Raw genomic sequence first — 562,100 nt, 5'->3', positions numbered from 1 at the left:
ATAAATAAAATTAATATACTAAATTCAAAGCTCGGATTTAAAGGGAACAATAATAATAAAGCATAAATAGCGATAAAAGGAAGATATAAAAATAAAAATAAAACAAAGTATAAAGATGATGAAAAGCATTGGATATGAAGAGGGAATGGGAAGCACCAGATGGAAGGATTATCTCCAAGTTGGAATCGTCGAGTGCGGTAGATGGATCTAGGGTTGCTTTTAAGATATTGCCCTCTCCAACTTGACGGTAAGACGTCTCCACTCGGCGAGGGTGAAGCTGCTAGAGCTAGTGCTAGTGCTAGTACTGGTTCTGAATCCCCCTTCTTGCCCCTTCCTCGTCTAACCTTGCCTCTCTATACTCACCAGAACTCAGTGAGATATTATACACGGTGGATAAACGATCGAGCACTTGAAGGTCTTGAAAAACCCACCAGCAGTCGCACCACCTCTTGACTCGAGCCCATCATCGACGCCTCTGCTTCCGTTTCAATTTTAGCTAGAATATAGATATAACGTTGGTAGTTCTGGTGAGAAAAGAAATGGGCGATAAAATTTTTACCGAGAAGCGAACCACCGCCCAAAGATGCCAGGTCCAGACGATCGGATATCGAGTTTTATTACACGAGACTTGCAACCCCTCGAACCCAGTCTTTATCTCTCGGTTGGTTCGGATGCTCGGAATTATCTGGAGCCAGGGCCTCCTTTTGATCGGATAAATTCTCCAGGCGCTGGCTTTACTGACAGTTAAATAACACGGAAACAATTCTCGGTTGGCGGTCCACGGTCCAGGTTGTCATCCCTCAAGATGACAAAATACAGTGGTTGGCGTCTGGAGAATCCGTGATATTAGATTTAGATGTTGACTTGGGGCAGAGCTTGAAATTTCTATAAATCCTCAACGGTGGATTTGTCAAGCATCAGCATAAGCAAAACCAGACTCTCATCCACTCGAGACAGGGATTGACTCAGCAAGTGTAGAATACGAGGGTGGAATCAATTATTGTCATTCCGAAGCTCGCGATACTGACGGGTGCTTTCGTGATGTATTCCTCCGGCATCAACAATCCGTTACTCACACTCTCTTTTACTTCACACACTATTCTACGGGTAATTTGTCACTTGATAATGGCCAATCATTCCTGGTTTTGAACTAAAGATTCGTGTTTTATCCGTCTAGAAGGACAATGATCATGATCGTGTGTTTGGTGATGACTAATTGAACTGTAAACGATCTTGAGTGGAGTGATTTATGATAATAATAATTTTGGGTATCGGCCATCAATTGATGCACCGCACTTATTACAGCCCCGGGTACTCGATGTATATATTTAATAGGATGACCTGGGCTATAATCGTGGAGCAGAGATCGTATATCATCCGGCAGTTTTGTGCAAGCTGTTACGGAGGAAAATAAAAATTCATCGAGGGTAGTTGGCTTTTCCAAAAATTTATCCCCAAACCCTTTACCGTTTGCCTGCGAACCCTAGGTCGTTCAACGTGTACTAGAATGTACACTCTTTTTCGCTTGCTCGGCACTCCGGTTTTATTGCTATTTTTTATCATGTCGATACACCACTCCGATTGTCATAGCGTGCTGTCTATTTATTTGCAAGCATCGTCATTACTTTTTTATCCATCCGGGTGTAATTTATTGATTACATGTATCTACATGCTAGTTTTTCATTTTTGTTACATTCACAAATTAATGCTAATAATTAAACTCGGTATAAACTAAAATTGTTAATTATGCTGTAGATTATTATTATACACCATTCAATGTTATAATTAGATTGAGCGTTTGTAATTAACAATACCTCGGTAATAGTATACGCCTACGTATATACATGTATATATACATATTGTTACAGACCGGGGATGATTACTCCGAGTTTCGTACGCCACCAACATTCGTCCAGAGCCATGCTAATAATGATTGCCGTGATTAATAATCGCTACTCTCTCATTTTCAATGCACCATCATGCTTTCTAGCAACATCTTGCATCTAGATCCAGTTACACAGTTTTAGCTAAAAAATTTTCGTTCATTAGTGTGCTTTTTACTTCAATTTGACAATCTAGGTAGTGAAAACACTTGTAATTTTTTTGAAGAACCAAATTTGTAATTTCTGGGTTAAATATTGAACATACAAAAAAACTATAAGATACCTTTTTCGTAGCGGATTAAATTTTCTATCGAAAGTATTCTTATCATTTTTTCGATATCTCTCACCGTTTGGCCATAATAAATTTTCAAAAAAAAGTTAAACTATTCTCAACAGATCCTGCCCGTAAAAGTGTATTATGTTTATTAGGATGAGCGTAATCCTTATGATTTAGACCTTTATATATCTTTCTATTACTTTCCGAGAAGCACTCACTAACGGCATTCCAGTATCTGGCTCTGGAGGCATTATATAGTCTAGGTAGTTATGTATGCAGACATATAGTGCCAGTAATAGTACCGTGAATATTCAGAGGCGAGTCAAAGCCTAGTATAAGATGGAAGGTGGGAGGTGGGATAATATAGGGCGTAGTAAGACACCAGAGCGTATATTAACCCCCCAAAGACCCTAAAGGCCAAGTGTATATCCTTAAGCCGTTGATATGAGGACCAGCAACAATCCGTGGCGCGTGACGTGTGATATGGGACATAAATGCACCTGCGTTACGATCGGCTCAACTAAGCGTAACTGTTTAACGCCACCACAACATCGCCATTCCGTTTTATTGTCATACGGCTGTGTGACTGGAGCATTTAAAGTTTGGTGGGTATGGATCCATTTCAGGATCTCATCTGGGTCTCAGTTGGGAGAGTAAAAATAAATAGTAATAACATTTGGCAATTAGAGTAAGTGATAAATCAATTCGGCGCCAGAAATACCTCAGCTTCTGTCAGTTTAGTTAATCAGAAGTCGAATCGTGATAAACAGAAGCCAAATGTCAATGGAATCTAGGGCATCAGTCCATTAAAGGTTAATCCAATAGCGATCGATCGGGTAATTTAATCCAATCCGGTACTCGCGAACGGCAAACACCCCTTTTACGCTCAAGAGACCAAGAGGAGGGGAGCGAAAACTCTAAAAAAGCAGGCAATCAACCACCCCATTGCCATTCCCAGTTGGACAATCAGACCTGAACTGTAAATTCGTCCAGCTACGGCGAGGATAACAACTTGGGACGTGGAAATTGGTCTTGTAGATCCAACATCCGGGTGAATTCCAGCTACCTCGTATATTCTCGATAAGAGAGGCACGTGCGTTCCTACAGACGTCATGACACGTCGGGCGAACATAAATACCGAAAATTATCCTAGAGAATGTCGAGAATAACGAATAAAAGTGCTGGAGAATTGCAGACCGAGTTTTATAAATTTTACGGAATGAGCTAGGTGTCGGAGGGAAATGAGCTCCGGGAATGCCTTTGATATGGCTTGTTGTTTTTTGTACGGCTGTCGCGGGATCGATTACCTCTCGAGAAGGAGGTACTACGGTGATCAGACAGCTACCGTTACATGGATTTGTGGATGGTTTAATCTGGGGTTCTCGGCAACGCGAATCACGTTACATTTCTAGTAGAATTAAATTCTATAAAAAAAGTTTATAAAGTTCAGAGGAAGTAAAAAGATTTGTCAAGTTACCGGTGAATGATCCTGGAATTTCATGTATCTAGAGCCAGATGAATAAAGAACGAAAGCTAGAGACGCTTTCAGTGTGTTCGAGCTGACAATCCGAAAAAGGGAATTCGTTAGTGGTTAATGCTGTCACAAGGATTAGGATCTCTTTGAATCGGTTTTCTCTAACTGCTGCGTTCTCAAATTCCATTTACTGACGATTAAGATTTTAGATTTTGCTGGACTGGAATTAAAACTTTTCTTATTATAGTATGATATGAAAAGTTTAACTTGGAAAAATTATATTTGATTTTTAAATGTTTATTACAGTTAAATGGTGTGAGATATGAAAAAAAATGACCGAAATACTTTCGATAGAAAATTAAATTTTCTACAAAAAAGGTTTCTTACAACTTTTTTTTATTTTCAATAGTTATTCCAAAAATGTGAATTTTTTAAAAAAACATCGAGTGATTGATAGAACCCTCGGCAAGTTATGGTCTCTGGGGTAATTTTTTCCGTTCCAAAATGATTTAAATTGGTCGGGTCACCAAAATATATATGCATTCATTACCGTCGAATGGCTGCGGTGAAAATAAAAAGGCGGGTTGCTCAATTTAGTCACCGCGGGTACCGCGTAATTGTGACCATGCTCAGCGGACTCGTTTCCGAGAATTTAGTTTCGCGGCTAGACTCCAGCGGCATAACCAGTGGACTCTCTACCTCTGGCAGTCCCTATTCCAACTAAACCAGCCGACATCAGACCCCACTAAAAACTAAAACTGAAATTGAAAGAGGAGAGAAATAATGGAGCGCAGATCCACATAGTGAAGCATCCACATGCACTTGCGTAGGGATTACGTCCCACGTGCTCGCTCCCATGCATAGAGAGGGCTCATGTTTCCCTAATGCGGTCCGATAAATATTTAAACATAACGTAATCGCGAGGATTATGCTGAACCCTTCCATGCCTCTCCGATGAGCTTTTCGAATCTACGCCAGAGGAAACGGGAAAAGGTGGCGCCCAATGTCCTTCGCGGCTCGTAAAGTTCCGTCTTTCGTAATCCCTTGTTGCTACATCCTGGATGAAACTCGCTATCATGCCCATACGTTTTTATTTTCCTGACTCCCTCAAACTACCCCACACATAAATATACCAAGATATAGATTACCATCCGTCCTGGTACGCTGCGAGACTAAGGGATGATAGCTCGGTTAAAAAATTTCTAGGACAAGGATGAGCAAAACAACAACAATAACAATAACAACAACAACAACAACAACAACAACAACGACTACGACTACCACACAGAACTGGAGCAAAAAAACGGTGAACAGACAATCGCTACCGCGATCCCGAGACAATGCAAGTCGTTGGAAAATTATTTATAACTATTGCGAATTGTTTCGGATGATGTATTCTCTTTTTTTCACACCCTATTTATCTTGGGCACGGCTGCTGATAGGGTTTATTGCGACTCCTGGGATGGAATTAGTTACTTTTGTACGCTCTGTTTATTTAGACGTTAACCTAATGGATTTCTTGGCTATTTTTGGCATAACCAAACAGGTTACGCTATGATTAATCGCTTTTTTTATTCGGTTACTTTCCGAGGGCTCATTTAGTCAGACAAGAAAATTCTATCGGGATAAATGAGATCCACCAAAGAGAAGCTGGAGCTACGCAAAGTCATTAATATGCATTAGGCGAGTCGGGAATGCTCTGACGCTTATTGTCCGGCCAATTGGTCCAGGCAATTCTACTTTTCTCGGACAGACTTTCAAAATAAGTGTATTGATCTTTTAAATTAGGCTGTAATTAATATTTCAAAATGTAATATCATTTTTTATCGAGTCAGCATTTTTAGAACAAGCCAAAGCAATTTAATCTATAAAATATGGGCATATCAAGCCAATTGAGAAAATTCCTTGAGTCCTATGATCAATAGACGAGCTCTGAAAGCATCAAAAGGCAGTATATCATTCTTCGAAAGCTCGTTCTCACAGGGTATGTGAGAATAAGTGAATAACCATGCCGGTAATTTAATAATAAATTCCCAAAGTAAAATTCTGGTGGAGTTAACTTTAATACTATGATAATTCGTGACTTATCACCGAAACCCAGGATGGTAACGGGAAAAGTCTTATAGGGTGGTGGAACGTTATAAAGACACAAAGCTGGAAGCCCGGGTATTTCTGTTATATGCCCGAAGCAGTGAGCGAGATGGTCTCATGAGAACGAGAACTCGTCTGGCGTTGTATCGCTGATATAAAAAACGGCGATGAAAGGCGAGAGTACGATTCGAAGTAGGGTCTGAAGAAAGAGACTAGGAAAAGACGAAGGGGGCTTTAGGGGTGAAGGGGCCGGCTTTTCTTCCACTCACTTTTATTTCTTTTTAGTTCTTTCAGAGTCATAAGCAAGCAAGGCGGAAGAACCTCGAGGTTGCTTTGACCGTAGGTATTCATGAATGTAGCTGGCTCATGGATTAGCATGTGAAAGAACGCTCTCTGTCTTTTCCCATTCCGAGGCATATATTTTTCCGAACGACTTGAAGGGCCAGCCCGACCTAGATGAGAATTTAGAATTAAAATGCATCCTAACTAAATGGGGTATGTCTTCCAATCGTTGTTGGGTTCTTTCATTTTTAATCTCTTCCCTAGAGGATGCCTTGAGCGGGAATCAACTTTTAAATTTTATCTGACGATTATAATAAATATAAATGTTTTTTTTTTTTTTTTTTTAATCGATTAATTGCTATTTTTACATAAAAAAATTTCAATTAAAATTTTAGCGAGATTAATTTTCGTTTACTTACTCAGAGAAAGAGCGGGTGCATCATTACGCATTTCCACGAGTAAGTGAATTTTGATTACCAAGGTTTGAATAGATTTTCTTTATCACTGAAGCTCTATCTGAGCATGGTGTCGTATCCGAGCCAGACTGACTCTGGGTTCTTTGCCAAGGAGCCTTTTTAATGAAATTACGACATCGAAGGACGTTTGAGTTACGGGAAGTTGCTGACTCGCGTGAATTTCTCCGCGTCCACGATTTATGAGACACACACATGTATATATCTGTGTGGAAATATAGATGGATATTTACAAAGACGGTCCTTGATATTCATGAGGAAATTACCATGTGAAACCCGGAGTCTCTTGTCTTGAAACTCTTTTTCCCAGAGTTCTTGCCAGTCTACTCTGGTATATTTAAAGGGAATTCCAGTCGAGGTTACAGACAATTTACAGCACCTCATACTCCGGAGGAACCGAAAATCCGATCCTGGGTTTCTTATCGATGAGCTATAAATTTTTAAGTTAATGAAAAAAGTATAATTTGTGTCTAATAAAAATTCATAGCGACCGCACTGGAAAAAAAAAAAAAAAAAAAAAAAAAAACCACCAATCGAAGAAGAAGGGCTTGAGTATGATCTAATCTTCGGTGAAATAAGGATAAGAGTTGCCAATAAGTTTTAAGACAGTTTTATGAGTAATTTATCAAATATATGTTCAATTATTGGAAATGGTACACGTTTTTTAGATCAACTGATTTGCTTATCTTTAAATTGAATTTTTGAGTTAAATATTTGAAATATAAAAAAATTATAAAAGACCTTTTTTATAGAAAATTAAATTTTTCATCGAAAGTACTTCCGTTAATTTTTTTATCTCTCACAATTGAGCCGTAATTGACAGATTAAAAATCTAAAACTATTGTTATTTTTAAAATATCGGATTTCGATGATAAAATTTAAAATTTTATTAAATTGTTATCGCTAAAAAAATAAATAATTAATCGAAAAGCCTGGAGAAGAGAAAGTAAAGACCCTCAATTTGAATTTTATAAACAGTTTTATGCCCGAGTGTTAATTGAGTTGGGAAGTGGTTCGATTCGCGTTTAAATTAATTACCAAAAATGTAAAGGGTGAAAAGTGACTTTTAATCCCTTGAATTTATTTCCTAACTCAGCTACTGGTACCTGTTGATAAGTTTGTGAAAATAATTATACATTAATCCGTAAAATACATTCCGGGTTTAACCGAAAAATTAATGAACCTGGAGTAAACAAAATAAAGCCAGATTTTTTTTAAACCTCGATCGTTTCTTAAAAAAAATCAGTAAAGATCGACAGTGAGCAGGTCCCTGGAGTAAATAAAATTTTCCCCTCTGACTCTTCCCACATCTGTGTAGAAACGAAGCGCTTTGGTCAGTCAATTTTACGCTCTCCCAGTTACAAAAACCATTTACGCTTAAATGCATCCCGCGGTTCCCAGAGTCCTCTTTACTAGTCGCACGTCACAGCCCCCTTCCGGGCCGTGGTCCTCCGAGCATTTTTACCGAGCGAATTATTCATATGAAATCACTCGTCCTCGTTATCATTTTTGTCGCTTTTTAATCGGTTTATAATATTCAAGTCATGCGTGAATTCGGATATTAAATTCTGCTAATTTAATAAAAATAAAATATTAATATTTGTTGGTCCACCGTCCAGGATCATTAATGGATTCTGGATTATATTTATATATATATATATATATATATATATATATATATATATATATATATATATATATATATATATATATTATTTAAACAATAAATAGAACTACTCCTAGCCTTGGGACACGCACAACAATGTGATTAACATCCATCTTGTCTTGTTTTTCAGGTACGTACGAAAGTGTTGCCCGAGGCTTATGTACTCACTCTGATATATTCACCGTCTCGTCTCAAGTCGGTAAGAGTAGTTATAGAACTATTTCCATCCTTCCCTAACGATCTTCTATTTTCATCATTGTAAGTCTTTCTTATTTTTTATCCTAGTAAAAAAAGTTTTGGATACATTCTGATATGGCTTGATATCAAAAGAGCTTTTTAAAATCAATATTTCGAGTTAAATATTCAAAATATTGTTTAATTTTTTTCCAGATAATTAAAAAAAATTATACCAATTTCTTTAACATAAAAGAGCTTGAAATTAAAAAAAAAAAAGAAAAAAAAAAATTCCCCATTTTTTTCTGTTCCTTTGGCATTCCAGGGCTGATTTTCTAGTCGGAAGAAGAATTCATTTTTTATTCAAAATTTTACGTAACTTGTATGACAAAATTTATTCGAGCTCATGCATTCGGTAGATATTCAAACGACTAGTGGTCGGGGAAGCCCAAGCAAATAATATTTTGTAAATTCAATAGATCCTATAGACTTGAAAATGAAATACATGGGGTCGACTAGGCAGTAACATTTTATCATTTTCGGACGTAACGCGGTAATATTGTTGTAAAATTAGCAACCTTAAATCCAAAGTATGTTATTGGATCTGGCAACGTAAAAGGCACAAAGCGTTTACGAAATAGCAAAAACAAATAAAAGTCGAAAGTTGAGAAAGGAAAGGAAAGACATTTTAAAATAAAGACATTGTGTATTTCACCAATACAAAGGGAACAAGATTTTTCCTCCGAACCTGCCGTTTCTGGCAGCCTCACTTTTTCCGCTCGATCGGCGCTAAACGTGAACAAACGTACGCGTTTTTTACCCTCAGCAAATCCCAGACAATCGATAGGTCGCGCGGGTGCTTTCGTTGTATCTCTCAATTTCGGGTTAGCTTCATGAATACCGAATGCCGAGCACCCGAACGGCGAACAAGTCCTGGATGGAGAGAGAACCGTTCCGGGAACGCCTGGTACCAACTATTTCATGCTTTTATGTGCAGGACCATACGACATCTCGTTCCCCTTCACGCGATATAGGATTCTACTTCGATTACATTTATTCTTAGAAGCCCTAGGCACGATTCCTGAGAAATCGATGCCTTGATTGTCCTTGAATCAACAAACTCGAAGCAGGCTCGGAGGCGAGCTTATCTCCAGCGACAGAAATTAATAAGGATATTATGATAAATGGGTTGTTCTCTATCCCAAAATTTGAATAATTCACTGGCAAGGGTCTAGGTCAGATAGAACAAGGGGATGGAGGCTGTCTGGGTGAATTGTAATAAATAATATCCGCGCGGAAATGGTCCGTCGTAATCCCCATGTTGGTAGAAACTTCAATAGGATTCCCCGTGGATGGACGGTTAGGTTCCCGCGGATTAGGAGAACTTGAGCTGACCGAGCGAGTCGAGAGTTCCAGGGGAATCCCATGAATTTCCAATTATCAAGTTACACCGTTCAGTGTCGTTGGTGAGCTATCAGGAGGGATGAGAGTGAGGATGAGGATCAGCCTGTGTATCGTTGTCCAATCGATCCGGCCCCAGTCCCAGTCGGAGACATTTACACGGTGTATCGCACTTGTACCCAGTACATGTCCAATATTTTTCTTGATTGACGAGCCCCAACCCTCTCTATTTCCAATCGAGTCAATTGTTTTTATTCGCCCCCGACAAATTGTTTCAATTTACCAACCGATATATATGAAATATCGAGAGTGACGTTCAAGTGGAACACACACACGTTGATTATGAAGTGGTCAGCCGCACTAGATATTCCCCTCGACGATCCTTTTCAATTTTGTCAAATGGCCACCGCACGAAGGGAATACTACCGGCAAAAAATAACCCAACTGACTCTTTTTCTCTTACTTTAACTCTCTCAACAAATAGATATAAAGGAGCCAGCAAATACCGTAATTGTCCTCTACCAATCCTCATTTACTTTTATTAATCTCGATACTCCGAGAGTGCAAGTTGCACTAATTGAATGCAGTAACGTCTACCACCAAAGGTCCAATTCAGCCGACCAATCATTCAGGAGGAAGACCCATCAGCGGCAGAAGCTGAAAAACTGTGGTGAGCTGAAAAAAGAGATAAATGGCGGCCAAGCTATCCATCACCGGTCGAGTGTTATTGACACGGCTCTTGGCTTACCGAGAATTCTCGTCCCGATGATGATCCACTTATCACCGGGCTACCATGGTGGTCTTTTAGACTTGGATCTACGATCTGGGAATGTGGAAGCCTAAACTGGTATCCAGTGAGCCGTACGGAATCCACAGTTATCTCTTCTAGTGAGCGGTGCTGTTTACGAATTAAACGTTGAATTAGCATAACCAAAGCAGCTTTGATCAATCGTCACGGGCTGAGCTCGCCTGGTGGTACGCACCATTGCCCACGCGATCGCCACCGCGTAATTAGCATAATATAGTAATATCATAGCTGGTCATCGTTTGTGTCTGTGTTGGGTGTTGGTGGCTGAAACGGCGGGCAGCATGTACCGTGTTGGATATAGCCCCAGTCCCTTTGGGGAATGAGCGTCATTAAAATACATCCGAGGACCACCACCATGTGCAGAAGCACTACCAGTAACAACGTCCCTTCTCATTGTTTGACGTCACTTCCATCTACTATTCTAAAACTGACTCTCAAACTGGCTGTTAGTTGTTACCTTTCTGGTATAATTAACCTCCAGCAGCATCATCCACAGTTTCATTAACCGGTCAAACGAACCCGATCAGTCTACCTCTAGTTCCCGAAAGTTCTTCCGTTCGATTGACCCCGATAAGATATTTTTTCTTCTACAAACTATCCAATCACAGGTGGAAGCTTAGTAATTGGTTACCTAGAGCAGGACTTATTAATTAGTTGAATGAATGTATGAGCAGCCTGAGATTTACAATTGTCTGATGGTAAGTGGGTTATTATGGAGTGTGTGTTGATGCTGGTATTGAAGCTGCTGGTACAATTGCTGGAGCGAGTGTGGACACAGATACGCTGCATGGAAATTGCTTATGCATTAAGCAAATGCCAGACAGACATGAATGCCGGACTGGCACCTGCGAGAGCGAGATAGATGAGGAGGGTGAATTCCCGGAGGATCTGATGTGGCTTCCTGACATCCCCTGCGAAATACACCGCCTCTATCCCAGCTATTTTTCACTTTCAGCATAACATTCACTGGATGTTCAGGGGCTTTGCTGTGCAGAAGAGAACGATAGGACTAACCATTGCTACATCATATCCCTCGTTGCTCTTTTCTAGTTTTTTATCTTTCTATCTCTGTTTGTTTATGTTTCTCTGTGGGGCTTTGGAGGTCATCTATTCAAAAATTCTAATGCCCGGTTCTCCAATTAGTTCGTAAGGATTATAAAAGTTCTTAGGTAGAAGTTTGATGCGGTTTTATCGTGAGTTATTTGTGTAACAGAATAACCAGAGTTTTAGGAGTGGGAATGTAAAACCCACTCGGAAACCCTGGAGGTTATGGTGCAATAAAGTTTTACGAAAATTGGTACTTGGTGATTCCCCGGTTGTAAATCTGTCAGCTTATATATTTCAGGGTCTTAAGTGTCTTCCTTCTAACACATAAGTCATTTCGCCGGTTAGAATTTACGGTTATCAATCCATAGAATCTGATCAAAGTCAAACGCCTCCAGGGGTGGGAATAAAAAATTAATTGCAGCTCACCATTGATTTTCCACGGCAGTTAAACAAGTCCAATGATAGGATAGGTCTTTGTCTCTGGTGATACCGGTCTGGATGCGTCTGGATAACTCTTCCACGGCCAACCCTTCCAAAGGAACAAGAGAGATAAACTGAGAAATCAATTCAACAAGAGAGATTAAAGTCGCAGTAAATACTGCGTCAGCCCGTTTTTTTATTTTTCCTTTCCTTTCATTCTGTGAAGCACCGACGCAATCGAAAGGTGCCCGATAGGGTCTTAATTGAATCCTCCAGATAAGATGTTCCTAAACTTCTCGAAAGCGAATCTATCAAACAACATCGTCTGTCTTTTAAACTTTTATCGGAAACCCAATAAAGATATTACCTGGAATTAAACTCACCGAGGTGAATTTTTAAAAATTCCATTGTTAGCTTTGATGGGACACATCATTGATTGGACAGAATCCGAGGAGAGGAAGCTAAGGAAGGTTTTTAGTGGATATTGCATACCTTAGAAGGATATTAAATTCTGAGATTTATCTCCCCCCTCTGAGCTCCCAGCTCTTGGCATCTTCAGACCACCATTACTTCAACGGGGTTCTTGAGCGTCTCTATGCATACACTCAGACTACTCCAAGCCCTTATATATCTCGCTAACCCCCGAGGCTCATGTCGATTGAACTTACTCACTGGGAGCTCACCACGCATGAGGGTTCCAAGAAAATTAACTTCCCCGTTTCCTATTTCCTTATCTTCATTACTGACAAATTCAATTCTAATGTCGTTTAAATAAATATTAATGCATATTTCGAGTACTTTTTAATTTCTTTACTTTTCAAATTTACAACTGATTGGATATAAATCCAGCTGTAGAGCTAAAAAAAAAACTTTAGAATTAAAAATCAAGGCTGATGACTCGCTAGTTGGAAGTATTTTTGATAACCTACGAGATTTTAAGTACTCAGTGGCGGTTTAATAGGTTTAAAAATAAAGCAAAGCAATTTTAAAAATGATCCTCGCCGGTAGATGGAACGTGTTTGGAATAACCTTGGAATGGTTTTGAGGATGTAGGGTGTGGTTTTTCCAGTATTTTTTTTATGTACCCGGAACTACAACCCCCGTTTTCTCGGTGTCGGTGTATTTCCATGATCCCTCGCGTCATAAAAAGTCTTGAATCCCCATCGTCCCGAGGGAGTTTATTTTCTTTTTTTTTTTTTTTATCGTTTATAGCACCTTTGCACGTCGAAAAGGAGATTAAGCGTTTCCAGTGATAGAGAACTTTTCTTATTTTATATTCCTTGGGTTTAATATTCATGGATCTTCGATCTTCAATCCAAGCTCTGAGATTTGGGGTATAGTCCAGAAGACAGCTAATTAGTTCGGGGATGATTTTGTCAAGTGTTTGAGTTCTGGATTTTATTGAAAAACTGTAAATGAGGTTGTGTCGCCATTATGTCGGTATCGTGAGCTAATTAATTCTGGCGTATTATGAGTGTGCTTACAGATGTCTCGTCATCTACCCTCGTATTCATTCGACGTCACCCCTTGACGCACTCACTCGAGTATGGTTCCATTGTTATTACGTAATAAGAGATCCAATTACCGATATTATTCGTGGCGCATACCCAATGAAAATGTAATAAATACCCTGTTACAATAACGTGTATTCCGTTATACCTCGGGCTACGTCACTCCGAGGAGTATTTTCTCTCCTTTCCTCTCCTTCTTCCTCGATTTCTTTGTTTTCTCGGTAAATTTAATCTTCGGGACAATAAAATAGCATGTAAATGCAGCAGCATACTTTATGCCAAATCGATCACTAAAAATAGTCGGCCAATAAAAATATAAGTCATTTAAAATCCTCTAACACTGTCTTGACAACTTGATATTAATTTTTTATTGGGTTGTCTGAAAAATCATCGATTGCATGCGTTAATTAAGAACAGGACGAATGTTATATATAAGCAGTAAGGGAATAACTTGCAAGGGGAGTCGAGTATAGCAGTGAAAATGAGGATTACCGTTAAACACACTCGCATCGAGCGTCAGACACATTGAGCAGAACGGTGTCTTACTGCCAAGTCACGCCTCCTGGGCTCTCAACTTTTGGTAACCGGGAGATGCTATCCGTAGTGTCTCTGGTGGTGATACCGAGATGTGTCACGGTGTCCTTGTCCCCTTTCCTCGCACAAAGTTGGGCAGAGTCACCGAGTGTGTCGAATAAACGTTCGTGTGTCTGAGAAGCCGATATGTATTGAAGAGCGAGGATTGAGCAGCAGATCCTCGCCGTCAGAGAAATTGAAAATGCCGGGTGAAAATTCAATTAGAGAGCTTGAATCAAGTGACGACTGCTCGGACTGATAGGAACCTTACCCCTGCGATTACCGAAGAGTAGTGTAAGGACACAGTGAGTTCAGGAGCGGAAATGGGACCGCGTCTTCTGATTGGCCGAGCCGAGAGGAAATCGTCTCGAGATTGGTTATTATTACCGAGTTAACGCAGTTACCCAAGCGCCACAAATCGACTGGCGCGAGTGCAATCATCTTCGTTATCGACCTATCCCTTGGTATTTTCGTTTAGAATCAAGAGACTACTCATTCTGACACTCACTCACTCACTCACTCACTTTATCTCTGTCCTCTCTCTTTCTCACTCTACTCGATTAACTTTCGTCAAGGGCTGGCGACGTAACCTCCTTCCCCTTTCCCCTTTTCTCATAAATTCGTTATCCAATTTGCATCCATTTTCCAATATATTTTCACATAATCGTTTTTCTAACTTGGACACGTGTTCCAATACGACGGAATTACTAAATTATCGCCGGAATAATAAATTCAAGGGAATTAAAATAAAAAATTAAATTAACAGTGTGAAGGGGGATGGTTTAACCCGAGGCTGCCAGTACTGTGGTCGAGAACCTGCTGAGAGTAGATAAGAACCGACGTGGTAATCCTCCACGCAATATAAGTTAGCAAGGTAGACGTTACGTATTACGTTAACGTCGAGACGATGAGAGCTAAGTATACTGGATGGGTTATACCTTGTTAGACCCAAGAAAAAATTGAGATTACACCGACAACGATAATGTAACACGAAATTTTACGATGAATTATTTGTAAAAATAATAAGAAAAAATTTGATCTTGTTACATAATTTACGTGGATCTATTACTTGTTGAAATCGATCATGATAAAAGGTTATGGACCCAGTGGAGGCTGACAGATTAGAGACCCTCAGGATCCATCATCCGAAATGAGTTTATAACGAGGTAAATACGTAGGTCTCTAATTGAATTGAAATCCTGGGTAGAAATAAAGATATCTCATCATGAAATTAGTTTAACTCGCGGTAGTTGTCGTCGGGTATCTTTGAAAGGACATCTCGAGCGTCTTGACTGGCGGATCGAGTGCCCCGAGATCTCTCGAACCGAAAAGACTCCTATCTTATTTAATTCCGGGCTCCCTCGGGAACTCTTCGCGGAATAGCGAAAACTTTGGGCGCAACTTCTAGGATATAAGTTGCCTGCTTCCACGTCCTATTTTGCTCCATTTCCCGTCTCTTAATTACTTTGCTAATTCCCAACCAGCATCGTCTAAAATAACAACTCGGTAAAGGGATACTCGTCGTTTTCTCATCTTGCAATCTTGATTTCATCTTTCTTCTCCGTCTCTTTATTCTCTGTTAGCCTTTTTTTTGGCTTCTGAGTAAGAATAGATTGCACTGTCGTATTCGATAGGACGCTTGAAATGCAGGTACGTACATACGTCATAAATTCCCCTATCGAGGGATCGTAGCTTCTCTGGCTGGCGCTGCGTCGAGCAGTGATGCCGTTGTTAAACTTAAAGCCAATAAATCAAAGAAACTCGTATAAATTTGTTACTGTAGGTGAATCGGACGTTGGGCGCCAACCTCTTTCTTACATTCCACCCACTCATTCTCTCAGTTTTTGTTCTACTTTCACATACTCGGCTCCATCACCCAGTCTGCCTTTTTCTCTATTTCACCATCCCGAATTCCCGAGTCCCCCTTCTCCGTTTAAATAAGAAAAAAACCTACTCCAAACTGATATATAAAGACACACATATACATCAATATTTTTCCACTAGCTTGTACACATATCGTCGTAAAAAATTTACGCCCGTGAATTCTAAATTTATGTATTACCCTACACGATAACTTCTCTTTCAGAGCTTTTTATTATTATTCCATTCTGTTCGTTTAAATTTATTTTCCCGAGCTTTTTTCTCCACCTATAAAATTTATTAATTTAATATTTTATTCGACGAAATGCCCGATAAAAGTTGTTATTTTCTGAATTTTACAGGACACACGAAAACAGTTATTTTTCTCTATAAACGCCTATTTATAATGCACACCGCCAATCTATTGATCCGTTGAGACAAATGAGTGATAAAGAGACCCGTGTGGTTTAGAAACCCGCAAGCTCTTGTCAAGGGGGTTGGGTGAAAGGAAGGAGGAGTGTGACAACCCAAGTTTCCTGACGGTATTTCTGGCAATAACTGGCGACGAGCAGTGAAGGTAAGAGGAGGATAAAGAGGAAAGGGGAGCTTGTTGAATTGGTGGAAACAGAATCCAGCAGTGAATGCCGTCGGCCATTGTCCAATCAATGCACATTGAGGCGAAGGTTACAAGCGAGGAGTGTGCACACATCTGCACACATGTTCGCACACAGAGAGAGTACAACGGTATCTGGCAGCTAGCAATGCTTGATGCTGGTCCGGTGATTTAGGCGGATCACTAATTACCCTGAATGACCAGCCAGGATTCACTTAGGACCTTGGTGATCTTGGTTTGGGGAATTGTATCAGAGAGAACAGTAGTCTGGCCCTGAGTGCTTTCAGCTCGATACCTCCATCGCCGATCGATATTATCCAAGACAGCAAAGGATCAAAGGCCTTCCAGGATAATGCCACTGTTGACAATGATGAATCTTAGATCAGGAATCAGCGACAAAGGAGCTGTTGTGCGTGATAAAATTTTTCCGTACGAACAAAGGGAGTCTCATCGATCCTGATAACTTTATAATTAGAATACTCTTGCTGTTAATTACACTTGAGTGATTAATGGTGACGGATTGGGAGCTCTCTAATCAACGGCAATTGTCTCGAGAGTAAAATAAAAATCGGATCATCAACGCCTGATGCTGGAAGACGAATAATCTTAAGTGTTGAGCTACAATCACCCGCTCAATGCGTGCTCAGGCTCATTTAATAGCCCGGAAAATGACTAGCTGAATAGAGAGGATCGTTTATGTGGTCGGAAACGTCGATTGCGTGGCTCTGCCTCCGCCGATCGAGACACCAGCTCTATGAAATGATGATGATGATGAGGCTTCTAGCCACAAAGCTTGTGGCTGGCTCCTTGCTAATGTCTATTGACGCTCGCCTCAAGCCCTACGTGGGAGTCACTTTATATTATCAGGAGGAAATTCAACCACGTAATTGATGTTCCTCAATTGTAAGATTGTTATTTTAAAGACTGATTAATTGTTGAGGAGACTGTTTTTAGTTGATGAAATCTTAATAAACTAGCAAGTAGATCTAACATCTTGGCAATTGAATCCATTATCGAGCTGATGAATTCCAAGGATCGTAAAAACGGGCTTTTACTCCCAGATGACATTAACTTGTTGATCATTTGTATTCAGAGCATAAAACACCCCGATAACCTTCAAAGGTATAATTGCTTAGGTTTACGAGGGTATTTAATCGACGCTATAAAACTTGTCACCTGATCTTTACAATGGAACAGAAAATTTGTTGCTGTTTTATAGAATTTTTTATGGGTGTATCATTGATTTTTAGTTTTAATGAGAAAATTTTTGGGATTTAAATTCCGGCTATAATATCAGACTTATCGAAAAAAAATAGCAAAGATATATTTTGATCCAAAATTTGGCGAATTTATGGTCCTAAAAAGTCGAGATCGTCGAATAGAACAAATATTTTTTTGATACTTGGTGTGTTTAGTGTCCAAATAAAACAAAGTGACTCGAAAATATCCTGGAATATTATTCCACTTTATTTTATCAGGCATTTGTAGTGAGGATTACGACAGGGGAATAAAAAGCACCGCAGTATCGTTAACAAAATGCGTTGTGACGATAACCATAAAGGGAACTTTTCGCGAGGCATTGCGATGTGCGAACACGTGAGTTTAGTTGCCAAGAGAAGGTAAGACTGGAACATAAGAACAAGAAAAAGGACTCGGGAAACAATGACTATGATAAGGATGCGACGGTGAATGGGCAAGTAGATGACAATTCTCTTTACGGTGAATTAAACGACAAAGTACTCTTTGAAGGAATAAAAATAGCTAGGACACTAAGAACCCTGGGTCGGTATACGCCAGTTGCTGTTCAGGCCACTTATGCAACACTTTAAGTGGGCGTTATAGGCACAATGGAGCTGAAAGCTCGGGAACGAGGAGGCATAACGCCGGGAAATCGTCCAAAGGATCGTTCAGTGGAAGTTTTCAGTGGATAAAACTCATTCTCCTGACAAATCGCTCGTGGAATTCTTTTATTTTGGCGTTCCATTGGATTAGCGGCCGAAAGCCTAATGATCGCTGCTTTCAGTAACACTCATCTGTAAATGCTCGTGCTCATAACACACAACATTGCCGAAAGCGGTAGTGGGAAAGTAGGAAAAGCCTTGTTAAGGCGAAGGAGAATAGCGCCTGGTAAGAATGTAAATGCTTGGTCTTATCTTGCTCTCCTTCGCTTTCGTTTGAAGCTTTAGCTTCTTTCGAAAGGACTCTCGAGACTTTCTCTCCCTATCTGTAAAATCTCATTGGCTGCATTGGAGTAACGCGAGGGACGTTCCACAGTTAATGGCGTGAGAAATAAAATTCATAGTTCGTTGGATTCCATTGGCGGTAGTAAGTGGAGCGACAATAGAATCCTAAAAATACCGAAAAGAATAATAAAAACGTATATCTAAAGAAAAAAGTTTAATCTTAACGTCGATTGTGCCCGGCTTTTTTGCGGCTATGAGAATCAAAAGCCACGAGTGCTTTTGTCAAGATATAAAGTAGTACTCTTTGGGTACTACTACTGGTAAGTGAACAAAAAAATCCACTATTTTTACAACATTTCTCTCCATCTCCTATTTCAAATCAACATCTATTGTTAAGACAAATTTACCTTTTTTGTTACCCTCAAATTACCAGGTGTTTATTCTTATTTAGAATCTCCTTATGGTTTTAAATTCACGTCCGGAGATTATTTTATCTCAAGAGGATAAAATGGTATCTTTTACCATCTAGAAAAATTGACCTAGAAGCCGTGCAATCATTAAAATCAAGCTAGTATCAACAAATTGCTAACAATAAATCACTGTAAACAATGGGGCTTATAAAATCCGCGGGGTATTGCCCTGGTGGTAATTAAAAAACAATCCGATGGGCTGATAAGTGACCGAGGAAACGTACCTTCCAATCTTGATCGTTTGACTCTATTTCTTAGGAACAACCTTCTTCCAGCTTGCACGAGATTCTTGCTAGAGAAATAAACCCACTGACCACTTGGTTCCCGACGCTGATTGATGCTGTTCTTGCCCGTTACTTAACCCCTCCAGTAACGTAAGCTTTTCAGAAAATCCTTCTCCTTTGTTGACCAGCAAGCGAGCCCCGAATTAATAACAGAAAATAAAATAGGTGAACACGAAGAAGAATAAGGAGGTAAATAAAATGTAAATTGTTTCACTGGGGAATAAATTTAGTTTTAAAACTAGTGTTGGTTTATGGGCCCCTCTCAGGGGGTGATGATCGGTAAAGAGAGACAGCTAAGAGCTAGTTATTAATGGCTCAGTAGCACGCGATCTGCTCGAGCGGTCTTTTAAATTTCGGACTGGTCACGTTATCATCATGCTTCGTCGCAGATTCTTCCATTTATTTGTTGGATGATCATCTCATAAATATCGGAGGTAGTTTTAAAATGAAACAAAGAAGCTGAAGAAGCCAAGTGAACCGAAGGGTGACTTGGAATAGAAGAAGGTTGCAGCCCAGCAGCCAGCCATCACCAGCACTAACGCTGACATTTCCAGTAGCGTATCTTCTGGAGAATCCGAAAATTGCATTCCACCTGGAGCGCATGTCGTTCCTTTAAACTACGCTCTTTAGAATTTATTATCTTGTTTATTACCTCGAATTTACGTATCCCAGAAGCAAGCTACAAAATTTCGCTTTATTATCAAAAGCATATGTATACGTCCTCCCGTTTTTAATCTAGTTATTGTCGACGTCAGATATCCAAGATCTTCCGGGAGGAGGAGGAGGAGGAAGGATAGAATGAAAGTATTTGTATCCCATTCTTGTGATATATGTTGAGTCGCGTCAAGTGATTCCCTCCTCCAGCAGAAAGTCTACAGCAAAAACTCCTTTTTATATCTCCTTCTCATTCACCCCAGTAGCTTCATCCTCCAAATCCGAGTATGGATCCACAGGTTTTGCCGCGTGGCACTTTAAATTTCTTTCACGTCGGCCCCAGCTGAGTTTCCGGCGAGCAGCAGGTGCATTCTCTCAAGATTATCGAAGAATTTATAAATACGCTTCCGCTAATTCGATTAAAAATCCAATTAACAGCTCTATTAGTTTTAAAGTTCCTGGGGTTAGAAAAGCCAATCTTCCTTGTCAAATCACTTATTCCGAAGGTGGAGAGCTAGTAGTCTCTCAGGAATTCGATTGCGACTTGAGGAATCTAAAAAAGCTGGGTTATCAAGTCTTATTTTTCCTCTATTTTCTCTGACTTGGAGATATAGGAGAATTCGAGGGATTGTTTGGCTTCAAAAATTCAAAGCCAATGTTTGTCTCCCTCCAAGGAATTCTCAAGCATCAACAGGTGGAAGCCATCTTTGTTATTAATTCTATTATTTTATGAAATTATCCAGAGAAATATTCTACTTATGGAATAATTGACAGGATTACTAGTTCTTGATGAATTTTATACTAAATCTAGCTCTAATTTTGAGAATCTACTATCGCAAATAGCCATAAAAGTGAATTAAAACGAGGCAAATTATCCCTGATATCAATCTAAGCTGCATAATACCTTTAAACGTTCATTAAATCGTCATTAAACTTAATAAATGCCGGACTAACAGCTCTACAATCACCCTAATGATTCCGCAATGCCGTAGAATAGCAATCGGGTTTGGAATCACCGAAAAAGATAATCATCAAAACAGTCCGGTGGCGCTGAAAAAGTCAGTACGCACAACTATTTAGTTGAGAGTGTTAAATAAATAATATTGATGGTGAATCGAATACCCGGGATTGGGTATCCTCATTACATTTATTAATCCGGTATGTTTTTGTCGGTGAATTTTTCTCCGGATTATAAAGATACGCAATTACCCAGTGTGTGTATGGAAGATAAATTTTAATACTTGTTAAGTCGGTCTATCTTTGTCGTTCTGGCTCTTTTTATCTCGCAACGTCTCTCTAACGACCCAGCTGAATATTTATAAAGCCGTGACGCAAAAGCTGGGGAACGAAGGATAGGGAAAGAAACGAGGGGTAGGAAAGGGAGGGACCGGTTGGTCGACCTCAGGCCGCGAACGAAAGCCGCAAGCACGCTCCATAGAGTTTCATTGTAATTGTCTTGTTCTTCTCTTGACTTTCCTTGAAACGGGATCCCGTTGAATTGCATTATGCAAATCGCAATCTCGCTAAGTCACCGGATGTACGCAAGCGTTTCGCATTCGCCCGACACCAACCAGACGTTTAGACCAAAGTGTCCGACAAAATATTGTATTATATTTAGCAATAAAAGTATACAAGGTAAATAAAGTATAAACTGTGAGCAACAACCCGAGCCCTTAATTATTTAAAGGCAAATTTTTTGGGCTTACCGATCGAGGCCAAGTTAACGGCCATGAATATTCATCCAACCGTTTAGTCGACGGCTAACTTGATTAACAATGGAATTCTCCTACGTCCGACTATTCCGAGGCTTTCGATCTCTCTAGGCTAGAATTAACGGTAGAATATTTTAACTAGGACTTCCAAGGGCTATTCTATTCGATCGAGTCATTTGGATATCTAAATTTGCTTAATATTTTGAAAAATTGTCTATTTAGACTAGAATGATCACTTATAATTTTATATCATATTTTTTTTTTTTATACTATGACTCAAACTTTTTAGTTGTTTATCGAATAAAAATCAAATTTCAACCGCATAAAGTTGAACAAATACTCTTGATATCCGATTCACGATAACAACTTCTTAACTTCTAACCTGGTAAATTCAAAAAAATTCCTCGGTTTTTAATACCTTTCTAAAGAGTAAAATGACAACAGGAGAAGTAAAAAAGACATCGCTGTAAATTTTTTATTTACAAACTTGAGGTATAAAAAATTAATAATAAAAAGTACATAAGTAGCTTGACTACTTTTACGGCGAGAAGCTGAAAGAGAGTTCGCCTTTCAGTTACCATGGCAGCCAGAGTCTACCGAGGAAGAGGAAAGCGGATTATAAAGCGGTTGGTTAAAGAGCAGTTATATTACACAATGTATAATATATATCCACATCCACCCACATACATACATATAAGAATGGGATATATGCTTCGAGACAGAACTAGAATGGGAACGAAAATGAGTATTCCTAGGAAACCGCGTACCCTTGCGTAACTAGCTCCAATAGGGCCAGGGGGTGGGTACATAAGGCGGTATACGATCTGTGCAATGGCAGAAACTGTCGAGTTAAGTAACTGCCAGTACTTACTGTAACTTCCTAGCAATGAGACCGCTTACATAAATACACCACCTTATACCTTCTAGAAAATGGGGCTGAAGGGCGTCCTGAACGTTCTCCACTTTCCGTAGGACCGTGAACTCTACCTAACTCGGTCTCGTATAAAATTCCTCCATTTAATTCGTGTGAATTTATTTTACTCCGAGTGGTTGTTCCAAAAAAATATATTTGCTGATGAATAAAAAACCAAAAAAAAATATTGCAGGTTTGTTTATCCAACGAATTATCCGAAGCGAGGCAACTGAATTTACAATAAAAATTGTATCGAAGTTCCACAATGTTTTCTCCTCTTCTAGCAAGCTCAGTTTGAGATTTGAGTTTCGTTGCTGGTGAGAATCAACTGACAAAATGAAGCAAACAAATACACGCGTCAGCCATACGTGACACCCTTCCGTGACTGGAACCTCGACGAGGACAAGTGGGTGTTAAGGGGTGACAAAGGGGAACGTGCTCAAGTTGACAGGACGAAGTCTTGCCGGCCTTTTCGAGATTCAGAGGGAACAAAAAAATAACCCAACCACTCGAAATTGCAAGAGGGTCTCTTTCAAAGGCTGGAGGATGCACACCGCGGATCAATTAGGCCTCGGATTAAAAAAAAAAAAAAAAGGAATGTATGGCCATAAATATTGGTTATTAATTAAAACAACAGGTACTCAAGCGCAATAAATTAATGGCTGTCGATGGTAGGACGTCGCGGAACAATAGCAGTAGTAGTTATCCTCTGTGTGATGTCACAAGCTACTCGAACGTATCCGTTTAATTCATTAACATGTTTGTTACTATAGGTGGCTGTTAGTTTACGCGAGCAAGTCGTTCCCGACTTGGGTGTCAGCCTTCAAATCCCCACCCAGTATATCTGTATAGCAGCCATTGCTGCTGGAATTAACACACGACAATGTTCACTTTCATCACACCTACACATTCGCCCTTACGAGTATCACCATCACACCCTGTCACTATTATTCTGGCATTCAATGTTAATAAATAGATATTGTCCACACCTCTCTATCCATTCCGGCTGTTCGAGCATTAAACTACAAGCTAACTAATTTAACAAAATTACATTCATATGCCCCACTAAAACATTTACTCAACAACGGACTCGCCCACCTCCTCACGCTCGTCTTCATCTATCCCCGACATGGCTGGAATCGAATGAAATCTATCTGTACTATTCAGTAGTTATCAAGAAAATTCACGTAGGGATTCCACATGAGAACTGAATTCCAATTTGAAAATTTACACAGATTTCCAATTTTCTATTTTATAAAACTATATGTAATTACATTAATTTTTTTGTGGATTTTCTACATGAAATTTTTAGTGAAAATTCACATTTTGAAGGTTTAAGTGAAAAGTAACCTCACATGCGGGTCACGTCGTGTAAGTAGCACGTTTTCGATATTTTTTTGACAATGTAGATATCACAAAATAGCGCGTGACCACGCGTAGCGGCACTTAGTGATAGCAGTCGGTCTCTTTCGCTAGCGCTGCAGGAGAACTCACTCGTTTATTTAGTTTCCTTTTGAAATTTTGTTATTTCGTTTATAAAAATTCATCGCGTATACCACGAGGCGGTTTTTACCCGAATGCAACAACAGAATCGCAGTAAACGAACGTCCGCTGAATCGGCAGTCGTCCAATCAACATTAAAAATACCAAACATGACGAGCTGGCAACTACAAAAAATACACCCGACTATCATCACAAGTTTTCAGTTTTTTTCTACCTATCAATCTGGATTGGGTTTCCCTGCAATTCAAGATGCAAATAGCCAACGAGGTGACAAAGGGGAAGATTTTAAATGCGTCACTGGAGACTTTTTTTTGGGTCAAGTTTGGGGAGTTGGCGCTTTGGGTCTGAATTTTGGCTGAATAGTCAGAGATATTAGAAAAATAATAATTAAATTTTCATTTTAAAAGATATTGAAATGTTTGAATAGCTCCAACCTGTAGCCCAAAATTTGCGTGTAAATAATTTGAATAGCAGAATCCTGTTTGTGAAAATCCTTTCCTACAAAGTGGATCGTTTTCTTCACTTATCCGGTTATCCAGGTTGTAATCCAGCATGGAATGAATCAGTTGACTAACGGAGCATCCGGTGAAATATATGAAACGCTTACAATGATGCTCCGTGTAAGAGTTACGGAGAAAAATCCTCGCGGTTTCCCGGAAACTCCTTTCCACTCAGGAGCTAACTCTGCCAATTTCTCCATACGATCAATCCATCAAAAATTCAATCCACTGGTGAAAATAAAACTGTGGTGGATTTAAAAATAAATAAAGTTAGTCCTTAAGCGGGAAAATTCTCCTCCGGAGTTAATAAAAAAATATAAATGTAATACAAAAAGGAATGTAAATAAAAAGAGTACAAGTTTGAGTACGAGTACAAGCACAAGGGTAGTAGATATTGCTGCGTTCGGATCTTGCAGCATGTGTGCCCCATAAATAACATGTAAATATTTTCAATAACTGCCTCGGCATGAAAAATGCAAACCGCTTTACGTCCGGCTCGACCGACATTCTCCCTTCTTCCTCTCGCGACTCACCCACAACTCGATCTATTATATACGTGTTGTATCGGCGTCTTGTTTTGCTCTCCTTCGTGCTGGAGACTTATCCCCCTTTACCCACTAGAGCTTCACCCCGGGAATATAAACACGTACGCAAATTTATGACTGGCTCAATATTTGTCCAACACAAGTCCGGCTGAGACAACTTTAATTTCACCCGGAATTTTACAGATTTTGAACTTTTCTACATAATGCTCTTTTGTCTAAATTTACGTCTGATAATTTTTAAAAATTAATTATGGTTTAATATTTGTTTAACATAAAATGTTTGATTTGTTACAGGGGCTTTGGATTCATCACATTCGCAGATCCTTCAAGCGTAGACAAAGTATTAGCGCAAGGGAACCACGAATTGGACGGCAAAAAGGTGAGCAAATGAATAAATTTAGTAATTAGCATACCTTATGCTCTATAATTAATTGCACCGGATAATATTTCCCGAATAACTAATGCCGGGGGTGAAAAACGGCAATGGGTGTGCCAAAAAACGGACTGAGATCCGGATCGAGAATTTAGTGGTTCTCGAATCCAGTCTCCAGTTGACTACTGGAAAGTACAATAGCCAAGATATATAATAAGACATGGTAGGTGGCGCCCAACGCTCTTGCGGGACCGATAAATTTTGGTTAATTCGCACCGCCTAATTTCAGCGATAATTACAATGATTGTAAGTGAGTATTTTTAGACTTTTTTCTCCAGTCTGGAAATATTTCTCTAATGATTGTTTGAAGGAAGCGAAAGGACGGAAATTCCCGGACTGGATCCCGGAAAATTGTCAAAGTTCTTTGGGATGTCTCAGCCCGCATAACAGATCTTAGACGCGAAAAGCCCGTTTTGATGGTGAGGCTCCTGGTTAGCGGTAGGCGTCTAAAGGAGAAGAAGAATGAGGGTTTAACCCCTTTGACGGGTTTCTTTTCTTACAGAAAAGGGACTGGAAGGAAAATAAGAGCAAAGTCTCGGAAACGGAAGTAGAAATATACACTGGCGCCCGTAGGGATAGAAAAATCCACAGCGAATCAGCGCAAAGCGATATTTTATTCGATCGATTCTTACCACCCTTATTTTAACATCCTTCGGGGCGGCATCGATTATTTAACTCATCGCTAAGATTTATTTCAAAGATTTCTTTAGGTTAGAATTTTTGTTCCGAGAAAATCATCGGCTAATGTCCTGGTCAGGCTCTTCCGGTTCCGGGTTAGTAACTAAATCTTTTAATGGCCGACTAAACAGTCTTTGTGTGTTTTTTGAACCATTAGAGACATTGTGGGGTTACAAATATGGAGTTTTTGGCTCAATAGTGGGAAATGTTGAAAAAATGACAAAAATTTTTTTTGTAGAAAATTAAATTATCTCCAAAAAATGTCTCTTATGATTTTATCATATTCTTGGTATTTAACCCAGAAACTTAAATAATTTAATATGAATCGAATTTGTGACGAAACGTAAAATCGTTAAATATTATTTTTCTACTTAAGATGCAACTAGTACGTTTAATATTCCCAGGTCGAGTAAAAATTCAGCATACGCTTAAAATATTATCTCTTTACATATTTATGAGCTAGGTACATCCAGCGACGGATTATTATATGTAAAAAGGGAAAAATTAATCTACACAGTATAAAAAAAAAAAAAAAAAAAAAAAAAAAAAAGCAAACACTGAAAGATAAGCAATGAATTACTCGGTCTTTGAAAGTTCTTTATCGACTGAATGAAATGATACAACGTGACTCGTATATTCGGGTGGTATTATTTAGCGGATAAAAGAACCCTCGGTCCCTCCTGGAAAATAAAGCAAAAAATAACCCAGCTTGAGAATAAAAGAGACAACTACTGAAATTTAACCAAATAAAGTAAATGACCTTAAGTTTAAAAACATTATTCACGAGGATTGATGGGTGGTAATATTTTTTTTCCTCCATGAATAGAACAGTAATGGTTATTTCTTTAGCGAGCTGACCAACAACTGTTAAATATGTTGAGTATAAATTTTTTTAGTTAATATTATCGTCGGTATTAAAAGAAGAAATGGATTGCCAGCCAGGACTAAGGTCTAGGATGAACACCCCTGAGCCGACCGTGATCATAAAATTTATCTATGATGTAGATGTAGCTGGGGGCTTCTGGCAGGCCTCCACCGACCGCGTATACATCATGCTAATTATTTATAACCTCATGCGGCGAACGCAGTGGCGCATTCATCATCCAGAGTTGACAAAATCCTTCATGATTTTCGGGAAAATAAAAAAAGCTGCTTTATTTTTTTCCCATTCTTGAGAAATAAAAATGATTAGCCGTAAAAATAGCGGAAGATCCACCAGAATGGGATAAAATTAAAGGAATAATTGAAACAGAGTAATGAGGATGGAATCCAATTTAATGCAAGCACCAGCTTTATTCGGAGCTTTTAGAGTGATCCTCTGAAACTTGGATCTTAACGTTACGTCGGAGACTTGGCGGCAAGTTCTCCTGGATACTTCTTAAGTAGCTAGGATTACGACGGAACTTTCGTTTCTCCCATGTACTCACCGAGAGCAAAACTTCTATACATCTACATCTTTATATATAAAAACAAACCGACTATAGGCTATAGACAAACCAAGCATCGCTTTAATCTTAAACCTCTTTGTGTATTTTTATTTTATTCGAGAGCTTATTTTTACGGTACGCTTCTTTTATCGATCATAGAATTTATTTACCCACTAGAATTATACTTTATTATTGTTATTGTTATTTAATACACTTTTGCAAAGACCAAAATCTAACACTGTTCTTCACAGAATCAGGAACGAGTCAAAAATTGTAATTTCCGCCTTAAATATCGAGCCTACGAAAAAATTATAAGAATCTTTTTTTGTAGAAAATTTAATTATCTATCGAAGTTATTCTTATCATTTTTTGATATCTCCACAATTTAATTTGTAATTGTAATTTTAATAAACTCAGAATAAATAATCCCCCATATTAAATTCTAACGACAAGAAGTAATAATTCACGTCCCAAAAAACAATGCTTTTGTAGTGATAAAGGAAAGTAAACAGAGAAACAATGACAAAACAATTAGGTAACTCATAACTGCCTGACACAGGCATTCTCCTCTGAAGTTCTCTATCTGCTTCCTCTCAAACTCCGGAGAACAGAGTCCGGATCGAGAATTCTGTCCTCTGGACATCGGTGACTTTCGTAGGGTAGGAGTTGCGTCAAAGTGTCACAGGCAACGAGCTCCACCAGACCGAGGCGAAATTGTATCCGACTAGGGAGCGTGTACTCGGCATCTGGGCTCCATGCATCCCAACTTTTTTTTAATTAATATTAATATTAATAATAACAACCTTCAAAGGGGTGAGACCGTCGCAAGGAGCTGTCTTTTCGCAAATACCGGTAAATAATAAACAATAATGACTCAAGCAATAGCGGTGATTTACTTAGTGTGTTCGAAAGACAAGTGCGGGCAATCAGGTGACAATGGACGGCAAATGCAACCCAATCACGCTCAAGACTGAACGTGACTATCTGACAGACGGACTTGGATTATTGCTTATGAATTATTAAACCAATGCGCGGGTATAAACTCTCCTTTTACTCCTTTATTTCGTTTTATTTAACTTTCCTCAGTATTTTTATCTCCGACCCCATCCTTGGACCACCCCTCACCCTCCTCAATTCTCTAAACTTTTTTTCCTTTTTGTTTCGGGCTTATGAATTGCCGTCGCTAAAAAACTTTCGCTATTCATCATTTTTTTACGGAAAAATTGTTTATCATTATCCTGATGAGGAGATACTATCTTTCGGGCAATTGCGTCCAAAACAAACTCTCTGGGAATAATCATTGTACATTTAGCTTTTTCTCGGCTTTCAACGGCCAGGCTAATTTAAATTACCGTTAATTTTTTTTTTTTTAGGCATAAAGTTCTTTAAATTACCTTTTTTTGGGCTTTTCAAACATGAGATGATTTTAAACATCTGTAACTTTTGAACCAATTGGAATTTTTGAACGGGCTAAAATTTGGCGTAAAGATTAGACATTTTTGTTACAACTTTTGTTCTAAAAATATTTTTCCAAAGTGATTTAATTCCAAGATAATTAATTTTAAATTTTATATTGATGATGTTTTAAGTTAGATTTAAATTTGATTATTTTTAAAGTTAAATCAATAATTAAAGAGGTTATTACGTCACTCTAGATAATGTAATAAATTTTTTATAACACTGACAAATTGTTCATAATTTTAATAATCAATCTATAATTTCGACTTAAAAGTAAAAAAATAACCAACTGAACTAAATTTTTTTTCCAAGTTGACAGAAAATCATTACCAAAAATAAAGTTATGTAAGAAATAATAAATTAATTTAATTTTCCGAGTGTCATTAATTGGAGGTTAACTCATATCTTGTCTATAAAAAAGGGAAAAATAATATTCATAAAAAGTAGAATCCATATTGACGAGAGATTATAAAGATACACACATAGGTTCTTTTTACGTCGACATATTAAGCTATCGAAGAAGTACCGGCATTAACGATTAGCGATTATCGTATATACGAGGTACACGTTGGTAGTCAATAGTCAGTAGACAGTATATTTATAGGAATAACAGTAACAAACAGATATACAGATATACAAATATACAGATAAATGTCGATAGATTTTACTGAGGATTTTTTAATAATTCCGGCTGTCAAAAATCTTTCGACAACGTCAACGGCATTCGGCGCCCGCCCGATATCATCCGACTCACACACACAACCTTTCCACCAGCTGACACCGATCAACTCTTTATGAACTTTCTCCCGTTCTCTTTCTCTATAAACAATCTTTATTTGATAATAAGAAAAAACTCTACTAACTCTTTAACTTGGTTTTATTAAAATTCTTAGTATTAGTTTTCAAATTTTATTATCTCGGAATCTAATGAATTTAAAAAAAAAAATTTAAACAAAAGTTGTAGCGAAAAGTCCCCTCTTTGATCCAAATTTTAGTCCGTTCAAAAATTTCATTTAGTTCAAAAGTTATGGGCTTTTAAAGTGTTGCCAAAAATTGCTCATCATAATTAATAAAGAAATTCTCATAATAAATTTTCAAATTTTAATATCTCAGAACCTGATGACTTTAAAAAAAAAATTTTGGGACAAAAGTTGTAGCGAAAAGTTTCATCATTCAGTAAAATTTTAGCCAGTTCAAAAATATTAATTAATTCGGAAGTTATGGACATTTTAGATTAGTGAAAAGATTTGGAATATCAAAAACAATAGCGTACAAAAAATCGAAGCTCAATTTTAATCACTAGATGTCGCGAAGCTCATGTGAGAAGGAATTAGGAACAAAAAAGAGTAGAAGTATAGGAAGAAATAGAAATAAAAATACAAATAAAATGTACAACGCCAGGGGCATTTATGGACTGGAGATCTGTATTACGCAGCTGGCGCGAATATTAAAAGCAATCGATCAATCTTGTGTAATAACTGACCGGTGCCTTGGTGGGGGGAAGGCCAATGGATTCGATAAATTCTCACCGGAGGTATTTAATGCTCTACCTTGCCGACGAATACCGTGACAGATGACGGACATTTTTCACCACTTCCCGAGTTTGGACATCTGTATCGTCTATAATATCCTTCAGAGGAGAACCCTAGGATGATTTTAGAGCTCCGCGAATGTGAAGTATGAAAAATCCATCTGAAGAATTATCTCAAGCCCATTTTACCCCAGTCTGTAGAAGATACATTTTTCATTACACTCTTGTTTCTTTTTGATATCGCTAAAGATTTTTCTCAACTCTTTATTGTCGCACCCTTTCTCGACTATTATGCCGAACAAAAAAAGATAAATTTTTGTTGTTCTCTGCACTCTCGGCTCTCAACTCTCAGCTGCTTTGTGATACTTTCTCTCTCTTTTTCTCTCTCCGTCGGCTTTGTCGTAGGTGCGTTTTTCACAGCGACGATATTTCACTCGCGTGCTTTCATTTTGTCGCCCTGTCGCACTGTCGTGGACCCGTCTCACCCTCGCTACCACCCTCACCCTCATCACGCACCCCCTTATCCTCATCACGTCTTCCTCGTCTCTCGTCTGCTTCTCAACTGCACTCTAAAGTATACAAAGTGTTTCGTGGTATTTTAAGTAGACATTTGCTGTATTTTTTATTCACAATCTTATAATTAATACCTAAAGAATACTAAATAACTTTTTATTTTTTTAATTTCCAAAACAGGAACAGAGAAAACTCAACACATCTATACATTAAATATTGCTATAAGCTATAACGAATTTTCGATTACCTTGGCACGGCATAAATTTACCGAAATATATAAACAGTGAATCAATTTCAGTCTGTATTTGCCTTGAATTTATATCGAATTAACCCTATTTGCGGTAGACAAAGCTCCCGAGGGTAGTAACTAGAAACTGTCGAAAATTTAATAACAATAACAATAAACCCACTGGTCTGTGTTTAAATCAAACAGTTAATGTTTTACTATCTGAGACACGTGCAAATGCGAAATTATCAACCCTTAGAGTTCTCACCCACCAACTTTCATCCCCTGGTCTGCTTTCCATTCCGTGAATAAGACTGCAGTGATACGTCGAGCAACACAACCACTTCTACTACTACTACTACTACTACTACTACTACTACTACTACGGTAGTCCTCAGTTGTACCCCGGGGATGAGTGTCACCCCGAGTCGTAAACATAAAATTTTTACAACTCACACCGTAGGTCCCATTTAGCATCACCAATGCGCCGACAGTCTTGTACTCTTAACTTTTTATCTCCCGACCCCGCTTCAAGCAAGTCAGGTTCTTTATTTTTTTTTTTCCCGATCTCCGGATGGCGAATCTGAGAGAGATTAATAACTCATTACTCTAGCATTTTTAACGCACATGTTCAGATTTACGATGAATAATAAAGATTTTAGGAATTGGGTGGATTGGAACAGGATTTGCATCAAGGCTAGGCTTGTGTTTGTGTTATTTTTGGTCTTAAACGCTTGAGGGGTGAGTGCTAGTGCTGTAACATGACTAGTTTCGTGCTACATTAGGATTACTGCTAAGAGTTTATCAAGATTAACCTTTATACTGCTTCAAAACTAGGTTTGATGAGCTTTAAAGCCGGTTCTGATGCTTTTACATGTTGGGCAGCAAGGATTTTGGGTTTTGGATCAACGGGATCAGGATTTGCATCAAGGCCAGGATGAAGTTGGTTATTTTTTTTGCTCCCAATGCCTTCAGAAGAGAGTCTTGATGCTGGTGTTCCTTGGATTCAAGTCTAGACCAGCATGACTAGATCATTAACAGCCCGAAGAGACAGAAACTTATAAGAAAATGAGTATCGCTTGTTTGGTAGCCGGGGGAGTTTAGTTGGAGTTTTTAAAAAAACTAAACAGAGAGGTAAGAAAAAGGCAGGAGCGTAAAAAATAAAGGAAAAGATGACAGCAAAATGCCGAGGGAGAAGAAGGTGAAAAAAGGTAGTAGAAGCGGAGATACGTCAGTCAAAAGTTTCCTCACTACCGGAAACCTTTCAGCTTCCATTGAGCGCTCGGCAAAGCTATTCGATACTTCTCGAACTAGCAACCTCGGGCAAGGGAGTTGAAGAGTGAAGGCGAAGGCGAGGGCTTGAGGGCGACAAGGACAGATATAGCGAGACAGGATGACGAGGAAGTAAGGGAATACGAGTGGAAGTAGAGTGGGTGGATAAGGAGCGTGTTGGTGTTGATGTTGGTGACGGAGTTGAGTGCATGTGTGGATTCAACCAGGGGTGAGAAAATCTCCCACTTGTAGCTCCCCGATATTTACTCCGATCTCCCCAGCCAGCCAGCCAGCCAGCCAGCCCGACTCAGAGACCGGAGTTAAATCTTGAGTGATGCTCAGACGTCTCCGTCTTCTTTTTCCGTACCGAAATGTCGATGAGTGAAGGGGTGAAGGGTGCGAGAAGGGTAGAAAATTCAAAGACTCAGCTCAACTCTCCCGGAATCAGACTAGGCTCTCTGAAATTCCCGAGGTCTAATTTATCACCCGGTATTTTCCTTTTCTCCAACCAGAAGTAGACTAGAGTTTAGTTTTTTTCACAGCAACCCACTTGATAAATTTTTTCTACCAGCAACTATGTTGTTCCGTAGATCGATGATCGAATTAGCCAAGCCAGGAGTGCCGAGAGTTTATAAACTGTAATGGAGAGCAAGAAAGCGATATCATCTTGAAAGTGCCAGAAAAGTGTAATCGATAAGAGCCGGGTAAAAACCACGAATAGCTTAAGCCCACCGATGCTCCCTTCTCTCCCTTAAGCCCTCCAGTAGTCCTGCTTGTGCTCCTACTCCCCCAGTCTTGGGTGAAGGAACTGTTTGTCTCAGTCATTTTATCGGTTATACACTGAGTAGTTTTTGCTATTTTCAGGATTGAATTCCCATTGTTTTCAACCGGTGCCCGATCATCGCTCGAGATATCCCTTAAACTGGTTATGCCAGGCTGCTGTTTTCGTGGTTTACCTTTCCCACTCCTATTCTCAAATAACGAGAAGGCATTTTCTTTTATTTTTCCTCCAGCCCTAATATTTTCCAGCTAATATTGCCATACTAGCTTACCGAGAAAAACGCTCAGCTATTTTTATCATCGCTCAATCGAGTCTTTAAAAACAATTTCGCTGTATATTACCTAAAACATCACCCCGAGGGGTTTATGGCTCCCTCATTACGCTCGATAACCTACGATAGGATTAAATGTCGGTTCTAGGACGCCGGAATTCCCTCACTCTCTTTCATTTCAATAAAAGTATGAAATTATAGAAACACAACACACAGGAGGGAAGGGTTAAGCAAATTGTACTTGTCGACTCGACATCTGACGGAGGGATAGGGAACGTCAGCTCGCCATGGGGGATTATGCCAACGTTTAAAGAGGCTCAAACCACCCGGAGAGTTATAAGTATGGCGAATAACAAGTTGTCCTTGTCATTACTGCCACGAAACGTTGGAAGAATTTCTCTGAGAAAGGTTAAGAGCTCAGGAATTGGTTCTCTACCTCCAGGTGAACAATACAACAAGGTGATGTTTACACCCATCAGCCATAAACAGAAGAAAAGTTGTCGGAAAGAGCAAAGAGACGATTAGTTAATTTTTAGGACGGTGTTTAGGAGGAGAATCGATTTAGTGGGTGTGGCGGTAGGAATAGCCGAGTAAACACGTGATTTCACCAGGTGGGGGAGGGGGAGGGAGACCCAGGATGAACGACCGACACGGAACCAGAAAGATTACCATAAATCATCCTCTGAGATCGGGTAAATGGAAGGCCCAAGTATTGGCAATCCGATGTTGCCGACAGGTACGAACTGCCGTGGTGAGCTACCTCCTGTATTTGGTAACTATTGATGAGCTGGAGTTTGTAGCTACCCTTCGCTGAGGGATATTAGATCTGAGGCACCACAATAAACAAATTACTTGTTTATCAGCATTGCGCAGTAATCGATTGAATTCTTGGCCTGGATCGACTGAATCAGCCAACAATCCCGAGGAAGATATTTTAAAAGGCGTATTAAGGAACTGGTAGGAAAAGAAAAGACCATCAGAACTTGGAATTGTGGAGTTATAGAGAAGAATTAAATGGCTTTTAGTTTTTATTTGAGGCTTTTTTGCTTTTCCAACCGAGAAAAAGGGCGGTTGCATTAAGACCGCAAATGTATAAAGAAAAAAACGTGATGGAAAAGCAAGAGTTCTAGTTAGAGCCCTGTTGCATTCAGCATTCCACTCTCCATCGTTTTATTCCTTTAAAGGTTGCTCTCGGTACCATTGTAAGAATATTTAAATTCCCGTAGTCGTATTACACAACTGTTGAGCGATCAATACCCTCCTGGCTGACAACACGGCTAAATATATTTATATGTTTTATGTTTTATGTTTCAGATTGACCCGAAAGTCGCATTCCCTAGGAGGACACATCCAAAGGTAAGCAACAATTACTATTTAACCTATTGATCACAATTATCACTATGACTATTATGTATTGTACTCGGTAGCAAGAGAATGAATAGAAGTGTGATTTGATTTTGAGGACAAAAGAATTATGCACAAGTAAGCCTCGTTAACGGAATTTGGTATTCGGTACGCGCAAATTCCGGTTCCCCGTCAGCGACGTCATGTCAAAATTCATAGTCTGTTTGTACCAGTAGCGATATACAGCCGAACAGTATGCAACCAATATACCAGCAGTACGTGAGATTTTGCTCTCGGTTGACACCGTTCAAAAATTCAAACCAGTCACCCACTTTCCGGCGCTATACCTACCCTCCAGGCGCATTTTCAGGAAAATGGTCAATGATTAAGCCCAATTAGCTTTAATTTACTTCGCTATTAATGCTGGACACGTGAGTTATCCAGTAATTCGTGGTATTGTTAAACAAATCGGTGACAGTGGGCGCCAAATCGAGTGAAAACAAACGATGTAGAGAAAGGGAAGTGTATCGAATGGACCTTGGAGGTCTCTGGAGAGGAAAAACAAAGGTGGGTAACGGGGTCGCGGGGCCCGGAGGGAATTGTAAAGATGAAGTAGTACAGCAAACACCCTCGGGACGCAGCAGCTCGTTACGCGACGCCCTTCTCTTCTTCTTCTTCTTCTTCTGCTTCTTCTTCTTCCCATTTCTTTCCATCTCTATTCACCGCATGAACTCACACCAGCTCGCATGCTCTGAATAATGTCGAGCTGGAGAGTGGAACGTATCAAGCTGCTCAGTAACAAGTGGGTATGTAGTGGGTGGATGAGACTATACATAACCTACCCCCACCTTCCCTTTGGCTCTTTTTCTTCATTCTTCTGGGTTAAGGACTTTCGAATTATTATTCGACGTCCTTTAATTTTTATCGTGTAAATTTATGTCTCTGGTAAATTTTCTATGTGAATTTAAAAAAAAAAAAGTTTTGTGATTTCATCGGAGACTCACGGTGATAAATTGCAAACGCAAATATCCCAATGGACGATGCATGAAAGGATGAAGCTGAGTCGCGTGCAAATCGTGAAGGGGATGTTGAGACGAAATGTCTAGTAGAGGCGAATGGTACACATCCACCGGGCCAGAAAAAGGTTCGAAAGCGCGAGAACCTACCGTCTAGCTCTCTCACTCAAGCTCAGGTCTAGTATTACTTTTTAAAACACGACTCTCAGGGGCTGCTAGCAACTCTCGACTCTCGTGCTCCACCGTTTCGTTCTATTTAAACTTTTTTTTTTTTATTTTTTTTTATCTCCGGTATATAGTTGCGCCCTTGTAAGCCATTTTATGAAAATTGTACGGCCCACCCCAGCGAAATATGTTACCCTTATATTTTAACTTTTCCGACCCAGCAGTGCTCTCTCCCTCTCTCTCTTCCTCGCTCTGTCCGGTGTCTGTTATTTTATCCAGCGAGCTCATACGCACTAACAACTCTCCGGTTCGTCATTATAGCTCATTAAAAATCTAATTCTCAGGATAATTTTCATTGTCGAGCCAGCAACTAACATAACGTACGATGGTTCAGCTAGAGAATTTGGGGTAAAGCTGTAACTCTAAATAGAGCAAACGTCAGAAGCAATTTTGAGTTTATCCCGTGGCTATAAATACTCGGAGTGTGCACGAAATCCCATGCATTTTATATACCCAGGTCAGTCTAGTGAGCACTCGTGTGATGTGTACCAACGTGTTTGTTAGGTCATCGTCAGAGGTCTTCTCTTTTTGTTGATGGCTTCCAGCATTTAGAACGTTAAGAGAACTTGTGAAAAATATAGAGGTTAAATAAGATAGAAAAGCACGTGGGTGGTTGTTTGCACGGGGTAAGTGCCGTCCAGTGTTCGAATTGTTGAAAGGGATGGCTATCGGGTAAAAAGCTCCGCCGCAAAGTATACCAACTAAGATTTTCCGGTGAAAAAGAACTCGAGAGTCAAACAGTAACGCTATATTCCCTGGAAAAATACTCGACAGACAGAAAGTCAACTGGCATCAGTGTGTCCGTTCCCTGGAGACCGCTCGTGACCAGAAGTCACTCGAGCGTGAAACAGATCATTGACTCTTTTCCCTCGAGATGAGCAGCATCAGGTGCCTTCCTTCCAACTGGGGTTTCATCTTGTTTTTTCCTCCGAATCAATGAGCTCATCACTCTCCAGACAGAAGGGTTGTCGGGTGATCAATACACCGGTGTAATGAATAAGCCGAACTAGTCGATTCGCCTAATGGGCTGTAGTGGGAGGAGTACGCACAAATGTGACCCCTAAATGTTATCAGTGGCTCACTCGATTAAGCCTCATCCAGTGGCTCCAGTCTTAACAAAGCTTCAATAACCCGGTTAATATCCAGCTCGAGGGACCAGCGGTAAATCTATTGGCCCCTTCCTGCCCTGATTCCGCTAACATTAAAATTGTATCAGATTCAAATGATGAGTTGTTCTTGAGAGACATCTTCCTCTTCTTGGACTTGTTCTCGTCTTGTGCTTTTAGCCCGGTGGTGTGACTTGGAGAAGTTGATGGAGGTGTAAGAAGATCCAGTGATAGAATGACGTGAGAGGTTGGAGCGGTAATAGCGTGTCTCGGAGACAGTAGTTTAGCTCTTGGATAGAGGATGCTGGATGGTGGATGGTGGAAGAGCCGTTCACGTAGAGACGGAAGCCTCAGATATGTTGTTGCATTGAGATAAGCTAAGCTCTCTCACGTGATGGAGCAACCCGTAAACTCACCCGGTGGTTCCGCGTCGCCCGCCATCATGCCACCCAAATGGCTCCTAGATAATGTATAGGTATACGTGATATGCCGCACTGTGGCCTGCTGTCATCCATGTGTATATATAACTCTCACCACGACAACCCGAAGGCGTCACTTCCTAGGTCTATATATGTATATATAGCTATATATATATATATATATATATATATATATATATATATATATATATATATATATATATATATATATATATATATATAGAACAAGATTCAATACTAATTTTAACCCTGTTTGCTCTAAATCCACGGTATTGATTGACACTTTTTCTCATTCCAGCATCTCCATATACACCAGTGCACTTTAGAATATTTCGTTTTAAATATTTAACCCGACATTTGTTCGGAATCGAGGATTTTGTTCGGGAGTTGGATGATTAAATGGAAAAAAAAAAAACAACCAACTAATTTTCATTAGCCCTTTAGATAAAACTAAAACAATGAAATATCATTTTGTTTTGGTTCATTTCCGTCTCGGAGTTTTATTTTCCTCGACGAGACGTATCTCAAAAGCTTTTCATCTTTGGCATACGAGCTTTTTATCATGGCATTGAGTCCACTGATGGTACGCGAGTGAGCGAGGGGAACAACCAAAGAACCCACTGGATAAAAGAGAGCCTCAAATAGGGGCAGATATTACCGGAGTGCTGGCTGGCTGGGTCGATTTATAGTGTGCACTACCTACCGTGGAAATGGTGATGGTGTCACGTGCGTGAGCTGAGAAGCATGTGTGTGTCGACGCGTGTCTCAGCTAGCAGGCATCGCGATGAATGGACATGCTAATTGCGCGTTTAATATTTCAGCGCTTGGCACATTCAAGGAGCGCCCTTGCGATTTAGTCATACATCCTCATAGACTGTACATAGAAGACTGTAAACTCCGAGAGAATGAATAAAGAAGCGGAATTTCTTATTCCTGTTTTTGCTTTGACGATCCACGGCAAGATTGGACTTGATCTGCTCAACACTCGGAAGCGTCGGCCCAGAGGGAACAAGAATAGATCCGAGGAGATAGATTAACGCAGTGTATCAACCGGCGATATCCACCCTCGCTACCCTTATCTTATATTTTATTTCGGGTAGTAGTACGCCACCGGTTATTTTATCCTTTGCAAAAAAGGCTCCCAAGGAAGCTGCTGCAGCGCTCAGTGATAAGGGAACCTAAAAGAAATAAAAGTTTTTCAAAAAAACGGAACACCCTAATGCCACAAAGCACCATTTTACCTTCAGTCTATCATCCCAGCAACCTTACGCTACCTCTATTCTTCTTCTCGAGTTTTCTTACAACGAGAGCTTAACTAACGACAAAAGCTGCCTAAGATCTCAATCCCAAATTGACAATAAAAAATGTCCAATTAACTCTTGGAGCTCCACCCCGAATCAGGAAGGACTTTTTCTGGCAATCGAAAAAGTTTAATCCAACCCGATTGCTTTTCCACTCGTTATTTCCAAGAATTCGCACCTTCTAGACATCACTATTGAAGCTTTTTTATTGCCATTGCCTGGTCTTTGTTTCTCAGTAAATAGATGCGCGAAATTCGTCGAAAATTCGAATTTCGGATTAGATCTGTCTCTGTCTATGTCTATGGAGAAAGCAACCGGGCAGATATTATATGTATAATACCGTATAAAGGGTAAGTTTGTTAGAGGCTTCCGGGCATCGGTAGTATCACGAATTCCGCGTATAGAAGCTTGCGGTTTAGTAACCGCAGTTTCTGTTATGCGTACATCTATCCTAGCAGAAGCTCGCTGGCTTTTGTTGCTTTATTTAAACTCCACATGTACCTATATGATCACTCAAACATTTCCTTTTGGTTTAAGCACCAAAACCTCTGTTGTTGTAACTCCTATTTCATCATTTCAACTAATAAAATAGTGAATACTATTTGGATTATTCTTCATTACAAAATTATAAAACCGTAATCCTGTACGGCAAAGAGAATGAATATTAAAAGTTGTTAATTATAAAGATACTCTGAAAGTATCTTCGGATACTTATTCGAAAAAATCCAATATCGAGAACGTGACTCGATACCATAAATTAGATTTCACGTGAACAGTAGTAACTCCTCGATTAAATCGTACAGTGTACACCCACCCCCTTTAGGATAATCGAGGGCGCAAGCCCAACAAGAGCCACGATCAGCGACGAGGAAATGGAGATGAAAATCGAGTGGTATAAACTTCTATCCACTGGCAAGGGCCCTTCCTTACTTTCCTAATCAGTAATTAGGATCAGTTGGTCCTTAGACGCACCACTGGTTTATAAATATAAGTCTAAGGGGTGTATAATGAATTCGGTGATTCGGTGGCGATTAAAAACACTCGATACGGCCTTGGTAGTTCCATTTCCCTCAAATGGGTTATTTCTAATCGTCTATTGCCTCGTTTACAGAATCTCCAAAGCACGTGTCCTGGATACAGAGTACAGACTACAGACTACTCTGGGATATCTTTAATTCCGACTACTCTGCTCTGGTTTTGATGTGTTCTGTGATTCCGAGGGACATCAAACGCAGTTACACACGCCCTCAGAATTTCCAATGGACACTCAATAGTCTCAAATCTGATGCAATCGGTTTATTCCGATATCCCAAATCGACAGACCAGAGCATAGAGCACATAACATTTCTCCAACAGCTTATTTAATTTCTCCTTTTTCTTTCATTGCAGCTGGCCATTTGATTTGTTCCGTATGCTTCTCGTAAAGATTTCACTTTAAATTCCCGGGGTTTGTTCTCACACACACACTCACCCCACACTCGGCTATATTCCAGTTGGTAACGGTCTAAGGTTTGTACCTAGTCCGTGACCTAGGGCAGCTGGAACACGTGTTCTGGCTCACGAGGCCAAGCACCAGAGAAAAAACTCCATATAATGCCGGCAATAATTTAACCCGGGAATAAATTCTCAAATAATAATTTTCTCCAGTCTGCTACCGTAGCTAACTGCCCACGATTTATCATTCTCACATTCGCGCTTCGCTCTCCACGCCCACTAGCTCCTGGTGTTCCTGGTTCATGCACTAACAGTCACTTATAATTCGTAGTTTTCTTGATGATTTTTGATGTTGAACGTCAATCAGCATCAGGGATTTGAAGTGAAAAGGGAAATTTATGTTTTCAAATAAATTCACAGTGGAAGGGGAAGTAGGGGATAAAACTTTCGAAGGGTATGAAACTGTTTTAGATACAACCTACTCCAGAAAGAAAAAAGTTATGCTTTACTTATGTACGAACAGTCGAACACGTACCGAAAGTTTGGGAATAGGTTACAAGCTATTGATACTTTTATTCGGGATGTTGTCAATTGGGTAACTCAAATCCTTGTTTTGTATCTAAGCTTTAAAATGAAATAATTATATTTTCTTTGTCATAAAAATTTTATTTAGAGGATTAAAGAATGGTCAGAGTTTATCCATTATGAAAGACAAAGTGTATAAATCTTTAAAAATAGTTGAAAAAATATTGCCTCCACTGAGAAGAGAAAAGAAAGTTTCAGTCAAAGGGAAGTTGATCGCTTTTCATTATTAAATTGCACTCTTATCCGTTTGTCCTTTCGCCCACGGTTCGACGCACCCTCAGTCCCGGTGGTGGGACTTTAAAAACATAAAAAAGGACGGAACTTCAAAGGACAAGGATCCTCGGGGAGGGTGCTGCGTTACCCTTTTCTCTACCAGAAGGTTTTAGCTTCTTCTTCCATCTTTATCTCTCTCGGTCTTACATTTTTCCCAAGTATTACGTATTCATTTGCCATTTCATGTACTAGTAGGTTGCTGCACGGTGTATGGAGGCATGTATGGAAGATGAAGCGTCTCTCGGGGGCCAGACTCCACGAAATAAGATTCCGATTTTCACGGAATTAATTGGGATTGAATTTCCCGGGGGTGAAAAGTCCACATCCACTGGGATTGTTACTACGAATTTGCTTAGACTCTGGAATAACTTTTGAAAAAAATGGTTCGGTTAAAGTCAGGACTATCGCAGTAGAGTAAAAATAAACAAATAGAAGCAGAAAAGCAGGAGTGAAAATAAGGAATAAGGTAAAATTGGGAAATGAAATAAAGAAGAGCTTTAAAAGTTGGATGATCTGTGTAATTCGCTCAGGAACGTGAGGATATGGAGGCGTAATAGAATGTGTATCTAATAACTGAAGCTTTGGGCATAACCGCCGGATGAAAATAAATATAAAAAGTTAAAAACCAAAGTGTAGGATCCTGGAGAATCGTTGAGAAGAGTGCATAAGAGTGGAAATGCGTTGGAGAACGTTTTCAACGAGAACTTCCGTAGTTGGCATACCAAATTTCTATCCCGACGCCGTTTCACCGGCTTATAACGCTATTCCCACTCGACTTCGATCTCACTCCTTACGTTCCCCCTTGTCAGCTCTTTCCCGCGCAAGGATAAGTGTTTTCCCAGAGTATTTTTGGGTATTTCGTTGCCTTCTTAAACGTATTCTCACGTCAGATGAGCTTTTTTCAAAGTGTTAACTTCCAACCGTGAGAATTAGCCTGAAGCGTCCAACGGAGGTTTACTTACCCAACACTTGTTTATCTTGGTGGTATTAGCTAGTAAGAACCACCAAAAGTACAAGAATAACATAAAAATAAAGTTTATTCGGGTGGTGTAGTAACAACTCTAGGTTTCCTCGAATTTGGTCTAGTCTGGGTTCTAGATTTGTCCATGGTAGTCGTCGTAGCTCGGGGGTGAATTTTGTCTGTGGCAAACCGCAATTACTGGGTGCATGGATCGTCCAGTTAAACTACTCACGACAAGAACATTCGGTGCGAAACGTCAGGTGTCTATCCAAGAAGACATGGACACGTGGTCTGACCTCCATTCTCCATTCTCCATTTGGTTTACAATCCTTGGAACGGACTCTTGTTCATTGCCAGCAGATGTACTTACTTTTATTTCGGATAGGAGTATCCTGACGTTTGGATGCACTGATCAGAGTTCTCAAATCCAGGTGGTGAGCACCACAAATGATTTTAATTCTATCCATCGAAGCACTTGACCCGGGGAAGCCAACGAGGCGTTCCCAATCAGCACCGGATTATCGTTGCTCGATGAAAATCCCCGGTTCGGCGAGCTCTCTTTTTTTATCGCCCATTGACTTCCGGTCGAAGGAACCGCTTCTCACGGCTGACTGCCTTTCAGAAATCGCGATCTGTCAGCCCCAGTAGGGGAGAATAAAGAGGATAGTTTGTGGTAGTGAGTGTTCGTTACGTTCCTGTCGATTGTGGTGCGTTGCATCGATTAACTCCCCCAGAACATACATGTTCATCAGATTGTGATGTTTATGAAAAAGGCAACAAACAACCAGCTAAAAATAACATGATACTCACGATCAGGTCATCCTCCCGTAAAGATACCAAATTAAGCCCCTAGATTCATTGTCGGAGTGATGAAGATGATTGCCAGAGTGTGATGATGATAAGATGACAAAACTGGTAAAATAGTGATGGTGATGCTGCTGGTAGTGATAGATTTTCCGAATAACACAACCTCGGAGTTGGATGGAGTGCTAGCTCGATGCGTAGATGTAATAATAGTTAATGCAGATATTTGGTATACATCATACGTCAGCGTTATGGCAATCTAAGTTGGGATGTTTAGTCAGACAGCAGGATAGGGCGGACCCGCGCCGACTCTGATAGCTGGCTGAGTCAACACCGTAGTGTTTGCCACGAAGCTGTTGGAGCCGCAACCCTGGAAAGGTTCAAGAGGAAACCCTGGTAGAATATGCCAACTGAGCGAGGATAAGGATGAGGATGAGTTTGGATGGAAGATGGAAGATGGAAGATCGGAGATGAGAGAAGAAACGACTATTCAGAGAGTGAAATAGGTTTAAACGCAAGCGAAACGGAAGTGGCTTGTGTGCCTTCTGCCGTGGACTATTTGGTGGGAGATATTGCTTGGAAATGCGGAGCCACTCCGTCGACAGTTACCGACATTTACTTAGAATGCCAGACGATACTACCGGGTGCAGCAGTTGATCCTGAAGGGTGATGGCGATGCTGGTCCTTTTCTCTCAGCAGTGAGTAAATCTCGCCGGAAGCAACTCGTTACTCACCCTTTTAAGAATCACCACTGGCTCAAGATGTTAAACAGTTGTCAAGTCCATCCCTACGAATTTCTTGATGTCTGTAAAGATTAACTAGTTGAGGGTCGACGAAACTGAGGATACAACCCTTCCTTAAACTCCATAAAATTGAATTACAATAAGCCAAGTTAAGTTGGATGATCCAAGCATTGTATTCTCTTGATGCTACTCAGCTGTCATCTTTCTCTTTCACTTTCTCTTCATCGCCATCATCATCATCATCATCTTCTTCTTCTTCTTCTTCTTCTTCCTCATCCTACTCATCTTTCGCAACTGGAGTCCTTTATTCTCAGCCGGTATTTGACTACAGCAAGTTTCCTCTCATCCTCACTAGTCAGGCTAGCTGTTTCATAAGTTAGGAACAACCGCGTGGGGACTGTTGGTGGTGGCTGGCCCGGTGTCTAGGTATTCTTACCGCTTTTGTTAATCCCTCTGGGGGTTGAATTAATTGCCGCGTTTTTGACATTCATTCAGTGAGCTGTACCCATGGAGCTGTACCTTGTTTATGCTGACGGCAGACTTTAACGATTAAACTCATAACTACCTGACGGATTTCAACCGTGGATTTAAACTATAATAAAAATAATACTTAACAGTGAATTTGCTGGTTGTACAACAACTCAACCTTACTGCTATTAATTCTTGCTCTGGTCTTTGCTCTGGAAAGCTCACATGTAAAGATGACCGCAAGTTTACCAACAGATTGCCAGTGCATAATCGCCCGGAAAAGCTTATAACTTTGTCCGAGTTCCCAGTTGAGTACCAAGAAAGCTGAGACAAAGCTTTTGTGCCTTTGGAATCGCAAACCGCTTTTCTTCGTGCCTGCGCAACCATCTGCTTTAACCCCTCCCCCGTTACCGTTCTATGTTATACCACTGGCTGGTAAAACTATTGAATATGCATAGGTTATATTAAATTGGGCCGCCGGCTGCTCCAGACCGAGCTTGTGGCGGACCAATTACACGCCGGATATACTCCGCTACAGACTCTAGACTATAGACTAGTTTTTAGTCATCACCAAAGACTCCAAGAACTTGTCTGTCGTTAAAAAATTATTCAAGTGGTCATTCCAAAAAAAATTGGATCTGCGGAAAATGGCTTTAGATTTTCGGACTTTAATTAATCGTCAGTGGTAAAAGATAAAAATAGTTTCTAAAGTTTTTTTTTGTATCTTCAATTTTTAAACCAGAAAATCCAGTTTTAATTCCAACTCATAAAAAGCTTTGAAAAATATTCTTTCAGTCATGAATTTTCGGCCTTCCAGCACCTTGACAGCCATTAAAGAGTCCTCCAGCCCCGATTGGCGATATCGGAGAATCAGCGAAATGATAAAATAAAAATCCAGCATATACTGAGACCGGATTTAGCTCGCTCTGATAGAGAAGTCGTTGTTGAATCTCATTAAGAAACGCTCTGCGAAATGTTTTTCCTCCGATTATTCACTAGCTTGAATTGCGGAATTAAAAAAAGCACCACGCTAAGAGAAAATAAATGGAATGAAGAAAGAAAGGAGGATAAAAAAGTGAATTATGATAAAGAAATAGATGATTGATTGCAATTTCATCGTAAAAAGTCCTGGCTTAGCTGTATACCCTACAAATACAGACGTCAGTTTGCCAAAGTTATACACTTTTCAGCCTCGGAGACTCAACTACCCTACCCTAACCCTTCCCACTCAGCTCAACAATTCGAACACGACCCAACAGATGCGCGTCTCATCGCAGCGACGTTTACATAATCTTGGCATTACTCGACTCAACTCAACTCAATTCAGTCCTCCCCCAGTCTGAAGCTTTCTTCTCGTTGCCACCCCTAGCTCCTCCACCCTAGGCCTTGTACAATCATTTTGGCTCACGAATCTCTTACAGTGCACCAAAAAATCTAAACTGCGGAACTGCCAGTGAGGATTCCGGGGATTACCGGTTCATTTTGGAAGCCTCTAAAATATACACCGAGATTGAATTAGCAGAGTCCCAGGTTCAATTTTTTAAGTCTCTAAAAGTCATCCAACAACTTTTTAACAATTACAAACCCGTTAGTTTTGATCCTTGTTGTTGATTTGATTACTTTTATCATTCCAACTGCACCGGATCAACCTCGGCTCATCAGAGTTGTTAGCTAAAAGTATTTTCTTTAATAATCTATCAGGCGGAACTGAAGCTGGAGGCTCACAGCTCAGTGAGTGAAATCCTCATCGGGATTCCAATCCAACAATCAATTAAATGACGTTCCAGTGAAGCGTCTTCCCATGAGCTTGTCAGGATGATCTCAGCCGCATTAGGTTGATGAGCTCAGTAGCCACCGACCTTAGCCATCATCCGATCTGGATACCGCCTCTTGACTGTTCTCTGCTCGGGTTGTAAGCTCTCGAGAGACTAGCCAACGTTTCTCGTTCCACGTCGCTCGTCTCTGCTCCGACTCAGTCTCAGTCTCCGAGATGGATACCGATACACACCGAGTACTTACAGGTGTAACGAGTCACCCCCAGGAGATTCCGACCAAGGATCGCTCTGAATGTCAGCTCCCACAACCAGCTAATTCGTCCCACTTCCAATTCAATCCCCTTTTTTCTGTCCCGTCCCCTTTGTAGCTATTTTAGAAGAACACCAGTGACTTTTCAGCTAAAAGTACCGGGACTATTTGTCGTTGGAAATGGCCGCATTAATTTTGAGGTTTACCGGCAATAGGAGCTTTAAGTACCGTAGTAACATCATCGCACCAGTCCCAAACAAATATATCTGTCTCCTGCTAAACTCTTTCTCTGTCTTATTGCCCAAGCAACGGTTAGACTAACACAGCCTTACTTTACTGCTTCGCAGTTACCTGCTATCTAGTCCAATTCACCCCTTCTCACCGAAATACCGAATACGGAGCAACTATTAGCGAACCGACATTCATCCCGTTTAACTCGAGTTAGCGCTTGGTCAGGTTTAACCGACTACCACCAGACGAGACGTTAACAAAATGATCTGCTTACTCAATCTGTCTTGCGTTAAACTCCTCCATCTTTCATTTGATTCGCACTGGTTAAACCATTTTGCACTATTTAAACCAATTAGATAAGTTACTTTGCTTTACTCTGCTCTACATAATGAATTTTGCTTCAATGATGACTCCTCTGTTGGATGATGATCATAAAAGAGGTTTAACCATCGAACAATCTCGGCGGATTTTATCAGAAAATCGCAAATCCAACCACCAGGTTGCATGAAGAACGGAAAATATTTATGACCGGAGCAGATGTGGGCCGCAGCATACATAAGGATAAACTTATAAGCGTGGAATTTAAAAATAAGGGAAAACCACGTGGACCAAGAGCTGGATTTAATACAAAGTTAATCCGGTGGTTGGTCTTCCACAAACCGTTTTATTACCAACCAGTACAAACATATTAACTTTAATACCGATTTGTTTGAGAATAAGATACAGTTAATTTTACATTTTACATTTTACATTCTCTATTCTCCATTCTTCATTTCCAGTTTATAAATAAAACGGCACGTACTCGCTCCATATAAATTTAATAAATGCCCTTCGTTACTTCCCAACACAAAATATTTAAATTGAACGTCAGTACTATTAGACAATTTCCGGTGGATCCAGTCTCACATTTATCTCCTCGCCGTTAGTGTAACGATAAAATAAATGAAATTTTTCGTTGCAGGTGAGTGTCTCGAGGATTCAATTTAAAATTCTCTATCTCCTTATCAGACCGTGAATATTGAGCCCAAATAAATTATCAGAAGTTTAATTATGTCATTTACTAGAGGGACATCTGTCACTGATGCCCCGATACTGTCCGCGATTAATTTTCCAAGCATCTACCCGAATTTTCACGATGCGATTGCTATCTCCGAAATGTCACTCGGCCAGCGCTATATTTAAATACAAGAATCGTTTCTCCGTAACCAAGTTCAACCCTTTATTGATCGTCAAATGACGTACTACTTTAATAAGTTAATTTATAAAGTTCACTAACGTCAGTTATTAAAATTGGAATTGCTATCTGACTTTAATTAATGTCTTACTCCTCTTTTGGGCTTTAAATTTTTAACGCTGATTAATAAATCAACCTTTTTAATTTGTTCCAAATTAGGTACGTAACTTTTCCAAGACATCTTCTGTGACCTACTAAAATTTCGTTGCAATCCTACGAAATTATTTTAGTTTTAAGTAGCTCCATAATTATCACCAAACTCTACCATTTTATGGTTTCAAAATTAATTTTTACCATCTCCAAGGTACCTTTGATGGCTTGTTAAAATTTGATTACATTAATTCAAATCGCTCCTATAAAATGAATCAGTTTTTAAATAACTGCGAATGATTATCAACAAGAGTTTTGATTCTGGCAATTAAACCAAGCTTCAGATGAGTTTAAAAATTGGTTCATACTTGCAAAAACTTGTTCGGAATCCTGAAAGTCTCCACCAACGTAGATCCCAGTTGACAGGTGGATTCTCCAAGATATGCAACACCGGAATGTATTAAAATATTTGTAGCATCCCGGAGTTTCGGAGCGTAATACACCGGGTTTCACGTCACGTCCTAATAATTTATTAAAGTTACGTACCTCGGAGTTTCCACCGAAATTCTTATACGCGACCAAGCACCGGGACCGAGTAATATCAGGAGCGATAACTCGCGCGTGTCGTCTCGCGTTTTCAAACCCGGCTTACACTTTAGCTCAGTCCTTCTTTTTGCCACACATTCAGCGACAGTCACCTTGCTCCGGTCTTAGTTTCCCTGTCTCCATTTAAGTCCGTCTAAGATTACAAGGCATTATTGTGTAAGCCTATTTTTCTCGAGTGTAACTCACCGGGATTCGTTTACATCCCGACCCGCATGAAATCGAATAGCTTCCTGTTGTTGAGTGTCCGGTCTTTACAACACCGCGTGATGTCATCGCATCAACAATAATTTTAAAAAACCAGCAGAATGGGGTTGAGATTGTAATTGTTCGGCTCTAGTCACGATCGACGTCTCGGATCCTCAGGTGACCTAGTTGAGGTTCCCTACTGCTGGCTGTCCTCTTGACACATCTAGGCGAACAAAATTAGGGGAAAAAATTCAGGACGAGTGCCGAGCATTTTTCACTTGTAGCCGGTCTCTCATTATCACGGAACTAAGGCTTCTAACGACTTTTATACGGCAGCCTCTTCACCTTCGACCTTTACAGCCACTTCCAGCAACTCGGTCAAGTTAATCTAACGATATTGTCTTCAGCTTTTCATAAACTCACTCTGCATATTTCGCTAATTAACTGAAAATATTGCGGCTATTTTTATCAGAAAAAAAAAAAAAAAAAAGAATCAGTTCAACTTTATTATTCGCTCGAAAAAATCACAACTCGGCAAATAATCCGGGTGGAATAATTTAAATTCGGACATATTTGTGTCCGAAATAGGAGTATTCATAGTCTAATATCCATGATATTGAAAAGTCTGTTGAAAATGTCCAAGTAGGTCAGTGCAGACTCGAAGTACTGTCAACAAAGCGCTTTAAAGAAAGCCTGAATTCTTCTCCTTGAGAATATATGTGTAAGTTAGTGTGCGAGGGAGGGAGTAGCAAAAATTCATGCTGATACTTTGCGAAGGAGAGAGAGAGAGAGAGAGAGAGAGAGAGAGAGAGAGAGAGAGAGAGAGAGAGAGAGAGAGAGAGAGAGAGAGAGAGAGAGAGAGAGAGAGAGAGAGAGAGAGAGAGAGAGAGAGAGAGAGAGAGAGAGAGAGAGAGAGAGAGAGAGAGAGAGAGAGAGAGAGAGAGAGAGAGAGAGAGAGAGAGAGAGAGAGAGAGAGAGAGAGAGAGAGAGTAAGGACTTCCATTTACTATACTACAGACTGGTAAGACTGGTCTCTGACACTCTTGGAAACTAACTCGAAGAATGTTTTGCTCCTTTGGCGAAAACACGGCGTTCTTGCAGCTTCTGAGACTGAGTATAAGTATGAGTATGAGGGACGGTGTTGCACTCTCAGTGAGGTAAATACGTCAACGGAAGTCCGTCCAAAGAGAGCCTGCAGCTACCAGCTCTCTCAGAAACTTTCTTTGGATAGAGCTTTCTTCGTCAACTTGTACTTACTGAGCAAGATAAATAGCGAGAAACATCGAGTCATTATAATATTTAAGCTCTTTTTTTTTTTTTTATTTCTATTCAAGTAGAGTTTTTGATTAATCGGGTAGGAGTAGATTTAATTTAAAGTCATTTTAGATTAATATCCCTTCAAAAATGTTTATATGGTCTTATTTAAATTTAATATGATAATATTTGAATTAAATAACATCATATAAGTCAGATATGGATGAACATATGAGTCATATATGATCACGTATGAGCGATTTGTTAAGACAGTTTTAGAAAAAAGAAGCAAACTATGGCATTCTCATTCAGAAGATACTCTAAAGTGTATTGAAGAAATTTTAACTTGGTAACGCCACCTGTTGGCACGTACCACCGAATTATCCCCGAGCGAATCTGGGAGTTTGAATTACCAGCAAGTTTGCCAACGGAATCTCCTAGCAACTTCTTTGAATTAAACAAAGATAAATACTCTTTCATATACATATAATAATAATAAATTATATTCGAAGGAAAGTTATTTCACCACCGATTATAACACCCATTTATCCAAAAGTTGGTAAGACACCGAACACCTACGGAATGTAACATTAGTAATGCGTGCCTAATTTCGGGTTCCGAACAAAGTATTTCCTAATTATTCGCACTACGCATCACTAATTCAAAAGTTTGTATTCCCCGTGCTCGATGTCCTCCCGGTAACAACTTCCGGAACTAAACCAACTTATACATACCTCATATTGTAGCTTCAGCCCACGAGAAACATCAATTTCCCCGTTAATTACGTCCCTGAGAATGTAACATATCGACTTTGCTCCCTTTAAGACGAATTACCTACCGCCCTTTGAGACGGACTTTCTCATTTTCTCGGCTATTAATTTCAAAACTCCGAGTCTCTTCATTATCGGTAATACTCGACCCCAACTAATTTCGGGAATCGATGATTGCCACTCCTTACAAAAATTCAAAGTCACAGACATCAAATTTCCTTAGATCAGTTTCGTGATTCAGCGCTCTTGGGAACTTTCCACAATACTTTTAATTTCCTGTTGAAAATTAAAATACCTAGCCCTCTATTGATAAAAGTAAGCTCTCTGTCTATCATGTATTTCTTAAATATCGAAATCACATTCATCGATTTTTTTTTATTTGCGTTATCGTAATTACCAACTTCAATTCAAAGTCAATTGCAAAAAATGGCATTTAAACTTTCCTCTTTTATAAATTTTGAGGGAGTAAGTTTACAAAAAAATTGTAAGAGAATTTTTTTTTAGAAAATTTAATTTCCTATCAAAAGTATTCTTTTAATTTTTTTAACTATCATGATTATTTCTTGTTTTTCTTGTGGTAAATCCAAAAATAAAATAAATGTTTTTATATTGACAAAGAATCAATTTGTTAAATATAAATTAAAATAAAATCGTTAATTTCCTGGTACAAATTAAAACCCAGTAACTCGATAAGCAATCTTGTAGAAGGAATAAAGCGACACAAGTACAGAATAAGGGTAGCGTCCCCTCGCAATAGAAATGCCCATAAAAACATACTCTTTTTCAACTTGTCTCGAGTTCCCAACTCATCCCAGCTCCCCATTCTCGGTATAAATGAAAAGGACTTGAACAGAACGTAAGAATGTGGAAAAGTGGATGGTTGGAATAAATCTTTCTCCCTCTTTATTCGGATGCGTTATTAACAAGTAGGAACGTTTTTTGGGTGTGCTGTTATAAAATTGAATTTGCCGTACTATTCCGACACAAAAGGTGTAATGCCGGAATCCAACAAAACACCTTCCGAGGATAATTCTCGCCTTAATACTTGGCATTTTAACGTGCCGAGTGGGAGAAGATAATGTAATGACATACTCGTTAGAGTGCTGTTACAAATTATTGTTATTGTTGCCATTATTGTTGTTATTATTCGGAGTGGCTTTTGACAAAGGATGAATGAGAGACAAAGAGATCGTTAGTACAAATAGAACAATAACTCTAAGTAAACTCAGTTCCTCTGGAAGATTTAATATGCCAAAATCTAATACTGTGCGCCAATGTCTTTTATCGCAATTTGAGTTTGTTCTTCTGCAGATAGTAAGTAGGAAGTTTAATTGGGAAAAAAAGGGAAATTTTGAATTTTCCGAAGATAAGCTGCTAAAGGATAGTTTAAAGTACAAGAATTTTTAAGGTTGATGTACATACCATGCATAACGCTGATAGACCAGGTCCCAATCTGTGGGTCAACACTTGTAGGAGCAAAAAAGAGTTTATTTCTTACCACAAGCTTATTTCCTGGATCTAGCAAGTGAATCTCGAAAAAACTGACATGAGAATGGATTTCAATGCATGCATTACATCTCAACTATTTTTATGAAGCATAGCCGGCATAAATATATATAGTTTTATTAAATTACTATCCGAAAAATACATTAGATTGATAGATGAATACAAATTTATAACGTGGTTGAACTTTTGAGCTCACAATTTCTATCCTATCGATCTTGCAGCCTCCCGTCACACCCTCGCCCTACATGCAAGACACACACATCCCTGGATAGAAGATCTGTAGATAGACATAAACACACACTGGTAGGAAACATCAGAGTTTGAAACGAGATGCACTTCTCAGTCGTTTCGTGCTCGACTGGTCAGCCTTTCGACTCTCGAACTTCGAATTCCCTCGATATATAGATATACACAAATGGAGCGCGACGGGGTGTAGTATTGGCAGGCTGCCAGATCATACCGTCGTTGCTCAATGAAATCTTTTCTACATTGAGTTAGCCTCCTCTCTGTTTCCATGTTTTTTTTCTCGAGTTTTTTTCCTCCGCGGGGGTTCTTTCGCGCTGAGCGGGTAGTTCGCACCTGGCGAACCGCCAGTAGAGACGCAAGGTGCCTTAAACCCTTAACTGTAGCTGGAAGCAGTAACGGGCCAGTTTGGTCAGCCGGTTGAGTGACTGTATCTTCTGGTAATCGACTCGAGGTGGTTGACAGCTGCCGAATGCCCTCTAGATAACGATACACGTGCGCTGTCTCCGGCAGAAGTCAACTGACCATAATCTTTAGTTTGAAAAGGTCAATTTGGAATAACTGAAAAAAATACTACGACCGCTGATAACTTCTGGAGGATTCGATTTAGGAGAAAATTAAAAGAGACATTTTTTATGAAAAAATAAATTTTCTATCAAAAGTATTCTTGTTATTTTTTTGATATCTGTCGTTATTTAGACGAAATCATTTTTTAAAACTAACTTTTTTTGTAGAAAATTAAATTATCCATCAAAAATATTTTTATCATTTTTTCAATATTTTCATTATTATAAGAGTTATTCAACAATATCTCCAACATAATTTGAAATTCCAATCATCAGTATTTGTTATAATAATAATGAAAAAAAAAAAAAAAAACAATAATAATAATATAATAAATTAACAAACGAACCCGCTTACCACGTTGAGGCGTAACAAGTAGGCACCCTCAAAAGCTCATCCGGTATGAGAATATCTCTCTCTTCCTCAGAAGCTCTGTTAGGATTTAGATCGTAGCATCCTAGCATCCTTGTTTATAACCTCCTCTTCATTCAATCGTCAAGCGGTGGGTACGCGACAGCATTAAGTATTCCCGTTGGGTCGGTCTGCCTGGCGCGGCAACTTGCCGGTCGATTCCGCCTGGAGCAGCTCGCGGAGTGACTCCCACCCACGCATTCTCAACTCCCACTCCTCCCACGCTCCCCTTCTCAGTGCTCCCAAGCCTTAAGCTCGGAGAAGCTCCAGTGGGGAGCGTGATTCTGCGCGTGACTAGTCAAAGATTGGCGTGGGGGGTACACGCGCCTCATATCCTTCCCTTTCTCGTGACTTCAGCCTCCCACTCACCGAGTACAACGCTCCCCTCTCTCGAGAGCAACTGCCCGGGCAGCCACGGCCGCCCCATTCCGTTCTCGGCGCCACAACGTGTAGCATTACCACCGGAACGCAGCAAACCACCTGCCTCACTGGCATTTTACGTTTGCGTGCCGTCTCTCTCACTCCTACCCTCTCTCACGCGACGGTAACCCGCGGTATACATTATATAACACACTCATATATCTATAGATACATATATAACATATAAACACGTACCAGAGTTGATGTGGTCCTTGAACGGCAACAATTATTTAAGTTCCGCGTGTTTTCTTCGGTGATTTCTGGATTTATCAGTCATCAATCATCAGTAATTGATCATTGATCGAGTAATAAGTGAGTGTAGTAATAAGTAATCCAGTGAAGTTTCACCTGGAAGTCACCGATCACTATCTTCAGGTCAGACAACCTCATATCCAATCAATCATTAGCATCTTGGATTAGTTCAGTGTAATTAGGAGTCTACGGGTCAGCTGATCAGACCCGTTGTTCCGAGTGGAACCTACTTGACCCAAGGTACCAGCTAAGTGTACAAGACGGCGGTCACTACGTACATCACGCCGCTTATCACCTCTGAAAAGGTACGCGTGTGCTGTGTTTTTATTCGTGACGTGTTATTTAAAGTATATTTACCATATGCTGGAGCTTCCTCGAGTCTTATCAGCTGGAATATTAATCGAGTATGTTTATTGCTCGCTTTCCAGGCTGATTCGAGTCGAGAAAGGTGCTAGAAATTTAAAATTACATGGTTGTTATACTCAATTTTTACGAGCAAGTGTTTTTATGACTTTTGGGAGTGATTTGATCGGGAAAAAGTCGAAAATTTTGACCTTTCCGAAGATAGGCTGTTTGTAAATAGTGTAAAATCCAAAAATTTCCAAGGCTGCTGGTAATATCATGCTTAACGGTGATAGGCCAGGTGCTAATCCGTGGTTCAACACTTTTAAGAATGATATAATTCAGAAAACTTGGAAATTTTTGCATTTTTGCAGCTTCAAACTTTGGAAATGATATTCATTAGATTCCTGGAGGGAAAATTTTGACTTTTTCTTGTCAGATAATTCTCAATTGTCGGCATAAATGCCAAAGAATTGATCCAACACTTATAGGATTGATGGAATTGGCAAAGAAACAGAATTTATCTTAACTATTGTGAAAATTGTATGATTTTCTGATTTTTGCGGATTAAATAATGTCTGTTAGTGATGAACCAAGCACAAAATTTACTACAGACCTGAGTAAATTCAGAAAATCAAATGATTATAGGCGCTAATCGCGTTATTGATACAGCAGGTTCACCCTTATCTGGATTACTGTTTTATAGGATTTAAAAACCCAAAAGTAAATAAAGAAAAAAAAATAAAAAAGGTGTATTCTGACGGTGAGTTTTGACAAAAGACCCTCTGGCTTTGTTGTCGCCGTCTCGTTAAGCCGAGACTCATTTCGTCTCGCGACGTCGTTGCGCTTCTACGCCCCGTGAGTGGGCTCGAAAAAAAAAAAAAAAAAACGTACAGGAGAAAAGAGTGGATCGCTCGTTAACCATGGCGACGAGGGTTTTTCTACCCCGTCTTTATATTTTCCACGTCCCTCGATTGTCATTATTTCTCTTGCCCCTCTCCCTTATTCCTATTCCTTTCCTATTCCTCGGGCTTTATTTTCCGTTATTATCACTAGCTCACTGGTTCCTTTTTTCCCAATAGTTCTTAAGTTATGAAAACTGGGCAAGTATTGCTCTCTTCTGTTATCTTGGAGAGAACCCGAACGCCTTAGAAGCTATTGTTTCCGGCATTTGTCTGTCCGGTCGACCCTCCTTATTCTCTGCTAAATATCACCGTCTAGATAACTTTTATGCCTCCATTCATCACTAGTTCCCTAGCTAACAATTGCACGTACCGATATTCGATATCTAGGTCGTGGTCTGTTACAACCACGGTATTCGGGGCAGAATCCTCTGGTTCGAAACTGGGTCGGATGCTGGGAGCACGTATTTATCCCTGAAGATTGTTAAGAGTCAATCAATCCATCAAAAACACCTAGGAGCTCTTTAAACACCAAAAACATCATTTACAATGGATTTCTTTCCATCAAATTTTCGGTATTAGTATAAGCTATAGCTCCAACCTGAGTGCAAAGTAACGTCCATTGATTAGCATAAATATTGATGAGAATGACATGAATAGTGATAGTTACACTAGTCCGTCCATCCACCAAAATCAATAGCGAGTGATATCAGATTTATGGTGTATGCAAATAAATCTGAGTCAGCTGGATTTTTGGATAGGAATTGCTGGCCGGTGGGATCCAGCCTGGAGATAATGGACCAAGTAATAAACCACAGAATGTAGAGCTGGGCGATGAGTCAAAGCCAGCCCGGAATGCACTCGAGGATCAGTTCGGAGTGGAGAAAAAAAAGGATGAGGCTGCGGTGGTAGACCGCGGAATTCTCGATTGGAGTAATCAAGCCAGAATAAAGTGCGAGTCGCTGTTAAAAACCCTCTTGATAAGGAGGCGAGAACTTATCGGCCAGAGTTACATGGAAAAAGGATCGATGAGAGGGAGAAAAAAGTCACGGGTGACAGACTCTGCTCATCCGTTCAATGGAAAATCAAGTTTACGTAATTCTGGGATCGGGAAAAGTCTGGTTAGGGCATCCAGGAATTAGAATCAGCCCTTACGGTTCGATTCCAATCCTGTTTACATCGAAACGCTTTTAAATCCGTCGGTTGTCTCGGACCGAGGGTGGGCGATACACGCGACTGACACCCCTCGTCCCCACGGGTGACAAACGACCGAAATGTGGAAGTAGGTTAACTCCTTTCGGGTAAGCGAGCTAGCTAGCCCCCTCCCTCGGATTCTTCCGAAAGTTTTAATGCACTCGGCTCGAGAAATCTTTAAGATCGACGAAACAATGTTTCAATATTTAACTATTTAGCAGCGGAGAGTCGCCAGTTAGAGAAAGAAATCTTTAGAAGCGACACCTGCTCGTTAATTTAAAAGGAAAACTTCCAGGCGACCTGATTATATCATCCAAGAATGAGTTTACTTACCTGTTGAGTTGGACTGGTGAGAAGAATCGATGCTAATCGACCTTCATTAGCGCCTGGGAGTCACCAACCTCCATGATATCTGTGTCAGCTATAGATTTACTTGTTGGACTATCGGGTTGGTTGGGTATTTATAACCAGGGAACCCACGGCAACGGTATACCAACGACAGTTGTGGATTTTTATCAGCGCCAGGCATTCGCTCCTCGATATACTCAGGCATTATTTCCACCCTTCGGTTTAAACATAAACCTATCGCTCTCGAATTCAGTGTAAAGCCTATTTAGAACTTTGTTCTCACGAAATTTACCTCGGTGTAAACCGAACCAAAGTGCATGATTAATTCCACTGTGCGCTTTTTACTGGATTCATTTCGGGGAATTAAAAATTCACGGAAAGCTGATTTCATTACAGACGGAATACAAAAATTTGTAAATCACTACGGAATTGTTGATCAGTTGGTTTTCAATTTATTATTTTTATAAAGTGTTATACATGATCATGTGTGATGTAAATTTACCTATGATGTCATACATGATTCTACTTATGCAAAGTAGGTCCACATATGACGTCATGCAGACAACAGATGATTTTCTACACTAGAAAGCGATTTTATTCTTAATGCTTGACTGTAATATTGAAAAAAAAAAAAAAAAAAAAAAAAAAGTAATCTCTAAAATGAATTTTTAGTGGATAAAAAAAGAATTATTATGACAGGACAAAAATTTATCCACGATGCAAAAGTGAGGATTAAAAATGCATATAGAGAAGTTTTTAATTTGAAACATCGGTGTTACTTTAATTACTTAAAAAACCCCGACTTTCAACTAGCAGGCCTCCCCTCGCCGGCATTCATAATCCGTAGGTTTAAAACAATCATTTTACAGCGACATTTGAGATTAAAAAATTTACTACAGAGGAACAAAAAAAATATAAATTCACGGGAGCGGTGAAAATATTTATATAAAAAATATATATCTTCCACCACCGAGAGGCAGAAAAATATAAATATAAATATAAAATACAACAAAAGTCGAGTGAATGTCACTCAGACGTAACGATCGCACGCGACGTCAACAAAGATTACCCTCGCTTTAGGGTTGTAGGGTTGGAAATCAGAAACCGCCCCAAGCGCAGCTCCTCGCTCGTCGCAGGTGTTTGCTTGGTGACACTGCCTCAGAAGGGAGTCTCTCAATCTCGTGACATCCAGACTTGTTGAGAAATCCAAGAAGGGTTACTTCTTCCAGGAGGGAATCGCTGTTGTGTAATTCTCGGCCACGAATCACTTTGGAATTAATTAATCCATCCACCCTTTCATTTCTCTATCCGCGGGTTTATACAAAAGTTTTGATTTTTCGAATTCTGTCATTCATTCGAACGAATGAGATCGTATTACTTGCTAGAATAATTAATAATAGCTAATTCGCGATTGTAAAAACATAAAAGTTGATGCTAAAGCCCCTCGAGAGCTGAATCAAGACAATAGAATACATTCAGCGTGAATGGCAAAACCGGTATTCCACTACCAGCCACTCACTTCACCTCAAATCTTCTCGCGTTGCATTCAACGCATCCATCTGCCGCTGGAACATAATACCTGTGATCTCGACCGCACACACACTCATTTTATTAACCTCTAACGAGAATAATTAAGCAACAGGACATTATTTTTATTTAAAATCTAACTCTGCTTTTTTAATCCTCTACTTTAGGAACGATTTTGAATTAAAATTAAGATTGTGATTTCTGGATTAAATATTGAAGATACAAAAAAATTGTAAAAACCCTTTTTTTTAGGAAAATTAATTTTTTATCTAAAGTATTCTTATTATTTTTTTGATATCTCTCACCGTTAAGTCATAAAAAATTTTTTTCTAAAAATAGAGAAAAATCATCAACAGAAGACAACCTGGATGATCAAAGCTCCTCCTCTAAACCACAATCCGTAATTAAAAAATAAATCTAAGCCGATTTCCCCCCAGGACACTTTACAAGTTAAGTTGTCGGGTGATAAATAGTCCCGGAATACTCTGGGAGGAATACTGGGGCTTACGCTATGAACTAGAAAGAGAGAGAAAGCTGGATGCCAACGAGAAAGGGTTTATCAGAGCGATAGTCCAGGCTGGTGAGCTTGCTATCGCACTGACCAGTCCACCCCTTTAAATCGCAACATGTGAGGTTCTAGCAACTACCCGGTCCTCTCTTCCCTCTTCCTCCGAAGCAGGACCCGAGAAAATCCGCAGAGCCACACGTCTGCATTATACAGGGAAGACTGGACCCCAAAAACCCATTATTTATGGAATCGCGGCCACAACTCACACCCAGCTCGATCCCAACCCGGAAACTACCCGAACGAGCTTTTGATTTATTTTTGCAAAAGATTCTCCTGCGGATTCCAAAAATCACCGAGAGCATAACCTTCTAAACTAGATGCATTTTTGTGACCGATTGAACGACAGCTTGAATTTTTAGCGGGGTGAAAATTCGTGCCAAGACAATATAAGGGCTTTAGAGTTTACAATCTATGACAAGACATTTTTATGAAGCTTGAATAAGTAACTGTAATAACGTATGACTTTTAAATGGAATATCGAGTGGGCATTAAGTATAGACGGCGATATCTCTAGCTATGGTAAATTACAGCAGGTATATTCATGCTTCTAGGGGAGGCAATTGGTTTAAAATTTAAACGTCTACTGGTCGATAAATCAAAGCCAGTGTATAAGGGTTTCCACGCTCACGACATTGATTTTTAAGGAACTTACGGATTCGAGGTGTTTTATCATTCCTGGGTGATGGATTTTTTTAAAAAATGGTTGAAAAGCATGATTTTACATCCGTTATTAAAAATTATCTATGACATTATATGTGATCAAAAGCCATATATAATAAAACATGATCATATGTGATGTCAAGCATGACACCCTATGATTTTCCAAACTAAAAACGTTTTTCCTCTTGGGCTTAACTGTAATACCTAAAAAAAGTAGTATCGGTTCGGTAGTTTGGCAAATGTACAACTTGAGATGAAAAACAATTAATCAAAATATCCCGACAGGATTTTAGCATTTTCCAGGCGTTACAACTTTCTCTGGTCACCACCCTTGGGACTAGCAAAACTTTCGGTGAACTTTGGAAAAGTTTGTTTTTCAACAAATCCCACAGCCGAATTTTGTTACAGATCACTCTCCTTTTTCTGGATCATTTTTCATTGGAACCGAGAAATCTTAAGAAGCGAAAATCGAAACAGTACATGAAACCACTTGATAACTGAGTCATCAAGGACTCTCGAAGTAAGAGGTCACTAAATACTCGACAAAGGACATCTAACGACTCATTGTCCGATTCTTCAGGAGGAAGGTGGAGGACAATGCCTGTAATTGGCACTCCTTGAAAGCTACCGAATCGAACTTGTTGCTGTCCACCAGTTGCGATAATTCCCGAGCAGAACTGAGTTGAGGAAAAAGCCAGTTGGAAAAGAGTGGGTGGTAAACCCTATGGAATAGTAATGGAAACTCGGGCGAGAGTTCTACTTATTATACCTCGGCATTATGTAAATACCGGAAGGCTATTACAATTTTACAACTTACTAGCAGTAGCTTTATAGTTTCATCGCCAGAGGCTCATGATACTCAACTCGACTCGACTCCTTCCCCACATAAAATTCTTACTGGTCTTTTTTCATACCCGGAGCCCGAACCTCTTCAGCTTTTTATTCCCGGCGAAACTATTTTAATTTTCAAAACCCTACACTGCGTCTGGCTCTGTCGCAAGACACATATTTCAGAGATTTCATTCTTTACCCATCCACCAACTGGTCCCGCCTTAGATCCGAGGTTAATATCCACCGCATTTTGCATCCCACTCACAAAAGAATAACATTTTTTCATTCTGTCGCCCACATTTTTATTGTCTCGTATAATAATATAATAAAATAAAATTTTAACTATTAAGGATTCTTTTTGAGTTATTCCGTTTAATCAAATCGTTCCGAGTATTTCTTTTCAGTAGCGTAGCACAGATTTTTGATGGGTCATAATATTTAATTCCATAAACAGCTCACAGATGGTGCTGTATTAAATTTATATAAATAATCAATCAATCAGCCCAAAAATTCTTTGACTGTCGATTACGCCCAAACTGTAAAAGATATCGGAAAAATTACAAGAATACTTTCGATAGAAAATTAAATTTTCTACAAAGAAGATATCCTATAATTTTTTTGTATCTTGCATATTTGACCTAGAAATTTAGATTTTAATTTCAGCTCATTGCGGCAGGTCCCTAAAAAACTTAAATTCATGAACGTTAGCGTCAGACCTTTGGTTTAAAAAATAATCAATAGCTTGAAACGAAGTCTGTGAGAGCTCCCGTAGGTCGCAACTCATCAGTAAAATTGCCGAGCTTTCAAAAGGCTCTTTTGATTCCTCAATGACTGTAACTGGGATTAAACATCCAACAATTCCGATTTTCTTTAGCTTTTATTTATTATTATCATTCTCCTTTTAATCACATAAAGTGTAGTAGTTTTACAAGTAATTATTTTTAATAAATGTCAGCAAGATTTTCCTTTCATATTTACTAGGGCAAAAGGTCAAAAGTCCTCAAAATGAGAAATGGTTAAGAAATATTCTCGAGCTCTTTATTTCTCTGATACGAGTTTCAGCTTTCGACTGTTAAAACTCTTATGTGAACTTCTTTCTTCGTTATTTTTTTTTTTCAAATCCCAAAGGTTTATTTAGGGTATCTGAGTCTATCGAGCAGTAGGTGACGCCTGACGAGCAAGTACACCTAGTAATGTCGTTGGTGCGTCCCCAGACTTTTATTCTCAGAGCTTTTCATCCTCAATGATACACACTGCGTGCAGTTTTCCTACAAAAAATTTCTCTACCGTTAATGAGACTTTTCATAGAAATATATGAATAATATACATATTTAAGCAAGTCATATTTTATCTTATCAATTTTTGAAGGGGAGGTTTTTTCATATCACGCGGATTAATTACGCTCGATTAAACACCCTCGGTTATTAATCGACTGGAGTTGATTTTTAGATAACCGAATTTTGTTGAGAATTTCAATTTATAATTTTTTAAAAATTAAATAAGAACAAACCTAATAAAAAAAAATGTTTTTGTTTCAGATGGTGACAAGGACAAAGAAGATATTCGTCGGCGGATTGTCAGCGCCTACGACGCTGGAGGACGTCAAAAATTACTTCGAACAGTTCGGCCCGGTGAGTGTTAACAAAAACATTGATAAATAATAATTACCAAACAAGTAGCCTATAAATATTTAATGTGAATAAATATTATAATCAACGGGGATGAAGCGTGGATGAGGATAATGATCGTCAATCAGACATGTCGATATAACGAAATCCGTGGGTATATCTATATCTATATCTAAATCTATACCGCGAGAAGTGGCGGTTTTATGTGAGCACGCATCAGCGAGTCTCGTGTTTCGGTTCTCGCTATCATCGTCATGATCACGCTTGAGAGTGTCACCATAGTCATTAAAGCCTCCCCTCGCATCAGCATCAGCATCCACGCGTCACAGTTCGTCGTTCGCCGTTCGGTAAATTCGAATCAGTAATTTCGCCACGTGCACCAGTAATCAGTAACGTCAATCCCCACCCAAAGTCATTGTCTGCTAAGCAATAGTTTCAGCCACACATATATTTCGCCGACTGCTAAACAGACCATAGACTATGCTCAAGGGGAAGGAGAGGGGGATATTCCAATTACACAGATTTATATCACTCGTTGATCAATTTGGGATTCACGATATTCCAATTATTTGCATCAAAGCACAATGCATCAACCTATATGGCTTACGATAAACTTTCAAGGGCGTCTTTCTCTACCGGCAACTTTCGGCATTCAATATTCCGGGGATGAAATATCTCAGCTAGTTTCGAGTTTCTAATCCAATGCATCGTTATCGATTGTTCAAACTTTGCATTTGGACGGTACCGAGGCTAAGAGTTGGTCAATCTTTGGTTTCTCTGATACTGCAAATATTGTTTTTCAAATAAAGGTACGATAAATTTTAAGAATTATTTATTATATAATATTAATTTATAGAGTAAATATTAGAGATACGGAAAAATAATAAGAAACCTTTTTTGTAGAAAATTTAATTTTCTATCGAAAGTATTTATATCATTTTTTGGATATTTTCAACCGTTTAGGCGCAAAACGATAACCTTTGAGTATCTTAGAATAGTGATTAGTTAAAGTAACTTAAACTTCCTTCGCCTAGCTGAAGGATGACCCACATCGAAAGATACAATCTATCGCTGGCTTCTCCACCCCAACATCAATAGATCTCCCGGTGAGCAGCACATATATGGTTTATAAACGCCTACGTTGGATATAAATACGCGCGAATGAAGATAACAGAGACGCGTATTGTGTGGGATTAATTTATTTGGTCGGGAAAAACGCGCTCAGGTGAGCTATATCTTGCATATCTACATCCACACAATAGATATAGAACAAAGACAATTGATAAATGTTGAGGCGCATGGATGTAGATGGGGTTGATGTAGATGCTGCAACGTTTGCCATTGATTCATATCTCGAGTGTTCTTGAATACGGACATGAAATCGAGATTAAATTACTTGCCATTGTATTAAATACCCGAGTGACACAATAAGCAGCGCAACTGCGAATCGATTAACCACCTTGTTTATTCACTGTTTTATTATCGGTATTAATGATTCAGAGGAAAAAAAATCCAGCGGGGAAACAGGTCGAGGGGTCACCGAGTACTTGAAGAGCTTAATTATACCTTTCATCTCGGTGATAGGGGCCGAGTCCGGGTTGAGGAGTGGGAGACGGAGGAACAGCTCTAAGTATGAGGATCAAGAAAACTCGGGTGAATGGCGAATATCCCCCTCTCTTGCCGCGGGGTCCAAGTGCCGGTACTTAAGGTACCCGGCTACGAAATTAAGAAATTAAGAATTAATGCGACCCGGAAGCTGGCGATTTTCTCCAGTGTTTGATCTTTTAAATAAAACGTAAAAGGGTGAAGACTTTGTACATTTGAGATATTGAGAAGTATTTTATAGGGGCCGAGAATATTTTATGGTGTATTTAAGGCTTAATAGTTACTATTTTTAAGTTACTTTGCAGTTATTAACTTTAATTAAAGTTAGTTTTTAGTAATTACAATGACTTTAGTGCAAATTTAGTTTTTTATTGTGATTTAAGTTTATAAAACTGAAAATAGTTTTAGATCATTAATATGGTGGGTTAGAGTCTTAATTTTTTGAGTTAAGATTTAGCTACTCTAAAAATATTAGTAAAATCAAAAAAAGCATTACTGTTAATAATATATATACATATATCGTATAATAAATAACAGCAGTAGAATTTCCGTGTAAAACATTAAAAGTAAGGAGAAATATGATAAACTATAAAGTTTCGTAAAAGTGACGGCAATTTAAAACAATGTCGTCGCAAATACATGCCATTTGTAACCTCGGAGCTCCTTCTCTGAAGTAAAGTAGAGGTAGGCATTATATCTTGTTATAAGTGTAGTTATATTTCTTGTAGCGGCGTAGAGAATAGCAAGCCGGATTTAACGGGGAAATCAGTAAATAAATAAATAAAAATAGTTTGACAAAGAATAAAGTCTTCGGATTATTCAGTCAGAGTAGTTCGGGATTGATTATTGATAGTCGGGCGATAAAAAAGCCAGTTTCCCTGTCGACTGGGATGGGAGCTCGGTAAACGCCGGAGTGATGCTGATGGTGTAGTTATAGCAGTGATGAACGCCCGTTCGTAAATCGAAATGATCATTGCCGGGAGAGAATCAAGGGGACCGAGGGGACCGAGGGGATTCGGAGGGTGAGATAGTCCACCCTTACTACCACTTCTACTTCCGGTTTAGTTCTGGGGTGCTTTTACTCCGTTATTTATAGCCGGTCTTTATTCCAAACAAAGTCGACGAGGATTCTCGGCAATTTATTAATTTACTCCTACTTATGCTCCTACTTCGCCAAGCTACAGCGTTTCCTCGTTTGTTTAATCCTCGAGCAATCATTGCTACTGCATTCGGCTTACAGTTAACATTTTCGAGGTATTATTCCTCAAATTTTGTTTTAATGGTCACGAAATTACTTTGTTATACCGAGCTGATTATTTTTATCAATTTTTTTTTTTATAAATTTGATCGAAAAAATTACAATTTTAGGTAGTTAAAAATTATTTCGGTAAAATAGTCCAATAACAATGTTGAAATCGAAACAATATCCCTATTTTGGCTCGAAAAAATCACAAAAAGGCAGATCTATTTAAAGTATCATAAAAATATAATTCCGTAGGTAGGATAAATGTAATATTTATAGTTATCGATAGGAATTAAAATATTAAAGAGAGTATTTATTCGAATATACAGATTGAAAAGTCCGTTAGTAATGCAGATCGTGAAAGTTTAATAGGATTAAAATCATTCAGCGGAAGTATGAATGTAAAATTAGCTTTGAATTAATTTATCGATTTGAATTTTCTATCTAATACTTCTCCCTCTTGTTTTTGTGCTTACCTGGGTACAGAACAAATAAATTTAATTATTACCATTTTATGTCGAAAATATACGAGACAAATTGAAAGACGCGTTACCACAACGCTGGATTGTATTACTCGGCAGTATTATAAAAATAATAATAGCGTTATGGGCTTAAAACGCTCTCACCCCTCACCCCTGTCTCACTCGCCCCCCCCCTCCTCCAGTGGAGTGTACTCGAGCGGCAAATATTTGCTGGATAAACATTCATGAATTCAATGTGGATTTAAATTTTTTTTGCGGAGTCATCTCGTTCCATATTATCCCCTGGATTTTACTATTTTTCTCCCGATCCTTTGTCATCTCGACTACCAGCCTCAGCCATGAAACACCGGTTTCGCTTTTACAAACATTATTTTTCTGTATGATTTTTAAAACTAAAAAAAAAAAAAACAATCTGACTTTTTAAATTTTACTCTCGAGATTTAACGTCGAGTCTGTTAGTGATTAGTGTCCTCATTACCGGAGACACTAATGACTCTTGCCACAAGACAAAAGCTGCTACGTGTCGGGACTTTTTAAAATAATTCCTGAATTAAAGGATTTTATGGTCCTGGACTTGAATCACTGCTTTTTATTGTTTAATTTACATTTTTACGAGATTTATTCACTTGATAATTATTACACAGTAATTTTGTTAAACCGCTAATGATTAAAAAGAAATTAAATTTTAAATTCTGAGTTAAATATTGAAGATACGAAAAAATTATAAGAGATATTTTTTTTAGGGAATTGAATTTTCTATCGAAAGTATTCTTATTATTTTTTCGATATTTTTATCCCAAAAGTGTAAAAACTTGAATTAATCTACAAAAGAGCAAGTAGAAGGCAGTAATGATTCAGAGAGCTTTCAAAATAACTAGCTTAAATATTTAAAATAACATCTGAAGCAGCAGTAAGTTATTTAAGTAATTTAGTCGGCGGTATTAACAAGTATGATGAGAATTACACAAATTGTATCGGAGGTTTTATATAATTTCGGGCGTTGCTGAGGAAGAGAGAAAAGACCAACTGGAAATGGAGTCGCCCTAGTTGAATTTGTTTATGCAAATACTGGTGAGTAGCAATAAGTGGCCAAGGGTTGGATCGGCTATCTCCTGTCCCTAGGTCTCTGATGATTTCTCGACTGCGAATATATTCCTGCTGCGAAAAACATTTAGCTAAAGTTTAAGCGATAAACCCGTTCCCCTCCAGGTTGAACTTTTTTAAAATTTTTCATCTGATCATCTTGAGGTTTTAATAAATCTCGAGGATGATTAAGTGCGCTTGAACAAAAAGTTTTATGATTTTCTTGGACACGGGGGCTCGGAGACGCTTCTGCTTTCGCTTCTACCAGTAGTGGTGGGTTTTGTAGCGAAGGGAGCGCCGAGCTCGACCCCAGGGAATATTTCACTGTAGGAAATGTCGTCTAGATTACGAGTTTATCTAAATGGGCGCCAGAAAACCGAGTTTCGCAGGAGTAGTGTTATATAGTTTATGGACAATGACGCAATCCTCGTTGACTCTAGATTTGCGAATGCAACTTTCCCGTAGTTATGCTTTCCTGACACGTGGATTTTTACCAACTGAGATTACCGGGTTTTAGAACTACCGGAGAATTTTAACTTTTTAGTTTTTGGCAGTGTTGTATTTATAAAGCTTCTTTTTTATGTGAAACTTTTTAAACATCAATTACTGCTCAACAGTTGGAGATATTAGAAAAATGATACGAATACTTGCAATAAAAAATTTCATTTCCTACAAAAAAAATTTTTTTATCAAATGGTTTTCCAAATCTCGAGTAAGAATACCAAAAGAATCTCCATGAAATTCCCAAATACCTCATCTAAAGGTTCCTGAATGAACATTCAGATCAGAATGTTAGTCGGATCGCGTGAGGATAATACAGAGGGGTGCGTTTAACCTGGTGTCCCCTTGCCGGGAAATGAGCGGGCTTCGTTTGGAGACACTCCCATGAGGAAATAACGTTAGGAATGTCCCGTGGTGAGGGACGAAGCAGCTACAACAGAAACTACAACACTGACTACTGTCACGAATGAGGTTAAAATCCAATAGTCTGGGCAAGCGAAGCCCCAAGGGTTGATTTTACACAAGGGTTGTCACCCTAGGAGTTACAACCAGGCTGAATTTCGAATCTCTCTTGACAATTTCTATCGAAAATGATGACTGGTGAAGCACCAAAAGTCATTTAGATATTTGTATTTTATTTTTCTATCTATCTATTCCGCGAAAGATAAATATCGCGGGTTTATAAACAATAGCGTAGATAAAACCGAAAAAACATTTGATTATCACACGTGATCAGTGTTTACCCATGGACGCATAGATTGTATGGAGGTGGTGTCGTATTTTATACCCGATTTCCAGTAGCGGGAGCGGCCATTTCTTCTCTGTTTATCCACGGTTCATGGTCTCGTGATTTTTCCGCAGCGTCGCTTTGTCGCAGCACATCCGGCCGCTTCCGGTACGCCCGGGACCGGAAGCAAGATGGCCGACGTGTCGGCGACCGGGGGATCAAAACAGAAATGAAATAGAAAGAGAAAGACCAGAGAAAGTTTCATTGATAGCGACTATGGCGCCGCTATGAAATATTTCCGGAAAGGCGAAAACGTACGCAAGGATGCACCAACTTTCCCAGTCTTTCCCTTTTTTCCTGCCCGAGGGAAATTCACGCGGAATCTTTCACCCGAGCAACTTCACACTCACGCTTATTTTTGCCCTTCCGGCCCTCGACCTTCATCGTTTTTAAATTAACGATAGCGCCCTCTATACAAGCTACTAAATTCATCATACTCCCCCGATAGGCACAAACTTTGACAATGCATCACGGATTCAACTGTTTAAACATTTAATGTCAGGAAGAAGGAGTTTTAGTTTAAAGATTAAAGGTCGGAGTTAAAACTAGGGCAGATGCCTGAAACTTAACGCCGAGAATAAAACTGTCAGACGTGTATCATAGTGACGTTAGCAAATCCATGAATATTTTATTCTTGGTAGTTCCGCAATTAGAAAACCTCTTCCGAGACTCTTTTTCTTCTATCATTATTGTGCCTGTCATTAATTTTAAAAAACTCGTTACTATTCATAAAATCAATTTGCTAACTACCTATTTAGCATCTACCCCTCGGATGACGAGAAAAATAATCCACGGGAGCAACTACAGCCCTGGTACTTTCGAGGAATTCGTTCAGTATTCGTTTTCTATCAAACGACTTTCATTTGCATCGCTTGCGAACCTCTAGTGAGTTTTGCTCGAACCAGAGTAGAATACGAAAACAGAGGTAGGTTTTCAATTGATCCTAGATGTCGATGATCAATCCTAAGAACATTTTTGATAATTTTCCTGGAAAATAGCATAAAAAAAAGCTTAATTTTAACAGCAAGAATTCCAAGATGAAACAAAGGCATGGTCCTCAAAATTGATATTAAAAAATAAAGAGCTTACCTGACACTCGTCCTGCCACTGGAAGTGTCGGATTTTTATGATCCAGCTCATGGGCTGAATATTTGACTCGCGAATGCGATAGTAGGTTTCGTTCCTTCACTTAAGCAATAAAAGTCCCGTAAGTCGACTAGTTTTCCACTCAGTGTCACTTTTAATGAGACAATAAAGTCACCTAGCCCCCCCGGAAAGACTACCCGAGTGACAAAGGCGAGGAATTTGCTGCTAACTGCTTTTTCTGGCGTTCAATCGGAGGTATGCAAGTTTTTGGATTTGCCATCAGGTATTTTCCGTCTGGGGAATTGGTAACTCATTTCGACGGTATCGATGTTGATTCCCCCGGAGGATCGCCGGCCACACCTTGGAAAATCGAAATAATGCAATTAAAATTTTAATCAGGTAATTGATTTTATGATAATCAGAAAAGAATTAGCTGAAGCGAGAATCCCGAAAAAAGGGTATCGATTTTTGCTGTGTTGGACAGTGACTAATGATGGGCGTTCAACACTTCGCCGAGCAGCTTCTCGGTTCTTGTACGCCCTCTTTAATGTCTCTTATCAATTAAAAATTATTCGAGAATCCGATAATGGATGGATGGAGCAGTGTTGGTCTTATCTACCAACAATTATAAGACATCGACAATCTGGAGTTGGTTTAACTCAAGGACAGTGATTGTCCAAACATTAAACAAGTGATTGTTGTTGGGAATAAGAGATTAATGAACAGGGACTAGAGACTATGGAAACTTCCGAGCAGGAACAACAGGAGCAACTGTACGTGGGTACACGTCTTAGTTGCTCCTTGGACATCAATGAAAACTCGGGTGGCTTTGACTGGGACAGTTTGCTGTTGCCTTAGAGTAATCCGAGAGCATACAATCAACCCCTGGCAGTTAAAGTTACCCAAACTCTGCTCCAGCTGACCAGGCAAACAGAAGGAAGAGCTCTGGCTATTATCTTTTCCCGGGAGCTAATGAACGCTGGTAGGTTCATTCGCCGTCGCAGTTGTCCATCTGATCAATGTGGAGGAGCACGAAAGCAAATAAAACCTCTGGAGTTTCATCCAGCCTCGGTGGAAGTAGACGCGGGTGTTAATTACGCCTAGATGCCGCCGCTATGGAAGGTACCGAGCGCCGGTCGCGAGATAACGTTTTCAATTACCTGCAGGATGCAAAGCTGTTATGAGTTCCCGAGCTTATGGGGTGGGACGATGAACCAAGATCTTCTGACTGAAGATGAGCCCGCGTGTCCTACCGAGATAAAACCAACGTGTTCTATCGATAAAGATAAATTCTATTAGAAATTGGTGATCAATAGGGTCGTGGGGGTCTTTTTTTGTCGATAAAGTGACTGAATTTAAACTATTTGAATAATAATTATTCAAAAGTACTTTAATTGAGGATTTAAAACATTGTTTTGGTCGTTTCTATGTAACTAGAGCCATTAAAACACCCAAAAAAAATTAACTCCTGAAGCAAAATCCGTCATCTGTTTCGTTGATTTATAATGCTCCGGAAAACTTAAACGGGTTATTTTATATTTGGATGAATTCGCCCTTATGATGTGTATGTTAAAGCTCCCATGAGACGCCAGCTACTCGAGGGATATACATTTTCCTAACGCTGGTGGCTCCTGCCGCTGACATCATATTTATCTCCGTAACTAAGCGATTACGGCACACGCTGAAAAAAGTGCTAGCTTCAGCCACTCCCTCCAGGATTTATTGTGCAGCCAGTGCTCTGGCTGAGCTATTTAGTCCGGAGCAAGATTATCACCAAGAACAGAGTTAGAAATCAAGAGTCCGTTTAAACAACGATTGATGAGCAGTCTCCTGGTAATTGACAATGCCCGGAATAATCAAACTTGTGCTAGTTGATGTATCGGTTCTCTCTGGCATCCTCAGCTGGTAAAATCAAGCTCTAGAATCTTCCCAGGTGATCTACGACTGGATAGTTTCAAGTTACGCTGCAGAAAAGTTTGTTCGGCCATTCCTGAGGGACTTCAAGCGGCAGCCGCTATTCCGGCTTACAACTTCTTGGGTAGTAACTTTTTATCCAATACTCATGGCTATTTATTACCGACTATTCGATTTTGGGTCTTCCTTTGACACTTTTGACTTCGCGGTCAAAAGTTACCGTTACAGTTACGGATATAGTCGAATGATTAATCGATGACTGATGGATGCCCGACTGATGGTAAATCGAAAATTCCTAGCCAGACAATAAACCAGAGTTATTAAGTTTTAATAATTAACCACAGAGTTAATTACATGATCGGATTTAAAATTCAGGCAATCTGTCAATCTGTTTGATGGTATTGCTGTGAATATTTTACTCAAAATTTATTCAATGGTATTTTTAATCGACAAAATCAGATGTTGGTGAATTAAATTATTTAAACAGTGATTCATTTGAAATGTTCATTACACATTCTCTTGGTGGAAATTCCGACGCACTTTAACTTCGCTGTTTTCCATTGTACTGTTACGGGTTCCAATTAAAAATACTTTTAAAGAGGTTACTCGGGCGAGAACTCGCTTGTTATATCGGTCACGTACCAACGGGTTCAAATTGTCTCTAATAAAGACCTTTCCAGCTATTTGCATTTTTTAAAGCTACAAACCCGGCTCTTGATCTGGATGGAATTGGAAATTTATCTAGGCTTACCATTTTTTAAGGCGCTACATAGAAATTGGCCTTCAAGTAGTCTAATAACGATAATTTACTAACTAAATCGCTTTTATTAATAATTATTCTATCAATTGAAATCAACTTTAATGTATCTTATCGATTATTTATGGACTTTGAGCTGTTACAAGGATCAAAATACATAATTCAAAGCATTTAATTAGTAACAATCGATGCATAAGAAGCTTAAAGCCAGTTTTCATGAAAACCAGCCTTCAGATTTCGAGTGAATAGCTTGAGTAGGAGCACTCAAACAATTTAGAGGTGCAAATAGGTCTAGAAGTTTGTCCAGAACAATAAATAGAAGCTGAAAATTGTAATAACAATTGAAAGTGGCAGCCAACAGTATGCATAGTAATTACCTTTGTTCGAGGACATAAATTGCCGAGGCTCCATTTGAGTTTTCAATTGGACATGAGTCCAAGTAGCACATACGGGCGAATAAAACCCTGGAAGAGAAAGTGGAAGGGATAAAGAGAGCAGGAGGAGCTTTAAAGTGAAGTGAGAGGGTGGATTTCGGCATAATGTGCTTCCGGCGATGTCACGGCTGCATTAGGGGTTGTTTCGTGAGTGAACGTAAGCAGAATAAGAGCACGCTCGTTGTTGGGTTGTGGGTTGAGAAAAAGGAGGGAGGGCTGTTAGCTAGTGAGGAACAGCTCGTAAGAAGAGAATGAGGATCCGAGCTGGAGTCCTGGAGGATGTCAGTTAAGCTTGCGGTGGAATATACAACCTCCCTACGAGGGAAAGAGACCCACCCTGGATCTGCATATTTAGCTAAGGGTCGCGTTGCGGCCATTGGAATTGCAAAATCCCAAATTGGACTTGTTCGAGTCACCCAACCAGGCAGACGGGCTCGTCCAAACTTTTCGAATTAACTGCAAGCCTGATATACACTTCCACATCATTCATATACACGTCGTGTCTAGGGTGGTGATCCGCGGTGCGATAGAACCACGAGTAAGACCGCCTAAGACGATTCGGAAAAATAATCCTCCAGTTAGTCGAGGGAATTGACGTTACAGCCTCGGTGATGGAAACTTTGGCACACTTTAGTCTCTGTACGAATGGAGATGTGCCTCAAGCTGGACTTTTGAATATTTAAGTTCTGCTAGGATTTTAAATTGATGAAAAATTAATTTTAAAAATTAAGCTCTTTAAAAATAATAACTTATCAAAAATTCGATACCCAACCTCCCAAAATCTCTTAAAACCCCTTCAAGAGTCCTTATAAAAATGTTCCCTCCTGAAAGTGATCTCAAGATCCTCCAGTACTACTAACACAAATAATAAAAGGCGTCGGTATAATTATAGCAGTCTCCAAGCGAATTAAAAATAATGGATGTTTACAAAATCCCATTTGTTTCGGAAGATTGGGTTTTATGGTAATCAAGAAACGTCAGTTGACACTTAATGACTAATTGTTTTACACGGACTTGACGAAAATCCACCTCGGAGGCTCTTAAGCGAACTAAGAGTAAGAGCTTCCATCAGACTTTATCGTGATGTTTTCGCGCCAGGGAAGATGGAATTAACGTCGACGTCGTGAACCCCTTCCCCTATCTAAGCACTTTTCCTCTTATCAGGCATTAAATCACAACCTAATTTTCTACAAAGTTTTTCCGTGTACCGCAAGTAAAAAATAAAAAATCTAAAATATAAAATAGATAACAAATTATTAAATCACGTGATGCAGGATCGATTGCGTTAGATCACGTCAGATCTTACAAAGGAACCTCAAACGTAGTTATATCGACACGATCTAATTCCTTAGAGTGTTGACCTGCGAAAAGTGAGCTCAATAGCGGCAGCCTATAAAGCGAGGTGAAAAATAACGGAAGGATCTGAGGGAAGGTGCTGGAAAACAAATAAAAGAAAAAAAAAATAAAATTCTACCGAACTGGAAAGTAAGCGAGGGATAAGCTCCGACGCAACAAACTTCTCTAAGCCACTACTTTAATTAATTGCGAAATTTTCCCGAGCTTTTGTTGACTAGCGGATCTAAAAGAGCATCATCCTGGCGAAGTTATTTAAAAAGTGTAAATTGCACGTCAATTTGCGTCCAAACTTTTTGCTTTAATCATTTTCACTCTGCTGATGATTTCCCAGTTAGGATTGATTAAGTGCCACTATCACCAAAAAACACCCTGCTAGTTTCCCAATGCAGCTTTTTGCGCTTGAGGCATTGAATCTGCCGAGGGGCTGAAAAACCTCGATCGATTGAATCACTTAGGAGCAACCCCTCGGCCAATCTTTGATATTGCTCGAGTATATGTCATTGTCCCTTTACGAGGAGATGGCTCTGTCTTCCACCCTCGCTTGCTTTATTACGGAGTTTATCAATGAGATTGCTCAGATTTTCAGAAAATATTTATTTGAAATCGGTTTTCTGGGAAAATTTCGTGAATGGCTGCAGTAAAAATTTAAGTTTTTAATGGCAGCTGTGATTTTCTTGCTAAAAGAAATTTTTGTTTGATTTCTTAAATAATTCTATCAATATTTAATTAGTGAAAAAATTGACAACGGCCTCCAGGTAGATAATTAAATTTCCTACAAAAAATGTCTCTTGTCATTTTTTCGTATCTATTAATCACAGCAAATTGAGATTGAGATACTTCTCTCTCGAAAATAAAAGTCAATGAAAATGATGTTACACTCTTTAATTTAAAATTCTTACAAATTAAAAAAAGCATTGACAGCCACGACTAAAAGAACATGGCGGATGAATAGAACAAAATGGCTTTAGACTCGCGGATGATATAAAAAATAATTACCACGATTATAAACCAAGCGTACATAAAAAGCAGAAGCATAAAGAGGTGAGATAACGACATTAAATTAATAGTCTAGGACACAAATTACTCGTATTTCTCTCCCTCGGCAAGCCAGTGTGTGTTGGTGTCTAAATACACAGATATATAGATAGCTGGATGACGTTACCCTCGCTCAGAACGTGATTACAGGTTAATCAGAATTAATTAAGTGTCTTAGCTCGGGCCAGAGCATGAACGTCGGTACTTGATTACGTGTGACGTGTCAAGTGTCTTGGCTCTTCCTTCTGGTGCGTTTTTATTAACAACAAACCCTCGAGCGATCTTAATTAATGATATGCATGTGCATGCCTTGACTATCTCTCTATAAATATATAAAACAGCTAAATATAAATAATTAATCTATTGAATTTATTCTCCAGAATTGGGAATTAAAATTTTCCTATTAATTATTGCCTTGATAATTGTCTCGGACGGAAGACGGGGCTGAGGACGCCCAATTGTCGCCAAGGGCTCAAAAATAAGGGTAGCAAAAATAACCCACTTGCAATTACCGGGCTCTACAATTACCGAGCGCGAGTTTGTCTCCCTGAGGTGCCGGATGAGCTTTCGAGCCCAAGATTTGAGAGCACTCTGTGACCCGATGGCTTGTTAGCAGCGAGTATTTCCGTATATGTCTGTGTCTGTGTCATATTTTCTTATTTAATTAGGCGGCTCTTGGTACGACAACATTGTTACACCGAGCTACTCCTCCGCTTCACTTTTCCTCGATACGTGCTCAAGTCCAGCTGACAAAGCTTTCTTTTGTAATGGATAAGATCATCTCTAAAATTTTTCTTTGCTAATAGGAGTCCAAAAAAAACTGCTTTCATGATTTTTGTCTTTTCCGGGTTAAATATTGAACTTACGATAAAATTATAAGAAACCTTTGGTGTAGGAAATTTAATTTTTTATCGAAAGTATTTCAATCATTTTTTCGATATCTTCCACCCTTTCGCCGCAATGGACGATCAAAAAATTTTCTCAAGTCAGGAAACAAAATGACACTAAAACTTAAATTAGCCTTGAATATTGTCAAAAAAATGAGAACATAACCGCACAATTATAAAAGTATGCGATAACACCTCTATGAAATTTCCGTAAATTTATTTACAAAGAGTAAAGTTAAAAGGCAGTGATGAACGACACAAGGCTTAATGAAATATGAAAATTGGACAGCGTGAGGTTATTTTTTATTTCCCGGGCGTAGATAGCTTGTGGTAAAAAATGAGAAAGTGTCGGTAGGTTCTGGTGTCGGTGTCGTTGGTGTCGATGCCGTGACAGAGGAGCCAGCTCGCGGCTCGGGTTAACTTCAGGGCGGGTGGAATAAAAAAGGGTGAAAAGAGTAGGAGGGGGTGTTCCGTTCGAGTGAGCGGATCGTGATCCCGTCGGGAGAACAAGAACTCGTTGGTGCTGGCCCCGCAGCGGTTGTTACCGAAATTAGTTTAGCTCGCATGCCAATATAAATTGGCGGTAACGCGTACACCGAGCTATTTTTCTCATCCCTTTTTTCTTCCACCCGATATTTTCTTACTCCAGTGTAAAATTTTCCTGGCCGGGCCTTTGCCAATTTTTGTTCGAAAATACTTTTAGTTTGTCCTCGATGTAGAAAATTAATTAAAAAAATTTTGAAACCCGATACAGCTACAAAAGCGGCTCTTTGATTCCGAGAAAAACAAAAGCTTTATCCGGTAATTTTTAATAAACATTTAGCTTTTATCTTTCTGTATAGCGCTTTGGACACCAAAATGTTGATCGAGTTTTTTATCGCAGCTTTTAGGGGATAAAATTCTTTTTTTTTTTTTTTTTTTGTTAAAATAAGCGATTATTTTATAGAATTGTTGATTTTTTAGTGTAAAACATGCCATAAACTTTTTTAATTTTCATTTTCTCATTTCTGGATTAAATATTCAAACTTGACAAATATTACAAGAGATCTTTTTTGTATTAATTTCTTGAAATCAAACTTGTTAATTTTTAAACATGCCGAAAAAGACTATGAATATTAATAAAAATCTATAATCTACAGATTAATTGACGTATTTAAAATTACTTTAACAGTAAAAAAAAATCTCTGTAAATATTTATATTTAATTAAATTAAAATCCTTTCCATCAATTTTCCCGCGATGAATAATATAATAAAAACGAAAAAATATTTATATTTAATTAATCTTTTTTTTTATAAAAAAAAAAAAAAACATTCACCACATAATATTTCACAATAAGAATTATTAATAGCCAATGATTTCACGTGTGAGCGCGTTTCACCGGAGCTTTGAAATTAATTAAAAAACGAAATTCGCGATAAATTGGATTCCGTAAAATGTTTTCCCTTTTCATTTTATTTTATTATTATCACGCGGTTTTTATCAAAAATCCCTTTCGGTTTGTCTATTATTTTAAAATCATAATACAAACAAGCTTTTAGCATCCAATCACTCGGTAAACTTTTTTTTCACAAAGCATTGGCAATTGTTATTAATTTTTTGTCACTACTGTTTTCATTTTAGTTCACGGGACCGCACAAAGTTTCCACGGCTCGGAAAATTTTTATAAATACCAATTAAATTAAATGATGCTACGAACAAATCATAGCTATGAAGGTTCACTTGCTACTAAAAAACTATTACTATTGTGCGAATATACGGGTTATTGGTTGCTATTACAGTAAAAAAAATATTCATTGACAAAATCGAATGCTATTTGCCACAGAATTTAACTTGGCAACTTTTAAATTGATGTTTAGCCGTAATTAATTTTCAAAAATTAAATATCAGCCAAAATGATAAACTCAGAAGTCATAAAATGATAAGTAACTGAGTTAAATGACGAGGGACGAAAAAAATCTTATCAAAAAAAAAAATAGATGATGTTCCTCTTGTAAATAGTTTTAAAAAAGTTGCCTAAGCTGCTTGACGAGTGCATTATTGTAGTGATCGGAAGTAAAATGGTAGATAAAATAAATAAATAAGCCAAAAAGAAGGAGAAATAAGGTAGCGCTGTATATAGACGTTCACTTAGCAACTGCGTTTCTCGGAAACTTTAGCAATCTTTTTAATTGTATTGCTCGGTCAGTGCTGGGTGATAGAAAAGTTCTTAGTAGTTCTTCTTCCCGTCGGCACTCACCGTCTTCTCTTTATTTTCCTCGTTCAGTTTTTATTTTAAAAAAGGAAAACCCAACGCTAAACAAAACACCGGAGATAATAAAAAAATCCGGCAACATTAAGTAAGAACACCCTTGTAATTATATTACGCCAGGAACTTTGTTAATATTTAATTTTTATTGGGGAAAATTTTCTTCAAGACAAACAAAAGGATTTTCCAGGAAGGGAAGAGTCAAAAGTAAAGAGTTATTCTGTGGATAATTTGTGAGTACTCGCATGGTAAATTCTGGGGTTCTATCGATACTCGAATGCCGGAGTCTATTATTTGATGCGGTCAGCGGTCGGTTCTCATAGAACTCCAATGGATAGAACTCTATCTGCTCTTTACAGTTGGATTTAATTCTCTCGATTCTGCTTGGAATAGAAACCGGTGTATTGCTCTATAATATAAATACACACTTGTTCCACCGGCTGTGATTTGTTACCTTGTTTTCGATGTATGACACTCTTCGAACCCGACTATTCAGTTGGTACTTTCATCCACATCTGCGCTCTTCTACACATCCACACAACACAAGTATAAATTATTCTCTTTCGCTATTTTATTTTTAGTTTTATTTTCCACCCGACTCCAGCACATTTCATTTCCGAAATGCTCGAGCGATAAAAATTGCATCGCTTTTTTCGGATAAAATTCACCGATAAATAATCTCGGAATCTATTCATGGAAAGACTGATTGAAATTCCAGGGAACAACGTTACAATTATTTCAAAATCGAAAAATCACCAATATTTTATGTACGAGCTACAATATGATGAAACTTAAATCCTGATTTTTAGGTCAAATATTGAAGATACGGATAAATGATAAAAGTTTTTTTTATAAAGAATCAAATTTCCTGTCGAAGATATCGTTATGATTTTTTTGATATCTTTTATCGCTTAGGCGTAATTAACATTTTAAACTCTAACTTCAAATGTCAGAAATTTTAGGGACGGTCCGCAAAATGCATAAATTTAAATAATAAATTCCTAGTTAAATATTGGAGATACGATAAAATTATAATAGACTTATTTTGTAGAGAATTAAATTTTCTATCTAAGACATTCTCACTATTTTTTTAAAATCTTCAACTAAACAAGAATTAAATTGTATCGCTTTAACAATAACGGAAAAATTGTCAAAGCATGAAATTTCCATTTTAACTGATGAAATTGTACCAAATTTATTGAACTAAAGGTCGGAATTGTTCTGTTGATTTTAATTCTTGCACCACACGAGCAATACAAAGCTAAATGTGTACGTGGCCCTCGATAGCCGATCCACAATCGCGGTTATTTGGAATATTTGAGAAATAAATGTACATAAAACCGCCGTTAGCGTCGCGCACTCTGTAGTCAAGAGTTTAACCAATACTTTTAAAATTTAAAACACTTTGTCTCTCTTTAACTCAACCGGGACAGTCAATTGAATTTTATTGTTTAAATAATTTGTTTTTCCTTTACAATTTTATCCATTTGGAATCCACCGAGGGTGGAAATCGAGGGCGGAAAAGCGACTGAGGGAGAGACAGAGGCTCCAGGGAAGTGTCACGGTCGAACCATGGACCGTAACATTCCCGATAATTAAACGATTAATCATCTAACGAATGACGCAGGACTAACGGCTTGCTGGAAACTCGCTCACTGTTATTCTCATTGGCTATCACTGGAAATGGCTTATTTCTATAAAAATTACTAAAATTTCACTCAATTATAACATAATATTAATTTTAAAATTTTAACTTTTCTCTCACAAAAAAATCTGTAATTATGATTGGATAGTCATGAACGTACATAAATATAATTAATAAGGACACTCAACAGCGTATTTTAAAAGTCACAAATCCGTTACTCCATTAATTAAATAATCAAAGAGTGAAACAGAGGACTTAAAGTCTGAACATAAAGTATTAAAAAGACTTTGATAAAAGCAGGGGTAGCTTGAGCGACGAGAGCGTCTGGGAGCGTCGGGAGTACAAACGAAGGGAAAAAGCATAAACGACACTTGGTGGGTTTTAGTCTCAGCATGTCTGATGTCTGATGTCTGGTCTGGTCCTTGAGAGTCTTCCTAATGCTATTACTTCTGGTTTCGCATGAACGAGAGCTGTGCTTTCCTCATTTTTTATCCTCGAAATGGCGCCCAACACGGTACACAACCAACAACTGAATCATTATTCTGTTACTACAATATAAATATTAAGTACAATAGATAATAGGACAACAAATGTTTGGGATCCACTTACCCTCCGCCAGTATTCGTGACTGCTCGTTATGTTTACATAAGTAATAGGATAATGACATGCTTCTAGAATCTAGATGCTTTCATGTAATAGACAAACGCATGTTAGAATCGTTTCCGCCATTAAATATTCATCCGAAGCCTTTATACCCCTCCGAAGTTCCCTTAAAAATATTCTTGCTTCTACACTTGCCGTATTCTAAGGAAATTACGACTCGAGTTTTTAATTTATGAGACGCTATCACGCGATTTGCTTAAACTTTAACTAATTCTGAGGAAAAATTCAAATCTTCCTGTTTATTAATATTAACCCGGGTCTTTAATGACCAGCTTTGAAACCTTATGAAAAGCTAGAATTTAATTTTTTTTTGTAAAATTTGGGGACCGGCAAAAATGGACTAAAATTTAAACTCCAATTTTTGGGTTAAAGATAAATCTTTCTTAAAATTAAAGACAAATTAAAGATCTGGAAAAGCCGCAAAGGGTCCTTAAAAGTCTAGAAGGTCTTTAAAATGAATACGACAGCAATGATAAGGAGTATCGTGGAAATAAATAATTTAAATCACCGAAAATGGTGAGCGACATTTTGGACGGGGGCTGAAATTGATGACAAGGGTAGAAATAAAATAGATATATGAGTTGTAGGATACACAGATAAATAGAAACGAGTGTGTAGGTGTAGTTTCCAATATGTAGTACGTAGTATATAAATCTTGTCGGTATATTCTATATATATAAAATAGAAAGAGACTAGACTCGGTTTCATGCAATGAAAAGGTATGAAAATACTGAGGAGAACTCCAATACGGGCACTATTTTATACTTATAGACCTTTACCTCCACACGCTAGACGGTACACGGTATAGATCCGCCGTCCAATCGGATTTACAGATCCAGAAAAATGTACTATACCGTCCTTGAGTCCTCGGAACCGGGGAACGGGCGGAGAAATAGAACCCTGATGGAATTTAAGGATGCGAGATAGATACCCTGTCGTGTTGTATGGTACCTGGCACACGGTGGTTCTTCTAAGACTCCCTCCCACACTTTTACATTCAAGTTATTCAGTCCGGAGTTGCTTTTTTATCTCCGCTCGACACTCCAAACTTTATTCTTTCTTGTATTTCTCTCTTCAATCCCGATTCTATTGTCCCGATTTATTTTAAATACTAAATCTTTACAACTAGTTTAATTAAATCACCCCTGATAAATATAGACTCTAAGTTATTTCAGGTATGACTATAATAAAAACTCACTACTGACGCAAATTCTTTATCGACTTTTACGGTATAGATATAAATATATGCTTTGGAAGAGGCGAAACGCTGAGTTTTATTCATTTTTATTTCTTCGGGGATTAAATTTGAAATTGTCATTTGAAAATTCGAGATATCAAAAAAATGATTGAAACACTTTTGATAGAAAATTAAATTTTCTATAAAAAAGGTATCTTATTATTTTTTGATATCTCGTATCATTTAGTCAAAATTGATGATTAAAAAGTAGAAACTTTTGGGAATGAGCCAAAGGGATGTGAAAGTTGCAATTTAAAAGCAACAAAGTCGAACTTTTGGGTATAAATTCAACGCTCCAAAGAGCTATTAAATACTGCGAAATGAAATAATGTAAATAAAGTGTAATTCTACAAGAGTAACTGGAATAATAAAGCCCGTAATAAACTTTAATGTAAGTCCATAATGAGCTTAAGATTATCTTCAGTGTAACTAATTTTTGTTAACAAATTACCGGAGCTTTAAAAATTTCTAGCATCAAAAAGATATCATATGAAGTGTTTCGGCGCCGATAAACAGTGAAAGGGATGAAGAAGTCGTTAACATTAGGGCTAAGAAAGAACGACTATCAATTCACGTCTCGGCATAGCTGCTTCTCGATATAACTTCTGACTCTAGGGGTGAACTAGACGCAAGAGGGCTGCAGAAGATTAAGATAGCGCATATGAGAGTGTGTGAGTGCAGAAAGGTCGAGTGAATCCCGAGAGGGTGGTTCTTCCCCTTGCGATTTCTTCCGAGGAATAATCGAGGAGTTATTTTGCACTCCGTGTATTCGCGCATCTTTATCGCCTACACTAACCTGCTTTAAGATGCATGCACGTTACATCTTTACATACTTTAAAGGCGATCGATGGGAAATTTTATTCACATCTGGGTCACACAGTCTAGAGATATTTCAATTTTGGAAACAAAGGTAGTTTTTAGCTTACTAGTGAGAGATATCGAAAAAATGATATGAATATTTTTGATAGGAAACTTAATTTCTTACAAAAAAGGTTTCTTATGATTTTTTTGTATCTTCAATATTTAACCCAGAAATTGCAATTATAATATTCTAAAATTGGATGTTTGATTTGATAAAGCTTTTCTCAAAACTTTTCACTCAATAATCAAAAATAATTTTCGTAAAAAAATCTTATAGAATCACGCCTGAGAAAGCGTACCTCAAAGTTTATTCATTCATTTGCCGTTCTCAAAAAGCGTGTGTAGTAAAAAGGAAAAAAAAAAGGTAAATAATGTAAGATAAGGGAAAGGACGGCGAGCGAAGAAAAAGCGGTAGGAAAAAGGTCCAGAGAAGCAGCACGCGGTACTCGTGATGCTCGGAAACGAATTTAGCGGTATACGTTCCAATCGAAAAAAGGAAGTTTAGGAGGAAAAAAGAACCTACTCGTGGAAAGTTTATCGTGGAAAAATTATGCCAGCGTACTTTTCTCTCGAGCGAACAAAATAAACCGAAAAGACCTGACTGGGAGAGGGCGAGAGAACCAAAGGAGTTTAAGAGGAATGAGAGGGTCTATGCTAAGAACAAGGAGGAAAAATACGGAAGGAGGTGGGTCGGATCCACCCGTTCTTACTCTTATGAAATCGCAACTGGAAAACTCGAGTCTACTAGTGTAGCAGAACTTGTCTCACACTCACTTCTATTCTGCTCTGGCATCCTTTTTATCCCCGAACTTTTTCCTCCTCGTTCACCCTCGTCCTTTCCTTTGTTTTATTCCTCCTAGTAGTTACGTATTTCAGTCCCGACCTACGTATGTGATGATACAACGCAACTTTTAAAAATACTTATTCTTTTATTTTATTCCATTTTATCCTTAATGCTATTTTATTGTTCTGTTGTCGAGTTTGTAAATAAATACATACAAACTTTTACTTTTTATAATGCTACCTTTCTATTTATATGTTATATTTGTGTACTATCGACTGGATTTGGTCATTGTTTTGTTAATAAGAGAGTGATTGTTTTTTAAAATTTTTAAAATCAGAAACATTTTTTTTTTTCTTTAAAATTGTTTGATAAGAAAATGAATGTTTTGAATTTTTTTTTTAAATTAAATAGACTTCAAAACTCTTGATAAATTTTTTTTACATCCTCTAAAAGGTTTTTCGGCCAGGTAGTCGATTAGTTAAAATTTACAACGAAAATTTCATTAAAAAAATAATTTTTCCTGTAAAACAATTATTTTTCCAATTGAATTTTTCAATGAAAAATCACAAGTTGAACAAAATAAAATGATGAAATATCGAGTGTAAATATCCAATTGTCAGTCTTCTCTTGTTCCTTGACAATAGAGCCGCGTATTGTTCCCTACAATAAATTATCCTCGAAACATTACGCATTTCCCAGCATTTCTATTATTCCCCAAAACAATTGAACCACTAGTTCGGTTACCTTTATAAAATTTTCTTTTAATAGCAACAAAATCTCGGGTCCAATTAGGTGTAATCACTTTCAGCTAAAATAAACAATGTTGTGAGGTAATGATTGGTAGGAAAAACGATGCGTGGGAGCAATTCAAACAAGTAGCGCAATTTCAACCGTGAATAAATGTTAAGCCGGAAATGAAACTAAATGTTACTGGGTGTATACAAATATAAAAATATATATATATATATATATATATATATATATATATATATATATATATCTATATATATATATATATATATATATATATATATATATATATATATATATATATATATATATATATATATATATATATATATCTATATAGTGTAGTAGGTAAAAAGAAAAATCGTTTGAACGGCCATGTTGTACGGGGATGGAAGACAAAAATAAAATAGACAGAGATTGAACGCAGCATGAATACTGAATCCACTTGTTTTACGGCCAAAAATAAAGCTACCTCGTAAAACTGTTGCTTTCTGTTATTATTTAATATACAATACATAAATATTTACTGTTGATTATTAAATTTATTTTCAATACACAAATTAATTATTTTTTTCAATTAAAATCCTTGAAAAAATTTTTTTAATTTGTTATTTAAAAAAAATAAATATTCTTGAAATTTAAAATTTACTAAAAAAATTTTTTCTACCATTCAATAAATAAATAAATAAATAATAAACCTGTAAAATACGATTGAAGAGTATATAAAAAAGAAGATTTGGAAAGCACTATCTCTTTTATTTATTTTAAAAAAAGCAAACGTGTGTTTATATTTTAGTTTTTATTTTTCCGATTTCTTCCGTTTATTTTTTTTCACTCGGGTCGAATCTCCGGGGTGCAATCGTGGTCTGGCGAATGGTTAGAAGGTGTACCTTATTACAAGTTCGATTTCAAGCGTGTTACGAGGTTCTTCCCTTCTGCTAAGAGATCTAGATAGTAAATGGTTAGCTCGCCAATCGAGAAACATCCATCGCCCTTGTACTCATTTATTTTTATATTTTTACTTTTTTATCCACTTCCATTTTCACCCGAGGGATCTCCGGGTAATTTTAAAAACCCCCGACAGATATCTGGGTTAGAAAAAAAAATTAAAGAACCTAATCATTTTTCGGCGCTGCATCGATGATGCTGGTGTAATTCAACCAACGAGGCCTAATGGAAAAAATGATGCGAGGGCGCAGAACAATGCTTGGACGGATATTTAAAAGTTTTTACGCGGAGTTTTATCTCGCCTATCATTAAAAGCTCCAACTTTTAGGCGCTTTTTAGTTGTTGTTGTTGTTGTTGTTGTTGTTGTTCGAGCTCTTGCAGTCATTCTTTTGATTGCTCGGAGCTTTTGTATTCAATTGGGACGGAAAGCTCTTGTAATTAATTTGTGATGATTACGCTTTGACAAACGGGGTGTCATTAAAACCGAGTATTTTTAGATTTTAGCTTTTAGCTTGTAATTGTTTACAAAAATATTCTATTGAGTTATTTTTAGAAATTTGTTGTATGAATTTTTCATAACTCGACCTATTTTCAAAATTTGTTTATTTACGGTTCATAAAAAGTTTCAATGGCAAATAGTATAAAGCAATCGTATAAATCCGAAAAGCACAAGCAGATAAAATTACTCTGATGATTGTAGATCTCAAAAGAAACCAAGGAAGATCTCCGTCAAAGTTTAAAGCGAAGGTAATCCGTATTGTTTCTGGTGTCCCATAAATCCTGTTGGCCCCAACGTTTAGTTCCATTTCCGTAGCTGGTGTTCGGCGGTGTCCATCCCTTCAGGCACTCGAGATTCCCCACAATCACTTGAACTCCCTTTGCATCCCTCCCTCCCCTGGGTTTCCTAGTAACCCATCGACTTTCTCAGGGATGGTGGCGTATTCTCGGTTTGCTCCGTAAATCTCGAGGCAGCTGTGCTTTACGACACACACGCACCAGCACAGTTACAGAAGTGTTCTATAGAGTTGAGTACAGAGCGGGATCGAGCAGTAGGAGTTACTACTATCCCGAATAGAAGTCGGAGTCGGAGTTGGTTGATATGTCTGCCGCGCCCTTTTTACCTTACACTCAACTCGGCTCACATACACTCTGATTCACTCCACTCTGATTCACTCCACTCTGCCTCACCCGTTACCCCTCTACCGTTTTTCCTTTATTTTTTGCTCTCGTTGCTCAGCTCAATCTGCAAGAGAACAAGTGAAGAGCTTCTCTGTGCGTGCTGACGTGCCGGAGAAATAAAACTCAAAGAAATAAAATATATAAAAAGAGAACAAACGTTAACATGAAAGAGGAGAGAACGGACTAGGCTGAAGATGAAAATCCACAATGAAAAATTTTTTCTTTTCATCATGTGTTGAATCCGACTCGGCACTTATCATCACTTTACTCATCTTTTATTTTTTGTTCTTGTTCCAGATCGAGGATGCCATGCTGATGTTCGACAAGCAGACCAGCAGGCACAGGGGTGAGTGCTAAGAATTTTATTTCTTCTTTATCTTTTTTTAGTATTACTAATTTTTTTTTATTATAAAAAATTTCCACAAAAATCAAATTGTAAAAGCAGAAAAATTTAAAGCTAGTACGAACATCCAGAGTTGCATAATTTATAGGAATGTAGAACGAAGTAGGGGGGAACAAATTCCTATTTTACCATCTGGCGCGATGGGTAGAGATTGAAAATGACGTGTAAGACAATCGTCGAATGAATGTAAATGGTAAATGAAAGAGCAAAGTGAATTTCCAGGACGGAAAATTCATTGAAATCGATTGGATGGAGCAAAAGCCCAACAAGTCAGGGGAAATTGCGATAAGAGTGGTGAGTCGAGCCAGAACGTGAAGTGACTCTGGTTTGAATGTTACTCTCTTATGGAATAGGAACCTCTAAGACTCCAAGAACGGAATCTGAATCTGAGTCTAGACCTTTTTATATCGGAATATCTATATAAATGTATAAGAACGCGCAAGAGACCCTGAATAGCAAAGTGAGTTTCTTATTCAAGCAATGCCACTGGCACTGGTACAACCTGGCTCCAGCTTCGGCTCCTTTACCCACCAACTTGGTACCTTCTAGATGAAAATGCTATTCAATGTCACTGTGAGAGATTACGCGTGCTTTTTTTATTGAAACCGCCGTCTATTCAATTCCGTTTTTACTCACACGATATTTTTCGAGCTATTCATTTATCGGGGCCATTGTTACCGTTTTTAAATATTTTTGCTTTAGGGTCTTGATATGGGAAATTCCGGGCTTGAGAATACTCATTGATGGAAATCACTATCATTTTTCTATCAGGACTTTCAAACTTATGGTGTGATTAATGCCAAAATTTATCGTATCTTCAATATTTAACCAGAAAATCAAAATAATTATAAATGCAATTTTGATAAAAATTCAACGAATTTTGATCGCAAACATATTTAATTAGAATTCTGAGTACTTACTCCCGAGGGTTCCTAAATCATAAGTAACATTCGGTGTTTATGAGCCATCGAGTCTAGTGTTCGCGGTGCATACGATCGGCATTACCATTATCGATACCCTGTTGAGCGGTCTGGGAGTTTATGCCAAAATTCCCTGGAAAACCCATCAGCGAGGAAGCATTCGCGAGTAACAGGAGCATTAACTGGGCTCAGGTGCGTGCAATTACGAAATGCACCGGGTGGAAGAACTCAGGTGTGACAAAGTTTGTATTTCCGTGGATGGTTACATGGAAATCTTGGCAAAAGAATCTGACAAAAGATGTTGTTCGTTCAGACATATCAGTCATTGATGTTTTCTCAAGCAACATTTTATTTACCGAGATTTAACTTCGATTCATCGACGCGAATGTTTATGACATCCAGTTCCAGTGATTTTACCTTGGAAATATTTTCCCGAGGTGGGAAAGGGAATGAGCGAGAAGCTCTGGAATCAAACATTGAAAAGGAAAAGAGAAAGAGAAATGTTATTCTGAGTGAGAAATATTCGAGTTGTATTCCATTATAGGAGCAAATAAAAGCATTGACACGCTCCAATTGTTAGCATCCTGAGATGTCTGGTGGATGCATCCACCCAAAGAGCTTTAAAATCCTTACAGAGTCTGGAGTGTTGAGCTCACGGAAAACGTCTTCCATGTCATTTTACCAAGCCGTTCATTAATTACCAAAAGCTCCCCCTCGACAGATAAATTGTAAGATGTAAACTAGGAACTATTTCGGAAAACGTTTCATCAGTTCCGGGTCAACAGGAGCTTAAATCTTCACCGCGGAGCAGCTCCAGTGATAACTTTTACCGAATAATTCCTCGGCAAGACGTGGCCAAGAGCCCTACAGAAACTTCCAACAGAACTCTGAAACGTGTTCAAGTGCAACACTTGTCTTTAGTTACATAACTTACGAATCATCAGTAGCGCGCTCATTAACAGCGCCCCTTTTCTGCTAGATCGAATAAGACCAGCTGGCTTTATGGTCCAGCCACATCAAAGGAGTTGGCAATCTGATAATCAATTTCATGTCTTTAGTGGTCTAGGATCTAAGACAGCTTCTTAAAAGTCATCAATTTACAAATATCAATTGCGAAAAAATAATACAAGATCCTAAAAACTCTGACTTTTAAAAAGTAATATTAAGCTTAAAAGCATTTTAACTTCAGGATCTAGGACATGGTACTCGAATGATAAGTCTAGTGATCGAATGAACGTTGCTTTGACCATTCTCCATGATAATCCTCTTAGGTTGTCCTCTTCAAAGAATCCTCGGGATGAATCGAAGCATAGAAAAAGATGGCTCTGGAAAACTGCTCGATAATCGAATAACGCATTGTGTGAATGCCTAGAAGCGTTAATAGGTATTATCAGATATCGATACTCAAGAGCTTAATCCAGAGGTGTGACACTAGCATCGGAATCCAGTTTCTGGACCCAGGCGATCATTATCATGACGATCATATAGCAGACAGTATCTAGCACGTGTCTGAGCTAAATTCTCGAGATAGCGCCTCTGGTCCCCGGGGTGCTTTAGTCCATCATAGAGCCAGATGCTGCTGACCCGGTTGATATCCCGCGGGCACAGAGCCTCCTTTGTGTGTGTCTGAGCCTATTACCATTCAGAGAGCCCCGCAATGTCTGACTATTAACTCCCGGTACTCCTGAGTCATCATTACCTGTCACTCCCGCAGCGTAAGTGTCCGAATATAATTAATTTCCGCACAGCCCATTCACCAAACTCGGGCACTTATGTCTTTAGTGCCTCGAGGAACTATCCGGAGAACTGTAGTTTTATCATCCAGATGAATTTAGACCATAAGGTGGACTTTATATAAACCAACTCTATGAAGTACTTCCGTGCACGTGTTGCAAGGAATATCATTGTCCTGTTTTTGTTTGTTGTTTTGCTGATGGTAGTTTTCAACGAAACTGGAATGATATTCTGGAAAATCCACAACTTTCTGTCCCTATTGCCACAAAATTGGTACTTGCAATGGCTATAACGAATGTAAATCTAGGATAAGGTTTTCATTTGAGTTAGACTTTTAGGATGAGCTAAAATATGACATTAAAGGTTCAAAAATTAATTACGGCTAAATAATGAGAGTTATCGAAAAAGTGACAGAAATACTTTCGATAGAGAATTAAATTTCCTACAAAAAGTATCTATCAAAAAACCTCCTAGTACAATACATGAAGAAATAAAACGTAAAAAACTACTGTATCAGCCCTCTTCTTTTCCAGGAATTGTTTCGAATATTCGCCACCGAATTTCGCAGTGCAAAGTTAAAAAGTATTAACCTGGGGATAAAATAGATTACTCTATTACTAAATATATACAAGAGGACTCTGGAAGCGTTCCATTATTTACGTCGACGTGGATGTAGAGTAGGTATGTGAGGATGAGGGTTAAACCGTACGAAGAGATAGTGGACGAATCGGTAGTAGTTGCGAAGGGATGGAGAAGAAAGAACCTGGAAATAACTGAGAGCTTTCGAGTAGGCGCACCGGAGTCATATGTGCCGGCTCTCCTCCACAACAGGCCAGACTGAATATATTCCTGTTTGTGTCTGTGAGATGTATATTCGAGCACGAATGAATGGAGATAGCGAAAATGTGGAGTAGCAATAACTCGAAGATTAAAACGGAATTAAAAAGGTGTGCGGAATGCATATCTGTGTCAAGGGGAGACTTCTCCCTTTTATTGTCGTCTACGTCAACTGTTCTGCTTACCCCGAGGGATGCAACTTGGAATATATCACTAAACACCTAGATTGCCTTCGAGTTTTTGTACAAATCCTAAATTATCTATTGCTGGTACAAACGACCTCTAAAAAATGGATACTCGATGGTAGAAAATTACCAAAAAAGCGGGAAAAACGGGCCATTATGAAAAAAATAAGACTCTTAAAGAAATTTCTAACATCAAAGTAAAATATCTGACAGACGCATCTGGAATTTATTACTCTCGACGATTTTCTGATGACGAAGGCACTCGCCGGGTTACAGAGTGCGCTGGTACGAGTGTTAGCTAATGAGGACAAACACGACCCACGTCACTCTGTTTCCCTTTAGCGAATCCAGAGCCTACCCAACTGTTATGAGTTAGAAAAAAATAAAAAATAAAAAATAAAATAAAATAAAAATAATAAACAAAAAGTAAAGTGACTTATATCAGTGGGAGAAAAACATAAGAAGTGAAACTAAAAAACGTTCTCACCTCCTTACTATTTATTCAAACATTTTCTTACTCTTTACTATTTATTTAGATTTATTTGCATTTCATTTTTTTCATTCCAAGCGCTTGAGAAAATATTTTTTCTCACTCTCAAGGAACTTTATTCTCTTCTGGCTTTTCTTCTTATTTTTTTTTTATTTTTATTCTCACTCTACTCCAGCAAAAATAATAAATTTATCATTAAGAATAAATAGAGAAATAAATAACGTTTTTATACAGCAATAAATTCTTTATGATTTTTCTCAGAGCTTGTAATACATCATATTTGCTCAATCATTTTTCGATTACATAACCTCTCATGTATTTCTGCTTTTTCCAATACTTTATACCCTCAAATATATATAAATACTTTATACTTTCTCACATTTCACTTTTCCAATATCTTTTCGTATTCTATGTCGGTCATTGCTCCCATATTTTTCAAACTTTTCGATTAAAAAATAAATAAAATCTTATTTTTTAATTAATTAAAATTATTCATAATTTTTTAATAAATTAATCGACTGAATAGTTTTTCAATAAATAAAGTACAAACAGACTTTTGAAAAACGTTGACAATTTTAAAGAGAGAAAAGCTAATTAAATTTAGAGTACCAGCGATAATTATCCGTAATTGTCATAATAATCAACATAGTTAATGGAAGTATTTAAGTTAAAGACTGCGAAGTTAAGTTGATTTTATGCACTCAAGACTCGGAACAATGTCAGGGGTTAATTATATTCTTGTAATTACGGTAATGTCTTTAATAATCTGTATTATTAAATCTTTAATGGTTGACTCGATAATTGCGGAAGAATGGCTCATTTTTAACTTAAATAAGTTATAAAAAGTAAAGTAATAAAGGCAGAGGCCCCGCGGGGTGAATGATAATATTTTTTAATAAAAACGTCAAAACGTCAGGAGATATTGAAACCTAAATATATAAATTTTTCAAGAGGTGTATTTTCTTTGTTTACACACGCACCCCAGCATGGTGAATCCTCAGTAATCCGGGAATAATGAACAGCCAACTGTCACTGGCAAGCCTCGCCAATGGTCTACCACCCTCTCGACTCTGCTGAGCTTGCGCATTATAAATCCCCATTTCCACTCGTGGACAATATTCCCATCAGATTAATGCAATATCAACCAAAAGTTCATATCGCTTCGCAAAGATGATACCGCTTTTTTTATCGTGCCCGATTTTTATCTTCTGCTCATCAGTAGTTATTTTTAATTACAATTTTGATTTTTAGGTTAAATATTGAAGATACAAAAAAATTTTTAAAGAATTTTTTTATAGTAAATTTATTTATTTCTTCTATCGAAGTTATTCTTATCATTTTTTCAAAATCTCTTACCATTTAGCCCTAATCGGTGTTTAAATATCCAAAAATTTAAAAATACTATCATCACTGAAGATGAGTGGTCATCTGAAAAATCGTAAAACTCTAGGTAATCATCTGATGGACTGTAGCCGGAACAAAAGAACAAAAAAAAGGCAGAAGAGAGAGAGAGAGAGAGAGTGTGTGTGTGTATCGCGAAAAAGCGAGATTGACGTGATAAAATTACAAAAGCCTATGGGGTTTAATTCCCACGAGTACTCATAATTCCAGTTTACGATCTAAATTTCTCGTACTCTAACACGCGGTATATAATAGACACATTAAAGCGTTAAAAATTTATTATACATACCCACACAGACGTAAGTACCATTATATAAAATAATATACCGCTCGCTTTATTTCCATTTCATTTGTTTTATTATTTAATTAATAATTTTAATTGTTTTTGGGAATTTATTCACGAGGCGCATAAAAAAAAAAAAAATAAATCGGCATTGAGTCTAATTCACCGTTAAATTTATGACGGAATTTAATGCAGACGCATGAAGAAAAAGAAAGGGGAGTAGAGCGCACTTCTTTTCCCTTTAATTTCAAAAGATTCAGCCGTTGCCATAGCGATATAAGAATTCATCCGTAACTAACCAGCGAGCATTTTCAACTGGCATTAATTACCCGGACTAATTACCTGAATTAACTCGAATTAACTTCTTACTTCTCTTTTGTAGACCAAAAAGGCTTTTACAACCTGGGTACCGCTCGAAACCTGGCTTTTCGGGGCTCATTTTGTCCGGTATAATTATTACCGGGCCAGCCTACAGCCTTATTCATTGGATTCTTTATCCAAGCATGCTTCGCTATTTTATATTATATTTTCTCTCTATTATTTATTATTAAGAATAATTCACGTAAAATCTTTGATGAATAAAATTGAACATAAAAAAATTTTTCAATACGTTTAATTATTAGTTCTTAAACAAAAAAAAAAAATAAAAAAAAAACTTGCCTGGGAATTAAACCTGGAACCTTAAATTTAATACAAAAAAAATTAAATCGCGTATTGCGGCAAATTGCGCAGGAATTTCAAAGCGGTTTTTTGGGTTTTTGACAGTAATCAACAGCACAATAAGTGGACAAACTCCCAAACCGATCGACGGTGTGTCAATTTTCCGTTAGAGGAAATGAAATAATTCGGTGAGCTTGAATAAATAATGAAAGCAGAGTAATTGAATTACCGAAAATAGGAATAAAGATGAATTAACAAAAATGAGAGGTTAAAATAGCGATTTACAGTAGGCCGACAATTTGCCGTGATGAAAATCGAAAAGGGATTAAATTTGACCTCAGCGGTCTATTCGCAGGCAATTAATTTTGTAATTCGTCGCACGGTGGGACGTGTTTGTTGCGAGGCTGAGAGAGAGAGCAAGACTAGGAGGATAAAGAGTGAAAGGTTAAATTTTATTCGAGAGAATATGCATTTTCGTACATGGTTTACTATCTGGATTTCCGTGGACCGCGAATTTTCCATTTCCCATTTCATTTCCCTTCGCTCACAATCCCACGACCGCGAACAATATCCATTCCGATTGCCAAATCATTCGCATTCTAATATTTATAGCCTCGTTTTATTTTATCTAATCTAATTTAACAATGTCAATACCATTTTTGTCGCATTAATTTATCTGGCATGAATTTTAATTTTTTTGATGCTTATCCACGCCTAGATTGAGAAAAATCCAATTTACCGCTAAATATTCAATTTTTTATTGGTTTTAACAAGTTTGAGTCGGTGAAAATTATCGTGAAATTTTCAAATTTAAATTTTGACTAAACTGTGCGAGATATCAAAAAATTGCCAAGAATATTTTCGGTAGGAAATTAAATTTTCTATAAAAAAGGTTTCTTATGATTTTTTTTTATCTTCAATATTTAACCCAAAAATTGAAAAATTGTAACTAGTTCCTAAAAAGTTTGACTTTACAGCAACCTCCGAAGAGTTATCGATTTAAAAATGTATTATCAGCTATTTGAAACTCTTGTGTGGGCGAAAGTTAAAATAAAGATGGCGACTTGTAATCGATTTTCTTATAAATAAATTTTTTATAAATATGCAGTCTACACGCGACGAATTCAGTGATGTAATGTCGTGAGCATTGTATCGTATTACGTATTAATATTTGAATAGTTCATAGGAAATAGCTGACGATCCACCGGTTTATAGAATAGAACCGAATATAGAATATAGAATATAGGATACAAGGAGTTTAGCTTGTAGAGTTGGCTTTTGCTACTCCAACTGACGTTCCCAGCAACACCCAGCACCCACTCGGAGCCACCCCCAGGGCTACTGTCTTTCTCCTTCTATCTTCACAGTAGAATACACATTATTCGTTAATCGCCTCATTGAATATGAAACGTTACTCTATCGATTTGCATGATTCCGATTGAAAATTAGATGTATTAAATGCGCCAGCGGCATTATTCATTCAATTGACCTCACTTAATGCATTCCGCTGTACAAAAAACCTTTCTTATTTACCATATAATTATTAATTTCCCTCATCGTTATTCAAAGGATCTCTTGGTAAATAAAATATTGAATTTTCACTTCATTTTTAGTTTCAACTTCCCTCGTTAATATTCCAATTCTTCAGATATTTTTTTTTATACATTCCTTCTTTTTTAATAATACTCCAAATTTATTCATTGCTCTCAGAGTATTTTTGAGCTGTTAATTATTCAAATTATGACTTATTTTTGACTGGAAAATTATTTTTTCAAGTTCTCTTAGTACTTTTGATGATAGTTTTATGTTCAGGCTACTTATTGAATACATAAAAAAAAAAATAAAAACACTTTTGATAGATAATTAAATTTTCCATAAAAAAAGTTTCTTATGATTTTTTCATATTTTCAATATTTAACCGAGAAATAAAAATTATAATTAAACCACAATTTGAGTTGGCAAAAAATTCGATGCAAAATTAGTGTTAAGTTTAGATAAAAATTTTTCTGGTCTATAAAATAGAGATGGTTTTGAGAATAAAAATTGTTTATGCAGCAAGAACTCAAGGTAAATAAATAAAACAAACGGTGAATTAAAAATGAAAAGTGTACGTCAGAAGAGGTGAGTTTTTGCCGTATGTGTGCATAAAATAGCTCGGTTGAAAAAGTGAGCGCATTAATTGTATCCAGAGATACGTTCGTCATTGTTTTAAACTATATTTTTTGTCTTTGTTAGTTCCAGTGTGGGTCTCCCTTTCGGGCAGTGGGTTGAGCCGAGAAGAACGTTATTTCAGTTTGGTTGCTGATTCGGCTAAAGCAGCATATACACGTGGGACACAGAGTCATCCTTCCTTTTTAACTCCCTTTCCAGCCTCACAGTGCTAACGAATCGTGTCTCGCCCTCTTTTTTTTACTTTTATTTCACCCTTTTTTATTTTCCCAGAGAGTAGAACACTACTCACTCTCGTTTCCTGGAAGGCATGTTATATCACCCACCGAGAAAAGTCCTCAGAATTATTTAACCATTTTTACTTTATAATTGTATAAAGTTTCAAATTTATTTTCATTTTTAATATTTAATTTATTCACGAATTCATTACCGTTTTTTCAACACTTTATTGCATTATAATTATCACCGGCTATTATTTTAATTACATTTTATTCAACGCTCATTACCATTTCTTCTGTCATCGAATTTCATCACTTTTAAAATCAATTGTTCATTTTTTTTTTTTTTTTTTTTTTTTTCACCAATTCAGACTTTTTTTGCGTACGCCAAAAACAGCTACAATTAAATCGTAATTTTTTTAATTAAATTCCGAAGACACAAGAAAATTGTATGAAATCTTTTTTATAGAAAATTTAATTCCCTATCAAAGTTACTTTTGTCTTTTTTTTTTATATCTTCCAAAAAAACTAACAATTATTAAAATAAATTAACTATCCCCCAAATAAAAGTCTTAACCATTAAAAAGTTCGAATTGGGTCACCTGACATTTGACATTTCCGTGAAATATAAGGAAAAAAAAATATTTTAAGCTCATTATCAGAGCGGATAAAAAAGAGGGATGAAAACAAGCCAATCTGTCGAGTTTAATCATAGTAAGTGCCAAAGTTAGGCCCTTAGGCCTATCGGATTACAACAAAATCTCTCTGGGTAGAGGCTATTACCTTTTTTTTATTCTTTTTCCCATTCTATTTATTTTTCATACCACTTTTTACAAAATCTTTCCTGCAAATCCGAATAAGCCGCGCTTTTCTAAATGGGATTGAACGAAATACAATTCAATTTAAATAAAACAAAGAAGTTATTTCCTAACCTACTTTCCTAAATCCTGACACTTATTAATTTTTCCTGGAATAAAAGCCATTTTTCAGGCATATTTCGCGGTGACATAAAGAAACACTTCGCCGGCATTTATATCGTAATTCCGAGACGTCCCGCGAGAGCGAAACTATTGCAATGACAATGACAATAGTTTTAGACGGAATGGCTTGTAAAAAGACTCCCACTAAGATATTCCATGAATGCCGAAGCGAAGACGAGATAGGAAAGCCCTCTGGGAGCCATCACCGCATTTACTTCGCCGCAACAACTTGTCAGTCTTATTCCCTATGCAGACACTTCGACAGACGCTCTGAATTATTTTGGGAGCTAATTGATGGCCTGTAAATTAATTACGCGGCCTACATTCAAAATAACTGGGAAAAATTTGGAATTATTAAAAGGCGTTGATTAGTGAGGATTTAATTTAGTTTTAAGCTTAAAAAATTTTTTTTTAGGAGATATTGAGACTTTAAGAAAATTCGACAAATCGGAAATTCACAATTTCGACTCCGGAGCATAAAAGTGGCCATAACTCCTAAAATAATTGCTCTCAATACAATTATGACCACTCTAAAGTGTTCCTCGGGAAATTTCCTACAAGAAACTGAGTGTTTTATAAGCCTAAAAAATTTTTTTTTAAAAGATATCGGGACTTGAAGAAAATTCGAAAAATCAAAAATTCTAATTTTTTACTCCAAAACATAAAAGTGGCCATAACTCCTAAAATAATGACTTTAGGGGCAAAATAGGCCATTTTAAATCGTCAAAAATTAAAATGTGTATTTCCGGATCTTTCAGTGGCCATAACTCCAAAAATAATAGCTTGAAACGCAATTTTGACCACTCTAAATTGTTCCTCGGGAAATTTCCTATAAAAATCTTTGCGTTTTATAAGTCTAAAAAAAATTTTTTTAGGAGATATCGGGACTTTAAGAAAATTTGAAAAATCGGAAATTTACAATTTTGACTCCGGACCATAAAAGTGGCCATAACTCCTAAAATAATTGCTCTAAATGCAATACTGACCACTCTAAAGTGTTCCTCGGTAAATTTCCTACAAGATACGTTGCGTTTTATGAGTCTAAAAAAATTTTTTTTAAGAGATATCGGGACTTTAAGGAAATTCGAAAAATTGGAAAATCACAATTTCGACTCCGGACTAAATTAATATGTTTGTTGTGTGTAAGGGCCGCTAAAAGATAAAGGATAACTGTTATAGTCCGTTCGTTTACCTTTCGGGGATAAACGACCCGAGGGGCAGAATTCAGTGTTATACATAAGTTCTCATTTTACATTGTTTTACTACGGGAAAACCAAAACATTCTCCGCTGACAGAGTATTTTTTTAAGCTTGGATGAGTTTATTTTTTAGAGGAAAATTTTTTGGTTTTAAACGTGTTATATTCGGGAAAATATGAAAGATATGAAACAAATAGTCAAAATAATTACGATAGAGAATTAAATTTCCTACAAAAAAGGTTTCCAATAATTTTTTTGTTTGACCTAAATTATGATAAAAATTAAAAAATCGATTAAATAAAAAAAAATATATACTATTCGAATCCGACAAATGTTGGATAAAATCGAGGTGAAGTATTCCTGTATTTCAGTGGGAAAATAATTGCAAGCTCAGTGAATTAAATAATGAATGACGTATTACATATTGAATTATTAACAGAACATGAACTCAGTGCATTTAATTAAACGACTGAAATATTATAAGCTATAAATGAAATATTAATTTTAGAAAGGTACGTAATGCCATAAATAATTTGGCGATTAAAGTTTGTTAAAATGCAAAACACTCGTTATCCTTTTACGTCGGGTTAATGGATAGGAAATTTCGAAATGTAATCGAGACACGTAAGCGCGAGAGGGAGAGCTGTTTCAAGCGTTGGGGGGTAGGAGCCCTATTTACCGGAGGGTTATTGGCATTGCCGTATCTGAGTTGGAATCGATTTCGATAATTGAATAATCAATCGAATCGTAGTGCCTTCAGCCAACTACTCGAGTTGTCTATACTGAAGGGCGGCTCGAGGGTCAAATGTCCAGTTATTTCTTTCGATCCGATCTTCGATCCAGCCTTTTACAAGCTCTTTATACAGATAAATTAATTTATTTTTGTCTTGTGTCATTAAAAATAAAACAATGTCAGTAAAGACAAAGTCAGCATCAAATTTCTCAGAAACAAACGATTTTATATTTACCATTAGCCTTCACACTTGAACAATTTGCCCGAAGATCTTCTAGCTGCAAAGTGCACCTGTATCAACTAGCTCCATCTGGAAGCGATGGCTCGTACGAAATTGCAGGACCATTTGCGCTCGACATTTGTAAGACTCTCTTAACAATCGAGCGGATGATCAACATCGCTATTTAAATCCCAGCCCTTATGATTACATCTTGAGCGAAGCCTCTATTGTTATCCAGAATCATGGTAACGCCAAATTTATTGCATTTAAAAGTTCCTCTATCAACATCACTGGGCTTAATTTGCAAGCCCCCCTTTCAAACAAGTTGTTTCTGGAAAACAATTCCTTTAGATAAATAACCTCTTGTTATTTATATTTTTAAACCGGCGGTAAATAGAGCCCGCACCTGTTGTCTGAAAATATAGTGTTGGACCCACTTGGAAATTAACCCGGTTGGTGGGCGAGCTAACTGGCTGCGGTAGTAACAGACTTTCGTATGATGCCAAGTACCGAGTGTAGCACATACAAGTAACATGTGCTCCTAATCTCTCGGTATATCAGCAATAATGGGTGCTCCTGGGGACTAAGCTGGAGGTTCCGGGGATCTGGCCAGTGGCTGGCTCAAATCTCGGCTCCCAGTTATGCTATCAGACATAAATTTAGTTGCAAATCCAGCCCACCCGATTGATAATCATTTCCAGGTGGATCGATTCCATCTCTTATCCTCATTTGCCGGACATACCAAATCCTCTGAATTATCGGGTGAGTCTTCGGTTTCTGCATAAATGATACTTTAAACTGCCATGATTTACTGGAGATACCATCCGAGAGAGGATATTAATTCATCCACATTGAAGATTGATGATAACCGATAAGAAGACATCGATGACAACCTACCGATGATGCTGATCTGATGCCGATAGTGATGATGATGCTGGCGTATCAGATGGGATTCCGATAATTTACGAGCCAGCGTCTTAATCGGCAAGTGACGGTGATAGATGGGATGCTCATCGACCCTAACGCAGCACCACCTCAAGGTCCTCATCCGTTACCCCCCCCCCCTTCGCCCTGCGAACTGTTGGTGTCTTCGTCTTACACTCGAACTGGCATAATTACCCTCGTGACAGGTTAAGCTTCCTGTACATACAACAGATCGGTAATTACTTGCGCCTTCAATCTAATCCAATTTAACAGTCTGAGACGTATTTTGGAAACTTGGTAAATCACTTCCAGATGAGACAAGAGTCACCGCATGCTAAACTTTTGCTAATTGAAATACCTTCCTTAAACAGAAAGGAGAATTAGTTTGATCAGCATCAGAGTCTCATCGTCGATTAATCGAAGCATTCGCAAGTACTTGACCAATTGATCCTACCTCAGAGGTGACACAGCCGAGAGTCCTTGTCATAGTTCGGAAGCTGACACTCCTGGGCTGTTTGACACCGAGACCTCTAATTTGACTGAATTCCTCTGGCTCCTTGATCACCTGCGATAGATTCAATTTAGTCGATGGTTATTATCATAGTTATTACTCAGAAGCAAATCGAGTTTGATAACGAATGAATGCGGAAGGAGCGGAGCTTAAGTTAGCCTCATACCCAAATGCCCCGGTGATTGTCCTCCAACGAGATAACCTTCCAGGAAAACACGATAGAGTATCAGAGTCGTTTTTGAGGATGTGGGATGTTTCAGCCATCCGTCTGGTGACACTTGACGTTTGATATGAAAAAGGTAACTAAAAATAATAACCGAAGGATACTGATACTAGATACCGGGTTGTGATAGCCGGCAGGTATCAGTTTCCCTTTATCGATTTTTGGGGTTCAGTATTTCGTTTTATTTTAAAACAACCACTCGGGTTCATTCCAGCCGGTAGAATGATCGACAGCAACGCTATCGCGACGACAATACCTCGAGGGTAGAAATGACTTTTGCCACTTCGCTGATGGATGGCTCCACCGTGGTTGTAATTATTACCCTCTGAGGCTCCGAATGCTCACGAGCCAGGGATGGGGTTCATCTGATACTAGAAGCCGTAACTTTTACACTCTTACTCCTCCTGGTACCTAACAGCGATGCTTTGTCTTCTATCCGGGCTTAACTATTTCTGGATGGATGAATTAACGGGTGTAATTTATTGCCCAGAAAGCTACTAATCATCATCAAATTCTTGCTCGACACTTGAATTACAACAATACGGATGTGTTTCGTTCAAATCAGAAGCATATTTTTGGACAAAAAGCCAACATTTGCACCTAGTCCATGATGAGTCCTTGAGCTTATGAAAATTTGATAATGTTTATTGGCTGGAAAAACAAAATAATGGGCGATAACAAATTTTGTAAACATTAAACAGTAAACAGAGTAACAACCTCGTAAAAATGCAAGTAAATCTGAATTGGGATTGTCATTTTCCCGAGATTTAATGTTTCCTGACAACACATTGCTATAGTTCTTTGCTGGTAAGAAAGGGTGTGGAGTGTGTAGTGTGATAAGAATAGTCCGAGGAATGTCATAGCCGCCGGGGGGTGTTGTGGAACAAGCATAAAGCTGCTACTGAAGGTAAAATGTCGTGTTTTGATCTCTTTCCCCGGGCAGGTGAGGGAACAAGGGTTGGTATTATTATAGCCGGTGAGAGTGTGTTGTAATCCTATTCACATGGATATTGGCCGGGCGCTTGCCGTCTCAGCTATTTACTACCATATTCACCGCCGGCAGCTTTGAAAGCCTTAGTACCGTTTATGCTATCTCACTTCTCGCTCCCTTTCAGCTATCCATGTCATCAACGGCACGTTTTGTCCACTTCTGAAAGGATGACGCTGCGTGTTGATACTACGTTTTCCTTCGCTTTCATTTAAGATCTTGTTTCTGGAGAAAGAATTGAAGAACCCCCTCCCAACTCCCTTGCAATTTTAAGATTGAGTCGGATTTTTTAAGTAATTGATCACAATTTACAATTTATTTAAACTTTTTATGGACGGTCCGTAAAATGAAGAAATTAAAATTGTAAATTTTGAATTAAATATTAAAGATACGAATAAATCGATTATTACCCCACAAAAAATTCTTTAAGAATTCTTAAGCATCAAAAACTTATAACTCTGAAGCAGGAGGTTATTATGACGAGCTTAAGCGCGAATGGTTTGTTAAAAATAGTTTGAGTGATACAGTTAAATTTAATAGGTTTGTGTAAGGGCGGCTTAAGCTCTGAATAACGTCGATGACGCAGAAAGAGACGGAGCAGCGCAGATAGAAAATAGGAGATAGGTAATAAAATATAGGTGGGAGTGTTAAAGGTTGCCAGCAGAAAGTTTCGGTGGGTATAAAGTCAAATTAAAACTCCCGGTGCCATCTGCATTATAATCTGAAAGGAGTTAGCTCTGGATGAGAATGGAGCAGGGCTGGGATGGTTCAAGTTATTTCCATCTCGGTCTCTCTCGTTCCCGTGTTTCTATTCCCGACGGTAAAAGTTTAGTATTTGCAGCTCGGAGCACCAGGAGCTGTGGATCTGCTCCAGCCACCCGGACGGTCCCTTCCAACATGGTTCACCTCTGCGACTAACAAGTGAGACGACGAAAATTCCGCGAGTCTGCTCTACAGTTAATTGTGTAGTCGCGGGCATTATGCCCTGTAATTTAATAACTTAGATTGCGGACTCTCGTGTGTAAATAAAAGTGAGTTTAACGGTGGGATGCTAAATCCGATGGGACGTATGCTCAGGACTTATCCTTCGGGGATTTCCCTTTACGAATTACTTTCGACGTTTTTCCTACCAAAATTACGGTTGAATCTTTTCAACCTCCAGCGCCACCCACGACAACAACACTCATGATTTATAACTCGAGAATTATTTTAAATTAAGTGACCCGTTTTCGTTACAACTTTGTTAATTAATCTGTTTACTTCTATTCCCACTTAATTTTTATTATTTTAATCACAGCTCGCCAGATCTTTGTACGAAAAATTAATTAACGATTTTGAAAGTTTATTTACGGAATTCTGAGTTAAATATTTTGCCGATATTTAAGAAAAAGAAAAAAAATTAAGCTTAATATTTGTAATATTTGTAATATTAACATAATAATAAATCCTAAAGACCGAAAAAAGTAAAAACAAGGGAGGTAAAGTCAATTCCCTTCCAGTAAGTTGGGTACCGGTAGTATACCCGTTAAATTTAAATTGGATAATCTTGTGGCGTCGCTCGTAGTTTCCGTCTTATCTGAAGTAATAGTGTCGCGTCATGATCTCATAAGTGTGTTCACCTCGGTCCTGACAGCCGAGAAACTCGGAAGCTCCGACACTAGATTACATATTATGTATATATATATATATATATATATATATATATATATATATATATATATATATATATATATATATATTATAACTCATCCTTAATCGCATGGAGCGTAAGGATGCGCATTATCAGGTGGTATTCGATTATATTAAGTCTTGGTGAATCCAAGTCGAATGAAATCTCCTTAATAATTAATTAGTGGCACTTAAAATACCGCAAACTTTATAAATTTGATTAGCCTTAGATTTAGACATTGGAAGAGATGATATAACCTAACTAGTTTTATGTTCTTCTCGGCAAACAGAGAAACGCCAACAGTTGACGGTATTCGTAAAACATTTGTCAAGTTAATTTAACGGGGGAACACCCTCGAGTATAACTGATTTAATTACCGCATATCCCTCAACGTTTTAACTCTAACTGCGTATGTCTTTCTGCCTTCTCTCTTCTCATCTAACTTCTGTCTTCCGTCTGTCGTAGTTCTCGTAAACCTCGTTTATTGCCATCCTCTTAACTATTTGATCGGATGACGACGTTACGAGATAAGACGACGTCAGAACCTCAGGATGAGATGGCTAACCGACACACAAGTTTCTCTGAAACTCGTTAACACCAAAATTTAATATTAATTCACTGAATTTATTTATAAATTTCATTGTGGCTTTGATTATTTACGATTTATTTGATATAAATCTTAATAAATTGAAAAAATAAAGGATTTATTTCAATTATTAAGTCTTAATCAATTATTTATTACAATAACAAATAAAGGAAACTATAAAGTCAGACACTAGAACAATAATCCAGCAAGTGACACAAGTGGAAGTAAATAGCAGCCCGTAACATATAATAGAATGTAGGATTGCAATTACATGGTAGCACGATGCGGAGATAATTGAGCGTGACCGCCTTGGGCTGAGTCAGCAATTAATTCAGCATCATTCGCGTGTCGGTATCGGTCGTTATTGCTTGTACCCGTTGAATTTACCTCAACAGGAGCCACACGACTCACAACTTACAACTCCACTGAAAGAGTTAATAAAAAGAGGATCTCTGAGTCCCTGCAGTACCGGCAGAGGTAACTAAGCGGTGAAATTACTGTAGGAGCTCACTGCGCATTCGTTGGGCTGTAATGAAAACAACCCCTCTATTACCTCAGTGCTACGGTCTATGTTCTGTGTTCTGTACTCTCAGAAGAGGAGTGTCAGGTGATCGATGGACAACATCGTCACACGCTAACCAAAGCTCTCTATGGTCGGGTTTCCGACCGCTCTACAACCCTCAACACACATCTCCCGACCACTTATTTCTCAGGAGCATCCTTGCTATTATTGTAACAACTACATCCGATATTTCAATGGTCAACACGTTCTATTGTCCTTAATTAATGCCTATTCATTGTTCGAAGGTGAGGGGTTAAATCCACCCATGGACAACTTACCAAAACCTATTCATTGTGGTACTTTCGGTTTTATCATATCCAAATTTATGCACTGTTACGATTTCTTTAATGATTCATTGTTTGCTATCAATATTTGTCTATTTTAATACTTTACAAAGATAACTTTACAATTCGGTAATTATAGCGAGAATGTCTAATGACTTTGGAATTGATTTTCTGGCTTAACAGTGATAGTTATCGAAAAAATCATAAGAATAACTTCGAATAAAAATTTGGTCCTCTACAAAAAAAGATTCTTTTCATTTTTCTGTATTATTAAAATTTTAACTTTAACTGGAGTTAATTTAAAAAAGTATGATTTTAAGAAAAAAAGTGTTTAATTTAATCTTAAAGTTAAATTATACTTGAATGTACAACCAAAAATCGGCTTGAAGTTCCGTGAAAACATCATTAATTCAAAAAGCAAGTTAATTAATCAGCTAAATAACAACGTGACGTGGTCGGTGGTCAAGTTAGTGACATTGCTCGGAGGTCGCGTTAACGCGAACTTCCAAAAATTTATCTCCTCTCGCAGGTAGACAAACACACACCCTCTTCACACGGTAAACAACATTGCGGCGAGGGAAGCATGACGTTAAATCCCTCTGCTCTTGGAACGTTAAATTGAACGTTCAGCAGGAATGAGGGTAACTTTAAGCCGAGCTTGCAGCCAGAGTATTCCACAAAAAATATTTAAAATAATTTAATTAAGTCTGAAAATCGAATGAATTCAATCATATATTTTGCTCTCGGTTTTATTTTTATTTATCACGCTCGGGGGCTTGGGGACAGGTGCGTAATCAGCTGACATGTCATCGTGATGAACGACTATCGCTAATTATCGGGAGAGTGGAGCGAGTTCCATCAACAGAGCCAGGGCGAAGGGTAGCGGTTGTAGGTTATGGCTTGTAGCTTCGTTCTGGTGCTGAGGGGGCAGGAAAGGGCAATGGAACAATCACTGGGACGGCGATTGGTATCGACACTGGGGGGTTGCAAGCACTATCGACGACGCAATCCGCGCAACTGTTAATTTGCTGGCAAGTGTGGCTTCAGTTAATGAGAAAAATCACTCATTTATTTATTTATCCTTCGGTACGTCGGTTTAATTAACTTTTGTAGCAGATTAAGAATTTTTATCCAGTCAATTATCATTTTATTTTTTATTCCGAACATTTTTTAATATTTTTAAAAGCTTCTTAGATTCGAACGTCTCGGAGTAATTGAAGTTTAAAACTCTGACATCAAAAGTTCGTAAAATATAAAAATTTTTCAAAAGATTCATTTAAAATCTACTAAAAAAATTTTTTTTCACAATTCAATAAATAAATAAATAAATAATAAACTCGTAAAATACGATTGAAGTGCATATAAAAAAGAAGATTTAAAAAGCACTATCTCTTTTATTTATTTAAAAAAAAAAATATAAACTAAGATGAGCTATTCTTTCCATGAAATTTTATATATTTTTTTGTAAACTTGGTTAATGCTACTTACCTACTTTGGAACTTGGTTTAATAATCTCAACTGCCTACAACTCAAGAGAACTCGGGTATATTTTTCTAGCCGGAAACTTTTGAATTATTCGTCATAATACCCGGTTTCGAAAAGCGACATCTGGCGAGTGATTTTTCCTGGAAAGTTTCTTAGAGCGTCGTTAAATTATCACCACACTTAGAGCAAGCAGTGGTTAGGCGCCAGATTGAGTCTCGATGATCTAAATGACGTGATTGGAAGCCTCGATGATTTAATGAGGGAATAATTGAAATAAAAGGCATCTTCCGCGGATGTAATTGTAGCGGGAATAGCGAGAGCTAAACAAGGGCGCACAACGAACGGAGTAATCTCAGCTATGTGTATCAATTTAGGCCTTCAGGCGCATAAACCGATCTATCTGGTGTAATCCGAGCTTAATTGTCCACCGAAGCCTGGAGATCCACCGATCGAGATTCGAGTAGCGCATTGTGCATTTCGAGCTTCAATCATTCAAATCACAAGCACTGTCTCGTTCAGATCGATCCTTTTTTTTCGTTTTGTTCCTTTCCGTTCGCTGAAATTAGGTCGAGATTACACGCAATGTTTACGGTGGAGGGGGAAATAACAGATTTAGAAGCTTTAATCGAGATTTTTATGGTAATAATGGTTGAATTTTGTTTAAGTGATGGTTGGGACTTTTTTTTATCAAAAATTGGCTTAAGGATTGGAGATATCAAAAAAATGTAAGTTTAATATTTAATCCATAAATTCAAATTTTAATTTTGGCTTCCTAAAAAATCTAAATAAAAATAATTTTTCTAAATTTTCTTAAACAAAAAGACTTTTTGAGGAAAAAATCGGCGTCGACAAGCGTAAATGCCAGGAGTTAAAGGAGTGACGATATGGTTTCGGTAGTAATTTTCCTCCCGGTGAAATGTCGACGATTAAATGTCAGCTTACGAGCTGTCGTCGTCTTCGACCCAATGCCAGTATAAGTCGTCACTACTGGCGTGTCCTACTGCCTTTTCCTCTCCTTCTTCCCCATCGGGTTTCGCCCAAGGGAATTTACGTTTCAGACGTTAAGATTGGGATTCTAAGATACCGAAACTCGACATGGCAATATACCTTTTGACAATCGAGAATGATGAATATCACCGGAACAATTTCTCATACACCCCCACACCCCAACACACATATACACTGTACTCTTATACAGTTATACTCTGTAAGCTCACTCGCAACATCTAATTGACGTAGTTCTAAAGCCCACCGTCTCCACAGAATTTCCTCTTCTCCCCTCTCAAGAAGAAACATTTTGTACTTCACCCTCACCCTCACCCTCACCCTCACCTTCACCTCTACACTCGAGGTCTTATCGAAATAGATGAGAATTTCAAGATGAAACCGCAACTCTAATATATTTAATCTCTCTCATGCTCGAGATCTATTTCCTACCGAAATTATTTAAATCCACTTAAACGTCTACTTTGTCTATCATACTCCTTCTTATCTCTTTATTATTTTACTGAGTTGTATTTATACTTTCCCCATTTTAATCATAAATTCATTTATCAATATTATTTATTGGATTAAAAAAAAAAATAACAAATTAAAAAAATTTTTCAAGGCATTTTATTGAAAAAAATAATTAATTTATAAATTTAACAATAGTGTAAATTATAAATTACATCTTGTCGAGAAGATGGTAAAATTATCCCAGGATAAATATTGATTTTAGGTGGAATTATTTATAATTTATACGAATGCAGTGAGTGTAGATAATGGTAGTTGGTTTTATCGCTGTGGAAGTCAATAATCGTAGCATTGAATCTTAAGTTTAAAACAGAGTGGGGTGAGATTTTCTTAAAACCGTCTCACGGAAAATAAAATTCTAATGTATTATATTGGAGAGAACAAACTTTTAACTTTTTCTTAATGTAATTGCGGAAAATGCAATATCCATATAAATATATAAATATATATGTATATATATATATATATATATATATATATATATATATATATATGAATAGAGAAAATCCAATAGAAAACGTACCTACCAGAGAATTCTTAACCGTTATCTTAAAGTTTAACGCTAAATCAAAGTACATCCGATCGTTCGCGTCGAATACACATATTTTATTGTTTCATAATAAAAGTTTCTGTTAGATAGTTCAGACACTTTGTTGCGACCTTTTTTCCAGCTCAATTTCAGGATTATAAAAAAAATAAAAAACCTCTGACGGATAGTCAACTTTCTCGGTATTATTTGCTATGAAGACATCTTTGGTGTTCCCCGTTTTTGTTCCTCAACTTTTCTCGGAACGACTTATATATCTCTACTCGCAGCGAGGCAGAACTCGATGCAGAAAGAAAAGTTACGGAATGGGGAGGGAGGGGGAGAACCGTCTGGGGAATTAAAGCCGATTTGATGATGAAAAATCAAAATCCTATGATCGAGCTTTTATACATGAAATATTGAAATTGAGTTGAGCGTGATATCTTCAATGGAATCAAGTGACGTTGATATGTCCCAGCGCTGCGGAAATGTTATTGCTCGAATCCAGATGACAGATATTACTAAAAATGAGCTTGCGCAGCAAACAATAATAATCTTGGAACGTCATGAACGTCTTAGTCTGTGAATTTCGATGTCGCTAGTTGCTTCTCCGCAAACTCATTAAGTGCTCCGAGGGCTTTTGGTGTTTGTGCTGAGGAAACACGAGTTATGATTTTCGTTTTTGAAAGCTACAGTCAGCCCGGATGACGTTTGGGTGGAGATTGTTGTAATTTAGCGGAATTATGATAAGACAGTTTAAAAATTAATTTTATTTTACTATTTAACTTTTTCATATGAGTTAAAGAACATCTGAATCTAAAAATGAGTTTCCCTGGGTCTAATTGCCTGTAAGGTGTTAGCGCAAATTGATCGATAGCCTGGAAATAAATAAAAAAAGAATCTCCAAACGTTATCATTTGGCTAGTTTGTATTGATTTAGTTTTAAGCCAGCAGATAAGGAAGAGGCTGTTATTTTTGAAGGTTGCTATAAGACATAATTGAAGATTGGACGAGGGTTTGGAGCTAGCCATAATTTAAGGGCAGAGTCCGAGGCTCATTTAGGGGATGAAGCTCGATCCATATCGTGTGAAGCCCATTTCTCTGGAATCCCTTCTACTCCCCGAAAGTGCTGCTACATGTATCGTATTTGTCAGTCAGGGTGTTCCGTATGTACCAACAATTGCCTTAATACATCACCTTGTCATCCGGCATTAGACTGGCGTGAAACGTGAACTTAAATTAAAATAATAAATGATAATTTATAAAAAAAAATTGAGACTCTTTCCGTGACCTTGTCACTCCCTGGAGCTTCGATAATGGTGGTGATCAATTAATTACCTTGGACTTGGCTGTTGAGCGAACGAGTGACTAATTAGACTGGATGGGAATCCCCAGGGTGACAAATGCGACCCTCGGTACCAGACAGGAGGGTAAAGCAGAGTGCAGCTAAGTATCAGGGTGCATGCAAATACTGATCAATTTGGATTCTGTTAATTACTGGGCTTTTTTTATCAGCTAACCACCCACCAACGGCAAGGTGCCGTTGGTGCATCAATCCAAGGGCAATCTCCCGATTGGATCCTCCAGCCAGGGATTATTTATTTACCTGGATAAATATCCCGTGAATAATCCAGGAGATAATTTCCAGGTGGTTGGACGTGAAAATATAAACCCGGTTGATTTCTCCAAGACGTCGAAGGAGTCTCTGAGGAGCACTATTCAAGCTGGGCATATGCCTGGTTGGGCGCCAGCAACCCAGATCGTTATAAACTACCGGGTTGTTATGGTTGTTATGATTATAACCGAGCTGAGCTGAAGTTTCGCTTAGAACAGGATGCCAGTTGGAAGGACACGGTTATTAAAGAGCGATAGCGATGTATAAACAGGAGGTTAAACCGCAACAGTGTCCATTGGCGTAGTAAATCAACAAGTTGATGCCGCCAAGCATATTTTATTGGACTGCTCGTAGATTTGGGAATCAATAATGTATCAGCATTTTCAGTGGAGCACTCAAGTAGATTGTTTTCGGTTATAGCCAGTCCTGCGACAGATGACGGTACAATGGCTACTAAAACACTGGATTACTTATGAAGCCCTGCATCACCGGTCTACATCAATTGATTATGCAGAAACTATCCTACGCGTGCAGAGTCCAAGTATAATACCGTACGCTGGAACAGGTAACTGGAGTCTACGAGCGGTTGTAACGCGGTCGAGCCTTTATTGGCCACTAACTTCCTGTCGTACGGTCGACTGACCAGTAATAACCATTACCAGCGGGCAGCTTTACGAGCCGACTTAAAACTTAACTCCTACGACGGCTACTCTGCTCTCCAATCACCATTTTCCGGCTCTTCTGGCTCCTATCGACGATAGTAACATGATACGAGCCTTGCAAAGCTCTTTGGCTACGTAAGCTCTTGCTAGCAAACGGAGAAAGATACTTTGAATATCTAACCAACTGATAGTGACATTTTTGCTCCTTCTAAGTAGCTATTTCCGGATAAAATGCATCCGATTATTATTTTTATCAAGATTTCTTGATCTTGTAAGGTAGCCATGCATTTTAATTCTCCAAAAAAAACAATTTTAGTGCCCTTTAATTCGATGGATATCTAATCTACCTAAAGCGATATTTTAGCCTTTTTAAGGACCAATGGGCGCCAATACCTCAACAAAAGGACTTTATAGCATCTTATCGCACATCCAAAAAAGATTCACGAAATTTCTAGCCACTTTAGAGGTGCAATAAATTTATTTTACTACCTTTAATGGACCGTCGCGTTATTGTTCCTGGGATATGGCAGTATCACAGTGAAATACTTGACAAATGATGTATTTCTATGCAAAAAACAGTAAACAGCTTAAACTTAACCTGAAAATCCATTCGCTCTTTGTACTTTGATGCATTTCGATGTGGAGTGTAATGCAGCCCTCGGGCGTTGTTGAAAGCCATCGCTCTAAAGTACCAAAAACTAAAAAACTGTAAATTCTAATGGAGAATAGAGAAATGTCCGTAATTTAGACAGGTGGGGGCATAAAACTTGTGGATGACAGAGCCCATGCACCCTATTTGAATAGTTATTTGTTCGAGCAAGCAAAGTGTTTTATTTCAACTTTTAATTTACAGTGGTACATTTGTTACCGTAAGTGCGTCTGCGGCCAAGTGCTCCGCCGATAAATTCACCCTCGAGGACGCTGGAAAATATTCCCCCCACCACTTGTTTCTCGAGCGTTGGGATAATAAATTATTATCTAGATTACCGGTGGAAAAACCCGCGAATCTTTTCGTTCATCCTTGATTGAACTATTTCTTAGAGACTTGTTAAGCAACAAAGGGCTTCGTTATGTTATATGCTGCGACGGATGTATATTGTATATATAGACTCGAGAAATGGGACGGTCGTTAATGCAGTAATCGGGCGATCGCGATATTTCCAGTTCCGGTTTCGGGCCCGTAGAATTGCTCCGGATTACCAGGAAAACTGAGTCAGCGTTGACGGTAGCACTCTCAGCAGTACATTCCGGGCTGATAATACGGAAAATCTCCCACTCCCACCGCCTGCCAGTGAGATAATTCCTCTTTAAATATCGCCGTTACCTTTTTTACAGTTAATGCTCGAGTATAATTACCGATTGAGACTTTTAGATCCGATTTAAAAGCCAGTGGTTTCGGGTTTGTTATTAAATGTTTTAATTAAACTGTTATTTCTGATTAAATATTAAAAATACGGAAAAATCATAAGAATCATTTTTTATAGAAGATTAAATTTTCTATCGAAAGTATTCTTGTCATTTTTTTGATATCTCCCACTGTTCGGCTGTAACTTCGCGAGCAAAATAATAAAATGGCTTTTAAAGAAAATTCGCGCAATAATTCACTTGGGAATGTCAAAAAATTAAAAAGCCTCAAATTGTATTATTATGTAATGGCACATATATCTTACGCTTATTATTTAAAGCGGAAGAGAATGTCACAGTACAAGTAGGGAGGTGTTACGTGAAATTTCAGTAACGCCGACGGCAGCCTTAAGGGATGCCCATAAATTGTAACGAAATAAAAAATATGATAAAAATAGAGCTTAAATTTGGAATTTTCATAAGGAAATATATTTTCTCGGGAAAAAGGCGAGTTAGGTATGAGGTTTTTTGTTTGCTAAAAATATCCTCCCTTTCTCTAACACATTAGATCTTTAGAGAATAGAATATAAGCTGGTCCTTTTTCTTTCGTTTTACTTATCCAGATCCTTTAACAAGTAACCCCTGGATTCTCGTGCTGACAGAAAAAAATGCTGACTCAACCCTCACAAACGTCTGCCAGATGTTCTCATTTCAATAAGAAAAAAAACTTACACAACCTCGGTTTTATCTTTTCCCTTTTTTTTATCCTAATTTAAAAAAATTTTATTTATTTCCCGGACCGGTTAAAAAATTCTATTACCTTTTTTTTACAGAAATAATCCCGTGTTCAACAACTATTTGTTTTTATTTTAAATCGTTTATTATTTTTAGACTACCTTGGCTCCGACGACTTTATTGTTTTAATTCCTGGTAAAAATGCAAATTAAGCTAAACTCACTGCTTGCTTTAAAAATTAATTCACACTGAGATTTCTCGGCGCTTAATAAAAAAAAAATACTTTGCCCGGGACTCGAACCCTACATTTCCGGGCACTTAATTAACGATTTTCACACTGCGCTACGACAAATTTGGTGACCTAACTACTTTGATAAAATTTTTTTTTTTTTTTTTTTTTTTTTTTACTAATTTCTGGTCCTTTTTTAATTTTCTGGGTGCAATCTGGAAAATTTTATACGAAAAAAGGACGAGCACTAAAATTTAATCATGTCTGACCATTTTGTAAGAATCCAATACCTTCTCTCGGCGATTAATTATTCCTAATGTAAATTTTCCACTCGATTTCTTTAAATTAACTCTTGAAAATAATAGCCAGGAATCGAGCTGAGAATATATTTAAATTCTGGTCTGGATGTTACAAACTTTAATTGAATTTTTAACCCAAGATTTATTAAAAATAAAAATCTCCGCATATTTTAATAGTAATTTTGTGGGAATAAATTAACAATAAAAATAGTAAATAACCGTGGTATCCGTAGCATGTGGAAATATAAATAACTTAAATGGGGTAAGTTTATAACTCACTGGTTCGAAAGCAGGAAAACCGAGAAAACGATTGACGAGAAAAGTTCAAAATAACGAAGAAGAAAACAAGAATAGTGTCTAAATAATTGAAACAATTAAAAATCTTTTGTTTCCGAGACTACGCGGCATTATATCGACGTTGAATAAAAGGATTACGTAATCCGGAATTAATTGGATCAATGTTCCGGCGACAAATGTTCGTCATTGTCTTTGAGCTGAGCTGCTAAATAATTTACCTTCTGGATTTTAACGACGGAAATCGGGGAGTTATAAATCTGACGAATTAATTGCGAGTTTTTTAGTGACCTGGATTATTAAAAATAAATTTTTCTATTTTTAAAAATTAATATTCAGTTAATCAATCTTTATAATATTATTAATAAATTAAATTTTTATTTAATTCTGCTTTTAGGTTTTGGCTTCGTCACATTTCAAAGCGAGGACGTAGTCGACAAAGTATGTGAGATTCACTTCCACGAGATCAACAACAAAATGGTGAGTGTAATTCTGCTAAGAACATAAAGCGATAGTTTGTGCCCGAAAATGAGATTTTGTTGGCGAAAATAGGTGTTTGCTGTTGAAGCCAAGACGGAAATAATTTAGCTTATAATCGAGGCATGCTTGCAGTGGTTATTTGTATTTGTCATACAACCAATCCAGGAGTACTCCAGAGAGTTTACGATAAACCAGTAGCTGGTAACAATTATGACGGACTAGAGTCGATAGTTGTTTGACTGGTCCATAGCCTCAAGGAAGTTTGTTGATGCAGAATATCGAATCTTGACCAAAAGGGAGCCATTTTTTTATTGTTTTATCAATAGACAAGAATTTTTTATGTATTGACTGGATGTCAATCCATGTCAAATCATGTTTTGGCCACATGATCTGGTCATATGACCTCATTACATTTTCTTTTATTTTTAATGCAACAAAAAAGTGAAAATTGTTCTTTAATTGGTCCAATTATATTTTTCCAGGTGGAATGCAAGAAAGCACAGCCAAAAGAAGTGATGCTCCCGGCAAATTTGGCGAAGACGCGAGCGGCCGGCCGAGGTGCGTACGGTGAGTTGGTGATGGTCGCGACTCCCCCAACCACTTATCGTTATGCGCCGTATCCCCTGCCATCTGCAGCTGCAGTTCATGCTCACGCTGCAGCGGCACAAGCCACTCCACATCATCTGCTCGCGCCAATTGTTGCTAGTGCTGCTACACCGGGAACTGCCGCTAGTTATCAATACGCAGCAGCTGCAGCCGCTGCGGCTGCTAACCCCACTGCTGCGACTGTTTATGATGTAAAACGGGCCCTGGCAGCCGCTGCGGCGGCCTATCGACCCCACCCAGCTGCTGCGGCTGCTGCTGCTGCCTCACGAGCCGCTACTTTAACCTACTCGATGAGTGATCTTTTGGGAGTTCAAGGGCTGGATATGGGAACCGCGGTTTATCATCCGATACCCACTATTGGACTATGACCCACCATTTTGCCGTTGTCTAGACCTCAGTAAGAAAAATGGCGGAATTTAACTGACTTTTACGGAAACATTCCAGATTTGGGGAGGTTAACAAAAATTGTGGTGAAAGTCCTGGAGAGATTTTAGGAAAATCTTTATCAATTTTATCATATCTCTTACCGTTTAGCTAAAATTTGAAGTTTGTGCCAAAAAAAAATAAAAAATAGATAGAATTTGATTTTGAAAGATTAAGTTGTCTTAGCAGGATTTTCACTACGAAAAACGCAATGTTCAACAATACACTGTGATCGTAGTGTGACTTAGAAAACATAGAAAATAATTAGTTGACAGCTAGAAGTAGTCTACCGATCGCGGCCTCGGAAAATCGTCAATAGTATTAGAATCTTAAAAATGACGAGTCAGTTCAGCAACAAAAAGACTGGTAGGAGAATAATTAGGGACAATTAGACGAACGTAGACAGTAGCTGTAGCTTATAGTTCTAGACAATAAACAAAGCGTTTAAAAAAAGACAAGAATACCTGGAGCTGTAAAGAAAATTACAGTTTAGAGTTGTTGAATACCGGCGTTCCGAAGATCCAATTCCAATGAATATAAATTTAAAAGGGGCTCTTAGAGCGTCGGAGGACACCTGGATTTATTATCGAACCGCGACGTGAATCGGTAACGATGTGTAGGTGGAAAACGACCGATGGAACAGTGCATTCTCTGCATTCGGATACTCTATAGATTTTCGTATGTAGTCGAAGGAAAGAAGGATAATAACTATGCCAGCTGCGAAGTACCTAATTCAGTTTCGCCGTAAGCCCACCGGCTATATCGAATAATTAAGTTTCGGCGTCTATCACAATTACCGCTAAAAGCACTTCAATTAAAATTCTATGGAACTTAATGCCTTCAGCTGGCGAAGTATGTCCGGGTATTGCACCAATTGCTTCTCGCTCTATTTCTCTTCCCATTTATTACTCTCCACCCCTTATCAACCCTACCACCTCCCCCTTTGACTAGAATTCGCGGCCACTAATAACTCGGGCAACAACAAATGATCATGTTCAACAAGATGTTCTAAGGAAAATAATGTCTGACATTCCCTGAAATGACTATATATGACCAGATTAAGTGATATCAGGTCATATGATCTGATCATGTGGCCAGGTCATGTGACCAGATCATATAATCTTATAAATTTTTTTACATATTTTTTTCCCTAAAATTATAATTAATTATTAAGAAAATCATAAATTATAAAATCTTCTTTAATTAAAAATTAATCGCAAAATTACGTGAGCAGATTCGATAACGGAGTGGCTGAATTAACAAACTGTTGCGTTTTTACGGATAACATGAAATTTCATAACTTAAATACCAAAAAGTTATTAATCAAAATAATAAATAACAATAATAACAAATTATTTAAGATAAAGTATTTAATATATAAAATACATAAAATATTTAATAAAATAAAATAAAATCACAAATATATATGTGTATATGATAAATGTTCAACATATGCTTTTACCTGTACGTACCTAAGTAATTTTTTTTAAAACGGCAAATATTTACAAAGTATTTATTAAATATAAAAAAATTTATATATATAAAAAAAATATACACATATATAAATTGATATATATCATATAAGATAAAAAAAAAAAAAAAAAAGATATATTGTTTTTTACCTACAATAGACTTTGATATAATTATATTGATATTGGATATATTTTATGAGTACCTAAAGCCAAATTAGAAGTTTTTTTCACTGTAATTTATTTTGTTACTATTATTATTGTTTTTTTTTTTTTTATTTTTCGTTAATAGATAAAACATATCAAGTATAATCTAGGCGAAATATGTCATAGTTTTAATGAATAATAAATAATATATTGTTTATTTATTAATTAAAAGTATAAACAACTAATTTAGGTTCCTAATAGGAAGTTATTCGATTAGTTAGTTTATAAAAGTTATTTATTATATTCAGTTATATTTAGTGAACTCTATGTTCACCTACTTTATTATTATCATTATTATTATTACTATTATTGATTAATATGTTATATTAGCGGTTTAGTATTTGAATAATAATAATAATTATATAAAAGCCGTTATAATATGCCGTTAGATTAGTACATTTGTCATAGGTCGTTCTTTGTGGAAGTAGATTAGTCAATAAATTAAATACCTTTTTTTATGTACGCCTCAATTTTAGGTGAGTACCATTTTTATTATTATTTATGTCTTAGACAATTTTCTTAATAATAAATTTATATCATTCATATACAATCCATATATGGCACAATATATACTTCGTATATGGCATATATGATTCCTATATGACAACTTTTAGAACTCTGAAAATTTTTCTACAAGCATCATTGTAAAATGAATTGAAAATCAAAATCTATCCGCCCAAAATTTTTCTACTCCCTTTATATTTATTTATTTTCCCTCACCTAAAAAAAATTGAGGTGTAGAAAATCAAAATACCAAATGCAACGAATCTTCCACTGAGAACGAGCATAGGCTGTAATAAAATAACAATTATAAAGAATGTTTAAACGACGATAATAGTTATAAAAACGTATTTAATGATACCTTGTAGCGGTATACGCTAATTATAACCTGTATTTTTCTCCACCACTTCTACTTCTACTACTACTACTACTACTACTACTACTACTACTACTACTACTACTACCACTATTACTATTACTATTACTATTACTACTATTTATCATTAAAAACATCTATTCGTACACATATTACTAGGCTACTTATTGCTGAACCTATTATTATTATTATTATTATTATTATTATTATTATTATTATTATTATTATTATTATTACTATCTATTGTTAATTAATAGCGTAAGACGTGTGTTTTAGAATAACTTAAAGTCTAAACAAAGTATCTAAGCCCGAGGGCGCAACACTCGTAAGTAGACAAAGTAATTTATCAGGTTGGTTAGAAAAAAAAATTATCAGAATTAATAATTATTAGTATTAATTTTTTTTCTGGTAATTTTTTTTTACTAGTGCTTGGGATGTGGTACCAAATGTCAAAAAAAAATAATTAATTAATTCATTAATGTAACCTAAATTTTTTATAATTGCTGTTTTAAATAAATAAGTAAATAAAATTAAAAAATAAAGTGTAATCAATGATAAAAGTATTGACAAGAATAATTATTTATTTAATTAATAAACAATGATAATAATTCGTAAAATGACGCTTCACGTCAGATTTGACGTCATACCAGCCCAGTAGTGATTTTTAGGTACGAATTTAATTAAAACTTAATTACTTATACTTATATAATACATAAATATTTAATATTTATACTTACATGGTTATTAATGAGTGTTAATTATAGTTAGATATGACAGCTATTATTGCCATCTGTGAGAAAAAAAATTTTGACTAAATATTTATACTATATTTATATCTAATGATAATTAAGATTAGAGATAGCGAGTCTGTAGTGTATTATTAGTTGTGATAATAAGTGTTTTTATTAAGTTGGTTAATTAATATATTGTTAATTAAATGTAAATCGTCGATATAAGTGTCTGTAGTCTGTATATAATTAGCCATATTTATTCTAAATTGGAAAAATTTTCATTGATCGGATCTATAGATCTTTTTTTAATATAATTGCGATTTATGGATCAAATATAAGAGATACGGAAAAATTGTAAGAAAGCTTTTTTGTAGGAAATTTAATTTCATATCAAAAGTTTTTGTTATTTTTTCGATATCTCTAACCCTTGGGCCTTAATTTAAAATTTTTAAAGTATCTTACGAAATATCTGATCAATTAAAAAAATTTTCAAAAAAATAGAAAAAAAAAACCCCGTAAAAATAAATATGGCGATTATCTAACTAGTCAAACTAAGCTGTATTAGTTAAAGCCTAGATTTAAAAACTAACTACGAATTAACAAATATGTAATCGCTAAAACTAATCATAGAGTCTAGGAAGGTTTACTGTTAAATAATACTAAATAATTAGATTTTTGGATTTATTTGTCGTAGCAATTACTGAGTAAGGACGCCTAGAACTATTACTGTTATTATTATTATTTCGAATTAATTATTAATTATTAGTAACCTATTGATTAAGCAATTAGTCAGAGCCTAGTCGATAGCCAGAGAGTTTTAGTTGTGTGGTGTTATTTTAAATTAGAATATCCAACATTATGAAATTTCATGGATGCTCATTTTTACTATTCATTTATTTTTTAACCTAGAAAGCTTTTATCTTTTATTATTTTTCTCCAGCATTTTTTGAAAAAATTTCAAATTTGAAATTTTTCCAAAAAAAAATCTCTCATCTCAAAATAAAATTAAAAAATTTACAGCTTTGCTTTTTTTTACTTTGTAAATAAAAAAGAAAATCAAATGCGATATTTCATTGAAAAAAAAAAAAAAAAAAAGAGATTGAGAGAGGAAAAGACTTAAATCCCGGAAATTAAAATAGGATCGAATTTTCATGAGTGTTATTAATTATTTTTATTTTTCCTTGTAGATTTTATGTGGTCCCTGGGAGCTCTACCTGATGGTAAGTTAAATATTAACTCGCTGGCTCCCCAGCCAACTTTAACCCGGTAAGACGCCCGGTCATTTCACATATTTACATTGTTTATATTTTATATTATATTTTATTTCATGTCCCAACAATAAATAACTTCATAAATATTGATAAAACTTTTTTAGTTTGTTTTATTCTGTTCTGTATCCATTTCAATTAACAACTTTCATATTTGTCCTTTAATTTATATCGATTTCTATCTGATAATTCAATTATTTTCAGTTGTAGGTAGTAGTTTTTTTTTATTTTAAACTAGATATTTGGGTCAGATTAATAATAATTAAATAATAATTTTTTACGGACGCTGACCCTTAAAACTGAACAAAAAAATTCTCTAGCAAAAATTAACCATCTTTTTGATGTGTTCCAGGTTTTCCAGCAGCCTACGCCGCCTACGCAGCAGGACGTACATACTCAGGGTATCCTAGTTTCGGACTACCCTACGCGACGGCAGGTAACCATCTTAGCTTTAACCACGTTAACCACCAGCATAATACAGCGGGGCACATCGCGCCCTTAAATCACCTAAACTTGAATCACCACCACCACCACCATCACATACAGCCGGCCCCCACCCACTCCGGCGGGCACCCGACCCCCCAATCCAACGCCCCCACAGCCCTCTTCTACCATCCCACTCTGGAGCACCTATACAACGCCATGCCTCTGTGAACTAACTTAGCAACCACTCTCTCTCTCGCTGCTATTATCACTATCACTATTACCGATATTGTTATCAATAATATTAATATAAATATTAATACCACAACTTCTGCTGCTGTACTAACTTATATATTAACCAAGTCTGAGTTCAAACTAACGAATTTACCCAAATCGCCCTCTGTTGAGCGCTATATTAACCACCGCTACCCGAGGTGATTAATATCGCCAAAAATACCCGTTTGTACATAACCAACCGCTATTAACGGTAATTAACCTTGTATATCGTAAGTCCACATGTCATTGCGCCCCCCGCGAGCTTCCTTCGCTCACTTGTAAATAAAAACCCCCGTTAATATCAATATTAGGGTCGACTATTCAGTTTTATTCCTCGATATTGACACTCTCGAAGGGGAGGGTTCAGCTTTGATCGGATAGAGGGCGCAGCTACAGCCCAATTATTGGCAGACGCTGCGGAAAAACCTGAGGGCTTATCAAAGAACTAATTGCGGTGCACGCGATTCTAGGTCGAGTGCTCGAGCCTATTGCTTCTATCGAACCGTAAATGTCAAGATTTGTGTATATAATGCTTCTATAACTTTTCTTTTTTTTAATATCATTTTTGTACTTTTTTATTAGCTGGGTTTTTAGTTTGTCGGCAGTTTGAGGGGATAAAAAATTATTTTGGAGGTTTTTTGGGTCTAGCATGGTAAATATAGGAGATACGGAAAAATTACAGGATCTCTTTTTTGTAGAAAATTTAATTTGCTATCGAAAGTATTTTTTTGATATCTATTATCATTAAGGAGTAATTGATGATGAAATGATCAAAATTAAAGTATAATTTTATATTTTTATTAGTTAGGAAGACATTTGATATTTTATGAGCGGGTTAAAGCAGAACGGACTAACTAAGTTAACAGTTATTATATTTCCGGAATGTTAATATTGGTATGTAACATGAGAATTAACAACTGCAACACAGAATCCTCTTTCTCGCGTATTAATTTATAATTGCGCTCTTTTAACATTATCTGCAATTGGAAAATTAAATTCGAGAAAAGAATAAAAAATTTTCGGACATTGGCTTATCCCCACCACTTACAAACTCCGCCAATCCCAAATCAAATCCTTTAACAAAAGTTCACGAGGCATGGCAGTAAAAAATTTTAAATAAAATCTAGAAAATTCCAGAGTCCAGCTCTTAAAATTGTCGTCCTACGCCAATGTCCGAAATACCGTGGCGCCCAAAAATCAGAGCTCGGAAAAAAAAAGAGGATTTTTTGGGCAGTTAGCTTGTAATTATCGTGAATTTAAAAATTGTTAACACTCACCAGCGGCTGCTTAATTCATTATTATAATTATTAACAAAATTTATAAAGTTAGTTAGTTATTTAAATAAATAGAGAGGGTACTTTCAGGTGCCTTGGGACTTCTCGGTACTATCAATTCTGGTAACACGCCTCTTCGGTCCTACTCAACTCAGTACAGAATTGTTTCAGAGCAATGATTTTAATATTATGATTATTATTTTTATGAGTTATAAAAAAATAATTATCTGATTTCAGTGTTATATTTATCGAAAATTTATTTTATATTTAATTAAACTTTATTTCATTATTTAATTAAAATAAATGGATTTTATTATTTAAATTATTTATTTGTTATTATTTTTAATGGGGTGTTTTAATTTTAAGAGAGGGGAGAGTCCTACATTTTTTATGGCATATATATTGCCATATATGCCATATACAAGCCAAAAAATTCTTCCAATACTTAAAAAATTCTAAAAAAAGTCAAATAATAATAACAAAAAAAAAACGAAGCAATAATCAATAAGCTGATAATAGTGATAAAGATATAACCGGCAGTAAAAACGGCGTATAGGCAAGTGAAGTACACTACCATCAAATGAATTTCGCAGTAACGTGTACCTACACACACAATCATCAAAAACCTTGACTACGCACAGAATATACAGCATATATATAGTGTAGTACGCGTAGTTAGAGTGCCGTCGTATTTCACAGTCATTACCGTAACACGTTAGTGCACGCGCCCGTTGCGCCACGCAATAAATCCTCGCTTACCGTTACCGTGACAGGACGGGGGTTTATTGTGGCGCCGGTACCTCCCTACCCCACTCCACCCTCTCCCCTCGCCCACTCGCGAACGTGAAATCCGCGACCGTTACACTCCTGAAGCGACGTTTCTGTTTTTTTCTCAATTCGACGCTTGCGCGTTTATTTTGCAAAAATAAAAAATTAAAAGGGAGGAAGAAGGAAAAAAAATAGCGAACTTGGAAAAACAAATAAAATAAAGAGTAAAATCCAACAAAGACAAAGCGAAAAGCGAAAAGTGAAATACGAATGCGAAAACTAAATCGGTGGATTCGTTGTATCGGAATGCACACGACCCGTTTAATTTTCTTTCGCTTGTATCATATTGTATTGATCAGTTTGTTTTATTTTTTTTTTTTAACTTTTTGTTGTTGGAACTTTTGTGCCGATTCGATCTTTCAAATGTTTACATTTGACAATTATTTTCGATGTAAACATCCCCTCACTTTTTATCAGTTAAATAATTCGCGGATTTTTTTTTTTTTTTTTTTTTTTTGAGTCGGCTGTATTGTGTAAACTTTGTATATATTGTTACCCTAATGTAATTATTAAGGTTTATGTTAAATTGTGAAGCTCTCAGATGATTTTTTGCTGACAAAATTATTTTAGAACTCAAATTGAATTTTTTGAGACCCAAAAAATGCAATTTGGACTTGAATTGATCTTTAGTGTCCCAAATTTCAAGTCACCAAGTCTCAAAAAACTCTAAAAATCAACTGAGAGCTCATTTTTGAAGCTGACAGCAACCTTTTTGACACTTTTGAGTATCACCAAGGTTACTTTCGGCATCTAAATAAAAACTATATTACCCCTTGAGTTTACAAATCTCTATATATTAATAAATCTAGCCAAAGTACCCTTTTACTGTAAAAATAACATAAAAATTGAGTGTTATAATTCTCACCAATAAATTGATCAGCCGTACAAACAACTATTAAATATCAAACTCAAACATTGACAAACAGTATAATATAAATCAATGTTTTGTTAACAAAGGATGGATATAAACAATCCAACTCGACTTATATATTTATCTAACAACGTTCCTCTCACTAATAACAATAACTATTATAATATTAATAGTAAAAAAAAAATCCGACGACTTTTGAAATGATTTTTTTGGAAATTTTCACCGGCAAAAACAACAATGTTCACAGACGCATGGCTGGCAAACTCAATGGTCCTCCGTCAAGCAAAACGTCGACTGCCTCTACCCCCATTCCATTAGGTACAAGTACACTTAACAATATTACCTACCAACAATCACCGGCAACGAGATTTTGACATTTAACCAAACTGAGTTACAAAAATAAGAGAATTTTCAGTCCAAATTTGATTTTTCGGTCATCCGATAACACTTATGTTGTTCGGGAAATCCGATTTGGGCTGGTTGCCTGCCCGGACATGTGTCGCGTCCAAAAGAAACTCTTTTTGAGTTAAGCGACACATTTTTGGGCCAGTCCGAAGCTGGGATGCCGAAAAATGGGGACTAGAGCACAAAAATTGAACTTTCGGTCTGTCGAAAAAATAAAAATAAAAATATAAATTAATGTTTCTCTTGTAGTCGTTAACTAAGTAGCCGTAGTGAGTTCTATGTACTATTACTATAAAGTACTATCGCTAATAAATCAAATACAATGAAATACATTACTAAGTAGAGTGATAGGATAGGGTTAGCTGATCAAGCTTTGACGCTCCAATGAGGACGACTTGCTCGATTGTTTCGAGGTAACTGCAAGGACACTGATTGCCAGTCCGACTGCCAAAGGGTTCACTCTTTTGTTAGACTAATCGCTGATTGTCCAAAAGTTCTTTGAGCAAGTCTTGAAGGAGCGTTTCTGTTTGCTTACTAAATTTATAACAATTATTGTAGTAGGACTAGCACTTTATCGATAATGTAAGATTGTTATAGAAGGGTTGCTTTTTTTGGATACATGACTCATTTATTCTCAAATATTGTCACATAAATTTGGATTAATATCAAAGTGATCAAAAAAAATTATTTTGGAATCAGGATCAAATTTTTACAAGTTCAGAATTATTTTTCGGCGAAATTATTAATCTCTTATTTTTTTGGAAAACTCAATTCTTTCCCTGGAATTTCAAAATTTTCAATTATAATCAAAAGTTCAAATTTTTTTATAGTTATTAATCTTATTTTGGGAATTATGCACAAATTTTTAAAAAATCATAAGAGACCTTTTTTGTAGAGCGTTGAATTCTCTACAAACAACTTTGAACAATTTTTTTTCCGACTATTGATTAACGAGTTAAAAAAAAAAGAAAGAAAAATTTTTTGGGTCGAAAAAAATCAACCCTTAATAGAAGAGAAACTTGTTTTTAAAAAAAAAAAAAAAAAAAAAAGAAAATGTCAAAAAAGACCTTCCGATCCGCCCATCAAAATTTCTTCTCGAATTTATTAACCAAAAGGTATTTTATATATTATCAAAGCGCTTAATTATTTCGCTTAATTAATATTAATTATTAAAAGAAAAAAAAAAGAAGAAAAAAGGTACTTATACAAATATATATTTTTGTTGCGTACCCGTCGTCCAATAAATCAATCATTAAGCAAATTATTCGAGTGACGATGCCTGTCCGTCCTCAAAAATCTAACAGCAAACATCATCCAATTTCATTTAATTGGCTAATAAATAAATAAGCTATTCAAATATTAAGGAGCGTTTGAATATCAAGTCGAGTTTGAGTAAAAAATAAATTTAAAATCAACCATCTGTCCTGAGCTTATATTTGTTATCAACAAGTGCTTGTATTTACAATTATTATTAATTATGATATTTTAATGCGCGTTTACGTTTGCGTTAATTTTATTCCTTTGGTCATTTTAGTCTTTTTAATTATTATTTAATTAATTAAAAATTACCAGAATAGATTGGCAGAATAAATAATTAAATGACAAGTTAAAGTTAACGCACTCGTCTACGATAAATTGTTGCTACTCGTAAAATTGTTGTTGTTGGAACTCGCGCACTTGTTGCCCTGTGTGAATATTGAGGGTCAATTTGATCGTCCTTGTACTCTATTTTATCGGGGAAGAAAACTGGATGGAGAGGAGCTTTGTAGGAACGGCTAGATGCTATCAAAAGTCCTCTGAAAGAAGTAACCTTCGGGCGGAACCAACTTTTGTACAATCCGAGGAAATTGGATTAGTTGTCATTGTTGATTTAGAAATCGCTTTTTATCGGCTTTTATTTGGATATAAATTGCTGGATTACAAGTTATTTTATTGGGGAATTTTTTTGGAGGAAAAAAAAATTCCGCGGAGTTGGGTTCGATCCCTGGACCTGAAGTTTAGTGACGTATTGTTGGAAAGAAATAGATATCTTTTTTGAATTGGGATAATAATAGTAATTTTTAAATAATTTTCTGTAGTATAAAAATTAAATAAGTTCTAAACCATTGATATTAAAGAAAAAAAAAAAAAAAAAAACTTGGCCCAAGATTCGAACTTAGAACTTTATATTGATAAAAAAAGTAGTCTAAAAATTTTAATTTAAAAATTACTAGGGCTGTAATTAGTTGTTTTTACCCGATAAAAATCTTATAATAATCTAAAATTTATCCTCTAAGCCCCAAATAGAGTACAAAGGCGATCGGTAAAAAAAAAAAAAAAAAAATTGACAAGAGAAAAAAAGGCGCGAGTGTTTTGTAAATCGAATAATACAAAACAAATAATTAAAAATAAGGTATTGATAAAATAATTAATATATATATAAATATAATAATTATAAAATGTCCGTCGGAGGTCGCTCTGAATTATTAAGTGATATAAGTTACAACGCACCGCAAAATCACTGTAATACGATTCGCTATTAAAAGCTCTATAATTATAACGACTAATTATGAAATATTTATTATTAATTATTAATTATAACAAAATGAATGTAACAAATAAATAACGTCATCGATTAAAAATAAATAATCGGCGTCCAGTGGGAAAAAAATTTTATTTATTATCGTTAATTAATCAAAATTTAATTACTCGAAGTAGGAAGTTTTAATCACGAAAATTTTTTCCCGCTGGATAATAATGAATATTATTATTATTCATCTTTTATCCGAGTGATAACTGTGAGCTAGGTATCATCTAACGCATTACTGGATCTAAAAAATAATAAATTTTTTTCCGTAATATTAAAGTGCGCTCGAGAAACGAACGGCAAAAACTAAAAGCGGAAGAAACTTTAATCTCTATTTTCTCGTCCGTTAATATTTTATTTATTATATTTATTTTATTTATTTTTGGTTAGATGTTTTATTAAAATTTTAATTTATTTATGTTTTTAAAATTTAATCACAAAATCTGAATTTATCTCGTAAAATTAACCTCAATAATTAAAACTAGTAATCTTGCAGTCACTATGTGAACTGTAAATAAATGAAATTTTGTTTTATTAAATAATAAATTTTGTTAAATTCGACTGTACATTCTTAAATACTGATTACACCCCCTAATATAGAATTTCTTAAAATAATCTATAAAAAATGAAAGAGGTGTAATTCTAAAAAACAATAAAAACAATATACACTACTTGGATACTCTTAAAAGTAACATAATAAAAAGCTCGTAAATGTTATAATGTTGTAATGATATTGTTAATGTTCCGAAGGGTTGATGTCTTGTGTGTTTGGGTAGGAGCGGTCGTGTACCGCGCAGTGGGGCCAAGAGTCGGCCGAGTGTCCGTGAGCCCCAGCGGGGGTTGCACCGGTAAGCTTCAACCCCAAAGTGCTACGTTATTCGAGCAAGTTCTCGTGTTCTCGCTCGTGTTGACGGTAACCGTAATCCTTAGTCTGTAGTCTCCACACACATAGACACAAACAAGGACATTTGCAATCTCCACACACAATACTATTGCTATTACTATTACATTATATTATATTATATTATATTGTATTATATTATAATGTATTATACTGCATCTATACTGGTACCAACCCAACAGAGCACACAACGCATAAACTAAACTCAATATACACCGAACACAATACACACAATGCTTGAATCATAAACAAGAACTTGGCTAGAGTAGAAGTACGGGTGGCAAAAAGTTATCTACTAATCCGGGATGCATCTCAGATACAACTAAATACTCAGATAAAGACACCTTACCGTGAATTGTTTCACAAGTAATTACACTTGCCTTTCTCGTTATTACTCTTGTTATTGTTTCATACACTGCTAAATGCTCGACGAGTTTATACACCTATAATAAAAAAAAAAAAAAAAAAAAAAAAAACTGCCCGAGATTCGAACCCTGTTGCTTTCGGTTGATCATTTACGATTTTTGTACTATGCTACCATAAATTCAGTGACCTAACGCTTTTTAAAAATTTTTTTTTTTTATGTAGTAGATTTTTGAATTCTCTATAATAATTTCTAGTCTATTTTAAGTTTTATGGGCGCGTTCATAAAAATATCACACAAAACACACAAAACACTAGAGATTTTGTAGCTCGAGCATTAAAAGCCTGCCTTAAACTAAACTCTAAATCTATCTCATAGAATATTAGTGCATACCCTGATAGCCAGCGCTTTCTCAGTAAGTGTTGACTCCCAGCAGTTACGGTTAAGTTATACATCAAGTTGGCGGTAATTCTTCACTCAACAACAGTTGTAAGCAAATTGACAGAAATCTACGGCCGCAACTTGAATACAAGTTAACAATCAAACTTGTAGTTAAATTTCCTTTCAACTTTACTACAATTTGAAGGAAATACTTGTACAGCAAGTTTTGACGTCTATTTGCAGAGTAAGTTATAGGTAACTAATAGGTAATCGCTCGCTTTGCCAACTCTTTCCGTCAAGTTTGCTTCAAATTGCGGACGTAGATTGACAGTAAGTTATAGGTAAGGTGGCTCTCAGGGTAAACTATTAAATTTTCTACACCTCCAGTCAATGACTTACCGCCGGTAAAATCGCGGCCGTTAACTCGAATTCGGTAGCTTCTAGCAGTAAAGTAACTAATGATAAAATTAAAGACTAACGTTGGATGGTAACCTAGCTCACTAGTTAGAAACTACTATTAATAACTAAAACTTTCCAACCTAACATAGTTTTCACTAGAACTTAGACTTAGCATGACTAACTTTAATTATTATAATAACACTAAAGCGCATGTTAATGCTTTTGTTGTAGTTCTAGTGAAAACTCACCTTAAATAAATTCGCACATTAAAAAATGAAGATTTTATTTTTAAATTAAAAAAAAATGCGAATTAATTTAAAGCTTCACAAAATAAAAAAACAAGGTGATCCCTAAAAAGACGACAAAATGGCGAATGAAGAGTCGAAGATGGCGGCAGCTTGCGGCGAGTAATTTACCATACCTAACCTCTGTTTGTTATTGTTATTATTAGTGTAAGATGATAAAATAATGTTTATATTAAGAAGGAGTCTTCTTATAGAGGGCTCTAATTCCATGGTCGATGTCGAGAGAGATAACGATCAAGACGATGGGGTTAGAGCAAGAGTGTACTTTACATCTGTGTGTGTTTATAGGTATATATGTAGGTAGTCGAGCTAGAAGTTTAAATTGAAACTAAATGAAGCTAAATAGCCGCTGGTTAGACACATAACAGTCAGTAGCGGAGTCTTGTTATCCGACTAACCTCTGTAAAGTTTACTCAAGTACTTAACTCTAGCTCTAGTTGATAGGGGGTGTCTTTAGTACGAATTCGAGTGACTATAAATGCCGAATCGACAAAATATCTTATATTTATATATTTATATATTTATAATAGTCTTATATTTATAAGCTTGTTGTAGGTATTTATTTTTGTAGGACTCAATAATTTTGCTTTCTTTCAGGAGATTTTTTTCCTTTTGTAGTTTGGGGAGTTTCTTTTTTTTTTTTTTTTTTTTTTTTTTAGAGTAGCTTAGACGTACCAGTGTGTTTTATTGAAACATTTTATTAATAAATTTATTATTGACGACTATTCTAGAGTGGTTTTAGAATAGAATTTTTATCCGAGTCGCGTAGACTAGTCTTAAGAAATTTTAATTCATTTTTTATTTGGTGAGTTGAAAAATAAAATTTTTAATTATAAAATTTTGCCGTTTTTTGCTATTTAATTCAATGGTAAATGTTTTTTTTATTTAAAAACTGATTTGGAACCTTAATTTATGAATTTTTAATAAAAATTTAGTGAAAATTAATTACTGCAATGACAATAAAATAAATAAAAATATTTTTAAACTCTAAAAAATAAATTTTTCAACTCGCCATAAACTAATTGGTAGCTTAGGCTGACCTGTAATGAAACAGAACCTTAAAATTTTCAGTGCCACCCGAAATATTTGACTTGCACTAACCTTTTAACCATGTGTTGCTTCGCCTGTCCCTCCAAAAAGCATCTCTGCACCGAAGACGTCAAAAAGGGCTGCCTTAAAGTTAAAAGTTGTCAAGTGGTTGCATCCCTTATCTCAAAAACCGATAAATTTCCGGGTGTCAGATAAATGTCCGAGTTTTATGAGGATTCTATCGGTCAAGTGGTTTTATTTAGCAAAGACAAGTAGCAGAGAGAGAAAGAGCGTGGCCAAGTTTTCCCATCGGCTTCTAGCAACCCCCGATCGGTTTTACGTCAGCTGGAAATTCACTCGGAATAGATTTCTGTCAATCTTCCACTCCCACCCACGCTGATTCGCCGATCGTTAATTTATGAGCAATCGATAATTGTTAATCGGGAGATTTGTCAGCTTAAATGGGCCGGCTGGCGGGTTAAATTTGTCGTTCAAGGGGTTATTATTTTCGGCGATCCATTGTAGGTATTTTCGGACGCAATGCCTGGACGGAATTGTCTACATCTGTCCTCATGCTTGATTAATTACCGGTATTTATAGTCATTTCGGTGAGTAATGCCTGCTGATGTTAATTATACGGACCGGTAAATCCATTTTATTCAATTTATTCACTTTACTCGCTTTATTTGCTTTGTTTATTATTTATTGTGTCGAAAGTGCAAGAAACTTTGCCCTGGAGGGGCGCGTGCTTTCCTGGAGAACAATCGAGAGAACAGGAATCCCATTGTTAGATAAATTTATGGTTCTGTTTATCTTTAATACAAATTTTTGAACATTTTTTCAACTTCTAAGGGACAAATTTATTATTTTTTATATAAAAATTTGAGTTTTACTTTTTTTTTATTAGAAATTTGTAAAATTTTTTGAATGACCCAAAATTAATAATTTTTTAATGTAAAATTTAATTAAAAATTTTTTCAAAAATTAAAATAGAGAAAAAAAATTTTTTTTTAAATAAGAAATTAAAATTTTCGCTGAAAAAACTCCTAATAAAATTTTCTTCAAAAAAAAAAAATTATTGCTAATAAAATAATTTAAAAATAAATTATTAAAATTTTAATTGTAAAAAAAAATTATAAAATAAATTTTTTAATAATTAAAAAAATAAATAAAAATACCGCGAAGCAACACATTGGATTAATTTCTAAAAATAATTTAAAATTATGAAAAAAAAAAAAAAATAGTCAAGTCAACTATTCTCGAGTTTAAACCCCTACTCGAACAATATCGAGCAGTTGTGAACAAAAATTTTGTGTTTCAGTGGACCTAACCAACGGACAACTCACACCAAACAACAACACGCCCTTGCTAACGCAAGCTCTCTCTGGTACGTTAAAAACACATCTGAGTTTTATTTTATTTGTAAATTTATTTGCGATCCGAAATTTCATAAAAGATGAAAATAAAAAAGTAAAAAAAGATTCTTGAACTTGCGGTCTTTGTTCTACGGCTCGGGTACGGATGGAGTCTAGTCCTGCCTTTCGCAATCTCCTCTCAAATAAATCAAACTTTTGAATCGCACCCCAGCTCCTCGGGCGCCCAAACTTTGTAACCGTTTGCTATTGTCGAGAGTTTAAAAGCTGAATGGGTTTTTAGATTGTACGCCTGCCTCCGCTCGGTTTGTCATCATCCTCTCCTTCTCCTCTCCTCTCCTCTTCTTTTCCTGGTTTCTCATCGAGCTTCGCTGCCCTTTCTCTCTCTGGAACTCTTTTATCGCTACTTTAAAACTTCAATTCAACTCAATCGTGGATGAATCCTGAAATCGCAGAACTCAGTCTTCGGCTACCGGTGATTAAAATCCCTTTCGGGGTATTCTGGGTTGTCTTTCTTTAAAGATCGGCTTTCGAGGTCAATGCATTAAGGGTGGGGGAGGGTTAGAGCTTTTTTTTTTTTTAAAGTCGCTATTTTAGGAAAATCTAATAGAATTTAAAAAATTTTCCTAAAAAATTGATTAAAGCTTCAACAAGAATAAAGACCAAAGTTTCCCGAAAAAAAATAAAAAAAGCTGCATGGATTTAAAAAGTAACTGAACTAACACCTGGCTAATAATAAAAAATCCTTTTGTTGAATGTAAGTTGATATAAAATAATTTTCAGTGATGAACAACTACCAAGCAGCACAGGCCGGGTTTCAGCCAGCCTCTCCACACGGGGCAGGAGGCCACGGTGGGCCCCAGGGCCGGTCATTTCCCGCGGCCAACTCTCCTGGGCCAATAGACATGTACAGTTCGAGCGCAGCAGCCGCAGTAGCAGCCGCAGCTGCGGATTCAGCCGTCGCCAGCTATGTCCAGGCTGCAGCTAGTCCGCAGCCCCCTACAACCGCGTTTCCCGCGATCGCAGTATCTCGCGCCCCGCTCAACTACAGTCCCGTAAGTTTTGCCTGGCCCAAAAGCTTCTTTACCATCCCCTGGAAAAATTTTATTTTAATTACAATTATTATTATTATTATTATTATTATTATTATTATTATTTACTAACATTACTAACTGTACTAGCCTGTGTTGTGTGACATCTTGATGGCAGACAGAATTATTAAATGAATAATTAATTCTTAGAATTTTAATTTTAATAGTCTGTTCTGTTTCAGGGTCCGCTGATACCGGCGGCGTTCACTAATGGCTACCATTGAGCCTTGTTAAGACCTAATAACAAGTAGGTAATTTTTTTTTTACTCCAATAATGACTAGAGGAATTTTTTTAAAGGCCTTAAAATTTCATAAATTTCATAATCTCCTCCTAAATCTCAAAAAAAAAAAAAATTCCTCTTGATCTTACAAAAAGCATCTTAAAATTTTTACGACCTTCAAAGCATTACTAATTAAAAAAATTTGTTCCAGGATGGACGAGAGGGCACTGCGCTATACCATCAGTAACGGCACGATAAATGTGAACGCCTTGTAAATTTGTGAGCTGGCTTCTGGACGACTGGAATTTTTATTTAATTATAAAACCACATAATAAATAATTACCCATCATTATTATTACTACAACTAAAATAACAATTATTATTATAAATTATAAAAATAATACAATAACATACAATGATAATTATTATACATTATATATATATATATATATATATATATATATATATATATATATATATATATATATATATATATATATATATATATATATATATATATATATATATATATACATAAATGTATATTGATATTGATACTATTATTGGGGTGACTAATCGAAGGTTAATATCCATTCAGGCGTTACCTAAGAAATCGGGGCGTCCAGAAGCTAATTGATCTATTTATAACAATAATAACAATAATTATAATAACAATAATAATAATAATAATAATAATAATAATAATAATAAGCACAGGCACTACACACTACACTGGCAACACGGGGGTTAGATTGACCGAGACTGCATTAAAATTATTTATTAACAACTAACAACAACAAAAACAACAACAATAATAATAATAATATTAATAATAATAATAATAATAATAATAATAATATTAATAAAAAAAAATCTAAAACAACGCGCACGCCCACTCGATTAATTATTATAAAATATAAATTAATTACACGTAAGTTTAAAATATAATAATAATAATAATAATAATAATAATAATAATAATAATAATAGCCGGCGTCAATTTGTTTTTTTTTTGTTGACTAAAAAATTTTTTATTGCGCAGTAATTGGAATGTAAAAATTGCGCGGGGATAAAAAAATATGTTAAGTAACGATAACAATATAGTAACAATAATTATAATAATAATAAATAAGTGTGTTGCAATATTTGTTTCTTCCACAAGCTGGGTAAGTTCCCGTTGGGCGCCAGAGCGGCCGGAGAGTGGGGATAAGTGACGTCACAACTACGCAAGCAATAGAATAACAGTACCGGTATTTTTACGCGTGGGATTATTTAGACGCTCGTCTTCCGCTGAATAAATTTCAATAATTTATTGATTAACTTAAAAATTATTTAATTATTTAAAAAATTGTGATTGTTTTGAATAAAAAAAAAAAAAAAAAAAAAAACATTCGATTGAACAGGGTAAAAATTGATACGATAATTTACGGGGGAAACTATCAGTTTGTATAAAAATTAGCATGATGAATTTTTCGTGGCGTGTGTGCCTGACCTACGCAATTGGTGTCAATTCATATGAACCTAGCAATACTCGATTAATGTCTCATGAATATGCGAAGAGTTTTTAAAAATAATAAAGCTTATAACTTATTAATAATAATTAATATTAATATTAATAATAATAATAATAATAATAATAATGATAATATAATGATATATCGTAATTAGTTAAAATAATGTCTTTGTATGTAATTAATTATGTAATTATAAAGCACTCGAGGTCGTAATAAGCCCATGAAAAATCCACTGACAAATTTATTAATAATACAAATTGATAGTACGCTCCAACGAATATTTTATTTATTAATTATTATTATTAATTAAATTCTATCGTGGTTTATTAATTAATAAAAAAAAAAAAAATCTTTCGACATCCTAAAATATTATCCACTACAAGGGTATAACACCAGCTCAAAGAATATCATTTTTAATAACTAAACACTAGAGATTTGTTATAAAGAAAAAATAATAATATTATTTTTACGGCAGCCGGATGGTTCTGAAAAAAATTAAAAAATGCGGAGGGAGTGTTAAATTTTTTGATTCTGAAATTTATTTGGGTGTAATTTTTTAAGCTGCCGTTGAAAGAATACCAGGCAATTATTTAAATTGCGAAACTAATAAAAAAGGCACCTAGTTTTATTTAAATGGGGTATAAATGAACATTTGTATATTTATTATAATGTTCACGTAAATGTTTATAAAACAAATGTCATTTATGTGTGCTACATAATTAATAATAACTATTCCCGAAGCAATATCGTAATTATTGAAACAATAAATTTGATATGTCGGTGTTTTTTCAATACACTCGGGATTAGGTTTAATAAATTATAAATTAATTAATTAATTAATAAATATATAAATAAATACTTTGTGCTCATTAGAAAATGGTGAATGTTATATATAAATGTATACATCATGTCATTATTTTAACTACACATCAATATAATTGTATCCGAAAAAATTTATTAATTATTTCTGCAAGTGGGTCATGTGTGGTCACGTGGGGGCGTGTGTGACCTTATATGGGTCTTGTGCGGTAACATATGGGTTTTGTGTCGGAAATTATGGGTTTTGTGTGGTAACATATGGGTCATGTGTGGTAAAAAAAATTATTTTTTTTCGGATATCAAAAAATTAACTGCTACCAATTAATAACTGGTAACAATTAATAAAAACAAAAAATCACTGCTTAAAAAATAAAAAAAAAAAAACTCGAATCTCACTATTGTTCACGTGTTTAATTATCAATGTAATTGCTTACTTAAAAAAATAAAAAAGCGTCAATTTAGATTAAGTATTGAAGAAAAAAGTAAAAATTATAGTTTGTCGACTATTGACAATGAACAAATAAATAAATAAAATAAATAATAATGATTAATAAATAAATAAATAAACTAAGTAATTAATTAATCCTCGGACGATCTGGGACTCCGTGGTTCGCTCCCGTTTAAGAGATCACCCCAAAAAAATGAAATAAAACGAAAAAAAAAAAATAAATAAATACACTCGCAAAAAAAATAAAAAAAAATAAATACATATATAAGCAAAGCAACAAAAAAATAAAAAATAATAAAGTACGAACGGTAACGAGTCTTGGAAGCTATTATTTAAAGGATTAAGTTTAAAGTTTAAGAGCGAGTGAGTGCGTGTCTGTTGACAGAAAAAAATAAAATTAATAATAATGAAAAAAATTAAATTAGTGCGTAATGTGGAATGGATTGTATTGTATTGTATTTTATTGTAGCTAGATAGGCAATTTTTGACCATTATTATTGATTAAATAATAATTGATTAAATTATAAAATAACGATCAGTGTACGGTCGCACGATCAAACATTTTCATTTATCTTGAATTGTTTTTATTGTTTGTTAATTATTGAAAATCTATATATATATATATATATATATATAAATATTAGGGTGATTCAAAAAAAAAGAATATTTTTTTTTTCGTTTGGTACTCTGAAAAATAGGTTCCTAGACACCTCTAAGAAAGCCTCTCCAAGCATGAGTTCTTAATTGTAACGGGAAGGTCCTCCTTCTTACAGTTTTCTATTTTTTCTTATTATCAGATAGAAAAATTTATATCTCGCTTCCAACTACTTGAAAAATATCTTGTTCCTTAGATTTTGTAGGAAATTGAATGCTCTACAAAAAGGTCTCTTACGATTTTTTCGTAAACCCAACCGTTTAAAAGATATTAACGGTTAAAGTTTGATTATTTTTGGGAAAATTTTTTATTTCTTATGAATTTTATAACTCAATGAAAAAAATCATTATGAATGATGAAACTCATAGTTTTGTAGGAAATTTACTGCTCTATAAAAATGGTGGTCTCTTATGATTTTTCGATCAAGTTGAGCGTTTACGAGATATTCATCGTCAAACATCAATGCATATCAATTTTTCTAGTTTTTGATCAATAATTCGAAAAATTTCAATTTATTCTGTGAGTTTCAAGGAAATTTAGACAAATTTGAGTTTCTATGAATAGAAATATGTTATGAACTATTTTTTTAATTAGTTTTTTTAGTCTTGGACATGTTTGATTACATTAAAACAAAAAATTAGTGCATTTTTTTAAATATATAATTCAATTTAGTGTGTTTCACATGTGTTTCACTTTTTTATCGAAGAATTTATTTATTTAATTATCAACTGCCATATAATTTTCAATATTTTCAACATAACGGTACACTTTTACTGTAAATAATTTCCTCTATTGCAGTTTGGGTAGTTTTTTCGATGTTCTTTGATAATTTGCAATAAGTATTGGAATTGCTCTTCATTTTTGTCAAGCATTGATTATACTCACTAACTAATGCAACAGCTCGTTCTGCTGAATCATTAACAACTTTCAATTGGTTAAAGTATTCTTTATTTTCAATGTAACTGTCATTAGTAGGCCACGATTCAATATCTTTATCAAGGAAGTCATATGGTAAATCAAAGATTTTAAAGAGATTTAAAGACTTTTTAGAAACAAAGTCACTCAGACTTTTTTGCGTTAATGAATTCAAATCGTGATCTAGAAAAATTGATATGCATTGATGTTTGACGATGAATATCTCGTAAACGCTCAACTTGATCGAAAAATCATAAGAGACCATTTTTATAGAACAGTAAATTTCCTACAAAACTATGAGTTTCATCATTCATAATGATTTTTTTTCATTGAGTTATAAAATTCATAAGAAATAAAAAATTTTCCCAAAAATAATCAAACTTTAACCGTTAATATCTTTTAAACGGTTGGGTTTACGAAAAATCGTAAGAGACCTTTTTGTAGAGCATTCAATTTCCTACAAAATCTAAGGAACAAGATATTTTTTCAAGTAGTTGGAAGCGAGATATAAATTTTTCTATCTGATAATAAGAAAAAATAGAAAACTGTAAGAAGGAGGACCTTCCCGTTACAATTAAGAACTCATGCTTGGAGAGGCTTTCTTAGAGGTGTCTAGGAACCTATTTTTCAGAGTACCAAACGAAAAAAAAAATATTCTTTTTTTTTGAATCACCCTAATAAATATATTAATAAATGATGTCAAAAAAATCTTCGTTATTATTTTATATTATAGTTAAATCATTCATTGATTAATTATCGATATTAATAAAGAATAATAATTATTAATTATAAAACATAAATATTAAAAAAAAAAAAAAACTACATTACAACTTTATTGTAAATCTATTTAAGCAATTTTTTCACGTCCATCATTTTTATGTGTACGAGACGTGAAATATGTATATATAAATATACTATTATTATTATTATTATTATTATTATTATTGTTATTATTGGCGCCCGCGCACATACACACTTAAAAAGTGAGCCACGGGAATATTTGTTGTAATTTAAAAAAAAATTTTTTTTTTCTCAATTTATTATTATTGATTATGATTATGATTAATAATTAATTGATAAATTAATTAAATGATAAAAGACAATGTCGGCGGTCTTTTAGGAACGATGGGTAATTTTTATTAGTTATTTTGAATGTGATATTTAAATTAAAATAGAAATTTTTGGGGATAACAAGATGGAGAGTCATTTGAAATGGCTGGTACACATTTAATTGTTCATTTATTTAGGGATAAATTTCTTGTATGATAAAATGATCAGTCATATGATCACAGGTTTTGAGTTTGAATTTATATGTGATTATATGTGGTCATAAAATGGTCATGTGATCATAAATGGTCATATGTGACCATAAAATGACCATAAGTAATCATAAAATGATCACATGTGGTCATAAATGGTCACAAGTGGTCAAAAATGGTCATAAAACTATTATAAATAATGATGACATGGTCATAAATGATCACATATGGTCATAAAATGATCACATGGTCATAAATTATCCCAAAAAGAACACAAACAGAATTTATTTAAGTCTAAAACTAATTTACATTATACATTAAAAAATTTCCAAATAATTTAAAAGAAAAATCCAATTTTTTATACTTTTTGATAATAATTAAAAAAAACTCAAAGTTTCCGAAAGACGGCGCTATTTAAAACATTATTTTATAAATTATTTACTATTTAGCATTACACAAACGGCGTAATTATTTATAAAATAATATATAAATATATATAAAAATAATAATAATATTAACTAAAAAATTGATGAAAAAATTTTTTGGAATAAGAATTGTTTAAAAAAATGATGAATACTAAACTAAAATAAAAAAAAAAAAAAGTAATTAAAAATAATAAAAAAAAAAAAGTAAGTTTATTTATACATAAACCAAAGCAATATAACGTAATAATTGTATATAAGCTTAAGTGTCACCTTGCAATGTTTTTGATGATTTACGTTACAAACATCCACACAGACACAATTATATTAAATTTATTATTGTAATTATTATATATGATAATAATAATAATAACTAAAAAAAAAAAAAAAACATTTATCGATTATTAAAAAAAAAATGTAATTGATATATATTAATATTAACATTAATTATTAATAATAAAAAACAATTATTAAAATTAAAGTGTGTAGTATGTATATTTTGAATTAAAATACACGCGCTTTCAATTCAATGTAACAAATACATAAACATTAATGGGCAAACAATTTGCTCATTAAATATTAATTAATAATAAAAATAATAATAATAATTAATATTAAAAAAATAAATAAAAAAAAAAACAATATGTACTTTCACTTCTATTCGTATTTAAAATTGTTAACAATGGAATACAATGTTTTAAAAAATACTTAACCTCTTTTATTTAATTACACACATTACGTCTTTTATTTTTTTTATTATTTTTTAATTATATAATTAAAAGAATAAATAATTAATTAATTTTATTGGGTTATACTTTGTTTCGGGTGAACTGGCGCCATCAAGCGTCATGTTCCGCCGGCTGACGTCATCGGCCTGGCGGGTTCCAGAGGTTTCGCGCGCAGCTTTACGAAACAAACGAATAAAAACTAATTAACTAACGATAAATATTTAAAATAAAATTATTAATGAATCTTATTAATTATTAATAGACGGTACGGTGGTGAGAAAACCTGCAATATAACAAGCAATAAATAATCCACTCTTAATCTCAATTTTTCCATGTATAAATAAACCATTATGTGGATGCTTAAGATTTATTAATTAAAAAAAAAATTAATTAATTAATGCTAACAATTTTACATATTCTTACTAATCGCAGAACAATATAAATAAATATTATTAATTAAATTAACAACGTCTAGTGACATTTTAAATTAATTTTAATTACTACCAACAAAAAAAAAATAAAAATGATAAATGTTTGAATTTTAATACGATAATAATTATTATTAATTATTATAAATTAATAATAATAATTTATAGGTTAAGCAATGATTTATATAATTGTACAGATATTATGGTGAATGGCCTAACTTTGACGAGAGTCCGTTCCTGTTCCTGTTGTGAACAAAATGCCAGCTTTGTTGGTTATGTTTATTTTTTATTTGTTTTATTATTATTATTATTGATTAATAGTTGTTTTTATATTAAAAAAATAAAAATGGCTCTCTTATCAAAACGGCTAATCGATGTTTTGTGATAAAAGAAACAAAACTGGTCCAGAATTTAATAACAGAGGTTAAGCACGGCTTTAATGGACGCGAACCTAAATATTTATTGTGGATGTATACAGATAAATATTGGGATTATAAATAATGAATAAAATACCAGTAATTATTATTACCATTAAAAAAAAAAATAAATAAATAAAACATTTAAATAAAAAATATTGTACCCTGTACATATAAATATTATATATATTTAATGCTATTAATATTATTAATAATAAATAAATAAATAAAAAATGAGTAATGCTGTGGATTATTACATATATATGGATGTATATGTCAATGAGGGAGTTTATATATATATATATATATATATATATATATATATATATATATATATATATATATATATATATATATATATATATATGTCCAGATGTATGCATTTTATTAATTCATAACAGGTGTTTATTGATATTGTTTAAAATGATTATTGATTATTGATAATAATTGATAATTGATAATTGACTTATTGGTAATTATTATTGCGATGACGATTATTATTAATTCATTAATTATTATCATCATTATAATATATTAATATCTAAGAAAGGTTCACAACGTGCCGTGTGTATGTGGGAATAAATATATAATATAATGGACATTGTTCAAATTCAATATTACGTCTTTTTATTTATTAGTATCCAAATTACTTCATAATTAATTTTATTTACAAAATATTTCATTAGTTTTTACAAAAAATATTTGCTCCGCCCTCTTAACAACGGTTTCTAAGCAATTTTAACTTAACCACGCCCCTAGAAATCGTAGACACGCCCCTTAGCAACTATATTTTATCAGCGATTCGCTAGACACGCCCCTTAACTACATTAACTCCGCCCCTTAAATTTTTTCTTAGCAACAGGAACCAAGCAACCTTAGTCACGCCCCTCAAAATTATTACTTAGCAACTATTGGTTAGTAACGCCCCTAGAAACCTCAACCTAGCATCAAAGCTTGACAGGTCTCTTATTGTTAAAGAAAAGGACTTTTAAATCACACAAAAGGTTATTAAGTAAACAAAAAAAATTAATTTCAAGCAATAAACAATGTTTTTTATTCAATACAAACGATATGGTACAAAATTTATACACAACAACGCACAATTTCATTATTTGTTCTCCTTATAATTTATTTAATCTATGATCATCATCTAATGTAGTAATTAGTAATTATCACTCGATTCCATAAATCTCTGTCATATCCTCAGCTCATAATCACTCTAGTTAATCTATTTCACACAGAAAGTGGGTACAAAGGGCCAGAACTTAATAATTACAGGTTATAGGTTAGGTATAGGTTAATCCTTAACAATTAAAAAATCATAAAAATAAATGTGTTCTTTCTTAAATCGGTGAAAAAACTCCTACTTATTAAACTAATCAGTCGATTTAACGGACTCGGTGGAGAAAGGTGGCCTTTTTAAATTATCATCGTCTATGGTTCCAGTTGTTCCAGTAGATGTCATCATCATCATCATCATCATCTTAATTGTTAATTTTTTTTTAGCTCCGAACATCAACACAACTCGATCTACGAGCTTAAACCAAATCATATCCAGTAAACTCTCCAGTCTTAGAATCTAGGTTGTTCTAATACAATTCTCATATATCTAGTGACAAGTTTACGAGGACATATTTTTTAACACACATTTAATATTTTTAATTTTACAGTTATTATTTAGTATGTTCTGTTTCCTCGCTCACTCATCGTCATTCTAACTATTTTTATTTTATTTGGTGAATTATAATAAAATATAGTCATTGTCGATGTTTGTTTACAGATTAAAGTTCACAGTTTTTAGATAGTTTTGTTTTTTGACACAGATGGTGGCTCCATCTATTCGATTTAGTCTTAATTTTAAGTTCCACTCAACTGAGTAGTTTGGAACAGGACAACAGATGGAGTTGGGCATGTCGAAAGTCTAATTTTGACTTTGTTTTTCAACAATTATAGTTTGGTTAAGCCGTAAAAATTTTTTTAAATTATTATAGCCATTTTTAAAGTCAATTTAGTATTAAATTTATTTTTTTAACCAAAAAAAATCTAGAAATTAAATTTATTTACTTTTCACAACAATTTCATGATTTTTAGAACTTTGTTTAACCTCAAAATTCAAAAAGTCTCTTAAGCACAATTCTAACAAAATTATCGCCATTTTAATAAAATTGAAGCTCCAAAAAAAATTTATCTTAGTAAAAATTTGGTTTTCGACTTGACATGATTAAAACCCTAATTGCAGGAGTTAAAAAATTGGTCATTGTTATAAAATAAATTTGTTCGAATTCTTAACCTAATTTATAGTCAATGTAATAGCCACATGACCGACAAGATAATAATCATTAATTTAATGATTAAAAAGATAAATATAAATGAACTTTTTAGGTTAAGCCGTCAGCATCAGCAAAGATAAGCAATGCTCGTGTTGATATGTCTCATTAGAGAGTTGCGATTGTACGTAAGTCAATTTAAATAAAAAAATTTCCTTGTATTAAAATTATTTTGTCATGATAATTTTAAAAACTAATAATATATAAATATAAAAACAAATTGCACGCATTCACGATCAGTTAAAACGAATGCATTCAGCAGATAATGACGACGTAAACGCGAACGCGAAGCCGGCGATGATAACAGTGGCACAGAAATTTAATAATTAATTATTTAAAATTACAATTACATCTTATGATTATTTTAATAATATATATTTATATAGTATTAATAATAATAATAAATAACAATAATTATGTTTATCATCATTGTTGTTATTTTTATTATTAAAATTAAAATTAAGAGTTACACTCATTCTTATATACAACGCTTGTACACTTAACCAAATTTTAAAATCTTAACCTCGAATTTATTCGAGGACGCACACCCGGTGCCTTCTAATCACAATAATAGTCGTTACACAAAAGCCTGACCATCCGATTAATTAATTAATTATTATTAATTATTTATCATATCACTTTATCAAGTTACTATCGAGAGCTCTTTTTATTGGTGATAAAATCATATTGTTCATAACAATTGTTTATGTTTAATAGAACACGCGAGCCCCAGACGTTACATTCACAGCCTGACCGAGTGCTCACCAATCAACTTTTATTGTACGTTTTAATCATGCTTTGTCAAAATCGCTAGATTGTTCTATTATTTTAGGTTATGTTCCTCTGACGGACGTTATTTTATTCAAAATACAATGTCGCTAAAACAAGTTCCATTTTTGGCTCTATGGAACATTTGTAGCGCATGCGCAGTTAGTAAATTATTTTAAGTTTAGTTTTAACGTCTTACAAACTCAAATAAAATTTTTTTAACTAAATTTCTCTTCTATCTAAAAATTTTTAAGACTGTCAAAAATAATATCCGTCATAAAAACATAACCCGTAAGCAATTACAATAAAAAAAAAAAAAAAAACCAGCATTTAAATAAAATACCGAGCTCTTATCAACGAATTAGTATTAAAAATAAAGCAAAGCTACGTCTAATAATTACAAACAATTAAAACTAACCACACACTTACAATAATAATAATAATAATAATAATAATAATATTTATAAATAAGTCCACTTGGCAGTGGATTTGAGTATTTATGACTGTAAAATTAGCGCTGACGAGATCACACAAGACGAAAGAAAAGTCAGTATGTAGCAAAATATTCGTCGGTACTAAAAGTGTATAATGTATACCAATAATATTAATAATAATAATAATAGTAAATAACCAAAAAATAAATATAAATATAAATTTACATAGTATTATAAACGGGGCTGCTGTGCCTAGGCCTGACCTGCAGCCTGGTGAGCGGATGAGTTCGGCCATGTTGTTGCTGTTTCTTCGCAGCTTTTACGACGCTCGCGACAACAGCTTGAGGAGAAGGAACAATAGGTGGCCTCCCAGGCGCCTCTCCAGCGCTGGCCTCTGGCAGAAAAACCGCTGAATTAATAATAATAGGCGCAGACCTGCGCGCGAACTCTTGCGGCGCAATCTTCGCTTTTGCCGGCGGATGAGCTTCTAAATTGTGCGCGCGCAGCTGAACTTCGGACTTTTTGGCCTCGTCCTTGGAACCGGGGGGTTTGACCTCGTACTTTCCAACAAGAACCTTGACGGAGAGGTCCTCGAGATCGTCGTCCTTGATGGAGGTCGCACTGACGCTAGAGGAGGTTCTGATCTTGGTCTCGCTGTGAGCGATCACCGGTGAGGAAGGAAGGCTCCTTATCTTCTCCCTCTTCATCCAGTCGGTAACATTATCAGCAGAAGCTTCGGGACTCTTTTCAAACTTGCTCTTCGCTTCGAATTCCTTCTTAAGGTTCTTCACAATTCCCGACTTGTTCCTGGAACCTTCGGAACTTGAGGACGAGGAACTCGACGACGAGGAACAAGGCGGTTCCGGAGAATCGTCAACAGATAAGCACCTTTTGCCGAAGTTCGGCTTGGTCAGATTCTCCAGAATCATCTTGTGGTGCTTCACCGACGGACATTGCGGCGTATTCACCACACAAGGACTCGACGTCTCGCTTTCCGACCGACAGGTTCTCAGTGCCGTCGTCGGTAACTCAGGTTCCAAGGCAGAGGGCGCTGGGGCGCTGGTAGACAGCCTGCCGATCTGCCTGGTGATTCCTGCGGAGGAAATGTCAATGCCACCAACCGGACTATCAACAGTTTCCTTTGGTTCCTGGAACGGCTCAGTACTGTCGACCCTCCCTTCGACCTTATCATCGTTCTGCGTGCACACCCTCTTGGTTCCAGTTCCCTCCTCAATTTTCTGCTTGGTTCGCTTTACGGTTCCAGGGTGCCAAGGAATTTCCTCCCGGTCATAAGGGAACAGTCCACTGGAACCGAGAGGGTCTGGGTTGGATCGCATGTCATATGAACCCCAACTGCTGTTCCTAGAGGGCAGCGTCGCCCAGGAACTGTGAACAGAGTTATCCAGAACAACAGCGCTGTCATAACTGCTCCAGGAACTTTGTCTGCTAGGCAACTCCCGCGGTTCCCTCCGTTCCTCACGTTCAAACACTTTGTCTACCTGTGCGCTGAATAAATCACCTTCTTTCTTAGTCCTCCGTCTACCGGATATGGCGCTACTGCTGCCTAGGGTTCCTGTTCCAGCGGTTCCACTGACACAGGTGGCTGTTCCAGTGGCAGTAGTCGTCCCCGCGCTCACACAGGTGGCACTGGTGACGTTTATCGACGGAACTTGGGCAGATTCAGAGTTCTTATCGGTTCCTGGCTTCGGTTCCATCCACACTAGACAATCGGTGTCCATTTTCTGGGTATCCTCATTCTCTGGACTAGCTTTAAGGTCTGATTCCGGCGAAGAGGGCTTGCTACCAGACTCGAACTGGTTCGTCAGATTCAGCACGAGTCCTCGTCGACGGTGACTCTGGGACTCAAGCTTGTTCCCCGGGGTATTATTATTATCCGGCCCGGGAAGATGGACTATCTGATTCTGGGACACGCTGTAGGACTGTCCGTTGTCGCAAGGCATCAAAACGTTCCTGGACTCATGCTCAGGAGCCAACTTGGTAGTTTGTACGTTCCTTAGCAGTTCCTCCCGGGTGATCTCGGTTCCAGTCTTGTCGATGCTTTCCAGAGACTGGGACAAGGCCGGCAGAACATTGTCGACCATCTCGACGTACGGGGACCAGCTCTTGGGCCTCTTCCCGGACTTCTTTAGCTCGGTTCCTGAGGACTGGCTCGGAACGCTGTTCTTGTCGCTCTCGGCCTTCGTTCGGCCTGGACGCGCGGCACCACCTGTCGTTGGAGACTTTAAGTTAGTGTCTGACTTGGACCGCTGCAGCTTTTCTTTGTTCTTCATGGCGTCCAGGATTCCCTGGTAGGTTTCTAGTTGGAGCAGGAAGTTGTTGTTCGGCTTTATGCAGTTCCGCTTGTCCTTGACGTGCTTCCAGGCCTGGGAAAAATCCCAGTTGTAGGCTTTCATTGCGTAGGCTATCACCACCGAGGCTGAACGCGATACGCCCATCTTGCAATGCACTAGCACCTTGGAACCTTCCTTGCGGGCTTTTGATATATACTTGAAGGTGTCATCCCAGTGCTTTAGTAAGTCCGTTTTCTCGTCGTCGTACACTCGGACGTTTAGGTAGTTGAACATTCCTGGGAAGAAGTTGTCAATTTCTCTTGTTACGTTTAAGATGTGTTTTACCCTGAAAAAAAATTTGAATTAATATTTTTTATTCAAGTCATTATTTAATAAAGCAAAATTTTAACTTTTTATCGTTCAAGTTACGGCAGTCACACAGTGACTGCAAGGTTGCTAGTTTTTTATTTTATTTTACTAAAAAAAAATTGAAAGTATGAACAAGCATTAGAAATAATTATGATAAATGAAAGGGAAAGCAATTTTTTTGCTTGGTCATTCAATAAAATAGAGATAACTTGTATAAAATAAAATTAAGTAATATACTTGTTCACTTTCAATAAAAATACATTAAAAAAAAAAAAAAAAAAAAAACCTTTGAAATTACGAATAAAATTTTGGATAAAAATAAACTCAGTATCAAAAGCAAAAAATATTTTTAATTCTCTGGGTTTTAAATTCTGAAACAATAAACAAATTAAAAATAAAAATGACAAGATTACAATGATTTTGTAACTCAACAGAGAATAAAGTTACAAAATAAAAATAATTATCTAGGAGTAAAAGAAAAACTAACCCATTCTTTTGTAACTCCTCAAGGTTGCTGGCGTTCCACTCGCTGCCGAGATATACATGGTCAAAAATTTCAGTAGGAGCGTCCATTTGTCCGAGAATAGTGAGCATTTCTTGATCAATAAACGGCTTGAATTCTCCGAGATCCATATCAAGATCCTCCTCTAGTCTGCCGCGAATGTATTTGGAGGTTACCTCGTCCAAGTCCACGGACATCATTATTTCCTTCAAGGTGGCACGGATTACACCTTCTGTTTCTTCTCGCTCTCGTGGTCTGTTAAATAATATAATTTTTTTTATTAAATCATGTCATACGAAAAATAATAATAAATTACCTAAATAAATTTTATTAAAATAACCTTAACTTAAACTTCAATCAATTATAGTTTAAATAACTACAATAAAAATAATATAAATATAATATTTATTCAAGTGTCACACAGTCACAAGTTATAAGTGTTAATGTCAACACAATAAAAAAAAAAAAAAAAAAAAAAAAAAAAATATGTTTAGGTAAATAAATTTACTGCTAAAATTATAAATAAAAAACAAAAATTTAATTGAATTAGTTTCTTAAAAATTAAAATAATTATCAAGTACTTACTTATGCCTAACACTGTCTGGAGATGGCGGCCTCCGAGATTCAAGATTATCCATCGCATGCCACTCATTGAGACACGACCGGTCACTCTCGATTCTCTGCTCATAGTAGCTGACCCAGTCATGAGACAATCCGCCCAAAAAATAGTTTTGTTCTCGTGCTTTGCTCGATACTTTGTGCAATGTCTGCAGTGCTGACCTGATGAAAATTATTTTGTGAGTAATCAATTGGAAAAAAAAAAAAAAAAAAATTGTTATTCTAAAGAAGAAATAATAAAAATTAAAAAAAAATTTTGCAAATTATAATTTTCAAAACAAAATTAATTTTTTTAAAACTTAATTAAAATAAACATTGAAACAAGTTCCAAGGTCTCGTTTTAGGTGTTAGATAATAAAAACATGTGTACAGAGAGTATACAGAGTGTAAAAAGATCGTACATTCCATAAAACTGACGCATTTGTAATAAAATACGCCCTCGCCTCTCGTCATCGCATTATCATACAGCCAATTACTGTATTAAAGTATTAACATTCAAACAGAATGATATAACCAGAAGCCGCGGCTCCCCTGGTGATTAATTACGAGTCAACGACGCAATTTAATTAAACAAACGCTACTGATTGTCGACCAAATGGCTTAATATCGAAATCACGAATCGCAAATCAACAGTGATATGCATTATCGCTTCCGGTTACAAAAGGGGGAGTGAGAAGAAGGAGGAAAGGAGAAATAGGAGCAGAGGAGGTAAAACCACACGATTCCTTATTACTTTGACCTAACCTTGCTTTATAATCTAATCTAAGCAACATTGTTCGTTGGAAAATTATTTGACAATAAAATCTGACATGGACGTAAAAATATTTTTATTGTCTTCAACTTCAGACGGTTTTACAAATTGCTTTTGATTTTTATGACGTTAAAATTTTACCGTTTTATTATTATTATTATTATTATTATTATGATTATTGAAATAAAAAATTTTTAACTTAAAAAAAAAGTAAGTGCGATTAATTTGCGTCAACTTCTAAAAGGTATGCAAGGTTTTGAATCGTTTTTTTACATAAATAATAATATATACATTTATATATTTTAAGATAGTCAGTGAAGAGGATTGTTAAGCGATCTCTCGATGCGACGATAAATCACGAGGATGGAATCTTTAGAGTTTTGTTGTTTAGTTCCTTTGCACATGTACACTTATGCACTCAGTGGTTCAGTCTTTCAGAGACTAGTCGACCTTGGTACAGGAATTACGGAGAATGTGAAAACTCATGGATACATAAATATATAAATATATATGTGAGTTTGTAAGGATAGATAGATATAAAAGAGCATCTGGGAAAAGATCCACATCATAGACTACACGCTTCAAACAAAACTGCTGATAAAATGGAAAAGTTTGATTTTGTAGATAGCCGATTTAACTTTATATGTTTTTTATGTTTTGTAATAAGCAATAAGCGATGTTTGTAGTGAAGAATATGTTTAGATTCACAGAATGATAAGTATTACGTGTATAGACGGTTAAAGAAGACTTGTAATGTTTAATTAGAAGTTTAAAAAAAATTGGAAGATTTTTTTCTTAAAAAATTGCAAAATTTGAGCCAAAAAAAGATTGAAAAATTTTTTAAAATGAACCAAAATCAAACTTTTCAAAAACATCTCTAAGGTTTAATTTGATTAAAATTTAAACCATTTTCGCATCAAAAAGGTGCAATTGAACTCTAAAAGTCATCCAAACCCCAAAAAATCATTATTTCCATAAAAAAATTGAATTCCATTTCTTTTTTGAGTCTAAACATCTTCCAAGTGATCAATTCTTCGTAAAAATACTTCAATAACCCCATCAAGATCCAATTAATCAATTGACCTGACAAAAAGGACGCTATTAAGTACTTCTGCTAAGCCTTTTCAACTGTCTACAATGACTAATCGCTAAACGACACGTCGGATGTCACCCAAGACTTTTTCCCAGCGAAAATAAACTAGTCTGTAAACTAAAGGAGTGGCTGGAGAGTGAGAAAGACAAAGGTCAGTTAGTAAATCCAGTGTCTTGTTGAAGATGTCCAGGAAGTTCGTTCCGGAGACAAGTTGGGACTTTCACCTGATCCCCTTTGAAGATTCACGAAGATCTTAGGTAGGATTGGCGACAAATGGAGAATTTCTACTCCATAAAAAGCCGTGAGTATACTTAACAGCAAGTATCTTGTTTCTAATTAGCAGGAATGGCTTTTCCGGATCTCGATATAATAACTTACAAGTTGAAAAATAAATGCAGCGACTCTACTAGTGTGATGCCAGTTGGTAGCGAGCTATTTTCAGCTAATCGAGGTCTTTATGACCTCGCGCAAGACCATTTCTCCCTTCTTATAAAAGTTAAACTGTTTATTTTTAGCGATTGGTTGTAATACAAATGTTGGATTCGGTGGTCAAATCACTTGGACAAACTATCTTCTGGATCGATTTATTCCCCAGCTGTCAGATCAGCGGCAGTATTCTGAGAACCGAGGATCGTGGAACTCAAGCTTGATTTAATAAACTCGCGAGTGACGGAGGACCCATATATAGTATTGCCTGCTGGTGAGTTACTCGTGGGATGATGTAGGTGTCTGCCGTTTTATTTTGCACCTGTTTCATTTAAATACGCACGAGTTCGCGGGCTGCTAATAAGAAACGCTTGGTTTAATCTCTGCCGACGGGTCATTTCAAGTTACGCCTGCTTTTTCTTGCAAATCTCTTTTAGAAGATCAAAAGATTGCTGATAAACGGTTGCTGGATCTATTTTTACTATCGCAAGCGTGTCATTTAAAAAAAAAAAAAAAAAAAAAAAAACCTCTTTTAAATCAGCGCTTTCCAAAATTTGACATTTTAGCAAAAATATCACTAAAATTCCTTCAAAATTGATAAAAAAAAAAAATAATAAACTATCATACTAAACAATAAACTTTTGCTTCAATTTAAGTATAAACTCATGAAAACTTGAATATTTTATTCGACTGTAAGCAAAGACAACTTCAAAGCTGCCGAGAACTAACGGTCAAAGCCAGAATTGCTTAAATTTTGAATTCGACGATGATGACATCAAGCTTAGTGAGTGATTTGTTCAAACGAGTGTCCGCATGACCCGGATAGCGTCGTGTTTTTAAAGTATTTTTCTATACCCACGTAACCTCCTTAGACGCTTAGTGGCAAGACGGGACTTTCGATTGAGCATCGAAGTACGCGTGGGTTCTTTACTGTGTCCATTCCCTTATACTTATACTTATGAACGTTATCGTAGTCGCCGCAATGTCTCAGGGCAACTGTCTGGTGAATGGAAGACTGGCAACCGGCTGACCCACTGCCCGTATATACATTTGTACTAAATCTTGCCCATATTATTTTCTTTTCATACGCTTCTTTATATTCACCTTTACACTCGCTCCAGTTTCTTTCACTGTTTCATATTCCGCACTGCTTTTCATCCTCTGGTCTAGATACCACCAACAATATTAATTAATAAACTTTGACCTGCTCTAAACGAAATTGCCTCGATTGTCCATCGGGATATTTATTGGCCGTCTATTTCTTTTCGAATTGGCCCGGTACGTTATCGCGGCCATAAATGGCGCGGGCGTTGGTTCAATCCCCACTTATATTGAGAGCCACGTGGTGATGCTAATATAAGTTAGTACCTATTACTATCTGGCTCTTAAAATACTAAAGACTAATAATAATATTACGATCGATTATTTACTCTCTTTCATCCTCAAGATCATAACGCTTGTTGATCAACAACTTGGCTAGGAACCATTTTTATAGGTGACACTGTCACTATGACCTAGTTTTTTGGTCTGCCTTTTTGAAAACTGAGTTGGAACAATGTCCCGAAGCTACAAAAAAAAAAAAAAAATCTAGAAGTAATTAAATAATTTGTCCAATTTTTAGAGCCACAACTGACCAAAAAAAAAAAAAAATCAGGAAGCATTCTTAGTATTCCAGGGTGATTTTAAAGTAGCTCTCTTCCGAATTGTTAATAATCGAAGTAAACAAAAAGGTTGTATATTATATTTATTTGATCGATGGTAAATTCTCAAGGAAGTAAACCCACGCTTATATTCTCCGAACTGGTTGTTGTGTTTAACACTTCCGGGAGATTCTCTACTCGCGATTACGAGATGGAGGATGATGGAAGCTTGTTTATAAATAGCGAAAAGGAAATTTAAGTTTTTAAAGATTGAATCGAATAATAACAATGATAAGAGTAATGATAATTATGATTAAAACTTACCACATCGCTTGAACAGACACCGGCTTAAAGATGTGCTGACAACCGCATACGCTTACGCTGAAGCCCCTGAAAGTGAGAAAGTTAGACCGGAAATGAGAACCAGTGATCCATGTAGGCGTCGCCTTTTTTTATCTTTTAACAACTAATTTAACATAAATTAACAGCCAGATAAACACTTTTGATCGGTTACTGTGTTATTGTGCTTGATAATTAACAGTTATCACCTATTAGCGGTTTTCATTTTCTCACTAGACTTTTATGTTGATGCAAAGATTTAATTATCGATTAAGTAACATTTTTTTATTGCTTCAAAGATCGTTTCCTCAATTCTAGATTTGAACTTTGCTAATTTTTTATCCAATTAATTTTTAATAATTTTTCTAACGATTAGAAGAAACATTATTATTTTTCTGCTAAATTTATCACTTTCCAAAGCTTAACAATACCTCTTGCCGAATGTAGCTTATAAAAAAATAAAAACCAGCTAGTAGAATAACACAAAAGGCATATCAAGCATTGTATATTCTCTATAATATAGCATTGAGTTACGAGTACGGCTGCTGCATCGACTTACATGCAGCACACAGCTAATTACAAACTCGTGTACGTAACATACTCACGCTCACGCAGACACACACGTTAGTAGTTACATAAACTGCTCTTATTCTCTTTCTACTCATATCTCCTCTGCATATATAGGTATAGACAATACTATGCGTAGAGTATGTATTACGCGGTACGCCACGGGGGTCATGTGTGCTAGTCAGCAACTTGCAATGAATATTACTATTACGCTTCAGTATTTTATGTAGAGGTAGTTAATTGTATATCTGTGACCGTCTAGTTACGAGTACGCTTAGCGCAGATAAAATACTTTTTGTATGATACAAATATTAAAAGAGACTGGTAGACATGGATTAATTGCATTCTTGATAATTAATTAATCGTAAGCTGTAATCTTAAAGATCTTTGGCATTACAAACGGAGTGTATCATATTGAGTCAGTGCAAAATGTGTTAAATTGAAACATATTTTTTTTTAGCACAAAATGGTGTGTGTCCAAATGTTATTGTAAGTCTTGAATTGTCCTTATGTTGATATGGATATGCGAAGGTAATTTACACATTAATAGATGCGTGTAATGCAACATAAGAGATGCATTACACAGCATAAGTAGAGAGGATGCATGACGGTTGGGTAGATGAAGAATGGAAGAAAGAAACGGAGCGTCTTGGGGTTCGTTGACATCGACCGGAACGCCAAGTGACCGGCGCATTCATTTTCTTTACTCTCGATGTGCCATCATTGCTCACACACACACACACACACACACACACACACACACACACACACACACACACACACACACACACACACACACACACACACACACACACACACACACACACACACACACACACACACACACACACACACACACACACACACACACACACACACACACACACACACACACACACACGGTATTATTTATTATGTATACGCATCTGCTACTATCTCTTTCTTCGGAATGTGTTTTAAAAGGCATTATGATTATTTAAACGACTCTGTATCTTTCTGGTTGGTGGTGATCGCTGCTCTATTTAATGGCTGTTTATTTATGTTAATTGTCTGATAAGAGGTTACGCAACAAACTACCGGAATAGAAGAAATCGAATGATGATAAAGGCACTTACCCGTCACCGTCGAGGGTGATGGCGGTGTCAGCCAGAACCCGGAGAACCAGACCGACAGTCGCTCTTGCATGACAGTCGATACCGAGCAGACAACTCTCTTCAGCATCCTGTCGACCATTGCAGGACACAACTACCAGGTAACGTGTTCTTCCCGGATGCACCGACTCCAGCTTCACGGCCTGGAACATTTATAATTTACACATCATTTTAGATACCAGATACCAGATACTAGATCTCGTCCATCGGCTCCATTTGTTATTATATTAGATTACAGGCATGGAATGCCTTTTGTAATTATAGATGCGAGCTGTCAATCTTGCTACACGGACCGATTCTTGTGTTTATTTAACGGGAAGGATTCCTTTTTGCAAATTTTTTTAAATGTTATTAAATTATTTAAAAATTTTTAATTATTTCTAAGACTTTCCAACTCCGTAAAATATCAAATTACATCTGTCGAAATCCATAGCACAAAAAAAAACCCATATAATACACTTACATAATTTCTTACTTCGCAATAAAAGACTAATCTAATTAACAAAAACGATAATATCTAAGAAGCAGGATTTAGGAGGAATAAAAACCAACATACAATTCAAAATGAAGTAAATAACGTATAATTATAATTATGAAAAGTGACAGGACGTATAAATTCGCTTGTTACAGTTAATATTTTAACTTTCATTAGCCACAGGATTTCCTGATTTAAAATGCTTTTTCTCTCATTTTAGGTCGAAGATAAAAGTTTCATGATCATGACTAGACGTACGTTAATCGACCATTAAATGAATTTATCTTTTGAGAATTATTTATGTACATTTACACTGATAGACCTCACTATTTAATTTCCTAGTTCCGCATTGAAAGTTACAGTATAAGAATTATAACTCACAACTGTAACTATAATTGCGCATTTAATAAATATATAAATATAACGTAATGTATATACATAAGATGCTTTCAATTTCAACAAATATTACGAATAAAGTTTATTACGTTAAGTAAAAACAGTAATAACTTATCCCAAAGAGTAACGTATGAGAGAGTGCATCTGATACCATAAATGGCGACGGGTTAAGGAGACGAGTAAACTCCTTTTATAAAATAATTAATAAAGGCGTATGCTACTCGTGTTTCCTTTAACGGTTATAATTATCCGGATATTAATAGACATTATTTATTCAACGATGCTAAAGACCGTTTTTTTGCTAATCTCTTCTGTCATGACCTCTGCTAAAGTGGTTAATATATTATAATATCTGCTACAATTGTAAAAAATTCCTCTTCAATAATTCTAATGATATATTTTCAAATAATCTTACAAATTTTCATTAAATTATTTCATATTCTTACAATTACCTCCTTTAACATGTTTACAATTCAATACTCAAGTTTAATTTCTCGTTGGATTAATGTCAGCGTCTAATGAGCCACATTACAAGGATTAGAATAACACAAGTCTCAATTACAAAAGCAGAACATGGTAATGATTCTTGTCCTCGTAACCTTTATAATCAACTAATTAGAATCTCCCACGTAAAAATGCGTGAGCCCGGTGTCAAAACTACCGAAAGTGAGCTTCGATAAAACCCACGGTAGAAGAAAGTGCTCGCCAACCAGAAGTATTAATCCAAAAATAGCATCTTATCCCACAAAGACGGGATGGGAAAAAAAAAATTATAACTTATAATTAATAAAACGTTAGACAAAGGAGCCTACTTCCCATAACTAGTTTAACAATAATACAAAGCAAGCGTTAAAAGCTTATGAATAAATATGCGCATTCAAGTACATCATATGATCTCCTTTGAACCTGGATGCAGTTAATAATTTACACACACGCCAAGTCTAAACCTATTTTCCGTCAGATCATTGAGGTTACGCCTACATCATATCACATGTACAAAGACATCCAGCTTGCATCCATAGGATACAGATGTGTGTGTGTGTGTGTGTGTGTGTGTGTGTGTGTGTGTGTGTGTGTGTGTGTGTGTGTGTGTGTGTGTGTGTGTGTGTGTGTGTGTGTGTGTGTGTGTGTGTGTGTGTGTGTGTGTGTGTGTGTGTGTGTGTGTGTGTGTGTGTGTGTGTGTGTGTGTGTGTGTGTGTGTGTGTGTGTGTGTGTGTGTGTGTCACGGAAGTGTTTCCGCGAACACACCCACGTGTTTTTCTGTGAACATCAGCTGAAAAATGAGTGACCAGTGAACTACAACCAGCCAGTTGGTATTGATGTCAAGAGAGCCGGTAAGGTAACATCTCTTGATAGAAATATCTTGAGGTAACACGATCATGACTTGCCAGTCTACACCGGTCTGGTGGTTAACTTTGACGTTTTAACCTGAAGCGTCTACTGGCAACAGCAACAACACCATCAACAACAGTGTACACATTCAGCAACTGGTTGGTTAGTCTGAGGATGATAAAATCTCCAGACTCCAGACGGTCGTTCCTCTTGACTCGTTCGCGGCTGGTTATACGCACTCATGTTCGGGTTGCTGGTCTGTGTGTGTGTGTGTGTGTGTGTTGGTATCAGTTAAACGTCACTTGACGGTCTATCGACTCACCGGGCTTTTGCAGATCCACTGTTCTCGGCATGCCTCCAACTGATATGCCTCTTAAGTTGTAAGTTATAACCGGTACCAATGCGCAAACACTTGCAAAGTAACATACTGAGAATGTGGATTGGTAGCTGCATTACGGCCACCAATCCTCCGTTTGATTAACACCGTGCCACATGTTTAAGAGCCATTTTATAGTCGCGATGCAGTTGGCTCAGGATCTAATGGGTTGGTTAGCATCTTCTGTCTCTGGTGTAATAAGGACGCATCAACATCAACATTAAATATATATGAAAAGGGAGTGGTAGGCAATCTAGGAGCCAGGTATCAGAGTCCACAGAGTCCAACGTTCGACACTTGGGCAACCGGTCGAACCGGGCGCTCGCCAATAAGAAATCCACAAGATCTTCTGAGACAAAAACGTAATCGTCGACTACTGAAGCCTGATCCTTAAAGTCGACGCCTCTTTTTAAATTACAATTTGTTTTTCAGAGAAGTTATTATTCTCTTCTATGTTCTCTGTTCTTTTAATATTCCAGTTAGTGTTGTAGCCAGGCTAATAAAATAGCAATGGTATGACCCCATTTGGATATTTAATTTGAGGCTGGTTTACAGCTAAGCCTCAAGCTAGCACCAGGATAGATATATCTCGGTATACTCGGTATAATAATATGTAGTGATGGTTGCTGTGCCAGTGGGTTGATGTTGCACATAAAACAGCTAAATGTCATGAAATAATATCGAGTATCGATCGCAGACTATCCTCAATACAGAAGATTGTTGTGGATGGAAGGGCAAACAGGAATTTGTGGTTATATGTTGTGTGTGTTGAAGCGAATTAGTAGAATGGTGTGTACCTGTAGAGCGAAAAACGAGGCCACAGTCTCTAGCCGTATCTGCACGTGCAATAGGCATCACGATACGACAAATGTTATTCTCTTCAGGATCCATCGAGAATTATCCGCTATTCACTTGTGTTGCAGATGAGATTTAGAGTCAAGTTATTTATAACTTGTGAAAGTACTTAAATGTAATCCTAGTTACTTTAAATGAAAGTGAATTCATCTTATATTAATATTGATGGTGTATCAATACTATAATTTATTTATATCACCCAGGTTAGGCTTCGCTAATCATTTTCTCTTTGACACCTGCCATAAAAAGGAACACACTTTAAATACTAATAGAAAATAAAACTAACAGTCTGTTTGTGAAAGTGTCGCAACGTAATCCTGTCACAGAACTATGCGCATCTAACAAAACAGACTGAACCAATGCAATGAAAGTAAGACTTGTAGCTTACAGCGGACTAGAAAAGTCCAAAGTGAAACCGATTCCCAATCATATTTCATTATAACTATACGGATAATCTTTTTACAATTGGTATTTCAAAAAAAAAAAAAGTAATAAAATAACATTGTTTAGAGTAAAACGAGAAGTTGTGAATCTCTAAGAAAAAAAGAGACGTTATTTGATAGGTTAAGATTATTTCCCGCAAACCGAAGAGTCTCTAGTTACACAATAAGCTCATAACTGCCGACATTGTGTGTTTGAATTCTCGTGTGGCCCTTCTTAAGTTGTTATAATTATTAAATTTCATAACACATACACAACAATCGTAAGTTACACTGTTACTCACTATATTTAGCAATTATTGTAACTGGCTTTTATTTACCCGAGGTTTTTTTTTCGGCTCAACGTAGCCTCGATACATATTGTACACAACATATAACGTACAACTGTAAACAGTTATCTTGCGCAAACACGGTATAATTCTTATATCTAGTCAGCAACGACGTTTTATTACACTTAATATTCAGGATTGGATCAATAAATCAAACAAAAGACAAATCATTTATCACAATAATTAAATTTTTATTTGATCAAACGATAATTAAAATAAAAATAATATTAATCGTAAGTTGAATACCAACAATTCATTTATCATTACGCAACAGCTCATTGTAACAAAATAATTATCTGACAGTGAATAACTTTTCAATTGTTCTCCCGACAAAATTCTACGGTCTATGTGAAAAGATAAATGATTTACGTTCATACGCTGAATTATAATTTATAAACACATGTTTTAAAGATAGTTACTATTCGTACAACTAAACTTTCAAGGCTATAGTCTCTAATTGTCTTTAATTTCTGACTTGAGCCGTTTACTTAAATCCAACGCATCATTTCCTTCAGAATCGCTTCTCCGCTTAGCGCAACATGGTAGCTTTTGCAAATCATTTTTCACAAACCAATCGGCCATTTGTCTGACATTTTCTATCGCACAAACATGGCTGCTCTTATCTTGATGATAAGAACACTGAGTTTCTCCGGGGAATTGGTGATTGTAACCGAACTCGTACAGAGGCGTTATTTCGCAATTTCGGTGCAGATGTCTGAACTCCGTTTCCAGCAGGTACTTGACTTTGGGGTCTTTCACGTATATATGGTCTGCATTTTCCAGGCGGTCTTTCAGTCGCTTCAATTGGATGTCGAAATCGAGGCTCCCTGACTCCCAGGGTATTCCGAAATCTTGTGACTCTATGAAATAGCTCAGTTTATACTGTTCCGGCAATTCATCCCAGTTAAACGGTGATTTAAAGACTCCGCTGTCGTAACCCGGTGTGTTAAATCCGGTGCGAACTATGTTTATTACTCCGAATTCTTTTATTGTAAATTTATTGTCGGGAATAAAGTACCCGTTGAAATCTATGATGACGTCCATTTTTAACAGTGGCTTTTATCTTCTAATAAATGTTACCAGAAGTTGAAAAAAAAATTTTATATTCAATTGTGCAAAGATTATAACGTTTTCAATTACAAAGTTTATTCAATTCCGACTGTTTTTTCTTCATGAAACCATTTGTACATTGCTTTAGCCCAATCGTAAGCGCAAACATTGTCTTCTGGATTTTGGTGGTACACACAATCAGTCCTTCGAAGTTTACTTTTACTAAAACTGTAAATATCCAAAGAAACAACGCGACTTGCATAAAAATTGCCAATTACCTTCAGTAGGTTCACTTTGTCGTCGGAAGTAGCGACGTGAATATACTTTGCATCCTTTAGATACCTGTTTAGAATATTTTTTTGGGTCTTAAAGTCAAATATACCAACGTCCCAGAGTATTCCGTGCTGGGCTTTCGATTCGAGGAACGATTTTTGACACGCTGGTGTCAATTTTTCCCAATCACATGGCGGATTAAACACACCAATTACACCCAATTGCTCCAGAGGCGAAGTTATAACGCCAAACTCTTTGATAACAAACTCCGTGTTTAATCGAGTGTAACCGAAGAAACTTATGAAAACACGCTTTGGTTCGCCGTGATTTAATTCGTTCATTGTTATCAATTGTGAATCATATGATCGGATATAGAACGGTTCTCTTCTAATAAAGAAGAAAAAAATAATCAATACTCTCAATTGTAAATTAGTCAAATTTTTTTACAGATATTCTTTGCTAAATGTCAATCAATTTTTTGCTCAAAGTTTTCAAGCAATAGTATAAGAAATAACTTTAGCAAAACTGTTAAAATAAATTTTTCTAGTCTTTTTTAAGTTCTCTTCTAAGTTCTTTCACGATTCCTATCGAATGAAACATTCTGCGTCGTACGAACCACTTGTATATTTGATTAGCAATATCATAAGTGCAAGCATACGTATCATCTGCATGATTTGAGCAAGTATTAGCCGGAATTTCGCCTCCTTTGTACCCAATAATAGTTACATGCATAACTCGATCTTTGTAAGAGTCACCAATAACTTTCAATAGATTTTCTTTGTCTTCAAATGAATTGACGTTGATCATAAACGCATCGTCGAGATATTTTTTAAATATTTTCTTCTGTAATTTAGGATCATACACACCACTATCTCAAGGTATTCCATGTTTAATCTCCATTTCGACAAACGAAACTTTGGCTTCGTCCGTTAATTCTTCCCAATCAGACGGTGGCTTAAACAAACCAACCTTAACTGATGGCTCGTTTTTCAGGACAATTATACCAAATTCTTTTATGATATATTCATTTTCTGTCGGTTTAAAACCACAAAAGCTTATAAATACGCGTTTTTTATACCCGATTATTCTTTGTAGGAGTTTCATTTTTCGTAATTTTTTTAAATAACTATCCCACATTGTTATGTAGATTAAATTAGATCAGATAAAAATTTTATAAATCAAAGAGAACTCTCTTCTAATAAATAGAGGAAAAAAAAATTTGTTTTAGCAATAAAATTGTTTGTAAAGTCTAGTTAATCAATATCATTGCACAAAATTCAAATCAGCTATTTATATTCATTAGTTTAGGCATTTTAAAATTTTATAGATTACATCAAAGTCATCATAGAGAATTCCTTTCTAATAAACATCACAATAATTTAAACATGCATCTTTTTACAAAAGGTAACATAAGACTCACCATTTTCAAGGTTTCCTCGGGTCTGAGCAGGTAAAACATGGACTGGAGATGCTGCTGGATATCGCATCCTGCTGAGGATACCCGCCGAGATGGTCTGGCTCGTTCATTTGGCGGCAGGACTAACGCAGCGCCTTTCCCCGCGAAATAACACTCGCTCAAACTGAAACATAAAAAATAAAATAGCGAATTAGTTAGAGATAGAAATCCTCGTACCAGTTCGTACACTGTACATTGCAAACGTTATCAAATTAATCAAGCAGAGTTTTCATTAAAATGCACGCTCCACGTGCTCAGATAAGCCTCTGATTGTTAAAACGTTATCGGTTATCGCAATGTTTGTGAATGTTAACCCGTTGTAGTAGATGGATTTATTAATAAATGTCACGAAAAAGGCAAACTAGCCAAGACAATAAGCGCTATCGATCTAAGTGTCCCCTTACTAGCCGGCAGCTTGCTTAAACGCAGATTATGCATTCGCACGAACGGAATCCAAGTTACGGCTGTTCGACTTTTGAATAAAGTAGTTGAGTGTCGGGTCTTAAGGTGTATTAACTGCTCTTTAGTGGATGCTATACCTATGCTTTTGCATCCTTTCGCCTTGACGAGCAATCGCTAATGCGATTGTGCAATCCCCCAGTGGACCCGATACCCAGACAACAGAGAACAGACAATCTCTTGCGATCGCCATCAACCATGAATAAATTTTATAAAAAACAGTGAACAAAGACATAAAGAACAACCAGACGTATCGATCTTTACTCTAACTACCCTTTCCCTTTACAACACCCTCGATTCTCGGTTACGCTTTTCTACACCCTAAACGTTGTCTCTTGATCCAATAGATCTCTGTCGGAATAACCCGGTCTGTAATTAATGGCTTGCAATTCCGATGTGTTTGTTTTGCTTCTCGGGATAACGTTTCACCTTCAGGAAATTACAAAAATCTGAATTTCGGTGATTTAACGCTTTAATTTTTATAGCTTGCAACTAATTAGTCAATTGTAATTCGATTGCAGAATACAAAAAACTTAAGAAGCTTTTAAAAATATTTTTCGGTGGTTCTATTGATTTTTAGATGAATATAGCACAATTTAGGAACACCCGAGATCATAAAAGGCATATAATAGTTGTGATGTTATGGCTTCTGTATCCAGGCAACCATGTCCGGTTATTTCTCAGGCACAGACTGGCATACTGATGTGTGTTGGGACTCGTTTCTTATACCCTTACTTATAAAAGTATAATAAAAAAATTGTCCAGGTTAACATACGTCTATACAGGTATATATTTATATATACCAAACAAGTTTAAAAGGTATCTCGAGCTGTGAATTTAAAAGCTAAAAAACTTCGATGGAATCTGTATGGATGTTAAAATTATATCCTGAATTTTTAACGGGCATATTTGTTAGATTGGAAAAAAAAAAATTAAAACTAATGAAGAGGTGCATTTAAAAATACAAAATATGAAAAGGCATTCTCTTGAAAATTAGCAGACTATTCTCAAGGAAAATTGAGCTCAAGGTCTCCACTTCATCTCTCTAATCTCGCGTTTGCCCCTCGTCTCTTTCTCCGTAAGTGTGTGAGTGTGTGATACACGTATTGTCTATTGTGCGTCTTTTATGAATATGCCAGAGGTAGAGGTAGAGAGGAATAAAGGAAACAAGGCTACGACCTTCCCTTAGTCGATACTGAGACTGAGACAGTGTTACAGACACGTGACTAAGGGATCTGAATAGTTTTTGAAATTAGGGTAGAATCCGGAGGGATTCAAACAACGCCGCTTTAAATCCAAAAGATCTGTATTTTTTAGATAAAAAAAAAAGTTTGTCCGAAATTATCACGAGGCCGAGATAAGTTAGGCATCAGGCTATAAACAACCAAGGAGATTGTAGAGTCAAATGTAATGATGGAAGTTTAATCAAAGATTCAAAATGGATACGCTTTATATTAGACTGCTGCTGGGTTTACCCAACCGTAGAAGGTCGTAGCGAAAGTAGTTTGTGATTTCAGAATAACCAATATACCAATATCCTTTTTTACAATAATTCACTTTTTATGTTTATTTTTTTTTTTCACTTTTCTGGTTGTTATTTCCGAGCGCTTTCATGCCTAAATTATGACTTCTGAAAAAAAAAAAAAATACTAGGATATCTGATCGTAAAGATCTAATCGGAATTATTTTTTCGATGAAAGTCAATTTTATAGTATCTTATTTAGAAACTGATTTATTTTAGAAAAATGAGATATTTTTTTAGGCGAAAAGAAATTTTATCGAAACTAATCAAACCTGTGGTTCCATTAAAATTCTTCATGTGCGTTCAAAACATTGCGGTTTTACTTTAAATTCTATGGGAGTGTTATTTTAGATTACAAATGATTTAAAAACAGAAATAGTTGACATATTTTGAAGATTTAGAATTGTGTAATTCAAGATTTTGCTGTTTTATGAAAAAACTATGAAAAAAAGCACCATAAACTCATCAAATGAAACCTTGCTGATCAAAAAAACCCAGATGTACCTAAACTGAAGAAGCCGGGTCGGTAAATTAGCATAAAAAAGGGCTGCCAACAGATTTTAAACCCTTGCGAGTGTAAAATATGCAAATAAAAGAGAATAATATTGGTAACCCTGACATTTGCATACATAAATTTCTTAATTGCCGTTTTAATAAACTGTTTGCATAAAAAGTGATATAATTGGTGTTGTTTCACAAGATAATTGCATAAAAATAATATTTACGGTAATAATAAAAAAAAAAATAAAAGGTTACCTAATGTACTGAATGTATCCATGTCGGGCATGTTCGAAAAGGAATCCGGGATTCCTCATTTTTTGGAACACCATTTATCACCGATTCGAGTTAGCACTTATCGTAACTGTTAGGAACCACAAGGAGGTTCTTTGTAAGAGGAACCATTTTTTGCGCATATCTACGGGTGTAACATCACCGGCTTAACGGGATGATTTATTATTCTGGTAATTCTAATTCTGATCTAATATAGAAGAGAACATTGAACACTTACTGAAGCAACACTTCACTATTTACCGGCTAAATCACAGGATTTATGATCACCTTAGATCTAGATCTGCTATTGATCTTATTTTAGAACTTCACTGGTTGCAAATGAAATAAATACGGTAAATGTTAATTTACAAACGAAACGCGTGTGTACAAACCGAGCGTTGCGAGGCGACTGATGACGAAGGGAAAAGGCTAAAGACGAAGAACTGGTATACCCAGATCTAAAGTTGTATTGCGCGAATGGGGGGAGAAGTTTAAGCCAACCAGTCTGTAAGACACTAACGTACGTATATATATATATATATATATATATATATATATATATATATATATATATATATATATATATATATATATATTGCTGTTATTGTGTGTGTGTCTGTGTGGATTTTAATATACAGAAACAGTTCTCCGTTTGGTTTATAAAGAAGAGGTTGTAGAACACGAGGTACTAAGATAATTATTGACCTGGTCACTGGTATTGTCACTGCTATTGCTATTGTAATTGTTATTGTTATTTTTATTGGGGTTATTGACCTTTAAAAGTGATGACTCCGAGGAGAAATAAGAAAGAGAATGAGGAAGTGGGTGAAAGATTAAAAAGATAACGGTTTCGCTTATTTTGATCTTCTGGGCCTCTTAAGCAGTCTTTTGCAAGGATTTTTATCCACTTTTTTTTTTCTAATCGTTTAATTGGAAATTTTGATTGAGAATTTTTATAAAAAAATCTAAAGTACTCTAGAAAATTTTTAAAAGTCCTAATTTTTAATAAAAATTCCATAAAATTGCCTTTTAATTAATTATTTCGCAAAAATTGTAACAAAAAATCAATAATTTAATTTTTTTCCAAAAAAAACTCCAATAAAATTTTTAAAAGCTTAAAAAAAAATTTTTTTTGTGCTTCAAAATTAAAATTACTCACTATTAACCCCAATTTTAATAAAAAAAAAAAACTAAAATTTACATTTTCAGAATTTTAATGGCTTATTTATAAACCTTTGTTTTGTTTTTTATAAAATGTTAAAGATTAAATAATTTTTTGCAACACTTTCTATTTAAATTTTATTATTAAATATTTTTTAATTAATACTAGAAGATTTTTAGAATTTTTTTAAATAGCCTAGCCTTGCGAAAATTAAAAAAAAAAAAAAGCGTAAAATTTAAAGAAATATGCTTCAATATTACAAAATTATATTTTTTATTTTAAAATAAAATATATATAAATTACTACTTAACGGTAATGATTATAATAACCAAGTAATTGGACTTTCGCTTTTGTCGAGATTTAAAAACGCGGTGTGGACATAACGACTTTTTGCTCTGTTGAGGTTTTCCCAACTAAGCTAGTTTTATTAAAACATACCAGCAAATAAATTTATTTATTTTTATCAGAGATTATTCACCGGTTTGAGAAGCATACACCGTGACCTGATAGTTTCCGCGTAATCAGCCACTAAGGAGACATTGATACGAGTGAATCATCATTATGACACTAATTAAACCTTGTATCTTGGTAAATATATTGTTAATTATTAATTACAAGCATTAAATGATCTTGGATTTTAAAATTGCAGGATAGAAAGCTAGGGTTATTTAATGCGATAATTTATTCATGCATCTTTGATTTGACGGATTATTTAAGAGGACAATCATCATGTCGAACTCTATCAGCAGATCACAGAGTACCTTGGTAATTGTAAATTGTTTACTTGAATCGCTACTTTTTATTTCAAGTACTTTCTCTTTAAATGCGCGGGTCAATTTTGTTTATTAGACTATTTGTTGGAATTTCTTGCAAGAAAAAAATTTTTAATTAAAAGTAACAACCAATTAACGTTTAATACTTTAGATTCTTGGTAATTAGACATAATTTAGAATAAATTATATCATTTTTTTTTTTATACAAATGCAAGTATTTTATTTAAAAAAATTTTTTATTGGATATTTAAATTTAATTGACTATAAATAATTGAAATTAAATAAAACTATTTAAAAATATTACCTTTTACAACCACGAGCGTCTTCTTCATCAATCGGCGCTCCAGCTCCAGAATCCTTAAAAAAAAAAAAAAAAAAAAAAAAAAAAAAAAATAAGAAAAGGTCATTTAATATATAATCCAGAGCAAGTATTAATTTAAGTACAAGTAGGTCAAAAAGTTACGACAATTGACCGGCTTATAAATAACTTATCAGCAACGACACTTTTAAATCAACCTGGATTAAACCTTTAATAAAGTGAAATAAAAAATTTGACAAGAAATGTTTGAAAAAAAATTTTTTTTAATTATTTTTAAAAAGGAAAATTCTTTAAATTGATAAAAAAAATATTTCTTGTCCTGTAATATTTATTAAAATAATTTACATTTATTTTGAGGGTATATCTCAGCTGAATCGTATGCGAGCGACGTAAACGCCGACATTCAACATGTTTATAATTATTTAGATGATGACAACCGTGTAAACAAGGAACATCTGGACTCGGCAGAAGATAAACCATCACAATATTATTTCTCAATAAAATCATTGTCGGTATTTACAATTAACAATTTATAATTTTTAATCAGTTATATTTTATTTAAATAATTAGTTGTTTGTAAATAATTATTCATTTTAAAGCTATCAATCACTCCAAAAAAAAAAATTTCTTCACAATTATACTCCAGACAAAATAAAGAAATAATTTAAATAAATAAACATTGGGTGAGAAAATAAAACGAAGTGATCGAAGAGTGAGGCCTGACTGATATGTAATGATCCAAAAAGAGCAATGCGTTGCACGATGTACGCATGTTATGTATGTTGATCTAGAGAACAAGAGGAGGAAGAAATAAAATCAAGACAAAGAACCTTTACTACTTGGACTGCTCTACTGCTAAGCAATTTTAGCGTACTCTTTTATTTTATCTACTTTCGTTGGAGTGTTACGTACTGTACTACACAATAATTGTCCGAAGATTTTTTTTTGAGACAACGCCAAACAATTATTACGTCACGTGGAAAATAAACAAATTTGAATTATTAAAAAATATCCGAGCGGGAATTTTATTTTGTTTAATTAATGAGACATTTATTTTGTTTGCGGAAAGGATGAGTTATTTCGCCAGTGGCACGAGTTTACTTTGTTTTGACGGATATTTTTGATTTTAGAGTGATTGGACTCTTGGAAAAAATTTTTTTTTAATAAATTATAAAATAAAAAATTTTTTTCTTAAGAATTTTAAATAAATCTTTAAAAATATTTTAATTAATTCTATAATTTAATTTTTATTAATAATAACTGTTCAAAATTATTTTTAAAAAATTTTTAAATGTTGAAATTATCACTAAATCTTTAAAAATAATTTTTTTAAATTAATTTTTGACAAAAAAATTCATTAATTAATTCTAAAATTTAATTTTGACTAAAAAAATTATTTTTAAGAACTATGACTTAATTTTCTTTGAAAATAATTTTTTTTAACAAGTTTAAGATTAAATTCTACTAAAAATAAAAAACTAATTCCTCAGAATTCTGACTAAACCTTCAAAAATAATTTTCCTCAAAATTCCAACAAAGAAATTCCTTAACCCATCTTAAATTCTCCTCTTTAACACCAAAAAAAATCAAACTTTGACACCAAATAAATAAAATATTCAATTCCCAAAGACAGAAAACTCTAAATAAAAATTTATCACCGCTAATTTTAACTTGGCACTCGCCACAGCCAAAAATCATTATCCCATTTTCCGTCAAAGTATTTATAACCCATCAAAAGTTCCATCTCTTTCTTACTCTACAATTTTTAATCTACAAAACTATCCTTTGTTTATAAACACTCTAGTCACCCGGATCCGAATTATTCGGTCAATAAAATTAAATCAATTATTTTAAAAAATACAAAGCATTTATTAATAACTCCAAAAAAAAATTGAAAGTGAATTATTTATAAAATTTAAATTAGCAGACAGTGCAATTTTTTAAAAATATTTTTTAGCTCTAATTTAATGAATGAAAAAAAATTAAAAATGTCGATGACATTAAAATTAGCTGTCACTGGATAATTTTTTTTAACAAATAAATTTGCTCCAAAAAATTATTTTTAAAAAATTGCATTTGTTTTTAAAATTTCTAAATGTCAATTTTTTTTATAAATTTTTTTTGCTATAATTTGTTACAAAAATTTATTTGTTATTTGTTACAAAAATTCTTAAAATTATCAACTATCTGCTAAATTAATTTTAATAAAATATCGACTAACTTTAGTGTCATTAATTTTCACAATTATTTTTGTACACATTAAGGGCGTCGGTTCCAGCAAAAATTCCTGGCGCGCCGGTAATTATTAACCAACAATAATAATTAATGATGAATCATGAATCATGACCATTCACCCAATTTGAATTCGAATAATAATAATAATAATAATAATAATAATAATAATAATAATAATAATAATAATAATAATAATAATATTGAAAACATGATAATAACAATAGGTGATAATAATGGTACACTGAGGAGCAATTAACAGCAAGTCACTGTCAACAAGTCGATCTAAAAAATCAATAATCCAGAAAAGGAACAAGCTGGTGTCTTTGTTTGGAGTAACCAAAGCTTCAACACAAGCTACACAAGACACAAGTTGGCATCCTTTGTCAAAATAAAACACCTGCCGACTAGTACCAGCATCAAGTCCGGCATCAAAAAATAATCTTATTTAAAAAAATCTAAATCCACTTGGAAATAATTAAAGATTAAAAATTAACAACAAAATATTTTAGATCATTTATTTTAATGATCAGAAAGGAACAATGAATTATTTAGTGTCATAAAACAGCACACAAACTTACAGAGCTCTGGGGCGAGCTGGAGACACTCGGCGAGCGCTGGACTGTCACCAAAGCCATTGTTATTATTCCTTTATTCACTTAAACTCACAGCAACTGTACGATTACTTATCGCACCACTGTTTACGTACGTCAGGACAATTTTATCGGCTGGATAATTAATTTAACTATCATATTTCGCGCACGTCAAACGGCATCACGGCTCCAGCGTCCATCTTCCATTTTGCGACTCCCGTTTTAGCCGCCAGGGCGCGCAGGAGGAATTTTAATTTTTGCGCCTCTGGGCTTGCGCGGGAATTCAAATTCGCCCGGTTAATTCTTCAGGTGGCGCTGCTTGGAATTTAAATTAATTTATTTATCTGAAGTCAGCTGACAGCTGTCAGTTTTTTTTTTGTTTTTATTTAATAAATTGCAATAAAAAAAATACTTAAACAATTTTTTTTATAATTATTTAATTACTATAAATTTATTAAAGATTTTTTAATGTCAATTAACTCAAGTGTCATTTTTTAATACTAAATTTAAGACACCTGTCACTTTTTTAAAATTTTGTAATAATTAAAATAAAAAAAATAGCTTAAAAAATTTTTACTAATTTTCACAAGTGGAATTTTGTAATTAAAATTTGTTTTTATAATTATTTAATTAAAATTTTTAAACTCAGTTAACTTCAGTGTTTTGATAAATTGTCAGGCGCTTGCGCAATTGTTTTTAATAAAAAATTTCTTACCGACTGAAACAGAACAACAATGGCTACACTTCAGCATGAATTAACGTTGTGAAATCAACCTCTGTAATATTTTTATTTGTAAGTCTAATTTTTAACTTTTAAATTATTATTACTCATAAATTTCTTCATTAAAAAATAATTCTTCACTCCAAAATATTGCAAATAAATTTTTTATCATTTTTTTTATAAGCTAAAAAAAATAATGAATTGATTAAATAAATTGTAAATAATTGTCAGGTTGGATGTAAATTGATGCTGAACGATGGCACGAGCATCAATATCATCATCAGACTCGGTGTCATCATACATGGACGGTGTCAATGTCAAAATAGCAGAAGCTTATAAACCTCCTAGGAAAGTAACACTCCCAGCAGCTTACAACAACAAATTTCCTGACATCACTCGTTATAATTATGATTTTAGCGTTGAAAGGTCTATTCTAAATAAGGTACTTTAATTTTACATCAATTAAATTATTAAAAAAAAATTCTGCATGTAAAAATTAAAGATTATTTATAGAAATTTTTTTTTATTATTAATTTGTAAAAAAAAAATAAATGACAATTTATTATTTAAAAACTGTCAGCTGGAAGAATGGCGAAAAGCGAGGAAAGAAAATAATGAAGCGCGAGAACAACGGATTGAAGAAAGGAAAAAACGCGAGCAAGAAGAAGAAGAATTGACTAAAAGTAACTCGCCGTCATCTCCAGAAGTACTTCCACTGCCAGTTAAAGTTGCTCCAGCACCAAAAACTACTATACTTACTCCCCAGCCGCTGTCTCCGCCCTGCGATCTCCAGGATATTGATCTTAATGTCAAGTCCAATGGGCTCGACTACGCGGACTTTGACAACGATACGTCTAGTCCTTTTGATAATATGGAATTGAAGACGATTAATGATATGGAGGAACTCGCTCAGGTGTTTATTTATTTATAAAATTTTTTTTTTAATATTTAATCATTAAAAAAATTCCAAGAATTTTTAGATGTCTGCTAAATTAAGTACCATGTCATTTTATGTGAAAATTAAATTTTAACAGTGATTAATCGAGTTGCAATTAATTTTGCTGGAAATAATAATTCATAAAATTGTTAAAAATTTTTATTGCCAAAAAAAATATTATTATATTTATTTAGCCTTACATAGATAAAATAATTTTAATTTTAATTTAAAAATTAAATTTATTTAATAAAGCAAAATTTTATTTATTTATTGCTAGGTTTTACAACCAACATCACAGTGGGTACCACCAGCTCGAATAGAAAACATACTTAAAGAACTAACTTTAGAGACCAAACTTAATGAAAACAATCATCACAACGACACGGACACTCTCAACAAACTCGATGATAAAAATGACAACAACAACTTTGAATCCAAGCGAAGAAATATTTCTATAATTGTCGAAGAATTAGAACGCGAGTTAGAGCGCTCACACATGGAGGTAATTTTAATTTTAATAAATCAAAAAAATTTTTTTAATAAAATTAAAAAAAAAAATTTTTTTAATTTAATTTTTAATTAAAAAAACAGAACTGGAAACCGTGGCCAGACCTGGAGAGCCCAGATTTGTCCAACACAAAGAATAAAGAGTTGGTAAGCGCAGAATCAACAGCAATAACAAACGTGCTGTCCAGCTTATCATCAGACGAGGACAGGAAGCTAGCGAAACACTTGAGCGACATGGGGTTTCCTTTATCGCGCGCAGCCCGGGCGATCAGTGATCTCGGTGGTAAGGATAATAAGAAAGTTGTTGAATATTTACTAGCCGTCCAGTGCTTGGAGGAGTTGGGATTGCCCGGAGATGACGCTGAGAAAGCTCTGGCGCTCAATGAGTATGACCAGGAGCGGGCTAAGAAGTATCACGATAACTTGTCTACCCTAAAAGATCTTGGGTTTTCCGAGGACGAGGCTTCCAAGGCCCTGCTCAAGTGCGATATTGATCGTGATAAAGCTTTAGACTACTTGTGTGCGTAGCTTACTTTAATAACTTCGGTCTAAGTATAAATAAAATATTAATTAGACTTTTATTTAAATAAAATTAACCAGCTTGCTACTCTTTGAACCGATTTTTTAATATTAATTAATAAATTAATTAATAGTGTTGAGTAGTCACTGAAGGCTGATTAATTGCTTTAAATTTGTACATTCACCGACAATCTTTATAAATAAATAACTAATTTTAATTATCATTAAATATTTATTTCTATAAAATATCACGTTTGCTTAAAGTCCAGCTTTAGTTTTTATTAACCGTTGTAATAATCCCAGGAGAGAGTTTCTATTCCGTGGGACTGGAAATCGAAAATGCTCGCACAACTGAAATAATTTTTTTTTTTTTAATTTATTTTTAATTGGTCTATATTATATTTGTTTTATTTTTTTTTTAGTTCTTACTTTTGAGAACAGAATAGTGTGATGACTAGAAAGACACACTCCTCGCTTTTACCAATTACGATCCAAGCTTCGGTGAAAATCGGCTCCTGGCAGTGGCTATTTAAGCAGATGCTTATTGGCCCGTTTGACAGTAAATTGTAAAAAATATCGTGCTTTAATGTGTGATATTTATCGAAGAAATCATCTTCTCTGAAATTTTATTATTTATTTTATTTTAATTTTAATTTTAATATTTAAATAGTATAGGAAGAATATAAAGCATACTTATTCTTGTATAAATTCCTTAAAGACAATTCCCATAAAGACACAGGTACCTTGACGTCAACTCCAAAGACCTGGAACAGTTGCCTGGGTAATTCAATAATGTCTGTCTTGATCCCACATAAATTAACCAGCAATTTAATATTTTTATTCACACTCATCGCCAGTTTGCACCTAAAAAATTAAGAATGAATTAATAAAAATAAAAAAGAAAAATTATGTGCTTACCCATTGATCAAGCAATTTTTTCCGTCTTCCCAACCGAGCTCCAGCAGTTGACACAAAATCGGGTATGATAAATAGTTGACATTCGGATTGCAGTCGAAAGTTATGTTAACCGGCGATATAAATGAGTTTAAAGGTAAATATCTTAATCTGTTAATTGTTTATTATTTTTTTTTTTTTTTAATATTTTATTTTTATTTTTCAACAGATACAAATTAAATAATGAAATACCTGTTTGATTTAACGGAGATTGCGGTAAGTGAACACGCTAGTGTCAGGCGATTTGGTATCTCTTCTAAGTTATTATTATCGACTATTAATTTATCTAATTTTTTTAATGACCCCAGCCATTCTGGTAAAGTGATAAAATTATTTCGTGATAATGATAAAATTTCCAAGCATTCTAGTTTTAATAATTCTGAAAGATTGATTTATTTTCTTTAATTAAGAAATTAAAGAAAAAATTAATTTATTTTAAAAAATTAAAGAAGAAATAAATTTTAAAAAATAAATTTATTTTAAAGAAATAAATTAAAGAAGAAATAATAAATTTAAAAGAACAAATACTCACCTGCAGGTAATTGATTAAGATAATTATCATCAAGTAACAACTGACGTAAAGATGATAAATTTTGAATACTATGTGGCAGTACCTCAATATTATTATCACACAAATCAATAACTAACAACTGATTCATCCTCGACAATTCCTCTGGAAATTTACCTAACTTGTTGCCGGACAAGTATAAGTTTGTTATATTACTAAAATCACAAATCCAAGGAGGTAAACATGTCAATTTATTTTCCTTTAAATAAATCTCACAGACCTCATGTCCGTGGTGTTCTAGCACTGAAGGCAGTTCCTCGAAGCCTCGGTAATTCCAATGGAGAATTTTCTTACTTTTTATTTCTTCAATCAATTCCTCCATTGTATAATTTTATCTATTTATTTTATTTTAATTTTTATTTTATTTATTTCATATTAAACTGCTAATTTAAGAGTACATTGCAATTATTGAATTGCATGCAGACTACTCGCGTTTCTAGGGCTTACTTCAATCTATTCCTGCATCAAAATATAAAAACTAGGTCATTACCTATTTACCTATATTTACTAATATCAATACTTTGTTTTTGCGGGGGTTAACCAACAAACTTTATTAAAATTATTCTTTTATAGATAATTTTATTTTTTATTTATTTTATTTATTACATAAATAATTAGAAATGTATATACATATCTTATACTAGTTATAAATAAATTTATTGCGTGGAAAATCGATTGTTTAAGTTGTATGCACTGACAGTCTTTGAATTTTCTGTAGTGAAAATTTTAAATAAAATATAATTAATTTTTTTTTTTTCAATATTAAAATAATTTAAAAAATGTTTTAGTGAAAAAAAAAATAGCTGACAATTTTTATAAATGTTTTGACAAATTATTTTTTTAACATAAAAAAAAAGTGACAGGTGTTATTAAATTTTTTTTTAAAATTATTTAATAAAAATAAAAAATATTTAAATTGTTTTTAATGTCAAAAAATTATGAAAATTTAATGTCATAGATATTTAATAATTTTTGTGACAAATAAATTGTCAAAAAAAAAAAAATTTTATTCAATTTTTATGAAAATAAAATTAGCGCAATTTTCAGAATTTTTTTAATTGAATACAACAAAAAAAATATTTTTAAAAAATTGCACGTGTAATTTTTAAAATTTTCTAAAAAATAAAAATAATTACTAATTTTAATTTTCCAGATTCACCAAAAAACTTCAAAAGTCATTTTTACCAAAAAAAAACTTAACCAAAAATTTAAAAAAATACTCCAACGTCAAAAAACAAAAATTAATTAAATATTCTGGCAGCAGATGGCAGCACGTCAGTTGGTAAAACTCGGAAACGATGATGACGACGTATCAATGGTTAATGGCTGCTTCTTACAGCACAAAACGAGCCACAGAATTCACATGAGACTAAAAACTAAAATACTAATAAAAATCCATGATCAATGATGCAATCTTTCTCTAAAACTAATGAAAACATGATCATTTAACAATAAAACCACTGATTAAATAAAACATCACCGCGTAACATTCGGGATTTATAAAAAACGTGTTACTTGGACGACGTGAAGAAAATCTGAACGTATAACCGTTTACATCAACGATTGGATCCTGGCCCTGGTCCAATGCAAGTTATCATAAACCACGGGACGTTATCACTGGATAAATATTGCACGTGAGTACCTTTTATTAATAATTATTCCTGGAGGTTGCTTTTATTTATTTATTTATTTATTTATTATTTATTTCCTAAATTTAGTTTTATAGAACCTTAAATCCGTGTACGTGGGGCTACTCCCTTTCGTCTTCCTATATCTATATCTATATTCTATATTGTGTCCCATACCTCGAGCAATGGCGGCTAGAAATTATTTCTAAGCAGCTCTCATTATTATACACACTGTGAGTAACTCGAAATTTTTTCTCCTCCGCAGTTGCTGACGTCCTGCCAAATTATCTCCAGTTTTTCCTGCTTACACTCTCCTTATTTTTCTGTTAATTGTCCAGTTTTTATTTGTTTAATAATATTATTATTACTACTATTATTATTATTATTATTATTAAATATACCGCACTGTCGGTTTCTCTGTGCCGTGTATGTGTATCATTGACTGTGAGTATTGTATACGTGTATTGTAGATATATCATCTAGATTTTATTATTTATTAATTTATTTATTTTTGGCCAGTATTGTTTTTTTAAAAAATTTTTTTTTTTTTTTTGGTTTTTAGATTTTCAAAGTTTTTTCAACAATTCCTTGATGTTTTTGGTTGAGGTTAGTGGTCGTTTTTTTTTTTATTTTTAGTTTTAAAATTAATTTTTATACAAAATTATTGTAAATTAAAAAAAAAATTTACAATCATTTATTACTAACAAAAATTAAAATTGATTTTTATTAAATTGCACTGTAATTTCTTAATTATTGATATTTATAAAGATTTAAGCTCATCCTGATGTTACACTCGTCAGGAGCTTTCATTTCAGTACCCACATGCATTTTTTATATATTTTTCATATAAACATATATATAATATAAATATATAAATATATAAAAAATTGATGTAGGTATTCAAATGAAAGGTCTCGATAAGTGTAACCTCAGGATGAGCTCATATCTTAAAAAATGTCAATATTTCCCAAGATACAAGATCATTTCTTAAATATGTGTTTAAAGATAATAAAAATTTTATCAGTTATTTTTTATTTTATTTTATTTTATTTTTTTTTTTTTTTTAAATAATTTTCCATAAAAAAATGCAAACTTCTGGCCAAAAAAAAAAACGTCAAAAAAATTTCTAATTAATTAACAAAACTAATTTCCAGTAGGTGACATGCCTAGCAGTCGCGACATAGAACGCGCGGATCGTAATGGCAGACTTAAATCCCGTCGTCGTGATAGTATTGGTAGCGACATAACCCGTCATTACGACAACACAGAAAAGCGACACCGTCGCCATGGCAAAAGCGGACGTAGTTCCGGAAAGAAGAAGAAAAAGCGTTCCCGAGATAAGTCTTTAGACTCAGATATCCCTAAAGTAGCTTCCTCAGTAGTGAAACCGCTAGTGGAGTACTCTGACGTGAGCAGCGAGGATTTATCAGAGCCAGAGGCTGGAGAGATCCAATCCGAGGAGAGCAGAGGCAACAGCTACACGGACAGCGACCTGGGGGTGCTGCGGCCCCGGTACTATGGTAGCCCGAAGCGGCCAGTGGTGCCTCAGCCACCCGGAGATCTTCGTCCGTCGCCGATCAGCATGTCTCCGTCTCCGCCAATGCGGCAGAGACACTTTTCTCCTGTAGAGGAGCCCCAAGTTCCGAGTCCGGAGTACACCGAGGAGCGTCGGTACCGTCGGAAGGAAAAAAAGCATCGCCGCGAGAAGAAAAAGAAAATAAGTCTCAGTCCGAGCTCGAGTTCCTCGAAGAAGCGGAAGCGGAAGTCCAAGCGGGCCTCCAGGAGTCTGAGTCCCGAGATCGTCCAGGAGTTCGTTCCAGAGAGCCCGAAGATGGTCGAGAAGTGGCCGGAGTCACCGCCGATGCCTTTGAAGGACAGCACGAGTCCGATTTCTCCGGCGACGCCTCAGCAGCGTTCCCCAAGTGACATGGAGCTGGAGTCGCCCCAACATGTCACTCCTCCCACCCTCCGTCGCTCGGAGTCTCCTCACACCCCTCTGCTGCCTCCCAGGGCCTCTTCCCCCGAGAAGATGTCCAAGCACAGTCCCGAGGCCAGGAACAGCCCGGTGCATCGAGTTCCTCGGAGCGACAGCCCGCTCACCAGGAGGAGGCACAGCCCCAGCCCTCCCCGAAGGGAGCACAGCCCCAGAAGAAGAGAGTTCAGTCCCAGCCCGATGCATCGGGTCAGACACTCTCCTAGTCCTCGGCGCCGGGAGTTCCGCGCCTCCATGTCTCCCGCAAGCAAAAGAAGAAAGCGCGAGGACATGATGAGACAGCACAGACACCATGATAGAGAAAGGAAGGACAAGAGGAAGTCCAGGGTGATCCGAGGAGTTCCAGGGATGTCCCGCTCCAGGAGTCGCAGTCCTAGATGGAGGAAAGTCTCCCGGTCTAGGTCCAGAGAGAGGAGGCGAAGTCGCACGCCCAAGAGATCTCCTCCTGGAAAGTTACCCAGGTCCGCCAGGAAGAGGTCCAAGAGCCCCAGGAGGATCCCTTCGCCTTACCGCACAAGAGTGAGGAGCCCCACCAGTCTCAAAGCGATAAATTTAAGGAGCCAGGCTAAGATCAACGAAACTACGCTGTTCGCTGAAATGGTCAAGGACAGGAACATCAAGGAACTTGCTTACAAAAAATACCAGGCTGCCAAGGAGAAGGAAGTCAACAGTCAGGACGATGTTCAGATTATTGAAGGCTCTGATGAGAAAGACTCGAGTTCCTGTTCCACTGACAAGTCCAATGGCCGCGTTGAAAAGTCCGTGGAAATTGTCGACATTCCTGTTCCAGTTCCTGAAACCTCCGAGGGGCTCACGCCTCCGCTTCCAGGACAGCCGGGTTCTAATTCGCCTTTGCCGCCAAACGGCGCTAGTGTTAGTCAGAAAACACCGCCACCACCTCCTACGGAGGCTCCTGAAATCGTTCCTGTTCCAAGTACTGTTCCGGTTCCTGGGACTGTTCATGTTGCTAGAACCGTTCCAGTTCCAAGTACCGTTCCGGCGGTTCCGGCACCAGTTTTGATTCCTGTTCAAGCCTCAGTACCTGTTGTCACTGGAAGTTCCGTTCCAGCGACAGTCGCGTCGCCGATGAACGCGATTTCTAAATTCAACACTCCGAACAATCTTGTTCCAATTAAATCTATAGATCCTCCAAAGGCTCCGTTTGTTCAGTTTAAGACTGGGAAGCTCTCCAAGCTGCCGCTACCTCCTGGAATTAATCAGAACGACCTGGAGAGCATCGACTCACCGCCTAGCAGGTCGCCGAGTCCTCAGAGGAAAGGTGCAACCGGAGGAACTGGAGCGATGGCTAAGAATACTAAAAAGGGAATCACGGAATTACCAATGCCTCCAGTGGCTCAGGGAGAAGACTACAGTGGAGAAGAGGACCCTAATGCTACTCCTCCAAGGAACAAGCTGGAACGGTTAGCACCTAAGCCTAAGCTCAAGCGCCCGAAGATTTTGAAAAAGAGGAACTACAGGAACTGCCACGCGCCTATGTCGGCCTCCGGCGGTAAAGACTGGGGCGAGAGGTGTGTGGATGTCTTTGAGGTCATGAACCAAATTGGGGAAGGAACTTATGGACAGGTCTACAAGGCTAGGGACACCAGGGCCAATGTCTTCGTTGCTCTGAAGAAGGTCAGGCTCGAGAATGAGAAAGAAGGGTTTCCTATCACTGCTGTTAGGGAGATTAAAATTCTCAGGCAGCTTAATCATAAAAATATTGTCAACCTCAGGGAAATTGTTACTGATAAACAGGATGCCAAGGACTTTAAGAAGGACAAAGGGTCCTTTTATTTGGTGTTTGAGTACATGGATCATGATCTTATGGGACTGCTTGAATCTAAGTTGGTTGACTTTAATGAAATGAACAATGCTAGTATTATGAAGCAGCTACTCGATGGGTTGAATTATTGTCATGCCAAAAATTTTTTGCATCGGGATATCAAGTGTTCTAATATTCTTATGAATAATAGGTATGTTTTTTTTTATTAATATTAATATTTAATTTATTAAAAAATTATTAATCATTTTTTAGATCAAGAAATTTAATATTAATAAATTTTTATAATTTTTTAATAAAAATTTATTAAAAAAATTTTTAATTATCTTTGATTTAAAAATAATTAAAAAAATTTTCAACTAAAATTTGTTTGATCAATATCCTGTAATTTTTTTCAATCAATATCAACCCTAAAAAAAATTAAATTGTAATTATTGAATCTTTAAAAATTTTTAAATTGATAATAAATATGAAAAATAATAATAATAAATTAAAATAATTTTTTAGAGGAGAAGTAAAACTCGCAGACTTTGGTCTAGCGCGGCTTTACAACGCAGAGGACCGCCAGCGACCTTACACAAACAAAGTAATAACTCTGTGGTACCGGCCTCCCGAGCTGCTACTCGGAGAAGAGCGTTACGGTCCTGCGATTGACGTCTGGAGTTGTGGGTGTATCCTCGGAGAATTGTTTTGGAAAAAGCCATTGTTTCAGGTAATAAAAAAATTTATAATTAATTAAAATTATTAATTGTTAATTATTTTAATATTAATATTAATAATGTTCTTTAAATTAATTAATAAATAATTATAATTAAAGGCAAACATGGAAATGATGCAACTAGACTTGATAGCCCGAGTCTGTGGAACGCCAACACCGGCTGTGTGGCCGTCTGTGATAAAACTGCCACTTTGGCACACTCTAAAAGCAAAAAAGACCTACCGGAGACGTTTGAGAGAAGATTTCACGTTCTTGCCTCCAGCAGCTTTGGATTTACTAGACAAAATGCTGGAACTTGATCCAGAAAAACGCATCACTGCTGCCGACGCACTTAAAAGTGCTTGGTTGAGAAATATTGAACCCGAACGGTAAAAAAAAAATTTTTTTATTATTTTTATTAATTAATTAAATTAAAAAAAAAATTTTTTAGTTAAATTTTTATTTATTAATTATTTAGATAATTAAAATAAAAATTTTTTAATATTATTTTCATTAATTAATTAAAATAATTTTTTTTTTTTTTTTCGGTGCAATTTTGGACAATTATTAAATAATTTTTTTTTTTATAAATTAGTATGCCTCCTCCCGACCTGCCTACTTTCCAAGACTGTCACGAGTTATGGAGCAAAAGACAACGTCGGAAGGTTCGAGAGCAACTTGAGAACGCTAACGCGGGTTCGGGGTAAGTTATCGTATCCGCCATTTATTTATTTATAAATGGCTACTGTTGATTAAAATTTATTTTATAATATATGTATATTGGGGTGATTTAATAAAATTTAATAAAGAATTTTTGGTATCAAAAATTACTCCCAAAAATATTTATGTAATCCTTTTTTAATGTGAATTTAGTGATAATAGAAAATAGTTGTGTTTTCTTCGAGTCAAAAGGTATGGAACCTTTTATTATAATTTATAAATTTTAATCTAAGTTAATTTTTAAGAAAAAAATGTTAGAAATATAATTTAAAATTTTTCTTGAGTAGAAAAATTGTTTTGTAATTTTATATAAAATGTTATTAATTTCTAATGTCATTTGGAATAACATTTTATATAAATTTAAAGATTTAAAAAAATTTTTTCTATATTTTCTTAACCTCTATTGGGGTAAATAGGGTACAAGTACTAATTTTTAGTAATTTAATCATAAAAATCATATTTAATCTTAAATTTAAAAATGATAAGATTAATTATTAATTAAAATTAATTATAAATATTCCGAAAAAAATAAATTAAAATTTTAATTTTTGATACCAAAAATTTTTTCAATCACTCAAAAATACATTAAAAATTGAAAATAAAAAATAAAAATTGTTAAGACCTAAAAATGTATATTAAAATAAACTGTAATTAATTTAAGATTAAAAAAAAAATGTAAATAATTATATATTTATAAAACATTAAAATGAAACCCTAAAAATATTATTATTAATTTATAATTTTATTTATTTATTTAATTTTATTTTATATTTTTATTTTTGTTTTTTATCTAGCTTAAATTGATGCGAGGAGGGACTTGGAATATCCAAAAAATCATTTGAAGGAGATCAATCCTCCGGCGTATCGACTAGCCCATAAACCCACACCATCTAATATAAATTATACCGTGTGATTATTTTTAAGTACGTGATAAACTTTTTTTCGTCTCACAAAAATTAAATTAATTTATGATATTAATTAATCAGTAATATTAATTATTGACTTGACACCTTACTCCCCTCCAATTTTCCAAGTCGATAAAATAAAAAAGGGATGAGGAAATATTGTTTAAAGATAATGTAAATAGTTATAAATAAATAAATATGTTAATACGCAGCTGATTTAAAAATTGAAAGTAAATAAATTGTTTTTTATAATGTAATTATTGTGTCAATAAAATCATTAATTAATTACATGTGCGTTATTTTAATTGTGGACGATTAAAAGTTAATCATTTACTTATTAAAAATAATTAAAAATAATCATGATTTATTCGGACGGAAATTTTAGTTGTGTAAATAGGTAATTTTTTTTTTAACGGTGTAAAAAATTGTAAAAAATTAAATAATAAAATTTTAATTTTAATTTAATTGGAAAAAATTTTAGTAATTTTTTTTTTTTAATCCTGTTGCAGATTAAAAAGACTTAAAGAAGGATACCATGTCCAAAATTTGCCCGAAGGCTTCGAGAACTCCTTCGGGGCCTCTCCGAGCTACTGCTACAGCCCCAAGGGCCCCAGGTCCAATAAGGACAATTTTAACTCGGAGATTAGTGAAGAAACCTTGGCGAAGAAGCTTAATTCTCTCGCGGGCGCGCTGGGACAGGGGAAACCGATTAGAGTTGATGATTTAATGTCTCTAAGGGTTAATAATGAGGTGAGTTTTTTTTTTTTTTTTGGAATATTTTTAAATTTTGGAGGAGGGAATATTTTTTTTTATTCTATTTTTGGCTTTTTTATTTAGAGCGATCCTAAAGCTGTACAGCTGGTCACGGAATTACACAGTGAAATTCGGCAAGCTGCTAATGCTAGACCTACTGGGCAATTGGAAGCGCATTTGCCGCTTTTAAATCCTCCGACAGGTAATTTTTGAAATTTTGTTTTAGTGTTTTATTAATATGGATGGCGATTGATTGAAATATTTTTGTTTAAATTAATATTTAAATTTAATAATAATAATAATTTTTTATTAAAAATTTTATGATAATGTGAACCATAAAAAATTGAAATTTTGCTTTATTATTACTATTTTGTAATTTTTTATCAAAGAATTTTAATAATAGTAATAATAATTCATTAAATTATTGTTTTAAAAATTTTTTTTGAAAATAATTTAGTAAAAGAAAATTTTTAAAAACTCACCAATTAATAAATCCTTGCTATTGATCGCCATCCTGAAAAAAAAAAAAAAAATAAATAAAATTTCCTTTATTAACATTGAATTTATAATTAACTAGAAATAAATGCTCAAAAAAATAATTTTGATGCACACGCAGTATACGCAGGAGACGACGCAGTCAGTTTAGGAAGATGGTCACAAATTGCAACCGCGGGAATCAAAACCGCGCTCTCAGCTCTAATGTCCCGCTACGGTCTTGACAGTTGCAAGTCGCCCCAGGGTAATACAAATAAATCTAGCCAAGTTTTTCCGCCGCCTTCTTCGTCGACTCAGTCAGCATTCGGTTCTTAATATTAAATATTAAATTAAATAAACAAAATTAAATTTTTACGGTACTTGTTTCTGTAAAAAAGACATTTAATTGTAATATGTAATATATATAAATATCAATTAATTATTAATAATAAATATTTTAATTGTAAATATATAAATACTCGGATATTTTTATGTAGCTAAGTCTATTTATAACAATAAATTATTGAATTAAATTTTTGATATTTGTTTTTTTTTTTTTTTTTTAAGGTTGTTGGCAACATTTTTTTTTAACTGTCATGTTGGCACAGAGTATAGAATTACCAAAACAAACATGATGGCGCTTTGTTTAGTTTATGTCGTTCATTTTATTTATTTTTATTTACAAATATTTGTGTAGTAAAATAAGAGCGCAAGTAAATATTTAAATTAAAATTATTTATTTTAATTTTTATTACTGATTTAATTAATTAATTTTTTTCTTTTTCCAGCACATGGAATTATTTTGTGAGTGAAATTTTTATCAGTGCATATGGAACTTTGAATTTATTGTTATTAAAAATTAAAATAATTTAAAAAAATGAGTGATATTAATTACTTAAATAAACAAGAAGCTATTAAAGCTGGTGAAGATTTAGAAAATGCTTTGAAAGTTGTTAATAATATTTTTAAAGGTTAGTTTTTTTTTTTTAATTTATTAAAAAAATTATAAATTGTTTTAAAATTAAAAAAAATTTATATATATTTTTTTTAATTGAATTAGCAATAAAAAAATTTTTTAAAAAATTGCACGTGTAGTTTTTAAAATTTTTTACACGTGTAATTTTTTTTTATAATTTTTTTGTGATAATTTTATTGATAAAAAAAATTTTCTAATAGTGTCTGCTAACTTCTTCATTTAAATTTTCAGGTTTTAAAGACAATTATATAACAGTCCTAGAAATTTACGAGGAACTGAAACAAAAAGTAGAAAAACTAACCGAAGAAAGATGTACTTGTAAAAAAAATCCTCCAAACCTCCCAGAAAGGTCATTTGTCAGTGACTTCACCATCGAGTCAGACTCTCCAGGAATAGTAGAGAACACTCAACTGAAAAGTCGCTCTAAAATAAAATTCAAAACCTTCGACAAGAAGAAAACGACTTGCTTCAAGGTAAAAAGCCCGGTAAAAATTCCCAAGAGCCCTGGGAAGAAGCCAAAGAGCCCCAAGAAGAATGTCAAGGAAAACCGAGTGCCTGAGTTGACGATAAATCGCACTGTGAGCCAGAAATCGCAGTCCAGGGTGGGACAATTAGGGATCAGCAAGGCTGATGCTGAAATAACTTTCACGCCTTCTGGGAAAGTTTCTCGACAGAGTAAATTAGTCTTGTCGCAGCCTAAGAGGAAGATTCTGCTGACCAATCCTGAAGAATCCTCCTCCAAGTCTAATAATAATAATAATAATAATAATAATAATAATAATAATAATAATAATAATTCTAGCAAATCATTAATCAATCCAGATGACCTCGATTTTGATACCACAGTCTTTGAAATTCCTTTTTCACAAGACGCGGTGCCTGAAAGCTTGCTTAAAGGAAAGAACTTCAACCCCTTTAACAACAAATTGACCCCCAAGACTGACAAAAGCAAGAGCAAAAGCGAAAAGTCTCCTCCTCCAGGCAGGAAACTTTCCCAGAGTGAAATTGCGACTTGCATAACTCAAGAACTGAACGCCACGGAGGCTAACGAGTCGGACTTTTTTTCTCTGGACAACAATGTCAGCTTCGAGTCTCAGGAACTGGACTCGATGGTTGATCTTATGCCTGATGAGACTTACTGCGAAACTGGAGAAACTATGAAGAATAAAGAGGCTGATAGTAAGCTTAGGAATAAAATTGACGATTCCAATGGCGTCAAAAGAAAGTTCGAGGCTATTGCTGGGCCATCTGATATTAATAACAGCAAGCTTACTAATGAGGAACTCAAGGAACTGGAGGTGGTTAATATCAGTGACTGGGACACTGATACTTCTTCTGATAAATGGCCGACTTCTCCTTTGAAGAAGAAAAATCCTGTTAATAGTTTTGACAGGTTTGTAATTTTTTTTATGGAAATTTATTTAGCAGATGTTTAATAATTTTTTTAACAAACAAATTATTGAAAAAAAATTGACAAGTAGAAATTTTAATAAATTAAAAATCCAATTTTTTTTTTAATTAATTTTTAGCTAATTTTAATGTTATTTTTTTAGGATACCTGAAAAGAAAAAAAGTCCAGAAAAACCTTTTATAGGTGAAGTTATTAGGAATAAAGCTGAACGCGCTAAATTACGCGGTTGGGATTGTTCTGACTGTGAAAAGGTAATTTTTTATTAAAGTTTTTAATAAAAATTTTTTTTATTAAAGTTATTAAAAATATTAAATATTTTTAAAAAAATTCAACATTTTTTAAAAAATAAATTTGTTAAATAAAATAAAAAAATTATCAAGCTAAGTTTAATGTCATGAAAAAAATATTAGACATTTAAATAATCAATAAAATTATTGTTTCAGTATTACAATAATTTAGGACTGACAGAAAAAGAAAAAGAACAGCGCAAGAATCACTGCTCCCGCCACAGATCGAAATTTACCCACCGATACTTCACTCCTCCCGGTTTTTGGGATCCAGTGTTCCCTGACACAGTTGATTCGAGCCAAGAAAATTAAATAAATTATAAATACTTGTAAAAAAAAAAAAATGAGAATTATTTTTATATATAATTATTGAAAAAATAAATATAATTGTTAAATATTACCAAAAAATTCTGCAATTTGCGAGTCGGTAAAGCAGACTTGACTCAGAAAGTTTCTTAAAAAGGCGACGCATAAATGTGAGGGTTTAATTTTTGTTTTTTAAAAAGAAAAGTGCGGAAAAATAAAATAAATAATTAATACTAACAGTGATAAAAAATAATGGAGTTAATAAAACACTCGTGGAGGAGGTACTTACTCGTGTACAACGTGCACTTGAGCCCACTGGTGCGACAGCGGTAAGTCCTGTGCATAACCTGAAAATAAATTAAATTTTTTGTTATTAAAAAATTAATTTTTGTTAAATATTAAATGTTTTTAGAGTTGACAATAAAATTCTGCAGAAAGCGTTTGTGTCAAGCTCGTCGGAGAAAAAAAGTGACAAGCTGACAAATGATGATGTAATTTTCAACGCGATAGGCGCAACTGATGAACTGTCCTCGTACATTGGGCTCGCACGTGAGTTCGCCTGTGAGACTTCTGTTCAGCATCCTTATGTTGATAAACTCAAGCGCGTCCAGATGATTTTGTTTGATATTAATAACGCGATCACAAGGATACAGAAGTCTAGTAAGATTAATTCTTTTAAGAGCAAACACACCCAGGATCTTGAAGAGTGGATCACTGAGTATGCTAATCAGTTACCTCCTCCAGAAGATTATATTATACCGGTAAGTTTTAGTTTTTATTTTAATTACAAGAATTTTAAAAAATTTTTAATGCAATTTTTTTTTTAATTTTAGTAATAAAAAATATTTAATTTAAAAATTATAGGGAGGTGGAAAAGCGTCAGCATCTCTCCACGTAGCTCGAACAATCTGCAAGCGAGCAGAAAGAAGTATAACCCCGCTAGTCTACAACGGCTTCTTGGACAAGGAGGCCCAAAACTACCTTCAACGTCTCTCGGAGTTCCTATTCACAGTCTCGCGAATCGCTGCAAAGTGCGACCAGCGTACCGAGAGCATCTACATCCCGCCCGCAGAGGTCCAAAATAAATAATTTATTCCCTAGACTAATTTATCATCACTTGGGTTTTCTACATCTATGATCCTCGAGACAAAAGACTAGAGTTATTAACTAAGACAAGAAAACTTCACCGGTTGAATAATTTAATTAAGTTAATTTACCGATTAATTTCTAAATAGTTGTATTTATTAATTGATGTAAATAATTTAAGGTATTCTGAAAGTTAAAGTGTAGGTGTAGAAAATTTTTTATTTAACTCGAATACAGATTTATCAGTTATTAATTCTTACAATTTAGATTTTTATTTTATTTTATTATTATATATTTTTTAATCCAATTTTTTGTCTCCCTCCGTGACTTCCTTAAGATCTAGAAGATCAACAGTGCCAGCACCCTTGGCCTCGGACTTGACCATCTTCTCGATCTCGCGATACTGCCCAGGGTCTATCAGACAAATTAAATTCAGCGCTCCGTCCTCCCAGGTCTCGTTCTCGACCTCGCTGATCAGCGTCTCCATCTTCTCCCTCAGTTTCTTGGCGTTTTTGTTAGTAACAACGATCCTAACTCGCATCCTGGCCCGCTCTAGCGGCAGGACGATCTTCAGCTTGGGAATAACATCTAGAGCCTGCTGCTTCGAGTTGTGATTCGGGTTTACTGAAAAGTGGATGTCCTTCAGCGCCTTCTCGATCATCGAGACCGGGTACGGACGCTTCGTGTCTGGGTTCACGCACTTCTCGGTGATTATTGTCGCGATGTCTTTGAAGGACGAGTCCAAGGCAGAGTGACGCTCCTTGTCCGAGACCTGGAGCTCGCCCTTAGCTAGGATCTCTTTGCAGATTTCTGTTTGGTTGTCGTTGCCGAAGGCTTTGATCAGGTCTTCTTTTTTTGCTACTTGACCTTTAGAGACGTTTGAGAATACTGTGTGAGTCTGCAGGACTTCATCGATGTCTTTTTCTCTGGGATTAAATTTTATTATTAATTAAAAAAAAATATTACAGAATATTAATTAGCCTTAAAATAAAATAAAATTAATATTTATTTAAGATTGATATTAAAAAAATTAAAATCCATTTTAAATTGACAAAATAAATTATAATTAATATTTATGATACTAAAATTAGCAGACACTTTTTTTTTAAAAAAAAAAAAATTTTTTTTTTTTAAAACTAGATCTAGAAAATTATTCTTAAAAAATTACATTTTAAATAATTTTTTTTTGATATAATTTATTTATTTAAATTTTAATAAACATCAAAAATATTAAATTAAATTTATTTTTCAAACCTGTCACATAACCAAAAAAAAATAATTAAAAAAAAAAAAATAACTTACAAATTATTCCTCCAAGAAACAACTTTGTTCCTGTAACAAGCAATCTCAAATCTCTTTCCGGTTTTCTTGATCCTGACAACAGCGATGTTCGTCAACCTGATCTGGTTGGTCGGTGTGAATATTTTTGACATGATGACTCTATTATTTCTTTTTTAATAAAAACTGCTGACAAAAAAAATTATAATGAGACAGTCATAAAAAAAAATAAAACAAGTAATTAAAACAATTGACCTTACCTTATTTTGTTTCTAAACAAATAAATAATTTTTTTTACAACACAATTCACAATAATAATAAAAACACAATCAGCACGTTTTTGTTTTGCGCATTAAAATTTCTCCGTGACGCCCTCTGAAGAATTTACCGCGGGAATTTGAATTTTATTCAAATTTTTTTTTATCGGTGATAATAATTTGCACACTTTAAAAATGGAAATTTTTATTATTATAAATAATAATAATAATTATTATTAATTAATTAATTAATTTTAAAAAAAGTTTTAAATTTTGCGCGCTTAATTTTGCGCTGACTGTAATATTGGTACCATTTTTTACTTCACATTGCCAATATTGAAATAAAAAAAGAAAAAGTTAGAAAAACATTCCGCTGTTATGATTAACAATTAATTTTTTAATTTTATTAAAAATTAAATTATTAACATTGTTTTAAGAACAAAAATATTAGTAGAATAAAATGAATGTCAATAATTGTTTATCAGATCAGCTGATCGTTAAAATTGAAGAGAATGTTGATGAAGTAAGGTTATGTTTTTAACAACAAATATTTGTATTTTATTAATTAGAGTATATTAATTATTATTAAATTATTTTAAGGATTTTAAAGTGAAAAAAGAGAATCACCGAGAATTTAATTATGACAATTTCATTGATTTTGAGGAAATTAAAATAGAAAAAAATGAAAATTTAGATGATGAATTTACTTCTGATTTGACAGGTACAAAAAAAAATTTTTTTTATTATTATTTTATAGTTTAATCATAAAAAAATTTTTCTTTCAATTTCTAATGAAAATTAAGTTAGCCGACATTTAAAAATTTTTTAAAATTAAAAACGTGACCTAACTAACAGTTTTTTTTTTTTTTAGTTTTTAAGTCTAGAAAATTTAGAAGATGTAAATTTATATTTAATTTATTAACCAGAGTTTTTTTTTTTTTATTAAAGAAGAGATTGGAGATGCTCCAATTGTAAAGACTGAAATTTTATTCCCAATCGATGAGGAAACTTATAAAAGAACACCTGCAGAGAATTATTCTCGGACAAAAATTCTAGACGATGATGATCCTTTATCAGTTACTGAAACTAGCTTCAAATATGAAGAAAACACTGAGGATCAAGAATCATCTGGAAATACTTCTCAGCAAGGTTTTTTATTTGTCAACGTCGAGGATATTAAAAGAGATTTACGGACAAGTATGTCTAATAAGTTTAAAATAATATTAAAAAATAAAATAAAGTCCTGATATCTTTAAGAATTTTTTTTTTAAAGTCAAGAATAACTTAAAAAAATTTTTTTAATAAATTTTTAAATTTATTGGAGTAAAAAAAAATTTGTAAATTTATTGGAGTAAAAAAAAATTTTTTTAATTAATTATTGAAAAATTTTAGCAATTATTTAATTAATTTCATAAAAAAAATAATTTTATTTTCTAGAATTTAAAGACGAGACAGACACAAGTGACCGTAACAATTATACAATAATCCAAAACGGCCTACTAAAAAGTTTTTGTTGCAACCTGTGTCCTCTAAGATGTCGGTACAAGTCTCACATGGACCGGCACATGATGCAACACACTGGAGAGCGTCCCTACGCTTGCACCTTGTGCCAGGCAAAATTTACCCACCGAGGGAACCTAAACGGGCATATGAGGATCCACAGCGGGGAGAAACCCTTCCGATGTGACATTTGCTCAAAGCAATTCAGCGAGAAAAGCAACATCAAGAGGCACATTAAAATTCACATGAGAGTCCCGAAACCTTATCGCTGCAAAATATGCTCCAAACGCTTTCTAGAAGTCAAGTACGTGCGGCAACACATGCAAAATCTTCACGTCCCTAAAGTAGACCTTCCGAAACCTCGTGTTTACAAGTGTCTTACTTGCAAGGCCATTTTTAAACAGACCAGTGCTTTAAAGAAACACTTATTGGTCCACGCTGAAGATCAACCCTATGCTTGTGATGTTTGTTCGGTTAAATTTGAGGACGAGAATGAACGAGATAAACACATGGTCACTCACAAGCTTCGGTTTGCTTGTAATGTTTGTCCCTCGAAATTTGTTCATAGGGGGAATATGGTAAATCATATGAGACTTTATCATCCTGATTCAAAACTATAAAAATAATTTTTTTTAAAAATTATTTTTTTTTTTTGACAAAAAAAAATTTTTTTTATCATTAAATAATTTTTTTTTTTATTTATTTCGTAAGATTTACCTGTCAGTATTATAAAATAATTTTCAAGTTAATAAAAATAATTTTAATTGAAGTAAAAAAAATTTTTTTGTATAAACCTGCTCATTTTTTTTTTATTTAAATAAATAAATTCAAAAAATTATTTATGATAATTTCAAAAATTAATTTATGCTCAACCCTAAACATAAATTTTATAAAAATTAATCTTGCTAATTTTTTATAATTTTTAGAATAAATTACAAACTAATTATGTCAAAATAATACTCTACTTTAATTAATAATAATTAATTGATAAACTTACCTCAAAATAAAAAAATGGTTCAATCAGCTGATTACTGTAAATTTTAAAATTGTTTTTTTATTATCACATTAATTAAAAAATTATGAAAATTAATTTAGTAGATATTTTATAATTTTTAGAATTTTGTTAACAAATAAATTATGGCAAAAAAAAAATTATAAATTATAAAATTTATCAATTATAAAAAAAACTCCGTTTCACTGTGTCCAAAATGGCGTACAAATTCTGACCGTTTCTAAATTTAAAACTCTAAAAACTACACTCAGCGCCACCTTTAGACAATGATGGCGCTCGAGTCGTCTCAAACTCAAAGCTACCAAGTTTATACAAAAATAAAACTGAAATATATTCTGTTCTTATAAACTCTTTAAATAAATTCAACTCTTTGAGGTTATACACATTCGTTTACAGTGTTATTTATCAAAAATTGTAATTACTGATTATTTATATACCCTTCACGGTTTATATTCATTGTAAACCGTCAGGTAATGTCTACCTTTTATTATTTTCTTATTTTATAATTGTTTATTTTTTTTAACCGGCATTTTTTTTTGTAGGGCTGAGCATCTTTTGAAAATTTATAAATATAAATTAAAGCTGCAAATTGTAATTCAAGTAAGATTATTTTTTCTTAATTATTATTGAAGTGTTTTAATTACTGAAAATAATTTAGATATTTAAAAAATTTTTTTCTTATAAATTTTTACATTTAAAATTATACTCCAATTTAATTTATTTATTAAATAAACTCCAAAAAAATTTTCAATTGTCAGCTGATTTTAGTTTTATTAATAATTAATCATGAAAATTAAGTTAGCCGACATTTAAAAATTTTTAGAAATTATTTTATTGAAGAAATCATTAAAGAAAAATAAAAAAAAAAAATTTCATTTGTAAAAAAATTGGAAAACTATAAGTGAAATTAAAAAAAAATTTTTTTGGTTCTAATTTAGTTAATAAAAAATAATCAGAAAATTAAAAATGTCTGCTAACTTTATTATTATTAATTAGTAGTAAATTTTTTTTTAATAAATAGCAATTTTTAAATAAATTAGCTCAAAAAAATTAATTTTTTTTTTGCATTAAAATTTTTTTAATTTTTGTATTAAAAAATTTTTTCAGAAAATCAACCTGGATCAAAAAATGTCTGTGATAAAGCGACCAACGACAGTTCGGTTCGAGTGGGAAGCAAAAGATATTTTCCAGCCGATGAAGTGGATCTATTCGGACCAGTTCTTCATGGACGGAGTGAACGACGTGGCCTTTAACCTCGGGCTGAGAGTAAACAACACAGGATACATCGACGTGCGAGTAATGAAAGGCAACCTGGAACTAGCTGACGCAACAGTGGAGATCACAAGCAAGGACGGACCTTGGAAGCGAGAGATAAAGGTGAACAAATGGAAGAACCTGTGCGTGATCAACGACTTCATGAAGAAGCCGGTGACCTACGAGGAGGTGTACATAAACGGGCACTACTCGTACGTCTACACGGTGAACATAATGTGCAAGATCCTCTGGAACGGGTTCATCGACGACGAACGGCTGACCCGGATGGACGACACGAACTTCTTCGAAGACCTCAGGAAGTTCCACAAGTCCCAGCTGTTCAGCGACGTAATCCTCACCATCGAGGGCCACGACCTCCCGGCTCACAAAATCATCCTCGCGGCTCACAGCCCGGTCTTCGCGAAGATGCTCACTGCCGACACCCGGGAGGTCAAGAACAGGATCATCGAGATCAACAACATCAAGGCAGAGTCCCTGGCAGACATGCTGACCTTCTTCTACACCGGTAGGTCCAAGGCTGTCGATAATGTCAACAATGCTCTTCAGATGCTCGAGGTCGCCAATATCTACCAGGTCAACAAGCTCAAATGTCTTTGCGAGACCACCCTCCTCAGGCTCATGACTGTTGATAATATCCTCAGAATTGTTGATGCTGCTGATGACTTCAACGCTATCAGGCTCCGCGAAGACGCGCTTACTTTTATGGCCAATAACAAGGACAAGATTGTTGAACTTCCTAATTTTAAAATCTTGTTTTTTAAGAAGGTTGAGCTTATGTATGATTTTATGTGCTCTCATGAGTCTAAACGGATGAAACTCACTGTTGACTGAGGAGCTTCGGCTTAATTTATTTTGATTTTTGTTTTTGATTTGGTAAATATGCTGGTGTAATTAAGAACATTCTTAAAATGATCAAATATCTGACAAATTAATTTTCATTAATGATATTTTTGATTTGCAGTCCTAAGTAATTTATTTTTTAATTAAATATCTCAAAAATTTCAGTAATTTTTCTAAAAAAATCAAAATATTGAACAATAAAAAAAAAAAAAATTGGAACTGGCATATTTACCTAAACTAAAAAACGAAAACTCTAATTAAAATTCTCTCTAAATTATTCCATCAAAAATCATCATTATTAAAAAATAATTTTATGTAATTGTAACTATATATTTTTTTTTACTTAAACAAAAAACCAATGGAAATAATCGAAAAAAATTGTATCTAATAATCTTAAAAATTGTCAATGTATCTAAAATAATAATAATTTATTATTGCTAATTTTTATAAATATTGTAAACTAATATTTTGTATCAATAAAGATATATTTAAAAAAAAATAATTACCTTAAAATTAGCAGTCACTTGAATACCAAAATTTTAAATGTCAGCTAACTTAATTTTTATTAGGAATTTAAATTGCGCGCTTCGCCCGTCTTGATTTTTTAGCCAATAAGGAATCGGGTACCATATTTTTGCGATAATTCGATTTTTAGTTAACTTTACACTTATTTTATTTGATCTATTTTAATTTAGAGCATTTAATTTCATCGATTTTAATTTAAATGATTTAATTTAGAGTTTAAAAATCTAAAGAGCGCATGCGCAGAATTTTAAAACCGAAGCGCGCCCTTGCGGTTTAAAAAACTATGAGAAATTAAAAATGGTGGGAATTATTAAACATGGCTACCCACGACAAAGGACGCAGAAAGTGGATTGATAATTCTCAAGGTACATTTAAAATAATTAATTAAAGTGTTATTTTGTGTAAAAATTACTCGTTAAATAAATAATTTAATTGTGCTGTGGTGACAAAGCTGTCAAAGTTTATAGGACGGCAAATGCCTGAGTTTGGTAATAAATAAATTTATTTGTTGGGTCGGAGATAACCTTAAACAATGCAATTTATTTAAACACTGCAAAAACAATGTTTGTTTATTTATTTAAACGTCATCAATTTCATTATCTGACTCTGGTGTTTCATCACAATTTATTTCATTATAATTAACGTATTATATAATTTTTTTTCTCAATAATTAATAATTAATTATTAGCAAGTGTTAATTTATTTATGTTAACTGTTTTATTAATTTTTGACACTGTTCCAGATAATTTTGAGAAAAATAAATTAATGGGAGGACGCAGAGGCTTGAACCGCGGTCCTCAACAAATTTACACTCCAGGCAGCGGTCCGCTTAAAAAATCTGACCGCCAGGATGACTTTGATTATGACGCAAGTCTTCATAAGTCCTCGGTTCAAGATCGTCTTAAAAGGCCTTTCAATAATATTAATTTGAACAATCCTTTGGAGCATTTTAACAACTCGGTAAATATGTCGGCTGATAAATTCAATGACGTACATGTTAATCGCCGGCCTGTCAACGACCACCATCATGACAAATCTAATAACAGTCACATGGATGCTGATAGACGCAAAAATAAAAAACCGGAGCAGCAGTTGTATGTACCGAAAAAAATTTATGAATCCATTTCTGAACAGGATAATAGGTAATTTTATATTTAGAATTTTTTTTATTAATTTAGCAGATATTTTAGATTTTTTTTTTTTTTTTAATTTATAAATTATGGCAAAAAAATATTCAGTTATCAACTTTGCTAATATTGCTAATATATAAATATATAAATATATGGATAAAAAAAATAAATTAATTTTTCCAGACCACAGATGTGGGATCGTGAAAAGGAGGACAAACGTGATTGGGAAACCCAGTCAAATCTGAGTCACCGAACTGACTCCAGAAACCGAACAAGACAAAGTATCTCAGAAAAATCCCCCCGTGACAAAGACTTGAAGCGTTTTCCAGCTCGCAAGCCCCGTGATACCGACAAAGAGAGCTGGCGACCCGAGTCTCCAGTGAACAAAAACTTCAACCGGCCTCGGGACCAGCGCCGAAGACCCGAGGACGACTACACATACCGCCGAGACACTCGGAGCGAGCTGGACAAGTACCCTCGGAAGCCTCCAACGGGTCGTAGGAACCCCAAGATGAACGCTATAAAAATCGAGTCCTTGCCTCCTAGACTGCAGCGTAAATACTTTGAGGAAAACGGAATCGAGCCTCCAATAAATCACAATGACGAGCCCTGGGATTCTGGTAATTATAATAATTATTACTCTCATCCAATGCCTCCGCAGATGATCAACATGCCGCCAGTTCCTAATTTTGGATCTCATCAAAATTCCGGTTCCGGGAACCTGAACTCTGGTTCCGGGAACTTGAACCCCGGTTCCGGGAATCAGAACCCTGGATACTCGAACCACAACCAGTGGAACACTCTACCAACGCGAAGTCGCGGACGAGGAAGATTCAGACCAGAAGAACTTGACCTTCCTTCTCACCGACCTGGAACTCCAGACCAGTATTCCGCTCCAAGTACCAGATCTCACACCCCCAGCCAAGAGATAACTCGTTCCTACGACCGGCGAGGCAGCAATAGCACCATGTACACCAGCATGGAAAGTCTGAGCCGAGCTGACAATATTCTGATGCCTCCTCCAGTTTCTCCAGCAACTTACTCCAGGAACCAGCCGTATCGGAACAATGCCAACGAGACTGAGCGTAATTACCAGGCTAAGAGCCCTGAAGCGCCAGCGGACATCTTGGACTGGAGTGAGGAAGTGGAACTGTCTGAAAAGCTGGAGAACGAACGGCTCAGTCGCAGTTCCTCGGTGGTGAGCATCAGCGAAGGTTCCGGGAACCAAGCCAAGCGGAACCGTTCCAGGAAGAAGAGGCGCGAGCGAAAGCGCACCGAGTCCGAGGAACTTCAGTTCCTGGAACAGGAACAAAGGAACCGGCAGAACAGCCGCGAGAGAAAGAACAATCAGTACAACCGTGAGAACAGCAATAATTTTAATAATCATAGGTTCGAGCGCCGGAGGAGCCGTGAGTCCAGCAGAGAAGCTTACCGGAACGAGGAGAACTGGAGAACCGGAAAGCGGGTGTCTATGTGCGAGTCAGAAGACGGCAAGAACGCGGAACTGTTTGTAGAACTAAGGAACAATGTCCAGCAACCGGGAGTTCTTGTTCTTCCGACTCCCGAGGCGCCTCAGTCGCCGCCGTACAAAGACAGGTTCAACTGCAAGACACTATTTGACCCGAACAACCCGAACAAACCTATCGTAGTTCCCTCTCCTGGAACCAGAGCGTCGTTGGTTCCTGAAGTGGCGCCATCTAAGGTCAGAGCGCCATCGCAGTTCCAGCAGAGCTTGCAGCTAGATGGCGTTGCGCCGCAGTACATGGCGGAACAGATGAACAACTCCAGACCTATTTGGTACGATTCCTGTCCGGATAATTTAAAGAACGCGGTTCTGTTGAGGGGAATTGAAGCGGTGGACAGAGAACTCGATTGGTTACTTACCACCGGAGGCTTGACTGCTAACTGGGACCGAGTTGCGTTCCTAAGACAGTCTTTGCAGCAGAGTTTGCAGACTTTGCTGGAGACTGATATTAAATTTTGTCAAGCGGAAAATGTTGAGCAACATTTCTGGAAGATATTGTTTTATAATATCATTGAGATGCTCAGAAAGATCATGCCCAGGGAGGCTGGCGAGAGGAGAGACGTTTGCAAGAAGATTATGCTCAAGATTATTGATGATGGAACGGTTTACTTTGAGAATTTGCTGAGTGTACTGGAGAATATTTATAGGTTCAAGTTGGAGGTGTTTTTGTCTTCATCCTCGCCACCTAAAGGTCTTGGGTTTGTCGGCTTGGCGCTCATTAGTGCTCAGAAGATTTTTCTGTTTCTTGGAGACCTGGCTAGGTACAAGGAACAAGCAAATGAGACTACTAATTATGGAAAATCTAGACAGTAAGTTCAGTGGGTTGTTGATTTTTTTAGAGTTGAGGGTAATTATGATTTTTTTTAGGTGGTATCTCAAAGCTCAGCAGATTAATCCCAAAAATGGTCGGCCATATAATCAATTAGCGCTTTTGGCTTATTATGCTGTGAGTATTTAAAAAAATTTTTTTGGATTTAAAAATTTAAATAAAAAATAAGATTAAAATTAACAATAAAAAAATTTTTATTTCCAGAGACGTAAATTAGACGCTGTTTATTTCTACATGCGTTCATTGATGGCATCAAACCCGTTTCATTCAGCACGTGAGAGTTTAATAGCGCTGTTCGATGAAAATAGAAAGAAGGTAACTATCAATTAAATAAATACTAACAACAAATAAAAAATAAAAAAAAATAAAATGAATGAAATTTTATCGCTAAAAATAATATTTCAATTTTCTGTTACTGCCGTCAGTACCTACATTACGTAAGTAATTCAAATAAATTGCCGTGAATTAAATTCAGCTATGAAAAATATATTTAGTTTAGATCGCTGGAAGCTTTATTATAAATTTAGATTTTAGTCTATTAAATTATAATTACCATTCTTAATGATATATATTCTTGGATGTTTATGTTGTTTATTTTTTATTCGCAGTACGAGTCAACGGAGCGGAAACGCAAGGAAGAACGTGAGTGGAAGGAACGTGCCAGGATGAAGGAAAAAGAGGGTGCTAATAATATCGCCGGTGGATTAAGACGCGAAACTTGGGTGCATCCTGGCGGAAGGAGGATGAGGCGTACAACATCTGCGGCCACTGCCTGTGAAAATAAATTACCTCATAGCGATTTAGAAGATTTGGCTCAGCTTAGTAGTGTTGAGGTAATTTATTGTTTTATCGCATTTTATTGGCCCAGGCCAATATGAATTTTATATTTTTAGACTGAATTTAAAATTGAAAAAATTTTTCAAGGTCATTTTAAATTTTAAAACGTAAAAATATATATTTTAATATCAATAATTGGCAAAATATATATTTATATCAAATATTAGTTCTATAAAAAAATTTTTTAATTAAAAGTTGTTCAGAATTTAATTTTACAAAAAAAAAAGTCTCATAATTTTTTTTTAAGACCAATAAGAAAGCCGCAAATTTAAAATAAAGATTTTTAAAATAAGCAAAAAATTATTTACATAAAATTTTTTAAAAACTTATTAAATTTTTTTTTTTTTTCTTTTTTTTTTCCCCCAGGTAAACAAAAGATTTGTGACGTCGTACCTGCACGTTCACGGGAAATTAATAACAAAAATAGGGTAAGTAATATGTTAAATCCTACAATGATAATAATAAAAGATAAAATAATAATAATTGCAAACACTCGGGCATAAATATTGAGTGTTAGACAAGCGAGGTGTGAAAAGTATGTTGATTTTATAACTATTCTCAGAAGTTTAAACTTCCCTGCGGTTATTTTTCTCAGTTAATTCATATTGGGTGCCGGAATAAGTGTAGAATAAAAATAATAAAAGAGCTTTGAAGTAATGAGATAAGCCGGAGAAGAAAACAGAGAACAGAGGACAGTTGAGGAGAAATGTTGAGATTAAGAGAATAAATGAGTGAGGTGTGAGCGTGTTTTACGGTTTGCAGGTGTAAGAAAGACGTTGGTAATTATTTTTTCCGAGATTAAAGCACGAGTTCTCTAGTCTTCTGGTGTTAGTCAACTTCAGCGCTAGTACTAGACGTTTAACAGCATCACTAACATACTGCCGAGTAATTCAAGTAACCAGGATAACGTCTCTGTTATCGTCGACGTATGAATGGCTCATACACGTGCCGGAAAGAGTTTACTTCACACAACAGCCTCAACAATAATAACAGTTACCCGCTCGCGGCTTATCTGGACTACCTGGTGACACTGAATTGTGTTTTTCTCACAATTTATTTGATAAAAAAAAATTATTTTCATTTTTATTAATCGCCAGGAAGGTAAAGGCACTAATTAGTGACACCCTATTTTATTTTATATCGTATTTAATTTAATTATCTACAATATTAATAATAATTGTTAATTTTTTTATACAATTACTAATTTAAAAATTAAAAAAAAAAAAGTATGATTTATATTATTAAAAGAAAATGAGTTGCTAGTCAAATTAAAAAATATTTTTTAATAAATAAGTTAAGTATTAAAAATTAACAATATCAAAAATTTACATTCAACTGAATGGTTATTAATTACAAAATAATTGCTGTCAACAATTGGTGCTTTTGCCTCAAATATTTAAAGATTAAATAATTATTTTTATGACGTAGATTACGCGTGTAATCATAATTAAATGTATCAAGTAAATAAAAGTAAAAGGATCAAGTGAGGGTATGCGCAAGTTCTCCCGTACCCGGTAAAGGCTCTTCGTGTTTTCTTCCAAGGCGGTAAAAATGTTAATTGACAATTGCGTGGCGCCATTGAGCATCCCGGGATACCCAGGTATTTAAAGCTACTAGCATCTTTAAAACTATTAAACTTCTTGATCCGTCTATCGCATTCTACATTCCAACTGTTTTATACTCATTAAATTTATTTTTTATCATTCGCGTCGTTTATTATTAATTATATAACGCCTGTATTTAATTAATTAAAAATTTTCTAAACAAGTTGAGAATTTTTTTTTAGATTAAATTCAAGTTTTTTTTTTTTAATTTTGATGAGGCTTGACAAGATGGCGGAATTAGATTCCAAATGGCGGTCCTTGAGAAAATTTCGCGGGCGCCACCCGGTGTCTAAAATTATAACTAATTTTCCCGCCTGAAAATTAATTATTTAAATATTTTTTTTCTAATTATAAGTTAATATTTTTTGTGATTATTTTTGCAATCTAGGTTCTAGCAAGAATAATAAAAATGAAGTTATATTAATTAAATTACATAGATAATCAATATAATGTTGGTTAAATGATAACGATCTATTAAAATTACTGAAGAATAAGATATTACAATTTAAACAAGTTTGATCTGTTTAATTTATAAAATTACACGTTTAACTATAACATTTAAATGCACCAATGGATTTAACATGAAGACTAAAAGAAGTAATAGTATAAGATGGTCGCCGTGATACGAATAAAGAAGAACGTAAACTGAAGTAAAGTTAATATTGGTGTTAATGCTGAAGTACAAGTCTTTAAAACTATTTTTATTTATAAGTTTATTTATATCTGTATCTATATCTTCGCACATGTGAGTACATATACATAGAGCGAAGATGGTCGTTTACCCGTAGCATCGTGTGACGACCCCGCCCGCTTCAAGGACATCCTCAGACACCGCAAACTCACGAGATGCTCAAGACTATCGTATCGTCTTGAGAGCAAGAAGAAAACAAGAAAGAGAAAGATAAAAAATTTGAGAAAGAAGAAAGATTAAAAGAGGGTAGAGGTGAGTGGTGGGCACGTATGTGTTAAAGCACTGGATTCCTCACGTCCATCCAACGACAACTGGACTCCAACTGGACAACTGGACAACGACTCCAGAGCTAGGACACACGATGGGCCATGTCGTCGATTAGCCATTGTGTCTTTCATCCCGTACATTTTATTATTTTTTATTCCCCACTTGTTTCCGCGGGTTTTTTTATCTCCCGGATAAATTCCTTGGTGTTGAATCTGTCACCTTCAACCGGCCGGCTCTTATTTAAAGATTTATTTTCATTAATAATTGATAGGGTGCTTATAAAACTTATAAAACTACAGTACATTGACTTTATAGTTATGTTTATATTTATATTTATATTTATTATTATTATTGTTATTATGGGTTTATAATTGACTTTCGGATTACGAGTATAAACTCTTGATGAGTTAACTCGCTCGTTTATTTGGTAAGACACTTTTAATAATTCTTGAGGATTAGTTTTTTTTTCTATTTAGATAACAAGTAGCTCGTTTTATCGTAACATACCTCCGATATTTTCATTATCCGATTTTATAGCTTTTTCACGGGTTTAATGCCCCTGTAAATGGATATTAACAAGGTATTATTATTTTTTAGCTTCTACTTATATGGGAAAGTCTTATTTAACGATCTTGACACTTTATTTTATTGATTTTATTGAATAGTTAACAATTATTTAGCAATTTTACTTGAGTAACATAATTTAGTTCCGATTTAAAATCAGAGATAGCGCCACCGAACATTTTTTTTTTTTTTTTAATTGAAATACTAAGTAAGATTCGAAAGTTACAAATGTTTTTACAATCATAATTATTTAAATTAACCACTGCATAAAGTGACCAAGAATCCGTACATAAAGCAGTAACAAGTAATCAGAATATTTAATAGAAGTCATACTGAAAGCGCTCTAGAATAAGAGATCTCGTAAATAAGATAAAACCAGTTGGATTACATTTCTATTAGACTGGTGATTTAATCCATGATCGTGTCATGCGGATTAATTGTTTCACTGATAATCCATTCCATTAAGTGTCCTTTGGTTGGATTTAAAGATACTAACTTTGGTTTAATGCCTTTTAATTTATTTAAAGTTATTTATATTTATATGTCCGAGATATATCGACGTTTATTTAAATTAATTGCTATTTATAGTTATTGTATAAATATTTATTTACCATTAATAATGATCGTAATAACGACTCCGATAATAACAATAATAATAATAATAATAATAATAATAATAATAATAATAATAATAATAATAATAATAATAATATAATAATAATTTAGCGTAATAATAAGGTATAAGGATCGTTTTTAACCTTTAATGTCTAGTTGTCTTGCGCGATAGTTATTCAACGTAATTTTTCGCGCCCTTCACGGCTATCATGCGACATTATTGGCGCCACGAGTTAAGTCTACGTGCGTGTTTACGTTTATTCGTGCTGCTGAACCATTTACATTTTGTTGGTTAGTTTTTATTTTTAACGCTCTTCATTAATAATTCTTTCAAGTAGTAGACAGTTAAAAGAATTTAAATAGCCTCTTTAACGGAAGTTAGAGCGCATGTCATATTTTTTAGGCGGCAAGTTATTATTAAAAATATTTTTAAACTTTTCGACAAAATGAGGTTGTAATAATTGTGGCACGGTCATGAGAATGGTGGCACGATTATTGCGCCCAGCCCACGCAATTCTATGGGTCAAGAATCATGATCTATGATCACGATGGTGGGTACCAACTTGAGCCGTTATGCGCTAAAGTGCAAACTTGTTAGTCACAAATATCTGACACACCATCTAAGAGATTTTTCATTCCAAAAAAAGCCATTTTTATTTAACATTTTAGATGAGCTTTGATAATTTCATGTAGTTATTATCGAAGAAAGGTGTGCGTTTCATTGGAATGATAATTGAAATTAATAACATTCCTTCTTACGGCTTTAAATAAATTATACTGTTTTTAGACAGAATTTTTAGTAAAAATCCATGAAAATAAAGTTCCTGTTGCAAGAATTGAAACTATTGTACCATTTCTCGATAATGCAGACTGAAGAAAAGTAAACATTTCTTTAAAATACCTCAGATGAAGCTTGAGTGTGTATTTTCATACAAAAAAGACTTTAAAATAAAGTTATCGCTTGGAAGAGGTGTATAATACATTGTGTACATTAAAGACAATAAGTTATGGAGAAAAACGCTCGGATAAGGGGCATAAATAAGAAAACAAGGAAGCGAAAAAAGCGACAGTACGAGTGGAACAAGAGTTTGGTATTGAAAGAAGTTGTTTTAAATAATTTAACAATAAATGATACCAGTGAGTTGGCAATATTGTCGCTGAAAAAGGAGGCTGGAGTTTTAATAAATTTATAACTTTACGAGATTCCATAAAACGCGAGGGTGGATTAAACTTTAATAGCGGAGACTCGAGAGAGGAGAAAACGAGGAGTTTTTAGTGGAAACGTGAGTACAATCGAAAACTATGATTGATATATTGTAAAAGATAGCTATATAGAATATTAAAATGTTTTATCGTTAGCGGCAAATGTCCGTGGGATTATACGGCACGCAAAGAAAATGAGTTACGAAAAAAAAACTGGCAATCATGGCTGAGGAAGAGCGCACTTAATGTCAACATCGTCGGGACAATAATTACCTTATAACAACAAATAGTCGGTTAAGGTTAAGAGTTTTAGCGACGATAGATGCGATGTTTAAATACGAATTAGCCGAAGTTGAGACAAAGACAGAGAGACAGGGCAAAGAAGTTAGTGCGGCAAAGGTTACGATTTAACACAAGATGTCGGTGTAATGTCCAAAAGAATATAAAAAGTCTTATGGCGTCCTAGTCTTAGTCCTCGGTGGATTCCATTAGAGCGTTTACACTTGCATCCAATGGCCGTTTGCGTTCCCACCGTAGTTAAAGCAGCATTCGGCGGGCGATCAAAAGTCCCCAAGCCATGATACCTACGAGGTTGATCTAACGGCACTTGGACACATCGGGCAACCAATCACTTGAGAACAAGAAAATTTCTAACCTAACCCCTGCACGATCTGTATATTGTAAGAATGTATGTATGTTTATCGATACAACACATTAATTCTAATCTAATCCCGGACAAAATACCTTTTACAAACTGATTTAGTTTTACGAGAGGACGCTGGCTACTTGTTCGCTCGACAATTTAGCGGGAATTTTTATTTTAACTACGAAAGAGGAGACTTAAAACTAAAAACTGCTAGGTGATTAATAGTGATCAGTTATGTACAATCCGCCTTGGGTTACGTTACGAATTAAAAAGATTAAAGCATTAGTGTGGCTTAAGGAAAAGGGGTCCACGTTGAGAGTAAGACGTTATGTCCCGTAAATTTGCCACTGTACGGCGTGTTGCCCGTTGGGGCTGTGGGAATATAACCGAGTTGTGTCTCTGTTTGAGGGAACGGACCGCCAGGGGGACCTCCAATAGAAAAATAGGATTGAATATGACTGAGAGAGTGTCGATGGAGACCAAGGTCTTGTACAACTTTTAAGCCTCTTCTTTTATCATTCGTTCCGCTCAATTTAACAACGTGACTCTGAGGGTCTTGCATTGATACTAATGCATTTTGCTAATTTTATTATCAGATCTTATTGAAGATTCACTTTTTATGCGATCAAGAGTTTAAAATTGAATTTTAGTTTATAAATTATTTTGTTTTAGTATTTTAATCTATGCCTAGATTTTTAGGTTTAAGGAAATTTTAATAAATTTAGTATTTTTTTGCCCAATACTGGGAAGAAATAAAAATGACCAATCGCATATATTACAAGAGACTTAAGTAGTTGGATAAAAAGGTTAAGATGAAGGTAAATAGTCGACGGAGATTCTTATAACACGAGAAGGTGAAAAAGACGGTGGGGGTTACTTAAGTAGCAAAACCCATAGATAGAACGCCGGCTTATAATGTACACGTCTTAGAAGAATATGTACGGCGATATTAGTTGCCGTTTTCCGTTATTCTAATTGCCACGAGAATTACCCATCTAGCATGGGTATCTATCCAGCTCGGCATGATCTTAGTGTCTTCCAGATACTTTAATTACCAACAAAACAAAATTATTTAAATATTTAAGCGTAACAACGTCTTAAATGTATCACTGTTGTAACAAACTCGTTTTAAACCGGACATATCTCTGAGCGTTAACTAAAGTGTCTAGGAAACCAAAGAGGATCAAGAGCGCTTATAACTTAACTTGTAGTTTAAGTATCTGTATGAGTATTTTATTTCCACTTATTCCGAATATAATTTGTCTTGTTAGCATTGTCACTTTAATTAGTTATCTTTATCTCTCACGTTTCCCTCCCCACGGGTGTAATTTCACTCTCAATTCTCAACCAGGTGGCTCTTATTCATCCCACTCAATCTAATATTTATCATTTTTAAAAGACGATGTTTACTCTGTTGTAGAATGGAGACTTTTCAAGAAGCTGGTGTGCAAATGTTGCGCGAATTTCGAGCTCTGTTGCAGCATTCGCCTCTTCCACTTCCTGGGACTCGGCTACTTCAACTTCTTGCTCTCAATATGTTTGCCATCGAGACGACACAGCTTAAGGGTGAGTAAACGTTTTAAGATACCACTTATGTAACTGTTATTTTTTATAACTTGGGTTTTTTTCAAACTTAAATTCCATTTATAACCAGTTCTTTTTTATTTCCGTTTTAATTCCACAGTATGATTTTTTTTTTTTTTAGTAAATTATCGAAAATTATTTTGAATTTTAAATTTTAATAATAATAATTTCAAATAACTTAATCGTGGGAATTTGGACAATAAGATGACACTGGATATCATCCCAGATTATAATGAGTATAATCTGAATTATACTAGTTAATATCTAAAAAAAAAAAAAAAAAAAAAAAAATTATTCACAACAATTTCCATGTTAAATAATAATAATGATGATGTAGAATTTTTAAGAATTCCCTATTGTTATTATTATGATAATAACTTTTTCTTTAGACAGTGGAATTGAAAACGGTAAACCACAAATATGCGTAGCTGATGCATTAGAAAAGTTATAAAAAAATAATAGGCTCTCGGGGGGTCAAGTGAAAAAGGGTTATGATGTATTATAAATAAATCGTAAACAAACTTGGGTGTGCCATTATCTGCATACACTCAATAGACGATTACCGGACGGTGTTTACGATTTCAATTACCATTTGTAAGTTGTATTGCATTCCCTACTTCTGGTTTAAGCAAATGAAGAGTGGCTACCACTCAGAACTCCCCATAGCTATATACTCATACCCAGGAAAATAAGTATACCAAAGAAAGGATAAGGATTACCGCGATGTACTCTGGGAAAAAAGGAAGAATATAAAATAGATGGTGGCGCCGCGACGCCCTGGCACCAGTGAGAGACGGGTAATTCCATGCTGGTGAATCTTTTCGATAAAATCTTGTTCATACGAGCTGGCTTATACGACCGAGAATAAAAGTGAGAAGCACAGAGGGAACTACCACGGTATATATTTAATAAATTATTACTTTTCCTTCCCCATCACTTGTCTAAACATAATTAAATTATAATATATCGTCGTTCCTAACGACTTTACTATAAACTATTTTAAAACAAAAACTCCCTTAGGTGTTTTATTGTTACTTTTATTGGGTATTTTATGGTTATGGACATTCGATTATCTATAATAATAGACATTCGTCCTAACGGTTTCAAGTGATTTCAATTTCGCGGTTAACTTAATAGTCATTGTTATGCAATGATTATTCCGAGTTAATAGGCCAATGAATTATTGCGAATCGTGAAGATAAGTGTGCCAGTATAAGTATGCCCGAACCAAATAGACAAATTCAATAGTTTAACAACAAATAAAATATTTATATGATTAACAGGGTAAGAAATATGTCGGTTGATATGAAAAGACATCCCGGGGGCTCATAAACTTATATTTTATTATTATTTTTCATCGTAATCATTCTGAGCTTCTGGTGATAGTGATGATGGTAGTAGTATCACACTGGTTGAGCCTCACAGAAGATTATGAAGAGACGAAGCTGATCGCTGTGTCTAGATAACCACAGAAATGACTATCGCAAGATGTCTCAGGTAATTCATTAAACCACCCTGCGTATACCCGCCCATTGGTTGTTATGTGCCGTAACGGCGCCACCGGCTTCTTAAACAAGAAGGTCGTTTACTTGTTTTCATCGTTGGGCACATATAACCACGCAGCGAGGAGTCGCCACGTTTTATTATACACTTAATAATAATATAATATAGTATATCTCTTCTTCTTCGTCTTCTTCTCCTCTTCTCTTTTCTTTTCGTGGGGTATAATATTAAAGACATTGCCAACCAGATCTAAGGAGCTTTTTTATTGATTCTCAAAATCCTGCCACACGTCCTCAGCCATAAGGTATTAAAAAATTTTTTATGTCTGAATTAATTCGGCAATTAACTTGCACGAATGTGTATTACACGTAACTTGGATAAAACCAGACTCGATAAATTTGTTCAAGATTAGGCTCAAGATTAAGCGGTACAAGCGCTCAAGATATACCTCCGCTTTTCAGAGCATTTTGTAATGTCTTTATAAATTCCCACTGGATAAAAAGGTCGAACAGTAAATCAATCGCCAATAAATCCTCGTACCCTTTTTGCGGTAAAAATTTACGGTGAAAAAAAGGTTATCCTTTTGCTGAATGGCCAGTAATGGATCTAGTTTCGTGGGCAGCTTGTTGACTGGAAGATATTTGCCACAATGAAGCCTCAAGATCGAGATTATAGACATTAGGGCACCAGTCCAGGCATAACATTATAACAGAGAGGTTGCTTTTAAGTAACTCGAGGACTTTCAGTTGCACTTCAGATCGTTGCTGTCAGATACGAGGGATCTGACGGGATTTAGCCTATATATCCCAACAAAAACCGGAACTGATAACCTGAAAAACTATAGGGATAGTAAAGGTTAATGTAACGCTTAATTCGATATGCGTTCTGATGATACCGGATATATATCGCTTAGATATTCGAGTCTTGTAGCGCCATCACGGCAATTACACGTACCGTGTCCTGCTGGGCCCAAAAATAACATGCCCATTAAAATATCGCAGAAGGTATAAGGTATATAAGGTATAAATTAGCTGAAATACAGCAACCCTTTAGGCAGAAACGAAATATTAACCTCTTCATCGCCGGGTAAATATTCCCGAGGCCAACCTCTTCACCGGTTGCTTCTTTGATATGATATACATTATATACGGATCATATTTATTAAGTTATTTATATTTAATACTTATAGTTATCCTTTATAGCCGAGGAAAAGGCATTAATTATGAAGATTTAATGGGGAACGAAAAATCGAGGCCTCTAAACAGGAACGAGTTTTAATGAGTCATGAGTATTAGGGGAAGGAATACTATTTTATGAATCAAAAACATATCCTTTCAAAAGTTAGGTTATTTGTTTAAAAAAGTGTAATTTTTGAAATGCTTTTAGAAACAATAAATTGAATGATTATGAATATGCAATTAAATTGAATAAGTTCGTTAACCTGTGACAAGTTGACGAGTCCTGTCATACATTTACCCGATAACTTTGGAAGCGATATATGCATTAGCCATTATTTCCGAGATAGTCGAGACGCCCGTCACACTCAGTGTTTCATTAAATTAATAACACTGTCGCTAGTTGGGGTATATTTAGCCCCAACGTTGACGTTTTCCGATAAAACCGAATAATTTTATTATTGTTACCAGGGATCCTGATAATTATAGATATTACCAAGAATTTTATTAAATTATGTATAAGAAATCGATAATTAGAGCCAAGTTATAATGGGTAGGTTGAAAGCGGCTGAGGCTGGGCCTTAACTTAGCTTGACTTGCCACTTGCCAAGAAAGCTTTCGTGATGTGTTGACCTTTATGAAGGTGCATAGTCGTTTTCTGTGGTAACATGGACCGATCATCCCATCCAGACTTTAGTTTCTGTTGATCCTACTAGCATAACGGTGTATGAGGTTACAAGGATAATTGGTGCCGGAAGTTTTTGCAAACTGCCGGTGTTTCCTTACCAATTAATGTTCATTTCATCTACATCTACATACACCTATGCGATGGGATCATTAGTCTCACGTTATTTATAGATTTACCTTTATCAAGCTTTTTGATTGAAGAAATCCGATTGCGGAAAATGGACATCAAATAAGAGGTTGCCAAAAAAAATCAATTGAATCTAATGGCCCGTAGAAAAATTTTATGATAAGATGCGTTCATATCAAGCCAAATCAATGGAAACATTTAAAACGAACGGATATGGATGGTATCATTCGAAGATTTATGCATACAGTTAGCAATTATACGAAATGTGTAATTTATAACTCAAGCTACTCAATCTAACACCTTTAGATTATTAAAGTACGGTTATGAAAACATAGTGTTGGTTGGATACAACATCACGAAAGACCAAATCAGATCGAGAATCAAGGGAACAAGTGATATTGACAAATGGAAATGATCTGGAGCTTTTTAGCATGATCTTTGAAGCATAAAACATTGATTATAGTCCTTACTTAAATAAAATGTATATGACCAAGAAGGTCGAGTTAATTTAAAGGGTCTTTTGTTATCCGGTAACTATTTACTGCTGGTAAATTTATTGGGTATGCTATTTTATAGCGTCTGTCTTGTTTTTGTTTGGCACACCAGAGTATAAAATACTCATCCTGGAACAGTAGCTTAGAAAATCGAGTTTGAGTTTTAATGCATCGATATAAATGCGCGTCCGGTATCGTCTGGTTTTCTTAGGTATCTCTTTTCTCAGTTGGCAGCCCCTATCCTCGACAGACTACCGTAATTTAATGGCCCTACATATAACTACGTCGATATACCATGAAACTTTAGAGCTGAGTGGTGAGTCGATACCCGGTAAACATTGATACCAACAAAACAAAACAAACGTACTTATATACTGAACGAGAAAAAAAAAAAAAAAAAAAAAAAAAAAAAAGAATGCTTTTCTATTTCCTCGAGTTATCTCTCGTATCTAAAATTCAGGATCGCAATTGCCGAAACGGTAAAGCTTTTTATGGAGATAAGAGCTTGAGGAAGGATCCATTATTTAGATCCGAATTGGCGTTATACTGTTTTGAGCAAACTAAGAATCCGTTAGTCCAACAAAGCGAATCACCAAATAAAAATTAACTGTTTTACTTGGTTTCTTGGTATAGTTAGACACCATAAGCAAATAATACCTACCAAGTCTACAAACCGGTCATCCAGTGACGCATTCGACAATCGTTAGAAAAAAATTTCTTTCAACGTTTAAAGAACAGACGCTGTTTGCTCGTACGCTTGGTGCAAATTATAACCTCTCACTGAATAAATATTCCGCGTTGCGAATTCCACGATAATTTTTAATGGAAAAGCTTCCTGAATTATTTTTCCCTACCACCCACGGGATTATAATATAATTTAATAAATAGATAAGATATGAGGAGATATAAGACTGCAATAAAAGGAAAATAAAAAAATTAGCGAACAAGTAATGGCCGTAAGTTAGTAGTCGTAGGTGCGGTTGCGATTGCGCGATACAGGGTGGCAAGAAGAGACCAACAAGTGATGTTAAAAGTAAAAAAACTCACCAATAAAAATACGCTTCGGCGGTCGTCCTTGCCCTCGCCGATGGAGCCTAACGTCAAGGCCATTTCGCTTCGAGCGCAATGCACCCACTTCTTCCTCTCCCCGTAATTTTTTATTCCTCTTACTCTCGTCTATCTAATATATAATACAAAATCCTTTTCCCATTCCCGTTTACGTTCACGTTCACATTCGAGTTCTCCTTCTCGTGCTCGCCATTACTCGAGTGATCCACCTCGGCATTATCCACCGAGAAAATATTAACAAACCTCCAATCAAATCTCCATAATACTTTCCTCCGTGACTCAATACGTGCAATTAGTTAATCGTGCCCATTTACATAACATATTAATAATCAATTCGCCATTCAGTGCCCGACATTTTGTTTAAACATTTTTTCATAGCAAATTACGCTTTTCCTGCGATAGGGTATACAACAATAATCATACTCATGATGTGGATATGTTTATTTTTGCAGTCAGCTTTGAATCCAAGTGATTCACTGTTCAGGATAATAATTTTTAGAAAGCTTTTCCATGTGTTTAACTTCAAATCTTGAAAATATGATCAAAATTATGACATTTGGTACCACAAAGATTTATACTTTGTCCGGGGATATTTACGCGCATCACTGCACCAAAGTACAGCCTTTCTTACCTCGAAGAAAATGCCCATCTCCTCAGTTATGATCTTAATCTCTTACGGAAGTAACTTAAACAAACAAACGATCTAAAAAATGAGAGGGTATCCCTCGGTATTCCTATTTATCTCACTCCATGCTCTAGTTGTGCATCAGAGCCCTCCTTGAGGACTTGGACCGGTTACCTCTTATCGTATTTTTAAAGTGATTCTACTCGAGTGAGATAGTAACCGCTTGGGTTTTATTCATCCAGCAACGAGAATCCTGAAGAAAGAGCACACAGCTATAACTATGTACACTCGTACCAGTTCGTTGCCTCCAACCACGGGTGATAGCTATAAATATCTCGGAAAGTGTTATTTTTAACTGTACGCACGACACGCACGGGCGACACACGTTCCCCTCTGGTGCATGCGCGCAATCACCTACGGCTGAAGAAGAAATAGAAACCGAGGAAGAACGCCGGCCAAATCTAACAAGGATAGAAGTGTCACATCTGCAAGGCTTGAGGAACGCGAGAAAATTTCTTTGATTCACCAGCACGTAATCCTCGAAGACTATTTTTACTATTTCTTCACTTGAAATCATTTGTTTGGATACTAAATCAATGTACCCAAAAGAAAGCAAACAAAATGGCAAAGAATTCTTAAATGAAAGAGTTTTAAATTGTTAGTGTCCTTGCGAGGCTCCTCTTCTATTTGCTTGCCCACCGTCTTCCTGCAGAGTAAGAGCGTGTTCCCTGAAGCATGACGCCAGGCGTTGATTAGACCCCTTCCTGTAGCATACTATTCGTAGAGTTTCTTCCCTCTCGCACTACAGTCTCTTTTTCTGCGCCATCAACTTGATTCGTTTTTTTTTTTTTTTTTCTTTCGAAGCCTGTGACCTTGTGAAGGTCGGGTGAATGAACAGCTGCGGTGAAAATACTTGTTCATCATTATCATCATCATCATCATCATCATCATCATCATCATGATTTTATTCTTAAACTTCTCTGTGTTGGTGTTGGTCTTGTTCAGTATCATCTTAATCTTCTTTTATCTTCTTATTCCTGTTAATTTCTCCAGCAGGAGCCTCTAGCTTGAGCCAACACTGTTACTATCTTCCTACATACATAATTCTAGGAGAGAATGTACTCGTTGTTTTATTCGAGGCTAATCGATTCGACGTCTCTTGGAACTGACATACCAAGGTCGTTGTTTTAAGGATTCGACATAAGCATAAGCATAAGCATAAGAAAATTCTTAAGCTCACTGTTCACTGTTTGATTCTTTAATATCCCGTCAAACGGTAACATCGCCAATGTAAGTTTCTTGTAATCCTTTTTCTTTAAAAACAAATTCAATTATTTTATCATTCTCAGAAGCTGGTAAAGTTGAGTAATAACCAGAAAACCAGTATATGAGGATCCTTAATCACCGGTCTGCTAAAGAAATTCCCCTAATGACTGTTAGTTAAATTTGTAGCTTTTTATTTTATTTAAACATACACCATACAACATACTACACTTACACTTTGTATTATAAATGTATGGTTACGTTACAGAAGTTACGTTTTAACCTATAACGATGAGCAGCATGCTCTTGTTGTTCTCTTTTACCTTTTCCCTTCTATTCCACAGTAAATATTTTAAAACGCATCCACACTTGTACTTGTGGTCATCTCTCTTTGCTACCTTTACCACTTCTTCTGGTCATTATCTTCAGTCTCCGCTTCACCTTTCCTTTTATTTTTTGTTACGTCCATAAGAAACGAATCTCCAGAACGAACAAGTTGTAATTTATCTAGCCAGCGATCATTTTTACTCAATATCTCATCGCATCAGTATTATTTGTTGTCATCGATATCTACGACAATTAAAGTATTATCTTCCACTTACTTTATAAAATTCATAAAATGTGAAAAATATAAAAAAAAAAAAAAAACAAACAAACTATTGAACTAACACGCTCCTCGCACATCTTTGTCTTAAATAAATCAGAGATCGTGTGCGTGAGATTATTTTGTACTTTAAGGGCGTTATCTCGATGTCCGTTCGTGCGCAGAAATCTTGTAAATTGAATTCCCATAATGAATAACCAATGACGATAGAGCAAACACTTGGGTTCTTTAAGGTTTGCCGATTTAGCAAAAATCAAACGTACATTTGTCATTGACGATTGAAAAATTATCTTTTGAATTACGAAATTTTTAAAATTAAAAAGTTTAATGGATCCTGAACAAGTTTTATGTTTTTTGTTGGGATAATTACGCTTGCGAACGATTAAAACAAATTTGCTTTTAGTTAATTTTTTTTTTTTTTTTTTTTGTGGTCTTACGTGTCTCGAAGGTGTTGCTCAATGCTAAAGATGTTTTTATAAATTAAAATAATTTGTAAGTTATTTGTGTTAACATAAACTACGTGCATTTTACTTGATGGGGTGTCTCATCAAACACGCGATCTAACTAACAGAATCCACCACCGAGATACTCTATAATTATAATGACATATTCTGGTTAAAGATTTTCATTCGCAAGGCCACGATCGTCGACGAGGCGTTAAAGAAAAAATTACACTCAAGAAGCGGTGAGGAAGCTAAAAAAATCCTCGGCAAGTAAAGTAAATCGAGAAAAGAGGTTTTAGTTTCTTAGAACGATACGAATTTATCTGTTGTTAACTTTGTGTTATTAAAGTTTATGGCTCTTTTGGGTTCAAGGCTATTGTTAATATATCAAAAGTTTTGGTATCCAGAACTCTAGAAATCAAATCAACGTGTTATGGAGCAGATCCTCAAGATCTGATTGAGCAGTTTGATAGAGATGAACCAGCAGAAAATAAGCTGTGTCGCAGCAAGTCGGTGACCTCGCAAGGCCTCGTCAAGGCCGTCTTGAGCTCGTCAGAATGTTGCAAAAAGTATAGATTTCAGCAACCAAATTTTTCTCATCGTAATCATATAATCATATGGAGTATTACCATAATTTATTTCCGTTTGCAATAAAAAACGGAAACAGGTTGGATTAAAATAGACTTGAGTTGAATTTTCTTGCTAAAATTAACGACAAAAGTTGTTGTAGAAGATATCGCGTGATGATCATCACGCTTATTTGTCTCCTGGGTCGTTGGCTTCAAGGTATTTCCGACGAGTTATATATCTCCTAAGCACTCACATGCCGAGTGGGATATCGTAATCGGACGCGTTCTACCACGAGCAGTTGAGTAGTTACATTAGCATTGCTCATTGCTCATTCCGAGTTATACCACTTTATAATCTGGGAGTTTCTTCTCCTCATATATAACCATATAACTACCCTTTTTTGATGGATCTCAATAAACAATTCCCCGTATTTTTTTAGCTATAATTTATAATAAATCCCAGTGAGTAATGTAGCGACACGAATATTTCGTCATCATCCTCGTAAAATGATACGTTTTAAGAGTTATCTTACACAATCTGTGATTAAATCGATCGTTGAATAAAATTATTATACCCATTGACAATTAACTAACTTGAAATTTATTCTTATATATATATAATCGAAGATCGATCTTGTCGATGGAGTTAAGGGGGAGTTAAGTGTAAGGAGATAGTATTGATATTGAAAAGCCGGTCTTTCCGGTGATTTTTATTGAAATCCACCGTACAGAGACGTTATGCATTAAATCGATCTTGACGGTATCGTAAAAGGGTGCCTGAGTAGGAAGATCAATTTAGGCGAAAGTATATATCCACGTCAAGGCGTTCTTCATCAAGGCACCTTAACGAGAACACTTTAACGGTGAATTGATATTGCCCCGCAATCATCATACCCACTTTATTTAACTCGCGATAAACTTAATTAATTTTAATATCTATAAAGGGGATTTTATGTATATTATTATCGATGGTAAAACCATTCAGTTGGAATGAATTAAAATATTTAAATAACTATATGCGACAAGTTAAATGAAGCAACAGGAGTAAACCGTTTAACCTCATATTTATTTACTTGATGTTGTTTCAGTTAAGAAATAATAAAATCGATCGTTGCTTTACCTCTACTTTAAAAAGCCATCATGTGAATTAAAAGATGATGAATATTTAATAATGGAAAATAAAACTTGTATGAGTTAATGCTGAGAGTCAATGAAAAATAAATAACCGAGTATGAGGGAATGAGATAGTTGATAATAACCACCTCGATTGGCCCGTTCATATTATTGACAGCAGGGCGTTCTGATAGACTCAAGAGATATACTTGGTGATGTCTCGTCGTTGTCTGAGTGGGCTGGCCAACAAGTGATCTGAGTAAATATCACCCTCCAGGAAGACGCCCAAGGGTCAATTATAACTTATAACGTTTCAACGAAGCCAATTGAATTATTTAACGACACCTTGGCGTAGTAATCACGCCGAGACTCTCAAGGCGCCTCACGAACATCCTATAAACTAATTTTAACCTTTAAAAAAATTATTTTCATTTCACGGCAACGCTCTCCTGATTTTTCCTCCTTTTATAAGGAAAAAAAAAATTTATTTTTAGTTTATTACTTATATCCTGGAAAATAACTCTCCACAAAGAAGAAAATTTAGCGACAATACGCTACCTGTCGGAATTTCTAAAAACTAACTTTTACCAAAAAGTCATATACGTATAAAGTAGATAAAATTAATGAATATTTTGACTACAAAAGTCGGCATGCCGGATCAATGTCCAGGGTATGTGCAATATTTACTTAGTGATCGGCAAAATCTTCAGAGACTTGATTCCGGCGAGTAACAAACAGCATCGGTAGTATGGACGGTATTTTCCTAGGATGAAAGAGACCGCGGGCAATGTCACCCTCGTAAACACAACCTCGCGTATATTCTTCCTTCTTTCTACTATCCCAGAGTAGAGAGCTACGAGGCTACATTTTTCTCGATAGCCGCTGCGGGATGAAAGGGCACGCTGAAATGTTGAATATGTCGATTATCCTCGATGGATATACAAGATAATGAAAAGCCTATTCGTGAGGAGTTTTCATCCTGTCCCTAGATTCTCAGCCATTTCAAAATATTTACTCATTATTTATAGTTTCGTGCTAACCAACGAGCTTCTTTCTGTTTCAGATTCCCAAATGGCGCAGGGATATCGCTCGGAAGTACAGGAACGCGCCCTAGTGGTGTCGCTGCAGATGTTCAACCTGATTCTCGAGCGAAGTGTCGCGCTTCTAAGAGAAGAGCTGGATAAAGCGGCAAAGGAACGCCCGAGGCTGATTGTTGATGAAGACATGCAGGTCCTCTTGCCGACTATCAAGGTAAGGATCCTTTTGCCTACTAACTAGTTCTTTTTCCTCGGTATAATGTAACTCAGATGTTGTGCGTTATCTGATGTAACATAATTAATGAATTCGTGAGCAAGGATGAACGTAGAATTGAAAATTAATAACCTTTCTCAGCGTTAGCGGCACTTTAATTTCGAAGTTACCTTCGATCCGATTTCCTCCGGTGGTTGTTGGACCGTTGAAGCTATTCTACACTCAGGATTTATTAACCCAAAGGTTTTAGAGTTGCACCTACGATGATCCGCGCTTGGTGGCCAATGTGTTAAAGTCCGCGTACACAGTATTTTATTTATTTATTTATATCTCGGCTTATACTTAGTTATTCATACCTTTTGATCTTATTCTCCGTCTGCTTATTATGCAACGACGTTAAAGCGGGTGCGATTAATGCACCTATCGAATGCGTGTAGGGTTCATCTATAACATTAGAGAATCGATGAGAAGTATCTACTGTGTAAGCCAACAACCGGGAATAACAAGAGGAAGAAGACGAACAACTCGAACTGAGAATAAAAACAAGAAAACCCCTCGACCCCTCACAAGACTAAGACGAAGATAGTTATGTCTGCATTGTACGTGCTCGATAGATTCCTACCGGCATTTTTCTCTCTCTATTATTTTATCTCTCTTCTCATTGGCGATTATCCCGCCGCGGAAGAGAATCCATGAGAAAGAGATAGATAAATAGATTCGCTTTATCTATCTTTTCCCGATACTTGATCGATATCTACGTTCGGCAGCTTGCCAATAGAGATACCATTCGCATTTCATCTTGTGTTAGAGGGACTTTCAACGCGTGTTTGTTTATAAAAAAAAAAAATACGGTTTTAAAACAACTTGCGCTTTTTTTGTTATTTTAAATTGAAGAGAGAAAAGACTCATCAGCGAATCTAGCGGGAATCTTTTCACCAATCTTGATCGAGATCCTGATCTATCGGATTGTTAACGGGAATCTTGATTATTTATTATTGGTTTATTGTTTTTTAAAGGCTGGATAAATTTTTTTATCAGAGAATATTGAGATATTTCGAATACCACTGCAGTGTACTAAGATAAAATTCATCCAAGGGTGGATACATAAATATTAAATAATAGTCTAAATTTAGTTACTAGCCAACAGAGTCATTAATATCCCCGATAAGCCAGACAGAATGAGGTGAGAGGTATGCGGTAACAGTATTCGTAAATACATCACATACACATCTCAGATATTTATTACTGTCCGGGAAATATTAACATGTATTTCTTCCTGGGCAGCTTTTAATATCTCAACAAAAACTAACCGTTTAATTTGTAATTTATTATTAAAATTCTTCATTCTTTTTTTTCTTTCTTTTTTTTTTTTTTTTTTTTTTTTTCTCCAGATCTGGTGCGACTGGATGCTTTGCCACAGTACCGTCTGGAACCCACCGCCCTCTTGTACAGATTATCGAGTTGGGTAAGTTTTGAAACTTATTAAACAATAAACTTTTTAAATTAAATATTAAAACAACCGCAATCGATAATTATTCATTAAAAGTTTATCAGAACCACTAGCGGTATCGGATTACTAGTTAAAGGTGGAGGTAAACTGATCAGGTGGTTCCCTTAATTAACAATTAAACGAGAGTGTACCGGACAATGGAATTTCCGAAGCCGAGGTCATAATAATTAGTTTAAAACTTTTAAAACTATCGAACTATTTTCCCTAACAGAAGCTCTGTTGGTAATACTAAGCTACGCTGACGTCCTGACAGATGGCGCAGCTGTCTGCTAACAATTCTGAATGCTTTGGCTTTTTTATGTCATCGCCACTTCAGATGGTCAATGTGAATAAACTATTATAGTTTTTGGATTAATTACGTAATATAAGGATAAAATTATTGGGTTGTAAAAATAGATTTAAGTTAGTAGTTTGTGTTGGCTTAAATGAGGGGTTTAAAAATGATCGGGGAATAACCTAGACGCCAGTAACTAGTCACGCTAATCGACCTTGGCGAGAGATATTAATCCGTATGACATATGACAGAGGTTGGTGAACCGCTCTGTCATCTGTGTACGATAGAGTAGGCACAGTTGAACGTGATTTAAATTAATGCATTGAATCGTAGGTCACGGTTGCCGCTAAGGATGATCCACATCCTCTCAGATTTACAATTTACGGGTTATATTAAGGTATATTATACCTTTGAGAGTATTTATTTTTATATCTACTTAAAATAAAATCACTTGGGCTTGATAAAGTAAGATAAAAGTATTTTGTTAAAATAAATAAACAAAAATAAAATAAAATAAAGATGAATCTTATAGAAAATAACTCGGAGATTCAATTCGACTGAGACGAATGGAGTAGTCTGATCCCCGGTAAGTCGATATAAAGAAGCAAACCAAAAAAAAAATAAATAAATAAAAAATAAAAAAAAAAGGGATAAAAAGATGAACTTGAAGAGGGCAGAGCTGCCGCGCTGTGCTTCTGCAGACGCGATCATCCGAGCGATGCAATCTATCGGCCATTAAACGAGTCCCAAGGCCCTCGACTCCCGATGCAAGACCGAGACCGGTGTAGACCTAGAAAAGGAGGGACACTAAAAGCAAGAGAGTTAGATTTAAGATTTAGCATTCGCTAAATGAGTGTAACTGAGACGGAGAAAAATCTTACGGGTTTGCGCAACCATTACTATCCGGCTGGATAAGTTAATTATTGTTTCTCGTTAACGATTAACAATTACGTGTACGTGAGTCAAGCGTCGCCTTGGCAAGGACGACAGCCATCGAGACGAATCGGACTTACCGAGCGGAGCCTTAGGTCTATCATCTACTCAAGATTCTCTCAACTGTCTTATTTCAAATGACCTTTTCACTGTTCTAAATAATTAACGGCTGTTTAAATATTTATCTCCGGCACAGCTGATTTTTTTTTTTTATTTTTTCTCCCTATTTTTATTTCAGCCCGGTAGGAGACGCTTGGAGCCGACTGGCGACGATGGTTAATCTCCTAGAAAAGCTGGCCTATCCGCGAAAAATAGTTATTCACGCACGTGAAGCCATTGGACGGGAGAACGGTGAGTATCCTCTCTCTTTTTACTCGTTAACCGACAGATAACACGATTAGTCATCATTCTCGATAGGGGCACCTCTATTAGTCATAGAGTACATCCCGGTAATTGCCACTTGGACCGTAAATTCCATTAATCCAGCCGAGGGGCCGACCAACTTTATTACTAGTTTCAGATTTATATTAAAATTCAATTTATCTACGACATTTTCGTCAGTATCAATAAAATTTTAGCACTCTTTCTTACTACATTCGATCAATAGTTATTAAAAAAATAAATCATAAACCGGTTTTATGAAATATTATTAACAAAAGTTTCGGATGACATAATTCGCAATTGTAATTTTATTCGGCCATGAAGTTGCTCATTGTTCTAGTTAAACAAATATTTGTTTTGTAAATTGTGAATCATGAATCACTTAAATCAACATCAAGATAAATTAATAAAATTTTTTTTTAGAACTTAATTTGGTAAAACTACCTGAGGACGAAACGTTGTCTGGTTTCACGCCTCTGATGTCGAATCCCCAGGATTCGTTTTACGCCGAAAAAACTGAGGATATGGAGGTGGCCCAGGTGTGCTTACGCATACAAAAAATATTGTTTTTCGGACAAGTTTTCCTTTGCGGTCTTGAGACACCGGTGCTGAAGCTACAAAAAAACGAATTCGGCGTAAGCGAATACGTTTCTTTGGTCGAGACGTCCAATACAAGTTCTCCGAATTCCCCTCCCGAGCAGGTAACAAATCCTCCTTTATCCGGAAACTATTTATAGCTTTTCAAGTATGATGATGATCATGATAATCATCATCATCATCATCATCATCTTCGTTTTGATCAATAGTCGAATAATCAAATTCATTAGATACTATTTATCACAACTATTTTTAAAGAGTGATTCGGAATTGCTGGTGGACAGCTACAGCGAAGGAGAAGAAGAGCCGACGTCTCTATTGAAACGATTATCCAACGATTCGCTTGCGGAATCCGAGATACGACTGCTGATTGAGCGGAAAGAAGAATTGGAAAGACGTCAGCGAAAGCAAGAGCGTCATCGTCAACGTGTTCAGGTTGGTCACTTTGTTTTACAATTATCCTGTTATAAAACTGTTATTTATTTATTTATTTATTTATTTGCTTCTATCCTGGATTATACTCATTATAATCTGGATTATACCCATTATAATCTGGATTATACTCATTATAATCTGGATTATACTAGCTACTATCTGAAAATTTTTTTCAATATACTCAATCGATCAGAAATATGAAAAGATTTTTTTTTTTTAAATTAACAATTAAATCTAACGTAAATCAACGATTGAAAAAAAAAAAAAAAAAAAAAAAAAAAAAAACAATGAATAAATAAATATTAATCTGTATTCCAATGTTAACTACTCAGTTTATGTGATTTAATACAACAAATTTATCAGAGCCTAAGTACATGCGAGTTAGAGTTACGGGACGTGAAACATGCAAAACGTTTTTGCAGTTTAATTTAAAGATTTAAGGTGACAACCGTACTTTTTTTTACGTAATCCAGTTAATTGAACTGTTTTTGTTAACGGAAGATTTTTTTTCCCCTAATTCCCATACAATCCGGCATTACTCGATGAATTTTTTCGCTTATCAGATGCTCTACTAAAATAATACGGATTTTTGTTGTCAGTCAACTCTAAGAAACTTGTCTGACTTGTTTGAGATTTTGTTTCCAGGATGATTAGAGTTTTATTGAGAATTATGCATGCATCTGGGTTGATTTCGGAGTTTTATGATAATAGTCGACGATTATGTAAACTGGATTTTTAATAACGTTGTTTAGTGTAATTAAGAATTTTAACTACTGGTTAATAGTCGGAATAATTTGCGAACTTAAATTCACAAAAATAATTAATATTAACGACACTAAAAATATTAATTTTAAGCAGTATTGGCCATTTTTATCAACTTAATTTTTTTCAGATCTAATGAAAGAGTAAGTAGTTAAAATTAATTATTTTTTTTTTATCTGACTTTAAAGGGTAAAATTTTTATCATCCGCACACATGAAAGCTCTTAATGCGTCTGTTATATGTTAATAAACTTGAAAAATTTTTATCAGACGTGACTAATGAGCAGTATCTCACAAGATATGCGACTTTTTGGTGACCCGAAAGAGGATCAAGTTTAAAGCGATGCATCAGCATCACAATAGTATCTCCTAAAATAAATAATACAGTTTGGGTTCCGACGAGATTTATCGATCCGCTTGCTACCCAATCTAAGAACGTAGTTTTATACGAAAAAAAAAAAAAAAAAAAAAAAAAAAAAAGGAATATAAATAACCGGAATCAGCATAAATAATATTTATTTTAAATACTGAGAATGTAATTTGCAAAAGGTGCAATTACACGTCCTTCCGGTTTGTATGTTATGAAGAGAGGTTACACTCGGAAAATAAAAGTTTACTAACTCAGTTCACTTGCTACGGTCGTCTTTAATTTGTATCTCAGGATTATTTCAAGGCCGTGAAAAATAATGATAATGATAATAGCTGAAATAAGTCGAGAAGACTAAACCAAGAAGAAGATGATAAAGAATAAGAATAAAGAGAGTGAGGTTCGGTTGCTGTAATGTAGAAGTAAAGGGGAGGTTAGTAAGCGACGAGAACGAGAGAAACCGCGCGAGACTAATTACTCTAAACTAATTATACTCTGTTAGTGTAGTGGCGCTTCGCCGCTATTTATATATAGTATATACTCGAGAGTCTCTCGTTAATTTCTCGGTGACTGGGCTCGTCGTAGTTTACTCTCAACTTCTTTTACCCGTCTGACGTTACTCTTTAAATAAATTTCAATTCCGTCTATTTGTATTATCTTTTTACTTTATTTTCGAATTATAACTATTAAACTCTTTTAATAATTCAGGATTTTTCCAATATTTTTAATGCTGAGGAAAATTATTGGAATTTCTCTACTAATAGGTGGAATTTTAGTCAGCACTATCCGTTTATTAAATGTAAATTTAGGTATACTATCACAACACTTCAATTTACTATAGTCAAAATATCAAATGATTGTAACCTCACTTTACTGACATTATTTCATTTTTTAACAACTATTCAAATGAATAATTATTTAAATTTATTTTAAAGCTGTATCTAGAATTATAATAATTGTTTTAATTCACTTTCAGATTATATATTATAAATAGACTGGACATAAATATAAAAAACACAAGATGCGCGGGAAAACTCGGAATTTACTATAGTTTAAAAATGTCCACGTGACTGACAACATCACACGTACTATAGTATTATTATTTTTCATATAAATTTTTACCATGAGAAAACTACCTCTGTACTTTGTTTACTGATACAGAAAAAATTCCGAGGCCGAATCTACAAAACTGGCGAGTTTTCATGAATAATTTCCATGTAGGTTATATTTATCACGTTGAATTAGTAATCTCTTACGGACACCTCGTTATTGATTTCAGATTCAATGTGTCCTTTTATATATATTTATATATAACCATCTATATGTAGCGATTGTCCGCAAATTCATTTTTCGCAAACGGTTATTTTAATTTCCGAGTCACGCGTCTAGAATTTATAAAGTAACCATTGCATAACCTTAAATTTCGGGTGCAACTGCAACTGATTTTTTTAGCATTAAAAAGAGATTTTCGTTTTATATATATTTCTTCACATTCTTTAATCGCAAAAATGAATATCACCGGACATTGCCCGTGAAACTGGAATCGCTACGTGGATAAAATTTAAAGACTGACTTCTGTTAAATCATAAATTCTTGCTTCTAACTTTGGTATTAATTTTTAATAATTAATTATTATTAATATTTAATGGTAATTAATAAAAATCTACGACAAGATTATTTAATGAAAAGAAATTTGAAAAAAAGCAATTATAAAAAACAAACAATTTCTACATAATTAAAGACTGGATAACTCAGAGCCGAATTTATCTGTTAAAGTTTGATTGAGACGTCTTTTCCTGTGGGAATTTCCACCCCAGTCTGCAGGGCCACGATAACAGTGTTCCTTTGGCACCCTATTCCTTTTATCTCTCCCTTCGGAGCGTGGTTGCCAAATTTCCCTGGCTGGTAGGTCCTTTTCGGCAAACAAGGAGACTTACCGTGCCAGAACAAATAAATAAATAAATAAATAAAAGCAAATGAAACTGAAACTTTAAATGAAAAAAAATAAATCTGTAGGTTAAGTTGTTATTAATATATAATTACAGGTTATTACATTTAATGAAATGAACGTCGGCGTCCCGTAATAAATATATAAATACTGGTATAAATAATAAAGTAAAAAGCAAAGTACCCGGTAGGGTTTATCACTAATAAATCGTGATATCAATTTCTATCTTAGATATGTTACTTGACTCCCATTCGACACACCTTCCTCGTAAACTCTTGTCCAGCGAATTGTAAGCCAAGATTCTTGTTATATTAAGAACAACCAACAACGTACAACAAATATATATCCGAGTTGGTATTAGTCGGGTATTGGTATGCTGTTGTATGCTGTTGTATGATGAGAATTAGATCTTAAATCCAGTGTATTTACCTTCCGGGTGAGATCTCTCATTAGTAATCCCGAGATAATATTTATTAACAGATTGCTATTTTACTAAGTATATTTATTATTATTATATGTGTATATAAATATAAATATAAATATACTTAACCTTGCCGTTATATTATGTTTACCGATTAGATGTCCATAGAGGTTAAATTAATGCCTTTGGTAATGAAAATACCAGAAATATCTATGGTGAGAGGAAGTGAGACCCTGATATAGTCCAGGTGCTCAAACCTGTCATCGGGTGATTCCTTTCCCGTACCACTAAACACGTGGGTGTACTTTATGCCTGACTAGAGACGATCTTACGCCTAGAGACACACACACACACACACACACACACACACACACACACACACACACACACACACACACACACACACACACACACACACACACACACACACACACACACACACACACACACACACACACAAGACTCGCTTGTCTGATTTAAGAGAGCAACTTTACACGTGAGCATCCTTGTAATGCAACTGTTGCGCTTATGAATACCATTATCGGTTAATATATTATCCAAGTTACATTAACACTCATTTTATTGACCATTATTTCCAGTTACTGCTTTTTACTTTTATTTCCTCTTTCTTCTGCAGTCCGGCGTCCAAGCGCTGAATAATTTGTTCGGGGCTGCTAAACCACAAAAAGCTCTGAATTATCACCGGATTTTGTATACCCTAAGCTCCGGGGGTTCGCACCATCCTGTCGACGATGATTAATCACTTATTTTTTTGCCACACTGGAAAAAAGGATCTGTCCTATCAGTATTCAAAGGGAGGGAGTTTTCTTGTTGTAAAAATATGAATTGTGATTATTAAAATACCGGTTAAGTTATTTAAATTTAGTTAGTAACTAGGAATTTAAATTACGCGCCTTGATTTTTTAGCCAATAAGGAATCGGCGTGGTAAATATAACCTATATACATGGAAATTATTCATTTTGTAGATTAAGCCCCGGAATTTTTTCTGTATCAATAAACAAAGTACAGAGAGAGTTTTTTCATTCTAAAATTACATTCAATAAACGGTTAGTGCTCACAAAAATAGCACCTATTAGTAGAGCAATTCCAATATTAATTCCCAGCAGAAAAAATATTGGAAAAAATTTTTTTTTCTCTATTAAAATAATAATGATTATGGATTAGCAGATGTAGCGTCAGCGAGGGAAAATAGATTCAACTCTTGGTCGCATATATATATATATATATATATATATATATATATATATATATATATATATATATATATATATATATATATATATGTTCTTACTTGGAGTCGGTCGGTTGGATAAGCTTGATTTATGTAGGACCACGAACCGTACTTGCTATCGATTAATGAACGGACTTAACACAAACCCATTAAGATAATCCCTAAATAATTATATCTATTTCGATAATCCATCTTTCTTTACCTGCCTTTTGTCTTCTGTTTTTCAGGAGATCCTGCAAAAATCATCAGTCTCAGTAGAAATTGAAGTCAGGCCCCGACAATTGGTGCCTGATACTAATTGCTTCATTGACTACTTGCCACAATTGCAGCGCATCGCTAAGACTACTTCTGGGACTCAGCCTTTGTTCACTTTGATGATTCCTCTTGTTGGTGAGTTTGAATTAAAATTGGTAATCTATTATTATGATTTTCCGGAAAATCAAATGCGTTGAGCATTAAAAAGCCTCCCTAGAGCAAATATATATTGAAAGGACTTGTAGCTAACATTTACTAAGAATAGGAGGAGTCTTGCAATACCTCAAAAGTCCGATTATATCCCGGGGGAGCGAATCGGCCATCTGGAGTTGATATTTACGAGTGGGAGGCGTTGAAATGTTAAAAAAATTCGTCCACGTTTATTTATTATTGTTATCAAATGAATTTTAAGGTGTAACTCATGTAACTTATAACTAAATACTCTCAGTTATGTTAAATGTTTAAGTTTAAGTTTGAGGAAAAAGATTAAAAAATGACCGCGGAATTACAATTATTTTGTCGAATCCATTCGTGATTGTAATTCCAAATTTCTTATTTGTCTGTATATATTTCGGTATGTTGTAAGCTTGAATTCCTCCGTATTCAACAGCAGTTTATTTTGTCGCGGTTGAAATAATGCACTTCGTTTTGTTCCCTCAGAGTGTATCACTATCTCTCTTCTCTTGGAGAGTCTCACTCGGGCCTTTTTACTCGTTTACTACTTTAACAAAAAAAAAAAAAAAAAAAAAAAAAAGGTTACCGATAAAAGAGATCGTGTGGTAGCATCTGGCGCGTAAATCGCTCCCTTTGTTAATTTTTTTATTGCTCATGTCATTGTTATCATTGTTGTTATGCCGATAATCGATCCAACGTACCGCTTTCCGGGTACGTGCAAATATACCACTCTAAGCACCCCACCGTCAACAAGACGAGCTTTAATCTATTTTCCAGGGTCCTCATTTTCGCAAACAGAAATCCAATCTCAACTCATACCGAATTTACAATCGTCCAAAACATTACGCCAGACGTTGTTATTAAACTTAAATTCCACATCATTTGATTTTGGTCTTTAAGAACTATCACGCTCTCAACAATTCACTGGATTAACATATTATATGACGCAATTCCCAGGTATCGGTAATAAATAGTTAGCTAAAGACCCGGAAAAGATTTCATCAATAATAACAAATTATTATTTTATTAAACCCGGATTATCATCCGTCCTATCACCGTTTAAAATTACAGTGACATGGACGTCAACAAATTCACCATTTTGTTTATATTAACACGCTAATTCGACCTTTCCGAAAGGTTGCTCGTCAAAATCGTGACCGTTTTGTTATGACATATTACACTTGATAACTTGGATTTCATAATTCATTCTACCATCATCTAATCTCGCAATGCATTCACTCCAATGTGAACGAATACGTGTGAGTCCGTGTGTCTAGACTTGGAAGCCCTAAATTTAAAGCGGACAATGATGAACAGTTTCCTTCCCTAGATACCCCGTTAAATATTAACAGCAATATCTACTAAAATATTAAACTTTAACATTGAGCGCCATCTGGCGAACTGCTTCCGCATGAAATATTAATCCTCTTAATGGGATTGCAAGCAGTGATGAAAAACTCGGGAAATTTTAGAGGTTAATTGTAGCTTACAAGTGCAAATTAGTTATTTACTCACGGTAATTAGTTTATTTTTGTTTAATTTACCAATTTCCGGGAGTTAAGCTGAAAATTTCATTACAAATGACGGGTCTAATGAATTCGAAGAATGTGGAATGATTTAGGTTAACAAGATGGCGGCTTTTCTTCCTAGCGCATTCTTCGGGAACAAAAGATTGTAATTTTGCTTGTCTTTTGTTCCCAGAAATTTAGTAGCCGTTTTAATTATTAAATTAGTTATTGCATAATTGAACTTTGAAAGACAATATAGTGATATTTTAAAAGTAATATAATTTAAAGCCGTAAGATGGAGGGTTAGGTATAAAGTTTTAACAGCCCAATAATTTTTTGATAAAAACGCACATAAATAAGAAAGTTTACTGAAAATTAAAATAAAATTTTTTTTTTTTTTTTTTTTGGATACTTTGTCGGGAATATTAACGCACATAAATATTTAGCTTTGTTATTTGAAAAACGAAAGTAAGGTGGAGGCAAAAGCGGGTTCTCTTTGCCCTTTGACCGGTGGCTCCTCTGTCTGGCTGAAGTTGATGGTTTAGCGGGCTAAACGAATGCAAACGACGGCACGGGATTCAATATATTTAATATATGACGTAGATGTGTGAGTGTGGAATATATACGTAGTATGCAAGTGAACCACCGAAGAATGATCAGAGGGAAAGAGGGCTGCAGCAGCAACGGTGAGTTTCACAGTTAGGTTCTCACGGCTCATACATGAATGCATGTGTGGGCATGAGGCTCGAGCCTATTGGCCAGCAGACCCCTGACCACAGAACGGGCGTGGGCGATGCCTCGCCGAAGATTAAAGAGGGCGCTAAAGGAGAATAGGGTTTTGACCTCGTGTCCTCTATAACGCTAAGTTCAATATCTAGGCAATAGTTTTCAATATTTTCCCCGGTACTTTTCTGATCTGTAGTTTTAAGCGAGCTCGAAGGATTGGCGCGTGGAGCTGATTCTAGGGACTGTCCTCCGAGTTCCAAAGCTTCTCTGGATCCGGAACACGTTGCCAGGGTGGCGGATTCCGCGAAAGTGGCTCTGGCATTCGCTAGGAGCAAGAATCCGGCTATCAGGTGTCTTACTACCAGAGGGACTGTTCTCACTTCGAGTATCTTCACTGCTGAAGATGATGTAAGACTTAATGAGCTTGCCAGCAATGATGACAAGATTCTTACCACTTGTCTCAGCCTTTGCCGCTCTAAGGATCAAGTTTCTGTCGGTAAGTTGCTAATTTTGGATTCTGAATAGTCAAATTTGATATTTTTTTTTCGGTGGGACAAATTTTTAGTTCCTAATTTTGCCGCTAGTGGCGCTGAGTGGCATTTCTGGGTAAATTAGGGCCCAGTTTTACCAATTTGTAATTTTTCAACTAGCTTTTAATTTTTAATATAAAATTAAGATGGAATATATGTAATTTAATAATTAATTTAGATGAAGGACAACCTAGACGTCTACGCAGAGAAGTAGTTCTACTTACTGAAGACAGGAACCTGAGGGTGAAGGCGCTGGCTCGGGATGTTCCAGTTCGGGAAGTCCCTGACTTTATGCTCTGGGCCGGGCTCGATTAATTAACCTATAAATAAATAATAAATATTAGCCGTTATTGATAGACATATTTATATATTTGTTTATGCTGTACGCTAAATATATTTTTCTCTGTACTTAGCATTCTCAAAGACTTAATTATCGTCGGTAATTTTTTTTTTTTTTTTTTTTCACAATTTACTCATTACGTAATCAATTTGTAATATACTTTTAAATTTTGTAATTTTTTTTTCGAGCTCTCTGACTTCTCTTGGAGATTTAAGATGACATAATCTATGAATTAAATTTTTTGACAATTGTATTAGAAGTAATGCAAATATAGCGAGTATATACTTATAAGTATATGTTAACACAAATATATAAATATATATATATATATATATATATATATATATATATATATATATATATATATATATATATGTTTAGTATTTTTCTTACGTCCTAGATGCACTGATTGATAGAATATACATATTAGATTTAATATTATAAAATAAAAATGTACTAAATAATGACCAACCTTTTTTCTTAGATTTGTTAAGAAGGGCCAATCAAAATGTCATGCATTTTACAATTATAAATATATAAAAATATATATAGAGTATAGATTGTTTGAGTCGGTGATAATGGATTAGTTTATTGTTTTGATAGACAATTTAATTTTGTTGAACATTCCGGCGCTGCCGTAACTATTTAGTGAGCACAGTTAGAGATTATATATTATTGTTTAGTGCGTCACCAAAAAAATATTGTAACCTTTGGATACGTTTAGGTTAGTTTTATTTTTATCGAAATTTCAATATGTGCTCATGGTAATGAACAAAAGTATAAATAAATAAATAAATTATAAAAATCAATTTTGTATTATTGTTTGTCATGAATTATTAATAAATATATTGACTTCTTAATGTTATAAATGATTTTTTTCAGAATGTCATTTGCAAGTAAGTCGAGACTCTTAATCTGGCACAGTATCTCTCAACGTTTATCACACAATATAGATTTACAGTTACATTTCAAGTCCAATAAATATAAAAGGGTGTACATTCCTTTTTAGATCGCCATCTAGGCTTGTTTACAAATTTAATTCTACTTGTTGGTTTGCTTTTTTATTAAAAAAATTTTTTTAAACTTATTTTCTTTACAAACATACTAAATTTTTATCAATTATTATATTATAAAAAAAAATTAGTAAAAACTTAAAAAAAACTGTTATTTAATCACTTTGTTTCATCTTAACCTCCAAAAAAAATTTTTGTTTCCCTTCGGAAGACTTCGGAAGTCTTCGTTAATTTTTAAATATTTTTTTTTACTTAGTTTTTTTTAGATATATACTAATTGATAATTATTTTTAAAAATACTGTAAAAAAAATTAATAAAAACTTGCAATAAATCATTAATTTATAACTTTGTTAAAAATTTTGTTCCTCGGAAGTTTTTTTTTTTGTTAAAAAGAATTTTTTTTTAAAATATGCTAAATTTTTATTAATTATTCGATAGTAAGAAGAAAAATTAGTAAAAACTTACAAAAATCTGTTATTTAATAACTTTGTTTGACGTTAACCTCCAAAAAAAACATTCGTTTTCCCTCGGAAGCCTTCGGTAATCTTCGTATTTCATAAAAACGCGCCCTAAAACAAAAATTGAAGGTTATATCATGAAAAGTTTGTTCTTGAGAGGAATAAATGGCCATAAATATGAAACAAAACAAAGATAAAAGTAAATTTTAATTAAGCGAGCAAGCAAAAAAGGTTGATAAATGTCTAAGTGCATCTATTGCGAGGCGGTGATCGCGTGGCAAAGCCCGTTGACACTTGCGACCCCGTTACATCTCAGGCATCAGGCATTACAACGTCTGTTGGTCTGTTGTAGGAGAAGAAAACACACAACACTAGACCCGACTAAAATGTATGGGGTACATTCTCATATGGGAGGAAGAGGAGCCGTATAATACCCAAGCGAGCGTGTGGAGGAGTGCACACACACATGGCCCGACTACATAACCACGCTGTAGGATAGTTGGGGTCGAAAAGTGAGAAGTGAAGGAGTAGATGAAGAAGAAGAAGAAGAAGAAGAAGTAAAAGATGCTGATGTAGCGGCCCTTCTTGGAGAAGCCATGAGTTTTTTTTATGAAACACGGTTAACCGTTAGCCAGCCTTCTTCACAACGCCTGCTCGCACGTATGCTGCCTTTTTATCTTTTACATATGTAACTCTGAGCTATTTTATTTATTACACTGGATTATTCTAATAATCCCCAATGCTAGAGAGCTAGTTTGTATCGATGCTAATTATTATTGTAATTATACCACCGGGATTTTATTTATTATTGATTATTAACTATTCGCTAGATGGAGTTCCCTCAGAAGCACCGACTCCTTCTTAGTAACAATTAACCGCGACACAAAATCGCTTATTCATTTCGAATCGGAATAAGACTAAAAAGTATCTGCTTCTCAGAAGTCGGGCGGAACGCCAAACCGAGTCTAAGTTCAAGATCACAGGTCGTTGATCGGTTGGAGAAACGGCTGGCTAACTGCCAGGGCGCCAGTTCTATTATCTACATTTTTTTAACACGTCTTCTGAAGCGACGTTGGAGGCTTGTCTTTTTTTTTTTTTTTTTAGACACGTGAGAAATTCATGTGTTTTATTGTTTATGTCAATTTTCGCGGAATTTATTAGAGAAAAAGTCTGAAATTTGTGGAAAATTTATTAATCGGCTAAACATTTAAACATTTTTTCCAAAAAAAATTGTTAATACCTTCAAATTAGCACAGTTTTGTCACATTGTTTCTTCTTAACCTCAAAATTCTTAATTTTGTTCCTCTTCGGAAGATTTCGGAACTCTTCGTTTTATAGAACCAATTTAGAACCATAAAGTTCTATTTTCATAGAAATTGGCTTAAAAATTAAATTTAGGGTTATATTATTTAATTTAATGCATAAAAAAAATACTAAATCTTCATAAAAAATTGCATTTATACAACATTATTTGTTTTTAACCTTTAAATGGAAAATTTTGTTTCTTATCAGAAGTTTTTCATAGAAATGAGCCCTAAAAATAAAATTATCAGTAGAGTAGTGTAAAATTTAATGAAAATTAAAAGTCTTACTCATAAATAACATTGTAAACGCATGCTCCAGTAATAACCGTCCATTATTTAATGCAGTAACTAAAATGTATGAAATGCTGACAAAACGGTCAGCTAAATAGCCTGAGAAGACAAAGGCCGGGTGAAAAATAATGACACAATAACCTAGTAGCTGATAATAGTGAGGGTCGTTGACAGTTTGACATTATGTTGGAGATGTGGGTCAGCGGCCGGTTAGTGCTCGGCAAAGGCCAGGCGGTTTCTCCAGACATTGGCCACATCCACAGATTGAAGACTATGGGAGCGTACCAATAGCAAGATTTACACCAGTGTTGGTCTAAGTGAAGCTGGATGGTGATTGTGCTGAGCATACCGGCGGTCATCTCATCCACGGCCCACTGGCATCCATCATGCAAATCCACGAGATGGTTGTCTGCTAAAAAAGGGTCAGAAGATATCCAATCTATAGCTTCCCATGTAACACATAACGTAATAACTAATAACTAGTAACGTTAATGACATTAATGGACGGAGAGACTAGCGACCTCTCCTAGCCGTTAGATTAGTTAGTAAATATCATTATCATAACAAGATAATGGATTTAAGTTGTTGTCGTTGTTGTGATTGCTATTTTAGCAAATTAGTCTTGTGGATTGGGGAAGATTGACAAAATTAAGAAGATTAACAAGAAGAAAGAGAAAAAGGAAGCTAATTAAAGCTATTTAAAAGTTATTCTAATCTGAGAATGAGAATATAATATTATTTTTCTGGTCACGCACCCAAGACCATTTCCGTGTTGTCAGTCCGGATAAATGTGAAGGTGGAGGAGAAAAGGCAAGAGTGGATAAGAAGAAGAAGAAGGAACGTGAAAAGCTGGAAAGTATTTTATTTAAGTTTTTATTTTTTTTACTTTTTACTTTTTTTCAGACGCTGGGAGAGTCGCCGGAGAATTGCTTGCTAATGGTTGATTTTTCTTTCTCTCCACATCTCGGACATTGAGTTCGGCCGACGAGTGACGAGTTAAGCGCAAATTCACTTACTGAGCACGCCTTGAGACACGTCTTCAACTTATCGAAATACCTCGGTTAACAGCATACGGAGAATGCTAATTTACGCCTTGATAACCTCGGACGGCTACCTTGCATACCGCTACCGAATTTTTTTTTTTTTTATATTTTTTTATTTTAGGGATTAGGTAATTCTAATTATTTGATTTGATTTTTTTTATCTAATTATACATGTAATGATTGTTATTCTTGTTGTTATTGAGTCGTTAAACTTTTATTCTTTGAGAGTCGTTAAATTTTTGTTTTACGACTGGTAGTCCCGTTATGATTGAATAGATAAATATACGCTTTTCATGTAAATGGGTAATTAATGTCGATTTTAATTTTTTTTTACTTCTGAGATTTGTTTAACTTGTTTATGATTTTGGTAATTAGTATATATTTACATTTTATTAGTTTGTTTGCTGTGGAATTTTTTTTTTTTTTTTGGGAGCTAAGCTTGTTTATAAGTTTATTTATAGTTTGAATTTTTTATTCTAATATCCCTTTTTGAAGCTTGTTTTTCTTTAATTTATGATAAATTTTTTATTATTGTATAAAAAAATTCATAAACACTTACAAAATCCTACAGTTTTACCGCATTGTTCCTTTTTAACCTCCAAATTTAATACTTTGTTCTTCAAGTCTTTGTTTTCCATAGAAATGAGTCCTAAAAATTAAATTTAATGTTAAAACTGTAAAAAATTATAAAAATAGAGATTTGTTGAGATGTAAAATTTATAAGATTTAGAGTAAAATAAACATTTTTAAACTAAATATTGTCAAAATAATTAATAAATACTTACAGATTATCATAGTTTGACTACATTGTTTATTTTTAACCTCAAAACTTCAAACTTTGTTCACAATTCTTTGTATTTCATAGAAATAAGCCTTAAAAATTGAATTTAAGGTTAATTTTTTTAAATATTAGCTTTATAAAAGAAAAAATAAGAAATAACAGAAAATATAGCGCAATTGATCAATCATTAAAACTTAGATCATCTCTAAAGAATTTGCGTGGCGTAAAACGCATTAGTAATAATAATAATAATAATTGTAGAGTTATGAATGATAATAATAGATTTTTTTCGTAGATAAAGATGATATTAAGAAAAAAAAAAAAAAAAAAAAAGTTGATTTACCGCAATGACTCAGAATGAATTTTTTGTTGACCAATAAATAACATTTCAACAACGCGATACCTTACGATAAGTATTAATCATTTAAAAATGTAATTACTGTATATAAATACTAATTGATATATACACGAGGAAATAAACGTATAAATAATTATTTTTTTAACTCGTAACTTAAAAGCTAAATCGCAGTTAACATTAAAAAATTGTTTTCACATGAGGCGTAAGCTTCACCGTTAATTAATGAAAAAAAAAAAAAAGTAACAAATCCCGAAACATATAATGTATTACGCGTATTATAATTTATAATAATAATAATGAAGACACTGGCCGTTTTTTTTATTCGTTTCCGGTAGAAGTAGTTTGTTATCTTTACGATTTAGTTTATTTCAAAAACATACTTGTTTAAATTAAACTCGGAATATTTTAACGGACAAGTTGGTATCGGAACCGGAGTACAGTTTTAGGATTTTTTGCCAGTACTTTTTACGATAATAATTATTTAAATTCGGTGAGATAATAAGGATTATTATGACTGAAACAACCGTTTGTGTGTGAGAAAGAGTAAGAAAGAAAATACGTTGAGGAGGCAAAGGGGCACGGACACGCAGAATGAGGAGCAATAAAAGTTTATATCAAGGGTGGACGTAATTGTACCTTTGCTTCAGAATAAAAAGCTACAGCTCTTTATGATCGTGATGGATAAAAAATTTAAGAGCACGGGATCTTTTTTATTTAAATGCAGCCTAATGCATCAAAATTGGACAAATAAAAGAAACAAATCATTAATTATTGTTATTAAGTGAGTCATCAAATTACTCGAGTTCTTTGATTATTTAAATTCTTCATTTTTATTATAATTCTTTATTACGGTAGTTAAATTTTCAATTATCTTTTTTATTTTATATTTTATTGATTTAAAAGGCCCAAAATGTTTTTAATGTACGATTTAGACTTCAAAAATATTTAAAAATAGTTTGGCGGGGTTGGAACATTTGGAGCCAATAATGCGCATGCGCGGAACTAAACCAGCGCATGCGCAAGACTAGTTCCGCCCTTTTAAGTCGTAATAATGTTCCTAGAGAGATATTTATGATAAAAAAAGCTTTGGAACTTTTTTAAATAAAAAAATAAAGCTTATTTGGAATTTTTCACAACAAGAACGTCTTCAGAAATGAATTCTTCTGTAAATAAAATAAATAATTATTGTAGAAAGTAATCGTGACATCAAGAGGTTAACAATGTCATGAAGTATTAAGTAATAGCAATAAATTAATCATAATTATTAATAAAGCTAATTAATTAATTACATGAAAAACTGATGAACGTGATAATATGTACATCTTTGTAATTTTTAGGTCAATTACACAATTAAATAAATAAAAGATAACTTATCAGAGTCAATACTCAATACACATGCATTAACATTAAAATAATTGATAATTGATCATATAAGTGACCAATTTTTTTAGTGTATGTTAATAGTCAATCACTGTAACCTTCAATTAGATCCGGAAGTGTGACGACAATGGCAAATGAATTAGATTTTCAGAAGTGTGATCACCTGATCTTCTTGGTATCCTTTTAATCCCAAGTTGAATAGCCAATAGTTCTATTAACTATTAATCCCAAGTCCCACAGAGCCTCAGCTACAACAGGTGATGATTTAGTAAAGTAAACTAACTCCAAAGACTCTGTTATATAATATAATATAATATAATCCAGTTATCGAATGAATGCCCACGGGTCCCCTTTTATATAAAAAATTCATGAATAATGAATAGTGGTCTAATAACGGAGTTTTAACTTTGTCAATAGAATCCCCAAGGCGAACACTCGATGGACAACAGTCGATCTAACCTCAAAGTCGCTTAATTACCGCCATATTTACGGGCCAACCGACATTTAAATGGAGATGCAGTCAGACTTTGGTAAAAAATTATTTTGGAAGACTATTAATTTTAATTGTTTAATAATTTAATAAGGCAATTTACCAAGTTTTCAATTTATAAGTAAAAAAATTAATTATTTTATGAAATAAATAATTTTCTTCACCGCGAAATCAATAAATAAATTTTTTTAACTCAAAATTTCACAATAAAAAATTAATAAAAGATAATTTAAAATTGAAAATAAAATTAATGATGTGTTTATGATCTCGATGATTCGAAGATTGCGAATTAGTAATCGTCATCAATCATAAAAAAAAAAAAAAAATATATATATATATATATATATATATATATATATATATATATATATATATATATATATATATATTAATTATTGTCTGGATAAAAATAATAATGATAAAATAGCAATTGTGCAGTTAAATATTTGTATAGATTTATGGATATATTTATATATTTGTGTATAAAAGAGTATGTAGTATGTAGTATGGATGACCCTGAAGCAATTTACGATCTTAGATCCTCCTTCAGGTGTTTATGACGTCATTTCGGATCTTTCTCTCTCGCCTCGACCTATGATCCCGCGGTACGCGGCTATGACCGTATTTTCATGTTCAATGAAACGGCGCCGGGGTTATACCCAACCAGCCGATACTTAATGTAATATCATACTAAACACTAAACACTAAATACTAAATACTAAATACAACTTTGTCTTTTTCTACTTATACTTATTCAACATTATATTTTATATTCTTATTATCATTATTGTTAAATGCCATGACTGAAAAAAATTATTTTTATTCCCAACTGCTCGACGTAAATATTAGTCACGCGTGGATGTAAACAGCGGTGGCAGACGTTTATAATTCTTCATTGTATTTCATTGTATTTCATTATATTTATTATATTTATGATAAATAAAAATGTTTTAACTGATTGACCGCAAATTGTTATTTTAGTACCTGATGTAACTCATCATCGGTAGTCATCGATTTGTAATGTAAATAATCATTATTATTATTTTATTTACAATGTTAATAAACGTAGTAACTCACTGAGATCATGTCTTCATCTAAATCAATTATTCTATTTTAATTGTCGCAATTATATCAATTGTTATTCAGTTAATCAAATACTTTAAGGTTACAATTTTTTGTCTCTAAATAATCTTTAATTAATTTTTTAGGTTACCGATGATTAATTGGATTTATATGAAACCCGCTTTGACATTTGGGGAATTTTTTTATGATAGTATGGAGGTTAGCTTTTTTTAGTTAGGTCTGTCAGACCTGCAATTTATCCCGAATCGAAAAAAAAAAAATTTATATTACCTTTTAAAATTAATTATTTTAGATTGCGTCATAGAACCTTTGCGCATACGCGGTAACGGTCAGATTCGGTGGTGGGGGGAGCGAAAATTTCAGTCGTAACCCGGACGTAGTCGAGTGAACATTAAAAAAAATCGTTTCCAGTGGAACAAAAGAAGAAATGTTAATAAAAAAGGTAAAAAAAATTCTTGAAGACAAATCTGACCATTTAAAAGCAGTCAATCTTGTCGGGTGAAATTAATGGCTGCATGTGTACAGGATGTGCTGTCCATGTGTAAATGTCGGAGCTGAGCACACGTGTCGGTGAATTTACGGCGACATAACAGGTGTCTCATGACGCTTAGAGTTGTGATGCAGGATGACAATAGATGATCTATCATGCTACCATCTGAGAGACTTTTATTGTTTCCATGTAAGGCGTTATTTAAATTTATTATGAATATAAATATAAATAAATAATAATAAAATGTAAATTGTGCCCCGCATCCTTGCAAGGCCGCAGACTTATTGCGGCAATACAATCTTCCGATCCAACAATAATCCATTGGAGAGTTGCAGCATAATCGCTTATTGCTAATGCTTAAATGCCGATTGCAGCATTAATACCACCACTTAATTATTACAACGGTTTTAAATATAAAATACCGGCTGGAGATTAAGGGTGACCATTTGTCACATTTTGTCACGGTCTGTCCGTTCAACAAAGTTGTTAAGGTACTTTGTTTAAATTATCATTGATAAATAACTAGATAAATAACAACACTGCCTTTTTGTCTTCTCTGATAAAAAATAGATAATCTTCGTCTGTTGTCAGACAAATAACAATTTTAATTTTTTAAAAAACATCCCGGGAATTGGATATACATATACATATCTACATATATCTATATTTAAATCGATTAATTTTCACCGCGGGGCATTAACTATTCTTGAGGTTATTAAAAATCATGCACCAAGGTTGCATGCGCGGACTTGTGATTTAAATTCACTTTTTCACTAAGATATTAATTGAGTAATTTATAAAATTACTTTTTTGCTAGACTAACTTTCTGTTCCCGGAATTTTTGACACCTTTTTTGAGGTTGTCTTATCTTTAGATCGCTTAAAGTTTAATCATTTTTCGAGTCTTCATCGCTATAAATAGGAGTTTTGTCAGGATTTTTTTTTATCTACAACAATTGGGCTTTTTTTATTGATATTTAAAACTTAAAAATAAATAAAGTTATTTTTTAATAATGTTATTTTCAAAAATCCCGCTTTTTTGGCTCAAAAACGCCATTTTAATTAATTTTATTTAAATTTCAACCTTAAGCCTGATTTCTATGAAATTTTAAGTCGCATTTCTATAGAATACAATCTTTAAGAGGGTTTAAGCCATTTTGAGGGTAAATTTGCTTCCTTTCAATCTTTAAATTTCATGTAAATGCCAGAAATAAATATAAGCTTAAGTTTTATTTCTATGAAACCTTAAGGGTGGTTTTTATGAAGCTTTTATGTGAAAACCGAAGACAATAATGAACAAAACGGGTATCCAAAGGCCTGTCTAACCAACCAGCAGCGTTAAAAAGTAAAATGGCGCCCTCGGTCCCTGCTATCGGCTGTGGAGGCTAAATAACATAGAGTAGAATTGCATGAGTGTTCTAGTCTAGATGAAGATGCCTATAGTGACAGTTCCGGGTTGTGTATATTTCGGACGGGGCGCGTACGTTCTCGCTAATGAGACTCGTTTTATGCTAATCGCTCGCGTGTTAGCGCTACTGGTCCCGCTCGCTGGCTCATGAATGTTATCGTCGCTCTTCATCAACTCCACCGAGAGCTGGACCGAGGATAGTCAGTAGTCAGTAAGAGTACTCAGTATTAAGTCAGAAGAGTGAGCAGTTGGTAGTTGGGAGTAGGTGCGATTGAGCCGTTCCGACCCTTACCGATACAGCACGAACGTCCTTTTAAAATGGATAAATTTTATTCTCAAAGGCTCTCGGCTCTTTGCTTTTCTCTATACCCAGTATCAGGAGACACAAGTCTCTTTCTTTTCTCTGTCTCGCTCTACCTTCGCCGGATACCTGGACACACTTGACTCAAACTCTCGAGAGAGCTCAACCTTAAGCTCAAGAGCATTCCACAGTCCCGATAAGTACTTACTAAAAATTCACCATATCGCCGGGACTTGTCAACTCCTAACTGTTTTCTGCTATATATATTTATCTCCTAAACATTTTTACATACTATATTATTCATTTGCTTGTTAGAAATCCTTTTCAACTAATTTTTTGATTTACTTTCATTATTATAAGCTTATAATTTATAATATGTAGTATGTAACAACATTAATCATCGCTCATACATATTATTAACCTATCAACGCATCACATATCACATCTGTCCAATAAGTCCAAAATTAAACTCCTGATTTAATAGATATAAATTACATTTTTTTTTTAAATCAAGTGTCCCAGTTGATTAGAAATATAAAAATATAAAAAGATTAATAATTAAATCTAATAAGGTTAATCAATGATTTATAAAAAATCAATATTAATTTTTATAGCCATGTTTACGACTTAGTTGTAGGTGGCGCGATTTTTAGTTCTTACTCGATGTCGCTGGTTTAAATCGAGATATTTCTACTGAGGTAACCCTAAAGAAGCTCCCCAGTGATTTTTAATTGATAACGTTAACAAAAACAAAAGCAAAATAAATAACAGAGCCGGGGGATTCCGTAAAGGAGAAAAAAAGGCAAAAACGATCCCGGGTATGTATTTATGGTAATGAAATTCAAATGAAATCCCCCTGACATTAAATCACAATTAATTATTCGTGGGTAAATTTCAGAGATGGTACCTCGCGTGATTCAGGGGTTTGATTTTCAATAAAGTGCACCGAAATGTTAAATCAACCATTGAGAATCCTTATATGGAAATTTAAGTACTTACAATAACAAAGTAGGTGACTAGGTTTGTTAGACAGGACACACCACCGACAATTAGTAATGATAGACTCCTTACCCAGAAGGTAAATTTGTATAATTATTGATCACATACCGATATCGTGCGGAGTACTTTTTCCATTTTTTCCTTTTCAGCCTGGCGTTCCTTTTTGGTTTTAATGCCCGGAGATAAAGAGTAAAGTGTGTGCAGACGGTTCGTTTCCATGAAAGGCCCCGAGGGTCAGTCTCGTCCCCATCACACATCACACGTTCCATGTTCAACGCACAGTACACATCAGCCATCAGCAACCTCAAGGTATTAAAAAATATAAACACAAATAAAAGTAAAATAAAAATTGTTGTTACCTGGTGAAGAAGAGCTGCGTGCAAGAAGAAGACGCTCGGCAACAGTAATCGAGAGTGATCGAGAAAGGCAGAGAGATATTCAATTTGCCGGTTCATTTTTTGGCGGAAAATACCTGACACGTCATTTTTATTTTAGACTCCGGTAATCTTGAGCATCACGATCTCCCTGAGCATGATGATGATGATGATGATGATGATGATCCATATCCCAGCGTCGACGTTTGCTTCAGGCGTGAATTTATTCAAAGATCTATGCAAGGTTACACCTCGCCTCACGCAATCAGATCCCGATGACATTTGATAGACGTTTGATGGTTTATCCACACTTTTTTACAAGACTAACTGTAGTTTATCGGATTAATCTTCCTCACTTCTGAATTTGTTTTTGTAGACGAGCTATTCGAGGCCAATTTTGACAATAAGTGTGTTTAGTCAGCTATTGATTGCCTTGATAGTGGGCCAGCTTAGTAAACAATGATTTAATTTGATCATTGTGGGGTCTTGTCAACCTTGAACTCTGTCTGCGGAATACTTTTAATAAGAATCACTTGTTTTCTGGTTAAATGTCATTTTTGATCTTGATAAAACTTTTAAATTGATATTCCGGCTTAATGATTGGAGATATCGAAAAATTGACAAGAACAAATTTGATAGAGAATTTTATTTTCTACCAAAAAGGTATCCTATAATTTTCTTGTATTTTCAATATTTAATCCAGAAATTACAATTTTGATCCTTGTGGCTTGTTTGTAAAAATTTGATCCTCCACCAGCAGAATATTCCTTTCTATTGTATCTCACCCGGCATATCGCCGGGTTATCATTCATCGGGTCTAACAGTACCCATACCCAGCACCCAGAAGAAGCTCAACCGCGAGTAACCAAGGTAAAGGAACACCCGCGCTAACCTATCATCCAATCTTATAACCAGTGAGTACCTGCTGATATTTTACTGTCAACCTATGCCGGTTTATTTAAAACCAAACCGTTGACCTTCATCAGATTGTGGTACGAGCTACTCGACCTCTACCGATACTCTGACGAATTAATCTTGAATCGTATTGTAGGATTTGAGCATTAGAGCAATGCTTGAGTTTTATGGAAAATAATTATCAGCTAATGTGGGAGAAGAGAAAAGACCCTGGCCTACATGCTTCCTCAAATATTTAACCAGTGTATTTACGTAATTAGTCGAGAGTTTTAGTAAACACAAAACTTGAGGATAAATTAATATTGGCTTTGATTTTGATTACTTAACGACTTTTAAGAGTCTTAATAATTATTTTTTTATGAGTTTAATATCAAAAATTATTTTGATAATCACAATAGATTTTTTTAGCATGAGAAAACTCCCTCTGTACTTTGTATCCTGAAACAATACTTTTTGTTTTGAGTGCAACAAAATGTTTTCATGGTTAATTGTCAGCCTAACCTCGAAGCTTCCGAGGCAGTCATTAAATAGATAATACCCTTGGCAAATATTTACCTTCTTCAGGATGATCATGCGATCAATCGCCTATCAGCCGAAAGAGTGTTGGAAACCCTCTATCCATTTCCTGGATCTCACGCTACCGAATTAGCTATTACCTGGCATTACACGGGAGGTAGTTACCCCTCATCATCATATCATGCGCCAGGAAGTGGCCACCTGCAGTTGAACGAAAACGATATTCACCTTCGCTTCACTCTTCATGGATCAATGTATATTTAGAAGTAGAAGCAGCAACAGCAGCAGCCATCAAAACAGTCCCCGAGAAACCACAAGCGGTTAACGGCAACGGGTTTGCAGAATCCGGTTCCCGTTTAGTTTATCCATATTGATGATTATTTTTCTAGCTCTAATAATAATTATCAATCTATCTCCGGTGGAACCAGTCTTGATACAGATCTTTCCCATGCTCGATGCTAAAATAAGCTCGGCTTAGGCTAAATCTGTACTAGATTATCATTAATCGAGCTGTTGATGTTGATCTGGAATTACCAACCGGGTAATTAAAATTGCCATCACTGCGCCCCTTGATGACACTCCAGATCACTTCGTCATATCTCCAACGATTTAAATGTTGATTCAATAAAACTTTGGAGGTTTTTTCCTGGATTTGCACAGACAGCAAAGCCAAAGCGTGAGAGCTGAATCGTGGTATCATCACTCTCATCTCGGCAGCCAGTAAATTGGCTCGGGTTGAGCAAACCCATGCATGACCAACATCAATAACAATTCACGCGACGATTAGTTCCCTGATGACGAAACTATCGAGAATCGAGAATAAGATAAAAATACTGGTGAGTTTTTATTATAAAATCGTTGAAATATCTGGATCACACATGTGCGTTGCTCGACTGCAGAAGAGGTTGTTGTGCCTGACCCGTTAGACATATCTCAGCCAGAGTTTAGTTTTTAAGTGAGAGGGAACAGGATTGACCGTGAAAGGAAGCACACATAGTACACATAGTACAACTCTTAACTTGCAGGCCGTTATGTCAAATCGAGGCCGCTATATCTATCCCACCACTATTCCTTTATCAATCGTCCTTACTACGCTTTATTGATTATAACCAGAGATCTATTTCCATAAAACATATTATTCCGATAAAGACTCACACTCGTTTGTTCTCTCTAAGAGAATCCCGTACTGCTATCTTTAGTTTTAGATTTGCACTGGAGCGCGAGACCACCTACCAGGAAAATCAACCACCAGGGTTTAATTCAAAACTTATTTATTGCCACCAGTGCTTCTTGGAATACTAATTTCTGATTAAACCTACAACAATGAGCCAAGCTTCAGTTGCTTCGATTGATGTTATCAAATTTAGAGGTTGAATACAAATGTTTGTTGTGATTGCATGAAGATATCTTCACCAAATCTTCAAATTTCGGTAATTTAAATTAGTTCAAGGCTTATCCCTTTCTTCAATAGGTTCATTATTTTTCCAATTTTGCAAGACATTCTTCAATTATAAGCTAGCTAGATCAGGGAATTCCTGCGCATTATGAGAATTTGGAATTTCTTGAATATTAAAAGAGTCAAAGTTTAGTTAAAGGTGTACAAAAGTCGTGTATCATCATTAGAGATTGATCAAGCGACATTAAAAGATAAACGATCCGGTGTACCGTTGATCCACCAGTTACTCTTGCCTTATCCGGCGATTACATAATATATCGGAATTTCTGATTCCTGATCGGTCCCCTCCTTGTCAAGTAACGTTACTAAATTAATATTACCAAAATGTTATGTCACATTGGGATTCCTGCTTTTGAGGATGTAACTATGATGATGAAGTAACAGTTGTTTTTTTTTTTTTTTTTTTCGAGGTTCAGCCCATCACAAAAAATTACGATGCTTGAGTAGTTTTGAGAAGTAATAGTCAGAGAGAGGGTCGTCTAACCTGCCTGGTCATCCTACTGATCATTAGATTTGAACGGGCATTGATCTTTGATAGGAATTGATTTTGGATTGCAGTTTAGAGTTGAGTAAAAAATTTTTTTGATGCAGAAATTAAAATTTAAAAATGGCGTTCCTGATGTTAAAAGTGAAATTTTTGAACTTAAATGATTAAAACTATAGAAAATCTAGAAATCTAAAAATGTAAAGTTTTTAGGTAAGAAAAAATGATTTTGGTATTTTTCTTAGAAATTTAATAATGTAGCGTGTGTAGAGGTGGGTGGAAGAAATGTAAGATTTATCGAGGCGGAAAATAATGATAGCTTGTAAATAAATAAGAAATTGTTTGTTGAAAGCGATAATAAATGTCTGTGTCAACAACAAATCCTGAGACTGGGAGTTGAATAGATTTGTGCGTCGAGGATTGAGGATGATGATCATAAGAAGAACAACAGGAGTAAGGAGTAGGCAGATACGCCTCGAACTAACGACTAACAACAGTAATATCTACCTGTGTGTAAATAAGTATAAGGAAAGGTGTATATTTACGAGAACGCGTGCGGCTTAAATAAAGTTTATATTTTACGAGGCAGAGATATGTATCCTGGACGTTTTACCATGTCGAGGGACTAATATCCTAGTGAATAAGGCCCGCGAACGTCAGCCGCGCGAAGATGATTCACGGGACGAGTCATAAGACCCGGGAACCTGAGAATAAGCTAAGTTGCTAGTTGCTTAGAACTTTGTCTGATGATAGAGAGAGAGAGAGAGAGAGAGAGAGAGAGAGAGAGAGAGATGATGATGATGTCAGATAGTGACGAGAGAACTGGAAGGGAGGAACGAGTCTAGGGTATCATCGCCTATAAATAATCAGATTTTGCCGCGGGCAAGGACATCGTCAGGAAACAACAGATTATTTTGCGTATAACTCTTTTGATCCCAAAGATTGACGGGGAAATTGTCGAGAGTTATGAAGATCTGTTAATTGCTATGCTGATTTTTATTTATATTAAAACTTATAGCCAGCCATATTTTCTTAAAAGCATTCATACCTTCTTAAATCAGCGAATCATCTTCAGCAATTTCTGCTCAATCTTCTAACGAAATTTTCACAGAATCCTCGATGATATCCAGGTGATCAGTCCGGTCCTCAGATCCTTATTCTCACGTTTAGTCATCACGAGCCTTGGGCGATTCACGGTACCAATAGAACGTAAAGAATGAAAATAAATAAAAAAAAGGCACCTATAATATAATATAATATAATAATATAATAAAAAGCGGCTCGAGCTGAACAGAGATCAGTATCAGGCATCTCCGAGTAGTTACGAATCGGAACTCCCTCGTGGGGAATGGCCGCTGTTACAATCTCGACGTGATACGACGTATGATGTCATTGAGTATTTCCGTTTTCTTCTTCAAGAGTTTAACATCATCTTGGATGTTCTGTAATATATGTAATGTATATGATCGCCCGAAACGTCTCGGACGATTGATTGCCAGCCGTTAGCGTCATATGTCATAGCTTTATTTTTTCCTGACACATTCCTGCAGTTCTTCATGTCGATGTTTTTACGTTCCGTCTTGGCCATTGCATTTGCTCTAGCTGATCCTGGAATGGGATAGGATGAGATGGAGCTTCACTACCAAAGGTTCTGATAGTGATATCTTCAGACTTTTTGCAGGCACAGTACGGGATCACGCTGGAGCTTGAAAAACCTTCGAGCACCAGGTACAGGTTAACTAGTGTGATAATAAATCATTGATGGATAAATGGTCTAGAATCTTTGTCCAGCATAACATATAGTAATGGCTCACGATAACGGTGTCCTTGATGCGCTCGACAAATCATTCCGGCAAAACTAATCGTGTTGGTCATTCTGAGCAAAGACCCCAGCAGGCCCCTAGTCCTCTTCAAGAACCATGTTAGAGATTATCATTATGATGAGGATGAGGTTCCTGAAATATACACTGTCATTGTGTCACAATGTCTTCCAACATTTTCTATTGGCACACTTAACATTTATCTTATTCCTATTAATTTTTTTGGATCAATCGCACGGGTTGTGATGGATAACCTTCAAGTTCCTTCTTCTTTCATTTCTATTTCAAAGGATTCAAGACTTTGGCTTCAATTTGAATTCTTGGAAGAAAGTATTGCGCGTATTTTTGATAGTCTTTGGCTTTGAGAACGAGATTTAGAAGAATTTTAGAAGAGAAATATTTTTTTTAAGGCACTAAAAGTATTACAGATTTTATGACACTTGATTTTTGGCCAAAAATGGGTTTTATGCTTTTTTGCACTCAATTTATATAGCAAATTCAATAATATAAAATTTTTTTTTATATTGAAAGTATGTTTCAAACTTTCTTCGGCATTTTTTTCGACTCAAAAAAAATAATTTATCAAAAATGACCTTAACTAACTTAAAATGTTACATTTAAATTATTAAAAAGCACTCAATAATTATTTCAACCTCAGAATTATAAATGACAGTAAAACAATTTCAAAGTAAATTGATTTTTTGACGGTCAAGAAACAAAAATTGATTGATATAATCTTATCGGTGTTCCGGCACGAGCTGACCGGAGATTTTAGATTGAGATTGAAGGTACAGATAAGTCTGGTGACAAAAGAGAGAGTTATACATAACATCTACAGTAAATATAGATACAAATATATATATATATATATATATATATATATATATATATATATATATATATATATATATATATTTGATATGTGTGTATACAAATATGCTGAAAGGTGTTTCCTTGAAGATGATGATCTTGGTAAGACACTTAACTCACGAGTTGAATGACATTTACACCGGGAACGGATGTCCTCCTTGCACCCTTCGTGTGTCTTATATATTGTGTGTTGTGTGTCCGTTTTATTATATGTATAGTTAGGCGGAGAGCAGTGACATTACGCGAGCGTGGAAAAAATCCATCAGCTCAAAAGTCAAGGTCTCTGGTAAGTTGTAAGTTGTGAGTTATGAGGGAATATATCTTTTGTTACATTATTATTATTTTATATATAAAAGGATTACGTGTTAATTATTTTTTCTTAATTAATTTTTTTTATCGTTATTTACGTAACGCTTTTTAAGTATTATGTTATAAATATTTCAGTAATCTTTGGATATTATTATCCTCATTTAATTGGCGAATAAATTATGTAACAGTTTTTTTTTTTTAACGCTACATATTTCCGAGTGATTGAAGATAAAGATGGGAAGTTTTCTTTTGATACGTTAAAATTATTAAGATGTAACTGTCAAGGAGAATTGCTTCGAAAAAAAAAAAACTAAAATTTAAGTGTTTTTGATGTTTTTTATCCAAAATCACCCTTATAAGTACTAATTTTTCACTAAAATCAATTATTACATAAGATGTTACACTTTGAAATAGTTTTACAATACTTCATAAGCTTGAAAAGCTACAATTGTTAATTTTAAGGGCTAGAAATATTGAAAATTCATTCAAAACGTGAAATTCAACCTTAAAACACCAATTTTTGGCCAAAAATCAAAGGTTAAATAAAAAGTAACACTTTAAATTAATGTAAAAATTTTTTAAAGGTCTTAAACGTTTATATTCTTGTTTTTAAGACTTCTAAATTCTAAAAATTCATTGTTGATGTAAAACTTTATCTTAAAACATCAATTTTTGGCCAAAAATCAAGTGTCACAGAATCTATAACACTTTTGGACCCTAAAAAAAAAATATTTATCTTCTAGAATACTTTTTAATGCCAACGACTATTGAAAACGGTTGTAATTGATTAATTTGATATAAATTCCAAGTTGTCTAAAATGTTTGTAATAACATTATTAATATTCCTTCAAAGACTTGATTCACTTTCTTGAGAGTTATTCACAGAGAATATAATAACAGTACTTTTATATTTTAATACCCATCTGAGCGGCCTAAATCTCTTGAGGATTTTTTAAAAGTCTAGTCTACCGAAATCTAAACCAGACAAATAAGAGACTTTTGTTCTTGAATGTGTTTCAAGCCGCCTAACACGGTCAATTAACCATCTTTAACCTCAAACGGCATGATACCGAGGTTAGACGAAATTCCTGTAATCACATGTGGCGGTGCAAGAAGTTAAGCCGTTGTCTGATGTAAGTGCAGATTAAAAATTTCGTTGTAATGGGACATTAGCAACAGATGCGCTTTTTTTTAATAAAAAAATATCTTCGAGCTTTGCATCTGTCCCAATGCTCGAGATCTATTTACCCACATTTCGAGAATATTTATTGAAATAAGAAATTCAAGCAATACTCGGAACAAAAACCGCTACGGCCAGTGTCTTACAAACCGTTTCAAGTTGTTAACCATCATATTCATACCCACACACTAGAACACATACTTATTCAGTGGGACACGGTTCAGTTGATTGTTGTGAGGCACAATACGGAGACACACAGATCTTAGTCATCAATTTATGCTCGTACACCTGTTATATGTTCGTCACTAAAGTGACAAAGCGATACCCAAATGGCTCCCCGTTATTTACCGTCATTAGAAAATTAAACACTTTTTTTGCTCAGTTTAATTATTTCATTTGTGCCCGATTGGAAGACGGGTTTACTGTTGATTCATCGCTCAGAAAATTGGTTTTATGGCACCAGGCCTCAGGTATCCGATAATATATTAACATTTTCTACATATTTAATTTTTTTTTTCAACTTTAAACCGATTAAACTTGATAAAATTTGTTAATTCTTTTTTTGTTTGTTCTACAGAAGGTTCCTGTAAAATTTGGACGGAATCGGCGGACCCACAAAAATAAGTTCAAAAAATGGATTTTTGTCAAAAATTGGAATTTTTGATGAAAAGTATCAATTTTTGGTCAGAATACCCGAAAAAAATCACTGAAACAATCTTTTGTCTATTTTACAAATTAATAGCTCTTTTTTTTGAATTTTAAACTGATCAAATTTGATAAAATTTGTTTATTATTGCTTTATATGTTCTACAGAAGCTCCCTGAAAAATTTGGATGAAATCAGCGGACCCACAAAAATGGAGTCAAAAATTAAATATTAATACTAAAATTTAAAGATAAATCAAGAATTTTTTATATAAAGTATTAATTCTTGATTAGAAAAACCCAAAAATAATGACTAAAACAATCTTTTCTTTGTCTCACAACCCAAAAACTAGATTTATTTTTCGAATTAAGTAATCTCACTGCAAAAAATGGCCAAAATCTCAACCTGCAGTGTGCCTTAAAAAAGTGCGACGGAACCTTAGAGGAGTCAGCAACAAATTAATCAGGACCAAAAAGAAATTGTTACAAGATTGATGGACAGTGTATTTACTTTCCAGGGGGGAATTTGAACCAGAGGAATAATATTTTTTTCCTGGAGGTCGTTGGACCCTAATAATTGCGGGAAGCCACGGCACGCCACGTTACGTGTAATTTCAAGTGCTAACATAATAGGTGTACAGCGTGCCTGTTAACGCCTTCTTCTCCTCCCTTTCTTTCTCTGCGTACAACTTTTCTTGATCTGATCTTCATTTTATCTCCACCTCACTCGGTTTGGTTCTCTGTCTGACCAGTGGGCCATCAATATTCATTATAAAAATTTTTCGGGGACAATTACACCCATAACCTGTTGAAAGCATACCGTTAGCTTGATGTGTTAACCTAACCCTCGAGAAGCCTCCCGTTTAATGACACCTTAGCAATAATAATAATTACCGAACATTTGTTTACTGTATCAACAATATAATTATTATTTCGGTTTCTCAAGCTTGAGGATCAAGTCCATTGACCCCGTGGGAAATAATTAGTATTGATAAAAAAAACTTGTTAAAATATTAACAAGTAGCCATCTTGTTTTATAACTCGAAATGAGTAACGGTTAAGCCTCGGTTTATCGGTTATTAATAGGAATAGTAATAGTAATAGCAATGGTTACTAGTAAAACAGTTTGTCTGGCGGTTAGGTTATGTAATAAATATTGAAGATCTATTTAAATGTACATGTCGATAGTGATAAAGAGGCATCGATGGCTCGGGGACTCGGGATCACTATTTATGTTGATGGAATGGAACCTGCATTGAGCATAGATTCAGGAATGCACACGAGTTACCCAGCTTAGCGTTTAACGCATAACTCTGGCGCCATGTAGGCACAAGATCGTCCATGCGTTGCGAAAATATGCGCGACACATTCTGTCCCATTGGCACTACGCTCCGCCGAGTTATGAGAAATTAATACTGTTTTACTCGGGGGGTTTAAGAGAATATTTATTAGATATTTAACCCAGTTTTTATTTTTATTTAAATTACCGAATTTTTTTTTTTTTCAATTTTGGTAAAATTACACAGTAAAAACATTACAGATTACAATTCCGGAGAAAAAATTTTTAAATTGCGTAGGTCAAATTTTTAGCGTGGCTAAGTTGGTAAAGCACTTGACTTTAGTTCAAAAGGAACCAGGATCGATTCCGAGCTTGGGTAATTTTTTTTTTTTTTTTTTAATATTCTAGGGTTCAATTGCTCAATTTATTTTTATTACACCCTCCAGCAAACTTGACTGAATATTGTCTAAAAATTTTGTCCGAAGTACCCAAAATTAGGCACTTAGGCCCTAGACGAACTAAATTTTATCACTTTGAAGCAAATTACAGCCTATAATCCTGTTCTGTTCGGCAGATTGTAAGGTCGATTAGCCAAAACCCGTAAAGGGATCAATTAAAATTTTTTCCAACTCAGAAACAAAATGTTGTTCTGGTCTTAAGTTGGTAATTTAACGGGGAATAAAAAAGTGTAAAAAATAATTGAATTATGAGAGGAACAGAAAACGGTTACTTGAGTAGGTATATTACTCGGTTGAATTGCGGGCTATTATGAGCCTACTTTACACGATTCATATGTGAATATATGAAATAAGGTTTATGTAAGTATAAGTGTTGTAAGTATTCGGATGATCAAGGAGGACGAAAAGATGAACTATTAAGGATACAGAAGGATGTAAGTGTTGGTGTGTGCTGGGTAACGAGACTAAGAGCTAAGAGTCTTCTATATAGAAGAAGTAAGACCAACAGGCGGTTTTTAACAAGGCCGTTATTGTTGCGATTACGTTAACTCACCGATCGAGACTCATCGCTCTCCATGGTAATGAATAACCCGAGTACCCGGTGATTACGGCCCCCAAATGTCCCTCGGGCAACGAATAATCAAACTGTTGATGCTCAGAATACCAATCCAATCGAATCCGTCGAGGAGAACCAACCAACAAAGAGATAAAATCATCATCCAAAGAGAGAAACCATAATAAAAACCGCATTTATTCAGCATTAAGCCTCGGGACTACGACTATCCTTTGCCGATTTGATCACCGTTAAATTGCTGATCGATGACTTGAAAAAGATCACTACTATATTACTGAGCTAACTGTCCCGAACCATTACGGCATATATTCACTTTGGAACAATTAACTTACTTTTTGAATTATTTTTAAACTCTTGATGGACTTTACGGGTTTTTTAGTTTTTTTTTTTTTTCGAGCTAGACCTACCGCAATTTAGGTCTTCAGAGAGCACACTATTGATTTTATGGAATTTTCGAGAGTAGGGTCGCGTAATGCAAGATCCTACCTTTTTCTCTCGGGTCATGGGATGCCAAATTGGATTTTCCCGAGAGTGCACCGTTGAAAGCGAACGCTGATAATTCTATCGACAGGCTGGCTTTTTTTCATTTTCATTTTTCTCTGGCAAGTGGATTGAGTTTCATTTTTAAGGAGCTTTGATGGGAAATTCGAGAATGATGAGGTTTTCTTTGTTAGTATTGGTTTGTATATTTCGACGGAATTGATAGACCTACTAAAATGGGTTCAAAAAATTTATTTTTTCAAAAATTCAAACCAAAAATCCTTTTTTAGAATTTTGAACCGATTAAACGTATTTATTTTAATTATACATGTACTACAGAAGTTTCCTGAAAAATTTGGACGAAATCGGCGGACCCACAAAAATTGGTTCAAAAATTGAATTTTGTCAAAAATTGAAATTTTAAAGAAATTATTGAACAAACACCAAAAATAGATGATGGAAAAATCTTATCATTGTTTCACAAGCCAAAAATTATTTTTTTGGAATTTTTAACCAACAAAACTTGGTAATTCTTGCTTTATATTTTATACAGAATCTTTCTGGAAAATTTGGACGAAATCAAGCAATTTTCTAAAAAATCAATCTTTTTTTATAAACCAACAGAAAATTACATCTCCCACTTATTATTACAAAAAAAAAATCGCAAATTGTAGGTAGTACGGTTGTACGTCTGGTTCTGACATATGACTCCGGCAAGAGACTCTTGGGTCACCCTCTTGAGCCTGTCACTAACGTGATTCCCCGTTCTATAGACACTAATCAAACGGTATCATATATTGAATTACCGACTACCTTTCAAATAATTTATCAACTTTTAAATAATTAATTTTCGTTTCATCCAATCATGAGGAACATCATCAAAATTTAACGGGGGCTGTTTCATAATAATAATAACATTAATAATCATACAAAAAAGAATAATTTTATCAGAACTAAAAATAAATAATTCCTTTTGAGAAATAAGTTTAATCCTGTTGAAGATTAGCATAATCCGAGAATATATCTGGCATTTGTTTATCAAATTTATCTGGACAAGTGCGAAAATCTTGACGCGGTGAGAACTTTCCTTTCTACAGAGGGGTTACGTTTTAACAGCTTCATCTCCTCTACGCTCCTAGCAACGCTATTGATTTCCTTCCGTCCCTTCTGGCAGCGAGAACAATGTATGCCGAGAACGAGATATATCTAGGTATCGTAAATTTTGGGTCCATCTTTTCGCTAAATCGATACTATAGGCTCAAAAGACGTGTTTGTTAATTTATTAATAAAATTTAATTACAGATTGACGCACGGATATTTTTATTTTTGACATTGATGTGCAATTAAAATTGTTATTTATTGGTTGAGAAAAGAGACTCTAATTATTGTTAATTGGGTTTTTTTAGAACAAGGTGACTTCCACGAGGTGATTTTTAATTGTTATTAAAATATTGATATAATTTACTTGTATTGCACTTTGTTTTATTTTATATCTATGACTCATTGTTATTAAATCATTTTTTTTTCGATTTTTTTTTTCAGTTTTCAACAATTTTTCAAAATTGCCGCTTAAAATTTTTTATGAATTTAAAATTTTATAAAATTAAAATTGCAATTTCTGAATTAAATTTTAAAGTGACAAAAAAAATTTATTTATCAAAAATATTCTTATGAATTTTTTGATATTCGCTCGGAATTTAAATTTTAATAAAAAACAATTAATCCCCGATCAAATCTAAAATTGGCCTTTAGAATTTTCCGGAACTGTAACACCGATAATAATCTCGAAAGAAAGATCGTAACGAAAGTAATTTCTCTGTTTCCTTTCTCCTTTTTCCTTATGAACTAAAACCGACAATGATTCTTTCTCCTCGCTCGGAAATTCAGGTCAAGTTCACCAGCTGCCCGGCTCTCTTTCACTCTCGCTCTCTAGCTCTCGGTGCAAGACACTTAAATTCACTTCTGTCTCTCTCGTTCTTACTTCACTAGTTCGCGGTCATAATCTATGCGTAAGCATACATATTACCCATCTCTCATCATCCGTTCTACGCAAATTAGTCCTTTGCTCATCAAACACGGTTATTTTACTGTCAATAGTTGTTTAGTATCGAGCAAGGAACACAATTACTCGCTTGCGATCCATTTTAGTGAGGATAAAAATTTTTATTTAATTAAATATTATTAAATAGCTAATTTGACAACTAAAATTTGGAACTTTTAAAAATATTAATCAATTTTAATAGAGAATTTTATTTTAAAAAAATATAAATAAATTTTAAAATTAATAAAAATTTTATTTATATTTTTTAAAAAATTAAAAAAAATAATTTTGCATTTTATTATTTAAAATCCAGTGTGAATGAACGCGTAGGGTATCAAGAATCTCGTGGGCCACCTGTTAGGTGCCTGAAATATATACACATATACTCATCCATCATTATTATTATTATTATAAACCGCAATGGGTTTTTACGCGAAATTATTCTGCCAGTTAATTAAATTGCTTGATCGAAAAGTTAAAAACAAGTTTAAAAATTTTTTTTTGGCTGTCAATTTGGAAAAAAAACTTCCGCATATTTATGAGTTACTCGTACATAATTTTTATGATAAATTATAATAATAATAATATATATGTATTCTGGGATTTTTGGGAATAAATATCAAATTAAAAAAATTGATATATCTAAAAATGTAAGTTTGGAATAATAAAAATTAAAATAATAGATTTAAAAGGTTCAGCGAACTGATATACATATATAATAATAAGAGTAATGCAATAATAACTTGTTAGGCGTTTATGGAGAGAGAGTAAATATCGGCGTAAGATTATACGAGTACTTAGTATAAATATAACTTGGAGTATGGGAGTAAGTATATTGTAGGCGTAAGAGTGGCATTGACACTGACATAATCGGCAGAGGAGGAGAACCGGGAGCATCAAACCACCAGCGATGTATTATATGGATATTATATATGTAATAGTTCCGATTTGTACTAATAATATAACTACCAATCGATTCTAGTTATGTAAGGATAATTTATATCATCTTTATTAATTATTATAGATTACGGATATTATTAATATTTATTTTATGTATTAATTATGATTATCAATTTTTTATCTGTGATATTTTGTTTGAATTTTAATTTTTTTTAAATAATAATAATAATAATAACTAGCAACCTTGCAGTCATATAAGCTCATCTCGATGTTACACTCATCAAGAGCTTTCGTTTGAATACCCACATGTATTTTTGATATATTTTTCATATATATATATAAAATATATAAATATATAAAATATATGAAAAATTGATGTGGGTACTCAAACGAAAGGTTTCGATGAGTATAACATCGGGATGAGCTTATATCTTTAAAAATGTAAATAGTTCTCAAGATGTTAGGTCATTTCTTAATTATGCATCTAGAGATAAAGCAATTTCGAATGCAAAAAAAAAAATGTAATAAATAATAAATTTATAAAAATAACAAAAATTCTATTTTACTTTACAACAAGATTAATTTTTGAAATTAAAAAATATCGCACATCTGCAAAATCAAATTCTTCTTGAAAAGTCTCACCAGAGTTCTTTCGAGCAAGAGAACTCCTCAGATAAGAGGGGGCTGAGAATTATCGTAAGGGGGGGATTGCTTAGTCCTCAGTCCTCAGAACCCCAACAAACTCTCGGCTTCTCCTCGAAGAAAAGAAGAAGAAGACTAAGAAGAAGAAGAAGAAGAAGAAGACTAGTATTGTCGGGACCAAGAGTGGGCCCTGGGGCATCTGACGGTCTCTCTCTTTCTCGGGATCGGGTCCCTCCGTTTTTCTCATTCTCACTCTCTCGGTCCGCCAATCAGGACCCGGCTGAGGATGAGGATGAGCCCAGCCGCCTGACGGGGGGAATAACGCCGGTATCCGACGGTATTTAAGGTACCGTCATAAGGCGGCGCACAAGTAGTTTACTTCTGTTTCGTGTCCCGACGTGACAATAAGAGTAACACCCTCAAACCCTCGAGCCGAGATTTTATCTGCTGAGCAGGGGTTCAGTGCAAGGGTGAAATTTCAGTGACAATTTTCTATTTTATTTTTAAGAAAAATTATCAACTGTGTCACGTTATTTTTTATTTTTTATTTTATGTAACTATTATTTGATCGACTGTTTACCCCGGAAAATTCACCCCGCGCGCGCACGCCGGGTTTTATTAAACTCGCCGCCGGTTTCCGCTCACTCGTCCGCAGGCTCTCACGCGGAGCACTAGATTTTACGATACTAGAGACGACTTATTCAATTATTTACTCTTTTTTACAAGTAATTATTATTGATAACAATTTTATTTATTATTATTATTATTCATTTTTTAATTAAGACGGAATTTGTGGTTGCAGACACCTTGACGGAGGAGATCTTGTTACTTAAGGTAAGATTTAATTATTATTTATTTATTTTTTTAAGTGATTTCAAGTAATACAAGTGATGTGAGTGATCAGTGATTTATTAATTTATTTTTTTTTATGTGGGAATTTTTTACAGGACTTTAAAGTAGCCATTTTTTAAGTGGAAATTATGAATTATTTTTTAGCAAAGAGGAAAAAATTTTTTTTTTTGCACAAATAAAATTTTTTTGAAAGAAGAAAAAATTTTTTTTGTGAGAAAAAAAAGTTCCAAAAAAATCAAAAATTTTTAAGTTTACAAGAAAATATTTTAAGTATCATTAAAAATAATTTGAAAAAAAAAAAATTTGAAAATTATTAGAATAAAATTTAGTGTGAAAAATTTTTTTAAAAAGCTGCAAAAATAAATAAAAAATTTTAAATATTATTACAACTCTTGAAATTTTTTAAATTAATAATTAATAATGCAAATAATTTAAAAAAATTTTAATTTTTAAGTAGAAAATAAATTATTAAATTTTCCATGAAAAAAATCTTTATTTTTTCCAAATTGAATAATTAATATAAAAAACAAAGATAAAAAAAAGGCAGTGTGAAAAATAAAAAAGTAGATGATGGTATCACGATAATTACACATCAATTGTATTACTTAAATTTTTTATGTAATAGATATAATAACAACTATAAATAATAAATAATAGATGTAATTAGTTATATTGATAATAATCGATAATTATGGGACCTTAAACTTGTTAATCATGACCAAGTAAAAAGTTAATGGATTAGAGTAATATCCGCAAGTCACGGTCTTCATTTAGTAATTTGTATCGTTATTATAAAGTTTTGTTTTATTTTAAAATATTTAACGATTGCGTTTAATAAAGAGGTGAATAGAATAATAATAATACTTAAAGGGAACTAAACTCTTGGATCTTCGCCGTACCCGTGAAGAATCGTAGCCCGGTTATATTACCAAAAAAAATTATTTCAACAGGAAATAACCCTCCGAAATAACAACCTACACTTTAATTTTAAATATTACCGTAATTATAACTCGCAATTTTTTAAAACATCACGAACAAAAATTAAAAGCTTGAATTAAAATCCAAAAAAGAAGGTCAGATAATTTATAAAATTTATAAAATTTATAAAATGTCCTTACCCTAATCGAAATATTATTCCTTGCGAAATTATCGGTACCCAAATTACCAAGTCATTGCACGTCGGTCATCGAATTCCAATGCGTTAACATGTGGACTTAATTTATATATTTTATTCCTCCATTTTGCCCATGTTTGATTTGCTTTCATCGTTAAACGCTAAATGTTTAACGCAGTGTAATGTATAACGTATAAAGTAATCGACGGGCACGGCATGACCCACGTACATAACGATTATACTTCGGATGACTGCAAATCGATCCTATTCTCACGCATACTTTACATAATCGTTCCAGTTACCGTTCGCCGATTTATTCTTCCAGTGGTCTTTTTTTTTTTTTTTTTTTAAACCAATTCTCAGACTTTGTCTCATCACTTGCAAATAATTAGACAATAATTAGGCTCCAGGATTTTCCTGTTCGGGCATTAAAATTCCGGGCCTTAACGTCTTTAATTCTCAACTTTTTTTTCTTTACATTTAGATACGCACACATATTCACGTAGACAATGTACGGATAAGATTTATTCTCAAAACGTTTCTATGCGAAATTCTTGCCGAAAAAAAAGTTCGTATAACTGGTGTCAGTTGAATGACCTTACGTAATTTTTAGGATATTCATGGTTTGTTGCACACAAAATCTAAATTTCGTAAATAAAATTATTTATTATTTCGTTAAATAGATCTTAAAGATTAATTTTTGCATTGCCTTTTACTGTTCTGTGTTAATTTCTAGCCGGAATAATAAAATTTTCACTTCTGGCCAGCGATATAGAGTAAGAACTAGAAATCGTGCCACCTACAACTAAGTCGTAAACATTGTTATATATACAAATTAATATTGATTTTTTATCAATCGTTGATTTACGTAAGATTTAATTGTTAATTTTTTATGCTAATTATACTGGCCAGTTTCTGGCCAAAAACTCGATTTCATTTCTACCACAGATCTCGAGTAACGACAAAATGTCCGTCAGACTAAACTAACCTCTTTACGCGCAATAAAACATTCTGTCTCAAAAATCTGATTAACACATTTAAAAAATAAAATCCAGTTGTTTAACGTGAGCCATCAAACAAGAGTTAAAAGTTCATTCGGGCAGTCGTACTCTAACATATAATACGTGGTCATTGCCCCGTGCTGGCTCGCTGATTAACATGAAACAATATAACCTCAATGTATGTCACAACTGTCAAGTCATAACCACGTGTAGGATCTCTTTGAATTATTGCCAATAAAATACGATCCTCATAATATCTACATTCACATATTCCATTTTATGGCTCTCCTTCTTAAAATCTCCCGAATAATATTTCAAGAATAAAAAGTCGGCTTTATAATAAATCGCCTGACATTTGTTTTACTTGAAATCAAACAAACTAATTAGTATTGTTGCGTAATTAATGTAAACATGAATAGACATGTAATTACATTATTGTATTACTTGTAATTATTATATTACATTATATATTTATTACATTGTGTATAAAATCGAAGAACTTGACCGTAACAGGTTTACCTTGCACTTTTATCATCATTATTGTGGTTATTATTATTATTATGGATTTAAAGTTGAGGTGAAGGCATCTTGTACAAGAAGACTGGCATCTGAATTTAACTTCATTTAATTGCGTAATTGAGACCAGGCTCCGAGGAATGCGTACAAGAGCCAAAGACCTGAACCTGAACCTGAACCTGAACATGGAACATCCGAGATCCTATATTGTATATTCTTGTTTTATTTTGTATATTGTATACAATATACGTACGGGGAAAAGAGAAACCAAGTATTTTCTTGTAACAGCAACTTCACTGTATTATATACTAAGCTTGAACTTGAGATTATATCAGTATGTGTGAGTATGTGAGTAATAAATTCGAGTGTGTGGGTGAGACGGCTGACTTGACGACCGAATAATCGGTAACCGGTAACAGGTTGCTGGACCGTAAGTTGAGTAATGCACTCAACAATTGTCTTTCTCAATTGTTTTTTTTATTTTCATCATAAATCTATATTATTAAGAGAATAAGAAAAATTTTCTATAATACTCTATTAAAAATGACCTTGTATCTTGTGAACTATTTACATTTTTAAAGATATAAACTCATCCCGATGTTACACTCATCAAGACCTTTCATTTGAGTACCCACATCAATTTTTCATATATTTTATATATTTATATATTTTATATATATGTATATATGAAAAATATATAAAAAATGCCATGTGGGTACTTAAATGAAAGCTCTTGATGAGTCTAACATCGAGATGAGCTTAGATTTTTAAAAACGTCAATATCTAAAAAAGTAATTGCAAGGTTGCTATTAAATTAATTAAAAAAATTAATAATTAATCTAATTTTCTCACGGAAAAATATGGAATTTTAATTTATGGAAAATATTTCGAGTTAAAAAAAATTGTTGTTAGATTCCGATGTAATTAAAGTAGTAAATAATTTTATTAATTATTAATGAGCAAATAATGTTTTTTTTTTTTTTTTTTTTTTTTTTTTGATAAAATATTTGTTTAAATTATTTACAAGTACTTAACTTTGTAAATACAAACAAATAAAGTGATAAAAAGATTTAGTTGTAATATTAATAAATAAAGACACCCGGTATATAAAGTACTCAAAACATTGCAAAGTTCCATGAAGTTAATTTATGCACAACGACATTCCAGGTCTAAAATATTTATGAGTTAGGTTGTAACGAGGATTCAGCATTATGATGATGATAATAACCATAAGGATGAAGATGCTACCGTGGTCTGGGTAGCCAGAGATCGTAACAGTAATTACTAAATTGAAAAGGAGAATCGGTAATTGAAAAAACTATAAATCGGTTTAAATAACTGGGTAAATAGATTCTTGAATAATTTTAACAGGGAGTTGTGTAAAACCAGATCGTAAAAATAAATGTTAAGTAGTTATACTCAGACCGGGATTTATCAGAAAAAGATTTTTAATAAACCAAGTTGCGTTTGTGGGGTAGTAATTTTATCGTGAGATTAATCTCCGGTTTTATATCTATATACATTTATATATAGCCCTCTTCCGTGGGTTGTCTAGTAACGGTAAAGCTCCACGATCGACTTGTTGTACCTTATAAACGGTTAATTATATTACACGACCGGTAATTAGTGGATATACCTCGTCACATTTGTACTCCTCAACTTCCGAAAGACATGATCATATTCTCATTTTTTAAATTCTTATTCTTATTTTTTTTATTCAACATTCATATAATATTGTCTTAATTAATCCGCCATTACTCTGTTATTTATTGCATTAGGTTATGATTAGGTTAGATTATAAATCATTAATAAATCATTACCTAGCCGAGGTGAGCTTTTTTCTCACTGAATAACGGAACTCAAGTGTAAAAAAATCATATTTATTTGTAGCTCACTGATTGCACTATAAAAATCATCTGATTATTTCTGTAAATTCAGAACAAATTTTTTTTAAGCTTCTAAATATTTAATTTTTTTAATGATACCTTGCAAATTTCAAGATTAAATTTTTCTAATTTAAAAAAATGGCGCTGTAAACAAGACTTAACCTTATCTTGATAAGAAACACTATAATTATTTCTAATGTATAAATTTACAAACCCAGTGAACGCAAAAAGCAAACTAATGTCTCACTACATAAATAAATAAATAAAGAGCATATCCATAAAAATGGTGAGAGCCTGAAGAACATAATCCCGAGTTTCGCACGCGGACAATTAAGTATAAATCAGTGAGATCATACACTGCAGCCTATTATGTGCATCCAACTGAGACTCCCTAAATTTTCTCTCTAAGAAGCGTTCATTATCTTCATAAGTTTGTTTAATACTTCAAAACAATATTCGGTATTAAATTATTAGATTAGTTACAAAAAGGTTAATTCAGGATTATTTATTAGCCAAGATAGTATTTTATATAAAGCAAGTATCCAGTTTTTAAATCCGAGAGTTTTGTAACAGATGATCCTTAATAAATGACAGTGGAAACGATAAACGCGTAGAGCGCACGACATCTTGTCTCGGGAAGAAGTACAAGAGCAAGAAGAAGAAGAAGAAGAAGAAGATATAGATGGCAGTGGTGTTGGACTCTCCTAAGAGTAAGAAGGATTCCTCGATGGAATAATTCATGAGCAGCCTTTTCTCTCAAGATACACTCGATTCCACGATATATATGTATATATATATATATATATATATATATATATATATATATATATATATATATATATATATATATTATATATATTCCAGATCGATCTAAATCGAGGTAAAAGTACTTGGCGTAAAGTACCTTGGTCATGTCACCATCCATCGCCTCTTTTTATCCTCCTCCAATACATCGATATTGTCATCCCTTATAGAGCTTAATCGTTCCACTTAGCCAAGCTTTTAGCTATTTTGTAGTAGATAGTAAATAGTTACTTATGATCTTTGAGTGAAAACTTTATTCAACTTGATCCAATAAAACATGGCGGCTTTGAAAAAACTGTCAGTGAATTTTGAATTGAAATGATTTGTTTTAAAAAATTAACAATTAAATCCAACGTATCTGGCTAATTAAATGCCATAAGCAGGTACACGGTGAGACAACCGATGATGATGATGATGATGATAATAATAATAGAGGTTAAAGCGTCGCCTTTTAGCGTTACTACGTACTAAATATACTAGGAACTTAAGCACAACATTTTTACAATCAAAGTATATATGTAGTGCGATAATGAGGACAGTGAACAAAACTCAGTGATCGAGAATCGGTAGCTGTATTCTGTTCCTCGGGAATAGTTTGCGTGACCAGTATACAGTAATCGCGATAAAACGCTTAGCTCAGTACCCACCACCGTCCAAAGAAACAAGTGCTACTGTATGCTACTCTGATTCTCCTTCTCGTTCTGGTTTAAGAACTACTCAGTCTCTGGTTGTACTCTTAGAGAATAAGAATGTCGGTCGTGCGGTCCAGCACAAGAACAGACTCCAAGCATGTCCCCGTGGCCCAGGTCCCAGGTGGAACATTTTCTTATTCCTTTTTCTTATTTTTATTCTTATTCTTCTCCGGTGGATGTTGATGTATAAATAGACCTTATTCTTCTTATTATTATTTCTTCGAGAGAGTTGCTCGGGTGAGAAGAAATAAAAGAGACGACTAAGAGGTGAGTGCAAAATAATGTGGATGAACCGGATGCAGGGGCCATGGGCATGGACAAACCACCCACCCTAACGTTCCAATGCCCTCCACGTTAACAAACCACATCTACTCTCAAACTCCATCTGATTGTAACTACCTCAGCAATAAGCAATTGTTGATTTAAGTGTCTACTTTTGTTATTCTTTCCTCTTGCTACCGTCTTAACAGTCAGAGCCAACACGCCTGAGGTAAGAGGTTAACTCCAATGATATTCGACATGCCTTTCAAACTCCATTAAGATTTATATCAGCTTATAAGTCAACAAGTTATTAATTATTTTCAGGTAAATTCTTACCTGAAGACTGGTAATTAATCTTCTAAATCTTCTATTGGTAAATATAATATCAACTGTTCGGTTATTGATTTTCGGATCAATTTTGGAGAGAGTCCATTTTGTCGGTCATTTATATTATTAAGAGAATATAAGCAAATTTTTTTATGATTCCAAAATGCTCTATCTCTAGATGCAAAAAAGTCATTATTTAATAAAGCAAAATGTTTTAATTTTTTTTTGACATAAAAGTTGTCAAATTATAAATAATAATGTACGAGATATAATTAAAAGGCATAATTTGGCAAAATAATTAAGCCAACGGTGTTATGATTAAAGATTACGGGATTATAAATATGAGAAGATAAAAAAATAAAGATAAATAGCCCCAGGTGAATGAACCTCTGGATTTAATTGTTGCGGAGTTGATGTTTTTTTAATTACCGCCCACCTGGATTTGGAGAGTTTTAGAGTTTGAGATCGGGTATGAGTATGAGGTCAAGGAACGTGATTGAATGGGAATATTGCTGACCAGTACACATATACATACACTAACTAAAGATGGTTTGTGACCGAGGGACAAGTACAACTTGAAAAGTTGTTAGTTGTTATTGTTATTGTTGGTAGACGTCGATGAATCCAGGAAGCATTTGCTGATTTCACCTTACGCAGCTCGAAAGAATACACAGTATATATGTCTTAAGCCTCAAGTCCAAGTGTTTGTTTAAATCATTCTTTTTACTCTTAACCATTTAGCAGTATGCCGGGACTATTTACAGTACGGTCGCAATGCCCGGAAAGAAAACTGGTCCGTAAAGACTACCCGTCTGTAGACACGTAGACACGCTGTCAGGACAAACGGACCGTTGTCTTTTCTGTGTAAGAGTGTTTTTCCCTTTTCAAATCACCTTCTATATACAGAGCAGAAGCTTCAATTTATTTATTTGTTTCGTCAACAAACTTTCTTTGGGAATAATTGTTAATTCCTCCAGTCTTGGGAATTTTTCAAGGTTAAGTTTGAGGTTAAGCTGCCATTGTTCACGCTGACAGCTTTTGAACATCATTTCCGTTTGTAACCTTAAAAAATCGATTAGGATTTACTTTTTTTTAACATATTTTAAATTAAGATTGTCCAATTTTTTTTTTTTTTTGACACTAAATTAATTAATCTTTTAATTATTTTTAATAATAGTTTCTAAAATTTAATAATTAATTGATACAATAATTATTGACACCCCTGACGAGTTAAAAAAGTAATTTTTATAGATTCACGGTTTAGTATGGTCAGTATTGAATAAATTATAGAAATTGAAAGTTTTAAAAAGGCATGAAAGAAGGTAAGAATAAAAAGGGAAAAAATGTAAATATAAGATGATACTTAACACGGTCCATAACTCTCACAACGGATGTAATCCGTTATGTAAAGCAGGTGCGGCTCTCAATAATTATTATCCGAAGAGCAAAGTTAACGGTCATACGTCTTTCTTATTGTTGAATAAACCCCATCATCTATTCACGCACATAATAAACTATTAGTTTTAGTTAACATAATAAAATCTATAAATTTTTATTACACTGACTATTCTCGAGTCCGTTTGTTTCAATCAGCTTCAGAATCGTCAAATCACCTTCTTTCATTATTTTAAAATGACTTTCGAAATTCAAATTCCTCTTTAGAGGCAAATAAAAAAATTTATCGGCAAATATTTACTCGTAATAATCTCTGTCATTATTTAAATAAATATTATTTTATTCAAAATTAAATTTATTTGTTTAGATTTTTTGTTTCACGTCCTTGAAGATTAAAATTTGCTAATTTAATTACCATAACGTTAAAATAATTTTCTTTTTCGGACTTTGCTTGATTTGATCTTCAATTAAAAAAAAAAGTGTAGTAGGAAATTTAAAAACAAGTTATTAAAAAAAAAAAAATTCAGAGATTTAATCTTGCTATGAATTAAAAAGGAAGATTAAGAGAAAAAAACAATAGAGGAAAATTAGTAATGCTGTTGTATGGGAAATTATTTAGTTGTGTGTGTAATAAGTAATGCTTACGGAGGAGTGAAAAGATTAAGTTTTGTAGATAAATGCGTTGATTATGAGAGTGTAAGTAAGTCATGGATGAGACTTACGTAATTTGTTTGAATGAGATGGAACGTTGCGTGAATATTCACGCTCAAGATCATCGTCTATATTGAAGTTACACGGTTAATATTTTTTATTATAAAATATAAACGATAAATCTCGGTAAAATGTATATATATATATATATATATATATATATATATATATATATATATATATATATATATATAAAGATATTTATGGGTAATGCACTTGACTGTAAATAAATATAAATATAAATATTAAGTCTCGAGCTTTTGACAAACCGCATTAATGTGTTAAGATTTAATTGATCTTGTAGATAACAATGACATCACTTTAAGATAAAATCTTCTCGAGGATGTTTACAGTCATTTTTTATTATTTTTTTCTTTATCAAAAAAAAGGAGTTTGATTAGAAACTATTTATAAGAATAATTATTCGAGAATGAGGTTTGCGTCTGGGTAATTTACGATAGTACTTTAACCTTTGTAATAAATACGTGGTTGTTATTCTTTTAATTATTCAAGTGTAGATCTGTAAAATAAAACTATAATTGTTATTTAAAAAATTATAGTGTTTATTTTAAATAAATAAAAAAAATCTTTTAGACTAGATAATTAATCTGCATTTTCTGTTATGAATTATTAAGCCCGTAAAATAATTTCCTCAATAGTTAATAAACAAAATTAACGGTAAAACCTCTTTTGCTAGACAATCCTCGACTCTGAGAATTATAAAAGCTCAGCACATACCCGCGATAGATTTTTTTTTTCTTCTACTCGTCCTATCGCGTAACGTCCACCGTGATTGTACACGCGATTCTATAAATAGCCGCCTTTGCATTACATTTAACCGCGACCTGTTGCTGAGCACCCTTCGCCTATTCCGGCTCTCGAGCGTGTAACAATATTAAAAAATAAAATAAAAATTGCTTAAGAAAAAATACAAGAAGAAACTTTGAGAGTAATCGGAGCCTTGAAGGTTGGAACAAAAATTTCGACCGCCCACAATTCACTAATACACTCCATTAGTACCTAAGGTTTATAACCTCTCTATTGGCCGGTTAGTGTTAATGATAGAACACATTAACTCGCCTTTAAGTTATTAAATATCATTAAAATAGTCTGTAATTAAATTAATAATATAAAAAGAAATTCTAGTAGAAATAATAAAATTTTCATTGGATTTAAACCAGTAACTGGCCAACGATATTGAGTCAGAACTAGAAATCGCGCCACCTACAACTCAATCGTAAACATTGCTGTACAAATTAATATTTATTTATTTTTTATCAATCGTTGATTTAATTGTTAATTTTTTAAAACAAATCTTTTCGTATTTCTGATCAACTGAGAATGTTGATAAAAGAAATATGGTCCCAAGGAGTTTACTCCAGGATCGAAGCAAATAAATAAATAAATTTATATTTTGAAGGTTATAATTTTTTGCGGGAATCTCACCGATAGAGAGGTCGCTTAGCTCCGTACTGATAGTTAAACCTAGTTGTAAAAACTCACACATTAACTTTATGTATTACATCATACTAATTGAACATCGAAGTTTAAATTAATTAATCACGGAAGCTTAAATTCACTTTTGCTCTTGCTGCCTATCGCTCGCTAATTCCCATAATTACTTTCTGTTGAGCATCAATTTGAAAATAATAATTAAATTAAATTAAATTGAATAATTAAATTACCCTTTCTTACAAATTGCAAACAAGCCTGAGTCTCAGGATTTAAGATTGAAGAAACATCTGCGGTCAATCAATTAGAGCCAGCACGTCAACCCACGGGAACTTGAACGCGAACGGGAATTCACATAGCAGAGTTGTGTACTGTATATAAACATATATATATATATATATATATATATATATATATATATATATATATATATATATATATATATATATATATATATATATATACAATAGCCCCTTACTTCACCAATCAATTAGTACTTGCGCGTTAAAATCCCTCGGCATTGTTGGAAAATAGTTTTAAGAAAAACTCAGAGACAAAAGTGTATTTAAACACCAAAAAAAAAATCTCTTTAGAATTTATTTTCATTTGTTATTATATGTTTTATGTTATTTATTTATATATTTACTCACATGTATAATGCGTGGACGTTTTGATGGCACACAAGTAAGCGTATGCCGTTAGTAGCCTGGAGGCTGGAGGCTAAGACTAGTACGTAGAGGTACCATTCGTTCACCATTACCGTGGAACGCGGAATATGATTACCCCTTACTTAAAATATTTTCTCCGACATTATTTTCTTCTTAACTGAGAAACACCTAAATCATTTATTTAAATTAATTAATATTTTTCATTTTCATGTTTTTTTTTTTTTTTTTTTTTTTCAGGATGATGTGGGAGAATACCGGGCGTTATCGGCCCGGACTTATTCTGTGGCTTTTTATAATCCTAATTCACTCCACTTATTCTGGTAAGTTAATTTTTTGATCAAAATTATTTAAATAAAAATTGAAATGATAAAAAACTCTGGAAGAAAATGACTACCTGGCATTAGGGATGATACAAATCCAAAAAAAGCGATTGCGTGCAATATCTCGAGCTTCCTGAATGCTGGGTAGAGTACCTGAACTCTATACTCGGGACTAACTGACGGTAGATCTGGAATCCCGGTGTTTAGCTGCCATAATGGGTGCTCACTACGAGCATTATTCTCTCTTCATCTTCTTCTTCTTCTTGGTCTTTTATTCATCGGCGTTTGCGTTATATTCGTACGTAAGTTACAAGCTATAGCCACTAGCACTACAGCTCCAGTAACAGCAGAGGATTTACAAACAACAAATACGTTTGTTATTATTCTGTACTATAACTAAAGACTATTACTACTATACTACTATTCAACTATAATACTATACTGGGCAGTTGTATGGATCCTGGCTAGACTCCTCCCGACTCCCGACTCCCGAACAAACTCCTTCTCGTCTTTATGCTCTCGGTACATAGTAGATAGGTACATAGGTTGCCAACCAACAGAGCAACGGGCTAAGAACCCTGTAACTTCCGTAAAAGTCCAGCCGGTTTTCTTCTTCGGCAAGGTTAAGGACCCTATACTAGAGACTTATTTAGCCCGAGACTTCTTCATAAATTTTTTACTTTTACTACTCTTCTCTTCTCCTTCATGCTTTTCATCAATTTTAGTCATCTTTTACTCTTTTTTAATTAATATAAGGCTTTATGATACTTTTTATAATGTTTCTTCTTTTTTAACCTCAAATTTTTTAAACTTACCTTCCTTATTATGTTCAATTAATCACAAAAATAAATAATCACTTCTTTTTACACTAATTCTTTAAATTATTTTAACTTTAAACATTTCTTCTTTGAATAAAGAAGAAAGTAAAAAAAAAAAAATAACCTACAAAACAAATTACACTTATCCATTAACCTAAAAATAGGTTTAGAGCGAGTATCTATCGGCAATGTTACCATAAGTTAATAAATAAGCCAAATGTTGACCTACTACGTCGATTCAGAGTTATCGAAGGTTAATCAGCTGATTAGATAGTGGTGCCGATCAGGGCCGTGAGAAGATTTGAAGGAGGCCATATTGTTGGTGTACTAGTAAATAGTATACCTTGTTAGATCCATATGTATATATGTATAATGTATATATACATAAAGAAGAGATCTATTGAGCATTGCCCCGTATAGGTTATGTTTTCCCGTATGTGTGTTGATTCTGTTTCTGCAGGCTACTTGCTGAGGTCAGTCACGGTCAGAGTAGGCTCCACTCGGATGTAAGATGTAACGGACCCGTGTGGGTGCAACGTCAGCGTGACACGGATTAAGCGATAGTACTAGTAACATCTCCAGTAATTCGCAAGAGAACCGAGATCAAGATCTCCTTTGACATATTATATAAGTCACACTTTTTTCTTATTTACATTTATGTATTCGTGTAGATATATGTGGAGGTTATGCATGTATGTGGAGATATTGAGATAGAGATAGCCCGCAGCATGCTTACATGGGTGCTTACATGTACAAGTGAATTAATTATTCGTGAGAGAATTTCGCGAGGTCAAAGCTAATGGGTACTGTTATTTTATGAATCCCATTACAGACGAGTTTTACCACCCGTTTTTTGTTTATTGTAATTATTCGGTTTTGTTAGTTCAAGTTTAAGTTCGAGTTTTTGTGTCTGACGAAAAAACTCGAATAACTCATCAATAATCATTTAATTATAGTTGATTTGCTAGATTTTAGATTGTACTAACTTCCATGATTGCGATTCCGGCAAAAAAATTTTTAAATTCCGTAGGTTAAATTTCTGGAGTGGCTGAATTGGTTAGGCGCTTATCTTTCGTCCAGCGAGAGCAAGGATCGATTCTCCGCCGGGTTAATTTTTTTTTTCTTTAATTATAATTGCTTACGGAGATGAATTGATACATAAATTAATTTTTTGCAAGCTATAAAAAATATTGAATACCCGAATATTTAACCGTAAATAATACCTCCCATAAATTAAACTAAAAAAAAGCTACTTATGTAAAAGATAGTTATTCCTAAAAAATAAAACTGGTAACGATTAAAATAACAACCGGTCTGGGTATAATAAGCTCGAGAATTCGATTGCATATGAGAAGTTTCCGGGTTCAGTGGAGCCTCAGTAATTACCGAGCAGAAGATAACGCACCAAATCGTTAAATAAAATTTGTTTATTTTCCGATAAGTTACTTTAACTCAAGCTCTTTATTATCTTGGGGATAGAATTACGGGTGTAAAAATTAGTTGTTAAATCGCATTATCAGTAATCGGTAGTGAATGAGTAAACCCATTCCTAAATCCTGCATTAACTTCTATTCTCCTTATAGCTTCTTCTTCGAGTTTTTTAGAGTTTTTTTGATTGGGTCAACAACCGATCCGTTATATTGCTCGATGTATTTATTCAGAGGATCAAACGTCGTCACGCGTAACTCGTAAATACCGTAATCCAATTGTTTTGTAATATTTTTTCTACCTTTGCAATCCAGTTATTGACAACTTTTTCATCTGTTTTCTTTTAAAAAAATTTATAATATCGTAGCATCAATCATTCTTACTATTCGGATCAATAAAAAAAAAAAAAAAAAAAAAAAAACCTAAGTCGAGAATCGATCCCTGCTCCCGTTCGACTAAAGATAAAAAGCCTAACCACCTTAGCCACGCCAAAAATTTGACCGACGAAATTTTTGAAATTTTTCGACGGAATCGTAATCTATAAAGTTAGTACAATCTAAAATTCACAAAATTTAATAAAATTCATTCAGAAATTTGCTACTAAAAAAATAAAAATTACTAAATCTAATTTTTTTTTTTTAATTTCCTGTTCTTAAACGCTAAAATGGATAAAATGAAGATAATTTATTACAAAGTATATTAAATTACACGACATTGAGTCATTAAAAAGGAAAGTTAAATCTAAAATAATAACTTGTAAGTTATAAGCAATAGAGGTTAATTAAAAGTGGCGAATCAATCATCCTAAGCACAGAATATTAAATCCATAATTGATTACATTAGATAATAAATAAGGATGAATAATACGGTAATTATCCGTGGTGTTCATAGCGCGTTAAACGTGTAATAATACGTGGTACGTGCCGAGTGTCGTTATACGTAATACGTGATAAACTCCAGTCATAGACGAACAAAGACAGACAAAGAATAAATGTATGGAACGGCAATACAAATAAGACATAACACACAAGACATACGTGGTACTTAATTCTCTCCATCTTGCATTGATTGCGGAATAAAGTACAAATATAAATTGCAAATGGCGACGGACATATTTCTAACAATTCGATTTGCCGGAAACAACATATAACATTCTCAGACTCGTTATTTATTTGTAGCGTTGTTTGCGTCTGGAATTACCATGTACATTTTTTATTTTTATTTTTATTTTTATTTTATTTATAATAATCGACGTTAATGTCTAATGCAGACGATCAGACACAAGACGTATGCCACGCATTAGCTTGCCATGGAATTCTCAGACGAGACACGCATCTAAACCTTATTTATCGATAGCAAGCATATAAATATTCTGATCGATCAAGCTCCTCGTAGACTTCGTGGAAAATCTTTTTCCATATCATTCTCAGTGTTTGTAAGCGCATCACGCGTGGGAAATTTATAACTCACTCCAAGAGTTTATACTCGAAATAATTAAAAAGCGCTATTAGCAGAAAGCTTTCTGTTTATGCAAAATCCGACCCTCTTTTGTCTCTAAGGATATATTGTTTCTCACTGAAAAATCGCTGAGTAATTGCGCGATTATAATGGAACTCCAGGGGCTCTTTATTCTTCATTCTTCGCTTCTTCATATCAACACTTGCCGTAATAACTTTTTAAAAACAGTCTTTATTTTGTTCCAGCCCCGGTATACGATGAGGATACTACGCAAGTCGCAGAATATGAAAGTAAGTTACCTTTCATGTCTTATTTAGGGTTCACTTTTTATTAGCTTCAATCTAAAATATATTTTCAAGTCATTAAAATTGATTCCAAACTTAAACTATCAACTACAATCACTAAATCATTGATGTTTAACAACTCATTCAAATTTCAGGTACAGGGTGTTACTACAACTTCCAATATTACGACGAGGGAGAGAGGATAATGACAAACGAGCCATGTCTGAATTGTACATGTCACAATCGAATGCTGATGTGCTATTTGCGAGTCTGCCCATTCACGAAAGCAATTGGCCAGGATTGCAAAGTTGAAAAGCGACCAGACCAATGTTGCCCGGTGATAACTTGCCCAGAAGTCCCCGTACACTTGCTAACATCGACAACTAGCGCACCTACATCTGAAATCGATCAGCAAACCTCAACGGAACTTGGATTCCCCGACAATTATGGTTGTACTGTCGACAATAAATTTTACGCAGACGGTGTCCAAATGCCCGGTAATCCTAATAATCCTTGCGAGTTGTGCTACTGCATCCGGAATCGCACGACCTGTCTCATGCAGGAATGCACGCTGAAAGTCGTAGGCTGCAAACCTGTTTATCATCCAGGAATATGTTGTCCAGTCAAATACAATTGTGGTAAGTTCTGAATGACTAACCAATTACTGATTCTCTTAAATCATCATCATCATCATCATTAACACTGAATTTATTTTTTCCAGACTACGAAGACAACTTGCTGACAATGACCCAGCCAACTGGACTAATCATGACAACAACTCCATCTCCAAGTGTCGACTCACCACAGTGTTATCACGAGGGCAAATACTACCAAGACGGACAGCTGATTTATTCAAAACAACCTTGCCAACACTGCTACTGCTTCCATCGCGATATTGCGTGTGTTGTTCAGGATTGCGGTACTCCGATGAAGACACACGGAAAGAATTGCACCGCTTTGCCACCACCAGAAGGCCAATGTTGCCCGACCACGTACGAGTGCGGTAAGAAAATCAATTTGTACTTTCCATTTGCCGTATCCATTTCTATCAAATCTAGTCTTGAGTATCACTGTCATCCATTACTTTTATGGTGCTGCTTGGAATACTCTAGTCGATCAAATACTAGCTCTTTTTTTTCTTCCTCTAATTTGGTTTTTTTTTTTTTTTTTTTTGCAGAAGACGAGCCAGCAACGCAAGATCAGCAGACCGGACTGGATGAGAACGCAATACTTCCCACGCAAGCTACCTTACCGGTGGATGATCAGCAGACGCAAAAAGCAGAAGGATTCCCAGGAGCTAACAACGCGATCCCGGAAGATGATAAGGTCACCGGGGTGACGGATGATAATTTATCAACAGTAATGGAATCTACAGAAACTACCTTACCGGAAAGCAATGAAGTACCCAAAGAAACTTCAGAGGTCACGCATGCGGATCAGGTTACGGAAGCGACCGAAAAACCAGACGTTATGAGTTCTACTGATAAACCAATGACTGGAGTTCCTGCTCGCAGCGAGGATCAAATCCCGACTGAGGCTGATAAGCCGCTGACTACTGTTTCGCCGGCGGAGATTGCTATAATGCCTGAGGACAAAACTGAAGTGGTTACCAAGGTTGGGGAAGACAATGAGATTCCTATAGTTGAGAACAAGCCGGAGGACAGTTCAGAAGCTACGAAGCTACCAGAAGAAGCAACGACGGAGGAAGGTTTAAAGGTTACTGAGGGTACACAAGCTGAAGAAAAGCCTGAAGGACAACAGACAGAATCACCAGCTTTCAGTCCAGCTGTCTTGGATCAAGAGATTCCGACCCAGGGACCACCTGGAATTGATGTCTCAACCAGAAGACCGATTACGAAGGCTGAAGACAAGGACGCTGTGGCGGAAGGTAACTTGCAAATGACTGAAGGTCCAAGTGTTGAAGGATTGGGAACTGAATCTGATAGCCAGGTCACGGAAAAGCCGGCGGTGACTGAGAAGAGTGACGAACAAGAAATGAAAGTAACGGAAAGCTCGGAGAAAAAACCAGAAAGTGGAAAACCTGAGGAAGAAACAACTACTGTTGGATCTACGGAAGATAAAACTGAAGAAGAAGCACCCACGAAAGGTCTGGAGGTCAGTGGAGAGCAGAGTTCAGAAGAAACAAGCTCGGAAACCCCGATTAAGGAAAAAAAACCGGTTGATTCTTCTTCGGAGGAAGAGAGCAGCTCAGAGGTGTCTATGGAGGAGTTTACAACTTCTAAGCCAGCTGAAACCAGTTCCAATTTGCCGGAAGGCGAGGTTACGGAAAAAACAGAGGAGCAAGCTACTGAAAAACCGGAAAGTCCAGTTGAGAGTCAGACCCAAGCTTCTGAGGAACCCAGTGAGCAGGCTACGGAATCACCGGCTTTGGTAGGCGACGGAGAGAAGCCAGAGGGTGATGGATCTACTGCTGCACCGATGCCAGAAGATAAGCCAGAAGAAATTGAGACCCCGACTAGTGAGAGACCTGAAGAAGAGAAACCAGTTGCTGAGGAGGAAGAATTGAAACCAACGGAACAGTCGACCGAGGCTGATAAAGATGAGCAGAAAACTGAGGGACCGGATGTGGGAGAACCAGTGATGACAGAAGCTCCGAAGGATGATGGTCAGGTCACTGAGAGTGATCAGGTTACTGAGAAGCCGACGGAAAATAAACCTCAGGAAGGTGACCAGAAAACTGAAGCTCCGGTCGAGCATGGAACTACTGAGGCTACTTCCGATGACAAGACTGAAGAACCTGAGGTGAAACCTTCGGAAGCTCCAGAAAAATCTACTACTCCAGTGGTTGAAACATCTAGTCCCCAGGAAGAATCAGTTACGCCTTTGGAAGAGTCTAGTGAAGGTACTGTGAAACCAGAAGGTTCTGAGACGACGGAGAAATCGGAAGAAGCTGAAATGAAACCTACGGAGGCATTTGTGACGGAAAAAGCTGCTGAAGAAACTAATCAAGAAAGTACTCCAGTTTCTGTTACGGAAAAACAACCAGGTGACGATGAGAAGGAACCTGAAACTTCAGTCAAGCCCGACGAACCTGCCGAAGAAAGCACTCAGCCTTCGGTGATAACCTCGGAAACTGCTACTGAATCAGCTGGACCTACATCTTCAGAATCTATGGTAACAGAAGCTCCAACGTCACCGGAAGCTTCTATAACTGATGTTCTTGAATCTGCAACAAAAGCAACTGAAACAAGTGAAGAACCAGCCGTGACAAAAGCACCTGAAAGTGAAGAACCAGCAGTGACGGAAAAACCTGAAGGTGAAGAGTCTCCAGCGACCAAAGCTCGTGAATCTACTGAAGAACCATCGGCTACGGAAGCTACTGAATCTTTAGATGAACCATCGGGTACTAAAGCTCCTGAATCTGTAGAGGAACCATCAGCTACTACATCTCCTGAATCTGTAGAGGAACCATCAGCTACTGAAGTCCCTGAATCTGAAAAGGAACCTTCTGTCACTGAATCTCCTGAAACTGAAGAGGAATCATCGGTTACTCAAGCTCCTGAAGCTGAAAAGGAACCTTCAGCCACTGAATCTCCTGAAATTGAAGAGGAACCATCGGCTACTGAAGCTCCTGAAGCTGAAAAGGAACCTACAGTCACTAAATCTCCTGAAATTGAAAAGGAACCATCAGCTACAGAAGTCCCTGAATCTGAAAAGGAACCTTCTGTCACTGAATCTCCTGAAACTGAAAAGCAACCATCAGCTACTGAAGTCCCTGAATCTGAAAAGGAACCTTCTGTCACTGAATCTCCTGAAACTGAAGAGGAATCATCGGCTACTGAAGCTCCTGAAGCTGAAAAGGAACCTACAGTCACTAAATCTCCTGAAATTGAAAAGGAACCATCAGCTACTGAAGTCCCTGAATCTGAAAAGGAACCTTCTGTCACTGAATCTCCTGAAACTGAAGAGGAATCATCGGTTACTCAAGCTCCTGAAGCTGAAAAGGAACCTTCAGCCACTGAATCTCCTGAAATTGAAGAGGAACCATCGGCTACTGAAGCTCCTGAAGCTGAAAAGGAACCTACAGCCACTAAAGCTCCTGAATCTGTAGAGGAACCATCGGCAACTACAGTTCCAGAATCTGCAGAACCAGCAGCCACTAAATCTCCTACTGAAGAGGAACCATCAGCTACTACAGCTCCTGAATCTGCAGAGGAACCATTAGCTACTAAAGCTCCTGAAACTGAAGAAACTATTACCAAAGAACTAGAATCAGCTGAACCTACTGCAACCAAAGCTCCCGAATCTGTAGAAGAACCATCCAGCACTGAAGCTCCTGAATCTATCGACGAACCGGCTATCACAAAGTCTCCTGAATCAGTTGAAGAACCAGCAGCAACAACAGCTGCAGAATCTTCTGAGCCAGAAACAACTAAAGCTCCCGAATCAGCAGAACCTACAATGACAGAAGTTCCATCAAAACCTGAGGATGAAAAACCATCTGAAGAACCTGAAAGTTCTGAGTCACCTACTCCTGAAACTGTAACTGAATCAGCTCAAGAACCAACGGAACCAAGTGAGAAACCTGCACCAGTTGACAAGACTGAAGAAGAGCCCATTTCAGTAACCGTCCAAGTGCCCGAGGAAAAACCAACAGATGCTTCACCTGCTGAAAAAGAAGCAACCCCAGAACCAACAGACGCTTCATCTCCTGAAAAAGAAGCAACTCAAGGACCAACAGAAGCTTCATCTCCTGAAATAGAAGCAACTCAAGGACCAACGGAAGCTTCATCGACTGAAACTAGTCCAGAAAGCGAATCTACTGAAATGCCAGAAAAAACTACCGAAGATTTAGGGCCTGCAGGAATTCCCGGCGAAGGAAGTTGTCTTGTTGACGGTCAAACGTTTACCAACAACTCAGCAATCCCACCAGTAAACCCTTGCCAATTGAGCTGCAAGTGTGTTAGCAGTATTGTTCAGTGTGAATCAGTCCAGTGTTCACCTCCTCCTAGCCACATGAGCAACTGCATGCCTGTCCATTCTCCGGAGAACACTTGCTGCCCAATGTACTCTTGCACCAACGAAGCTTCTACAGAAACCCTCCAGGTGAACAACCAGATGTCTGAAGATCACACTCCAGTTTACCAAAAACCAGACTCTGAATCTTCCACAAGTGCTCCTGAAGGAATAAAACCAGAAGAAGCTTCTCCAGCTCCAGAGGGATCTACGACTCAAGCAACGACTGATAGCGAGACTGTTGTTGTCACTGCCGAAGAAGCAGAGCCTCCTAAAGAAGAAATTCCTGAACCTGAGAAGCCAGTTGAACCCAGCGAAGAAACATCAGTTCTGGTGAAGGAAAGTTCTGCTACTCCAGCACCAGAGGCTCAGACGACTACCACCATTGACACTCGTGTCAAGGAAGAAGCCACCAAGGCTCCTGTAGAAGAAGTGACCTCAGCAGCCACGGAGAAAAAAGAAACCGTAACGTCAACTCCGACTCAAGTGCCAGAGGAACCAACTAAGAACACTCAATCCGAAGAACCGGCTCCGTCTCAAGCTACGACTGTTGAGGAACCATCCTCAGAGGCTCCGGAAGCACAAACTGAAGCAGTAACTCATGCTGAAGAGGCTACATCCAAACCGGTAGAAGAAACTACTCCTGCTCAAGGGTCCAGTTCGATCACTAACGAGTCAATGGAAGCTCCTCGAGATGTTACGCAGACACCTACTGCTCATGAGATAAAAGAAGCTTCTACGGAGGCTCCAAAGGAAATTTCAAATGAAGTTCCAAATGTAGAATCGACCACTGCTAGTGAAGCGGCCCCAGAGATAACAACAGTCGCTCCTGAAACGCCTGCGGGAAAAGAAACTGAAGCTCCTAAAGAAGTCACTGAAGCTCCAATTCATGAAGAATCCACAGCACCAGCGGCTGAAACTGAGAAACCAGAAGTTGAGACTACTGCGAGTGTAGAAACCAAGGAACCGGAAAGTACTGATGAAGCTGCAACAGCCTCTCCAGCAATCATTGAAGGCCAGTCGACTGAAGCTAGTCCAGAAGAAAAACTAACAGAATCGGCTCCAAGTGAAACTTCTGCTCCAGCAGAGGCTACTGAGCCTACTGAGGCTCCAGGAATCAAAATACAGGATCAAACTTCACCGTCAGTGAGCGCAGAAACTACTGCGATACCGTCAACTGAGCCTGAGGATGAACACAAAGATTCAACAGTCGAAGAAGTGCCATCTACTGTTTCAGAAGAAACTCAAACGGAAAAATCGTCTACAGAAGCTGCTCAAACTGAAGCGCCATCGCAAGAAACGCCGACTGAAGGAGTGAAAGAAACTTCTGAGGCTACAGAAAGCTCAGTTGAAGCTTCAACAGAATTGCCTAAGGCTTCTACTGAGGAAACGCTAGAAGTAACTTCACCGGAGTCTGTTGACACGACGAAAGCTGCGGAAGAAGTTACTGCAAGCTCAACTGAGAAACCAGGGGATGAAACTACAGTAGGAATTGAAACCAAGCAACCAGAAATTACTGATGAAGCTACAACAGCCTCGCCAGTGATTCCAGAAAGCCAGTCAACTGAAGCTAGTCCAGAAGAAAAATCAACAGAATCGGCTCCAAGTGAAACTTCTGCTCCAGCAGAGGCTACTGAGGCTACTGAGGCTCCAGAAATCAAAATACAGGATCAAACTTCACCTTCAGTGAACGCAGAAACTACTGCGGTACCGTCAACTGAGCCTGAGGATGAACATAAAGATTCAACAGTCGAAGAAATGCCATCTACTGTTTCAGAAGAAGCTCAGACGGAAAAATTGTCTACAGAAGCTGCTCAAACTGAAGCGCCATCGCAAGAGATGCCAACTGAAGGAGTCAAGGAAACTTCTGAGGCTACAGAAAGTTCAATTGAAGCTTCAACAGAATTGCCTAAGGCTTCTACTGAGGAAACGCGAGAAGTAACTTCACCGGAGTCTGTTGACACAACGAAAGCTGCGGAAGAAGCTCCTATAGGATCGAGTGAGAAACCTGCCGAAGAAGCGACCTCAACTGAGAAACCTGAAGATGTTACTGCGGCTGCAGAAGCTACGACGGCAAAGAGTGAAGAGAAACCAGAGGTTGATCAACAGGTTCCAGTGATTGTAACATCAGAGCAACCTGAGGAAGAAAAGAAACCTGAGGAAAAAAAGAAACCTGAGGAAGAAATGAAACCTGAGGAAGAAAAGAAACCTGAAGAAGAAACAAAACCAGAGAGTACTCCTGAGGAAGCAGTAACTGAAAGTTCAACTGAATCGGCTCCAGAAGTGACTGAAGGTATGAATATACCGGTAGCGATAAACAAAACCGCCATTCCAGAACCAGAAGAAGCCAAACCAACTGATGCTTCTGCTACGGAGGGTGAAGTTACGATAGACACCAAGATCGGTGCAGAGACTACTGAACCTGAGAAAGAAGTCACACAAATTATGGACCAAACTACGGTGTCTTCGAAGGAAGAAGAGAAGGAAGTTACGAGTGATTCATCACCAACTGCTCCTGCTGTTACAGAAGCTGCGGCTGCAGAGTCTACTGAAGCCCCTAAAGAAGAGAAATCTGAAGAAGAGAAGCCTATTGAAAGCATGACTCAAAAACCTGAAAGTCCAGTAGAAGCTACTTCAACGACATCCGTCAGCCAGGAAGCTGAAGCTACATCAACTCCGTTGGAAGCTTCTACTGAAGCTCCTGAAACAAGTGAGACGCCAGAAAAGACTCTGGAAGACAAGGTAGAGTCGACAACACTTTCTAGTCCTGAAGAAACTCCTGTAGATGATGGCAAGTTGGATAAATCTGAATCTAAGCCGGAAGAACCTGAAGCTAAGCCTGAAGAAGAAACATCTGCTGAACCTGAGACCAAGCCTGAAGATAAGAAACCCACCGAACAACCTGAAGATGACAAACCATTGAAACCTGAAGAGCCTGAAGTCAAACCTGAAGAACAACCGACAGAACTTCCTGAGGAAAAGCCTAGTGAACCTGAGATCAAGCCTGAGGATGTGACACCTACGGAAGAAACAGATGAGGATAAACGAGTAGAACCAGAAAGTAAACCTGAGGAAGAGAAGCCTGCAGAACCTGAGGTTAAGCCTGAAGAACAGGCTGAGGAGAAACCTACAGAAAAACCTGAAGAGAAACCTTCAGAGGAACCAAAACCTGAAGAATTACCTGAAAGCAAACCAGAAGAACAAATTCCTGTAGAAACTAAGCCAGAAGAACCAACTACTGAAGAAGGTAAACCAGAGGAACAGGTTCCAGTAGAACCTAAGCCTGAAGAACAAATTCCAGTTGAAGCTAAGCCAGAGGAACCAACGGAAGAAACTAAACCAGAGGAACAAATTCCGGTTGAAGCTAAACCAGAAGAACCAACGGAAGAACCTAAACTAGAGGAACAAATTCCAGTAGAACCTAAACCAGAAGAACCATCGACGGAAGCTAAACCAGAGGAACAGGTTCCAGTAGAAGCCAAACCAGAAGAACAAATTCCAGTTGAAACTAAACCAGAAGAACCTAAGCCAGAGGAACAAATTCCGGTTGAAGCTAAACCAGAAGAACAAATTCCAGTTGAAACTAAACCAGAAGAACCTAAACCAGAAGAACAAATACCAACGGACCAACAAGAGGAACAGAAACCAGACTCGATCGACCAAATACCAACCGGACAAGAAGAAAAAATTCCTCAGCAACATATACCAAACCAGTCCTACCTCCCAGGTTCTCAAGAACAAGAACCAATGGGTCCCATCGAACACGACGTCCTTCAACAACACGTTACAGAACCAAGTTCTTCAACCCCAGAACCAGATCACTCCAGTTCACTGGCGCCTCCAACTCCCGACTACCCCGAACAAACCGTGACTGGTGAAGACAACCCCCACTTCCCAGTGAACGCAGGCAGCTACCTGAACCCTGACGAAGAAGACTACGACGAAGACGACCAAGCAGTCTACGGACCAGGAACCTGCCGTTACGGCGGCAAGGTCTACGTCTCAGCTCAGCAGATTCCTCGAGACGATCCTTGCGACTTCTGCTTCTGCTTCCGCAGCGACATAATCTGTCTCCAGCAGAGCTGTCCTCCACCTATTCCTGGGTGTCACGAAGAACCAATCAGCGGATTCTGTTGTCCAAGGTACGAGTGCCACGTATCCATGACGACTTCGCTGAACATCACGACGACCACCACGACGACAACGACAACCTTGCCACCTCACTTCTTGTCGCATCCTTACAAAGGCGCGGCCAAGAGAAGTGGATGTCTTATTGACAAAAAGGCGTATCGCGTCGGCGAAACAATCCAATCGGCTTCTGGGCCTTGCCTCAAATGCACGTAAGTATTTTTCTACTTGCAATTAACAGTCTAAAAATACAGGTTAATGATTTAATTTGTCTTTTCAGTTGCGGAAGCGATGGTAATATGGAATGTAATCCTCAAACATGCACTCCAGAGCCAATGATCAGAAGGATGATCGCAACTTCCACTGCCAAGAGACGACGAAGATGAGCACCTTCGGATAGTTCGCTTAATTATCCGATATTATTAAAACTAATGATTAATAATATTAATAATGATAATGATAACTGAATATGATCGAGAGGAAGATATCGTGTGTGAATTGAGTGTTGTATAAAAGTGAATCCGGAACGAAATGAATAATTCTCAATATCACAGTATCGTCGCGATAAGGATTACAGACTATTGTGCTCCATCCGACGGTATTTTTAACTGAGTGGCCAAAATGTAAACATTTACTTTATATAAGTATAATATACGTATTGATAATTTATATTATTAATATTGTAATATTAACGATATACACGAGAAACAAATACAGCGATTGGGAGATGTTCGTGGTGCCAAAACGACGATAAATAACAATGGCAATATTTTTTAAATTTTTTTACGATCATAGAAGGCTAATAATAGGTTAACGATTGTGCCTTCTCATCGCCAGTGTTTTTTGAATTAAAAAAAAAAAATTTTTTTTCACTTAAAATTATTCTAAAAAGTAACTACGATTGATTTTAATATATAAATTGTGATAAAATATCATTGAGAATATCGATTTTTGTAATTATTTTATAACTAATTTAACCCGTCGACAAAATGGCGGCTCTTATTCTCCAGGCAGTTAATGGCCTGGTTGGCGCGTAAATTCAAATTTTTTTAATTATTCAATTGGATTGTTATTTTATTATTGGTTCGATATCGGGCCACGGTAGGCGCTAGTTTGCAATTTTGTTTTTTTTTATGCCTTGAGAGTCTTACATTATTATTTTATTATTTTTTTTTTTTTTTTAATTATAACTTACTCATTAACAATAACACTACTTAATTTGTCTTAATTATTTTAATTAATTAATTAATTAATTAATCATTTATAAGTTTTTGTAAGACTTTTGAAGTTGGGAACTGATTTAACTAGCGCATACAGTGGCTCTAAAAAACATTCCAAAGCATTAGCTAAATGAACTTTAAAAATATAAATATTAAATAAATAAATATGCGCGCGACAAAGCTCAAATTGCGGCTCGCACGGAGGACCGAACAATGATTCGCTTCTCCGGCGAGCTGGCGTCATTATAAATAATTAATAAATTAATAAATAAATAAATAAATAAATAAATAAATATATATATATATATATATATATATATATATATATATATATATATATATATATATATATATAAATATATAAATAAATAATGATAAATCTTTATATACTAGCATAAAAATATATAAATATTTATTGTTTATATATTTTCATGGGTGTATATAAATATAAATATAAAAATAATTATATACATTTTTACAATTCTTTATACCATTGTAATCTCAATTAGAATTAAGGAACAACGTATACCTGTACGAGATTAATTGTGAGAATAAACTTAACATTTTATTTCAATTATTTTGCCCACTTACTATAAATATATATAAAACAAAGTTTATCTCACAATATTGTAATACATCTAGACCTTAAATGTAACAATTGCTCAGTCGAGTAATAAAAACTTGTTTTTTATATATATATATATATATATATATATATATATATATATATATATATATATATATATATATATATAGAAAAAAATCTTTTTATTGATACTCAAAAATAAAAACCACAAAATTTTATTTAAATTCTAAGGTTTCTTCGCTTTTCTAGCTTCCTTCTTAGTTTTCTTCTCTTCTTCATCATGAATCCTCCGCTTCTTCTTTAGCAGCCATATTTCCTTAGCGCGCTTTTCGCGACCCGCGACCATGCTCTTGTAGAGCCCTCTGTGTTTTCTAGGGATCATTTTTTCCCTGAGACGGAACTCTTGCTTCTCTTGCTTGGCTTTAGCCCAAGGATCTTCTTTGACTACTTCACCCGGTTTAACAATCATTTTCTTCTTCTTTTTCATTCTAAGTTTCTCTTTGTCCTCTTCATCATCATCTTCTTCTTCTTCTTCTTCTTCCTCCATAACCTCTTCCTTCTCACTTTCCTTTTCTCCTTCCTCTTCTTCTTTATCTTCCTCATTATCATCATCATCATCCTCCTCCTCCTCCTCCTCCTCATCATCTTGCCAATTGGTCATCTTATAAGAAGGATCACGCATGGTTCTTTCTTCCGGAGGAATGTAAATCTGATCAAACTGGTTGTTAAATGGCGACAAGTGAGGCGGCAAGATGGCGCCCATTAAGTATTCCTCAACCGGCAACAACTCCATAGCATTAATAGAATCAAAGACCCACTGAGGCTGTACGTAGTACCTGGACAAGAATCTCTTTTCCATAGAAGGTCTGTCGGCAATCTGGTGAGTGATGCTTTCATCATTTTCATCATAAGTCGCTCCGACGAACAAGAGCTTGTCCCAAGAGACTTTCCCGCCAAAAGCCAGGATCGAGAAGACCAATTCCTGCCTAGGAACTTCGCGGTTGATATAAAACTTCAGATCCTTAAACAAAGTCTTCAAATTCCTCTTCTTCTCGGCTTCAATGCGCAACTTCTCAGCGTCTTCGTGGTCGGTAGCGGGGAACTCATCGGCAACTTCTTCTATCTCAGCGGAAGAGTCCATAGGAACCAAAGGAATGCTCAGAGCAGCGACGCGCTCGTCTACGTAAGCTTCCTCGTCAACTAGCGCCTTCTCGCTGTCAATTCCCGAGACTGTTAGCTTCGGCGGGTAAAACAGATTCAGCGAGTGGTAAAGTCGGAAATTGACGAACCCAAGCATGACGATGTAGAACTCTATGAAGGTAGACATTACTTTGAAGTCAACTTCAGCGCGAGATTGCGGCTCGAAGGAGAAATTGTGAGGCACGATCCAGGTTATTGTCTGGCCTTTGATTTCCGCTTGGTAGTAATAACCCTTTATCGACACAAATACCTTTCTCAGAGCCTTGCCGGCGATCACTGCGTGCATGAACTCCGTGGTTAGCTTGCGGCAGAGCACAGATTGGTCCCGGGGAATGTGGGCCAGAGATGGAAAGGTCGAGAACAAAAAACAGAGGGTGAGACAATCGTCTAGGTCACGGAGAGCGTCTATGAATGTAGGGTAACGCTCCTTCACGATGTGGTCCAGTTTTAGAGTCGGGTGGTTCGCTAAGTAGCGCTTCATGGCAGCGAAATCTTTCATTGCTTTGGCACGACCTACCTTCCGGCTAAATATTTTGTACTCTCGAAGTTTCCAGATTATTGGCTCGTGAAGCAGGAATTGAATGTCTTTCACGTGGTAAAGAGTTTTTATCCCAGACTTGCCTTTTTGCGCTCGCTTGCGGTTCCTTGGCTCGCGTGGGTAAATTCCTTTTAAGATACATAATTTTCTGAAGTCCTTTAATGACAGTTGCAATTTTTTTAACGCTGCTTTTCGGGTCAGGAACTGCGCTCCTTCTCCTGATTGGTACTGCAAGGCATTTTGTTGTTAGTATTGATAATAAATAATAAATATAAAATTTTTGTTTTATAAAAAATAGACAATTTTTTATGACATTCAAATTAACTAAAATTTGGCAATTTTTTAATAAACTAGGCCTAGAAAATTATTTTAAAAAATTGAATTTATAATTTTTTTAAGCTTCTAAAAATTTATTATGTCTCTAAATTTTTATATAAATTTTTTAATTAATTTTGATTTAAAAATTTGTTAAAAAAAAATTTTTTTTATTTTGCATCAAGTAAAATTATTTTACTTTATATTTTAACATTAATAAGAATATTTTAATAAATATTATTCATAAAATCATTTTTTTAATAAATTAAAAATTTTTATTTTAATAAAAAAAAATTGATAATTTTAAATACACGTTTTTTGGAAAAAAAAATTATTTACATGTTAAAAAATTTATAAAATTAAATATTTTAGTTAATAAATTAAATATAATAAAATAAATAATTACAAAATTGTATTAGTAATAAAACATAACCTTTAATAATAATATTACATATTTACCTTCTTTTTACCAATCGCCACCATGATTATTATATTCTAAAACTGATATATAAAATCAGTTAATAAAAAACTTAATTTTAACTATTATTTTAATAATTAATTAATTGTTTTGTTTAAAATTTCACTTTTGCACTTGAAAAACGTGGTTGGTGTAATTAAATCCACCCCAACAAGACCAACAATTGCCATGTGGTTGAAATAGGTTTGATGACAGAAAGATGGCGCGGTGGTCGATATTAAAATGGCGGGGAATTTTTTAAATGTTAAATATACGTTTTTGTAATTATAAAAATTGATAATAAAAAATAATAAAGACAAAATTGAAAAAAATGACAGTAAAAATTGTTGATAATTGAATTTTGACTCACCGGATCTGCAACTCTTGAAGTTTTTCTAGAAAAAAAAGAAATAATTTCATTAAAATAATTTTTTTTATTTAAAAAAAAAAATATAAAAAATAAAACTTACAATTGTTGAATTGAAAATATAATTTTTCTTCTTGAAAAGTCAATTTTCACTTCACTTCACTTAAAACATAAAATAATTTTTTTTTTTTTTTTAATTAAATCACAAAAAAAAATAATTTCTCACTTTTAACCACTTTAACACCACATTTAACACTTTTGTTAAATAAAATTAAAGAATTATCAATTAACAGCTAATTTTTTAACTTTAATGTAATAAATAAATAAAAGTAACAATTATGAAAATCAAAAATATAAAGAATACCCGAAAGAACGCGTCTTTTCCATCAGCCGGTCAGCCATTTTGTGACTTTTTCAATTTTCTCCCGTCATGCTCTCTGACCTGCGCCCTGGCGGCAAAATTTCAAACTAACTCGACAGACCGTCAGCAAACTTATAAAATAATTTACTCATTGATTATATAGTTTTAATAATCAATCCTCCGCCTCACATAGTTGCAATTTACCTGGTGTTTGTGCAAACTCCATTTTAATAAACTTTAATTAACAATTTCAATGTTACCGTAACGAATTTAATCAACATTACCACGTGAAAATAATAAAAAATAAAATAAAAACAGTTGACCGCCTGTCAACAGCCTTATATCAAGTAACCGTAAATAATATGGCCGATATGGCTCTCGACGATATTATTAAAAAGAAAAAATCACCACGAGCTCCTGTTAAGTCTAACCGTGGGTAAGTTTTAAAAATAATTATTTATTTTTTTTTTTTTTAATTTTTTTTTTTTATTAAAAAATAATTAATAAAATATTTTAATTAAACTAACCTTAAAATATTTTAGCGTACACAACGGCCCAGCTAGAGGTCGTCAAAGACAGAACGTCCCCGCGAGCACTCGTCCAAAACGACCAGAAGTAGTGACAGACGCCAGGATGAAGATAATCCAGAAGAACCGCGCGAAGCTGACAGACGCGAGAGATAAATTGGCAGAAATTGCCAAGCAATCGGACGCGAGATTGAAGTTGGAAAAATTGCGCTCCGGTTTTAAGAAACCCGGCAATTCTTTTGGCACTATTTCAAGAAAGTCGGGGCGAAATGGTAAGCTGCAGCTGAGTACTAACAAAATTCCACCTCTGCTGGGTAACTTGGCTCCGTACCCGTTGCCTGGAGCTGGACCTGGTCCTGGACATGGAACCAGGCATGTCATTCCCATGAACCATCTTGGGGGACAACACATGCCGGCTGGAGGCGGCAGGACTGTCAATTATCGTCCTCCTGTGGATTATCCAGAGGAACCGGTCTATCAGGATGATTATTCTATGGATCTTCAGGTAATTTTATTTTATTTTTAAGAAATTTAATTATTCTGAAGTTAGCTGTCAATTTTAAAAAAATTAATTACAATAAAAAAATGCTTCTAAAAATTTTCACTTGTAATTTTTATTAATTTTCACATGTGAAACTTTTTAATTAATTTTTTTTTAATAATTTAATTGCTACAAAATTAAAAAAAAAAATTTTTAATGTGAAATTTGATTAATCAGTATAATTAAAAAATTTTTAAATATTTATTTTTTCGTGTTCAGACGAAACAAAAGTCATTATTTAATTTAATAATTAATAATTTAATAAATTAAATAGGATTTACAATTTTTTTTATAACTAATTAATTTAATAAAAAAGTCTTAAAAATTAAACATCAAAATTTTTTAATTTTTTAAAATAATCATTAAAAAATTTTTTTTAATAAGAAATAAATTTTATATAATAATAAATAATAAAATATTTCAGGTTCCTTTGAGACGAACAGTCAGTAACGAGTATGCAGCCCCACCTCCGCCGCCTCCAGTCTTCGGAATGAAGAATAATCCATCATACGTGAACAACTGGTCGACGAAAAACAGCGTCAACACTTCAAGACTGGCCTCGTCGAGGCCAGTCAGCAGGTCTGTGCGAAAAACCGCGGAGCTAGACCGCCCTAGACAGCTAAAAGTGGTAGCCCGCGTGCCGCAATCTCTGCCGAAACTAGAACCCGCTTACCACGACGACGACTGGAGCTTCGAAAGCAAGTCCCGGACAATAATCGACGAAGAGGACCTGGAGGATGAAGACAAGTACTACAGAAGCTCCAGGCAGCCGGGAGTCAAGTCCAGGCTGGACAGCATGAAGTCCAGGCCGGAGATGAACTCTCGCAGCAAGAGCTCCCCGACTACTACCGGGTACAGGATCGTGGTCAGCAACCTCCAGGCCAATGTCACGCAGGAGGACATCAAGGAGCTGTTCGAGGACGTCGGGGAGCTCCTCATCTCAAGGCTAGTTCGACCTGGCACCGCGGAGGTCATCTACAAGACCCTCAAGGATGCTACCAAGGCCGTGGAGACTTACCACAACCGCCAGCTTGATGGGCATCCTATGAAGTGCCTCCTGGTGAATCCCAGGCCGAAGAACAACCCAACTGCTCCTGCTGTACGACCTCTTTCTGAGTAATTATTATTATTTTTTTTTTTTATTATTTTGAAGATTTTTAATTATAAATTTAATTTTTTCAAGCAAAGGTCTTGATTTTAATTCTATTATCATTTTTAATTTATTACTTAAAAATTAATAAATAAATAATAAATTAATTTTTCAGATCAAGAAGATCAGGAAGTACTAGCTACGTACAACCAAGTCTTGGCGCGGTGCACCGCGCTCTTTTTGACGACTGCCATAATTAAATTTCCAAATAAATTATTAACTCGGAAGCCTCCAATCAAGGGTACATTTTTTTACATAAACGTTGTAATAAATTTATTTACTAAAATTGTGTGTTGAATAAACTTCGTGTTCATTTATAGCTTGTTTATTAAATAATAATCATATAGTAATAATAATTTTAATAGTAATAATAATGCTTTAATTCGAGTACTAGTTATTCAATACAATACAAAAGCTATATCTACCGGTACCTCCCAAGTACCATCACAAAATATCCCATTCTCAATTCTAAATCTTCAATATTCATGGCACATTTAAAATGTCAAAATTAATATAAAATTCAAAAACATTTTTTTTAATAACTCTACTCATAAATTACCACTCACACTTAAATAATTATTTACAAAATATAAAATACTGAAAAGCTGCACAAAAAAAAAAAAAGATAATACAGGATATCATTCCAGATTATACTCATTGTTATCTGGATTATACTAGGTACTATCTGAAATTTTCCCCCCAGTATAATCTAAGATGATAACCAGTATCATCTTGTTCCTTCCATGTAGGTTAAAAAATAAAATCACTCGACAGAAAATTTCTAAAATTTTGACAAAATCGCTCAGTATCTACGAGTACAGTTGGCTGCTTTGGATTTGTTTGGCGTGCGAAGAGCTTCAGCATAAGACATCTCCAGGCGTCTGAGCCTCGCAACTTCTTCAGACGCGGTGCTGGGCTTGAATTCCAAGGAACCGTTGTTAGGAACATTGTTCGAGGAACAGAACCTGTGATTGTTCCTGGCTTCCTTGTTCCTGCTGGAGAACACATGAATAGTGTTCCCGTTCCAGTGAGTTCCATCCTGTTCCGCAGTGGTGAGAGGGCGGAACTTGATTCTGCGGTTGGGCTTGCCGGTTCCAGAAACGGGGCTCTGAGTTCCAGGAACCTGGTTCCTGGAGTTTGGAATAATTTCATTGGACTCATTGAAAACCTTTCTGTGGTGTTTCTTAGCAGTGTTCTTCTTGCGAACTTGAATAGAGAGGTAATCCAAGTGGTGACGCCGCTGGTTCCTGGGCGGTTCCTGGAACTTCTTCTGGTTCTCGTTCTCCTTCTCGGGCGTGGAGGCGTGAACCCGAATCACCGGCTCGGAAACAACCGAAGAGATAACAGAGGACAATACACTCTGCGTGTCATCCGTCAGTTCCTCCGGTTCCAGCGCATGTTCCTGGACAGGGTCGTCTCTCCGCGCAGACGCAGAAACGGTGCTGTCCAACAGAGGGAGCTTCTCTCCCTCGTCTTTAGCCTCTGCAGCGCGCTTCAGGATGCAGAAAATTTCACTGAACAGCTGACGGTACTCCGGAGTCTTCCGGAACCTGCTCTCGAACGGGCTGTTGTCGTCGTAGATGCTGAACTTGCAGTCCTCTCCGTCGGCGATGGAACACAGCAAGGAACCTAACCTACCGTCTGTTTGAGTCTCTTTGTTGCTCGTTTCGTCTGAGAACCCGGAGGATGAAGTCTCCGCCTCGGAGAAGTCTGTTGGGGTTCCGGAGAACGGCTTCTTCGGGTAGCGCCGGAACCCGTTCGTCTTCGGTTCCGGGGCAGTCTCTGATGGCGCTGTTTGCAAGCTGTTAAAGTCGCCGGACATTTCTAGTTCTTCTTGCAGCGACATGCAAGGGGGCGTTGGTGATGGCTTCTTTCGAGCTACTGGTTGGCGCTGGACTTCTAGTAAAGCTTCGTATTTTTCTACTAGTACTCGGTACGGGTTTGCGTCTGGTTTCAATTGTTCTTTTGAATCCGGTGTGTCAATGTCCTAAACAAAATTTTTTTTTAACAATTTAAATTAATTTTTTTTTATTTAATTAAATTAAATTATAATTAAATTAAATTATAAAATTAAAAAATAAATTTATTTAAAAAAATATTAATTAGTAAATAAAAAAAAAAAACTTAATGTTAATAAAATATTTTATTTATACAAAAAAAAATGTATAAAAATATTATATGACTAGACACACTACGAGAAAAAAATTAAAATACTAACTACTGCTAATTAAAACCTGAAGCAATTAAATTAATTTGAGCATGTTAAATAATTGTTAATATTTATAAAAAATATTAAAAATAATTTTTTTTTCTAAGTTAATTTTTTTAAATTAAAAGAAAAAAGATTGTTGAGGATAATTAGCGGCAATTGGAACGAACTAGTGAGTAGTCTAATAATATAACGATGGACGTGGCTGGGGACATCCAATAAATTTCTATAAAAAGTGTTGATCTTAACGACTAAATTCCAGAGCCGGTTAAATATTGTTCTGGTGTCGGTTTTGTTCTTTTGTGTTGTTAAATTTTTACTGTTTGTTGGTGTTGCCTGGAGAAATAAATCATGGATTAACTAGTCAAGCAATAAATGCAAAAAGGGTAAAATAATGAAATTAATACTAAAAATTAAAAAATTGGACAATTGTCGAAGAGCTCTCTCACAAAAAAGAATAAAAAAGTGTCAAGTACCTCGACCAAAATTTCCGAGTCTCTCTGGCTGTTGAGGTAAGACTCTGCCAAACTGATGTCATCATCTTCCTCGGCGTCGAGCATCAGCGATAATTCGTCGTGAGGCCTCGCGTCGTAACCTCGGAGACAGCGACCGCATAACTTGCCTTGCCTTTAAAAAAAAAAGGATTACAATTTTTTTAAATATTGATGTTTTTAAAAATATAAACTCATTCTGATGTTATACTCATCGAGAGCTTTCATTTGAGTACCCACATGCATTTTTGATATATTTTTCATATATACATATATATGATATATATAAATATATAAAATATATGAAAAATTGATGTGGGTACTCAAATGAAAGGTCTTGAAGAGTATAATGTCGGGGTGAGCTTACATTTTAAAAAATGTCAACAGTTCACAAGATACAAGGTCATTTCTTTAATTAACCGTCTAGAGATAAAGCATTTTTAAATGCAGTATAATTATTATAATTTAACGATGAAAAATAATTACCTGACTTCTTCCAGGGTATTAATTTCATCTTGCAAGTTCTTCATATCCTGGGCCTTGTTGCGCCACTCATTAAGCTGCTCCTCGAGTGCGCGATTATCCTTGAGTATTCCCTCGAGCTGCTGCCGCAGCTCAGATACTTTTTTCTGCTCTCTGGCTCGCTGGTTCCGCGTCTCCTGCAGTTGAATCAGCAGCTCATTCACCTCGTCATCTTCCGAGCCGTTTGTTCGCGCATTTAAATCACCCGGAGACGTCTTGGACGGACTTTTTACAGCTGTCTGTTCCAGGAGACAATTATTATTATCATCAATAATTTTTTTTCCATCAAAATTAATCTAAGAAAAAATTTTGGCTCGTTAAAAATAATGAATAATTATAATTACCTGGTGTATGCTGCCATTATTCGAAATCTTCGTCCAGGTCGTCTCCTCGGTGGATTTGGCAACATTGTTCTGCTTGCTCTGCAGCTTTCGGATGTAGTTTTCATGCTGCGTCTTCAATTCGTCGATTGTCTTTGACAGCTCCTCGCACTTTGCCTCAAGATTTTCGATTGTTAAACATTGGCTAGAAAATAATAAAAATTATTTAATTAATTACTTTTTTTTTTTTTTTTTAATTAATCAACAATTAATACCTTTTAACGAGTTTTTTGTTGGCTGTACTTTCGACAACGAGTCTATGGTTGGCACGTTCTAAATCTTGGATGCTTACTTCTAATTGTTCGTACACTTTTAGTCTTGAATCTGTCACTTCCCTCAGCGCTGCATTTTGTTTTTTTAAATACTGAAAAAAAAAAAATTTTTTTTTTTAATTTTCATAACTGAGAAATTATATTATTTAATTCTAAAATTTTTTATTATTTTTTTTATTGAAATTTTTGAATAAAAAATTTTAATTATTGTTTTTTTTAAGTTTTTATCGAAAAATATCAATTTTTTTTTTTATAATAATTTAATTAATATAAAATTATTAAAAAAATTTTATTGTCATAAAATTTTATGCAATATATAATTAAATAATTTTTTTTAATTAAAATTTTGAAAAAAAAAAAAATTAATTGACTGACTTAAAAAAAAAAAAAAAAAATTGAAGATTTAATTAAAGAAAAATAAAAACTTAAAGAATGTAATGATGTGAGTCGCGGAAGTGGTACCACATGATTAGATGGCATCACTCAATTGTGTACAACACTGTAATTAATTTAATTTCCTGAATGAAAGTTACGCTCTGGATCCCCGTAATTCAAAGATTCGCGATTCGGATACCTGAAAAAAAATTCAGCAACTAAAACTGAATCGTGTAGGCGGTTTTAATTGATGGCTCAATAAAAAATGAAAAGTGATCGAACAAAACTGAAAGTCACCTCGTTAACTTCCCACGTTAATTCATCGCCTTATATATCTTACTATTATATATATATATATATATATATATATATATATATATATATATATATATATATATATATATCACACGTCCACGCTCACTCTCGAGTCTTTACTCAACTTGGCAATTTATATTTACATCATTTACACCATCACCATTTATTCATACACTTATACTTAATGAAAAACAAAAGTAACTGATGGTGTGCAGTAATCCCGACAAGTTTGTAAGTAAAAAAGGTTAATCACCTCGATTTCCTGAGCCTGCTCGTCAATCGTCGTCTGATGGGCTTTCAAGCTTGTTTCAAGTTCCTTGTTACGTTCCAGAAGTGTTTTACCCAGCTCTGCCGCTAACTGAAGATCTGCAACACAATTAATAAAAAATTATTGCTGGGATTCCGATGTCAATGATGTAAAAAAGAACCGCATTCCGGTTTTTTTATTATTTTTCTTAGGAATTTTATTTATTGCATCATTTTATATTATTATTAATAATAACTGGAAATTTTGCAGTCACTACGTGATTCACTGCCGTAACTTGTGAACTATGAATAATTAAAATTGTTGCACTGTACTTTCTTAAATAGCGACGTTTTTAAAGATATAAGCTCATCCCTATGTTACACTCATCAAGAGCTTTCATTTGAATACCAACATGAATTTTTTATATATTTTTCATATATACATATATATAAAATATATAAATATATAAAATATATGAAAAATTGATGTGGGTACTCAAATGAAAGGTCTCGATGAGTGTAATGTCAGTGTGAGCTTATATCTTTAAAAATATCAATATTTCACAAGATACAAGGTCATTTCTAAATTATTTATCTAGAGATATTTTCGAATCCAGCCTAAATACTTATAATCATAAATTAACTATCAGTAAAAATTAAATGAAACCTTGAAAAGTCACAAATTCAAGTCAAGACTTTTACAATTACACTAAATTTCACAAAAAAAAATTGATTATTATTATTATAAAATTTTTTTTGTTTTTAAAATATCAAAATAATGAAAAAAAAATTTTTTTTTCATAATAATAATAATAATAATAAAATTATTATATTAAAAAACATAAAACCTTATGTTACTAAAATAATTTTCCATTAGAAAAAAATGGTCCCAGCCAGGATTCGAACCCTGTTCTATTCCATTTAAAAATAAAGTAGCCTATTATTTCATCGTACTGCAATAAAAAACTTGAATTATTTTTGATAAAAACGCATTTTGTTTTTTTAATAAACAATTTAAATTTCTGTGAAATAATCCAACAGAAAAAAAAGAAGGATATTAAATTAAAAAGAAGAATTTATGTAATACCTAATCATACACGACAATTCCCCTTAATTTGCTATTTCCTAAGGCAAAAAAAAATAGTAAATTATATAAACATAATAATTAATAATTAAAGATCGTTATAACTGGTCTCATGAATATTCAACGTTATAAAAGTATGTGTTGAAAATAAAACTGAAATTTTATGCAAAGATAAAACTTTAGAAAATTTTTTTCTGTGGCTTGAAAAAAATTAAAATTTACCTTCTGGACCTTGAAGGCAAGCCAACTCGATAGAATAATCCCAACAGTCCAATGAACTCAACTGAGGAGGCTCCCAAACAACGTCAACACTTTGACCACTCATTTTCCCACACTAATAAATCCCCAGAACTAAAAAAGCTCCCTAAGAATCCAAAAGTCACCCAGCGGAGGAACTTCACATTACATTATAAGTAAGTAGAGTCCAATTTGACCAAAATAAAGATCATTTTTAGACCATAGATACCCTAAATAATTGAAGGAATCAGCGAAACTTGAATAGAGCCCGATCAATCTGTATATGTACGGCAAGACCGGTTTAAGATCGGACCGTGACTGCCCGGAATAAGAGCTGAAGTACTTGCAACGAGAACGTAAGGATGCTTTATAAGTGTAAGCACAAGTACTCGCTGGATAGAAGTGAATGCTGCGAACTGGATATGGATGCACTGAGCGAAAATATCCAGTCCTTATTCTCACTTATCCACAACACGAAGCAACAACCAACCAGCAACAAGCAACGTGGTATGACCAGGTACACTTACTTCAATACTACAACTGTGAACTGAGAGGAGCTATGCATTACCAGTTAGAGTATTCCAGTGCCCAGTGGTGGTTTACTCCCCCACCTAAAGCCCTTTCTCTTTGAACCTGTCCCTACTTACTCAACAAGTGTTGGTGCACATACACTCGCATTTGGCATTTTAAAACTACCTGCTGTAAGCTATACATTCATCTAGATTTGCCTTTTTTACATACCTAACTGATATTTACCTTATCAGCTTTGTTCCTCGACCTTTCATTAGTTTCCAATTTACCTACTCCTTAAAAATCTAAAATTTTAATCGATTTATAAGTATTATAGCCTTTTTATCTTTTACCATTATTTTTTCACTCAAATTACGCACTTTAAACAAGAAAACTAATGTCTTAGGCTATTACAATCCTCGGGACACTTTTTCCGATAATTAAACTGACCGTATCTTTTAAAATAATGCATTTATATACAAGATTTAATTTTTTTTAACTTCTACAGCACAATATTGATGATTCTACTAAAAAGATTTGTTTAATTCGCTTTTGTTTAAGTATTAAAAGGATTTTTATGCTAAAACTGGAAGCATCAGCTGGTAGACACGCCGCCATTTTGTTGGAAGAATTTAAAAAGGATTAAAGGCGCCAAAATTTTAAATTATAGTAATTTAAAATTTTTTTTTATCAATAAAAATTTTCTATCTATTTTTTAATTAATAGAGCACTATAAATTGATAATTAATTTTTTTTCCTAATGGTTTAATTAAAATTAAGTGCTATAAATCGTTATCAAATGCAATTAATCCCGGGTTTTTTTTATATTTAGTTCGACATTGTATTACATTGAAGTAACGTTAAAAAAATGGGTAAGTAGCTTCTTAATTTAATTTATTTAAAAGATTTTTTGTTTCTTTTAATAATTAAAAATTTATTTAGCAGGTAAATACGTAGTGTTAGTATTTGTACTAATTATAATAAATCTAGTTTCTCTATCCTCGTTACAACTTAAATTTAAGGTGTGTAATAAATGATTAATAATTGTTATATAATTTACTAATTAAATATTTGTATAAATTTTAGCGAGAATTGAAGATTGGAAATTCTGAAAATATAATTGTAAATGAAAAAGTAGCATTTTATTATTTGGCATATACTCATGGAAAATATATGAAGATTGATCGCAATATTGGAGTAATTTTATAAATTTATTATTATTATTACTGGCAATCTTAAAAATGTCTAGCTCACAAGACGGACACAAAATTTTTCTTATTCTCTTAACCATATAGATTATAATAATTATTATTTTTTTAAGTTATTGGCTTCACCAGCAACTGTCAAAAATTACAGCAACAAAACAAATCATATAGGTATTTATAAAAATTAATTTATTACATCAATAATAAAATTTTTAAGCCCCAAATTTTTTTTTTTTTTTTTTTTTTTTTAGGAACATACTTTTAAATTTATTATTAATATGCAACTATGAGATATATAAAAAATCAGGACCAATGGCTTTTGAAGAGCTAGAAATGGAATTATGGACAAATGTGGATAGATATTTCCAAAAATTAAACTAGCTATTTCTGGAATTGTTTTTCCAACAGTAAGTACTTTACGACCACAATTATCAATTACATCCTTCAATTTACTAACTGGATAGCCATATTGCAGCGCGAGGGTATATTACCTGAACCAAACGTAATAGCCGGCGAAAAGTACTACATCAGCAACGAGACTTTGTCGAATGTGAGTAAATGGTTGAAAGATAATGAAGGAAACTTTGAAGACATTAATTATGACGCGTTTGTATACGTGACAAGGTAAGTTTTTAAAAATTATAAAGACTAGAATGCTCAATGACTAATTTGAAGGTTGAACATTTATTAATCACGAGAGAAAGCTAATTTAGATCTCCAAATTACTGTTAGTATACTTAGTTATCTTAGTAAACTGTTATTTTAATCGTTCCGCTCAAATAGTTCGCCGCTGAAGCATTATGATGACGACAGACAGAGATATGTTAATGACAACTATATGACAGCTCCATTTGTCTGTGATTACAAGAATAATAAGAAAAGTGAAGCGACTAGGCCTCCTGGAGGAATTTTTTATTATAATAATGATAGAGACAAATTTGGGATTAATAATATTTACGGGACACACTTTATTGCTGAAGGGTGAGTTTTTTGAGCATTCCCGTTTTTATTAATCCGCAAAAATTACTCATTAAATTTAGCTGTCACTTCAATATTGTTTTAATTTTTTTTAACAAATAAATTATAGCAAAAAAAAAATTGGACTTATAGAAATTTTAATAAATTAAAAATCCAATTTTTTAGAACAAATTTTTTTGTTTAAAAAAAATTATCAAGTAAATAATAATTTTTTTTTTCTTGGAATGGTAGTTTTTTATATCTACAATCATTATCAATACAATACATAAATTAATCAAAAAAACAACGGGAATTTTTTTAAATTTAATTTAAAAAAAATTCTAATTAATTATTCAGATTTGGAGTTTCTTATGATCAAGATGTTGGGTGCCAAGGCGGTTATGTTATGGACAATTGGGACCGAAATTATGATTCTTCCTGGTCTGGATGTTCATTGTCGGCTTTTCAGAAGATGGAAAAGTATTAAATTAATTTATTAAAAATTGCATTTATAATTTATGAAATTTAATAATTTTTTCAACAAATAAAAAATACAATTTTTAATACGAGAATTATTTATAAGGTCATTGAACTTTTATGTGTTTTTCTATTTTTCAGAAATTCATCTTATTCCTGTTTGAAGTGGACCCTGGAATCCATAAATTCAAAACAGGACTACGACGATTAATAAAAAATGAAACAATTGTTTATGTAGATATTTAAGAACGAAAATACAACTTGTCCTCATTTAAGCAACAGTGAACAACCGATTTCTCAGCATAGCTCACGCAACCGGTTTTTCAAATACACTTGTCTTTATACATTACGTAAATGTAATCAAGGACTACACATACTGCTACGTTAGACCGTACATTGTATGACAAAATGACAATATTATATATTATGAATCTAATGTATCAGATATACAAAACTCGGATGCGTTTCTACCGTTGCCATTTAAAAAAAAAGCTAGCATATTTACATACTAAGCTTTTTGCAACGGGAAACTTTGTTAATGCCGGCAATAAATTTCATAATACCTTTATGGTTTATGAGCTATCTCTCATTAGTGCTGCGGGCGATTGTTTTTACAGTTCGAAAATATTTTAGTGAGTTATTGCGGATTTTTAAATTCTTGATATCAAATAATTGCGATAAGTATTCTTTATGTTGATGCACTTTCACCTGTTGAAATATCAGAAGAAATTCCGAAATTGCATTAACCCTGTACCGAGATAATTCGATTTATTCAAGTTAACTTTGACCTATACTCGTAGAAAAAATTAAAAAAAAAAAAAATTGACACTTTTTTCAGAAAAAATTAATTTTTTCATAATTTTAGCAACAAAAATTAATTTAAAAAATTTTTTATTACTATTTAATAAAAAAATTAATTAATTTTTTTTTTTTGTCAACTTTAGAAAATTTTTTTTTTTTTTTAAAGTGACTGAAAAAAAATTTTATTTCTTCTAATAAATAAAATTTAAAACAAATTAATTAAAAATTTTTTTTTAATGTATTGTAAAAAAAAGAAATATTAATTAATTTTTATTCTTCAGATTTTGGACTTGGTACTTTGAATTTTTGATTAATAATTCAGGATGATGAATAAAAATAAAAATAAAAATGTATAATTCCCGACTCTTGGAATTGAACTTTGGTCGATAAATAAAGTACTAACTGTTGATACATAAAATTGATAGTTAATCCAACGAAATACATGAAGAATTATTGAATGAGATAAACGTGCGTGATTAAAATAGTTCTCACGGAATTTAGACGGTACAAAAGTAAATGAGGTGTCGGAGAAAAGTATAAAGGTAACTGGTGTATTTATAGTGGATAATATTATTATGTTATTGTTGTTATTATCATACACCATACACCACAGTGTATAATAGTCACGTTCAAGTAACGCGGATGCGATTGTACAGTGTAAGAACATACTCGAAGAGTAAACGGGGTCCCGTATGTCCTCGCGTGGGATAGAAAGCATAATTTATTAATCGGGAAAAGAAAATATATTTATGTACATATGTATACCATACCATCACTCTATTATTCTACAATTGATGAGAACAAAGAGAAAATTTTTACAGAAAATAAAAATTTATTTAATTTTATCAAGAAATTATTTTTAAAAATTCATCTTTTTAATTTGAGCAAAAAAATTCGCAAGCTAATAAATTTTTTTGCAGATTAAAAAATTGAAAAAAAATTACTGTCAGTTAAAAATATTTAATATTAATTATTAAAAAAAAAAAAAATAAAGCAGATATTCCGACTACGACTGCATGCGAACTATTATTTACAAAGGAGAAAATGATTACGATTAATGTCTTAATATAAACTTTACAAATCAGATAATAATCAAGAAAGGTTACGAACTGTTAAAAAACAGTTATATTATTAGAATAAAAAATGAAAATATTTGTAAAACAGTCCAGTCATCTGCACTTTCTGCATTGTTGCACTTTCACCCAAAGCGCTAGAGAGTAGTTCCAATCTCTGGAGGTGGATTGACCCCGCGGATAATTGGAACCAATTCGACACGTGCCTGGGGTGAAATTTATTTAACTCAGCTTCATGTATATTTATCCTAGTTTTATGTGGATTATACCCGTTTAAATTCTTATAAATCATCATTATAATCTCTTAGAGTTACTTTTGTAATCTATCTTCCTAAAAATGCATTTTTTTTTTCAAGGTTTCAATTGTTACATGTTTATTATTAATGCTAAGTAGATTTACAATAATTAATAATTTTTTTAACAATTAAATTATGGCAAAAAAAAAATTTTTTTTAATTAATTTTTTTGTTAAAAAAAAATTAAAAAATTGTCAAATGCAAATTTTAATGTCATAATTAAATTGCAAAATTATGTAATTAATTATTGTTATTATAAACACTGAACTATCAGCAAAAATAAAATGTTTTATTGTAGAAATCAATGTAATATAAATTTCAATTTGCATTTGAATATTAAGCAGCATCTTAGTATATACATTCAATAATATTATATTGAAGAGAAAGTTATGCAAATTAATTCTTAGGTTAAAAATTGATGAAATGTCATATAGAGAAATTTATTAATGAATTTTATGGTATTTTTAATAAAGGTTAAGATTTAAAAACTAGGTGTGAATATTTTAGATAAAAGATATTTAAGTTAACTGATATTAAAAATTTTTTTATAATTTATATTATTAAGAGAATAAGAAAAATATCAATAATTAAGAAATGACCTTGTATCTTGTGAACTATTGACATTTTTAAAGAAAAAAGCTCATCCCGATGTTGCACTCATCGCGACCTTTCATTTGAATACCCACATCAATTTTTCATATATTTTATATATTTATATATATTATATATATGTATATATGAAAAATATATCAAAAATGCATGTGAGTATTCAAATGAAAGCTCTTGATGAGTGTAACATCGGGATGAGCTTACATTTTTGAAAATATCAATAATTAATCACAGTGACTGCAAGGTTGCTAGTTTTACTAAATTAAATTAATATAAAAAAATTGACAGTTGTCCTATTTAAAAATACTATTGGCAAATCAAGTCACGGTGTCTATTGATAATAACAGTGATTAATTTGTCTGGTGTTATTACGCCGGTAATTCCTTTAATTGCAGGTTTTTTTTCTTCAGTAATTTAAAAGAAGAAAAAAATAAATATCAAAGGACTTACCGATTGAATAACAAAAGATTACGTCTTATTGATGTATATTAAATGAGAATATTTTTTCAAGTACTCACGTATTATCCTCACGCAAGTGCATTGTCATATTCATAGCTGGGTGTAATTATTCTGAGGAAAAATGTTCTTACTCATTTGTCAGGTAAGTGAAATTTTCTTACTCGAAGGCTAAGTAGCGGACCTAACTTCTCATTTTATTTTACAAGTCAATATTTACCCTTAAAAAATACGCCGGAGCCCATGGGGGTTTTAAGTGAAGTCAAATCTCAGTCGCTAGAATGAAAAATTATCTTGTAATTTTTCCCAGACGGATTTTTTCTATTTGTAAAACCTTAATCCTTAAAGTGGGTAAGTTTGGTGAGCCATTACTATGACCGTGGATAATTTTATTTGCTTACTTCTTTATGCCGAGCAAGTGCGGGGGGCAGAAGACGTCAGTGGACCAGTCTTAGAGATTTGTGAATTTTAAATAAACCTGTTCGGCAATTTTAATTTTTGGAAGTAAACCTTGGTAATTATTTATGACTTCGTCGGGGTTTTACTGCTTGGAATAAAAAAATTTATGAAGAGTTCTTTTAGAAAAAAAATTTTTCTTTTTAGAATTTGAAATTTTTTAATTTTTTTTAATTGAAGGACTTTTAAATATTCTTTTGAAAATATTTATAATTTATAGTTTTTGAGAGTTTCTTTTTATTTTTAAAAATTATTTTTTTCAATTTTTATTTGTCAAAATTAATTAAAACATTTTTTTATTTTTATGTTATAAAAAAATTAATCAAAAAAATTTTTATTAAAAAAAACAATTTTTAGATTTTTTTTTTTATTGAAAAAATCACTACAAGAAAAATTTTTAAAAAATTTGCACGTGTAAAAAACTTCAAAAACTGTAAGTCCATTTTTAAAAAATTTTTTTTATTTTATTTTATTGTATTTAATTTATAAATTAATGCACCTTTAAATATTTAAAAAAAGAACAACTGCAATTTTTTTAATTTGTCAAAATCAATTTCTTCGCTGAAAAATCAGTCAAAAGTCATAAAAAGAAGAAACGGTCAATAACATTGATGCGCAAAATAAAAAAAAGGGGAGTAAAAAATTAATAAAGTTTATAAATTGAGCCTCGTCATCAGTTATCACAAGATAGAGGATAAAATATATAAAAAGTATGTATAAGCAAACAATATATATATATATATTTAATATAAAACCACAATATTTATAACCGTACTTTGACTTCCTCGTTTTAAATTTCTTTGTAACAATTGACAACTAAAGTTACAACTGTGTTTCAGACGAAGAAAAAATAAAATCTTCACGGTTTGTGAATATAATTCAGCGAATAAATAAAATCATCACGATGGAAACGTGACACGGCGTGTTGGATTGTCGTGACTCCCTTATTCTCTTGTTAAAATGTAAATTAACACTGTTATCAAGTCTGTCATTACAAAACCAAGGTGCATTATTATTAATGCACATAAAAGAAGAAAACGCCCAAAAGAAGAAATAAAATTAATGATATTTAATTTTGTACAAAATGAGAGTTTTATAAAAAATTTTCAAGAGGATGGGAAAAAATGAGAAATTTAATGGTTTGTATGAAGAAGACCAAAAGTTAAGACACCGTGTAATGTATTATTTTTAAAAATCAAAGTACAACAGGAAGTACTTTCGCTGGCGGTATATCTTCCCGATCTGCGGGAGGTGTCAACAGAATTAACAATGCAATTTATTGTTTTTTAGATCCAGAGTAAAGAATTTATAATGTAAAGGCATCAATTATTGACACTGTATTTGGTAATAATTTTTTTTTAATTAATATTCTTTTTAAAATAATAATTTCATGAATTAAATTATAAATATTGTAGTACCTATTATATTTAAGTGAAAAAATTATTACAAAAAAATTAAAAAAAAATTTTTTTTGTTTTAATTAAATTATTCAAAAAAAAAAATCAAAAAATTTTTTGTCCAATTATTTTTTTTTCTACATAAAGAATTAAATTTTTTTAGCTAAATAAAAATAATAATTTAATTTAAATAGACAAAATTAAATTTAATATTTAAGAAAAAATTTCTCTAAAAGAATTTTCTAATCAATTGCTTTCTAAAAAAAAAAAAAAAAAAATAAATAAATAAAAATTTCAATATAAAATCACCATAAATAATAATTTTTTTTTAATAAAAAAAAAATTTAATTTAAAAAATTAACACCGGATATTTAAAAAAAAAAAAAAAAGTTAATATTTTACATAATTTAAATATGAAATATTTTTCAAGTAATTTATCATAACGATTGCAAAATATTACATAAAATTGGCAGTGTTCCGTGCAATCAACAACATTGACGCAGTATATCATATAAATTTTCATTACATCACCTAATAAACTGTTATTTATCACAACAATATATAAAAAATCTTACACATTGTTACTAAAATCTCCAGGGACATAATCTCTGAAACGTCCTTACTATACCAGTAGCATAACTACTAGAAATCATAATAAAAAATAATAAATATTAATAACGAATAAAACGATAATAATTTCTCTATCGAATGTTAATTATATGCAATTATAATCACATTAGAAAGAAGCTAATAGTAAATTACAATATCAAACCCACTAATAATAATAATAACAATATTTATCAAATAATCCGTAAAACCCATACCAACAATACTTTCGCGGTAAAAGTGGGTATCCAGTACGATGATCGTCGTCTTGTTACGATCGATGCGTAATTTCTATCTGTGATGCTTCCATGAAGAAAGATTTCTCTACAGATCAATCACGCCTTGCGATCACGCGATCTATTTGTAGATTCTATCAAAACCGATCTACATAACTGTAACAATTAGATTATCTAGTCGAGTGTTATTTAAATAACCGCATTGATTATTGATTCCGGCGTTAATCCTTCCAATAAACGGTGAAAGTTATTTTTTTTTCTCGACTCTTCGCAATTAAGATAAAGGGACCAATTATTAACACCCTATTTTATTTTAAATCCCGATGTTACACTCATCTTATATATATTATATCTCATATATTATATATATATATAATATATGTAAATATATGAAATATATGAAAAATTGATGTGGGTACTCAAATGAAAGCTCTTGATGAGTGTAACATCAGGATGAGCTTATATCTTTAAAAATGTCAATAATTAAGAATAAAAAATGACCTTGGATCTTGTGAAATATTGATATTTTTAAATATCTAAGCTCACCCTGACATTGCACTCATCGAGACCTTTCATTTGAGTACCCACATCAATTTTTCATATATTTTATATATTTATATATATTATATATATGTATATATGAAAAATATATAAAAAATGCATGTGGGTACTCAAATGAAAGCTCTTGATAAGTGTAACTTCGGGATGAGCTTATATTTTTAAAAACGTCAATATTTAAGAAAGTACAGTGCAATTTAAAAATAATAATGATAATAATAACAAAATTCAATTATAAAACTAATAGATTAAAAAAAAAGCAATAATAATTGAAAAAAAAAATGAATTGAACGGATTATTGACCTAGTGCACAGATATAATTAAACTCCTGGAGTGGTTTACGTTCCAGGTAGTTTAAAAAATAAAAATATAAGTACATATATGCAGTAATAAAAGAATATATACTATAAAAGTCCCAAGGCGTCGTTTGCAAAGTAAAGGATATATTATATACCTTGGGATCGGCATCCCAGGCACGAATAGGGCACGGCCAGGAGTCAGTTATCGTGAGGTATTTACAGTATACAGTATACAATATATAATATATAACGTACCATACAGTAGACATACCTTAATCATTACTTGTATATTTATAAACACATAATAATAATACCGCCGATGGTCCCGTTATTTGGAAGGTATTATATGTACGTACAGTACTGCATTCTAAATATAAATCCTAATTAAATATAAATCAACCCGATAGCAAAATTAGTGTAAAAAAATAAACTTAATATTTATTTTATTATTTTCAGACTATTTATTCGGAGCGTCACAGACTTTAACCAGAACAATAATGAGATTTTGTTTTTGCAAAAACAATGGCCTTGTACATCCGCCGGAAATAATTCGAATTAAAAGATGAGAAAAGTTTTTAAAATAATAATCCCAATTGAATGTAATATAATTACAAGGTAGCAAAAAAAAAAATTATTTTTATTTAAATTCCTGAATATATTAATAATGTTACTTGAGGAATTTAAATAAATTCATGTTTATTGTATAAATATATAAACATATATGTGAACGGGAAAGTGAAATGTGTATAATAAACTCATGAGATCTTGTCTTGTCTATTATAAACTCATGTCACTGCTCCTGTTTTGCCTTATATTACATTCGTATTATAATTATTGTTATTATAACAATTATTTATTTTAATTCACAGGCGTATGTGAATTCCATCCTACGCTTGCTGTAATACTTTTAATATTTATTATATTATTACTAGATTTCATTTTGTAACTCTTGATACTAATTTCATTTTTTTTTGTTAAATATTTTTACCAATTAATTAACCGCTAATCATGTAATTACAGTCGAGATAAGTTTGTAAATCAGATTTAAGTCAATCATGGAGATAAGAAATCACCGCTCGGAATCCCGGTTTAATATTTTCAAGATATAAATATGTTTTATCAATTAACGGCTTATTTAAACACATACAATGTAACAAATTATATATTATTTGTTCAATTTCTATTTATTATATTAGCAATCTGCAATCACTATGCAGATAATGAATTAATTTTTTTATTTAAAGATTTTTAATTGAGGATTTAATTTTTTTTAAGGATTAGAAAAATTATTTAAAGATTAAAAAATTTTTTTAATTATTTTTTTAAGGATCTTTTTAAGTGATTAATATAAAAATTAATTTATTAAAAATTTAAAGTCAAAGAATGAAGGATTGTGAATAATAAAATTTAGATCAGATACCAATTGATAGAAACGAAGAAATATTTTAATTAATTAGCGATTAATTACTTAAATTTAAATATGTAATTTAAAGTAACAATATGTACATATTGATTAGATTTTCGAAGAGAAAGTATTATTCTTTTTATGTTTGATAACCGATAGAGGTAGAAATCGAGCATATATACTGTTTCCTTAGTTCATAAGATTCAAACTTATCACTTAGTGCATTAATTTAATTTTTTTCAGAGTCTTCCGGCGTGAGCTCGAGTTATCAATTAGCAGATAACTTTGTGTTGGAAGAAAAAAAGTGATAACTCAATAAGAAAGGTGTGAAAGTGCATGAGAGCATTGAAAAATCCGTGCAATCGAGTAATTAGTCACTAAAAATAATCGCAGTACATATTATGTTGTATGGCATGCATATCCAGGTCGCTGAAGCTAAATATCGTTTATAGAAAACTTTTTTGTACTATTTAGACATTTTTCTAGTAGATTTAATTATTTTTGTCATGTTACACCTTCACAAGCCAGGTCTGAATTAATTTTTAAATAATTTACTCTTTTCACAGTTATTCCGACTCTTGATGCTTTTTTTTCCATTGTTTCTAGTTGAAGAACTCATGAATTATGGAAAGATAATTTAAATAGTTGCAAATTAACAAAATACCGCAACTGGGACTCGAACTGCCGACCTCTTATCTTAATCTTCGGCATATTGAGGTTAATTTTAATTTCTATTATTTTATTTTATTTTAATTCTGTAGTAAAAATTATTTTTTCAAATTTAATCGTTATTAAATTACCTTGAATCTTGAGAAATATTGATATTTTTAAAGATATAAGCTCATCCCGATATTATACTCATCAAGACCTTTCATTTGAGTACCCACATCAATTTTTCATATATTTTATATATTTATATATATATCATATATATGTATATATGAAAAATATATCAAAAATGCATGTGGGTACTCAAATAAAAGCTTTTGATGAGTGTAACTTCAGGATGAGCTTACATCTTTAAAAATATCAATAATTAATAAATGACCCATCTTGTCAACTATTGACATTTTTAAAGAAATAAGTTCACCCCGACATTACACTCATCAAGACCTTTCATTAGAGTACCCACATCAATTTTTCATATATTTTATATATTATATATATATATATATATATATATATATGAAAAATATATCAAAAATGCATGTGGGTACTCAAATGAAAGCTCTTGATGAGTGTAACTTCAAGATGAGCTTATATCTTTAAAAAAGTCAATATTTAAGAAAATACAGTGCAATTTAATAAAGCAAAATTAATTTTTAAATAATTAATAAAAAGTTTTTATTAAAAAAAATTGCATACTCAATTTTAATATCTTTAATTTTTAATTAAAAAAATTTTTCTCATCAGATTAAAAGTCCAACTGCATAAATCAATAAAATGATAACTGATAAAAAGGCACAATCATAAATATTGTTTATAATTTTTATGAATAGACTGTTCTTTTAGACAATGAACAATGAGCCGGAATGATATTTGTTATCGTTTAAAGCTGTTGTATTTCTTCAGACAATGCTAGACATGAAGGAGACACTTGAATGAAACCATATTGATGAAGTAACTCACAAGGGGATAGAGGAAGAGTGTCTGTATGTTGATTGTATCAATCGTACATCATACTATCCGTAAAGTAGGACTCGCTTTTCTCCGGTCAGTTTTTAGTTACCAGTCATTTTATATTATTATAATTATCGTAGAATATCATTAGTAATAATAATAAAATAACTATCATTACCATTACTGGTGAAGTTATTTAGTATTTACCGAATAAAGTATTTGTAGACAAACGGATAATACTTTAATGATAATAATTATCAGAAGGTTAAGGTCCAGATGATAATTATCCTCGTGTCAAGTTAAAATAATAACAATATAATGGGAATACTTTCTAAAGTCACTCAATGTTTTCTTCTGTTGTTTAATTAAATAAATTGAGCGACAGTTCATTTACTATTTATCGTACTGTCTTCTCAGGTTACTCGTTATATATACTATATACTTCTATTTATTGTAATGGATATTCTTGATATGCATATACGTCTTTGTTTGATCAATTTATTGATTCATTTAATTCAGAAATAAACTCAGACAATTTGTTAGAAATTTTTTTAACGTTTTTATCATCAAAATAATTGTTTTTCTGAAAAAATCTTTGTTCTAAATTAGGTTAGGGTCGAAATACAATAAATATTTCACATTGTTTGCTTGTAGGTGGCGCTGTTTACATTTTTATGCAGTAATAATTTTTTTATTAAATAAAATAATGTCTAGAAGAATTATTTATAATTTTTACCAAAAATAATTGTTTAAAAATTATTTCTTCTTTCAATAAAATAAAAAATAAATTAAATTTTTTTTAAAAAAGGTTATGGGCTCAGTTAATAATTTTTTATTAAATTTAAATTATTTTAAAATAACAAATAAATTTTTGTATAAAAAATTAATATGAAGAAAACTTATTATTGTTCTGATCGAAAAAAAATTTTTACTGAAGTAATACCTCGTTAGTAATTTCTCCAGAATGTGATTAATACCTAACATAATTAAAGAGGTGTATAAATAATATACATTAGATGTTGCAATAATATAAATAATTGATTACGAAATAAAAATATAAATAAACGTTAATTGTCATGTTGAAATACGATGCAATTATTAATACCGGGTCATTAATTACAAGAAAGAGTTTTAGAAATGCATATATTAATAAAAATAGTGACCTCTGAAGCGGGAGTATTATTATTGACTAGCTCTAACTAGTCTATTATATTGGTTTTATATTATATAAACCTATTGATAGTCTGTATCAATAACTTTTAGTTCCGTAAAAGGGAAATTGATATTGTTTCAATTAAAATGAAACTAGAACCCCCGTTGGCTTTATAACTTTGAATTATTATCAATATTTTTATTTTTAAGAGAAATTAGAAACTTATTTTTCATAAAAATTATAAATTGTTTTATAGAAAATCATCAACTGGGCCCATAACCTGTTAAAAAAATTAATTTTTTATTTTAAGTTTTTTTTTTTAATTAAAAAAATTTAATTTTAGTATTTTAAATCGTTAAAAAAGTTAATTAAATAAATTATAAAAAAAAAATCATAAATTGGGCCCATAACCTATTAAAAATAAAGTTAAATTTTTATTTTAATTAAAAAAATTAATTTTACCATTTTTAAGTCTTTAAAGAAGTAAATTAAATAAATAAAAAAAATTTACTGGGCCTATAACCTGTTAAAAAAAATTAATTTTTTATTTTATTAAAAAAATGTAATTTTACCATTTTAATGTCTAAAAAATTTACTAAAATAATTAGAAAAAAATTCTATTAGCATAAAAAAGTAAACCGCAATAAAATTCTTACATAAATGCCGATTAACCGATAAAAAATAAAATAATCGACATTACATTATCTTATCAATAAAACTAGAGTATCTCGATAGAAGCTTGAAGCAGTAAATCCATTACTTATAACTTATAACTTAAAACTAATAACAGCAATCTGACATAAATAAATAAATAAATAATAACGAGTGAAATTTACCCTGGAGCATGTTGTGATCGGCTTCCTCGTCGTCGAGACTTTGAATATTGACCGCCGCCGCCGTGAGACTCATTGTAGCTTTTAGGCCTGTTCTATCGAGCGCTATCACATGCAACAGAGCTAAATGTGCTCATGAACCGTGACCCCGGTGCACCACCTGACGCTTCAGGTTCAGCCAAAGGTTTTTAAAAATTTTTTTTATTTTAAATCAAGCTTTAATCCCTGAATGATTAAAATATTTCAATATGTGCTCCGCTTTCCGTCACGAAGACTACTTTCACTTGGTTTCATTATTTATCCTCAGTCTGTTTGAGCTCCGGCACTCGCTTGAGGCCAACCAGCTTCCATAGCCTCTAAAAATATTATTTTAGATTTTTTTATGGCATTAAATATTTAATAAAGTTTAACAAACGCTGCCAGGTGGTCACCGGATCTTAAAATTGAAGTTCAATAATTCTTGAGATGTTTTTTCACTCCGGAGTAATTACTCAATGTCACTAGCACTTTAATAAATATTATACGTCAACTGCAATAAGTGTAATTAATCTTAGTATTGTTAAAAATATATTTACTTTACTATTGTTAGTTTTTTTTAGTTAAATAATACAAGTGAGCGTTTAAATGTCAGAAACTAAACGCACTTACGACGCCCCAGTTCATTTTGTACATTGCGCTGTTACTTGACTTTTCCCGATCAATAAAGTGTCAGCGTATGATGCGTCTGCGCGATTATTTTTAGTTTTCATTGTTTATATTCAATATAATAATCGCACTTAATATTTTATTTTATAAATAATTATTTAATTAATTAATACACTTAGGAAGAAATTTTAAAATTTTTTTTTAACGCTCAATGGAGTTTCTTCACAGCAAAGCGGTCACTTTTACGTTTTCTTCGGGCACAACTCGAAGAATACTGATTATTTAAATGCCTGAGAATTTAATAATTGCGTTTTTACATAAGCCGCCGCTTTTTGTTCCGTCACTGAGTGATATTGCATGCCAGTGACGACCTTGCTCGATAGACCACGATAAATAAAACTTATCGAGACATTCTAAATTAGAGAGCGCCACTGTACGGGCCTTTTGAGTTTATTGATGTGATATCGAAGTTGAGATTTAGATAACATGCTGTTATCGAGAAGACAATGGTAATGGAAGTCTGTATGCTAATTTTTGGACTTTGATCTAGACGTTAGTTGACAAAAAATTGTTTGCTGGTTTTTTTTTTATGATTTTTTTTTTTTTTTTTAAATTACTTTGTTGATTGTTTTTTTGTAATAAAATTTTTTTGGGCATTTATAAAAATAATTTATTATTTTTATCAAACGTTAGAGCTTGAAAATTATTTCTTCTTTTAATGAAATTAATTTTTTTTCTTCTTTTCTATTTTTAATTTCAAAATTTCTTCATAAAAAAAAAATCATTTCTTCGTTAAATTAAATTATTCTTAATTTTTACCAAAAATTAGTATGAAATTTATTTCTTCTTTGAATAATAATCAAAATTAAATTAATTTTTGTTCTAATTGATTTCTTCTCTTGAATTTTCACAAATTTCTTCATAAAAAAAAATTTTATTTCTTCTTTGAATAAAAATAAAAAAAAAAGGAATTTTTATTCTAAAATAAAATTTTACAATTTTTTCTTCTTTTTATTTTTTAAAAATTTCTTCACAAAAAAAAAATTCATTTCTTCTTTGATTAAAATCCAAATTCTTCAAACCTAAAAATAAAATCCCTTCAATTAAAAAAATTAAAGTTTATTGACACGAGAACTAAATCACCATACTTAATTACATAAACGTAATTAAATACTCCAGTCTTAATAAATTGCAATCTAATAAATAAATTATCTTTTATACTTCTCTATTACCAGCTCCAAAAAAATCTTCTCACAACATTCACAATTATAATTAATATATCTTCCATAATAAAATACAAATACTAACATATCCCGGTAAATAAAATAGAGTAAGGAAAGTATGCATAAACATATCCACAATCTTTAAGTCTGCATTCATAAAGGCAATTAGACCGCATTAATGGGACCCGAATGGGAACTTTCGACGCATCTCTTTCCACGTGTTTACAATCAAATAAACATAGAAAATAACCAGAATTTCTTGTTAGTAAATTAAGATGCTAAGAAATTCTGAAACTGGCTTTGATAAAAAGTAAACATACTTTATAATAAAAGTTTGTGCTGTTTCCAATAAATATGTAAATAAGCAGCGAAATCGGGCAATTGTCAATACCTCGGGTATTGGTCAAACCTCTTAAATAAATATGCAAAGAATAAATATCACATATTCGTCCTACTTTAAATTGTTAAGGCTATTTATATTGATCAAATAAAATGAATAAAATAAAATAAAATAACTCACCAGCGGTAGACCAACATTCGGGACATTCCTGGCACAAAGTACCCCAATCAGCTTTCAAATCATCGTGACTGTCCATGTTTACGCAGAAGTACTTCTATTAATTATTAATTAATTTATTAATAATTAATTAATTTAAAATAATTTGCCACGTAACACATGTGTAATAAAATATCACCGGTACTAGCGTTAACGAACCGAAGGATACTACTATACACGTTTAAGTGTTATGTTATAGCATAAGTTGAACTAAAAGTTGCCCCATTCTTTCTGTTCATTCCTCTTACCTCTTACTTCTTACTCCTCACACCTTTCCTCTCTATCTCGCCACGCTCCTTTTATACCAACTTGTTTTATTTCATTTGAGGTATAGTACACACCTGATGTCATCGTAATACTATCTTTCATTTTCTTCTTTTTTTTAATTATAATTTATTTACTTAACTAGTCAAATTCAGACTTCCTGTAAAGAATATTCAAAAAAGATAAAATAAAAAAATATTAATTATTAATTCTTAGATTTATTTTCTTTTTATTTACTTAAGTGGCAATATTTAAATCTACGATTTTTTGACATTCAAAAAACCGGCGGTGTTTGAGAAATATTTTGCGTTCGCCTCATTTACTTTTTTCTCCGCAGCCTGCGGGTTCACGATCTCCAGGCCCTGGAGCGGAGTGAACGCCACGCTGGACGCCGTTCCTGAGACTTGTTTTTTTACAGTAGTGCTGCCGCCCCACTGCTGCTGCTTTTGGAGATTCTTTTGCAGGGTTTTGGAAATACGGACTTTGGTTTTCTCGTCGATTTGGGGCAGTCTTATTCTTCCGGTTCCGGCTTTGCCGATTGTACCACGGCTGTAGCCAAGGTCTTCTTGGTATGCGTCGCTTTCAATCTGGAAAATTTATTTTTATTAATTTTTTTAAGAAGTTTTATAAAAAATTTTATTTATTATTATTTAAATTTTTTATTAAAAATTGAGCATGCAATTTTTTAAATAAAAATTATGAATTAATTTTTTAATAAATATTTTTAAATAATAAATAACTCACATCAGCGAAATTCATTCTATTAGCATGTTTCCTGAATTCAGTAGTAGCATATCGCTCCTTCATCTTCCTGACACGCTTTCCACCCCTCTTCTTCCGGCCAGGATCGATGGGCTTGGGAAGAGGCTTGATAAATTTAACCGGCGGCGGTTCCTGCAATTTGTCGAGCTTCTTCTCAATCTCGTCACGAAAGGCCTGACCAATGTGTCCGTCAGTGCTCTCGTGAGAAGCATCGACCCTAGCGGCGAGCATGCTTTTGGACGCAACTAGCCTCGCGGCCTTTCTCCTGAGCTCCGGCGGGGCTTCTTGGACAATTTCTGAGTAAAAAATGAACCCGGTGTGAGGGAGCGCCGTGGTCTGGGAAAACCCCGAGAGCGTAGTCTTCTGAGCCCCGAGGACCAGTAGATTGCACGAGGGCATCTTGGAGAGTTTAGTGAGACCTCCGGCGACTCCCATGATTTTAGCAGCAGTGGAGGCTCCGACTATCACCGACAAATTCGGGGCGATGAAAGCCATTCTGCTCTCGACGTACTCGTAGATCTTCAGCTTGCAGTTGTTCAGCGCCAGAGCCATGTCGCAGGCCTCGCAGATCGCGTCCTTCTCCTCCTCGGTCAGCAGCTGGCCCTGCGTCGTCGAGGCTGTCACCGAGACCACCATGATCGTCGCCTGGGTCAGGAACTGCTGGAGGTTCTCGTTGTTTTTGGTCCTGTCCAGGTCATTGCCCAGCTCTCGGACTGTCTTTACGTACTCCAGCGGGCCTACCACCAGAGATTCCAGTTCCGGGAACCTTTTAGAGTACTTGTCTCGCACGAACCGGTGGATCGTCGCTATCTCGTCGTCGATTGACACTGCCATGTTGTTGGCTCCGACTATCAATTGGTACTCCGCGTCGGATTCTACTGGCCCGATTATGTCCGAGGATTTACGAGGCAGCTTGCTGTATTTGTCTATTTGGATTATTATATTTTGCAGGTCTGGAGAGTCCAAGAGTTTTGCTAGTTCTCGGACGGAATTTACTTTTATATCTGAAATTTTATAATTTTATATTTTTAATTTATTCAAAATTTTGAATTTTTATTATTAAATAAATTATAATAATAATTATTTTTATGACACTGAAAATTTTGGATTTTTTTTATTAATTAAATTACAACTAAAAAAATATTTCTAAAAAATTGCACTTATAATTTTTCATGTTTTTTACATGTGACAATTTTTTTTTTATTAAAAATAATAATTTTCATAAAAAATTTTACAAGCAAAAATAAAAAAAAAAAAAAAAAAACTATTTTTTTTTTAATTACTTTGTTAAATAAAATCCAAAAAATTCAGTCTCTTAATTATTATTATAAATTTTTATTTATAATTATTATTAATTAATTTTTTTATAAAAATAAAACCTAACCTTGTTCCATAGGAGTATGTGTCTGCAAAACATCAGGAACATAATCCATATCTGGATCTGGTTTGAATTTTTCTTCATCTTCCTCGAGATCAGCCAACAATTCATCAGCTAACGACATGATTATTTATTAAAATTAATTAATTTTCTACAAATAAATTATTTTAATTTCACTTTTATTACACGACGTAAATATCCACTCTAAAAACTACTAAATAATAAACAACGTTTATTCCAAAGAAATAACTAACAGCGCCAACGGAGGTTTAATCAACTACAAAATCAAATATTTTTATTTCTCAAACAAGACGCTAGATGGCGTTATTTATCATTGTCAACTTGTCATAAACAAATTTTAGATATTTACTCACAACAATTAAAATAAAAAATAGCAAGTTTTGTTATTAAAAATAATTATTAATTATTAAAAAATGAACGCGCCTCCAACATTCGAGTCATTTCTTCTCTACGATGGAGAAAAGAAGTAAGTTTTTAATTGTTTATATGTAAATGGAGTAATTTATTCATTTTTAACCTATTTGTAGAATTATCAAGGAACAGGATACTAAAGTTCCTAATGCTGCGATTTTTACTGTCAACAAAGAGGACCACACTCTTGGAAATATGATCAGAAAGTAATTTTTTTAATTAAAATTAATTTAATAAATAGTTAATAATTTTTCCAAAAAAATTGACTTAAAAATTTTTAAAAACAAATTTATAAGTAAAATTAATTTGAAAGTTATAAACTTATTAATTTATATTTTTAGTCAATTACTGAAGGACCCACATGTTTTATTCGCCGGTTACAAAGTACCTCATCCCCTGGAGCACAAGTTTGTCATCAGAATCCAAACTACATCTGATTACACTCCTCATGAAGCTTTTATGCACGCAATCACTGATTTAATTGCTGAGCTGTCATTGTTTGAAGAAAGATTTAAAGTAATATTTTTTTATAAATAATTTTTTTTTACAATTATTTTTTAATTAAAAAAAATTAATTTATATTTTTTTTTCAGGACGCTATTAAAGAAAAGAAAGAAGGATTAGATTAAAAACTGTAGATTAGTTAAAATAAATATTTTTTACGTTTAAAAAATTAATTGTTAAAACATTTTATAAAATAAATTAATTTACAAAGCTACCTTTCGTCGATAAAGCAGTGTCATGTCATCTGTCTCCGCAGCGTCAACAAAAAACAATATTGCAACTTTTTTTTGCTAAATAAAAAGTAATAAATAAATAAAAAAAATTTTAAAAGTTTTAATAAGAAGAAATAGAAGAAATTATTTAATAAATTTTATTTAACGGTGCGTATTAATTATTATTTAATCAAAATAATATTTACGAGAGAATTTATAGGTTATGTCGAGCAAAAATCAAAGAGTAATAATAATAAATATAAAAAAAAAAAAATAACCGTGTCAATATCGTAATTACCCTTGGCTATGAGCAGCAAGTACGTGACAAGTGTGACACATGAATAATAACGTGGAAAAAAATATAAATCCTCGGTAGCTTTGACGGTCATGTCAATAAATAATTACACGTGGTCGATAAGTCGATTTTAGTGCTACCTAATTCCCACTTAAGTTCTCAGTGAATTATAAAATAATAAAGTGATAATTGGAAGAGTTAATACCCAGGTCCAGGTAAGTGAATGACCAAGCTATTTAAAAATAATATAAAATTATTAGTGGGTGAGCATAAGGTTTCCATGCCACTATCGATTTTAGACGCGCGCATTGCTCTGTCCTATATTTTAAACCAGTTATGTTTTATCCTTAGTTTTGTTCGTGTCGTCCGACCTGGTGCACTTTTGTCAGATGCTCTCGGTTTGTAATCACTAGCTTGTCAATCTCATCAACACTAAAAGTTTATTTTTATTACAAAAAAATTATTTTAAAAATAATCAAAAAAAAATTTTTTGATTAAAAAAAAAGTGAAAAAAAAAATCAAGAAATTAAATTCAATGGATTAATAATTAATTAAAATTAAGTTAGCTGACATTTAAAAATAAATAAAAATTTTTTTATAAAAAAAATTTTTATTCCTAAAAAAATTAAAAAACTATAAGTGCAATTTTAAAAAAAATATTTTTTAGTTCTAATTAAATATTTAAAAAAAAATCAAAAAATTAAAAACGGCAAACTTTACTATTACTAAAAATGATGGTGAGATACTGTAGGATGATTGCATAATAAAACTTCAGAAAATCAACCTCCAAAAATAGCCAAGTGGGCTTTGTCTTACCTTGCTGCATCAGTGGTAAAAACTCAGGATAAATGCATCAGTACAAGCGCCGACCTCCTCGAGGCTCGTCTTGAGTGTCATCTAGGTGACACTAGAGTGAACCGTGATGCTAAACCCACCAGCGAAGCTTCGGAGTTGCTGCTCTTTGCAAGCGACCTTCGGGCCGCCTGAGCAGAGAAAAACCAGGAGATTAAACGGAGTGCAATTGCCGTTGCACCCTCAACAAGTGGCCGGGTGGTTGGTGCTGGTGGTCCTGAGTTCAAGCACAGGGTTCCTGGTGGTGCCTCAGCTGGCTCCTGGGCTTCGAGAGCCAATAACCTGCCTGCTGGCTTTGATCCTGACGATCCACATCTTGGCTCACTTGACAGCGTTGCTGTTGGATCCAGCTCACCCAAAAGTTCGTCGGCAGCCGACTAATTTAGTAGTCCCGGAGTTCGACCGGACGAAGCACCTCCATGTCATCGAGAACGGCCGCTGCCACTTGTGCAACATCACCACGAGCTGCAAGAGAACCAAGCACTGCTCGGTCTGCAATAAATGCGTCAGGAACTTTGATCACCACTGCATGTGGTTGAACAACTGCATCGGGGGACGGAACTACGCCGCGTTCATCGTCTGCGTGGTCTCAGCAATCCTCTTGGCGCTGACCGTAGCCGGGCTGACCACTTTGGAAGTCACCGCGACCTTCTACTGGGAGAAGACCCTGGACAACATGGACAACATCACGCTGCCTTTCCTCCCTATCCAAGGGACCAGTTCCCTGGTGGTAATCTCCATCGTCGGAATCCTCTCGGCAATTGCCGCTGCTCTGCTGATCCACCTCTGCTTCTTCCACGGGTACATCGCCTGTCTGGGAGTCACCACCTACGAGTACGTCAGGAGCAAGCGGGAGAAGAAAGCCGCTGAAAACGCGCTCCAGGAAAACCAGCAGAGCTCTACTCCGCAAGTTCCTAATGGATTCTGCACGGAGATCAACCAGTACCACTTCTGCAAGTCGGTCGATACTGAAGGCACCCAGCCTGACTCTAATCAAGTCTTTATTTGCTCAACTCACACCCAGTCTTCAAACACTGCTATCAACAAGGAGAAACGCAACTTTCATTTATATTTTTCATATGAGATTCACAGTGACGCTACCTCCATTGAACTGTCCTCCAGGTCCGAAGAACAAGTTAGAAGTCCTGGACTTGCGGTTGAAAGGTCGATTGAGCTCAAGCCGTCGACACCGTCGCCGGTTTCCTGTTGCTTCTCGATCATGAATCACACGTGGTCTGATAGAAGGAACAAGAAGAAGTCCAGGGATGCTGAAGAGAAACCTATGACTAGGTGCACTACTGTCAGGAGGATTCAGTCCTTTTTGAGGACCAGGTGGAGGAAAAATCCTCGGTCTAGAGCTTTGGAAAATTCAAGGAGGAAAAATCGTGTTACACCTGTTAATACTCCTGATTCTGATAAGGAACTTCAGGTTTGTTGGTTTTTTTAATTTAAAATTAGCTTTTATTCGCTTAAAAACGCCCACAGTTGCTTTAAACTCCGCCCCGTAGCAACTGTTGCCTGGTAACGGCTTTAAGCCCCGCCCTATAGTAACTGTTGGCCAATAAGGAGCCTAGACACACCCCCAATGGGCGTTTCTTAGCAAAAAAGCCTATAAAATCACAGAAAAAAAATTTTTCTGATAAAATTAAAATTTTTTATTAAAAATACTACTCTTTTAGGTCCAAACAATCGCAGTACCTTCACCAAAAGACCCCGAAGTGGTGCAAAGGCCAATAAAACTTCCGCCGCTTAATCTTCCGTCCAGACGAAATGGATCCATAGAGGGGTTGGACTCTCTCGCAGCCTCCAGCGGAGTTATCTTCGCACTACCTGCTGTAAAAAGAAGCCGAGTTCGCCGTCCATCGCTCCACCGGCGGCCGCGGTTCAAAATGAGCCCCCACGTTACACAATCCGCCCAGTTGTCCCCGATTCCAGAGTCGGAATTATCAAAGCCTGCCTCTCCGCGCTCGCCGCAGCTCAAGCATTTTTCTTTCCCGCCTTCTACTATTTCGGACTAATACTCCAGGAATTTTAAAAACATTTTTAAAACTGTTAAAAGTAATAGTGTAATGGCTGATTTTAGGGCCAGGAGCAACGACTTGGTCCGTCCTGCGTCCTTGTTACTTGTGTAAATAGTTTACATTTGACATATCGAATAAATCCAATAATGTGAATGATTTATTTAATGGTTTTACTACTGCTGTTGTGTAGCTAGGAGGTTATTTAAAACCCGATAGTTCAATCCCCTCTGTAGCTGGTACTCACTGGTACCCGATGGGGAACCTAACGAGGGATTGTCAAGCAGAACACGGCCGGTACATCCTCTATTACCCCTCATATGAATCGCTTTATTATCGCGTGACAAAATACTTTAAGTTTATACTAGCGTGCTCAAATTGTAGATACGTAATGCCGAGGTAAGTCGGAATGAGAATAGTTATTGGATTTGTTTAAAAAGTAAATCAATTATTGTAACTGGTTATTTGAAGAACAAATGACATATTTATTTACTTTTTTATGATTAAGTCATTGACCATTTTTTTAATTAATTTTTTTTTTTTACAGGTAATTTGACTAAATTTTGGGAATTCCATTTAAAAAAAAAAATTTTATTTTAATTTATCAGAATAAATTAAATTATTAAATAATGAATTTTGTTAAATTGCACTGTACTTTTTTAACTATTGACATTTTTAAAGATATAAGCTCATCTTGATGTTACACTCATCAAGAGCTTTCATTTGAGTACCCACATGCATTTTTTATATATTTATATATATTACATATATGTAATATATATATAAATATATAATATATATGAAAAATTGATGTGGGTACTCAAATGAAAGCTCTCGATGAGTGTAACATCGAGATGAGCTTATATCTTCAAAAATTTCAATAGCAGACAAGATACCAGGTCATTATTATAATTTATAATTAGAATAAATTAAATTATTAATTTGAAGAAAAAAATTTAAAATGGAAAATTTTCTAATTTAAATATTCTGCAAGCCTGCACGAAACAATGATACTTATCACAACAAAAACATTAATGCTAATGGAGCGCAACATTGCATTGTTGAAAGCATCTATGATAACATCTCCATAAAAAAAAAATAATGATGTTTACATAGATTAATCTTTAACTCAAACTACTTTACCATAAAAATAATAAAAAAGTATTTAAATAAAATTCTAATTAAAAAAAAAAAATTATTTTAGATGACAACCAACATCTGGGAGGACCTAGGATCCCCGCGATTAATCGTAGCACCGATGGTAGACGCCAGCGAATTAGCCTGGAGACTTTTATCCCGGCGCCACGGCGCTCAGTTGTGTTACACGCCGATGCTTCACTCCTCGGTCTTCTGTCGGGACCCCAAGTACCGGAAAGAGTTCCTGGCCAGCACACCGGAGGATCGTCCCTTGATAGTTCAATTTTGTGGGAACGACCCGGCGACTCTCTTGGAGGCTGCTCTGCTGGCCGAGCCTTACTGCGACGCGGTTGATATTAACATTGGGTGTCCTCAGGCGATCGCCAAGCGCGGTCACTACGGAGCTTACCTCCAAGACGACTGGGACTTGTTGGCGAAGATTGTCAACACGCTGAGCAAGAGCCTGAAGATTCCTGTCACTTGCAAGCTGAGAGTCTTTCCTGAGATTGATAAGACGATTGCCTATGCTAGGATGCTGGAGGCTGCTGGAGCTAGTTTGCTGACTGTTCATGGAAGAACTAGAGAGCAGAAGGGTCCTTTGACTGGTTTGGCTTCTTGGAAACATATCAAAGCTGTCAGGTATTTTTTAATTATAAATTTAATTTTTTTAAGCATTAAAAAAATTATTTTAAGATTATAAAATCATCTCTTAATTATATAAATTAATTAAAATAAATTTTTAGGGAAGCTATCAAGATTCCAATGTTTGCAAACGGAAACATCCAGTGTCTCCAGGATGTAGAGAGATGTCTGGAAGAAACAAAAGTCCAAGGGGTGATGACAGCGGAGGGAAGTCTCTACAACCCTTATATCTTCGACGGTGTGAATCCTCCGTGCTGGGAGCCTGCTTTGGAGTACTTGGACCTGGTGGAACTTCACCCAGCTCCTGCTTCATACATCCGAGGACATTTGTTCAAAATTTTCCAACATATGTACGCATGAAACTCAAAAATATTAACAAATAATTTTTTTAAACCTACTAAAGATTTAAATCTTTGGTTAAATAAATATTAAATTTATTAAAATAAATATTTTGACAAACTTAGACTTTGTTTGCCGGAAAATGCTGAAGAACGTGCCCTCCTGGCGCGGTTTTCCACCATGGAGTCCTTCAGGAGCGTCGTGGAGAGACTAAAGAATAGGTACTTGCCCTATCATGAAGGAAAAATCCTCTGGGAGCAGAGTTCTCCTCCAGAGGATTTTAATTTGGTGCTACCGCCTTGGCTTTGTCAACCTTATGTTCGTGATGCTCCTCAGGTTCATATTGAGAAGGTCTCAGCCAAACAAATAGAGGTAATTTTTAATAATATTAAAATTTGCAGACATTTGATAATTTTTTTTTTTACTAAATTATTGTTAAAAAAAATTTTGTCTCTAAGAATTTGTCAATTTTTTAAATTATTTTTTTTTCTATAATTTATTTGTTAAAAAATTAAAAAAAAAAATTTTTTTTAACTTTAAAATCATTTTTTATTATTTATTAACTGATAAATTATTTTTTGTAGAGTGAGGGAATGAAAAGAGAATTTATTGACGAAGAAGGAAACCAAATATCTCGAAAAAGGATGAAAAAATTGCGTCGCGTTGCAAGACGCCCCAATCAAACTTCACAGACACCAAAAATCCGCAGGGCTTCTATTTTATGTGCAGAGTGTCCTAATCCAAAGGTAAATTATTATTAATTTTATAAATAATTAATTAAAATAAAATTATTATTAATTCATTTTTTAGGGAGCCAAGTGTGAGTACAATTATTGCCGGCAATGCTGCAGGAACAAATGTTTCACCGACAATCTCGACTGTGCTGGTCACCGGAACCTAACGAAGACTCGCCGTGAAATAGCGACTAATTACGCGATCCAAAGATTCAACGATCTAAAAGAAAGCTGATAGACAATTTTATAATTAATTTAAATAATTGTGTAAATATATACATAAATAAAAAATTTTTCTTTTTTTAATCATTTAATTAATAACTATAGAATCTCTATAATTATTGATGATAATTAATAAATAATAATTATTTTACACATATACAAGAGCGATTTTTCGCAGGCATTAACTATGCTAAAACACCCGAAAAATTGCCAAGAATTTGTGAATTTTTTTCATTGTCACTATTGCTGTGCCAATTCTTCTTGCTTAGCAGTAATAGGAGCATTAGAGCTGGCAGGTGGACCAGTGAGAAACGAAATAATTTTCTTGAACTTGCGCTATCTGATTGTTCGTTGAATTTCCATGCTGAAAAATTTTTTTTTTAATTAATTAATTTATTTATTTTTTATTAATTAATTTACTTATTTTATTATATTAAAATTGACATTTGACATTTTTGTTTTTTACTTTTTTTTTTAATAATAAATAAACTCTAAAAAATTATTTATAAAAAAATTGAATAAATAATTTTTTAAAACTTCTTAAGATAAAATTTTAAAAAATAATTTTTTTTGCTTTAATTTATTAGTTAAAAAATTATTAAAAAATTACCTAGATATAGAAAATAAGCGTTCAAAGGAGTTGAAAACGCTGCAAACCACCAATTAGTAACATCTAAAACCGGAGCGAGATATGAAAGCCCCGCTAGAGCTGCAGTGTACCTCAAAGCAGTCCTCCGACAAAGGCTAGGATTAGTAACAGCCATCATCCTATACCCAGCACGGGAGTAATCAGCTCTGAGGTTCCAAGACAGCGCATTAAAATGAGGAAACTGCCAGGCGTAGAGCATCCCGGACATAATCCACGCGCCGGGCGATAAAATGTCACCCACGCAGCCTGCCCAGCCCATTAGAGGCGGTATTGCGCCAACTAGAATTTTAAAAATAATTAATGCTCTATTTTTAAATACATAATTAAGAAATTAGCTTATATCTTTATAAATGTTAAAATTTAACGTAATTTTTTATAATTAAAAATATAAAATAATTACCAACAGATCCGACCCAGGTGTTGAGAATAGAATACCTCTTCATCGGCGTGTAAACAAGAGTGTAAAGAACTAGATTAGCAGCACCCAGTGCTGCTGTCAGTCCGTTGACTTGAAAGTACAGAAGAGACAGTCCAGCAGCTCCTGAAAGCCCGGCGAAAATTATTGCCTGGCCAGGAGTTAAATGTCCTCGAACAAGAACCCGGTTCTTGGTTCTAGACATCTGGGAGTCAAAAGGAACCTCGAAGAACTGGTTGATGGAGTTCGCTGTCGCTGACACTAGCCCAGTTCCTAGAGAACACATTATGAAAATCGTCGGGTCGAATACTCCTGGTGCTAAAGCGTAGCCTCCCATTGTTGTTATCACCACCAGAGCTTTAATAATTATTTTTTTTTTAATAAATAAATTTGGTCCAAAGAATTATTTATAAAAAATAGAAGTTTCAATTTTTTTTTTTTTTTTTTTTTTTTTTTTTTTCATAATTTGTTTATCAAATATCTATTAAATTAAATAAAAATTTATAATTTACTTACATGTCAGCCGAATTTTCGATAGCATTAAACAATGTTTGTGTAATTTTGACACGTCCAACTCTACAGCTCGCCATTCTGGCTCTGGTAATTTTTCTTTAATTTTTCTAGGTGCTTCTACGTATTTTCTATCATTTTGACTAGATAATACTGCGTCAGGAGGAATTAAAATTGAAGGGTTTAAAGATTTTATTGGGAACTTTAAATTTGGTGATATTGATATTAAAGGATCTTCTTTTAAAGGTGACTCTTTTGTTGCTGGTCTTGCTGTGTACTGTAATAAAAAAAAATAATTTTTTTTAAAATTATTATTATCATTATTATTAAAAATTAAAAATAGAAATTTGAAATAGTAATAATGACAATTATTAAATAATAACAATAATTAAAAAAAAACAAAAGAATACTTACTGCTGAAGTAATGATCCTGGATAAGCATGCTGAGTGTTTGCAGAGTCGGGAAGCAGATAAAATGAATAACATTATATTTACCACTGGTTACATTAATTATCTGTCATCCTAAACAAACAATCATCAATATATAGAAATTAACGAGTGACATAATCCAATTATAACCTAAATGACATATGAAACTAGTTAAAAAATTACACGAATAATTTTCACAGAAACTCACATGTCCAGGTTGATTTTAACCTGCTGAATTTTTCGCATAATTAACGCTCAACTCACCTAGTAAATTAAAATAATATTTAAATACATAAATAATAAAATATTAAACAATGTTAGCACATTGTGAACTCGTTCGTAATTTTAATTTTTTTTTAAGAACAAAATTAGTCTTTTTTATCGACAGTTGACATGAAGAATTCCAGTAAAAATTTAAAAATTCGCGCTAAACGCTGGCGTCCTCTATCTTAAAATTTCGGTACCGGCTAATTCTTCAAACTGAAGTTAGCTGACTTTTTAAAATTTAGTAACGGATAAATTACGATCAAAAATGGTTGCAAAAATTTTAGCTAATCATTTTTTTTTTTTTTAAATTTCACATTTAGAAGTTTTTAACTAAGTTGTTATTTAATAATAATAATTGACTTTAAAATTAGCTTAATAGATATTTGATAATTTAAAGAACTTTTTTAATTAATTATGTGAAAAAAATGAATAAAAAATTTGACAGGTAAAAATTTTAATCAATTAAAAATTGTTGGTTAAATAAAAAATTGTGAAGTAATTATTAATTATAAAAATTATATTAGCCAACAAAAAATTATACAATAAGCATTTATGTAGCCATTAAATCTTTCTTAACCCAAATAACACTTTTAGCCTCTTTCTGGTGTCCAACAATCTCCAAAGGATCTTTGTCTTCATGTTCAGAACAACTAGCGCCATCATCGGACTTGGACTTATTTTGAACATTAATTTGATTGTAGACATAAAAATGTCTCTTGCTAAGAACTTTAACAACCGCGGACTCGGAGGTTGAATTAATTTCCTGATGGCTCATCACGTGTTTCAAGAACTCACTCTTAATCTGGTAAGTAGCCGAACAAACCCTACAAATATAAGCTTTTTCCATTAGATGCCTAGCCTGGTGCTTGATCAGCTGTTCCTTGGAATAAAATTGCGCGGAACAAGTGTCACAGAGAAAAAGTTGTTCAGGACGGTGGACCAGCAAGTGTGTGTTTAGTTCTAAAATATCCCTGAACAGCTGACAGCAGACATTGCACTGATAAGGAACAGTGTTGTGCCACAGATGCACGTGCTGATCCAGGGAAATTTGGTCGCGGAATTTTTGGGAACAAACCTCGCAAGTAAATGGTTTTTTTCTATGCGTGCGCATGTGGATCTTCAGGCCTCTTTTCACGCGGAACTTGGCGGTGCAGAGGTCGCACTCGAACGGCTTTTCATCTTTGTGGATCAGCTGGTGTTCCTGCAGCGCCACCTTTTGGCCGAACCTCGCGGAACAAACATCGCAGCCGAACGGCTTCTCGCCGGTGTGGACGCGCATGTGCCGTGACAGGTTGCTCAAGATCGCGAATTTGGCCGGACAGATGTCGCACTCGTACGGCCGCTCGCCGGTGTGCACACGCATGTGTATTTTTAAATAATACTTGTTCCGGTATTTCATGGAACATACTTTACAAGCAAACGGCTTCTCTCCCTTGTGGATCAGCATGTGGTTGTTAAACAATGTCCTTGTACGAAATGTCGAGCTGCAGAACTCACACTCGTACGGCCTTACGTCGTTGTGCACCAACATGTGATAATCGAACGACTTTCGGTACCCGAACTTTGCCGAACACTCTTTGCACTTGTAAGGTTTTTCTTTTGAGTGCTTTCGCATGTGCAATTTTAGGTTACATTTTTGCCGGAACTGCTTGGAACATGTGTCGCAGGTGAATTGCTTCTCGTCTGTGTGCACTTGCATGTGCCGCTTTAAGTGGCCTTTTGTCAGGAATCTCATCGAACAGCTGTCACATGTAAATGGTCTCTCCTCGCTGAGGTTTTTGGATTTTTTTGGAGATACATTTGGTGGATCTTTGGATTCTATTTTCACTTCTTCGATGTCTATGGGGTAATCTTGACAGGTATCTAATTGATCTTCGTCTTTAATTTGACAATCCTGAAATTTTTTTAAGTTAGGAAAATTTATAATACTAAAATTAGCTGACAATTTTAATTTTTTTTTTTTTTAATTAATAAATTAGAGTTAAAAAATATTTTTCAAAAATTGCACATAATTTTTCAATGACATTAAAGTTAGCTGTCACTTGACAATTTTTTTTTAACAAAAAAATTTGTTCTAAAAAAATTATTTAAAAAAAATTGCATTTTCAAATTATTATAAATTAAATTAAAAAATTAATGTCAATTTTTGTAATAATTTTATTGCAATTATAAAATTTTACATTTATAATCATTAAAAAAAAGAGATAGAATTATCAAGTGACAGATAATTTGAGTAAAAATTTTTTTATAATAATAAAATTATTATAAAAACAAATCAATGGACATTAATTTTCTAATTATGAAAAATAATGACACTAACTCTATATTTATTGATTATTATTAATTAATGTAAAAACATAACCCTTACCTGATTTTCAGTCTTTAAAAATACTTGATCAAACGAAATATTGCCTTCCATATTTATAAAATATTTTTACAACTATATTAACAAATCTTCTTAAACTAAATTAATTTAATTTTTGTATTTTTATCATTACAAAAATTGTTTAAAGTAAAAAAATATAAACAGACAGTGTGAATAAATATTCAAGTCTGATATGATTTATATTATACAAAAAATTGCAGTGTACTGCATAGTGAACTGTCGGTAAAAATTTTTTTTATAAATTAAAATCTAGAACACAAATTCCATGCCACGTGTTCTCAACACACTTTATTATTTAATTACAAAAAAAAAAAAAAAAATCAACTTGACAAAATTTTTATAAAAAATCGACCAATACATGATTTAAAGAGAATTTTTTAACATATCACAGAAAATTATAAGTATCAGCAGACTATAAATTAACGTTGTTTAAATTGGCAGCAGATCCGCTTGGAAGATCTGAGGATATAAATTTACCGATTGGTTGAACAGCTTGCCGCTGCTCGGACAATTTTTTCATTTCATGGCGCAGTTTGTTTAAAATAGCGTGATTTGGCTGATTAACAGCAGCCTTTCCCTGGAGCAAAGTAATCTCTTGTTCCTGTTGTTTTTTCTCCTTGAAAGACTTAACACTGCGCGATCCGTACAAGCGGAGCAGAGATCCCCAACTGGGGATACTTGGATGGAGGAGTTTTAAAATTGCCTGGGCCGCTTGTTGCTTGCCTTCTTTTTTATTTCTGCAAACCTAATTTAAAAATTAAATTAATTTTTTAATAAAATAAAAATTAAAGATGCCAGCTTACTTCAGTATTAAAATAAAAAAATAATACTTACAACTTTAGCCTCATGTTTACCAACTCTCATAGTAAATTCATTTTGCTGATGCTTTAACGTATTAACCGAGTAATTAATTTGAACATCACCAAGTCCAAAATTTCTCTGCAAGCAAGTAACTAAAATAGCATGAGGCGAGGGTTCAGTAGTCTTGGCACAAAATTCAGCTACCCGTGGATCAGTAATAGAAATGTCATCAAAAAATGACAAGTCGGCATCAGTATCACCCCGCGAGGCTTTAATTCTCTCCGCATTAGTCGAGCTGTCCGTAGCCATTTCTCCCAAAATCTTGTCTCGCATCTGAGGGATCAAAATTTCCAAAGTTTTGCGCGCTGCATCGGCCTTGGCTTGCTTCTTGCTGCTGCCAAATCCGACTCCGTACTCCATGTCGTTGATACAGACTATTGCGGAGTAGGGTGTCGCCGCATTTTCTAATTCCTTGAATTTATAAGTCGGTTGCTTTTTTAAAGCGTGTTGAACGTATTCGTGCAAAATACAGACAAAACTCTTGCCCGAGGGGTTCATTATCCAGTGCTTGGGAGGCCGTTGATTGGAGCTGTCATCTCCAGCTCCAGAACTTCCGCTTCCGGATCCGGTACCAGTTCCGATAGGGAATGTTATCAGTTTAGTACCTCCAGGTAAGGTTGGACGCTCTAGTTGCTTACGGTTCTTCTTGTTTTTAGTAAATTTACGGCGTGCTGACCATGATCTATAAATTCAATCAATAAATTAATTTTTAAATAATTATAAAATTTTTTTTTTTACCAAGTGCTTATAATCTTAAAATAATTTTTCTAATGCTCAAAAAAAATAAATTTATAATTAAAAAGCTTCAAATAAAATTTTTAATCAAAATTAAAATACTTACTGGAATCTCATGACCTTGATTTTTTTAAATCTAAAAATCTTCTGACAGTAATTCCTCAACCGCTCACTGTCAAGCGAATGGTTGGCCAAATTTTCTTGAATAGTCTCGATTCTAGCACTGGGCAGATTTGAGGCTCCAATTCCGCTTGACTCGCGTTCGGTTTCTTTTCTCTTTTCTTCATTCTCCTCCTCGAGCGCGCGTCTGTACTGCAAGCAAGGAACTGCGCTCACCGGGACTTCATGCTTGCGAACACTTCCAGGGCCCAGAAAGTACGGCTTTGCCAGAGTACACACTCGGGATTGCTTGTGCAGGTACAGAGGCATCCCGCTGTTATGTGTAACCTGGACCCAGCCCTCAGGCAATGCGTCAAAGTGATTATGCCCGATTTCTGGAGGAAATTTCATTTTAATTAACAATTTCACAAAATTAATACAAAAAAAAAATAAATAAATAAGAGTAAAAACTTACCTTGTAAAACTAGCTTCTCTTTTTCTTCATAAGGCATACAATCATCTAGATTTTTCCGCTTATTTTTTAATTCTTCCGACAGACCTTAATAAATATAAAGTTAAAAAAAAAAAAAAATATAAATTACATGATAAAATTTTTTAGATTCTTATAAAAATTAAATTATATAATAAAAAAAAATTTTTTTAAGTTTTACATGTAAAAATTTTTTAAAATTATAAATGAGAATTAAAAAAAAATTTTTTTTTTATTATAATTAATTTTTTATAAATATTTTAGAAAATTATTTAATATCTAAGAAAATTAATTTAACAGATATTTGATAATTTAAATAATTTTTGTAAAAAATAAATTATGAAAAAAAAAAAAAAAAAATTGACAAATAAGATTTTTTAAAATTAAAAATACAATTTTTATAGAAATTAATTTAACAATTATTTTACAATTTTTGGAACAAGGCAAATTGAGATTTTTATAAAATATAAATAATCTTTTATAAAAATTAAGAAAATTAAATTAATAATTAAAATGAATACCTTCTTCGAGCATAGCATGAACTTCCTCATCAGGAATATCAGAATCAACACTATAAATACTGTCAGAATCACTTCCCGAGTCATCTTGATCCGAGTGATGATCAAGATCATCAAGAACATCAAACTGTCTCAAATCATCATGAAAAGCCTCCTCAATTTCCAAGCTTGACAATTTTTCATTTTCATTTTCATTTTCTTGTTCTAATTTATCACTGCTCTTTTTTTGCAAATTATTTTTAAATGGACACTCGGATAATTTTTGCTTCTTACACTCTGGCTCTTCTTTGTCAGGCGTTACTTCCTTGTCGTTAACATCTCCTATTTCATTTGGTTCCATTATAACTGTTAGAATGATAATTTATTAATATTACAACACTTATTTTGACGTGAAAGTTGCGTGAATAAAAAATAACACTGGAAAAAAATTTTATTAAGAGAGTTAAAATATTTGATTTGAGTTTTAAAATTATCAAATAAAAATATGAAGAGTATGGCCAGGTCACTTTCACCAATGAGCCCAAAGTCCAATCGATTTGGAACCATCCGTACAAGAATGGCAACGAAAATTGGACATTTGCATTGATGTCAGCATTTCCAGCCTGCGTTAGATCCGTGATAAATTATTAATTATTATTATTAGTACTATAATAATCTTATTTTTTTTAATTTTAATTTTTGGCAGCCCCAAAAACCAGACAGAAACGTTATTGATAAATCGCTCCTGCGCTGGTTGAGTCTAACCTCTTTCTAAAATTTATTATTATTCAATATAAATTTGTTGTATTTTATAACAAGATTTTTCTTTAAAAATTAAAGTTAGCAATCACTAAAGCATTTTAAAATTTTGTTTAACAAAAAAATTACTTTAAAAAAATTGTATTTTTAATTTTTCAAAATTTTTAAAAGTCAATTTTTTTTTTGCAATAATTTATTTGTTAAAAAAAATTTATAAAAATTATTAAACATCTGATAAATTTATTTTCATGTCAAATTACTAAAATTAATGTCAGTAAATTAACAACAATTGTAATTGTTATTTTATAAATTATTTTTTACAAATTTGACATTTAAATATTGACCTCACCTGACGGCTCTTTATAATTTTTCTAAGTGCAATAGATAATTATTTTTATCTACAATTATTAATCAACAAAATACACTATTTATAAAATAAATTTGATTAAAAAATATTTTTTTTTAATTATACAAACATGATATCGGGTGGACCAGACTCAACTGCTAACTATGGATGCCTTGTCTTCTACAGAAGCGCCATCTAAATTTAGCGCGCTTTTTTAAAAATTAAAAATTCAAAATTATATAACTATACCTAAATAATTATTTAAATTTACTGTTTAATAATTTTATTAAATATAAATATGTGCAAAATATTTATTTACAATTTTTCACCAAAATTCGTAAAATAATTAATTAATTTTTTTACAAATGAAAAAAACTATTTTAACAAGAAATTTTCAAAATATCTTGAAAACAAAAATTTAAAGTTTCTGAAGTAAAAAAAAAAAAAATTAATGAACAGAGGTCACAAATTTTCTCCCTTAATTTTCTTCTGATGAGTATTCATGTGCCTGTTCAACGAGCCTTTTTCCTTGAATTTCGAGAAGCAAACTTGACAAGCAAAAGGCCGTTCTCCAGTATGTTTGCGCATGTGAATATTCAAGAAGTAATTATCTCTAAATTTGTAGGAGCAAATTTTACAAGAGTACCGTTTTTCTTTTTCTCTTTTTTCTCTTTTTTCTCTTTTTTCTCCAGTGTGAACTCGCTTGTGCCGCTTTAGCGTCGAAGAATCCCGGAATTTCGCGGAGCATTCTTCGCAACTGAAAGGCCGCTCCCCGGTGTGAATTCTAATGTGAGCTTTCAAGCTCCCTTTGTGACGAAACTTGACAGAACAAATGTGACAAGCGTAGGGCTTGTCCCCTGAGTGAATCCTCTGGTGAACGGCCAGCTGGCTTTTTTCGCGGAATTTCGAGAAACAAACCTCACAAGCAAAGGGCTTTTCGCCGTTGTGGATTCGCATGTGATTGTCGTAAGTAAATTTTACCCCGAATTTAGAAGCACAAATTTCACACTCGTAGGGCATGTCGCCTGTATGCCTTGCTGTGTGAAGGGTCAGGCCTTCTTTTGAGATGTAAGTTTTTGAACAGATCTCACATTTATATTTTGTGGTCAAATGTTTGTTGACGTGAACAAGTAGAGCGTTTTTATGAGAAAATTTTAACTTGCAAAAATCACACTCGTACTTTTTTGATTTTTTTTTTTGGGCTTTTAATTTTTTTAATTCTTCTTGGAAATTATCTGAAATTTTTAAATATAATTAGAAATTAAAAAAAAAAAATTTCAATAACAATTTTTGTCTTAAATAAATAATTTTTATAGCTACAATTTTTTTTTATTAAAATTGTATCATAAGAATATTTTAAAATAAAATTGAATAAATATTTTAAAAATTCTATTTAATAAATATTAAAACTCAACAGCCTGTCCTAAAATTTTTTAAATATCAATTATAAAATTTTAGAACGTGAGTATCAATAAAATAAATACCTTTATCAAAAAAAGGCTTTGTATCTTCAACATAAACTGTTCCAAAATTTATTTCACGTATTTTAATCGTTACCATAGGCGGTAGGAAATTTTTTTCAATTAACAAGGGATCATACTGAGGATTCTCTTCATTTTCGTATTTAATATCTGTCAATAAAAATTTATTAATGTAACAACAAAACAAAAAATTACAATTCCTAAAAATTCCTAAAAATTTTTAATTTTTTGATTTTTATTCTCTTATTAAGAACTAAAAAATATTCATAAAAAATTGCACTTATAGTTTTTCAATTTTTTTACATACGAAATATTTTTTTAATAAAAAAAAAATTATAAAAATTTTTAAAGTATAAAATAATTAAAATATTTGAAATTCTTACCAGGTTCTTCAATTTTAATATCCTCAACATCAACCGGATAATCTTGACCTAAATTATGATCTTCACAATTAAAAATTGATTGATTCTCTTGAAAATCCTAAAAATTAAATTTATTAATATTAATTTCTCAGACAAACAACAAAAAAAAATAATTTATAAAACTTAACCTTACCTCTTCATCTTTTTCAACTTTAATAATAACTTTTTCAAATGAATAATTTACATTCATTTTTAAAAATTATTAATTTACTTCTTTTACTATTTTACAAAATTGTCAAGAATTTTTGTTCTCTATTTTTTAATTATTACAATCAACGCTCTAGATATTCTCAGACATAATATAAACACTGCATTGCAAGCGCACTTAATACATTTAATAATACTGAAGAAGTGTTTTACTTTATCGACGGGTCATCTGCAATTAAAATAAAAAAAAATTTTCAATCAAGTGACTTTTAATTATGAAAATCAATTTAGCAGATATTTATTAATTTTAAAAATTTATAAATAGAAAAATTGACAAGTAAAAATGCAATTTTTATTAAAATTGTAAAAAAAATTTGTCAAAAAATTAAAAATCAATTTTTTGTTAAAAAAAAATAATCAGCTAACAGCTAACTTTAAATGAATAATTTCTGCTAATTATTTTAATATAAAAATCAAAGAAAGTAACATTAATAAATAAATTTATTATAATTACCATAATAATAAAATATAAAAAATTCTACTTAGATACAAAAAATAATTTTACATCTCAAACATCAAAAGTTCATCGGGAGTGTGAGTGAGCATGTGTTTAGTAAGCGTAGCTTTTTTAGGAAAAATGGTCGAACAAACAGAACAGGTGTGAAGTTTTCCTCCTTTGTGTATCCTTAAGTGTTTGACAAGCGTGCACTTCTGTCTGAATTTAGAGGAGCAAATATTGCAGCCGTAGGGTTTTTCTCCAGTGTGGATAAGAACGTGGGACTTCAAGTGATTCTTCTCCCGGAACTTCATCGGACAGATTTGACAGGCGTAAGGTTTTTCCCCGGTGTGAACAAGCATGTGATTGGACAAAGTGCCCCGTTCCCGGAACTTGGAGGAGCAGACACTGCAAGTGTAGGGCTTTTCCCCGGTGTGGATCCGCATGTGAACAGTCACCTGGCCCTTTTGCCGGAACCGCGTCGAACAGACGTCGCACTGGAAGGGCTTCTCTCCAGTGTGGATCCTCATGTGCTGGTTCAGGGTCGTCCTCTTGCGGAACTTCTCCGGACAAACGGTGCAGCTGTACGGCTTCTCGCCGGTGTGGATTTTCATGTGACCTTCCAGGTGGCTTTTCCGTCCGAATTTTGCGGAACACACGTCGCAGATAAATGCTTTCGCTTCGTGGCTCTGCATGTGCCGGTTCAGATTCCACTTTTCCCGGAACGTGCTGGAACAAGAGGTACATGCATACTGTCGTTCGTTTTCGGTCTTTGGCTTACGTCTAGGAACTTTTCGACGCAAATTAAGCTTCAATTCTTCTTTTGCTTTATGCTTGCGAGGCTTTTTTTTCGAAATTTTCGAAAAATCCGGCTCCTCGATTTTTATTTCCTCAATATCGATCGGCAGCTCGGCTAGGGAGTCTTGTCGATTGTCATCATCCAGGGTAGGGTTCTCATTCTCATTTTCATTCTAAAAATTAATTATTAATAAATAAAAATTTTTTTTTATTTTATTTTTTAGAAATATTTTTTTATTGAAATTTTAATTCATAAAAAATTTTTATTGTCGGCTAATTTTATTTTAATTAAAAATTGCACTTTTTTTTTTTTTTTTTTTTTTTTTTAATTTTCTTCATATCAAATAAAAAAAAGTCACATGATAATTTTTTAATTTTACTTAACAAATTTTTTATGAAAAATTAATTTAAAAAAATTGAATTTATAATTTATTAAAATTTCTACTTGTCAATACTTTTTTTGCCATAATTTTTAAATATCTGCTTAATTAATTTTCATTAAATAAAAAAATATTTTTCAAAATTTTTTGACATATTTTTTTTTTTCAATAAAAAAATTAATTTAGAAATATATTAAAACATAACCCTCTTACCTCATCATCTATTTCAGATTTGCAAATAACTAATTCAAATGGCAAAGTGGTATCACTCATTATTTACTTTGAGATTAATACAGTCCAATAATAATAATAATTAATAAATTAAAATTATATTTATTTTTTATTTATCTAAAAAATTCTTGCTCGTCCGTGTTTGGTGTCTCCGCAATCCGTCAAATTATAAACATAAACATATATATGTACAGTGATTATTGTTATGCAGTTGCTAATTTTAAGGTTATGAAATTATAGTTTCAAACCTTACCGATAGTCGGTCATACTGATATCAGCTGACATCTGACACTAGTTTTTATTAAAAATTAATTCTTTTTTATTATAAAACTCATACAAAATAATACTAAAATTATTAAATTATAATTTTAAAAAATTATCCTTAAAGTTTTTCAAGTTTTTTTTTAATTAAAAAAAATATTTAATATTTTTTTTATTAAATAATTAATCATAAAAAATAAAAAAAAAATGTTTTTAGTTCTAATTTAATAAAAAAAAAAATCTTTAAATCCCTTTTTGAGATAAAAATAATTTTCTAATTTCATAAAAATGTTTTTTATAAATATCACAAAGTTTTTTTATTAAAATGAACTTTCATATGTTGATCCAAAGCTCTTTTCTGCCGGAAATCAGCGGAACAAACGTTACATAAAAACGGGCGTTCCTTAGTGTGTACCCGCATGTGTTTTTCCAAAAGACTTTTCTTCAAGAACCTGGAAGAACAAAGTCCACACTTATGAGGTTTGTTCCCGACGTGAATCCTCATATGTTCTCTAAGATTCTTCTTGTTCCTAAACTTTGCGGAGCAGATTCCGCACAAACAAGATTCCTCTTGCTCGTGGCTCTTTAGGTGCATGTTTAAAGTGCTTCTGTGGCGGAACTGGGAGGAACAAACGCTGCAAGCAAAAGGTTTCTCCGTCGAGTGGATTCTAACATGACTGCTCAAGTAATTTCTGAGCCGGAATTTCAACGAACAAATATTACACTGGTAAGGTTTTTCTTCTTTGTGAATTGACATATGTTTTTTGAGGCTACCTCTTCGCCGGAACTGGGTCCTACAGATGTCGCAAGAGTAGGGCTGTTCTCCCGTATGACAAACCATGTGTCTCTTCAAGTGGGTTCTTGTTCGGAATGCCGAAGAACAACTGTCGCAAGGGAAACGCTTTTTTTCTGTGTGGATCATTCGCTTGTGCTGTTTTAAATATCTTTCGAAACGGAACTTTGAAGGACAGACGTCACAAGAATATGGTTTTTCTTCCGACTCTATTTCTGGGGGTTTGTTCTGAGACTTTTCATGGAACAAGTCTGCTTGATGAGTCTTAATATGCGTCCTAATTATTGACTTTTTATCAAAAGTCGCTAGACAATAATCGCAGGTGTAATTTTTTATATTTTTTCCTGAATTTTCATGCAAAGTTTTAATTTCATTTTTCTTCTTCATTGCAATCGATGAACTTTGATTATTATCAAGGAATAATTCTTCTTTTAAAGAAGTACTATTCACATTTTTGTTTATAAAATCTACAATTATGAAATAATATTAATTAAAAAAATTTTTTATCACATTTTTAATTTTTTAGAGCATTTAATAATTTTTTAATAAAATTTTCTGGGGTAAAAAAATTATAATTTACCAGGTGCTTCAATGTCTTCTGGAGAATCTTCAAGTTTCTCCAGTTTTACGTCGTCAATGTCTATTGGATAATCAAAATTACAATTCTTGAATCCTTGACTGTCAGAATTATCTCCTAGTTGCCAGTCCTAAAAATATATTTATTTTAATTAGATTATAATTAAATTTATTTATAAATATTTAATAAAAAAAATAAGCTGATGTTAAATTTTTTTTTTTTAAATAAAAATTTGTTGAATTCTATAAACTGTCATATCAGCTGATTTCATAAAAACTAACCCCCTTACCTTGTCACTGTTTTCAACTTTCAGAACTACAGTTTCAAACGATAAAGAATCTGCATTCATTTTTATTAATTTATCTTCAATAATTATTCATGTTTATAAATTAAAATATTTTAATTTTTTTTTATAAACTCTCTGACAAAATACTGTCATGTAGTGCCTATGAATGTAAACAACACAATGAACATGAACTATGGAAACACAACATACTATATTTAAATAAAACTTTTTTTTTTTTTTTTTTTTACAAAAGAAACAGCAAAAAAAATTATTAAAAAAACTCTTCAGAAGCTTTAAAAAATTATAATTATAAATACAATTTTTTACAAATATAAAATATAAAATTGCTGACCCGTCAAGTACTGCCACCTGGTGGCAAATTTAAAAAACACTAACCTTGATCTGAAGTTAGCTGACAGCTGTCAAATTTTTTAATTCTTGTAAACAATTAAAAAAATGCTTCTAAAATTTTTCACTTGTAATTTTTAGTAATTTTTACACGTGGAATTTTTTAATTAAATTTTTTTTAATAATTTAATTACAATAAAATTCTAAAAAAATTTATGAAAATTAAATTAGCCATTTAAAAATTATTTTTTATTAAATTATTAAATTTGAACATAAAAAAATATTTTATAAAAATTGCACTTACAGTTTTTTATAGGTTAAATTTTTTTTTTATTTTTTTAACGTCTGTCAACTTGAGTGTAATAAAATTTCCTGTCTTACCGACATCTTCCAGCACTCCAAGATTTTTATAAGAGGTATGTTCTACAAATGCACAGTACTTACAATACACACTAACATAAGTAACACTTGCTGCTAAATTTCTCTGTTTTAGTGACGTCACTCGTATATATAGAAGAATCAGGTGGGGATAGAGGACAGTTGATAGTTTCAATATCAATTCGAATACAACCACCCGTTTGTGTTGAGTTTGTCGGTTACGCTTGCTCTCCAATGAGTGCCGACAAAAATGTTTATCCGATAATTAACTTCTCGGCTATCAGTTACAAATTAAAAATAAATTCGTGGAGTTATAATAAATAAAAACAAAAAAGTTAAAAGTAAAAAAAAATATTTTGCAGGACAATGGCCCAAGAAGAGTCAGTGGGAATCGGGGACTTTGTTCTCCTGGATGAAATAACAGTCTCCAAAGTCGTTGATAACCTTCGCGTCAGGTTTGACATATTTATTATTATTATTGTTATTTTTCTATAGATTTTATCTAATAAAATTACCAGGTAATTAAATTATCTACTTGGTTGCTAAAAATGACTGGCTGATAAAATTTCTCACGAGGGTGTGTCAAATTTTATTAATCCAGCCGCGAAAAAAAAACACCCGAGGCCTTGAAGTCGGCATTTATTTATTTCTGACCTACTGACAACACTTTTAATGACTCATGACTCGTCATCTTAGATATACCCATCTCCAAAGCTTGTAAATTAAATATATTAGTCACGAAGACAAGCTCTTGATCTGCATATTAACAATTAGCAATTGTAATTATTGTTGAGTGTTGATTTTAATGCTCGTCCTCAAAGCAGAACCCATAACGCACCATACCGCTATGATTCTTCAGGCCACAGCCTATCTATGACTCACTTTATTATTTTTATAAGTAAGTTTAATGCATTATGCTCATATATGTCCCGCTAATGATATTATATTGTTATTATGGATTTAGAGATATGTTATCGGAGGTTAAAAATACTAGACCAGATACCAGCTGATTATTTGTTTTTTATGACTATTGTAGAGCTGCTTTTTATTGGACGAATATTTTTATTTATTTATTTATTTATTTTTTTTTTTTTTTTTTTTTTTTAGATTCAATGGTGGTAAATACTATACTTATATCGGAGAGGTCTGTGTCAGCGTTAATCCCTACAGGAGTACTAATATTTATGGACCCGAACAGATAAATAAATACAAAAGTAATTTTTTTGATTTTTATTCATTTTGATTTTTTTTTTTTAAGCGATATTAAATTTAAAAAAAATTTATTTAATAAATTCTTTTTACTAAAAATTTTATTAAATTTATTTAATAAATTTTTTAAATAAAAATTTTATTATTTTAAACATTTTTTTAAATAAACATTTTAAAATTGATAAATTTTTCAATAATATTTTATTTTCATACAACGCATGTGACAGAAGGTTAAAAAAATATAAAAAAAAATTTAATACATATATTTTTAACAGACAGAGAATTATTCGAGAATGCGCCTCATATATTTGCAATCGCGGATGCAGTGCATCGTGAAATGAAACAGCAGGGCCGGGACACCTGCATTGTCATAAGCGGTGAGTCCGGCTCAGGAAAAACGGAAGCAAGTAAAATAATAATGAAGTACATCGCTGCAATAACTAATTTGTCTGGCCAGCATGAAATTGAGAGGTAATTTTATAATAATAATAATAATAATAATGTAATTTATTTATAATTTTATTAAAAAAAAATTTTTTTAGAGTTAAAAATATTCTAATCCAGTCGAATTCAATCCTGGAAGCCTTCGGTAATGCGACGACCAACAGAAATGACAACTCCTCGCGCTTCGGAAAGTATATGGACATTAATTTTGACTTCAAAGGCGATCCATTGGGCGGACACGTTACTAATTATTTGCTTGAAAAGTCACGGGTCGTTTATCAACAGAAAGGCGAGCGTAATTTTCATTGTTTCTATCAAGTAAGTTTTATCAGCTTATCAATTTATTATCTATTTATTGATAAAAATTTTATTTCAATAATTTATGATTAATAAATTTTTATTTCAAAATTATTTGATTAATAATACTGGATCTAAAAAATTGAATTAAAAATTTTTCAGAATTTGTAAAGATGAAAATTTTTAAATAATTTTTTTTCCAGTATAATTAATTTATTAAAAAAATTATAAAAATTGTCAATTTATGAAGTTAAAAATTTTATTTTAATTTTTTAAAAATAAAAAATAATTTTGGCTTTAAAAATTAAAAAAAAAAAATTTTTTTTATACTACTTGGTAATAAAATATTTTAATTAAAAAAAAAAAAAAATTTATTTTTAGTTATTGAATGGATGCAGCGAAAATGAATTAAATAAACTGGGTCTGATAGCCGACGCCGGTAGATATTATTACACTAGCCACGGCAAAGATAGCAAAACAAGCGTAAGCGATAGAACAGAGTACAAAGCAGTTGTATCAGCGATGAGTATTCTAGGTTTCAATTTAAGTGAGATAGAAACAGTCTGGAGTATTATCGCGGGTATTTTGCATCTAGTGAGTATTTTTATCTCTCATAAATAATTATCTATTGCATAAAAACTAATTAAGCATAAATATTATCAAGGGTAACATAACATTCACACTAGAAGAAGATAAATTAGTAATTGGGAATAAAGGAGCGCTGAACGAGTCCGCGAAGCGGCTGTCAATAAGCCCGAGCGCGTTGAGCACCGCGTTGTCCCAGCGAGTGATAGCAGCTGGAGGCGAGGTCATGCAGAAGAACCACACGCTGGCAGAAGCCGAGTACGGGCGAGACGCCCTCGCAAAAGCCATTTACGAGCGGCTGTTTTCCTGGATAGTGTCCACAATAAACGGCTCGATAAATGTTGACGAGAAAAATTCATACAAGAGCTATAAGGGAACTCTTATCGGCGTCTTGGACATCTACGGGTTCGAGATCTTCAACATCAACAGCTTCGAGCAGTTCTGCATCAACTACTGCAATGAGAAGCTCCAGCAATTGTTCATCGAGCTCGTTCTCAAACGCGAGCAAGAAGAGTACCAGCGGGAAGGAATCACCTGGCAAGCTGTCAACTACTTCAACAATCAGGTCATCTGCGAACTCGTTGAGCAGGCTCACAAAGGCATCATTGCTATCATGGACGAAGCTTGCTTGAATGTCGGAAAAGTTACTGATGAGGTAGGCTTATTTATTCAACTGCTGTTTGTTCAATTTTTTATTTTTTTATTTTTTTATTTTTTTTTTTTTTTTTTTTTTTGCTTGTTTAAGATGTTGCTTGAAGCCATGGACAAGCGCCTCGCTAATCACAGACACTTCGCCTCTCGGCAATTAAATCCGATGGATAAAGAACTTCAGCATAAAACTCAGTTCAGGATCAAACACTATGCTGGTGATGTTGTTTATAATGTTCATGGGTTTTTGGACAAAAACAAAGATACTTTGTTTCAGGACTTTAAAAGACTTCTTTATAATAGCGATAATAAGATTGTTAGTTCTATGTGGCCTGAAGGAGCTGAAAATATTGCTAAGGTATGTAGTTTTGATTTTTTTTTTTTTTTTTTAAGTGTAGAAAATTTTTTTTAACCAAAGAATTTTTATTATTATTTGAGATTAAAATTAAAGAAATTGGAAATAATAATAACAATTATTATTATTATAAATTAATACATTAATTAATTTAAGCAATCTAATAAAAATAATAATAATAATCCTGGGCCCTTAAAATTATTATTAAGAATTAATCATAATTAAAAAATGACCTTGTATCTCGTGAACTATTGACATTTTTAAAAATATTAGCTCATCCTGACATTACACTCATCGAGACCTTTCATTTGAGTACCCACATCAATTTTTTCATATATTTTATATATTTATATATATTATATATATGTATATATGAAAAATATATAAAAAATGCATGTGGGTATTCAAATGAATGCTCTTGATAAGTGTAACATCGGAATGAGTTTATATCTTTAAAAACATCAATATTTAAGAAAGTACTGTGGAATTTAACAAATTATTTATAAATTTTTAATTTTAATCTTAAATAATGATAATAATTAATATCTTATATGTTACAGACAACAAAGAGGCCATTGACAGCAGGAACACTATTTAAAAATTCAATAGTATCTCTAATAAAAAATCTAACCAGCAAAGAGCCATTCTACATCAGATGCATAAAACCAAACGAAGTAAAATCTCCGGTAGTATTTGACGAAGAAAGAGTGGAGCATCAGGTTCGATATCTAGGATTGGTAGAAAACATTCTAGTCCGCCGAGCGGGATTTGTCTACCGTCAGCGCTACGATAGATTTTTAAAGCGTTACAAAATGATATCCCAGTACACGTGGCCGAATTTCCGCGGTGGAAATGACAAAGAGGCGGTGCGTACACTGATGGAAGAAAAAGGATTCGCTCATGACGTTAAATACGGTCATACAAAAATATTTATCCGCTCGCCTCGAACGTTGTTTGCGCTTGAGAAAGCAAGAAGTGACTTGATACCGGGTATCGTGGTCCTGTTGCAGAAGCAATGGCGCGGTTACCTGTGTCGGATGAAATACAAGAAAATGAAAGCCGTGCTGGTGATGGTGAAGCACTACCGCCGCTACAAGCAGCGCTCGTACATCTGCGAGCTCCAAAAGACCTTCAAAACTACCAAGACAATGCGCAATTACGGCAAACTCTTGCCTTGGCCGCATGAGAATTACGCAATAAGGCCGGTGATTCCCGCTTTGAAGATGATGTACGCGCGTTGGCGCGCCTGGATGATCCTACGGGTGATCCCACGCGAAGATTGGCCGCAGTTGAGGTTAAAAATGGCCGCTGGTGCTGCCCTTAGGCCCAAGAGACAGTACTGGGGCCAGGAGAGACGCTGGGAAGGGAATTATCTCGCCAAACCTGATGAAAATTCGCAGTACAATATTTTTAATTCTTCAATTAATAATTTAAAAAATACTGACCATTTCAAGACTGTCCTATTCAGTGCCTTTATTAAAAAGACCAACAAGTTTGACAAGCAAGCTGATCGCGTTCTTGTTGTCACCGAACACGCCATCTACAAATTAGAAAGCTCGAAATTTAAAAATATGAAAAAGGGGATTCCCATTGCGGAAATTACGGGACTTAGTGTCTCACCTGGGAAAGATCAGCTGATTACTATTCACTCTAATAAAGGCAATGATTTTATTTTTGCCATCACTGCCAAGGAAAATCGCGTTGGAGAACTTGTTGGTGTTCTTTGCACGAGATATTACCAGTAAGTATTTTTATTTAAAATAAAAGCGCCAATTATTGACACTATTAAAGACAAAATTATGATTCAATTTTTTTTAAACAATCAAATATCAATATTGTTGAATTTTGTTTGTGGTAATGTCTCAAGTAATGTTTTTACTAATCAATTTTTTTTTTTTAAATAATAATCACTGATATTTACTAATTAATTTTAAATAATTAAATAAATTATCCGGATACACCATTTATTGACAGGTTAAAAAAATAATTGGTGCCTTTACCTTATTTATTTTTTTAATTTTTCATTTTTATTATTTAGATTGAGAGGTAATGATCTGCAAGTGACTGTCGACTCGAAATTCAAGTGCATGGTAGGCAACAAAAGCAAATTGTTGCGCGTAGAAGTGCGACCAGAAACGTCAATGCCTTCTTTTATCAAAGAAGGCGATCAAATAGTTTTTTTAGTCCCTCCGTCAGCTGACATTGTTGATAATGGCGTCAATCGATCGAAGACTTAAATTTTTGATTATTGAATAATATATTTGTACAAAATAATTATTATTGTTAAGTATTATATTTGATATATATTTATATATATATATATATATATATTTTTTTATATTAATTTTTTTTGTAAAACAAAAATTATGTACTTAAACAACTTTATGAAACACTCGAGAGGGTTATGTTATGAGTTATGACTTATGGTTATATTTACTGCAATGTAAATAGTTAGGTTAACGCTGGCCGATAGATATTTAATATCAAATATTAAATATATTGTTAAACAATCAAATGCTTCCGTAAGTGCCTGTCAATTAATAAATAAAAATTATATATTATATTATATACTTTGTTTTGTTCGGTGAAGAAAACACCTGATTAATTATCACACTGAAGTTAGCTGATAAATTTTTTATAATTATTAAAATTTATATCCATAGTAATTGAGAATAATATTAATATTAATGTCATTAAATTTAGCTGTCACTTCACAGTTGTTTTAATTTTTTTTAATCAATAAATTTATAGCAAAAAAAAAAATTTTTTATAAAATTGAATTGTAGAAATTTTAATAAATTAAAAATGCAATTTTTTTTAATAAAATTGCATTTTTAATTTTTTTTTTAATTTCTACATGTCAATTTAAAAAAAATTTTTTTTGCTATAATTTATTTGTTAAAAAAAAAATCTTAAAATAATTAAATATCTGCTAAATTCAATTTGTCCAATTTCCCATTTAATATTATTATTTTTTATTAATTTTAAATAATTAAATTATTGTGAAAAAATTTTTTAATGAAAATTTTTTAATAATTAAATTAAAAAAAAAAAAAATTCCGAGTGGAAATTAAAAAAAAAATTTTTTTAAAGCAATTAAAAATTTATAAAAATAAAAAAAGTGACAACTGTCAACTAACTTCAGTACGATTAAAAAGTTCCGACCAATATTGAAATACATTTTTTAAAATATCCACCCTCCAAAAATATAAAAAGTGTCCTAAAAACTAAATATAAATAAATAACCAATACTTATTACACATATTTATAATTATACCGAAGTAGAATCTTCACTGTCAGTATCGCAATCGATTCCATACAGCCTACAAATATCAGTTTCGGAGAATTCGGAATTAATAGCGACTTGATATTTAGTTTCTCCATTTCCCGAAGGTTTAATTCTCACACAAGTATCTTTAGGACTGGTCTTGGACTGTTGAACAGCCAATCCAGGTTTGGTAACCTCAACAATATTTTCCTTAATCTCAGGATACTTTCTCGTAGCACCTTTAGAGGGGGAAGTGATTCTCTTCTTATTTTTCTCGGGACTCTTGTTCGTTTTAATAATATTCCTCTGGTTGTTAAGCTTGAGCACATAATTCTTGTCGATATCAAATTTCTTCCCGGGAGTCTCGAGGCACTTTTTCATCCACTTGGGCGCCTCGCTGCCGTAGACATGAGTCTTCTTCATGTACTTGGGACTGGAGAGTATCATCGGTATCTCAGTTTCAATAACCGTGGTAATAACCTGTTCGTTCTCATCAAAGTTGCTCTCAAGATATTTTTTTTTTGGTAATTTAACACTGAGCTTTCCAATAACTTCCATCGGCTCGTCTTTCGTGTCATAAGTGTAAGAATAGTGTCTCTGAATATGTTTAGGCTTGACGTCATCAGTTTCACTCCGCTCCTCTGCTTTATCGGCTTCAGAAACTGTTTTACCGACAGTAGATTCTTTGTCGTCGCTTTCTTGACTGGTCTCCTGATGAACAATGGTCTGTCTGAGCCCTGCGATGCTGTGTCGCTGTTTCGAGGGCGGATCGAGCAGCCTTCTTAAGCTAGCGCTACGAATTTCGGGAACAGACATGCGCTCCCTCGGAGAGGTCGCAGGAACCGGTAAAGAAGGAAGCGGCGGTGCGATTGGAGTTTTGAGAATAGGCGCGAGGAACTGTCGGTCCGGCGGAGGCATCAGAGGCGTCGCTGTGGCAACAATCACGCTCTCGAGACCATCAGTCGGTAAGTGTCCGTTCTTACCCAGCCCGTGTTCGAAGATCGGCGAGCTGACGATCGGCAAGAGCCTCCTGACTTTGTTATCAGGGTTCAGTTGACTGTCGAGACTGAATCTCTGCTTGGGAGATCCAGCAATAAGCTTCAGGTCGTTCTGGGTCTCCAGTTCGGGAATCGAGAACCGGTCCCTGTTCCCCTTGAGTTCCTTGAACCGGAACCTGGTTCCAAAGTCCAGAGAAGCGAGCCGCTCGCGCTGACTTACCTTCACAGCCGGTCCGAAGCGTTTCTGCTTTATCGGCGAGAGCAGACCAATCGGCTTCTCGTTCCAGGCGCTCAGCAAGCAGGGTTGGGACAACCTCTGGTGCTGCATGCGTGGAGGATAGTAGTCTCCGGTGACCAGAGTCGGCTGGGACAGCCGCTCGCGCTTGTTCGGGTCTGGAGCTCTCAGCATTCGCCGGATGTCCGGCTGCGACAACCGGGACCCACGGTGGGCGCCATAGTACTTGGCATTTTCAGAGAGCTGCATGGAGTGGACGTTAGGGATGGAAAGAAGCTCTTCTTGGTGGGGGATGTTGATGCTGGTGTCTCCGGAGGTTCGGAGGCTGGAGTAGGAAAACTTGTGCCCTTTGATACTGGTGAAACTCATCCCGGAGAAGCTTGAGTACAGCGTTGGCTGGGACATCCGGATTCGTCGGTCAGGAGACACGCTGTGCCGGTGGATGTCGCTGTAAGGAATCATCAAGGTCGGTAAGTTAGGTTGAGAGTACCTGCTCCGCTGGCTGGCGGGTGAGTAGCTTGGAGGATTGGTTGACCTAGTGCATTCGTAGGTTAGGTTTGAGTCCTGGGACTCGATACTGGATTGCGATTGTGGAGGTTCTTTCACGGGAGCTATGTGAAGATTCGGCTGGGACAATCGGGTCTTTTTTCCTGGAGCTCCAGGCTTCTTTAAATGGTCAATCAGGTTCGGTTGAGACAAACGAATACAGGGGTTAGGACGCAGAGGACCTTGTCTATTTAGGTACCAGAGGTCCCGCCGGGAGTACGGCTCACATCAAAGCGTGTCGTCCTCTCTTAGCCGTCTCATGAAGACCGGCCTTACGTCCTCGAAGAATGTCGGAAGGTCCAGCTCAGCCGCTCGTGCTATTCCGCCATCTTTGCACTCCAGCCAGTATGTATCCATTAGACCTTTACCTTTCACGTCCACTAGGCCGCGATGCTCGATTTTAAAACCTCCCACTGCGTCCAGGGCTTTCTTCATTTCTAAACTTATGTGGATTCGCAGAGCTGGAAATTATTTTTCAGTTATTTTTTGGTTAAAAATATTGACACTGAAATTAGACATCACTTTTTTTTTTAACTAGGTCTAGAAAAATATTTTTTAAATTAATTTTTCTTGATGATTTATCAGTGAGAAATTTTTGTCTTAATTTCAGTAGAAAAATTTGAGGTTATAAACTAACCTTCGCCGGTAGACTCCATTCGGCTCGCTGTGTTGACAGTATCGCCAAATAAACAATAGCGGGGCATTTTTGTACCAACAATCCCCGCAACTACTGGGCCGGTATGAGCACCACTGCGGATTTGTAACCTCTCACCTGGCCGTTTTGGCACTTGGAACACTGATGAAGCCGCTAGAAGATCCAACGCCATTGTTGCTATTTCCGAAACGTGTTTGTCGCCTGGTTAAAAATTAATTTTTTTTTTTTAATAATTTAATTATTAAAACTGTAAAATTATTAAAAAATTCCTTAATAAAAAAAAATTTCTTTAGGTTAACTTTAGTGTCTTTTTTAAATAATATACTGAAGTTAGCTGACAGCCATGAATTTTAAAAATACTTAAAATAAATTTTATTTAAATTTCCACATGTGAAATTTTTAAATAATAATTTTATCGCAACAAAATAATAAAAAAATTTCTGTCAATTAATTTGAGTGTCTTACCGTTGTGTCATATAACAGTTATATAATTGTTAATTACCATTTCTGACAGGTAGCCCGGAGGCAACCATATAAGAGTCGCCAATGGTTTCCACTTTATAAACATCATAACACTCTATACGTGCGTCGAATAACTTGTACACCGAGTTCAGGAATGTCACGACCTAGAAAATAGTTTGATTTATTGCAAGTCTTCTATCCGAATAATTAATTATAATTATTAGAATAATAAAAAAAAAAACTAACCTCTAATGGCGTATTTTCTGCGGCAATTTCAGTGAACCCAACAATGTCGCTAAAGTAAACTGTAACTGCCTCGTAGTACTCAGCGGGCACCTGTATTTGGATTTTAATGAGAGTAATTAGCTTCTAGATACCAAATTGAAGGTTAGTTTTTATTGACATGCATACTGGACGTATTCAACCTGCTGTGTTTGCTTGAGCTGCTGGGCGACGCTCGGCGGCAACATTTGGAAAAGTAAGGTGTCGCTTTTACGCTTTTCACGCTTTAATTCTCGAGCTTTCTGCGCCAAGTTTGCGGCATACATCTATACAAGTAAGACAATAGATTTTTTATTTTTTTATTTTATATTGTTTGGTTTAATAAAGTCATTTATGCAATTATTTTTTATTAACCTGAATAGTTGCGACAGCGTTGCGGACAAGAATAATAATTATCGGTGATATAACGAGCACCAACACGACAATAGCGATCCCTGCTGCTTGTTTATTGCTCGCGTCCTTTAAGGTTGAGTTAACATAGTCTCTGTCAATTAATAAATGGTAATTAATTTTGTTTTTAATTATTAACGAGATGGATAATTTGCTTATTGGCGGTAGTATTTTTTCTATTTAATTATTAAAAATTAAAAGTCGTATAAAAATATTTTTTTAACTAAAGTTCAAAATTTAATTTTATAAAAAAAATGTTTATAATTTAAAAAAAAAAAAATTTTTGTTGTAATATTAAACATTAAAACCATTTATTTTTAAATTTTGGCTTTAATTATATTAAAAATTTATGTTGGATATTTTGTATGTAAATTTAACTTATAAAATCCATAAAAATGATTAAAAGCTATTTTTACCTTATCATATCCCGTAACGCGCTTTGCAATTTACGTAACTCATCAACATACATTGCCATCGAGTCGAAATAAGCTATAGCGTCATCAAAGTTTGGTTCTCGGCGAAAGTTTCTCAGTATTTCATCCCTCCTGAAAAGAAATTAGTATTTAGGGTAAAGAAATTTAATTTTCTATTCAATAGATTTTAATTTAATTTTATAATTATGAAATAAAATTTGTTTTCAAAGTTTGAAAATAAAAATTTGGCCTCAAAATTTTTAAGTAAAAATTTGACTTTAAAATTTTCAAATAAAATTTGTCTCCACAATTTTGAAATAAAATTAGTCTTCAAAATTTGAAAATAAAAAATTAGTGTTAAAAATTTTTAAATAAAAATAAAAAAAAAAAAAAATTACCTAGATTTAATTCTACCGTAACCAGGCATATTGCGCGTGAGTTCAGCATACAAGCTCTTCAAGCTTGGAACATAGGTAAGCGATCCGTTCAAGAGATCTCTTCCAAGCGCTTCGTGTCGAACATAACTGACGTAATTGTCGCCCATGAGTATCCCTCGTCCGAAGTAATTGATACCGTAAACAGAAGCAATGCCAATGCTCTCGATACTCCTCAGCAGGTTTTTAAAAGCTATCAGGTATCTGCGACCGATCAATCAAGCTCTAATTAATTTATTAAAAACCAACTATTGGGTAATGCTTGTTGACAATAATAACCTCCAAACGCCGCTGTTGTCCGTTTCTTTTATCTGATTGGTCAAAATATCTAGCATTGCCGCGTTTACACTGGTGTACCAGGCCATCACTTCGGCCATAGTGCTTTCTTCCGGGCTTATTTTTTCTCTGAAATATAAAATAGCAGATCATTATTAGTTTTATTGAATATTGAGTGATTAAATATATTAATAGAAAAAAAGGAAGATAAATACGAGAATAAAAGACTTGAATTAATGGTTGGTTTAAAAAAGAATATAAAAAGTAAGTTATCGTCGCGCACTATTTGCACACTTTAAATGGGCAAGAGGCGATCATCCATGTCAACCCCTATATCATCAACGTCCAGTATGTTGCTTTGAACGAATTTATTACGCCGTCGTAAACCCGAGGACATTGAAATCGATGTTATTGACTAACGTCAGAGGCACTGGCTTTCATATCGTATCATCATCGCCATCTTATAAATATCCATCACCATCTTTAGGTTATAAAAATACTCACAAAATTGGAATCTGTCAACTTTTTAGATTTTTGTTACTAAATTTAGTGTGAAAAAAATTTTATGCAAAAATTTCAAGTCTAAAAATAAAAAAAAAAATTTTTTTTATCAATTTATTTGATATAAAAATTCTAAAAATAAATTTTTTTATGACACTGAAGTTGTCAGACATTAAAAATTGTTTTTTTAATTTTATATTTTTTTTTTTTTTTTTTTTTTTTTTCCCAAAAAACAAATTTGTTCCAAAAAATTATTTTCTAAAAATTGCATTTTTAATTTTTAAAAATTTATACATGTCAATTTTTTTCATCTTTTTGTCATAATTTATTTGTTAAAAAATTAGAAAAATCTTCTAAATTAATTATCATTAAATTAAAAAAAAAAAAAAATTTCAATATAAATTTTAATAATTGTAATTAATTTATTTATAAGACTTAAAAAAAATTGACAGCTGTTTTTTTCCAAACCTAACCTAACTTATTAACAAAACAAAAAAAAAACTTGCCTAAAGTCATCCAAGCGAGCTTGAAATGCTTCTTTATTAACCACTTCGTAAGTTTGTGTTTTAGACTCATCCCTCGGGACGGAAGCTAGCGGCCAAGTAGTCATGTTCATCAGAGTTTGATCGGTAATAAAATACCGCTGTGTCAAATTGAATCTTAACCGGCTGCCATTTGTGTAAATAAAGAAGGCAACTTCAGAGCGCTCCAATTGCATCCCGGTGACGACCTTACCCAGGTCGGTGGCAATTGTAACCTGACAATCAAAAAGACATAAACGGTGAGTAAAAAGTAATAGAGAATTATTTTTCCACTTTACGTTAGTTAATGGATGAGACAATAGACATTGTAAACATCTTCGAGTACACAAATGTGAATTATTACATTTTAATTATTAGTTACTTCAGCTGAAGAAGGTGCAGAAAGGATGATAGGCGTGCTATATTTACTTGCGACGACACTAATAGTCGATGACTACGTACTACAATACTCTACATACTCCACAATTGATCGATCGGGACATAATAAAAGTTCTTGCTGGATAAATGAGACGAGACTAGTCCTTGGCACAATTTCTTTTCAAATACTTTCATTATTTATTTACAACCATGTTTCTCTACCATTGTTGTTTAAATAGTTTAATTAGTATTTGTTTCTTCATATTTTACATACTTACAGCTGTTTTTAAATTACAACAAGTTTTAAATTGAGTTTTAGAGGTTATGCGGTCGAAGAACTAGGTTATGTTTTTTTTTTTTCTGTACGGATATACAAATCAGCTGTATCTTCTGATTGGACTGGTCAATCTTGATGAAATAAAAAATTAATTAAAGTATTAACAATTCTCAATAGTCATTTTTAATTTGAAATAAATCTGCAAAGTAGTTTTTAAGTTATTTGCAAAATTTAATCCGTACAGAAATTGAAAAAAAAAATTAAAACTTTTATTTCAAGTATTTAAAAATTTTTTTTCTTCATATTTTATAGACTTACATCTGTTTTTAAATAAAAATAATTTTTAAATAGAGTTTTAGAAGTTATGAGCTCCAAGAACTAGGTTATGTTTTTTTTTTTCTGTACGGATATAAAAATCAGCTGTATCTTTTGATTAAATTGGTCAATTTTGATGAAACAAAAAATTAATTAAAGTATTTATAAATCTGGATGGTCATTTTTAATTTTAAATAAATCTGCTAAGTACTTTTTAAGTTATTTAAAAAATTAAATCCGTACAGAAAAAAAATTAAAGCCTTTATTTCAGGTATTTTAAAAAGGAATTTAAGGAAGCTAGAGATTAAATGGAATTTAATATAAAAAAAAAAAAATACCTGAGCCTCAATATCGGATACTTCTTGCCGATAGATAAGTATATCATGAAGAGTATTTGCAGTCTGTACAATAAGCGCAAGTATTGGTATAAAAGGAAGCACGAGCATTTGAAGTAATTGAATCCGGCGACCACGTCGGTGAGCTGGATCAGTCGCGCGCTTCCAGCAGGATTTCTTCTTGGAGGATTTGCTCGTAGATACGTCATCGGAGGACAAACTGCGTACGGAGCTCGATTCGGCCATACACGAGCCGTTACGCGGTGACATAATTCCTGAAAAAAATTAAATTAATTATTTTATTAAACATCCAAATAAAATCCTTTGTGCCGTCTGAAAGCTTGTATATAAGGTAGTTATTACGGCTAATTTAATAATCATCCTCAGTATACAGCTCTTTAAATCTTTAAAATAAAGTATAAAGACAAGTTTATTGGTTTACTAACTAACGCACTTATCTAACATGACAAATTATACCTTAAGTTTGATAATATCTTGTAATTATTGGCTTTAATATCGATCCTTTGATGTTCTCTGTTCTGTCTTTAGTTAATTGTCTACTTCACTCAATATATTCTATTATAAGCTTCGTCCTTGATAATTTAGAGCAGACTGTTATTTTAAATTCTATTACAGAAGTAAACACTATTTTTTAAAATAACAATTATTTTTTTATTTTATTTTTAAATATCAGTTTTTAAATCAAAGCGATTCTGATTAATAAACATGATATGTACATTTTAGATTTTATATTCATAAGTTTTCTTATTAAATGCTCGAGAATGCAAATACATGATTGACATTTAATTAATCTTCACTTTTTTTTTTTTTTTTTTTTTTTTTTTTTTTTAATTAATTAATTTAAACTAAGTCACCTTTTTTTAATTAATTAATTAATTTAAACTACTCCAAGTAAGTCAACAACTTAGACAATAATAAAATACATATGCATCCTTTCGATTTAATAACACGTGAGCTTAACTGCGAGCAACAAGTTGCTCGATATCACACAAGTCAAAAATTCAAGCTTTTACAATTTTTTTCTTATTAAAATTACACTTTTAATTTTTAGATTAAAAATTTAAACAATAATTAATTAAATTTATATTAATTTTTAATTATGGTTTTTATTTTTAATTTTTTTTTTTTAAAGTGTAATTTTATTTTGTTCATAAAGTGTGATTCTTACAGAAGACGAGAGCTTGCGAGTACGCACGAGAGCTTACTGAGATGATAACCCTCGTGAGAGCAATACAGTTGCTTGGTGTACACTGTATGCATGGACATGAACCAGGGAGAGAAGAGAGAAGCTTTCTAGGTACCGCGCAACCCTCATTGTCCCCACCCTGCTCATCACTTCACTTATATTACATTACACTCAAGTGTATATGATGCTCTGTCATCTGGAAAACTACTATGTTGACCAATTTAGACACTTTTCATCCCTTACATACATTCATACATTATACATACATATTTTTTAATATATCGTTCTATTAATTACTTAAATACTTAAATATCCTTTTTAAAAAGCTCTAAAATAAGGTAAAAGTCCCAATTATTGACACCCTAAATTATTTTTGAATATATTTAATCATCTTTAATAAAAATATCTATCATATAAATATTTATTAATTAAAAAATTGAAAAAAATTACTGACAGTTCAAAATATTAAATATTAATATGATTTTTTTTTTTTTTTAAATTAATTGGACCTTTTACCTTATCCTTTTTTCTTTTTAAAATTTTAGAAAAATTTTTAAAAAAGCTCTTAAATATTTTTAAATTAAAAATATTGTTCCGCCTTTTTAGCACTCAACGTTCAGATGATTGAATTAATTAATTTGCGATAAAACAAAAGAGCTCTTAAAACTATGCCATACATGTATGGTAAATATCGACAACCGAGAGTATATGGAAGACTTTATGTGTATATATTATATATATATATATATATATATATATATATATATATATATATATATATATATATATATATATATATATATATATATATATATATATATATATATCACTCTGTAAACTAAATTATCTATAAATATCATCAAAACAAGTAAAGAGTTTTCTACAATTATTTATATACCGGTAATAGAATAGAAGTATCGTTTTTGGCCACCTTAGCACCATTTTTAACCAGTTAACATTTGAATTAATTTATAAAAAATTGTAAAATTAAAACCATATTTTTTGTTGAGTTTTAAAAAATTTATATTAAAACACATTGAGTTTGTAATGGTTTATAAATATAAATTAATTTATATAAAAACGGTACAGTGGCCACAAACGGTACTTCTACCCTAATAATAATAAAAATAGTATTTTAATCGTTGTAATATCGCAGTCTTGGCATGCATGTGATTCAGAAATTTATAAATAGGTAATTTCAACTAATCGGCTTCTATTTTATGTGATAAATGGCCACTCTTTGGTCAGCCGGGTCTATTGTTTGACTATATTGAATTATAAATAATTGTTTTTTATGAATATTATCTAACTTAGCTATTGATAATTAATTGGTGTTATTATTATTATTATGTTTTAGACTTTGCGGGTATTATTGTGATGGGTACGTTATTTATCAGACTGTTCATTTCTTGGAGTGGTTGTTTGATTTGCTCCTTATCGGTATCCGATAAATTATGCAGCGGATTTGCGCAGTATTCCTGACGACATACTTTGCAGGCCTCAAAATGTGATCTAATTGAATTGCGTAGTTTCTGAAATAAAAATAGAAATTTTATATCTTCAATAACATCATAAGGTGACAAGATGTTAGTTATTATTATTATTATTATTGTATAAAATTTTTAATAATAATAAATTTATTTTACAAGTTAAAAAATTATTATTAATTTGATTAAAAATAATTAAAAAATTAAATTGAATATAATCAATCACCCTCTAGATTGAAAATTGACAACCGATAAGATTCTTCGCACAAACTTGACCATTAATTTACCAGAAAGGTCAAAGGTAATCGATTTTACCCATAATCGCTTTAAATCAAAATAAATTTTCCTCACCAATGAAAATAATTTCATAAAGTAAAAATTACGTAATAAGTAACAAAAAAAAAAAAAAAATATGATCAAAAATTACGGTGTGACCTTTAAAAAATAAAATAATTCTTGCCGCAATCGGACGAATTATAATTTGCGGATCAATTGAACTAGTGATTGTAAAGTAGTTATTACATAATTAAAAAAAAAGAAAAAAAAACTTTTTATCCGATTGTTAATTATTAATAATCAGCAAAAATTAGTGAAGGTTGAACAAGCAACGTTTGTATTGCTAAATAAAAATACCTCGGTGAAAGTAACGCCCTCGGCTCTAATTAATACGTAGACGGCAAATGATGGAATGCAGATCAGTGACAAGGACGCTATTCCCCAACCAACAGCTTCTGCCCACCATGGATACTGATAAGCTCCATTGCCATACGTTGGACTTTGATAATCAATCAAACTAAATACCCATACCGACTAAACAAACAAAAACATCATTGGTCATTATTAATATCATTAATAATTCTTCTTTTGGAATGGTCAAAAAAATTTTTTTAATATTTTTTTAATATCATAGTCAAATAAAAATACCCGGAGGCTAAAATAATTTCATATACTTTTTATGCAATTCATTTGATAAATTTTTATCGCGTGAATGTTTTTTTTTTAGCCTGAGGGTACTCGGCCAGAATGTTAACTCACAAATAATAAAAATAAAATACGGTTACCATTATCAGAAGAGGTGCTGCTATAAGCCAGCAAAATTGAATGTACATCGATGGAACTCTTCCAGTCATTTCCGAGACATTGCTACACAGTCTTCGCACGCCGTAGAACCACGATATTGCGATAACTTCAAAGAATGCCAAGAACATGATAGAAATCGATGCTGCATAATGATCAATCAGTTGAAAGAAATATATTCCACCCTAAATAATTATATTTAACAATAATGTAAATATTAATTAATTAATTAAATTTATTTTTTTTTTAATAATTTAACTTACCTGTGACACATTGGGCAATCCGCAGATAAAAGATACAGCGCAAATAATAAGAACTAACATTTCGTGACAAAGTAAATTTTTTTTTACCCAATTGGGAAAACCGTCTTGTATTGACGTCACTACCACTTCAACAACAGCAAACTGAAAAAAATTTTATTTTAAATTAAAATTTAATTTTTTTAAGCATTAGAAAAATTATTTAAAAATTATAAGCACTTATAATTTTTTAATTATTTTTTTTAAGAGATTAATATAAAAATTAAAATAAAAATATAAAAATACTGGAGAAAATTTCCTTATTCTCTTAATTATTTAAATTAATATTTTATAAATTAAAATTAATGCATTGCTTTACGATATAAAAAGGAGTTTCACTATTAATAGATTTATATTAAATAAAAATAGAGGATGAGGAACTAGATGATAATTATATCAATAATTATCATTTATAGTTAGTTATAAATATTCGTGAAATGATACGTACTTGACTATTCAATGAGAGACAGACGAGCATAAAGAAAAATAAAACGGCCCACAATTGGGACGCGGGCATCTTCGCCAAGGCCTGAGGATACACGACGAACACCAGACCAGGTCCTTGAATATAAATAAAATGTTAAATACCAAACGGTATTGGGTTTACAAATAGAAACTTTTAATGCTTAACATACGTAACACCAACATAAATATAAATATATACACATACCATCGGTGAGTACCGCATTAACGGTAGTATTATGTTCAACGGCAATATTGCCGATTACTGCGAAGGCAAATATGCCCACGAGCAAGCTACTCAATCCATTTATCAGCGAAACCGCAAGAGTATCCACAAAGATATTGTTATGAAACTTATTGTAGCTCGCAAAGGATATCATCGAGCCAAATGCGATCCCGTACGAATTGAATATTTGAGCTGCTGCGTTCACCCAGACCTGCAATTAATTAACTTTAAAATATTTTTCAGTAAATTTATAGCAATTAAATTATTATAAAAAAAAATTTTTTAAGTATTTTTTTATTGTAATTTATTTTATATAAAAATTAAATTTTTAATAATTAAATTACAAGTAAAAAAATTACACTTAAGGTAAAAGCCCTAATTATTGACATTTATTTATTTATTTTTTTTTTTTTAATTAATATTTAATATTTTGAACTGACAGTAATTTTTTTATATTTTTCAATTTTTTAATTAATTAAAATTTAATAAAAATTTATATGATAGATATTTTTATTAAAGATGATTAAATATATTTAAAAATAATTTAGGGTGTCAATATTTAGATCCCTGTTAATAATTGGGGCTTTACCTTATTTAATTTTTATAAAAAAAATTCTTAAATGTAATTAAAAATTTATTTTAGGTATTAAAAGTAAAGTGATTTTGTTACCTTGGCATTACCTAGTAATTCCCATCGTGGACGAAAGAAAAACTGTAAACCTTTGTCAGCTCCGGGCAGAGTGAGAGCGCGGAGAAGAAACCCAAAAATCAGAAGGAACGGAAGGGTCGCAGTTAAATAGCGGACTTGAGCCGAGGACTTGATGGACTTCCATATTGAGAAGTAGACAATAATCCAGGCGGTGAGCAAGCAGGCGACTATTTCCCACCTGAGGATCCCTGGCTCCTCGATTCCAGCACTGATCTGGAGTACTTTCTTGCTAAAGTCATACAAGATGATCCACCGTTATTCGTGATTTGAATCGGTAAGCTTGCCTAGCACCGATTTTATTGTTAATATTATTTTTTTTTAAGTATAAATAATTCTCGCAAGCTCATTATTTATCATTTTATTTGAAGAACTAACGAAAGTCCAGTTACTCGAAAAATTCTTCCGACGGTGTCCGGGAAGTGTTGGGTTTACTGCGGTTACCGTGAGCTTCCGGGTGCCAGCAGGCTGGGGTGTTCCACGAGTTGTTGCAGTTCGCCCACGGGTGCTCGTACTTAAATGCAGTGAAGAAGTAATATATCGCGTAGGCTATTATTACGTTGTGATATGTTGACATTAGGAATGATATCACCACCGATGACAAACCGGCACCTGTTTAACAAAAATTTTTTTTATTATTTTTTAAATTAGTATCTTAATTCTTATTTTTATCGCGGCGATTTTTTATCATCAGTAAAATCATAAGAATTTTTCATTACAATTTTTTTTTTCATATTATCAGTTCTGATAAAAAATTATTGAGTAAAAATATGTCAGGGATTTGTTTATTTATAAAACAATGTGAAAAAAAAAAATATTTTTGTGATGATTTATTTATAAATATTTTTTTTTAAATAAATATTTATTTTTTACTCATTAAATTAAAGTCGGATTTTACTCAAACAAAAAATAACTGAATTTTTAATTTAAAACTTTTTCATAAAACCACAGGAGGTCAAGACTTTTTTTTATGGTAATTTATTATTCATAACTAATAAATTAATTTTTTTCTCTAGAGGTCAAAAAAACTCCATCTAAAAATAAACAGAGTTCGTTGGACAAAAATTGTTTATTTATTTTATTTTATGACTAAGATTATTTTTAAAGTTACTCAATCGGTAAAAAAATTTTCTTGTTTGATCAGTGTTCCCAATGTTCCTTCAAGGAACTTGTTTCAATATGGCGGTGGTGTTTAGAAACAATTACAAAGTTTCAAAAAATGAAACTCACCTTTAAATAAAGGACAAATTTGTCCCAAAGCACCAATAGGACCTCGTCTGGTGAATTGCCCGACGGCAAGTTCCATGTACAGCAATGGAACTCCGCAAACAATGAGAATAATAAAGTACGGGATCAAAAATACACCTGAAAAAAAAAAAAAAAAAAAAAAAAAAAAAAAAAAAAAAAAGGTAAATATTAATCTAAAAATTAAAAATAAGTTGGCAAATATTAACTAAAAACAAACGTTCCAGGTGATATAATCATCTATTATAATTTATATAGCCTACAAATAGAAGGCTCAATATTTTGATATTGTTGGTAATTGATGAATACAAGTAACAAGTTTACTAAGCAAACGTAACTCATACATCGATCTTGCATTACTTGGGGAAACTTCCGCTTCATAACACGCAACTGCGTTTGTTCGTTTTGACATAAAGAATAATTTATTTATTATTCATATTATTAAACTCTATTATTACTCGGCAGTAATAACAGAATTAAATAGAAGAGCACACATATTAATAATAATAATGGATAAATAAAACAAAGGATAGTTGTAATACGCAAATCGGATCGCAAAATGACCGATAAAAGATCTATTTACATTCACGTGGAACCTTGTCGAATTGCATCACATGCTCAGAATAAATCTTCTCGCGGTGTCACGATTTTTTTTTTCGCTAATGACGTGTTTGCGTTTTTTTTTTTTTTTTACATTTAATTTTAAATTAAAAAATTTATTTAATAACACAAATATCTAAAGAATTCATTCATTCATTATTTTATCAATAAACGTGATTATACTGAGCATACCACGTGAATTTAATTACTTGTTGGTCATTTGTTATTAAATATCATATTTTGCATTAGTCATTATTCACAGCATTATCATCCTCGAGTTATAAATTAAATACTAAATTTATTATTTATTATTACACGTGTACAAAGTACAAAAATACGTAAAATTTTATTTGTCGGCATTGTTATGCAATTAATAAAGTGGTTGATAAGGATAAATTTCAATTATATCCTCGGATGAATCATAGAGAGTAATTTAAAGAAGAAATAGAATAAGATAAAATTATGAGGATGATAATGATCAAGACAATAGTTGGCAAACTATCAACTTGATACGATTTACAAGACCGTAAATATATACATGTATATTAACACGGGAGTGATCTTGCTCTTCTTCTTCTTGTTCTATGACACCTACGCGTGAGACTATTAATTATTTGTTACAAGGGCACGTTAACGCACGTAACGCACGCGACAAAAGTAGGTGTTGAATTACAAGTAATTTAAAAACGTTAAAACCACTCTTGTATGTGTAACACCGGAGGAAACGGACGTCGCGCAATCCCGCTCGGGAACTTGATACATGACCTTGGATACTTAATCCCATCTTTCATCTTCGCTGATATTAATAATGATAATCCCGACGATCCTGCTGTAATAGAGAAATGCGTTATTAACTACCAAGTCGCTGGTTAATCAATCATACCATCCGATATCTCTACAAGTTTCTTCATCAAGTTTTAACCTCTTGTTAGATTAGTTGGCGCCCAACAATCGCTTTTTAATATTAGTACTAAAAAAACTCCGACGGAGGGCGCATGGTTGCTAAAATTTCTCCTAGTAGAAGAGTTAAATTTGAGATTATTTAACTTCCATAAAAATTAAGAATTATTATTCGTACTTATAAAAAATAATTTGAAGTTTTTTCAGAGAAAAATTTCCACAAGGGTTCAAAATTTCTAAAAAAAAAAATTTTTAATCAACAGCTACAATAAAAAAATTAAATTATTATCTAACGCTATTAAACACAGCAATATAACCTCTTAAGTGTAGCGCTTGAAGTTGTTAAATCACCTGTCTAATTCTAATAACCACTCGACAAAAACGTCCGCTGCTCTCTGCTGTAGTGAGAATTATCGTACTAGATCGTTTAATATCATCAAGGCATCATAAATCAGCGTATCCACTGACCTTGCTTTGTAGCAGGACAATGGGTTTAATAATTTTATATCTACATCTATCTGATTTATCTACCACCACTAAAGCAACTCAAATACTATTACTGCTAAGCCGGACGTTTTTGACAATTAAAAGACACGGATTTCCTGGTTCTCAGGTTAATTATAAGCGGATATCTCAAGTACTTACCGCCACCGCTGCTGTAACACAAGTACGGAAATCTCCATACATTACCAAGACCTACGGAATACCCAACGCAGGCCAAAACAAACTGGATTTTATTTGCCCAGTGAGGTCGTTTTGGTTGATGATAATCGCTCAAGTCGTCGAATGTCCCGTAGTCATCGGTGTCTGACGTCGACATATCATCATCCAGAGGCCTAAAAATTATATCACAACTTATTATCTTAAATATGTGATAAATCCTCGAGTAAATAGACGGAGTTAAGTAAACAAACATCATGAGTTTTATCTTTACACTTGACAATTTCATGATGGGTAGATAATGACTTTGTCACATTATTTAATTATAGAGAGCAAAAAAAAAAAAAATAAACAATAAATTATAAACTTATAATAATGCCAGATTATACTCAGTAATATCTGTGGTGAAAAAAAATTTCAGATAGTAACTAGTATAATCGAGATTATACTGGGTGATATCTGAGATTATACTCATTGTCATCTGGATTATACTGGCTACTATCTGAATTTTTTTTTTTTTTTTTTTTTTTACCCAATATAATTTGGGATGATAACCAATGTCATCTGTCATTGTAATAGTAGAATGTAAATAATAAATAAATAATATTTAACTTACAGAGACTGAACCATGTTCAGCAATTCGGACGGCGATGTTGGGACCCGTCTTATGGTCAATTTTCGGCCATCGGAGGATCCCAGTCCAATGGAAGCCAGGGAGCGAATCGAGACGGACTCATGGAACGGCGCTCCGCGAGCTGGAGACTGGCTTGGAGTAGCGTCGGAGAAGCTGATCGAGGCCCAGCTGGTAGTCGGCTGCTGATGATGCTCCTCGGTGGCGTTAGACTTGAGCGAACGCATGCTTGGATACCGATGTCTGCCTCCGTACAATTCAACTCCGCGATTAAATCTTCCGTGGGTTGAGTTTTCGCGGTGCAAACCGTTCTGATCGCGATGGTGGCTGTGATGATGGTGATGATGGTTGTGATTCGGATGATGATGACCGTTCACGGACTCCCGATGGAAACTGTTATCACGGCTAATCCGCATCGTTAATTCCTCGTCCCTTCTTCTTGACTTGCTATCTTGAAAGCTCTCGGCGCTGCTATTACGACTGCAGCTTGATTTTTTGCTTATTAAATTCCCGTTCCCGCTTCCGGTAGAGCTGGTGGTGGTGGTATGACCTATCTGAGCACTAGGATTACTACCACTTACTGTTGGCACAATAAAAATCCTACGGCTGCCAGCTGAGAGCAGCCTTCCTCGCTCCCGCTCGTGATCACTCAGATCAGAATCGTCGTTGCAGGTGTAATTGTTGCTGTAATTATTCTGCTGCCCGAGATTCATCACTGCGATCTGATGAGTACTCGTATCTAAATCCTCGGAGCTCTCTTCCTCCATTGTGCTCATTTTACGTATGTTTATTGGCTTTGTTATTATTCCTATTCGCGAGTTACTGTGCGGCATTGATTGTGCTTTTAGTAAGGCTAATTTTGAAGCTTCTATTGTTGATAAATCCATTATTCTTTAAGTCTGTAAAAATATTTATTTATTTATTTATTTATTATTATTAATTTTTAATTTAATAATTAAATAATTAAAAAAAAAAAAAATTGAAAAGTTATTGAAAACTTAATAAATTTCTTGATAATTATTTTAAGTATAAACAAATAAATATTTAGAATAAAAATAACCGCATTGTTGGGAAGAAATAAAAAAAATATTTTAAACAAAGCATTTATAAGAGGTCAGAGCGACAAAAATTTTTTTTTGTTCTAACCCCTTTTAGTTTCTAATTGAATTACTTTATGACTAAATTATAGTCCGGTAGCGAGAATGCGAATTGAGTATAATATACAAAACAATTGAATTTTATTTGTTAATTTAGATAAATAAGGCTTAACTATATAAATTTAATAATAATATCGATATTTTTACAAACTGATTAATAATATTCTTTATCATAATTCCTGTAATATCTCTCTAATGAAATTTAAACAATATTATCTGAAGAAATAATTATATAATTTAAAAAATTAGATTATAAACTGACATAAATACGGTAATTGTTAAAAATAATAATTAAAAAAAAAAATAATAATAATAATAATAATACCTTGAGTTTGCTCCTGTGGTTGCGGTAAACGTATATAACAATCACTTAATCTCTTAAACTTGTCTTCCGCTGATGCTTTTATTAGCAGAAAACGTAACCCGGGTGAATGTAGGCCACGGAATCAAATTTTTGAGTAGTAAAATCACTTATTGCCGCCCGAGTAAATAAATTACATCCATTTTAAACAATAGTAAACACTTGGAAGAAATAAAAATAAATAGTGATTTGTAAATAAAAATATATAACAAGAAAACACCTAATCACCCGACGATATCTTGATGGGAATGATATCCACAAGACTCGGCGATCTCTTTAAATACCTTCGTCATCTTAAATATCACCTGCACATACAAGTATAAATTGTAACGATAAATAAAATATAATAATATAATATATTTTAAGTGATAATTATTAAGTGATAGCACAAGTGTTAAACACGTGGCGGTAGTTTTTTATTGCCTTCACTGCCAATAAAACTTGTGAGTTATTTAAGATCTCCGGGGAAGTTTGTTGTTCCAAGTGTCTTAAGATCTAGTTCCTCAGATCGTCCAGTTAGCTTTCCAGATAAAATCAATGACTAACTTGCGCTGACGCGGTAATAATCTAGCTCAACTCTAGAATGATCGAGTACGCAACCGGATACTGTCTGACAATGATCCGTCAATCTTGCCAGTAGATTTTAATCCGCTCTGAAGCCTGTTAAATACAACAACATTTCACACCAATTAATATTGTGTTAATAAGTGATAAATAAATAATTATTATGTTAATTAATAATTCTATACTCTCAATAACTTATACATTAGTGGCTTGACTTGCGAAAATAAATTTACCGGACATTTTATAATTTTTATTATTAAAAAATTTATTTTTTAAAATTCTACAAGTGCAAATTTTTTTGTGTTTTAATTTAATTATTAAATGTCTGGTAATTTCACTATCATTCTTACCTTAATCTCACCATGCGTGCTTGCCACGCGGCTACGTTACTAAACCGGACAACCTGGGACCTGGGACGATCTCGCGGTCGCGCCCGTGATAATGGAACCGAGGTAGACCGAGTAGGAGCTACACTGCCGAACCGGACCGAAAGCGCGACAACCGCGCAATGCGAATCTCTAGTCATTGTAACACTTGCCCAGCTTTAACCACACATGTAATTATATCTATATATATATATATATATATATATATATATATATATATATATACATATCACAGCACATCTATAAATATTAACATATATATAAATATATAAATGTATACTTACATTTGTCTGCTGACATGTGTTTATATGAATTTTTTATTGCACAAAGTGAGAGGCAGAGATTTTTTGCCACAGAAATTCTGATCGATGCTCAACTGTTTTATCGAGCCGCCTAACTCTTTTATTATTTTACCAGTAGATGGCTTGAATATTTTATTTTATATCATCTAAATTAAAATAGTCTTCTAATCCTCTAAATTAAAATAAAAATAAGTGTGAAGTTAACTAAGTATCGAATTATCGCAAAAATATGGTTCCTGATTCCCTATTGGCTGAAAAATCAAACCGCGCAATTTAAATTTCTAATCCTCTAAATTAAATTAGATGAAATAAAAATATCTTTAAAAATTCTGGGATTCCCTCGACGATCTGAAAAATAAAAATGAATTAAAAATTTGCGATAATATTATTATACAATTTTATATTAAAATAAATTAAAATAAGTGTTAAAACTAACTAACAAATTATCGCAAAAATATGGTCCCCGATTTTTTATTGGCTAAAAAATCAAAGCGCGCAATTTAAATTCCTAATTCACCTTAATAATGTTTATTGTTTTAATATTTTAGGTTATTGGCCTTCATCTTTAAAAATTATGGGATTCCCCTGACGATCTGAAAAATAAAAATGAATTAAAAACTGCCAGGTAATATTATTATCCAATTTTATATTAAAATAAAATAAAATCCAAGGTTAGAAATTTAGCGAAAATATTTTTTTATATTTAATTAATTGATAAGTATGCTAATAAAAGCGAATAAATAAATAATAGACAGGATCAATAGGTAAACAATCTGGGAGTTATTAAGCGGCATGTAAATAAAACACCTTTCACTTGATATTAAATCCTCGGTAGTGAGTATACATGTACAGTAACTTTGTATCAATGTATATTTATATATAAATATACATTATCGATATACATTCAAAATCACAATTATAAGATTAACGATAAAACTTACAGGGCGTTTTTAATGCTGACAGCGACAGGCAGGTTCAGGGGGCCAAGGACTAACTTCAATTAATAGGCATCGTTTCCCACGATAATGATGCTCGCAATTTTGTCAAACAAAGGATTTAATGGGCCCTTCAGGTGCTGAAAAAAATTAAAAAAAATGACAGGTTAGTACACAGGAGCACTTTTATTTTAATAATTGAGATTATATCATATTAAATATTTTTAGGAGGAATATTGCGCCAAATTAACCACTTTCCTGGGTTATGTAAAGCCTAGACGTTGGTGTAGACGGACGGTATAAAGGTCGGCTGTGCCCCCAGCTGCCCAAGAGTTGCTCGCGAACTTCACAACAGCAACCATCAGCGGTCTGATCTTTATATGGGACATTGCTGTTTTCTTCTTACGGATTTGTACTTACGTTCACTGCTGCAGTGACTGTTCGACTTTCTCGGACATTTTCTGAAAACAAACAGTGTTAAAATGCAGATTCTGGTGAGTAATATACAATAATATACAATAATAATTTTATTTTTAATTACTAACTTAAAAAAAAAATTTTTTTTTTGATAAAATTATTAAAAATTGACATTTACAGCTGATTGCAGGAATTTTGAGTGTGACAAGTGCGCAGTATTTTCGCGAGCCAGAAAAAGTAATCAGCGACTCGCGAAATGTCGGCGACCGTCTTGGAAAATATTCCGTGGCTTATGAAACAGACGGTGGAATCTTGCAGAAGGAGTTCGGCTCTCGCAAATACGAGGGAACCCCCGACGAGGCACAGCTGATTCAAGGCTCCGTTCAGTATATTTCTCCAGAGGGCGAGTCTGTGTCGCTGAGCTGGACCGCGGACGAATTTGGCAGCCAGATTGTTGGGTCTCACATCCCAACGCCGCCGCCGATCCCGCCGGAGATCCAGAGGGCACTAGAGTGGCTGAAGAAACAGCCGTCTACCACCGAGGAGAACTACGACGAGGTTACTCAGGCTCCCAAAGAAGAAAAAAATAACAATAAAGATCCTAAATTAAGGAATCAGATCAGACGCAATTAATATTTTTTTTTTTTTTTTTTTTACGCTATTAGTATTAATAATTAATAATTAATAATATTTTAAATTACATTTGTAATATAAAGTTCATTTTATTTTATATTTGATTGCTAAAATTATTGTGACTGCTGTTAGTTCGTTAAGTTGTATTTATAGATTATTTTTAGGATTATTATTCACTCTCACTTTCACTGGACGCAGATCAACTTGTACCAGACGCTCAGAATCTTCACAACTCGGTCAACACAATCTTTTATTTATTATCTGTAATTGTATTATTTTTATAATTTATATTTACAAATTAATATAATAAATTTTTAACGTCCGAAGAGTATTTACTATATTTGTATACAAATGATTTATTTCTAAATAAATTATTATTATTATGTAAACGTGTTGTTAAGTAATTCCTTAGGCCTGTAATTAGGTATAAGTAATTGATAGTGAGGCTAATGTCAATAATTGGCTACTTATTTTGATTTATTGGCTGTTAGATAATTGCACTATTTAAAATAAATAATTAATCATGGATTTATTTCTTCTTTCTAATTTTATAAATTAAAAAAATTAAATATATGATCTTCAATAACTTAATTTAAAATAAATAACCTATTAGACTACATTTCTTCTTTTTAATTTTTTTTAACAATAATAAATTAATATTAATAAAGAAGAAATTGTATAATAATTAAATCTTTTAATAGACTACAATATTTATTTACTTAAATTTGATAAGATAATTTAAATATTTCTTCAAGATATTTTAGATGTCAAAGAAGAAATTTAAAGATTTAAAGAATAAATATAAAAATATTTAAATTAATTATTAATTAATAATTTTGCAATAAAAAAAATTAAATAAAACAATAAATATAAAAGAAGAAATAAAAGAATTTATTTAAACAGAATATCAATTAAAAAATCATTGTTTAGGAGCGTCGATGTCGTTTTCTTCAGGATGAGCGGCGTTGTGTTCAAGGGCCTTGAGGATTTCTTCAGGGATTGGTGGAGAAGTAGGGATGTGGTCTCCTCGTGGTTGGAATCCGTTTTCATCAGCGACGTAGACAATTTTGTAGACAACACCGTCTTCACCGGTGTAGGAGAAAGATCCCTGGACAGACATAGCTTGTCCTGATTCACTGTTGGCAGAAGGAACCAATGATCCGGCCTCGTCGGCTTTGACTCCGTTTCCTCCTTCGTAGTTGAAGGAATAAGAGCCGTCAGGGTTGGGGCCGTCTTGCTCAAATTTAATTATTGGAACTGGCGTAGTGGTATCATCCACCGGCGCTGACAACACCGCGGACACCAATCCCAAGATAACAGCCTAAAAATTTTTAAATTAAATTAAAACAAATATTTATTAATTAATTTAATTTAATTGGTAAAATATTACTTACCAACTTGTACATTTTAATTTTTTAGCTTTAAAAGCACAGATGATCAACGATTGAAATCTGACACTGAACTGAGATGCTAACACCAAAATACCTTCGGCTTATATATCCAGCAACTACCTCGAGATGACGAATCTCCAGTATAAAGTAATACCTTATTAAATACCTCCCTCCTCTGAAAAGTTAAAAACATCTTTCAGGTATTCCGTCATCGGTTCCTCTCCAAACACACATCCAGCTCATCATAATAATCCATATTAATTTTCACTGTTCAGTTGTAATCAAAAATCGGCCTTTTACCTTGTGACGGCCATCAGACGATAACAACTGTGATGATCACGTCCGGGATCACAATTACAATTACAATCGGGATAGTCCTTAAATTAATACAACATTTATTAAAAGGTCACTAACTTTCGTTGCTCCTATTTTTCCATTTCTTAATGATTGATGTTGATGCTCGGTTTTATCAATAACCAATACAGAAAATAATCCTCAATAGCAATAATAAATAAAAATTATTTGCCAGTGAAAGAGATTTATAATCGTCAGCCAGATCTCTCAATTCACCAGTGATTAGTTGCACAATATCTCTTCTGTACCGCAACAATGTATGACACTTTTGTTAATATAATTTTTTAATTATTATAAAAATCCTGTGGATTAAGAAGAAAGTTATTCGAAATTCGAGTATGTCGTAACGTATAATGGTTAATTAATATATAAAGCCGTTTGGTAAAACTATCGGTAATCTCATATAATCACAACACCATGATTAAATAAAACTGGTCAGTTTCATGGTCAACCTGGTGAGTTTGGTCCCTTCGCATCTTCATTCTTGTAGCATTAAATCAGGATTATTTATCATGAACCTTGCTAAGTAGATCATCCTTGTACTCTGCAGCTTCTTCACATTAATTCTTGTTATTATTATTATAATAATAATTATAGCTTTTTTTTGGTCGTGTGGCCTAGAGGTCATCAACGCAACCCAAATACTACCTACCACGGGATTTAAACTTTCACGCGTGGTCACCGGTGATGATCCTCTGTAAATATATACAAACATTAATGTGTGTATATGCTCTCACGACATGACTTTGAGGAATACTTTGATGCTGCAGGCAAACGTTCCGCAATGAGTGTGATTACGGCCCTGTTCACGGCTCTGATGATGCCAGACTTGTTATATTATTTTATTGCGCAATTTTAAATTTAAACATATTGACTATAGAGAGCTATTATTAACTATTATAATTAATCCTCATACTCACAATTAAATAAATAATCTCCCGTAACATTTTTGTAACAAATTAACGTCGTATATATATGGACATTTTTTTTTTTTTTTATTTATTACAACCTTCGGAAGCAAAAAGGTATTTTTAAAAAATGTCTCACAGAATTGATCTCAGTCCCATCGTTTGGAGTATAGTAACATAATAAGAGCTGGAGGCGTCTCTGAAACATCAACGGCCTTGAATAATCTTTATGGTTTTACAGAATTCATTTATAGATGTATACTACTAAAAAAACTGTAATTAGAAAGTCTCGGGATGATCACACATATTATAAATCTTTTAATCAAATATATTTTTAAAACGTCCCAGACATTTTGTTTAGATAATCAAATTATTTATGTAACCATCGCAAACAAGTTTACCAAATAAAACTATCAGTAATAGTTGATAGTATTTTTTTTTTTTTTTTTTATGTATTTATAAAAAATAATTCATTGGCCATTGATGCAAGCTTTTATAAGGCCATAAAAAAAAATATCATTTGAATCTCCGCTTACATTTTAAGTCATTAATATTAATGACGATTAAGTAAATATAAACTTATATTTATTGCGATGGGTATATAATTAAAAAATAGATTCTACTTTATTAGCTTATAACTGGCCAAAAATTATTTTTGAATTAGTTAACTGGGTAATTACGCTAAAATGAGAGTTTTATTAATAACTTCGAGTACCTGTTGGTGGGTAAGGCCCAACAGGGGGACTCTGTCGCAATCTGTGAAGACACTTGTACACTGATGTCAACTCTGTATCTTTATGTCCGTTTCGGCTACCTCATCTGTAATACAAAAAAATAACATTTATTTGTGTATACAGGTAGTATATTGAATGATTCAAAAATAAGAGGGAGAAGTTCTCACACCTCATCTACTGAAGGTTTCGGGAGTGCTATAAAAAGTCACCATTGCTCCCATCTACTCACATAAACTTTTGGATCATCCTCCAAAAAAGTTCAGTTGGAATTTAAAATGTTCTCAGTAAGTTTTAATTATTTGTTAATATTTATATTTTTTTTTAATTCATTTTAATCGAGACTAATTAAATTGTTTTTAAAAAAAATTTTAAATGTGAAAATTTTTAAAAATTATTAATGGAAATTTTTTAAAGCATTTTTTTAATTATAATTAATTTATTAAAAATTTTTTTAATTAATAATCCAATTAAAAAAAAAAATAATTAATTTATCTTTGCAGAAAGCAGTAGCGCTGTTAGCCCTGGTAGCGGCAGGATTAGCAGCTCCGCAATACCGAACGGAGTCATCATCACCGTCATCACCCCCTGAAGAGATAATAAGCAGCTCTTTCAACGGACCGAACCCCGACGGTTCCTACCAATACAACTACGAGACTAACAAAGGAACAAAAGTCAGCCAAGAAGGTGCTCTACTTCCCTCAAGCGACCCGGAGAACAAAGACGGCGCTCTGTCAGTTTCTGGAGCGTACAGCTATGTCGGTGACGACGGTGTTCCAATCCAGGTGACCTACGTCGCCGATGAAAACGGATACCGGCCCGCCGGGGATCATCTTCCAGTTTCTCCGCCAATTCCTGAAGCGATCGTCAAGGGTCTTGAATGGATCGCCGCTCATCCCGAGGAAGACAGTCTTTGAAAGTGATTTATTGTGTATAAATTACAAGATTATTATTATTATTAAGGCGATTACTATTAAATATTACCGTTTACTATCTACAACATAATAGCGATTGCACGATGTCACTAGTTGTTCTCAAACAAGATCCTCATCGGAGATACGACTCACTATTAATTATTATTTTAATACCTGTGGGTGTGTGTGTGTGTGTGTGTGTGTGTGTGTGTGTGTGTGTGTTTTATAATTATTGAAAAATATATGATGTTTTTTTTTTTTTCCTTTTTAACAATTACTTTTATTTATTATTCCTGTCGAGTTAAATTATGCAAATTTAATCTATTTTTTTTTTTATAATTAAATTTATCTTATTGTTTTATAAGAAAGCCTTAAGGGCGTATAAAAAAATTTTTTTTCGGAATTTATAAATTAAAAAAGAAAAAATTTAAATATCAGAATTTTTTAAAAAATTATATAATCCAAAATTCTACTAAGTATAATTCAAATTGATATTACCTGGAATTTTTTTTTACCACAGATTACACTGAGTATAACATGGAAGGATATGCAGTATAATTTTGTTCTTTCCGTGTTTTATAATTATTGAAAAATATATGTTTTTTTTTTTTTTTCCTTTTTAACAATTACTTTTATTTATTATTCCTGTTGAGTTAAATTATGAAAATTTAATTTATTTTTTTTTTTTACAATAAAATAAATTTATCTTATTGTTTTATACATATAAATAAATACTTACATATTGATTCGCGTGCATCCAAGAAAACATCCAGCGCATCACGACCTTGACATATAAGAATAAGCATGAGCCAAATAAATATTTTAATGGAATAATTAAAAATATAAGAGCATGTACTCACCACCATAATAATAATAATAATAATGTTCATAATGTGTAATGAGATGAATTTAAGGTTAAAAAAATGATACGTGAAAGCAAAGCAAGAAAATTATGACAATTGAGTAAGCGTGTTGCTTTTTAAAAACGTTAGTAGTTGTTACTGGGACTGCTGCCGGGGACCCGATGACATTTAAAACATTACACCGCGACTGCGACACGGTGATCCTTGTTCGGGAAGGTGGCATAGAGTCGCATTGATGCACACCACCACACACCTAACCTCTGATTTTTTTTCTTCTTTTTTATTTAGTATTAGTCGCTGTTGTTGTAACACACTCGAGTTCGTATGAATAATTCGTATACGTATAAATAATCCCTGTGAGTATTATAATGCTTTGATACCTTGTTTAAACATTATAACATTAACCGTGTGTGTACTTACTTATTTGAGAGTAAAAGAAGGCTGTCGGAGCCTTCCAACATGAGCATCAACCAATAGTAACCACCAAACGATTATGTTAACGTATTGGTAATAATGTGCTGAACCTGGGGGTATATATGCCGGTAGTACTCCAGCCGAGGTAAACACTTTGTCGTTAGAAGAGTTTTACGACGTCCCAACATGTACGCATTATTGGTGAGTTTTAAATATTGAAGTAAGCTATCATTTGATCATCTTGTCATTTTTTTCTCTATAACACTGAAGTTGACAGATATTAAAAATTTTTTTAGTAGATTATTAAAAAAAAAATTAATTAAAAATTTTCACATGTGGAAATTAATAAAAATTGCTAGTGAAAATTTTTAGAAGCATTTTTTTATTGTAATTAATTTGTTAAAAAAATTTTTTAAATTAACAGCTGACCGCTAACTTCAGTATTATTTTTTTATAACAAATTTCTTTTGAAAAATTATTTTTTTTTAATTTCACTTTTTTATTTATTCAAATTTTAACCTCAAATTTTTTTTTTTTAACAAAAAATTATGAAATTAAAATCAGCTGTCATTTCTTTTTTTAACAAATAAATTATGACATTAAAATTAAATGATAATTTTTTAATTTTATTTAACAAATAAATTTTTTTATAAAAAATTTTTACTCCAATTTTTTTTTTTTCTATAATTTATTTGTTAAAAAAATTATAAAAATTATCAAGTTAATTTTTAATGCATCTGAAATAATTTTTTATATTTGATTAATATTAATAATTGTTATTTTTAACTTACTTGATAAAAATAACCTAAATTTACCCTCTCTTCTTCAGTTAGTGATAGCGATTGCAGCGCCAATTGCGTTGACAGCTCCGGCAGACGATGTGATCCCAATTGTCAGTCAAACACAAGACGGACCTAACCCCGACGGGTCGTACAAATGGGCCTACGAGTCGGGAAATGGAATCAAGGCCCAGGAAGAAGGACAAGTGGCCAATGCCGGCAGTGAGAATGAAGCTATGCAAGCAACCGGTGAATTCTCGTACCGCGGGGACGATGGACAGGAAATTTCGCTGAAGTACACTGCTAATGAAGAGGGCTTCAAGCCAGAGGGAGCTCATTTGCCTACTGCGCCCCCAATTCCCGAGCTCATCCAGAAAGCGCTTGCTTGGATCGCAGCGCATCCTTCCAAAGAAGACCAGAACAATGTTTAACGGATTTTGATTGTGCTTTCGATATTTTTTACGAGGAATTATTATTGTATTGATATTATGTATATATTTATTGTGTTAATATCTGCAAGCGATCGATCAATAAATAATTGTGATTCGATTTTAAAAATTTGTGAGGTTATTTCTTCTTTTGGAATTTTTATTTTAAGATTTTTAGTGTTAATTTTATATTAATATCAATGTGTAATTAAAAACATTAAACACTAAATATTACAAAAATTTTTATGATTATTTATTATTTTACTTTGTTCTTTTTGAGGTTATGCTCTACAAAATATTGTTGAAGATTAATGAAGATATTTTTAGTCATAGATAAAAATATAATTTTATTCAATATATCTTCTTGTTTAAATAATTAATTTATTTAACCTCTAGGTTGAAGAAGAACTTCAACGCTAATTTTTAAGAAGAAATAATAATTATTGTTGGAAATTTTTAAAAGTATTTTTTTTATTGTAAAATTCTAAAAAATTGACAGCTAACCTCAGTTTGATCTTAAAACTGTATATAGTCTTCTTAAAAATTGTTTAAAGTAGTTTTCAAGTATGAAAATGAAATTAGCTGACATTTCAAAATTTTTAGAAATTTTTTATAGAAGAAATTTCAATTAAACAATTTAAAAAAAAAAATTTACAAGTAAAAAACTTGAAAAACTACAAGTGCAATTTTTACAAATATTTTTTTAGTTGTAATATAATTAAAAAAATTTACCATGATATAGATTAAAAAAAATTATTCTTTAAATAATTATAACCTATCAATCAAATAATATCAACCAAAAAATTTTTTGCGTGGAAAATCTACTCAAAATGGCGGCCTAGTTTCTCATCCAACCAACATTAGTCTCAATTCTCATGTAATTAATCAAAACAAGATCTTAAAATTTTTTTAACATAATTTTTTATTGCAAAATCAAGTCATGGAAGATATATTTATAAAAAACATAAAAAATTCAAGTCATGGAACACATTATTATAAAAAAATCTCAAGCTTATTGACTATTGGCGTCAGGGGACGGGTTCTTGGCGATCCACTCCAAAGATCTCTGAATAGCTTCAGGAATAGCTTGAGTGGGTGGCGGGGTTGGAAGATGATCACCAGCGAAGACGACTCCGTTCTCGTCGGCGGTCCAGGAGAGGTTGATCTTGGTTCCATCGGGAGCAGTCCAGCTAACGGATCCTTGGCGGGTTTGAGTGGCGTTTTCCCCCACGGTCTTCATGCCACCGGTCTCGGAGAAGGTCGATCCGTCGGAAGTTTCCCAAGATGAAGAGAAGGTGCCATCAGGGCTAATGTCCTGCTCCTGGTGGACGATAGTCACGTCGTCCTTGGATCCCTGCTGAGGTTGAGTTGGTGGCACTGGAGGGCTTCCTCCCTGCGGTGAGGGAACTGGCGGTCTTGCTCCTGGTCGGGCGCCACGCTGGGCGCTGATACCGGCTACCAGCAAGAGGAAGGACAAGACTACTTTGCCGTTCATCTGAAGTAAGTTATTAATTATTAATTATTATTATTTTTGTTTTTATTAATGATACTGAAGTTAGCTGACAACTGTCAATTCTTTAAAATTTTTTTAACCTTCAATTGCAATTAAAAAAAATTTTTTTTTTTAATTTGCAGACTTGGAATTTTTTTATTAATAATTTAATTATTGTAAAATTATAATAAATTTTTTAATGTCAGTTAACTTCAGTCTAATTTATAAATGATAGTGAAATTAGCTAACAGCTGTCAATTTTTACAATAAAAAATTTTTTCAAAAAAATTCGATAATAATTTTTTTAACTTTTCATTAATGAAATAATTATTTAAATTATTTAAAAAAATTTAATTAAAAAATTCCACGTGTAAAAATGAATAAAAATTACAAGTGAAAATTTTTAGAAGTTTTTTTTTATTGTAATTGATTTGTTAAAAAAATTTTTTAAATTGACAACTGACGGCTAACTTCACTATCATCAATAAATTCTCACTTTAGACAACTTACAATTGGTTGGTTATTCCGTCTGAAGAGAACTGGAGAAAACTAATGTCAATCTCCGGAAGATGAGAGCTTTTATACTAGATTTTCGAGGCTCTATCTGTGAAAAAAATTGATTAGTTAAATTTATTACTACGTTGATGAAAATGTCAAGTACATGATAACAAGGTTTAGTATTCAAGATCATATTGATATGTAATATCTAATCCAGTATAATGTTATTTTATATTTGAATATATTTACATTACTATTCCTTTCATCCATTAGATATTCACGTGAAGATGAGATCTCGCAACAGTTATTAAATTTTATTTTCTCTATTACGGAATTGTATATTCAAGAGTGTCGAAAATTCAACCCGGCTTAGGTCGATTGGGCAAAAACGGTATAAATTTTAAAATTCACTCTTTTAAATAAATTTGAATCCATTAGCTTCAATAGATTCTCTTTATTGGGTTTTTTGGTATTACAATTCGGTCACAAGTTTTAAATATTTATTTCTAAGTTTTTTTTGTTTACATAACCAAATTTTTTGTGGCAGTGAATGTTCGCTTGTTTTTGTCGACGATAAAAAAATCATTTGATCGTAATTATTGGCTGTTTAGGCTCGTAAGTAAAAAAGGTAATAAATTATAATTTTTTTTTTTTTAATTAAAGTGATTGAAGTATTTTCGTTGGTAATACCTCAAAGCTTATTGACTTTTCAATGTCAAAAGAAGAATTTCTTTTTTATTAGAATAAAAAAGATTTCAAGTTTTTATTTTTGACAATTAATTAATTTATAGAAGTAAAATTAACAAACAGCTGTTAATTTTTACGATTTTTTTTTTTTAATAAATAAATTATTTAAAAAATAATAATATTATTTTTTTTTAATAATTAATATTTAATATTTTAAACTGAGTAATTTTTTTCAATTTTTTAATTAATTAGAATTTAATAAAAATTTATATAATAGTTATTCTTACTGCAGATGATTAAATATATCTAAAAATAATTTAGGGTGTCAATATTTAGGCCCCTGTTAATAATCGTAAATTTTAATAATTAAGTATTATAAAGTGTTATTGCAAAACATAGTGATAGATTTTTAATGACATATTTGTTAATTATTAGATTTTACGATCTTTAATTAAAAAATTCAATTGATTAAAGAAGAAAAGAGTAATTTTTTTATTAAAAAAATTCTACAAGCCCTTTAATAAAAAAATTTCTAATTAAAACTATGAATATGTTTAAATTATAAAAAAATAGTCCAATCATTTTACATTCAACTTTTATTAAAGTCTAATTACATAAATACAATCTTATAATCATCAATATCTGTTAATTAAAAAGTGACTTGAAATAGACGTCGTTCAATCGCGAATGATAACTTCGAAGGTCAAAAAAAAAATAATTCCACAAACTTAAAAAAGTAATTACTTATTAAAAACAAGTTATAAACATTACGTGTCAATTTATAATAATTTATTTAAACATTCCAGGAAGTAATGTCTCTTTATCGGTTTTAAAAATCATAAAATTACTCAATAAGAATTTTATTGAACAAGTTTTATTAATTAGCATCTTCGGTAATTCCCGGAATATTCACCAGTGATAATTAACCTTCAGTGTTCCAATCGAACAGTCTTAACCTAATCCAATTACCATCGGATTGTTTCGCTCCAAAAAAAAATAAACAATAATTTTTTTAAATTGAATTTTATTTACATAAAAAATCACAAGATTAATAATCGACACATTAATATAATTAAAATAATTAACAAAAATGTCGCTACCTTACAAAAAGTTATAAAAAATCCTTAGTATTAAAAATTAAAACTGACAATTGATACATCATGATAAAAAAATGTATAAATGTATATTTAATCATCCTTGGATGTTTGTTATTACGTCAGGTCTCAGTTATTAGCGTTATTTTATGACGATATTCGGTAGGTCACAGGATACAGGATTGCCGATGTGTATTGAGTAGTTCACTGTAATGGGGCACGGGGTGTGCGAGATTAACCTGAAGAAAGAGAAAGTAGATGAGGATCGGTAGTCACGAACTCAACAGATTATAGCTAACAGCTACAAACTGAACCGTAATTGAAGAAATCTATGGATTTAACCTCTTGGAGCAGGTCGCGCTGGAGGTCCGCCCTGTCCTTCGTTATCTTGCTCAGGATGGGCCGCGTTCCACTCTAAAGCGCGCTGGATTTCTGGAGGAATTGGTGGAGCGGTCGGGATGTGCGATCCTTGGGCTTGGAAGCCGTTTTCGTCGGCTGTCCACGTTAAGCTTATTTGCTGACCGTCTGGAGCACTCCAGCCCTCACTACCCTGGGCTACTACTGCGGTTTCAGCTTCCACTTGCTTTGGCTGTCCTGTTTCCTGGTGACTGATTCCGTTGCTGGTCTCGAAGCTGTAATTAATTACATTTTTTAATTTTTAGAATTTTTTTTTTTATTTAAAAAATTTTTTTTTGGAAAAAATTAAAAAAAAAATTTTAAGTTCTAATTTAATTACTGAAAAAAAAATTTGAACGTTTTTATTTTTTTTTTTTTAAAACAAATTTTTTCCAAAAAATTGCATTTTTTATTTTGTAAAAATTTTTTTTGCCATAATTTGTTTGTTAAAAAAATTATGTTAATATTTTGAATTATAATAATTTTTTTTCTCAATATTTAGCACTTACTTGTTGACGTAATTTCCATCAAAACCAACTTCCAATTGTTGAGAAACAATGGTGGCATCTTTGTCAGCGCCACCTGCGCCACCTCTCTGAGGTGCAGCCCATGCGCATGCGCAGAGAGCGATTACAGCTGTCACCTGAAGAAAGAATTGAAAATTTGTCTTAAAGTGCATAAAAAATTGTAAGGATGATTGTTAAAAAATTTTAATGGAAAATTTCATCAGCTTGGTAATTTGCATGACTGTTTTTTTTATCCCTAGCATGATGTTTGCATTTATTGAGCAATGACTTTTAATTATTCAAACAAATATTATAATTCGTTTATGAATATTCACAGTCACGTGGATTAGTAAAATTTTATATTTTTATGAAAATTGTAATTTTTTTAAAAATAAATTAAAGCAAAAAAAAATTGACGAAGAAATTTTAAAAAATTAAAAAATGCAATTTTTAAAAAATAATTTTTTTGCTAAAAAATAGTCATTTTTTTTTTCACTAATAATTTTCTTCTTTCAGATGATCCGGACCAAGGGTTAATGATTTTTATAAAATAAAAAGCTCTGAAGATGATTTTGTGGATGAAGACTTTGATTGATTTAAAAAACTTACCTTGACAGAATACATAATATCTATTTGTGACACCAACAGTAGATGAACCAAGATTGAAACGAAGATGAGATGGTACTTGTGGCTGTTGGTCAGAGGCGAGGCTCTTTATATACACGAGACTCAACGTGGTGCAGTGAAAGGGGTCATCCCTGCCCGTAGATCTTCAGCTAGCTTCTTCTAGTTTTCAATTTTTTTTTTTTGCAATTAAAAAAAATATTTTTCATTATCATCATATTTAAAATATTAGAACAAAAATCTGTCAGCTGATCAATAAGGTAAGTCCTGAATAATTTATAGCCCTTAATTATGATACTGAAGTTAGCTTCAAGCTAGCAATTTTTTTAATTCTCAAAAAAAAAATTATTTAAATATAAAAAATGCTTTTAATAATTTTTAATTGAATTTATTTTATTCTTGATTTTTTTTAGTTTTCCCAACTGCGAAATAAATTGAAAAAAGTATCAAAAGGCGACGACTAATAGCTCAAATTAAAGATAATTATATGAATTATAACATAAATTTGATAGACTTTTACGGCTTAAAATTATTTGAAGAAAAAGGGCCGAAAAACGTTGTTAAATTTTTTTCCTTGACCTAGACGAGTTGAGTATAAATAAAGCACAAGCTCTGTTAACTTCAATGTCATCCTTTAGCCTCAAAGCTAAATGACAAGTGTGAAATAATAATTGGAAACAATTGGTGATAATAATTACTGTAAATAGCAAAATATGAAATATTTCCGATAATTGTTTAGCAGTTACGTGATTTATGGATGATAATTGCGTTGTTTATTTATCCGGTTATCCTCGGATGATTTGCAAATGACGTTAATATCTACAGGGTTAAGCGTCATCTTCAATCACGGCCAAAATCCTTGATTGCTATAATAACAATAATTGCAATGATAAGTGAATTATTTCCTGAGTTAAGACAAGAAACAACAGATTAGTAATTATTACAAAGTACATTTATTAATTGATTAATTAATTAGCAGGATCGATGAATTGAAGATAAGTGTTGGAATCTATTAAAAAGTCGGCGACATTATGACAATTTATAATTAGCATTCTAATGGGTGTGAGGACTTTAAAGTCTTTAGTAGCCCGAGGCGTTCGAGCGGCATATTATTTCAGGCTTTAAGAACCCTCGAGAATTAATCTATAGATACACGTGTAATGTGTCTGGCTTAGCAGCGGCTGTCTGTAAGCGATAAATGTCCGAGTGACAACGGGGGATATATACACTTACTTATCTCGAGAATTCCTGCTCACGTAGTGTCATAATAATCAACTCGGAGCAACTTTAAAACTTGCATAATCGCATATTTTATAATTTCAGTGCATCATCTTCATCTGCATCTTACTGATTTCACAGATTACACTAATTGTCCTCAAGAAGGACAGAGGACACTCATTGGTCTACTTTTTGTATAATCAAGTATGATCTTCTAATCTTAAAAGTGAGTTTTTTTTTTTTTTTTTTTTTTTCCATAAATTAGGATGTAATATAAAAATTAAATTAATAATTTTTTTAACAAATTAAATTTGGCAAAAAAAATTGACTTGTGAAAATTAAAAAATATAAATTATTTTTTGGAAGAAATTTTTTTGTTAAGAAAATTTTTTTCTATAGTGACTGCTAAGTTTAATGTCACATTATTGAAAATTTATCATGAAAATTAAATTAGCCGGCATTTAAAAATTTTTAGAATTTTTTTTTTTTATTAAAAAAATTATTGCAAAAAAAAAAAAAATTTTTTTGTCTTAATTTAATTATTAAAAAAAATTAAAAAAGTCGGCTGACTTTAGTATTATAAATTTATCACCTTTTTTTTATGGTTACAGACTTGGTTAATGATATTCAGATCTGGATATTTTAAATTAAATAACGAATCATAAAAGTAGCTGTGGTGGTATCCATTCACCAAGAATTTCCCTTGGCCTTGCGCATCCTTACTACTAACCACCTCAGTGTCGAGAGCCTCGAATATCTCAGCCTCGGAAAATACGTAACACTATTTGTTAATCACGACACATATCCCTTTTTTATAATAAAAAGATATATTATTAATTTTTATGAAATTAGGAGACATCTGATAATTTTTTGACAAATTAATTAAAGCAAAAAAAAATTTTTTTTTTAGTTAAAAATGATTTTTTATTTCTAGTTTTCAACTCTTCAGGACCTGGGCTATTTTTTTTCTGACGCAAAAAAATTTATGATAATGAAGTATCTTCTAACCCTGATTAAAAATATTGATTGAAAAGAATTGAAAAGATCCAGTTGATGATCATGTTGGATAAAAGGTATTTTTACAATAATTTATGAAGTTAAGTTTGTTGATTCAAATTGAACCCCAAAATTTTTTTTTTAAATTGGTTTGTAATTAAATTTAACGTGTATAGAATTACACATTTTTAATTTCATATTTAATATTGAATATTGATTATTAAATCTTGCAGATTAAAAAAATAACACAAACCCTGGGCGCCGGATAATAAAAAAGAAGAAAAGAGACAGGTGAAAGGTGAGGTGGAGGACGAAACGTGACACATGGGGCATCGAGGACAGCACCAAATGTCACTGTCCTCCCATACATGTACTGAAGTATCTATTGTTTCAGTGTAAGCATGGGCATTAAAGTAAGACTGCCGACAATCTGAGTAAGATAATACGGGTAGGGTATTCAATACCGGTGGCTGATTCGTCTCAACAAATGTAGGCGATTGACAGTTGCAACCGTCTATGATTAATGGATCCAAGATATGTAGATTGAACTGTCATTACACGTCCGCTGTGTACTTTTATTTGTTAATGAGACAAAGTGTCATAAATCATAGCTGGATACAAAAACATTCCAGTCCTACGCCAAATAAAATGCGTACAGGTTACTGGCGCCCAACGTGTCCTGCAAAAGTGATCAGTGATCATTGACTACAAGCCGTTAGAATAAATAAAAATGACGAGTATTAAAATGAGTAAAAAATAAGAGGATGCCGCTGAGATGAGACAGCCTTTCGCTTTGTGGTTATGTAAACCTTGGGTTTAACTGACCTTTATTGTGTTGATGGTATGCGGCATTTACTTACCCCAACGATTACGATGTATTCGATCTGTGTCGTATTATGATTATTCTTTGCTCCCTTCTATATCAATATTTCTTCCCTTGAAAAACAATCCTCAAAGTTCATCAATGATCATCATCATCATCATCATCATCATCATCATCGCTGATCAGGATCACTAATGCTTTTTTATAATTCTATCATAGCTTCCATTGATCAGCTTCAACAGCAAATCTCATCAAGAGCTTAATGATACTGTGATTAAGCAAATAAGTCGTGCAAAGCAACCAATTAATGTGATGATAAAATAACAAACCACATGACCTTTATTTAAAGTCAAAGGTCTCACTAATTTGCAATCTTCATATGGAATTTACTTCATCCAGTGCCCTTTTCCAGATATTCGTTGGTAAGTTTTTCTTTGTATTATGATCATTCTCATTTATTATCTATAATGTATAACGTATTCTTCTTTTCTTGTTCAATATTCACTAACGCTTTGTTCGATCGTCGGTAAGACAACTGGTACCTTTAACTGGTGAGTCGGTCGTCAGTTTTATCAACTACTACTCAGTTAATACTGTGATAAATATACCAAAATGATGGACCGAACGATAAAGAATACGATTTTGATTAAATTAGCCAACTTTTCATTTTTTTTTTAACTAAAATTTAAAAAATTATAAGGGACCTTAAATATTTTATTTTTTAATTATATTAAATTTTATGAAAATTTAAGGTAAAAGCCCGAATTAATATTTAATATTTTGAACTTATAGTAATTTTTTTCAATTTTTTAATTAATAAAAATTTATATAATAGTTATTCTTATTACAGATGATTAAATATATTAAAAATAATTTATAGTGCCAATAATTGGAGCTTTTACCTTAATTTATTTATTAAAAAAAAATTTTTTTTAATTTTTCCGTAAACTTTATTTAATTTGTGCTCACTGCGCGAATTGATTGATTAGAACGGTTTTTTTTTGTTTTTTTTTTTTTTTAAGTCAATGCCCGATACAATCTAAATCCCATTATTTAAACTGTCACCACAGCACAAGCCGTAAAATTCAGTGATAAATTCCAAGAAGCCCAGCATAAATTTAAAAAGCTTATGAATATTAAAAAATAAATAAATTACAAGCCATTAAATATTTATTTATTGGTATGTCTTTGCAACTGAAGAGATGCAACCGTTTTCGTTTGGTCATTACAATAAATGACCATTAATTATAATTATCTAACTTGTTTCCCAAGAGTTTTCTTCACATTGCCTGGAAAAGCAATAAAAAATTAATTAATATTGTGTAAACATTGCGACAATTTATGACAAAATCAATTGTATGTTATAAAATGATAAAATTTCACGGATGGATTGTAATTGTAATAATACTATGCAACTTAAAGATTATTGTAATAATCGGGTTCCCTTCACTTATTTATTACACTCGGGATAGGATATATTTATTGTTTGTCTACTATCGTCACTATTTTCGATATACGAAGCATGAGATACATTACAAGTTGGCTACCCAGCGCCTTAGCAAGGTCCCAATACGTTAGCGTATACTTCCAGTATCTGACCTAAATTTAAATATATTCGCCAGCGGGAGACACGCGATTCAATAATCTAACAAATATTTTAGCGTTATATATAAATACACAAGCACCTTACAGTACATTTATTGTTTTAAGTACAAACAAACGTTTCGGTAAGATAATAAATAATATTCTTCGAGCTAGAATGAGTCCGTGCCAGGCTGTGATATTTTCTCTAAGCTTCTGTTTTATTAATTGTCTTCAGAGTTATGGTAAGAAAATTTTTTTTCTTTTTATTAATTTTATTAATTGTATTTATTTTATTACAGGACAAAGGAACGAACATCCTAAAATTGTCGGCGGGAATTACGCAGATGAAGGACAGTTTCCTTATCAAGTTTCATTGAGGATTAAGAATCGTCATTTTTGCGGCGGCTCGATTATTAATCACAGATGGATATTGACTGCCGCTCATTGTTTGAGAAAGTTATTATTTTATTTAATTATAGTTATTTAATTCTATTTTTAGATACTTGAGAGAAAATTTTTATAAAAATTTATTTTATTAAATATTTTTTAAGATTTAATTTTTATAAAAATTTAATTTAAAAAAATATTTTTAAACGTTTAATTAAATAAATTAAAAAAAAAATTTTTTTTAATTAAAATTTTATAAAGATTCTTTTAAATTAAAAATAAATCATTATTTTATCACAGTTTCAACGATACGGCAATTAAAGTAGTAACGGGATCAACGAAATTGGACGAAGGAGGAAATTGGTATCAATCAGTCCGTATTGTCCCGCATGAACGTTACAGTTCATTGTTTATTAGAAATGATATCGGGCTGATTGAAGTAGACGAGGATATTGAATTTTTTGACAACGTTAAGCCTGTTGATCTTCCGACGGGTAACTTTGATAAGAGTGATTATCCGGCTTATTTGTCTGGCTGGGGTAAAACTAACGTAAGTGAAAAAAAAAGTAATATTTTATTTATAAAATATAAATTTAATAGGTCGGCTATTTAAAACTCACCATAAACATTCCTTTCTGTAGCAGTATTCTTCATTATTTAATCACGAGTCTGTTAATCTACTTTCTTATTATACCGATGAAACATAAACCATTAACCAAGTGCGTTAATCCATCATTACGGAGAACATTAAACGTATGCAGATATCGTATGACCTAGAAATAACATTTTTGCTTACTCCTTGGTAATTTTAATTCTGTATTGTATATATTAGTCATACACTATGTAAAAGTCATGACATAAGCTTCTGATTAATTGTAGCAGTTAAATTTTTAATATCTTAGGAGATATACTGAAAAAACTTGAAACTTTCTTTGAAATACGAGTTATCTAAGTTCCGCAGTATTTCATTTTTAATACAACGTTCTTTAAACTAAGCTTTGACATTCCCCTTCTGAAGAACGGTACACAAATAATAATCCATCGTAATATATTCTTCAAACGGTGGATGGTAAAAATTTTTAAATTTTTTTATTTAAAAATTAAAATTTTTTTTAATTAAACCAAAATAAATATCTATTAAACTTAATCTCTTATAAATGAAAATTTATATTAATGGTAATAAAAATAAATATAAATATTTATTCAGTACCCAGGCAGCATTCCCAACGAGCTCCAATACATAAAACTCAGAGTGATTGATCAAAAACAGTGCCGTAACTTCAGTATGCGGGTGACAAGCACCAACATCTGTACATTGAATGGCCGAGGCGAGGGAGCTTGTCATGTAAGAGTACTTAGTTTAAATCTGTAGCCTCCATGAGAGCTCTCCTGGAGTGTTTTATTCACAAAAACACATGCCTGAATATAAACATAAATATGTTATTTTAAATAAAAAAAAAAATTTTTCTTCAGCTGGTTAACAATTATTATTTTTTCAGGGAGACTCTGGTGGGCCTCTAGTCGCAGATGGAGTTCAGATCGGCGTTGTTTCTTGGGGAATCCCTTGCGCGAAGAACAAACCCGATGTATTTACAAGGGTCTACAGCTACCTCGACTGGATTAAAGAAACAACCGGAGCCAAATCTGAATCTGAATCCGACAGCGATACTTTCGATTTTATCGATGATGACTTTTAATGATAATGAATTTAACAGACATCTAAAAATTTTTTTAACAGCTAAAATAAAATGAAAAAAAATTCTACGTGTATAAATTAGAAAAAAAAATTTTTTTTTCGTAATAATTATATTAATTTATATTATTTAGAGAATAAGAAAAATTTTGTCTCCAGGATAGTCATAATTTTTATAACAATAAAATTATAATGAAAAAAAAATTTTTTTTTTTTATAAAATAGATCAGATATCTGCTAATTTTAGTATCATAATTAAAAAAAAAAAAAAAATTGTTTGAATTTTAATCTAAAATAAACATAAATACCTGGAATTACTTGTTTAATTAAAATACTACGTATTCTGAAAACTATTTAATCTTTTATGATAATGAAGCTAATAAATAAGCAAGAATTAATTATAATTACTAATTGCAGGGAACAATACTAGCAAGAATGATTCTCCATTGTTTCACGACAATTTTAATTGTTACGGCGAGTGCGTCGAGTAAAGTGCGTGTAATTGGAGGCAAAGACGCTCAAGACCACGCTTATCCTCACCAGGTGTCATTGCGCATAGAAGGACATCACAATTGCGGCGGATCGGTGATTACTAATCAATGGATTCTAACCGCAGCGCATTGTCTCATCAATTATTTCAACAGAGCTTCGGAGGTAACGATTGTCGTTGGAAGCAATCACTTGATTAACGGCGGAGTCGCTTATCAAACCAGCAGAATCTTCATTCATGCTGGCTACAACAAGAGCAATCATGTCCATGACATTGGGCTGCTGAAGACTAAAATTGTAATTGAATTTACGGAAGCTGTCTGCCCAATTCCGCTGGCCAGCTTTGATGTCCTAGAACTTGGACAAGAATTGCCAGCTACCTTCACCGGATGGGGAAGCAAATATGTGAGCTCTAAGATGTTGCTATAATTTAGATTTTTAATAATAAATTATTATTGCGGTTAGCTGAACGGGACCAAGATTGACGTGCTTCAAGAAATTCAGCTTCGTGTCATTAAACTGTCTACTTGCCGAAAGACATTCCCTGAAATTGCTCCCGGATCTCTATGCACTCTGAGTAATCCTGGAAAAGGAATTTGTTATGTAATTATAAGTACAAATGTTTATTTTTTTTTTTTTTTTAAATAGTGAGTAATATTAAATAAGCAGGCAATGTAATATTTGAGTTTTAAACAAATAAAAATTTTCTCTTGCAGGGTGATTCAGGCGGCGCATTAGTTACAGATGGCCAACAGATAGGGATTGCCGCCTGGGGTTCTCCATGTGCTCAAGGTTATCCCGACATCCACACGCACGTATACTATTACCTTGACTGGATAAAATCAACAATTGAGTTCAACGGCGATAAATGAAGCTACTATATACTTATCATTAATAATTGTCTTTTAAATGATAAGATATGATAAATTATTTTTTTTTTAAATAATTATAATCATTTAAGTCCTCTTAAAAATTTTTTTTTATCTTTGTTGACAGATGGTATTTTTTTTATAAAAGAAAAATACATTCCCAGAAGAGGGGGTAAGATTTTCAGCGTGAAAATAATTTTTTTTAACAAAAAAATTTGGAAAAATTATTTTAAAAAAAAATTGCATTTTTTTATTTTTAAAAATTTTTTTTGCCATATTTTATTTGTTAAAAAAAAATTATTAAATATCTGTTAAATTAATTTTTATAAAAAAAATTCACTATCAAAAATATAATTAGCATAAAGCAAATTTTAAAAATTTCTTTTAATGAATATTTTTAAACAGAAAAAAAAATCCAATAATTGTCTAAAAGCTGAAACAAAATAATATTAAATATTAAATATTTAGTCAGACAATGGATGTCCCGTTGGAGCTAAACGACATCGCGGCAATTGAACACGCGAGTCACGTAGTCCTGGGACTTAACAATACCAGAGCCAAGTCCACAGCACGACTATATACTTCTTATACTCGGTAATGTTTACTATATTCGTATGTATAATAATATGTATAATAATATTTAATTTTATTCCATGAGCAGTGAGCAGTGAGTAGAGATAGCGGGTACGGGTACGGGTATTCACACAGCAACTTAAAAACACGTGTGGGACTAGTTAAGTTGACTCACTAACTGGTGAGTCAACCAGTTTTATTTATCATATCATCATCATCAACAACATCAACTGGGATTATTAAGATTATTCTTCCCAATCCTAGATTTCGATCCTGGAATTAAAAATTAAGTGAATACAACAAGGACATGACCTACGGTATCAGTTCGATAGGAGCGAGCTTAGTGGGGGTTGAAGCTACTCCAAGGGGAGAAAGCCGCTGCGCAGGCAACCCGCAACCCTCAGTCTCTCCCGACACCAATGGCCGCAACACAGTTTTATTTACAAACTTTAAGTTATTTTTAAAAATAATCCAGCCCCTAGTGAACAAAAAATTATTTCAATAATTTTAATTAAAATAATTACAGGAATTATTTAAAATTCTTACTTAATATGTCGATTGTCTGTGAACGCCCTTGAGTTAATAATCTCGGTTGAGTGGATTGTGATCTGATTAAAATAGCGCATGCTTTCCTTTTATGTGAGACCAATAACTCAAAGTTTAATTTCTTCTCAATGTTTATGTTTAATTAATTTTTCTAATTATTTATTTGATTGTTTTATATTGCAACTTCAGCTATTACTTATGCAGAACGTAACAAAGAAAACGCTACACCTGCTCAGACACCTGGCACGCGTACGGAATCGATATTATTATATTTAAATAATATATCAAGCTGCCAATAAAATCCGATCTTCATTATTACCTTGATGTGGTATCATCTGGATATTTATTAGATTTGTGTCAGCTGAAGACGATACTGATGCGGCTCTAACTGGATTTCTTCTTTTAATCTAAACAAATATTTTGTTAATTTGTTTTTATACCGTCGGCTACATGAACTGTTGTCCTTTTATGTAAGTAAAATTATTTTTTATTTTATTATTAATTTACTAAGGAAGAATATATTCTGAAACTATTTCTACAGTTAATTATAAACTCTTAAATTAAATAGCTATAAAATTCAGAATCTATTCTTGGTTTGATATTTATATTCTTTAATGAAAATAGTTGCTGATTCGAGGAATATCAATGTAGATTTTTATGGAATTATAGTGATAGTGTTAGTCTATGACAGTTAAACAGCACACTTGTATTGCTTGTTATACATATATTACTCTCTGGGTTTGTTTTTTATGCTCCTGACCAATTAAGCGGTTATGACCCCGGCACAAAGTCTGATGGACTATTACACCGGGTGACCCGGAGACTTGATCCATCTTAACGTGTGTCTGATAATAATAAAGTTAAGTATCTATATTAAATTTATAAAGATTTGTCAGCTTGTTTTTGCTTCATAAAAAAATTATTTATATTTTTTTACCTTTGGAAAATTTTTATTCTATCTGAAATAATTTTTTTTTTTATTGAAAATTAATTATAGATCATCTGAGTAGATTAAAAAAAATTTATTTATATTTTTAGATTAAAGTTTTATAATTAATTATCAATAAAATTAAGTAATTAAATTTTTCTATGAAAAATTATAATTAAAAAAAATTTTTTCTTCAATTTATTCTTCTGCAACTTCTGAAAAAAAAAAAAAAAAATTAAAATTTTTAATTTTTAATAAAAAAAAAACAAGCAGTCAAATATAAATGATACTGATTTTTATAAAATTCCATCATTAGTAAATCATCTTCATAAAATAAAAAATTTCACCCAGACAATAAAATTTTACAAGCTAAAATTGTCTGTATGGTTATTTAGATCTTGCTTAATAATTTTCTCAATCCAAGCAAATTTCTGTAGAATTAAAAATTACCTGGTTCTGAAAATCGAATCTACTCGTTCAACTTCAAGTAGACCTAGCGAGTGTACCTGAAAAAAAAAAAAGTACTTTATATTCTTGATGCTGGCGCCTACGGCATCACGCAATAGCAAGGTCTCGTAATTTAGTTCCTGTACTTACATATAGCATAACATTATTATTAAAACCTCTTACTCTTATTATATTTAATTCTAAACCTCGATTCTTCTTCTATTCTTCTTGTTATGATGATGATACTGAAGTTAGCTGACAGCTGTCAATTTTTTTAATTTTTATTAAAAAAAAAAAATATTAGAAGCATTTTTTTTATTGTAATTGATTCAGAATTGACATTAGAAATTTTTTTATAATTTTATAACAATTAAATTATTATGAAAAAAATTTAATAAATAAATTATTGCAAAAAAAATTATCAAGTGACAGCTAAATTAAATGACATAATTTTATAGCAATTAAATTATTAAAAAAAAATTTTCACATGTAAAAATTACAAATGAAAATTTTTAGAAGGATTTTTTTATTGTAATTAATTAATTTAAAAAATTTTTTAAATTAACAGCTGACCGCTAACTTCAGTATTATTAAAAAAAACTTGTAATATCTGTAAAGTTGAGTGTCATTTGTCATGTCATACTTGATACTTGTGTGATATCCATATGATATCTTTTACTCTTGTTGTTCTCTTAAAATGCCTTTCTCTTTTGAATCCAGCGAATTCGCATCTCGAATACCAATGCTTGTATTATAAATTTAAGATTCAGATGCTGTTCACCCCGGTGTTTACCTCACAAATGTTAACACATCTACACCGAACTGACACTTACACAAACATAAAACAAAACACACACACACACACACACACACACACACACAAAACAGAGCAGCAGACAATGAAAAATACAAGCAGGTTTAAACACGCGCAACGTGCGTTACTCTTTCTCCATCTCTCTCAAACTTGAATTAGCCTGGCATCCTCCCCCGCTGGTAGTCTTCTTTCCTTCTCTTTCCTACCGCAGCAGCGTGGCGTCTCTGTCGGCCTCAGCGCGGACCAATCCCAGCCCGGCTACAAACAGCATCTGAGAAACGTGCGCAGCTGTGAAACGTGAGCCGTGGGCTCTCTGCATTCTGTGAGATTGTAAGACTGTATCTGTATCTGTGCTCTTTAGTCTTTGCTCTTGCTTTTCACTTCAGATTCATCATTTAGATTTTATATTCCATTGTTTATATTTTATTGTCAGTTTAATTATTCACCAGCTGCCATTTTTATCTTAGTTTCTTAATAATCATGGATTGTTTTATCAAGTGCCTGTGAGAATGGCGAATCGAGAGTTTTTACAGGACAATGCGTCCTCCATGGTGTTGTGAAAAATTCTGTTTATTTAATTTTTATCTTCGTTTAATAATTTTTTTTTATGGAAAATAATTATGGAAGCTCTTCGATTAGCTATTCAGTAAGTTTTAAGTTGTAGTTAAAATTTAAAATCATATTCATTAATTTTTTTTTTGTTTAAAAAATTTTAATTATTAAAAATATCAAAATAATTTTTTAAAAATAAATCAAAAGATATTTTTTATATCTCTAAAAATTGTTTTAGCAAATAAATTGACATTTAGAAATTTTAAAAAATAAAAAAAAAAAATTTTTTTGGAGCAAATTTTTTTATTAAATAAAATTAAAATTTGTTATTAATTTTATTTAAGAAAAAATGTCGAAATTATTTAAAATTTTGAAATGATTTTTAATAATAATAAAGTTAGCCGAAGTTTTTAATTTTTTAATTTTTTTTTAATAATTAAATTAGAACAAAAAAAAAATTTTTTAAAAATTTCAAGTATAATTTAAAAAAAATAAACAAAAGCTATTTTTTAAACATAATTTTTTGGAGCAAATTTGATTTATTCAAAATAAAATAAATAATATTTTTTATAATTGTCAAAAATCATAACTAATTTGTTAAATTATAATTTCACTCAAACTGTTAAAAAAAATATTTTTAATAATAAAAAAACAAATTTTTATAGAACCAGGTTGGGGGAGAGAATGGTCAGCATGAGTTCAATGCTCGTGGAGACTGTGAGCATAAACTACGAGGACTTTAACGAAAGTTTCTTGACCTGTGGAACTTGCCTGTGTGTTTACGACGGGAGCGAGCATACGCCGAAACTTTTGCCATGTTCCCACACGGTGAGAATTTATATTTCCTCTAACATTAAATATTAATGTATGTTAAATAAATAAATATTAATTAAACTATAATTACCCTGGTGTTCATTTTTAGGTATGCTTGCACTGCCTAACGAGAATCGCGGCCTCTCAGACCCGAGAAGCCGGAGCATTCCGGTGTCCAATCTGCCGAGAACTGATAACAATTCCTCGAGGAGGAGTGCCAGCACTGCCTCCCAGCTTCCTGGTGAACCAACTGCTGGATCTGATGTCGCGTCAGCGCCGAGAAGTTATTCCCAAGTGTTCTGTTCATATAAATCAGGAGCTGCTGTTCTGCGAGACTTGTGATACTGTTTTCTGCACGGTTTGCACTGGAGGAAACCATGCAGAGACTTCTCCAGGGTGCACTGAGCATACAATCATACCTTTCAGCATCGCTATTAAGAGGATGTCGGAAATTTTGCTTTATAAAGCCAACGAGTGTATTTCTAAGGTTTTTTATTTTTTTTTTTTTTTTGAAAAAATTAATTTTATTAATTATTTTAATTAATTATTAAAATTATAATTAAGATTTATTTTATTAATTATTAAAATTTATTTTATTAATTAATAAAATTGAAATTAAAATTAATTTTATTGAAATAAAATTTTAATTAAAAATTCTTTTTTATTTTAATCAGCTGACACAAGCCCAAGAGTCGGTTAGTACTGAGCTAAGGCGACTGGAAACTGCTATGGATAGGTGTCTGAATATCGTAGACGCGGAATTTACTGAAATTATAGCCAAGGTTGAACGCAGACGTGATGAGCTCCAAGCAGCGGTCGCAGCAGCTGCCAGAGACAAAAAGCGGGTGCTCGAGGAACAACTTGCACTTATTGAAGCGGAGAAAAATAAAGTTCAACAGGAGTGTGAAGGCTTGCAGTATCAAGTGAGGAATTTTTTTTTTTTTTGTTGGAATGTAAATTAAATTTAGTTAATTTAATTAAAACAATTATTCAGGTCGAAGTGAGAAATATAACACAAAGAATTGGGAGCCTTACTGATCAATTGGATGCGGCTGTCGCACTTAGCGAGCCGCGTGAAAATGCATTTATTACCGCAGAATTTAGTCATAACAATGCGGTTGAAGAATTGGAAAAAGCTTTGGATACACTTGGAAGAGTTAGATCTAGCACAACGTTACCAGGTATGTTTATTATTATTATTATTAAACTGACATTGAACAATTTTATTGATTTTTATTAAAAATTAATTATAAAAAAAAATTTACACTTGTAATTTTTTTTTTTTTTTTTAAGTTTTTTAGATGTGGAATTTTTTTATAATAATTTAGTTAAAAAAATTGACAGATTATAATTTAAAATAATTGTTATTGAAAATTTTTAGGACTGTGCAGAGCAAGTCTAAAAGATGAAGCCATAGCTAAATTAGAAACAACTGTGATAGTAGAGACTGTTGACTACCATGGACACCCACGAAATGTCGGAGGAGATCCGATAAGCGTCGAGCTGACACTAGCAGATAGTTCGGATAATCAAACAATAGAAACAGAGGTTGAGGATCTGGACAACGGAACTTATGAAGTGAGATTTCGACCGCCTTGTGAATCGCGGTACGCTTTGAAGCTCTCGGTTTTTGAGAGACCTATCAAAGACTACCCGATGTTTTTTAACGCGACTGCCCACAATGAGCCAGTTAAAGTTTACGGGCACAAAGGCCACGGGAAAGACGAATTTCTTCAACCAGTAGCGGTTGCCGTTGACGATGACGGATTTATTTACATCGTTGATTCCGGCAATTCTCGCATCAAGGTAAAATAATAATAATTAATAATAAAAATAATAGCAACAGCAATTTTATTTATTTTTTTGCTCAGGTGCTGGACAGTAATTTGGAATTTCAAAGACACGTGACTAATGAAGGCTTGGAGGGCCGCAGCTGCACTGGAATAGCCATTTCAGAGCAAGGACTAGTTGTAGTAAATTGGAGAACGCGTACAATTACGGAAATGAGCTCACTGGGCGACACCATTCAGTCATTTACTCACAATGCGTTTCAGGTTCGCACGTTACACTTTTTTTTTGTGCTATATTTACGCCCACTTGTTAATTTTTGCCACCGCTTCCGGGTCAATTTTATCTGAAAGAGCGTTTTTTATCCAGGAGCCGATTGACGTCGCGGTAGATCGCAGCTATGGCCACATACTTGTTGCAGACAATGGCCAGAGCTGTGTTTTTGTCTTCGATTCTGACGGGAAAGTCCTCTTTCAAGTTGGGAAGAAGAGCATTCTCAAGCTAATTAGCTCCGTTACTGTCGGGCCTGCTGGAGAAATTTTAGTCGCTGATTCTAGGATACAAGTTTTTTCAGCTAAGGGAGATTTTTCTGAGGAAATAAATGCTGAAGGCAAAGGTAATTTTTTTTTTTTTTTTAATTTTAAGATAAATTAAAAAGACGTCTGATAATTTTTAGAATTTTTTTTAACAAATTAAATATGAATTATTTAATTTTTTAAATAAAATAAAAAAATTTTCTGCTAATTTCATGTCATAGTGATAATTATTTTTAAAAAATCTAAAATCATCAAGCTAAAAAATTAAAAAATTTTTTTTATTAATAAAATTAAAGCCAAAAATATATTTTTAAAAAATTTTACTTAAAATTTTTAAAATCTTCTAAATGTAAAATTTTTCTAAAAATTTTATTTCATAAAAAAATTGTCAGATGTCTGATAATTTAATTTTTATTATCAATTTAATTTTTTTTTTTTTTTTGTTTCTACTTGTAATTATAAATAGGTAAAGGCAAGTACGGAGGAATAGCCGTTGATCAAGATGGAAAAATAGTGGCTTCACGTAGCGACAAAGGCCGAAGTATAATCCAAGTAATGAAACTCGGCGGTGGAGCAATGCTAACTGAAATAGATTCGCACAGCTCAAAATTAAGACGTCCAACAGGGATCGCTGTGTTACCGAACAACTATTTAGTGGTTGTCGACTTGGGTAATGATTGTATAAAAAAATATCGATACTGGTAAAAATTTATCAATTGAAATTACCAGTTTAGTTATTAAATTTCTCGATTGTAACGAGATTGCTTAGGCTACACCGTCCTGTCAGTGCCAGCGCGCTGTTTTTTTTTTTTTTTTTACTAGTTTTATTTTATTTAAAGACGTTCAAATAATTTACTGCCTTCTCAGTTATGCACAATCAAAAGATTCGATTTTATATTTACTTTTGAAGAAATCAAATTAACTAATTATTTTTTAATCATACTGCAGAGATTGTACATAATAGATATTTCAGTATTAAATATTAAATTAGATAAAATGTTAAATGTTCAACGTGAGGGATAATCTCAGTTTATTTTAAATAATTACTGTAAATTGTATATTTAAACTAGTCGCTAACAGTTATTACGGCAGCTTACTTAATTATTTTCTCTATTTAATTTGTCAATATAATTTTTATATCCGACATTCCTTTAAAACACGCATGAAAATTTTTATTTGTCAAGTATATCCCTCAACGTCAGAATTAAACGGGTTAATCAAAAATTTTAATTAATTACAATGACTGATTAATTTTTTTTTTGATTAATATAATTTGTTTTATAAATCTAGTCATCACCTTCATACTTAATCAACTGTTTTACCCTACTGTATAAATAAAAACAAGCTGTAATATAATTATATGTAAATAAATAATTATAAATAATAATTTTTCTTTTTTTTAGGTAATTTAATTTAAAATTAACATCAAGAATTTTTTTAAATATTCATTAAAAATATTTAAGTTTTTATTTTTTTATGAACGTCGATAAAAAAAAAAAAAATTATTTCTATAATAATTAAAAGTAATAATAATATTTACTGAAGTTGGCAGACATTAATAATTATTTTAAAATTTTATAATAATGCAATTGTTAAAAAAATAATTAATTAAAAAGTTTCACATGTAAAAATTAATAAAAATTACAAGTGAAAATTTTTTTATTGTAATTAATTTGTTAAAAAAATTTTTTTAATTGACAGCTGACTGCTAACTTCAGTATGATATAATAATTGTCAGTACGATCACTTTTACTTACGATTGGTATCCCAGTTATCAAGAGTCGGTAAGCTAGGCGTCGAGTGTGGCTATTGGCACATTCCCATTTCAGCACTGTATCTGTGCGCATGCGCAAAAATAATTATAATATCAAATTAAAGCACGGAGGGGGTAGCCCTTCAATGTACTCTCGCGCTCCTTGCGGCCGTTGTGAGAACTAAAAATTATAGGCCCTCTGGTGGAAGATTTTGAAGTAAGCATTTGAAATTTTTTGCTGACATGCAAACTTGTGTCTAAATAATTGAAAGTACGTTAAAAAAATATTTTAAATTATATTTATTACTTAATTTTCTTTAATTGAACAATAATTTACTAAGTTTTTTGGAATTTTCCAACGACATCACCAAAAATTTTGAAAAAAAAGCGTAAGTAAATATTGATAAATAAAATAATAGTGAAGTTAGCTGACAACTGTCAATTTTTTTTATTTTTCAACAAATCAAAATAAAAAAAAAGCATCTAAAAATTTTTACTATTATTTTTTATCAATTTTACAAGTTTAATTAAAATAATAATCAAGTTAGCTGTCATTTGACAATTTTTTTATATTATTTAATAAAAAAATTGCATTTTTTATTTTTTTAATTTCTAAATGTCAATTTTTTTTTTTTTTACCATAATTTTAAAATTATTATAAAATTATAAAGTTATAAAATTATTAAATATGTGCAACATCAATTTTTATTTAATAAAATTTTTTCTATAATTTAATCGCTGTAAAATAATAAAATAAAAAAAATTTTTTTTAGAAACTATCAACTTCAGTATGGTGACAAAAAAATTTTACCGAGGACCAAAAAAGTGAAACCTTAAAAAAGTAAGTACTAAATCACCGTAAAAACTAAAAAGCAACACATATTTAAAGGTTTGGTGCGCAAAATCAGCTCGACAAAGCGCGGAGATGAAGACAGCTTGTAAAATGAGACACGGTGTGCTGTAAAACTAGCACCAAAGAAAGACAACCAGCTCTTACACTCTCGTACGTTGAGAGGTACGGTGGTAGTGAATGGAACGCGGCCCCAGCGTAGTACGACGCTCTTTGGAGGCTCGCCGAGCACCAATGGCCGTCCTGTCTCGGGTCACGTGACGTGCGTGTTGAAGCAGCAGCAGCAGCAGCAGGAATACTGCTTACTGCAAGTGACAAGACCAAGACCAAGCTAGCGTACTAGCACTGGCGTCGGGTCGTCCGAGTCGTTAAATCACCAGTGATCCATCCCAGATCCCAGTGCCGATGGCTGCCTCCAAGTAAAACAGCCTCTCGTCTCAGTTTCCTGGCTCCTGGAGCTTTATTTAACTCCCGGCTACCCTCGAGCCCCGAGTACATACATACCGAGTAATGTGTGCTGTGCTGTGCTGTGTTTACGGTGATCGTGTACAGTAATTAATTTATAAGAGTGAGTACTCGCTTAAATATTTCGTGGCTCCGTCTAATTATTTTATTTTACAGATCCCAAGGATCGTTTTAGTGATGTGAAGCCTTTTAAATTATTTTTCTATCTATATACATATATACATATACATATATACACATATACATGTATATAAAAGTCCAGCGTATATGCATGCACATATATACATAGATATATTGTGGTGAACGTGATTGTGTGCCGTGTGTTGGCTTCTCCTCCTTCATATTCAGCATTCTCCTCTGCTCTCCACCGCTGCTCGCCTTCACCTTGTCCTGCTGCGTGTGTTGGTCCCACTCGCGGGACCCGCTCCAACTCCAACTCCTGCTCCAGCTCCAGCTAGTTTTTTTACATTTATTTTTATTTATTATATTTATATTCTTTTACTTTTTTATACATAATATTAAGTTAGCCGAATTTTCAAAATTTTAATTATTTATTTTTTTGAAAAATTATTTTTAAAAAATTACACCTGCAATTTTTATTAAATATTTTTTTATTGCTAATTTAATTAATAAAAAAAATATAAATTTTTTACTGTCGGCTAATTTTAGTTTTATAAATTAAATTAGCCGACATGTAGAAAATTTTAAAAATTATATCTACAATTTTTTAAAAATGTTTTTTTGTTACTATTTGATTAATAAAAAAAAAATTAAAAACGTCGGCTAACTTTAGTATTGATAAAAATTAAATTAGCCGACATCTAAACTCTTTTAGAATTTTTTTTATTAATGAAATTATAACAAAAAAAATTTCACGTATAAAAAATTTAAAAAACTATACGTGCAATTTTTTAAAAATATTTTTTCATTGCTAATTTAATTAATAAAAATTTTTCACTGTCGGCTAACTTTAGTATTGTTATTAAATTGGCAGTTTGGTTAGTGCAAGTGCGGAACCCTCGAGGAACAGATCCATTATCAAAGTTGGATTACAAACTTAAATTTCTATCTGTTATTATCCAACAAAAACAATAAAAAAAAAAATATATGTGGTGTAATATTAAGTACAATTGTGAATAATTATGTCGGGATCACAACGAATGCGTAAGTCGTCGCCATGCTCGACAACAAAGCAAGGCCCGATGCGAGCAACCTTGCCGGTAAGCTCGTTGTTGAGGCAAAGCCGACAAGGAAGCAACCTCAGGAAGAGCAACAGCAACAGTCCAACAGTTTCACCGACTAATTCAAATGCTTGGCGAGCCAGGATCTCTCCGGAGACTTCGGCGTCTTCTGGACAACGGAGTCCTGGCTCTCTGTCATACAAAGGTATTAATCTGATTAATTTTTAATTAATTTATTTAGCTGTTTAAATTGGAGGCCGAATAATTGTCTGTTGGCTCGGTTTCCAATTCCTTGATCTAGATTTTAACGCTAATAGCTATTTGTAACCTTGCAGCTAAATCAAAGACGCTCAGCGGACGGTGCAGCGATGGATTGAGCGGCAACCAAAATATTAGAAGGACAGCATCCCTTGACACTATTTACTTGAAGGGACAGTGGCCTCGCGACTACTCGTACATACCCCCCGCGCTCCTGGTTGTTGATAAATCTACGCAGACCGAAGAGTGGTATCAGCAAAATGAGCCCAGGAAACTTCACACGAGACATCAGGAGAAGGAGGCTTCTGAGGAGAAGATTCCCATGGATAAGGTACCCATGGAGAAGTTTATTCGTCACAGGTCAGGAATTTGCTTTTTTTTTTTAGGGCTCAAATTATGACGATAAATCTTCAGGGTGATATTAATCATTATTTTTCTACAGATTGCAGAGGACGAATAAAGAAAGCAGCAGCAGCAGAGAAAGAACTGCTGCTTTTGGGTTAATTATGCCGGGAGGTCCTCCACCGGCACTTCCTGGTGATCATACGGTTATGCTGGGGAGTATTGGTTCACAAACCTCAATTCGTAAGTTTTTTTTTTTTTTTTTTTTTTTGTTCATTTTAAAAATTATTATTTTTCTTAAAAATTATGAATTTAATTTTTTTTTTGTTTTAAAATTAACTAAAAATTATGAATTAATTTTTTTTTTTGCTTTAAAATTAATTAAAAATTATTTTTTAAATTAACTTAAAAATATTTTTTTTTACAAATTATGGATTAAATTTTGTTAGAATTATTTTTTTTTAAATTAATTAAAAATTTTTTTAATAATTAACAAAAGTTCTTATTTTTAAATTAATTTTGTTTTTATAATTTTTGGTTTAAAAATTAATTAAAAAATTTTTTTCAATATAATTTACCCTGTTTACGAATTTTTAATAAAAAATATAAAAAAAAAAATAAAGTAGTTAAGATTTAATAAAAAATAATAAAAAAATGTTTTGATACAGAAAACCAATTCAGCCTGAGTACAAAAGCAAGCCCAATGAACATACCAATGAAACCAATGAGGCCGCCAATGCGTTCCTCTATAGAAGGTTTAAACCAAGAAATCGAAGGACTGGTATTAAAATCAACATCCAACACTAATGAAGAGCATTCTGTCGAAGATAAGGTAGTTAACAGTAATTAAAACAATTTATCTGACTAATTGGATAAAATAATTAAATGATAAACTTGTTAATTTAACAACAGTACGCGAGATACCGAGAACAAATAACTCCAGAAGGTCACCGAGCACCTCTGGCAGATCTCCTAAGACAAACCAGGAGTGTGAACACGCAGACGCCGGCAACAGACCTTCCCTCCAGTTCGTATTCTTCAGGTAATTGTCACCTCTCATATTCATATACTATTCTCCGGGCGTTAGACACATAATAATACCCCTTTCTCTCTCTTTCACTATTACTCTTTATATCTCCTCTGTCTATACTACCCCAAAGCAACATTTACGTATTTTATACACGATCGATTCAAAACACTCACTACAGTTACGTAAATTATCCTCGCTGTTTAATGTGACACGTGTGATGGGACATCTCAGACGTTTAATAATCTCATAATCTTCATATCTTCTCTACCTCCTTCCACAACACTCTTTATCTTCATTTCACTCAAATAGATTTTATTTATTTAATGTCATTAACCACAGTAACCACACTCTTTAAATTTTTAATTATATTTTTTTATTTGGGATCATTTGGTTAATTCTAAAAATTACTAACTAAATTTTTGCCAAAAATTAATCATTTAAATTTATCTGACATTTAAAAATTTTTAGAATTTTTTTTTATTGAAAAAATTATTACAAAAAAAATTTTTTTATGAAAAAAAAAATTACAAGACATTTTTTTTTACTATTATTAATTTGAGGCAAAAATTAATAATTAATAATAATTGTACATGCATGTCTCGTGATTATAAAATAACTAACTAATAAACGGATGATGCGACTTGTATTGCAAACATACAGGCCCTCCATCTAGGAATTCCGAGTCACCGTTGATACCAGGTCTTATGGATACTTCTCGTCCACCTAGTGATCTTCCTCAAGGTTCGCTCGATCCTCCAATTCATCACTTTTCTTTGCATGATTTTTTTTTTTGTAAAAATTTTAAATTTAATTTTAGTTGTAAAAATTTGAATGTATCTGCGTAGTTTTTTTTTTTTTTTTTTTTTTTTTTTTTTTAAATAGAGTATTTCTAATTAATTTTTTTTTTAACAGGTGGGAGTCGCGGGTCAACTCCAGAACAAGAGAGAGAAGGACGTTTGGGTACGTCACCACACATCAATAGGTTCCTTGCACGAGAACCTCCTGATGGTTGCGAAAAAGTTAATATGAAATTCACCGAGGATGTTAGGTGTGTATAAAATAATTATAAATATTTACCTGATTTATTTTTAAATAAAAATGATTGATAATAATAATAATAATAAAAAACTTAATATTTAGGCGACCGATGATTGATATCAGCAAGTTAGATTACTGCCCGAAGCCGTGCGTTAATTTTCAATTGAAGCCAAGTTTGACGTCAGCTTTCCTGCCACTTCAGCAGCCGGCGAATTCAACATTGGTGACAAGCACCGTGTCACCATCATCGCACACGACGTCGGCAACACCACCACCTCTAAATCCATAGTCCCAACCCGTACCTAGCAGCCTTATCTGCGTCAACGTGAGTGGTTCATATTATTTTATTATTTTATTCTACACGGTCAACTTACGGCGGATCATTAATTATTAAATAATCAATAATAATATTAATAACAATAATAATTATAGTTACAATAATACTAATATTAATAATAATAACAATATTAATAATTAATAATTATAAGCAACAAGATTGAGAAACCTCGTAAGGTGACTGATTTGAATAAACTCTAAGCGTGCATGACTCTTTCATTGTGAAGTTACCCAAGGAAACCCAGTGCAAAAATTCATAATGAAAATTATATATATTTAAACAAAATAAATATAATAATAATATTAATATTAATAATAATAAATAATAACAATTATAAATAAGGAATTATTAAAAAGAAGTTGATTAATTACTTATTATTAATATTATAAAATAAAATAAGTAATTAAATGATCGATTGAATTTTAATGAAGAGTGATTAAGAAAACAATAAGAGATTTCGATAGTTTTTTACAATAATATTTGGCTTGCAAAACTCCCCCAGTGGAACAAAGAAAATTCCGAATTTAGCCGAAGATTAACGAAGATGTTTTTTTGAGGTTAGCTTGAAACAAAGTGTATTTACGGAGATAAATACAATGATTGTAATTTTATAAGTAAATAAATTATTTTTTTTTAATTTAAAAATTGATTATTTTTATTTTCGACAAAAAAAAATTTTTTTTATTCAAGAAAAATCTTCGGCTGGGGAGTTTTGTTAGCCGAATAAAAACAATATCAAGCAAACGGTGGATTCGATTGTCACGTGATGCGAAATTTGAAAAATTGAAGGCAAGTTTTTGTTTAAAAAATAATAATAAAGTTAGCCGACTATTTTAATTTTTTTTAAATAATTAAATTATAACAAAAAAATATGTTTTTTAATTATTTTTCAATAAAAAAAAATTCTAAAAATTTTTAAATGTCGGCTAACTTAATTTTGATTAAAAAAGTACTGAATGGAAGAGTCCTGTTGAATATTAAATACAATAAATGCTAAAAAATATAATAAATAATAAAAACAAAGTTTGTGGTACGAGGAATAATAATTTGTGATAATTGAAAACAACGTTTAGGAATAAACATTGTGTTCTTCAGGAAAAAAAGACTAATGATTAAAAAACTAATTAATAACAAATAAATCGTGTATTCTAAATTTAGCGCAGACTTGTGCTGAACAACTTTAGTTTTGTATACAAGGATTAAATTATTTAAATATTAACATTTGAATGTTGGATTGAGGTAATAATAAAAATAATATTAATAATACTAATAATAATAATAATGATAAAGTAAGCAGAGTGTACCAAGGTGTGCATAGATAAATAATTATTTATGAACAGATAATTGATAAAACTCTTTTGAAAAAGCCTTCAATCACTTAAAATATTTAAAATTAACTTGACACTTGAATCAATCACGCGTTGGCAGTTTTTGTTATTAAGTTTTGTATTATTATTTTTTATCAATATATTTTATAAGTTTATTTGTTGGCGTTTAGCGTTTGTGTATCCCTGTGGTTACATTATTGTTAAATTAATTACTAAAAATAATATTCAGCTTTGTTTTTTCGAGCGAGTCTAATGTAAAATTAACTAAAAGGGTCCAATGACAAAATTATTTATTTAAAAAAATATTTTTAGACCATTGGGCTACCGTGGCTACCTGATTATTTTTTTTTTATTTTTTTAATTAATCATTGTCAAAATTTTAGCCTTAAATTCAAAATGATTATTAAGGGTTTTGAATTTTTGAAATTAAGGCGAAAATATTGGTCGTATAAAAAAATGTTTCAAACAAAAATTGTTCAAAATTAAATTTTGTAAAAAAAATGTCTTTTGTAAATTTTTTTTAGGACCAATAGGAAAGTCGTAATTTGAAAATTAAGATTTTTAATTTAAAAAATTCATGATTTAATTTTTAACATTTTTAAAAAATTTTTTTTTTAGGCCCAATATTTTTGCCGTGAGATCTAAAATTCAAGCCATGAATTTTTTTGTTTAAAATAATTATATTTAATCGGTTGATGTCATTATTGTCAATTATTTGTGGACACATGCAATGACAGGTCGACGGATCCCGGATTTATTTTTTATAATCCCAGAACAAAAATCTATTTATTATTTTTTATTATTTAATTTTGGTAATTATTAAGTTAAATATGAATTATAAAAAAAAAAAAAAAAACGATAAAAATTGTTTAAATAAGTAATTAAGTTATTAAATTTGTATGTAGTAGCAAAGTGATAAGATTTCTGTAATCTAATCTTGTAATTTTATTTTCTTATTTTTTCTACTAATTTTTGAATAATAATATTAATTTTATAAAAAAGAAAAAATGTTAATAAAATTTTTTTTTTATTAGATTCAATTAACCACCGGTAGGATTCGAACCCTGCTCGCCTGCAATTCAATCTTGAGATTTTGTCACTCGGCTACAGCTTAATAATTTGAGTAAAAAGTACAAATCCGTACTTTAAATTTCGGTAATAAAAAAAATCAAGAACTTAATATTTGCCAAAAATTTTAATTATTAATTAATTGTGTTAAATATAAAAAAAAAAAAAAACTACCTCGTTGTCTACCTTGCCTGCGAGTAAATATTTGGTCTTAATTAATTTTATTTATTTAAAACGTTATTCGTGTGGATTTTAAAGTATGTAAAAAATAATCTGTTATTTGGATGACTCCAAAAATGAATTTTTTTGAATCGGTGTTAAATTATTGAAAAAAATCTAACACGTTCCGGGTCGGTACATTCTTACATATCTAATACTTACTTATAAAGTAAAGATAATAAATAAATAAATCTGAGCAGGTTTCAGACAAATGGCAAGCGAGTATGTCAATTAAAGTAATATTATTTAATCCTAAGACTCACTGGGTCACTTTGTAAAAAAAAAAAAAAAAAACGTTTTTTATTTGGATATATATCTACTGTATAACAGTATTACAGTAATTTGGATCTGAAGTGGCTTCATTTATTTTTTTATTTATTAGACCTGTCGTTGTTGTGTAAAACAATAGACTGGCCGAAGCTTGTCTTATTTTTATTTTAAATAAATTTTTTTTTTCACCCAAAATTATCTTTTAAAAAGTCAAAATTTAATAATAAGAAAATAATATTTTTATAGATTAAAATATTAAAATTTTCTAGACTTATTTTTTAAAAATTACTCACGCTTAAAGATGGATGCTTGCCATTGCACTGATTGTTTAAGGAAGATAATAACCCCACTTTTAAAACACTGAAGTTAACTGACATTTTTTATTTATTTTATTTTATATTAATTAAATTATTGTGAAAAAAATTTAATTATTAAATTTTACAAGTAAAAATTTTACAAATACATTGTAAAAATTAAAAATTAATTTAGAGCTGTCAGCTGACAAGTATCATGTAAAAAAAAAAAAGACACTGAAGTTAACTGAGAATTTATTTTTATAATTTTATATTAATTAAATTAATAATAAAAATATTCCACGTGTGAAAATTAAAAAAAATTATTAGTGAGAATTTTTTAGGCCTTTTATTTATTATAATTAATTTTTATAACCTTAAAAAAAATATTTGACAGCTATCAACTGACTTCAATTTTAATTAAAAAAATACACTGAAGTTAGCTGTCAAAAATTGTTTTATTATTTAAAATTAATTAAATTATTATTAAAAAATCTTTGTAAATAAATTCCACGTGTGAAAAAAAATTGTTAAAAAATTTTCAGTCTTTTTTTTAGTGCAATTAATTTTATTATAAAAAATGACAGCCGTCAGCTAACTTCAGTACGCTTAAAGCCCAAATTAAAGTGGGGGAAATCTCGGCTGTTCGAAACTTAACCTAGAATTAACAGTGGGTACAAATTGTACAAAGCGAAAAATAATGTAAAAAAAAATCTCGTGATGAAAGTTAAAAAAAAAAAATATAAAAAGATCAAAATATTAGACTTACATTATTTTCTTGAAAACGTCGCTCCATGTATTATTAATTGGAAGTTTTAATTGTCTTCGGCAGCCATGTTGTATAGTAACCTTAAAAATCAGGCATGTATACCTTGTTTGTAATTACTATTGTTATTACGAGTAATGATTTAATAATTATTTATAACAGCGTTAAAAAGAACCGAAAACTGATGCTTAGATATTAAAATAAGTTTAAAGTGAAGCCGTGAAGAGACAAAAGTAACGATTTAAATATGTAGTCTTAATAAACTAATAAAAAAGAAAAGAAAAAAATTAAAAAAAAAAATAAAACAGTAAAGGACAAAATAGTAACTAATTATAAATTTTGTACTGTGTAAAATATGTATGTATTCAGTGCGAAAACATTCTGACCTAGGTGTGTCTGCTTGGTATAGTTTGTTATGTACAACAAAAGAAAAATACTCTTCTCAATCTTTCTTATCTCATTTATCACTTATAATTAAGAAGACTTCACACCTTTATTGTCCCTTTAAATATTAATGTATATTTTAAATAACATTTTTTTTAATTTAAATTAAATTTATAAATTTATATTTTTTTTTTATCAATAATGTATACTTATTATCATTTAATTATATTAATTATATTCATTTTAAGTATATAACACACCTGGTTATTTTTTAGAGTCTCAGTATGGAAAGGATTTTATTTAATTTTTTTTTCTTTTTTTACTTAAATAATTTTTTACTAAAATTTAGCATAGACTACACGAAAAGACTGAAATTACACTGTATATCCTTCCATATTATACTCAGTGTAATTTGTGGAGAAAAAAAAATTTCAGATAAATTATATAATTTATTAAAAAATTGTAACATTCTAATTTTTTTTTTTTTTAGTACAATTTTTTTGAAAATTTGTCAAAATTGTGGTAATCAATTTTTTTTTAATTTTGTATTTTTTTTTTTTTTTTAAATATATAAATAAAATCAAATAAAAATTTCGTTAAAAAAAATAAAAATTAAAAATATTTATCAAAAATTTTTCAACTCCAAACTATCAGAAAAATTTTGCTTAAATAATCCTTAAATATTTTTTATCCATTGCATTGCATTTTTGAAAAATAAAAAAAAAATGAACAATTTAAAAAAAAAATTTTTAAAACAAATTAAAAAAATTTTTTTTTTAATTTATAAATTAAAAAATAAAAAAATTAAATATCACAATTCTTAAAAAAATTATATAATCAAAAATTCTACTTATAATTCAAATTATATTTTTTTTTTCACCACAAATTGCACGGAGTATAATATCGGAGCATATGCAGTGTAATTTTATTCTTTCCGTGTAACTGATCTCAGTTTTCATTTTAATCTTTCAATTTTAGCCTTTCCATAGTGAAAAAATATGTATCCAAGCAAAGGGCTAGTATCTTTCTTACATTAAAAGTAATAATAATAATAAAATATATTATTATTATTAAAATAATAAAAAAAATAAAAAAAAAACAATTAATTTGTATTATTAAAATTATTTATCAACATTTATTTGTAATGTTGAATATACTTGTTTTTAATAATAATATGCACTTTTATTTTTATTCTAAAACATAAGTATGAAAAAAGTGTACCTTTTTATATTAAATGTTAAGTCGCCTTAAATAAATAAAAATTTTTTAAAATTTATCATCATATTTTGTTTTAATTAATTGTCCCTATTAATTTACAATTAATAATTAATCCTTTAGTAACATTAATATAATCTATCGGTTATTTTATTTAAAATTAACTATTGTTTACAACAATAATTAAAAACTTATAAAAATAATTGTTTTAACATAAAAAATATTTTGTTCAAAGAGTCCTGTGTAAAAGGCCAGCTTTTAATAAAACAATTCATACAATTAAACAATACTGTACAATGAGCATTAGACTCTAATACATAAAATAGCTTATTTTTAAATTTAACTTCCAAAACCGGATCTATTGAAAAAATAGTTAAGTATGACCAGAAATCTATTATTTCTTCCCAATAAGTCGTATGTATATTTAAAATTATATACTCACAGTTTAATTATAATTATTATAATATTCGTCATGATAGTAGTGTGTTATATATTTTTTTGTATATAAATTTATCTATTATATACATAAACTTTGTATGTACAAATAAAGCTTTATTCACAGACCCATGTACTGAGGAGAAGAGGACAAATTGTTCCTTGATTTTCTTTCTTCATTGTTTGTCTGGTCACTGAAATATAATTTTATATTGTTATTAAATTTTATTTAAAATATTTTAATTAAAAATTAAATTTTTTTAGGCCTTAAAAAAATTATTTGAAGATTATAAGATGAAAATAATTTTTTAATTATTTTTTTAAGGATCTTTTCAAGGAATTAATTTATTAAAAATTTTAAGTCAAAAAAAAAAAAAAAAAAAAAAAATAATAAATAATCAAAAATAATTACCCAAAAAATGGCATTAATGATACCAAAGTTTGCCTGGTAGGCCGTATGGTAAATGCAGGAGAGCATTGAGCGAGTCTTCCTACAACTCTTCTCAGCCACTGTTGTAGTTTCTGCCTTCTTTCTTCCACAAACTTAGCATCTTTATTCCCGAGAGTTTTCTTCGGCGGGAACTCAAAGGTTGTCACTACAGCATCGTGCTTCTTAAGTTCTCGATAGAGAGCGTAAAACTGTGCGTACCGTCGGTAAATATTCCACTCAATGTCTCTGATGCGGACATAGATCTAAATTACCCAATGAAAATTCAATTTTACTATTAACATTATCAATTACAATAAATATAAAAAAAAAAAAAAAAAAAATTCAATATTAAAAAAAAAAACCTGATAGACATGATGAACATCAGAAGCCTGTCCCGTGAGAAAAGCAGAAGGGATCCATATGTTGATAAAGCAAGGCTGATCCAAGCTCATATCTTCTTCATTAAGTGGCCCGCGGAGACATTCAAGCTCAGCTTGCAGCCGTTTGACCAAGTTATCACGATTGGTGAGCTGCATCGTCAACCTAGAATATAATATTGAAGTTAGCAATCATTTGACAATTTTTTAATTTTATTTTCTAAAAAATTATTTAAAAAAAAAATTTAATTAAAATTTTTTTTTGCCATAATTTATTAACTAAATAAATTTTTATACCTAGCATTAAACTCCATCAGCTCAGCATGCATCTCCGCAACCTGTACCAATTTCTCCTGATACTGTTCGGCCTCGTAGTGATAATCCCTAGCTTGTTCATCTGAAGCAACCGTAGCATCAGAGTCTCTCCTCAGCATCTGAACAGCAGTAACATACTTCCTCAATTGCTGCCTCAGCAGTTCATTTTCTCTATTGAGCGCTTGAAGCTGGACCTCATGGCGCTCTAAATAATTCTGGTGCTGGCGCTGAAAGCGAGCCAGCTGAAGCCGACTTGTGACAGCGTCCTCCTTGGCCTGTTCCAGGACTTCTCCCATAGCAATGAGCCTGACCCTCAAGGCTTCAGTGTCTAATTCACTAGCATCAACATGGGAGTCCAGTCCCAGAGGTTCCATAGCTTCTACAGCGTTCTCCGTGAGTTCCGCGTCTAGGTAGTTCGGCACGGTCACCAACATGTCCTCCAAAGTCTGGTCCAGTGGCGACACGGGAACCAGCCCGCCCATGCTGCCATCTGTCAGAGGAGTCAGGACTCGTTCCTCTTCTGGAGATTCGTTCAATTCATTCGGGCCCCAAGCGACGTCTGGATCGTCCGGAACATCAGCTTTATTGCTCTGCAGTTCCTGTTCCGGGTCTAGAAAATTGCTAGATGGCGTTGAAGTTTCAGCGGGAACCGCAGGAACACCTAGTGGAGAGTTTAAGCAAGTAGGTGGCGCGCTGATAGACTTGTTGGCGCTGTCAATCACTCCTCGCTCCTCCTCGTCGTTATCAAACGATATAATGTGCATCGGAACCTTTCTTTTCACTCTTTCCCGAGTCGCTGGCTCTCCTAAAGAAATTATCGGCTCCGATTGAGAACCTCTGCATCTGTCGGGACCCTGTCGGTCGTCGAGCTCCTCGTTGTCAACCCGGATGGCAAAGACTATCGTTCCCAAGCCTGCTGCCACTGTTGGCAACACTGAGGACCTTTCTTGGTCGAGGATAAAAGCCCAGTCCTCGTAAAACGGTGATAAGTTTGAGTTTATGATTGATTGCAGGTGCCGTTCTAGTGAACGCTCGTTCAACGCTGCTCGCAGCCAAGCACGACCTCGTCCGTAATCTGAGTGGATGTTACGCAGCACTGAGAATCTTTCTTGCTCGTGCCAGGTCAGCTGCTCTTTTATCGCCGGCCAGAAAGCTAGATCTGTTTTTGATGATGATCCTGTTACCAAGTCTGATACGTGTCTGGTAAATTAAAAAAATTTTTTATTTATTTATAATACTGAAATTAGTAGACAATTTTTAGATTATTTTTTTTACCATTTTTTAATTTTTTTCCAACAAAAAAATTAAAAATATAATTTTTTTTAAATTGTAACAAATAAATTAAAAAAAAAAAAAATTGACGTAAAAATTTTATTACTATAATTAATTTATTAAAAAATGATTAAATGTCTTTAAATGTTCAGTTTAATTTGTAATTTAAAATTATTTGTCAGTAAAAATAAATATTTTAAATTACCTAAGCGCAGAATTAAGCTTGTCAACGGATTTAGACCTCAGACCATGACGGAATATCGACTCGAATGCGTAACAAAGCTTATAAACACACTGATCTGTCTCAGTAGCTAATTCCATGCGACCCCCAAATCTTACGTGACATGCCTTAGCAGCTGATAATAAATCTTCTTGGAGCTTGAACCTCTCCACTGGATTGTTAGCTTCTACAGTTGACTCTGTGCTCTGAGAACCTGGTACTATCGCTGACATCATACGAAGCGCCTAGAAAATTAATTCAAAAAAAGGAATTAATTTTTATTTTAATACTGAGCTAGTTAGATTTTAAATGAGTGCATTTATGAATAATCACTGTGCTCAACAGTGACATGATTAGATAATTACTTCCTTGAAAAATAAAAAAATAAATTATTCAAACTTACCATGGATAAATTTTCTGAATTTTCATCAGGAGAAAATCATGTTGAATAAATAAAATTATATTTGTATAATTTTATTTTTTTTTAATGTTTTAATAATTTAAACTCACTGCGTAATACACAATAATATTATCACAACTTTTTGGACTTTCATTGTGTTTTGATTAGCCAAATTATTTTTGTTTGTACAGTCAGTGACTACTTGTCATGTTAATTATCAAACCGCGAGTCATTGCTAATGTGGGCGGATTTTTTTATTGTTAACTTGTTATATTTATATTTATGTCTTTGTCGTCAAACTTTAGAGAGACAAAAGACTAATAGATTTATGGAAAGAGCTGCTGTGATTTTTTTTTTACTAAATTAAAAAAAAAAATAATAGAAATCAGATTTTTATTTTTAACGGGCGCCAGAGGGCGCTCAGAAATATATCAGCTGATTCCCGCTAGATGGCAGTCTGTTTAAATTCTCAGGAGCGTAAACTATAGTTTATTTACAATACTAAAGTTAGTCGTTTTTAATTTTTTTTAATAATTATAAATTAAAACAAAAAAATATTTTTAAAAAATTGCAAATGTCAATTTTTTTTTTTTTTTTTTTTTTTTGTAGTCATTTTTTCAATAAAAAAATTTTTTTAATTTATAAATTTTGGCTAACTTAATTTTCATCGGTAAAATTTCCGTCAAATTTCATAACACTGAAGTTAGCCGTCAGCTGTCAATTAAAAAAATTTTTTTCAACAAATGAATTGCCATAAAAAAATTCTTCTAAAAATTTTCACTTGCAATTTTTTTTTATTAATTTTGACATGTGTAATTTTTTTTTTAATAATTAAATTGATATAAAGTTCTAAAAAAATTTCTAATATCTGTCAACTTCAGTGTCATCAAATTTCAGAAATAAAATAAGTGTAATAAAATAATTTCCAATAAAAAAATACATTTAAAAAAATGAAAATTAAGTTAGCCGACATTTAAAAATTAAAAAAATTTTTTTATTGACAAAATGACTCCAAAATTAAAAAAAAAAAATCACTTGGAAAACTGTAACTGTAAGTGCAATTTTTTAAAATATATTTTTTTGTTCTAATTTAATTATTAATTAAAAAAAAATTAAAAATTATTTTGAATTAAATTAAATAAATATTAAATTTTTTTCAGTGATAAAAATTATTATGTTGAGTATATATACAGTAAGTACACTGAGTATAAAATGTATAAAATGTATAATTAACTAAACTGTAGCTCAGTGCGTCCAGAGCTCGAGTTGCTTCGGGTAAGCAGTGTCGTGATGATATGACGCCATTTTACTAACCTTTTCGGCGCGGATTGGAAGGCTAGTAACTCCAGGAAAAAAGCAGGGGATACGCCTCTGACACGCTAACCGGCGAGGAAACCACCGAGTATCAATTCTAAAATAAAAATAATTATCCGGACCAGCCAGTGTCCCCAGGATTAATCATAAATAACAACAACAACCGAGGTACGTAACACAGGCATTAAGTATGCGCGATATCAAGCTCATCCGGGTGCTTGTAAATTCCCTTGCATGTATTTTCCACAATAACAGTCTGTATGTCGATTAAATTAATTTCACCAGCTAAAATTTTATCGAAATGTCAACGGCAAGCTGCTCAGTGCTTAAAATCCTCCTTGAAAGTCTTTTATAGAGGCTAATAATTATTGATGCTTTTCAGATACGCAGCCATAGTCGCCATCAGTGCTATTATGGACGATGAAGATGGAGAAGCGTCTAACAACGATTCCTGGACTCCCGAGCAGTTGTCGTACAAGGAAACCCCTTTGCCGGATGATTTTAGCCGACTTAACCCCGAAAATAAGTGTGAAATCGACTCTGAGGAGCGTCAAGTTCCTCGCGGGAGTAAAAATAATTATTTTCCTGACAATAAAGTGAGTTTTGATTCCGGGAAAAGCAAAGATGTTACCGAGTATGCTCAGTGTTTGGGTTTGCAGCCAGCAGGTAAATATAAGTGTGCTAAGTGCCGTTCCACGATGACATTTTATTCATTATCAATGCTCAAACAACATCAATTTGTCTGTCAAGCAGCTAATTCTACGCCCGGACCCTCTGACCATCAGCACGAGTCATCCAAGCGCTGTTATAAATCTTCATCCTCGGTGAAAAATAATTTTCGTATTACAAGAAAAGTTTACTTGTGCTCCGCCTGTGGAACTTACTTTGAAAATTGGAATCTCTTTTTGCATATGCGTGAAACTCATAAAAGACACATTTGTTTATTTTGTCTGGGTATGTTCGGCCAAGCCGAGAGACTTTCTAATCATTTAATTAAAAAGCACAGTGTACAGGTGGAAAATTTTAATAATATTGACAATTTTTACGATATATTTAAGGGATCGTGTTATTTGCTCTGCTGTGATTGTGAAAAAGTTTTTTCCGAGACTGATAACTTTTCAGAGCATAATTGTCTGAGCGTTAACGTTAGTGAGCTCAAAGAAGTCCAGAGTGTTGTTGACCAGCCCGAGACTGTAAGTCAGAGTCACCACCAGCAGCAGCAGCAGCAGCAGCAACCTCAACAGCCAGCAATTATCAATGAACCGGTTAATCTGCCAGCCAAGCTTGGATCCAGTCAAGAAAGGCACGAAAGAATCAACAACAAGAGAACGCTGCTGCCCAACCCGGCCAATAAGGTTGCCAAGAAGCTGCTTTCGGAAAAAGCCAAGCTAAAAAATGATTTTTATCAAACAAAATTGGCGAATTTGTACTCGAGAAAGCAGAGATGCGAGGAAAAGGAAGAAGAAGAAGAAGAGCAGGAGGACATTGAAGGTGACTATAGCGTGAATAATTATTTTAAAAATTCAGAGGTGAGTGACAAGACTCGGATCACCGAAGTGGACATCACAAACTCCCCGGAGAAGAGCGACAGGTATACTGACACGATAATGCAGGTTTCGAGGTGCAGCGACGACTGGGACTCTGTGGACGACAAAGAGGACACTGTCAACAGCTTGGACGAGATGGAGCAGGGCGAGCTAATTCTTGACGACGGCAAGGAAGACTCTGTGGAGAGCTTGCCGAGTCCTATCCGGGAGGTCTCTCCTATTTTGAGTCCTCGCGAGCAGGAGAAGGCAGAGACCGAGAAGGGAGAGACCACCACGGAAACCTCTGCGACAACTGAAGAGTCTCCTGTTAAAGAGCCCGCTGCTACTTGCACGAGGGTTAATTCCAGTAATAGAAGCTTGGTGATTAAAATTTGCACTAATAAAAATTCTCAGTTTTCTATCGCGACGCCTAATAGCAATGGGACTTACACCGAGTCTGGTGATGAGGCCAAAGACTCTGACAAAGAGAATGACAGCGACAGTGCAAGTGATTCTGACACCGGTAAGCTCACAGTGGCTCTTCCAGAGCCTGAAGGTCAAAAATCTCCGGAGTTGGAGCAGGAGCAGGAAGCAGAATTAGAGACCAAAGAGACTGAGCCTCCAGAGGAACCACCAGAAGTTTTAAATGAAAGCCAAGAGGATAAAAATGTGGATGAAAATCAGCAGAATGACAACGATGCTGTTCAAGAGAACCAATTGGTTCCTGATGACGGAATTCTGGTGGCTAGCAGCGACGCTCCGAGCATAGATTTGAACGTGGTGGGTCTTTTGGAGAGCATGGAGATCGACGAGCTTCTGAAGCTGTGCATCGAGGCTGCCAGTCCTACCTGCGTCTACTGCAACCACGCGAGACACATTGCGATAAACGGGAAGCAGCTGGCTTTGCACATGCTCGCGGAGCACAAGTTCCAGCCTCAGCACCCGGCGATAATAATCCAGCGAGAGCAGTTCACTAATCGGGTGAAGAAGTCTTTGGACGAGCTGGAGGCTTTTTATTTTAATTTTGACAGTTACGACAGTAAGCGAGGGACGTACGCTTTTCCTGAAGTTAGGACTTACGAGTGCTATCTCTGCAGGATTTACTTCACGATCCACAAGGACTTGTACCTGCACAACAGAAAGTCCCACCAGAAGACAATCCTGGTGTGTATCATGTGCAAGTCTTCTTTTTTTAATCACAGTGAGCTGCTCTGCCATCTCTGTCCGGGAGTTTATGCGGCTGGAGGCACTCTTAGGTACCGCTGCTGCATGTGCAGCATCGAGAGTCTTCCTTCGTCATTCCGGCTGATGGTGCACTTGAGAAAGCGCCACGACACCTGTGACGTGTGTCTGGAGTCCACGGGGAACCAGCAGAAGCTGTCCAACCACGTCTGGAAGCACAAACTTCATCATTTGTGCTACAGATGTGGGATCGCTTACCGCAACAAGCCGGACATCACCAAGCATCTCTTCTGGAAGCACGGGACTGAGAGTGTGGTTTGCAAAAAGTGTCTGCAGAAAAAATGGCCACATGTTTACCACTTCTGCATCCCGCCGAGTGAGTTTATCTGCGAGGAGTGCGGAGCTAATTTCACCAGAGCCGTGGCTTTGAAGGTTCACAAGAGGTTGCACACTGGAGACGCTCCCTACGGCTGCAGTGAGTGTTCTGAAAAGTTTATCTCAAAGAAGCTGGCTGCCAAGCACGAGGAGAGTCATAAGCAGCCGGAAATTCCACCCGCGCCTGATCCTGAACCCGAGAAGGAGAAGGCTTGTGAGAACAAACAGCTGGAAGAGGTTGAGGTGCCTAAGGAACAACCGGTTAGGAAGGTTGTTGATGTCTATGATCTTCCGCCGCTTAATTTGTCCTCGGACAGTGATTCTTCCGAGGATGAAAGAGTTTTGAGCAAGGATAAGAGCAAGGAGGACGATGAGGAGGACAAAGAGAAGGTTGATGAGGAGAATAAGGAAATTGATGAAGCCAGGATCGAAATCAATGAAGTTCCTGAAGAGATCCAGTTGTCTGAAGCCAATGACGAAGCTGATGAAGTTAATAAGCAAGAGGTGGTGATTATGAACGGAATTTGGGACAATTTTAAATCTTACGCAGCTAGCTTGGGGAGTGATTTAACTCCTGAAGTGGAATTAAAGGCTAGCAATGATGAAATCTTGAAGAATATCGCTGCTGAGCACGATTACTGGGTGGTCTACGAGCCTCCGAAGGATGAAATTCAGGAGGAGAGGGAACCAGTTTTGGAGGACAAGAAAAAAAAGTCTCCTAAGAAGAAGAAATCCGGGAGTGATTCTTCCAGCGATTCTTCGAGTGACAGTGATTCTAGTAGTTGTTCCTGCGGAACTAATTGCAGCTGCAGCAGCTCTTCTTCCGGGAGTTCCTCGTCTTCGAGCAGTAGCTCTGACTCGGACAGCTCGACCGAATCTCACAAGCAGTCGAGGAAGGACAGGAGGAAGGAACGGGAGGCCAAGCGCAAGAAAGAAGATCAAGTTCCTCCGGAACGGGAGAATGGAATTTGTGAGGAAGTTAACGAGGAAAATAACGCGGGGACTAATTTAGAGGTTCAGGATCCTCCTAGGGAGGCTCTGCCGGTGAGGGAGTCGGATCTGGAGACCACTGAGACGGAGACTGACGAAGATTTCTACGATGGGAACCCTCAGCAGCACGCGAGTAGGTTAGCCGAGCGCAGGAGCCAGTCGGCAATGCAGGAACCGGTTCCGCCAGGTGGCGCTGAGGTTAAGAACGGAGTTATTGAGCCGGTGGAGTCGCAGGTTAACTCTCTGCCGGTAAAGTCGAAGCCGAGCTTGAAGCGCAAAATCAAGACCAAGAGACGGAAGAAATTAGAGACTCGCGAAGCCAGAGAAAGTGTGCGAGGTCGCGGGAGAGGGAGACCTCCCGGTTCCACTAAGGGAACGCTCAAGCTGAACATTCCAAAGAATATTCTGTTCCAGAAGAAGAACCCGTCGCCCCCTACCTTCAATACTATCGACGAATTTATGTACACTAATTACCAGGTCACCGACTCGACCTTTAATTCCAGCGCCATGTCCGCGACCAGCGAGAACGAGGCCTCTGCAAACGACAGCAAGCGCTCCTCCAAGAGAAAGCGGATTCCCAAAAAGTTCTACGGGGATTCCAGCGACGAGGAACATCAACGCAACGCCACCAAGTGGCAGCGTCCTAACACTACTGTTCCTTATGTTCCTAGCATCACTATCAAGCAGAACTTCGGGCCGCCACCGCCGGTTAACAAGGTTTATTCCCAGGAACCGGCGTTGCAGCCAGCTGTTATCACCCAGCCAGTAGAAACTCCAGCGCCTGTTTCTGTTCACGCTGCTGTTAATGTCACCACTGACTCGGAACCCGCCGACTCCAGCAGTGACTCCAGTTCCGAGGAAGAGACCAATGCTAATACCAGAGCCACGCATCCTCCGATTAATAATCTAAACGCCATTGGATCCACCAATGTCTACTGCTACTGCCGGTGTCCTTACGACGAAGTCTCAGAGATGATCGCCTGCGACGGGAACAACTGTCGCATTGAATGGTTCCACTTTGAGTGCGTTGGTATCATGGTTCCTCCCAAGGGAAAGTGGTACTGTCCTGATTGTCTTAAAAGAGACCAAGGCTTGGCTGCTGATGATGATCATCAGCTTGATCAATAAATTTATTTCTTGTAATTGTATTTAAATTTCAGCTCGGTTTTATTATTATTTTTTTTTTTTTTTTTCTGGTTTTTAATAGCTGACTAAAGTTATTATTTAATATTGTAATCTACGAGCGATATTTTTTGTAAATACTTGTAAATAATTATATTAATTAATAGAGTTTATAAAAATAAGTTTTATGTGTAAAAAAAATTAATTAGTTTAAAAAAAAAAAAATTTAATTTGTTTTCTTATTATTAAAACATCGAAATTTATAGATTGAAAAAATACTTTTTTTTTTCTTTCTTTCACCTGGATAATTTTATTATCACCTGCCCACACTGCTGGCAGTGTTACGTGCCTAAAATTAATTTATAAAATAATTTTTGCACGTGTTATTATTGCCTAACTTGCTTTAAAAATTATTATCTACACAGAATAAAACAAGATGACACTGGATATCATCCCAGATTATACTCAGTATAATTTGGGATGATATCCAGTGTCATCTTATTTTTTTCCGTGTACGCTTTTATTTTATTACTTTTAATTTAAGAAAAAAAGAAAGCTAGAAAATTAAAATTTATACAACTAGATATTAAAATAAAAATATGTCTTTTGCAAATGTACTTTTTTTTTTTTTTTTTTTTATAAATCCTGAAATATATTTATAATTATAAAAAAAAGTTTATTTTTGTGAAAATAAAAAAAAAATAAACTTTCAACAGCGTTTTTTTTATTAATCAAATGTGACAAAGCTGGAATTTTATTTAAGCATAAAAAAATAATCTGGAAATTTAACTGCAGCAGCTCTGAGGATTGGGGTCCTTTCCAGAGCGCTTGGTGATCATCACCCGGGTGAATTCTTCAGCGTTGGTCGGATGGATTCCTACGGTCGACTTAAGAATTGGGAATGTCAAGTTGCACTTTATAGCAGCGGCAAATCCTTGGATCACTTCGCCGGCATGAGGCCCGATGAAGTGCATACCCAGAACACGCTCGTTCTCGTTTTTTAGCACCACCACTTTTAAGTAACAGTGCTTTATGTTTTTCTGGGGGATGAAGAACTCCGTGGGCTTGTAGAACGCGTGGTAAATTTCGATGTACTGCTCGCCGTAGATCGCTATTGCTTGCTCTTCACCCAGACCGACGCATCCGTACTCCAGGGGGCTGAATACTGTTGTTGCTACGTTCTCGTAGTCCATTTTTGCTGTTGAGTTCCCAAACAGGCGACGAGCTAGGAGTTTTCCGGCGTGGATTGCTACTGGTGTCAATTCTGGTCTTTTCTGGAAGATTATATTTTTATTAAAATTGGTATTTTTTAATTATATTAATTTTTTTATTTAAATAAATTAATATTTAATAATTAAAAATTATTGGTATTAAATTTGTTTAAAATAAATTTTTTTTTTAAATTACATTAAAAAATTTTTTAAAAAACTATTTATTTTAAGTTTTTTCAATAATTATTTTATAAAAAAAAAAATTATTGTAAATAATTATTAAAACAACTTTATTTAAAAATTTTTTTTTTTTAATTTCTGGATTAATAATTTAATATAATTAATTAAAAACTAAAAAAAAAAAAAAAAAAAAATGACTAAAAATTAATATATTAAAAAAACTTACATGAAGAACATCACCAACAGCATAAATATTAGGAACATTGGTCTGTTCATGTTCAGCAGCAATTTTAAAAGTCTCCGGCACAACTTCTACCCCAGTATTTTCCAGCTTAAGCTGAGGAGTAAGAGCCTGTCTTCCAATAGCAAAGAGAACTGTATCATAGACATCCTGGTGAACTTGTCCCTCTCTATCAACCCAGTCAACCAGGAGCTTTCCGTCCTCCTGCTTCTGAATCTTCTTGGGCTTGGCCTGGTGAACAAAATGAACCCCACGGTGCTCCATCTCGGAAGCGACGAGGTTGGCCATCTGCTGGTCGAATCCACGAAGAACGATCGACCTGACCATGACCGTAGCATCATAGCCAAGGCCGTTGAGGAAGCCAGCGCACTCCAGACCGATGTATCCAGCACCTACGACCAGAGTCTTGCCGGGAGCTTTCTCCAGACTGAAGATGTCATCGCTGGTGATTCCGTACTCCATGGCTCCCGGGATGTCCGGGTACCTGGGGCGACCCCCGACGGCGATCAGAACATTCTCCGCAGTGATCTCCTTCTCGTCTCCGTTTTTCATCACTCCCACCACCGTGTGAGGGTCCTTGAAGTACCCGTTGGCGTTGATGTAGTCCACTTTCTTGTCACGCAACTCAACGCGCGTCACCCAGTTCACTGACTTCACGTGGTTCTGGACCGCTGTTCGGAGATTCTCCCAGTCGTTGGACACCGACTCTTGGTTCGGGATCTGCCAGCCGTAAGATACAGCTTCGTGGATCGTCTCTCCGAGTAACGCTGCCTGGTGCATCAATTTTTTTGGGATGCATCCTACGTTCACGCACGTGCCACCCAGTCCCCATTTTGATCCGCGAGGAGACGGGGTCACGTAATCTAATACTGCTACTTTAGCTCCTAGTTCAACGGCTTCTTTTGCTGCTGCTAGTCCTCCAGATCCTCCTCCAATTACTACTAAATCATACTGATATTTTGTTGTACCTGGAAATGAAATTTTTTTTTTTTTTTTTTTTTTTTTTAATTAAATTAAAACTGAAAGAATATTTTTAAAAAATTCTAAAAATTCTAAAAAGTTCCACATGTGGAAATTAATAAAAATTACAATTGAAAATTTTTATAAGAATTTTTTTAATGCCATTGATTTAATAAAAAAATTTTAAAAATTAACAGCTGACGGCTAAATCAAAACCTTGAAAAATAATTCCTGACAATACACCTGTAAATATAAATAAGTCAATATAAATTTGACATAAATTACTCCAAAAAAAATTGAGGTTAGATTTCTAAAAATTTACGTAATATTACACAAGATCCAGCAACAATCTACTAAAAAATGAATAATAAACTCACTGGAAAAACAAGCGACAAATGTCCTATTGACAAACACCGGAGTGTTTTTACTCAAAGGAACTCTAAAGAACGCTATCGATATTCCACCACTAAAACATTTAAGACGGGACAAAACTTTGTAAGTCGCCATTGTCGCGGTAAGATTATTATAAATTATAATAAAATAAAAACAGCACTGATGGATGATAAATATTTGATGACGTCACTTGTAACTGCGCCAGTATCTAGTAAATGACGGATGACGAAGCAAATCCTAGGATTATCTGATGAAATATTCTATTCCATCGTTAAATAAAACTTGATAACTAAGACGTCAAGTGCCCGGGGGTGCGGTTGATCTCATTCGTTGACCGAATTGCAAATTAAACAAACCTCTAAAACTTGTAATAATAATTATTATTATTATTTTTAAAAAATGCGTTCGATTTTAATCACTGGCTGCAACCGTGGATTAGGACTAGGGTTAGTCCAGCGTCTAACCCAGTTGCCGAACCCGCCGGAAAGAATTTTCGCCACTTGTCGGGATGTTAATAAAGCTGAGGTAATATTAAAATTATATTAATAATAATTATTGTAATTAAAACTGCTCATAAATTAAAATAATCATTTTTAAAAATTTAAAAAAAAAAAAAAAAAAGACTCACCAACTGGCGCCATTTTAAACGTCACTTTTGATAATAATTATTTAGATTTTTTGTTTTTTTATAATTATCTGTGAATTTTAATTTATGATAATTATTAATGTTCTTGAAGCGAGTAGTGTGTGCTGATACTTTGATACTTTGATACTGTTGCCGTTATTAACAGAGTATATTTATATATATATATATGTTTCTATTTCAACAGCGCCCTCTAGACTAATTACTTAAAGTAAGATCCTAGTAAACTTTAATTGTAATAGAGTCACGTGATGACAAGCGGCTTTTATTGCAGAGGTGGAATGACCGTAACATTGAATCTGATTCATAAAATCATTGGATATTTATAATAATAATTATATAATGTTTTATTACATATACTGATGCAATTGTTATTTTATAGAAACTCCGAGAAATTGCTGACAGGTCTAAGAATGTTGTCATCATTAAAGCAGGTATTGTTTTTTAACTTTGTTAATTTTTTTGTGAAAATTAATGGAGCAGGTATTAATTAATGACATTAAATTTAGCTGTCACTTGACAATTTTTTTTATTTTCTTTAATTAATAAATTATTGCAAAAAAAAATTATTAAAAAAATGGAGTAAAAATTTTCATCAATTAAAAATATAATTTTTTAGAATAAATTTTTTTGTTAAATAAAATAAAAAAATTTTCAAGTGACTGCTAACTTTAATGTCATAAATTTATGAAAATTAATTTAGCAGATATTTAATAATTTTTAGAATTAAATTAGTTAAAAATAAATTTAGAAAAAAATTTCAAATGATAAATTTTTTTTTTTTTAATGACACTTAAATTAAAAAGAAAGAATTTAAATTTATTTAAAAAATAAATTATTAAAATTATTACCATAATTTATAATTTATAAAATTCTAAAAAATTATGAAGAGTCTCTAAATTTTAGAATAATTTTTTTTAATAAAAAAAAAAAAAAATAAATATAATAATTAATATTAATTATAATAAAGACTTGGCCTTGTAAATAATAAAATTTTGAAGGTAACACCTTTCTAATTGATAGTCTACATAGTTATTGTAATTTAAAAAAACTTTCAATCAAAATAAACTAATTAAATACATTTAAAGATCTCAAGGACTTTAAAGATTTCCCCCGCGTCGTCAATGAGGTCAGCTCTCAAGTCGGAGAAGCTGGACTGAATGTCTTGTTCAACAATGCGGGTGTCGCTACCAAATTCACAAGGATCGGGATGGTGAAGGCTGAACAGCTGACGGAAACTTTCCTGGTCAATACCGTGGCACCGATAATGTTCACCCAGGTAATTAAACCCCAAAAAAAGAATCTTAGCAGGTTAAAAAAAAATTATTTGATGAATTTTAGGCATTCCTACCGCTGCTGAAAAAAGCTGCCGAGGGTAAGCAAGGATTGGGAGTTCATCGCGCAGCTGTAATTAACATGACATCCATAATCGGCAGCATCGCCGAGAATAAAATGGGCGGATTTTATCCGTACATGTGCAGCAAGACGGCTCTTAATGCTGCTACAAAGTCGATGAGCATCGATCTGGAGCACGATGGGATCCTGGTAGTTTGCATGCACCCCGGGTGGGTCAAAACTGACATGGGGGGAGCCAATGCTCCTCTGGATATTGAGTCTAGTTGCAGAGATATGGTTAACACTATTTTGGGACTCTCTGAGAAAGATAATGGAGCTTTTCTTCAACATGATGGCTCTACATTACCTTGGTTGGTACTTTTATTATCATTGAATATTTAACTAATTTTATTCAGTGTTAATAAATTTATTTTTATTCAAAAATTTATTTAATAAATTTATCAACAGGTAATAAAATTTTCTAGCAGTTAATATTATTTTTTTGATAATTTATTCACAAAATATAAAAATATTATGAAAATTTAATTAGCTGACACCTGAAATTTTTTTTTTTAATTGAAAAAATTATTACAAAAAAATAAAAGAAAATTTGACTTTAATTTTTTTTTTTTAATAATAAACTAGCTATAAAAAATAATTTTGTAAAAATTTTATGTATTTACCTTTAGGCTAATTTAATAATTTAAATAATAATCTACGTATTATTTTTTTTTGTTGCAGGTAAAATATTCCAAGATGTTGAAATAATGTTTACAGCTTTAAAATTTGATTTATTATTAATTGCCGAGAGCGTTTATATAAATAAATATATAAATGATATTAAAAATCAAAAGATTTCAATATAATCTATTATTAAATCTTAACTAACAAATACTGTAAAAATTTTATATTATTTTTATGGAAATTTACTAATAAAAGGGTTTCAATAAACAACCTTTTTTATTTAAATGATGTTCCATATAAAAAAATTATTATTATTAAGGATAGTTACGTAAGTAATAATCAAAGCAATTAGATTAAGATAGCGCGCAGAACTGCCATGCAGTTGGTAGAAAAGATGCGTAAATAAATTTCATGATTCACGTTCATGTTATTCACGTCGCAGCGATACGCCGCTCAACAACGTATTGTAGCTAGGTTAGTAAATTATAATTGTAAAAAAATAAATTGTATTAATTATTAATTATTATTTATTTTTTTCAGATAAAAATGCGTTCAATATTAATTACTGGTTGTAATCGAGGACTAGGTTTAGGATTAGTTCAACATTTAACTCAATTACCAAATCCACCGGAAAAAATATTTGCTACTTGTCGTGATATCAACAAAGCACAGGTAAGAATTATTATTATTATTATTTGTATTAAAAATTTTGTATGTAATAATTTTAATTTTAATAATAATAATAATAATAGATAAAAATTTATTATTATTATTATTATTATTATTATTATTATTATTATTATTATTATTATTTTGTTATTAAATGCTCAGGGGGGTTATCCCCGGAGTCCGATTCTCCGAGGGCCCAGCCTGAGCTCCATCCGTTACTTCTGGACCACTCCCCACAACAAGGCGGTTAGTGATCACAGCAGGCCAAAGTCATTTCCCTAAGTAGACGGAGGGAGCCTAGTATAACAGCCTTCTGCATCCTGACTACCAAGAACTCAGCTTTTGATGAGCAAGCTGGAACTTTGGCAAGTGAGGATACAAAAGACCGTTTCATCCCTCCAAGGACGCCAACAATCAGGACGACAAGCTTGACACGGTAACCTGGGTAAAGTTTGCCAATTTCAAACAGGAGATCCTCATATATTTGTCTTTTGTGCTCTTCTTTGGTTGAGATGTTATATTCAGCCGGGGCCGAGAACTCAATGACATAAATGTCACGAGTGGCCTTATCGAAGAGCACAATATCAGGTTTGTTGTGATCTATCCGCCGGGTTGTTGCAAATGGCATGTTCCAATAAATTTTGCAACTGTCATTCTCAACAACCTGGGGAATATCTCCTGGCAGATAAGGCAGCACTGGTGTCACGTTAATACCGTAGCAATGACGAAGATAGTAGTACAGTACTCTCAGGGCAGCATTGTGACGCTGGATATATGCACCTCTTGCCAGCACAGGACATGCCGACAAAAAGTGCATAAGCGTCTCCGGATGTTGTTTACACCTCCTACAGGAAGTGTCCGGAAGCTGCACCTGGAGCACCTTGCTACGGTACTCAAGAGTGTTAATGACACCATCTTGGCAGGCAAATATGAACCCCTCAGTCTCGGACATCAGGCCAGCTGACTTTAAGAAGGAAAACGTCAGCTGGGTGGACAAGCCATGATCACGCACGTGTTTAAAGAACACGCTGTGCATGGACTTGTCCATCAATTCGCCAAGGAGTAGTTTTTCCTCGGCGTTCCTGATGACGCTCTTAAATTCCTCCTTTTGGAGTTCCATAAGAGCGTTTATTTCTCCAAGACCAAGGGTTCTTGCCGCATATATTGCTGCCTTATACAAGAATGACCCCTTATGCGCATTTTCATGTTTATGTACAATTTGCATAAGAAAGTCATCCTCGTCTGCAGTGAAATTGACAACTTCGTGTGTTAAACCCAGGACCAAACGGTCGTGAAGCCGCTCCAAACTCTGCAAACCTCTCCCACCGATGGATCGGGGGAGGTATAATCTGACGACTGATGAATTGGGGTGCACGCTCCGATTCATATTAATGATCTTACGGGTTTTGATGTCGAGATCTCATAAATCCTTTCGGACCCATTTCAGGACACCGAAAGAGTATATAGTAAGACTGGGACAGCGAGCATATTAGTAGCTGAGACTTTATTTTTGCCGGAAAGTTCGGAGGACCTTATATAATAATAATAATAATAATAATAATAATAATAATTTTTTTTTTTCTTTCAAGAAATTAAACTTACCAATAAAATAATTTTCATTAAATTCACTTTTTACAACAGTTTCATTAATACAATTTAAATATTTAAAAAACTTCATACTAAGTAATAAATTAATTAATAAATAATTATTTTTTTACAGAAATTAAAAGAAATTGCTGAAAAATCAAGCAATGTCTGTATCATAAAAGCAGGTAATCATAATTATTATCAATAATGATAACTGTTGACTTTTAAACTAAATGATGACAATGTAGTATAGAGTTAAAACTTTATTCCGCGATAATTATATTGATTGTGCATTAGCAGTGTAAATAAAATATTTATCAAGGTCATTTTTATAACTTATAATGCACGTTATTAAATAATCGATTTAAGTTTCGATCTAGGTACTTATTATTATTATTATTATTATTATTATTTTTTTTTTTTAGATTTAACAAACTTCAAAGACTACGACCGGATTGTAAATGAAGTAAGCGCGCAAGTTGGAGATGCTGGTCTGAATGTTCTCTTCAACAATGCTGCTATTTTATTACCTTCGTCTAAACTTGACAGCGTTAAGGCTGAAGATTTGACGGAAAATTATTTAGTTAATACTGTAGTGCCTATAATGCTTACTAAGGTATTTATTTTCATTTTTAATTGCTGGATAATTAACATTTAATTTTAATTACATAAAAATAATTTTTTAATTAAAGGCATTCTTACCATTGCTGAGAAAAGCAGCAGCAGCAGCAGCAGCAGCAGCAGGAAAACAAGGCATGAGTGTAGACCGTGCAGCTGTAATTAATATGACATCTCTGATGGGCAGCATCGCAGACAACGGCTCAGGTGGATCTTACCCCTACAGATGCAGCAAAGCTGCCCTGAACGCCGCAACCAAGTCGATGAGCGTCGACCTAAAGGAAGACGGAATCCTGGTAGCTTGCATGCACCCTGGCTGGGTCAAGACGGACATGGGAGGATCCAATGCTCCAATGGACATTGATTCCAGTGTCCATAATATGGTCCAGACAGTCCTGGGGCTTTCTGAGAAGGACAATGGAGCTTTTCTCAGACACGATGGGACTATATTACCCTGGTAAGATTTATTTACTCCTAAAATTGTTCAAATTTTTTTATAATAAAAATTAAATAAAATTTTTTCAGGTAAATTATTAAATTTTCATTAAAAAAATTAATTTTTCAAGTGGAATTAAAATTTTTGTATTTTTCTGACTTAAATAAATGAAAGGATTTAAATAATTAATTTTTATTGTTGCTTAAAATTTATTTCGAATATAAGAGCTAGTTTTTTGGTTTTTTTTTTACATTATAATTAAAATATTTACACAACTCTTATTAAAGTTTTAAAATAGTGTACTCGTGAGGCTTAAACTAATTAATAAATCTTAGGTATACAATATTAAATTAAAATAATATTTATTATAGAAAAATTTTAATATGAATGAAATAATGATTGTGGAAATGATAACAATGATAATGCTGATGCATCATTGGATGGTTAATCCTTCCGGTGGATATATTAAATATCATGTGTTAGAGTAATCAATCAGTCTTGAGTACTTTTGGAGCTGGCTCGCTGTTTTGCGAGTTTGAATCTTCCGAGAACCCTAGATGTGTTGAAAAATCTGTCATTCCTTGTGAATCACTTACAGTCGAAAAGCCTATTTAATAATTATACTCGTAAAATAAAAATAAATAAAATAATAATAATAATTATAGTGAGGAATAATTTTACATGTGTTCGAATCCTCGGTGAGTCCAAAATTCGAGTTGTTTGATGAGTCTATTCCACTTTTTCTTGGCAAACCATTTTCTTTATCCGCTAAAGACTTTGCTTTTTTTTTCTAAATAAAATTAATTATTTAATTATAATAATTTTGAAATTTTTATTTATAACTAAAATTTTTTTTTATTTTTTTTGGAATAAATTTTTATGTTTTCAAAGTCTTAGCTGCTATTAATACCAAAAATAAAAATAAAAATTAAGTTAGCCGACATTTAAAAATTAAAAAATTTTTTTTTATTGAAAAAATATTTAAAAATTATTTTTTAGTTCTAATTTAAGAAATGTAAAAAATTAAAAAAAATTAAAAACATCAGCTAACTTTAGTATTACAAAATAAAAATAAAATTCTAACCAACTCAAGCGTTGATATCGGTACCCATTTGTAAATTTTCATGGTAGTCTCTCCTATCGTCACCCATTTTTTTTCCCTGAAAAATAAAAAAAAAAAATAAAAATAAAAATAAAAACCTAAATTAAAAACTCTAAATAAATAACTCAAAAAATAATTTACCAGTGCCGAACTTTATCCACAACTTGCATAACTCGTTTAATGTCATCTTTAGCACGACTTCTCGTTTCGGCTCGCACAGACCGCGACATCATGATACACTTAATTTATTAATATGAATTTAAAAACTCTGCCGGTAGCTAGCAGGTGTTTGATAAATAAATAATTTTTTCCTAAGCTTAAACTTGATTATCAAAAGACGCATCAGCAGGTTATAGTTTTAGTTTATAGTAGTTTTGAGTGATTAAACTTGTGGAGACTGACAGGAGAACAGGAGGGCGCTGCTGCGGCGGCCATTTTGTAATTATAAAATAAGTTTCAACATCTGTCACCAGAGCGCGCTTCCGAGCAACTGAAAAGAACGCATTACAAATAAATAAAAATATAAAAATATAAATACAAACAATAAATAATAAATAATAAATAAACATTGTTGGAACCCGGAACCTGGTGAGTTCTTTATTTTTTTTTTTTCGGGTAATTTACGATGAGTTGCAACGGAGACTCTCAGGAAGCCGACGACTCGGTAGTGTGCTTAGACACAACTCTGGAGTCATCAGTGTGTGAAAACGATGCCGATGTTACTGACCACAGTGACCTGGACGACAAATCCAGTGAAGGAAAAACTCTTCCTCCTGGTGCTGCTCCGGAAGGGTTCATTGTGATTGACGAAGCCGTTGATGACCTCGAGGAAAAAAACGAGGAAGATGAACCAATTATTAAGGTTATCTTTAGGGACAAAACTGTTGCCAGGTAAGTTTTTTATTTTACTAAAATTAATGGACATTTAACAATTCTTTTAATTTTTAATAATAATAAAATTAGTCGACGTTTTTAATTGATTTTTTTTTTTACAATTAATTTAAAACAAAAAAATATTTTAAAAAAATTTCACTGATAGTTTTTTACAAGTGATATTTAAAAAAAAATTTTTTTTTAATCATTTTTTCAATAAAAATAAATTTCATTAAAGTTAGCAGTCATCAGAGAATTTTATAATTTTTTTTAACAAATAAATTTGCTCCAAAAAATTATTTTTGAAAAATTACATTTTTTATTATTTAATTAAATTCAATTTCACAATTTTAATTATTTAGATATTAAAAATAATAGTAATTATTTTTTTTTTTTTGCAGAGAGTACCGGAGAAGAGTGAAAGAATTTTTGCAAAGACTAGTGAAAGTCAATTTGCCAGAAGACGACTCCACAGACTTGGTCCTAGAAATTTGGGATAAAAATTTTGAAAAAACAGAAGGCGAAGATTTGAGTAGTCTATTTACAATTGACAGTAAACCTAGCAAGGAGGATTACTGTAAAGTTCCGACTTATGGAAAGGTATTTTTATTTGTGATACTAAAATAAGCAGACACAATTTTTTAATTTTTTTTTTTAAATAAATTAGAACTAGAAAATTATTTAAAAAATTGCATTTATTATTTTTTAGAGTTTTTAAATAAATATATTAATTATTGTTTATAAAAATTGCATTTATAATTTTTTAGAGCCATTAAAATTTTTTTAATAAATTTATTTATTAAAAAAAATTTTTTTTTATTAAAAATTAATTATTCATAATAATTTCTAGAAATTTGACCGAGTACTAAAAGAATCATCAGGCAACTCTGACGAAGAAAAAGAATCAATAGGACCAAAATTAACATGTTTCAATTGCCTGGGCAACCATAATCTCCGAGGCTGTCCCGAGCCGCGTAATTTTAACCAAATAAATAAAAACCGTAAAAAATTTTCTTCTCGATCAAACAGCAAGAACTCACGTTACCACGTCGAAGAGGTTAAATTTGTACCTGGTGTACTGAGCAATGAGCTAAGAAAAGCACTGGGTCTCAGTCATAATGAATTACCAAAACATATCTTCAAGTATAAAATTTTTATTTATTTATTAATTTATTTATTGCTAATTTTAATTGATAGATGCATTAATTAATTTAAAAAATAAATTTTAAGGATGAGAACACTGGGATACCCACCAGGGTGGTTAGAAGAAGCTAAACAGGAACACTCGGGGTTGAACTTGTACAACTCGGACGGCAGGCGAGTCCTAGACCCAGCGGAGGAAGTCGGAGAAATATTTTCTCCCGAGGACAACATCAAGTTTGATATTAAAAAAATTCACGACTACCCGGGATACAATGTACCGCCGGCACCAGGTGTCAGAGATGTAAGATCATGAGTATTAATGAGTATCGACGTCGGAATTATGTTTATTTATTTGGTGGTGATACATACCACGGAGCTTGGAGTTTTATTACTGTACGTCGTTGATATGATCTGGAACAGGCATACTGGAATCCGGAGATGCAGGCAATGCACAGTAAGGAGGCCATGCTGATGATGTTGGAGCACCGCAAGGCTGAACAGGGCTACAAGAAAAAGAAACTAGAGACCACAACCCGCCAGTCCAGTCCTGACGCGGATGTCCAGCTTATTGAGATGGATTGCGAGCCTTCTGAGGGTAATTATTTAATAAAAAACTTCAAGTTAAGTTTTTAATTAAATATTTCCAATAAAATTTTTAATCAAAAATTAAAAATTTCAATTTTTAATAATTATAATTTTTTTAACTATCCTAGATTCAGTGATAGAATTGGTACCAGTTAACGGTGAAGATTCTCAGGATCCATTACCTCCAGGATGTGAAGAGCTACCAGTAACTCCAAAAGTATTAATTTATTAAACCAAAACCTGAATTAAAAAAAAAAAAAAAAATTATTAATAATTAAATAATAAATTTTAGCTTGACCTGTCGTGTGATTCACCGTCGCTAGCAGACTTGGAGAGAAGAAAGAAACTGCTGCTCCAGGAGCTGAACGATTCCCCGATGTCCAGTCCGGGGACACCCAAGAGCTCCCTAAATAACTCGACTGCCGATACTCTGCGGTCTGCAGCCAAGTGTCTGAATATTTCCTCAGAAACTCCGACGCAGAGTTCGAACGAAACTACGCCTAAAGTTGGCGCGGTTAAAAGTGTCGAGATGGGGACACCCCTGCTGAAGAGCACTTCCAAGTTCACCAGGTTACCTGCCAGCGGGAATTTCTCTAAAAACATTTGTGACGTTATTAATTTTGAAAATTTACCTGGCGCTACTGGCAAGTACGAAAAAATGAGTGGTATTATCCAGAAAATACGGACGACTCTCTCGAATCAAGACTTTTGAATGTCACTCTTTTTTTTACAAGCGTAATTATTTTTTAAAACAATTCTTCAATTTAGACATGTTGCAGTAAATGTTTTTTGTAAATAAATTCTTTGAAATGCGGTTGCGAAATTATATTTCTTAATAAAATAAAATATTATGAAAAACTATTCAACAGTTAATTAAATTAATAATTATTTTGTTTATTCAAAACCTGGAATGTATTATTAGTCGTATAATTTTTTTTCTACAAATATTTTTTACAATTCCACTCTTTAAATTAGAGTTAGATTTTTTTTCTTAATTTACATTAGTATTCCTATTATTCCAATATATATTTTATGATTAAAAAAAAAAAAAATATATATATATATATATATATATATATATATATATGTATATGTATATTTTTTCCTGGCTTAGAATTATTTAATATCAATATAATATAATATAATAATTAACCGTAATAAATTTTTAAAAATTGTGCTTTAACAAAATTTCGATATTTAAATAATACATCACAATTTTGTAAATTAATTTTAAATAATTATTTTTTTAATAAATTTTCTTTTTTTTTTTTTTTAATAATATAATTATTTATAATTTTATTTATTCAAAGCCCGTGATTATTGGAGATTCATTTTTTTAATTAATTTATTGGTGGTGGTGCTGGTGGATCATCATTTGGACCCTTTAAATAAAATTATTTAATTTTTTTAACTAATTTATAATTTGAAATTTTTTTAACAATAAATTTAAACTAATAAAAATTAAAAATAATTTTTATCGTATCCGTAATTAATTTAAAACTTTTAAAATTTTATAGGGATTATATTCTATTTATAAAACTTATTAGTTGATTATTTTTAATTTTTTTCAAACAAATTATTAAAATAAAAATTTTTTTTATTAAATTTATTTGTTAAAAAAATTATCAAATATTTTGTAAATTACTTTTGATAATAATTAAATAAATAAATAAAACTCACAGACGAGTTCCGTAGCTTGACATCATCCGCGTAGCTCTGACGGAGTGAATTAGGTCTGAACAAGTACATCAGCGTCATCGCAACAAATGCGATCCCGATGAACAGGAAATCAGAGTTCTGCTGTCCGCCTTCTGGCCCGGGAACTTGAAAAAAAATAAAAATTTTAGTAAAAAAAAAAATTGTAAAATAAACTATGATAATTACATACGATTTGTCAAGTTGAAGCACTCGTTATCAGTACAGGCTGCTTGCGATTGCCTCAGCTGCAACAGTAAAAATTTATTATCAGACATAAAACTATCGCATTCATTAAAAGTCAATTATTACTTGCTATTTACATATATGCTTGACTATTTTCTTTTAACAAATAAATTTGTTTAAAAAAATTATTTTTTAAAAATTGCATTTTTAATTTTTAAAAATTTTACGTCAATTTTTTTTTTGTCATTAAAATTTTTTAAATTATTAAATATTTGCTGAATTAATTTTAATTAAAAAATGACATTAAAATTAGTAGTAGACAATTTTTTAATTTTTTTTTAACAAATAAATTAAAAAAAAATTGCATTTTTAATTAAAAAAAATTTTTTTTTATTTATTTATTTTATAAAAATTAATTTAGTAAATAATTAATAAATTTTTTAATAAACAAATTGACATTTAGAAATAAAAAAAAAATAAAAAATGCAACTTTAAAAAAATGCAATTTTTTTCAAAAAATGACAGCTAATTTTAATGTCATATTTTTTGCTATAATTTATTGTCACTAAAACAATTAAATATTTGCAAAATAAATTTAAATTCTCACATATATTTACATATTTTGTATTATGCAAAACTTGAAATTCAGCGAATTTAAATAATCAAAAACAAAGCGTTGCATAATCCAAAACATAAACAATTAAAAATTGTCATAAAAAAGATACTGATTAACCAACTATTGAGTAACAACATGCATTATGTTTTACCAATGATAGTAATCGTTGCATAGCATTGTGGTTCCAAATGCATTCACAGACATCAAATGATTCGTCGGCCATAGTCACGATATTCCAAAACAATCTGTAAAAAAAAAATAGAAAATAAATGAAAAAAATTTTCAAATTTAAATAGAAAGCAAGCGAGACAGAGATGTTAGAAAATCTGTCGAAAAATAGCAATTACTATCCGTTTTGATAGCTAAGATTCTCCATATGTCAGATACAAGTAAACAACTTGGGATAATATTAAAAATGATAAAAATCAACAAAATTGATCAAACAGAGTTATCAAAATTACAAATATTAAAAATTACCTGGCTTCCGATTGTTAATTACTGATTCTGATAACTAAGTGCTACAACATTTAGCTTCGCTGGTCATACACTGAGTATTTACGTTCACGGTCGGGTAATGGCCACCAGGAGGGGAATCCTGATGATTGGAGAACTCACGGCCAATTGCAAGCCATCACATACTCGCGGGAACTTTCCCAACTTTAAATCTAAAATTTTTAAATTGAAATAATTAAGATGTGTAATTTTTTTTCTTATTTATTTAATTTTTAATTTATTTACCTGGAATTTTTTATTTGATTTTTTAAATTACCACGTGGCTTGGAAAGTAAATTTTATGAGTTTTAATTTTGAGATGACTTCACGCGGCGATTTAGTTGGACGAAATGGAGCGGTCACGTGACAACTGCGTATATAGTCTTCAATTTTCCAGGAAAGTTGTCACTTGGTCGGTTGACGTTGACAGGTGAACTTAAATTTAAAAAAAAAAATAAATGATTATTTGAAATTTAATTATGAATTTTTAAATTTATTTAAATTTCGCGGGTTTTTTAAACCGGGAATCCCCGAATTTTAGGGGAATTTTAAGGGGCAAAAAACAGCCTGTGAATAGTGGTTGTTTTAAGTACTTAAAAAGTGTAAATTTTTGGTAATAATTGGGAATTAAATAAAAAAAATCAAATATTAATTGAGTAATGGGTTTAAAGAGTAAAATAATAAAAATAATTTGGCTTAAAGTCAATTACAACTATTTAAATAATTGTTATTGCAACACCGATCTCGATTACAAATGTGCAACTTTTGAAGAATATTGATCGGTGAGTATATTGTTTTATTAAAATATTATTTAAATAGTTGAATGGTGAGAAAGAATAAATAAAAGAGGTGAAGAGGTGTTATAATATAGAGTTGAGAATGATGCGTGTGACAGAAAAGCTCTCGTCGGAGGACTCTCCAGGATCGGGTTTGAAATACACATAACTGATGGGTACGGTGGTGTGTACTGGCCGGATATACCCGTCATTGCAAGCACAATGAGCTTGTTGTATTGCTCTAGAGGGTTGATATGTGCTGAAGGGCTATCGATAACTTGTCGTCCGAATTATACCCATTGGCTATTCATTCCTCTCGAACAACATATGAAATTCGTTTCGCTAGTTTAATCATTTCATTTTTATCCCGAGCCAATTTATTATAAATTTTTGATTTTTTTATTTTTTTATTCTCGTGGGTAACTTTGAAGTTCTGTGATCGTTTTTTTCAGAAAAATGACTTCCAAAGTTTCAAAACCAACTACGCCGACCGACAACGGCAAAGTTTTGGTCGACGGCAGGGAAACTTGGTCCGGAAAAGTTGATTTTCTTCTTTCGGTGATTGGGTTTGCTGTTGATCTTGCCAATGTTTGGAGATTCCCGTATTTATGCTACAAAAATGGTGGTGGTAAGTTATTTAAATATTTTTTATTAGACATTTAATTTTTTTTTAAATAAATTTATTTTAAAAATTCCATATTGAGAAGCTATAAAAAATTATAGATTCAATTTTTAAAAAATAATTTTTTAAAAATTAAATTTTTTGGATGTAAAAATTTTTTTTAGACAAATTGTATTTTGTTAACTTATAAAAAAAAAAAATTGTAATTAATTTTCATTAAAAAATTTTTAAAATCTGATAATTTTTAGAATTTTTTTAATAATTGAATTTTAGTAAGAAAAATTTATTTAAAAAATTGCTCGTATAATTTTTAAAGTTTTTTATAAATAAAATTTTTTTTTAATTAATTAAAAATTTTAAGAGCTTTTTTTTTTAAATAAAAATATTAAAAATGAAAAGAAAAAATTCCAAAAATTCCAAAAATAAGAAAAATAAAAAAATAATAAACTTAAAAGGTTGAAATAAATGCAGCAAAATTGTGTAAATGATAGTTTAAGTAAAGAATAGTATAGATGTATATTATATTAATATGAAAAACGAGGGTAATATGATTTTAACTAGACGGTTGATTGTCATTTAGCTCGCGCCAAATTTGCAGTCCTCCGTGTCCATAAGCAATATACTTATATATATAAATATATATGATAAGAAGAGATATAGCTCGACTTTATTAAAAAGCCCGGAAGCTTATTCGCTAGTCGTATTAAATCTAAAACGCAGCTAAAATAAAATGAAATAAATGTATCGAGGAAAAAGAAATGAAATCGTAATCTCAAATTAAAAGTTATAGTAATCTTATTACAACTCACCATTAAACGTTGGTCGTGCGATGTAAGAAGAGCTTTGTGATAGAGCCCCAGCTCATAATCCTCTTAATTGTAATAAATTTTATAATAAAAAGCTTTAAAGTGCGGAAGAGAAGAAATGACCGCATGAAAAAATAATTTAACATATCTGTAGTGTGAATGATGTCCATAGAGGAGGTTGCGGGTGTGCACCATATTTTACAAATTGCTACAAAGAGAGGAGAGAGCTCAGTTGAGTGTATGGTTCACTATAAAGAGTAGAGAGAGGCATAAATGCTATTAGTTCGCGCAATATCAAGGCATCCAGGAATGCGATTAAATTGACACTGGGTTGACAGAGTGATACAGGAAAGCTTCTCAAAAGCGGCTGCTAATTAAGTTATACTTGTCGTTGGAATGGGCATCCATCCACCACCGTGCTGCTGCTCATGCTCCTCTACTTACACCAATACTAGTTTCAGTCTATCAAACTGCTACTGGAACACGCTGCACGCGAGCTATTATCACGGCAAGATCGGTCGCTAATTTACTCTCGAATTCCCCTCAATTAATTTCATTATTCAAACTATTCAGGACACCTTTGATCATGGACGTCTGCTACACACTGAAAAAATTTTTTTCATTATTTATCACTTTTTTTAAAAATTGTTTTTATATCATTTTATGTGACTTTTGAATTTAAATAAAGTTTCCTAACATTTCACAATTTTTAGAATTTTTTTTTTTTAGAAAATTTATAAGTAAAAAATTTTTAAAATAATTTATAATTTTTTAAAGCTTATAAATATAGAAACTGTCAATTTAATATTTTTTTTTTTTTTTTTTTATTTTAATCTATATTATTAACATGTAAAAATATTGTAAATTTTTTAAAAAATATTTTCCATTTTTAATTAAATTGTTAATCATTTTGGATAAATTTTTATCATATTTTTGGAGTAATTTATCTTATAAAAATTTTTTTATCCAACAATGATTACGACTATTACCCAGCAACTCTCAACAAAACCTGTTGATGCTAAAAAAAATCCTAAATCCGGGATAAGATCTGAGACAGAGCTCAATAAATGATCTTCTTACCATGCACTTCCATAAAAAAAAAAATCCTCTCTCCTTATCCTCGTCATAAATCCTGGAAATCTGAGCTTGTATTTTTATTAACTTCCATTTGACCTAATCTGAAGAAATAAAAATCACGTCAATCTAGCCCTCAAATTTTTGTAAATAAAAAAAGAAAAATCTCTAAATAAATGGCACTCGTTGCATTGATCATTATCCGGTAATGGAAATATAGTAAAATTGAAAGCTATTTCGCGTTAGTCAGCTGTGAAGAAAATTACCAAGGCATAGATAAAAAAATAAAAAAGTTTACAAAGAAAAATCGACACAAAATGGAGCACTTTAAACTTCTCACCTTTTTACAGTCCTTTCTTTCTTTCCTAAACTTTCAATTACGTTTCCGGTCTCTTAACTTAAATTTTCTTCGGCAATTACCCTCTTGACCGACTTTAATTGTCTGGAACAATAATTCTGCTCCACCTTAAATAAATAAATAAATAAATAAATTAATTAATATAAATAAATATTATTTTTTTCAGGCGCATTTTTAGTTCCTTACTGCATCATGTTGGTAGTCGGTGGGATTCCTTTGTTCTACATGGAACTAGCTCTAGGGCAATTCAACCGGAAAGGAGCTATTACATGCTGGGGACGACTCGTTCCTTTACTAAAAGGTATTTATTTTTTTTCCGTCATTTTGTGTAGCTGACAGGTCAGATATCTCTTTCAAATAACATTAAATTTAGCTGTCACTTGACAATTTTTTAATTTAATTTTTAACAAAAAAATTTCTTCCAAAAAATTATTTTAAAAAAATTGCATTTTTAATTTACGTGTCAATTTTTTTTGCCATAATTTATTTGTTAAAAAAATTATCAAACATCTGCTAAATTAATTTTCATCTATTACTGACCTTTTTTTATTCAATAAAATAATTTATCTTCAGGAATAGGTTATGCTGTAGCTCTGATAGCCTTCTACGTTGATTTTTACTACAACGTGATAATAGCCTGGGCATTGCGTTATTTTTTTGCCTCGTTCACCAACATGTTACCCTGGACAACCTGCGGAAATTCTTGGAATACCCCTCTCTGTCGTGAATTCAACACTAATACTTCTGATGAGTTTGTTATTAACGACTGGACTGATTATTACCAGACTTCTTTGTTACGTGAGTCATTTTTTATAATTATTGTTGTCCACGCCATTTCTTCTTTTGACTAGGCTGAAGTTGGTTTTCATTCTGGAATTTATAAATGAAATAATTAAATTAATATTGCAGTTAATGCAACTGACGTACGTGGTTCAAATAATACTTTAAATTGGAGAAATGAAACTGATAATTCAACGAAGTATACAAGTGCTGCTCAGGAATATTTTAAGTAAGTATTTTTTAAAAAATTTTCACTAATAATTTTTCATTTTTAATTTTACCTTGAGGAATTTGTTTATAAATTTTTTTTTAATAATTTAAGTGCTATAAATTGATAAAAAAATTTTTAAATAATTACAACAATAATTTATTTGCTAAAAAATTTTTTTTAATTTATTTAAAAAAAAAAATTTGATTAATCATCATGTCAGCTGATTTCAATTTAAAAAAATTAAATTTTAAAATAAAATAAATATACCTATAATAAAATTCCAGCCGAGCAATTTTGGAACTTCATCAAAGTTCTGGCTTACACGATCTTGGAATAGTAAAGTGGGACATTGCGCTTTGTTTGTTTATCGTCTACATTATTTGTTATTTTTCTCTGTGGAAGGGAATATCGACATCTGGAAAAGTAAGTAAAAATTCTAACTTGAAATAAATAACTTAAAAAATAATAATAAATATTTAATAACCTAGGTGGTATGGTTCACGGCTCTATTTCCATACGCAGTCCTGCTGATCCTTTTGGTGCGTGGGGTAACTTTGCCCGGAAGTGGTGAAGGAATAAAATATTACCTCAGCCCGAATTTCACCGCAATAACAAATGCCGAGGTGACGGAAGTCTTTTAAATTATTATTTATCCACGTAGGCCATAAGTTATAAGTCATAAGTAATGTTATAACTTTTTATAAGTCGAGTTATAATCTGGAAAAGCGTGCAAAGTGCATGGCTGAGAGTATAAGAGTGAGGGACAAATGGTGAAATGGAAAATCTGTGTAAACGCCGTAAATACCCCGAACAACTGACCGAGTGCGCAAACGTGATTCGCATATAATTTTACGGATTAAAATATCCTGCCGTTAATATTATATGTCAATTTTTATCGTTAAATATATATATATATATTGTTATAAAAAATGACATTTTTATTTATAGGTTTGGGTGGACGCTGCGACACAAGTATTTTTTTCCCTGGGTCCGGGTTTTGGAGTTCTTCTGGCTTACGCTAGCTACAACGAGTACCACAATAATGTTTACAGGTAATAAAAAATTAAATATCAACCTAAATAATTAAATAAATAAATAAATAAAAATTAAAATAAATATTAATTAATTTTAGCGACGCTTTGCTGACGAGTTTAATCAACAGCGCCACCTCTTTCATCGCGGGGTTTGTAATTTTTTCAGTTCTTGGTTACATGGCGCATGCGAGCGGCCGTTCCATTAAAGAGGTCGCCACTGAAGGGCCTGGTCTTGTCTTCATTGTTTATCCCGCAGCAATTGCAACAATGCCTGGGTCTATTTTTTGGGCCCTGATTTTTTTTATGATGTTACTAACTTTAGGTCTTGACAGTTCAGTAAGTATTTAATAATTTTTTGCTTGTATCTGCAACAAAGAATAATTAAAATTAATTTAACGTTTCAGTTTGGAGGATCAGAAGCTATAATCACTGCACTAAGTGACGAATTTCCTCTGATTGGCAACCATCGGGAAATATTTGTCGCCTGTTTATTCACCTTGTATTTCCTAGTCGGTCTGGCGTCGTGCTCACAGGTAAGATCATCAAATTAATCCAACTAAAACTACTCTGGTGTTGAGTTAATTAACGTGGTTAATTGCAGGGAGGATTTTATTTCTTTCACTTATTGGATCGTTATGCAGCTGGTTATTCAATGTTATTCGCTGTGCTCGCGGAAGCAATAGCCGTTAGTTGGATTTATGGTACTGATAGATTTTGCGCGGATATTAAAGATATGATTGGATTTGCGCCAGGATTGTATTGGCGTGTTTGTTGGAAATTTGTCGCTCCTATTTTTATTGTTGTAAGTTTTATAATTTATAATATTTTTAATTCAAAATTTAATTTTTTTAAGCATTAGAAAAATTATTTAAAGATTAAAAGTAATTTTTGAATTATTTTTTTTAAGGATCTTTTTAAGTGATTAATATAAAAATTAATTTATTAAAAATTTTAAGTCTTACTAGCCTTTTAAATATTTAATAAATAATAAAATTATTTTTAGTTTATCATAGTCTACGGTCTAATGGGTTACGAACCTTTGACATATGATGAATACACCTATCCACTATGGGCGAATATTATCGGATGGATAATAGCTTCTTCTTCAGTCGCAATGATCCCAGGAATGGCAATTTACAAAATAATAATAACTCCTGGAACATTTTGTCAAGTAAAATAAATAAATAAAATAATTTAATTACAAATTAACTAACCTGAATTATTTTTACAGAGAATAAAAATATTAACAACACCATGGAGAGACACTCAACAGCAGACAGCAACCATGAGGTCAACAGTTAGTTCAGTAGCGAATGGCGCAGTACGAACAAGTCTGCTTGACGAAGGCGGTTTCGTCGACATATTGCCTAAAGAACAATTAGACGTGACCAAGGAACAAATTCAAGTCGTTCTTCATCCAGGCGACAATGGAGATCCGCCACCAGAGCCCGTTTAGGACAACACTCTAGTAATCATCCGTGACACGCGGTTCCACGTTTATCTCTGTTAACAGTATTATTTATTATTAATTATTGCTAACCTTAATTTTAAAAATATAATTCCAACTTTGTTTGATATAACGAGTTGTTACTCAATTTGGTAGAAGCTTTATAAACGATGATTATAATTTACAAAAGCTAGTCTGATTATATATTATTAAATATTTGGAAATAGATTTTATCGAAAATAATGAATCGATTAGAGTAAGGTTTTAAAAATTATTTGTAATAATAATTAATAACAATGAATATTAATTATTAATTAGTTAAAGTATATTTACGGGCTGTATGACAAGCTCGGATATACATATGCTGTGTGGACTATACGCAAAATAAACATAGTTTGATAGATTAGGTTATTAAGTGTAGAATATAATTACTACAATGATGAATATTTATTATAATAGTTATTATTATTGTAATATATATTTTATACAATGCATCCGAACTGCTATCGCAGCCATAGGTCGCAGTTCGGGCTTTGTTGGACGATTTAAAGTATTTACTAACTATAATGATTGTTAGTGTTAAATATTGGTTAGAATAATTATATAATGTTATATTTGTTGGTGCTTTTAACAAGTGATCGTTCGAGAGCCATATTGAACGAACATTTAAATAATAATTATTTTATTGTGTAAGGAATTTTTTTTTTATTTAATAAAATTATTACTTGTGTAATTGTTGTTTCATTTTTTATACTTAAACTTCAGTATTGTTAAAAAATTATTCTTGCAGCTAACTTCATTCGAAATAAAATTTGGTAAGTTAATAAAATAATTAAAATTATTAATTACCCTGAAAAGATACAAAAAATTTTTATAGAATTTTAAAACAATTAAATTATTATTAAAATATTTAATAAACAAATTTTGCATGTGAAAATAAAAAAAAATTTTTAGATGCATTTTTTAATTGTTATAAATTTTGACAGCTGTCAGCTAACTTCAGTATTATAAATTTTAAAATAATACTGAAGTTAGCTATCAGCTGTTAATTTAAAAAATTTTTTTAACAATAAAAAAATGCTTCGAAAAATTTTCATTTGTAATTTTTATTAATTTTCACATGTGAAATTTTTTAATTTAATTTTTTGTTTAATAATTTAATTGCTATAAATATTTAAAAAATTTTTTATATCTGTCAACTTCAGTGTCATTATTTTTTAATTTTTAAATACTAGTCAGCTGACTTCAGAATGATGAATAAAAAATAGTTAAAAATTTTCCCGCTTTTTAAAAACATGTCCGCGCCGGTGACGTCATGCCCAAGAAAGCAGCTGGAAAGTACAACAAGCAGCAGCACATTATTAGTCAACATGACACCGACGACAACAGAAAGTCTATCGGAGCTCCAAAAGCAAGTATTTACTCACATAAGTAACCATGAATCTTCAGAACTCCGTACTTTGCTGGCTTCCAACAAAATGAAGATCGACTTTGTTGACGAGAATGGGATGAGTCCTCTCCAACATGCCTGTTATAAAGGAAACAAAGAGATTGTGCAGATGTTGCTCGACCAGGTAGGTTAAGTTTATCAAAACAAAAATAAAATTCACCTTGAATTTAATTAATTAAATATTAAAAATTAATTTTAAATTATTCAAAGCTTCACTGAATATTTAATTAATTTTTGTACTTACTTAATTAATTAATTGATGGTGATGTTGATAATATTGATTACTTGGTAATTCCTTCCAGGGAGCAGATGTCAATGCCTGTCAACACGAGCACGCCTACACGGCCCTGCATTTCGCAGCATTGAGCGGCAATGCTGAACTGTGCCATCTCCTGATGTCTCACGGTGCTAAATTGACAGCCACCAACAGCGTAGGCAGGACACCTGCACAAATGGCTGCCTTCGTCGGGAATCACAACTGCGTGGCTACTATCAACAATTACATACCCAAAGCTGATATTGATTACTATATTAAACCCCAAGGATTGCAGACTGAGCCAATGATGCCGTCTCATCTTGCTGATTCGCTCCACAAGTTCATCATGCAGGTCAATGTTCATCCGGTCAGAGTTGCTATGAGCTTGCAACGGTGTACTGGACTCTTAGATCACTTGCCCAAGGTATTTTATTTTTTTTATTATTAATTATTGATTTAATTACAAGTAAAAAAATTATTAAATTTTTTATGACATTGAAGTTAGCAGTCTTGACGATTTATTATTTTTTTTTTTTAAATAATTGCATCTATAATTTTTTTTTCATAATTTATTTATTAAAAAAATTATAAAAAGTCTCTCAATTTCAGTATCAGTATCATTATCAAAAGATCCATCCGGAAAATCGACCCCTCGCTCTGTATAAACGTCGATAAATTTGTAACATGTTATTCGTGAGGGGAAAAATTATTTGGAAATTATTTTGGACCCATATAAAAATTTTTTTTCTGAACTAAAAGGAAATATTTTAGGAGTTGTACGCATTTATATAACAAATTATTTATTAATTATATTTCTTTTTTTTATTTAACGATTTTTTAGATGCTGAAGAAAATTTAATTTTAAAAATTAATATGAATAATTTTACAATTTATAATAAATTATAAATAATTTTTAATTCAGATTTTTTTATAATCATAATTTAAACTCATTTGTAATGATTAAAATAATTTTATTTATATTTATTAATATCTAAAAAATTTATAGTTTGCTCCCGGATTTTCAGAGACTTGACATATTTATATGTTATGATAAGAATATATTTTTAGCATTATTATTCCAAGTATTTAATACTTCAAAGTAAAACTATTTATAGTTTTAATAATTTAAAATTTATCATAATAAATTGACTAAAAATAATTAAAAAAAAAATCTTTAATATTAATACATAAAATAATTTCAGGTTCAAAAAGTCCTCGAATCAATGCGACATCGAGAGATGACCCGGGGAACAGACACCAATGAAATAATGGCATTTAAATACCACTACCTGAGCTGCATCGTGAGCGAGCTAATAAAATGTCAGAAGCGACTGGAGGCCAGGAAGGCTGAGAAAATAAACGAAAAGCCGACAGATGAAGAGAAAGGCAAGACAGACCCAGTTGAATTCTTCATTCGCTTGCTGCTAAAGTGCAGCAGAAGCGACGGTCTTCCGGAGTACCAAGAGGCTCTGCTTCGGGAAATAGTCCGGGAATTCCCGTTCCGCGAGAGCATGATTTTCCGGCAGATGGTCGCGACTCTCGCAGGAACCGACCCGCCATCCGCAGTCTCTGTTATTTCCGCGGCCATCAACGGCCAGCGTGGATTCGCCGACAACCAGGTCATTTGCATGACTTGTGGGGAAGAAAAGGCTACCAAGAAGTGCAGTAAGTGCAAGGCGGTCCAGTACTGCGATCGAGAGTGCCAGAGGCTTCATTGGTTTCTTCACAAAAAAGAATGCGCTCGTGTCAGCCCTTCTTGCATCACTGCCAACCCCAAAGTCACTGATACTGACAAAGTTGACATTGCTAATGCTGTCAAAAATGAAATCGGCAATCTAACTATTCAATAAATTATTTAGATAGACTTTTTTCAGATTTTTGCCAAAATAAAAAAATTAATGGGTTCAATTTTAGATCTCACGGCTGAAATATTGGGCCTAGAAAAAAAAATTTTCTAACAAAAATGATTTAATATTTTTTTTTATAATAATTGATTAACAAAATTGGTTTTAAAAATTTTAAAATAATAAAAAAAAATTATTATTTAAATTAAAATAAAATAATAATTTTAAAAAAAAATTTTTTTTAATTTCTTAAATTAAAAAATTTTTTTTAAATTCTTAAATTTTTTAAATATTTAATATTTAGACCCCTGTCAATAATTGGAGCTTTTACCTTAATATTTTTTTTTTTTTTTTTTTTTTTAATTAAAAATTGAACTTTTATTTAAAAAGTTTTTTTATACGACCAATATTTCTGCTCTGATATCAAAAATTTGACTCCATTAATTATTTCTAATTTAAGGCAACAAATCCTGACCACAGTCACGAGTTATGAGGTTACTCCGTTAAGATGTAAAATATTTTTTTTTTTATTTTACGAATTCTTAAAAAAAAAAAAAAAACATAATTTTATAATAAAAAATATTTAAAATAATTATTACCAAATAAACAATAATAAAAAAATCTATTTATTCTCAACAGAGTAACCTCTGTTATTATTTCTTATGTAAAAACAAAAGTGATTTCAATTATTGAGTAATAAAAATTATATACTCTCGTCTTTTACATTGAATGAAGTTACTGCCGACAATCTAATATTTAAATTTATCCGTACCTCATAATTATTGTACAATAATTCGATGAACAATTATTTATTATAATTTATAGACTAACTTCCGTTATTGACGCCAAAACTTTTCTGTAATTTTATTTTCTATTTATTAATTTTAAAAATTAAATATAAAAATAACAATTTAACAAAAAAAATTGTTAAATTATTTAATATATTACGCGATAAATTTTTAATTTCATAATACTTGTATATATTATATATAAATAATGTCTAATGTGCAAAAAAGAAGACGTAGAAAAAGAAAGTATCCAAGGTCAGTTCAATGTATTTATCTATAATTAATAATTGATTATTAATTTATTAATAAATGAATAAATTAATTTATATTAAGTCACTGTTTTAATAAATTTTTTTTTTTCGCAGGATTCCAGAACGCTGGAGGATTTTTCCGGGGAGGAAAATTTTTCTGTATCATTTTACCAAATTGCCGAATAAAAAAAAAAAAAACTAGATAAACTTTCACTGCTCTTACTCTTGCTCTCCTGGACAGCGAGTTGATATAATGAGAAATGAGGCGTGAAAGTTTTTAAAATAAAACGTGGGCATTTACCAGTAAGTTCTCAAGTTGATAATAAGTTGTTCAGTAACCAGTAAGCAGCCAAGTAAGTAAGAGAATTCTCAAACCTTTCACGTTTTATTATTTTATTTAATTTTATTAAAAAAAAAAAAAAATAAAATAAAATAATAAAGACAATCAGGCCACTGGGTAACTTGCCAGCAAGAAATAAAAAATAAAATTTAAAATCCAATTATTTGGATTATTGTCATTTATAATAATAAACCAACAAATTCCAGGGTGAACGGTACCGGGTAGAACGTCATCGTCGAAGCAGCGGCTAAGTATGCCAACCGAATGGCGGGGGAAGCATACGCACCGATACCCGCACCAGCAATTGACAGCAAACAGTATTTAGTAATCGAAGTTATTCAGCAGTGAACGTTTACTCTCCACTTAGACCTCCAGTTAGTCTCATCTTTTTTTTTTTTATTTTAGATCAAATATTTTTACTGCCATGACGAAGATCAATTGGATTATCCTGTGTGTGTACTTGCTCCCGAGCCAGCTCGACGCCGGGCTCACCGAGGAGCTGGTTAGACTCGCCAAAGGACCTATTCAGGAGGCCTTCGAGAGCGGCGCGGCTAATGATTTGAAGAACGAGGATTGTATCTGGAGACGCGGGTACGATACTGATGATTGTCCTGATCCGGATGTACATATTTATTTGTATACTCCTGGAAAACCGAGGAGAGAACTTGTGCATGGGTCTTCTGATTGGCTCAGATTTGATTACGATCCTACTAAGGAAAATATTATTTTGATTCACGGCTATGCCGGTGAGTTAAAATTTTTTTTATTTAGGAATTATTTATATAATTTTAAGAATAAGAAAATTAAATTTAGGATCATTGGAAAATGACTTAAATTAGTGAATTAAAAATTTTTCTAAAATAGTTAATTTAGTCAAAAATTAATTTATATAATTAATAGACTAAGAAAAATTTTGAACGGGTAAATTTTTAATAAATTAATTTTTATATGAATCACTTAAAAAGTTCCTTAAAAAAAATAATTCAAAAATTATTTTTTTCGACCAAATATTTATAATTTTTAAATAATTTTTCTAAAGCTTGAAAAAGTAGAATTTTTAATTGAAAAATTAAATTTTAAATTCAAAAGCTTTAAATAAAAATTTTAAATAAAAAAATAAAATACTAAATTAAAAAATTGAATTTTATATTAAAAATAATAATTTACCAAGTAAATAAAAATTTCCAGGAGGAGATGACACCCTTCCAATCTCAGTTTTAAGAGACGCATACATGAAAAACGGTAGCTACAACGTCTTCCTGATAGACTGGGGTAAGCTATCAGCAGCTCCGTGTTACCCAGCATCAGTAGCGAACCTGAGACCAGTAGCCCGGTGTCTAGCCTTATCTCTAACCAACCTGAGGCACCTGGGGATGCCCATCGCTCGTACAACCTGCGTAGGACACTCACTGGGCGCGCACCTTTGCGGTATAATGGCAAACTACCTGCTCTTCAGGATGCACCGGATCATAGGGCTGGACCCGGCTCGTCCTCTGGTGCGTCCTGGCCTGGGCAACCGATTAGACAGTGGCGATGCGGACTTTGTCGAAGTGATCCACACCAACGCCGGGTACTACGGTGAAATCGGGCGGGTCGGACACGTTGACGTCTGCGTGAACGGCGGGAAGGTCCAGCCGTTCTGCGAGGACAAGCAGAACCACCAATTGTGCAGCCACGTGTGGGTCGTCTGCTACATGGCTCAGAGCATCGACGGAGACAGGCCTCTGGTCGCCGAGCCTTGCTCCAGGAGGTGTCCGTCTGGCCCGAGAATCACCGTCAGACTCGGTCAGGACCTTCTTGTTGGCCAGCACACTCCTTCTGGCTCCAAGGGGTCCTTCTGCTTGACCAGCTATGACCCTCCTTACTGTCCCAGGTTTTCTAAGGACGGGCGCGGTGATGCTCGCTGTTGCATGTGAAAGCCGGGACAATTTAAAAGCAATTTTATAATTATCTATCATTTATATATTTATATATACTTCTCGTATGTCTATGGTACGTCTACATACCTACGTAATAAATAGATAAGTACTGTGAGTTGTCAATAAGATCACGCCTCCAGCCGGAAGCCTTTTTGGTATTCAAACTCTGTTATTGTCAATGTATTTTAATAAGCTTGACTTAAAAAAAAAATATAATAATCATAAATGTAAACATACATATTTTTAATGCAATAACGGAGTCTAACCGTTAGCTGTGCTACAACTCGATGCAATTTTTATCTGAGATTTTGGGTTTTATTTTTTTATAATTTAACTTTCTATATGATCTACTTGCACGTTTTATGCTGGGAGAAATTTTTATTTGAATTGAATAAAGAGAAAACTCATCTTTAATTTTTTTTTTTTTTTTTAAGGATTTTACTTTCAGCAATAATTAATAATTATTTACATAACTTAACTTTCAAGTGAAATTAAAATTTTCTATAAATATATTGTAAAATAAAAATTTCAAAAAGTTTAAAAAAAATTGTAAAATTTTTAATTTCAGCTTCAAAAAGTCTAAAAAAATTTTTTATCATTATTTAAAATTGTAAAAGATTTCAAAGTAATTTTATTCTGAACCACGGTAGTTTACGAGCCAAGTGGTCGTTCAAAAAAATGTCATCCCAACCTCACTTAAATTTAATATTTACTAAAATATTATTTAAACTAAACAAGCATCAAAATATTTATCATTACAAAGCAGTACTCGAGTTGTCTAGTCATCTAGTCATTTAAAAGCCCTTGACTTTATAAATTTTTAGCGGCGTGGTCGCGTGCTCTTACTATTTAAGATTGGATTATCGATAACAGTACTCATTACTCAGCATTAATATAATAACACACATAACAAAGCGAGTAATTTCGTACAATAAGCCGAGACCTTGTTCTTTAATAAATATTTTAAGTAATAATAATTTTTACAATATAAGTATTAAAAAAAAGAAAAAAAATATATATATACTTATATTTTAAAAAAATATTTTATTCAATACAAATTCTTCTTAAAATTAACCTTAAACAAAAATATGTACAATAGTCTCTCGATATTTTTAATAAACTTTGGTAGTATAAAATATACACGGAAAAAAGTAAACTGTAATAAATAACAGTCGATTTATAATAAGTAATGATCAACTACTAAAAATTACCACTTCAAACAGTAATATTCGCCATGTAAATGTCTAAAATGTTTAAGTATAATAATTAAGAATTCAGACTTTAATATTTATCATTTCGTACCTAAAAAATGATGTTATGATATGTAAAAAGTATAGAATAAAGTTAATAAATTTCTAATACAAGCAACGTCAATATCTACAAAGTAAAATTATTGACTTGCTTAGACTGGTAAAATGTATATTTTAAAAGTATAATTTTTACTGTTTGAAATATTAAATTCTCCCAGAGTGAGACCCCCTTCTCTTTCATCTGAGTTCCCCTTCTCTTCATAATATGGACTATATATTGAAATGGCAATTTTTACTGTTTGAAACTGTAATTTTTAAAGATAAAAGAATCATTATTTACTACAGTGACAACTACTAATTACTTATTTTGGATATTAAATTATAAATTGTGGCTTGTATACTTTCTACATTAAATTCTGTAATATTTACATTTTTGCCACCCCGATGTCCGCTTTACTGTTTGAAACTATAAAAAATTAACCGGAATCCGAGTGAATATTACAGTTTACTTTTTTCCGTGTATGAATATTTAATTTTAAATTGTTGTAATAAATAAAAAAGATATCACTAGCCTTCGAAAAGAATAAGAAAGGCAGCGTTATCTGTGCAGAGATGCTCTGTTAAAATTTAACGGCACTTGGTACCCGTGATGTCCGTAAGAGTAGAGAGCAATGATTAATTAAAGTCTAGGGAGTGCTTAGCCAGGGCCTGTAGAATTTCGACTGGAGTTCCTCCTGGATCATAGGCGAGGGGCTGCTTCCCTCGTTCGTGCTACCTCCGCTGTCTCCTGAGGTGTAGGAGCGATAACTATGATCGTCGCAAGAGTTGTCTTCTTCTTCCTGCAGGCTCTTGAAGTTCTCCAGCTTCCTTTTCCAGCTCTTGCCGGTCTCGCGGAAACCTTTTGCGAAGGGGTTGTAGTCGATCTTCAGCTTGGTGATGCTCTCGTTCTGGTAAGCCGTCACTGCGATGAACTCTGTCTCTGGGAAGCAGAAGGTCAATGATGGTTGGGATAACAGGTTCATCATGTTTTCGTTTGGTGATGATAAGATGATCCAGATTTTTGGGATGTATTTGTGCATTGAGCATAGTACCACCTGGAAGATTAAATTTGAGTTAATAATTTTTAATTATAAAATTTTATTACTAATTATTTATTAAATTTTTTAATTTTTTTAATTTAAGAAATTAAAAAAAAAAATTTTTTTTTAATTATTATTTTATTTTAATTTGAAAAATAATTTTTTTTATTATTTAAAAATTTTTATTAAATTCTAATTAATTTAAAAATTGAAAAAAATTACTATCAGTTCCGAGTTCAGAGTTTAAATTAATTTCTTTATCTAATAATATGATCTTTTTTTTTTTTTTTTAATTAATAATATATGAAATAAAAATTAAATCATAACTCTGTCAATAATTTGGGCTTTTACCTTAAATTTTCATAAAATTTTTAGATTTAAATTCAATATTATAATTTTTTTTTTTAAATTAATTTAATTTTTTTCAAATGATTAAAAATTAAAATTTCTCAATTAAAAAAAAAAAAAAATAAATAATTACATTGTTGTGATGGTCGACAACATTGTTAGTAAGTTTAAGCTTGGTGAAGTTGATAGGCTGATTCATCCAGTGAGATCCAGTAGCCGGACTGTCAGGATGAATATAAATTCTCTTGTGAATCGGGGGCTGGGGTTCAGCTGATCCGGCACTACTCCAGTCCCTAACTTTCGACTCAGCGTCACATACCGATCCACTTATTGACTCACATCCCACGTACTTGTGACGGTATTCAGACGACGGGGCTATTTCCATCATCACGCAATAGTGCAATCGGCTATCTAGACCATGTACTGAGACCTGGAGCGATGGGAACATCCGCCTATAAAAAAAAAAAAAAAGATATTAATATTGAAATACAATTTTTAAAATCAGCTGTCATCGTTTAGTTTTTTTTTTTAAGTAAATTCGACGATTTGCGAGGCAACCTATTTAAAGTTGGGTTGTTTGCTTTTCATATGTATAATTATGCGCGATGCTAATGGTCATAGTTAATGCTTTTCCATATATTTAAAATTTACTTTGTTCTCAGGCCCCTTATCTTAATTACACTTGTTAAAAACTCTGCTGACGGTTTATACCTGCTACTCTCATCCTCATCTCATTTAGCCGGACCTTTCCAACATTATAACAGGTAACATATTTCTCACATAGTTTTGTTTTAGTGTCCTTGAATAATTTTACGCAACTCAACAATATATTTATTTTTTTTTTTCAGGTCTTATCCGAAAAGGGAAAATAAATCTATTTTTTGTCTTAACATAATTGCTGCCATGATGGATGACTTTTTATTTTTTCATCTCGATTACTACAGAAAAATTTTTTACTTCATGAAAATTTAATTAGCCGACTTTTGAAAATTTTTATAATTTATTTTATTGAAAAATAATTTTTTAAAAATTAAAAGAAAAATTTTCACGTGTAGAAAATTTAATGTTGCTGTCACTTGAAAATTTTCTAATTTTTTTTAACAAAAAAGTTTGTTATAAAAAATTATTTTTAAGAAATTGCATTTTTATTAAATTTTATTAATTTTCTACAAGTCAATTTTTTTAATAATTCTTTTTTGTCCTAATTTATTTATTAAAGAACATTAAAAAAATAGTAAAGTGACAGCTAAATTTAATGTCAGAAAATTATAAAAATTATGCCTGAAATTTTTTAATTAATAAAAAAAATAAAAAATTTTTTTTTTTACTTCAACTGAGAAAAATTAACAAGGAAGATAAATTAAATTTTATTCTTCTACGGTGAGTCTGAGCTTAGCCGCGACCCGCCATTTTGTTTATGAGCGTAGTTAAAAAATTTAACACTGACGTTAATTGATAAAATTAAATTAGCTGAGATCTGAAAATTTTTAGAATTTTTTTTTATTGAAAAAATGACAGAAAAATTAAAAAAAAAAATTAAATTGTAAAAAACTCGAAAAACAATGCGTGAAATTAAAAAAAAATATTTTTTAGTGCTAATTTAATAATTAAAAAATTAAAATAAAAAAATTTTCAAAATATTAAGTTAGCCGATTTTTCAAGTTTTGTAATTTTTTTTTATTAATTAAATTGCTCCAAAAATATATTTTTACAACTGGAATTTTTCTATTTTTTTTTTTTTTTGTAATTATATTCTCACTAAAAAAAATTAAAAAAATTTTTTGATATTAACTTAATTTCCAATAATTTAAACATTTTTTTTTTTATTTTTAGACAAAAAAAAGCGAGGTGTGAAAGTGAAAAAAAAAAATACACATGTCCAACACGTAGACAAAAGTGGCAAGGTAAAAAAAAAAAAAAAAAAAAAAAAAAAAGTAGTTTCTGACACGTGTGAAAAAATAACAATTCTTCAATACAACATGACACATTATGTTATATCCTGAAAAAATGGTTATCTCTAAAAGTATTTTTATTGTCGCTTGTCTGGCTGCTGACCAAAGAGGCGACGTGACGATTAGTCGCGCTCAGAAGTGTCTTATCGTCGAGCCGATCGCAAGACACTGCTGCAATTTTTATTGCCACGAACGATAAGACTACCAAGAAGTGGTTACAATATTAAATATGTTATCGAGAGGCGTTGATATATTATTATTATTAACGGGGTTTACAGAGGAAGCGGAAGCGGAAGGACCTTTGTCTTTTTTATCATCTTGAAGCTAATTCTCGGTAATAATAAAAACATTAATAATTTATAATTTATTTCTAATTATTTTGGAGGTAGTTGGAGATATTATTACGTAAGCAAGGAATGTGAGAAAAGGTTTCCCACCGAGAGTGGTCCGGTGAGTGGCCCTACTCATAAAAAATAACGTAGATGAGACCTGGGTCTGGGTCTAATGTCTCATGTGTTTGTCTATGCTACTCTAAGCTGCTCCAGCGGATGGGCCTGATCTTAAACAGTAGGCGGCATTTAAAAGACTAAGACAAGTAGTTTTTTGGCGCCGGGTTCAATTCGTCTGGCTCTACACTACTTCGGTAATCTGTTTTCTTCTTTATCCTTATTCTGTTTAATAACGAACCAACGACCACCGACAATATACGCTCTAATAGTAAAGTACCTTTTTTTCTTTCTCAACCTTTTAAATTTCTTTATTTCATTTCTCAAAAACTAGATTATTTATTTCGCGCCGTCGCGACAAATGTGACAAGGGCGTCTCTGTCTGTAGTCAGACTTACTTTTTAAAATCATCCATCTGGAAATATTCTAGAGACTTAAAATTTTGTATAAGCATGAGCTTTTCGAGTTTACAATAAGTAGTTTTTTTTTTTTTTTAATAAAAATATAAATTCTTAGTGTCTTATCTTTAGAAGGCTAATTGGAAGAACTTCAAAGGCGCCGATAAATTTTTATTTTTTTTCCACGTTGTCAATTTGGAGAAAATTGCCGTAAATGTTCTTTTATTTAATGTGTCGAGTGCTCGTCAAATCTGAATTACGGTTTAAATGAAATTTGTAATTTTAGTCTAATGAGAAAACGATTATAAATAAGTTTCTTTTCTTTTTAGTTATCTTTTAATCTGTTAATTTAATGACGGAATAGTTTAGTTATTTCAAGTTTTAAAATATTTTTAAATTAATTTTTTGAAATTTTTATTTAAATATTTATTATAAAAAAAAATTAGTTAAAATATTTTTAATTAAAAATTTTAAGCAAAAAAATGTTTAATTATAAAAAATTAAGCCTTTTGACTTTAAAAATTTTAACTTTAGTAAAAAAAAAATTTATTTGAAAAATTTTAATTTAAAATTAAAAAAAAAAAATTTTAATTGTAAAAAATTAAAACTTTTCTTAAAAAATTTAAATTTAAGTAAAAAAAAAAATTTTATTTTCGAAAAACGTACCGTCCAAGCTTAGTAATGATCATCTCATTAGTATGAAAGTGAAACTTCATCCAAAGATCCTGATTATCCAGTTTAACATTAATAGCTTGATGATCGTGAACTGAAATAAAAAAAATAATTAATTAAAAATTCCATTAAAAAAAAAAAAAAAATATTAAAAAAAATGAAATGGGTGTCGGAAAAGATTAAAGAGATCGTCGCGGCGTTCTGCGGCGACAAGATGGATTTGCTATTGAAAAGCTTAGCGTAAGTCTCTCGGGATAATTGCTCGGCAGACTTGACATACTTCCATCTATCCGAGTATTGTGTATTAGTCCCAAAAATTTCGTCTGCCTGTTTACTTGCATTATTCGCGTTTCACGGGCAGATAACGATTGTCCGGATGGATGACCCGCGGTCTTTTTGAGCGGCACTTTTCAACAGGTATCATCTTTTATATATTTATATTTATGTCCTTAGGAACTCGCGATTGACGTTACCCGCAGCACAATAAGAAAGACAATAAACAGTTAAATATTTACCGGGATGAGGAGCACAGTTGTACATCATTGACGGAAAACACGAAAGAACTTGCATTTTCATTTTGATATAAAATATTCGGTAAGTCACTGCACTTTTAACTTGATTTATTTATTTTTGATTTAAGTAAAAATATACTAAGGCACAATTTTGAGCAATATGCTGCTTAGGAAGACTGAATGAAGACTGAAGGAAGAATACACTTGCCGGATTTTATATCCCGGCAAGTTCAAAGTCGGCATGGCGCATTATAAAACGTGGGTTTCGGTAACTAACGTCTCATTGGATGAAATAGTTCCGCCCACTGATCTTATTGGAGAATATATTCCTCTTTATTGAATTATTTATTCGCTAAAATGGACAAACAATTTAATTTTATTAAGAAAAATATTTTTTGATAGTTACAAATTTTAATTTATAATTTTGTAACTTAAAATAAGCATTAAAATTAAAAATACCATTTGCTTATTGGTAAAAATAAAAAAAAAAAAAAAAATAGAGAAAATAGTTTTTAAAAATTTTTTTAAATAAAAAATTTATGACTTACGTTGTAAATATTTTTAAAATATAAAATATTATAAAAATAAAAATTGATGCAATAATTTTGCTAAAAAAGTATCAATTTTAATTTAAAAAATTAAATTTTATCTGAAACAAAAAAAAATTTTTTAATTACAAAAGCATTAAAATAAAATAAATAACAAGTGTGAAAACGGTCGGTAAAGATTTTATTCTCGGATTAACTGCGTAAGCGATACCTCCACAGGATCCGGGTATCTGAATTTTGACCTGGAACTTGTCACGAAGCGTTGGGTTTAGAAAAAAAACTCATCGGGGTGTCTTGGCCCTCGAAAACCCTGTAATATTTATTATCCGAGTTAAAAAAACTGTACCATCCGTGAAGGACCTTCGGAAACTGAGATAAGCTCAAGTGCTTCTGTTTTTTTAAGTTACTTTGCTTCTATTCCGACTTTAAGAGTGTCTGGAAAAACCCGACAAGTATTTTACTTAATACTAAATGCATATAAAAATTTATCTTATCATTAGAATAATTAATAAAAAATTCACTTGACCTAATTAAATTTTTCTTCTCAGATTCGGCGCAGTAAAAACTTTTGCGTTAAAAAATTTTGTGTTAAAAATTTTTATATTAAATGTTTAATACTTTTTTGTGTTAATTGAACACAATAAATGAAGAAAAATTAAAAACGTCGGATTTTGAGTATTTTTTTTTTTTTATTCAATAAAAAAATTAAAAAAATTTTCCGACCCGGCTAATTTAATTTTCATGAAGAAGACGCATTCTGCATATGGTTAAAAAAATTTGAAAATGACTCATCTCATTTGATCCATAAACAAACACACATATTAAAGTCCAGACCGGACCACCCTCGGTTCAGAGGAACGATAACGCTGGAACTCTGTAAACAAAATATTTCATAAATCAGTTTTTCTGTGGGGGAAAAAAAGTGATGCGTAAGAACTTAAAAGAATGGCGTAATTATTAGTAATAAGCGAGTAACTAAAAACTAATTTAATAAAAATATGCGCAACAGTTAAAAAAAAATTTTTTTGGCAGATATAAGATCGAGATAGTTCTAAGGCTAACGTTTTTCTATTTATTACCGCTTACATCCTAGATGTGACACGTATAAAGAGGTTTAACTGATTTGTCAACGCATTTACGATTGTGGTAGAATCAAACAATCGTTAATGCCCATGGCGCCTCTTTCTATATGAAAATTATCTTAATTAGAGAGTAATTATGGGTCAAGCGCCCATAATACAGCTGCCGGATTCTCCGAATACAATAAGCTGAAAATGCGATAATGTTTTTACTCTGTGATTTATGATTATATTAAAAGTAAATGATATATTTTTAAAACAGTTCTTTGTTGGCGCCTATCTTGTTTGGATGATTCTCATTGTCTATTATTCTGTGTGTCAAAAATTCTGACGCTCGACAAAATAATCTTTGTTACTCACAGGCTTTATTAAGCTAAAGGCTTCTGGAATTATTTGACACTAAAATGTAATTACTATTATTCGAGCTATTACTATGCCATTGTTATTAGTATCTAAATGTTTGACGTTCGCACAGTAGTAGATATACTGCTCTTTTGTAATGATGACACTTCACACCTTTGGTTAGTTTTACGAAATGTTATACTACGTTGACGCCACACTTCTATCGTATTTAAGCCGGATCTTCTTCAGGATTTTTTTTACCTGAAAAAAATAACATTGAGGGTCGTTAGAAAAGTTTTGGAATTTTTTTTTTTAATAGTTACTATTCTCAAATAATTTTTTTTTTTAAATTAATATTTTAAAAAAAGTATTTTATTTATATTAAAAATTTAAAAAAAAAAAAAAAAAGACTTTTGATAAAATATCAATTTTTAAAATAAAAAAATAAGTCTAAAAATTTCTACTCAGGCTAATTTAATTTTTATCTAATAGTGTCAATAATTACCTTAATATTTTTTATTTATTTTTACGTGGAATTTTTTTATTAAATTCTTTTTATAATAATTTAATTGCTATAAAAATTTATAACCTCTGTTAACTATGACACTGAAGTCGGCAGACATTAAACATTTTGTTAGAATTTTCTGGCACTTGAATTGTTATAAAAAAAAAATTTTATAAAAAATTATAAGTAAAAATTTTTAGAAGCATTTTTTTATTGTAATTAATTTATTATAAAATAAAAAAATTAACAGCTTACTTCAATAACATCGTTAACTTCAGTGTAGAAAATATTTGTGTTGACTGAAGTTAGCTGACAGCTGTGAATATTTTTATTTTCATAATAAGTCAATTATAATTTAAAAAAATACTTTTTTAATTATTTTTTATAAGTAACAATTGAAATTATAAAAATTAATTATTAAAAAGTATTTTTATTGAGATTAATTTAAAATTTTTGTTTCCTTAAAGTAAAAAAAAAAAAAAACGTTTTAATTGGAAATAAAATTGTACATACAAAAAAAAAGTATTAAGCAGTCTTACGTACTTAAAAAAAAATTTTTAAGCGTATTGAAATTGATAAAATTTAAAAATTTTAAACAATACTATTGATAAGAAAATTGTCGCGCTGTTGTGAATAAATAATTAGAATTTAATAGTTGATATAACGATAAAAAGAAATAAGTGAATATAAAGTTGTTTTTTTTAAGTCTAGAGTCTATGAAAAGATAAAATCTAGGTATACTTAGAGTTACGAATATCCAATTGTAATTATTACTGTGTAAATCCTAAACGTTTTCACAGCAGTGAAGACCCAAGCTATAGAAATTTTTGGGTAATTATTGTCATTTATACTTCACACGTTTTCATTTTACTCTATGCATTGTGAGGCGCCATCATAATATCCTGGCGCCGCAATGATCCTAATACCCTTATTTATGGGTTAAGTCAAGTCGTTAAGATAAATATTGGATGAACAAGAATACATTTAGATATTCCTACCGTAAAAAGTTAACTAATTGCAAACAATGTGTTATCTTTATGAAAAATATTTAAATATTATTTTAAAAAATTATTGCATAAATAAGTGTTTTTTTTTTTTTTTTTTTTTTTTTTTTTTTTTTTTTAATGTATATTCTTCTTTTGTTTCAGGAGCCTTTCAAAATTAAACTTTAATATTTTTGAATAAATTAAAAAAAAAAAATTAATATTTAATTTTCTTCAGGTATAATTTAAAAATGGAGTCAATACAAAAAATTATCAAATCAAAACTATTTATTAATCTCGAGGCTCTAATATATATTTAATAATCGACATTACATTGATATTTAATTAATAATAATTAATAATAAATTTATAAAACCCACTCCTCTAATAACTAATAAATTTTATATAAAAATCAAGAGTATAAAAATACAAATACCTATTAAACAGAATAACTGATAAACAAACCTTTGGGATTAGACCAAGGGCTTTAAATCCAATATATATCTTCTCTAGTTATTCAATATATATTCAATATTAAACATTTAATATACACTTTAAATGTATTTGTATAAATATATAAATTTATGTTTAATAAAAAAAAAAAAGTGAGACTTTTTTAGAAAAAAAAGCCTTCAATAATTTTGAAGCTATTTTTTACAATAAATACAATCATAATTATAATTAAAATAATAATAATAATAATAATTGTTATAAGCACAATAATTTGAGGAGTGTGGTTTTTCTGTTTATAGTTAAATTACTAATTCGTTTGCTGCGTAAAATTGACGCTAATGAATATTTAAATATGAACATTGCTAAAATTGTTTCAGTATAGTTATAATTATTATTAATAGTAATTGTAGCTATAATAATTATTAATCTAAACAGTAATGATAATGACTTTAGGAAATACGGAAAAATGTTTAAATAATAAACTAAATTTGATAATATAACTGTATTTAATTTTTTATATTTATATTTTAGCCGGGATAAGCGAATGAGCCCCGAGGTTTGAAATAATTCTCACGTGAGTAAAGTATCGTCCAATTCCTCTATTTTTCCTTCTGGCTGGGACAATACTTTGCGCAAGACCTTGCTGACCACGTCGGAGAGAGACTCTCGAGCACCTGGATCCAGGAGGGCAATGCATCGCTGGAAGATAACGTAATACAAGGTAATTAAACGATTAAGATAATTGATTAAGGGATTTATTTGGGGAAATTTACATACCTGATGCTCTTCGTCTCCGGTTTTTAGTCTCAGTACTGCAATAAGTGCTAATTCACTGTTTGCTTTTACGTAGCCATTCTTTTCCTTCGTTCCATTAACGAGCATTGGCAGTAGAGATTTCAGTAAGTCCCCTGACATTTTTTCTGGTGGGATATTCCGAGCTAAGTGGATACAGACCCGGGCTAATAATTGTTTTACTTCATTGCTGTTGTTGTTCATTGACTGAAAAATTGAACAAATTTTTTAACTAGGAAAATTATTTAAATATTATAAGTACTTGGTTGAAAAAAATAATTTTTGAATTATTTTTTTTAAGGAACTTTTTAAGTGATTAATAAAAAAATTAATGTTACCCTGACAAATGGCGTAAGAATAGCTTGAGGAACAGGCAATCCCTCGCTCATAAGATACTGAAATAAATATCCACAAGCTCTAATTCCATTCATAGTAATTTGAACCCTGTCGGCTTGTAAATAAGATAAAATAATCTTGCAAACTCGGTCTTGCTCCTTAGACCCATAAACAGTTGTGGGAGATTCTTTAAGAACGACAAACAAAGCGGTAGATCTTCCATGCCGCAATTGCCAGTCAGCGTTGACATCGTGACTCAGCAGGTGTTCATTGCAAGCACTGGTAAATTGCTCCGGAGACAGCCAGCGCATTAGCGCTCCATAGCACCCGGCCGCAGCGTTCCTGGTGGTATCTTCCGGGTGTCCTAGCATCGAGCTGAGGGTAACAAACACTTGCTTCCTCATAACGTCAGTCATTTTATCTCCCGCTGGAGTGATCACTCCTCTCAGAGCTTGCAGCATCGTCTCGCGGATCGCGGGATCGTCCGAGTTTTTAATAGCAGAGTGTAACTCTGCAAACAGAGGATCAGCTCGCGTGTGGATTACTATCAGGTTGCTGAGAGCGTAGGCTGCCTTCAGTCTCACTTGCCTGTTGCTGTCGTTCAACGCCTTCAAGAAGGTCGTCTGCAATTGCGGCAAGAATTGCTTCAGCATCACTCCGACTTTTCCTAAAAGAATTGCTAGTGTCTCCAGCACCGCTGCTTTTACGCTCCAGTTGAATCTGTCTCCCAGGATACGGATCAATGGACCTGTTATGTGGACTACACTAGGTTGCAGAGCTGCTGCGCTGGTTAGCTTTATCACTTCACCGAGACCTTGAGCTGCTTGCTCTTTTGCTTCTGGCAAGCCGTTTAGAATCGCCTCGCGGAATATTGGAAGGATCGGAGTGATTCCTTTTGGTAAACAAAATCCTGGAAGAAATTTTTTGAATTAGTCTTTTTTTATTTAATGAAGAATTAAAATTTTTTTTTATAATTTAATTTTTTTAACAATAAATTTACTGTAGTAAAAAATTTTAATTCCTTCAGCAAAGAAATAAAATAATAATGACTAATTTAAAAAAAAAAAATAAATAAATTTTTTTTAAAAAAATAAAAATTACCTGGAAGCAATTCCTGGCCCTTAAGATCAGAAGCAGCAAACCTAACAGCCTGCCGAATATCTCCCAAATGCGCAATCTGCTGATCAGACTCCAAAGTTTTAGTAACAGCAGACAAAGCTTCCCAGCTTTTCTGCAAGACCTCCTTGTCATCATCAGTGAACAAATGAATGAGCCCTCTCAACAACTGAGGAACATATTGACTATAATCAGCCCTGGTATCTCTACAAAAGGCACAAAGTAGGGTGGCAGCTCCTCTCCTCCTGGAAGGATCATCAGCCTTGGTGGCATCCATCAGCTGATCCATAACAGTGCGCACCCCGACCTCATCCGTAACAGAAAGGACCACAGCTTGGCAGTACTCGAGTTCCTGGGCCTCGTTCTCGGAGCCTTGAGCACTAGATAACGCCATCAGCAATGCAGGAAGAATCTTGTGAAGATACCGAGTGAGCGCTTCTCCAGCAACACTCGCGAGAATCGACAGCGCCTTGGTGTTTACCGGAGCGCTGGTCAGCTGTGGGACCAGGTATGGCAATACTACCCTGGATTTAATAGCCATCACCTGGCGAAGTCCATCGAGGGTGTTTTCAGCCTCCTGGGGGTCCGGAGAGTTTAGCTGGACCAACATTAGCGGGAGGATGTCATCCAGCGCTCGCGCTCCAACTGTTGAATGAAGACTGTCGAAAGTTTTAGCCGCCGCCTGGCGAACCTCCGGCAAAGGATCGCTCAGCGCCTTGCGGACAGTCGGGACAAGACTGTTGACGAAGGTTAGGACCATGTCCTTGCTGGTGCTGGCCATTATCTCCGACAGTCCAATGCAGACTCCTTGCCGCTGGTCCGGCTGGTCGCTCAGCAGTCCTCGCTCCAAAATAGGAATTATCTCCGGCAAGACTCTCTCCCCTAATTTCCTCACCAGGTCTCCGAGAGTCCTCGCAGCGACCTGCCGCTTGTCGTAGCTCGTGCTGGCAAGACAGCCCAGGAGAAGACTGAAGAGCGTGGGCAGGATTTCTCTGAGTGTCCTGGGAGTGTTGGTGACTACAACCTTCCAGACGTGGAGCGCTGCTTGTCTGACCATCAGCGCGACATCTGACCGGCCCATGTAGAGTCCAGCCAGGACCCGGTTCCTCCTTTCCGCACCCAGGGCGTTTATTATCGCGTGGTGAGACTGCTCAGTCCCGAAATTGTCGTCTTCACTCGCCGTCTCTGTCGACATTTTTCCCGAGACCCCGGAGATCCGGTAGAGCAAGTCTCCCAGGAGCTGCACCGAGGAGTAGCGGATCCGCCAGTTGTCGTCGAAGAGCCCGCGCTCTAGCTCTGGAAGCAGCAGCATGATTGCGGAGTCTGCGTAGAGCGTGACGATTCGCTGGCCAGCTCTAAGAGCCGTCTCACGGACGTACTCGTTCTCGTCTGCAAGCGCCTTGAGGATCGGGTTGATTATCTGGCCAATGTACGGCGTGAACTCCGTAGTGAAGGCGTTAGGCATGTAGATGAACATCATTATGTAACCATCTTTGACGTGCGGAGCGATGTCAGTCCGCTCGGCGGTGCTGATTATCTCAGGCATTAATTTGTGGAGCTTCTCGACTCCCAGACCACGGACTACCTCGGAGAGACCTTGGGCAGCACCTGATCGGTCAACGCTGCTGGTCTCTGAAGTTAAAGTCTGCATCAGCCAGGGCAGTAAGTCTTCGAAGCTGGACTCGCCCATTCCTCGGACCATCGCGCCCAAAGCTCGCGCGGAAACTGATCTTACCTCCGGGACCGGGTCCAGGAGACTCATTTTTAATCCCGGAATTATTGTTGGTAAGTAGGGAGTTAAATCTTTTTGGTCTGTAAGGGAATACATGTTCCCGATGATCTGCGCTGCCATTTTTCGGGTCTCTGTAGAGCGGTCCATGAACGCGCGCTGGACTACGGGCATTATTAGAGCTAGCGATGGCGCGTCGATAAAGTGGACAAATTGGGTATCCAAAAGCGTTTGCAGGCACATTGCTGTCTTGCGAGAAGGGTCTTGTAGCGCTTTTAAAAGCACGGGGACGATAGCCTGGATTTCTGGGTTTCTGATGACACTTCCGATTACTTTCAGAGCTTCTGCTCCGGCTTCTTGGACTTTGGTGTGGGAGTCGCTTAGGACTTCTATTAATTTTGGGACGATTGAGGGCAAACAGCTGCTTAGTTGCTTTGGAGCACAGTATGCCATTGCTCCGAGAAGTTCGACGGATCCTGAAAAAAAAATTTAATTTTTTCAAGCATTAGAAAAATTATTTAAAAATTTTCTTATTATCTAAATTAAATATATTATTTAAAAAAATTTATTTAGATACAACGTACCTGTTTTAGTCCGCCAAGAGTCTTCTTCCAGCGCAGCAAGCAAGCTGGGCAGTACAAGCTTAACTCCATGAGCAGATAACTTGCTCATAACCACCCTGGCGGTGTCATCAGTCGCGGCTCTTACATACTGACTAGCGTCTCCAAAACAGAGCAACAAGTGTGGTAACACATGAACAATATACGGCTCGAACAGTCTTCCCAACATAGTACAAAGCATTTCAAAAGCAAACAAAGCGCCCTCTCTGTGCCTATAATTCTTCTTGTCCTGAATAGCGTTGGTAAGCTTGGTCATAATATCCAACTGCTTCAACGCCAGGATTCCCATGCCTTTGATAATCCCCGCTAGCCCGTACGCGGCTCCTTTTCTCTCTCCATACTTGTCAGACTTCAATAATTGGTCCATAAGATTATCAACAATTCTCGGCGCGTCCTCCTTTATCGACGGAACTAAATGCGGCAGACAATTAGCCACAGCTTCTTGAACTTGCTGAGAAGGAGTCGAGAGCGCTTTAATCAATCTCATGACAATTGGCTTGATCCTGGGGTCATCTTTGTCCAAGTGTCTAGCCAGAGAGCCCATGAGAATGACAACTGATTGTTTAATCGCGTCAAAGCTTCCTATCTTGGGCGCTTTGTCCATAAAGTCTTCAAAAACAGGCAAAAGAGAAGTGATATTGTCTTTTCCGTGATGATCAACAGCCGCGAGGGCTGCTGTCAGCATTTCCTGGCGCACTGACGGATTTCTGTCACCTAGACCCGTGGAAACAAAGAACTGGATCAGTAAATTAATAGTATCAGCGGTCAAAAGCGGCGCTAGTTGCGCCAAAGCCAGAGCAACTCCGCGTCTAGGTCCCCAGATGTCAACGGGCTGCTCAACGACTCGGCCAAAGTCGTTCATCTTCGGTGGGATCATCGCCAGCTTCTCTCTGTATAACTTCAGCAAACTCTCCAGTATCTCCGGGACCAGGTGCGTGTTGTCTGTAAGTAAATGCGCGAGCGCGTGAGCAGTAGACTGCTGGACAGCTTCTACCGGATGAGCGACATCTTGGATCAAACTTTCGCAGAGAATCTCGCCATTTGCTGTAAACTCCGCCTGGTCCCAGATCTCCGAAGCCAGAACCTTGTTCTCATCAGTAATGTCAAACTTTGCGATCCAAATCCTGCGCGTCAGCCGCCAGAACTGCTCGTAGTCGGAATCTTCAGTCGGGAAGTTGTCATGGACAATCATAAGCGCTCGCAGCGCCGCATCACGAACTGCCGCTAAAGGATTCTCCAGCGCGCCGATCAACGAGTTTATTTCCTCAGAGCTGGTCTCTGCGGTGCCTGAAGAGCCGTCTCCAGAGTAAGCGACGTCCAGGAAGGTGGCAACTGCATGCGACTGGACGCGACCAGCAGTTGAGCTCATCAGCTCGATTAACAAGTCCAGCATCTCCTTTCTTGGCAAATATTTAGGGTGCCTTGGATCCTTGGAGCTGTCAAGCTCTCCTCGCTGCTTAGCGTGCTCCTGAATCACCTGGAGCCCCTGGGTGATCATGGTCTCGTCTTTCCAGGTTAGCAAAGTGTGTCCAATAAACGGGAAGCAGTAGCAGAATCCTGGAGCGTTAAACAGCAGCTTTTGCTTGACCGTAGACCCGTGAACTGCCGTCAGCGTCCTCTGGACAGTCTTTTCAAGCTCCTCTTCTTCCCAAGCAGGGTCCAGGTCACACTGCGGCTGCTGCTGTCTTAGGGTAACATGCCCCACCAGGTCTTTCAGCGTACTGTTCTTCGAAGACACCAATTCAATTATTTTCTGCAGCTCCAAGTACAGCTGCGCCACCGTCGGAGCCGCCAGAGGCGACTTGAGATTCTTCAGCAGCGCTGGAATTAATTTACAAAAGAACAAAGACAATTCCTTGGGATTCCCACGACTCAGAGCGTTTATCATCGACACAGTACGGGTTATTTTTTCAAACAAACCCCTAAGCCGGTTTCTAATCGCGTTTTCTTTAGCAGTTTGGGCTTTCAAAGTTTCTTCTTGCTTCGGAGTAAGCTTCTGTTCTTTGATCTTCCCCTCGCGCTTTCGCTTTTCATACAACTCTCTTCTGAGTTGCTGCTCCTCCAGCTGTTCTTTGAAAGAATAAGCCTTACTTTCACGCTTCATGTTCATCGAGTTTAATATATCATCATCATCATTCCCTGGAACAACGCTCTTATCATACAGCTCGCCCTCTGGCGTCAAATAAGTGAAGTACTCGTCTTTAGTAACCTTAAAAATTTCTTCATCACTCAGATAATTCGTCACCTCGCTCATCATTTCTTCCAACAAGACTTCCGGAGAAAAAGAGACAATTGTAGCCACGGCATTTTCATACGCAGCACTCGGCAGGTAACTGTAAGCAAAAGTTTCCTGAATTTTAACAAAGTAATCCGTGAAAAATGTCCCAGGAGAAAGTCCGGAGTTGGTGCAGATTTTGATCCACAATTTTGGCACTGCTTTACCGACAATCGGATGGTGAGCGGGAATCAAAGCATCGAAAACGAGCTTATAGACCAGTTCCTCAAACAGAAAACTGGAGGAACAAATAGCCAGCAGACCATCAGCCAAGCTGCGACCATTGATCTCATTGTTGTCTTTGTTGTCTTCAACAAACCTGTTGAACTCCTTTATCAGCGCGCTATAAGGCGCATAGGTGATCAACACTGTCAGCATCTTCTTGAGAATTCCAGCACAGCGCCGCCTGGTGGAAGAATTAGGAGCTACTACGCAGACTACCATGGCTCTGTGAACGCCGGTCAGAGCTTTTTCGTTCAGCCTGTCGGTAAAATCAGTGATCAGGATCTCGCAGAGCTGCATCAGGTGGTAGAGATTGTCATCGCTGCAGGTCGATAGAAATTTATCGGAAAAAAATACTTGATCGTCAATTGCTGACCACAAGACACTCTGCTTATTATTGTCAACTTGATCTGCGAGGATCAGCTTGAGCAGCAAGTAAGAAGCGACAAGTCCCTCTAAAACTGCTGAAGCTTGCGTGGACTGCTGGGAGGCGCGAGTTATTGCTTGGGTCAAAATTGGAGTCACTGTGTCCGCATGGGAGTTTATCGGGAGAGTAAAGAGGACTTTTATGTACGCAGTGCGCAGTCCAGTGGTGGATGTCTTGGCGTTCATTGCTTTTTTGAAAGTCTCGATTATATTTTTAGGAACTTCTCCGGATAATTTTTGGCACCAGAGACTCATCATCTCCAGAGCGTGGATCAGAGTTTTCTCATGGACTTCAGTGTCCAGGACTTTGATGAAGTGGCTGCAGGCGACCTCGGCGACCTTCTGAACGCCGCTTCCAGCTGCGTTGAAGCTCAAATTTCCTGCGCCGGTTAAAACTGAGATTTTGTGGGTCGCGACGGTCAACTTGCCCTCCGAGCCGTGGAAAATTGCAAACAGCAGCGACAGAAGCTTCTCCAGGGCTTCTGAGTCAGAGCACTGGAGCGCCAAGCGCCGGCAAGCGTCCGCGGCTTTGTCACGGACTGAATCTTCTTTGGAATGCAAATTTGCGAACAAACCTTTGCTGATGTCCTCGCAGTAGCGGCTCAGGTCCAGGCTTAAACCTGTCAGGATGTGCCCGACCGAGTCGATTATTATCTCCGGGTTCCGCAGCATCGCTTTCTGCAGCGCCGGGAGCAGCTGGTTCTTGAAGTCATCGTGAGTAATTCGCCGCAAAAACGGCGCTGCTGCGTCTACTGTGAAAAGCTCCGGCTTTTTCTTGCAGCTTATTGCGAGCTTTATGAACCCCTCGAGGATGCTGTTTTTAAAAGGCTCGATCAGCTCGTCTTTTTTCAGAACGACCAAGTGCTTGATCAGCAAGCTTGACAGCACAATCACTCCATTGCTCGGCTCCATTTTTGACAAATGGGCAATGTAAATTTTTTCAGAGTTTTTTTTGGAGTTCCACAGCTGCGTTAGCAACGAGTAGACTTTTTTAGCTAGCGCTGGATTCGCGCTTGCAACAGCTGCTGCGCTAAGACTCGCCTGAGCTTCGATCAGTTTTTGACACTCATTATGCGTTGATAAGTCTTCTGGGATCGCGCTGATTACTAAGCTCGTCCATTTTAATACCAGGTACGCTGTTAAGGACGTACTGAAACTGAAAATATTTTTTTTTTTATTAATTATTTTTTTTAAAGAAAAAAGAAAAAAATTTTGAAAAAAAAAATTGAAATTTTATAAAATTATAAATGTAATTTTTTTAAAATAATTTTTTTGTTTGTTTTAATTATATAATTTTTTTTTGTTACTGGTAATTTTTTTACTCCACATATGGAGACTTGATTTTAATATTAAAAATATAAATAAATAAAATTTATCCAGTAACAAAAATCATAAAAATAATTAATAAAAAAATTCACTAAATCTTGATAAAAAATTACTAAAGAATTTTTAAAAATGAATAATAAATTAATAATTACGTCGGAACAACATTCTGGTGCCAAGCAGCCTGCTCGGTAATAACAGCAGTCATATATTTAACTCCATGAATATTCTGGTGCTTCAACACCTCGGCAATTAAATTTCTAACGTAATATTGGGACTTGTTGTCTTTGTACCGGTGGAGAGTACTCGCGACAACTTTGCAAATGCCATTGACAATTTTTTCATTGATGCCTGGTGAAATAAAAACATGGATTAAAATTTATTTAATTAAATTAATTTAATAAATAAATAAATTTTTTTGTAAATCTTGACAGAACTACTGAAAAATAATCTCAGCTTTAAATAAATGATGTTGATATTAAATATCATTATTATTATTGACAGTAAATAAGAGCAAGTACCTGGATTTGACAAGACATCGATGACATTGTGTATAACCTCATATCGTTCCTTTAAACTTGAAGTTTGAACTCGATTCGGTAGATCTTTAAGCGCTTTCAATAACTGAAATTATTTTTTTAATTAATATTTTTATTATAATAGATTAATATTTAATAAAATTAAATTCCACGTGACAAACTTACCTCAGCATCCGCCATATTTTCAGATAGACCGGGACACATTGGAAATGTCAGCAACTTCATTGTCATTACTTGCCCGGGATTGTCTGAAGTTGCTTACAAAAGTCACACAGAATTTTTTTTTAAATTCTCCATTTTGTTTTTGATGACAATCAAAAATTTTCTCAAATTCAGATAAAATATATTATTATTGTTATTTTTTATTGTAATTTTTATTAATAATTTAATTTTTTTAATTTTGCACGAGATTTAAATAAATAATTAAATAAATTTCTACTTATTCGTCAGCGAATAAAAAAAATTGAAGTGACTGTCGATAATAATGCTGAAGTTAGCTGTCAGCTGTCAATTTTAAAAATTTTAATAAATCAATTACAATAAAAAAATACTTTTAATAATTTTTATTAAATTTCACACGTGGAATTTTTTAATTAAATTTTTTTTTTAAATAATTTAATTGATATAAAATTTTAAAATAATTTTTAATGTCTGCTAACTTCAGTGTCATCTATCGATAAGGTTAAGTTCTGTGTTACAGCGCTATTATTATAACAGGTTTTTGTTGACATCCAATTATAATCAACTTCAGCTGGAGATTATAGTCTGTAAAAATTATTCCAAGTTGTAATTTTAAAAAATAATAATTAATAAATTTTAGTAAACTTGAAGTTAGTGATTAAAATTAATAAAAAATATTAAAAAATGGATATCAACAATTTTTCGTTTGAAAAAGTGGAAATAAAGCTTGAAAACTATGATGAGGTAAGAGGGTTATGTTTTTAATTATACTTAAATTAATTTTATTAAAATTACACGGATAGAAAAAAATTACACTGCATATCTTTCCACATTATACTCAGTATTATCTGTACTAAAAAAATATTTTTTACAAGTTTTTTACAAATGAAAATTTGTTATTAATTTTTTTCAATAAAAAAAAAGTTCTAAAAATTTTTTTAAATCTCGGGTAATTTAATTTTCATATATTTTATAATTAAATTTATATATTTTTAGGATCCACTAGATAATGAGACAGCTGATAATTATAAATACCAACAAATTGTAGAAGAGTCCGCAGTAGATGTTGAGAAAGTCAAAATCGAGCCAGTACATTCAACTTTTCCTCATGAAAATATTTATGTTGAGCCTGGTGTGTATTTTTATTTATTCAAAATTTAATTTATTATTATTATTATTATTATTATTATTATTATTATTATTATTATTATTATTATTATTATTATTATTATTATAAACTATCAGCCAGAAGTTAGCTGACCCTTTTGATTATTTTGATAAAATATCTTATAGTTCAATTAATTACATTGTCAATGTCAATAATTCTGAAATTTAGAGACTGATAATTTAAAAAAATTTTTTTGCTGATAAATTATATTAAGAAAAATTTATTTAAAAAATTTCTTTAGAAACATTCGAAAATTCTAAGTGCAATTTTTTAAAAATAATTTTCTAAATCTAGTTGATTATTCAACAAAATTTCAATTGTTTTTTTAACACCAAGTATAAAAAATTAAAATATTGAACATTAAAAAAATATAATCGGTGCATTAATTAGTGTGTGAACATTTTGTGCTATGTAACAATATGTTTTATAGCCGTAATAATTATTTCAATTACAAGGTATGTAAAAATGGCCTAATGAATTTATTTAACAAGACTTGTTGATCTTCAATATCTGAATAACAGTAAAATTTTAATACTAATTTAAATCAACTAACTGTTTATCGACATTAGATTCTAATTATGTTAACTATCTGCCAGATCGCCAGGATTTGAGGTCATATTTGGAACAAAGCTTCAAAGGTCTATTGATTCTTAATTACTACAAGCTTCACAACACTCTCACTGACAGTTTAAGCAATTATTTGGCGGAAATGGCTATTGGCCGGGAAATTTATAACATTCTTAAACGAGAAAACACAACTATAGAAAATCCTTTGAAAAAATTAATGTAAGAAAACCTTTTTAATTATAAAATAACAACATTGCGACCCAAATTACTATAAAAAAAAAATTTACACGCCTTTTTGGCATTTGGGTCGTGATATATTTAATGTATAATTTTTGCTTGCAGGGTTCCAACAGTTATACTAAAAAATCTCGCCTCGGAAATAAGTCAATTGTTCAATGAAAAATCAGGGATTTATTACAGTCCTGGGTTCACAGATGGCACGAAAAAAATTAACGCAAGTGGCAAATTACAAAGCCAGTTAAATTACGTTCGAAGACTATTAATTGACTCAGGCTTACTGGTTATTTCCAGTCGCCGCAGCTCAGTTTTGAATGACAGTACCGGTAAATACTATCATTTGAGTTATTAACAATTTTTTCAATTTTATAAATTATTTAATGACGTTGTAATATTATGTAGATTTAGGTTCAGCCACAAGTCTATTAAATTTGCTGAAAAAAGACACTGAAGATTTGGAAAAAATTGAGAAATCTTGGATTGACACGTTTGGAGCTCGACAACAGTTGATAGCAGATAGTCCTGATAAATTAGTTGAATTTAGTTCATATCCTTGTTTGTCAGGCGACAAAGCAACTCATTTTGTAAGTATTACTTTAAATAACTACATTAATATTTTATTTTAAATCAGGGTGACGACTGGACACTAATTTCAAAATTTTGCTGAAAAAATCGCCACCCTGTAAATAAAATTTCACAAAAAAATATTTAATTTTCATCAAAATTTTTTCTCTTTAGATAACGTTAGACTTTGAGAGAAAATTTAAAAATGTTAAATCATTGAAAACATCTTGGCCAGATTTTCGAGAAACATTTCAAGATTTTATCTTATCTAAAAGGATAGATGACGTTGATGCTGCACTTCAGGTTGCTAAATTATCCGAGTTAGTCGATGGTTCGTAACAATATTCTACCTAAAATTTTTTTAATCAATGCAATAATTAATTTTTAACATATTTCAGATGAAAAAGACGCAGTTATAATTTCTTTATTACCTCTGGCTATTAAATCGTCAACTCCCAGTACTGCTAAACGGAGAAAAGTAGAAAGTAATTCAGTAGTCGATGGAAAATTAACAGGATTAAAAATTTCTTACATCCTTACTGTTGAAGTAGGACTTTTAAAATTAATAATTTAATTTTTAAGATTTATCAGATAATTAATTAAAATTTTTATATTTTTCCAGAAACCTGAAGAGCTGGAAGCCAAGATTAAAGCTCGGTGGCAGACGTTTATTGCTAATAAAGAATCGTTTTACCCATTTATGGTTTTTGTAGGACCTATCTACAAACCTATTGACTTTTATGTTATTATTGGTAACTCAAAATTGAAAGTTGACTCAGCAATTGAAGCTTTAGACATGACTTTTAAATTATTTCTCACAACATCGTGTCCAATTCCAAAATTTGCGAGTGCTACATACATACTTTTAAAGAAAGTTATTTATCAAATAACTTCGCCAGCAAAATCATCGATCCAGTTGGAAAGAGCTCTATCATTTTTTGAAAAAAAATTAAACACTACGTTTAATTAATGTAATAAAATATCATCAAGTATTTTCTCAGAGCTTCGAGCCTCAAAACAGATTTCATGACATCATCATCATCAGTTTTTAAGCTTTATTATTAATTAATATTATTTTTATAATTGTTATTATTAAAATTAGAATTGATGTGATTATTATTATAATTGTTCTTTAAATAATTGTTTGTATTTTTAAATATAATTAAAAAAAAAAATTGCTTTTTAAACAATTCATTTTATGACCTGTTTCTATTGGTAAAGAAATTTAAATTGCAATTTTTTTTTTTGATAAGGCTTATACCGACTAATTTCTGTTGCTGTAAAAAACAATACCGTAAATTAACAAAAATATTTATTTCTTTCTAGAGTTTATAAAAGTAGAAGTAGAAAATCTGGATAAGCCAGAAACTTCTTCAAGTGACGGATGTAAAATCAAAGAAGAAACATCTACCATTGAGTTTGATACTCTGTCGTCTTATTCATTCAAGTGCGACATGTGCAGAAAAGAATTCATCAAGAAGAGTACTCTGAGGTACCACATGCGCTTGCACATTGAAGAGAAGCCTTACAGTTCTTCTGAATTTCCTGCAAATAAAAGTAAGAACAAACCTCCGATAATCCAAAAGCGCGCCAAGCCGTACGCTTGCAGTGAATGTCCATCAAGATTTCGGGCGAAGAGAACCTTGGACAATCACATGTTGCTGCATACCGGCGAGAGACCTTATCTTTGCACGCTCTGCCCTGCGACGTTTCGTGTGTCACACAATTTGAAGCATCACATGAAATCTCACAGAAAAGACAAAGCTTTTAATTGCAGCGCTTGCTCCAAGACTTTCCGGGAACAATCTCTTGTGGAAAATCACATCAAGACTCACTCTGAAGATAAACCAGTTGCTTATAAGGCGTGTTCTTGCAAATCTTCTCACACAGAGAATAAACCGATCGCTTGTGATCTTTGTCCTTACAAATTCCGGACCAATGGAGACTTGAAGTACCACATGCGGATCCACACAGGCGAGAAACCCTTTCAATGTGATGAATGCTCTGCAAAATTCTGCAGAAAGTCTCAATTGGCAGAGCACAAACGGACGCACTCTGGAGAAAAACCTTTTGAATGTAAAAGTTGCTCTTTTAAATGTGCCCGAAAATCTCAACTTAATTATCACGTAAAAAATTATCATAAAAAAGGATCTTACTCTTGTAAAGAATGTCCTTCAATATGTGATGATGTAGTTGCTCTTAAAATCCACGCTGGGCATCATAAGAAAGCCCAAGTTGAGGTTTATCAGTGTGGGATTTGTTCTAAGACATATGTTGCTAAAAATAATTTCACGCGACATTTAAAATCTCATCCTCGTAAATAAGAATTTTGTTTGAAAAAATCTAGAATAAATGATAAACATTTATGATTAAATTTGTTTAATATAATTGGAGTTAATAGGAGTAATTTAAAAAATTTTAATAATAAATCAATTAAAATTTTTACTTGTAATTTTTATTAATTTTGACATGTGGAATTTTTTAATTAATTTTTTTTTATAATAATTTAATTGCTATAAACATCTAAAAAAATTTTTATGACATTAAAGTTAGCTGTTATCTGATCAATTTTTAATTTTATTTAACAATTAAATTTATTGTAAAAAATTATTCAAAAAAAATTGTATGTTTTATCTTTTTTTAATTTCTAGATGTCAATTTTTTTTCCTATAATTTATTTGTTAAAAAAAAAAATTATCATATATCTGCTAAATTAATTTTCATCAAATTTTTTTATCAAAAAAAATTTTCAAGCTAACTTTAATGTCATAAAAATTTATCTATTGACAATAAGCCAGAAAATTAAAAAATTTGTCAAAACATAACCTAAAATTCCTTCATTGTCGACAAAGCTCTAAAAAATAATCTGAATAAATGTAAAATAGTAATAACAATACCTCACTGGCACGAAAGTCAGTCGATTTAGTAATTACGGTAATAAAGGACCATAAGATAACAATGGATGTAATTAGGGAAGCATAAACACATCGATTCAGTCAACGGACTTTCGCCACGTAATCTCAAGTACGTATAACATTTAAATACAGTTAATATACTTATACACAACATCGATACGCACTAATGTATGTTTTGTTAAAGCGTTTACATGGTAGATTGTGTACAGTGTAGTAAGTGTAGTAAGGGAATTTTGAGTTGTGAGTTGTCAGTTAACATCCAGCATTTAGTGCAATATCCAATCCAATAGAGTTCAATCCTACTCGATAAACTCGATAAACGATATACAATTAATATAAAGTAAACTTTACACCAAAAAAGTGCCTGTGACGAAAGAAAAATAAAATCTTTGGAAGTGTTGACATTTTATTAGCTGTTGCGTAATTTACAGCAAAGTACCGTTACTATTTATCACTAATCACAAGTTTAAGAGATAAAGATAATATTAAGAGACTCACCGAGATTGTCATTGTGAATTGTGACTCCACAGTACATGTCAGTGCAATTACACCAAGCTCCAAAACGTCAATTGCTCTGGTGTGTCGTGTCAACACGCGTCATTCTCAGCTTCACTAATAAATGAGTAAAAATAGCAACAACACTTATTGTTATTATTACTCGCTGAAGGAAATTACCGAGTAAACAAAGTCTTAATAATTATAACAATAATAATAAAAATAATACGTCAGTAGTCAGTACTTTTGCATCTCATCGACCATTTGACCTCGGCTTAAATACACGTAAGTTTTTTACAGTCTTCATTTTATTTTCTCGGTAATTATTATCTCATATTTTTTTTTTGTTTTTTTTTTTAAAAAGGTTTAAAAAGTCAACTTGAGATTTAACTGATTAAATATCTGGAAAATTAGTATATTTTATCAAAATGAGCACCGTGGAAGAGCGCCCAGGTCCGTCACAGCCGTCAGATTCAGCCACCAAAGACAAGGAAAAAGATGACAGGATGTTTGAGTGTAATATTTGCTTGGATACCGCTAAAGACGCGGTTGTCAGCATGTGTGGACATTTGTTTTGGTGAGTTTTGTATTTTTTTTTTTTTTTTTTTTTTTTTTTTTTTAAATAAATGTTTATAACCTATCAGCAATTAAGACATTTTTTTGTCCTGTGACAAAAGCAGCTGACAATTTTTTTTTTTTTTTTACTTTTACAACAAATTAATTGTGAAATTTAATTTAGCAGATATTTATTAATTTTTTTAACAAAGTAATTATGGCAAAAAACAAATTTGACATATAGAAATTTTAAAAAATGAAAAATGCCATTTTTTAAAAATATTTTTTTTGAGTAAATTTTTTTTTTAAATAAAATTAAAAAATCTGAAGATAAAATTTTTTAAATAAATTTTTATTTGTTAAAAAATTAATAAAAATTCTATTGTCAGCACAAAAGACACTCAAAATATTAACAATTGAAACTATAGAAATTAGTTATAATAAAAAATAATTGTTACAGTTGGCCTTGTCTTCATCAATGGCTGGAGACCCGACCGACGAGACAAGTTTGTCCAGTCTGCAAGGCTGCTATCAGTAAAGAAAAAGTAATCCCGCTGTACGGGCGAGGTGCCTCGAAACAAGAGGACCCAAGGTAAACCACAGGCTCAATATAATTTTCACTTTTACATCATAAGCCTAAATTTATTGGTCAATATTAATTGATGTAATAATACTAGAGCATATTACATATTCATATTAATTAATACAACCTTACATAAATTTAGGAATAACGTTCCGCCGAGACCAGTCGGACAGAGATCAGAACCAGAAGGTAGCTCAGGATTCTCTGGGTTAGGGTTCGCAGATGGCGGGTTCCATATGTCCTTTGGCATCGGCGGGTATCCTTTTGGCTTCTTCATGTCGACCTTCAACTTTGGTGACAATCGACCCAATACTGGTAAAATAATTTTATTTTAAAAAATTCATTTTTATTTTTTTTTATTTAAAATTCATTTTTATTTTCAGTACCCAGAGGAACTCCCCAGCACGAAGACGATTTGTTCATATCAAAAATATTCCTCTGGCTGGCTTTAATCTTCATCACATGGCTACTGATCGCGTAACCGCGATACGAAACCCAGAAAAAAAAAAAAAAAAAAGTTGAAGCAATAAAAACGCCAGACTCCCTTAAATCCTCTAGGTTCCCTTAAAAATGAAAAGTACTTTTAAATTGAAAATTATTTATAATTTCCGTTGACATTGACAAGAACCAAATTGTCCGTGTAGATTTAAAGCTATTAAATCTTGCATTGAGCTTCGTTTATTCTGTATATATTGAATATAACTACTGTAAACATATATATATATATATATATATATATATATATATATATATATATATATATATACATACATACGTAACATATATCATAGCCATTAAGATAAATTATAATTTATATTATATATATATATATATATATATATATATATATATATATATATATATATATATATATATATATATATATATATATATATATATATATATATATATATATATATATATATATATATATATATATATTATTAAATATTACATAATTACTCGAAAAAGTTAAGGGTTTACCAGGCGTCTATCCAATGTACTTTCTTTTTCACTATGGGTATGTTTATAGATTTTATTTTATTATTAATAAGCACATTATAATAAAAAGGCATTTAGAATTGTGCATTTATAAAAACCTTTAATATTTTTTTTTACTTTCAAAATTATTTTTTCCTTGTTAAGAAAAATAATTTAAAATTCCCTGATTTAAAAAAAATTGAAATTTAATTATTTTTCTTGAGAAATAATAATTATATTTCATCCCGCGGAGTTTTCTCACGTTTGAAACCTTTGCTTTGCAATAGCTCATTGCACTCATCCCTGGTGAGTTTCGATAGCGCAAGACGTTCTACTTCCTGCAATTATTCACAATATATCGATAAAATTGTTAGGTAATTTAATTATCTAGTCAATACGTACGTCATCATTGTCGTAGAGAACTAGTTGGGGTTTCGCTCCAGTGATATGCTTGAATTCGACATTACCGCTGAGATTTTTTAGTTAAGTTTAATATAAAAAAAATTTTTTTAATAAGATTAATAAAGTAATTTTTTATTTAAATTAATAAAAAAATTTTATGAAAATTAATTTAGCGGATTTTTGATAATTTAAAGAATTTTTGTAACAAGTCATGTAGAAATTTTTAAAAATTAAAAAAAAATTTTAAATACAATTTTTTTAAAATTAAAAATGAAATTTTTTTAAAATAATTATTTTTTTTAAAAAAAATCAAAAATTAAATTATTTGAAAGTTAAAAAATACAATTTTTAAAAAATTTTAAATACAATTTTTTTTAAATAATTTTTTTGCTAAAAAAAAAAATTAAAAATAAATTTTTTTTTTAAATTAAAAATAAAAATTTTTAAACATTAAAAATAATTTGTTTATTAAAAAAAATTTTTAAATTGTGAATTGACAGCTAAATTTAATGTCATAAAAATTTTTCATGAAAATTAATAAAATAATTTTTCATTAAAATAAATAAAATAATTTTTCACAAAAAAGGATACTACTCCGGAACATCCTCAAAGATAAATTTTTTAACATCCGGCAGCCGATTTAACGAACACCCCGAGCAGCTCTGAAAAAATATTGTCATTAGATTTCCACCTAATATCAATATTAATAATAAACGTTTTATTTACCTCAACGATGGCGCGAGTGTAAACAGAAGCGCGGACATTTGTTATCAAACAAGCTGACAAAACAATAACAATCGATATTTGTTTAATCATTATTTATTTACTTGTTAAATAATTGTTTAGAAATCTTAAAAAAAATTTTATTCAAGTAAGTTGGGACTTATACTGAACACTGAACTAAAGCGAACAACAGTCTGTGCTGACCTTCAAATCAATAAGTGATTGCGCGAGTTGGAAAAAAATCACAATTTCTGTCAATAAAACAGATTGCTTTTGTCATAAATTTTAAAAAATGTCTGTCAATTTTTTTTTTTATTTTTTAAAAATAATTTTTAAGATTTCTAATAATAATTTTTGATTTTTTGATTTTAGGAAAATAATATAAAATTTAAGATGAACTTACTTCAAAAGTTGTCTGATTATTTTTGCAGAACATGAAGGTATAACTAAATAAAATTGCTTTTCCAAGAAATAAAAAAAAATGTCAAAGTTTTCAAATAAAATTTTTGTTCTTCAATTAAAGCGGTTAGTCACCATAGCATATCAATTTCTCAGTTGAAGGTAAGAATTTTAAGCAACTGAAAGATAAAATGTCAATTACACTTGACATTCCCTGGTTAAAAATATTGATTGAAAAGGATTGAAAATGATGAAATTAGAATACTTTTGAATAATTTCAATTCTTTTTCATGTATATATAGATATACAGTTCACATAGGGTGACTGATTCTCAATACTTTTCAATCAATATTTTTAATCAGGGTTATTAGATTAAAAATAACCCGTTAGTTTCAATTGATATTAATTTCAAAAAGAAAGCAATAAACTCATATAATTTCAAATACAGTTATTTTTAAACTTATCAAATTTTAATCACGGGTTTTTTTTATTTTTCAAGTCGATTCTAACAAATATAAAGTGTCTAAGATTTATTTTCAGCAGTGTAAGTTATTAATTGTGTTGATTTAGAAGCATGAAAGCTGCTACAATTTTGATTATCTCGATCGTTTCTTCGGTAAGTTATTAATTGCATGACTCATAAATCCAAACATTAAAAAATCAATTAATTTTATTTTATTTTTTTTTTTTTACAAAAAATCAAAAAATTAATATTAAAAATATTTTTTATTTAATAGATTAAATTTCAGTATTGTAGCTCGATGGGCTTGGATAACCCAACAGAACCACAATGGAACACGAGCCTTGACAATGCAAGCAAACAAAGGTTCCAAAGATCGGTAAGTTTCGACGCTAGCGGCGAAGTGCGCTGGAACTGCAGTGAAACAGCAGGAACGGGTTACGTTCCAAAAACATTAGGTTATTTGAAATTATCCAGTAGTTCCAGGCCAACAGTTCCTTGTTACATCCAAGGAACATCAGTTCGCTCCCGAGGGAAGCCTGTTTACATAGATGGAAGCACTGGCTACATAGACGGCGCTGTTTGCTGGGTCAAAGGGAATACCAACGAAAGACAGGGAGAAACTTGCTACGCCCGAGGAACCATTGTGAGCAATTTGTACAGATCAAAAGTGCCAGAACTTGCGTGTATTGTCCAAGAGTCCATCGGCTTCGTAATGGGAACTAGATATTACCGAGGAGTTCCTTCGTATGGCTTAGCAGAGTCCAGTGATTTAGTAGCCACTGCTTGTACCATGTCAACGACGTATAACTACGTTCGAGGAACTGTTCTCTATGAAGAAGGAACCAGCGGTTATGTGAACGGAAGTTCCTGCTGGGTCAAAGGGCTGAGACACGATGGACTAGCTAGAACGTGTGATGTTCCAGGAACTGTTGGTGATTTAGTAGGAACCGATGGACGTGTTTTAGGGACCGCATGCTACTTGCAATTTTCTACAATTTATGTTCTTGGAACTAAGTACTATCAAATGCCTTCTTGTCATGCGCAGTCTAGTTCTCCTCTTCAAGGACTTGATTGTGATGAGCAAGTCAGCCGCAATGTTCCAGGAACTCATCATAATAATCAAGCCAACAGCAATGTTCCAGGAACTAATCGTGATAATCAAGCCAACAGCAATGTTCTAGGAACTAATTATGATTACAGAAGAACTAACGAACAAGTTTACAGAACTAGTTCTGAGAACAATGCTCTAAGAGGCGCTAGTAGTCACACACAACGTTCCAATGACTTTACAATAAAGTTTGTTGGCCACGAAATAACTGCTAGTGGTTATCACATTCTAATTTTTTGTTATATCCGTCCTTCTTTTTTGCATGTAGCATCTCCGCATTTTGTAGAAGGCAGTTCTGGATACACAGATGGCAGCACTTGTTGGATAGAAGGAACTGTTAGCTTCACGGAACCAAGCCACTGTTACGTAGAAGGATCTATAAAAACTGTGCTAAGACACAATGCGTCGAAAGTTGTTTGTCAGGTATCCGCAACTTCTGGGTATGAGTTGGAAAATAATTACGTTACAGGAACTAAAAGTTACTATCAACCTCCTTGTAGAGTTGGGGAAGTTACAGAATATTTCGATGGAACTACCATTTATTTCCGAGGCTCTCGTGGATTTGCGTTCAGAAATGTTTGCTGGGTTGAAGGAGTCCGAAGAGATGGCCAGACAGGTGTTTGTTATCGGCAAGGGTTTACTTATTTAAAAGGAGTTTCTGAGAACTCACATAGAGCTTGTTATTTCATTGTTACATATGCGTTCTTGATGGACGATCGTTATCGTGAGTTAAGCAGCAGTTCACAAGTGGAAGAAGATTCTTTTAGACATTTCGGTGTTTCTTCACATGAAAATAATGGCTCAAGTTATTGGGAAAGTAAAAATGACTGGAAAATTAAGAAAATCATCCATGAAATTTATAATTATGAATCTATTCATAATCAGAACCATGGAACTGTTCGGGAAGATAGTAATCGTAGAATTGAGACTCATGGATCTGAAAATAAACGCGATCCTAATTCAGTCTTTGACAGTCAGATTGAAAATGATTTTCTGCATTATCATAAACAGTACGAAGATAATGTCAATAATATTTATGGTTCTTCTGAAAATTCTAGGACTAATTGGTCAGTTAGTAATCATCACGAAGAACAATCAAAAGAAGAAACCAATAGAATTGATGAACAACACAGAAGAAATTTTATTATGCGGAGAAAAGATCAGAGTCGTGAAACTGGAGGTAGTTATGATTATGAAGAGAAAAGAAGAAATGTACACGATCGCAAAGAACAATCAGAAGAAACTGAAGAACAACAACGTGGAGATTCAGTACTAAATGGAAGAAATCAACGAGACTTTGAAAATAATTTTTATCAACAATACAATCCATCTTGGACGTTTAATCCTGATTTTTTGAGGAAGATACCACCGCTGACGAGTATTAACGTCTCTGGAAATAATAATAATAACAACAATAATAATAATAATAACAATAATAATAGGAATAGTGATAATTACGGTAGAAATAATTATGCAAATCATTATAATTATAATTATAATTACACTTATAATTATCAAAATTATTACAACAGTCATATTAATTATAATTATAATAATAATAACAACAATAATAATAATAACAATAACAACAATAATAATAATAATAACAATAATAATAGATATTAAGATTTATAATCGATCATTTTTTATTTTACTTAGTGAAGAAATTTAAAATCAAGCTTGTCCTTGTATTTATATTTTTAGACGATAAACTATTTAATTACTTAATTAAAAGAAAAAAAGTCTATAAAACGTTTTATTTTTGAGAAGCATTAAGAAATTATTTAAAAATTAGTAATTAAGTTGACAAAAGCTGAAAAAAGTTTTTACGACTTAATGGTTCAATTATAAAACTGGATAAGAACACTTTTTAACACTGATTTATTGTTTTAATTATAATACTGAAGTCAGCTGACATTTGTCAATTTTTTTAATTTTTATAACAAATTAATAACAATAACGAAAACGTTTTATAAAATTTCCACTTATTTGTTTTTTAATTTTCTACATGTGAAATTTTTTCTTTTAATTTTTTTTTTAAATAATTTTTCAGTAAAAAAAATTTTAAATGTCGGCTAGCATTAGTATTATAAAAATTTTTAATGTCTGTCAACTCCACTGTCACTTTTTAATTAGATAGATTTATTAAAAATATTAAATAAAGTTTTTTATAAACAAAATAAAATTTTTTAACATAAAATTTGTTGGTTAAATTTTTCTCAAACACCTGTCATATACCTGAAAAACAACAATGGCGCTCTGGTACTTGCTGGTTTAATAAAAAAAAAAAATTCCCGCGCTAAATTTTTCAAATTTTTCCCGCCAGAGCGCTGCCAGTAATTTCTCAAGTTTCCTCCCTCCACTAGCGAATTGCACGGCTGAGTTGGTAACTAATTAAAAAAACGCGCCATCTTTATCAGTACTATTTTGTCTAGTGTCCGGTCGGTTGTTGTGTGCTTAATTTAACTAATCGATTCTTTTTTTTCTAAATATTTTATTATTTAAGCAGCCGAATGATTGTCGGATACTCCACCGGGTTATCAATAATTAATTAATCTGTCAAGTTAGTATTTACACAACATTATATACATTTACAATTGATTAATGCTTGTAATTACCTTGTAAATTCGATCAATAATTCTATTTCTAACCTATTAATGTGAAAATGATCCGGTTGAAATCATCTGCTCCAATTTTTATTTATTATAAATTATAAATAGTAAATTTATCAAAATAATTAATTAATTTTTTTTTATTTTATTTAATAAGAAATATTTTTATTAATTTATTTATTTATTTATTAGGCAACATGTACAATGGAATTGGCTTGCAAACGCCCCGTGGATCTGGTACTAATGGACATGTCCAGCGTAATTGGGCAGTTGTACGTAAGACTAAAGACAAAGTTGACTACAAATCAGACGATAAATTAGACTCAATAAACAAGCAGCCGAATAAAGATATTCTTGATCATGTTAGAAAGCGAAAAATTGAACTCAAAGTCGCTGAGTTTGCAGATAATCTTGAAGATAAAGGGTAAGCATTTTTTACTTCTAATATTAAATTAATTTTATAATTTTAATTAAATAAATTATGGCAAAAAAAAATTTACATAGAAAAATTTTTAAAAATTAAAAATTCAATTTTTTAAAAACAATTTATTTGTTAAAAAAAAAAAAAATTAAAAAATAATCAAGTGAATTCTTATTTTAATGTCATAATTTTTTTTATTATTTTTTAAATAAAATTAAAAAATTATTTTTATTAAAAAATAAATTATTAATTTGTATTAAAAAATTAAACAGATATACGGCTAGTGAAATAAAAGAAAAAATTTCACAATATCGAGAAATATTAATGGACAATGGATCAAAACCACCTCCAGTCCCAACAGATGAATTTGGACGTGTAATGTGAGTATTAAAAGAAAAAAAAATAAATAAATAAAATTATAGGGATGTTAATTTAATTTAAATAAATTAATAGAACGTAAAAAAAAAAAAAAAAAAAAAAAAGCCGGTGTTTATCGATCGTGGAAAATAAATAAAAAAAAATAAATCGCTTAGTGAATCCCGGGACTGACCTGGGTATGATAATAAATCTAGGCTCTGGTGATTTTCATTCCCCGGGTGTATATATGTACACACAGGTCATCCCTTCTATTTGAGAGCGTTCATCCGCTTTTAATATCGACTTCCCGTGGCGCCGGCGCTTCTCGTCAGACAGAATAACACGGAATTAGTATAAGAGAGGAGAAGAGAAGAGCAAGATGTGCGCAACAGTAAAGATTATATTGTATACAGATATTTAAAGCTGTATGTGGGTATGTGTATTAGTAACGTGGTTACTCCGAGGATCCAGCAGCATTCTTTAGAGCCTCAGTGCGGGTATGGACCGGCGCCGCAACGCCTTAGATAATCACGGGCTCCGATTTAAGATGTAATAAAGAAAGCGGATTTAATATTTAGCAAAAATGTAGTCCGTGTTTTTATTAACGAGTTTATAACTCATAAAATCACATAAGTCTTCCATTAGGATTAATTAATTAATTAATTATAAATAAAAAAATTAATATTAAATAATTAATTATAAATTAAAAAAAAATAATATTAAATAATTAATTATCGAATTTATAATGTTAATATAAATGTGAATTTTTTAATTAAAAAAAATTAATTAATTATTGTAAGCTACTAAATTATAAACTAAGTGTTTAGTGTGCCTAATCTAACGTCTTCCGTAATTTATAAATAAATATATTTACACGATTTATACGATCAAATTAATTGTAAGCGTTGAAGAAAATAATAGAGGATTAAGCAATAATTGACAAGAATAACATCCGGCTGAGATACAGAAAGGAAGTTAGGATTTACAAGGGAACAATTTTATACACAATTGTTATATTTTGTTACAATGTCTGATTTATCAATGACTATGTCATTAGCGCCGAAAACACCACGAGGACGCGGTCCTGTTGACGGACGTGCCTTTTTCGAACGTCTCTGGCGTGGAAATTTTTTTCTCGACCGACAAAAAGCTTTCAAACGCACTCGTAAAAGAAAATTGCAAACAGCCAATGGGAAGAAACGAATTCAGCAACAATTGCAAGCTAAGCAACAACATTGTTGCTGCTGTCAGAGAATTCAATTTCATTTACTTGCTGGCCGCCGTAATAGTATGAGATCTGTTGTTAGGTGAATTTTTTTTATTAATTGTAATTATTATTGTTATTTTCGAAGTAATCTGAGATAATATAACCAGCTTAGTATCACTCTATTATTAAATTTAGAAGATTATGTATTTATTGGATTTAAGTATTTTTTTAAAAGGCTTCATATCTTTTAATTAGATCATTTTTTATTTATGAAAAATTATTTTATATTAAAAAAAAAATTTTTTTATTTATTTAAATTAAAAAAAAATTATGTTAAAGTAATTTATAAATAATAATTTAATATTTAGTATTTATATTTAAATTAAAAAATTTTTTTTTTTGTAAAAAAAAATTCAAAAATTATAAAGTAATTTTTTAATCAAAAAAAATTTTTTTTAAAAATTAATTTTAATAAATAAAATTTATGATAATGAAATTAGGATATAGTAGGTGTTAAAAGAAACTCCGGTATAAAAAGAGCTCCGGTGATAGTGATAAAAGAGAACAGTGCAGCAGGGAATTGTATTGATCGCAAGCGCGAGGTTTAAATGTGAATAGGGGTGGATACTCTGAGCCCCTCGGTTTTCATTTAAGGGCGAGGGGGTTTATAGTTGCTGACTTGGCGTCAGTTGCCAGTACATTATGTCATCTACGCTCTTGTAGTAATCATTAATACTTTAAATCACAAAAAATATTTATTAAATAATAAATAAATTTATAAAACATGACTGTGAAATTAACATCCCGGTTTGATTTTATTATATAATAATTTTGTATTTATACTGAAGTTAGACGTCAAAAAAAAATTTTTTTTTATTTAAAAATAGATTAAAAAATTTATCAATTTTTTAAATTAAATTTTTCTTGTGAAAATTATTTTTAAAAAAATCATAATTTTTTTTTAATTAATTTTTTCTTGTAAAAATTTTTATAAATTAATTTTTCTGGTGAAAATTGTTAAAAAAAATTCATAATTTTTAAAAAATAAATTTTTTTTTTATGAAAATTATTTATTAAAAAAATTATAAAAAATTATCAGATGTCTAAATTTTAATATAATTAAATATTAATTAATTAATATATTTTTAGTGTACGAGAGACACATCAAGTAGCAGAAGCCCAGCAGGAGAAAAATGCAAAATTACGTGAAGCATTTGGAATCTCCGAGTTCTTCGTGGAAGGCAGCAGCTTAGACCCAGAGCGACGAACCCGCGAAGCAGAAGCTCGGGCAGCTGCCAGCAAGTACGAGCTGGTGCACAGCCCCAGTCCGGTGGCAGAAGACCCGGAGCCAGTCGCTGAGAAAAAAGTAAAGCGCAAAAGATCCAGCAGCAGCAACAAAAAGAAGAAGGGGAAGAAACACAAGAAGGACAGGTAGACAATAGTGTGTACGATTGTGCGTGTCTCTGGAGGCTGGAAACGTTTCGGCTGCTTTATCACTTAAATAACTCACTAGTTTTTATTTGCATTATTATCGAGTGGCCGAACTCGCGAGTCGAGGCTCCAAGACCCCCGATAGAGATGCCCTAGTAGTTTCCTATCATCGTTTTTTTAATCATTTTCTTATTAAATTATATTAATAATTGTTACTTATTATTATTACTAATAATATTACTACTATTGATATTATTTATCCCAATTTTAAAAATACATTTATTATTGTTATTCTTATTACTGTAAACGCTTTTGTTCGACACATCTACGTCAGTTTTGAATCATTAAATTCGCCTACTGTCTCATACCCCGTACATCTTTCTCTGTTTCAAACAGAACTGAGGAGGACTGAGTGCCTACCCAGTAGGTAAGTTCGTCGCGAATTGATTTTAAAGAAAAAAAAAAATTTATTTATTTAAACTTTATCTTTACAAAAGTTCCCAACGGTGTACGGAATTTATTTTAAGTAAATGTTTGCTAATTTTAATCCAGAGTATTTTTAAGCCAAATTTTTATTTAAAAATTTTTAAGACAAATTTTTTGTTTAAATTTGAAATAAAATTAAAATTAAAATATAAATATAAAATTAAATAATTAAATTATTTAAAAAAAAAATTGTTAAACAGTCTGGTCAATATTTAATTTTTTTACTCAATTTATTAATAATAAAAATTTAATTAAAATCTTGATAAAATTATCAAACATTCACTTGCGGATATAGTTTAAAATATAAATACTAGGAAAATATATACTTTTTATTTTGTTATATCGATAAAAAAAAGCCTATTGTTAATGTCATCTCTCTATTTTTTTCTGACAAGTCCGTCCCTATCGATGGTTATCAAGGTAATACTAATCCCATATTATAATCAATACAATCCTCATAAATCTCTCGTGTACTATTTTATTGTGTTGATTAAAATAATTATTTTAAAAGATTTAGTTCTGTAAAATTTTACTGTAAATAAATTTATTTTATTTTTTTATTGTTAATAATTAATTAATTAATTAGAACATTAGGGGAAACTAAATCTTTTAAAAAAAAGTAGTCGATTATTTGTTTTAACTGTTCTGAGGCACTAACTGTGTGTTACTTAAAGTCCACGTTTTTTAAATACTCTAAATTATTTTTAACACAATTAATTATTATTACAATAATAATAATAATTAAATTAAAGGGGTTTATTGGAAATTTTTATGTGTTCACTTGTAATTATTTGTACATAACACTGTCGTACTATCGACTACGATTTATTTACTATCAGCACACAAGATATGCACTTGACGACATAAGGAGACGTCCACTGCAAGATTATTAGATATATAATGATAAAAAAAAAAATCATTTTTCATCTTTTATTCATTAATTAAATTATACATTATAAATGTATAATTATTTTTTAATTTTATTTTGTGATTGTAAAAAATATTTATTTATTTTTTTGTATAATTTTTAACAGATCCGAGTCGCCGAAAGAAAAATCTAAGAAGAAAGACAAGTCTAAGAAAAAAAAGAAAGATAAGAAACATAAAAAAGTTGAAGTCAGTTCTTCTGATAGCGACTCCAGCGACGATTCTGATGATAGCAGGTAATTTATATAATTAAGTGGATAAGAAAACATTTTCTCCTGCGTATTTATATACTGCTCGCTAGTAAGACTTAAAATTTTTAATACTAGAATTTGAATTTGCGCGCGCAAGCGCGCACATGAATTTAGGGTTTGCATATATTTTTATGTTTTGATATATTTGACCAATCACGTTACGAATAGTTTGCTTACATGATATATTTTCATATTTTTCATCTAAATTATAAGAGTGGATAGTATATTACACACCGAGGGAAGTAAAGTAAGAAATGTCTCAGATCACATGTAATTGTTGGCCGAGGCGAAGCCGAGGTCAACAAACATGTGATCTGAGGCTTTCTTATTTACTTCCCGAGGAGTGTATACTATTTTTTTCCCTGACGAAGGTGTAAAGCGGAAACTTTGTTTAGCGCAGCGGGGCTAAAGTTGACGCTTTACACCCGGAGGGGAAAAAAATTAATTTTTATATCAATCACTTAAATAGATTCTTAAAAAAAAAATTCAAAAATTATTTTTTTCGGCCAATTATTTATAATCTAAATAATTTTTCTACTTGAAAAAAATAAATTTTTAATTAAAAAGCTTCAAATAAAATTTTAATTTTTTATTTTAGTTTTTCAGAAGCAGAGTCTAAAAAGAAGAAAAAAAAGAAAAAGAAAAAATCTAAAAGCGATGGAAAAAATAAAGAGGTAAGAATTTTTAATTATTAAAACTTTACTAATTATTTAATAAAATAAATTTATAAATTATAAATGTTTAAAAATTAAACTAAGCACGAAATTGCATGTCCCTTATCACTTTAATTTAAAAAAAAAAGGAAAATTATATATTTTTATTTAAAATTATTTTATTAAAAAAAAAAAAAAAAAAAAAAAAAAAATTTATTTATTAAGTTATATAAGTTACGCATGATTCCAATGCTTGTTATTATTGTTAAAGAAAGAGTTTATTCTGATTTTGAAGTTAAGAAAAAAAATCATTATTTCAAAGTGTAAATCTCAGTATTGTTTGTAATTATCAGCGCCATTTGACAGGATACATTCCCTGAGTGAGTACCCGATATGCCGCTACTCAATGTAATAAATAATTCGTAATTTATTATTATAAAAAGTAAATAATTGTATTTAAAAAAAAAAAAAAAAAAAAAACGAGTTTGCGACTGCTGAATCACTTGTTTTTTTTTTTCTTTTGTGTTGAGCACTCAAATCTACGTGCGTTTTTAAATACACGAGGCTTTCTAATCAATTAATGTACAGATTAAGATTAGTTACGATTAGACTACTAAAATAATAGATAAGAGTGTGTATAATAATTTATTTATTTATTTATATTTTTAAAAACTCGCCTAAATCCCATAATAAATAAATATTACTCATTCAGTGAACCCATTACGCAGATTTTGATGAATTTCCATTGATAAGTAAAAGAAAGACTGTTGACTGAATGCATGTTTTTATGTTTATTTAATACTTAACTCATAATTCATTACTAATATTATTTTATTGTTTATTCTAGAAGAAAAAGTCTGCCTCAAAACGTAAACGTCAATCATCTGAGAGTTCTTCTGACTCGTAAGTTATTTTATTTATTTTTTTTTTTTAATTTATACACAAAAATTAAAAAAAAAGCTATTTTTTTTAATAAAAATTTTTTAATTAATTAATAAATATTGAATTGTAATTTTAAACTTAAATAAAAAATTTTTTTTTTATTTAATAGCAGCTTGAAAAAAAATTTTCATAATTAAAAAATGACCTTGTTTCTTGAGAATTATTGACATTTTTAAAAATATGAGCTCACCCCGATATTACACTCATCGAGACCTTTAATTTGAGTACCCACATTAATTTTTCATATATTATATATATATATATATATATATATATATATATATATATATATATATATATATATATATATATATATATATATATATATGAAAAATATATAAAAAATGCATGTGGGTACTCAAATGAAAGCTCTTGACGAGTGTAACACCGAGATGAGCTTATATTTTTAAAAACATCAATATTTAAGAAAGTACAGTTCAATTTAACGAAAATTATTATTAAATATAATTGAGAAAAATTTTTAATTAAAATTAAATTATTTTTAGTTTAAAACTAATTACTTTATTTTTAATTAAATAAATTAAAATTCCAGTTCGCCCGAGCGTCCAATAAAAAAATCAAAGAAGCAGCAAGAGAAAACACCAGAAAAAGTTCCCATCATCGATCTAATACCCCGCGAGAGGCAAGCGCGTTCACCAAAGCGACAAGAGCGTACCCGCGGCGAGACGCCGCCTCCCAGACCCCGAGAGTCTCCAGTGCGTCTGCCAGAGAGTAAAAAAGAACGCGAAAAATCACCAGAAAAACTCAAGGAACGTACACCGATTTTAAACTTACCTTCTAAACGTCACGAGCGTCGTTCAGTCTCGCGAAGCCGAGACCGAGTCCCGGATCTATCATCTCGACCGGGTCGCAGATACTCCCGGCCCCGAAGAAGCCCATCACCGCGCCGGAGGCGCATCTCGCGGTCCCCCAGACGGACCAGCCGGTACTCAAGATCCCGGAGCCAGAGCAGGCCGCGGTACGACAGATACCGCGGCGGAGGTTCCCAACGCCGACCTTCACCCTTCAGACGAAGAAGATCTCGCTCTCGGAGACGTTCTCCTCGCAGAGACCGCCGCGAGCGCTCGCGTCGGAGGTCTATCAGCCGGTCCAGGAGCCGCTCTTCTGCCAGTTACTCTCCAGTTCGCAAGAATGTTACAGCTGACAGGTACAAGCCCTCCCAGGAGGACAAAAAGAAGTCCGTCAAGTCCAGGTCGGTGTCCAGAAGCAGGAAGCCCAAGCCCGTTGCTCCGCGGGTCAGCTTGAGGTCTTCCAGCGAAGACGAGGCTGATGTTGATGAAGAACAACCCAAGCTGGATGATGTCAGCGAGGAAAAGTTGAAGGAACTTAACACGCTGAAGCGGCTCCAGTCTGGATTAGCTGCCAAGGCTCGAGAATCTTTGGGGAAAAAATTAAGTCCTGTTAAAGTTCAAGAAAAAAAAGAAGAAAGTGTCCTGGACATTGCTTTGCCTGCTGATCCTCCGAAGACTTTGTCAACTGTCCAGCCGATTGTCCTCAGGGATAAATCCAAGTCTAAGTCGCCGGTTCAATTAAATGTCACCAGGTCTGTTGAATCCAGCCGGTCTCCATCCCCGGCTCTGCTCTTGACTCGCGTTGAAGCTGAAGCGGCTGCTGCTGCTGCTGCTGCTGCTGCTGCTGCTTCTAATTCTACTTCTACTTCTACTTCTTCTAATTCTAATTCTCTGGCCAGTGGAATCTCCAAAGCTTCTAATGTTCCTACAATTATTTCAAACACTATTTCTCCAATTAAAATTCACATGAAAATAGCCACGTCTCCAGCTGCTCTGCTGCTCCAGGACAGAGATATTAAACTCAGATCTCCATCAGAGTCCCCGCCGATCAGTAAAATACTCAGGTCAAGGTCTCCAAGCACGCCGAAGAGCCCGAAGAAGAAGTCTTACTCCCGGTCTCCGACCCGCTCGTCATCTAGGTCGGTTTCCAGAGATAGAAAAGCTGGATCCAGGTCGCCGAGACGTAGGTCTTTGTCCAAGGAACGGAAAGACAGGACTAGGTCCAAGTCCAGGGATAAGAAGTCAGTTTCTCCGGTCAAGAGGTCCAGGTCGACTTCCAGGAACAAGCTGTCGCCGGCTTCGGCTAGGTCCAAGCACTCCAGGGCTTCCAGATCTTGGTCTGGGTCGAAACATTCTGGTTCAAGATCTAGATCAAGGTCTAAGAAAACTAACTCGAGGTCGCCGAAGAAAATTAGGTCCAGGAGTAGGACCAGGTCGGAATCACACAGGTCTAGGAGTCGGTCGATGTCTAAAAAATCACGCAGTAGGTCCAGGTCGGAGTCTAGAGATATTCCTAAGAGAAGTCGGAGTCGGAGCAGTTCTCGTTCGTCTCAAAGGTATTTTATTATTATTATTATTATTTTTTTTTTTTTCATAAAAAATAAAATAAATTAATTTAATTAAAAAAAAAAAAAAATTGATAGTAAAATTAAAAATTTTAATTTAGCTCAACAAGACGCAGCAGAAGAAGTTTTTCAAGTTCTTCACGATCATCTAACAGTGCATCTAGTAGATCATCACGTAGCTCAAGCGGCAGCTCTAGCTCAAGTCGTTCCCGTTCACCATCAATACCCAGACGCCGTGGTTCACCGAGTTTTCTCGATCGTCGTCGAATCACCAGGTGAATTTTTATAAAAAAAAAAAACTTCAATAAATATTAGCCAATTTTTTATTTCGGCTATTTTATTATTTATTTATTTATTTTTTTTCTGCACCAATTTAAAGTTGTATTCACTCGCTCAGTATAGTACATTTATTTTATTATTTACATTTATTATTATTATTTTATTTAGTTATTATTTTTTTTTCGTTTGATTTGATTTAAATTATCCAATTATGAGTAATGACAAAACTAAATGACATACGTAAATAAATCAAAATAAAATCTAAAAAAGTAAATATCTGAAATGAAATATTTTGAAATTTTTTTAAATAATTGAAGATCAAAATAAAATTGATGATCATTCAATTTGTAATAAAATTTCCTAATTTTCTTCTTTGTTTTTTGTTTGTTATATCTAGCAGATACAGATCAAGGCGCAGGCATAGAAGATAAAGTATTCAGGAATCACACAGATAACTGTATAAAATGATTTTATCATTTTATTATTTTTTCTCTTTCGTTCATTATTAATTAACTGGAAAAAGTATTTAAAAAATAATTAATTACACGTTTTTAAATTTAGCTTCTGAATAACTCAGTAAAAAATTGTTTACAAAAATATCAAATATATTTTGATACTAATGAAATTAATTAATATACATATATAACAAAAGCCAAATGAAAATAGAATTTGTTTTTTAATCTTATAATTTTATTATTTTTTATTTTATATTTTTATCATTTTAAATTTAATCATGTGGATGCCCATTTATCACTCAATTTTTCGTTTTTTGCATTATCATACGCAGCATGTGTGTATTATCTGTATGTTAATGTTCCTTATTTTCATAAATAATAATGTTATATTATTATCTACACTATAACTTATTGTAAATTGATTTTAAATACAATTGCAAGTAGTTTTTAAAATATTTTATTTGCATTAAATAAATAAATGTATTTATTAGTTTATTGCTAGTTATTTTTATTTAATTATTTATTTTTATTATTAATGCAATTAAATTCATTTTTATTAGCTCATTTTTTAAATATTGACGTATTTTAAAAAATAAGCTCATCCTGGCATTTTACTCATCGAGACCTTTAATTTGAGTACCCACATCAATTTTTCATATATTTTATATATTTATATATATCATATATATGTATATATGAAAAATATATAAAAAATGCAAGTGGATACTCAAATGAAAGCTCTTAATGAGTACAATGCCAGGATGAGCTTATATCTTTAAAATTATCAATAATTAATTTTTTTAAAACAAATTATTTTTATTAAAAAAAAAAAAAAATTAATTTTTTGTAATTAAAAAACTTAAAATGAATTTTTTTAATTAAAAAAAAACTAATTGCATTAATAAAAAAATCTAAATTATAATTTATTTAAAAAAAAAAAATTATAGTTATCACTTTTGTGAATTTTTTTTTGCATCGAAGTGTATCACAAATAATAGAAGAAATTACGGTAAGTACCACCGAATTATTTTTTTTTTGCATGATTATTTTTCAAAGCTTGATTATTTAAAAAGAAAAAAATCCAAAACCCTTATCTAAAAATTTCTATTAATAAATAAAAAAAAAAAAAAAAAAAAAAGTGATTAAAAATCTAACAGCATTAAAATTACCAAAAAAAGGATAAGGACTAAACAAAATTGGGTTCTAGTGCTAGAAAACGACCGATACCATATCACCGGCCAACACCTTCGCCTCAGTCTTCGCCAAGCAGCAGCGAGAGCAGCAGACACAGCGACTGGTCGAGTCCCAGCAGAAGATCTAGTCACTCACCAACACGGAGTCCTTACTCTCGTTAAAATAATTAAAAAAAATAAAATAAAATTGTAAATGTTAATTTGTCGTTGCATAGCTCAAAAATACGAACTCTAAAATAGTTTAATTAAAAATGCAATCGACTCTAGTCAGATTAAAATTTTAATTATTAAATTAATTGAATAATTGATATTGCAAAGCGACCAATTAAATTATTGTGATTCGAAATATTTTAGTGCAATGTTATAATCACCTCTTTCATCATATGTAAATAGATTATTTATACGCTCGATTAATCATAGTATAATATATGATCTCAGTCATTCCAAAGTGTGTGATTTTAATTAATTAAATAATTATAATTAATATTTATTACGCGTGATAATTAGAATTTTTTTTAGGTAAAAATTTATCAATACTCAGAAGCTTTTAAATAAAATTTTTAGTTAATTATTTTAATGATATTAATTAAAATTAATTTACCATGAATAATTAATTAATGTTTGTCGTTATAAAAAAAAATTTCTGAATAAATAAATAAATAAATAAATAAATGAATCTGTAAAATAAAACATGTATTGTTGTTGTGTGATTAAAGTTCCAAGTGCTTGATAATAAAATTAAATTTTAAAAATTAACAAATTTTATTTATTAATTTACTTACGTTTGTAACATTGAAAAAGGAATGTAAATTGTAATTAAAAAAATGTAATGGCAAATATTTAAAATCCGTCTTTTATTGCCCTTTAATTTCTTCTTTGTCTTCTAGCGTCGCGAGCTCGGACGTTCGCTAGGTATACTGTCCACGCGAGGCCGATGAAATTTACCACCAAGACTTTTAACTGAAAAAAATTTTATTTTAATTAATAAAAATTTTTTTTTTGAGATTAAATTAAATTATTACCATTGGTGGAACGTAACGAATGTTTATAAATTGCAAAAGTGTTAAATATTTTAAATTTGCAGTTAGGACTGGCCAGTAGAGTCTTTGAAGATTTGTTGATGCTTGTTGATGAGATTTTCCCTAAATGAAAAAAAAGATTTTTAAAAAATTGTTGATAATTTTTTTTTTTAAATAAATTTGTTCAAAAAATTATTTATTTATTTAATTTAGCTGTCACAATTTTAAAAATTTTTTTTAACAAATAAATTATTAAAAAAATGGACTTGTAAAATTTTTAATTAATTAAAAATGCAATTTTTTAAAAATAATTTTTTTGTTAAAAAAAATTAAAAAATTGTCATATTTAATTTTGATAAATTTTTACCTCAAATCTAGCTAACATATAGAGAGCAAGAACTTGGAAGCATGGTGTGTACAATAATCTTTCAATCATCAAAATAGCCAGCGGATTTTTTAAATATTTATAAATTATTTTATAAAAAAAATGAGGCACTGTTCCACCAAAAAGAAGTCTGAAATAAAAAAAAAAATTATTTAAAATAAATAAACTATTATTTTTAAATTTAATTACCCAAATATTCCATAGGATGCAAGAGTATCATGATCAATTTCTTTGACACCTTGAGTTTTTTGTGCGATGTAATTTCCCAGTGTCGCTATTACACAGCTGTCAAAAAAATTAATATTAAAAATAAATAAATATAAAATTAGTTTTGATTTTTTATTAATTTAATAAATTATTAAAAAATTTCACATGTTAAAATTAATAAAAATTCGGAGTGAAAATTTTTAGAAGAATTTTTTTATTGTAATTAATTTGTTAAAAAAAATTTTAAAAATTAACAGCTGACAGCTAACTTTAGTAGCATGCAATTTTTTAATAAAAAAAAAATTCTAAAAATTTTTAAATGTCTGCAAACTTAACTTTAATAAATAAATTTATTCTTACCTTGTTATTGCTTTGGTTTTTATTGGATTATTATATAAATTATTCATATAAGAAGCCACAAGATTAAAAGCAATTTCGGACGGCTTTGACAAAGACATTTTTCCAAAAAAATATATTTTTTTAAATTAAATACAAATATTTATTAAAATTTGACAGTAAAATAAATTTAATAAATTTTATTAAATAAAATTAAAAAAAAAACAGAGCAAGTATTATTTAAAAAACTTTTAATCTAACAAAAAAAAAACTTATCAGCTGATAAGAATATTTAGATGACTTTACTGTACATTTTGTTTTTTTAAATTAAATTTTTATTGTTATTATTGTCATAACACTGAAGTTAGCCGTCAGCTGTCAATTTAAAAAGGTTTTTTAGATACTTATTAAATTATTATACAAAAAATTAAATTAAAAAGTTTCACATGTAAAAATTAATAAAAATTGCAAGTGAAAATTTTTAGAAACTTTTTTTTATTGTAATTAATTTATTAAAAAAATTTTTAAAATTAACAGCTGACTGCTAACTTCAGAATTATCTAACTTTAGTATTATACTATTGATAGGTTAGCTGTCAAAAACAACACAATGTTGTAAAAAAAACTTGAACGGCTATAATTATAAATAAATAAATTTATTTATTGATTATTATTATTATTGATTGTTGGTTGTAATAATAATAATGACTTCTAAATCAGATGTTACACTGGATCACTTTTATGTTTTTAATGGGAATTACTCCAAAAAAGAAGGAGATGTAAATATTTTATTATTTTTTATAATTATTTTTTTTTAATAAATAATTAATTTTAATTTTCTAAATATTTTAGGAAGAAAAAAAAATTTTTTATTATTACCCAGAAAAAACTGATGTCGACACAAAAATCCGTAATGTCGGATTAAGCGAAGCAATTATTAAATTTACTGAGTAAGTTATTTATTTATTTTTTAATTATTATATGACATTAAATTTTAGCAGTCACTTAATTTTATTTATTAAAAAAATTATTTTTAATTTCTTAAAATTTCTACGTCCATTTTTTTTTGCCACAATTTAATTTTTATAAAATAATAAAATATCTGCTAAATTAATTTTTATAATTATTATATATTTTATTTTTAGATCGTTTAATCCCGGACAAACATGTGATTATTGCAATAATCACAAAACAAGACAGATTTATTATCAGCCCGAGCCAGATTTCTGGATGATTATGGTAGATAAAAATTTAAAAATTAACATCTGACATTTTTTATTAAAAAATTATTAATTTTAATTATTTAATTAGTGATATTTTTTTTAGATTATTGGAGTTCCTTATGTGGTGAAAAATAAAGACGGAATTGATTATACCGAGTATCAGCATGACGAAGTATCAAGTTCAGTGTGTCAGGCTATACTTAAGCAAGCTTATATGAGATTTAGACTATTTATGGGATCGTTTGAGACTATTTTAAATGATCCTCAGTATGGGTCAGTTACGTTACTCAAACATAAATTAGACTATTTTTATACTGGGGTAATTTTATTATTTTTTTATCAACTTTTAAATTATTTATAATTTTTTTAATAAAATTTATTTGTTAAAAAAATTATAAAAATTATTAAAAGTCTCATAACTTGGATTTTTAAATTCAATATTCTTACTTACTATTTTTATTAATAATAAAAATTAAAAAATTATTTATTATTACAGTATTTACCATCATTGAAGCTGAATCATCGTGATATACTAGACATTTTTCAAGGACTACAATTTTTACCGTTAGATAAAATAACATTTTTAAAGGTCCAATGTTTTATGAACCTTATTGAAGCGACATTCCCTCAGATAAAATACACAGCATTCCTATATAACGACCAATTAGTATGGTAAATATATTAAATAAATTCTATAATTTTAAATAAAATTTTTAAAAATGTTTTTGATTAAAAAATTTTTAATTTATTAAAAAAGTCCTCAAAATATTTTTTTTACTTTTTTAGGAGCGGACTGGAGTCAGAAGACATGCAAGTTGTTTATAATTATTTAATAAGCAGTCTTTTGCCAGAGTATCTAGAAAAAGAATTTCACAGCGGATCAATGCCACGTAATTCAGCGTCACCTTTCACAAGTTCTCATTACGGAAAGTAAGCTAATTATTTCTTTAAAAAATTAAATAAATTCTTTAAAAAAAATTATTTTTAGATTTGTCACCGGAGCATCGAGCCTAAATGAATCAATCGGTATTACAAAATCGTCAAAAGTTTTTATAAATTATCCAAATAAACCTACCTCATTATATTTAGTAGTGTATAGCGCGTTAAGTGCAACTCTCTGCCTATTTGTTGACAGTAAGTTATTTTTTTATTTTATAAAACTATAAATTTATAAAAAAAAAATTTTTTAATTTTTTATAAATAAATTAAAAAATAAAAAAATAAAAAAAAATTTTTTTTACAGGTACAAGTTTATTAATTGACTACTTAAAAAGTCTCGACGCATTCTTGGGTCCTCAGTTGACGACTCTGGTGAACACTGTAGCAGAACAGTACTCCAAACACGTCCCAGATGTTTCCGACTCAGCTCCGAAGTACCTTTATTTCAACAGACTGAATTTGGCGTACAAGAGTACGATCCACCTGGACAACAGACGCTGCTCAAATGTACTGACAACTCCAGAAGTATTGAGAATAATCACAGATATTAATAGTGATTCAAACCGACTAAAGGAAGACGGTGAGACGATTATTAAAACTATGAGTGACTATTGGGTTGTTGGAAAATTGTCTAACTTACGGGAATTTTACGTTGTGATACAACAAAAAAATGCGAATATTATTGAAATTGATGGTAATGTATATTTTAATTATCTACAAATTATTTCAATGAAATTAACAGACATCTGACAATTTTTAATATATTTAAACCACTGTCAAGGCTTTTACCTTAGATTTAATTTTTAAAAATAATTTAAAAATTTGTCTGACGTCTGTTGATTTCAAAATTACTTATTTAATTATCGATTAATTAATTATAAATATTTTTATTTATAGACGAAGTCAAACGACTCTGCGATAAGCAATTAAAAAGTATATTCTTTCATTAATATAATTAAAAATACCTAGAATAAAAAAAAAAAAGAAAAAATACAAAAATATCAATTCTTCAATTTTCTCTTCAATTTATCTTTCTTTAACTTAATTTTTTCCTTTAAGTTTTTACTTTTGTCTTTGTTATTAATTTTTCCGCTCTTTTTTTTCTTCTCAACTTTTTCCTTAATTTCTTCAATATTTTTTTTATCATTTTTCTTTTTACTCTCTTTTACAATTTTATTTTTAGAATTATTAGACTTTCCATTCATCAATTTTTTATTATCATTAGCCTTTTCTTTCTTAATTTTTTCTCCACTTTTTTTTTCAAAATTTTTTCCATTTTTTTTTTCAAAATTTTCACCAGAAAAATTCTGTTTATTTTTCTTACCTTTTTTCTTTTCCTCAACAACTTCTTCCACTTCTTCTTCATCTTCATCATCTTCATTATTTTTACTATATAAAGGAATAGTATTACTAAATTTCTTCAACTTAGCAACAAAAAATCCATCAACATTATGAGTATGAGGATAGTACCTCCTCGTAAGTTTCATACTGGGATGAAACCGATGCTCTCTATAATTAGCAAAGCCCTCTTCTCCAAAGTCCAATCCCGTGGGGATAAGTTTAACATTTCTCTTTTTCAACGCATAGTCAATAATACACTCATTTTCCTCCGGAAGAATCGAACAAGTGGAGTAAACAATGACAGCAGCTTTAGACTTAGCATTAACGCAGTCAATAGCAGCGAGAAGTAATTCTCTCTGAAGAGTGAAGCACCTTTGAACGTCAGTTTTGTCCTTGTTGGTTTTAACACTGGGATCTTTAGCGACAACGCCGGTACCAGTGCAAGGCGCGTCTAAGAGGACGCGATCGAATCCTTTGATGATCCCGGGGATTTTCCTGCCGTCATAATTAGTAACCACAGAATTAACAACGCCAAGACGATGGAAGTTACCCACGACGGCTTTGAGACGATCCGCGTTGACGTCATTGGCGAAAAGAACCCCAGTGTTCTTCATCTGAGCGGCGATGTGAGAAGCTTTGCCTCCTGGAGCTGAAGACATGTCAAGAACCCGCTCGTTTTCTTGCGGGTCCAGCGCCATGACTGGCAGCATACTGGAGGCTCCTTGGAGCAGGTAGTGGCCTGCTAAATACTCCGGAGTCGCTCCCATCGGCACCTGGGACGAGTAGACGACCAATCCTACCTTGGTCCACTTTCCTACCGGGTCAAGATTTACTCCCCGGTTAATCAAAGCTTGGGCTAAGTCACGCCTGCGTGTTTTTAAAGTGTTAGTACGGATGGTTAAAGGCCTCTGGACTTCACTGGCCTCCAGGTAATCCACCAGCTCGCCCAGAGGGAAAATTTGCATCAATAACTCCATTAGGAACTCGTTGTAGCTGTAGTACGAGCACAGATCCGACTTTAGAAGCTCCAGGTACTCGCTACGTCCTCGGTTGGGGTCTCTCAAGCGCTTGAAGTCGTTGAGGACCATTACCAAATCACGGATTCGCGTCTGGATGTCTTTAAGGCTCAGTGGTTGTTGCAATTCTTCTTCTGAAGGAAATTCGAAGACACACTGGCGAACCATTTCGTCTGTTTCAGCTTCGTCGAGTTTTCTGTAATATAAAAAATTTATTTGTTCTAAAAATTCAAATATTTTTTAGTCAGTATAATTGTTTTTATGAAAAATTATTTTTAAAAAATTGAATTTATAATTTTTTAAAATAATTTGATATAAAAATTAAACAAATTGTTTATAATAATAATAAAAATAACTATACTTACTTTTCTTCTTCATATTTCTTTTGTAATTTTTTACTTTCCCGTTCAATAGGAAGCAAATCACCATCATTATCATTATTATCATCATCATCACTGTCTTCTCCTTCGTCACTATCGTTTTCTTCCTGTTCTTCAGGTTCTTGGTCATCTTCTTCTTCAGTTCCTTCAGCTTCACCATCAGAATCATCAGCTAAAATATCACGCTTCTGTTTGACAAACATTCCCGTTTTAAATTCGCTGTCGTTCATTGGTTCTTCTTCGGAAGCATATTCCTTTAAATAAAAGAAAAAAAAAATTAATAAATTGTCAAAAAAAAAAAAAATAAATAAATAAATAAACTTACAGGGTCTGATTCATCTTCAGACTCAGTTTTCGCAACAACTTTTTGCTTTTTAAATGCAGGGCCGTCTTTTTGGAATTTGTTGTTTCTTTTTGGTCGTTTTTTCATCACATCAAATCTTTTTTTTTGACGAGGATCTGGATAATCATTTCGGTTTCCTTTAACTGAATAATAAATAAAATTTAGGTATCATTAAAATTAACAGGATGGCAATTTTGCAATTTTGAATTTTTTTAATTACTAAAAATTATAAATAAACGAACATTGTCAATTTTTTTTAATAATAAATTTCTTAAAATTTTCCAAAGTCATCTAATTTAATTTTCAATGTTATAAAAAAAAAATGTATTAATTTACCTTGTAAAGAACGCGGCAACACCGGGTCTCCCTGTTTCTTGGCTTTTCTTCCAGGTCCTTTAATCGCCTTCGGATCTCCAAACTTCGCTTTACGTCCCATTTTATATTAATTAATTAATTAACCAGCTGATTTAAAAAAAAACTAAAACGTAAATAATTTTTACACCAACCACGTGTAGTGCGATCACGTTAGATTTGGTAATTACAATATTTTTTGAGGTTAAAACGTTTGAGACAAGTGGGGTGAATTCTTTAATTTTTTTCTGGCCGTGCGCATGCGCGCCACTTTTAACTTCAGCTGGCGACCTCTACTGTCTGTTTACTGAAACTTTTTTAAATTTACTGGCGGGAATATTTAAAAAAAAATATAAAAATTAATTTATTAAATAAATAATTAAGTTTAAATTAATAAAAAAAATTAATAATTAAATTTAAATTAATTACTGAATATTATTTTTAAATAATAATTAAAAAATTACTAAAAATAAAAAAAAAAAATTACGAACAAGTTTGAGAATCCTAACCCTAAATTATTTTAGATTCTCACGTGTGTTGTGTGACAATAAGAACAACAATAAATAAATAATTAGTAATTGTTTTAATAATTTAATAATTAAATTTTTTAAAAAAGAAAAAAAATGGCTCAAGGTAAAATGAAAGTTAAAACAAAAGTACCTGACAATGCTAAAGCAAAACAGGGAAAAAATAAAAAAGGACCAGCTGTTCAACGTCGTGGAAGTAAGTCAGCTGTTTATATTAATTAAATACTTTTAAATAATATATAATTATATATTTAATTTATAAATTATTTTATAATTAAATATATTAAAAAAGTTTTTACTCAATAAAAAATTATTGATTTTATTTTATTACAGATGCTCCAATTAAGGCAAAAAAATCAAAATTACTTGAAGCTCATAAATTGAAGCAGATGATTACTAAAACCGTCAACAAAGCTGCTGAATCTGAATTAAGAGAACGTGCTCTTGATGGAAAAATGTCATTAGTAAAAAAAGCTCCTGCATCAAAAAAATAAATTTGTAATTGTAAGCACAAAAAATTAAAAAATTCTAGATTTAATTAAACTATTAAATTATTTTGTACAAATTTATTTTATTGAAATAAAATAAAATTATAAAATACAGGATAAGGAATTTTCAAGGAAAAATTAATTAAAAAAAAATTTCCAACATTAATTTATTTTATTACACTTTGTACATTAATGCAAAAAATTAAAAAATTAAAAATCATGAAATTTTATTCATGGCACAATATAAATACAATAAATACATTAACAATTAACTTAATTAAGTTAATAGTTATAATTCATCATATAATATTCTTCAACAGTTTATTTATTAATTTATTTTTATCATTTGATATTAATAAAAATAATATAATTGTAATAAATTGATAGAAATATTAAAACTTAAAAAAAGGCATATATTATTTATTATTTCAATCACATATATGAGGCAGCTTTATGTTTATAGTTTTTTTTTCATCGGTCATGGTGAAGCAACCTGTAAAAAAAATTTTATAATTTTTAATAAATAATAATAAGATTTAAAAATAAAATAAAATAATATTTACCACTAATAAATGACCACTTTGTCGATTTTTAGTAATTGCGGGTGTATTTCCTCTTCTGAATTCAATTGTACCTTCTTTTCCACTGACTAGCTTATGCGAGACTCTGTTAAATAAATTTGTATTTTATTTAATTAATCTACATAGACATTTTATTATTTTTTTATCAAATAAATTATATAAAGAAAAAATTCTTTTTTCAGTGAAAAATTAATACTTACGTTTCTTTATTAACAATATTTAATATCCTTGGATTATTGGTAATACTAATAGCTCGTGTAATAGCCTCAATAATGTGTGGTACCTCAAGAATTAAATCACCCTAAAAAAAAAAATTTATTTTATTTTTTATATTAAGACAAAAAAGTTGATAGTATAAAAAAATTTTTAAATAAGTTGTATAAAATTTAATTTAAAAAAAAAAATGACTTATAATTTTTTTTTTTAGGACTAATAAAAAAGCCTTAATTTTAAAATAAAAATTTTTATAATTAATTATAAATGTTAATTAATAAATTACAGTAAAAAATTTTAAATAAAAGTTGTTTAAAATTAAATTTTATAAAAAAAAAAAAAAAAAAATGACTTATAATTTTTTCTTTGAGCCAATTAAAAAGCCTTAATTCAAAAATAAAGATTTATAAAAGCTAAAATTGAATAATTAATTGTAAATTTCAATTTAAGAATTCTAAGAAAAATATTATCCATTAAAAAAAATCAAGATAATTTTTTTACTATAATTAAATCAAAAATAAATGTTAAAAAAATTTTTTATACTAAAAAATTACTTTATCCTTTTTAAGTTCCGGTGGAATCCTAACAATCATTAAATTATCAGACTCCCCAGTAACAACAAGCTCCTGAATAGACTCATAAGGCAGTCGATGTTTAAGCTTAAAACTCTTGGCAGTATCCAAAATATAAACGGCCTTTCCGGTAAGAATCAAAATCCTCTCCCTAGGTTTATACCCATGTCGATCATACTTAACAACGGGCGTAGCATACTCAACACTCTCCTCCCCGGCAAAAATATTCGCCCCAAAATTCTGTTTGACCCCCGAGTACTCATTCCCGAGTCTCTCGGTCAAGAACCTGGGTCCCACACTCCTCAAATAAGACTTCTTCTTGTCCTTAAACAGCTTCTCCGCGAGTACCTTCAGCTGAAACTGCTCCTTCTCCTCCTTACTCAACCCGAGACAATATTTCCTCGCCTTCCACTTTTTGTGCATTTTCCTCAAATATTCCGAAGCTTCTTTGCAAGCATGGGGGCAAGGCGGCCAGTAGTTATTAAGCACCCCAACCGGGAGATTCTTGCTCAGCCTAATTAGCCACTGGGCCTTGGCCAGCTCAATAAAAGCGACATTGACATCATTCGGCGGGTCATTGCGAGTAATAAACCCTTTAATAAATTTCCTGAGCGTGTCAACAGCCTGGCGCCTTCTCTTAGCCTCCCTCTTGGCCCTCCACCTTCTTACATACTTCTCTAAAACAATCGCGGCTTTTTTCATCCTCAAAAATTCCCTCCTCTGCTTCCGTCCCTTCCACTTGCTCTGAATAATCGCCGCAATGTCGTTCTTTTTTCTCTGAAAATTATCCTCGGTATCAAACAGAGTCTTCGGGAACCTTATAAACAATTTAGTGTTCCCCATTTGATACTCATTGTCCTTGTAACCCAAACTGTCGACCAAAACCTGGACCCCTTCCTTCGCAGGTCCTTCAAAGCTCGGCCAAGTTTTAGAACAAAGCGACTTGTATCTCTGTAAAAATTGTTCATACGGCCGCCGGTAGGCAAAGCCAGCTCTGCGGACCCTGAGGTTCTCCATAAGTCCCAAATACTTAACCTGGTGGGAGACAATCTTTTTATTAAACTGCCCTGAGATTTTAAAATCATTGGGCTTGATGCACCGGATGTACGAGGGCTCTTTTCCCATTAAAATATCCACTAAATTATTCAAGCTATTTTTAAACTGCGTGACAGCAGTGTCTGGCCGCTTTTTGCTCTTCAAATCTTTAACATCAAAAATAGTCCTTGTAATTGAATTGGAGGTATGTGACATTACCTCCCGGAGGTCCCGGAAGAGCAGGTCGTTGTTTTTCTCCAAAAATCCGCGAACGTTGTAAGTAACATTGCCGGCGTAGTGGATTAATCTGAACTCATCCCGGCCCATGATCTTCTGAGTCTGGATGTCGGCCTTCTGGTGGCTGATGTAGTGCTGATGGCTGCTTAGATTAGAATTTAATTTGTCCAGGAAGCTGAGGTCTGTTGGCTCACCGGGACGGAGACACTCTTCGTCCATCAGCGAGATGATTCCCTTGTACTTTTCTTCGATTAAATCGCAGATGACTTTGTTGTTGAAATAATCAATGTGCTCCCAGGTGATTCCTTCTCGCTGGTATTCCTCCTGCTCGCTGCGCAAAGTCAGTTGTATGAACAGCTGCTGGAGCTTCTCGTTGCAGTAATTTATGCAGAATTGCTCGAAGCTGTTCTTCTGGAAGATCTCGAAGCCGTAGATATCCAAAATTCCAATCACGTTGGTCCTGGAAGGGGAAGAATTGGAGTCAAATTGAAGAGACTTGTTAAGCCGAGCGACTAGCCAGGTGAACAGGCGGTCGTAGACTGCTTTAGCGAGCGCGTCGCGGGCATAAATTGCTAATTCGCGGTTCAATGGAGAAATTACAACGTCCCCTTGGGCGTTTATGGTGCGCTGGGTGAACGCTTTGGCTAATTGGTGGACGTCGCAGCCGACTAAGGAAGCTATAGCTTCTACTGAAGCTGGCTTGAGGATCTTCGCTTGGCCTTCTTCTTCCGTAAAGCCCACGTTGCCCATGTGCAGCACTGAGGCTACTATTGAAAATATGTCGTCTTGCTCTTGTTGGTTCAGCTCCACGGTCTTCATTGCTTCTATTACTCGGTTGTACTGCGTGACGTCGTCGATTGTGTCCACGCAGCCTTTTGTACCGTTGCTCAGGTAGTAATAGGTGTCCAGGTTCCGCTTCAGAAATAATTTGTGAAGGGTTGCGTCGCTAGCTCCTGCGAGAAGTTGGTAGAAAATGTGGAAGTTTCGCTCGCCTGATGATTGATGGATCACTCGGGATTTTTCGAGCAAGTAGTTTAAGATGTTTCCTCCCACTGGGTCGCCCTGTAATTTTTTTAATTATCTATATTATTAAGAGAATAAGAACAATGATAAAATCAATTTTATTATAAATTAAAATTTTATTTTAAGCTTTTTAATAAATAAATTAAATTTTTTCAAATAGAAAAATTATTTAGATTATAAGTATTGGGTCGAAAAAAATAATTTTTGAATTTTTTTTTTTAAGAATCTCTTTAAGTGATTAATATAAAAATTAATTTATTAAAAATTTGAAGTTTCTCTCAATTATTTAAATCATAAATGACTATCGCTGAAAAAATATCAAACCCAATTTACGATAAAGATATATACCCGTTAAAAATTTTTCTTAGTCTCTTAATTATATAAATTTAATTAAAAAAACTCATTTTATTTTAATAAATTTTCTTAATTAAATAGACTCACTTGGAAGTCAAATTGTATGTCCATATATTTTCCAAATCGGGAGGAATTGTCATTTCTGTTTGTTTTGGCATTGCCAAACGCCTCTAGCACAGGATTGCTGCCGATCAATTTAACATTAACAGCCTCGACTTGCTTTTTGTGGCCAGTCGCTGCGGCAATAAACTCCAGCACCTTTTTAGACGCTTCTGTTTTGCCGGAACCGGATTCTCCTGAGATCAGAATACACTGGTCCCGATTTTCTTTCGTCAACGCGCGATAAGCCGTATCAGCCAGCGCAAATCTGTAAATAAATAATTGTTACAATCTCGGGAATATAAAAAATAAAAGCAAGGTAATTTCTCTTTTTTTTTTTTCCAACCAACTTTTATTTATAATTGTAATTATTTTTCTTGATGAATTGTAATTGTACTTACATGTGCGGTGGTGCTTCAAAAAAATTTCTCCGCTCATAATATTCAATAGTGCTTGTATCGTAAATCGGTAGCCATTTGTATGGGTTCACTGATACTAATACTTGTCCGATGTATGTCTGTAAAAATATAAAATAATTAAACTTTGACCTTGATTTTTTAAGTCCACTTGACTTCGAACCACTAAACTCTTATCAAACGGAATGTTTTTTTTTTTTCTTTTAATTTTAGGTATTACTCACTACTTTGCGATAAAAAATTAATTATATAGTACAGTTTTTTTTTTATTAAATTAATTAAATGTTTTTTTAATTTAAAAAAAAAAAAATTTATAATAAATGTAAAAAAAATTATTTAATTTAATTTAATAAATAAATTTTATAAAAAATAATTTTTTTGATTTTTACAAAAAATAAATTCTAAAAACCTTTTTTTTTAAAATTACAATAATTTTTTGACATTTTGGGAATTTTTTTTAATTTATTTATTAGTGCAACTTTTTAAAATATTTTTTAAGCTAAAAAATAAAAATAACTTACATAAATAAGATTTTCCCGAAATCTTTTTCTCAAATTTTCAATAAAAGCCTGTTCATTTTGAAAATCCTCAAGAAGCACAAAATCCTGAACACCAACCCGATCTCGTTGGTGAAGATCACGTTCCATGCTGCCACCATAAGTCAGCAGCGATGGTTTTTCCGAAAAGTTTTTCTCCTCTCTGCTGAAACAAAGAAAAAAAATTAATTTTTACTGTTCTAAAAAATTATTAAAAAAAAAAATACATTTTATTTTTTTTTTTTATTTTTGTGATTATAATTAATTTAGTAAAATTTAAAAAAAAAATTAAAATTAAGTTAGCTGACATTTCAAAATTTTAATAATTTATTTTGTTTAAAAAAAATTTTTTTTTGTTCTAATTGAATAAAAAAAAAATAATTAAAAAATTGAAAACGTCGGCTAACTTTAGTATTATTTAAGAAAATATTTATTTCTAATTTAATTAATAAAAAATAAAAAATATCGGCTAACTTTAATATTATCTACAAAAATACAAGCCTTGAAGACTGCAGACTAGATAAACAGATTAATTGCGATTAGATATAACTTATAATTTGTACAAGTATTAATTACTACAAAAATAATAAATATTTATTATAAATTTAAACGTGTACTGATCAGTAATTACTTTACAATCGATTGATCTGTTTAATCCTCAAATAAATAAATAAATAAATTTAAAGCTTGAAAAGTGATAAAAGAATTAAAAGTGATAAAAGAAAGAAAATTTATATTTATAAGCCCGTTATCAATTATTTGTGATGACTTACCGCGTATCCGTCATGATAAAAATAGTTTTGCGAAAATAAAATTAAAATGTAAGTGAATTGAATTTTATTAGTGAAATTGGATAATAATAAAAGTGTAACAGATGTAAAAAAAATTTGATTGTAACACGTTGATACTTGATGTCTAAATGAATCGAATCTGGTATCGCGTAAGTGTTTAAAGATAAGATTAAATTATCTTGATTGTTTTTTTATGCCTTTTATTATATTCTTCAAATTGTTCTCGATATAAACTACTAGTGTGTTGCTATTACAGTGTATGCTGTTGTTTATATGTGTTTGTTGTTTGTAAAAAGTTTTTGTATACATGTTTGTATTTTATTGTTGTGCACTGTATTGTTCTACGTTTATATGTGTGATGGCTTTTATTTTAGAACGTGTTAAGTTGATTTGACAATTGTAATAATTAAATATTGAGACGTTAATTTAGAGGTATAAATTATTTAACGAGACAATTTCACACATATGTGTAGAGATTTAAATCATAACTAATTTTTATTTATGATTTATGACTTATTATTCATTGATAAAAAATTTATTTGGAAAGTCTTTAATATTTTTTGTGATTTATTAATTTTTTTTTTAATATTTACTTTACATTAAATTTAACTGTCACTTAAAAATTTTTTAACAAATAAATTTGCTCTAAAAAAATTCATTTTTTATGGAATAAAAATTTTTTTTTTTTCATTATTTATAAATTTATAAATTATTTAAAAATTAAAAAAATTTTTTTTTCATAATTTCTAAATATTTAAGAATTTTAAGAATTTTTTTAACAAATAAATTGCGTCAAAATGTTTTAGAAATAATTTTTTGGAGCAAATTTATTTATTAAAAAAAAATTAACAAATGGTCAAACGACTGCTAACTATTGTCGTATTTTTATTTAGTACCTATATTTAAAGAAAACATTTAAATTATCTGACAGTACTTTCGTTTTACTGTTTTAAAATAATTTTTTAAAAATACGGCACACTTGTAAAAAATTTTCTATTTATAATTTAATAGGAAATTTTATTTATAAAATAGATAAAGCAAAGTTATAAAATTTTATATTTGTTTGTTTAAAGATTTATATTCGCTGTAAATTATTGATAGAATTATTTTTTCACCAAAAAGTAGTTTATTGAGAGAAATTTTGGTATTAAATTCAGTAATTTATGTGTAAATTATTAAAACTAGTATTTTAATTTTTAAAAAATGAAATTTAGATTTCTTCTTTAAAACTTAAATAATTTTGCTTGTATAAAAAATTTTTTACTCTGAATTTTTTATATTAAAAATTAATTTTAATCTCTCAAAATTAACAGATAATAAATTATAATAATAATTTATACAAATTATCGAATAAAAATGATTTATTATAGAGACTATAAAGATAACTCTTAAATAATAATAATAATAATAATAATAATAATTAGTGACTATGAATATTATTTTACAAACAAATAATTAAAGGACATAATTATCAGTTTAGAAGGTGGAGAGATAACGGCAAAAGAGTACTATTGTATTGTATATAAGTAAAGGCATTTCCGGTTTCTATAAAAGACTGTCTGGAAAGGCTTGTATTATTGTTATCATTATCATTATTCAACTACTGGAGCCTGAGAAAAATTTTATTCCCTGATTATTCGCTCATAGTCGATTAACTTTCACATGTTTTTACCACTATTTTATTTTTCTTCTCCATATGTATTTTCTCACAAATTTTTTTCGCCATTATTATATTTATATTTATCCTTTTGGACTCTTTGATGAGTTCTCGTAATAAGCAAATCGAGCGTTTAATAATAGAACAAAAACAATTTTACGGATCGGAAGTTGTAATTTTTATTTTCTTGTTATTTCTTCACGTTGTGCGGTTCTCGTTCGGCCTTTTTTAACACATTTAACACACAAGACATTTAAAGATTTTATGTACCATGAACTTGTAGTTGAAGTAAGTAGAAAAGACCCAAACCGCTAGTTTTAAGGTATCAAGGTCATACTCGAAAAAAATACTTATGCCTCAACCGGTTTTTTTCATCGGCTAGACGACATTTGCTTATTATTTTTTTTTTAATTATAATTTTCTATCTTACTGGTATTATTTTTAACTTCAATTCCTGCAATTTATTATTTTAATTAACACTTTCTTTGAATGATAAATAAATTGAGAGACATTGATCATTTTTTAATTAATAAATTATGTCAAAAAAATTTATTTAAAAATTTTAAATGTCATTTTTTTAGATTGCTATTTTTTTATAAAATTCATAACCTAAAAATATTAATGAAAATTAAATTAGCCGACAATTAACTTCAGTGTCTTTTTAAAAATACAATTTAAATTATGAAAAGTAAAAAAATCAAACCGTTGTTCATTTTTATGGAATTCTTATAATAATTATTTTAAATTAACAATTAAACTGCTTCTAATCCTTCAATTAGATTGTCAAAAATTTCATTTCTTCTTTTTTAATAATCCAACGATTTTTTTGATGATTTTAAAGAATTTTTGAACAGCGCCCTCCCCCCTCCACTTTCCAAAAAATTTAGTTAAATTAAACAATACTGAAGTTCACGGTCAGCTGTCTATTAAAAAAATTTTGTTAACAAATCAATTACATTAAAAAAATGCTTCTGAAAATTTTTATTTCAAAACTCCAATCACAATCGTTTATTTTTTACGATCCACAGAAATAACTTGCAACAATTCTCAGAACAAGGATCATAAACGTAAAACAAATTTAAAAAAGATGGTAAGATTAGTTTTGACTTATGCTCTTCAGTAATTGGCCATGTCATTTTTTATCCCATACAAGTAAAGTAAACTTAATGACCCTCGAACAATTTTCTCTAAAAAAAATCTATTTTATTTCTTCCAGATTATACAAAATTGCGCTACTACTCTACAATACAAGATCCAAGATCCAAGTGAGTTTGGTTAGTCAGAGTCCAACGGCACGTACAAAAATACTTCCCGAATAGAAGTCTTATGGGATTTTGGTATAAAAAACATAACACGAGGTCAGATGAGTCATATGATGTCATTTTAAATCCACATATGAAAATTCAATAGATAAATAAAATTATTTATCAGCTTCTATTGGTCGCATATAACCGTTATCTTTCAAGGTAAGTCCACTTAAATATAAAAAACTATCCTGCAAAAATAATAGCATGCACTTGCATTTTTTTTTATAATGCTTCTAAAAATTTTCACTTGTAATTTTTATTAATTTTTACATGTACAATTTTTTTTTTTTTTTTTTTAGTAATTCAATTGATATAAAATTCTAGAAAAATTTACAATGTCTGTAAACTTCAGTGTCATCAAATTTTAGAAATAAAATAATTTCCAATTAAAAAATACATTTAAAAAAATGAAAATTAAATAAGCCGACATTTAAAAATTAAAAAATTTTTTTTTATTGACAAAATGACTCCAAAATTAAAAAAAAAAAAAAAATTCACTTGTAAATAACTTGAAAAACTGCAAGTGCAATTTTTTGTTCTAATTTAATTAATAGGTGGAATTTTTTAATTTAATTTTTTTTTTATAATAATTGCATTATTATAAAATAATTTTTAAAGTCTGCCAAAATTTCAGTATCATTTTTTTTTAAATATTTACATTATTAGTTTAAATGATTTCAACCATATAAATCAAGAGCTCGAAGCTAAAGCTAAAGCTAAAGATCAAGATATAGAAATCATACCGTGACTCACTCAACTCTCCAGATGTACCCGATGCATCAATTAAAACCATTCAATCTTACAAATGTATATAAATAAAATATACAGCTAAATACTTAGGCCAATATAAATTGCACTTTACTTTCTACTTACAATAAATCAAAGCATCAAAGCCTCCAGGTAATTAAAATATTTCATTTATTATTTGAATTTTTTTTGTAACTAATATTTTATGTTATCCAGGAACTAGTTAACAAGTTGTTAACGTAATGAGGTCCGCGACCCGGTGACCGGTCAATCTAATAAAGATTCCGACGTTAGAAAGGTCTCTGGATAATTTGTAGTAATATTAATACTTAATTATTAATTAATAATTAATAATTAACAACACTAGGATAAATAAATTTCAACAAAAAAATCAACGGGGTTTTTTAAATGACCTGCAGAGCACGTTGCCGATGTGTAACTAACGCACGGGATATTGAGACGACCATGAAGAAACCAAACGTTTCCCCACTCGTCTTACAAGGCTCACTACACTACCATACATTTATTTAACCCATACGCTCTTACAGACGTTAATATGAACGTATACCAGTTTAGTCATTGTGAGGAACAGATAGAAGAAAGAGGATCCATGGTGTGGAGTGTCGAGTGGTGAGTGTGTTGAGAAAATAAAGACAGAGAAGCGATGCATCAAAACATTATTAAGCGGTACCATTTAAGAGTGCCCTCATTATCCCTTTCGGCTTTTCACTTTTATTCAGCATTAATTAGAAACTCTTATTGTATAAATACTGCATGAAAATTAATTTAGCTGATATTTGATGATTTAAAGAATTTTTTTTTTAACAAATAATGACAAAAAAAATTAAAAATTATTTTTTTGTTAAAGAAAATTGAGAAATTTTTAAATGACAACTAAATTTGATGTCATAAAAATTTTATTAAAATTAGTTTAACAGGGATTTGATAATTTTAAGAATTTTTTTAATGAATAAATTATTTTTTTAAAAAATTGAAATTTCGGAATTTAAAAAAATAAGAAATGCAATTTTTTTAAAATAATTTTTTGTTAAAGAAAATAAATACTAAGCTCTTAATTGCATAATTAAATTAATCACGTATAAATATTCTATGAGTTAAAAAAAAGTAATTATTGAATTGAATGTCTCTGTTAGCTTGTCTAGAATCTAGATAAATAGCCCATTATCTTTATCTGTATCGGTAAATTGTGTTCTGTTTTGTTTTCTGTTCACCTAGAACCCGATGAGTCAAGGATAGAGAGGGTAAATGTATACGAGGGTCAAGTCCACCGCACCAACGCAACCCCTCGGGTAGTTGCTAGTGGACAGTACTTGCGGGCAGTCTGTACTTCTGCTGGATAAATTCATTTATAAATGCAAGTTATTTATTTTACCAAGTAAGTAATATTTTTATTTATTTATTTTATTTTTTATTCATAATAATTACTTCATTAGTGTCGGAAATAAAGTGACGGATGGTGCTGTTAAAAAGTCCATCACCGCAACGCCGCGGTAATCGCATTAGCAACAATCAGCATCAATTAAATGGCTCGCCAACGCGTCAACAAAAGAACCCATCTCCTACGTCGAAAGATTTGCCACGAAAATCACGTGGAAACAGTCCTGGTAGCAGGTCTACTGGTTCACGAGGGAGCAGCCCTGCTAAGGCGTCTTCTGTTGGATCTAAAAAGTCTGTCAGGTCGCTGGGCTTGCGTAAATCTGAGTTAGTATTTTTTATTTTAATTATACTAAAATTGATAAATTTTTTTTTTTAATAAATAAATTATAATTTAAAAAAATATTTTTATAATTTTTTAAAAATAATTTTATAATTTATTTTTCTATAAAAAAAAATTATTTTAATTTTAGTTTCATTTATTTTAAAATTAAAACAATTATTCAATAATTTAAAAATGATATTGATTTAAAATTGATAAGATTTATTTTTTAAAAGCAAAATTTATCGCGTGTAATCGCTGGAGTTATTGACTCGAATAAAAAAAAAAAAAAAAAAAATAAATGACAATGCGTTTGTCTACATTTAGATCTAGGACATAGATCAAACGTTGTTATCATGACCAGAGTTAATATAATATATATCTATGTATCTATACATTTATATTTATTTTATGTTTACTTGGAAAAAATTCTTGGACAATTACTCTTCAAAGCTTTTGTAGATTCTCGGAGAGTTTAAGCCTTTGACGGACACAGATATTGAGAAATGAATAAAAGAGATAGCTTGATGTCACAGGGGTGTAGTAATGTTTTATTGCATGCTTAAAATATCGATTGTTAGTCGTAAGACCTTGTATGTTCGTGTCTACGTAGCAATCGATATCGAAATACTTATATTATTCTTCTTTAGTGCATCGATGTATGTTTACGTTAATGTATATAACATTAATGATATTATGAATTTGTGGGAAAGCATTTTACTATCATTACTAGGTATGTACTGTGACGTACTAATGACATTTGATATAAGTTGATGTAAAGTTGTTAATTTAATTTTTATAATTTTAACTTCTTTGAACTTTAACTTCATTGTTATTGTTATGATTTATGATATTAATTTTTTTACGGCGTAATTTATCATTATTAAGAAAATGAGCTTGTTTAAATTAATACAAATTAATTATTTTTCAGGTAATTAATTATTGTTTTATATAAATTTAAAACTCCACAATCCTGATGATGAGTAACGCAAAAATGCCAGCGTGACTCTGTGTACTTTCGCGATAATAATCGCACGTGTTCAACAATTTCCGTCTCATGCTCATAGACGTTGACGATTATCAGTGACGAGGAAAAAAATTCATGTAGGAATTACTTAGAATTTTTTTTTATTACCATTTATTTTATTTTAGCTCGTACAGGAATTGATTGAGATAACAATTTGCGAAAGTATTTAATGGCTGATAAGATAATTACAACTAAGCGGGCTATGATAATTATTTAGAAATATTGAAGGCAATATTTTAATTTTTGGCCAAACAAAATTAGACCTGCGGGTTGTTTATTTTAAGGTACCCTTGAGAGTAAGGTGTTTAATTTTTATTTTAAATATTGTTAACGATTAAATTATCTGCCATCGGGTAACGGTCACGTGCATTATCTTTTTATCGAACTAAAATAAGCTTATACTAATATTTAGATAAGCAGTTGCAGTGGACGTCACACCTGTCATGTTACCCCAGTGCACTGGAAAAAAATTGTATTAATTAAGTAAATATTCAATAGACAATATATTTATTATTTATTGTTATGGTTCGTTAGTAAGTTTAATTTATTATGTTTTTTTTGTTAATTATTTTAGGAAAAAATAAGACATGAATTGTGAAAAAAAAAATTTTTTTTTATTTTTTTATTATTTATTAAGGCGTAATTTTGTAAAAAGATCAAAATTTATGAAAATTTTGGGCTTTAATAATTAAAATTTTCAAGATTAATTTTAGTTTAAAATTTTAAGGACAAATTTTATTTTTTAATTTTGCAGAAAAATTTTTATTTGATAATTTTATTTTTAAATTAAAAAAAAAATTTTATTTTTAATTAAAAAAAAAAAAATTATTTAAAAATTTTAAAGACAAATTTTATTCAAAAATTTGCTAATTAAAAAAAAAAAATATTTAGTCAAACAAAAATGATAAAATTCAATAACTTTAATAAATAATAAACCAATAAATAATCGATATTGCTAGTCAATCATTGGAGTAGAATAAATAACGAATGAAGGTCGATCGTTAGATTACTCGCTATAAGAAATCATCAATAAGTAAACGCACGCGATAACTCCACCGTTTTTATTTCTTCCTGATGTCAATAGACTTTCCGTGAGCTGGATTTAAATATAAATATATAATAGAATACACAGTAGCTCTTATCTAGCCAATCTGTGATTTATAAAATACTTAATACTATTTTTTTGTTACAAATATCATTGAAGTAATTATAGATAATATTTATCGCGTGATTAATTATTGAATAATTAATCAAATTAATAAATAAGTGTAATAATAGCTCTATAATTAAGTAGTTTTATTACAGAAGCTTAAATAGTAATGTAGCGTGAGTTAAAATAACTTTAAGCTGCTCTCCAAAAATAACTTTTTAATTTTTTTTTAGCGCTAAAAGAATAAAGCTCAGAGTAAAAGCTTTAAATAAAAATTTAAATTGAGTTGGGAGTGCTTAAATAAATGAGGATGATAATTACAGAGTAATAATAGAAATATGTGACGTAAAATAAAAATATCTGTAAAGAAATATGAAGGAATAGAAGGACGCATATGTTATTTATCGATTTTAATGGTCTTGTTGTGCTGTAATACATGAAAAGATTTCTTTGAATAACGGTCAATGGCTCCAACAACCTTCAACTCGCTTATTTATTATTTTTATTTCTAGACGTAGACACTTTTTTGTACTTAGGTCTATTTAAATGTCGCTTTTTTATTTTTAAAGAGGAATAATTAAATTATTTTTAATTGTTTGCAGATTTGGAAGCATTGAAAGGCTCACTGATGGAGATAAAAAAGTAATTGCCTCGAAACACCTTTTACCAGAAGATAACATCAATGTAGTCGTGAGAGTGAGACCTTTGAATAATAAAGAAATAAAAGCCGGTGAAAAGTTCTCAGTCCATTTTCCAGGTGATGGACAAATTGAATGCGACACATTGCCCAATTCAACTGATAAGAAAACTAAATTGTTTTCTTACAATGTCGTATTTGAGCCCGCTGCGAGCCAAGATGATCTTTTGCAGTATTCCGGGATTAAAAAATTAATCGATATGACTATCGAGGGATTTAGTTGTACTGTTTTTTGCTATGGACAGACTGGGAGTGGAAAGACTCATACACTTACTGGTCCACCGGGTTTGGTAAGTTATTATTATTATTTGAAGCTTTTTAATAAAAAATTTAATTTTAAAAAATAAATTAATAAAAAAATTTTTTTTTTTTTTTTTTTTTAGTTTGACATTATGGATCATTATGCAGAAGATCATGGATTAATACTTCGTTCCTTCGTTTATTTATTCAAAATTCTACAAGAACGAAGTGACTTTAATTTTATAATCAAGGCTTCCTTTCTCGAAATTTATAATGAAAAAATAATAGACCTCCTTAATCCAGGAAATTCTCGAAAATCATTAGCAGTAAGATGGAGTAAAAAAACTCGAGGATTTTTTGTTGAAAATTTATTTACTGTTGAGTGTGAAGAGCTGGATGATTTAATTGGTGTTCTTGAAGAAGGTATTTTATAATTAACTTGATTTAGAATAATTTTTATTATTGTATGTAAGTATATAGCAGTACTTAGCATTTGAATGTGTATTTAAATTTAAAAGGTATGAAAAATAGAGCAGTTGGTACGCACAATATGAACGAACACTCAAGTAGGAGTCATACTATTCTTACGGTACACATTAGATCTGAGCAACAAATGGAGAACGGTGTATTTATTTCAAAGCAAGGAAAAATAAATTTTGTTGATTTAGCTGGTAGTGAAATGACTAAGAAGACTCAGAGTGAAGGCAAAACACTTGAAGAAGCTAATAATATTAATAAGAGTCTTATGGTTTTAGGTAAGATATTAAAATGTTATTTTTATATATTTATTTTTAAAAAAATTTTAAGTAGTCATTTATTATTTATTTATTTAATTTAATTATTTATAAATTTATTAGGCTACTGTATTTCATCATTAAGTGATGGGAAACGTAAGACTGGTCATATTCCTTATCGTGATAGTAAATTAACAAAACTGTTAGCCGATAGTCTAGCTGGGAACGGAGTAACATTAATGGTAATGAAATTAAAATAATAAATAAATAAATTAAATATATTATAATAATAATTGATGAATAATTTTTTAGATCGCATGTATATCTCCAGCACGTTCAAATTTAAGTGAAACCTTGAACACTCTTCGATACGCAGCTCGAGCTAAGAGAATCCGCACAAAACCAATAATCGTAATGGACCCCAGAGAAGCATTAATCCTCAGCTTAAAAAGAGAAAACAATGCCCTGCAATTGGAGAACGATCATTTAAAATCAGTGTTAAATTTTGACACTCGCAGTCCTGACGAGCTTTACAGTCAAAAATACTATCTTCAATCGCGAGAAGACAGGCGGACTGCTACTCCTCCTCAAGTGGACCTTGAAAAACTCTCAGAGCTTGAGCAAGCTGAGTTAACTCAGTTATTAAGAGCTTACATCGACGAGAGTGAAGCTCTGAGGCGGGAAAATGCTGAGCTTTATGCTACCCGAGACCAGGTGATTAGGGATCAAGAGCTTGTCTGTCGGGAGAACGAGAGGCTGCTGAAAAAATTAGAAGATGTTAACTTGTTAGTATATTTATATTAATTAACATAAATTAATTTTTAAGACTAATTTTATTTCAAAATTCTGAAGAAAAATTTTATTTAAAAAATATGAAATAAAATAAAAATTAAATCACTAGATTATTTAAAATAAAATTATATTCTATTTATTTTTCAAGTAGAGTTTGTTGCCGTTCTCCAATAATTCCAGCGCGTCCGACCTTCTCAGCAGAGATGTTAAATAATTCACCTGACGATCTTCCTGGAGCGACAAATGTCTGGACGAATCCAAACTTACCCGATCAAAATGTAAATAGAAGCTCAGTTTCTCCAAAGCAGAGCAACGGGATGCCGACAAAAGTTTTAAAAGAATTAGACAAGCGGATAAATGGAAGTTTCAGCAATATTGCGGATGCATACAGAGATAAAAGTAATCATCGTCGTTATAGCTCCTGGGATAACGGTAACCCGGCGGATGTCGAGCAAAACGGATCGCCTATTGAGATCAGCCAGTGAGTGTGAGCAATTTAATTATTTTTTTATAATAATAATTACTATTATTAGCAAATATTTAATGACATTAAAGTTAGCTGTCACTTGACAATTTTTTAATTTTTTTTAACAAATAAATTTGCTCCAAAAAATTATTTTTAAAAATTTTGCCATAATTTATTTTTAAAAAATTATCAACTATCTGCTAAATTAATTTTCATAATATTTATGGATTATTGATGCAGTCCGCGGAGGTCAGCATTTCGCAGAACATTGACGGTGCCTGAAGAAAGAAGAACCTCCAAAGACGTCCTGGGCCCGATAGTATTTTCTCAGTCCTTGGACTCTTCACCAGACTCCGTTCTAAACGGACCAATGACTGAGGGATTATTTTCCACACCCAATACTGGAGATTCCGTCAATGCGACGACACCTTTTCCGTCTGTTACGCGGACTACTTCTTCTCCAGCTCGCTCGAAAAGCTACGAGGGCAATAATAGAAGGAGTTATTCAGCCACGAATAAAGAACGCGCTGCTAGACGGGCGTTTGGCAGTCCTGTATCTATCGATGACGAGGATGTCCATTTTTAAAATAATATTTTTAGTACTTACGACAGTATGGCCTACGTTAGGCTAGATTATATTTAATATATTTATTATTTATTTTTATTTATTGATATATAATGTTTAATAGACTGCATAGTGCAATTGCTCAGATTTTTTTTCTTATTTTTAATAATTTTATTATTATAAATATTTGTGTGAAGCAAATTTGTTTTTTATGTATTTAATTACCTTATCTACTTCATAAACGCGAGTTCAAAAAAAGGGTTGTGAAATCATCTCATGTTTATGGTAGATTAAAAAAATATTTTTAGATATTATTTAAAATTATATTTAGATTGAGGAAAAATTTATTTTTAGTAACTTTATAATTTTTTTATTTTTTTTTAACAAACAAATTTGTTCCAAAAAATTGTATTTTTAATTTTTTTTTAATTTCTAAATGTCAATTTTTTTTTTGCCATAATTTATTTTTTATAAAATTTTTAAATATGTGCTACATTAATTTTTTTCAATTTCTGTCAATATTTTTTTCTATTTTTTAATTTATTAAAAGTCAAAAAAAATTTTTTGACAGCTGCAACAATGCAATTTTTTTTAAACAATTTTTTAGAGTTAATTTAATAGTTAAATAAAATTAAAAATTTGTCAAGTGACAGCTAAATTAAATTTTTTAATTTAATAAAAATAAATAAACCACCAAACTCAAACCAAAAAAGTTTAAAATGCTTCCGCGTTATTTATCGGTTGTAACTTAAAATGGCGCCAGTCGATTGCATATCACAGTGAGTCATTGAATCGAGTAGTCGCGGTGTAATCTCCGGAGGCATAAATTATCGTGAATTACCCAAAGAAAATTCCAAAATTACTTATTAAAGTGAGTAAAATAAAAAAAAAAACAACCAAAACTTATTAATTAATTTTCTAATTATCAATATAAACAATAATAACAAAGAAAACGTAAAATTAAAGGTGTAGAACTGGTGCTGCTGGCGGACGAAAGAGGCGACACGGGCTAGGCAACTACAGTCGAGTCAGACAAGAGAGTGACGAAGCGGGACACAAAAGAGACAAGTAAGAAAGAACGCGAATTATTTTTTTGATAATTTTACTTAATTAATAAATATTAATCTCTTTTCTTTTAGTTTTCTAAAATCTTTTTTTGGCATTAAAGTACCTTCTTAAAAATCTAGTTATCTATTTTCTAAAATTCCGCAGTGCTCTATCTAAACTAGGTGAGTAAAATAGCTAAGGTTAGAAATGTGTTTATTAAAAAAAAAAAAAAAAAAAAAAAAATAAAATAAAAAAATAAATTAAACTAAAATTCCAGAAAGAGAACATAAAAACGGCACTTCTGTGGTCCGATGTCTAGTGTTGAGGTGGTGGAGAGTTCCGTTGACCCTCCAACCAAGAAGCGACGCGTTGCTGCTACAACGGGAGGTGCCGACGACTCGCTAAGCACACCAATAATGGCCAAGAACGGGTCAAATCCGCGAACCGGATCAGCTGGAGATGGAAGCGCTAATTTACCGACTACCAGCGGGGACATTGACGAGGGACTGTACTCACGTCAGCTGTACGTCCTGGGGCACGACGCGATGAGACGCATGGCGTCTTCGGACGTTTTAATCTCCGGGCTGGGAGGTCTGGGAGTGGAAGTGGCGAAGAACGTCATCCTCGGGGGAGTAAAGTCCGTGACTCTCCACGACAAGGTAAACTGCACTATCTCGGACCTGGGCTCGCAATTCTACCTCACAGAAGGTGACATTGGTAAAAACCGCGCGGTAGCTTGCTACCAGCGCCTGTCCGAGCTGAACAACTACGTGCCGACGCGGTACCACGAGGGAGAGCTCGACGAAGATTTTTTAAAAAAATTCAAGGTCGTCGTGCTCACAGATACAACTCTGGAAGATCAGCTGCGAGTTTCTTCAATCGCGCGGGCCAATGACATCGCTTTGATAATCGCAGACACTCGCGGGCTGTTCGCTCAAGTGTTCTGCGACTTCGGCCCGGAGTTCACCGTCGTAGACACCACGGGAGAGCCTCCGGTCAGCGCGATGATCGCCAGCATCTCCCGAGACGCTGAGGGAGTCGTCACTTGCCTGGAAGACACCCGCCACGGCATGGAGGACGGAGACTACGTCATTTTCTCAGAAATCCAGGGAATGACTGAGTTAAACAACTGCGAGCCTAAAAAAATTAAAGTCCTTGGACCCTACGCTTTTTCAATCGACGACACTTCGTCCTTCAGCGAGTATGTCCGCGGGGGAATAATTACCCAGGTGAAAATGCCGAAAGTAATTAACTTTAAGGAACTCAAAGAATCTCTCCTCCAGCCGGAATTTATTATCACTGACTTTGGCAAGTTTGACCATCCCGAACAGCTGCATTTAGCCTTCATTACTCTCCATGAGTATGTTAAAGTCCACGGAAAGGTCCCGAGAGCTTGGAACCAGGAGGATGCTGATACTTTCCTTGCTTTAGCTGAGACTGTTAAAGGAAAGCACGGAATTGAAAATGAAGTTAAGAAAGAATTGTTGGAGACTTTTGCTAAAATCGCGGCGGGTAATTTCAATCCTATGAACGCTATTATTGGTGGAATAGTTGCTCAAGAAGTAATGAAAGCTTGCTCAGGTAAATTATTTTTTTTTTATTGGCCATAAAATTTAATAATAACTATGAAATTTAATAAATCTCATTATTTCCAGGTAAGTTTTCTCCAATATTCCAGTGGCTGTACTTTGACGCGATCGAATGTCTGCCTCAGGACCGCTCAGAGATAGTTGAAGAAGACTGCATGCCTAGAAACTGCCGCTACGATTCCCAGATCGTTATCTTCGGTCGTAAATTCCAGTCTAAAATCGGAGGACTCAAGTACTTCGTCGTGGGAGCTGGAGCAATAGGTTGTGAGCTGCTGAAGAACTTCGCGATGATTGGCGTGGGAGCAGAGAACGGGTGTGTGACGATCACAGACATGGACCTGATAGAAAAGTCCAATTTGAACCGTCAATTTTTGTTCCGTCCCTCTGATGTCCAGAAGGCCAAGTCATCAACCGCAGCCAGGGTGGTGAAAGGAATGAACCCGAGCATGAATGTTATCGCTCACGAGAACCGGGTTGGAACCGAAACGGAGAAGGTTTACAACGATGAGTTCTTTGAAGTCTTGGACGGAGTTGCCAACGCGCTGGACAATGTGGACGCAAGAATTTACATGGACCGTCGGTGTGTCTATTACAGAAAGCCGCTGCTGGAGTCTGGAACTTTAGGGACTAAGGGGAACACTCAGGTGGTGGTTCCTTTCCTCACAGAGTCCTACAGCTCGTCTCAGGACCCTCCGGAGAAGAGCATTCCTATTTGCACGCTGAAAAACTTCCCGAATGCTATCGAGCACACTCTCCAGTGGGCGCGCGATAATTTTGAAGGATTGTTCAGGCAGAACGCCGAGAACGCTGCTCAGTACATCAACGACCCGCAGTTCGTTGAAAGAACCCTCAAGCTGCCCGGAGTCCAGCCTCTGGAAGTCCTGGAGCTGGTCAAGACTGCTCTGGTTGATGAGAGACCCAAGAGCTTTGTAGATTGCATCGGCTGGGCGCGCAATCACTGGCAAGACCAGTACAACAATCAGATTCGCCAGCTGTTGTTTAATTTCCCCCCGGACCAGGTCACTTCCAGCGGCCAGCCCTTCTGGTCTGGACCCAAGCGGTGTCCAGTGCCTCTCGAGTTTGATGTCAACGATCCTCTTCATCTGGATTACATCGTCGCGGCTGCTAATCTCAAGGCCGCGGTTTACAACATGCCGGCCAATCGCAACCGCGAAGAAATCGCTCGGATTGTCAGCACCGTTGAGGTCCAGCCTTTCACGCCTAAATCAGGAGTCAAGATCGCTGAGACAGACGCCCAGGTCCAGGTGTCCAACGGAAGCGGCAGTGTAGACCACGAGAGGCTGAACCAGCTGATTGAAGAGCTGCCTAAACAAAATGAGCTCAAAGATCTTGTGATCAACCCTCAGGACTTTGAAAAAGACGATGACTCTAATTTCCACATCGACTTTATCGTCGCGGCTTCTAACTTGCGCGCTACCAACTACCTTATCCCTCCCGCTGACAGACACAAGAGCAAGCTCATTGCTGGGAAAATCATCCCTGCTATCGCTACCACCACCTCCGTTGTAGCTGGGCTGGTTTGTCTTGAACTGATAAAATTAACTCGCGGGTTTAAGGATCTTTCGCTTTACAAAAATGGATTTGTTAATCTAGCGCTGCCCTTCTTTGGGTTCTCAGAGCCCATCTCGGCTCCCAAGCTCAAGTACTACGACACGGAGTGGACTCTCTGGGACAGATTTGAAGTCAAAGGCGAACTTACGCTCAAGGAATTCTTGGATTACTTCCAGAATGAACACAATCTCGAGGTCACTATGTTGTCTCAGGGGGTTTGTATGCTCTACTCGTTCTTCATGGCTGCTCTCAAGCGCGATGAACGCATGGGACTGCCCATGTCTGAGGTCGTCAGGAAGGTCTCCAAGAAGAGGCTCGATCCACATGTTCGCGCTTTGGTATTTGAATTGTGCTGCAATGATAAGAATGGGGCTGATGTCGAAGTTCCGTATGTTCGGTACACCTTACCTTGACTTTATTAATTGCGATCCATTTTATTGAATAATTATTACGATTTATAATTATAATTATTACTCAATGATTAGTCCGGTAATCGGAAAAAATAGACCGGAAAAAATTTTTAAGTTATGAAAAATTTTTATTAAATTATTATAATAATAATTTATCACTCCTACAATTTATGACATTAAAGTCAGCAGTCATCTAAATAAATTTGTTCTAAAAAATTATTTTTAAAAAATTGCATTTTTTATTTTTCTAAATTTTTACATGTCAATTTTTTATTTTAATTTTTTTTGCCATAATTTATTTGCCAAAAAAATAAAAAAATTTTTTTTAAATAAATTATAGCAAAAAAAAAAAAAATTAGAACAAAAAAATTGACTTGTAGAAATTTTGAAAAATAAAAAATGCAATTTTTTTTAAGTAATTTTTTTGAACAAATTTGAACTTGAATAAAAAAAAAGTTATAATTTTTATTTTATAATAAAATAATATTAATTTTTCATAACTTAAAAATTTTTTCCGGGATTCGATTAGTCTATAGCCATTTATACAAATTTATATATTATGATTATGATAATGATGCATTACATACAATTAATGTGTTTGAAAAAAAAATTGTGAGTTTGAGTGCTTAAATTTTTGGTAACTTACTTTTCTACACGTTTGATTATTTAACATTGCATTGAGATGATTAATCAATTAATTAATGATTAATAATAGTAATAATAATAATAATAATAATAATAATAATAATAATAATAATAGTTTTTTTCAAAATTTCAAAAAGTTTTTTTTAACTTGGACTTTTCTTGTGAGACTAGGCGCAATTTCTTGGCAGTTATATGTATAGAGTTATATGTAAATTAATGATATACTACTATTAATAATTATAAGAATAATAATGATAAATGGAAAATAGAATTAAAAATTTAATATTTTAGACACTGCTAGATTTTTGCTGAATTTAATTTGCAAAAAAAAAATTTGATTTAAAAAGTGCGATCAAAATTTCTTGTCCCTAATTTTTACAATGCAATTTTTTTAATAAAAGTTGTCTATTTAATTACAAAGAGGTGGAAATATTTAAAATAATTAAATAGCAAATGGAATTAAAAATTCATGTATTTACTTTTGTAAAAAAATAAAATTTTTGGAGTTACATTTTTTATTTTTAAATTTTTCATTTAAATCAGATAATTTGAATTTTGTAGTGATTAATATGGAAATATTTATTACAACTAATTATAAAAATTAAAAAATGTGTTTGGATTGCAAAAATAAATAAATTGAAAAAAAATGAATGTGTAATTTTTTATTATTTAATTATTTATACAATTTTTTTATTAAAATATTTTTAATCAATTTTAGAAATTTTAAATTTGATTTTAAAAATTCCCGCTATTTTTGTGGGAAGAGTGGGGGGGGTGGTTAAACTTCCCGCCAAATTAATCATTTTATTTATTTTATTTAGAGGTTAGAAATGGCGCAGCGTTCTATAACGTGAGTAAATAAATAAATAAATAAATATTAAAATTTAAATATATAAATAATAAAAATAATATTGAAATATTTGTTGAATTATTAGTGAATTATTTAAGAATAAAATTTAATAAATTAATTTTTGACAGATCATTTTTTAAAAGAACCACGACAGAGGATAAAAATGACTCGAGGTATGTTTGCACATCAAAATTAAAATAATATTTATGCTATCAGGATGTTTAAATTTTTAAGAGTAGTTCAACGTTCAGTTTTTTATAATAAATCTTATCCAGTAGCAATTAATAATTCAGTAATAAAATATTTTTCTAACCACATTAATATCATAAATATCAGCAGTCAAAAGAAAAGTGACAAGATCATTGAATCAGCTGAAGACTCTGGAAAGAGAAAGCGGGATAACGAAGCCAACACCAGTACTGAGTAAGTTATTTTATTTATTATTCTATTAAATTTTTTAACAAATAAATTATAGCAAAAAATTTTGCTTAAAAAATTATAAATGCAATTTTTTTAAAAATAATTTTTTGGTTTTTTATTTAAATTATAAATTTATTTTAGGTCTCCACCTGGCAAAAAGTCGGATAATAAAACCAAGAAGCCGAGAACACGAAAATCTAAAACACCAAAATTGACAGGTAGTTTTATAATTATTTTTAATTAATATTTATGATAATAAAATTATAACTTTTTTTTATAAAAATTAATTTAACAGATATTTAATAATTTTTGTAACTAATTTTTTTTTATAGAAAAATCTAAAAGCAAAAGCAAAAAGACCTTAAACAAGTTGTCCTTTATAAAACAAATTTCTCCCGAAAAAAAATCAACAAATGGAACAACAAATAAAGAGACAAATGATAAAAAACTTCCTAGAACATTAAATTCAGAATCAAGTGACGAAGATGGGCATTTGGCTTTGCCCCCTACCCCAGAGGACGCTGAAGAAATTAATTCTAGCAAATCTGAAGCTAAAGCTACAGAAGAAGTATCAAAGCCAGATAAATCTGAGGATAAAATTAAAGTAGAAGAAAAATCTCCTAAAAAGTCCCCAAAAAAATCTAAAATTGCAGAAAATGCAGACGATACAGTAAGTCCTTCGTCTTCTTCAGATGAAGAATTGGAAGTAAAACCAAAAGTTAAAAAATTCCGGTCTAAAATAATAGACTCAGACTCTGAATCTGAAGCATCTTCATCAGCTAAGTCATCAGTTAAAGATATCCGTAATTTTTTCTCCAATTCATCAAAAAACAATTCAACTTTATCCGAAAAATCAAAAAGCAAGCTTGATAAAAATCCTCTAGGACCCGACCCAAAAGACGAAGTATACTACCGACCTGACAAGGAAAAATATCACCCAATCCTAGACTCTCCTTGGAAAAAAGGAGAGAAAACTCCTTACAGAGCCCTCGCAGCGACCTTGGAAATAATCGAAAAAACCAGTTCGCGTTTGAAAATCGTCGAGATTCTCTCCAACTATTTTAGATCAGTGATAGTGATCACCCCAGAAGATTTACTCGCGAGCGTGTACCTCTGCTTGAACCAACTAGCGCCAGCTTACGAAGGAGTCGAGTTAGGAATCGCGGAGACGACACTAATCAAAGCGATCGCACAGTGCACCGGCCGCACGCCAGCTCAGATAAAAGCCGACGCGCAGGAAGCGGGAGACCTGGGGATCGTCGCCGAAGGGAGTCGCTCTAACCAGCGAGTGATGTTCCAACCCGCGGCGCTTACCGTCGGGAATGTTTTTACCAAGCTGAAGGAAATAGCGCAGTCTACAGGAAACGCGTCGGTGAGCAAGAAAGTCGACCGGATTCAAAATTTGTTCGTCGCTTGCAGATTCTCCGAAGCCAGGTATGGTTAAAAATAATGCTTACCATTTTTTTTTACCTTGCTATCGTAATTTCAAAGTAAAATAATTAAATTTTAAATTTTAGGTATCTCATAAGATCTCTAGCGGGTAAGCTCCGGATCGGCCTGGCCGAGCAGTCGGTCCTCCAAGCGCTGGCGCTGGCCTGCGCGATGACTCCGCCTAACCAGGAGTACCCTCCGGAGGTTTTGGACGCAAGTAAAAAAATTTCTAGTGATGAATTTAAGAAGAAGTACGATGAAGTTGCGCTGATTATTAAAACTACTTACTGCGAGTGTCCGAATTATGGAATGATAATTCCGGTTTTGCTGGAAGACGGAGTAGCCGAGCTTCCTAAAAAATGTAAGCTGACTCCTGGAGTTCCGCTGAAGCCTATGTTGGCTCATCCCACAAAAGGCGTCCAGGAGGTGCTCAAGAGGTTCGACGGGCTGAAGTTCACTTGTGAGTGGAAGTACGACGGCGAGCGGGCGCAGATCCACCTCACTGACCAAGGCAAGGCTTATATTTACAGCCGCAACCAGGAGAATAATACCTCCAAGTACCCGGACATCATTGGCCGACTGAGCAACACCCGGGGCGAGAAGGTTCAAAGCTGCATTCTGGACTGCGAAGCCGTGGCTTGGGACCGCGAGAAGAAGCAGATCCTTCCTTTTCAGATTCTCAGCACTAGAAAGCGGAAAGATGCCAATGAAGCTGACATCAAGGTCCAGGTCTGCGTGTTCATGTTCGACTTGCTGTACTTCAACGGCGAGCCGCTGGTCAAGAAGCCTTTTGCGAAACGCAGGGAGTTGTTGAGGGAACATTTTAAAGAAGTCGAGGGCGAGTGGTACTTTGCTACCAGTTTGGACACCACGACCATGGAGGAGGTCCAGGAGTTCCTGGAGGTTTCCGTAAAAGGCAATTGCGAAGGGCTGATGGTCAAGACTCTTGAGGAAGACGCTACTTATGAAATTGCCAAGAGGTCCAGGAATTGGTTGAAGTTGAAGAAGGATTATCTCGAGGGCATTGGCGATACTTTGGATTGCGTTGTCATTGGCGGGTATGTTGGCAAGGGAAAACGGACTGGGACTTACGGAGGGTTTTTACTTGCTTGCTATGATCCTGATAATGAGGAATATCAAAGTCTTTGCAAGGTATTGGAGTTTTTTTTTTTACTAATTTGAAATAATTATAAGGTAATAATTTTTAATAAATAATTATTAATTTTTTTAATTTTATTTTTTAGATTGGAACAGGATTCAGTGAAGAAGACCTTGCAAAACATACGGTATGGTTAAAAGAGCATTTAATATCCTCGCCAAAGTCTTATTATCGATACGATTCATCCCACGAGCCAGATCATTGGTTTGAACCAACCCAAGTTTGGGAAATAAAATGCGCTGATTTATCATTGTCACCCGTTCATCGTGCTGCGGCTGGAATTGTAAGATATTCTTCCTTTTCATATATTTATATTAATTTATATTTATATATATTTATTTTTTAATCTCCAGGTGGATTCTGTCAAAGGAATATCTCTAAGATTTCCAAGATTTATTCGCGTACGTGATGACAAAAAATCAGAAGACGCAACGTCAGCTCAGCAGGTCGCTGATATGTACAAAAGTCAAGAGCAAATCGTTAATCAACAGTCTGCTTCGACGTTGAATGAAGAAGATTTTTATTAATTTTTTATACAGCTTATTTAATTCTTATTGATAAATCCAGTTTGAATTGTAAATTAATGAATTATTGGTAAATTTTATTTTTCTATGTCTTAAATTTTGGAATGAAATAAAATTTTTGAATTAATCAATTTTAAAATAAAATATCTGAAAATGTATTTACACAACCTGATCTTATTAATGTTTTTAAATTAATAAGTGATAATAATTACCAAAAATATTTTTTTGGTCTAATATAATTATTTTAAAAAAAAATTAAAAACGCCGCCTAACTTTAATATTATAATTAAATACTAGGGGGCGCATATTTCAGTAGCAGTCATTTTGCGCATGCGCTCAAAAATAAATTTATTTAATTCAAGACACTGAAGTTAACGGACATTAAAATTTTTTTTATAATTATTATAATTAAAATTAATATAAAATAAGTTTAAAAAAAAAAAAAAACAAGTGTGAAAATTAAAAAAAACTGCAGTGAAGATTTTTTTAATTGCAAATAATAATTAATTTGTTATAAAAATAAAAAAAAATGATAGCTGTCGTGACACTGAAGTTAGCAGACATTAAAAATTTTATAACAATGCAATTATTATAAAAAAAATTAAATTAAAAAATTCCACGTGTTAAAATTAATAAAAATTGCAAGTGAAAATTTTTTTATTGTAATGGATTTGTTATTAAAATTTTTAAATTGACAGCTGACAACTAACTTCAGTATTATCAGCTGTCAGCTGACTTCAGTGTGATTATTTGTTGTCGAAGTTTGTTACAAGATTATTAGTGTATCTCTTATATTGTCGCAGTGCGTGGTTGTCAAAAAAGGAAACAAATAGTCTTATAACAAAGTTCGACTGCATTGTACACTATCTTTTTTTAAGTACAGACATAAAGCGCGTGTGTGTGATATAATGTAATATATGTGTAAGTTTAATGGGTATTCATCACACTGTACATTGTCATAGGAGTTTAGCAGGCAATACACGTTGTAAGGTTGATAATTGTATTAGTGATTACTAAAAATACCACGAGAACCTTATCCTCGTAAACTCGAGCGCTGGTTCGTCGAGAAAAGGTGGCCTGACTGAAGAAAACCGTTATGTATATAGTCACCACACAGTTTGTTTTATTACAAAATCAATGTACTTTTTGGATTTAAATATATGAGACGACCCCGCTCATTATGAAATGATTAGATAGTGAAAGTTTTATTATTTTTAGTTTTTTTTTTGAGTTAATTAAACCTCGGATTTTTTTTTGTGGAATAAATTAAAAATTTTTTATTTGTTAATTTTTTAAGTTTTTTTGTAAATTAAAAATGGAAGATACAACAACACCACCCCATGTATCCAGGCAGTATTTAGTTGTCAATGAAGAAAATAGTGGATCTAGTAATAGTGTTGTTAAGAAAAGTCAGACTGATAAACAAGAAATTAAATCTGTTAGTATGACTGAATGGGTTACTGTTTGGATTTTATGTTTTGTTAATCTTATTAATTATATGGACAGGACTACTATTGCAGGTAATTTTATGATATTTAAATTAGCTGTCATTTGACAATTTTTTAATTTTTTTTTTACAAACAAATTTGCTCCAAAAAATTGGTTTTGATTGATAAAAAAATCTGGAAGATTTTTATATTGTTTCTTTTAATTTTATTGATATAAATAAATTTAAGGTCAATTTTTGTGATAGTGAAAGTAGCTGATTTATGGTGATTTTTATATATTTGTTTTTAAGGTTAAACAATTGTAAATGATTAAATTTTATTTATAAAATTTTTTTATCTTCATTTAATAATAATTGATAATTGATCAAAGAAATTTTTTGTCAATTTTTAAAATCATAAAATTTTTAAAAAGTAAAAATTTATAAAAATTAAAAAAAAATTAAAAATTAAATAAAATTGAAGAATAAAAACTTAAAAAAATTTTTATATACTTTTTCAAGTAATAAATTAATTATATAAATTTTTTTTTATTCACTATTTTCTTATCTATATATATTCCAAGGTATTAATTAAAACAATTTATTTTCTAGGTGTATTACCAGAAATACAAGAAAAATTAAGGATCAAAAATGGGTCATCTGGATTATTACAAACAGCATTTATTGTCAGCTACATGATATTTGCGCCATTATTCGGTTATCTTGGTGACAGGTATAACAGAAAAATAATAATGAGTGTTGGAGTATTTATTTGGTGCCTAACAACACTCCTCGGGTCTCTCATGAAGGTAATTTATAGATTTAAATAACTCAGATGGTCTACCAATTTTTCTTTTGTCTCGTTTATCAAAACTAAGTCACATTATTGACTTTTGTATTTAAGATACGTTAGGTAAATAGTTTCTGGCCCCTCAGCAATGCCAGATAAGAATTTATTATTATTAATTATATCAGTAATTTAAATTAAGTTTTATTAATTATCATTTTAAATTTTATGAATGAAATATTTTTTAATTACCGATAAATTGATAGATAATTTTAATTAATTTATCATAAATATATTTTACTTTAAATTTATGACGACAAAATTAAGAGCTGGCATTTAATCTCGTGACCTATTTTAATTGACCCTTTTTAATAAAATTAAATAATTGTATTTAAATTCTAAATTAGAATTTTTATTTTGATTTATAAATTTATTTTTAAATATTAGAGTTAAAAAAAAATTCAATTTTATTATTAATAAATTAAATTTATTTATTTTCAGACTTATGAAACATTCATCCTCTTCAGAATGTGTGTCGGAATTGGCGAAGCGAGTTATTCAACAATAGCACCCACGATAATAAGTGATTTGTTTGTAAAAGACACTAGATCTAAAATGTTAGCTTTGTTTTACTTCGCTATTCCTGTGGGAAGCGGGTTGGGGTATATTACCAGCGGTAAATTAGCCCAAGTGACTGGTAACTGGCAATGGGGAATGAGGATAACTCCTGGACTAGGAATTCTAGCGATCCTATTAATTTTACTGTTTGTTAGAGACCCTGCTAGGGGAGAAAAAGAAGGTGGTTCTCATATTGCAAGCACTACTTGGTCTGTTGATGTTAAAGAATTGTTGAAAAAGTAAGTTATTTTTTTTTTTTTTTTTTTTTAAAAAAAAAAATTTTTAAATTTAAAAAAAAAATTTTTTTTTTTTTCATTAAAAAAAATTTTTTTTTAACACAAAAAAAATTTTTCTAATATCTTCTAATCATTCATTTGCTAAAAAATTTTTTTCTTTGTCACAATAAATTATTAAATATTAAATATAAACTATTTTCAGTCCAAGTTTCATGTTATCAACGGGAGGATTCACTTGCGTGGCATTTGTAACTGGTGCATTGGCTTTATGGGCGCCTAAATTTTTACAATTAGGCATTAAGTTACAAAAATCAGATACTGATCTGGCTACTGATGAGTAAGTTTAAAAAAATTTTCTAATTTTTCAATTACATCTTCTTAAAAATCAAATTAAAAATTTTTTTACAGTGTATCATTTATCTTCGGGGTAATAGCAATGTTAGCAGGTCTTCTGGGAGTCCCATTAGGTTCAATATTGGCTCAAAAACTCAGAGTGCGGTATCACCAAGCAGACCCTCTTATCTGCGCGGTTGGATTGCTTACAAGTGTTCCATTAATATTCTTTGCAGTCATAACAGCTGATAGCAATGCTACTTTATGCTATATTTTTATCTTCTTCGGGCAATTAGCTCTCAATCTTACTTGGTCTATTGTTGCTGATATTTTATTGGTAAATTATTTTATTAATTGTTTTTTTTTTTAATTAAGAAAAAAAATCTCACAATTTTTTTAATAATAAAATTAATATTTTAGTATGTAGTAATACCAACAAGAAGATCAACAGCGGAAGCGTTTCAAATTCTTGTCGCTCATGCGCTTGGCGATGCCGGTAGTCCTTACATCATCGGCTTGGTAAATAAATTTATATTTTATCAATTTTAAAAATAATTAATTTAATATAAATAAATTAAATTAAAATAAAAAAATTTTAATAGATGTCGGAAGGATTAAGACCAGCAATAACACCACTAGGGCCTTTTACTGACTTCGCCGCGTTGACAGAGTTCCGCTGCCTCCAGTATTCATTGTTCTTAACAATCTTCCTCGAAGTCATAGGAGGTTTCTTCTTCCTTCTCACTGCGATTTATATCGAGAAAGACAAAGCTGTCGTCGATCTCACGATGGCAGGTAAGTAATTAGTAGCTTGTAAAAATGCATCTTGATAGCCAATAGCTCTTGTAGTTAATTATTTATGTATTTTATTTATTTATTCATTTATTTATTACTTTATGTATGCTCAGTATTTTATTTTATTTTTTTCAACAGAAATATTTTAACACGCTTTGTAAATAGCGCGGCTTGCTAGTTTGTAGTCTAGTTGCAATGTGTTTGGTCGATTTTTTAATTATCTAAGAATCTAATTATTTAAAATAACATATTTTTATCTAGTACATGAATTGGTATCGAGTTTGGAGTTGAACCCTCTGTATGTGAGTGATGAATTTAAATAGTCCTGTTTTCAAGTAGCAAGTTGAAATTCAAGAATATTGTTATTTTGGTAATCAGGTTACTCTGGTCTATTTAAATATATTTCTATTTATATTTTGTTTTGTTTAGATAAATTTATATTTTTTTTTTTTCGTGTAATAATTTTAGAAATTTCTTTTTTTTAATTATATAATACGAATATAATTAAGAAATTTGTAAAATTAAATTTTAATATTTATAAAATTCAATTAAAAAATTTATAAATTTTTTTTTGTATGATAAAGGCGCTTAAAATCTATATTATTAAAAAATGACCTTGTATCTTGTGAAATATTGACATTTTTAAAAATATAAGCTCATCCCGATGTTACACTCATCAAGACCTTTAATTTGAGTACCCACATCAATTTTTCATATATTTTATATATTTATATATTTCACAAATACCATATATATATAAAATATATAAAAAATATCATGTGGGTACTTAAATGAAAGCTCTTGATAAGTGTAACATCAAGATGAGCTTATATCTTTAAAAAAGTCAATATTAAAAAAAATACAATGCAATTTAACAAAAGTCATTATTTAATACTTTTTTTTTTATTATTAAAAAATTAGATTTGTACTAATTTAATTAAAAATAATTTTTTACCGCTAAATATTTATATAATCATAACAAATAGATCCGCATTTGCATGCAAAATATTTTAATAAAAATTCAGTAATTTAATTTTCAGTTAAATTAATAATTTTTTTTTTTTAACAGATTAATCACATTGTTATTGAATGATGAATTTTTGACAATTTATTTTTATAATTTTAAATAAAAATCATTCAATAACAAATTTTAATAAAAACATTTATTTCTCAGCATACGCATGGGAATATTATTTTATTATTTAAAACTTACACCGATGTTTCTTGCAGCTGAATGTCTAAAAGCTAAGAATAATGGGCAAGCAGTATCAACGCGTTTGTAGAAAAAATATTATTCACCAATGGGCCCTCATCTGACTAGTTATGCTCCTTAATATGGTACTTTTCATTTACATTTATTTTTTTTTTATCATTTTTTCCTCAACATTATTCTCCATTACATTATTCATAACAATAAATTAAAAATTTAACCAGTAATTAGATTTAATATTATCAATTATGAATCATCTCCGACTGGATTATTTGCTGGTCCAACAGAGGTACTCTCCATTTTTGCTTTTTTAAAATAATTAATTTCTTTTGTCACATAATTACACTTGTGTTGTTACAAAAAAGCTTTTTTTATTAATTACTAAATAACAATAATATTTTATAAGATATAAGATGAAGCTTGCCTATTTAAAATTTTTTTTTTTAGTAGTGGCTTTATTTTTTTTTGCATGAAAAATTTTTCTACAAAATTAAATAGTAAATTTTATTAATTAAATTTTTTTTTCAGAAAAAAATTCTTAAAAAATATTTAAAAAATAAAAAAAATTTTTTTTTAAATTGTTACAGATAAAAATGAAGCTGAGACAATGTTAGTAGACAATGAAGACAATGAAAGATAATTATTATAAATGTACAGTAATATTTTTTTGACTGATAGATTAGTGCAAATAATTAATAATATTTATACTTATTATTTCAATCAAACTAGATTACTTTTTTTTTTTAACTATTTAATAATATAAAAGGTAAAAGCCCAAATTTAATTAATTTTTTTTTTATAAAAATTTAGCATTGTCTTATTTCGACAAAGGCTGTGCATTGGTGGTCCCTAGAATAAAAAAAATAATTTATTTTTAAAATTTAAAATTAAGATTGTAAAATTGTAAGATATTTTATATTAATTATTGATAAATAATTTAATAATTATTTATAAATAATTATTGAACTGTTAAAAAAAATCCATCCTTGTTAGTAGGCTTAATTTTTTACAAGCAATAAATAAATAATAAAATATCTTTATAATTATTTTAATCATTTATATAACAAATATAAGTAACTGTTTATTAATTAGTATTTTTACATTTTTAAATTGTAAATTTAATAGCAAATTTTTTTTTTTTTTGACATCCGCTTTTAAATATTTTTCAAGTGCCGATTTGTATAAAAAATATTCAACAATTTTCTTACACATTATAGGTACACTTAGATTAATATTAATTTATAATTTACATAAGTATGTATTTATATATATTTGCTTAAATATTTTTTTTTTGTTCAAAGTATGGAATGCTTTAATTTTAATTAGATAATTGTAAAAAGCTCATTTGTCGGCAAGTTGAGGCCAAAAATAAAATTTTAATTTTAAAATGAGCATTCCATACTTTTGATTATATAATTTGTACCTTTTTTTAAAAAACAATATCAATTATTATATAATTATAATTGACTATTGAGAAGTTTGAAAAGATAAATTGTAAAAAAAATAATTATGTTGAAATAAAAAATAAAATTTAGATTTAAAAACTTCTCAATTATCACGCTTAGTTATTTAAATAATTATTTATATTAATTAGTGTTATCTGTTAAATTGTGACGAGAGATTAAACAATTGCACTTGATTTCGTCAACAATTAATTTGTGCCATACACGATGGTTTTATAAACTCATCAGTTAAGACAATAATATTATTATTAATTATTGGGGATAATTATGAAATAATATTTATCAAGGTGGGATTTATTGTTGAGTCGATTTTTGTTTGTCTGTACGGTTTACAGCTGCGAGAGCTTCTTCAGGTAAGCGCTCAGGATCTGTTAATATGTCTGTTGCTGTACAGAGGTACCTTAATGAATTCAATACAGCTGAAATTTAATTTATTATTAATTTAGAAATTTTTTAATAAATAAATTTATTGCAAAAAAATTTTTTTAATTAAAAAAAAAAACATTTTTTTATAATTTTTAGATAAAAAAAATTTTTTTAATGAAAAATTGAATTAAAAAAAAATATTTTTTTAGAATTTTTAAATTAAAAAAAATTTTTAAATGCTAAATTTAATATTTAAATGATAAAAAATTTTTTTTTTTATAATTTTTCAATTAATAAAATTATTAAATATTAAATTTAATGTTAAAATGTTAAAAAAAATTTTTTTTAATAGAAGATTAAATTTAAAAAAATATTTTTTTGTAATTTTTAAACAAAAAAAAATTTTTAAATATTAAATTTAATATTTAAATGATAAAAAAATTTTTTTTAATTAAAAATTACCTGGTCTGAGGTCTACAAGTGCACAATATTGATCAGCCCACATAACAGTACTCCTACAAAGATCATTGATACTCGTAGTTGATACAGTACCATTAAATGAAATCAACAATGACTCCAAAACTTTGCTGAACTGAAAAAAAAAAAAATTAATTTAAATCAAACAATTAATCTATAAAAATTAAAAAATGAAAAAATAAAAACTACTAACAATCCAAAATTTCCAATTTTCTTGAGTACGTTTACGAACATAATCATCGTACATTTCCTTTATTTTATTAGACCTCTGCCGAGATACAGGAGCTCCTGTAGCAGGTAATTGAGACTGACTATTACTGTAAAAAAAAAAAAAAAAAAAAAAAAAAAAAAAAAAAAAAAAATTATGATGTTCCTTCGGTTAAAAATTAAATAAATAAAAAAATTCCTACCTAATAGAAGTATTAAGAGAATCAATTTCCTGCCTCAAGCTATCCATTTCTTCTTTCAACAAATTTCTCTCGCTCCTTAACTGTCTAATATACTCCGCGCCTTTTTGTAGCATGGCAGCTTTGCTGAGCTTAGCATTAGGATTCTGGTTGAGCTGCGGAATAAGACTGTGAAGAGTATCAAAGCCATTTTTGATATTATACCTCCGTTTTTGTTCAGCATGAATGTGTCCAACGCGGCGGGACTCTTTGTACTGTCCGCGCTCGCTGGATTCTCCTTTGACATAAATCCTGGAGGGCGACAGAGGACTGCCGATGCTCATGGGACTGTGAAGAGGACTGATGCTCAGAGCTTGGGGACTGTGAGCGGAAGAATCATTCGGGGACCCGGGGCTGCTCTGCTGCTGACTTGGCACTTGACTGGGACTCGGGCTTTGGTTAGAGAGGATCGGGTTCACGCGCTGAATCGCTGATTGTCCTGCTGGAGCCGCCAGGGTCTGCACAGCGACTCCAGGGTTGCTTGGCAGCATGTTGAGGGGGAGGATATTTTTAATTCCCGGGCTTGTCATCGTCGGGTTGGATACCGCGGTGATAATTTTCTCCGGGCCGCTGGTCACTGTGTACAACCCGGTCGTGTTGTTGGTCAACAGGTGCGCCAGGAGGACGTTGTTGTTGACATTCAGCGTCGGGTCGCTCACTGCTGACACCAACGGCGCCGGGTGATTCCTCGTGACTGACAGCGCCGAGCTGCTCCGAGAACGATTCCGAGCCTTCATCTGGTACTTTGGCACCGCGAATATGTCCTCTTTTTCCGGATTCGATGAAGAAGCACCTGTTGGACGGGGAATTATTTTTTGAGGCGGGAGTGATGTTGATAAATCCAGACCTGATGGCTTGCATTGCAGTAAAATGTGCGGTTGAGACGCATTTGTTGATGACACGGTTACTGTCACTGGTTGGGCTGCTACTTTTGGATTACACTGTTGAAAAAAAATTTTTTTATCACATTAAAATTTATTTTTCTTGAAAAATATACTTAAAAAAAATTTAATATTGAAAATGCGTGTGGGTAAAAATTTTTAAATGTAATTTTCATGAAAAATTCAATCTTTAAAAGCTTAAAAAAATTATTATTGCAATTATTTAATATTCCACTTGGTAAAAAAAATTTTTTATTAATTATATGACACTGAAATTAGCAGATAAAAATTTATTTTTTTTTTTTTTAACATAAACTAAATTTAAAAAAATTTAATAAATAATTTTTTAAAGCTTCTAAAGATTGAATTTTTTTATGTAATTTATTCCGTTAAAAAAAATTGTAAAAAAAATTTTTTAACTAAAAATAGTTCAAAATTTAATTTTATAAAAAAAATTTCTTTTATAATTTTTTTTTAGGACCAATAAAAAATTTTCAAAATGAAGATTTTTATAATTAACAAAAATTTTAATAATTTATTTTAAAATTGCGGGAAAAATTTTAATTTTGATTTTTTTAATTTAATTAATTTTATAAATAAAAAATAATTTTTTGTTTTAATAAAAGTCCAAAAATAATTATAAAATTTATTTCTGCATATAAATAATTTTATATTGACTAAAAAAAAAAAAAATTAAAAATTAGAATAATTTTAATTTATTTTAAAATTAATTAACTATAAAAAATAGTGTATTTACCTTATATTTGTACTGATTGTATGACTGCGACGAAGATGATGTAGAAGAGCTCGAGGAAGAAGCTAAAGTAGTAGTGGGTAGTTTGTAAGTCTGAGGCACAATTTTAAACGGATCAGAAATTTGTGGCATGGGCCTTAAGGCGCGCTGCTGAGGCTGTGAATCTTGAGGGAGAGAAAAATTAGTGACCAGGTTGACGCTGTCCATGGTAATTTGACTTGAATTTAAATTCATAGCTGGGCTGTTGGTATTAAGCAGAGGCTGGAGCTCCTGAGAATTGTAACTGCGTGAAGGAGTTTGATAAATAACTTGCGGGTTTTGATTAAACGGCTGCTGGATCACGCGGTTGCGATTCGTGGATCTTCCCCGGGATTTTTCCTTCAAGGGACTTTGACTCTCGTAAGACTGGCGGTTGGAGTACGAGTCGACGACGTTGCCGCGGTATTCTTGCGGCTGGGTGTAGATTTTAGCGGTGTACTGGAGACTCTGCAAGTCAGTTTGCTCTTGGCGCAGAGATTGCTGGACCGCTACGTCATTTGAAGCCTCTGACAATTGGGCCACCTGGTTGATTTGGTTCATAGACGCCATCAACTCGGAGTAATTGTCCGAGTAGTTGCTGTTGAGAGCTCCGTTCCGGAAAATGTCTTCTTCTTCGGGCACTGGTGGGAGTTTTGAGTTTAAAAATTCTTGCAGAGGCTCCAGAGTGTCCATAAAGTCGTCCAGGTTCGGCTGCAACGGCCCCAGACTCGGTTGGATAAAATCGGCGAGACTCGCTCCTCTTGCTGGAAGTTTTTAAGTTTAATTATTATTTTAACATTGGAGAATTTTTTTGGAAAAATTAATTTAGCAGATTTTTATAAAATTTTAAGAATTTTAAAAAAATTTAATTTTTTAAAAATTATTTTTTTAGAGCAAATTTTTTTGTTAAAAAAAATTAAAAAATGTCATATTTATAAATATTAATCTAACATATATTTAATGTATTTGAAAAATTTTTAAAACAAAAAATTATGTCAAAAAAAATGTAAAAATATTTTTTTATAAATTAGTAGAAAAAAATTAAAAAATTATAAAAAAATTTTTAAAACAAATAAATTATGTCAAAAAAAAAAAATGTAAAAATTAATTTAGCTGATATTTAATAATTTTTTTAACAATCAAATTATGGCAAAAAAAAAAATATTGACATGTAGAAATTTAAAAAAACAATTTTTTGGAATAAATTTGTTTGTTAAAAAAAATTAAAAAATTATCAAATGACTGCTAACAGATTTTTTGGTGTATAAAATACCGATTTCACGGGTGTCAGGAAAATGATACGGCTGGTTGGCAGTTATTGTTGAGAACAATGTGTCTGTCATTAAATCCATGTAATCTTCATCGACCATCATACTATCCGGGCCTTGCATACCACTCACTCCGCCGTGTGAATTCATCATGCTCCCAGAAAAACAAGAGGATGGTGCCATTCCACCGGTGTCCCAATCTAACATATCCATTGACTCCAACTGGGAGGATTTTCAAAAAATCATCAAGTCTAAATTTTCTTATTTACAATCCTTAATTTTTGGCAGTCACGTAGTGACTGCTCGCAAGTAAAACTTGAAATTTTTAATAAATTAATTTTTATATTAATCACTTAAAAAAAAATATTAAAAAAATTTTTTTCTACTTGAAAAATTTAAATTTTAAATAAAATTACCATCCCATCCTTGTTGGTCCATCCCAGAATTTTGTTTCGATAAAACATGCGCCATTTTTTATACTCAGCAGTAACTGCCGCGAGTTTTCGCTTCCAGTATTTGCCCTCGAGCACCACAGCCTGATAAAGATAAATATAAATAATTAATAACAATAACAATTGTACAGCAGAAGAATTAAAAAAAAAATTTCCACTGATTTTTTATTATGATAAATGATTGTAAAATGTGAAGAAACTTTACGAAGCCAGACACGATATAATTAGAACGTGATATCTATGTAGGATTTCTTTTAATTGAGACCGTCTGTACTCAATAATTATTGTAAGTGTAATTGTATTATATATATACTTACTTCAGGTTTATTGTGAGTATCAACATCCAGAGGTGATGCAAATTGACACACCAAAGTATTTTGTTTTAGTATGACTGCAACAATAAATAAAAAAAAATTAACACTTTTTTTTTACACATTATTTAAATTTATAATAAATAAATAAATAAAAATTTTATCCCTTAAAAATAATTTTTTAATCAAAAATATTTTTGTTAAATAAATATTTACATTTGTCTAATTACTTTACTCTAGTTTTTGACTTTATTACATTTATAATAATAATAACTCTTTTTTTATTAGTCTTGTTACTTCGAGACAATGATTTACAGGGCTTATGAAATTGTTTGGATGATATCGTGATGTTAACTGATTAAAGAAAGTTTAAGTTAAGAATTAAATGGTAGATTAAATGTAGTAGTTACAATAATAATAACAAGTCACCATAGTAACAATATTTCATAAGAGAATATTTTAACACGTGGTTAAAGCGTGCTTACTCTTATTGACATCTCATAACTTATATGTTTTATTAGTAAACTAAAAAAAAAAAAAAAAAAAAAAAAAAATTTTAAATTAAAGATATAACTCATTGCATTATTTTCTTATCTTTAACTCGACATTTTAAACTTATCCAATTTTTATTTTTAGTTAATTATTTTCTTAGTTATTCATTTTATTACTCTTCTCAATCCAATTACAATGAATTCAACTATTATTATTATTATTATTATTATTATTATTATTATTATTATTATTATTATTATTATTAAAGATATAAGCTCATCCTGGTCTTACACTCATCAAGACCTTTCATTTGATTACCCACATCAATTTTTCATATATTTTATATATTTATATATATATCACATATACCATATATATAAAATATATAAAAAATGCCATGTGGGTACTTAAATAAAAGGTCTTGATGAGTGTAAAATCGAAATGAGAGTATATCTTAAAAAATGTCAATAATTAAGAAATGACCTTGTATCTTGTGAACAATTGACATTTTTAATGATATAAGCTCATTCCGATGTTATACTCATCAAGACCTTTCATTTGAGTACCCACATGCATTTTCATATTTTTTTCATATATACATATATATAATATATATAAATATATGAAAAATTGATGTGGATACTCAAATGAAAGCTCTTGATGAGTGTAACATCAAAATGAGCTTATATCTTTAAAAATGTCAATAATTAAAAAAGTACAGTGCAATTTAACAAAATTCATTATTTAATAAAGCAAAATTTTATATACTAATATTAAATAATAATTTGTCACATTAATTTTTTTTTAATATTTACTCCTAAAAATTATTGTTATTATTTTTCAATTCAATAAATAATAATAATAAAAAAATTTAACACTTACACTGCATATGCCAACATCTCCAGATTACATTATTCAATCTAATCTTGTCTTTCCATCTCAGCCGTATTCCTTTAAACCGATTCCATTTAGGTGATGTTAACTTCTGTCTACAACAAATTCCATTATTTAAATAAATATTTATATTTTTTTTTTAACTTAAACACTTATTACTTATCCACTAGCAAATAATTATTTAAAAATATAGGTGATAAAAATTCACTAAACTAATTGACAGTAATTTTCAAAAAGATTGCATGCTTTTTAATTCTATCTTTAATTTCTTATTATTTTAAGATCAGTCGATCAATTGTATTTAATTTTTTTCAATTAACTCCAGCATTACTTTGCTCGAGTCATCAGTATTTTCCTCATTACTCAGAATTAAACATTTATTCACGCTTTTTTTGTCATTTAACAAATAGACGTCAATAAAAATTTTTATTACATATTCATATTTTTTATAAATTATCTTATCGTATATTATTAAATTATACGGTATTTTTCTTAAAAAAAAAAAAAAAAAAAATAATTATGTCAACTGATTTTCAAAGTCATCACAATTATTTTTAATTTTTAATTTTTAAAAATTATGTAGAGTTAAAAATAATTTTTTTATCTACAAAAATGAAAAAAAAAAAAAAAAAAAAAAAAAAAAAAATTAATGATTACGTTAATTACAGATCTAATAAAAAATTAATTTTAAAAATTAAAAATTTTCTAGAGAAATTGATAAATTTTTTTTAAGGGAAAAAAAATTATTCCGGTTGCAAAATATTATTAAAGATTTTTTATAATTTTTTTTATTAAGGTAAAAGCCCCCAAAAAAAATTAAATTATAATTTTGTCTTTAATAGTGTCAATAATTGAGGCTTCTTTTTTAAATAAAAAAAATTTGAATTTTATTTAAAAATTAAAAAATATATAATAAATAAAATTTTACTTTTTAATAAAGTAAATATTATTAATAATTAAAATTTAATATTAAATTTAGCTCTTAAGATTTCTAGACTTAATTTTAGAGCCACGTCGTTCGATAAATCCTTATCATCAGATAAAATTGTTTGTCGTGATAATATATGACTTAATAAAATATTAAGAAAAATGAAAAATTTTAAGTAAATTATTAGATAATAATAACTATTCTAAGTCACAAGTAATAAACTAATAAAATATGACAGTGCATTTTGTAATAAAATAAAATCCATTTGTTAGTAAAATAAAAAATAAAAAATTATTTACTCGAATTCCAAGCGTGTCATAGGTCAATGGTGATTTTAAAATTCTAATCAAAATGAAAACAAACTATAAAAAAAAAATAAAGGCGTAGACGGAGGCTTGATTTCATTGCTTATCGATAAAAGCTCATTAACTATCTGATGACGTTACAAATGTCAGCCTTGGATCCTGATAAAGATAATCCCTTGTACTTAAATGCTCGTAATTAATTTTTCCACATTAGAAACTATTTAAAAAAATTCTAATTTTTTTTAAAGGAATAAATTCACTTATAATAAAAAAAAACATAAATTAATATGATAAAATTACTATTAACCACGTGCGTATTTTTAATATGATAATGACATCATTCATTGAATTTTTTATCGCACGTGGTTTAAGCCACTAATTTTTTGTTCAATAAAAAACAATTTATTCGTTTTAATTACGCCATTAATTTTAATTTAGACGACTGAAATAAATAAAAAAAATTGGCTCGGTAATATTTTAAATAGATGAATAAAAATAAAAAACAATTTATTAAATACTATTGATTATTTATAAATAAAAATTTAAAAGACGTAACGTCACTTGCTGTCAATTGTAATGTTGATGTTAAAGTTCTCAATGTTCTCTCTACTCATTAAATTCAATCGACTATTATCAAATGCATTACGCCATTAAGTCTACATACTCTTTAATTTTTTTTTTTGCAATTTAAAAAAATAACAACAGCTAAATAAAACCTCCGAGCGCTGAAATAAAATAAAATAAAAAAAGTATTGCGTTCATTGACCACCAATAATTACGTAAGTATATTTAAAGCAACACGTGGTTGTTACTTCCCCTTCTTATAGAACTTAAATTCAATAATCGTGCAGATTTTTTTTTTTTTTTAGCTGTATCCGAATACTTTTTATAAAAATAATAGTATTTTAATAAGTAAAAAGTATTACTTAAATTGAGTGAGTAATTTAGATGAGATCAAAGTCCGGAGATAATTTTAAAAATTATTTTTAAATATTTTGATATCAAACCTAAAAAAAAAAAAAAATATCTCTTGTGTTAAAATAAATAAAATATTTTTTTAAAATTAAGGGGCACAACTAGCCTGAAATTTTTGCGTCAAAAAATTTAGTATTAAATTTTGTCAATTTTTTTCGACCGAAGGTCATTGTACGGACAATAACTTCTAGTTTAACAAGAATTTTTTTTGTTCACGTTTCATCCACGGAGAAGGCCGAATTTGCTCCAGCAATGGAGGACTTTTTTTTTTTTAGCTTGTAACTTAGAAAATATTTAATTTTTTTCTTCAAAAATTTTACTGTACATTTTCAAAATAAGGTAAAAGCCCCAATTATTGACACCCTAAATTATTTTTAAATATATTTAATCATCTGTAATAAGAAAAACTATCATATAAATTTTTATTAAATTCTTATTAATTAAAAAATTGAAAAAAATTATTGTCAGTTCAAAATATTAAATATTAATTATTAAAAAAAAAAAAATAAAGTTACCACCAGTTCATCAAACCAGCTTACGAACGTTTATTTTCTTAACAACTTTGATTAGAAAAGCATTTTTTTAAAATGCCGAGTTTAAATTAATTTCTTCATCTAATAATATCATCTTTTTTTTTTTTTTAATTAACAATAAATGAAAAATATAGACAGCCATTCGACAGCGCTATGACGCCTTTTTTTTACTTTAACTCAAAAAATTAACTGTAAGAATTTGAACTCTTCTGATTAAATAAATTAATTTTTATATTTTTAAAAGTAATTAATCATTTATAGAAATTATTATTGATAAACGTTAATAAAATTGATTACTTAATAATAAGTTTCGATAAATAAGAATAAGCAGATGATTCGACGCTTGCGCAGTATAGGTGTCAATAATTAGATCAATCAGTTTTTCAACCTGCCAATAATTGGTGTATCCGGATAATCTATTTAATTATTTAAAATTAATTAGTAAATATCAGTGATTATCATTTTGAAAAAAGAAATTGATTAGTAAAAACATTACTTGAGACATTACCAACAACAAAATTCAACGATATTGATATTTGATTGCTTAAAAAAAATTAAATCACAGCTTTGTCGATTGTCTCACCTGTAAGCCAATGACATGCACTGAAATAATTTATTGAGTGAAGTTTCAATCATAGATTTAGGCATCGACTTCTCTAGAGCGAGACCCACTGGTGCTACAATAGTATTTCTCACAGCCTCCTCCTCAGGTACTGGTACAGCAAGCTCGTCTTCGTCATCCTGAGCCTCGGCTTCAAAGTCCGAGACCATAAAATGCCCCGAGTGAATTGTTTCCCTCGAGTCTTTCGGGGACTCTCTCTTCAGACGGTGGACACTTGTGTTTATCGACGACATTCCGCGTGTTGTTATCATTGGTTTTCGGTACATCAACTCAGTCTGCATTTCCTGTCACTGAAACAATTTATTAATTATTATTCTTATTAATATTTATTATTTCCAATAAATATTTTATCCATGGACTTTAGACTTTTTTATTTTTTTACTATTTATGTTTCACTAATTTAAATAATATTGTTCATTTATTTATGGAAAATTTTTCATACCAATTTTATATTTAATAAAATTTATTTTAATGTGAGTGTAGATTTATGTAGATATATATATTTAATATTATAAGAACACGCCTTGCATTAGCAACAACCAATTGGCACAGTTGAATTAAAAAAAAAAAAAAAAAAAAATATCCGCGCAGCTTTTATTATAAATGTCTATCAGTAATTAAATAGTTTGTAATTCACTATTTAAATATTTTCATTTATAATCAGGACAGCTGATAAATAATTACTCCGATTTTAATTAATAAATTTAAATAAAATTCTGAGTTAAAAAAAAAAATAATTAAAATATTTTATTTAAAAAAAATTATTAAAATTTAATTAAAAAAATTTTTTTATTTTTTTTTTAACAATTAATTAAATTTAATTTTTAAAATTTTAGTAAATATTTATAAATAATAATTACATATTGTAATAATTAATAGAGACGTTAGAGACAGTGAAAGAGAAAATTTTAGTGTCAGTGAAGGCGCTATATAATAATGCTGTTTTTATTTTTTTATTACACTAAATTATATATATATATATATATATATATATATATATATATATATATATATATATATATATATATATATATATATATATATATATATATATATATATGTGGCGTATTTATATGTAAGTATAAAATGAGTTTATAAAGAGAAGGGATGTGACAAAATACCTCGTTATTCCTCGTGGCGACTTTTAATGTTTTTTTATATCCAACGGTTTTTTTTTAGATTATTGATAACAAGTCAATTATTGATACTTAAGACACGGTGGCGTATTTAAATATACAAACTATGATAAGTGTATAACAATTTACAAATTCAACAGCACGTTAATAACTAAATAATAAAAAATAAAAAAATATTAACAGACGCCGTCAAACAATTATCAATTTACACGCAATGAGCCCTGGTTTCAGCCCGTAAGCTTTGCTCCGCAGTACACCCAGTTTCATGCTGCTACGGCGATAACATTTTATTTTATTTTAGTTTTCAATGTAAATATTTTTTTAGAAAAATGGGACTATTCTGTCCATGGATATTTAGTGTTAAATAATTAATAACAGCTGAGTAAGGCGAACACGCGCCCCGAGCGCAGACTGCACCCACACGACTGAAGCGAGACTACCGCCAACTGGCGGGGTTTTTGAAAAGTTTATTTTTGCGCATGCCCACAATATCACTCTTTTACGCATGCGCAGAAACTTTTTTTTTATTTTTAAATTTATTTATTAATTTTGAGTTTAATTTATAAATTTTAATTATTATTATTATTTATTAATATAAATGTCATTTTTTTAGTTTTATTAATTATTTCTTTTTTGCAAAAGTATTTTTATTTACAGTGAAAATTTAAAAAATTGAAATTTTTTATTTATACTTTTTAGAATTTTCTAAAATTTTTAATTATTTATATATTATTAAAAAATTGTCTTGCAAATATATTTTCATATTTTTATATTTTTTAAAATAGCGACAGAGGGCCTCATTTTTCATTTCACTTTTTACTGTTTGAGTGTTTGCGTTTATCAGCGTAGATTAGTGTCAACAAATTATTTAACTGTCAGTTTCTACTTAATAAAAACGCTACTTGAATTAAAAAAATGTTAATGTTAATTACTTACTTTTTAAACCTTTAATTAATTTTTTAACTACGGAGATTTTATTGAAGAATAATTTGTCTGTAATTATGGCTGAGGATCAAAAAGAGAGGTTAGTTTTTGTCTTTGCATTTACATAGTATTTTATGACAATTGTTATAAAAAAAATCTAACAATTTTAGTGATAAATAAATTATTACAAAAAAAAAACTCTAAAAAATTTGTAATTTCAATTTTTTTTTATTATTTTCTAATTTTTTTTTTTTTTTAATTGTCAGTTTTAATCTTTGGAATTAATTAATTAATTTTATTTTTTTTTTTAGTAAAAAAGACATGGAATGTGATGAAAATTTGCCGGCAGTAGTTGCTGGTATGGAAAGCTTGAGTGTTGACGCAAGCTCAGCTAGATATTCTTTAAGAACTCGAGGTTCTTCTATTCCAACAGCACCAACTCCAGGACTTAATAGAAGGTAATTTTTATTAAAACTTAGAGCATTTGACATTTGCAATTTTTTGATAAATAAATTACTGAAAAAAAAAATTTATTTTAAAAATTAAATTATTAAAAGCTTTAAAAAATTATAAATTAATTTTTTTTGGAAAAATTTTCTAGACTTAGTTTATTTTTTAAAGAAAAATAAAAAAATGTGTCTCTTAATTTTGGTGTCATATTTTTTTAATATTAGCAAATAATTAATTGCTAGATTATTTTTTTTTAAATAATTACAAAAATTATTTTTAAAAATAAATACTTACAAATTTCAGGTGCAATTCACGGCCAAAAAAGCGCTCATACTCAACTTCCGAAACAGACGCCCAACGCAAAGCGTACTACTTGGATAAGAACATAAAAAACCTGACTCACAACACCCTCGAGACCATATACGAGGAGTATGATTTGATGAGTTCAAAAAAATTCAAGCGACTCATCGACTTCACTACAAAGGCTGCAAAATTAGCGAAAGTTAACAAAAGAACAAACAAGATAAAACGGCTCTTTGGATCAAAAACTCACATGAAGAGTAAATTATCCCAAAGCTCAATACAAGCTCTCGTCAAGAAGCTCGACAGTATTTTAGCTCAGGCAGCTACCGAGCAGCAGTAGCCTAAGCCTTTTTTATATTATTAATTTAATTATTATATTGTATCTTTAATTATATACAAGGATTTTTTTATATGATACATACATCATACAAAATTTAAAGCCGGAGCAATAAGAAACATTACAAGTTTTTCTAATATTAATATTTGATAAATTTTTATATTTATTTTCATTTTGTGTTAAATTTTCATTTTTCAAGCTTTTTATTAAAAATTTAATTTTTTATTTTTTAAATTTAAAGTTCACAAAAAATAGACTGGATTTTTATTTTTATTAAATTTTTGATAAAAGCTTGATTGACAAATTTTTTATTTAATAATAAATTATAACTTTACTTTGAAATAATAATAATTAATTTTAAAATTAATTATTTTAATATAATTTTTAAAAAATGTAGCGATATTTATTAATTAAAAACTTTTGATTAAATCAATAAATACCTTTTTATTTCAATTTTTAAAATTCCCACATTGCGCATGCGCCGTCAAGTTCCTGCGCAGAACCCGCTGTCAGGCTGTCAGTCTTTTATTATTATTTTGACGTGACAAAAGTGAAAATTTTATTTTAATTTTGTAGTGATTTAGATCAGATTATTTAATAATTAATAAAAAAACATTAAAAAATATGGGGTTATTTTTTTCTAAGAAGAAACCTGTTAGTCGAGTTACTGATCAAGACAAAGCTGTTCTGGTAAATAAATAAATTTATATTGTTAACCTCTAGAACATTGTTGAAACAAAAGAATGTTTTTTTTTTATTGTCATTCATTTGTTTATTTATAAAAATTAATTAAACAAGTATTGTGGAATTTTTTTGACAAAATTTTTGCAAAAAAATTGACAGAAATTTAAAAAATGTAATTTTTTCATTAATAAAAATTATAATTAAGTTAGCTGTCAGCTGTCAATTTTAAAAATTTTTTTAACAAATCAATTACAATAGAAAAATGTTTCAAAAATTTTCACTTGTAATTTTTATTAATTTTTACATGTGGAATTTTTTAATTTAATTTTTTTATAATTTATTTTATTGCTAAAAATTATTAAAAAAATTTTTAATGTCTGTCAATTTTAATGTTTTAATGTTTGCTTACTTTATTTTTATCTAATTTTAATTCCATAATTATTTTTACAGCAATTAAAACAAGCGAGAGATAAAATAAAAACATACCAAAGAAGAATTGAACAAAATCTTGAAAAAGATCGTGAGCTTGCAAAAAAATTACTTCAGAGCGGCCGTAAAGAGTAAGAATAATAAATTTATCAATTTAATTATAAAAATTAATTTATCCGGCATTTAAAATTTTTTTTTGTTTAATAAATAATTTTTTAACAATATTTTAGACGAGCATTATCGCTTTTGCGCAAGAAGAAATTCCAGGAGCAAGTTCTGACAAAAACAGACAAACAGCTGGAGAACTTAGAGCGAATGGTTCACGACATAGAGTTTGCTCAGATAGAGACTAAAGTCATCGACGGGTTGAAGATCGGTAACTCAGCTCTAAAGATGCTCCACAACGTCCTGTCAATTGACGAGATCGAGAAAGTGATGGACGAGACGCGCGAAGGCCTGGAGAAACAGAAGGAGTTGGATGATCTCCTCATGGGTCAGCTGACTGACGAGGACGAGAGCCAGGTCGAGGCTGAGCTTGACGCTCTTGCTGCTCAGCAAGTCGAGGAAGTACCAGAAGTTCCTCAGGATGTTTTGCTGCCGGATGTGCCTGAAGATCTGCCTGAAAAATCCAAAGGTTTGTTTTAATTTTTTTTTTTTTTTTTTATTAATTTTCTTTTAATTAATTTTTTTTTTTATTTTTTAGAGCGCAAGGATCGCGAGCCAGTGGCTTTGGAAGCGTAAATTTAAATAATTACTATTTACAATTGACAACTGGTAATTTTTTGCAACGAAGTGTAAATAATGTACAGTTATGTATAAATACTTACGTACGTAATTATTATTGATAATTCATTATGGACTTAATGAATAAAATTTCATTTTATAACCAAAGAATTAACAAGTATCTTCGGTAGTATTTAAATTAATTAACATAGCAGCGAGTAGAGGCGGGTAAGTTTTACAGGAATAAATTAACAATTTGCCGATAAAAAAACTCACAATTTCCCGGGTACAAAAAACATGATTTATTATTCACCCAACATTGAAGACAATGCCATGGGAAGTTGATAAAATTGCCCACGCATTGACGTAACCACGGGCATTAAAGTCTTACTATAATAAAATGACATATATAACCCACGATTTATACAAAAATAAATTTTAATAAAATAAAATAATTTTTTTTTGTCTCTTAAAACTTTAAATAAAATTTTATTTATGATATATTTTTCTCAGCATTTGAAAAAAAAATAAATTCAGTCAGTCCTAAGTCCGTTTTTATAATCCGGAGCAATTTGGTCATACCTCAGATTTTTTTTTTTTTTAATTTTTAATAAGCTTTTTTTATATTTATCCGGTCGTAATTTGCATTATTGTTTATATAAATTTGTTAGAAAAAAAAAATAATTTTTTCTCGGAATCGTTTGTTTTATAAATTTAATATTATCCAAATTAAAATGGCCTTACTCAGTATTTAGACAATGATATCCCGATGTTTATCTAAATAATCGGTTAATGTATGAAAAATATTTAAAATTAGCATTTTAATTTATCTTTTTAATTCTCTACGAGTTATTAAATAAAAAGTTCATATACATTGCTAATATTATTTATTTAATCTCAGACGGCGCTGGTGATTTTATTTTTATTACACCTGTTGGAATATTTTATTTTTAATAATGCGGGAATTTAAATTTGAAAATTCTAAATTTATAAAAAAATAATTAATTAATTAATTCGTAGGTCTATCAATTTTTACTTGTACACGGAAAGAAATTTTCTTTAAAAATTAAAATAGTTTCGCCGTAAAATAAAAAAAATTCTTATCAATTATTTTGGAATTTAGGAAATCCCTAGGGCTAATTATGACGCACTACGGGATCGTTGATCTTTACTATTATCGAGTAAAACCTGCGTATTAGATCCCGGTCAATGCGTCATAACTATAGATCCGTGACGTCAATTCAAGGTTATTAAATTTAAAAATAAACTTCATTTTTTTAGGAATTTATTCTAGATTAATTTTAAAAGTAAAAAAATTTTTTAATTAATTTTTAATTAAAAAAAATTAATAATTTATAACCCGTAAACATTTTTTAATGGCCTAATAGTCATATAATTCATGTGTAATTTTTTTAATTAAAATAGTTTGGAAAAATTCCGACAGGTGGCGCACGGTCGCTAAATTCTCTCACTAGTAGAGAGTTAAGTTTGAGAATATAAGTTTTAAAATAAAAAATTATGACATATTTTTACACAAAATTTTTTATTTGTACAAGCTTAAAAAAATCAAAACATTAAATATATAAAAAAAAATTTTTTTTAAAGTAAAATTGTGAAAAATAATTTTTTTTTCTTTTTTAAAAAATTTATCTAAAATTAATTTAATAAAAAAAATTGTCTGATCCCGATTGTTTTGTTACTAGAAGCTAATGAACGAGCCACTTGCCACGTGTATGTTTACCATCAAATCTACGAAGTAAGTAAGTATTTTATGTTTTTTTATAAATATTTTTTATTAAAAAAAATCTAATATAACTTCTGAGATTTTATTAATTATTTACTTAAAACTTTTATACTTTTCTGCTCAAGATTAAATAACATCGCATTATTATTTTTGTTTAGAAATGGATAACAATTTCCACAAGTGCTTATTCTTTCCGAGAATTCTAATAGATAAAAATTAACAATACGTTTATATATTACATATAATTCCTTACAAATAATTCCTTATCTATTGTCACAGCGGTACCAAATATAATTATTTTATTACTAAAATTACTTTTAATTTTTTTTTCTGCTTTGAATAAATAAATTTTTACAGTTATTAAATTATAAATATATATAATAGGGACGAAGATAACTTTAGTTGTTCCTTTCTCTTCTATTGGATTCAAGCCGAAGGCTATCGAGTTTTTGATTACAAGGAAATAGCGACGGTGATTCCTATTGACGGATTGACAATTAATACTTATTTTTAAATAAATAATTATTATGTATGCTACACTCCCACTGATTAGATTTAATTCATTTAAATTAATTCTATTCTGTAAAAACTAGTTGTTATTGTTGTAAAATTTTTTTGTTTTTCTTCCTTAATTGTCTAGATTTTTTTTTATTATTATTTTTTTATTTTGCAATTTGTTGATTTTTATTTTTTGATTAATTTACAAATTTATAGGATTAATTAAAAATTTTTTAAACTCGTTAATGGTTAATTAAGTTTAGAAAAATGATTAGGATTTTTTATTAATAATTCTAAAAATTAAGAAAAATAATTAAAGCAAAAAAAAAATAATTGAAATTATTTTAAAAATTTTTTTCCTCATAAATTGATAATAAAATCATTAAATTTTATTAATAATTAATAAATTGCTCTTTAATATTTAAATTCCTATCATTAATATGTGACAGGGAAAACTGAACTTCCCATGGTCGTTATCGACCACTTTATTGACGCCACGATAAATGAGGGTTTTCCCTTACCGTTCGATTTTGACAAGTAGTTCAGACTTGTCACCGGGCGTGCAAATCGAAAGTCCCCACTGCTGTCCCCAAAAAACGAAGCGGGGTTGACAATAGGAAAGTTCGAGAACTCGGAGTCAAGGGTTATAAAAGATCCGACAAAAGAAACATCAAGGCTTTTTGAGCCAGGCCCTGGAACAAGTAACGCTTTTTTGAGCCAGCCCTTGGAACAAGTAACACCTTTTGGCGGACGAGACTTGTGGTTGTACAGTACTCAGTGACTTACCATCAAAATAAACAGATAATTTGTACGAGAGAAAATTGAGATCGAGGAGACGAGGAAAGGAATTTACGGACTCGAGAAGCTGAAGGAAGTTGCTGTTCACAAAATTTTACTTGCTCTTGGACAAACCCCATCGTTGACAGAATTAATTGGAACTTGAGGTAAATTGGTTATTCAGGCCATTCTAATCGTCATTAGGCCGAATTAACCAATCTAAGTTTTTATTGAGAATAAATATAATCGTCTCGTGTAGTCTTTACGTATTAGCAAATTCCAATCGAGTTAAGTTCGTCAAGGTCACTTAGTAGTTAAGATAATAGAACTTAAGACATTTATCAATTAACTGGAAAATAAGAAAATAAATATATTCAATTCGGTCTTTTGTTTATAATTTTCAAAAATTATTTAAAAATTAGTTCAGAAAATTTGATAATAAATTTGAATAAGTACGTAGTTTAGGATAAGGGTCATTTATAGTTATGTGTTAAATTTTTGGCAATTGTGGAAGGATAAATTTAGGCCGTTTGGCTAAATTGAATGAAGCAATTTTAATTATTGAGTTGAGGAAATTTGGGAATTAGGAAATTATTAAAGAAAAAATTGTCAGAAGATATTTAGTGAAATTTGGTGAAATTTAGTTGAAGAATTTTGGTTGAGAAATTTGGAAAAGTAATTCTGTAGATTCTGTGATTAGGATTGTATTGAAATGAATAAATTAGGAAAATCGACAAGTGATAAATTTTGGGAATTTGAAAATTTTGTATTAAGAATTGTAGGAAAAATTTAATTGTTAATTGGAATTAAAATTGAGAGAATTAGCACATTGAATAAAAGTTAGAGAATTTGAGTTAGCGTCCGGTGGACGAGGTAGTAGATAAGTAAGGAAATCCGTCAGGTTGACGTAAAATTAGGTTTTAATTGAGAATCCGTCAGGTTGACGTGAAATTTGGTTTAATTGATATGCCGTCAGGTTGACGAGGAAAATTTAGAATTAAGATTCCGTCGGAGTGACGAGGTCGGAGAAGCAGTTATTTAGGGATAAGATAAATTGGCAAGGGCCATTTAGCGTAGGTGAGAGATTCTCACATTTAAGTTAGTTTATAAGGAAATTTGTTAAGTTTGAAATTTAAATTGAATAAATCATTTATATTTTTCTAATAATTTCTCTCAGTTTTATTCGCAGCCTTTCTCGGACTTCTCACGACCCTGTCCTTTCCTTCTCATGCTCCTCCGGTTTCTGGGACACCGTGTCTAAAATCCCAGTGGCGCCCTTTCTAAAGAGGAAAAGGGTAGCTAACTGGACCTGGGCTAAACCCCATGGTAACAAATAATTTTTTTGTATAATTGTACGATAATTGTTTTCCACAGTCGACATTTTTTATTTTTTTTGCATTCATTAAATTAGAGCTAAAAAATTGCACTTATAATTTTTCAAATTTTTCACAAGTGAAAATTTTTTTAATAAAAAAAAAGTTTTAAAAATTTTTAGATGTCGGCTAACTTAATCTTCATTTTTAAAAAGTAATTATAATTTTTTTGCAATAAAAATCATTAAAATAAAATTTTAAATTTTAATCAAAAAAATTTCTCATGTTTAAAATTTTTTAAATTGATAAAAAAAATTAATTTTAATTTTTTAACTTTATCTATTATTTATAAAAGAATAATAGATAATTTTTAAAAAATTAATCTCTAAATAAAGATTTTTTTTTTTGTAATAATTTTTTCAATAAAAAAAAAAAGTTTAAAAAATTTTTAAATGTCGGCTAACTTAATTTTCGGTTTAAAAAAATTAAATTTATATTTAAAAATTAATTAAATTTTTTTTGGACTAAAAATAATAAAAATTTTAATAAATTTTTTTATCAATTTTAAATCTATTATTTATAAAAAAATATTTAAACCCGTAAAAGTTCACGTAGTCCTTTTTAAAAAATTAATTTCTAAGCAAAAGTTCACCCACTTCCTCCCACACAAAAATCCTCTTGATTCGCTGAATAAATAAAGCACAATTAATAATCCGCAATTGAAAAAGTTCACAAAGGAAGACAGGTCATTTACCTATACAAAATTTAGGGGTCTGATAATAAGTGTATTAATCGAATAGACTTATTATAATTAAACCGCCTATGCTTGAATAGCTCTCCACCCCCAGCAGTGCTACTGCGCTTAAATTTACGTCATCGACACACATGTGTTATAACGTAAGCCGTATGTATGTAATCCACGAGCTAGCGGTACTGTATAAAAAATACGTACATTATATACCGCAAAGTAAAGGTATATTACCACTACTCCCGACAATCCAAAGTTGAGTAAAGTACTAGCTGTAACGACCGCGGACAACACAACAGTCGCGCGTAGACCGCCGTAGGAGCAACGCTAGCACGGCGTTTTAAAATTTTTAAAATATTTATTTTGTTTATTAAATTTTTTGGACTTTTAGTCTTGTGAGTGCTTGCAAGAGAAAAGTTTTGGTTAATTAATTTTATAAATAGTTTGTGAAATTATTTAAGCGCTCAGGACTTACCTCCTTCAAGCTGTCGCAATCGATCCCTCGCGCAGGTAATTTTAAAAATAAATAATAAATAATTAATAGAAAATAATTTAAAATTTTAAATATTTCTTCTGTAAATAATAATAATTATTCTTGGCCTTGGTTTTTTATCGGGAAATAAAAAGATAGCACAAATTATTTTACATAAAAATATCTGCGCAAATATTGGATTAATTATTGAATTTTTAACTCGGCTAATTGCCGCAATTAATTTTGTAATGAGCCTTTGTTTGAGTATTTGAATATCTTTGTAATAGATTACATGGCTTTTTTTTTTGTTTTTGCTTTTTGTTACGACTCTATACGTGTCCTTAAATGGTCACTGGATTCTCATAACGCAACCCCGTTCGCACGATCCATCCTGCAAATTACTCGTTAAATTAAAAAACTTACGTGCTTAAACGACCTTGATCAACTGGCTAGATACTATCTTGTAAATACGCTTTTTTTTATGATAATGGGAAATGTTTATTTATTTTAAATTGTTTTTATTATTTTGTTTGAAAAATTATAGTTAAAAAAGGTTGCAATGGTTTTTGGGAAATTTCTCGGAAACTTAAGGAAATTTGGGAAAACTTTTTAAACAAAAGTTGTAGAAAACATAATCATTAACAAAAAATTACTGAGATAATTTGTTGATATCTCTGAAATTTAAGGAGTTATAGCGGATTTTTTGGTGAAAATGGCGTTCCAAAATCTCTTGACAGACTAATTATCAATTTTTATGGCAAATTTGGACTGTAATTTTAATTTTCATTTATTTTTGATGGTTAATTGGGTGTACTTGATCATTTTTATTAATCTGGAGTAGAAAAAAAAAATATGAAAAGATTTAGAATTGCAAAATATGAATTTTTGGAAATATCTCGGAAACTAACAAAAATTTTGAAAAATTTTTGAAACAAAAGTTGTAGAAAATACCTTAAGGAATAAAAAATAAGAATTTTTTTGATATCTCTGAAATTTAAGGAGTTACAGTAGATTATTTAGTGAAAATGGCGTTCCAAAATCTATTGACAAAATAAAAATAAATTTTTTAAGAAAATTTTTAATTAAAATTTTTATTGCGACGGATATATAAATAGAGCGGTGACGTGATGCCCAAAATTATCACAGTCTTAAGATTTAATATTGTTAATATCATCAAGTTTATGCTCACGCCCATGCGTAACCAGGTGAAGGTTACGCGGTGTAATACTACGTCTTTAAGACAATTTATTCTCAGCGGTATTGAGATTGAGGATTACTTTTTTTTATATTAAAGTGCTAAAGAAGCGCTTATTTATTTTTTTCCAATTAAGCCCCCTTAATTCCCTTATAAATTAAAAAAATAAAAAACAAATTAAATATTTGCATAAACTTATCTAGAAATATAGACATGCAACATTTCAGAGTTAATAAATAATAAATGTAATTATTGTTATCTGTTTTGTGAGAATATGCATCAGTTATTGATTCTTCTGATTATCTTTTTAATACAACAAATGTCACTTTCTGTTGCTGTAGGTGAATTTATTGAGTGAATGACCGATAAATTGGTCCAACACTGAAAGTTCAAGAGAAACTTTACGTCATTTTAAACAAATGTGCGTATGTTTACATTAAATATTTATCAAACAAATTATTTTTTTTTTTTCGAGTTTAGAATTTTAATTCTCAATTTATGATTATTAATAATTTATATTTAAAGGAAAAATTATTCTAAACTGGTTGACAAGTTTCCTTATAATTAATTAAAATTAATTACAAAATAAATAAAAAAAAATTTTATTAAAACAAACTACTTTAATTTAAAAATTTGAATTATTAATTTTTAAAATTTAAAATTTTCGCACTTTTTTATTTTTAAATTTCCCGCTAAACTTCTATAGATTTAAACTATTTTATTTTTATTTATTTATTTAACGATTTTTTCAAAATATTTTAACACTTAAAAATTAATTTTGAATAGTTTTATAATTCCTAATTAAAAAAAAAAAATTATTTATAGCAATTTTGAAAATTTTTAATGAATTTTTTTAAGCTAGAATTTTTTTTAGCGTTTATAAAATTATTTTATGCAAAAAAAAAATAAATTAGAAAGTAATTTTAAAATTTTCACTCACAGAAATAAATAAAAAATTTTCCGCGATCAATTACTCACGTAATTACTAATAAAATAAATATTAATGAAGCGACAAATACTTAAAAATAATTTATTGAGCATGACAAATCATCTGAAGCAATTAAACTTCGATATAAAAATTAAGAATAAAAATTAATAGAAAATAACGCGGAAAATATACAATGTATTTCGATAGCTTATCAATTTCTCGATCGTTCTATTAAATAATTTACAATAAAGATAAAAAGGCCAATAAGAGTGGCCAGTAAATTAGTACAGTTATCATTTTAAATTAACGAGTCCATGGCTTAACGCTTGACGCTTTCAAATAAATCCAGAGTTTGCTGAAGAATATAAAACACTTTGTCAAATATCGTCTATTTATTCAAATACGAAGTTATTGCTTTTTTATTAACCAAAACAAGTGCATTGTATTGTTTATTTATTTATTGTGCTACAACAAGATTTACGTAAGTAAATTTACAGAGAATCCTTCACAGTTAATGATTTCATGGTCATGATTCAGACAACTTGGTTCATTCATTGCTTTCATTTAAAAGAAATATCCATATTCATCCAAAGTAATAACAATAACAATAATTATAACAAGAGGTGTTTAAATTTGTCAATTCTTTGTTCTAGAAAGCGTGACACTAAAAAGTCTTTTTATAAATATTTTATAAATTGCTTAATTGTAAACATGTTTCAAAAGTGTAATTATCTTTCATAATTAGTCTTGTTGTATTTTAATATTTTTTATTAATTATTACTTCCTTAAAAAAATTTATATTATTAAGGGAATAAGGAAAATTTTGTGAAGAAAAAAAATGCTTTATCGTTAGATATAAAATTTAGAAAATGACCTTGTATCTTGGGAACTATTGACATTTTTAAAGATATAAGCTCATCCGAATGTTATACTCATCAAGACCTTTCATTTGAATACCCACATCAATTTTTTATATATTTTTCATTTATACATATATATGATATATATATATATATATATATATATATATATATATATATATATATATATATATATATATATATATATAAATATATGAAATATATGAAAAATTGATGTGGGTACTTAAATGAAAGCTCTTGATGAGTGTAACATTAAAATGAGTTTATATCTTAAAAAATGTCAATAATTAAGAAATGACCTCGTATTTTTTGGAATATTGACATTTTTAAAGATATAAGCTCATTTCGATGTTACACTCATCGAGACCTTTCATTTCAGTACCCACATCAATTTTTCATATATTTTATATATTTATATATATTATATATATATGGATATATGAAAAATATATAAAAAATGCATATGGGACCCATATTATGGGTACTCAAATGAAAGCTCTTGATGAGTGTAATCTCAAGATGAGCTTATATCTCAAAAATATATATTATATATATGTAAATAAGAAATTTATAGAATGTCCTGATTAATATAAAAAAATTTTTTACCGGAAATAAATGCACGGCATTTGTGAGGTATTTCATTAAAAAAAAATATTATAATTATTAATTTACAATAACAAACATTTAACATGCGTGCAATGTTGTAAATCGGTGGCGTGTAGGTATAAAAAATTTAAGTGCGACACGCGATTTATTCACACGCAAGACCCGAGGTACACACGGAAGCACCTACAATAAAAATAAAATTTTAATTAAAAAAAGTTACTAATAATTCAGCGGTGTTAAAAATTAGTTGTTACACTTCAAAGGAATCGATCGCTAATGCTCAGATATATTTGTTTAAATTCGAGCACTTATGGCGTGTAAAAGTTGTGTGTTTATATTTATTTATTCATTTATATATATTTATATTCATATGACCCGATCAAGACTTTTTTTTTTTAATAACTAAAGTCAACACCAAAACATTCGCGACCCAGACAAACTTGCGTAGTTTGCGGCTAACCAGGAATCATTAATAATCGAATTACTCAACGATCGATCGGCAACACGACCTCTGTGATGTGCGGTAATGTGTGATATGTTTTGACAAAAATTATTTAAAATTTTGAGTTCTATTTTTATTCTTAATTTTTATAAAAAAAAAATTTAATTTTTATTCAATTTAATTTGCCAAAAAAAAATTTTTTTTTTACTTTTTAAAAAAATAAAATATTATTTTCAAAAAATTGAAATCGAGTTTTATAACTCGATAATGAATTCTGACGTTACAACAACAATTGTCTCTTTATCGTGTATGTATTATGATTGTCGTTAAGGGGGAAAGTGGAACGGCAAAGTCTGCCGACGTAAATACGGTAATAGCCGCAGTGAATGACCACAATACGAAAATAGACTAGATCTAAACTCACGACAAGGGGGTAGAAAAAATATTATCGAGCTAGAGGTGCGTCCAATACATCTAGGGCACATTATTCATTGCCCGGCTAGGGTACACGGACAAACAGACAAACTATTGATAAATCAACGCGTCCTAAATTTTTAAGTCTATCGTTAGTGCTGATAATAATTATTTTTATTTTTATTTTTTATTGTAAAATATTATTTATTTTTAATCTATCGATTTTTGTTCCAGAAATGTCGCTCGAAGAGTCCAGACGGTCGCAGAGGCCTTATCGGTATGGAATGGTCTTGCTGTGCATCGGTGCGCTTATCAATTGGCTAGGACTCGCTGAGAATTATGTCGAGCCTGTCAGATATGTCGGGGTGGCTTGCATTGTTGCTGGCGCGCTTTTAATTTGTGCCGCCATGTGTTGCTGGCTTCACTCGCCCCCTGTGAGAACTAATGTGGGCACGCATGGCTCTAATCATCCTAACACTATCCAAGTAAGTTTTTATTTTCATCTATATCATTTTTTTTAATGGTTCACTTTTGGTTTGAATGAAAATATCTTTAAAACTTTATTTTGATTAGTAGTTTCTTTTTTATTGAGCAGTGAAAACTGCAAGTGGGATTTGAGACGCCATTTTGTCGGTTTGAAATTTTTTTGTTTTATTTGGTAATATTTAAAAGCCAATTTTAAAAAGTTTTTATAAATTATTCTTAATTCACTTTAAATAAACTTAAAAATAATTATAAAACTATAATTTGATAAAATTAATAATTTAAAATCGCAAGTGAAATCTTGGCGCCATTTTGCTTATTTAAATTACCAAGATAAAATAGCGGGAAATTTTTTAAATATTTAAAAGTAAAATATTGGATTTTTTGTGTAAATTCACAAATTTTGATAATTTCAAGCCTTTAATTAAAATCTAAAGTAATAAATTGAAAAAAATTATAAATATTTTTAAATAAAAATATTAAAATTGAAGTGAAAAATTGTTTGAATAATTAAAAAGAAAATCAAATAGATTTTAATGAATATTTATTGCCGAGAGGGTAGTTACCCCGGATCAATGAATGAATTAGTGAGAATCGAGGATATATATAATACACACTTGCACAATATACAAGTAATATATATATAGGATTTAGGTTTATATGAGAAGTAGTAAAGTTATTGCTCGAATTTATTTATAGAAGTTTATTCTGGAATAAAGCTAGTGTAAATGCACGGAGAGGGTGGATTGTAGCTATAGGACTACAATAATAGTAATAGTAATAGTAATAGGTAAAACTAAATTCTATAGATCTAAATGGAGTAGACTGAATACTGAATGCAAGTTAAAACTTCGATGTCGATGCACCCGAGTGAGATTCGCCCATTGTTGGATATTTTTAAATCATACCTACGGAATTATCCTCGGTTGGTGGCTCTTGCACTCAACAAAACTTATTTTTTACTACCACTATTGTTTCTCGAAATTAAAAACCCGCTTTCTAGCTATCGGGCTGTTTATGTCTCTTGTTTTTTACCGGACAAATATATGAATAATCTATTTTAGTCAATTTAGTTAATGGAAGTTACAACAATGCTTTTCTGTATTCAATATGGCGGTCTTAATCTCACATGCTATTTTTATTTATTTATGAGGTTGTAATTATTGATTAAGGGTTATTTCTGTTGATGTTTGTCGATTTTATGAGAGTGAATTTAATGGATTCAACTTTCATTCAAGGAAATTTATTTATAAATTTCTAAAAATAACCTCACTTTAATTTAATTATTCAATGTGAGTTTAAAAGTACAGAATTATAATTTAATTAAAAAAAAAAATTAAAAGATTTACATTCAAAATTTTAAAGGTAAAAGCACCAATTATTGACACTGTTAATAACAAAATTATGATTTAATTTTTTTTAAGGAATTAAATATCAATATCGTTGAATTTTGTTTTTGGTAATGTCTCAAGTAATGTTTTTACTAATCAATTTCTTTTTTCAAAATGATAATCACTGATATTTACTAATTAATTTTAAATAATTAAATAGATTATCCGGATACACCAATTATTGGCAGGTTAAAAAACTGATTGATCTAATTATTGACACCTATACGGCGCAAGCGTCAAATCATCTGCTTATTCTTATTTATCGAAACTTATTATTAAGTAATCAATTTTATTAAAGTTTATCAATAATAATTTCTATAAATGATTAATTACTTTTAAAAATATAAAAATTAATTTATTTAATCAGAAGGGTTCAAATTCTTACAGTTAATTTTTTGGGTTAAAGTAAAAAAAAGGCGTCATAGCGCTGTCGAATGGCTGTCTATATGAGATTCAACTTAAAAATTATCAACTAGATATTGACACGCATTATTTAAATATTATAAAGCATACAATTAATTTCGATTATTCAATTTTATAAATTTTTCATTTATTGTTAATTAAAAAAAAAAAAAAAAGATGATATTATTAGATGAAGAAATTAATTTAAACTCGGCATTTAAAAAAAATCCTTTTCTAATCAAAGTTGTTAAGAAAATAAACGTTCGTAAGCTGGTTTGATGAACTGGTGGTAACTTTATTTTTTTTTTTAATAATTAATATTTAATATTTTGAACTGACAGTAATTTTTTTATATTTTTCAATTTTTTAATTAATAAGAATTTAATAAAAATTTATATGATAGTTTTTTTTATTACAGATGATTAAATATATTTAAAAATAATTTAGGGTGTCAATATTTAGACACCTGTCAATAATCAGGGCTTTTACCTTGTTTTAATTCAGAAAAATTTGTTTTTTAATAAAAAAAAAAAGAAAAATCTTTCGTAAAAAATAGCCTGTCACATTTTAACTCCAATAAATATTTCTTTCCCATAATATAAATAGCCTATTGAATGCTATAAATAAATTTTATTATTAACGCATCTATATATAAAGAAACTTTTTGCAACGAATTATTTTTTTTTTTTTATAATGTAATAAAGAGAATCTATATAACACAAAGGGCAACTTACAGCCGTTTATCCAAGAATAAACTATGGACATTTAAGTGCAGTCTAGTATATTTATATGTATGTTTGTATGTATGTATGATGTGAATACTTGTGTGAGTTTTATTTTTAAATTGATGAGGGTATTTCGTCACCGCGGAAAGAGACACGCGTTATTTTCTCTTATTCTCTATCTTTGTTTTTCTGTTGGCCAATCTCACTAATACATCAAACCATTGCATTAAACATTATATTAGATATTTCCATTATTCGAGCACGAACTAAAAGTAAAATGATTGGATGTGCAAATATTTGTATGCGCTCTTTTTATTATTGTTATTATCATTTATTAAAAATTATAAAAATTAAATAATAATAATTTTCAGATTGATGATCCAATTCACGTAATAAGTGTTGAAGAACCAGCAAGTGTCGATCGTCAAAAACCTCCAGACTATGATGCAGTAGCAGATGCACCGCCTAGCTATGACGACGCTATTAAACTTAATCCAGGACAATTAACAACTCGCGCTAGTATCAGCGGGATTTCGCCGATTTTACCGGGTATGATTACAATGTTGAATAATAGCTCTGCGACAAGTGGAATTTCCAATGACCAACCGACTGCTCCTACACCACCACCTGCGTACGCCAGGTAATTTATTAATTCATAAATCAGATTTATTTAAGATCAATAAATCCATCATTTATCAAGAATAAAAAAAATATACGAATTTATCTTTTACAAGTTTAAAATAAATTTAAATGATAAGTTTTTTTAATTAAGACACTTGTTACAGTGGATAATTAAAGATTGCGTTTCCGTACACTCGGAATATTGATTTTAATCTTGGAGATTAGTAGAGTGAATCGAGTTTTATAAATTATATTAAAATTATTAGCAATTAGATTTATTAAAATTTTTTTTTCATTGTAAAATAATGAAAATTTTTCTGAAATTAATTTAAATAAAAATATATTTTTAATTTTACATTTTTTTATACCGAAAATTTTAATAAAGAATTTTTTTTTTATTTTTATAAATTTTGCTTTATTAAATTGCACTGTATTTTTTTAACTATTGACGTTTTTAAAAATATAAGCTCATCCCGATGTTATACTCATCAAGAGCTTTCATTTGAGTACCCACGTGTATTTTTTATATATTTTTCATATATACATATATATGATATATATAAATATATAAAATATATGAAAAATTGATGTGGGTACTCAAATGAAAGGTCTTGATGTGTGTAACATCGGGATGAGCTTATATCTTTAAAAATGTCAATAGTTTACGAGATATAAGAATTTTTTAATATAATTTGAAAAATTCTTTATAGCTTTAATTAAACGAAATAATTTTTTCAACGTCTTATTAATTAAATTACACATCAGCATATTCAAAAAAAACTTTCGTAACTCTAAAGGTCATGCAAATGTCATAAAAATTAAAATGTCAAGTCACAGCCCGACACTTAAACTCAGTAGCAATTAAAAAATTAAAAAAAGAAACAATATCTTTATCTTAAACTGAAGCTTATCTTGATAATAATCATTTAATAAATAATTTTTTTAAATCTAACCGATAAATAAAATACATTTCCGTAAATCTCGAGAGTATACTTAGATAAGAATATTTCTTCTTCAGGTGAGACTACTTGATCGGTCATCAACGACCAAGGCAAATTCTACCCTCATCATTAAACCAATCAGCACGAGCTGAGGTCCACGGACACACCCGAGCTGGCCAAGTGAGCGTCCACAAGCCGTGCGACACCCTGGCGACGTCCTCTTTCGTGGGAATGCGCCATCACCGTCGCTACGACGTCAGACCTATCACGACGAACGCATCCGTCAGAAGACTGCGCGCCCAAAGTGTTCATGTTCTCTACGCGCACGTGCCATTTCATTTCGATCACAATGATCAATGATTAATGATCACCAATTTAAGAGACAAATTTATTTATCTAATTTATAATTTTTTTTTATTTTAAATACTTATCCTTAAGATTTATTTAGACAAAGAGAATTATGACCAAAATAATTATTAAGTGTTGATTAGTGAGATTTACGTCGGTTTGTAAATACATTCCAGCGATATAATCCACTGGAAAATTTACTTGTTGATTCAAGAAAAATATATTAGCGCGCTTTAAAATATTTTACTTTTTTTTTTTTTTTTAAAGAAAATGAAAGTTTTAATTGAAAATTTTACAGAAGAATTTTATACACTTGTTTTTTGTTTGAAAGACTCACAATTACTTCAGTCAAAAATTTTTTCTTCAATTCTCGGTAACGCCAGTCAAAGATTTTACCGACTTTTTTTTTTTAAATGGCGTCATATCCAACAATTTTATAAATTTCTGCTACTTTTTATCCAAAAAAGTCTTTTTTTCCTTAAAATTTATTATTAAAGCTATAGAATTATCAATTTTATTAAAAAAGCGACTTTTACATAATAAATTAAAAGTCAAATAAGCAGAAAATTATAAATATTAATTTTATTGTAATAAAAACACTTCTAGGTAACGTCGGTGTAAGATATTACCGACTTATTTTAAAAATGGCGTCATATCCAACAATTTTATAAATTTCTGTTACTTTCTGTCCAAAAAAAATTGTTTTTTCTTAAAATTTCTTAAAAAATAACATATTTACAACTTCTGAGCAAAATTATCGACCAAAGATAAAAATATCTTGAGTCAAGATTCACAATCCAAGAAAAAAAATTTTTTTTCTAAATTTTAGTATATTTTTTTTACATCAATATAGTTTTATGTCAGTGTGATCTCAATCCTCATTCCAAATTAATAAAACTTAAGGCTTGTAATTGTAATTACTTATTTACTGCGACCAGACTCAAAACTGGAAGACTTTTGTAAAAAATAATATATATTTAGATCTAGCGAATGCGTAAAGTGATTAGAATGATGGTTGTAAGTTCTGAGAAGAAATCGCCGACGGCATTTTTAAAGAAGAAAATAAATAAATATATATTGTACTGTTAATTGAGACGTTACTCTCACGTCAGTTCGACGTGCGCAATGATGACAATGTCACGCACGTATATTTTTCATTGTGATTTGTATGATAAGAATTGTTAATACGGGACAAACATTTAATTATTATTATTATTGTCATTATAGAATTTTATTGTTTGCCCGTGTCATCTGTAAGATAAGATTTTTTGTTTTTATACTCTATTAATAAATTGTAAGATATTTAAATTTGAATTTAATTGTTTCTTTATTTTTTACCTCAATTTTTTTTTTTTTTTTTTTTTTTTTTTAATAGCAAGTACTGTAAATTATGATCGTAAACGGTGAGTAAAAAATTACGTCAGCCGATTCATAGACTTTTAAGTGTGTAATTGCTGTTATCTTGATATTTTTAGGTGAGATGAACGTGATTTTTGCTGTTGGTGGGTAATGAGGGTAATTTATCTTTGTCAAGTGTTTATAGCTTTTAGCTTCTATCTCTGAGGCTATTGTTTGGAGATAAGTAATGCGGAAGGTATAGAAAAATTTTATTGCTTTTTTTTTTTTTTTTTTTTTAATTTAAATGGAATTTAAAAAAGATTTGAATTTAATTACTTAAAAAATTTTTTATTAAATATTAGAATTAAGATAAAAAAAATAAAAATTGAAAAATTAATTTTTATCCCAAATTTTGGGATTAAAGATTAAAAATTTAATTTTTTAACAAAATTTAAGAAAGTTGAATAGTTAAAATGCTAAAATTCAAATTAAAAATCGTAAATTTTAATAATTAATTCAAATAAATATTTTAAATCAAAAAATCAATTTTTTCAACTCAAACATTGAAAAATTGATTTTTATTTATAATTTTCTAATTAAAAATCAAATAAATAAATTTTCTATTTAAATATTCAAAATTATTTTTGATAAAATTTAAAATTAAAATTTTTTAAATTTCTTCTTAAAAAATTTCAAAAAAAATTAATTTTTGATACATTATAAATTTTAAAATAATAATAATCATCGCTTAATTTCTTTAATCAATTTTTACAAATTAAAAAAATTTTTTTACCCCAAAAAAACTCACACTTATTTAATAGGTTGACAGTAACAATAAAACAAATAATAATAATATAATAAAAAGACAATAATTTATTTATTTAATCGATAAATACCCTTTATTCGATCGGAGTAACATCTATACTTACTTAAAGCATATGTCATTGAAATTTATAATATCGTAGAATTTTATAAATTGCAACAATAATGACATGAAAAATAACATTAATAGTGTCAATAATTTAATATCCTTTATTATTATTATTATTAGTTAATTAAAAAATGTGATAAATTGTAATATAATGATAAGAAAGATTAAATATCATCCTCGTCGCTCTCAATATTAAATTTAAAAAAAAAATAATCAATACAATAGTTAATTACAGATAAATAAAAAAAATGTTTTTTTATTTTAATTGAATTGTCGACCAGCTATTGCTATCATTTTATTTATTATTTCTCACTACACAGTGCTGATTAAAGTATTTTTAAAATTTGTCGATTTTTTCCATTTTAAATAATATTTTAAATAATTCGTTCTAATACTGTATTTACTTTTATCACCTTTCCAATAATAATAAAAATAATATTGACAATAATAATAATAATTAAAAAAGCGGAAAAAAAGTACATTAATCGCGTCATTAAATTTTTATCAGTATTTACTCAACGAATCCGGATGTACGGGATTGCAATTGATAAAAACTTGCTCCACTAATTTTAAATTTTATTATTTAATGTAATTGTTTATTATCTTGCGATTAAAATATTATTTGTTTTTTTATTTTAATGACGCGCTACCAGAGTACACAAATGACTCCCACGAACAAATAATTCGTGGATTATGTTTTTTATTGTTTTTTCTTTGTCTTTATTTCTTCATTAAATTCATAAAATAAATAACAGGCTTATACTTTTTTTTTGTTTGACCAAAGCTGATAGTTAATATAAATATTAATTTTTTTTATGATATTTAAATTCTTGGAGGCGAAAATTTTATTTCAAATTTTGAAACAAAAAATTTTTTTTTCTTAAATTTTTAACCAAAAAAAAAATTTAGTCAATTTTTTGAAGAATTTTACTTTTGAAATTTGAAAATTGCGCGCGTTTGTAATGCGCATGCTTTGCGGAATCTCGTAAATTAACGAAGATATCCGAGCGGCTCCGAAAATCAAATTTTAGCGCTTTTATAGCTTAATTTTTGTGACAAAAAATTTTTATTTAACAAAATTTTTTAGGAAATAATATTAATCAATATTTTCAAGAGAAAATCAATATTTAAGCAAGGTTGCTAGTTAAATTTAACTAAAAAAAAATTTTGTTTCCTTAAAAAAAAAAATTTTTTTTACTTCCTCCAAGAATTAAAAATTAATTTTCATATTAAATTACAAAAACAAAATAATTATTTCACAGTCTTTTCATTACGACTTTTTTTAAAACAATTAAAAAACACATTAATTAATAAAATAACAAAGCGCTGAACTAATAAATAAATTTACAATTTATAACATTAAAAAATATTGCACATAGATTTTTTTATGAACAAGCACTGCTCTATAATCCTCAACAAAACCAACAAAAGTTCATTTTTTAATTACGCACCATATTTTAATTGAAGTATAATAAATTTACCTTAAGTCCTTTTTTTTTTACAATTATTACATTACTGCCCTCGCAGAATCATACACTTACTCCTACATTAATCACTAATTATTTTTATCATTAATCATACTATAATTATTTTTTGTATTATAATTATTAATATAATATAATATAAATGCCATACATTATTAATTAATTATTATATATAATTATTAATTTATTAAATGTGATAAATGTCGGTGATAAAAAAATGTGTGATAAAGCGAATATAAATAAAATGAAATGTAAAAAATTTATTATTAATATTATTTAAATATTTATAGAAAAAAAAATAAATCGGCAGTCTTATTCATAAAAAAATAAAATAATATTGCACGTTAATTAAAATTGCAATGACATTTAAATAAAAAATATCTTCTTTTCTAAAATATTAATTATTAATCATTCGTTCACAATGACTACACATTTGGCAATAATAAATTCGTAATATACACCTTAAGTACGATTAAAATTCGACTGGCTGTCATAATATTGAGACTTACCTTCAAAGGTATTACTCAATTGACACTTAATTATTTAATAATAATATTTTCATTAATTTCATTTAATATTAGCTAATTAAATGATTAATATTAATCGTATGATATTTTCTTTATACTATCAATTATTTTTTAAATAAATTTATAATTAATTATGTACAAACTATAGACAATTGCAGTATTTATCTTACTAATTGTTTAAATATGTGTTTTATATTTATTAATTTATTATTTACCGGTAATAATGATAGCGGATGAGAGCAATTGATTATTTTTAAGACAGTAACAGTGAGAATATATATATATATATATATATATATATATATATATATATATATATATATATATATATATATATATACATATATATATATATATATATTCAATATTTAATTGATGATTAATAATGATAAGTCTGATAGTTCCTATAGTGGCTAATTTTTTAGTTATTTTTTTTAATTTATATTTTTGGATTTATCTAATTTTTTAAGCAAGTCTGTTGAAGTAGACATGACTAACATTTTTTACACTTTTTACGGAGCGCTCTTTTTTTTACGCATCATTTTTTTTTTTTTTTTTAATGTTATTTACAACCTTTGGGATCACGTGAGCGATTTATTTAGACTAGATTTATTTACACGTTTTTTTTTATGGTTTTGTCGATTGAGTTACTAATTTTGAATATTCTTAATTGCGCAGAAAGTTTTAGAGTATTTTATTTAAAATTTTATGTTT

The 562,100-nt window shown here is 32.6% G+C and overlaps 72 protein-coding genes and 4 long non-coding RNA genes across 144 annotated transcripts in view; 44 read left to right on the top strand and 32 right to left on the bottom strand.

Annotated features, from left to right (window-relative positions):
* Rbp6 (RNA-binding protein 6) overlaps positions 1–134,257 on the top strand; it is a 271,526-nt gene extending 137,269 nt beyond the window's left edge. For 2 of the 5 annotated variants that reach the window (XM_074249673.1, XM_074249669.1), the window contains exons 4-15: positions 25,612–25,696; positions 35,222–35,263; positions 62,310–62,402; positions 86,181–86,229; positions 113,163–113,245; positions 113,728–113,812; positions 118,746–118,778; positions 119,179–119,262; positions 130,170–130,235; positions 131,005–131,276; positions 131,495–131,559; positions 131,745–134,257. In XM_074249673.1, coding sequence (XP_074105774.1) covers positions 25,612–25,696; positions 35,222–35,263; positions 62,310–62,402; positions 86,181–86,229; positions 113,163–113,245; positions 113,728–113,812; positions 118,746–118,778; positions 119,179–119,262; positions 130,170–130,235; positions 131,005–131,276; positions 131,495–131,536 — 934 coding nt within the window. In that variant the 3' untranslated portion in view covers positions 131,537–131,559; positions 131,745–134,257. Of the gene's footprint in view, positions 1–25,611; positions 25,697–35,221; positions 35,264–62,309; positions 62,403–86,180; positions 86,230–113,162; positions 113,246–113,727; positions 113,813–118,745; positions 118,779–119,178; positions 119,263–130,169; positions 130,236–131,004; positions 131,277–131,494; positions 131,564–131,744 lie in introns of all 5 variants that reach the window. The other 3 variants (XM_074249671.1, XM_074249670.1, XM_074249672.1) reach the window with 3 other exon arrangements.
* A 5,906-nt stretch (positions 134,258–140,163) lies between these two features.
* On the bottom strand, positions 140,164–167,436 carry Ssh (Protein phosphatase Slingshot). Of its 2 annotated transcripts, XM_074250035.1 has the most exons (8): positions 167,215–167,436; positions 164,387–164,439; positions 159,360–159,519; positions 152,378–152,556; positions 150,681–150,746; positions 146,414–146,608; positions 145,814–146,083; positions 140,164–145,303 (listed from the first exon to the last, which is right to left on the bottom strand). In XM_074250035.1, the coding sequence occupies exons 1-8, from the start codon at positions 167,269–167,271 to the stop codon at positions 142,888–142,890; spliced, it is 3,396 nt and encodes a 1,131-aa protein (XP_074106136.1). In that variant the 5' UTR covers positions 167,272–167,436; the 3' UTR covers positions 140,164–142,887. The 2 variants fall into 2 exon arrangements, with proteins under 2 accessions (XP_074106136.1, XP_074106137.1); XM_074250036.1 differs by lacking the exons at positions 164,387–164,439; positions 167,215–167,436 and adding an exon at positions 162,133–162,557.
* On the top strand, positions 147,516–165,635 carry LOC141531928 (uncharacterized). Of its 4 annotated transcripts, none has more exons than XR_012480002.1 (6): positions 147,516–148,591; positions 148,806–148,990; positions 163,777–163,897; positions 163,959–164,074; positions 164,759–164,913; positions 165,001–165,635. It is a non-coding gene; the product is annotated as an uncharacterized LOC141531928 (long non-coding RNA). The 4 variants fall into 4 exon arrangements; XR_012480000.1 differs by having other exon boundaries at positions 164,759–164,909; positions 165,001–165,633; XR_012480001.1 differs by having other exon boundaries at positions 147,517–148,591; positions 164,828–164,909; positions 165,001–165,632.
* On the bottom strand, positions 156,787–157,676 carry LOC141531927 (uncharacterized). Its single transcript, XM_074250037.1, has one exon. The coding sequence runs from the start codon at positions 157,658–157,660 to the stop codon at positions 157,070–157,072; it is 591 nt and encodes a 196-aa protein (XP_074106138.1). The 5' UTR covers positions 157,661–157,676; the 3' UTR covers positions 156,787–157,069.
* A 455-nt stretch (positions 167,437–167,891) lies between the features above and the next one.
* On the top strand, positions 167,892–170,139 carry LOC141531619 (uncharacterized). Its single transcript, XM_074249524.1, has 5 exons — positions 167,892–168,019; positions 168,179–168,389; positions 168,528–168,860; positions 169,162–169,386; positions 169,476–170,139. Exons 2-5 carry the CDS (start codon positions 168,204–168,206, stop codon positions 169,917–169,919), a joined length of 1,188 nt encoding a protein of 395 aa, XP_074105625.1. The 5' UTR covers positions 167,892–168,019; positions 168,179–168,203; the 3' UTR covers positions 169,920–170,139.
* On the bottom strand, positions 170,123–173,498 carry LOC141531620 (uncharacterized). Of its 2 annotated transcripts, none has more exons than XM_074249525.1 (7): positions 173,075–173,498; positions 171,397–171,891; positions 171,057–171,243; positions 170,829–170,975; positions 170,604–170,774; positions 170,340–170,528; positions 170,123–170,261 (listed from the first exon to the last, which is right to left on the bottom strand). In XM_074249525.1, exons 2-7 carry the CDS (start codon positions 171,752–171,754, stop codon positions 170,192–170,194), a joined length of 1,122 nt encoding a protein of 373 aa, XP_074105626.1. In that variant the 5' UTR covers positions 171,755–171,891; positions 173,075–173,498; the 3' UTR covers positions 170,123–170,191. The 2 variants fall into 2 exon arrangements, with proteins under 2 accessions (XP_074105626.1, XP_074105627.1); XM_074249526.1 differs by having other exon boundaries at positions 171,057–171,177.
* On the top strand, positions 170,822–180,915 carry Cdk12 (Cyclin-dependent kinase 12). Of its 4 annotated transcripts, none has more exons than XM_074249521.1 (9): positions 170,822–170,961; positions 171,034–171,080; positions 172,586–173,066; positions 173,623–173,666; positions 174,218–177,026; positions 177,341–177,545; positions 177,651–177,919; positions 178,126–178,233; positions 179,045–179,443. In XM_074249521.1, exons 5-9 carry the CDS (start codon positions 174,223–174,225, stop codon positions 179,052–179,054), a joined length of 3,396 nt encoding a protein of 1,131 aa, XP_074105622.1. In that variant the 5' UTR covers positions 170,822–170,961; positions 171,034–171,080; positions 172,586–173,066; positions 173,623–173,666; positions 174,218–174,222; the 3' UTR covers positions 179,055–179,443. The 4 variants fall into 4 exon arrangements, with proteins under 4 accessions (XP_074105622.1, XP_074105621.1, XP_074105623.1 ...); XM_074249520.1 differs by having other exon boundaries at positions 174,215–177,026; XM_074249523.1 differs by lacking the exons at positions 170,822–170,961; positions 171,034–171,080; positions 179,045–179,443 and adding exons at positions 179,665–179,905; positions 179,993–180,110; positions 180,486–180,915 and having other exon boundaries at positions 172,423–173,066; positions 174,215–177,026.
* A 90-nt stretch (positions 180,916–181,005) lies between these two features.
* LOC141531793 (uncharacterized) lies at positions 181,006–183,464 on the top strand. Its single transcript, XM_074249803.1, has 5 exons — positions 181,006–181,095; positions 181,171–181,353; positions 181,590–182,751; positions 182,912–183,020; positions 183,213–183,464. The coding sequence occupies exons 2-5, from the start codon at positions 181,260–181,262 to the stop codon at positions 183,366–183,368; spliced, it is 1,521 nt and encodes a 506-aa protein (XP_074105904.1). The 5' UTR covers positions 181,006–181,095; positions 181,171–181,259; the 3' UTR covers positions 183,369–183,464.
* A 14-nt stretch (positions 183,465–183,478) lies between these two features.
* On the top strand, positions 183,479–184,710 carry LOC141531797 (corrinoid adenosyltransferase MMAB). The gene is made up of 3 exons (XM_074249808.1): positions 183,479–183,691; positions 183,775–184,123; positions 184,227–184,710. The coding sequence occupies exons 1-3, from the start codon at positions 183,615–183,617 to the stop codon at positions 184,449–184,451; spliced, it is 651 nt and encodes a 216-aa protein (XP_074105909.1). The 5' UTR covers positions 183,479–183,614; the 3' UTR covers positions 184,452–184,710.
* Sbds (SBDS ribosome maturation factor) lies at positions 184,642–186,101 on the bottom strand. Of its 2 annotated transcripts, none has more exons than XM_074249806.1 (3): positions 185,987–186,101; positions 185,751–185,912; positions 184,642–185,374 (listed from the first exon to the last, which is right to left on the bottom strand). In XM_074249806.1, the coding sequence occupies exons 2-3, from the start codon at positions 185,879–185,881 to the stop codon at positions 184,747–184,749; spliced, it is 759 nt and encodes a 252-aa protein (XP_074105907.1). In that variant the 5' UTR covers positions 185,882–185,912; positions 185,987–186,101; the 3' UTR covers positions 184,642–184,746. The 2 variants fall into 2 exon arrangements, with proteins under 2 accessions (XP_074105907.1, XP_074105908.1); XM_074249807.1 differs by having other exon boundaries at positions 185,751–185,915; positions 185,987–186,057.
* Positions 186,102–186,312: 211 nt separating this feature from the next.
* Positions 186,313–188,262, top strand: LOC141531794 (uncharacterized). Of its 2 annotated transcripts, none has more exons than XM_074249805.1 (4): positions 186,313–186,506; positions 186,584–186,704; positions 186,935–187,180; positions 187,421–188,262. In XM_074249805.1, the coding sequence occupies exons 1-4, from the start codon at positions 186,444–186,446 to the stop codon at positions 188,101–188,103; spliced, it is 1,113 nt and encodes a 370-aa protein (XP_074105906.1). In that variant the 5' UTR covers positions 186,313–186,443; the 3' UTR covers positions 188,104–188,262. The 2 variants fall into 2 exon arrangements, with proteins under 2 accessions (XP_074105906.1, XP_074105905.1); XM_074249804.1 differs by having other exon boundaries at positions 186,314–186,506; positions 186,932–187,180.
* A 549-nt stretch (positions 188,263–188,811) lies between these two features.
* LOC141531698 (TD and POZ domain-containing protein 3-like) lies at positions 188,812–191,112 on the top strand. The gene is made up of 3 exons (XM_074249634.1): positions 188,812–188,965; positions 189,038–189,095; positions 189,603–191,112. Exon 3 carries the CDS (start codon positions 189,624–189,626, stop codon positions 190,599–190,601), a length of 978 nt encoding a protein of 325 aa, XP_074105735.1. The 5' UTR covers positions 188,812–188,965; positions 189,038–189,095; positions 189,603–189,623; the 3' UTR covers positions 190,602–191,112.
* A 338-nt stretch (positions 191,113–191,450) lies between these two features.
* Positions 191,451–246,246, top strand: LOC141531961 (telomerase-binding protein EST1A). 9 transcript variants are annotated; one of them, XM_074250076.1, is made up of 17 exons: positions 191,451–191,500; positions 191,878–192,277; positions 192,449–194,599; positions 194,658–194,736; positions 194,824–194,934; positions 195,045–195,056; positions 195,228–195,452; positions 195,823–195,884; positions 202,467–202,612; positions 213,365–213,552; positions 214,944–215,017; positions 216,508–216,620; positions 217,074–217,351; positions 217,506–217,682; positions 222,660–222,822; positions 225,292–225,591; positions 225,804–226,275. In XM_074250076.1, exons 1-17 carry the CDS (start codon positions 191,452–191,454, stop codon positions 225,938–225,940), a joined length of 4,665 nt encoding a protein of 1,554 aa, XP_074106177.1. In that variant the 5' UTR covers position 191,451; the 3' UTR covers positions 225,941–226,275. The 9 variants fall into 9 exon arrangements, with proteins under 9 accessions (XP_074106177.1, XP_074106181.1, XP_074106180.1 ...); XM_074250078.1 differs by lacking the exon at positions 191,451–191,500 and adding an exon at positions 191,572–191,623; XM_074250080.1 differs by lacking the exons at positions 225,292–225,591; positions 225,804–226,275 and adding an exon at positions 245,866–246,246.
* On the bottom strand, positions 229,119–230,724 carry LOC141531999 (uncharacterized). The gene is made up of 2 exons (XM_074250150.1): positions 230,635–230,724; positions 229,119–229,444 (listed from the first exon to the last, which is right to left on the bottom strand). Exons 1-2 carry the CDS (start codon positions 230,711–230,713, stop codon positions 229,119–229,121), a joined length of 405 nt encoding a protein of 134 aa, XP_074106251.1. The 5' UTR covers positions 230,714–230,724.
* Positions 246,247–252,704: 6,458 nt separating the features above from the next.
* On the top strand, positions 252,705–278,933 carry LOC141531957 (uncharacterized). The gene is made up of 8 exons (XM_074250070.1): positions 252,705–253,031; positions 253,109–253,140; positions 264,223–264,305; positions 268,255–268,299; positions 268,449–268,931; positions 269,015–269,296; positions 269,471–277,610; positions 277,679–278,933. The coding sequence occupies exons 3-8, from the start codon at positions 264,224–264,226 to the stop codon at positions 277,782–277,784; spliced, it is 9,138 nt and encodes a 3,045-aa protein (XP_074106171.1). The 5' UTR covers positions 252,705–253,031; positions 253,109–253,140; position 264,223; the 3' UTR covers positions 277,785–278,933.
* A 418-nt stretch (positions 278,934–279,351) lies between these two features.
* LOC141531971 (pescadillo homolog) lies at positions 279,352–281,871 on the bottom strand. Its single transcript, XM_074250100.1, has 2 exons — positions 281,717–281,871; positions 279,352–281,170 (listed from the first exon to the last, which is right to left on the bottom strand). Exons 1-2 carry the CDS (start codon positions 281,738–281,740, stop codon positions 279,431–279,433), a joined length of 1,764 nt encoding a protein of 587 aa, XP_074106201.1. The 5' UTR covers positions 281,741–281,871; the 3' UTR covers positions 279,352–279,430.
* A 731-nt stretch (positions 281,872–282,602) lies between these two features.
* LOC141531981 (uncharacterized) lies at positions 282,603–284,977 on the top strand. 2 transcript variants are annotated; one of them, XM_074250114.1, is made up of 4 exons: positions 282,603–282,878; positions 282,985–283,474; positions 283,935–284,609; positions 284,776–284,977. In XM_074250114.1, exons 1-4 carry the CDS (start codon positions 282,805–282,807, stop codon positions 284,797–284,799), a joined length of 1,263 nt encoding a protein of 420 aa, XP_074106215.1. In that variant the 5' UTR covers positions 282,603–282,804; the 3' UTR covers positions 284,800–284,977. The 2 variants fall into 2 exon arrangements, with proteins under 2 accessions (XP_074106215.1, XP_074106214.1); XM_074250113.1 differs by having other exon boundaries at positions 282,605–282,878; positions 283,935–284,626.
* Positions 284,970–308,530, bottom strand: Centrocortin (cerebellar degeneration-related protein 2-like). 2 transcript variants are annotated; one of them, XM_074250087.1, is made up of 8 exons: positions 308,411–308,530; positions 308,127–308,220; positions 289,478–289,590; positions 288,478–288,626; positions 288,227–288,407; positions 287,847–288,121; positions 287,346–287,496; positions 284,970–286,647 (listed from the first exon to the last, which is right to left on the bottom strand). In XM_074250087.1, exons 2-8 carry the CDS (start codon positions 308,200–308,202, stop codon positions 285,463–285,465), a joined length of 2,130 nt encoding a protein of 709 aa, XP_074106188.1. In that variant the 5' UTR covers positions 308,203–308,220; positions 308,411–308,530; the 3' UTR covers positions 284,970–285,462. The 2 variants fall into 2 exon arrangements, with proteins under 2 accessions (XP_074106188.1, XP_074106189.1); XM_074250088.1 differs by lacking the exons at positions 308,127–308,220; positions 308,411–308,530 and adding an exon at positions 305,742–306,709.
* Positions 293,130–294,176, top strand: LOC141532004 (uncharacterized). Its single transcript, XM_074250155.1, has 3 exons — positions 293,130–293,487; positions 293,821–293,943; positions 294,082–294,176. The coding sequence occupies exons 1-3, from the start codon at positions 293,345–293,347 to the stop codon at positions 294,149–294,151; spliced, it is 336 nt and encodes a 111-aa protein (XP_074106256.1). The 5' UTR covers positions 293,130–293,344; the 3' UTR covers positions 294,152–294,176.
* Positions 308,449–310,779, bottom strand: Prp31 (pre-mRNA processing factor 31). 2 transcript variants are annotated; one of them, XM_074250107.1, is made up of 4 exons: positions 310,573–310,779; positions 309,171–310,192; positions 308,664–309,013; positions 308,449–308,586 (listed from the first exon to the last, which is right to left on the bottom strand). In XM_074250107.1, the coding sequence occupies exons 1-3, from the start codon at positions 310,688–310,690 to the stop codon at positions 308,684–308,686; spliced, it is 1,470 nt and encodes a 489-aa protein (XP_074106208.1). In that variant the 5' UTR covers positions 310,691–310,779; the 3' UTR covers positions 308,449–308,586; positions 308,664–308,683. The 2 variants fall into 2 exon arrangements, with proteins under 2 accessions (XP_074106208.1, XP_074106207.1); XM_074250106.1 differs by lacking the exon at positions 308,449–308,586 and having other exon boundaries at positions 308,622–309,013.
* A 115-nt stretch (positions 310,780–310,894) lies between these two features.
* Positions 310,895–311,716, top strand: Rpb11 (DNA-directed RNA polymerase II subunit RPB11). Its single transcript, XM_074250154.1, has 4 exons — positions 310,895–311,053; positions 311,115–311,204; positions 311,340–311,514; positions 311,592–311,716. Exons 1-4 carry the CDS (start codon positions 311,001–311,003, stop codon positions 311,625–311,627), a joined length of 354 nt encoding a protein of 117 aa, XP_074106255.1. The 5' UTR covers positions 310,895–311,000; the 3' UTR covers positions 311,628–311,716.
* A 14-nt stretch (positions 311,717–311,730) lies between these two features.
* Positions 311,731–318,092, top strand: Dus1 (Dihydrouridine synthase 1). Of its 2 annotated transcripts, none has more exons than XM_074250111.1 (6): positions 311,731–311,882; positions 316,084–316,655; positions 316,760–317,008; positions 317,123–317,369; positions 317,582–317,743; positions 317,808–318,091. In XM_074250111.1, the coding sequence occupies exons 2-6, from the start codon at positions 316,084–316,086 to the stop codon at positions 317,964–317,966; spliced, it is 1,389 nt and encodes a 462-aa protein (XP_074106212.1). In that variant the 5' UTR covers positions 311,731–311,882; the 3' UTR covers positions 317,967–318,091. The 2 variants fall into 2 exon arrangements, with proteins under 2 accessions (XP_074106212.1, XP_074106213.1); XM_074250112.1 differs by lacking the exon at positions 311,731–311,882 and adding an exon at positions 312,055–312,224 and having other exon boundaries at positions 317,808–318,092.
* LOC141531972 (uncharacterized) lies at positions 312,245–316,054 on the top strand. The gene is made up of 3 exons (XM_074250101.1): positions 312,245–314,290; positions 314,541–315,278; positions 315,427–316,054. The coding sequence occupies exons 1-2, from the start codon at positions 312,932–312,934 to the stop codon at positions 314,877–314,879; spliced, it is 1,698 nt and encodes a 565-aa protein (XP_074106202.1). The 5' UTR covers positions 312,245–312,931; the 3' UTR covers positions 314,880–315,278; positions 315,427–316,054.
* Cox10 (Cytochrome c oxidase assembly factor 10) lies at positions 318,023–320,323 on the bottom strand. 2 transcript variants are annotated; one of them, XM_074250123.1, is made up of 6 exons: positions 320,221–320,323; positions 319,942–320,049; positions 319,534–319,804; positions 319,003–319,374; positions 318,564–318,881; positions 318,023–318,317 (listed from the first exon to the last, which is right to left on the bottom strand). In XM_074250123.1, exons 2-6 carry the CDS (start codon positions 320,011–320,013, stop codon positions 318,139–318,141), a joined length of 1,212 nt encoding a protein of 403 aa, XP_074106224.1. In that variant the 5' UTR covers positions 320,014–320,049; positions 320,221–320,323; the 3' UTR covers positions 318,023–318,138. The 2 variants fall into 2 exon arrangements, with proteins under 2 accessions (XP_074106224.1, XP_074106223.1); XM_074250122.1 differs by having other exon boundaries at positions 320,165–320,306.
* A 396-nt stretch (positions 320,324–320,719) lies between these two features.
* Positions 320,720–322,772, bottom strand: LOC141531979 (uncharacterized). Its single transcript, XM_074250109.1, has 2 exons — positions 322,592–322,772; positions 320,720–322,117 (listed from the first exon to the last, which is right to left on the bottom strand). The coding sequence occupies exons 1-2, from the start codon at positions 322,640–322,642 to the stop codon at positions 320,774–320,776; spliced, it is 1,395 nt and encodes a 464-aa protein (XP_074106210.1). The 5' UTR covers positions 322,643–322,772; the 3' UTR covers positions 320,720–320,773.
* A 98-nt stretch (positions 322,773–322,870) lies between these two features.
* Pasha (microprocessor complex subunit partner of drosha) lies at positions 322,871–326,536 on the bottom strand. Its single transcript, XM_074250099.1, has 6 exons — positions 326,400–326,536; positions 325,316–325,657; positions 324,780–324,863; positions 324,312–324,699; positions 323,444–324,152; positions 322,871–323,354 (listed from the first exon to the last, which is right to left on the bottom strand). Exons 2-6 carry the CDS (start codon positions 325,650–325,652, stop codon positions 323,022–323,024), a joined length of 1,851 nt encoding a protein of 616 aa, XP_074106200.1. The 5' UTR covers positions 325,653–325,657; positions 326,400–326,536; the 3' UTR covers positions 322,871–323,021.
* A 126-nt stretch (positions 326,537–326,662) lies between these two features.
* Positions 326,663–330,736, bottom strand: LOC141531936 (uncharacterized). The gene is made up of 6 exons (XM_074250046.1): positions 330,334–330,736; positions 329,011–329,913; positions 328,433–328,477; positions 328,261–328,357; positions 327,881–328,027; positions 326,663–327,631 (listed from the first exon to the last, which is right to left on the bottom strand). The coding sequence occupies exons 1-6, from the start codon at positions 330,391–330,393 to the stop codon at positions 326,859–326,861; spliced, it is 2,025 nt and encodes a 674-aa protein (XP_074106147.1). The 5' UTR covers positions 330,394–330,736; the 3' UTR covers positions 326,663–326,858.
* Positions 330,737–330,864: 128 nt separating this feature from the next.
* On the bottom strand, positions 330,865–332,935 carry LOC141531985 (uncharacterized). The gene is made up of 4 exons (XM_074250124.1): positions 332,921–332,935; positions 332,272–332,428; positions 331,986–332,112; positions 330,865–331,872 (listed from the first exon to the last, which is right to left on the bottom strand). The coding sequence occupies exons 2-4, from the start codon at positions 332,329–332,331 to the stop codon at positions 330,917–330,919; spliced, it is 1,143 nt and encodes a 380-aa protein (XP_074106225.1). The 5' UTR covers positions 332,332–332,428; positions 332,921–332,935; the 3' UTR covers positions 330,865–330,916.
* A 245-nt stretch (positions 332,936–333,180) lies between these two features.
* Positions 333,181–339,098, top strand: Myo31df (Unconventional myosin ID). Its single transcript, XM_074250085.1, has 9 exons — positions 333,181–333,449; positions 334,102–334,208; positions 334,479–334,674; positions 334,746–334,965; positions 335,326–335,538; positions 335,609–336,184; positions 336,275–336,535; positions 337,093–338,273; positions 338,571–339,098. The coding sequence occupies exons 1-9, from the start codon at positions 333,361–333,363 to the stop codon at positions 338,767–338,769; spliced, it is 3,042 nt and encodes a 1,013-aa protein (XP_074106186.1). The 5' UTR covers positions 333,181–333,360; the 3' UTR covers positions 338,770–339,098.
* On the bottom strand, positions 338,807–341,499 carry LOC141531973 (uncharacterized). Its single transcript, XM_074250102.1, has one exon. It carries the CDS (start codon positions 341,493–341,495, stop codon positions 339,804–339,806), a length of 1,692 nt encoding a protein of 563 aa, XP_074106203.1. The 5' UTR covers positions 341,496–341,499; the 3' UTR covers positions 338,807–339,803.
* A 308-nt stretch (positions 341,500–341,807) lies between these two features.
* LOC141531969 (uncharacterized) lies at positions 341,808–348,761 on the bottom strand. The gene is made up of 12 exons (XM_074250097.1): positions 347,296–348,761; positions 346,822–347,093; positions 345,499–345,749; positions 344,495–344,620; positions 344,180–344,419; positions 343,785–343,913; positions 343,333–343,462; positions 343,122–343,244; positions 342,943–343,032; positions 342,737–342,860; positions 342,217–342,435; positions 341,808–342,040 (listed from the first exon to the last, which is right to left on the bottom strand). The coding sequence occupies exons 2-12, from the start codon at positions 347,086–347,088 to the stop codon at positions 341,808–341,810; spliced, it is 1,932 nt and encodes a 643-aa protein (XP_074106198.1). The 5' UTR covers positions 347,089–347,093; positions 347,296–348,761.
* Positions 348,762–348,836: 75 nt separating this feature from the next.
* Positions 348,837–358,887, bottom strand: Ine (solute carrier family 6 member inebriated). Its single transcript, XM_074250086.1, has 13 exons — positions 358,751–358,887; positions 357,801–358,496; positions 356,304–357,217; positions 355,673–355,863; positions 353,513–353,647; positions 352,675–352,894; positions 352,247–352,514; positions 351,559–351,787; positions 351,337–351,449; positions 350,853–350,993; positions 350,574–350,774; positions 350,146–350,322; positions 348,837–349,557 (listed from the first exon to the last, which is right to left on the bottom strand). Exons 3-13 carry the CDS (start codon positions 357,203–357,205, stop codon positions 349,372–349,374), a joined length of 2,763 nt encoding a protein of 920 aa, XP_074106187.1. The 5' UTR covers positions 357,206–357,217; positions 357,801–358,496; positions 358,751–358,887; the 3' UTR covers positions 348,837–349,371.
* Positions 356,967–361,657, top strand: Cpr17 (cuticular protein 17). 5 transcript variants are annotated; one of them, XM_074250136.1, is made up of 6 exons: positions 356,967–357,099; positions 359,637–359,713; positions 359,853–359,922; positions 360,032–360,189; positions 360,252–360,517; positions 360,621–361,657. In XM_074250136.1, the coding sequence occupies exons 5-6, from the start codon at positions 360,506–360,508 to the stop codon at positions 361,071–361,073; spliced, it is 465 nt and encodes a 154-aa protein (XP_074106237.1). In that variant the 5' UTR covers positions 356,967–357,099; positions 359,637–359,713; positions 359,853–359,922; positions 360,032–360,189; positions 360,252–360,505; the 3' UTR covers positions 361,074–361,657. The 5 variants fall into 5 exon arrangements, with proteins under 5 accessions (XP_074106237.1, XP_074106235.1, XP_074106236.1 ...); XM_074250134.1 differs by having other exon boundaries at positions 359,840–359,922; XM_074250138.1 differs by lacking the exon at positions 356,967–357,099 and adding an exon at positions 358,827–358,956.
* A 286-nt stretch (positions 361,658–361,943) lies between these two features.
* LOC141531997 (endocuticle structural glycoprotein ABD-4-like) lies at positions 361,944–366,791 on the bottom strand. Of its 8 annotated transcripts, XM_074250149.1 has the most exons (8): positions 366,232–366,543; positions 366,111–366,155; positions 365,870–366,016; positions 364,442–364,545; positions 363,739–363,925; positions 363,471–363,513; positions 362,468–363,371; positions 361,944–362,394 (listed from the first exon to the last, which is right to left on the bottom strand). In XM_074250149.1, the coding sequence occupies exons 7-8, from the start codon at positions 362,477–362,479 to the stop codon at positions 361,993–361,995; spliced, it is 414 nt and encodes a 137-aa protein (XP_074106250.1). In that variant the 5' UTR covers positions 362,480–363,371; positions 363,471–363,513; positions 363,739–363,925; positions 364,442–364,545; positions 365,870–366,016; positions 366,111–366,155; positions 366,232–366,543; the 3' UTR covers positions 361,944–361,992. The 8 variants fall into 8 exon arrangements, with proteins under 8 accessions (XP_074106250.1, XP_074106243.1, XP_074106246.1 ...); XM_074250142.1 differs by adding an exon at positions 366,655–366,791 and having other exon boundaries at positions 362,468–363,925; positions 366,232–366,588; XM_074250145.1 differs by having other exon boundaries at positions 362,468–362,639; positions 362,765–363,925.
* On the top strand, positions 364,623–365,374 carry LOC141531996 (endocuticle structural glycoprotein SgAbd-3-like). Its single transcript, XM_074250141.1, has 2 exons — positions 364,623–364,744; positions 364,961–365,374. Exons 1-2 carry the CDS (start codon positions 364,736–364,738, stop codon positions 365,372–365,374), a joined length of 423 nt encoding a protein of 140 aa, XP_074106242.1. The 5' UTR covers positions 364,623–364,735.
* Positions 366,708–367,985, top strand: Cpr22 (cuticular protein 22). The gene is made up of 2 exons (XM_074250151.1): positions 366,708–366,849; positions 367,478–367,985. Exons 1-2 carry the CDS (start codon positions 366,835–366,837, stop codon positions 367,856–367,858), a joined length of 396 nt encoding a protein of 131 aa, XP_074106252.1. The 5' UTR covers positions 366,708–366,834; the 3' UTR covers positions 367,859–367,985.
* A 768-nt stretch (positions 367,986–368,753) lies between these two features.
* LOC141531993 (endocuticle structural glycoprotein SgAbd-3) lies at positions 368,754–369,943 on the bottom strand. Its single transcript, XM_074250133.1, has 2 exons — positions 369,858–369,943; positions 368,754–369,350 (listed from the first exon to the last, which is right to left on the bottom strand). Exon 2 carries the CDS (start codon positions 369,348–369,350, stop codon positions 368,868–368,870), a length of 483 nt encoding a protein of 160 aa, XP_074106234.1. The 5' UTR covers positions 369,858–369,943; the 3' UTR covers positions 368,754–368,867.
* A 1,637-nt stretch (positions 369,944–371,580) lies between these two features.
* On the bottom strand, positions 371,581–373,295 carry Cpr14 (cuticular protein 14). The gene is made up of 4 exons (XM_074250139.1): positions 373,138–373,295; positions 372,532–372,665; positions 371,969–372,258; positions 371,581–371,865 (listed from the first exon to the last, which is right to left on the bottom strand). Exons 1-4 carry the CDS (start codon positions 373,150–373,152, stop codon positions 371,861–371,863), a joined length of 444 nt encoding a protein of 147 aa, XP_074106240.1. The 5' UTR covers positions 373,153–373,295; the 3' UTR covers positions 371,581–371,860.
* Positions 373,296–373,569: 274 nt separating this feature from the next.
* On the top strand, positions 373,570–376,892 carry LOC141532006 (uncharacterized). The gene is made up of 6 exons (XR_012480008.1): positions 373,570–374,596; positions 374,982–375,443; positions 375,600–375,664; positions 375,761–376,207; positions 376,409–376,611; positions 376,721–376,892. It is a non-coding gene; the product is annotated as an uncharacterized LOC141532006 (long non-coding RNA).
* A 688-nt stretch (positions 376,893–377,580) lies between these two features.
* On the top strand, positions 377,581–381,383 carry LOC141531935 (transmembrane protease serine 9-like). The gene is made up of 8 exons (XM_074250045.1): positions 377,581–378,015; positions 378,073–378,229; positions 378,461–378,710; positions 379,368–379,505; positions 379,660–379,854; positions 380,271–380,747; positions 380,808–380,945; positions 381,059–381,383. Exons 1-8 carry the CDS (start codon positions 377,949–377,951, stop codon positions 381,212–381,214), a joined length of 1,578 nt encoding a protein of 525 aa, XP_074106146.1. The 5' UTR covers positions 377,581–377,948; the 3' UTR covers positions 381,215–381,383.
* Positions 381,384–382,658: 1,275 nt separating this feature from the next.
* Positions 382,659–389,595, top strand: LOC141531966 (tripartite motif-containing protein 2). 3 transcript variants are annotated; one of them, XM_074250092.1, is made up of 10 exons: positions 382,659–382,800; positions 383,099–383,189; positions 385,737–385,899; positions 385,994–386,371; positions 386,559–386,807; positions 386,879–387,065; positions 387,266–387,690; positions 387,756–387,938; positions 388,042–388,288; positions 388,675–389,595. In XM_074250092.1, the coding sequence occupies exons 3-10, from the start codon at positions 385,756–385,758 to the stop codon at positions 388,911–388,913; spliced, it is 2,052 nt and encodes a 683-aa protein (XP_074106193.1). In that variant the 5' UTR covers positions 382,659–382,800; positions 383,099–383,189; positions 385,737–385,755; the 3' UTR covers positions 388,914–389,595. The 3 variants fall into 3 exon arrangements, with proteins under 3 accessions (XP_074106193.1, XP_074106192.1, XP_074106191.1); XM_074250091.1 differs by lacking the exon at positions 383,099–383,189; XM_074250090.1 differs by lacking the exons at positions 382,659–382,800; positions 383,099–383,189 and adding an exon at positions 384,873–385,165.
* On the bottom strand, positions 383,256–384,848 carry LOC141532008 (uncharacterized). Its single transcript, XR_012480010.1, has 4 exons — positions 384,349–384,848; positions 383,856–383,967; positions 383,709–383,764; positions 383,256–383,473 (listed from the first exon to the last, which is right to left on the bottom strand). It is a non-coding gene; the product is annotated as an uncharacterized LOC141532008 (long non-coding RNA).
* Positions 389,596–391,020: 1,425 nt separating the features above from the next.
* LOC141531983 (protein FAM117B) lies at positions 391,021–400,194 on the top strand. 6 transcript variants are annotated; one of them, XR_012480007.1, is made up of 10 exons: positions 391,031–391,379; positions 392,271–392,662; positions 392,793–393,075; positions 393,158–393,300; positions 393,726–393,889; positions 393,970–394,099; positions 395,000–395,135; positions 395,228–395,450; positions 397,825–399,501; positions 399,569–400,194. XR_012480007.1 is itself a non-coding variant. In XM_074250121.1 (9 exons), exons 2-9 carry the CDS (start codon positions 392,419–392,421, stop codon positions 395,412–395,414), a joined length of 1,368 nt encoding a protein of 455 aa, XP_074106222.1. In that variant the 5' UTR covers positions 391,021–391,379; positions 392,271–392,418; the 3' UTR covers positions 395,415–397,393. The 6 variants fall into 6 exon arrangements, 5 of the variants coding, with proteins under 5 accessions (XP_074106222.1, XP_074106218.1, XP_074106221.1 ...); XM_074250121.1 differs by lacking the exons at positions 397,825–399,501; positions 399,569–400,194 and adding an exon at positions 394,748–394,828 and having other exon boundaries at positions 391,021–391,379; positions 395,228–397,393; XM_074250117.1 differs by having other exon boundaries at positions 397,825–400,194.
* Positions 400,195–401,066: 872 nt separating this feature from the next.
* Positions 401,067–404,873, bottom strand: LOC141531967 (sorting nexin-29). The gene is made up of 6 exons (XM_074250093.1): positions 404,458–404,873; positions 404,040–404,299; positions 402,545–403,762; positions 402,233–402,413; positions 401,853–402,133; positions 401,067–401,634 (listed from the first exon to the last, which is right to left on the bottom strand). Exons 1-6 carry the CDS (start codon positions 404,458–404,460, stop codon positions 401,562–401,564), a joined length of 2,016 nt encoding a protein of 671 aa, XP_074106194.1. The 5' UTR covers positions 404,461–404,873; the 3' UTR covers positions 401,067–401,561.
* An 815-nt stretch (positions 404,874–405,688) lies between these two features.
* Positions 405,689–411,410, top strand: Mesr4 (misexpression suppressor of ras 4). Of its 3 annotated transcripts, none has more exons than XM_074250074.1 (3): positions 405,690–405,936; positions 406,151–406,434; positions 406,522–411,410. In XM_074250074.1, the coding sequence occupies exons 2-3, from the start codon at positions 406,182–406,184 to the stop codon at positions 410,967–410,969; spliced, it is 4,701 nt and encodes a 1,566-aa protein (XP_074106175.1). In that variant the 5' UTR covers positions 405,690–405,936; positions 406,151–406,181; the 3' UTR covers positions 410,970–411,410. The 3 variants fall into 3 exon arrangements, with proteins under 3 accessions (XP_074106173.1, XP_074106175.1, XP_074106174.1); XM_074250073.1 differs by having other exon boundaries at positions 406,519–411,410; XM_074250072.1 differs by having other exon boundaries at positions 405,689–405,936; positions 406,151–411,410.
* A 257-nt stretch (positions 411,411–411,667) lies between these two features.
* On the bottom strand, positions 411,668–414,735 carry Trxr1 (Thioredoxin reductase 1). Of its 2 annotated transcripts, none has more exons than XM_074250105.1 (3): positions 414,577–414,735; positions 412,581–413,563; positions 411,668–412,237 (listed from the first exon to the last, which is right to left on the bottom strand). In XM_074250105.1, the coding sequence occupies exons 1-3, from the start codon at positions 414,587–414,589 to the stop codon at positions 411,749–411,751; spliced, it is 1,485 nt and encodes a 494-aa protein (XP_074106206.1). In that variant the 5' UTR covers positions 414,590–414,735; the 3' UTR covers positions 411,668–411,748. The 2 variants fall into 2 exon arrangements, with proteins under 2 accessions (XP_074106206.1, XP_074106205.1); XM_074250104.1 differs by lacking the exon at positions 414,577–414,735 and adding an exon at positions 413,933–414,065.
* Positions 414,289–416,880, top strand: LOC141531991 (C-signal-like). The gene is made up of 5 exons (XM_074250130.1): positions 414,289–414,473; positions 414,974–415,025; positions 415,680–415,870; positions 415,933–416,297; positions 416,668–416,880. The coding sequence occupies exons 1-5, from the start codon at positions 414,348–414,350 to the stop codon at positions 416,669–416,671; spliced, it is 738 nt and encodes a 245-aa protein (XP_074106231.1). The 5' UTR covers positions 414,289–414,347; the 3' UTR covers positions 416,672–416,880.
* Positions 416,881–416,947: 67 nt separating this feature from the next.
* Positions 416,948–420,109, top strand: LOC141531990 (C-signal-like). Of its 2 annotated transcripts, XM_074250128.1 has the most exons (6): positions 416,948–417,084; positions 417,151–417,282; positions 419,000–419,051; positions 419,292–419,482; positions 419,559–419,941; positions 420,010–420,109. In XM_074250128.1, exons 2-6 carry the CDS (start codon positions 417,157–417,159, stop codon positions 420,011–420,013), a joined length of 756 nt encoding a protein of 251 aa, XP_074106229.1. In that variant the 5' UTR covers positions 416,948–417,084; positions 417,151–417,156; the 3' UTR covers positions 420,014–420,109. The 2 variants fall into 2 exon arrangements, with proteins under 2 accessions (XP_074106229.1, XP_074106230.1); XM_074250129.1 differs by lacking the exon at positions 420,010–420,109 and having other exon boundaries at positions 419,559–419,945.
* A 156-nt stretch (positions 420,110–420,265) lies between these two features.
* On the bottom strand, positions 420,266–423,540 carry Bcl7-like (chromatin remodeling complex subunit BCL7B-like protein). The gene is made up of 5 exons (XM_074250152.1): positions 423,408–423,540; positions 421,164–421,512; positions 421,005–421,080; positions 420,602–420,710; positions 420,266–420,527 (listed from the first exon to the last, which is right to left on the bottom strand). Exons 2-5 carry the CDS (start codon positions 421,253–421,255, stop codon positions 420,409–420,411), a joined length of 396 nt encoding a protein of 131 aa, XP_074106253.1. The 5' UTR covers positions 421,256–421,512; positions 423,408–423,540; the 3' UTR covers positions 420,266–420,408.
* On the top strand, positions 421,519–424,484 carry LOC141531974 (zinc finger CCHC domain-containing protein 8 homolog). Its single transcript, XM_074250103.1, has 7 exons — positions 421,519–421,913; positions 422,297–422,495; positions 422,746–423,038; positions 423,126–423,339; positions 423,459–423,633; positions 423,752–423,840; positions 423,916–424,484. The coding sequence occupies exons 1-7, from the start codon at positions 421,648–421,650 to the stop codon at positions 424,333–424,335; spliced, it is 1,656 nt and encodes a 551-aa protein (XP_074106204.1). The 5' UTR covers positions 421,519–421,647; the 3' UTR covers positions 424,336–424,484.
* LOC141532005 (small integral membrane protein 14) lies at positions 424,075–426,997 on the bottom strand. Of its 2 annotated transcripts, none has more exons than XM_074250157.1 (6): positions 426,859–426,997; positions 426,598–426,785; positions 426,272–426,365; positions 425,512–425,566; positions 425,304–425,446; positions 424,075–424,216 (listed from the first exon to the last, which is right to left on the bottom strand). In XM_074250157.1, the coding sequence occupies exons 3-6, from the start codon at positions 426,341–426,343 to the stop codon at positions 424,187–424,189; spliced, it is 300 nt and encodes a 99-aa protein (XP_074106258.1). In that variant the 5' UTR covers positions 426,344–426,365; positions 426,598–426,785; positions 426,859–426,997; the 3' UTR covers positions 424,075–424,186. The 2 variants fall into 2 exon arrangements, with proteins under 2 accessions (XP_074106258.1, XP_074106257.1); XM_074250156.1 differs by lacking the exon at positions 424,075–424,216 and adding an exon at positions 424,876–425,005 and having other exon boundaries at positions 426,859–426,992.
* A 43-nt stretch (positions 426,998–427,040) lies between these two features.
* Dat (Sodium-dependent dopamine transporter) lies at positions 427,041–434,434 on the top strand. 3 transcript variants are annotated; one of them, XM_074250095.1, is made up of 13 exons: positions 427,041–427,394; positions 427,841–428,016; positions 430,415–430,549; positions 430,822–431,046; positions 431,158–431,257; positions 431,524–431,662; positions 431,728–431,862; positions 432,188–432,291; positions 432,372–432,609; positions 432,678–432,806; positions 432,875–433,075; positions 433,277–433,444; positions 433,505–434,434. In XM_074250095.1, the coding sequence occupies exons 2-13, from the start codon at positions 427,845–427,847 to the stop codon at positions 433,727–433,729; spliced, it is 1,971 nt and encodes a 656-aa protein (XP_074106196.1). In that variant the 5' UTR covers positions 427,041–427,394; positions 427,841–427,844; the 3' UTR covers positions 433,730–434,434. The 3 variants fall into 3 exon arrangements, with proteins under 3 accessions (XP_074106196.1, XP_074106195.1, XP_074106197.1); XM_074250094.1 differs by having other exon boundaries at positions 427,041–428,016; XM_074250096.1 differs by having other exon boundaries at positions 427,041–428,016; positions 430,822–431,073; positions 431,200–431,257.
* On the bottom strand, positions 427,868–430,929 carry LOC141532007 (uncharacterized). The gene is made up of 6 exons (XR_012480009.1): positions 430,789–430,929; positions 430,435–430,542; positions 430,231–430,355; positions 429,897–430,140; positions 428,820–429,420; positions 427,868–427,999 (listed from the first exon to the last, which is right to left on the bottom strand). It is a non-coding gene; the product is annotated as an uncharacterized LOC141532007 (long non-coding RNA).
* A 566-nt stretch (positions 434,435–435,000) lies between the features above and the next one.
* On the top strand, positions 435,001–437,901 carry LOC141531982 (ankyrin repeat and MYND domain-containing protein 2). Its single transcript, XM_074250115.1, has 3 exons — positions 435,001–435,294; positions 435,473–435,850; positions 436,629–437,901. Exons 1-3 carry the CDS (start codon positions 435,016–435,018, stop codon positions 437,274–437,276), a joined length of 1,305 nt encoding a protein of 434 aa, XP_074106216.1. The 5' UTR covers positions 435,001–435,015; the 3' UTR covers positions 437,277–437,901.
* Positions 437,902–438,125: 224 nt separating this feature from the next.
* On the top strand, positions 438,126–441,012 carry LOC141531986 (phospholipase A1 member A). Its single transcript, XM_074250125.1, has 4 exons — positions 438,126–438,662; positions 438,856–438,973; positions 439,055–439,395; positions 439,838–441,012. Exons 3-4 carry the CDS (start codon positions 439,074–439,076, stop codon positions 440,563–440,565), a joined length of 1,050 nt encoding a protein of 349 aa, XP_074106226.1. The 5' UTR covers positions 438,126–438,662; positions 438,856–438,973; positions 439,055–439,073; the 3' UTR covers positions 440,566–441,012.
* A 744-nt stretch (positions 441,013–441,756) lies between these two features.
* On the bottom strand, positions 441,757–447,370 carry LOC141531987 (T-box-containing protein TBX6L). The gene is made up of 4 exons (XM_074250126.1): positions 447,229–447,370; positions 446,708–446,807; positions 443,379–443,697; positions 441,757–442,912 (listed from the first exon to the last, which is right to left on the bottom strand). The coding sequence occupies exons 1-4, from the start codon at positions 447,287–447,289 to the stop codon at positions 442,505–442,507; spliced, it is 888 nt and encodes a 295-aa protein (XP_074106227.1). The 5' UTR covers positions 447,290–447,370; the 3' UTR covers positions 441,757–442,504.
* Positions 447,371–451,622: 4,252 nt separating this feature from the next.
* L(3)80fj (lethal (3) 80Fj) lies at positions 451,623–460,901 on the bottom strand. The gene is made up of 8 exons (XM_074250071.1): positions 460,679–460,901; positions 460,496–460,598; positions 460,130–460,325; positions 455,693–459,807; positions 453,365–455,584; positions 452,266–453,173; positions 451,913–452,134; positions 451,623–451,834 (listed from the first exon to the last, which is right to left on the bottom strand). Exons 1-8 carry the CDS (start codon positions 460,742–460,744, stop codon positions 451,706–451,708), a joined length of 7,959 nt encoding a protein of 2,652 aa, XP_074106172.1. The 5' UTR covers positions 460,745–460,901; the 3' UTR covers positions 451,623–451,705.
* LOC141531988 (uncharacterized) lies at positions 451,764–465,674 on the top strand. The gene is made up of 2 exons (XM_074250127.1): positions 451,764–451,856; positions 464,556–465,674. Exon 2 carries the CDS (start codon positions 464,684–464,686, stop codon positions 465,551–465,553), a length of 870 nt encoding a protein of 289 aa, XP_074106228.1. The 5' UTR covers positions 451,764–451,856; positions 464,556–464,683; the 3' UTR covers positions 465,554–465,674.
* LOC141531978 (uncharacterized) lies at positions 461,282–464,272 on the top strand. Its single transcript, XM_074250108.1, has 8 exons — positions 461,282–461,437; positions 461,690–461,825; positions 462,458–462,647; positions 462,771–462,991; positions 463,068–463,249; positions 463,404–463,560; positions 463,628–463,776; positions 463,852–464,272. The coding sequence occupies exons 1-8, from the start codon at positions 461,378–461,380 to the stop codon at positions 464,197–464,199; spliced, it is 1,443 nt and encodes a 480-aa protein (XP_074106209.1). The 5' UTR covers positions 461,282–461,377; the 3' UTR covers positions 464,200–464,272.
* Positions 465,675–466,425: 751 nt separating the features above from the next.
* LOC141531992 (E3 ubiquitin-protein ligase RNF185) lies at positions 466,426–468,465 on the top strand. Its single transcript, XM_074250132.1, has 5 exons — positions 466,426–466,924; positions 467,004–467,216; positions 467,655–467,786; positions 467,920–468,092; positions 468,161–468,465. Exons 2-5 carry the CDS (start codon positions 467,068–467,070, stop codon positions 468,256–468,258), a joined length of 552 nt encoding a protein of 183 aa, XP_074106233.1. The 5' UTR covers positions 466,426–466,924; positions 467,004–467,067; the 3' UTR covers positions 468,259–468,465.
* Positions 468,466–468,793: 328 nt separating this feature from the next.
* LOC141531801 (selenoprotein M-like) lies at positions 468,794–470,080 on the bottom strand. The gene is made up of 4 exons (XM_074249814.1): positions 469,887–470,080; positions 469,752–469,822; positions 469,161–469,227; positions 468,794–469,096 (listed from the first exon to the last, which is right to left on the bottom strand). The coding sequence occupies exons 1-4, from the start codon at positions 469,974–469,976 to the stop codon at positions 468,992–468,994; spliced, it is 333 nt and encodes a 110-aa protein (XP_074105915.1). The 5' UTR covers positions 469,977–470,080; the 3' UTR covers positions 468,794–468,991.
* Positions 470,081–470,856: 776 nt separating this feature from the next.
* Positions 470,857–474,370, top strand: LOC141531934 (uncharacterized). The gene is made up of 3 exons (XM_074250044.1): positions 470,857–470,898; positions 471,020–473,312; positions 474,360–474,370. Exons 1-3 carry the CDS (start codon positions 470,857–470,859, stop codon positions 474,368–474,370), a joined length of 2,346 nt encoding a protein of 781 aa, XP_074106145.1.
* Srrm234 (Serine-arginine repetitive matrix 2/3/4) lies at positions 474,280–485,871 on the top strand. Of its 6 annotated transcripts, XM_074249689.1 has the most exons (11): positions 474,280–474,416; positions 474,658–474,889; positions 475,159–475,266; positions 477,600–477,881; positions 479,402–479,530; positions 480,144–480,219; positions 481,046–481,101; positions 481,694–483,508; positions 483,619–483,792; positions 485,233–485,260; positions 485,459–485,568. In XM_074249689.1, the coding sequence occupies exons 2-11, from the start codon at positions 474,663–474,665 to the stop codon at positions 485,462–485,464; spliced, it is 2,901 nt and encodes a 966-aa protein (XP_074105790.1). In that variant the 5' UTR covers positions 474,280–474,416; positions 474,658–474,662; the 3' UTR covers positions 485,465–485,568. The 6 variants fall into 6 exon arrangements, with proteins under 6 accessions (XP_074105790.1, XP_074105786.1, XP_074105791.1 ...); XM_074249685.1 differs by lacking the exon at positions 485,233–485,260 and having other exon boundaries at positions 485,459–485,871; XM_074249690.1 differs by lacking the exons at positions 485,233–485,260; positions 485,459–485,568 and adding an exon at positions 484,197–485,163.
* A 130-nt stretch (positions 485,872–486,001) lies between these two features.
* Positions 486,002–487,669, bottom strand: LOC141531735 (peroxisomal membrane protein 2). Of its 2 annotated transcripts, XR_012479976.1 has the most exons (6): positions 487,416–487,669; positions 487,038–487,133; positions 486,831–486,978; positions 486,467–486,586; positions 486,227–486,404; positions 486,002–486,121 (listed from the first exon to the last, which is right to left on the bottom strand). XR_012479976.1 is itself a non-coding variant. In XM_074249691.1 (5 exons), exons 1-5 carry the CDS (start codon positions 487,511–487,513, stop codon positions 486,309–486,311), a joined length of 558 nt encoding a protein of 185 aa, XP_074105792.1. In that variant the 5' UTR covers positions 487,514–487,669; the 3' UTR covers positions 486,188–486,308. The 2 variants fall into 2 exon arrangements, 1 of the variants encoding a protein (XP_074105792.1); XM_074249691.1 differs by lacking the exon at positions 486,002–486,121 and having other exon boundaries at positions 486,188–486,404.
* Positions 487,670–487,972: 303 nt separating this feature from the next.
* Positions 487,973–490,571, top strand: Ccz1 (vacuolar fusion protein CCZ1). The gene is made up of 9 exons (XM_074249822.1): positions 487,973–488,169; positions 488,243–488,340; positions 488,536–488,629; positions 488,717–488,932; positions 489,110–489,285; positions 489,400–489,543; positions 489,602–489,747; positions 489,857–490,246; positions 490,450–490,571. The coding sequence occupies exons 1-9, from the start codon at positions 488,095–488,097 to the stop codon at positions 490,500–490,502; spliced, it is 1,392 nt and encodes a 463-aa protein (XP_074105923.1). The 5' UTR covers positions 487,973–488,094; the 3' UTR covers positions 490,503–490,571.
* Positions 490,420–493,181, bottom strand: LOC141531807 (uncharacterized). The gene is made up of 4 exons (XM_074249821.1): positions 492,969–493,181; positions 492,615–492,775; positions 492,275–492,543; positions 490,420–492,105 (listed from the first exon to the last, which is right to left on the bottom strand). Exons 1-4 carry the CDS (start codon positions 493,066–493,068, stop codon positions 490,554–490,556), a joined length of 2,082 nt encoding a protein of 693 aa, XP_074105922.1. The 5' UTR covers positions 493,069–493,181; the 3' UTR covers positions 490,420–490,553.
* Positions 493,182–493,518: 337 nt separating this feature from the next.
* LOC141531925 (uncharacterized) lies at positions 493,519–494,118 on the top strand. The gene is made up of 2 exons (XM_074250034.1): positions 493,519–493,706; positions 493,844–494,118. Exons 1-2 carry the CDS (start codon positions 493,607–493,609, stop codon positions 494,002–494,004), a joined length of 261 nt encoding a protein of 86 aa, XP_074106135.1. The 5' UTR covers positions 493,519–493,606; the 3' UTR covers positions 494,005–494,118.
* A 103-nt stretch (positions 494,119–494,221) lies between these two features.
* Positions 494,222–503,834, bottom strand: Myo61f (unconventional myosin 61F). 3 transcript variants are annotated; one of them, XM_074250028.1, is made up of 8 exons: positions 503,693–503,834; positions 499,050–499,230; positions 498,514–498,629; positions 498,101–498,380; positions 495,347–497,698; positions 494,780–494,880; positions 494,562–494,664; positions 494,222–494,491 (listed from the first exon to the last, which is right to left on the bottom strand). In XM_074250028.1, the coding sequence occupies exons 2-8, from the start codon at positions 499,173–499,175 to the stop codon at positions 494,477–494,479; spliced, it is 3,093 nt and encodes a 1,030-aa protein (XP_074106129.1). In that variant the 5' UTR covers positions 499,176–499,230; positions 503,693–503,834; the 3' UTR covers positions 494,222–494,476. The 3 variants fall into 3 exon arrangements, with proteins under 3 accessions (XP_074106129.1, XP_074106131.1, XP_074106128.1); XM_074250030.1 differs by having other exon boundaries at positions 499,050–499,227; XM_074250027.1 differs by lacking the exon at positions 503,693–503,834 and adding an exon at positions 499,838–499,985 and having other exon boundaries at positions 499,050–499,227.
* Positions 503,835–504,054: 220 nt separating this feature from the next.
* LOC141531924 (kinesin-like protein KIF12) lies at positions 504,055–511,155 on the top strand. 3 transcript variants are annotated; one of them, XM_074250032.1, is made up of 10 exons: positions 504,055–504,196; positions 504,803–504,962; positions 505,021–505,288; positions 508,063–508,447; positions 508,541–508,820; positions 508,916–509,152; positions 509,255–509,373; positions 509,444–509,916; positions 510,075–510,404; positions 510,630–511,155. In XM_074250032.1, exons 3-10 carry the CDS (start codon positions 505,041–505,043, stop codon positions 510,973–510,975), a joined length of 2,418 nt encoding a protein of 805 aa, XP_074106133.1. In that variant the 5' UTR covers positions 504,055–504,196; positions 504,803–504,962; positions 505,021–505,040; the 3' UTR covers positions 510,976–511,155. The 3 variants fall into 3 exon arrangements, with proteins under 3 accessions (XP_074106133.1, XP_074106132.1, XP_074106134.1); XM_074250031.1 differs by having other exon boundaries at positions 510,072–510,404; XM_074250033.1 differs by having other exon boundaries at positions 510,072–510,410; positions 510,630–510,771.
* A 537-nt stretch (positions 511,156–511,692) lies between these two features.
* On the top strand, positions 511,693–516,868 carry Uba1 (ubiquitin-like activating enzyme 1). The gene is made up of 5 exons (XM_074250026.1): positions 511,693–511,825; positions 511,921–512,022; positions 512,094–512,183; positions 512,279–513,582; positions 513,657–516,868. The coding sequence occupies exons 4-5, from the start codon at positions 512,313–512,315 to the stop codon at positions 515,573–515,575; spliced, it is 3,189 nt and encodes a 1,062-aa protein (XP_074106127.1). The 5' UTR covers positions 511,693–511,825; positions 511,921–512,022; positions 512,094–512,183; positions 512,279–512,312; the 3' UTR covers positions 515,576–516,868.
* A 139-nt stretch (positions 516,869–517,007) lies between these two features.
* Dnalig1 (DNA ligase 1) lies at positions 517,008–520,745 on the top strand. Of its 2 annotated transcripts, none has more exons than XM_074249859.1 (8): positions 517,008–517,067; positions 517,196–517,240; positions 517,404–517,490; positions 517,629–517,705; positions 517,820–518,921; positions 519,005–520,070; positions 520,163–520,360; positions 520,431–520,745. In XM_074249859.1, the coding sequence occupies exons 1-8, from the start codon at positions 517,048–517,050 to the stop codon at positions 520,602–520,604; spliced, it is 2,769 nt and encodes a 922-aa protein (XP_074105960.1). In that variant the 5' UTR covers positions 517,008–517,047; the 3' UTR covers positions 520,605–520,745. The 2 variants fall into 2 exon arrangements, with proteins under 2 accessions (XP_074105960.1, XP_074105961.1); XM_074249860.1 differs by having other exon boundaries at positions 517,048–517,067; positions 517,407–517,490.
* A 452-nt stretch (positions 520,746–521,197) lies between these two features.
* Spin (lysolipid transporter protein spinster) lies at positions 521,198–527,040 on the top strand. 2 transcript variants are annotated; one of them, XR_012479993.1, is made up of 9 exons: positions 521,201–522,121; positions 522,640–522,836; positions 523,316–523,671; positions 523,871–524,005; positions 524,077–524,338; positions 524,422–524,520; positions 524,604–524,796; positions 526,027–526,134; positions 526,594–527,040. XR_012479993.1 is itself a non-coding variant. In XM_074249987.1 (8 exons), exons 1-8 carry the CDS (start codon positions 521,917–521,919, stop codon positions 526,644–526,646), a joined length of 1,500 nt encoding a protein of 499 aa, XP_074106088.1. In that variant the 5' UTR covers positions 521,198–521,916; the 3' UTR covers positions 526,647–527,040. The 2 variants fall into 2 exon arrangements, 1 of the variants encoding a protein (XP_074106088.1); XM_074249987.1 differs by lacking the exon at positions 526,027–526,134 and having other exon boundaries at positions 521,198–522,121.
* Positions 527,041–527,188: 148 nt separating this feature from the next.
* On the bottom strand, positions 527,189–538,757 carry Mondo (MLX interacting protein mondo). 2 transcript variants are annotated; one of them, XM_074249985.1, is made up of 11 exons: positions 538,313–538,757; positions 537,153–537,481; positions 533,817–533,923; positions 532,449–532,522; positions 532,096–532,215; positions 531,685–531,901; positions 530,397–531,175; positions 528,723–529,699; positions 528,506–528,629; positions 528,298–528,427; positions 527,189–527,888 (listed from the first exon to the last, which is right to left on the bottom strand). In XM_074249985.1, exons 2-11 carry the CDS (start codon positions 537,470–537,472, stop codon positions 527,764–527,766), a joined length of 2,973 nt encoding a protein of 990 aa, XP_074106086.1. In that variant the 5' UTR covers positions 537,473–537,481; positions 538,313–538,757; the 3' UTR covers positions 527,189–527,763. The 2 variants fall into 2 exon arrangements, with proteins under 2 accessions (XP_074106086.1, XP_074106087.1); XM_074249986.1 differs by lacking the exon at positions 538,313–538,757 and having other exon boundaries at positions 533,817–533,919; positions 537,153–537,265.
* A 385-nt stretch (positions 538,758–539,142) lies between these two features.
* On the top strand, positions 539,143–540,651 carry LOC141531905 (uncharacterized). The gene is made up of 3 exons (XM_074249995.1): positions 539,143–539,351; positions 539,563–539,709; positions 540,005–540,651. Exons 1-3 carry the CDS (start codon positions 539,329–539,331, stop codon positions 540,342–540,344), a joined length of 510 nt encoding a protein of 169 aa, XP_074106096.1. The 5' UTR covers positions 539,143–539,328; the 3' UTR covers positions 540,345–540,651.
* Positions 540,652–540,872: 221 nt separating this feature from the next.
* Positions 540,873–542,632, top strand: Vps20 (vacuolar protein sorting 20). The gene is made up of 4 exons (XM_074249989.1): positions 540,873–541,031; positions 541,476–541,585; positions 541,685–542,088; positions 542,158–542,632. Exons 1-4 carry the CDS (start codon positions 540,966–540,968, stop codon positions 542,193–542,195), a joined length of 618 nt encoding a protein of 205 aa, XP_074106090.1. The 5' UTR covers positions 540,873–540,965; the 3' UTR covers positions 542,196–542,632.
* Positions 542,633–544,906: 2,274 nt separating this feature from the next.
* Positions 544,907–558,420, top strand: LOC141531904 (uncharacterized). 4 transcript variants are annotated; one of them, XM_074249991.1, is made up of 5 exons: positions 547,520–547,767; positions 549,266–549,345; positions 552,430–552,680; positions 555,568–555,836; positions 556,836–558,420. In XM_074249991.1, the coding sequence occupies exons 3-5, from the start codon at positions 552,432–552,434 to the stop codon at positions 556,837–556,839; spliced, it is 522 nt and encodes a 173-aa protein (XP_074106092.1). In that variant the 5' UTR covers positions 547,520–547,767; positions 549,266–549,345; positions 552,430–552,431; the 3' UTR covers positions 556,840–558,420. The 4 variants fall into 4 exon arrangements, with proteins under 4 accessions (XP_074106093.1, XP_074106095.1, XP_074106092.1 ...); XM_074249992.1 differs by lacking the exons at positions 547,520–547,767; positions 549,266–549,345 and adding an exon at positions 544,907–545,363; XM_074249990.1 differs by lacking the exon at positions 549,266–549,345 and having other exon boundaries at positions 547,521–547,767.
* Positions 558,421–562,100: the final 3,680 nt, after the last annotated feature.

Source organism: Cotesia typhae, unplaced genomic scaffold, assembly GCF_013202065.1.
Source record: "Cotesia typhae breed Kobodo isofemale line unplaced genomic scaffold, CoteBio_Ctyphae contig_50, whole genome shotgun sequence".
NCBI classification, from domain to species: Eukaryota; Metazoa; Arthropoda; class Insecta; order Hymenoptera; family Braconidae; genus Cotesia; species Cotesia typhae.
This window is presented reverse-complemented; position numbering and strand designations above follow the sequence as displayed.

Bases quoted from the DNA above. Each gene is read 5' to 3' on its own strand.
- LOC141531927 (XM_074250037.1), bottom strand. From the start codon at position 157,660: ATGGACGTCATCATAGATTTCAACGGGTACTTTATTCCCGACAATAAA.
- Ssh (XM_074250035.1), bottom strand. From the start codon at position 167,271: ATGGCTTTGGTGACAGTCCAGCGCTCGCCGAGTGTCTCCAGCTCGCCC. The intron at 164,440-167,214 runs GTAAGTTTGTGT...TTTTTTTTTAAG, and splicing joins CCAGCTCGCCCCAGAGCTCT to GATTCTGGAGCTGGAGCGCC. The intron at 150,747-152,377 runs GTAAGTGCCTTT...TCTCACTTTCAG, and splicing joins ATCACCCTCGACGGTGACGG to GGGCTTCAGCGTAAGCGTAT.
- LOC141531619 (XM_074249524.1), top strand. From the start codon at position 168,204: ATGGCACGAGCATCAATATCATCATCAGACTCGGTGTCATCATACATG. The intron at 168,390-168,527 runs GTACTTTAATTT...AAAAACTGTCAG, and splicing joins AAAGGTCTATTCTAAATAAG to CTGGAAGAATGGCGAAAAGC. The intron at 168,861-169,161 runs GTGTTTATTTAT...ATTTATTGCTAG, and splicing joins ATATGGAGGAACTCGCTCAG to GTTTTACAACCAACATCACA.
- LOC141531620 (XM_074249525.1), bottom strand. From the start codon at position 171,754: ATGGAGGAATTGATTGAAGAAATAAAAAGTAAGAAAATTCTCCATTGG. The intron at 170,976-171,056 runs GTATTTCATTAT...AACAATTAACAG, and splicing joins ATCTCCGTTAAATCAAACAG to ATTAAGATATTTACCTTTAA. The intron at 170,529-170,603 runs GTATGCTTTATA...ATAAAATTTCAG, and splicing joins AGGAATTTATACAAGAATAA to AGAAGATGATTTCTTCGATA.
- Cdk12 (XM_074249523.1), top strand. From the start codon at position 174,223: ATGCCTAGCAGTCGCGACATAGAACGCGCGGATCGTAATGGCAGACTT. The intron at 177,546-177,650 runs GTAATAAAAAAA...TTATAATTAAAG, and splicing joins GGAAAAAGCCATTGTTTCAG to GCAAACATGGAAATGATGCA. The intron at 180,111-180,485 runs GTAATTTTTGAA...ATAATTAACTAG, and splicing joins GCTTTTAAATCCTCCGACAG to AAATAAATGCTCAAAAAAAT.
- LOC141531793 (XM_074249803.1), top strand. From the start codon at position 181,260: ATGAGTGATATTAATTACTTAAATAAACAAGAAGCTATTAAAGCTGGT. The intron at 182,752-182,911 runs GTTTGTAATTTT...TTATTTTTTTAG, and splicing joins CCTGTTAATAGTTTTGACAG to GATACCTGAAAAGAAAAAAA. The intron at 183,021-183,212 runs GTAATTTTTTAT...TTATTGTTTCAG, and splicing joins ATTGTTCTGACTGTGAAAAG to TATTACAATAATTTAGGACT.
- LOC141531797 (XM_074249808.1), top strand. From the start codon at position 183,615: ATGGAGTTAATAAAACACTCGTGGAGGAGGTACTTACTCGTGTACAAC. The intron at 183,692-183,774 runs GTAAGTCCTGTG...AAATGTTTTTAG, and splicing joins AGCCCACTGGTGCGACAGCG to AGTTGACAATAAAATTCTGC. The intron at 184,124-184,226 runs GTAAGTTTTAGT...TAAAAATTATAG, and splicing joins CAGAAGATTATATTATACCG to GGAGGTGGAAAAGCGTCAGC.
- Sbds (XM_074249806.1), bottom strand. From the start codon at position 185,881: ATGTCAAAAATATTCACACCGACCAACCAGATCAGGTTGACGAACATC. The intron at 185,375-185,750 runs GTAAGTTATTTT...ATTTAATCCCAG, and splicing joins GTTTCTTGGAGGAATAATTT to AGAAAAAGACATCGATGAAG.
- LOC141531794 (XM_074249804.1), top strand. From the start codon at position 186,444: ATGAATGTCAATAATTGTTTATCAGATCAGCTGATCGTTAAAATTGAA. The intron at 186,507-186,583 runs GTAAGGTTATGT...AATTATTTTAAG, and splicing joins TTGAAGAGAATGTTGATGAA to GATTTTAAAGTGAAAAAAGA. The intron at 187,181-187,420 runs GTATGTCTAATA...TTTATTTTCTAG, and splicing joins TAAAAGAGATTTACGGACAA to AATTTAAAGACGAGACAGAC.
- LOC141531698 (XM_074249634.1), top strand. From the start codon at position 189,624: ATGTCTGTGATAAAGCGACCAACGACAGTTCGGTTCGAGTGGGAAGCA.
- LOC141531961 (XM_074250076.1), top strand. From the start codon at position 191,452: ATGGCTACCCACGACAAAGGACGCAGAAAGTGGATTGATAATTCTCAA. The intron at 194,737-194,823 runs GTGAGTATTTAA...TTTTATTTCCAG, and splicing joins CGCTTTTGGCTTATTATGCT to AGACGTAAATTAGACGCTGT. The intron at 195,453-195,822 runs GTAATTTATTGT...TTTTTCCCCCAG, and splicing joins CTCAGCTTAGTAGTGTTGAG to GTAAACAAAAGATTTGTGAC.
- LOC141531999 (XM_074250150.1), bottom strand. From the start codon at position 230,713: ATGGAAAACAAAGACTTGAAGAACAAAGTATTAAATTTGGAGGTTAAA. The intron at 229,445-230,634 runs GTAAGTGTTTAT...ACCCTTTTTTAG, and splicing joins CGGTAAAACTGTAGGATTTT to CAGACAACCATCTCGTGGAT.
- LOC141531957 (XM_074250070.1), top strand. From the start codon at position 264,224: ATGATGTGGGAGAATACCGGGCGTTATCGGCCCGGACTTATTCTGTGG. The intron at 264,306-268,254 runs GTAAGTTAATTT...ATTTTGTTCCAG, and splicing joins AATTCACTCCACTTATTCTG to CCCCGGTATACGATGAGGAT. The intron at 269,297-269,470 runs GTAAGAAAATCA...TTTTTTTTGCAG, and splicing joins CCCGACCACGTACGAGTGCG to AAGACGAGCCAGCAACGCAA.
- LOC141531971 (XM_074250100.1), bottom strand. From the start codon at position 281,740: ATGGTGGCGATTGGTAAAAAGAAG. The intron at 281,171-281,716 runs GTAAATATGTAA...AATGCCTTGCAG, and splicing joins TGGCGATTGGTAAAAAGAAG to TACCAATCAGGAGAAGGAGC.
- LOC141531981 (XM_074250113.1), top strand. From the start codon at position 282,805: ATGGCCGATATGGCTCTCGACGATATTATTAAAAAGAAAAAATCACCA. The intron at 282,879-282,984 runs GTAAGTTTTAAA...AAAATATTTTAG, and splicing joins CCTGTTAAGTCTAACCGTGG to CGTACACAACGGCCCAGCTA. The intron at 284,627-284,775 runs GTAATTATTATT...TTAATTTTTCAG, and splicing joins GCTGTACGACCTCTTTCTGA to ATCAAGAAGATCAGGAAGTA.
- LOC141532004 (XM_074250155.1), top strand. From the start codon at position 293,345: ATGACAGCTCCATTTGTCTGTGATTACAAGAATAATAAGAAAAGTGAA. The intron at 293,488-293,820 runs GTGAGTTTTTTG...TTAATTATTCAG, and splicing joins ACACACTTTATTGCTGAAGG to ATTTGGAGTTTCTTATGATC. The intron at 293,944-294,081 runs GTATTAAATTAA...TCTATTTTTCAG, and splicing joins GCTTTTCAGAAGATGGAAAA to AAATTCATCTTATTCCTGTT.
- Centrocortin (XM_074250087.1), bottom strand. From the start codon at position 308,202: ATGGACAGTCACGATGATTTGAAAGCTGATTGGGGTACTTTGTGCCAG. The intron at 288,408-288,477 runs GTATTAATTGTT...ATTATTTTCTAG, and splicing joins AACAAAAAACTCGTTAAAAG to CCAATGTTTAACAATCGAAA. The intron at 288,122-288,226 runs GTAATTATAATT...CTCCTGGAACAG, and splicing joins ATAATGGCAGCATACACCAG to ACAGCTGTAAAAAGTCCGTC.
- Prp31 (XM_074250107.1), bottom strand. From the start codon at position 310,690: ATGTCGTTAGCTGATGAATTGTTGGCTGATCTCGAGGAAGATGAAGAA. The intron at 310,193-310,572 runs GTTAGGTTTTAT...ATAAAATTTCAG, and splicing joins ACATACTCCTATGGAACAAG to ATATAAAAGTAAATTCCGTC. The intron at 309,014-309,170 runs GTGAGTTATTTA...TAAATTTTCCAG, and splicing joins ATAGAATGAATTTCGCTGAT to ATTGAAAGCGACGCATACCA.
- Rpb11 (XM_074250154.1), top strand. From the start codon at position 311,001: ATGAACGCGCCTCCAACATTCGAGTCATTTCTTCTCTACGATGGAGAA. The intron at 311,205-311,339 runs GTAATTTTTTTA...TTATATTTTTAG, and splicing joins CTTGGAAATATGATCAGAAA to TCAATTACTGAAGGACCCAC. The intron at 311,515-311,591 runs GTAATATTTTTT...TTTTTTTTTCAG, and splicing joins TGTTTGAAGAAAGATTTAAA to GACGCTATTAAAGAAAAGAA.
- LOC141531972 (XM_074250101.1), top strand. From the start codon at position 312,932: ATGCTAAACCCACCAGCGAAGCTTCGGAGTTGCTGCTCTTTGCAAGCG. The intron at 314,291-314,540 runs GTTTGTTGGTTT...CTACTCTTTTAG, and splicing joins ATTCTGATAAGGAACTTCAG to GTCCAAACAATCGCAGTACC.
- Dus1 (XM_074250112.1), top strand. From the start codon at position 316,084: ATGACAACCAACATCTGGGAGGACCTAGGATCCCCGCGATTAATCGTA. The intron at 316,656-316,759 runs GTATTTTTTAAT...ATAAATTTTTAG, and splicing joins AAACATATCAAAGCTGTCAG to GGAAGCTATCAAGATTCCAA. The intron at 317,744-317,807 runs GTAAATTATTAT...TTCATTTTTTAG, and splicing joins CAGAGTGTCCTAATCCAAAG to GGAGCCAAGTGTGAGTACAA.
- Cox10 (XM_074250123.1), bottom strand. From the start codon at position 320,013: ATGTTATTCATTTTATCTGCTTCCCGACTCTGCAAACACTCAGCATGC. The intron at 318,882-319,002 runs GTAATTATTTTA...TTAAAATTCTAG, and splicing joins CACCTGGGTCGGATCTGTTG to TTGGCGCAATACCGCCTCTA. The intron at 318,318-318,563 runs GTAATTTTTTAA...AAAATTTTTCAG, and splicing joins CGCTTATTTTCTATATCTAG to CATGGAAATTCAACGAACAA.
- LOC141531979 (XM_074250109.1), bottom strand. From the start codon at position 322,642: ATGGAAGGCAATATTTCGTTTGATCAAGTATTTTTAAAGACTGAAAAT. The intron at 322,118-322,591 runs GTAAGGGTTATG...AAAAAATTTCAG, and splicing joins TTTTAAAGACTGAAAATCAG to GATTGTCAAATTAAAGACGA.
- Pasha (XM_074250099.1), bottom strand. From the start codon at position 325,652: ATGGAACCAAATGAAATAGGAGATGTTAACGACAAGGAAGTAACGCCT. The intron at 324,153-324,311 runs GTAAGTATTTTA...TTGAATTTATAG, and splicing joins ATCAAGGTCATGAGATTCCA to ATCATGGTCAGCACGCCGTA. The intron at 323,355-323,443 runs GTAAGTATTATT...TTTTTAAATTAG, and splicing joins GTAAACATGAGGCTAAAGTT to GTTTGCAGAAATAAAAAAGA.
- LOC141531936 (XM_074250046.1), bottom strand. From the start codon at position 330,393: ATGAGTGATACCACTTTGCCATTTGAATTAGTTATTTGCAAATCTGAA. The intron at 328,028-328,260 runs GTAAGAATTTCA...TTTTATTGACAG, and splicing joins TATTAAAATTGAAGAACCTG to ATATTAAATACGAAAATGAA. The intron at 327,632-327,880 runs GTATTTATTTTA...TAAAAATTTCAG, and splicing joins AAAGCCTTTTTTTGATAAAG to ATAATTTCCAAGAAGAATTA.
- LOC141531985 (XM_074250124.1), bottom strand. From the start codon at position 332,331: ATGAATGCAGATTCTTTATCGTTTGAAACTGTAGTTCTGAAAGTTGAA. The intron at 332,113-332,271 runs GTAAGGGGGTTA...ATATATTTTTAG, and splicing joins AAGTTGAAAACAGTGACAAG to GACTGGCAACTAGGAGATAA. The intron at 331,873-331,985 runs GTAAATTATAAT...TCATAATTGTAG, and splicing joins AGAAGACATTGAAGCACCTG to ATTTTATAAACAAAAATGTG.
- Myo31df (XM_074250085.1), top strand. From the start codon at position 333,361: ATGGCCCAAGAAGAGTCAGTGGGAATCGGGGACTTTGTTCTCCTGGAT. The intron at 333,450-334,101 runs GTTTGACATATT...TTTTTTTTTTAG, and splicing joins GTTGATAACCTTCGCGTCAG to ATTCAATGGTGGTAAATACT. The intron at 338,274-338,570 runs GTAAGTATTTTT...TTTATTATTTAG, and splicing joins CTTTGCACGAGATATTACCA to ATTGAGAGGTAATGATCTGC.
- LOC141531973 (XM_074250102.1), bottom strand. From the start codon at position 341,495: ATGATTCCTTACAGCGACATCCACCGGCACAGCGTGTCTCCTGACCGA.
- LOC141531969 (XM_074250097.1), bottom strand. From the start codon at position 347,088: ATGTCACCGCGTAACGGCTCGTGTATGGCCGAATCGAGCTCCGTACGC. The intron at 344,621-345,498 runs GCAAGTTTTTTT...TTTATATTTCAG, and splicing joins GCTCGCTTGGATGACTTTAG to AGAAAAAATAAGCCCGGAAG. The intron at 342,861-342,942 runs GTTAGTTTTTTT...ACTATTTTCTAG, and splicing joins CAGAAAATACGCCATTAGAG to GTCGTGACATTCCTGAACTC.
- Ine (XM_074250086.1), bottom strand. From the start codon at position 357,205: ATGGATTTATCAACAATAGAAGCTTCAAAATTAGCCTTACTAAAAGCA. The intron at 352,895-353,512 runs GTGAGTTTCATT...TTTGTTAAACAG, and splicing joins AATTTGTCCTTTATTTAAAG to GTGCCGGTTTGTCATCGGTG. The intron at 349,558-350,145 runs GTATTTTTATTT...TTTTTATTTCAG, and splicing joins AGGGCGTTACTTTCACCGAG to AAACTACGCAATTCAATTAG.
- LOC141531993 (XM_074250133.1), bottom strand. From the start codon at position 369,350: ATGAACGGCAAAGTAGTCTTGTCCTTCCTCTTGCTGGTAGCCGGTATC.
- Cpr14 (XM_074250139.1), bottom strand. The intron at 372,259-372,531 runs GTAAGTGCTAAA...AATTAATTACAG, and splicing joins GATGGAAATTACGTCAACAA to CTTCGAGACCAGCAACGGAA.
- LOC141531935 (XM_074250045.1), top strand. From the start codon at position 377,949: ATGAGTCCGTGCCAGGCTGTGATATTTTCTCTAAGCTTCTGTTTTATT. The intron at 378,230-378,460 runs GTTATTATTTTA...ATTTTATCACAG, and splicing joins GCCGCTCATTGTTTGAGAAA to TTTCAACGATACGGCAATTA. The intron at 380,946-381,058 runs GTAATTATAAGT...TTTCTCTTGCAG, and splicing joins CTGGAAAAGGAATTTGTTAT to GGTGATTCAGGCGGCGCATT.
- LOC141531966 (XM_074250090.1), top strand. From the start codon at position 385,140: ATGGAAGCTCTTCGATTAGCTATTCA. The intron at 386,372-386,558 runs GTTTTTTATTTT...TATTTTAATCAG, and splicing joins CCAACGAGTGTATTTCTAAG to CTGACACAAGCCCAAGAGTC. The intron at 387,066-387,265 runs GTATGTTTATTA...GAAAATTTTTAG, and splicing joins ATCTAGCACAACGTTACCAG to GACTGTGCAGAGCAAGTCTA.
- LOC141531983 (XM_074250121.1), top strand. From the start codon at position 392,419: ATGTCGGGATCACAACGAATGCGTAAGTCGTCGCCATGCTCGACAACA. The intron at 393,301-393,725 runs GTAAGTTTTTTT...GTTTTGATACAG, and splicing joins TGGTTCACAAACCTCAATTC to AAAACCAATTCAGCCTGAGT. The intron at 395,136-395,227 runs GTGTGTATAAAA...CTTAATATTTAG, and splicing joins AAATTCACCGAGGATGTTAG to GCGACCGATGATTGATATCA.
- LOC141531967 (XM_074250093.1), bottom strand. The intron at 403,763-404,039 runs GTAATTTAAAAT...TTAATTTACCAG, and splicing joins AAGCTTAATTCTGCGCTTAG to ACACGTATCAGACTTGGTAA. The intron at 402,414-402,544 runs GTATAAAAATTT...ATTATATTCTAG, and splicing joins CTGATGGAGTTTAATGCTAG to GTTGACGATGCAGCTCACCA.
- Mesr4 (XM_074250072.1), top strand. From the start codon at position 406,182: ATGGACGATGAAGATGGAGAAGCGTCTAACAACGATTCCTGGACTCCC.
- Trxr1 (XM_074250104.1), bottom strand. From the start codon at position 414,062: ATGGCGACTTACAAAGTTTTGTCCCGTCTTAAATGTTTTAGTGGTGGA. The intron at 413,564-413,932 runs GTGAGTTTATTA...TTTCATTTCCAG, and splicing joins ATTTGTCGCTTGTTTTTCCA to GTACAACAAAATATCAGTAT. The intron at 412,238-412,580 runs GTAAGTTTTTTT...ATAATCTTCCAG, and splicing joins CTGTTGGTGATGTTCTTCAT to AAAAGACCAGAATTGACACC.
- LOC141531991 (XM_074250130.1), top strand. From the start codon at position 414,348: ATGCGTTCGATTTTAATCACTGGCTGCAACCGTGGATTAGGACTAGGG. The intron at 414,474-414,973 runs GTAATATTAAAA...GTTATTTTATAG, and splicing joins GGGATGTTAATAAAGCTGAG to AAACTCCGAGAAATTGCTGA. The intron at 415,871-415,932 runs GTAATTAAACCC...GATGAATTTTAG, and splicing joins CACCGATAATGTTCACCCAG to GCATTCCTACCGCTGCTGAA.
- LOC141531990 (XM_074250128.1), top strand. From the start codon at position 417,157: ATGCGTTCAATATTAATTACTGGTTGTAATCGAGGACTAGGTTTAGGA. The intron at 417,283-418,999 runs GTAAGAATTATT...ATTTTTTTACAG, and splicing joins GTGATATCAACAAAGCACAG to AAATTAAAAGAAATTGCTGA. The intron at 419,052-419,291 runs GTAATCATAATT...TTTTTTTTTTAG, and splicing joins TGTCTGTATCATAAAAGCAG to ATTTAACAAACTTCAAAGAC.
- Bcl7-like (XM_074250152.1), bottom strand. From the start codon at position 421,255: ATGATGTCGCGGTCTGTGCGAGCCGAAACGAGAAGTCGTGCTAAAGAT. The intron at 421,081-421,163 runs GTAAATTATTTT...TTTATTTTTCAG, and splicing joins GTGGATAAAGTTCGGCACTG to GGAAAAAAAATGGGTGACGA. The intron at 420,528-420,601 runs GTAAAATTATTC...ATTATTAAATAG, and splicing joins CACCGAGGATTCGAACACAT to GCTTTTCGACTGTAAGTGAT.
- LOC141531974 (XM_074250103.1), top strand. From the start codon at position 421,648: ATGAGTTGCAACGGAGACTCTCAGGAAGCCGACGACTCGGTAGTGTGC. The intron at 421,914-422,296 runs GTAAGTTTTTTA...TTTTTTTTGCAG, and splicing joins AGGGACAAAACTGTTGCCAG to AGAGTACCGGAGAAGAGTGA. The intron at 423,039-423,125 runs GTATAAAATTTT...ATAAATTTTAAG, and splicing joins TTACCAAAACATATCTTCAA to GATGAGAACACTGGGATACC.
- LOC141532005 (XM_074250156.1), bottom strand. From the start codon at position 426,343: ATGGCCGACGAATCATTTGATGTCTGTGAATGCATTTGGAACCACAAT. The intron at 425,447-425,511 runs GTATGTAATTAT...TTTTTTTTCAAG, and splicing joins GTGCTTCAACTTGACAAATC to TTCCCGGGCCAGAAGGCGGA. The intron at 425,006-425,303 runs GTGAGTTTTATT...TTTTATTTAAAG, and splicing joins TCAAGCTACGGAACTCGTCT to GGTCCAAATGATGATCCACC.
- Dat (XM_074250095.1), top strand. From the start codon at position 427,845: ATGACTTCCAAAGTTTCAAAACCAACTACGCCGACCGACAACGGCAAA. The intron at 428,017-430,414 runs GTAAGTTATTTA...TATTTTTTTCAG, and splicing joins ATGCTACAAAAATGGTGGTG to GCGCATTTTTAGTTCCTTAC. The intron at 431,663-431,727 runs GTAAGTAAAAAT...TTAATAACCTAG, and splicing joins GAATATCGACATCTGGAAAA to GTGGTATGGTTCACGGCTCT.
- LOC141531982 (XM_074250115.1), top strand. From the start codon at position 435,016: ATGTCCGCGCCGGTGACGTCATGCCCAAGAAAGCAGCTGGAAAGTACA. The intron at 435,295-435,472 runs GTAGGTTAAGTT...AATTCCTTCCAG, and splicing joins TGCAGATGTTGCTCGACCAG to GGAGCAGATGTCAATGCCTG. The intron at 435,851-436,628 runs GTATTTTATTTT...AAATAATTTCAG, and splicing joins TCTTAGATCACTTGCCCAAG to GTTCAAAAAGTCCTCGAATC.
- LOC141531986 (XM_074250125.1), top strand. From the start codon at position 439,074: ATGACGAAGATCAATTGGATTATCCTGTGTGTGTACTTGCTCCCGAGC. The intron at 439,396-439,837 runs GTGAGTTAAAAT...AAAAATTTCCAG, and splicing joins TTTGATTCACGGCTATGCCG to GAGGAGATGACACCCTTCCA.
- LOC141531987 (XM_074250126.1), bottom strand. From the start codon at position 447,289: ATGAAAATGCAAGTTCTTTCGTGTTTTCCGTCAATGATGTACAACTGT. The intron at 446,808-447,228 runs GTAAATATTTAA...TTTTTATTTCAG, and splicing joins CAACTGTGCTCCTCATCCCG to TTCACGATCATCAAGCTATT. The intron at 442,913-443,378 runs GTAATTATTTAT...TTAATCTTCCAG, and splicing joins TTGTCGACCATCACAACAAT to GTGGTACTATGCTCAATGCA.
- LOC141531978 (XM_074250108.1), top strand. From the start codon at position 461,378: ATGGATATCAACAATTTTTCGTTTGAAAAAGTGGAAATAAAGCTTGAA. The intron at 461,438-461,689 runs GTAAGAGGGTTA...ATATATTTTTAG, and splicing joins AGCTTGAAAACTATGATGAG to GATCCACTAGATAATGAGAC. The intron at 463,250-463,403 runs GTAAGTATTACT...TTTTCTCTTTAG, and splicing joins GCGACAAAGCAACTCATTTT to ATAACGTTAGACTTTGAGAG.
- LOC141531988 (XM_074250127.1), top strand. From the start codon at position 464,684: ATGTGCAGAAAAGAATTCATCAAGAAGAGTACTCTGAGGTACCACATG.
- LOC141531992 (XM_074250132.1), top strand. From the start codon at position 467,068: ATGAGCACCGTGGAAGAGCGCCCAGGTCCGTCACAGCCGTCAGATTCA. The intron at 467,787-467,919 runs GTAAACCACAGG...ACATAAATTTAG, and splicing joins TCGAAACAAGAGGACCCAAG to GAATAACGTTCCGCCGAGAC. The intron at 468,093-468,160 runs GTAAAATAATTT...TTTTATTTTCAG, and splicing joins TGACAATCGACCCAATACTG to TACCCAGAGGAACTCCCCAG.
- LOC141531801 (XM_074249814.1), bottom strand. From the start codon at position 469,976: ATGATTAAACAAATATCGATTGTTATTGTTTTGTCAGCTTGTTTGATA. The intron at 469,823-469,886 runs GTAAATAAAACG...ATATTTTTTCAG, and splicing joins ACACTCGCGCCATCGTTGAG to AGCTGCTCGGGGTGTTCGTT. The intron at 469,228-469,751 runs GTATCCTTTTTT...AAAAAATCTCAG, and splicing joins TTTGAGGATGTTCCGGAGTA to CGGTAATGTCGAATTCAAGC.
- LOC141531934 (XM_074250044.1), top strand. From the start codon at position 470,857: ATGAAAGCTGCTACAATTTTGATTATCTCGATCGTTTCTTCG. The intron at 470,899-471,019 runs GTAAGTTATTAA...TTTATTTAATAG, and splicing joins TTATCTCGATCGTTTCTTCG to ATTAAATTTCAGTATTGTAG.
- Srrm234 (XM_074249685.1), top strand. From the start codon at position 474,663: ATGTACAATGGAATTGGCTTGCAAACGCCCCGTGGATCTGGTACTAAT. The intron at 474,890-475,158 runs GTAAGCATTTTT...AAAATTAAACAG, and splicing joins GATAATCTTGAAGATAAAGG to ATATACGGCTAGTGAAATAA. The intron at 477,882-479,401 runs GTAGACAATAGT...AATTTTTAACAG, and splicing joins AAGAAACACAAGAAGGACAG to ATCCGAGTCGCCGAAAGAAA.
- LOC141531735 (XM_074249691.1), bottom strand. From the start codon at position 487,513: ATGTCTTTGTCAAAGCCGTCCGAAATTGCTTTTAATCTTGTGGCTTCT. The intron at 486,979-487,037 runs GTAATTAAATTT...TTTTTATTTCAG, and splicing joins GCATCCTATGGAATATTTGG to ACTTCTTTTTGGTGGAACAG. The intron at 486,587-486,830 runs GTAAAAATTTAT...TTTTTCATTTAG, and splicing joins ATATGTTAGCTAGATTTGAG to GGAAAATCTCATCAACAAGC.
- Ccz1 (XM_074249822.1), top strand. From the start codon at position 488,095: ATGACTTCTAAATCAGATGTTACACTGGATCACTTTTATGTTTTTAAT. The intron at 489,286-489,399 runs GTAAATATATTA...TTACTTTTTTAG, and splicing joins TATAACGACCAATTAGTATG to GAGCGGACTGGAGTCAGAAG. The intron at 489,544-489,601 runs GTAAGCTAATTA...AATTATTTTTAG, and splicing joins ACAAGTTCTCATTACGGAAA to ATTTGTCACCGGAGCATCGA.
- LOC141531807 (XM_074249821.1), bottom strand. From the start codon at position 493,068: ATGGGACGTAAAGCGAAGTTTGGAGATCCGAAGGCGATTAAAGGACCT. The intron at 492,776-492,968 runs GTAAATTAATAC...TTTATTATTCAG, and splicing joins GTTGCCGCGTTCTTTACAAG to TTAAAGGAAACCGAAATGAT. The intron at 492,106-492,274 runs GTAAGTATAGTT...TTTATATTACAG, and splicing joins AAGAAATATGAAGAAGAAAA to AAAACTCGACGAAGCTGAAA.
- LOC141531925 (XM_074250034.1), top strand. From the start codon at position 493,607: ATGGCTCAAGGTAAAATGAAAGTTAAAACAAAAGTACCTGACAATGCT. The intron at 493,707-493,843 runs GTAAGTCAGCTG...ATTTTATTACAG, and splicing joins AGCTGTTCAACGTCGTGGAA to ATGCTCCAATTAAGGCAAAA.
- Myo61f (XM_074250027.1), bottom strand. The intron at 498,630-499,049 runs GTAAGTTATTTT...ATATTTTTACAG, and splicing joins TTCGGGAAAATCTTATTTAT to ACATACATCGGACAAGTATT. The intron at 498,381-498,513 runs GTAAGTACAATT...ATTTATTTACAG, and splicing joins TTTGAAGCACCACCGCACAT to ATTTGCGCTGGCTGATACGG.
- LOC141531924 (XM_074250031.1), top strand. From the start codon at position 505,041: ATGGTGCTGTTAAAAAGTCCATCACCGCAACGCCGCGGTAATCGCATT. The intron at 508,448-508,540 runs GTAAGTTATTAT...TTTTTTTTTTAG, and splicing joins TTACTGGTCCACCGGGTTTG to TTTGACATTATGGATCATTA. The intron at 509,374-509,443 runs GTAATGAAATTA...ATAATTTTTTAG, and splicing joins GGAACGGAGTAACATTAATG to ATCGCATGTATATCTCCAGC.
- Uba1 (XM_074250026.1), top strand. From the start codon at position 512,313: ATGTCTAGTGTTGAGGTGGTGGAGAGTTCCGTTGACCCTCCAACCAAG. The intron at 513,583-513,656 runs GTAAATTATTTT...CATTATTTCCAG, and splicing joins AGTAATGAAAGCTTGCTCAG to GTAAGTTTTCTCCAATATTC.
- Dnalig1 (XM_074249859.1), top strand. From the start codon at position 517,048: ATGGCGCAGCGTTCTATAAC. The intron at 517,491-517,628 runs GTAAGTTATTTT...AATTTATTTTAG, and splicing joins GAAGCCAACACCAGTACTGA to GTCTCCACCTGGCAAAAAGT. The intron at 518,922-519,004 runs GTATGGTTAAAA...TTTAAATTTTAG, and splicing joins TGCAGATTCTCCGAAGCCAG to GTATCTCATAAGATCTCTAG.
- Spin (XM_074249987.1), top strand. From the start codon at position 521,917: ATGGAAGATACAACAACACCACCCCATGTATCCAGGCAGTATTTAGTT. The intron at 523,672-523,870 runs GTAAGTTATTTT...AACTATTTTCAG, and splicing joins GTTAAAGAATTGTTGAAAAA to TCCAAGTTTCATGTTATCAA. The intron at 524,339-524,421 runs GTAAATTATTTT...TTAATATTTTAG, and splicing joins TTGTTGCTGATATTTTATTG to TATGTAGTAATACCAACAAG.
- Mondo (XM_074249985.1), bottom strand. From the start codon at position 537,472: ATGCAGACTGAGTTGATGTACCGAAAACCAATGATAACAACACGCGGA. The intron at 531,176-531,684 runs GTATTTTATACA...AAAAACTTCCAG, and splicing joins TCCTGACACCCGTGAAATCG to CAAGAGGAGCGAGTCTCGCC. The intron at 529,700-530,396 runs GTAAATACACTA...TTTTTTCAACAG, and splicing joins ACAATCAGTACAAATATAAG to TGTAATCCAAAAGTAGCAGC.
- LOC141531905 (XM_074249995.1), top strand. From the start codon at position 539,329: ATGGCTGAGGATCAAAAAGAGAG. The intron at 539,352-539,562 runs GTTAGTTTTTGT...TTTTTTTTTTAG, and splicing joins GCTGAGGATCAAAAAGAGAG to TAAAAAAGACATGGAATGTG. The intron at 539,710-540,004 runs GTAATTTTTATT...TACAAATTTCAG, and splicing joins ACTCCAGGACTTAATAGAAG to GTGCAATTCACGGCCAAAAA.
- Vps20 (XM_074249989.1), top strand. From the start codon at position 540,966: ATGGGGTTATTTTTTTCTAAGAAGAAACCTGTTAGTCGAGTTACTGAT. The intron at 541,032-541,475 runs GTAAATAAATAA...TTATTTTTACAG, and splicing joins ATCAAGACAAAGCTGTTCTG to CAATTAAAACAAGCGAGAGA. The intron at 541,586-541,684 runs GTAAGAATAATA...ACAATATTTTAG, and splicing joins CTTCAGAGCGGCCGTAAAGA to ACGAGCATTATCGCTTTTGC.
- LOC141531904 (XM_074249992.1), top strand. From the start codon at position 552,432: ATGTCGCTCGAAGAGTCCAGACGGTCGCAGAGGCCTTATCGGTATGGA. The intron at 552,681-555,567 runs GTAAGTTTTTAT...AATAATTTTCAG, and splicing joins ATCATCCTAACACTATCCAA to ATTGATGATCCAATTCACGT.